The following is a 491,657-nucleotide window of genomic DNA, read 5'->3' on the forward strand; positions in this document are numbered from 1 at the left end:
CTTGTCATCACAGAGCTGGACCAGCTGCTCCTGGCAGCCCCTGAGAGGGCAGCACTGCCTGCTTCCAGCAGGGAAAAGGACAGCCTGTCCTTCTGCCAGCCCCTCCTCAGCCTTCACCTTTCAGAGCACACAGCGGTGGGGACTTTGCCACTGGGACATGGAGCATCTGTGTCACTGTGAGCTGTGTGCTGCCTCACAGAGTGTGCACCAGGGTGTGACAGCTATCAGCTTTTCTTTGGAAGCAATGGGAAGAAAAAGAGAAATTCCACTCACATCGCAAGGTTTTATTTTCAGGGGTTTTTTGGCCATGCCTTACTGTATCTGTCTGAGGTGTGTTCTAGCGAAACAGAGATCCAAAGGATAATAAAAACAATGAGAAAATGGAACCACAGAAAGGTAAGGAAACAATATAAAGCACAACTGAAAAAAACAATCGTGTTTTTACACTTACAAATTCCCTCTCAGACTAACAGCTAGCCGGGAGTACTTTCAAGGAATAGGCAGAAAGCAATTAAATTAATTGCTATGACCCACAAGTACACATCATGTTGTAATTGATAGGTGACTAAAAACTGGCAAACAGCATGAGGACAGCCCAATTTTCCAAGGAAGGGATATAGTAGTCAGGCCTTTGATTTTGAAAATGCTTTTTATGAGTTCTCTACCCTGTGAGCTGCATGGATTTACTTCAGAGGGTTACACAAGCCTGAAAGCCTTTGAGCTTTGAACTGTCTGTACCAGAGTTCTGAAAACTTCTGATTGTTTCAAAGATCCATTTTGTTTGAAATGTTTTGTATATTTCAACTGGTTCATACCTCTATAAAATTTCTACTCTTTGCTCAGTTCTTTCAGTAGAATTTAGGAGCAACTCCACAGAAGTCAGTGGTGCTTGTTGTAAAACCTGCCTCACTGAAACACTGTTTTTTTTAAAAAAAAAAAAAAAAGTTGTTTTTCCAGCAGCATTGGTATTTCCTCCTCCTCCCCAAACCACCTCACCTTTTTCCAGTCATCTATTCTTTGGACTATTATTTTAAGTACACCAGTAACAATATTGATGTAAGTTCAGTCCAAAGCGCTTAAAATCATAGAAAACCACGGGCAAAGGCTCTGGCTCCTTCTTTGTGCTCCACGAGGAACTGTTAGCACAAAAGCTGATAGCTGATAATGAGCAACCCTATGGAGAGGGATGCTGGAACACTGAGCTGTTTTTGCAGGCTGATCCAAAGTATAAGGAAGTTAATGAATGGCTTTATACTTCGGGCTCCAAGATGATGGGCTGGTGTCAGGTTTTAAGGGGATGGATAATAAGCTAATTGTTCTGAAGAGATAACAGCAATTTGCAGCTGGATGGGTATAATAGGGCATTCATTCTAGAATGTGTTTTACGTGCAGTAAAGCTGTATTCTTTTTTTTTTACTCTTTATAAAGCTATTTACCAAGGAATTGAATACAAGAGAAAATTAATAATTTTGAAAGAACTGAATTTCTTAGCTGGGATATCCTACCTGCACACCTGACAGCAAATTCATCAGCTGATTGAAAGAGTAGGTATATTCCAAATGGCTTCAGGATGTGCTGTGGAGCATTGTGTGCTGCAGAATTATCTACAAAGATAAATACAAATTTAATCAGAATGAGGAAAGATCCCTATTTTAGTAAGAAGTATCTATGGCCATTGTATTTGTAAAATATAGAATAACTGAAAAAGAAGGTAATTTGATAGCCTTATGGAAATAAGAGGCTCAGATATTTGAGTCATTTGTGAAGCCAGAATGGCAAGCCTGAGCCCTGGCACTGGCTGCAGCCTGAGCTCCCCTGCAGGCAGCCAAAAGGGATCTCCAGCTGCAAGGCCAAGAGTCCAAGATAACAATCTCTTGGAAATGTTTGTGCCAAGAAGTGTGGCTCCATTACTGCTCTCCCACTAATGCAAAGGATAATAGAATCAGAAAGAAGCAGGTCTGGAAGGGGCCTCAGTAAGTCCTTTAATTGGTTTCCTGCCCAAAGGCGGAATGAACTCTACTTATGCTATTTCTGGTAAATGTGAGTCTAACCTGTTCTCAAAGGTCTCCTCTGATGGAGGCCTTGCAGGCTCGGGGCAGAGGGCAGGTGGTGATGATACCCAAGGTGGGAATGCAGGATGGAAAGGCAGACAGGGGTGGAGAACCAGTTAACCAGGAGGAGCTGGGTGCCAGAGCAAGGGAATGTGATAAAAAAAGCAAAAAAAAGGGGGAAAAATCTCAGCTATAACATCTATAGGAAAAATTTAAAGAATGTGGAGCATAGGACACACAAAAGCCAGAGCAGGGCTGTTTGTCAGGAATTAATTGAGGAAACATGGATTTCATATAAGAGGGAGTTAGGTAAGAGGAGGAGGACTTGTGCAGCAGGAAAAGTGGACTAGTGCTGGAATCCTCACACATTTTATTATTTGAGTTTTTAAATAATTTTATTCTTCTTGTTGCTTAACCAATGATTCTATGAACATTCATGGAATTGTTACCTTGAATTCTCTGCAGACACCCAGAGCACACTTCCTGAATTGCTGTGATCTAGAGGTGATTGCAGTGTCTGCTATATCCATGAATAAGGGTCTCATTGTCAGCACTGAAGTGTTTCCATAGAAAGGTGAGAGCACATTATGGTCAAGTGTGAAAGCCTGGCTAGAGACATAAAGTTCTTTTCTGAACATCTGCAAAACAATGCTGCTGCTGAGAAGCTGCTAGATCATTAGGGAGAACTTCCTTCTAGGATAAAATATTTGATATATTCATTTTCACCAGCAATTTGCATCTGAAAGCAGCAGACCAGAGCCAGACGAGGAGAGGAATGTAGAGAGAGGAGGAGGAAATGGAGGCTGAGCATTTCATTTGATATAAATTAGCTTGCTGTCTGTACTAGATGACATGACATTCTCCTCGACAGGCTGGAGACAAGTTGTAGAGGGCCATCCTCAGGACATTGTTGAGGTGCTGAATACTTGTACAGTTCTAATTTGGATCAGCCAGCACATTTAGGAGAGGAGAACAGGTGTGATTCCACAGCAGAGGTTAAGCAGGGTGTCTGGTCAAGATCCCTTTTGGTCTGTAAGGCCATGTATCCCAGAAATATCCAGAATGGGTGACCCCATTCTCAGCCTACACCTGCAATGGAAATTTCCTCACAAGAGCAAGTGCTGCTTCAGACACTTGCATCCCACCTAAGCAGAGCCTAGGTGGCTCTGAGGAGCCATATGGCCTTTGTTAGCACAGGAGGCAGATGGAATAGGGAAGAGATTAAAGCTCCATAAAAAGAATTGGAGTTGCAGCACGCAGTATGTGGCTATTCATTATCACCAGACATATTGTCTTGACACTGATTGCAAACAGGGGTGAAAATCTCTACCAGGTAGGATAAATTAAACAGGTTTTACTTAGTAATATGCTTTTCAAGTCAGCAGAAATGGAAGCTACATTTACATTTTAGAGAAACCTCTCTAAGTCCCTTGTCTTAAAGGGACTGCAGCATTATCTGTGCAGAACTGAGATGCATTAGAGCTGCCCCAGGTGTTAGCAATGAGAGAAGCTTGATATCAATGCTTATCTTGCTTCCAAGTAAAGAACAGTACTGTGCTACATCATCAGCTCTAGACCAAATCCCAGATTCCTTCATGGAGTAATGCTTGAGCCTGGAGTGACCCTGAGGAGCCCTGAGTAAGAAAGGAGGCTCTGCAATATCCCTGTGAGGGGCTGGCTGTCTCACATGTAAGGGGCTCCCTAAAACAGAGCTGTGCTCTGCACAGACAGGATAATACTGGTGCCTTTGTGCAGTTGGGTTGTGCTACAGAAAGTCAACATTTGGCTCAGGTGTCAGGTGTTGAATACATTAAATGAGTGCAGCAGAATTACTCAGGAGAATATTGCTGAAATAATAAAAAGCTTCAGCAATGAGGCAGGAACTCGAATAACTCTGATGCAAGTATTGCTTTCCTGCCTCTTTTCTGTGCCACGCTGAAATGTCACAGCATGTTGGCCAGCAGGCAGGTACACCACCGCCGCTCGAGACCTTCTGTCCCTGTCTTTCCTAGAAAGTTTTAAATTAAATAGATGAAAAGTATAACTCTGGGTTCTCCTGGCATGAAAACAGATTTAGTGGTCATTCTGGCCACCACAAACAAGGGGTTACCTGTTTGCAGAGCAGCCAGGGCAAGCCTGCAGTCCCTGCTGGTGAAACCCTGCCTGGATTCCACCCACATGACTTCACTTGTGAGACAACTCATGGTTGCATGTGTTGCTCCGAGGCCAAGTTTGAGGCAAGAGATTCCTTCTGTGTCTCCAGTGTTATTTTGGTATATTTTATTTGGCCCGGGATTTGGGAAAACAAAGGGGAGGTTTTCCATGGGGAGTGGAATGAGGAGGCAGGAAGGGCTACCATATTTCTCCAGACGGAAACTCCTACAGTGCTCGCGTCCAGCACTGCTGCAAGTGTCAACAGATCAAATGTGATACAGGAGGCCCTCTGCCAACTCTTTGCTACTGCAGCAGCAAACTGGGAAGAAAGCAGGAGCTCATATCCAGCACCACTGAGCGAGGTTCAGTCCCTGCTGCGCAAGGATGGAGCAGGAAGAAGTTAGAAACCACCTTCTCCTTTCTGCAGTGTGACATTGGCTTGCCCAGGGCCCCAGCAGGACAGGGCTGACCCACAGAGGCTCACAGCCAGGCTCTTCATGCCATCTGCTGAGTCAGGCATGCTGGCACTGGCAGCATCTTAACATGTGCACTTCTTGTCCCAACTGCTGCCTCCCAAGGAAGACCCCAAAAATGAAGGTGCCTCCACACACAAACCGTGCCCCCTCGGTGCCAGTGGGTGTGATTCACACCAATAGCTGCTGAGGGCAACAGATTGAGCAGTAATTAGCTGCTGTTAGTCATCCTCTTCCCAAGCACGAGTGGGACAGCATTTGATTATTTCAACACAGTTGGATGTGGGAGGGAAGGTAGGCCTGGAAACATTTTCCTGACAGCATACTTCTCAGCTCTTTTAAAACACCTCTCATGTTGACACTCAGCACAGCATTTCAAATAAAATGCTATTTCCTCTTGTACAGCAGCAAGGAAAAAATGCTGTCACAGGTTTTATAACAAACATTAGGTAAGCAGCAATCATCCCCATTGTGCAATCTGGGATTCAGGTAGGAAAACAATCCATACATGGCTAAGAGAGAAGTACTGTGTGTCTCAATAATCTGAATAAGGAGTGAGCTACTTGAGGACCAGAGAGAAGGGACAGGGTTGAATGGGTTAGTGGGACAATTTCACACAGCTAAGTGTGAAGAACAAAAAGGTGTAGTTTTGAGACTGGAAGTGAAAACTGACTGAAGGAAATGTGTGTTATTTGTGTTCAGCTGACTTCTTGTTTCTCTCTCATGACATCACAAGAATGTGCTGTGGTCTGCCTACAGAAATTGCGTGTCCTTCTGTCAGGTCTGATCCAGCATGTAGCGTCACAGGAAATGTCTATTTGTGCTATAAAAAACCAAAACCCTTATGAATGAGCTTGTAACCTTTTTTTTCCCTACCTTCTGGCTCAGTACTTCATTTTCCTCCTAAATTCACCGTGCCCCAGAAATCTGAGAGCTGCCTTTCTCCTGCTTTGCTCTTGGGCAGACATATCAGAACTTCCCACTCAATTGTACCTCTCTCTGAAGGGCTTTGTGTTGGTCCTCTCAAAATCCTGCATGCACAGAACTCCCTTTGGAGGGAAGCATTTAGTGATCCTGAGCAAGTGTAAGGTTCTCCAAATCCACAGAGCAAATCTCTGAGTGGTAACAGAAGATTTGACAAGGAAATTATACATATACAATTTCTGGCTTACTTTGGCAGAGATTAATGGGATTCAAACAAAAAGTAGTTAGGATTGTGTTAGGATCATGATATTTCTAGCGTTCCTAATATCATGATATTTCTAGCATTCCTGATATCATGTGTCCAGACTAAGAGTGTTCCCTGCAAAGGTATAGCCTGTATTGTGTACCACAGGTAAATAAATACAGGTAAATTCTGTCTGTCTATGATCAGCTTTTTAAAGGCAAGAATATTTCTTTCCTACCAAGCGAACTTGAAAGAAAAAGGAATCAAGACAGCAAGCTAAACATGCACTCTGAAATTGCTTAGTCCAACATTTAGAGCATGTTGTTGTGAGCTTGCATTTTTAAAAACTCTGAACCAGCCAGCTGAGTTAGGTTGGTCATGAACCACACCACAGTGGTGGTTACTGTCCTCCCCTGCACAGAGCTCTCAACAGCATTGATAAAATGATATGAACAGATTAATATCCTGGTGCAGTGTACAGGTGCTACCAGTTTTACAGGCACTGAAGAGGGTGGATGTCTTGGTTTTGAAACAGGAAGGGTGGATGACCAAGAAAATTTCTATATTCAGGGTGGGTATTTTTTCCTCAACCAAGTGTTTCCAATGATGCATTTTACTGACAATGATGAACTCAATACTCTTCAAATCAGGGTGATGAGTTCTGTTTATAACAGTTTGCATAAGTAATCAGTTTCATGTTCTAATGCATCCCTCATTTTGCATGTTTTAACAGAGTAGATTTTGAATGCTCTTCAGGGATTGTCACTGAAACAATGTCAGGTAATACAGTACCAGCTTTGTCTTATTGGGACATTATTCCACATTCAAATATATTCAGACTTGTTCATTTTTCCATTCAACAATTCACCCAAGTAGTTCTAATGTTACTTTCCTGTGTTACATTAACCTTCTCTGGGGTTTAATGATTTAAATATTTATAGACTGCTCTAATGCCCAAATAATCACATTTCTAGTCCTGAATACCTCCTGCATGGTAATAACACCTACATTTTAACAGAAATTAGGCCTTTTAAATTAATGTAATTAAGCTAAAAGAAATTAGTCCCTTAAAGGAGATAAATCACAGCATAGTTATAAGCCTTCTTTTTCTTGGTTTTTGTTGGTTTTAGTTGACTGTCAGTACACGATCAGTCACATGGAGTGTTACATATCTGGTAGAGGGAAGGGATACAAAAGATTCAGATCCAAGGCACAGTCATAATTTTTCTGATGTGTCTAATAATATCATTGATGTTTGAATTTTGGACAAAGAAACAATGTTTTTTACAGTTAGGAAGAAAGCTCGTGCAGATGTTGAGCACAGAATTTACACAAACTCAGACATTTGTGTGATTTGTGCACTTTGTGCCTCATGCTATCTTGGGCTGCTGCCAAAAGTGTAAGCTGCTCAGAGACTGTTTGTTTCCCCTGAGATTGAATATTCCCTGTAATGCAAGATGTTTTTAAAAAGTAATTTACTCACTGTGATATTAGAAGTCCTAATGAGTGGATCTATATTTCCTTCTGGTTTTTTTCTGCTGGAAAATCCTGGCAAACCTTGTAATGAATGTTGTGTAATCTCTGCCACTTGTTTGTGGATCTAATTTTAGGCAATAGTGTTTGATTTGGGGGATTTTTACTACTTTAAGAGAGCCCAGAATTATTTGCCTTTGTATGACCAGCATTGTTTTGAAGCTGAAGTGACGTACCTGTAAATCACATAATCACCAAGAGCCTGATCCTGCAGACACTTAGTGCTGTGTGCAGTGTAAAATGTCAATGGACTGTTCATAGGGCTTGAGTGCTGCTTCCCAGCTGTAGTGTTTGCAGATTTGGGTCCCAACAATCCCATCTCCAGCACAGTGGAGAGGCCACTGATGGGCAGGGAGAAGGTGCTGGGAGCAAACAGCTTGTGGTTCAGGTTCCAGCACCCAGGGAAGTTCAGCACTGCGTCCCAAGTGGATGCAGTGAGCTACAGGGGATTACTCTTGACTCATCCAAAAGTTTTAATAGTTTGTCCTTTATACTGGTAGTGCTGTAGAAAATTTGTCTGCCTTATCTTAGTGTAGATGCAAGTTTTGATGATGACTGCATCTAAATATTTCTATTTCCTTGGGCTCTGTCCTACCTGCCTGGGGCAGTCAAGGAGCTGTCTGAGCAGAAAGACATTGCTCCTTCTATACCTCATAGTCTGGTTTTCCTGTGACCTAAACCACAATTTCTTGTGTCCCCAGCAGGCAATGTCTTTGCTTTCCAGCTATCAGTGGCAGTTAATAGTTCATGGATGAGAAGGGGAAGTTGTTCTCAGAAAATGAGAATATGAAACAGAAACATCTTAAAAGACTGACATTTCAGGATTGAAACAGCAGAGCCACTGTGCTGGTATCAGAGGAAGATAAATTTAGCAAGCTGTTTCTCAGAGAAAGACATTGAAATAGAGGTGTCTTATACACACACACATGTAATTGAAATACTTTTGAAAACATTTTGTCATATCTTAAAGGCACTATTGATTTCCATTCTGCTGTATTTGAGGTTACTTGATGTTGTCTTGGGTATCTGAATTAGTTTGGAGAGGCTGATGTTTTGGGATGGAGTCAGTCATTAACTGCAACAGATTTCTTGGAGCATTTCACTTAAGATCAAGCACAGCAGAAGATCTAGTGCTATCTGCAAGGCAGCTGCAGCTCCCTGATCCTCTTCCCAGTCTTGGGCACAGATTTGAGCAACATGAGAGCTGCTGTGACCTGTGTCATCTGGCAGTGGCCCCCAAGAGCTTGTTTACCCTGGATATTTTTTCATTGGATTATAATTACACCACTGGAACCACATGAGTGGGGAAACTCTGCACGTGTGGAGCAGGGGTCATTCAGGTACAGAACCCTGGCCCTTTTAATGCCACTGTGCTTATGTTGTCAGTAAAGCCTTTCACTCCTGACAAACCACCACAGCAGCCATGCCTCAGCTGTGTGGAGTTCCAGCTTTGTGCCTCTGCTCGTGGTGCTGGCAGGCTGCAAGAGGAGCCCAAGGCTGGGAGTGAACAGCTCTGTAATGTGCACAACTTGCCAGTCACTCCTCACACTGAGTACTTGGCAAGGAGAGAAGTGGTCTGAGGAGGGTACTCCAGGTTTTTATTGCTCCCTTCAGCCAAATGATCCCATGTTCCTTTTTCCCTTCAGGAGTCCTGCCTTGTCAGGGGCTCCATTCTACATGGTGTTGAGCCCCACTGTGAGAGGTGAGTGCTCTCTCTCTCTTCCCAATGTCAGTGGCCATGGAGAACACTCATCATCTTTTGGGAATGTCCAACACACTTCAGAAAAACCCCTTCCAGTAGTGGATCTGGCAGAAATGGCACCAGAGCAGACTAATGTTTTGCATTTGGACCAGACTGTGCATTTGAAGGACACGAGGAAGTTCATTATGCTGGATATGAGCCTGCTCCTGCTTTGACTGAAGTGAGTAGTATTTTATTTTTGTGCTTTGATGTAAAGAGGAGCAGGACTGGACCTGCTGTGAGAGTGATTGATTTTCACCAGCTTGTGAGTGGTGAGCAGAAAGCAGGGCAGGTTGACTGCTGCACAGCATCAGTCAGTTACAAACCCAGCATCACCATCTTCTTCACACTTCCCTCCACCCACCTCCATCAAACAGCTCCTCTTCATTAAAGTAGTGCCCCTGCCTCTGTGCCTGCTTTAGAAGTGTTATGACACTGCTGTGAGGCACAGAATTCCCTAAAGCCTCAGAGAGAGAAAAGATAAATGAGGCATCCTGAGCAATTGACTAAAGACACAAAAAAAGGAAGAACATGATGCTGATTTCAGCAAATATCTCTGCTTCCACAACACTCACTCACTGTTTGACTACTCCATAAACTCCTTATATAAGGAAACATTGCAAGAATAGCCAGGAAGATGATGAAGAAAGGAGTGAGCCATGTTTTGCCTCTGCTCCCAGTAGCACCAATGTTGAATTTGGCCACAGCCATTATGGCTTGATACAGTTTGAAATATACATGAGTATGAACAATCACTGAATCTCATCTCTGATAAAATTCAGCATTTGGGTTATTTTAAATGTTCTCCTATCATGTTCTTGCTGTTCAAATTTATCTGAATGGATTCTGTTTGGAGAATGTAACATAGATACATATGCTAATAATAAACACAATGATTTATTAACTACATTCAACAGGGAGCCAGCAGCACAGCCTACAATGAATTCCAGACTAAAAGTGGTTACTAATACAGTGTAAAGTTGTGCTTTGTTCCTTCAAAAGCACAGGTATCAAACCAGTGATGCATTCCTCTGCTGGCTCTCTCACTGGTTTGTTTTCACACCCTTGGAATCCATTTGTTAATGTAGCTCAAGAGAATGGTGAAAAAAAAGGAAAGAAAAGGAGTTGTGCTTTCTATTCTAGTAGCTGGAATGGGGGTGGATGGGTGGGTGAAAGGGAAATGAATGTTTCAATCTGATGAAGAAGCACATGCTCTGCTACTGTTTTATCGTGCAGGGTTGTTGGCATTTTCTGAAGCAGTAAATAAGGAATGTCACATAGTTCATCCATCCTGGATTTAGTCCTTCTTATACAGTCTGGCTGTTTCTCCAGTCCTTTAGCTGCACCTCAGACTCTGCCCAGGTGTTTTGGCTGTGGAGTGGACCTGTCCTCCTGCAGGACTTGCAGACTCTGTAAGCCAGGACAGCATAAAGAGGGATGTTTGGTTTTAAGGCCTGTAACATTTGTAATCCTTCCTCTTTCCAATTCCCATGGGTCCTGCCTGTGGAGAGAGCACCCAGGTCCAGAGGTTTGGGCAGGACTCGCCATCCAATGCCATCTGATGGACCACCTATTACAGAGCCTGAGGATTAAACTGCCTACAGGTCCCAGAGATGGTTACAATGATTTCATAACCAACCCAACCTCCAGAGCTACTTGCAAGTACAAAACCTCACGTAAAACAAATGCAACTGACTTCCTAGGGGATAAAACAAAGCCAAACAGAATATCTGGCAAGTTAAATGGTGTCATTTCTTAAGCATGAGGTCTTGAAATATTTTATTTCATTTACTTTCAAGAAACAAGAGTGAACACTGTGGCAGAGGCCTGGATTTAAGAAATGCCAAGGAAAATGAAGAAGCTGCTACAGAAAAACTTGTACTGTCACTGTTGTAATATGGCACTGAAGCTGCAATCTGGTAATGGGCAATAAAACTGAGATGAGGAGTTTGCTTTGCAGAGCACTTAGGTTATGGAATAAAATCACATGCATCAAAATTATGGCATAGCCTCCTGCATTGCATAACGTATTGCATAAGTGAAAATAGAGAATAGCTGCTTCCCATTAAGACTTTGTCACATGGACAGGTCATGGATGCCAACAGGGGATGAAATTTCATGGAGAAAGCAAAACTGAAAAAAAATTTTGATTCAGTCAACATCAAAATCACACTTCATTCAAAGTAATTTTTTAAACTGTTATTGTTGCAACCAGGATAATTGTAACTATAAAAGGCTTGACAGAAGGATATTTTTATGATGTCAAGTGTAAGCCCTTTGGATTCTATCAAAAGATCATTTAAAATCTCTTTGCCTGTAATTTCTCAAGTGTAGTCAGGCTCCTTCTTTCTGTGGATTCTTCTTAGAGCAAAAGGCAAAAGAAATATTTTTAATTGGTTGAGGAGCTCTGGCACCAAAACTATATTAATTAATTGTTTCTAAACATAGAATACATATAGAATTTACTTTAGGCTTATTAAATCTTGCTGCAATACTGAAATTTTCCTTATAGCCTAAACAGAGTTTTACAGATTAAAAGAAATAAAACTGAAGGGAAAGCAAGCCCACACTCTTTATTACATCCATCCTTTTTTAGCATGACAAAATTAAATCAACACCCACATAAAATATAATTGCCAATATCATACCATTTCTTTTTTCAGAGCCAAAGAAGACAAAAATCCATCATTCCCACCTCCAGGTCAGCTGCTCAGCTCTTTTTTCCTGCCAAGATTGCTCTGCCTGCCTCTGCCCAGAAGAGGAGCCAGTGAGAGGAGCCGGGTGTTAGGGACCTCTCACTGAGGACCAGCCTCCCTGAATTTCAAGAGTGCTCAGGAATGTGCTGGATCAGACACCGGGGAGGTGCCTTTTTACATAATTACCACGATTTTTTAGTCAAAAACCACCTCGGGCCCCCTGTGGCTGTGCTGCAGCCTCTTCTGCAAAGTTTTTGGTTATTTAACAGAGGGAAAATACATTGAAGAAGAATGGGTGAGAGGCACTTGGGTGAGAAGGGGCTACAAGCGAGGTTCCCATGTGGTTCCCAGCTGCAGCCCACCCAGCTGAGTGGGAGATCTCAGGGATGGGGCTGGGCACACACCTGGCACTGCCTGCCAAGCCCACAGGTGGTGATGCAAGTGGAATTCACCGAGCAGCTCCGTGGCCTGGCAGCACACAGAGGGATTTATCGCGCCATTGCTTCAGGTAATGCCACAGCAGTGACATCAGGCACCCAATGCAGCAAGGGTTGCTCTCCACTCCTGCTGGTCCTGTCCAAAGGGGTGCCAAAAATCCACAGGGCAGGGGATTTTGGCAGATTCCTGAAGGCAGCCACAGCAGCAGAGGGGAGGGAATGGGGCCTGCATTGTCAACCCTGCTACTGTGTCCTGCTGCTCTTAACAGTATAAAGGCAGCATGGATACACCTGCTGCTGCTGCTGCTGCTGCTACACAGGAATTGTCTTTCTGCTGGCCACAGATACTCCCAGTCCCAGCAGAGGAGCTGCTGGTGCTGGCAGTGCAGCAGGGATGAGGCAGATTGAATTATGAGTTAATCAGTTTCGATCCAGCCACTCTGCTGCTAATCAAATTACCCTGTTCAGCCCAGCACTGGTTGGGAGCGTGTCTGCTCCTGGTGCCAATGCAGCTCAAGTGGCACCCTGATGAATACACAAACTAAATCCACCTTCTCAGTGAAGGCAAGCCCTGGAAGGCTTAAGCCACGCAGAAATCTTTACTGTGGAGCTGTACAGCAAAACACTTCTGGTCCTATTTGTGAAGACTGTACCATTATTTTGTTGATATTACCAAGGCTAAAAAGGATGTACAGAAAGGACGCACAGAAAGATGTACAGAAAACAGCAGTATGCTGATTACCGTGTCAATTTTTCAAATTTTATTTGTGAGGAGCACAAGCACGTGAGAATTGCCTAGGTTGATGATTTGTGGAACTCTGAAAAGGGCCACTTGTGCTACTTTTTGCAGAAGGAGTTAAGGCCTCGCATCAGCAACACACAGCTTCCTCTAAACTGATGGTTTAAAAGTAACTTTAAAAAAAGTATTTAAAACAACACTGTGTTTGCTGGGAACATATTACTTACTCAGGGAATTTTCTTAGTTTTCTTTTCCTTCCTCAATGTAACTTTTGCTTTGTAGCTGCCTGACAGCCATGGTACAAAATCATTTGCTCCTTCTTCAGTACATTCCAGTTGACTTCAAAAGATTGCTGCCGTAAGAAGGAAAGTGTTCGGTTTTGGTTTATTCATACAAAAGAGGAACATGACATAAATAATTTAGATGACACATCTTTGCCCAAGCCTTGTTAACCTGAAAGTTCCCAATTCATGTCAGGGTTCATGTGGGCCCTGTACAGCCAAGGTTCAGCTGCAGCAGCCACAGGCATGACTGAAGTGGCCACAAGATAACACTTGTGTTAAGGGCAGAGGCTGCAAATTCCCTTTCTTTTCAATAATGACATTTACAGAGCAGTTAATTGCATTTCAGGTTGCTTGGCCACTTAGTGCCTCTTCAAATTGCCTAAATGGAGGAAAAACCCACCCTCCTACTTGTTTGTACAGTGCTCACTACACAGAGTCATTGTGGCCCATGATCTTAAAGAATTTTAGAGGCTGTTTGAAAACATGACCTGTGAAAAATGCATATTTTATTATTGGCATTTTGCAAATATTAAAATTAATATTATATGTGTTATGTTAGAAAGTCATGCTGTATTAATTTTCTTAAGTAGTGTGTTAAATATAGTTTTAGGTTATAACATAATGTTGAAATAGAAGCTATGGTATGTAAGATACTTTTTTTACAAAAGAGAGGAATGAGGCACTTGCACCGAGGTAGCGGCCACAGGACACCTAAATCTTTCACAGAAAAAGAATTTATTGCTCTCTTATCAGAAGAAATGAACTTCGTCCTGCCTTGCTCAGCCATGAAGATGCTGTCAGGATTAATAGGAAGAAGCTGACACTGACCAGACAGAATCCTGTGTTTGAATGGAATTTATGCATCGTGTATGAGATGTATGAATATGCAACAGGCTATTGCTGTTAAGGGTTAATCCTCTGTTAATGTGTGTGCTTTTTGGGGCTTATTTTGCCCAGAAAAAGGTAGCTGGACCATCCATAACTCTTTGCTTTTATTGTCTCCTATTGTCCTAAATCCTAATTGTCCAAATTTTTATTACTCTAATTATATTACTAATTTTATAACTTTTAAAATTTTAAAAACAAGTGATTGGCGTTTTTCATACGACTTCATTGCTGTTTTCAGCTTCGCAGGGGGAAATGGAGCAGCAGGCACTGATCTCCTCTACCTGGTGACCTGTGACAGGACCTGAGGAATGGCCTCAAGTTGGTGGAGTTTGGGTTGGCGATTATAAAAAGGTTTTTCCCCCAGGGGTGGTTGGGCACTGAACAGCTCCCCAGGGCACAGCACAGCCTGCCAGAGCCCAAGGCGAATTTGGACAATGCCCTCAGGGACACGGTGCCTCTTGGGGTGCCTGTGCAGGGCCAGGAGCTGCACTCTGTGATACCTGTGGGTTCCTTCCATCTCGGGATATTCTCTGAGATATATTTATCTACCTATAGACAATATCTAAATAAATACATACATCCCAAATATTAACGTGTGGGTGTAACACAAGACTTGAAGAAACGAGCAGCGCAAGCAGACCCGGTGCGTTTTGACCGGCCGGGCGTGTGGAGGAAGGGGCGGCCGTGCAGGACGAGCTTCCCCACAGCACATCGGGCCCCTGGCCCTCGGCGCACACCGAGATCCTCCTTCGTCGTTCCCTTCCTTTCCCTCCCCTCCTCCATTCCTCGCTCCTTCCCTTCCTCCCATCCCGGGAGAATCCACGGGCGGCTCCTCCGGTGCGGCTCGGCCGCTGCAAACTACAACTCCCATGGTGCCCCGCGCGCGGCGGGCGCGGCCACCTCCCCCGGCTGCGGGGGGAGGGGACGACGCGCTGCCCGGGCTCGGGAGGGGCGTGGCCGGCGTCGCGGCCACTCCTCCCCCCCGGACCGTGTGTCGGTTCGAGCTCCCGCCGTCGCCATTTAGCGCCGAGGCGTCGCCGGGCGGCCGCGCTCGGTCCTGCCCGCCGGGCGCCACCCGGACTCGGCTCGGCGGCGGCCCCGGGGAGCGGCAGCCCCGGGCAGCGGCGGCGGCTGTGGGCCGCGGGCAGCAGGAGCAGTAGCTGGAGAAGAAGAAGAGGAGGAGGAGGAGGAGGAGGGTTTCCGGCTCCGCGCGAGGCGGCCGCGGCTGTTGGAGAGAGCGCGGCCCGGCCGCGCGGGCGGTGGCTGCGCCTGCCGGGCGGTGGAGAGGCCGCGGCCGCCATGGGCGCCCCGGTGAGGCGGGGCTGAGGCCCCCCGGACCCCTTTCCCTGCCCTGGGCCTGCCCGGGCCTCTGCCGCTCGGAAGCGAGTGACTGAGCGCGGCCGCTTTCTTGGCGTGCGGGCCTGCGCCCCGCTCCCTCCTCGCGTCCCGGCCCCTTTCCCTCCCCTTCCCGCAGCCGGGCCGGCCCCGCGCTCTCTCCATCGCCGGGAGTAGCTGCGGCCGCCGAGGTACCGGCGTCTCCCCGGTGCTCGGGCTTTCCTTTCTCCCGCCGTTCCCCGCTCCAAGCCGGCGCCCCGTGTCTGCTCCCGGTGCTCCATGTCGGCCCCGCTGCCCGGCTCCCCGCTGCAGGATGGATGCATACGCTGACCGGGGATCCACCCCGCCGGCCCAGCCTCCCAGCTCCGCCGAGAGGAGCCCTTGGGACCCTCCTCTGTTGCAGCTGCAACGGCAGCCGCGGCCGGGCGCGCTCCCCGCTCAGTGAGCGGCCCTTCCCTCGCCTCCCGCCGCCGCCCCGCCACAGCCGCGCTCCCCCGGGGCACCATGTCGGGGGACGCCGCCGGCAGCGGCCCCCCGAGCCCGCGCTTCCTGGTGCCGCCGCCGCCGCCGCCCAAGAACGGTTCCAGCTCGGACAGCTCCGTCGGAGACAAGCTGGGAGCCGCCGAGCACGGAGCCTCGGGCGCCGGCGGAGCGGGCGGCGGGCCGGGCAGCGGAGGCCGCAGTGAGGAGTACCGGCGCCGCCGCCACACCATGGACAAGGACAGCCGAGGGGCGGCCGCCACCGAGCACCGCTTCTTCCGCCGGAGCGTGATCTGCGACTCCAACGCCACGGCCTTGGAGCTGCCCAGCTTGCAGCCCGCAGCGCCCTCGGCCCCCGTGTCGGGAGGCAGCGCGGCTCCCTCGGTGTTCCCCGCCTCGGCTGCCGGCCGGACCCCGTACGCCCCTGCCAGCGTCACCGAGGCCGACTCGCGGCCGCCGCCGCCCGCCCCGCTCCCGCTGGAAGGACAGGCTGCCGAGGAGCCCCCGGCCGCCAAGGATGCCGCCCCGCTGCTGCCCAAGGAGGAGGAGGAGGGGGATGAGGCGGCTGCGCTACCCCCTAGCAGTGTCGCTGGCAGCCTGTCAGCTGCCAGCCGGGAATTCGAGGAGCGGAGAGCGCAGCAGGAGGACATCGAAGAGCTGGAGACCAAGGCAGTGGGCATCTCCCCGGATGGCCGCTTCCTGAAGTTTGACATCGAGATCGGAAGAGGCTCTTTCAAAACTGTCTATAAAGGACTGGATACTGAAACCACTGTGGAAGTTGCGTGGTGCGAGCTACAGGTAAATTAAATAAATAAAAAAATGGGATTTATTACAGTACAGTCACTCTCCCAGGTGCTAGTCATTGTGCTTGAAGGGGATAAAACCCATCAGCTCGAGGTCTGCTTGATTCCAAAGGAGCTGCAAACCTTACCTGAGGCAGTCCTTTGGAAAAAAGGTGCATCCTTTCCATGGAGGCAGTTTGCCTTTTAATTATTTTAAATACTGTGCTCTCTGAAGAGTCTTTTAGCTTTATCATCACAAAACGTGCTGCAGTTCTGTTTTGTATAGCATCTTGCATTTTATGCCTCCAAAAGGTAGCTTGGAGGATTGTAAAATCACTTGTGTGCAGCTTCAGGGAGGCTGAGGGAAGATATGTAAGTGAATGTTGACTTGAGCTACCCTAAACGTTTCAGAATTTGTTGAGGTGCTTTTCTTAAGAAAAAATGTGAAAACATTGATTTCACAGACATTTCGTAGGTAGTGGCAGTGGGTTCTTGTGGGATAGAGTATACACAAGCCATGCAGCTTTAGAAAGCACCCTAAAGTTTAGCCTTTCTGGATGGCTGGTGGGTTAAACTGGGCTAAGACACTGCTCTTTTATCAAGTTTCTAGACAGGGTTCTGTAGGAGCCCAGTCTGAGGATGGCAAGAACAGCCTCAGTTCCCTGCGAGTCACAGCTTGTGTAACAGACACAGGTTGCTGTGCAACAACCTGGAAAGGAGTGGGAAGAGCTTGGAGTACCAGGAACAAATACCTGGTGTGCTGGTTTGTTTTCAAAGCCTCAGAGTTAAGTTAAAAGGTTTAGTGTTTGTTTTTTGGTGTTGGGTTTTGGTGCAGTTCATGGAAGGGCTCATGTAGTACATCTTTATTGTTGTTTGTGTTCCCATCCAATTTAGGGCAGACAAAAGAGCAATGGGTGAAAGTCCCAAAACTCTTTGTAGGGTTTTTAAGCAGTCAGTGGCTCACAAAGATTGGTTGCAGTAACTTTGTCAAAAGCACTTGTGTATCTGTTCCAGTCAAGCTGAGGGAATTTATTAAAAGATTTCTTAATTTGAATTCATATTTGCTTTTGGATGGTTACTCAAGCATTCTACCAGTACCTTGGTTCATTTTGTTATTGCCATTATTCTGTGCTTATCAACTGTGGAGGAAAGCTTCCAGTTTTCTTTGTGACCCTTCAGCATGACCTGCTCCTCCAAGCTAGCTGCATCCTTGCTGTGGTGATCTGTTTCAGCATTGATTTTTAAATTAAAAGTAAAATGATCAATTGTTGGGCTCTGAAGCTTTACTTGTGCAATTTGAGCTGTGAGGAGATTAATAACCCATCAAAATTGTATGGCTTTTATTTGAAATTTTCATCTTTCCAATTGTTGAGTTCTGTGACTTCATCTCTGGAGACTGTTTTAATCTTCACACTTACTGATCAGAAACTAACATCAGCTTGGCATCAATTGCCTTTCACTAATGTTGCCTCTTGAAGTGTCTTCATCATCATCAGTACCATGTGGACAAACTGTCTGGAGAAGCACCAACTTTGAAGGAATTTATTAAAAAAGCTCATTTTTAAGGGACATGTTGCTGGGCTTTCAATTGCTTGGTGAATTTCATGGGTAACATTGAAAATGACAAGTTGCAAAAAGCATGAATGAAAATATTTGCAAGGGGGAAATAGTTGATGTGTTGCTCAGAGGGGAAGTGCATTGCAGGAGTGCCTGGTGGGTGAAGCCAAGCCAGATTCCAAAGGCTGTGTTTTCCTCTCAGGAGTCACTACCAAGTGACAACTTTAAAACAGGAATGTACATTTTATAGCTGTTAAAAGTATTTGCTGAAGGAGCTAGACTCTACAGCTAATAGAATATTTTAAGATTAAATCCTGTTTTATTGTTTGTGGCTAGAAAGAAAAGGAGGAACTCGGTATTTATTGGGATGGTGGGTATGTTCTCTTATATAGGAAAATGTAGTTGTTGATGGGTTGATATTTGTTATGACTGACTTGTATCAAAATGCAATCTGCATTCACAAAGATGGACAGAAACTTAGATGTTAGTGGTTTTCCAGGATGCCATGATTTGATAATTGGTGAACCTTCAAAGCATAATTATTTTATTAGGGAAATGTGAATAATTTTTTTCCATGCTGTGTTACAGTAACCATAACTGACTGATGGTTACTTTTAATTATCTTGAAATAATGTTCCTCAGCAACAGCAGTTTTTCTCAGGCATCCGAGGTGTCCCACCTCCCCAGAGTCTTCTGAACATCACTACTGAAGATTTGTGTTGGTGTCTGGCAGAATGACTTTTTAATTCTGAATAATACAACTATGCCTAATTTTTTGTATGTGCTCTGTAGTAATGAAGATCAAAACCTGAGACTATGACTATGCTTCCTCTCAAAGGAAGTTTAGATGCTGTTTATGAAATGCAGCTTGTGTTTCCAAGTTAGTGAAACTGTGGAGGATATTGCTCATGTCCTCCAGGCTCTTGAATTGCCTTATAATTGAATAGCCCCTTCTGCTTGATAAATTGAGCTATGGAGGAAGTGGAAGGGGGAAGAGCTGAAATTCACTGGGTCACTTACTGGTGCTCTTAGAATGTCCAAGAAGCCAAGGTCATGGCTCTTAATTTTTTCTGCATCTGTGAGTCAATTTTGTTGAATCTAACAAAACTTAACACAGGTGTGACTGATGGGCAATCCTAGTTTACTTTGTGACCTGTCCCTGTGAAGCAAATTGTTACTGAACCTACTTTAAAATATTGTGTGCAGGTGTTCAAAAGTGAAATAGCTGCCCTGCTGTGAGTGTAGTGGAGCTGTGAAGAGCTCAGCAGCTTCTGCCAGTGCTCAGCTTGAGTTGCTGCAAGGCAATTGTTGGTGTAGTGTTGGCCTTCAGACACTTTTATTCCCCTTGTGTGTATTCATCTCAGCTAGAGTTATTCTGAGTCAAGTGTGCCTCCTACTGTTGTCATTAGCACATCTCATAAATTGACTAAAATAGTAGTTAGGGTTACTAATTAAAGGGTTTTTAAGTAGGTAGACATTGACAAAAGGGATCTTTGTAAATGATGTTTGAGCAGTGAGTTTGTCTCCTCTGTACAGTTCAGGTGGTGTTGTGGCTAAAATGTGGTGCCTTCCCCTGATGCTTTAAGTTTGCAAAGTAATACTCATATGCCAGAAGTAGCAAGTCACATTGCTGGCTGCAAAAGCCAAATCTTAGTGCTATTGTGTCATCCCTCTGAGCCCTGTGTGAGTGGTTTTAAATCAAAACTGTAATTTAACTGCTGATGTACAGAACAGTCACTTGCTGGACTGCAAAATCTTCTCCCTACAATTATTGCTCTGGGTTATTCAAATTAGCAACTTTTCACTTAGGGAGGTGCTGGATGGTGTGGAGATAACTTGGGTTCTTTTGAGCTGTGTATTTGTGAGGCATTTGAAGACTTACCTTCATTTGGGCAGTGCTCTCTTAAAGGAGGGTGCACCTTCCTGCTGGTCTGTTGCTTTGCCATTCTTACTCTGGCTTCAGTGCCAGGTCAGGTTATTCTGCTTAACACCTGAGCTGCTGGAGGATTAGGAAGGAACTGGAGGGCTCTCCCTAAGCAATGCAGTGTCCAGGGGTAAGAAATGAGTTGGACAGGTGATAATGGTGCACAGAGTTTGTTGTAGTCGTTGCTGCTTTGAGGGAAAGCTGACTGGAATTTATTGCATCTGAGTAATAAATTGGTGTAGGTTACATGTGTGCACTTCTCTAGCAGATGTCTAACTACAAACCAAGTGCGGTGTGCAGACACTCCAGCTTGTAAATGGATTTTTCTTGCATAGGAAATAGCAATGAAAAACTAGCTGGAACAAGCATAATGCCAGAATTGGATGTGAACCATGATTTTCTCTAGTGCACTCTGGTAAAAATGATAATTCAAGTGACACTTTGTAGCAGGAAGCAGCGAGGTACTAAATAATATTTCCATCTGTCAGTTTTTCTGAGTCTAACAATGTTAACTTGAAACTCGCAGTGCAGGAAGTCGATTGGATGTGATGTGTAGCTTCATTTTTACTGACACTTCAGATTTAATGATGCCTATCTTTATCTCGTGGTCTTAAAGCTGTATTTAATGGTGATTTTAGGTCAGCAGACAGCGGTGGAATGCAGTTTCTGTTCTCTGAAGTATAGACTCCACTGCAGACTTATCATGACAAATATCAGCTTGTTGAGGTCAATGTATAATTCTTAAAATTCTCTATTCTTTCTGGACTGGCAGAACTGAAAATGTTTCAGAAGTTGCACATTCGAGTTTGACAACCAAAAAAGGTCTTGTATCACATAACTGTGGCATCCTGTAGTCTTTTAGTCTTTTTTTTTTTTTCCTTTTTTAAAAAGGTTGCATATTGCTCACTAGGAGTCCTGATTGCAGAGATGCTGGCTCTGATGCACAAGCATGTAGCTACATTAAAGCAAAATGGAAAACCAGATCTAGACCTTTCTGCAGTGAGAGGAAGCTGAGAAGTGTGGACCTGGAATTCATCTGTCAAGCACTGTTGGAAAACAATTACGCTCTGTTAGTTCTGGAGAAATAGTCAATATCCCTAAGCAAATATGCATTCTTTGAAAGCTCTGACTGTGATTTAATTCTGATTATTTGAAAAGACATTTTCTGAAGCTTTTACTGGAAGATCAGGGCCAAGTCTAATGCTATGTGCTAGCTCCTGTGCCTACTCTGTACCTCACATCAGTACAGTGATAGTATAGACTCCACAGAATTATCACTCAGTGATAATTCTGTTCACAAGCTAGTAAAGCATTATGTGGCTGCAGCAGCAGTGTGCCTCCTGTTGGGGACTGCTTCTGGGCCAGCTGTGTCATTGTCACAAACGTAGATTAATCAAGGTATGTGACAATCTGTCAACATCATGCTGTCCTTATTATCTGTTCTGTTTTCAGCTTTACAAATTGTGAAATACAATTTGTGAGATTTTACTTTCAGTATACAGTGGGCTTATGGCACTTTGAGGATGCTGGATTTACAAGTGTGCATATGCAGGGAATTTGAAATTTAGTGCAGTAAAGTCTAAATTTTTGCTGGTTTTCTGTGTCATAGGGCAGAACAAATTACTGTCTTCAAATCTCTGATGTGAAATCTCCTTTAGCTAAAGATGACAACCCAGCCATATTCTTGAGTGTTTGTGCTGTAATTGATACAATTGACAGCTTGATAAATGGCACGGGAAAGGGGCCAGACTAATTACCTGCAGAAGTATAAACAGTGGTCAGGCTCCCTCAGACTTGACAAAGGTGACCCTGAAAGAGAGAAGGCAGCTTTTGAAGTACATTCTGGAGCTGCAGCTGTTAGGAGACCTCTACTTAAGAAAATAATCTTAGCTCAAAGGGATATCACTTTTGGAGATGGCTGTGGGTCAATTTGTAACTGTCTGGTTGTGAGGCAGTAAGTATAATCCAGCTAAGTACATTGTGAAAATGCAGCATTTCTTATGGAAATAAACAGGCTTTTATTTGTCAGTTCGTGTGGGTTTGAGAGGTGCAGAATTAAATCTCTTAAATGAGATTTGTTTTGGGCTGTTGTGGTTTAAAACACTTAGCTTCATAACAAAACTTGTGAGGGCTGAGGAAAAGTACCAGGTCTATAATCTTTCTTTGTAAGGGAAAAAAACCCCACCTGATAAAAGCTCCCTGGAGATATCCTGTACAGAGTCCTTTGAGAGCTGTCGAGCAGAGTAATAAATAAAACAAGCAGTAATAGATCTGTGCTATCTCCATGGATGCAGTGCACAGTACAGTGCAGTTTTCAATGCCTTTTGGTTAGCAACATCCCTCTAGGCCACATGTTCTTTTTCTTAGTTTGTCTTTGGTTTTGTTTCATGCAGCAGCTTGTTAAACATCACAGCTCTGACTGACACTCAGGTTCTCCACGCTGCATGTGACAAAGCTGGTGCTAAGCAGTGGCAGTCTTGGTGCTTCCTGTCATGCATTTCCTGTAAAGATTACCAACCTTTTTTTGAGACTACAGATTGGTTCTTTCAAATCGTGGTTGAGTTGAAATAAAAGTTGAGTGGTTTTCTGTTTAGTTTGTCAGCGTACATAATGGATGTAACATTTAAGTTAAAGGAAAGATAATAAATATCATGTAAATTTGCAGTGCTCCTGCAGCTGGGCATAGAACTTTCTCTTGACTTAGTATGTGCCTGTGGGTTTTGGTGTTGGTGGTGTTAATTTTTAATAGCAGATGGTAGGAAGTTACTGGTTTTGACTCTTGAAACTTCAGATAATGATACTGCGGTTTTAACTAGATCATGATGTGTGTACGCCACACTTGGAAAAATGCTCTTCCAGTACACTTGGAACAGTTTCTGTTCTAAATAGCAGGATTTGTCATGCTGAAAATTGATTTTTTGGAGTAGTTAAAGGCTTTTATCTAATATGAACCATCTGCATATCTTTTAAAATCTGTTATTTAAATTCTTGTCCAAATGAACAAGACTCAGTTTTTATGGCTTCATAAATATTTTTGTGGAAGCTGCTTCCATTCCCTAGGACTGTCTTGTAGGTCATTTTGAGAATCATTTAGAGTGTGTGTTGGACCTTAAAGAGTGTTAGAATGTTTTTGGTCAAGATACTATGGCTGTCCTTCTTTCTGCTTTATTTCCAGTTTCCTCAGTATATCTACAAATTGTCATACCAACACTTCTCAATGTGAGGTTTTAGTTCCCCTCATTCCCTTTGGGAGAGCTGTGGGAAGTAGAGGAGGGATGAGGATTGAGTCTGTGCCTCACCTGAGGTCATGTTAGGGAGCTTGCTCACGTCTTGTCTTGTGGGCACAGCCTGCAGAATGCCCCTCAACTCCATGCTGCAGAGGATTAACTTTGTGTTAATCATGTTTTGTGCTCTGCTGTCCTCTTAACCCAAAAGGAGATCCATGCACCAGGTTCATCACAGGTGTTGGCAAATCTTTTTTTCTAAAAAGTCAGAATAAAGTAATGGCTGGAATGCAGTGACCAAAATTCAGATTCAGTTCTTAGGCACACTTCTGGACTTCATCCCCCTTGTCGTTTTCAGCTGGTGATGGCAGGTGCATTGCACATATCCAGATTATTCTGAAGTGCTTCAAGATTTGCTTGGGGAATTCCAAGCAGCACTGCATTACTTTGACTGGCTCAGGAATAATTTATCATGTTCTCAGGTGATTTTTTGGCAAAGGAAATGGCAGCCTGATAAAAACTGGACTGGTAGTGTTATGTTGTTATATCATAGCCTTTCAGAGGCTGTGTGAGTATTAATATGTATCTAAAGCAGTAAGCAGTTTTTACAAGGATATGGCATTCTGAATCACTCAAACTGCTACATTTGAATTTGTCATTTTAGGTCAAAGCAGAATCTTTGGGAACGCTGCCTTCACACTTAGACTCTAGAAGTCCTTTAGAAAGGATGTTGCATGCTTGATGGCCTTGTAACTAAAATATCCATGAGCTTTCAAAATGATGTGTCAATGACACCAGAATAAATGTGCTTAAATGCAGGTGATGCTATTTTTTTCCCATGATCTGTGTGCCCCAGAGCATGGTTCCGAAGTCACCTGGTTCATCTATTGGGAATCTCTGGGCAGCAGTTCTCTGGAGTCTGTTCTCAGGACAGGATCACTGTGGTGCATTTCAAGTCTTCTAATTTTGCAAGTGTTTAGCAGGCCTCCTCAGATGCTACCAGTAAGATTAAAACAAAGAGGAAGCTTTGGAGATTCCAGTAGCATCCACATCACAAGTTGTGTTTGGAGCCATAGCCCAGTGTGGTTCTGGTCCTGTTGCCTCTGTTAGACAAGCAGTCACTGACAGAACCTTTCAGCAGGTCCCTGCTGAGCTGCTCTCCTCCTGCTTTAGCAGGCACTGTGGGAAATGAGCTTTGTTAGACCTCTTAGGTGATGTAGGAGTTATATTGTTTCGATTTAGCTGTTCTGGATCATCCCTTTCATCTGCATGTTTCAGCCATTTCTAGTTTCACTGCCTGAGAAATTGAAGATAGTGAGTTCTGATAGCAGGCTTGGGGCTGGTGGCAGAAAGCAGAAAGGTCAAGGTGGAAAAACCCAATTGTGCAATTGGTAGAATGTGAAAAGCATAGGAATGGCAGTCTCTTTGTGTGTAGCTGGGGAAAATCTGAAACAGCTTTGCTGAGGTAAGTGAAGGGTAGTACAAAGCTGATGCCAACAGCCATGTGCACTTTGTCTGGTTTTGGCCAGTTATTGCAGCCTTGTGATAGTTTAAAATACCCAGTTGATGGGGTTACCCAGCTTTCCTTGGACATTTTCCTCTCTAAGGAGGACCTGTGACTTTCCTGTGCTGATTTGTTGGTGGCAAGTTTGTGACCCCAGTCTGAGTGTATTTTGACTGCTTCTGTCCTGGGGGATAGACTGATGACATGCAAACAATAACACCCAAAAATTACTATTAAAAGCTTCAGCAATCCAGGCTGATTATCTTAAGGATCTGGGAATCTATGTGAGCTTATGTAATATGCATCTGTTAATGGCAATTTCTGAACAGTTAGCAGGTTTTGCTTAAATGTTACAAAATGTTACCATGTCTGTTTTCAAATCTGCCTCTTTTTAAATGAGACTTTTATTCTAACAAATATTTTCCAACATAGAACTATTTTTGGTTTCTCTTGATCTTTATTCAGCTGCTTATGGTATGCTTTCATTTGGGAAATGTAGGTTATCTATGTAAAAATGCAAGATGTTAAGTTAATGTGCTTTGTTGTAGCTAATTTGAACTTTGTCTAAGAGTCCTCCTTAAATTAAGAATGTCATTATGAGGCTAAACTTGACGTAGAGAGTTCTTGCAGCAGTCCAATCAGATAAATATCCTACTGTAAGAAATACTGTCTGAGAAGTGATTGATTTTTTTTTTTTTTTTTTTTTTTTTTAAATATTGCCCCTCTAGATGTAGTCAAGTAGAGATTGACAGTATGTAGAATGGCTTTTGAGGGCAGGCTTTTTATTTGCATTTATCATGATTTGGGGCTTAGTCAGTCATTTGGTTTGCCAGGAAGAGTATGCTGAAAAGGGAGAAACAACAGAAGTGTCTGATACAAAACTAAGACTTGAAGTTGAGTTTTAGAATTATTTTTTTCTTCCTGTGGCTTTCTCTACTTCCTTTATGTGCAGCTTGAGCTTCTTTCTGCAGACTCAAAAGCAGAAATGAATGTTGGGTTGTGCCAGGAGGGGTGAATTGTACAGGGTGTTTGAATTTGAAATGTTTTGCCTCTTGATGGCAGCAACTGTGAGCCAGTTAAGGTGATGGTGTGATTTCTTCTGCTGATCTCTTTATACAAGCCTGAACATATCTGAGAGCTTCAGTGTTCACCCTCAGGAATAAAAAAGGAAAAAATAAGTGAAGAGCCTCAAGGTTGCTGCTGAAGACTTAAATGCTGTAGCACCCCAGTGTATTGTGTGTGTTCTGTACTTGAAGATTGGTCACAAATTGTCTTTTTTACTCAGGTTCCCTTCCAGCATTTCAGTGCAACTGAACGTGACTAACTGTGTATGATAACACTTCAGATAGAAAAACAGCCACTTGCCTTGATTTTATCTTGGGATTGTGGTTCAAAAAAAGTGGTGTTCTTCCTTCCATCCAGTATGCAATCTTATTTCTGAAAGTTGGGCCAGTCACAGAAAACCTAGCAGGACTGAAGTTTGATTTATTTGTGTTGGAGAGTCTGAAATCTGTTTTTATTATTGATCTAAGTGCTTTTTTTCCCCCAATAAACTTTGAGAGTTAAATAGCGTTTACAAGACAGAGGTGAGGAATTCTTAGGATGTACGTGACATTTCAAAGTTTTAGGACCAGGCAAGTTTAAAACTATGAATTGATTCTGAGAGTTCCTATTGCTATGAATGGTTAATTCATGAAAGTATTATTTTAATACTTGTACTGAAGCTTGTGGATTTCTTGCCCACTTTTTGCCAAAATGCTTCCTTTTATAGTAATCTCTTATTGAGTAAGCTACCTACTGTGGATATACATCAGTTGGTGTTTTCTTTACAGATTAAATATTTGTGTAACATTCATGAACAGGCAAAATTATTTTTTGGGTGCATTCAGGCTGTAAGCTCCACAAGCCCAGCAGCCTTTAAAGCTGAACATTTTGCTGCTATTTGTTGTGGGTTCTTTAGTATTGTGTAGTCAATTGTGAATGTGCACATTTCGTCTTTGAAAAGCTTTGTGACCATAATTTAAGTGTTTGAAGGAATTTTTTTTGGAACTGGGGAGGCATCTATCCCAAACCAGCATCGGTGGCCTAGTTGGTGGGTAGATGACTAACTGCTCTGGAAGGTCTTCTGGGTCAGTTTTCTGAGATACATAGTTGAGTTGGTCTGAAGTGTGAGAAAAACTTTATAGTCTTGCTGCTCCAAATATCGAGGTTTTGTGAAAATTCCCAGTGTACCCACGATATAAATGGTTTCTGCTTGATAAACCTGTACTGCAAAAATATGTTATTTGTTGGCCTCTGGGAGAAGGCATCCTTAGATTCTAAACCATACGAATGATTGGGTTATGAGTTGGAAATGGGTGATAAACTGATTTGGAATACAGGAAAACTAACACTAGTGTGAACAGTGATTATGTCAAATGGGAAGGAAAGAAATGGTTCAGTTTTGTGAAGAAAAGGAGCTTTAGATTAGGTTGGGCTAACCAAAGGGAGTAAGCCAGGATCAGCTGTGCTAGAGCAGTTGGCTGTACTTTCAACATGAGCAAAATAATTCCCCAAATTCTTTTGTGGAAGGCTCTGTTATTTACTATTACTGCAGATTGCTGGTTTTTGTTCTGAGTTGTTCAGCTGAAGGTTTACTTTGCTTTGCTGAAGGTTTGTAGTGGTTTGACCTCTGTCAGAAACCAGTTGTGGCTTTTAATGTGGCAGCTTATAAGATAATACCAAATTTCTGAAGTATGCTTGTGATGTGTGATTGTGCTGTTGTAGCATGTCCAAAACTGTGTATTGCTCAACTTCTGCTCTTGATAACTTTTTGCAACAAACCACATGGTTTGGGTAACCGTAGAATTTGAAGGCGTGCAGCTACTTTAAATAAAGAGCTGATAACTAGCAGGTAATGACGCAACTGATAAGTGTTAACTAAGTCGGTGTGCATGACTGCAGTTCCAAAGCAGCAGGCTGTGAATGTAGCCATGTTTTAAGTATAATTTGTCACTTAAGAGGGGTATGAAATCTGAGGAAGTTGGCATTGGAATTTAGAATGGAAAGAATGAGTTGGTTGATGATGTAGAGAGCTATTTTCCACTTTCCCTTTGACTTCTGTCCTTATCTTCTCTGGCAATAATATTCAGGGAAGTGCTATCTTTTGTTTCTCTTGTTCCTGTGTGGGAATGGTAATTGTTCTTGCTTTTTACCTGTTCAGGAAATATCCTCATTTCTCCCCCGTGCTCCAACACAACAGTGTATCAGTCATTGCCAATGTCATTTTTTGCTTTATTTTCTAACCTTGGCCTTCCTGAATCCTTCTATGGTCCCAGTATAAGCCATCTGGCAAAACAAGGGTTTTATTTTCTCCCCCTGCTCCCTCTTGCACTCTGGAATGAAGCAGATTTTGTTATCTGTGTTCAGCTACCCTATGTCAAAGAAGAATGAGTATGCTTAAAACCTGCATCTAAGCTTTGACTCCTGGAACTGCCTCATCCAAACTTAGATTTTCCAGCTGGTAAGTCAATCTTATCCATGGAAATGTGCTTACTGTTCTCTTGGGAATTTGCTTTATGCTCTTGCCTTCTCCCTTCCCCCTTCTCAAGCCAGATTTCTTTCCAGGAAGGGAAGAAAAATCCATGGACTAGATTGAGCTTCAGCTGAATAGGGTGTCTCATTTCAGATATACTTTCTGCAGCTACTCAAATGAGCAAAACACAAGTGACAGCTGAGTGGTCTGTTTGCCATGGGTCAAGGGCAGTCCAGCTCAGCAGTTTCCCTTTCCTCTTCCCCAGGTTTTGTTTGGAAGCAGTAGTGATTTGCCATTTTATATAGTCATCCTCTTGTCATAAAGACCAGATGGAAATACATCAGTTGTTTCATGTATAAATATTCAGTCCAACAGCTGTGAGTTTATCAGGAGTCACTGGGATCACAAGCTGGTGACCAAATTGTTTGTTTAGAGGGCTGTGAGCATTACTCTCACTTGAAATAAACCTGTCCCATGAAAATTTTAGAAATAGTCCAAGGCCTAATTAAAGAAGAAAGAATGAATGTGAGGCATTTAAGTGCAAAATCTTTTTGTTTTTGGATGAAATTTTAACTTTTTTCTAATTACAGTTATTTTCCTAGGCTGATGAAAATGTTTCATCCAGTGGTCCTGTACTCTACTGACACTGTTTCTAAAGTAGCTAAAGGATTGCTCTGAATTCTAAATCTCCTTTTCTTTTGTAGTTTTACTAGGTAAGAACATTTATCCAGAATATCACCCCTGGTCTTTTGGCTGGTTGATAATCCTCAGTCTATGCTCCAATACCTATTTCTGGCAAAAAAGCTGTGGTACTGTGTGATTCTGGCTAGCAATGAATTGAGTGTAATGAAAGTTGTAATAAATCTACTTGACACAGATTATTAAGAGGGTTAACCTGATTTTGCAGGTTGCAGAGGGTTTTTTGTGCAAATAAGCCTATTTGTTCCAATAATATTGAGAAAGGGAAGGGTGGGGAAGTTTGCCAATGGCCATTGGCTATTTGGTTACAAAATGTCATGTGTTCCATGGGCTGCTGAGCATAATGTGAAACAAAGTGCTGTAAAAAAAAATGTTGAGTGTTAAGTCCATGACTGAAAAAGCACTTTAATGGGAGAATGGGCATGGTCATTAACTTAAAATAGCTTCTCTGCAGAAAACTATTGTAAAGCAAGATTGTAGTTCTTGACTAATGAAGACTGCATAGGACTGAAACTGAATTAGAAAGGAAACAAAAATTTGCAGTAACTGCAGACTGTTTAAAACCATAAACAAACGGAGAAATTGACCATGATTTAGTGAAACCACCTGTTTCTCAAACCTTGAGAGGAATTCTGCCTGTTGCTCTGAAAAACCTTCTTGTTCAAAGGGGTAGCTAAGACATTTTTCATGTCTATGCTTTTAGACAACAGAACAATAAATACAATTGACCACACTGCTAGTTCCTAGTCTCTGCAGGGCTTCAAGAAATAACCCCTTGAAACAACCCACCAAAAAAAGATAAAAAGAAAAGAAAATGGTAAAACACTGTCTGGTTAAGGTGCTGCTTACATCTCACTTTTGCCTCCCAGTACATTGTGTTTCAGAAATGGTTTCCAGCTTGAATTCATTAATTCAGTGCCTCTGCAGTAGAAGCCTGTGCAGCCACTCTAAAACCAGTGATTGCAGCTCTACAGATTTGGAGAGTCTAGTGGGAGTTAGGGAGGCTGAAGCTGTGTTGGAGACTTTTAATGTGGATTTTGTGGCCTTTGAAGCGCGTGCTTTCTTCAGTGGAAACCTCCTCTTGTGTTTGAATCCGTACAATTGGCCTAGACTCAAGGAACAGAAAACATGCACCTTGTAAAAACTGTGGACTTTTTCTCCAAAATCATGAGGGACTTCAGTTTTCCCTGTTCTCTGACTTTCTATGAAATAACTTGTCTGGAATAGTTCATATTCTGATAGATGTTGGTGTTTTTTCAGCTGCATATTGGCACGTGATCTCTTGCTTTGGTGACAGCAAGCTAGGAAGTCTTTTATGTGGAGCCTCATGTGAGTGGTTATTTTGTAGTTTGGTGTCAGGTTTGCAGTTTGAGAATCTGGGAGTCCTCAGTGTGTGCTCCCAAAAGCAGCAAGTGCAGCAGTGGGCCTGGCTGTGTTTTGTGGGCTTTGAGCAGTCTGTCACACATCCTGGGACAGCAAAATATCTTGAGCCTTGAATGATGGCTTGTGTCAAGCAGAGATCAAGGGTCGTGGTGCTGTGCACTTTGGCACATCCTGGGACACATTCATCAAAGATAAGAGGGGTTGACTGTCTTATTGGGGAAACAGAGCTGAATTAATTTCCCTTTTTATCAGTTTAGTTTCACTTTATTGTAGGCATCTGTGGCTGTTGCATTGTTAGATTTTTAGTTCTTCCTGAATGGTGGTAGTACAGAGATTGCTCGTATCCAGCCACATGCCCAACAGGACCATGACTGGTGATGGTGTAACTTGGAGACTCCAAATAATCACACTTGGGTTTTTTGTTTGGTTGGTTTTTTTTATCCTTTTCCTATTGAAATCCTTGTCATGAGTTTTGTTTACTTCTGTGTTCCTAGCTATTCCTGTTGTAGCATCTATGGAAAAAAGTTTGATTGGATGAGGAATCTTGATTTACCTGCTTTGTAACTCTGTTTCTAATTCAGTGTCTGACTAGCACTAATGATGGTGTAAGTTAACTCTAGGGAACTATCTGATTATTCCATGACAACTATGCCAGTTTGCCTGAAAAAGGGATGCTGAGTAAACTTAACAAGGCTTCTCAGTAGAGGCCCTGCAGCCACTTTCCATAGTTATTACTGATTTGGGATAACATTAGGTTGTTATGCCTTATAGGTTGTAGGCATAAAGTGTGGTTTTCTGTGATTCTGAGGGTTGAGGAGATCATATGTGTTGTCAAGTTTCCCACCTTGCTGTTTCCTCATCTTCTCCTAAGCAGTGAACTTATCTTTCTGGATCATTGTGGATCCAGTTTGGATGTTGCAGCTGTGGAGCTTTGGCTGCAAAACACCTTCTGGAGGTCCTAAAGGGTACTTAAAAACGTGGAATTTTAGATGCTGTGTTTGGAGTGTTGGTCTTTAGAAAAGGCAAACTCAGTGCATCAGTAGTTTTCTGTTTTCACTCAGAAAGGGATCTGCAAGTGAAGCAATAGCTGCTGTTAGGTCTTTTCAGTAAAAGCATTAGAGGGGTGTGCTCTCATGCTGAGTAACTGGAAATGCAAGCATTGGATGCAGTGAGATGAAGCTGCCAAAAGGAAGTTGTTCTGGGGACTTCCTTGGGTCAAGTGATATGAGGTGACACCTTGCTTACTTTTGCACTCTCTGTGTGTTGCTGTCAAAAATCCTGCTGCAACAATTTAATATTTCAATGTTCAGTCTGAGACTTGGTGGTGATGCCTAAAATGTTGGTTAAAATTATTGATAAGCTCCATATGACTGAATTTTGTTGCATTACCACCCATCAGTTGCATAATGTATCAGTTGATACTCACTTTACTTCTTCTGAAAGTATGAAAATTACCATCTTTCTTTAATGTTCATTCTGCAGTTCAGCCCTGTAATGGTCTGTAATTTTTCAAGCTGTCTTTGGAAGAAGTGTGTTGGTAATGCTCTGTATTTACACAGTGGTCATCTGCTTTTGAGTTCTTTATTGGTACACATGGGACTAATACATGAGGCAGCACCACTTCAGATTGAGTCCTGTCACAAGGGCCTGCTCTCAGTTCCCAGCTGGTGTGTGCCTTCACTACCTGGGCTGCAAATTTTCAAGCCAAGTGTCTGTCTTGAGCTTAACTGTTTAAAAAGCTTCAGCCAAGCTGTTACAGGTGCTTCAGAGAAAAATGCTTGCTTTATTGCATCCACTGGCACCTTAAATTTTTTGCCCTTGAGAGCTGTGAAGCAGGGATCTAAAAGTAGTGTTGAGACAGGTGTGTTGTCTCTATGCTGAGGGGATACTTCCAAGTAGAGTTTTCAGATGAAAAAACTTTGAAAGAAGTGACATTTTCTAGATTAGATTTACTTGGAAACTACCTTTTTTTTTAAATTCTGAGGACTTGATCCATGTTCTAACCTGTGAATAATCTGTGTCACCATCTGTATGATGCTGTATGAAGCAGTTTGTTGAACTTACTCAATGTGTTGGCTTTGTTTCACAAATATATAATTACCTTTTGTACAGGATGTGGCAGTCAACCCCTCAGGATGGGAAATGCAGGGTACAAAGCTGTACAATGTAATTCAGTTCACTCTTTTGTGTTGCAACTGTTTAAGCTAGGAAATTTTAATATCCTCAGAAATGGCTTGCTTCATCATGTTGTGAGTTTCTCTGGAGAAATAGGAATTGAAGTTTTCAAGCAGAAAATCTTTTGTGGAACAGCAGCCTCTTTATTTGTACAAGCAGCAGACTTTGCAGCTGTTAATCTCAGCAGTCAGATATGGAGAAGCAGCTTTGGTACCAATATGTTGTAATTTGTCATAAGGAAGCATCTGTAAAAATACACTGCTCAAATTACTTTGGCTGTAGTCAATTCAGATCTTGAAAGATGAATTTTGTGTTATTTTAAAAGCAAATGCCCTAATCAAAATGTCTGCTTTCCTATGAGCTCTGAGGGGGGAAAATGGTATAAAATAATGGAATATATATCTTTGATTTTTACCAGATTTGGTAAAAATCCTTTTTTATTCTTTTTATCCAATGTGTTCTAAACTGTAGAAGTTTGTCTATTTGTACTTTGTTCTTTTAAAAGCCTTGTGGATTTTTCACCTTAAACTGGACTCTTGATGTTCAGGATTTAAGTAAAACAGCTACCAGCAAACAGTGTTGTTACACAGATGGCTGAGTTAGAGAATTGTTTGTGGTGTGTTATTTTTTCCCTTTTTTTATGCTAGAAGTCATGATTGTACAAAAGGAGAGGAAGTTAAACTCCAAAGAAATGTATATAAATGAAAAAACTGCAAAAATCTATTAATAATCTGAACATAGCTATAATCAGAGTACTACTTGACTGCTTTTAGTTTTGTTTTAGTGTTTAGTGTCTAAAACATTGGATGGGAATTCTTTTTTAATTAGCTCAGAGCCTGGTCTGTGCTTTGTCTCATGTTGTTTGCCTTTCCTGGGAAGTGAAAACTTGAAATTGTGTTCTGGAAGGAAGGAGTTGCAGGAGGGCATAACAGGAGAAGGCAGTTATCCCCTGGGTTGCCTGAGTATTATCTTCAATTTTAAAAATGAAATTCTGGGTATAACTCTGATAATTTTGGTATGAAGCTACAATCTCTTCTATGGTCTTAAGATTTCAGTGTGTTCCTACAATACCATTCCATTCCACTGCCTGTCATGGAAAAGCATCCTGTTTCCACAAGCCTGATGATTGCCAGTAGATCTCTTGTGAAATCCTTATTTAGGCACAGGCATACTGAAGTCGTTGAGATAAGAAGAGTTCATAGTGGCATAAATTTCAGTTTCCACCTCACATCCTCACATGTGTGACTAATTGTGAGATGGAGCCATTTGCACTGAGTCAGCAGTTCAGGATGGTGAGTGTGCTCCAGCTATCTCACTTTGGTCTCCATTGAGCATTCATTTGCTCTGCAGACAGAGCCAAACCAAATGGCTGTGGGAAACTGCAGCAAAGTGCCTGGAGTATGGACCAGGTCTCTCTGAGAGAGTGTGCTTTGAAATGGGAAATTACAAGAAAGATCTGTGAGATCCAGTGTGTGTTGGAAGCACAGGAGAGATTAAAATAGCATCAAACCCTGTCAGCCTGTGTAGGCAGAGTGCTCAGGGCAAGAGCAGGCGAGGGGGGAACTGCAGCCCTTTGCAGAGCAGTCTGGATTTTATTACTTGCAGAGTGAAATCACAAGGGGAATGTCTGCTTCTGATGGACAGATATGTTGCAACTCATTCTGAAGATGCGTGTTCGTAAATTTTTCAGCCTGCTAACAGCTTTGAAGATAGGACTGTAACTCTGAGACTGTGATTCATCTATCCAGCTCCTCCTTGTTGCTTTTGTCCTTCTTTCACAATTCTATTGAAGATGGTGCTGTTAATTATAAATTTTGAGTTTTAACACTTGCTGCTCTGTACTGTAATATTATTTGCTGCCTACTGAAGCCTCTTTCCAATAATTCTGAGGTGCTGCAAACACAGGTTCTTCCATTTGGCCCTTGCTTTTACTAAACAATTAGCAAACAAGGATTAAAAGGTCCTTGTCTTCCCTCTGTTTCCTTTGAAATAACTCAGTTTCAGGGGCCCAGACTAAGAAACAAGATATAAACAAAACCCCCTGTGGTAATAGCAAGAACATTACCTTAGAAAGGCTCTTAAGTTTTGAGGATTTTAAAACTGCTTAATGACACTTCCACCTTTCAAGCCCCTGTGAGAAGAGGCTTTAGAATTGAGCTCTCAAGAGATTTTCACACAGCTGTCCCTCCAAAGTACTGAGATCTGTGTTTGGATCACAGCCATTCTGTGGAAAAATCGTTTTATATTGATAGGGTCTTCAGGAGGAAACAATTACGAAGCTACCTGATAGTCTTTAAAAGGAATTGGTGAGGTTTTCATCAATGTCTCTAATAATAAGCATTCAAACATTAGAAATTTTTTTGAAAGTTTGTTTTGGCACTAGGATTGGTTTTGAGTTAATTGAAGAAAACGCTGGAGTAGTAACAGAACTGCAAAAGAATTATTTCTCAGGTGCTTCCAGTGTGCTGCTTATGTGGACTTGTGGTGCCTCTGTTCACATCCTGTTTGCTGGGAGTTGGACAGGAGGCTCTTATTCTGAAAATGAATATGGCTGCTGTGTGAGACATCTGTTCAGAGATCTGTGTCCTGTCTCTGCCTGTGAAAAAGGGGGTTTGTGTGGCCTTTGTTATCTCCAGACTGGGGGCTGACTCTGTGGCAAGAGCAGGCCTGTGTACTTGTTAAAGTACTGTTCAGTGGACTCAGGCTCAAACCAGATCCAAGTGTCTGTTATCTTTATGATACTGTCTTGAGCTTAATTAAAATGGTTTTGCTGGGATGTTGTTTGGGGTTGTGTGGCAGGGCAAGGAATTTAAATTAAACAGAAATATGGACTATCTTCAATCCACTTAGCCACTCTATCCCCACAGAAATGTACTTGTTGCCATTGAAAGAAGGGATGCAGTACCAGAGCAGCTTTTCTCACAAACTGCTTCCCTTTAATTCCAGCTTCCATAGCTTTTTGTGTGTGCATACTGCCTGAACACATGGATTGTGTCTCAGAGCCATTTTACTAAAAACATTTTCATATAGCTTTTTGTCTAAGGGAGCTTGTTCAATGTTAAACATGATCACTAGTTGCTAGTTTTTGTATAAGATGTACAGAATATTAGATATTTCACTGTATGGATACATTGTTTGAATATTTTGAAGGTGGTTTTTTGGATAAAGCGCTTTAGTTTACAATTAAACTGAATTCTGAACTGCATGTAGAATTCTTCAGTAGGACAAAGTAGGAGGTAAATTGAAAACAAAGAAGCCTGTTTGCAGGTTGTGATGACCCATTTAAGGCAGGCCCCTTGAACCATGGCATGCACAGGCATTATAGTTTGTCTTCAAGAAATTCCTTCCAGTGTTCCTGTTCAAACAATTGAAATGAAGTGGCACCAGACCAAGGACAGACAGTATGTGACTAAAGCACAATGTAATGAGAAACAGACTTTTTGGATAAGCTGTGGCATTTTGAATAGCTGATTCATAGATAACATGTTGAGTATCTGAGGCCTTCTAGGTCATGGTTGGTCTTCTGGCAGTGTGGGATATTCCCAGTAGTGTTCTTTGGAAAAAATGCTTGGATTAATACGGGATAGCCTTGCCAGTGGGAATACTGTGTGTGTAGTTCCCAAATCCAAAGGGAAAAGAAGTCTTAAACTTCATCTGTTCATCTTAAACTTTATCTAGTGCTTTTTCCTAGCTGTGTGTTTTGTCTCCCTTTCAGGATTACTCTCTTGATGCTTTGATCTCACCTGTTTGACAACATTGAATTTTAGTTGCCAGTGGCTTTTCTTGCAGGCCAATCCAACACTTCAAGGATTTGTGTGGATTTTTTTTCCCTTTCATCCTGTGTAAAAATAGTACTTCTGTGTCCAAGCTGTGCATGTTATTACTTCCATTCAGAACACAGCAAAAGCCTGGCTGTTTTTACGTATTGTATCCTGTATTTCATTAGATAATAGGAGCTGAGTGATCCCTTCAACTGCATTTCAATTACACCTTGTTTTCTCTTATATTTTAATGTCTTTTAAAATCGTTCAGGATTGAATTGCAAAGCAAGTTAAGCTTCTGGATGCAGGGTATGCTTCATCATGCCAGTTTACTTAGTTGTTCATCCTACCACTATTCACTGTTAAAAATTGGAGTGTTGTCTCTCTCCTGACTCAACTCTACTCAAATTCCTTGCTCTGTGAAAGATAATGATATTTTTAAATTTACATATCAGTAAATTAAAATATTAGTGGTTCATTTGGTACTGTCTGCAATATTTGTGACTTTGAGTAATTTTTTAGAGGCAGCCCTGGTGGAGTGTCTCTGATGTATATGGTGTTATTGTGGAACTCTGTAGTAAACATGCAAGTGATGCAAGAAACTGATTTCATAAGTCAACCTTTTGGGTAAGCATGGAAGAGTTATTAATGCTTCCCTTTATGAGAACCCTGAGGTGAAGATGGGCATTCTGGAGATCACAGGTGCTTCCCCAGTGTGTTTTAGGACTTTGTTTGTGAAATGCTGCTGCTAATACTGGTATTTATGGGAAGTATGTCTGAGTTCTCATCTAGGACAAATTTTGGTCACCCCTTTAAACTCATTGTTTCTGGATCTCTTTAGTCTTTCCCTACAGGAGATCCCTTTTTGATTTCTTCTGTTTTGCAAGAACATGCAGAACACCACGTTATTTGTGGTTTTTTTCTTGGATCCCTGAAGGATCTCTGAATGAGAGATCTGTCTCTGAATGAGAGATGTCTGGCATGGAGTTTTTGGTGATTGTTGTAAGGATTTTCTCTTGGCTACGAGTACTTGGCCTACACTTCATATGTCATCCTGTCATAACTGATAGTAATCCACAGTTTTGTAAATTAAATAAAGTACTTTTTTGGATGTGTTTGCAGGAAAAGGAGGGAAGCTGGGAAGAGCAACTGTTGTAGGGTAAGCAGGCTGCAAACACAGTGTGTATAGCAGTGTTAAAGCCAATGTGTACTGTAGGCTGATGAGAGTTTGGTTTACAGCTGGAGGAGTGTGGAGCCAGGGAAGGCTGATCTGATACTTGTCTCTGGGCTTTATGCTGAGATCTTTGGAAGGGAGCTGCTCAGAGGCCCCAGAACATTGCTAGTTCTTCTGAACCCTTACTGTGCTCGTTATTAGTGAATTCTTGCAGTCATCTTGATACTCCTGGGTGTTTTCCAGCCAGCATATTGATGCAACTTTCCAGCATGCTGAAAAGTGGCTGTAGCTACCTTCTCCTGTTTGCCACTAGCTTTGTGAAGAATATGAGATGACGAATTGTAATATGTGTTTGATTTTCTAAATTGAAGCAGTGAAGGGTTTACCCTAATGTTTTAGACATGGAGCTACTCATGAAAGGACTCTGAGCCATACAGAAATACATAAAACAATAAAACTACAATTGCACTTCTAATGCATTGAATTAATAAATCTGTGAGGTCACCAGAATGAACTGTAGAGAAGGCATTTTTTACTGAAGGATTGTCACCCCTGAGTGGAGAACTGGGTTTTCATAGTAAAATAAAACTGAGGTGATTTGATGTAACTTCTCACTGATAAAACCATCAGTTCAGTGCAAAATGTGAGCTGACACACACTTTGAAACTTTTAATGAGGCATCTGAGCCAAGTGACTTGATGGTCCAGCTGGTTAATAGCTCATCAAGGATTCAGTTCAGCCAACACTTCAGTTCTCTAATAAGCTGTATGTAATAAACATAAGCCTTGTTGAGAACTGCTATCAGAAAGCAAACCTATCCATTTATCTTCCATGGATCAAATAACAATTTAAAATTCCAAGTAAACAGATGAGCTCTCTGTTCTTTTACTGATTATTTTTGTATAGCCTAGCATTTTTATTACTGTCCCTTAATGTTCAGCCTCTCAGAATGGATAAATTGAATTAATCTTTTAGCCATCTTTTTTTTTTTCCCCTCAAGACTTCTACGTAAGGAAACACAAATGCTGCCTAGAGCAACCCTAGAATAGAAATGACTGAAGCCTAAACAGTTGCTTGCCATTCTTAGTCCAGATTCTTGAGGACCTGGAACATTCCAGAAGAGGTCATGTCTAAGCTTTAGATTTCATATCTGCTGTTTAAATTTTTTTTGCTTTCTGATTTTGTGGCAAGCAAAGGAAAATATGTAATTGGTTTGGTAAAATAAGAGTATGGTATTTAATGTACTCTGATTAGATGATGTACAGCTCAGTCATTGTTTTCTTTGGAAGGGGTATTTGGCTCAGGTTTGAGTTGAGCCAACTTGTTTTACCTAAGGATGGTGCTGCTGATGTGAGAGACTGGGAGAGGAGCAGTACAGATGTTAATGTGTATATTCACATATAACACAGATCTGGAAAGCAATCATCCAATAGAGACTTTGTACAAATTATGAATGCTTCTTAAACTTTTAGGAGTAACTTAAAAATCTATACTGGCTGAGTTTTTGGAAGCTGTGTGTTTGCACCTCTCTGCCTCTGGTGAGCACTGGCCATGAGCCTTCCATCTAATCCTGCAAATGGCATCCAAGTGCAATATCCCAGCAGTGTGGTCACCTTTGGCATTGCTGAAAAGAAAAATCCCCACACTGCTGCTGTAACAAAGATAAACTTTGTTATTGGGAAGTGTACTTGCAAGACTCTGGTGACCTTATATAAAGAAGAAACGTTCTCATCTACTGTTAGTGTTTTTCTGCTGTTGTGTTTGTGATGGAGATTGTATTTGCAACCATGCCAGAACTCGGTGCGAGCAGGCAGAGAATCAGCTCTGATCCTTTTCTGTTCCCAGGAGATTGTTGCTGAGGATGTCTCTTCAAGCATAGGTCAAAAGTCCATGACATTACTGCCACCAGGTGTCTTAGATGCTGCTACTGCTACTGGTGGCACAGGGGCTACTGGAAATGTAAAAGCAGGAAAGTGAGCACAGAGGAACAGAATTCTTGGTGTTCTGCCCCCTTGGCCTGTGGTGGTGAGTCACAGCTTCATCAAAACTGAGACAATCACAGGATAAAATGGGGAGTGGTGCTGGAATCTTTTGGTCACATATGTGGGCTGGAGTTTGCAGATATTTCCCCTTCAGTGTTGAGACAAAGATGAAGTACAAGTTCCTTCAGGATATGTATAATTGACTTACTCAGACTGAATTGGTGGCTGATGAAGACTTCTGTCCTCCTTTTGTTTGATTATTTCGGGTTTCATTTCCCTCCTTTCCCTCCTCCTACCATCAGTTATCTGTCAGATGATGTATAATTTGTTTCATAGTTTCTAACATTTGAGCGGCATAAGTAAAGTTGTGTACATTTGCTGTATCACTCAACTGCAACAATTCTAAAGGAAAGGACAAGAAGCACTTGTAATTTTTGTGTTTTTAACAAATTACTTCATCTTCCAATGAATTTTCTACTTAGTTACTATTGTAGTGCATTGAAATGCCAGCAGAGAGAAGAGAATTATCAAATAAATTACCCATTTTCCTTTGCCTTCCACGTAACCATTGGTGAAAAATTTAGAAAGCAGGTGCTTTTCACCAAGAAACTGACAAACAATGGGAATAATCCCTCAATGTCTTAGGTTGACTACTTGTGTACTTTCCTGAAACTTTAAGTGTTTTTTAATACCGTATGTAAGAGGAAAGCTACAGCAAATATTTACCTTTAATCAGGAACCTTAAAATGTGTAACTGTTTCAAGCCTATTCTCTTCTATTGTGCTAGATATATATTTTACATTCAGTGTTATCTTTCTTCAGGTTATTTCCATGCTTCATGAGGATTGTCTGTAGCTTATATAAAACTGATTCTTCTTGTGGAGACTTGCCAAGGAGCAAGGTGAAATAATTCTTTCAATAAGCATTACCTTGGCCTTGCATAGTATTTTGCTACCTGTCAGAAGTTTTGTCTTCCCTCTTTAAACGAAGGAGAGCAGGAAAGTGCCTGGGAAGTTCTGTGCCTCACCAAGAGAAGAGCAGTGAGGTGCTGGAGCATGTCATGAAGAGCAGCAGAGCTGGCAGGGGCTCCAGAGCACGAGCCTTATGAGGAGTGGCTGGGGTGTTTTTTACCTTGGATATGTACTTTTGGAACAGCAGCTGCTCAGCTCTGTTTAACCAGTTTTTTGCGTTCAGTGGTTTGTAGACAGTAGAGTGATGGAAGGATCTGTGCAGATCTTTGATCAGTTTTTTTTGTCTGTTGCTGTGCAGGGATGCATTTTGAAGAGTCCCTTCCCTTTTATCTCTCTACCTAGTCTTTAATGCTGGAAAGTATTAAGTGGTTTATGTGTTGACGCAGAGAAGTAGATGCAGTGCTTGTGCACTGAGACTTCCATTTCTAGGCACCAACTGTGTGATGCTGGGTGATTTTTAAGCTCAGTGGACTCTTTGTTGATATTTTGTTAATCTAGCTCAGTGGTTACTGTGCTCTTTTTTCCTCTTAACTGCTAGATTTTTTCAGGATGAGAACACTGCAGCCCACAAAGCCTCAGTTCCATTAACAGTGCTGAATATCAGAACACAGTCTTGCTAGCTTCTCCTCTGATGACCCCTCATTAACCTTGCTTAAAGGCTTGCAAAGCCTTTCTCATATGCTGCAGAAATGCACACAGAAGAACATTTGTCTGTTCTGTATGCTACTAATTCCTCCAAATAATAGGCTGGGAGCTGCAGTGTCTTCACTCAGATTTTCAGACATTTGAATGCCTGACAAAGTGCTGCTCAGTGTAACCCCAGCAGAGATAGATAATTCACCTTGCCTGTGATTCAGACTATGTATAATTCAGCAGCACTTTGAAGTCTCTCATGGCTGTACATTTACAGATCACATCACTTGAAGACAGTTCATTGCTGCTAATTTTTCTACTGCATGTCTGGATGGAAACTACATACTGTTGCTGTAGTCTAGTTAACCCTCCCTGCAAAACAACTGTCCCTGCACTGTGTATCATTTCTGGATCTAGTGGTAGAATATGCAGAAACCTAGTAAAACCTGTAGTATATGAAATATCCAGTCTTTCTCTGTTTACTGCTTATCTTCCTAATATTTGTGGAAGATGGAAGAGTTCTAAATTGTGTAACAGCTCATCTACTGAGTTTGGTTTTTTTTTTTGAAAACCAAAACCCAAACAGTTTAAAGTTGACCTATATTGCTTATGAGTCTGCTTATTTGTAGGTGGAGATCATGGGAAGTTTTCTGAGTCTGGTTTATTCTGCTGTGCATGAAGGTTCCCCAGCACTTGAGTGATGTAAATTGTCCTTCATGTTAAGGATGGAAAATCACCTTGGAGGATGTATAGCAGGAGTAGTTCCTGTCATGTAGAGTATTTCTCTTGGTGGCCACTTGCTTGGTATCCTGTAGTGTGTGAGGGTGAGGTGCAGTGTGCCACCAGTGCAAAACTGTGTCTGTTTAATGCCAGCTGAATTGTCCCAGACTTCAGCTGAGGCCTCTTGGTGTCAGTAAAAACAGTGGGAGCCTTGCTTGAGCTTGGGCTGGCTGAATTCAGAGATCAAGGGATGTGAGCAGAGTGCAGTGCCTGGCTGAGGAGGCTCCTCTGCTGTCTGGGCTGGCTTCTGTGACTGCTCTGGGCACTGGGATGTGCTCTGCAGATGTGGCATTTCTTGTCATTTCTTGTCCTCATGTGAACAGGACAGAAGTCAGAACTCTGTCTGTGGACAGTAGAAAGGAAAATACATGGGAAATTACTCCATAGGCTCAGTGACTGTGTGAATCTCCCAGTGGAAATTTAATTTAGGTGCTAGAAATGTATTTTTTTTTTCCTTATTAAGGATGCTGAATAGATTGTAAGTCTTGGCTGAAACAAACCACCAGAGGACTATAGGCATTTTTTGCTTACTGGCTTGGTAGAATAGCTAATCTTAGGAGGGGAAAGGAGTTGTTTTGGGTTGGTTTGTTTTTTATTTACATAAAGCATGTAGGTACAGGGGTAGAAAGAGGGTAGTAGCAATACTGCATGTAATTCATGCTGCTGTACATGAAGGAAATGAGTGGAAGAGTAAACCTGTACCTGGTTTCTCATGAATGCCCAAGATCCCTGTTTTACATTGAAAAATGTAAACACCTCTGATAGCTCTTTCCTGACCAAAACAAATCTGATGGGAAGGACTTGGGTAAGTGGAAACAGCCAAGAAAAAGCTTATTGAATCCTCTGAGCTGAACAATCGTTTCATTTGCTGCTCGTCTCCTTTCAGGCCCCTGGCACTGCAGAACCACAAATCACGTGCTGGGACGCCTTGCTGTGTGTCTTGGCTTGTCAAAACAACTTAATGTAGGTGGAAAGGAATGAATGAAATGAACAGAGTAGGCTTGATGCATCTGTTTCAGTTTGTTCAAAGGGCAGCCCAGTGATTGGGATGTGACACTTAGGTCCTCCAGGGAAGCTATCAGTTTAGGAGGAACAATGCTGTCTATTTTATAAGGTAGTTAAATCCATTTTAGAAAGCAAGCTCTGCTATAGTTGGACAGCTTTGTATATTTTTAAAAATATTTGGGCTATATCTGCTCAGCATGTGCCAGCTGAGCTACTACAAGAATGTGATTTGCTAACTTCTAGATTTAGGACTTTGTCTTGTCTGCCTCAGGTTGCTTATGGTAAAAAAAGAACAAGAAAGGAGAGAGTATGTCCATTTTTAAATTTTATCAGTGGGAATTCCAAAATGATTTGGTCCTTGAAGGATAGGATATCAGGCTGTGTATTACTAACTGTTCTAAAGTGCTGGCTTCTTTATAAAATTGTTTAAGTTTCCTAGGCTTATGGAAAGCTACTTGTGAGTCCTTCTTCTACTTTTAGTTTTTGGCTGTTTGATTAAAAAAAAAAAAACTAAAAATCAACAAAAACCATTAAAACTGTCTAACCGATCTTGTACTTGGTGAAACTGGAATGTTAATCTGTGAAACCTATATTTCTGCTTTCACATGAAAACAACAAATACGTGTGGAAATGGTCCATCTATGTACATATTAAGACCATGAATTATAGGAAAAAGGCTGCAGGGGATAAATCTGCTTATCTGATTCACACTTGCAATAATTTAAGCAAAAGGAGGGCATATTTTGGGTGAGAGGCCACAGATTTCATTACATCTTTAGAAGTGGAGATCCAGCTGAGGGTCCTGCAGTTCTGCAGGTTCCTGCTCAGAGGCCACGATGGATCCTGAGTGCTGCCCCCAGGAGCTGCCTTGGTGGGAAAACACATCTGGGCTTGAGTCTTTTGGAGTATGCAGCTGTAACTGAGGGTGGTGGAAACTGTTCCCTTCCCAAAAGAAAGCACAAAACACTCTTTTTAATTTTCACTAAGTGGTGATGGCTTCTTTCTCTCTGCCCCAGTATGCTGTACAGCTACTTTCTGGATTCCATGTGATGCCAAGATACTCTCATTCCCCTGCTTTTCCTGAGCTATTTATACCTAACATGGCTGGTAACAGCTCAGTCTCCCAAATTACATACAGTGCTCTATTTTACTTGATTATTTCAATATTTTAGTAGCTGCAGCTGCTTAAGTTGCATTTTTTGTACAAGAACAAGCATGAGATGAAGTTGTCACTTTTGCCCATGCTAATAACTCAATGGATGCCAACATGCATTTGGAATAGGCTCTATTTTAGTCTGTGTCTATGCAGCCTGGGAGATCTTGCTGTCTAATATTTTTAATTACTCAGGTTTTGAAAATGGACTTGTCATTTTAAATTGTATGTTGGCATACAGGCCAACTGTTTGCAAGTTCCATTAGAATGTAATATGTACAGCTAAAACCAGTCATTGTGTATACAGACTTTGTTGGTATAATTGTACAGGAGACTCAGTATTTTCCTCAATGTTTGGGTTGTGGGTTCTTTTAAAGTATATTGGCAGCGTTCTGTAACCTAGCATTAGTGTTCCTTTAGGAGAAGAATATAAAAACCTGTTACAGTTGAGGGTGTGGGTTGTGTGTCCAAGGAAATGAGGGCAGTAAAAGGTAGTATGCACTGCTGGGCTTAGGGAACAAGTGGCCTCTCTGTCTTTTTCTTCCAGCTCTGTTTAATGTTCCCTTTTGCTGCTGCAGTTATGTACTGAAGGGTGCAGGGTTTCCTTGGTTGCAAAAACATAGCTGTGTTCCTGGGTGAAAGTTTTTGGCCTGTGCTTTGTCCAGACTTGTCCCAGATCACTGGGGCACTGTGACTTTCAAAGCAGTGTTGTTTTACTCAGACTATTGCATGGTCTTGGTGGGGTTTTAATGCCAGCACTGAAGTGTTGAGTGTCTGTGCTGGACGTCACAGCTGTGTTTGCAGGAACATGATGCTGCCATGGATGTGAGCAGGGAGAGAAATGAGTCCAAAGGGGAGTGAGTGCCTCTTAGGACTCTGTTCATTGATAAGGGTGATTAGCACTTGGTAGTTTCTGTTTGGGGACAGTAGTACAGGGGCAGGGAAAACTGAATAAAGCCCTGAAGGGAGATTGGGTTATGTGGGTTAAAATGAGACTGAAATGAAATAGCCTTGACTTGATATTAAATGTAGGTCTAAAACTGGTTAACAGTGTTTGTGGTAGATAACTTGTTAGTATGCACCCAATAAAGGAAATGTAATCCAAATGTGTATCAAAAATCTTGGATTTGGACAAAAATGAATGCAGGTTTTCACATTCACTATTTAAAAGTGATAGAAAAGTAATTATTGCAGCCTTCTTTGTATAATGACCATATACAGTAGCTGAATTTACAGCAAAGTACAGTGGCTTAGAAAAGTGAATTATGAGGGTCAAGAGCAGAGGCTGAGAATACTGCTTTATTTTTCTATAAGAAAGATGATGCTGTGATTGTGTTGTTTGAAGCACTGGTGCATGTGTGTGTGGTCAGCTGTACCTCTTGCAGCTTACTGCTTTTCTGTCTCAGCAGTTTGAATTTGTTAAAATCGAAATTTGCACCAGAACTTGTGCTGCCTTGTTCATTGTAGTGAAAGGAAGGCTATTAGAGGGGTAAGGCACCTCAAATGACAGTACTAATTACATGTAAAAGCTCCTGCAACACCTAAACAGACATGGATGCTCAATTGTTGGTGGAATGTTCCTTCAAATGTCACATCAAAACTTGTGCAAATATGCTTATGAAAGAATGGGAAGAGGTGGTAATGCTGATTTCTGCAGAGGGAAGTAGTTGTAGGATTGAATGATTTTTGATGTCTGTGGATTAAATTAGTCATACATAAGGATTTTGCATTTTCCTGAGAATTGTAAGGATGAGTAACATTCTAGGCACCAATAGGAAACTGATCCCTGAGGTGATTTCAAACCTGTTTTCAGACTTTTACCCAGGGAAATTGTATACTTCTGAAAATTGGAGCTTCACCTGAAAAAGAAGTTTGTCCACGCCTGAAGATACTCTGTGAACCTTTTAGAAAAAGTTGATGGTCTTAGTGAATGTAGGATGGTTTAGATATTACATGGCTGAATTATATTGAGAAAACATATGACCTGTAAACAAAGGAAGAGGAATTACTGTCTGGAGCACAATGGGAGTATAAGTAAATCCTGCGTGTTTTTACTGCCTCCTTTTAATGGAAAAGACAATGTGAAATCAAGTGACTTAAAATTATTACTCAGATCTGACAAATAGGTCTTCAGTTATTGCTAAATAACTTAGAAACAATGCTTCTGAAATTCTTGGCTATAAGTACATCCTGAAATATTTGGGTTTTTTAATGCAAACTGCATATGGATCCAGTTTGTGCCAGTCAGTCAGACTGGTGTGAGCAGTGCAATGGTCATGCTTTGGTAAACTGAGAACACTGCATGGTACAAGGAGACGTCTTCTCTTTGAGATGTGCTGCTCATTCAGGTAATAGCTGCTCCAAGTCCTGGTCATAGCTGCCAGCCAGCTGCAGCACAGCAGCCCAGGAATGCTGTTTTGTGTTCTGCCTCTGGCCAAAAGATGGCTTTCTGTCTCTACTGGGAGTTACAAAAGTAACTTTTTGGTTTTGTTGACATGCGATTTCAGGAAACTTGCTCAATCATGAGGTTCTGCATTTAATCAAAGAAAATCCAATTCATTCACTTGATGGTCTACAGCTACAGGAACATACTGGATGTTAACAGAGGTTTAATGCTTAACCCCTCTATGGGTGGCTAATCCCATCTGTTAACCAGTGGTCTGAGCAGACATCTAGGAATAATGAAAAGTTATTGCAATGTACAACATGAGGGGGGTTAAATGATCTGATTTCATTCTCAAACATTCAAGTGTTCAAGACATTATATCCCCTTTTCACCCCAAGTCAGGCAACAGCTAAATTTATTAGGAGTAGTAAAGCAAGAGAAAGCAGAAAGAGGAGTTAATCTGCAGCCGTGCAGCTCTTAACCCTGAGAGCACTATAATTATAAAAAGCAATATATTATAGACTGTAATAAAATGTGTTCAAAACAGAATATTTAAAGGAAATTGCAAACCAAATGGCATTTAAGACGTGATTCTTGTGTGTACCTAACTGTTTTCAAGTTGCTGCCCCTCAATAAAAAAATCAAGCAAAACTTTCTGATGCACCTTTTCTTTTTCATTAGGATCGGAAGCTGTCCAAGTCAGAGCGACAAAGATTCAAAGAGGAAGCTGGGATGCTGAAAGGGCTTCAGCACCCCAATATTGTCAGGTTCTATGATTCCTGGGAGTCTACAGTCAAAGGAAAAAAGTGTATTGTTCTTGTGACAGAACTCATGACGTCTGGAACATTAAAAACGTAAGTAAATTCAGACAAGTCACAGCATTTCAGTTTCATTAGCACAACACTAGAGCACTAGAAGTAGGAGAAATTTAGATGAGAACAGAGCCCTTCCGCTGAGGGATAACCTCCTGTAGGAACATTCTTGTTTAAGAGGAGCATTACTAGCATTGCAGGGCATGGTAGAACATCTTTTAAGTTAGCAAGCTTGTGATGTCCCATTAAACACGTGCACAAGATTTTTGGATTTTAAGAGCTCAGGAGGGCAATACTTAATTTTCACTTCTCAGAATTTCTTTGTTTTTTTTTCTCCAGCTGCTTTCTATTTAGGATGAGCCAGTTCATAAAGTTCAAAGCTCAAATTAATTCACCTCTTTTGGGAGGTTTTGGCTGTTACCACAATACAAATAACATGTAAAAAAGAAAAAATTCACCACCTATTGGTTTATCTGAAACTTGCTGAAGCTTCAGATAAAAATCCTGCAGTTTGGGCCTGTGAGGCAGCCGAGTGCACCTCGTGGTGTGCTGAAGGCTGAGTTAAAGGCAGAGTGCTGGGGCTGCAGCTGCTGTGAGGGTCTCTAGTGGTGCATGGGGCTCGTGGGGCTCTGCTCTCTGCCCCGATGGGAGCCTGTCCTGAGCTCCAGCCACCATCCCTCTGCTGGGGTAACGCTGCCAGCTCTGCAATAAAGGGGTTCTGAGCTCCAGCCACCATCCCTCTGCTGGGGTAACGCTGCCAGCTCTGCAATAAAGGGGTTCTGAGCTCCAGCCACCATCCCTCTGCTGGGGTAACGCTGCCAGCTCTGCAATAAAGGGGCTCTGCATCTCTCACTTTGTTCAGTGCCCATTTCACTCTTGGAGAGGCATTCACACCCTACATGTGTAAGCAGGCTGCAGGAGCTGGAAACAGTTTGCCTTTGGCTGAAATAGCCTGTGAATGTCTTGTGTTTTTTACCATGCTTATTGATAGCTACAAATGGACATTCTTAAGAAGAAAAATGGCTCTCTGGGAGTCTGGGCTGCAGTTACAGCGAAGTGTTTGTCTCTTGAAATAGTACTGGATGGCTAAGGATGCAACAACATTCTTTAGGTGTGTGTTCAGTGGAGACATTTCTCAGGTTAAGATATTTCAGGTAAAATAACAGATGTGCTGCTTAATGTGCTGTTTTCAGACAAGTAATAAGTTAATGGTTTTGCACCTCTGTACTGATGCCTTTAAATAAAGTTTACCTAATTTTCTGCTAAATGGTAGTGCTAAATTTTTTTCTTCCTTTTTTACTCCTTTATCCCTCTCACAGATTTTAATATTTGGATTGGTTTACATGGTATCATAAGCAAGATGAAGAAGTAATAATAGACAATTATAATGTAGGCTGTTGGTAGGAAGAAATAGCCCAGATTTTCTGTCTGTAGGATTATTTTCTATCTTGAAATAAGAAAGTCTTTTTATTTAATCCAGAGAAAAGTAATAGGCTCTTTAATTGAGAATCCTTTAAACTTTAGAGTTCTGGCTAGAGTTTTTCTCTACTCTTGTACAGCTGGTGTTATAACTGGGATTTAGTTTATTCTAGTCCACTTTGCTTGAGACTTGAGGTGTGAACTGTATGGGAGATTTCAGGTGTGCCTTAATTAAGTACTTCATGCGCTTGTGGCATTTTCCTGGATTTACACTGTACACTTGTGTTTGCATATATTTGACATATTACTTCCATATCTTTTTTCAATGTTTACCTTACCTGCATTTGATAAAAGTGATGCTTTCTTCTTTTGGTACTTGGGACATAGACATTCTTGTCACTTGATGTAAAAAAGTGAACAGAATACAAATATGGTGGTGTCTTAAAGGAAATTTTCTCATGTTTTATTTTAGTAAGGATTCCTATAGCTCCTTCAACTCTGTGTAATTGTAATTACAGAAACTTAGACTGGAAACCTCCCAAGGTCTCTTCAAGCCCAAGTTCTTCTATGATAGTAGGAAAAGTGAAAACATACTGCCTAGAAGGCTTGTCTATTTTTGTGTATTTGTATGTGCTTCCATTTTTAAATTGTTTTCTGCACAAAGGGACATGTGACTTAATTCACTTAACGTTATGGGACAGTGACAGCCACACTGCACAGTGTTGGGTGGTGGTTGGATCCAGGTCCTTTAACAGTGAAAAGCTGGCAGTGGACTAGCATATTTGTAACCAAGAATGTAATTAGGGATTCCAGATGCTGAACTGAAGTGCCCCTACCATGTGATCTTTGGAACAGGCTCAAGAGAGATGAATGAGGGTTGTGTCAATAGCAGGAATTCAAGTGGTCGCTGATGCGATTCAGAACCTCCTTCAGTTTGTCTCCTTCCTTGGCTTGGCTTTTTCCCTGCTTTCCTTTACATTCTGACACCTGATTTCCTCTGGAACTGACTCAATTGCTTTTACAGACTTATTTTCACAGCAGGATCATTGCTAGCAACTTGATTTTCCAGATCTTGTTTTGAACTGGAGAAATTAAAGTAAAAGGGATGAATACACTGCATTTCTGTGTTGGAGCCGATTGATTTCATCGGGACTGTATCTCCTAGTTAAGTGAATCTGCATAAGAGACTGACCACTACCATGGAATAATTGAACACAACTTGCTTTTAGTTTTAAGATTGCAGTGGCTAGACTCCATGCTGGTCACAGAATTTACTAGCAGTCTTTGTGTAGTGTGAAACTGATCTTTATCTGAGACTCTGACCGAACAAGAATAAAGTCCTTGCTCTACAGAGCATGCTAGGTCCTTTCTCTACATGCAGTCTGGCCTGTACTTTTTCAGAAGGAATAGAACAGCTCTTCACTTCAAATTGTGTTACCCAAATAGAGGTTGGGAGAAAACCCTGCTGGAAAGCACTTGAAAACTGTCAGAGGTTATTCACCTTGTGGCATCTCTAATCTGCTGAAGTTAAGTAACAGAATAAGATGTTAGTCTTTCATGCTCATTGAAAAATATTTTTGGTATGAAATTTGACTCTTCCTACATGGGGTTTCAAGGAGTGGCAAAGATAGAACAGTTAAGGTTGGATTACATCCTATCTGCAAAAGGAATACAGACTTATGTATGAACTCTTCCACCTCAGTTATTTGACTGAGCCTTTTTAAAGATTTCTCTGCCCTGTTTCCATCTGTCCATAGTACCAGTTGGATTCAGGTGATCAAACCCTGTCCTGCACCAGGGAGGGCATCTCTAAGAATTTCTAATTATCTTGCTAACTCCACAGGGTAAATTTGAAGCAGATGTAAAATGTAATGTGGAAACCTTGAACAGAGTGCTTGGTTACTCTTGTAAATGAGAGACAAATGATTTGATTTCAGAGTTCTTGCAGTTTTCCACAGCTCTGTACTTTGTTGGTTATTAACATTTTGGATCTAGTGACCCACCTTCCCACCTTGTTATAATTAATCAAGGTAGAGGTTGTAAGTGTTGGAGAAGTTAAATAGGTGAAGAACTGTAATTAATGAGTCTTGAGTTATTTGTCATTGAAGCAGTGCCTTGAAATTTAGCAATCCAACTGTCTAATTAATGAAGAATGATTTTCTGTGTAGAGGTGTTATCAGCTATGTACACCAAGCTTTCACATTTTTGTTTCATCATTATAGTCTGCTGGCTAGAAGAAAGGGGATAGGTTTTGTAGAGGGGAGCCATCTTTAGCTCCTCTGAAGTAATGAAATGCTCAGGTGGATTTTAAAATAGAAGTTTAAATTTATGCATGTCTTTAATTGCTGTTTCTTTGCTTCCAAACAGCAAATGGTACCATTTAATCTACTGTTTGTTAGCAGAATCTGTTTAACCTATTGCTACTTTTTTCATTAGGTATTTGAAAAGATTTAAAGTGATGAAAATTAAAGTGCTACGAAGCTGGTGCCGTCAGATACTGAAAGGCTTACAATTCCTGCACACACGTACTCCTCCCATCATTCATAGAGACTTAAAATGTGACAACATCTTCATTACTGGCCCCACTGGATCAGTCAAGATTGGAGACCTTGGTCTGGCAACCCTGAAACGAGCTTCTTTTGCCAAAAGTGTGATAGGTAAGCCTGTCCTGTTTTGGAGGCTGCTGAGCCAGTCTACCTCTTTGGAGACTTGAGTGTTTTAAGAACTTTCCTAGAAAACATGCTTACAAAAATACATGGTCAAAGCCTGAAAATATGTAGGCTTTGTCTCTTGCTTGCTGAGATCATTCTGTGTTCCTAATGCCAAGACATGTTGAAATTTTGGTTGTCCTTTTGTTATTTATATAACATTAGCTAATTCAGAATATAGAGTTCTTGTCCTGCCCAACAATCTAGTGCAACATTGCTGATAAAACCACTCTTCACTACATAAAAATCTTACCTTTGATGTGATGCTGCTTCAAGAAATGTACAAATGCATTTTGGTGACCAAACAACATTTTGATATTTAGTGTAGCATTAGTTCATATGGCCAAATTTTTTTTCATTGTGACCAGGGGTTTATGTATCAGAAACTGAGGAATACCAAAGAAAGTCAATATTATATTTAAATAATAACACAGACTGTGGTATAACACCTTACTCAGGGAGTCTGTAGAATGTGGATTTGTGTGAGTTAGGAGGGTGCATTGGGAAATAGTGCTTTATTCTGGCTCTGTCCCTGTGTATCCGTTCATAACTCTTTCAGAAATTGGTTTGGTGGAACTAGTATAATCTTTCTTGTGAATTCTGGAAAGAATTGGTTTTATCAGCTTTGTTCTTATAGTTGGGTCAGTAGACTGCAGGGAATAAAGTTTCTTTCGCTCTCAGTATTTAAAGCTTGCTAAAATTCAGATTACTCAACAGTCCTGTGCCAGATTCCTAGCTGGGATCAATGGCATATACCTGTAAATTTTCTTGCAAGCTGTCACTGAAATATTTCCTGCTTCTTAACCAGGTCAAAATATTAATAGGGAAGAAAAGAATGGTGTTAAAAACCATAGTTTCTTAAGCATATTTGTCATATCTTCAAATTTATCACTGGAAAACTACCATCTGTTACATAGTTATTTGTTAATGATTAGCCTTTGGATAAATGACTGCAATTACATTTTTTTTGGTTTAGCCTGGTGAAAACAAGCAATGGGCTGTAGAATGATCTGTAAATTTTCTGGAATCTGGTGTCTGCAGGAAATAATTCTGTGCTTAAATTTACAAAAAGCAAACTTGCATCTCTGGCTTGAAGTAAATCTGATCTGATCATACAATGCAGTCCCTTTGTTTGCAGAGGGGATCTGTGATGCTTCACTGGGCAATAATTTTCTGCACACTATTTAAATGGGACTTGTTGAATCTCACGCTCTATGCCTGTAACTCAATCTCTCTGTATTTCTGAGTATTTTTGACTGTAGGATGTCCCTCACTAATGCCTGTATCTGCAGTAGGCCTATAAATATACTGCAGGTGGGAAGGTAAGTATATGAAGAGAAGGGCTCTGGTGAGTGGCCTTTGCAGAAAATTACCTCTTATCCTCTTTTCACGGAGATTTTTGTTTGTAACAACAGAGCTTTTCATTGCAAGGCCTTACCTGAACCATTCTACTTGAGCAAGTAGATGGAGTGCACCAGGTCAGAGACTAGCTGTGGGCTCTTACCAGTACTACTTCTTTTGCAGCAGAGGGCAGTCAGGTAATTTATGAAACAAGGTTTAATGTGCTCTTTCCTTACAGGGAGAAAAGGTAAGTGCCTTAACTCTCCTTAGTATTTGGTTTGCAGCCTATGGCTAGTCTACAGTTTTTCCCTCTTCTTATCCCCTCCCTTCCTGTTTGATTTCAGGCTAATCCAGTCTGTTCTGATATTTGTATCAACTAACATACCTAAACAGGGAAATGCATCACTTCTCACATGCCATTGTTATTCCATAAAGGCCTTGCAATGGAAGACTCACAAAGTACATTGGTGCAACAGAGTCACTAAGGGTTTCCTCCCTCTTCTTTTTGCCTCCACTTTCTCTTGTCTCACAGGTTTGCCCAGCTTGCCCCTGCGGTGAGTAACGCCAGCAGCAGCCTCTGCTCGCTTTGAGACATTTAGAGTCTGAATCGTTCTTTTAATTTAAGGTACCCCAGAGTTCATGGCCCCCGAGATGTATGAGGAGAAATATGATGAGTCCGTTGATGTTTATGCTTTTGGGATGTGTATGCTAGAGATGGCCACGTCTGAATATCCCTATTCCGAGTGCCAAAATGCCGCGCAGATCTACCGGCGAGTCACCAGCGTAAGTCCCTCCTCACTGCTGAGCCTGCAGCTGCTGCTGCTAGCAGCAAAGGACTACAGCTGGGTAGCACCAGTGCTGTGTGGGGAAAAAAGCCTGAAAAGATATTATTTTGGGATGAGTGCAAAGTTACAGGGTGGTCTAACTCGGTAGCACCAGTGCTGTGTGGGGGAAAAAAGTCTGAAAAGAGATTATTTTGGGATGAGTGCAAAGTTACAGGGTGGTTGAACTCATTGAACGTCTGTCAGAAGCTTGGAAAATATGTGAGTGGAAATAAAATTGTTTCTACCAGGGTAGCACCATCCTGGGCCTTGAAAAGAGTCATGGTACCCCTGAGAGGATGGAGTCAGGCAATGGGACTCATTTCAGGAACGGCCTTATCAACACCTGAGCTAGGGAATGTGGCATTGAGTGGGTGTACCGTATCCCCTACCATGCAGGCAAAGTGGAGAGGTACAATGGACTGTTAAAAAACACCTTAAAAGCCTTGAGTGGGGCATCTTTCAAAAACTGGGAGCAGCGTTTAGCAAAAGCCGCCTGATTGTTTTAACACCTGAGGCTCTACTAACTGAGTGGGCCCTGCCCAATCTGAGTCTTTGTGTACAGTAGATGGAGATAAAGTTCCAGTGGTACATGTCAGAGGTTTGTTAGGGAAGGCAGTATGGATCAGTTCTGCCTCGAGTTCATACTCTTCTGTCAATATATAAGAAAAAAATATGAAGAAACCAGCCCTCCAAACCAACCTAGAAAAAATAAATGCACTAGAATAATAAAAGATTATTTTCTAAGCCACTTGGGGGATGGTGGAAGTAGTTCTATCTTGAAGAGGGACTGGTTCTCTGCAATAAAGCTGGATAACAGATTTGAGCACTGGCTTAGCTGCCTGCCAGTTGCCTAGAGTGATTTTAATAGTTCATTGAATCCTGAGTGGCCCTTAGCTCCTGTGTTTTGGGGGCACTTCTTATAATGATGAAGTGGAAGCACTTGATAAATAGCAGGAAGCTATTCCACCCTGGTAAGTACTGGGCAAGTGTAGTGGTGGAGGTGGGGGCATTGTGGGAGAAGATAAATAAGGCTGAGAAGGCAATCAAGGGATTAGAGCTGGCCCATCTGACCAGACTGAGAGGAACATGCAGGCCTGAGTGCAGGAGGCAGAACTGCAGTGCTAGAAATGTGCAGCATGGTGTGGCTAGATTTAATCTGTGATACCTGTTGTGAAGACTGTACCAGTACAGTGAAACAAACATGTTCAACCTTGTGACCTAAGCATTCAGAAACAATAGTGAGGTGGCTGCTTGGGGAAGTGAAAACTCATATTGGATTTCTCAGAATACCTGTGCTTATGTGCAAAGAAAAAAAAAAAAAAAACAAAAAACCCAGACTTACCTCTTTGTCCATAAACAAATGAGTTCCTGTTAATTTTTTTGAGCATGTTATCTCAGAGAAGTTGCAGATTTAATAAACACCTTGCCTAGCTTTGAAAAAATAAAACACTCTCTTATTCCTGATGCCTCACACAGCAAAAGTCAGATAATTCCTGACTTAGAGTTGGAGAAGAGTCTTCATGTCAGAAGCAATGGATTCTGAAGAGAGACTTGGTGAAATAAGACTATCCCTTTTTTTCAGGGAAATATTGGAGGGGCACAGAAGAAGGAGGAAAAAAGGCATAAGTGGTCACTTCAGTGTTTTGCACAGATGCTAGAATAACTTTTTATATTCATTTATATGCATACAGAGTTGGGGTTTTTTGGTTTAGTTTTTGTGTGTGTGTTGGCAAACTTACCTGTAATTTTCTAAATAGACTTTAAGGACTAGACTAAAGTCTAGTTTACAGCACAATCTGTCCTGGAAGCAGTTGGGATCAGTGAAAGAAAGCTGTGTGTCTCACTAGAACAGTCTCAGTGGTGCCTTTTGCTGTGCTTATGGATGTGTCTTGGACAGAGCCAAAGCAGCAAAATTTGCATGGACATTGCCTAATGTCACTGTCCTAATGTAACTAATGTCACTGTCCTGCTTGTTCCCCAAGGACACTGCTAGGAACTGGGATGTTGCTGAGAATCAGCTGTTGAGACAACCTCAGGCTTGTAAATTCCCTGCTCTTTGAAGTACATAACTGGAAAGCTTTGTAGGGACTTGCCAGCAGCAAAAGTTACCTAGAGACTTACCAGGGTTCCACTTACCACTTGTTTTTTGTGTGTGGTGCTCCTTTGTCCCCATTGTTATTGGCTGACAGTGGAAATTCTCAGTGGATGACAAACACTGGCAATTTTTTGGCTTGTCCAATTCCACCTTCTCTTCTACTCTGCTGATGGTTCACAAATCAAGTTTATAGGTCAATTTTTTTCCCCAACTATTTAATTTACTGCTTGAGAGCTCTTAAGATACACTTTGATTTGAAATCCAGCAAATCTTATTTTATTTCAGAAGTAGCAAAGGACAGGAAGGTAAAGAAAGTGAAATGCACATTTGTGTGCTTTGGTAGTTTTGGGGTTATTAATTTCTGTGTAGTTGCAAAGCAGTTTTTTCAAAACAAAACCAACCAGAAACAAAATGTGAAGAATTTCTAAGGAAAGCTTTCAATGAAGGCAAGACAATGTTACCTGGAAATAAAGCACAATCCTGTCTTAGCTGATAATGGAGGATTGGTGTTCCATAATGTGCAAAGAGATCTATGTTATGAAGGTGAAATTAAATACTCCTGGCATTCTTTTTACCACTCCATGAAAGCTCTGTGATCCAATGTGAAAAAGAGCCTGGTAGTTTTAGATTTAGAAGATTTTAGAGATTTTAGAAGTTTAGACCATGTGTGCAGTTGTGGGGTGAACCATTTGCCAAATTCAGTGCTTGAAAGGACCGTGAGTGAACTATCAATAACAGAGTGGAGGCAGAAAACTCCCTCCTGCCAAAGTGACTTGAGCAGTACTTACCAACACATCTCTTCTAGTGCGTGTTGGAAGGTGGGTGTGCTTTGTGGAACATGTTTAGCATCTCCATTTCAACCCCTGCATTGCTACCTCCCTGTAAATGTTTAGGATGCTTTGAAGTAGCAGCTACAGTCCTGCTGTGCCTTAAACTGAAAGGATTGTTTTATCTAGGTGCATACAGAGAGCAGAATGAAGGACAATAGGAATGGTCTGCTGTGAAAGTCATGAAAGGTCATACCATGTTGGAGCTTAAAAACCACTGAAACTCCAAAGGCAATAAGATCAAAATGTGCAGCCACTCACTGTAGGCCATATGTATTTAAATTACTTAATTTCTCTCACCCTCTTTGCAGGAACTATTAGGCTTAGTAAAAGGCAAAGTTGTTCCATTTTCTCAAATCCTTGCTATTGCTTAGGACAGAATCCTGTAAAAGATCTCTTAATGCCCAGGGTGTCCTCTCAGAACCTCTTGGTAATACCAGCTTATGTTCTTTCCTACCATTTTGCTGTGCATTGGTCTCATTTTTAGGGGGCTTTCAGCTGTGTTGCATTTTGACCTGACACCTTTTGTGGTAAGGATGGCTCTAGCTGATGCCCAGATACTGCAGCTTTGCAGTCCTGCTCAGAGTACTCAGTCCTGTCTTTCCTCATGGCTGGAAGCAGTTTTTTGTTAAATAATACACCTTGGCAAGCACAGATCTAGAATTTGGATCTAAAGGCTGAAGTTTCTCTCTGAGATGAGACATTTTTTGGCCCAGGCAGAAATTGTTGCTTCACATTTTGGACAATAGCATTGCTGCATAAGCCTGCTGTTCCTGAGATGCTCGTTTGTACTGTCTACATTCTCTCACTGCAAAGTTCCTGTAATTCCTTAAAACTGTCCTAGGATAAAGTTCTTGAATTTTCTCTGGCCCAAGAAACACAAGTGCAATTAAATTGTTATTCTGGATTACTTTATCTAGAGGAATTCTTTTAACAGGGTAACCTGGATATGTACGTGGCTTAAAAACCAAAACTGTGCAGAATTTGTAGGGCTCAAGGTGTTATGCCAAACTTTGTTTCACCATTCTGATAAGGAAACCAGCATTTTAACACAGAATAATAACCTCTGTTTGTACTTGCACCCTTTAGCATATTCAGTCCAGACCCTTTCACTAGCAGTTTCTTTAGAAAGGAAAGACATCTGCTTGGCTTGTCACTCAGGCATAAAGGAATCTAACCTTTATCTTTGTTTTCATTAAATCATAGTGTTGCAATTTTGTCTAAAAAACCCTGTTTTCTTTATTGAAGCCATCCTCTGCTGTTCTTTGGAAATGCTTCTAAATAAATTTGTAGTCAGTGCTTAAAGAATTGCAGCTCTTTGGATTTTTACCTTCCTGTGGGATGGGGAAATCTCTGAGGTTTAAGCAGTACGTCTCCTGAGCTGGGACTGAATGCATCCAGTGAGCACTTACTGATGCCTGGTTGGCCTCAGAAAAGAAATAATCTAACTCTGCAATGAATTGATAACAGGCTGTACTATAGTTAAAGTACTGATTGCCTCTCCTTTGTCATTTTTCTTCCTCTGTCCTCTCGTGCAAGCACAGTTGTCTGTGTGGAATGCTACTAGATTAGGGAATGGATCCCCCTTTTTGGTGGTTTTACTTTTCTGTTTGTTTTTTTTCCCTAATGTTTTCTATTTTTTGCAATTCTGCTGTGTATCCAAGTAATGCAGAGAGTTACAATGCAAAATGTAATCAAGATATATGATAATTTTATGTACTTGCTTACATAAAAAACAAAAGAAAGAGTGTAAGAGCTTGGTTAAATTCAGGAGGGTTTCCCTGTCTTTGTTCTTTTCAGGAGACTGGTATATTTTCTTTGACCTGTTCCATGCATAGTGCAATTAAACACTTTGTCACAGGAGATACTTAAAATGGACTACACGTGCATTTAAATGGAAAAAGAGATATTTATAGAACAAATATCTTAAGTATGATTTCTTAATTTAGTCTGTTTGGGCATCAGTGCAGTGAAGGCATAACAAACTGCAGTAACTGCAGCTGCTTTGCCTCAGCCTCTGGTGAGACTGTGGAAACCCAGGCTGTTGCCTCAAAATCTAGATCTCTAATACTTGGATGTCCCAAAGCTTAAATTTGCTAGGGGATTGACTAGTCCCAGGACTAGTAAAAAGACAATTATTATGTTTATTACGGAGATTTTTCTCCTTCTTGCATATATATCACTAACATAAAAATCCAGATATGTTCATTGCAAAAAAGTTAATAAAACCATTCTCAGTTTCAAATCTACTAATCATCTTTGAGTATGAGCAGAAAACCCCCTTGTTCTTTCTCCCCCCTCCCATCATATAAACTTACCTTTTACATTTTCCTGATGGACTTGTGCTCTCTAGTTGATTTTCTCCATGCTTATTTTGACAAAGTGAAGTTTTGTATTTGTTCATTCTTTCACCAGAAGTCCAGTCTGTTCTCTCTAAACAAATGTCTGTTGTCTGAGCTGGCCTTAAGATGAGAAGGGGGGGGAAAAAAAGCATTTTGCATTTTTTAAGTTTTAAAAAAAAAGGTTGTTCAGTACTAAAATGTTCCACAGCAAGCACAACATTTTTCTTCTCTGTTCTCCAGAGCTTAAAAAAGGGCCTAAGGGAACAAGGCACATAATGAGTAACCTGACCAGGCAGTGTCTAACTGGTTTAAAACTCCTTAATCTCCCTAACTGGTGGGAACTGGAATTCACTGGTTAGGGTGAAGGTCATTCTCTTTGCTGGAAACAAGGCAGCTACAAAGTGCTGTAGTTTGGTTAGTTGAGGTAAAATGAATCTTTTCTTTAGTGTCCTAAAAGTTAGGTGTCATAGCTGTCTAGACCAGTCAATTGCTTCATTTTCACTAGAGGTGCAGTGGACAAAGTATTCCAGCTCTTATTTTCTTCTTCTTCCTGAGGGATCTTAAGTAGTAAATAACAAATACTAAACCTTTAGACAGATGATTAATTTTACCTGAAGTACTTAATGAGTGGTGATTAATTTCTTCTTCTACTTCCTGGAAGCAATATCTAGCATTTTTTAGGCATGAATAAAATTGTTTTCTTTACCTTACATGACTTGGTTTCTTGACCTGGTTTAAATAGATATGGAGATCTTTCGTATCAACCTTTCTAGTGAAAAAAAACTTGGAAAAAAAATCAGTGGAAAAGTAGGGGAGGAAACCCTCCAACAGAGAAGGTGATCTTTTGTGAAAGCAGGTATTGAAAGGCTACAAACCTTCAACCAAGCACAGAAACATTAATTGGAAGAAAGGGTAAACTCTTGTATTCCTTCAAAGAAGAAACTCCTGGCAGTAAAGTGTGAAATGTAAAAACAATATTGCACATCATGTTCAGCCGTTTGAGAAGACTGAGAGGACCTTATCAGTGTCTGAGTATCTGAAAGGAGGGTGCCAGAGGATGGAGCCAGGTTTTTGGTGGTGCCAGACTATAGGACAAGAGGCCATGGGCAGAAACTGATGCACAGAAGCTCCACCTGGAGATGAGGAAGAACTTCTTTCCTGTGCAGTGATCATGCACTGCACAGATTGTCCACAGAGGGTGTGGACTCTCCCTCACTGGGGATATTCCAGACCCCTCTGGAGGCAATCCTGTGCCCTGTGCCCTGGGATGGCCCTGCTGGAGCAGGGAGGTGGGACTAATGACCACTGTGGTCCCTTCCAGCCTGATCCCAGTCTGTGATTTTGTGCTGTTTGCACAGCTAAGTCAGGTGCTGCTGAATTTGGAAGGGAAAAGGCTTATTCAACTGAATTGTTTTCTAAAAGTAGCTCACTGTTCAGCATCAAAAGCTTTAAGATCACAGCTAAATTTTTTTTTGTCAATATTGATGTGAAACAAACTTGGTTTGAACTAAAGGGAGCTGTTTCTTTCTTACCTTGCTCACTGATGGGCCTGGATTGTGTCTTGGTAGTTTTGAACAGGGTATGGTTTTAAGATCATCAGGAATTGAAAGGAGTGGAGGATTGTGAGCATTTTTTGAGCTGCATAAAATCAAGTGTAATTTAATTTCTGAAATGTAGTAGTAATGCAGAGTTTCTAGATGTATTTTTAGAAACCTAAGTAAGTTCGTGGAATGTGGGTGAAACACTGTATCTTTAAAAATTTGGAAGTTTAAAAGGTATCTTTCAACGATCAGATCTCTTAAAACTATGATCCTAGCATTTAATATTCTATCCTGTACTGACATCCATTTAGTTCTTACATTAACTGAGGTTAATTTAACAAGAGATGGGAAGGTGGCTCTTAAGAACAAGGAGGTGATAAGTGTTTTTAAAATGCCTGGCTCTGCAGTGTGGTGAGAACCATTATAATTCTGTGATTGGTGAATCACTGAAACATTCCTGTGGGGAGACTGATGGTTCAATGTTATTTGTCATAGAGTGCCACTGGTTAAAAATACTGACACTAAGAATGCATAGGCTGCTATTTCTTGTCCTGCCAGCTGTACTGCTGTAGTTGCAAGGGGTAGGAATGGGATAACTCCAGCAAAGTCTTCACTCCTATTAGAATGAGTCTGAAAATAAAAGGCATGGTGACTTTTGGTGCATTGTTGGAATTGTGCGTTATTTTTGGTGTGTCCAACATTACCTTTAGGCCTTTTAAGTAGAAAATCCTTTCTAAAGGCTAGTTCTGGTACCAGAGGGGTTTTATGGCCCATGTTACATCATTATTTAAATTCAGTTTGAAGTCCAGTGGAACTAATCTCTGCTTTTGAGTTACTGTACATGAACTTAAAAATGAGTGCAGAACAATGATTTTCTACCAGAGTGGGAGCAGATTAAAGCAGAGGGTGCAACTAATGCAATTTTATTTTTCAAAAACATGTTTTCCATACTGAAAATAGAAGACAGACACTTCTAGTATTGTGTCACTGTGGCATTTCTAAATTTATATAACTGAAATGTATGTCTAGGCATGTCTGGTTTTGGTTTTTTTGAAAGCCATTTTCAAGCTGAAGTCCCAAAAAAGCAAAGGGTCACTGAGCTAGCTCAAGGTGTTCATATTAGAGGCAGCATCTCTGCTTCTAAGGGTTAGGTGAATGAACTGTATGTGACAGGTGAAACTGGTCTTACCTTTATGCTTTTGTGCAAGAGTGAAAGAGTTAATACCCGATCTACTTGTCCAATCAGACTTTGTTTCAGAAGAACCTCTGTCCTCATACTGTGGGTTTCTTAACAAGGCTCTTTTCACTGTTGCATGCACCAATATGGTAATTGTTAGCCAGATGTGCACTGAGAAACTCTGTCCTAGTTACAAAATCTCCTGTTCTGGAGCTTGATTGATATATTCTATACATTAGAATTGCTGCAATTACTGTTGTAATTAATTAATAACTTTTTAAAAAACTGAAACAATATTCTTAGCTTCACATTCTTTGGACTTTTAAAATAAGCAGATACTTTATTTACCTGGTGGCTCTGAAGAGCAGTGGACTTCCATGTCTTGAGTAAAAACTGAAGTTAATTTTTTTGCTGGGCTGGATCACTTGCCAGGGGGGTAGCTCTGAGCTGTAGTATATATTCTGAGTAGTATATATTCTGCAATAGTGCATAGCATTTTATTATCATCACAAATACAGTGGGTTTTGACTTTAGTAACTGCCTTTGTCTTGAGAGTGCTGGAAAGGCTTGCAGCCAGGAATTTCTAAAAGAGTTCAAAGTTAAGCATGTGAAGTAACAGAACTGTACCCTACTGGAGCAGTCTTGTAAGGCTTTGAATGCTGTAAAGTCTCTGGCTTTAGTAGATAAAAGTACAGTATTGAGACACTGACAGAGAAGTTGGTTGAGTAGGCAGTGTCAGTATTCTCCAGTTCTTAGACTAGCAGATCACCTGTAGGATATGTATGTGAAGGTGATAGTGAGCAAAGACTGCTCATGGAAATGAGGAGTCTGTTTTATCCTTTTCACCAAAACTTATCTCGTACAAATTCAACTTCAGGAAGAAGCAATTAGTTTGAGTGTGTAAATGAAGATACATCTTGTGTATATAACAACTTGAGTTCTGTACATCTGTCAATTTGTTGTTGTGATTGACCTCTAATTTTTTTGTTAATGCCTCAAAATGTTTTTGAAGTTAGGTGTTAAATGAAAGAGGAAGAGTATCTAAATTGCAGCAAGCAGGCCTGTATGAATTCTACAGCATTGCCATTGTCTTCACAGTGTGATTCTGAACTCGGGGCACACATGCTTACCTGTTGGTGTGGAAAAAGTTAAGGATCATGAGACTTAAATAACTTACACACCTGCACTGCAGAGGATGAAGGCCAGTTGGTTAAGGTGTTTCAGTGGCACAGAGCTCTGAAATAGATGAGATGGGAAATTTTGATGTGGGTGATGGTAGATTTGTCAAGTTCAAGAGGTGTTGGGTTCCAAATATGCAGTTGTTGTTTTTGATCAGAAGGGGAGAGGGCAAGGCCTGTCCTGGCCTGAACAGTGCCTCATGAGCTGGCTCTGGCTCACTAAAGCTTTCATCTGCTCCCACTGCTTGCATTGCAGTAATGCTGTTTACTCTGCTAGGATACTGATCTGGTACGGAGTTTATTCTGCAGGATTTACCAATTTAATCCTTGGCAGAATTATCAATTGTCCAGAATTAATTGCTATGAAAACATTGACATCAGCGAAAGTAAATTTTTACTTCTGTTTAATATGTTGCATTTCTATTTCTTTAAAAAAAAAATTACTCTAGTTTGCTTTTTAACCAGAGCAAGAAAATCCATCCTCTGTAGGCAAACCATGTGTCTCTTGAGCTGAGTAAATGTTAAGCTGAAGTCTTTGTTTTCATTCTATATATTCAGTTCAACTGGGGTGAGAATTATCAAACAGTTTCAGGTATATTCTGTGTGAAATAAGGAAAGAAATAAATCTGAAAGATTGTTCCTAGAACAGGCAGCAGGATTGAGATGAATGATTAGAGGTGGTGAAAGGGTTAAGCATGCAGGTTTTGAGGGCTGGGTAAGTAACTAATTGCAGGTAGTGAAATTTAGGAGATCACGGGGTAAACCAATTTAAAGGCTATATATACCATAGCCTGAGGGCTTCTTTGGGACTGGGGGAAAGAGGTTGTATCTTTTTTTTCCACTGCGATCATACTCTCTCTAAATTCCTGAATTAATGGTTTGTGGCAGCCTGAGACTGGCTCAAACTAGAGTGGTAACAGCTTAGCAGAAAGGAAATATAGACATTTTAATTACTTTGTTTGTGTGATTTGACTTTGCTGCTGGTGCTATTAGCTTCTGGACTGCACTGTTAGAACATTTTGTTTGAGAAGATCAATCAGTTACTGTAGAATTCTTTCCAGGCTCTTAGAATTACAGCATCTTTGAAAAGAGCCAAGCAGGGGTTATGGTTCTGCTGGGACAGGTAGACTTGACTTGTCAAAAGCTGAAATGTTGAATGTTCTTTGCAGGTCATGCTCTGTACCCCAGAAAAGTGTAGCCTTAATTGTGTGGAATGTTGCTTTTGCAACACTGATGGTGTATACTATAAAAACATCACTGGTATAATTGTGGTATACTTGAGGAACTGAATATGTTATTTTAGAGTGAAAAGTGATCTTGATAATTCTAAATTGCATTTTATAACAGTTCATCAGCACTAGCTTGTCAAAGTTCATTTGCTAAGTTCATCTTTAAAATGATATATGTGATTTTTCTTAGCATTGCTCCTTATGTCCTTACAATAAAAAAACCCAAACCCTGAAGCTATGGCCAGCTCATTTGATGAATAAACAGGTTTTACAATGGTTGCTTGGAACTGGGTATCAGAAGAAAAAAAAAAATTGAACTTCAGGTTGAGGTCTGAAGTCTAGCAAGAGATACTAGAAAATACAACTCTGGATTGTTTGTGAGCATGTGGTGAAAACCAAGCAACAATGCAGCTTTCTAATGTTGTCCAGCAGTTTAAAAATCACCTTCAAATCTCTGTGCCCTTACATTAAGGAGAAAGGAGAAGGAAATCAGATGTTGTTGCCACAGGTAGCAAAATGCATTATGCTGTTGTGGTTCTGACTTGTGTTTAGTTGGGCTGAGTGGCAGTCAGCTGTGTGTGTGCTGCTTGTAGCCCCATGGAAGGGAGAGGAGGAGCAGCAGCTGCCTTCATTCCCCTGCACAACACACTGACCAACTTGCTTGCCCTGGTCAAAGAGGAGCTTGTGCAGCAGCAGGAGGGAACTGCATGATGATCACACTGCCAGCCTTAAACTCCTGCAGGAAACCTGGGTGGAGAGTAGGCAGAGCAGCCAAGTGGGTGGGTGGGGACAGGCAGGAAGGAAAGGATCCCTCTGCTGTCCCTTCTTCCTCCTCTCACAGCTGGCTGGGCAGGCAGGAAGGGACCTGCTCACCTCTTGCTCTTATTGATTCTTTCTAGTCAGTATTAGAGTGACAAAAGCAGATATTGAGCTCAAATTTCTGCAGCCTCATGTACTGGACTTGGAAAATAACAAGAGATGTCAAGGAGAGAACAATGCTCCCTTCTAACCTTGATCTCTGCTTTCCTTCTGCTGTGCGTTAAGTCCACAGCCCAGCGGAGTGCCATCGGAAAATAGCACCTTGCTAACTGTGGTGTGTGTGGCTCTCTTTTCCTGATGGATTTCACAAAAAGAGAGATCTGTCCCATTTTTGTAATTGTTAATTCCCACTGTTGCTGCTCTCACAAGGATTGTGCTAAAGAGGTGAGTAAGAATTTCAGCTCTGTCAAGTGCGTGTAGCCACAGGAAAGTATTTTGGAGGTGAATCAGAGTTCTCTACAAATCTTTTGAACATTTGCTTAGCTTGGTTCTTTAGCTTTTAAACTTGACTTTACTTTTCCCCTTGTAGTTTTTTAAAATGTAAATTAAAATCCTGACCATCAAGGCTGGAACATTAATTGATTCTGCTATTTTCCACCTATGGTTTTGTTCCAGATCTAAGCATTTTTTATTAAATTTAGAAGGTCTGAGGGTGTGTAATACTTCACCTGCCTTCATTTTGATTTGTTGTAGAAGTTATACAGCATTGATTGTACCTTCTCTAATGAAGAAAACTATATTTTCAGTTCTCTAATGAAGTAAAAGATATTTTCAGTATCTCTTGCATTACAGCAAGATGTTAAGCTACTGACTCAGTAATCTGGTGATCTAATTAATGCAAAATATTATGTATTTCTAGGCAAAAAATTATGCAAGAGTTCTAGATAGCTTATACTTTGGGGTTTCAAAGTTTCCTGGAAATTTAGTGTTTTTAAGAATACCTAACTTGCTTTTAGTTCATCAGGTAACTTTTGATTATGTTGAATTTTGGAACATATTTTTTCGCTTGGTTAAAATCTGATAAAATCACAAACTTTCACATCTAAGATAAGTGAAACATGAAATCTCTTTTATGCTTAACATGCAAACTGTCAGTTTTTAGTTTTGTATCTTTGGCTACCTACATAAGCATCCATATTTTAGAGGTATTCTCAAAATCTAAGTGTTGAGTGATTTTTTTTTTTTTTTTTTTAATTGGTGCTTCTTTCAAAATAAGCAGTTGTGCCCTGACTGTTCTGTAAGCCCGAGAGTTCAAGCAGCAGTGTAGGAAACTTCAGCTCACTGGAAGCTGCTGCTACCTTTTTTGGTTGGATTTGTTTCAAGTCTGATACATGCTGTGATTTGGTTCATTATGCAGCTGTATTAATGTGTTTGCTGGCAAAATAATGGAAATTACACTGGTGTGGGACTGGGAAATGGAGAAAAGGACACTGTTGCTTTCAGCAGCACTGTCAGCTTGTGCAATTTTAGAAAGAGTAGCTTGAGAAAATGTTGATTTTTCATGTGTGCCTGTTAGACCTGTCTATTCTTTTTTTTTTCTTTTGCAAGGGCTCTTTCTGCTGTTTCTTTAGCAAACTTGTAAATAATGCTAGTGGGATTTGGCTGTTTAATTCTTAATGAACTGCCACTGGGAAATGGGACTAGTAGATTAGGATTTGAGTTGTCCTGTGGCTGTTCTAAGGGGCCCAGGACCAGCACACAGCAATGTGACCATTTTTAGTGTGGTAAATGCAGGAAACACTGCATTTCCTTGAGTGCCTTTGGGTTCAGAAACTGCTGAAGGTATGCTTGGCTGCCCAGCTCGTGCAGTCTGAAGAACACATCAAGGTTATGTGAACTTCAGGGCCTGGTCTCCTTTGAGTTTCTGTGTGATGGCAGATTAAGGTGTGGAGGCAGCTCTGGTTAGAAAAGATTTCACTGATTTATTGAGTTTTAATCATTCATAGAACCCCTGTCTTGTATAAAATAGTTTGACACTTCTGTTGGTGCTTGCAGAAGGGAACAAAAGGGTTTAAAAAGCTGATGAACTTCAGTATCTGGAGAGTGCTTGTCCAGAGCTGGAGAGGAGGCTTAGGCAGCCCTTCTCATGGACTGTGGAGCAAAGTGAGAAATAGGGAGCTTCTTGAACACAGAATCCCAGGCCACAGTGTAATGTTCTCCCAGATTTTCTGAGGAGCAGTTGGAACATGGAAGCTCTGCTAAAGGGCTGCAGGAGCTTCACTTTTTAACTGTACTCTTGGTTTGGAATTCAGGAGTATTGTAAAATGGTCCTCATGGTAGGGCCTGAAGATTTTGGACAAGTGTTTAATTTCTTTCAGCAGTGAGAAATGCAGGGTAGCAGACTGAATTTCTTATTTTAAAATCTATCCTTAGCTTTAACTTTCCAGGCTCTGTGCAAGAACAGAGCATGTGGTACAATAATTAACAAGAAAAATCAAATCCTGGCTTTGTTATGCTGATATTTTTCTGTACCAGTTGTCTTCCTCATGTTAGCTTTTAGTTTTCTGAAATGAGATTGTCACAGATCTGACATCATCCTTCTGCTGCCACAGTGTGAATGAATGTCAGTGCAGGCTGGTATGTCTGAGGCTTGAGCTATTTAAAAGACTTAAATGTGTTAAACTTGGGCAAATTTAGATGGGAATGTATGCAATAAGGAGTTGAATAATTAATGCATAGATTACATGTGTCATACATTTAATTATATTAAAAAAATCTATTCTTAATTATATATAGAAATATCTATATTCCATATTTAAACCTGAACTTCTGGGACTATTTTAAGTGTGGTCATAATGAAAGGTGCCACCTTTGACAAGTCAACTGTATGAGCAGAGTTTTATTAATCCCTTTACAGTGGAGAGCTCTGTGTCCTGCTTGGAAGCTGGAGGTGTATAAGGCCTGGTTACAGTCTGAAACCTTCCCATCCAGACTTGGGTCTGATGTTTTATCACCTGGGGCATTGATTTTCTTAAGGCTTAATAATCAGCAAAGCTTCTGAAAGTGTTCAGCTAATTCATTGGCAGACTGTGTTTCAGTGCTTATTCTAGTCACAGTGTAGTCTGCAGTTCTGTGAATTTCAATTGCTAGAGTTTCACAAGGGCAAATTGTAGACCAAAGAAATAGATAACCTTCCTGTTATAACAGCATACTGGTTCTTATCAAATCAATTGTTTTCTTTCTACAGTGTGGGGGTTTTGTGTTGGCTTTTTTTTTCTTTTAAGAATTCTGACTACAGGGTCGGTAGGTGCAGAGACTGGGATTTAAACTCAAACTTTTCTGTTTCAAGGGTTGTTTCCTGCTCACAGTAGAGGAATGGGGAAATGTCTTGATGGAACCAGTGTTTTCTAGGATATTGGGAGAAGTTTCTGTTTAGGGCACGAATCACAGTGCTTGTACTGCTACTTCATTTATTTCTGTTCTTTAGAGCTGTGGTTTTCACTTTGTGTTCAGTTGTCATTCAGCAGTGACACAGGGTCAGATGTATCAGGTGTATAATTTCAGGATTGTTTAGCTTGAAAACACTAACTCTGTTCAAACATTTGAACAGCATGTCTTCATCCTCTCTCATTCTGCTGTTTTAAATACAGAGTTTGAAACTAAAGGCTGAATCAAGTAAAATTGGGTGCCAGATTTTGTTGTGGACCATTGGCCCCAAAATACCACTTTTGGCTGTGATTAAGTGATGAAGCTTGGCTCTCTGCCTGAAATGTTTTTCAGAATTCCCAGATGGTCACATCTCATGGCATGTTTTACAGCTTTGGGTGGTTAATCTCATTTAGGTTTTGTTTTCCTTTCCCCCTGTAGTTTAGAGTGTATTGGAAAAAGGGTTGCTGTGTATTGTGGAAGGGCTTTTGTACAGCCTGTATTGTAAGCTCATTTTCCTGAGCTCACAACAGCAGTGATGCAGGAGTGTGGGTTGGGTGTGGTAGGGCTTTGGGGGAGAGCTAAGATGCTGGAAGGTTTTTGTTTTTTTTTTCTTAAACATTGGACGAGTTATTTAATGATCCAGTCAGATTATCCTGGGCTAAGGTTTTTCCTGTAAAAACCTTCTTCATATAATGGCAGATTGGAAACATTTTGGGAAGCAACAGGATGCTTTAAAGACTGTCAAATTAATGCTGTGGTTTCTGGCATTAGTGTCACATAGGAACCATTTCCTTCCATTCTCAGTCCAGTCTGTGTACTTCCCTCTAACCTGCACAACTTCCATGGAAACTAAAAGGTTTCCTTTCATACTTCATATGAAATTCCTATCATAACTTGAGCACCCAATTGCCAGTGGCTTGTGTTGCAGAAATGTAACTGGGAAATGGAAAGGGGTGTGTGTGGAACATTTGCAAAAGTCACTAACAAACAAATGAGTACTGGGGTCAGACTTTGCCTTAATTTGCCCTAGTTACTTAGGTCACTTACCTAGAGAGTAAAAATAGGTGGTTTGTCAGCACAATCAAAACTTAAATCAAATGGGCCTTGCAGTTTCTCAGTTGTTGTTTGTGTGTTTCAGGGTGTCAAGCCAGCCAGCTTTGATAAAGTAGCAATCCCTGAAGTGAAGGAGATTATTGAGGGATGCATTCGGCAAAACAAAGGTGAAAGGTAAGTACTTGCTTTGCAGGTAAAGGTACCAGCTGCTGAGGCCTTTCTGTCCTTTTGATGATACCAAATCCAGTTAGTTCCTGGGGTCTTTGTTCTGGTGAAAGTTGGGATGCCAGTATTATTTCTGCAGATTCTGATATTTGGTAGATTCCTATTCAGTGATTGTTTAAGAGGATTAAGTGTCAGGAAAAGTGCAAATGCCATAGTAACCATCCATGTCAGTTTATTCAGAAATTCCGTTGCTTTTGTTAAAACTGACCTAATCAGCAGAGTAGTGGGGGACAGTCCTTCTGGGTTTCCAGGTGTTTGGATTGGTTGGTTGTTCCGTAATCCTTTGGGTTTTTTTGTCCCTTTGATTCTTTTGGTATGATTGATCATTTTGACGATTCCAAGTTAAAAGTTCTTGTTGCTCATTTTTATCCATATTTTCTGCAAGATGACTTCTACTTCAGGTGGCTAACTTGCACTATTATAAGAAATCTGTAACTCTGCTGATGGCTTATTTGTGGGATTTGTTTTGTTTTCTGCTTTTACGTGGTTGTTGCTTACTGATTGTCAATTTCAGACTGTTTCAGCTTTGTCCACCCTTTAGTTGTCCTCTGTTCTGTTCAGAACTGGTTTTGTTCATGGATGTTTATTCATCCCATTTTACGAACTTTTGAAGTTTTACATCTAATGGTGGTGTTGTGTATTTTTAGTTTCAGTTCTTTTTCTTGTTTTTAAACAATTTAGTGGTTTTTTCTCCTTTGAAGTTAATTTTGTTGTTGCACATCACTTATTTTTTGACATTTCATTTAAGCTGTTAGCTACAATTGTTAATGATGTGTTTGTAAATCTCTTTTGTACCTTCAGGACAAAGCTTCTAATTATGCCAACAGAATGCACATAAGGTGGTTCAAAACAGCATAAAACTTAGAGAATAAATCAGGGGAGCATCTGTCAAGGTTATTCCTTAGTATTTTATGAAATCCTGAGAGCTGAATGTGCTTTCTACATTCTTTCCCAATATCTAGATATGCTATTAAGGACCTTTTGAATCATGCTTTCTTCCAAGAAGAGACCGGAGTACGGGTAGAACTTGCAGAGGAAGATGATGGAGAAAAAATTGCCATTAAACTCTGGCTCCGAATTGAAGACATCAAAAAACTCAAGGGCAAATATAAAGATAATGAGGCAATAGAGTTTTCATTTGATTTGGAAAGAGATGTCCCAGAGGATGTGGCACAGGAAATGGTAAGTGCTGGTGGTCTGACAAAGCTCTGGAAGTAGTGTTGTTCTGTGCCAGTGGGTTGTGGTCTGTCAGCCTCTGCTTTTGCTGTTCCTGTCTAGAAATAAATGAGTTCCCAGGTGTGTAGATGAGTAGTGCCAGAAAGAGCTTTGCTGTAGCACTGGGGCAGGGGCTGTCTGTGGCAGTGTGAATTCTGTGATTGTGTCCTCCCTCAGGTGGAGTCTGGCTATGTCTGTGAAGGGGATCACAAGACAATGGCGAAAGCGATCAAGGACAGGGTATCTTTGATTAAGCGCAAGCGAGAGCAGCGCCAGTCGGTGCAAGAAGAGCAGGAGAACATCCTTCAGGAAGAAGGCAGTCAGAAGCAGCAGCTGGAGCAGCAGCAGCCATCAAGTGCTTCCCATGCAGGGTCAAAGCATCCCCAGTCTGTCACTGGTACTACTCCTGTCCCTACTGCTTCAGCGTCGGTTTCCACACAAGTGGAGCCTGAAGAGCCAGAAGCTGATCAACACCAACAGCTGCAGTTCCAGCAACCCAGTATATCTGTTCTTTGTAAGTGCCTCAGTCAGTTCCTTGCACTTACACAGTTTTACATTAGTTTTATGTTTTTGGTGAATTTAGCAGTAAATGCACTAAAATTATGCTGTCTGCCATTGCAGTCAGAAGCACAGCAACATAAGATGCATTCCTGGGGCTTAGGTGAGCCAAGGCTTGGCACAATTCACAGCTCAGTCTTAGCACAAAATGGTTTCTCTTTGTTTCAAGGCAATGTACTTAATGAACTGGGGCACCTAAAGCATGAGCAGCAGCCCTTGGTTCTGCTGCCCTCCTGCAGGGACAGTGGATTCTGGCCCTGCAGAAGGCTGTATGCTCCTGCACCAGTGCAGATCAGGGTATTAAAACCACTTGTTTGAATCCTTGTTAACTTACTTTTAAAGTTGAAATGAGATTAATCTACAAGTAGTTCAGCTCATAATTTCCTTTCTGAAAAGTCTTGATTTTCTGTTTTACATACTGTATGTAAAAAGATGAATTTATAATCCTATCTTTTCTTCTGCCATCCCAGCATTTGAATCAGTATTTGAATCAAGATGGAAGGTGACAGCTTCTGTATTAGAATGATGAAGTTAAAAAGCAAATTACTGTCTACTCGTAAATAAGCAGGATTTTAAATTGGCTGTTATGCCTAGTTCACTACTGTGCCTACATGGTGCATCTGCCAGCCAGCACAGCACAACTGTTTTAAATATCTGCATAAAGTTAAATAAAAACAATGATTAATAAACCTTGAAAGAGCATTCATAACAATGTGGAATTTAGGTTTCTATTTCTAGTCTAGACTTTTGTAGGAAATACAGTTTGTTCTTAAATATGCTCCCAAAGAACTCCTGAAATAAGTAATTTTTTCAGGGTTTTAGGGGAAGGCATAATGGAGGAAAAAAAGATTTTAAAATCAGCTTAAATATTACAAGAGGTGAAATGATAAAGGTCCATGTGACATGGCACAAAAATCAATTTAATATTTGATCAATTATAGAATATTTGAAATTTTTAATCCAGACCACAGTTCTTAACAATGCATATTTTTTCCTTAACTTTTGCAGCTGATGGAACAGTTGACAGTGGCCAGGGGTCATCTGTGTACACTGAATCTGTGGGCAGTCAGCAGGCTGTGTCCTTTGGTTCACAGCATGAGCAGTCAGTCTCAAGCACTGGAGTCCAGGGATACCCAGCTTCAGTGGGCCAAGTGCAGTCCCAGCAGCATGGAGGTTATCAGCCACCTGCAGGGGTAAGCCACACCTCACAGCACTGCAAATGCATGGGGTTACTTGGTTTTGTGTGTCTGTGAAAGGTGAGAGGAATCTGCCAGGCCATCTTCCATGTATGTTTTGTTTTGCATAGGATACAGATTCTGCATGGGAGGAGTTCAGGGGTTTTGTTTTTGCAAGATGACTGATTTTAGGGGAGGAGGGGAAAGTGCAAGAATGTCTTTGCCTTTAAAGCTTTTGTTTAAACTTGGCTGCAGTTAAGCAGAATAATGGGTTAGTCATTTTTGTGAATGGAAGTAACATCTCAGAACAAGACTACCTCTTGAAAATAAGCATTTAATCTTGCTTGGGAAGGTGGTGTGTGTATGTGTATATGAAGTTACCAGGGATCAAGCTGCTGGTTTAGTTTGAAGAAGGGATTAGAGTAATTGAAGTCACTGTATGAAATTGCTTTGTGTGTTCTGTGAGACTTTGATTACAGATTCTGCAGGTAAGACTTTTTAAACTGTTACAGAATGTTGCATGTGAGAGCTCCAGACTGAAAAGACCCTACATCCTTGTTCCCAGTTTTATTTCTAGCTTGTGTTGATTTGCTCATCATGTGTATTCCTTTTCCCTGGAAAGTCTGCACTGGGCACAAATACTTTTCCTACTATGTTCATTTGTGTTGCCCTTTTATTTTGGTATGTTTTTTCCTTGGTATGTTTTTAGATCTGAGTAAGAGAGTATGCAGAAATCTATTCTAATTCTGGAGTAGAACTTCTGCTACTTTTATATTGTCTTCAATGGTTGCCTTGTCGCTTGTTTTTTACACAAAAATCCAAGATTGAGGCAGACATTATGGTATAATGCAGTAACACCAAAAAGGAGAAGATTGAGGGTCCTCACTTCTTCTGGTACCTGTGGTTGTAGGTTTTATTACAGAATCACTGGTGTAACTAGGATTTTGGCAAACAGGCTGCTATCACCCACAATCAAAGCATCTCCATCTTTTTCAAAGACACTTAACTGAGGTGTATGGTACTGTTAGTCCTTGATGATGAGTTCTTAATCCCTCTAAATAAGCTGCTCTTCTGGGTAAGCCATATTTTGGAGTGTGGGCACATACTGGGCCAGAAGCCATGTCACTCTCTTGGGATGGCTGGCTTCCAGGTTGAAAGACCAGAATCTTTTGGGAGGAGGAGGGAGAGCAACAAGCACATGATAAAGGAACAGCTAAGCTGTGTAGTTTGCTGCAAAAATGGGCTCAATGCTGTGTGGTGACAACAGTGGCACCAGGAGGCTGGCAGACTACAGGGACTACTGACCCTTTGTTGGGAAGGGGCTGACAGGTCTAAATTACATTGACAACTGAAGAAATGGCCTTAAAAAGAAGCACAGAATTCAATTTGATCAGGACAAGAACAAGGTTGGTGCTTAAACTGGAATAATCAGCTACACAAGTACACAATGAGTAACCACTGGCTAGGCAGCCATTTTGCAAAATAAAATTTTGAAAAGTCAGGGATTACATTGGACCCATAAGCTGGACATGGTCAAAAACATCATGCTGTCATGAAAAAGGCAAACATCCCATTATACAAAATAGTAGTTCTGCTCTTGGCTATTGGTAGGTCTATCCTGGACACCTTGGTTGAGTGAATTGGAGGGTGGCTGGGGAGAAAATTCAGAGGAGACTGTTAAAAAAAACCCAGGAGAAATACAAAAAATGTGATTTATGTGGGAAGACTAAATTAATTGAGTCTATACAAGAGAAGCTTGAGGAGAGAGAAAGCTCTAAAAGGCTGCTATGAAATAAGGAGAGACTGATCAGATCACAACATAGTTGTTAGATAGAATAAGGAATGATAAGCCTAAATTGCAGCATGGAATTATTGTTTGGGAGGGGGTTTATTTAATACTTAACAAAGATAGATAAGTATTGTCATTTCCATCAATGCAGATGCTTCTGAACTATTTGGAAAAATTAGAGTCAGGAATGATAGATAACTACTCCTGCCTCGGAATAGATGAAGATGTATTTAGTTAACTATTTGAGTTCTTTTCTACCTCTCTCTCAAATTTGTAATCAATTTAGCAAGATTTCTCACAACAGAAATCTTGGAAGTCAGATCTCTACTGAATATCTTGATATTTTCTCTCTGGAGGTCTGTATTTCATTTTATTTAGTTTAAGATATTGTGGATTACCTCCATATGAAGTGTATACTGCCTCTTTGAAAATATATTTCCATTCACTTAAACCCACAGCAGAACACAATACAACCCCATGCCTGAAAAAAAAAGCAATAACCAAAGCCCCTGAACCAAAAAATGCAAATCCCACTTCAAAACTTTATTCCTTCTGATTTGCTTGGATTTTGATCTATGGCCTTCTGGATTGTGGCAAAATTACAAAATCCAGATGTTTTTATTGGCCCAGCATCTGGAAGATGCTTGTCTAAGTCTAATTTTACTGAATTTTCCACAAATTAAACTGAGTGTTTTCCACAACTCATGTTGTAGAAAGTGTAAGGTTTAAATTTTATGGTGAAGTTTCAGTTAATAAAGAGCCAGCTGCATACATTTAATTCATAATTTGGGCAGAGGGACTGCTCCAGTAGAAGAACAGGGTGACACCTGTAAACACACATTCACTCTAAAAACTAATCAGTGTTTGAAAGTCTAAGTTTTTATTTGTCAGACTATCAGGTGCTTTGAGTACACACACTAGGGCTGTCTTGTAGTCCAAGAGAAAATATTCTCTGTCTGATGTTCCTTCCATGTGTTTCTCATGAGGGTTCTAGGGAGCTTTCCACCCTGCTCAGTAACCTAAGGCAAACTGGGCTCCTCAGAGGTGCACACAGCCTGTTCCCAGTGTGTCCTGGCATTCATTCAGCATTCTCATATCTTGTGGTACCACATATTAGTCAATATTGGGCCTTCCATTGTATGTCTTCATTTCTTTTCTACCTCATTATAGTTTTTGCTGGTTTTGTTATTACTTTTTTTTTTTAAGTGTTCAATTCTTAACTTTTGTTTTCCTCCTTTAGCCTCAACGTGGTCGTAGCATGTCAGTTTGTGTCCCCCACCTTCCTGCTCTTCCCTGTATGTCCTGCATCCCTCTCAGTGCTCCTTGCACCCCACCACCAGCGCTGTCTGCACCTCTTTCTCCTTTCTACCTTCGGACTGTCCCTGAAGAAACCTTTGCAGAAAAGCTTTCTAAAGCCCTGGAAAGTGTCCTGCCCATGCACTCTGCCTCTCCACGCAAGCATCGACGCTCCAGCCTGCCCTCCCTCTCTGTCAGTCCTGTATGTGTTACCATTTGCCTCCTGGCACAGTAAGATAAGTTATCATTAAATACATCCTGGGCTCTGGGCATTTTTAAAGGGAGAAATTGAAAAGTCAGTTCCTTATACTGTGCTGCTGGAACGTTGATTTTGTTATTTTTATTTATTTCTATGAAGCAGTACTGGTAAACATTATCAAACAGTGGCTGACTGCTTGTATCTTTTAGAACAATATAAATGTAAATTACCCAGTTGTATCACAGAAGGTAAAGGGAAGACTAATTCTTAATACCCAAAGTCAAAAGACTTTTTATTTTTAAAATTCTTAGTAAACACTGAATGTTAATTAAGCCCTTCACAAAACAACAAGCTTTTAAAGCCTGATTGCTGTGGCTGCTTATTCTTAAAGCTTTGGCTAGCTATGATAGTGATATTAGATATTTAAAGTATGAATAGTTTTGAGGTATTTTTTGTAAATTCTTATCAGAAATGCCACTTCAACTTCTTCTTAATGGGAAGGAGGAGTAGTTTCATATTTCTTAGAAAGTCAGGTGCAAAGATAATGTGCAATAGAGGAGGAAGATTCCCTTCCATTTTGAGCTTCAGTTTACACAAGATAAATTTTGAGAAGCATTTTTATGTAAATGAAGTAATTGGAACCAGGTTTAGAACATAGGAAAAGTACTTAATCTGTAGGATCTTCTCATTAGCATCAGTCAATATGGAAATTTGCTGCTGCTTTTCCGGACAAAAGAGGCTGGGGAGAAAATAAACAATGTGGAAACAGCAACTTGAAAAGCTCATAAATGCCATTTGTCTTGAACAGTACACTTACTACTAGCTCCTGCAATTTTTTTTCCATTAGGGAAGAGAATACATTGTCTCTGGGCGTACTGCAGGCAGAGATGAAAAGATGCAAAATTACTAAATTGTTCGATGTTCTTACATAGGACTCTCTTTAGTGAAATATTATCTGCAACTCTTAAATAAGATGAGCCTCCTCTGAAGTAGTACCTCAGATGGAGTGGAATTGCCTGAGGACTCTGCTGTTATTAAATCTATCAATGTTTTATTGTCTGGGCAAGAGTTAAGTTTGTTTCAATGAATGCTAATTTTTTATATGAACAGGTATTATCATAAGCAATTAAATGATGGTTTTGTCTTACAAAATATGGTATTAAATGATATTTTAAAATTATAAATTATGATTAATTTAATCGACTTATTATTAATTGAATAAACTTTAATGATAGTTTGTCTTACAAAACATTTCCTTTAAGCTTTTTGGATAGCATACAGGACACTAGCACTGTGGTGTTTGTATTGGAAAGTACTAACATCTAATATCATCTTCTGAGTGCAAATTAGAGGCTTTGCATTGTTGCTGTTCTCAAGTTCTGAATTTCATATTCCACATATGGCAGTGACCTCAGGGGTTTGATTGTATTTCAAGCACTGATCACAATGGATAGTCCATGACAATAAGTCTCATTCCATTGTCAGGAGCAAAATGGGTTTCTTTTTGTGAACTATTGGAATTGACCTGGAAAAGCAGCTCTAACACCAGCAAATGTTCCCAATTGTAGCTATGCCTGCCATGGATGTATTTAATGGATATTTACAACTCACCTAAATTTCCTAAGTACTGTATGTTTTTGACCATGAATTGAGTATAAATTCTATAAAGTTACTTCACAGAACTGCCTAGTGAACTGTGCATGTTGATGTGCTTTCACTTTTAATGTATGAATTACCTGTCTTGTTCATGTCAATACAGCCTCAGCATCCTCGTGGGGGAACACCACCGTTCCCAGATTCACAGATATTTTTCCCAACCGTTCATGAACGGCCGGTGTCTTTCTCACCACCACCTGTCTGCCCGCCGAAGGTGGCAATTGCTCAGCGGCGCAAGAGCACTTCATTTTTGGAAGCCCAAACTTGCCACTTCCAGCCATTGCTGAAGACTGGCCAGAGTTTAGTTCCACCTGGTGGTAGTCCCACCAATTGGACTCCAGAGGCATTTGTTATGCTGGGCACAGCAGCTCAGAGAGTCGCTGGAGAGCCTCTGCATGTGCAAGTTAATCCCGTGTTTGAGCAAGCTCCTGTGCACAGTGACTATAGATCTGGACCAACACCTCCAGAGGATGCTCACTACAGGATGCATCCAGAAGCTGTATATTTGGTGGGCATGCACTATCCATCACAGGTATCGGAGCAGTATGATCAAGTAGCTTATAACTCTCACGTGACTGAACAGCATTTGAAGCAGGTCTCTGAGTCAAACCATGGGCAAGGTGGTCCTCCACAAAGCTCTGTGTTCGACTTTCAATCGGGGCAGACATATCTGGCACGACACGTTCAGAGCCTGAGGCTGGATTCTGGGCTGGGTCCCCTTTCTCCATTATCCAGTGTTTCAGCTCCCCTGAGCACAGAGGCAGCTCAGATGACGTTCCACCAGGTGTTTGTTCCGCACTCGGCCCCGGCCGTGCTCTCCCACAGTGCCGATGGCAGAGCCAGCTGTGTCTTTGAGTTCCATGTGCACACGCAGAGCTCTGCTCCGGCAGAGGGGGCGGCTCTGCCCCCGCGCGCCTACAGGAGTCGCCGGGGCTCCATGGAGAGCAGCCATGAGGAGCCCAGCCAAGGCGTAGGGTCGCATGGCCGGCTGCAGCCTGTGACAGAAGAGCAGTGTCACTATCTTGGCGCTGGGGTAGCGGGTCCCAGAGGGGGCCCTGCCAGGCGCAGCTGGCCAGAAGGAAGCCCAGAATACTCGAGTGATTCCTCACAGCTGACTTCCTCTGACACTGGTGATTTCCAGTCTCCTCCCCCTACAGGGGGATCATCTTCTGCTTTTGGTTCAGACTTCTCATTGCCCATTGTTCAGCTGCCTCAGAAGGTGTTGCAGGAGTCGCAGCTCTTCATCTGCTTCCCCCAGGGAGCCTCAACTCAGCAGGCCTTGTCCACCTCGCTTTCATCAGGACCACCTGCATCCTATCCTCAGGTTACAGGAGCAAACCCTTGCACAATTTCACTGCTTTTTATAAGTTATACTAAAAGGGAAACCGTGCTTTTAGACCTGCTCCATGTGGTTGTAAGAATTAGCATTCATGGGGGTGTCTTTCCACCAAGTCTATACTAGGATCTCTTTAACTTAACTGGGTTGCTATGAAGTAATGAGGTATTAGCAACCATCTGGTCTGGGTTCAGATTTGGTTGAAATATTGGTAGGGCTTTTGTGTTAAAAGTAAAAAATGGTCAGTGTTCCTACTGGGACTAGCTGTTCTTTTGATGAGAGATTGATGGAGTATCAAACTGGCTTTTAAACACTGGTTTTAATGAAATGTATCTTCTCCACACTTAGAATCAGCAGTGGTAGTACAACTTGCTTTGTGTTTCTCTTGATGGTCTTTTGCCATTTTAATGTATTGCTTGAGGTTGAACTTTGATACAAATAATGTTTCATTAGACGACAAGGTTATTTTGGTGACTGTCCAAAATGCAAGAGCTTTTTCTAGACTTGGGGAAAGAAAGTGGGAAGAGAGGAATGGAATGAGCTGTGTTATGTACGTGTACATGGATTTGGAAATGTACTTGTTGAAGAAGTATTTGAAAAAGCTAAAGAGGCTGAGTAGTTAATTAATGGCACAAACAACTGTTGCTAGTTGGTATTGCCACCCTGTAAGCCTTATGTGGTGTCCTTTTAAATAGCAAAATTTGAGGCCTGAAGCTTAGTTTGGAGATGTGTGTTGTATCAGCATATGTGGTATCTGCCTTTGCAATGGTCACTTTTCTGTACACTGTGAGGTGTGTGTCTATATACATTGTGTCTGCACTCCTAGTCTGAAGTCTCATAACTTTCTGTGAAAAGAGAGGATTTACTTTAAGTAGACTTCTCTCTTACCTCTTTTGTCCTTGGAATTAGGGACTGTGACGTTTTAGTTACTGGAGTATTAGCAACTTTGGGATTTGTGTGAAGGGGAATCATTTTGCTGTGTGTTTTAGTTCAAGAACTAAGTATTTAAGGCTTTCTGTAAGGGATATTAAAGGTGTTTTAGTAGAGCTGGAACGGCTTTCATCACTAGTTAATAGGTAGTAATTGCAGTGCTGTAGAATTTGCTAGAGTGAATCTCCTACTCAAGAACTTTGAAAACTTTTTTCTTCATAAACGTTTGTTAAACTCAGGAGGTAAATTTGGATGGATATAAAATACATTTGGAGAACAAAAGAGGTCACTTCTTTTGCAGAATATAACTTCTGGGATCTTTTACCTAATTCTTTAGAAGATTAGAATTTGAAACCCGAATGGAGCCAGTGTGAACATATTACAGCAGTGAGGTGTAGCAATGTGTAGATCCCAGCCTGAAGCTCCTAAAACAGCACAGAAAAAAAAGTTTCTCTTCATTGGTAGTCTGCTTTCCCCAAAGTTTCCATAATTAGAGAAGTATGGAATTTTAACAGACACGTTCCTAATGAGCTTCTGCAAGCTGAATGATCACAGCATTAAGGAATTTTCATGGATATTTCTGATATGATACATATGCACCAGATGTGCTTCTTCCAAAGGCAGTTCACCCAAGTGGTGCATGCTCAGGGAACTCATCTGGAGGTCTTTGTCTAGTTCTCTCCCAGGAGCTGATAAAGAAATACACTTGTCACAAAAACAATAATGCAGATCCTGGGATCTGATAAAAAAAAATTCAGCCACAAAAACAGTAATGAAAGTCCATTCCATTTTCCTTTGCATCTTCCACATTCATTTGTATGCCACTCATCCATTTTTTTCGTTGCTTGCTCAAAAATTCTGTCTTAGCTAGAATGTTAACCCTCACATTCCTCTATATCCAGTTCTTGGTAGCCTTTGAATGGCAGTGACTCTGAAAATTATTATTAGCCTGTGTTTTGACATGCCTCTCAAAGGAAATTCATGACATTTATGTATACTGGGTACTTTGTAATTGGTCTAGAATTCTTTATATATTCTTGCTTGGTTTTTTATGGATAGTTTTATTTCCATGTAGCCTCCTTTTATTGCCCCACCTGTCTGCGTTTGGAACACATGTAAAGGTAAAACCTAATGCATCTATTTTCAGTTACCATACCAAGGCATCCTGCTCTTAAAGCATCACCAGTGGAAGAAGAAGCTGGTAGGCTGATCTGTCTCATGTTGAGGGGCATGTGGGTTGCAGAGTCCTTCTGTATTAGTTATTTTGGAAGACTTCAAATGACATTCAGAACTCCTCCAGATTGCTCTGCTTAGTTCTGGTTGTCGTAATGGAATTTGGCCAGAAGGTCTGCTTGTCCAAAAGGACAAGCTAGAAACCTATTCCAGCCAGATAATTCCAGGCAGAAATGATTTTAACTGCCTGCAGCAGAAACCATAGAGTTTTTCTCAGCTGATTCTCATATTTTTTCCCTGCAGACACAGGTGCAAGGCCAGCCAGCCTCAAGCAATGCTGTGGTGCCATCCCAGCCTACTCAACACACTCAGCAGGTAGGATCACACCTCCTAAACTCAGGACTAAAGTACTCATAGTGTAGAATTTTGATGGCTCTTTAAAGAGCAATTGTCTACCTCTGTCATTTGACCCATAGTTTTGCAGCAAAGGAGTGCTTTAGTTCTCACCCAGTCTAACATGTTATGAGATAGACATTGTATTTCTGAGATTTATTTTAAAAATCATGTTAATGTTGTTTTCCCATGCCTGTCTTCCCCAACCTCCATCTGAGCTTGCAGTGGTGGTCCTGTTCAAGGGGAGACATGTCAGGACTTGCAGATTAGACTGTCTAGACAGGCAAACTTCATTCTCATGATTTCTTCTAACTGGAAATCTGATCTTCAATATTCTCTTAACTGCCTTGTCTTCCTTTATAGAGTCTTCATTCTTGGTTTCAAAGGAAAGAGTTCTCTTGCAAGATTTGGTGTCACTAATGGAATTTTATTAGTAATGCTAATAAGTAATTGTTAAAGCTTAACTGACTTGCCGTATTCTGAAGAACTACTGATATCACTTAGGAGGGAGTAAAAAGCAGAATTTAAGTAGGATATGCTTTAAAGAAAAACTCTGTTGGGGTGTAATAGAGCTTCTCCCTTTTTCCTGCTACAGAGTGCACAGCAGCCAGCCTCTTCCCAACAGCCTGGACAATACCAGCTGCAGCAGCCCTCAGTTTCTGCCAGCACCACTCCTGCACCACCTGTCTCTCAAACTCAGACTTCACAGATCATGCCAATGCCTCAGGCAGCAGCTGGGACACAGGTAAACAAAATTCTTTCTAGCAGAATATTTTTTTTCTTCTTCATAGCTGGTAGATTCAATACGCTGCTGCTTTCACTTTTGTCATCATTTCTAATGGTTTCAAAACATTCATACAAACAAGAGTATTCTTATTGAAAACTGGCAGTTTTGTTGAAAATGTGTTGGAAACCCTTTTACACATGGCAGTCGTGAGTAATTTGAGGGAAGGAGAGCACTTCCATGCACAAAGATCTTTAAATTGTCAAAAATATCAGGAAGCATATTGATGAATGGTGAATTGCGAACAGATTTTCAGGAACATGTCATTTCTCTGTTTCCCATCCACTATTTATCTTCTGCACCATTACATGTGTAAAACATACTCACTTATTTAGGTAGTGAGCTGTAGGACTCCTTTCTTCATTCTGTCATCTTTCTTACTCAGCTCTTCTCCTTTACTTCCTGATCAAGAAGCTTCTGTTACTGAATATTGCTTCATTTTGGCTCATATCTGTGTTGAATGTGTGAGCCGCAGTTTTGTTTTTAAAATTATTGTTTTGTTGCTTGTTCATCTAAACTGCCTTTCCAGTTGCATCGTTTGCTGGCTTTAATTGACATATCCCCTGCCATTCTCTGAATGCTGGCACAGTGGATTTTAATTCTCCTTTACTTTAGTCCCCATACTCAAAGCTGGCAGATTTGTTGTAGGGTTTGCACTTCTTTGCTGTAAGAAGGCAGGCTTGGGTCTGGGGACGGAGTTGAGGAGAATTTGATTCTGTTTATGCACAAATCAGTGCTTCAGGGTATTCAAATGTTGCTCTTTCACCCTCTGTGGGTGTCTGTTTCAAGAGCCTGTTGAGCTCTTCAAGGGAAGTGTTGCAAAGTGAGGATGATTTGGAACTCCAGCCAGCTTCCCGGCCGCTCTGCCAACTGTGCTCCCCAGCCACTTTAACAGAGTGCTGTAACTTGAATAATGCTTTCTTTGACTAATGTGTAAAACTCTGCTTTCCGCAGCCCTGCTTTAAAAAAAAAAATCTATCTCTATTTTTCTTTACCTCCCCAGCTTCCTGTTTCCCAACCAGTGTCGATCATCCAAGGCGAGCCTCAATTACCTGTTGCAGCATCTTCTCTCCCTCAGCCTTCAGTTGCCCCATCAGTCCCCATTGGCTCTCATTTCCTACCCATGGGCCAGGCCTTGCCAACTTCGGTGGTTCCCCAGTTCCCAGTGTCTCAGTTGCCTGTAGCAGCTCCTCATGTGACAGTGGCTCAGCCAGGTTTCCAGTCGCTGCCCATTTCAATGGCAGCTGGCATGAATCAGCCCCTGCTCACGCTGGCCACGTCTGCTGCGGCAGCTGCTGTTCCTGTAGGACCCAGCGTTGTCCCTAGCCAGCTCCCCACGCTGATGCAGCCTTTGGCTCAGCTGCCCAGCCAGGTTCTCCCACAGCTCCTGCAGCCGCCTGTCCAGGCCGTGGGATTGCCAGTCAGCATTGGACAAGCTGCTGAAGCTTCACTTCCTGCTGGAGATGCTCTTTACCAGGTATTGTTGCAAGCCAGCAGACCTCTTCTCCACATTTTTTTGCCCGTTCCTCTAAGGTACCAGATCTGAGCTGCGTGCCCTGGCCAGCTCACTTCTCACATGAGAGCCATTAAGCCACTAGGATCAATTTTGTTATATGGTAAATAACCATTTTAAGGGGGAGAGAAGAAAAAAAGTCCTTGGACAACCATGGGTTTTGAATTTTTCATATTTGGCATTGGAGTTTGTCTAAAATGACAGAATCATAGTGCAGGGCTTCGTTCAACCACAGTATGAGAGAGGACAGCTATATATTCATGAGATCTGTCAGCCTGGGGAAAAAGAAAATAGGAAAATGTAACTTTAAAAATAGGAGATGTGTGTTGGAAAGAAAATCAATGGCAGCATATTCAACAATGTCAGTATTTCATTCCAAGTCTGGGAAGGGGTGGGACAGGGAATTCATAGAAATCAGTCAGGCAGCCGTGGATCTTGGATGTGACGTAAGTACCTGGTGCTGGTTGTGGACTGCTGGACTGGTGGGCACAGACTGCTTCAGCAACTTTATGTGATCACTCACTGTTAAAGTGGCAACCTGAATAATGATGGAAGTGTTCCTTGTTTCTGGGTCAGCTCATTATGGGAGGACAAGAAAAACACAAGAGTGTTTTTGCTATTTAATCTCAAGAATCAGCAGCAGTTGTATAACATCTGAGCCGTAGTTGTTCAGCCTGAAAATTCTTCAAGCTCATTTCTAATCTCAGGCTTTAAAATCTTAAGCTATATAGGCAGCTGCAAGAGTTGGGAAATAAAGATTGTTTTGCCTAAGATTTGGGACTGTGAGTGGGAATTTGCTTGTTTGGGCGTGGTGACTTACATGCTGGCTGCATGAGCAGTTTGCTCCACTTCTTTGGGAAGATTTTTGGGAGTGCTTGAACAAGTACAGAAGGTTGGAACGTGTCCCTGGAACTGATATTTTTTTATCACTGTCTTGTTTCCTAATTAGCTCTCCATTCACTGACTTGGTTCCCTCATTTCTGTTCCAGAGCTTCCCATCTCGGCTGACACCTCAATACCCAGGGGACTCGAACGTTGCACCTTCCTCAGCTGTGGCCTCTGCCAGTATTCCTTCTGCTGTGCTGTCCCCTCCCTTGCCCACAGATGCAATGGCCCAGTCAGGGTACCTTGCTCCTGTCGTGCAGCCCTATGGGGAACAGAATGTTTTAGTTTCCATGGGCAGCCTGGGAGGACAGGCTCAGGTGGCCCAGCCTCCTGTGAGTTTAGCACAACAGGCCTCATCTGCCTCCTCACAGCAGGCAGTTGTGGAGGTAAATATATGGAATATAATGTAACAGTAGATTTTGGATGTTTGACTCCTGCAACAGTGTATCTCTGTGGGGAACTAATCCCTTCTGTGCTTGTCTTCAGTTGGAAGTTAATATTTCAAATTGCCTTTTTCTTACAGCAGAATGTCATGCCAATGTGGGGACCTTGTTGCCACTGGTTGTTCTGTTGGGAAGTGAGTGTGCATCCTGCAGGCAAAAAGCAGTAAAACACTTCACTTCTTGCTAGTACTGTAGAACATTTTTGCCATACCAAAGACAAGCTGCAGTCAATAGCCTTTGAGAATCTGTCATTGTGCCTATTCTCTGCAGCGTGGTTCTTGCAGGGAGAATTGGAATTGTCTCTGTTCTGCATTGGCTTGCCTTTTGCACATTCTGTTAGTAAAACTGTGACTGCATGGCCAGCTGTAGTGACATGTGGCAGTAGAAAGGATGTGTGGCTGGTTTCTTCTCCTCACCCCTCCTCAGATGACATTTTGCTTCACTGCAGTTTGCTCTAGAGTATTTTGTAAACTAAAGCTGCCCTAGATGCCAGCTGTTTAAACTTCTAAAAAGGCAGAGCTTTCAGCTTTACAACTGGTTTGGGTGAAAACACTGAAGATACTGGGTTGCTTGAAGAGGAGCTGTACTCTTTGAGAGGGGTTCTTGATTGTAGGTTTCCATCCATAGGGTACTCAGGGAGTCTCACAGACTGCTGCTTCAGAGACTCTTCCAGCAACACAGCCTGCTCAGTCTACCCCTCTGGCTTCTTCTATGGATAGGTGAGCACTGCTTCTTTTTTTCACTGGGAGTGTTTTTGAGGATGAGAAGGACTAAAGTTGCTAGAGGAGAACCAGGGTCGTGAAGGGTGGAGTATATTATGTGGGGTATTTTATGGAGGGAATAAGTAAGGTTGTGCATAGTGATTGACTTTGTCATGTCAAATGGATCGTAAGTGACAAGTTTTTCGTCCTTTTGGCACTTAAGCAGAATTCAAACTCGAAATAGCTTGAAAACATAAGATAGATTTGTACAACTCAGCTTTCAAGAGGTGTACCAAAATAATTACAGGTAGAATTTCTGTTTAAGCAACATGAAGTGTTGACAGGACACTTCTACTTGATTAACACACGTCTACCACTTCCCAGAAGAGAGTCTCATGGTTGGTTAGAGTATTGTTGCACTTATGGAATGCATGGAAGCTAACAGGAAATTGTCTTTTCTTTCTAGTGCACATTCTGATGTTGCTTCTGGGTTGAGTGATGGCAATGAGAATGTCCCAGCTTCGAGTGGAAGGCACGAGGGGAGGACAACGAAGCGTCACATGCGGAGGTCTGTCCGCAGCCGCTCCCGCCATGAGAAGACTTCTAGGCCAAAACTGAGGATTCTAAATGTGAGTATTTTTTGTTTTAGGGATAATTCAGTAGTAATGATGTATTTTTAAGCCTCTACAGGCATTCCAAATATCATCTATTAAGAGATTTTTGGACCATGAGATATGATAAAACTGACTTGCTAAGCTACCAATGGTTGCACAAACTATTCCAGAATATTCGATGTATCCTCAGACAAAGCTCATGCTCTACATGGCACCATTTATTAGACTGGAAAGATAGAACATGTTTGTGTTATACCAGTTACTGTTAGTTTGTCTCAGTGACCTTAGCTTCTTGTGCTTTTGGTTTGAAGTATATTTTCTTTGCTTTAGGTTTCCAATAAAGGTGATCGGGTAGTGGAATGCCAGCTGGAGACACACAATCGGAAAATGGTTACTTTCAAATTTGATTTGGATGGTGATAACCCTGAGGAAATAGCTACAATTATGGTAAGATATATTTTAGAGATGGAGACTCCAGGCAGCTGTATTTTTTTGTTTATGGTTTGGAATTCGTGTCCCACGTAGTATGGTGTGTGTTCACCTTATTGGTACACAACCACAGCTAGAAATTTGGCACAGAGTGGTTTAGCTGATTATTAATTTATCTTGCACACACAAGTCACATGAAAATTTGTGTCAGTTTTTTACCTTAGAATTGAGGTTTTTATCAAGTGAAAAAACTCCTTTTGGTTTTTTTGATTTTTTTTTTGTTTTTTTTTTTTTTTTTTAATCTGATATTTTCAAAACTGCAAGCAATCATCTGGAAGTGCCAGGTTAAAGAAATTGTTTGCTTCTCTAAGAGCATGCATTGATAAATCTTCTTATTCTTCAAGCATTTTACCATCATTGTCCATTAAAATGGAAAGATTCTGCCTTTAAAATAAGAAAGGATAATTGTATTTTGGCTTTTGAAAGTACATAGTGAGTGATGCTGTTCTTGCCTTTTACTAAAAGAAAAAACTTTTCCATTCAGTGTATGATGGCTAGGCACAGGAAGGAATTTGTCCTATGAAGATACATTTAAATAAGAGTATTGAGTAGCATAGAATAGAATCCCCATTTCTTTTTTTTAAATTTAAACTCTTATTTATGGTCTGGTACAGTCTAAATGAGTCTGAGATGGTTTTAATGTTACTGAAGCTGGGGGTTGTGACAGAACACAGTATCTTTTGACACCTTCTTGGGCACTTGTGCAGTGATTATCTTCTGCTTAGAGAGGTGGCAGCATCTGAATTGGTGTGTGCTTGGGTTTGTACTTGTCAAAAGGAACCAAACCAGTCATATCGGAGAAATTCTCTGCCACTAATGGCTTTCTGAGAAAGAAGAAGTTGGTTCTTGCCTAAGTACAGATATTAGCAAAGTCAATAACATGAGGTTGTGTGCCAGGGAATACAGAGAGTACACAGATGTCTTTCTTCACCTTAAACCTAAAGTGATCCTATGAAGAAATAAGAGTATGTTTGATTGATGAAAACTAAACAAGCAAAGTCAAAACTAAGACACACTCTCCAAGCAACAAAAACCAAAAATATTTGAAGATGAGTAGAAGCAAAATAAATGAACTTTGCATCCAGAATGCAGTCACACAGTTAAAAGTGTGCAACCTAATTTAAACATCTGAATCTGGAACATTGTGCTCATTGATTCCTTGTTGAATATTGAGCAAACTTTAGATTGCAGGACTTTGTTTCCTTTAAATCATGAGACTGTTAGGCATACCCCATATAGTTGCCTGTTGGTCCTAAACTGAAAGTACTGAAGATTTCTTGAACTAGTATTCTGCATTGCAGAGGCTGATATAAGCACATCATGGCTGGCTTTCCTTTTCTTGACCCAGCATCCCAGGAATTTGATGTAAAGCTCAAGCTTTTCCTCTAAGGCACTTTATTTCTCTTTTCCAGCAGAGACTCCATGACTGGCAGCTTTACTTCTGTTTCATGGGCTGTCTCTGTGAGTTTTTCCATGCATAATTTCAGGAGACAGAATGCTCTCATGGATCAGACCAAATCAAGAATATGATTTGGTCTTTCTAACTACCGAGTATGCTTGTTTAAACCAGTTTTATCCAACATAAGCAAGACAAGTTATTTTCATAAAGCAATACAATATATTTGAACTAGACAGGCTGAGCTACCTTTCTTTCCCTGTATTTGGAACATAATTCATACTGGCTTTTATGTACCACAGCCAGACTTTAATCAGTGATGTGCAACCTGCATAGAGGAGAAATTGTGTATGGCATGGAAAGAGAGAAACACAGAAGACATCTTGCAATACAGAATTTTCAATTTCTTTTATGTTATAGTTCTCTTTAAATGTGTCTCTTAATGCACATTGCGTTCATTAGACAGGAGGAATTGAAGTAAGATAAGACTGCTAATTTTAAATTTCCCTGTGCTAAGCAAAGATTGAGGTGACAATTTATGAAGAAGTGAGATTGAATGTTCTCCACAGCAAGGATTAAACCAGGGCACACACTTCCATGCTGGAGATGGTTTGAGAAACAATTGTTTTTCTCTATGGTGTCACCACTTTCATCTTATTCAGAAGAACAGGAAAGGGAAGACAGACAACAGCACCAAGAGTAAATTCTGGTTATTCAATATATTGCTTTGAAGTTGTTTGTGCAAAATCAATGTTGCTTTGTTCTTTTGCAGGTGCAGAATGAGTTTATTTTATCAACAGAGCGAGACTCATTTGTAGAACAGGTACGAGAGATTATTGAGAAAGCAGATGAAATGCTGAGTGAGGATGCCAGCGTGGAGCCTGAGGGCGATCAGGGCTTGGAGAGCATGCGGACAAAAGACGACGGCTTCTTCCCGGGGTCACAGGTATGTGAAGGACAGACTGCCTCAGCTCTTGCTATCTGTCTTCCATTCTGGGTGGTATGGCTTTGTGAGTAGGGCAGCTAGAAATAGAATCTTCCTGTCATGAGAGATATCAAAGATCAATAATTATAAGATAAAAAGAGAAAGCTTCATATCTGAGTGCCTAAAATGAAGTTAGAAAGCTAAATAACAGACCTCTTTTTGATGTGTTTGAAGACTTCCGAAGCTGCTGAATCTCCTAACAGTCCACTAAACAGACAGTCTTAAATGCTGATGCTTCTTGGATTTGAGATTATTGTGAGGTAGGACAGTGAAACCCCAACCCTGTGCTGCTCACTAAACACTGAGAGCCTGGTCTCAGGCCTCCACCCAGTGAAGCTCTAAGAGATTGGATAGCTTGGTTAGGAAACACATGGTTTGAAACTGTTTGCTGGGTGCTGAAAGTAGAGACTTTGCCTGAATCTCTGCCTTAATTACACCCAGAACTAGTTTGGAACATCCATTTATTTGTTGGATGTTTAAGGAAATCAGTTGGATTTCCAGAAGAATTTTTAGATCAGTCTGTTACATTGACGGTCACTAAGCTGAGAGTCTCTAAGAACACTGTAGCTGACATTTATATGGGCAGAATTCCTCTAGATTGGTGATGGTGCTTGGGTCCCACATACTGCTTCCCTTAAATGCCCACGTTTCAGTAAGCTAGCGTTTTAAGAACTATCTTGTGGGATTCTGTTTCAGAATAGAAGTTTAAATTTTATCTTACTTTACAGAAATTAGAGTTCAAACAGCCAGATCCTACATCTTCCTTGCCACAAAGAATAGGTAAGTCTTTTGTGATTTTTTTCAACAGTTACCTTTTTCTGTTTCAGCGGATGGGTGCAGCCAAGTTTTTTATTTTGTATGATGGAGTGCACATTCCATATTGCAGGTTATGTATTTAATTGCAGCCCTGTGTCACTCAACATCCACCTTCTTTTTGTTTAGGGGTTCCCTCTAGCTCCTTTACCCAGGTTGTTCATTCTGCTGGAAGACGGTTCATTGTCAGCCCCGTCCCCGAGAACCGACTGAAAGAACAGGGCTTTTTCACATCTGCTGTTCTTGGAGGAAACGAAACTTCAGATATGGGTGAGTTCTCCAAAATCTTCAAAGCTGATGCCTAAGACATGTTCTTCAAAACTGTGAAGTTAGTGAACTGAGCTGTTCCTGAAGACCTCTCAAAGTATGTGGGGAAGTAGGGAGCTGTCTGTGCTGATAAGAGATGACCATAATTTGGGTCATACCATGCAGGCTTCTTGGAGGAAAACTGCTCATGTGCTGTCTGCAAGACTCTGAAACCTTAATTCTGTATTTTAATGTAAGCCTGGATTTGTCTGTTTTGTTTTGGTATGGGGTTGTTTTTGTTTGTTTGTTGGTTTTTTTAATGCTAGGAAGTAAATGTAGTCTTAGTCTAGCCGTAGACAATAATACCGTAATGAGCTTTTTCAGATGGACTGATAATTTTCTTTTCTTCCAGTTGCAGCATCTCCTGTACATGGTCCTGGAATGAATCTCTCCCACTCAGCATCGTCACTGAGCTTGCAGCAAGCTTTCTCTGAGATGGGGCACGCTCAGATGTCAGAAGGACCTAGCACAGCTCCTCCAGTGTTCAATCAAACAATACCACCATTTCCACCTGCACTTTCTACCATGGCGGGCAGTGGTGCAACTCCTGCATCCGTGGCTACTTCTTCAGTATCTGTTTCCTCCAGCACTGGTGTTTCTGTTCCAGGATCTGTTACTTTGCCTTCAGAAAGTGCAGCTGTTGGAGTTGCACCAAGCACAAGCGTGCCAAGCTCTATTTCTCCACCTCCAGCCTCACAATCTGCACAGCAATCGACCGGTGTCACTTCCAGCGTGAGCGCCCCTGCTTCTTTCTCCTTATCTGCCACATCCCAGCCTGCTCAGCCAGTGACTGCAGACATTGCTGCCAGTGCCAGCACACCATCATCTTCAGCACTGCCACCTGCCCAGGTTCCTGGGGTCACTGCTCTCGGTGCTGCTGCACCAGCTGTGACATCTCAATCTACTCCTCAGACTGTGAGTAGTATGGCAGCAGCACAGACATCTGTTGCCCTGTCTGTGGCTCAGAACGTGGCTTTGCAGCTTCCCCAGCTCAGCAGCAGTGGCTCAGTGTCCAGTCTGGCAGAAACAACAGTCGTAAGTGCTCCACAGTCACTGCCTGAGAGCGGGCACTCTCTGGACAAGTCGCATTCCTGCAGCGCAGCTGGCTTATCTCTGCCCATTGGTGCACCTTTATCATCCTCAGTAGCATCAAGCATATGTGGATCAGTCTCTCAGCCAGTGATCCATCCCTTACTTGTTCCATCAGGAATTACATCAACGCCTGTCCTACCCCAGATTTCAGGTGCAACACCCATGTTACCCCAGGTTCCCTTACCTGGTGTCTTGCCACAACCAGTCACTAACTTGCCTGCAGTACAGCAGACTTTGATCCACAGCCAGCCTCAACCAGCTCCATTGCCCAACCAGCCTCATGTTCACTGTCTGGAGGCTGATGCTGATGCTCAGTCTAAAGCCCCTGGTATTGATGATATCAAGACCTTGGAAGAAAAGCTGCGATCTCTGTTCAGCGAGCACGGCAACGTGGGAACGGTGCATCCGTCAGTGTCTCTGGACACCTCTCTGGTAATGGAAACCACAGTTGTTCCTGGCATCCCAACCACTGCTGTTGCACCAAGCAAACCCCTGACATCCATTAGCACTTGTATACCTCCAAGCAGTTTGCCTCTTGGACCAACTGGCTTGCCAGCGCTGACTCCAGTTGCCACTCCTGGGCAGGTGATCACCCCGGTGAGCTACATCTCTGCCTCGAGCAGCATGGCCACAGCAGCAGTGAAAGCAGGGACCTCTCCTTCCAAGCCCCCCCTCAGCAGGGTACCGGTAAGAGATGCAGCATCAGTGTCCATGGTCAGCTCTGGCTGGAACACCTTCTTGGGCAGCATCCTTTTTGTAAAGCAAAATAGTTATTCAGGAAGAAATTTCTTCATTTAATGCAGTATTGAAGGTTTATTCTCTGATTGTTTTTATGTGTCCCAAGAGGTGTTCTGTTTTGTCCCTAATGGGTAAAAAAAGTTCAGTTCTCTTTTATGCTTCTGAGAGATGTCTCTTATGTCACTGTTAGTTTTTCTTCTTAAACTATGAAGAGTGAGGCAACTGTGGTTTGCTTTTCGTGTCTGTTTAATTTTTTTTATTGATACTGATTTTTTAAAAAAGAATTTGGATGTCTTGCTTTAAATAGCTTTTTATCTTGTACTTGACCACTAGGCTGAGATGGTTGGCTGTATATTTCACAAAGTAGTGGATTTGAGATGGAGGAATTTTGCTTCCTGTCATAAACCTGTTCCTTGCAGTCAAGGGTGAACCTGACTGGAAGGGTTTGGGTTTTTCTAAGTTCTCTGCTACTTATTTGATACCTGGATACTGTTTTCTTTTTAAATGTTAGATTTATGAGAGGAGGATTTTGAGAGATTTAGAAGATACCTGAAAACAAACTTTTTTTTTTTTTGTTTACTGACTCATGTTCTACAAGCAAAACACTCTTTCACAAAGAAATAATGACTCACAGTAACAACTTGAAAGGTGCTGTGGATGTTGTTACCTGCTCACCAACCAGATATACCAATACGTGACATTTTCTTTTAAATGTCTGCCTGTGTGGGGGCACAGCACTTTTCAGTATTTTAAATATTTTGGTAGTCCTTTCCTTAAATGGAAATAAATTGAAGAAACTTGCAGGTATTTAACAAACCAAAAACTTTAATATTCTCTTCTTTTTGTTTCTGTCAAGTTTTTTTATACTCATCAACACTTTGTGTTGGCTGTCTTTAACCAGCCTTCCTATTAACCAGTTTCAGGCCAATTCAGGCTGAGCCAATGCTCTCAGCATCTCCATTCATTAGTAGTCTTTCCCATGTACTCTTTGTTGTCAAAGACAGTAGAAAATCTCTGCTATGGAAGAGTGGGAATATGTGCCAGAAAAGTTGATAATGAAATCTAGACACAAAGACATCCATTAATATTTCAGTGAAATTGAAAACTGGAAAAGAAATATTGGAAAAATGGAAACTGGTATTTTTTCAGCAACAGTCAGAGCAGTTAGAAATTTGCTAATTGCAAACCTGTAATTACAGAGACTTGGGTTTAAATGTAATAAATGTTATAGGAGATTGATTGTCAGTTGTAGAAATCCTACCTCCTCTTTGAAGTTTTCCTTTATAAATTAGTTTTTTTACAAGGTTTAATTTTAGTTTCACTTTGTGCTGTTGCTGAGCATTAAGGAGCTTATTGCTTTAGTCTTCTGGGGTTTGCTAGACTCTGTGTCTGTGTATTCATTTTGTTTATGGCCAGACAGTTAAATGTGTTTCAGCTTGTCTTAGCAATGTATTTAAAGTATGTTTTGCCTCTTATTGATAAACTAAATGATGAAGTTACTACACCTTAAAAATTCATCATGCCTCAGAACAGGTAACAACCTCACACGTGTTCCTGCTGCACAGAGAAGTTGAGCTAACACAACTCAGCCAGTTCCTGCTGAAGTGTTATTGGCAGGATAGATAACTCTGGGGAGAGCATCTTCACTGGGCAGCTGCTCCTGCAATTTAAAGCTTTACTTTGAGCTGTGGTGACACACTGCAGGCCAGAACTGGTTCTGGAGCAGGCTGTGGCCTGCGCCCCTGTCCTGCAGAGCTCACGGCCCTACGGGGCACTGTGCTGTAGCTCATGGGCTGTGTGTGTGCTCAGACTTCATGGGCACTGTCAAACCTCAAGATGACAGCTGAGAATAAAAACTGCAAATTGTGCAATGGGTTGCCTAGTTCCTAGAACTTGCCACTTCCCTAACAATGGAAATGACTAACTGGAATGTGCTGTCTGACCTGGTGAGGAGGCTTTGATGACTCCTTCTAACCCCTCTCTAACCTCCTCTGCATAACCTGGATACTTCCCCCTACCCAGTTGCATGGCCTAATCACCTTCTGTGGGTCATCAACACCTTTCAGGCTCAAAAAGAAGTGATGGATCAAAACATTGGTGTGAGAGCTCTACAAATCTGTTTCTCAACAAGTGGAGACATCCTCAGGCACTGACAGTTCCTGTTCTCAAGTCAAGTTGCTTGGAACAATTTGCTGGAAGCATGCAGCTTGCAGTTTCTAATGGACAGTTAACATAGAGCTATTGTAAGGAGACTGAGTACATTCTTGCACCATTTTAGAAATTAAGCTTCTTGGATTAATTATTTTAGCATTTCTTCCAGACTTGAAAATAATATCCCCAAGATACTCTGTTTCTGGATACTCCAGTTTGTTTAAACTGGTAATTGTGGCTGCTCAGGGATAATCTGGATTATAAAATAAAAACACATCCAACTTTCCCCAATTTGGTTGTAAAAGTCCCTAAAGACTCTATGCTAACTGTCCAGGAAGGAATTCTCTACAAAAAAAGAAAGTTAAGGCTCCTGTTGTATGACATGAGTGACTGTAGCTGGTACCTGATGCTGCTGTTGTTCCATGTCTGACGGACGCGCGTTTCCTCTCCGTTGTCCATAGGTGCTCCCAGTAGGTTCTGACCTCCCGGCTGGCACTCCATCCAGTGAGCAGCTGCCTCCTTTGCCAGGACCTTCACTAACTCAGGTGCTACACAACTTGGCAGATTCTATCTGGTTCTTTTCCCTTCAGAGAGCATGTTTCAATTAAACCCTCCGTTGCATGTTATTAATGTTCTTGGTTTTCTTCTCTTTTGACTGAGTAACCTCTTTTGTGTAGCTGTAGCAGTAGCCTGAGTGGCTTCAGCACTGGCTGTGAGTGACCTTTTCTAGTGGAAGGTGTCCCTGCCCATGGCAGGGCATTGGAACTGGATGGTCTTTAAAGTCTTTTCCATCCCAAACCATTCTGTGGTTCTCGTCCTTTGGGGTGCTGTACCCAGTGCCTAATCAGGCTTAGGGGTTTTAGTGTGTTAATCTGAACATGAAATGGTTTTTTTTTTAATATAATGCAGTGGAGTGTGTGCATAAAGCTTGAACCTGTTTTCTTCTTGAAAAGAGTATAGTAGCAAAATAATATGAAAAATTATATATTGCCTTGAAATGTTTATAAAAATTTGTGAATTCCTTATGAGGTTTTGGGGTTTAGTTTCTTTTGATGATTGCTGTTTTGTGTTGGTTTGGTTTTGGGGTTTTTTTTGTTTTGTTTATTTTGTGATTATTACTGCATTCTGATTTCACTAGACTTCAAGATTTTCAAAAGGTATTTGAAGTTCTTTATCATAAACACGACTTGAAATGCAGCAGTGGCTTCCCCTGCTTAGTTTCTGTCCTTGTATGCAGTAGTTAGCTGGGATATCTTGTGTTTAAATGGTGGTGCCAAGCAATAGAACAAGAGGTTATTGGCAGAAACTGATGGCCAGAAGCTCCACCTAAACATGAGGAAGAACTTCTTTGCTGTGCAGGTGACCAAGCACTGGAACAGTTTGTCCAGAGAGGGTGTGGACAAAAGGGTATCTCCTTTTTTGGAGATAGCCAGGAACCAGCTGGGTGCAATCCTGTGCCCTGTGCTCTGGGCTGGCCCTGCTTGAGCAGGGAGGTGGGAGCAGGTGACCCACTGTGATCCCTTCCAGCCTGACCCCAGTCTGTGATTCTGTGTGGTTTGTACAGCTAAGGCACATGGCATCTGAAATTGGAAGAAAAAAAGCTTCTTCAGCTGAAATATTTTCTAAAAGTAGCTCGTTTTTACATCTTGATCTTAGAACTATAAGCCATATTCCTGCCCTGTGAGTAGCAAGGCATCTTCTTCCTCCAAACTGAGGAAGAAAAAAACACTTTTTATCCCCCAACTTCAGAGGCAGAAGCTGTTTTTTCTTTTTTAGTTAGTTCTTTCTGAAGCATGGTTTTACTGAAGACTAGAATAACTTGGTGATAATTGTTACCTGCACTCTTCCCATGGTCAGGTATCAGATGGATCAGGAGACAGCTGGTGAAAATCAGTCCTATGGAGTTCATAGTCCTTTTCATTGCTGGAAACTCAGTATATTAGTAGTATTTTCCCCTAACCTCAAAAGCATTTGTAGCCACTTCTATGACTCAAGCCACAGTACCACTGCAAAAGGCTGCTTCCTGTTTGTCATAGGTATTTCTGGCAGGATCTGTAGCATGGAAGAGTCACAAATATAGATCCCTTGCTTCTTGTCCTTTGCAAACAACTTAGTGAATTTCACTTCTCATTTGAACTCAGAAGGATTGTCTAGGAGTGAAACAAAGTTGGAGGAAACCAACTGAATCAAATCTAATTGACTGTTCAGAGCATTTGCTGCTATCACATAATACTATCTGGAAAATTACTGGCTTGTCTTAAAGTAGACAGGCTTGCCTTCTGGGCTGCTTCTGTCACCAGTAGGTGATTACACAACTTTTCCCCTTCCCTTAGCAGCACACTTGTAATTTGCAGACAGAATACACGTCATCTCAAGACCAGTTTTGAACAGTCTGTTCTATACTCTTAAATACCTGTTCTATTTATTCCTTAATTGCTTTTTAAAGTGTATTTAGGTTAATCTCTCAAGCTTCATTTTGGTCCCCTTGTTCCATAAGGAAATCTTTTATTTCCTGATCATTCTGGTGGCCATTTGTTTACTTGAAGCAAATATCTTCTTGAGAGCATAAGTGATGAGAATTTTTTAGTATTTCAGGTAACATGTCCCCTCTATTTTACAGTGTTGGATTAAATTACCTCACTTGTCACTAAGCAGTTGGGTTTCTAAATGGAGCCATACAAGTCTGCATCTTCTGCCTTTTTTTTTTTTTTTTGTACAATGGAATTGATACAGGCTTTATGGTTCCTAGGGCTTTGGTTTTGTTTTGAAATCCACATGTCAGGAAGAATGTTATCCTGGCAACCTTTTGAAAGCATCTTTATGCTATTATGTACCTCTAACTTTGAGTGGAAAGTAGTATTATTTTTATGTTGTCATGATCCCTGCTTCAGTTTTAAAAACAGATACAGCTTTTCTTTTTGTACTTGGGAAAGATTAATGATGTTCAAGTGTGGATGAAAATTTCTTTTCTGTAGGGTCAGAATTGCAGCTTAATGGTATCTGACAATACATTCTTCTTTCAGTGTATCTTATGGGCATGGCCCTCATTTAGTCATTTTGAGACTTTGGGACTTTTTTTATCTTCAAGATATTTTTAGGTAAAATATTCTTCTCTTCCTTTCTCCAATCCAATTGGCCAAGTTTAAAAACATCTTGTATTCTAACTGAAATAGCTGAAATCTAAGTAATAAGCATACTTGAGAGATTCTGCCCCTCTCCACCCTTTCCAAGTCAATCCATCTATATAGCCTCTCTGAGGGAACTTGAGGGTTTTTTATTGATTCATTGGTTTTGAGTGGTATTGTAGAGTTTATTTTTCTTTAAGTTCCAGTTAATTTTTGTGTTTTGTTGTTTTTAAACAAGTATGTTGTGTGAGTTGTTTCCAGTCTTACCATGCTATACATGTTAAATCTAAATGTGTAGGAAGGAAGCTAGACAGAAATATGCAAGCTGGAATGATTGCTTTAAATTTTAGTATTGAATATGTCTGTTTCTCAACAATGCTTTTGTTTTTCCTGAGCTGGGACACTGTTTTACTCTTTTCTTTCTCAGTCCCAACAGCCACTGGAAGATCTGGATGCTCAGCTGAGAAGAACCCTTAGTCCAGAGACTGTGCCAGTGACATCTGCTCCTGCCTGTGTATGTTTGCAATGTTGGCAGTTCAGTAGTCTTGGAAAACCTCAGTGTTTTTCCAAAGTCATACTCTTAGGTCACTGCCTTTAATATCACTACACCAGTATTTAGACCTTTAAAAATAAAAATTCAGAGTCATCTTCCAGTTTTTGGGACTGAGTCAACCAAAATCGGGAAAGTCTGTATATTGCAATAGATTATGTCATTTCCTGAGGCTGTTTTTTGGTATTAGTTGTTATTCCAACTTTCCTGGTGATGTCACCAAACTAGAAATGGATGTGACAGAGGAATAAAGGGAAAGAGAACTAAAAAGCAATATGTGATATGTCAGTCTTAATTTGGGAGGGCTGTTTCCAGTGTGGATCTGAAATTTTAAAAGCCTCTGTTAAAGAGCTTTGGATACTGAATGCAGACAATGACTGACAATACAAGTGGCTATTTATGCCACTTGTATTATTTCTGCACAGGCCAAGGGGTGGTCTGCTCACAGCCTCAGGGTTATAAGGCCTGTAAAATCTCTTGTCTTGCATTTGTCTTTTCATGTATCATACTTTGTTGGAAGCAAAAAAATTACGTAATATGGAGTATGTTGGGTTTGTTGGCATTCAATGAAACTGCTAAGTATTTTAATTTATTTTCTTTTCCTCCCTGAACCTGCAGTCTGTGCCCTCAGTAGCATCAACAGTGGTTACTGGGCCGGTGTCCACAGCAACACAGAGTCTGAAGGATGGTAAGACAGCCATGATTACTTTAGGTGATTCCTCAGCATGGAGATAGAAATCAAAATGGAACAGAATAACCACTTGGAAGGTTACAGCCTTTTCTACTGAGTTATGGAATGGCAGTTCCTTCAGGGCATTTTATTAGTTTTTAGTAGCCAGACTGAAGTTTTCCCCTGTGGGCCATGAGGAGGGGGACTGATAGATACTTGTGTATTGTAGTGACTCATTTAGGAGTTAAAGCTTTCCAAAATGCTAAATTAAGAGTCAAAAAGAATCTCTACTCTGCTGCTAGGGTACAGTATCAGGACTTGAAGGAACTGTTTTCTGTCATGTGCTATGTTCCTGGCAACAGCAATAGGACCCATTTTGTGTCATTACACTGTGTTCTGCATGTAGGATACCTCTCCCTTACCCTAAGGGTGTTTCATTTCTGTTTCAACAGAGAAGCCAAGCTTAAACTAGTAAAAATTTAAGTAAGGTAGTAAGAGACCCAGACTTCTTTCTGCTTTAGAACAACTGAAGGTTGGCTGGATGATCACCAGTTCAAGTCTGGATGATCAATGATTTTCAAATCTGTATGGATTGAGTTACTGCGGGGGGAATACAAACACTTGAAAAATAATCTGAGATTTTCCTATCATTATTCATCTATTTGTTTTCATTTTTTTAAATATTCTATTTTTAAAAGAAGCTGTTAATATGGTGCTGAAATTTTTTCTTGAGCTGTCTAGTAAACACTATTTAACATGTGTGGGCTTCTGAAGTTGAATAACAAACCTTCAGAAGCCAATAAAACTGTGAAGGAAAATAAATTATATACTCTAATTTTGGGACATTTGTGAACTATAATGTGGAATGCATTAGTCTGCTATAGAGTTAGTTGGATTTTGTCTTTTAAATTTAGAAAGTAAAGGTAAACATACTGGGAAGTTGCTTAATAAACAGAGCAAGCTGTCCAATAGAACTGATTTAAAAATAGAATGTTATTTCTCAGCTTTGTAACTTTATACTGCCAGTGCACAGAGCAACAAAATTAGGAGCTGACACCTAAAAATCCAACTTGGAGAGCTTCAGATAGACTGCTTTGAGTAAATGTGGCTTATAGCATTTCTTCAACTTGCCCCTTTTTGGTGAATAATTTGTCCCCAGTGTTGTGAAATTTAGGTAGTCACTCTGGGTATTGAATCAAAATAAGTTTTTTCTTTCATAAAGCTCTATTTTTATTAGTTGTCTATTTCACATCTCTGAAATGAGTGTGCTTTTTTTTGTTGCCTGAAAGTGTAGTTTTGCCAAATACACTGTGCAGGGAAGGTTTGTAGAAAAATGCTTCGACTTAACAATAATTAACATTTTAATGTGGTGCTTTGAGTCTAGAAGCCTCTTTGGAGTTAACAGCTACTTGAATTTGAAGTACATAAAAAGAAATGGTTGGAGTTGAAATAATATGTTGCTCATTGTTGTTTTAATCCCATTTTCCTTTTCCTCAGCTTTGGCAGCAGGTGATGGAGAGGGCAATGCTGTGTGTGCTGCAGGAGCCAGTGTGCTGAAGATGGGGCGGTTTCAGGTACCAGCTGCTAAACTCACTTGGCTCTTGGTGCAGCTTCTTTGGGTGCTTCCTGGCAGTGCCAGCTCAGTGTGCCATGTGCAGCACTTTGCTGTCCTCGTAGAGATTGTGAAAGCAGGTCTGCAGATGCTGTTTCCATTCAGGGCAGAGATTGCACAGTCTGTGCAGGCCTGGAGTTGTGAACATGGGGTTTCATCAGGTGTTGGCCTTGGTCTTTAATGTTGGGCTGCTCTTTCACTATCAGGGCTGGGATGTTCACTGTGTTCTGTCCTGCTGGTGAAGGAGGCCCCATCTGAGGCTGCTGTTTCTTGGAGTTAATCCTCCAGATTACAAGAATGCTGCTTTGTGTGGCAGTGTTTTGCCTGGTGGGAAGCAGTGGCTTGCTTTGTGGCATACCTAGGAAATGAGTTATTTTCCCCTCTCAGATGCGTCTTACCATTAAGGGAAATAAAAGCAGCACGTTAAGGAAAAACTAAGGGAGTCTGCATGATTGTATTTCTATTATAGGTCTCGGTGGCAGTGGATGATGTGCTAAAAGAGGGTGACAAACCTGACACGAAGCCAGTGCAATTTGAAACCACCTCCAGTGATTCTTCAAGCCTTTCTGGCAGTAGCCCAGAGAGCACGCTGGTGAAGCAGGCTGGGAAGAGCGGGGCTGTGGCTGCCACCCCCTTGGATGTGGTGGATGGCATTCCTGGGGCAGCTCCCGCGCTGGCAGACGCTGCTCAGGCCACCAAGGTTGGGCGCTTCCAGGTGACCACGGCCACGGACCAAGTGGGGCGCTTCTCCGTGTCCAAGGCTCGGGATGAGGTCAGCTGTGCGGAGAAAGAGCCGGTGACTCTTCCTCTCTCTGTGGGCTTGGAACAAGTTGCTTCTTCAGCTGCAGCTCCGAAGAAAGAGTTGGAGTCCAGGCAGTCCCCACAAATGAATGGTCCATCCTCTGATCCGGAGGTCGCTTTCCTCAGTGGCATGGCTAAGGATTTGGATGATGGCTCAGGGAGCCCAGACTCTGTCCAGCACCTGGGATCAAAGATCAGCCTCCCTGTTCAGAGCCTCAGCAACTCCTTCAACTCCTCCTACATGAGCAGTGACAATGAGTCGGATATTGAAGATGAAGACTTGAAGTTGGAACTCCGTCGGTTGCGGGAGAAGTAAGGGTGGTTTTTCTTTGGGTGGTTGTAATGGTTGGATGGAAGTAAGGCTTCTCCTTTGGGTGGCTGTGTATGGAATAGATGTAACAGCATTAAAATGAATTTCACCTGTTCTTCCCTTACGCTTTGCTAAGTGTCAGGAGCCGTTGTCAGCATTTATGTGGGAAGCAAGGTTCTTTAGTGGGAAAGCAGTATAACTTATAACAAAAGAGCCCACTTGTTTGTTGGGCTGAATTTTCTACCCTGTGACCTTATTGTGTGTAGATTGCCAGCTGTACTATGGATAAGACTGTAGATCTAAGAAAGATTTGCATATCACTGGAGTTAGTGGGAAAAACCTAGTGTTGTTTGAAAATGACACACAAGTCTCTGCATTTCTGGCATTTCTAATGGTTCTTTTCCTGAAGAGACCTTGTTGGCTCAGAAGAAGAATTTAGAAGTGAAGCAATGTGACCTACTAATTTATTTATACTGAAAGTTGTACTATTTCTTAGAGTAGCTGGCAGTTTTAAATCCTGTGTATGCAACTGCTCTGAAACAAATTGTAAGGCAATACTAGTGTAGAAGTCTCCAAGGCCATATGTTTGAGAAAATGAGTAATCTAGCTATTCCTGTAGCATTTGAATGCTTTTTTTGTACTTCTGTTTATTCTGGTTTTGTGATTGCAGTGTTGGGAACATAGTTTTGGAATTCTAGCCAGGGCTAGAGCACACTGGAAAATGGCGAGTGTTCTGTGGTTATTATTTAGTGGAAAAGATTTATTTACTTCTTTCTTAAATATTTGAGAGTTTGACCAAAGAAGCAGCTCTGGCTCGACTGGAGGGGAGGAATTGTTTGCAGCTCTGTGTATACATAGAATTCCTGTAAATCCCACTGTTTTGTAACTTGTTAGGCACCTTAAAGAGATCCAGGAGCTGCAGAGCCGCCAGAAGCAGGAGATTGAGTCACTCTATGTGAAGCTGGGCAAGGCTCCACCTGCAGTCATTATTCCCCCAGCTGCACCCCTGTCAGGAAGGAGGAGACGACCGACGAAAGGAAAAGGCAGCAAGTCCAGTCGAAGCAGCTCCCAGGGACATAAAAGCCCTCAGCTATCAGGTGAGGCTTCCTTCAATATTGTTAGCAGATAAAACAGACCAAGTACCATCTCTCATTCTCATTCTATCTTTGTCTTTTCTTTTGAGGAAAGTGTGTGTGTGTCTGTGTAACAGTTCCTCCCTGAATTTCTTTCATAATTTTTGAAATTACTTTTGCTGTTTGGTAGTCTTGCTTGAGACTTTTTCAGTCCACTGAAAGAGCAGTTTTAAAGTTGTGGTTTGTGTTTTTTTTATGTCAGTCATTGGGCTCTGACTAGGAAGAAAAGTGTAAATTTACAGTATGGCAGAAAAGTTTGGTTTTTAAAGATAAACTGTGCTTGTTCCCTCCTGCAACTGATTTTGCAGAATGGGTCTGGTCTCTTTAGTCATCTGCAGAGAATTTTTTTCTAATTTAGTACCACTTAAGCATGATATTACTGGTGTCCTTACACTGCAGCAACTCCCAGTGGATGTGAGTTAATATAGTGGTGTTTTTTCATGGAATTGAAGATTTGTTGTACTTACAAACGGAGAACCAGTTTCAATTGTCAAGGCTTCCTTTCTTACTAAGACCATTTTTCTGATAAACAGAACTCAGGAACTAATTCTGTTTACTGATTGAGTGATGTGGGTGACGGATACTCTCTGGGTAATTGGAGATTCTCCAGTCCTGCAGCAGGAGCAGTGTTGGAGGGCCAGCAGTGCCAGCAGAAATATTTGATACTGCTTCTTGTGTATTCACTTTGGTAATTCCACGTCATGCTGAGATTTCTGTATCCACTCACCCTGCTCATTTCTGCTTTGCTGTGTGATAGAGAAGCTCTGTGAGCACATAAACCACAACAGAGTTGTCTTAAAACTGGGGATTTTTTCTCATCTCACTGCTTTCTCAGGAATTGGAGTAGTTCTCTCCCCCTGCCTCTCCTACTCTTGCCTGGATTGTCATGCTTGATCAGGTTCAGAAATATATGCAAACCAAAACTTTTTGCCTTCCTTCTTCCTCTAGGCAACCTGTCAGCTCAAAGTGCACCATCAGTCTTGCCCCCTCAGCAGACCCTTCATCCTCCTGGCAGTGTGCCAGAGACTGGGCAGAACCATTTGTTACAGCCCCTGAAACCTTCACCTTCCAGTGAAAATCTCTACTCTGCCTTCACCAGTGACGGTGCCCTCTCGGTACCGAGCCTCTCGGCGCCAGGCCAAGGTAAGACTCCAATTGCAATTGGTGTCATTAGCAGTGAAATTTAATTGTAGACTTTATGACACTTGATTTTTAATTCCTGGAGTAAAGTGGCTCTGGGGTCCCCAGCTTTTGTTGGAGGCTGATAAGGATGTTGTTGGCTAGTTTGTAGCTTCTCACTCAGGTCAAGTGTGAGGTGGTTGAAGGTCTGACAGCACAAGGGAGGGCAGTGGGGTGGTGGCAGCAGCCAATTCTGCTGACCTGGGAAAGGTGTTGGCTCAGAGACCAATGAGACTGGGGGGTTGGAAATCAGACCAAGGAAGGGGCAGGACAGGCTTGAAGTCAACAGATAACTGAAATGGTTGGAGTTTGCAAAGACTCAGAGTCATAGTCCTTTTAGACTTCCTAGCTGGTTTGGCTGTTGCTGTCAATGGAGTTTTTAACAGTAAAAGGTAAAAAAAGGCTCATGTTCTTTAATTGTGCGTTATCCTGGAAAGAAGAGTCAGTGTAGGAGCATGAAATGGTGGGAGTAGTAAATTGGTCATGTAGTCAGGTTTCTCAGGTAGTGGGTAGCTTGTTATTAGTATGTTATCAAATAATTTCTCAGGCACAGCTCTGATTTAGTCAGTAAAGGAGGGGTTTTTTTTCTTGTCGTTAGGGGATGATTCCTTTACTTATCTGAACTTAGCTGTTGTAGGTTTTTTTTCCTCTCTGCACATCTTTTTGAAAAGCTTTGCCATAGACAGTTTGAATACATCAATTCTAATGTGTGTTTTTGCTGAAACTGAAGAAGTGCATACAGAAAATGGAAACAGACTTTAAGGAAGAAGTTTTTATAGAGTTTTTTATTAGGAAATATTTCAGGCCTTTTGGAGCTACTTGAATCATCTCCCTGCATCCAGAGTTGTGCAGTACCATTTAAAAACTGGGTACTTTTGCCAGGATTTGGCTTTCCTATAGATTGCAAGTTTAGAGTTGGGTTATGTCCTGGAGAGGAGCAGTGCAGCCCTGGCCTCGTGTCTGGAGGTGCTGGAGGGAGTCTCTTCACTCCGTATATTGTCTCTGTACTCCTTGGTCTGCACTTTGAGACTTATTCTTGTGTGTCGTGATTGCATTTCATCCTTCCAACTTCAAGTTGCTAACATCTTGTAGTGGTGTTGTGTCTCCTCTCCTCTCCTTTCTCTGTTCTCCCTGTTCTTGTTTTCTCACAGGCTGTGCGAAGTTTAACTGTGCATCTGAGAGAGTGACCTTCAAGCCTGGTGGCAGGAGGACCCGATTTCTGAGTACGCCCTGCTTGGCTCTTTGTGTGTAACACCTTTACTCCTTCCTTGTCTGGTTTTTGTTTTGTCTTTTTGGTTTTTGTTTCTGCTGCTTGGATCTGTTTCATGCAGCCCATCTTCATCTGCCACCTTGTATTCCCTCCCATCCCATGGCTCAGCTCAGCTGCTCTTAGCACACCTTTGGAAGTTTGGGTTCTCATGTTTGGTGTTCTCTGCTGTTAAACTCACTATAGCAAGCACTGATTTTCTCTAAACCTTGAGAGGAAACTTTCAGGATAGGTCAGTGAAATGACACAAACTGGGGAGACTTAGCAAGGCCCATTGGTAATTTTGCTTCAGCAAAATTAAATGACGTGAGACTTGTAGGGGGGATAATCTTTGTAGTGGAAGATGGAGGAAGATTTGTTTTCCAGGTTATCCCTTAGCTGGACAGTTCAGCAGTGGTGGGGGGATTGTTGCCCTCCCTGGCAGTGTGCTTGCAGCACAAGTTGGATGTGTGTCCCCAAAGCTGGTGGCAGTGGAGAGCTTTGATGCCACCTGTAGGCAGCTTGCAGTGATGACTTGTGTTCATTACCAGATGGCTGGCTAAAGATCCAAGTGTTAGAGGGGTTTTAAAATAATTAGAGAATAAATCCAGGCAAAATCAAAAGAACCTTACCTACTAATGGGCTCAGGTTTAGAAGTTTTTCCTGTGAGTTGGAGATAAATTAAATGTAAAACAAGTAGCATTAAAAATGGGTAAATAGACATTTCTAGACATCCTGTCAGCCCTCACAAGCTAGCTTGCAGCTCTTTTCAGAATCCTCTCATTTGTACTTAGATTAGTCCAGACTTACAAGAGAGCCTCAAACTTCTGATGTGGCTGAAATAACAAAATGCTTGAGCCAAGGCTGCTGGTGTGATGCTTTTTATTTGGGAGTGCTGCAATATCTCCTATGCTGGACCCTTTAAATGTCCTACCTTTGTTTCCCACCCTCTGGAATGACTCGGTGTGAGGAAGTTTGGGGTGCTGTCAGGAGCCCCCTGGCTGCTGCACTGCATGGCAGTGCCACACATCTGCATCCTGTGTCTTGCTGTGCTTGGCAGGGCTGTGTGTGGGAGCTGGGCCTGCCCTTCTGCAGAGACAGCTGCAATGAACAGCCCCGTCCTCTGAGAAAGGAAAGGAGGGAAACCTCTTCCTGGCTGTTCAGTTTTGCACTAACCAACCCACTTCACTGGGTTTGGGATCTAAGCACTGAAATGATTTAATTTTTCAAATTTAGCAACTTTAAATGTTTTTGCTGTGTATATTAAAGTGCAAATGTGCACTGACATCTGCACTATCCAGATTTAACGTTCCTTTCTTGGAAGAAGTTAAATTCTTACCAAAGCTAACTTAAAATTCTTTTTTGGGGGAAGGGAACATGAAGAACAGCCAGTCTGTTTCTAGAATTGACATTGAACTGAATAAATGAGAGTATAATTTACTTCCAAGGCCTAGGCTTGCTGTAAATTGGCTCTCATCTGGCTATAAGAGTCCTTTGGCATGTGTGTCTCGTGCTTCTGGGACTGATGCTAAGGGAAGCAGATTCCTTTTGAAAAGGGTGTTGTAGCTGTCCTGTAAAAGCAGGTAGTACTTGGCATGGCTCAGCTTGGCCTGGCCCCTGGCTGGCTGCAGGCTGCTTGCTTCCTGGAGCCCTGTCCTTGAGGTGCTGTTGCTGCTGTGGAGAGTGACAGCTGGAGAAGATACTGGCTTGGAATCAGTGCTGTTGAGGAAACAGTGCAGTGATTGATGCTTTTAACTGTGCAGCTGGAGAAACAGAGTGGTACAGCTTGGCAGGGAATGCCTGAACTGTTTTCACACATCTGAGAAAAGAGGGTGACAAACTAAAAGCACTTGACCTATCAAATAAATCTGTTGCTGGTTGAAATTTGATAGTTCTAAAATGCTTCCTAGGTCCTGGCAAAAATTGAGTATGTCCTTGCTTTTCCTTCTGTGATAACAGCCACAGTTGTGACTGTTTGATAACAGTTGTGACCTCAGTGTCTCCTGCCATTCTTCACAATGGTTTGGGAATTAGGAAGAATAAATGTAGGAGGCTGGGCCTCTTCTCTTTGTGATTAAACTGTCACACGAGTCTTTGGGTTTGTCTGGATTGTCCCAGTAGTGACTGTTAAAGCCCTGCTGTGCTGTGTCCTCTGTTTCTCACCAAGCTTTTTGTAATGTTTCCTGATACTAAACATTTCTCACTGTTTCTCTTATCTTTAACAAATTACTCTCTCTTTGTGCTTCAGGGAAGATGGTGAAAAAAGTCTGTCCTTGCAACCAGCTCTGTAGTAATTATCTTATTTCTGTTATCTCCAATTCCTGATTGTAAATCTATTCATCAGCTTTTCCTGGTCACTGAAGCCTTATGTCCCTGACTCTGTCTCCAGCACAGCATCTGTCTGTCTGTGTTATGCCCTCTAATGTGTGCTCTGTCCTTAGAATATTGGCTAGGCTGGTGCTGCCTTTGCAGCCAGGTGGAGGCAGGCAGAGCCTCCCCTTCCCTGTGGAGCTCTGCTCTCACTGGTGACAGTGACATCAGGGTCAGTTGCTCATTGTAACCCGCTGGAGCTGTACTCAGAGCAGCTGCTTGGGTTGGGATTTGATGGGGCTTATCACCTCAGTGATGGATCCAATTGCAGACACCCCTCCAATGTTTTAAAAGCCTCAGAGAAAGCCATCAGAGATCTCCAGTGTGTCTCCCAAAGCAAGAGATGTTCAGAAAAGCCTGTGTGTGCACATGTCATATAAGACTGTTTTAAAGGTGTCATTTGACTGTGGTTTATGGGGAAAAAATCCAAGAGCAGAATGAAGGCATTATAGGTAGTGGGCTGGAGAGAGAGAGCCTGTTTCACTTGAGATGCCTCATGTCAGAGCAGAACTGGGGATGGCTGCTGTGACCGAGCAGGAATGTGGGGGTTGTTTCCATGAATGCCACAAGTTGAAGCACTTGCTTTTCAGCCTCTTCTGGATGGCACTTTCTGCAGGCACTGAGTGTCAGAGCTCAAATGTAAAATTCCTGACAAGTCAGTTGTAAATGAACCTTAGGTGAGAGCTCTGCTGGAGGCCATTGTGTCTTTGACTTGAGACTGGAGCTCTCTGACTAAGCCACTCTGGGAGGCAAAGCTCTGGCAGCCTTTGTCACCCTGAACCAATCTAGTTCTTTGGAAAACTCTTGAATTCCCCTAAGGGATCTTTCATCTCTTCAGCTGAAAGTGCTGTAGTCTATGCCTTGATTGACTTTCCCCCTTCTGTAAGCTGAGGAAACTCTGGTGTAGGTCCAGGATCCAGAGTACCTAGTGATTAAAGTGGAAATGTGAAATGGCACAAGTGGATTCTGGCCATCCTGAAGAGGATGAGAGCAAGTGTGTCAATTCCTGCATGCACCTCATGGTGGAGTGTGGTTATTACTGGTTTTGGCAGTGTTCCCCCTCCCACAAGTAACCTCTTCCTTGCTTTTGCCTCATTTGTATTTAACTTTACCTTTCACATCATTGTTCTTATCAAATGGTTGTATCCAGAGCCCTTCCCACACGGTGCATGCCTGAGGTTCTTGTTATTTCACAGCACTTTCCTTGCAGCACCCAGTGTGTCCCTGCTCCTCTCACTCCCTGCTCAGGGAACCTTTCTCCTCCCTTGCCCTGTGTTCTTGCATGTCTGCCCCCACTAACAACTCCTGTGGGCACCAGCCCAGGAGCCACTTCCATGCTTGAGCTGGAGCTGGTGGGATCAGTGTCCTTCCCTCCTCAGCACTACTAGAGGCAGTAACACTTTATTTGTCCTGCATAGTAAGTATGTCACCTTCCTAATCCACTCCTCAGTACGAAACATTCCTGCAGGGCTTTGGAACCAGTTCTTTCTTTGATACAGTGGTGGCAAGGAATGTGGCTGATGGCCAGGGAAAGTGGGACAGATGAAGGAACTGCCAGGCAAGAGACAGGGATTCTGTCATTGGGCCTTTGCAGTAGAGATGTGATGTTCATTGCTGGCATTTCTGTGATCCCCCTCAATGGCTTCCCTTCAGAAATGCCTGCCATCAACTCAGGTGTTCATGGATTTCCCAGGTGCAGTCTCCTCAGGGAGCAAGTAGAAATATTTGAGGAACTTGAGGAATAGGTGAGGGTGAGTGCAAGCAGTGCTGTCTTTAGCCCTGCTGATGCTGATTTTGTTGCTGGGTCTGCTGTAGTGATAAACTGGCACTTGCACAGCTGTGAATGAGGATACTTTGCAGTACTGCTGGGAATTTAGGATCCTAGGTGATACACCACTTCTTTGCTTTGTGTTATGAGCTCTGCCTTTTAAAAACCTAGATTGGAGTGTAGTTACTTCTTTATAAATGAGTGGCATAGGAAAGCTATGCAAAACAAACCTTCTAGGTTGGTTTTCCCCCCCCACAGGATAATGTTCAGCAAGCTTTCTAGCAGAACTGAAACCTGGCATTTATATGAAGGGGTTTTGTGTTCTTGCAGTGAAAAGAGAAACCTGTCAGCTTGTCTGAGGAATACCCTCACTTCAGCCTTCTTTAAGCTGTATTAGTTGTTTGGACCTCAAATGCTTATTCTTCTGACTTAGGAAATCTGAACATAATGGCAAAAAAATGCTTTTAGAGGCAAAAAGCAAACTTTAATGCAGTGCAGAACTTTCCTGCAGATCCTGGCTGTTTGGTGGATGAAGACAGTCCCATTTGGTTATCCTCAAGAACATAAGTATGGCAGCTGTGGGAAACAGCAGTTGCTGTTTGGCTTTTTTCTTTTTTTTTTTTTTTTTGTAAACTGGGTGAATTTTTCTCTTAATTTCACAAAGTGGAGATAATTTGCTACAGAGCAGCTGGTGATGCTGATTTTACTGCTCCTTATTCAGCATCCAGCATTGTCCTCCAAGATGGAACTGACCTGTACCAGTAGTGGTTGCTGCTGGTTAAAGGTGTAGGATGAGAGAGCGACGTGCCTGTACCATCACTCAGTGCTGAAATCTAATGTCCTTTTTCTCCTACAAACACCTGTAGGCTGCTGCCGCTCCCCTCTTAGGATGACCACTTGCAGCCCTTCTTGCAAAGTAAACCCATCTGTGAAACACTCTGAGAAAATGCCTGTAGGAGCCCTTGCAGTTCCCACTTCAGTGTGTCCTGGAATTGAAGCTCAGAATTAATTTGCATGGCATTTTAACTCCTGGTGTGCCATTTCCACAGCTGCTGAATGCACTAGAGGCAGGCCAGCGCCGAGCCCAGTGTGATGGCTGTGTTTGTGTTTGTAGGGACCAGCAGCACCAACACCGTGGGGGCTGCAGTGAACAGCCAGGCTCCCCAGAGCCAGCCCCCGGCCATCGCCTCCAGCCGCAAGGGCACCTTCACCGACGACCTGCACAAGCTGGTGGACAACTGGGCTCGCGACGCCATGAACCTCTCTGGCAAGAAAGTTGGCAAAGGGCACAGCAACTACGAGGTGAGCTGGGACCCTGAGGGGTGTGGTGGGGGTCCTTCTGTCTCCCTGGGGTTTCAAACATAGCTGGGACAGCAACAACAGCCCTATTCAGCAGCAACCAAACTGCCCTGACCTTGTGCCTATGCCTAGGGGCCCTATCCACGCTATTTGCGGCCACATGCGCTCTTACCCAAAACGACATCAAAAAAATCATTGCCTTCTCCCCTTCAAACCAATGAGGACTAATAATAGCCACTGCTGGCTGGCTCTTCTTGTGGAGGATGTACTGCCTGCTCTGGAAGGGAAGGGGAAATCTCAAGGGGAGGGTCATGACCTGCCCTGTGAATACCCATTGTAGACCAAGGGGTGGACTGATGGTTTTTAAAGTTCCACAGTTAAAGTTTTCTTGGTTGTTGGATTCCCTTTCAGGGCCCTGGAATGGCAAGGAAGTTCTCGGCACCAGGTCAGCTCTGTATCTCTATGACATCTTCCCTGGGTGCTACACCCATCCCTGCAGCATCAGCTACCTCTTTAGGTCCCTTCAGCAAGGCCATGTGCCCCCCGCAGCAGTACGGTTACCCGGCAGCGTCCTTCCCCCCGCCCTGGAGCGGGCCGGGGGCGCCGGCGCCGCCGCAGCTCGGCCAGTTCCAGCCCGTGGGGGCCGCGTCTTTGCAAAGCTTCAACATCAGCAACTTGCAAAAGTCTGTCAGCAACCCTCCAGGCTCCAACCTGCGGACCACTTAGCCGTGCCCAGAGACCCTGCTGGCTACACCTCGGGACAGGACATGGGGAGGGAGATGGGGCTCTGTATCACTACTAGTGCTGCAATGAACTGGTAGCTTGCCAGACTGGGAATGAATTTCTCTTTTCCAACCATTGCTGTCGACTCTCTGTAGCGGGAGTTTCCCCACACACTTGGAAGGGGGAGGAGGATGATCGGCATCCTTGTGATGGGACAGTGCTTTCCACCGAGGGGGGCTGCTCTCGTGTGCCACGAGGGCTGGGAGCAGAAGCCAGGGGGTCAGTCCATACAGTCTTGCTGTTAAATATTTCTGGTTGGAGGCTGAATCCACACGTGTGGAGGTGGGAGAGCTGAACCCTAGCATGAGGCTTTAGCATGCTTCTCGCCTCTTCCTGAAGAACCAAGATCCAGAAAAAGCTGTCCAAATTCCCCTCCTCTCCCTCTCCCCAGTCAATAGTATCTGGCTCTGAAATGATGGGGCACACGAATGGACTTGTGGTGCAGCCCGTGCTTGATAGGTCATTACTGCTTTAAGTAAGATATTAACAGCTTTGACTGCAGCATTAGAGCAATTTAAATTGTTAAAAAAAAATTTTAAAGTTCCCTGCGGACATGTACTTACCATCAGTTTTGATGTGGAAACACTGTGATTATATAAATGTTGTTGGACAACAGTAGTTTAAAAATGAGTGGAATATAGAGGGTTAAAAAAGTTAAAAAGAAAAAATGGGAAAAAAAGCTAGCTATATCCTTATACTTATTGGAGACACTTTAACTTTTTCCTTTGTATTTTCATTGTATTAGATAAATAAATGTGAATGTAAAATTGTATAAATTAATGTACTTGAATACTTGTCTGTTCTCCCAGTATGCTTGCTGGATATTTTAGTGCCTTGGACTTCTCTTGCTTCTGCAGTTTAGCGTCGTCTTCCCAGCAGAGCCCAGGCGGGCAGAGGGCCAGGCGAGGGCAGGATGTGTGTGCCCAGCGCCCGGGACGTGTGAGCAGGAGCGCGCGAGGAAGGGAGGTCACCGAGGCCGCGGGGCCGAGCAGTTCTGTGTGGGGGAACGCTGATCCAGGTGGGCAGAGCTGAAGGTGAGGGGTGACAGGGGCCAGGTGGGCTGGGACGGAGGGATGCAGGTGAGGCTACAACGAGACTTAACCAATATTGGCTCTGGAGGCAGGAGGGCTGGGTCAGGAGCGGAGAGAGGATGGGGAGAACGTGTATCTTTGGGAAAGGCCCAACTTAAGATGCAGTTTGACTCCAGCTGTGAAGTGGAAAAGGTGTTTGGTCAGGATGTGACTTGAGGGAGAGGTGCCATTGCTCGTTGGCTTGGGCTTGTCTGCTGGGATTGCTTTTCTTACCTTTTTTTTTGGTAAAATTCATTTAAGCCAGGAACATACTGTCCTGGTGCAACGTCCATTGCCGGCAATGGATGTACTTGAAGCAGCCGGCATCAAGAAGTTTCCTCTGTCTGTCTTGGAGGATTTACAATTTTGTTCACTTAACAAATTTCAAGCTGGTACCAGGACTGTCACTGTCTGTCACTTGTCACCTCTTAGTACCTGTACTGTATCTTCTGCTTTGGTCATTCTCCCTTTTTGCATTTAAGAAATACTGGTTTCCTCTTCAAAGTCAAAATAATACCAGCCAGTATTTATGTAGTGCTGCGAGAAGCTGTGATGGATGAGGGTGTGGCTTCCTGGTGCTTGGCAGGATGTCACCGGTGTCCTGGAGGCTGCTGCATCACAGGGCTGTTACTTGTCCACGTTTGTTTTAATCTCTGTTCCCTGCTGGGGCCTTAGTGGGGAGTTTTGGTGTCTGCAGCTGTTCTCATGCTGTTGTTTTCACAAAGAAACGTGCGGGATGCTTTCGGTCCCTGTCCCCTGTTCAGCAGCAGGGTGGGCACAGGCTGAGGGGGACAGGGCAGGCTCCGGGGGAGCAGGAGAGCAGCGGCCCCGGGGCTGAGGCCAGGTGGGAACCCCTGAGAGGATGGATGCAGGGGGAGGCTCCTGAGCACACCCAGGGAAGCAGGACCGGGACAGAGCTGAGGCAGCAATGAGACAAGGGCAACACTCACTCGTGGCAGAGGAACTGGTCAGCTGGATGCAGCACATGGTTATTTAAATTTGATCTAATAAGTTTGAGGTCGTTTTTTCACTTAATGTTATGCAAGAATTGGTTTTATTTACCATTGATTTTTTTTCTCCCTCCCTCTCCTCCTGTGGATGAATAACTGAAGTCTAGAGGAATAAACTAATGCTACTGAACTGTTAAATTATTTTGTTTAATATTACACTTTGAGTATCTTTTTCCACATAAAATCTGTTTCTGAATTACAAGCGTTTTCTTTACATTATTTAACAATGTACACTGTAAAAAAATAAAAATAAAAAAAATAAAATTAATTGAAACTTTGGGCTTCCCTGGCCGTAGTTAGTTGTGTTTTGCACTGAAACCTTCTCCTATGACTGTGCCCCGTGCTGCAGTTTGTTACCTCTGTAGAATATTGAATGAAGCCATTCAAATAAACCAAACCTGCTTTGGTTGAGCTGTGGGTGTCCTTGTGGAACATCAGGTTCCAGCCCCTCTGTCCTGGTCCTGCAGTGATGGAACTGTTACCCAATTTACCAGTTTGTCACAGGAAATACAAGAAACCCAATTTAATGAGAATTTTAACTGCTCAAAAGCAGTGACCAGCCTTTGGCCTTGAACAGGATACTCCGAAACAAGGTACTGCAAAGAGTAATTCCTAAATGGATCTTGGTGAGTGGCCTGAGGGGGGAGAAGGGATCAGCTGTCACTGCTTTCGTGGCTGAGACTGTCACCAAGTTGCCAATGCACACAGCTGTGGCACACAGCACCTGGTGGCTGTCCCCGTGGAAGCAGAGGTTGAGGGAGGGCGTGCCAGGGTGGGTCCTGGGCTTGCTTTTGGCACTGAGGGATGAGCACGGTGTCCTGAGGGCCCTTCCCGGCTCTTGTGCTGTCCCGTGCCTGCTCCTTGGGGCTCCCATCCTGCAGGGCCGGGAGAAGGAACCGCAATAACAGCACCTCACAGCTCCTCCTCAGAGAAGGACTGACTGACGAAACTCTGGGAGGGGCTGAGAGTATAACAGGCAGAACACCCAGAACATCCATTTTGCAGGAGGGCACGTGGCTGCTGGTCACGGAAACTCTCAGCGCTGTAATTTTTCCTTTTTCAGTAATTTGTTGTGTTTTTGTTAAGGTTTAATAAATCTTTGAAATTTTAAAAGTGAGCGTCATTTCTCGCAAGGAGGAATTTGGAATTTCTAAACACTAATTGCTGCTGCATTTCTTTCCATTTTAAGAACGGCTTCTGTTATGAGTCATGCTGCGCAAGGCTCGAGGAGCAAAAAAAGCTCCCAGTGTAAGTTTTCCTGCCCTTTTCAAAGGGACCAATCCCAGGAGACTCATTGCAGGGACTGTCAGAGGAGGGACAGCCTTATCTGCTCTGTTTCCAGAGCCAAGGAAGCTGAGGCCGTTACATTTCTGTTACAGACTTTTGAATTTTTTTCCTTGTAAAAGTTTGGAACAGTTTTGAATTCGGTAATTTGGAAGGCTGCACGCTCCCTTCCTAGCAGGTATATGGTTTCAACAGCGAGGGCATGACTCAAACATGTGGAATGTGCTGCTTCCCTGAGCTGTCCTGAAGGCAGCACATCTGAACTGGCCAGAAACAAGGAGGGTGAAATGTGGAACTGTTTTCTAGATGTAATCTATAACCGTTAGTTACAGCTTGTCCTGTCTTTCCACACTGAAGTCAATTCCTGTCCTTTGTCCTGTTCAGGAGGTAAGAGGATAGTAAAGGATCTTTTAAGGGAAAAGGACTGATTAAGTGATGAAGGCAGAGTAGGGGGAAGAGGAATAAATGCTGAATATTCCAAATGTCTTTACAGTTAGAGCAGTGAGGCAAACCATGGGAGTAAGGTCCTGTTTGAAGCCTGAAATTGATTCCAGGGTTGGATTAATCCCAGAGTCTGTGTAAATTTTCCTGGTTCAGTCCTGTGGCATCATTGTGCTTGCCTCCAGCACTGCAGCACCAGGCTGCCCCCATGGACACCTGGGGACGGTGGCACGGCAGGAGCAGCGCTGCCAGCACGGGCCCGAGCCCCGCGGGCCGTGCCTGGAACTGCAGCCGCACCCAGGGAACAGACCCGGCCGGCCCGGCAGAATCCTCCCTGTGCTGCGCGGAGCTGCTCGAAATGGGTAAGGGAGTGTTCTTCCAGTACTGCTTACAAATTCTTCTTTGGCCTGATAATTGGACAGACTAATCTGCGTTTGGCTTTGCCATGACCTCTCAACCCCAGTGAGGTTTCTGTTTGCCCATCCTAAAGCAAAGGAGCTGTGCAGGTGCAGCACTGACAGCTTTAGGACACGGTGCCTCCTGTGAGGCTGCTCAGCAGGGCAGAGAGGCACCAACAGCTCCCAGCAGGGTTTGTTTATTAAATTCATGTTTATTTAAAATTAAATTCATGTTTTATTAAAATTAAATTCATGTTTTATTAAAAGGGGTTGAAAGCTTATTTAAAAACAGCAGTGCAGCACCTCAGACACCACCAGTGTCACCCCGGGTGTGCAGCCACAGCTTGCAGCTTCTGTCCCCTGCCCACAGCCCCCTGCTCCCCCTTGCACTGGAAATCTCTGTGCTGGAATGCAGCACTGAGGGAGAGACAAGCTGTGAGCTGCATCTCATTTTCAAAATCCATTCTGTTACTGCTTAAGGCAATTCACAGGTAATACCCAATGTAATATGGCCACAAGTCTCGTGCTGCAGAAGCACAAATAATGGTGTGGTTATAGGGAAAGGCATCTGAAGTACATAATAACCTGAGAGTACATGAAGTTCTTTTCTGTTGCTTCACTATAATGTGCAGCAGAGTCCATGTGACACAATTTGGAAAGGCAGCTGCAGCCTTGTGCTGTAATCCATGACAGAGGCACAGATCCCTCACGTGGGTTCCAGTCTCCTTTTCTTCAAGCTCTGACTTCTCCTGATGGGGCTGCACCCTGCCACACAGGGAGAAAGTGAGAAATGGACATTTTTTCTGACTCTAAGTAGGTTCCTCAATTCTTTTTCTAACTCTTGATTGATAGGACAGTAGGATGGAAAAAAGCAGTTTTCCAAGAGCACTGTCCATGTTCTGCAGCCAGGTCCAAAAGAAAGGAATGTTTCTCCCACTGAATTTTCCCAATCTCCCAAGAGCCCCAATAGTGAACCAGAGCTCAGTCCCTGGTGGCAGCACGTACCTGGGGTGTGCTGGGGGGCACAGCTGGTGCAGGGGGCTGCAGCAGGGCCCTGCAGCTGTGCCAGCCTGGCAGCAGCTCTGTGCTGGTTCCCCCTGTGGGGTGTCCTCTGCTGCTGGCCACGGGGTGTCCCAGGTGCCAGCTGTGCAGCCCCTGAGGGCTCTGACATCTTGGCACCCGTCACCTTCAGGTCAGTGCTCTCCAAGGAGATGTCCCAGAGTTCAGGATCATCTGGAAGGAATGAGAAGGAGATCCATGACACAGTAGTGTACTGCAGGAATGGCAGTGACCACTATAAAATTTAAACTGCAAAGCATCTCTTATGTCAGTGTATTTGCAGGGACCTCCATGGCAGGAAGGAACAATGAATCTGACTCCATGTTCTCAGCAGGCTAATTTATTGTTTTATGATACTATATTATATTAAAGAATACTAAACTAAACTATACTAAAGAATACAGAAAGGATACTTACAGAATGCTAAAAAGATAATAATGAAAACTTGTGACTCTTTCCAGAGTCTTGACACAGCTTAACCCGGATTGGCCAATGACTCAAAACAACTCACACCAGAAACCAATGAAACAATCACCTGTGGGTGAACAATCTCCAAACACATTCCAAAGCAGCAAAACACAGGAGAGGCAAATGAGATAATTACTTTTTCCCTTTTCTCTGAGGCTTCTCAGCTTCCCAGGAGAAAAATCCTGGGCGAAGGAATTTTTCAGAAAATATGAATGTGACATCAGTGTGCAGCAGGGTCCTGCCCCTGGTGCCCTTCAGCAAAGTGCAGGCACCACAATGTGTACCAAAATATCCATGGTTATACTGAGAAAAGACACATCCCCCAGGTTCTGTATTGTGCAGTATCACCTCAGGAAAAGGATTTATCAAACAGGAGTACAACTCTACTGAGGAGCCTGCGTGAAACCCCAATACAGATGGACATCATCTCCCTGCCACTCAGGCAAAGTTTGTGTTGTTAAGGTCAGAATCACACTCACACTTCTGTTATTCCAGTTCTTCAGAGCTTTTACCCTTCCACTGTACTCTGAATTAACCTGGTTTAAATGCCAATGATTTAACACTTTAATGCTCATCACTCTTTGGCTGACCTGCAAAGAACTCCTCTTCTATGGCCAGCTCCTGTTGCACTTCTGTTGGAGTGCTGTGCTTCACAGGAGCATCACATTTTGCTGCAAGGAGGCAACAGAGGAAGAGATTAATACCAGAAACAGACACACACCCTTTGACTCCTTCTTAGCAGAGCACAAGTCTGAAATGACAGCCAGCACCACCACCAGGTACCCTCTTTTGTCCTAGAGCTAAGGCCTGGAATGTGGGAAGTAACATTGTGTAGCTGATGACATGAGGAGCAACTGTGCTACTTCAACATGGCTTTTAGCCTATCACCATGTTGCTGCTACTTCAACATGGCTTTTAGCCTATCACCATGTTCCTGCTACTTCAACGTGGTTTTTAGCCTGTCTATCACCGTGATCCTGCCACCACACGGCCCCAGATTCCCCATGAGCCAAGGGCAGTGTATCAGTAGCTTGGGCAATATCTGTTTGCTTGCAGCCACCACAGCCAGTGCTGCAGCCTCTGCTGGGATGCACCAGGTTAATGGTGCTGGCAGCAGCTGCTTTAGGGTGGCTGGAAAGTTGCAGATTTAATGATGTAGGTTTAGAGCTGACATTCCTGACACTTTTGGAGCACAGAGGGGGAAGATATGATAATGCTCCTGCCTTTGGCCTCAGAGGTGTGTTGATGGCACAGCACATGAAGCTGGCCAGGCTCCTGTGCTGTGGGTAACCTTGCCTGCTCTCTCTAGCAGCTCTGATGGAAAGTGCCAGGTCTGAATGCCACTGCTCACCCTGTTTGCTGCTGGCAGTGACTCCTGGGACCTGCTGCTTTTTCTCCATCTGCTCCCGGAACTGCTGCTGCAGCCGCTTCTGGCGCAGCTTCCTCTGGTAAGTGGCATCACACTCCATGGCCAAGGAGTCTGTGCTCCTGCTCCCACCCACAAACACAAAGTTAAACAGCACCTCAGCAATTGCATCTTGTGAGGAAAAAAGTCATTAAGAAATAACAGCAAAGAAAATCCACTCAGCTAGTGCTTTATGGCATCTTTGGAATCAAGCTGTCTCAGTAATTTCTAATACAGCTTAAAAAATACATTTATAGCAGCAGTCTCACCTGGGAGCATTGGGCTGTTTCTGATCTGCTGTCACAACAGCAGCCTCTGTCTGGCCAGGCTTGCAGCCAGGTGTCACCTCACAGGGCTGTCTCCCTGCTGCACTCTGCCTTTCCACATAGCTGCTGTATCTTGCTTGCTCTATTTCAGGCTCATAGTCCTGCATTTTAGCTTTGACCAAGTCTAACTCAGGGGGTACCTGGTCAAGGAGAAAGAAGAAAAGGTTCAGAAATTTCTGTCATCAACCTAATGAAATAAGCACTGGTTAAAAATCTATTTTGTTTGCTCTAAGCTCAAGTAAGTTAGAAACCTGAAATGCTCTTTCAGTACCCAGTAATTCAGTCAGTTAATCATTGAGTTCCTGTGACTTTGTGTTGGTTTAATTGTTCAGTGCTGCAGGGCAGATGGTGAGGTCTCCCCACATGCTCTGCAAACGAGAACAGGATTTTACAGCTTCTCACAGCCCCACAAGGCTGTTGCTGAGTGAGTTTGTTTTACCAGTCCATTGTTGTGCTTGTGCTATAGGGCAAGGCCAACCTTTACTGAGTTCTGAGGAAGGTACACCATTCCTGTTTATTAAAGATGGGATGTTTTGGCTCTGTCACCTTACAAATTTGTGGCAGTGCCTCTAATAGATGATGTCCCTGGCAAACCAGAGACCTGGGCCATCTTTACCTTGTGAGGTGTCACTTTGTATCTGCTCCTACAGTGTTTGACAGGCCTGCCTTGCAGCTCTAGGCCTCTAGCAGAGCTTGACAAGTCCTACTGTGACTGAAGGCAGCTTTGCTATGGAAGTCCATGGATCAGCTGCTGCAGAAGGCTTCCTTTTCCCTCCTTCCACTGCCTGGAAGCCTCCTGCCCCCAGCTGGTGCACAGCAGGAGCAGGCAGGATCCATGGAGGTGCCACTTGAGGAACAGCCTGCCCTGTGTGTGGTGAGCTGTTTGCTAGGAAGGTCTGAGGAACCCTCAGGAATGAGAGGCACTGCCAGCAGCACTGACAGCCCTGTGCCAGCAGCAGTGACAGCCCTGTGCCAGCAGCAGTGACAGCAGCAGTGACAGCCCTGTGCCAGCAGCAGTGACAGCAGCACTGATAGCACTGCCAGCAGCAGTGCCAGCCCTGTGCCTGCAGCCCTGTGCCAGCAGCAGTGCCAGCCCTGTGCCAGCAGCAGTGCCAGCCCTGTGCCTGCAGCAGTGACTGCAGCAGTGCCAGCCCTGTGCCAGCAGCAGTGACAGCAGCAGTGACAGCCCTGTGCCAGCAGCACTGCCAGCCCTGTGCCAGCAGCAGTGACAGCCCTGTGCCAGCAGCAGTGCCAGCCCTGTGCCTGCAGCCCTGTGCCAGCAGCAGTGCCAGCCCTGTGCCAGCAGCAGTGCCAGCAGCAGTGCCAGCCCTGTGCCAGCAGCAGTGCCAGCCCTGTGCCTGCAGCAGTGACTGCAGCAGTGCCAGCCCTGTGCCAGCAGCAGTGCCAGCCCTGTGCCAGCAGCAGTGCCAGCAGCAGTGCCAGCCCTGTGCCAGCAGCAGTGCCAGCCCTGTGCCTGCAGCAGTGACTGCAGCAGTGCCAGCCCTGTGCCAGCAGCAGTGCCAGCCCTGTGCCAGCAGCAGTGCCAGCAGCAGTGCCAGCCCTGTGCCAGCAGCAGTGCCTGCAGCAGTGCCAGCCCCTGTCCTGCACCTGCCGGGGCAGCTTGTTGACGGCTCGCAGGTAGTCCTTGTCCAGGATGCAGTTCCCAAGGGCATTGCCAAAGCACCTGAGAAACAAGAGGGCTCACTGAGACTGGAAACTCTTCATCCCACAGAGCTTCTGAACATGAGCAAGTGCCCATCTTCACTTACTTGAGGGCTCTCTTCAGTCCATCTGTTACTGCCTCCTTCCTTGCCTTTTCTAAGGATAAGGCTTTAGACTTCAGGCCTTCACTGACTCCATACCCCACATCTTCGTGGTATGACCCATCCTGCAGTACAATTTCAAATACAAGAGGATTTTATACATGCAGTGCTGTGCTTTCCCAGGCCTGGGTGCCTGCTCTGGGCTGTTTGTTCCACAGCAAGGTCAATGTTTAGGACACCAGCAGGTTCCCTAATGCAGGGCAGCACCTGAGGACTGTGCTCTGACCCATGCAAGGACTTTCATCCACAGCTTCAGGCAATTGCTCAGCTACAGTCAGAGCCAACAAAAAAACCCATTTACCTTAAGCTGAACTCTCACAAAAGCACAGACACCCACGTAGAACCTGCCATTGTTGAGGTCAACGAAGTCTGGAAGGAGATATTTGAAGTGTTAATGTATAGAATCAATAGTGGAAAAGCAACTGTTGTCTATGAAAGAAACTTCTTTTTTACCATCTAGTAGAAGTCTGCAGAAAGCCTGAATTTCTAAGGAATAACTAGTTATGGCATTATCTGAGAAAGGCTGAAGTTTGAAGGATGTCAGTCCTTTCTTCACTGAAAAGGGGGAAAGAAAACCGTGGTGCAGAATAGATGGAAAGCAATGAAGTAAGTTGTTCTATTTCTAGAATCTACCAGCCTGGGTTAAGAAAAGATTTCTGAAGGTGGGGGAGAAGGAAGAAGGTAATTTGAGCTGCTGCTTTGACCTACTTCAACAACCAGTCTTCAGCATAAGCACAGCAGATCTGCAAACAAGGACAACACTCCTCTGGCAGGCACCATTTCAGCCATCAGCCATCAGCGGCTGAAGCTTTAAGATCACCTGAACATGTTATAGTTGAAAAACTGTCCCAAACTTTTCTGTTGTAAAAACCTCAGTACTGGGTATTAGCTAGAAGAGAAATCTGCAGAAAAAGATGGGTCCCTAAAGATTAGGGGAATATTAACTAAGAGTATCAACTGGTGAGAGTCTAAAAATTACAGGTGAGTATGAAAGTTGGCTTAGGACTGCTGAGTGTTAAATGTTTAATTGTAATTACTCTTGACTGAGTGTACTCATAGAGATCAGAGACTTGATTAGAATAGCTCAAGAATAACCATAAACACACTCAGAATAATGACTATGACAGAGCTAAAATGAAAACAGAAGCTCCATTATTATTCAATTTCTCTCATTTTTACTAACTGTTAAGACACCTGGAAGTTGCTCATGGCTGTGCCCAGCTGCTCTGATGTGATGAAGTTGTAGCAGCTGAGGGTACTTGGTCTGTTCAGCCTGGAGGAGGCTGAGGGAAGACTTCAGTGCAGTTACAGCTTCTCTGAGAGAGGGAGAGGAGGGGCAGGCACTGATCTCCTCTCTGTGGTGACAGTGACAGGACTCAGGGAATGGCCTGAAGCTGTGCCAGGGCAGGTTTAGGTTGGGTATCAGGAAAAGGTTTTACCCACAGAGGGTGGTTGGGCTCTGGAACAGCTCCCCAGGGCAGTGGGCACAGCACAGGCTGCCAGAGCTCAAGGAGTGTTTGGACAATGCTCTCAGGCGCAGGGTGTGACTCTTGGGGTGTCCTGTGCAGGGCCAGGAGCTGGACTCTGTGGTCCCTGTGGATGCCTGTCCCTTCCAATCATGTTCTGTGATGGAAACTATGAAGCAAAGACTTCTTTGCCCCTAAGAGACCCTTACCAACATTCTGCTGAGTGACTGAGTGAGCCCAGCCATTGAAGCCAAACATTTCATTGGCCAGACTGATGACCTTGTGACCCTCAATGTAACAGACCTGGAAAGAAGAGCACATGCACATAAATATATATATATAAACACATAGCCTTGTGCACACATCTGTGCACACTTTATTTTTAACAGAGATTTAACTCATACCATCTTACACTGAGGAAGCCCAGCTAAATTCAAGGTTCAGATAATGTGAATAAAAGGCTGATGGTGCAGCTACAGGTGCACTCTCTTCCAGGAAATGTGGTGGGGATTAATATAACAACAAATATGACTTAATCAACAGAAGGCAGAGTGGGCACTAAAGATGGTAAATGTAGCCACTATTATATAATGTTTCATATATTCCAATTCTGGGAAAAAATAGGGATAACATCTCAGTGTTGCACAAGTAGATAAATATTCCATTGTAAAAGATGAAGCACTGAAAAATTAAGTCTCTTTTTAAGTGCAAAAGGAAAATCTGTGGCTGAATAGAAGCCAGAACTTATGCCATGCTCACTTTGCATCCATATCTGCGTATTAAACTACTAGAGGGAAATTAACTTAAAAAGAAAATAAGGACTATTGTAACATTAATCCCTGGTTTTCCTGGGAAGAATGGAGTTGAAGATCACGTTTGCTCCTACCTTCTGCCCTCCTCCTGCCTGCCTGCTGCTGATGTAGTCGGGGCCCAGCCTCTGGCGCAGCGCGTGCTGGATGGCTCGGTACTCGCTGGCCGTGTACTGGTACTGGCAAGAACAGGACAGCAACATCTCTGTCACCTCCTGTTTCAGCTCCCCTCCTCTGCCAACGGCACTGCTGCGTCCCACTCCCTCCCACATGGGCATGAGCCAGTGCTTGAGTTGGTGTAACAGGCCAGGAAACACCTCAGGGTGTGTACATGCCTTAGACTGGTCTTTTTTCAATTTACTCTTCATAGACACAAGCATTAATTACTGAGCTGCAGCAATTATTTTTCATTAATAATCCTAACCACAAACACACATAGAAATTTCTATATTACTGCTCAAAACCAAACACAGTATCTCTGTGACCAACAAGAAACTTGTATTTAAAGACTCCAACAGAACTGAAGATGAACCATATTCCACTGCCACGTGTCACCAGGGCAGGGAGGACAGCAGCTCAGGAAAGCTGAGCTAAATATAGTTTAAATAGGAGTTTCTTGAGTTATCCAATTTCTTTGGATAACTCCAGCATCACTGGTATCATTGGAGAACACCACAGGAAGCCTGAAGTGTTGTAAGTTTAGGTTTGTCTTAGAAATCCAATTTACAAAATGTAGCGAAGCCCAAATGTATATTTAAGGATTTGAGAAATAAAAAGCTTGTGTTGTTATGGTCTGAAATGGGACAGAACAGAGGTTTCACCACTTAAATCATATATATTGTGTATGCATGTACTGGCTGCCCTAACAATTCAGCAGAACACAGGATTTTATAGTGTGTGTACCATATAAAATCCAACTCCTGCCAAACTGCTCTAATTTGTATTTAGTTCTATTTAAACTTAACAGTAAAAACTATATCTTTTTCTGACTCTCTAGAGTGCAAGCCTGTAACCAAAAAGCATAAGGAAAAAGGCAAAATACACAAGCTTGTGCCACATTCAGGAACTATGGAGAAATGCCTGTCATGGAGAAGAGAATTCACCACCAAAAGCTCTGCTCAGTCCAGATACAGTTTTCCTCTTTCAAATTATTTTACAACATTTCAAAATTATTTTTTAATAGCTGAAAGCAGTTGGCTTTTCTGAACCTGTGAATATGTGTAAGCATGACTCAGGCCATCTGGGAATAAGAGAGAATAAAATGAGACCCACTTTTAAGGTACAAGATGTAAAAACCTTTTGAGAAGAATCCAGACCAACTCATTATAACTGGGGGCATGCCAAGACTATTGCAGAGAAAAAATGTGAATTACAGTAGGGTGCAGCACAATTCCAGCCTTTCTGTACCCAAGTTAAAAAGGAATAAACATGCAGAGCAGATTTCCAGGAGTGTGAGCATGCAACTTGCATTTCCCTCAGGGGCAAAAGGAACTGACCTGTCCAAAGGAAGCCACTGAGTCCCCAGTGTTGGAGCTGCTGCTGCTGCAGCTCTCACTGTCCTTCCCCTGGCTCTCAGGCATCCCTGGAGGTGAGAGAAAATAAAATCACTGAAGAGGACACGACTGACAGTCCACATGAACACATGGCACAAAGCTTATTCTAAATATCACACTGGTAAAAAATTATAAATGTGGGTTTTTTTTCCTTTTAGGTAAACGTGAAGGCACTGTACCATGCCAGGGAAGAAAAAGAATTCCATCTTTCAGATTCTTCAGCACTGTCTTTCTGGACCACTTTCAATATCCATTCATACTTTGATAAAAAAGTAGGGACAGCTTTACTCAGCCATACCCTGACTTATCAGTTTTATTTCAGATTGCTGTTTTGACTGTAATCACTCTGTCTGGTGCCACACAAACCAACCATGCAGAGCTGAGAAGCACAGAACCTGTCAGAGCTGTCAGAAGTGGAACCAATAACTCAGTAGATGGCACCCTCTTCTAAGCCAGCATCCAGCACAGCATCCAACACCTCCCAGCACTGCACAAACACTCCCCTGCTCTGGAACCCTGGGCCTGGGGAGATTGTGGATCCAGCTGTGCCAGGGGCTGCAGCAGCACTCCCAAACAACCCACAGAGAAAATCTTTTATTGTGTTTGCACTAATGCTGAGCACAACCGATAGCCCAGCACTCAGACTTCTGTAGGCAATACAAATACAAGGAAAAATTGGAGAAGTCAAAAGTTTGAGAAAGCCTAAAATCCTCAGCAGATAGCATGATTTGCCAGTCAGTCAGCACCTGGCTAGTACTCTGCTTTGTTAATGCATTCCAGGTGTGGCACTTTTTAAATTAAGTTGTTTTTCCAGTCTCTAAACAAGAAATCCAAAGTTCATTGAGGACTTGGCAAACGATTTTCAGAAAAAGGATACTGATTGTTTCCTTGACAAATGTGAGCACTGGTAATTATGGCAAGTGTAGCTAAAATTCTCCTTAATTTTGGTTGGCTAGAATTATTCCTCTGTGGTCCCAAACTTTATAATTGTACAGAGTTCATACACCTGAATGCATTTCCATCAGAAGTTAGCAGCAGTTTGTAAATACATTTGGCTTTGGAAAAGAGCAAATAGAAAGCAACATTACCAGGAGAAACCCTTGTGATTTAAGCAGGCTATTTCCTCTGCTCAGCAAAGAGAGTTCACTGCATTGGGAGGGAGACAATTAGAGAGACATAAATAGTGTGTGTGGCCAAGGGAACTGAAATTTGAACAATGCTGTTGCCTCCACTCACACCCCCAAGCTGCCTCAATCAGATCTTAATCACTCTGAGCCCTTGGGAAGAAACAATGACCAAAATGTCACTTGCCTACAAACACTATGACCGATTTATGCAAAGTAGGTGGGTGGCATTTTGATGCAAAATTGCTTAATACCAGTTTTAGTTAAAAATCCTTCAAGCTTTTACACGGTGTGCACCATGATCAGTCTAAATTCAGTTGTCAGTGGTTTGTATTCAAATTATGTGTGGATCCAGTGTGAGTGAAGGAGACAAGATTAGTTTAGTTTAGTTTAGTTTAATCAGTTTAGTTTCAGGTTTTACCTGCAGGAGCAGCTTCAGCTGAGCCTTGTTTAAACCAAACCCTCTATCAGGGCAATGTGGGGGGTTTTGCAGGTGGGGAAGTGCAGCAAAGCCAAGCTCTGTATCTCAAAGCAATTGTCAGAGCATTTCAGAGTGACAGAAGTTTGACTGAATATGGGGGGATAAAATGTCAGAGAATAGAGATAATGCAGAAGGCAGTCTCACCCCTGAGGAGTTGCAGCTGTAGCAATCACCAAGGATTGGGAATAGCCCTGCCCCTAACAGGCCACAGCTGTGCCCAATAAGGGTGAGTGCTATAAAAGAGTGGGTTAGCTAAGTGAGGAGAGCTGGAGTTTGCTGGTTGTGTGGTGAGGAGGAGGAGGATGGAGTCAGTGCTGTGAGGAGCTACTCATGAGACATCACTCAGAAGGTATGGAAGTTTTGCAATAAGATAACAACAATATAAAATATTATTAGAGTAGGGGCTGGGAAGAGAGAGAAGTTAGTTCTGCACATGGAGCTATAAATCTATCTTGGTGCCAGAGCCAGGGAAGGCAAGGTGCTTCCATTCCTCACTGGAGTCTTGTTTCCTCACTGCCCTGCCCTCCCCACAACATTTTAACTCACACGAAACATTAATGCTGAAGTAGATAATGAACCATTCACTGGGGTGCCCAAGAGCCTTGGACATTCTCTGAGGCCAGGGCTGTGGTAGGAGGCTGCATGACTCATTAATCAGTGTTAAAATATCTGCTATTTTTAAACCAGAAAGACTAAAAATTAAAGTTGAAGTATGTGTTTGAATATGCAGGATGATATAAGCAGTTAATCAGTTTAAAGGTGCCCAGGAATTATAATTTGCTATCTCTGTGGCAATGGAGCCATTGTTTATTATTTACAGGGAATTCTTTTGAGTTTAGCTGGTAATGTTCTCAGGAAGTTTTCTTGTCACTGAGGAGTAGTCCATATAAGAGGTGCTGCACTGTGCTCCAAAATGTTGCCTTGACACACTGAAACAGGTAAAGAAACTCAGCAGCTTTTACTATTACTTATTTTGGTCTTGTCTTTCCCAATTTGAACACATCAGGTACATAATCAGGAAAGAACAATCTCTGTTTTGGGAAACTGGCTATGAAATAGTAATTTTCAACAGCACTCTACAAGTAGGTGTATTTGCATGGTAGTGAAATTGAACACTGCTGAGAAAAACGTGTGTGTACACAAATTCCTGTGCAGGAAATAAATCAATCTTCCAGAAGTGATAATCCTGAAGCTAATCTCTTCAAGTGTATCTACCACTGTGGGGCTGCAGCAGCAGCAACACCTTTACCTGCCATGAATGTGTGGACAGAACTTCTAATTTTCTGACTTCCTCACACACATTTCTATCCCACTGTCTGTTACCCCCCACAAATTCATTTATTAAATCATGTCTTTTCCTACCAGTTCCACTCTGCCTTGACAGACTAGGTTTTGAACCATGCTCTGGGCTCTAACTCTGTGGTAGGAGTGCCAGTTCCCAGCTCCCCTCACCTGTGAGGGGGAAGCAGCACTTTTCCATTGCTTCAGAATAGTTTGCATACCAAGCATTGTGCAAGCACCACAGCCTGGGCAATGCTCAGCTGGAACATGGATGTTCCAAGGAATTCATCCCAGCATCCACAAGCTAAAGCAGGGCTTCAGCACAGATTGAACATCCAGAGGGCTTTTCATTCATCCCTGCCCTCCCTATCTGGTAAGCTTCCCTCACAGAGAGGCTGAGTAACAATCTTCAGCATTCTTTCAATAAATGCAATTCCACTGAGCCCAGCAAGAGCAAACAGCTCCACAGGCAGCAAGTGGGAATCAGCAAGCACTAAAGATAATGCCACATACTCAACCTAAGGTATTGCTCTAAGAAAACATTCAAAAAAACTTTACAAATTTTATTTTTCTGTGGAGTTTTCTTTGCTCTGAGAACCCCAAAGTATTTTATAAGCTGATTTACCTGTTTTTAACAGAGCTGAGGTGCCTCTTTCAAGTGTAATGGGGCAGATGTTCCTAATCAAGACAGGCCTGTGCCACTCCACAGTTTAAAAGGAGTGGAAAAGAGATGATGCAATTGCTTGTGGACATGCTGCACACAATAGAGCTCCCCAGTTTAATTTCTGATGTCTCGAGGTAAACAACCTTGATGGCTTGAGAAAAGTGAAGTAATGTCCTGCTAACTTCAGCAGGAGGAAAAGATACTCACTGAGGGGTTAAACATGGGAATGTTTAGCTCAGCTCAGGAGACTGATCTGCTGCACACCACAGCTGCCTCAGGTGCTGACAGTGCCTTCCTCATGCCCCCCTCTCACTCAGGCCACCTTCTGTAACAAGAGAAAAAAGGTAAAATTTGTATAGCATGGTTGAGCTCCCTGCAGTAGTTCAAATATCTTTGCTTTTTTCACTGAGACAATTCCTGCTCAGCTCCAGCACAGGTGGGCACCTCCATGCAGTGCCACTGATCCCACTGGAATCTGTGTGCTTCCAAAAGCACAGCTGAACTCTCTCATTTGTCAGGCACTGCTGGGTTTACTCTTGGCATGTCTAGGCTCATGATCCTCCCTGCACTGAACAGAAAATGCTATTTCTGGTTTTACTTTTTAACATTTTAATGAACACAGGGTAAAGCTCTTTCGTCCTTTTTTTTATACAATTTTGGAAGAGCAACAGTGCATTTGTGGGGGTGTGTTTCTATTTCAGAATTTTTGGATACACCTAACATCTGAAACAAAGCTTACCTGGTCAATTCCAGGATGAGAAACTCGCCTCCCTGTGCTGTTCCCTGCCATGGCAGCCTTTCCACAGCTGCACAAGTTCACTGAACATCAGTAACTGCTGCAAGGGGCCTGCTTTCCCAATAATTACCTTTCCCAATAATTGCAAATCCAGCCCAAACTGCTTGGTTTAGCAGTGTTTGCTGTGTTTTAGCCTGCATATTTTTCAAATTTTTTTTTGCTGGTCATGGCTCCAAACATTTTCTTTAATTAGCAGTGTGTCAATTGCTTCTTTGCTGTTTCACTGCCTGCTGCAATTTTTGCCTTAAAAAGGGTCCAAAAAAGTTTAATTATTTAAAAATTCACCAACAGCATCCTAGGAAACAGGTCATCCCAAACAGTTCTAAATTTGAAATACATTTGTTTTCCAAAAATAGAAATCCTGTTGAATTTCTCACATTACTTAATTCCTTTGCTTTTACTCACTACCTGTTTAAAAAATATTTCATTAAAGGGATTGACTGGTACCCCTGCACAAATCATTTTTGATATTATAAAAAAAAATTCCTTATAACAATAAACAGTGACCAAGGGGTAGAACTGAAAGATAAGAGAAATAATTCTGTCATTCTAGTTTTTTTTCCAGGTGTGAAACAGTAACACCTCACAGTCACAAAACCCAAAGTGAACCATCTGCTCTTCAAGAGGTTTCACATCCATGCAGGCAGAGTAAAAGATCTTGTTCTGGAGACCAGAGCAGGCAGGAATATTACTCAAATGTCATCAATTATTTACATGGGTACTCCTTTCTAAAAGCCTCTGAGGTTGATTTATCAGCACATCGTTTATGTACCAGTCCCTCCAGTCCTTGCAAGGCAAAGGCAGCAGGGTTTTTAACCCAGGAGTGATGGTTTGGGGCTTGCAAGGAGAAGCAGCCTGTCCAGCTGTGAGCAGGGAGCCTGCAGCTCTCCCAGATACAATTAGCAGGCAAGGAATTAATTAATCCAGCCTGGAAATGAAACCTCTGTGAGTAATGTGGGAGCTCTGTCAGACTGTGCAGCACAAACCCACGCTGATCACAGGCACGGGTGACACCTCTGGCAGCAACACCCCATTAACATGACACACTAATTAAGCTGGGATGAAAAACTAAAGCTCTTAGGCTCTGTTTTGCTCCAGGTTGACACTTATTGGAAAATGGAAAATCATTTACGCTTGAAATTGGCAGGATAACTGGGGCATGGGCAAGCCTGTGTCTATTTCCATCCTTCTGCCTTCTTAGCCAGCAAGCTAAGTATAAATTCTCTTTTTTGGGGGATACCTTAGGCCTGACAGAAGGCATTAGGTACTGTAGCATGCACTACATGAGTCTACAGAAATTAATTTAAAACGGACTCTGCTTCCACAGTAGGAAGGGAAGTTCAGGTTATTGAGATCTCAGTGGATATCAGGCTGCCAGAGGTCCGAATTGTAATCTAAATGGCAATTAAATAGAATAATACATCAAATATAGGTAATATATACTCTGATGAAATAATAGAACATAATTACAATATTACCAGTATTCAGCAAGAAGGTACTAATTTAAACAGTGATAGTTTACACGTCAGTAAATGTCATTCCTTGTGTAGTCTGACAGACCTAACCCATTTGCCAAAATCTCTCAATTTAGTGTCCCCTGGGAGTGGGGGCTAAGGAGGTCAGCGCTGTTGGCTCCTCACGCCCGGAAATCACAGCAAACCCAACCTGGGAGGATTCTGGATGGGCTCTGTTGCTCTCTGCCCGGGGCTCCCTCAGGGCCCGCCGGGCGGGGCCGCTCAGCAGCCGCTCGTAGGGGCGTGCCCGGTTCGGCTCCCGGCGCTGGTTTCGGTGTCGGGCTCGGTTCCCTGTGCCCGGTTCGGTTCCCGGTGCTGGTTTCGGTGTCGGGCTCGGTTCTCGGTGCTGGTTTCGGCGTCGGGCTCGGTTCCCTGTGCCCGGTTCGGCTCCCGGTGCTGGTTTCGGTGTCGGGCTCGGTTTCCAGTGCTGGTTTCGGTGTCGGGCTCGGTTCCCTGTGCCCGGTTCGGCTCCCGGTGCTGGTTTCGGTGTCGGGCTCGGTTCCCGGTGCTGGTTTCGGTGTCGGGCCCGGTTCCCTGTGCCCGGTTCGGCTCCCGGTCCGCAGCCCCGGCCGCACCTCGGCCCCGCCGCGGCCTGTTCGCACTTCCCGCCCGGAGCGGCGGCTACGGTGCCGGAGAGCGGCCAAACTTCCCCGGTGGGCGCGCGCGGGCGGTGACGTTCGCCGGGGGCGGGGAGGGCCGGGCCGAGGGAAGCCCCGCGCGGCGAGCGCGCGCGCCGGGGGGCGGGGCCTGCGCGTGTCTCGCGCCGGGGGCGCGGGCGGGAGCGGCGGAGCCGAACCGAGCGGAGCCGAACGCGGGCAGCGCCGCCCGTGCCCTGCCCTGCTGTGCCGTGCCGTGCCGTGCCGTGCCGTCCCCTCCCCGCGGGCTGACAGGCAGGTGAGGGGCCGCGCTCGGGGCGGGAGGGGTCGGGTTAACGCGCCTTGCCGTCCGCTGGGGGGAGCCCGGGGCGGGGCGGGGCCTGCGGGCGCCGGTAGCTGCGGGAGCAGCCGCCGCGCTGGGCAGGGGCTGCGGCGGCGGCCGGGCAGGGAGCGGCGGTGGCGGCGGGGGCTGTGGGCGCGGAGCCGCAGCGCAGGTGGGTGCGGGCCCGCGGGGGTGCGCGGGCTGTGGCCGGGCGGACGGAGGGAGGGGGCGGCCGGGGGGGTCGGGGCCTCTCCCCGCCGGGCCCCTCACGCTGTCACCGCCCGGGGCGGGGCGGCCCCGGTCCGGCCCCGGCAGCGCGGCCGCATCGCCCCGCGGGCCCGCGTCCTGCCGGGCACTGCCGGCGCCCGGGCGGGGTTCGGCCGTGCCTCGCACGGGCGGTCATTCCTGCTCTGCCCATTCGCCTTCCCGGCCGGGCTTTTCCGCCCCTCCGCAGTCAGCCTGTCCTTGGGAAGCGCACGCTTTTGTTATCGCGGTCACCTCACCGAGGTAACGGGGAGCCGTGTCTGCTGCCCAGACCTTGTGCCGTGCTGGGTTTTTGGTGTTTTCTCTGCGAGCGCTGCCTGGTCAGTTTCATGTATTTTATTGCATCTACTACGAGGCGGCGTCGGCTGACACGGTGCTTTGTTTCTGAGCGTGCTGCCATCCTGGAGCCCGTGTCAGGAATTGCTGCCCTTCCACATCTGTCTCGTTGGGAGTGTGGGCTCTGAGGGTTGGTTAGGAAGCACACGATTTGTTGAACCTGGAATGTTACATGCTCTGTGTGAGTTTCATGTTATGGTTGGTGCTGATACCCTGTGAAATGGTTTAAAGGGAAGCCCCGGTGGAAATGGGAGATGCAAAGATGTGAAGAAACACCTATGGAGGTGCTGCTGGTGGTGGGAAGCAGTGCACAAGCCGAAAGAATGAAAGCAAACGGATAAAAATAGAATTGTTCTGAAGAGCAGTGTGTGTTTTGCATTTTGTCCCAGCACATTTTGGGGGCCACGCTCGATCGTGGAGCCTGTTAGCTCAGATCCAACAGGCTGTAACCACAGAAAGTTGTCTGCTTTTGGTTGTGATTCTCGAACAATGGCCAGGGGTGTCTGCAGCAGTCACCTCCACCAGCTGCCTGCCCTCCTTTGCTCCCTGAGATTATTGCGTCTGCAGCCGTAGGAGGCTGCACACACATCCATCCCCTCCTGAGCCACTGCCTGATACGGTCCCGGAGTTTGTGTTGGAGCCTGCAGCAGCTCGGGTGTGAGCCCCAGTTCAGGGTCAGCTGTGAGTCAGCACCCTCAGAGCCATTCCAAATGGAATAACATGAGAGAAATCACCACCTTGCCTCTGGTACTGTGATTAGAATTGGTAGTAAAATAAGGGATTTTTTTAGTGATTATTTAGTTAACAGCTGTACTGAACGTAGTTCAGTTCTGGAAGCACAGTTCAGAACTTTTATCACAGAACAGCAGTTCCCAGAACAGTCAATCTGTGCCCACTGTATCATCCAGAAATTTGGAGTTCTCTGAATCCATCAGCCAGTAAAAGGTTGGGATCTGCTGAATGAAATGTGAGTTCATAATAATCTTTGAATAATTTGAACTTCTTCCACCACTTCTGGGAAACCAGTTGAAGTGTAATTAAATCACTGTTGGGATGTTAGCAGAAGCCTGAACTGTAGAAAACCTGCTCTCTGGACTATATTAAAGCATCATGTTTTTCGTAATTTTTAGCATTCTTTTTGATCCTGTCATGAGCTTTTTTTTGAGATTCCGTTCACGTAACTTTTCATCTGTAATATGTGGCTAATGGACTGATTAGCAAAAAAGGCAAGTTTGGGATTTATGTGGCCTATTCCCTTTTACTGAATTGCAGATCTTGGTGATGAGAGAAATCCTGACTGGTTTTTGAGGGGTCTTTGGTATTTAGTGGGTTCTTACTTTCTTTTTTTTTCCCCTTTCTTCCTTTGAATCTGCCGCTTTCTCGTTCCTGGTAGCAGTTGTATGCTGCTGCATGAATAGAAATATTTCACCGTGCTATTGTCACCAGTGCTGGAGTTCCTTGCCTCTATTCCTTACTTTGTGAAGCAGGATACCCTCCCATTGTTATCTCTCATCCCCTCACCCCCTCCCTCTTTTCAAGCCTGAAAAGCTCTTTAGAGAGAGAGTTTTGTTCCAACTCTCACCTGGCTAAACCACTGGAGAATTTAAGTTATATTTGGAAGATCTGGCTTGTTTTAGCTGAGTATGGTTTGGATAGAAATATAAGTGTGGAGGGATGCATGTGGCTTTTAAAATAATAGAACTGAACCCACAGTGAGGGTTTTTGACCCTTGCTGCAAGAGGCTGCTCAGTGAGGTGAGGAGGGTTTTACCCATTGCTCTTTAAGCCAAAAGTTTAAACTCTGGCATGCAGGAGTAGAGCAGGAGATCGCAGGAAATGCAGTGCTGGTGTAGCAGTAGTGGTGTTCTGCAGCACGTGGGTTATGTCAATATGGTTGTTGTCAGGGTGAGATTATGGTGGAATTTCTGGAGCTGGAGCATGCTTTGCCTTGCACTGTGGTGTTGCCCATGGTGACTTTGGGCTGGCTGGCTGCGTGTGCTTCTAGGCACTTCTGAAATATCTGTAGTGCTTTGAACATTTTGTTTCTGCTGTTAAGAAGAGGGTTGTTTGTTGCATGCCACCTGTGGGAAAGAGAGAAACAGCCATGGATAAAAACACAAAGTATTTACTGACTTTGTACCCTACAATGAGCCTATAAACTCTTTAGCCATACAGTGACCGAAAATCAACATCCACAGGACTTCAGTCTTTTACATAATTTGAGGAGTTGGGGTTAATTTAATCAGTTTATCCCTAGGAAGTGATATGTGTGATATAAATGATACGTTGGAGTTCTTGATACCTGTTGCTTTTTGTGTTTTGCCTTTAAAAAGGGCACATGATGGTTTTGTTTTCTTCACATCTGCTTTAAATTTAGAGACTTATAATTACATCCCAGCCATTGCACAAAAGAAATCCTGGTACACCTAGCCAGACTCCTTACACATGAGTAAATAAAGGTTTAGCAGAAATATATGTATTTATTATAATACATATATACAAGCCTTTTTTGTGGTCTTGTTTGTTTGGGAAAGGAGATAGAAAGAAAACTGGGATGGTGACAGCAGACCCTTTATGCTGCTATCCAGACCTATGGGTATTATAAGAAACAAAATTTTATTTTAAATTTTAAAATTTGAAAGTTAAAAGTGCTTTTGCAGAGAAAGTGCTGCAGAGTAGGACAGAGCATGTGCTGTGTTAGGTCTTCCTTGCTGAGTAAGTAGATGCCCTGAAAGGAATTGTGTACGTGTGGGAAAGAAATTAACTAGGAAACTGATGAAAATGAATGAATGAATGAATATTTCTGGCTCTCATTTACAGACTTGCAGGTGTTTTTTGCCTAATGGGATATCTTGTAGGTGTCTAAAAAGGCCAGGGAATCAGGATGTTTCATGTTCTGTGGTGCCATTCCTGCCACCCTTTCAGATGTAAGAAGTGTTTAACAGGAATGTCACTTCCTGTTTAGAAATAAAACGCTCCCTTGACAAATGAATGCTGTTTTTTGTTTTTTGTTTTTTTTTTTTTTTTTCCCTAAAACTGTTTGGGTCAGGTTGATGACCTGCCTTTTACAAAACATATTTTTAAAATGTCAGAGTCACCTGAAGAATTTCAGGGGTTTCTGAGATGCTTTTCTGGGAAGATTTCTCTGTATGTGTGGGGGAGAGTGTATCAATTCACATCTTGTGTTGGGTGAGACAGAACAAAGGCTCTGTTACACCTGGCAGATGTGGAAGTAGGTGAATTTAATATAAAAAATCTAAAACGAGCACCACCACCACCATCCCCCCAGCTTTTTAAAAGGATTGGATATAAACAGATGGCAGTGCTTTAACATTTATTTATGTGCTCTTTAGGAATGAGAGACAGTTCTAATATAAACAGTTACTTTTTTGTCTTATTTCTGTCTTAATTTAATTAATCATTATTGCTTTCTGGCTGTCAAGGCCACAAGGATATTTTGATAAACAACCCTGAATTCCATGGGTTCAATGCCTTGTGTCCTGCATTGGCTGGATTGCTGCTTCCAAAGTAAACTTGCTTCTGTCCTTTTTGTGTGTAATAGTAATTAATTTAACATGAAAAGTAGTGAGCCTTTTTACCTTCCAAAACTAGGCAAACCTAAAATCTACAAGATAGCCTTGAAAGACAGGGGCTTCACACTTTTTATATAAAGTAATGTTGCAGACAAAGGTTTTTAAAGTGTGAGGTGGGCTAGGAAATAACAGGAATTCATTTTTTCTTGATTGGTACACCTCTAAGTTGTTGTGAATCATGTCAGTTCTCTCATTATACCCTCTGTTTGTACTCCTGGCAGGGTTTTACTGGAATGTAAGCTTTTCTTTGTTTGGAATGCCATCTTTTCTACCTGCCCTCCCCTCTGCTCTGTCTACTCTGCAGTCTCTGTCCTACTGTGTAATCTAGATGTAGTTACTTGCCATGAACTATTCGGGTGTGAATTATGTAAATGGGAACAATTACTACCTCTGTTAATGAAGTCTAATGAAGTCTGCTACAGCCCTTTACCAGATTAAGATGTTTCTTGTAAAGGCTGACTTTGCTTTTATTGTGAAACTGGCATTCAGAGCTTTCCTTGTGCACGCAGCAATCAGTGTGGCAAGGAAATTCTGTGTTCTGGAAGTTGGATGTGTGGGGTCCCTGGGCTGTGAGATGCCCTTGCCTGCTCTGTGATCCCACTGCCCCACTCCTGACCATCAGGCAGTGATGTATTAATTAATTGTCTCCATAGATGTTGCAGTTTGTCAGCTGGTGTCAGTCCTGAACAGAAATTGCAGCAAAGAAATTCACAGGACTTGCTGGAGGCTGCAGGAGTTACTCTGAAATTCTCTTTGTTTTGAAAAATGTAGGCTGGATTTTTCCCTGTGTTTCTGCAGCATGTTTGTGTGTGTTTGGTTGCTTGCTTACCTGGGGGTAGCTAATGGGCTATTAGTGTTTGTCTTGGAGTGGTGGGAGACATGAAAGGCATTATTAATTTATGTGACAGAGAGATCTTCCAGAAGGTAGCAGAACTTTTTTTTAAATGAATCTTCTGTGTTCTGTCAGCTGCAGACAGGAGCACCTGCCCTGTGACCCATTGGTTCACACGGAATAATAGGTGTAGGGGCTGAGTGTGACAGCACTGCTGAACACATCTCATTTGATTTGGATTATTCATACTGAACTTTGATATTCAAGAGATCCCCCCAGAATTTCTTACATTTCTACTATGTCCCAATATAGCTTTTATTGGAACCACAAGACCTTTTGACAAGACTCATGTTCCTGTTCCTGCCCTCTCTCATGCCACAACTGCCTTCAAGTAAATCTCCATGAAGTTGTGCAGGTGGCTTTTTCTTGTTCTTTTAGCATGCCAGCTCCCGATCCTGGCATGTTCTGAGGGAAGCTGGGTTCTCCAGTGCTTTTCACTGCCTAGGACTAGGTTGTTGTAATGAAACAGGTGGATTTTAGTTGCTACAGGTTGCACTGCAGTACATTTAAATGTCTGCTGCCAGATTATAAACATTTTCCATGTTAATGATGTCTGTCTCTGAGTGTTTTTGGACAGTCACCTGAAAAGACATTTTTCTTAGCTGGCACTTCAAGCAGGATGTGCTGGTACCTGTTTTAAAATTTTTATACAGAAAATGTGTTCATAACTGTCCTTTTCTAAACCTTTTTATGCAATATTGTGTAATTCTTGCCTGTTCTTTTTCTGATAGTCTTTCTTACAAGTCTTTCCATAATCACTAGATAGCATTTTCAGCTCATGTGAAAGCAGGTCAGGTCTTTGTGTCTGCAAAGGTGCTCTGCCAATTTAAATACATATAAAGTTTTACTTGGGCTGATATGACACTTTAAAAATTTTTTTTAAATTGGTTTGCATATGGGATGCTCTTTGAAGTTTTTCTATTCTATTAATGAACAGTGAACAAGAGAATTTTCTTTCATAATTGTAAAGTTCTGCGAGCTATCTTGAGGAAAAATGGTTTAGCACTTGCTTTAGTGCAAAACCAAAACCAGTGCTAAACCAAAACAAAAACTGTTTTGTTTTTTAAGCTTTTGATGTTGAGAGTCTTTTTTATTTGTTTTTTGTAATCCTGGGTAAGGGCTCCTATATTGGCAGAAAAACCAAAGTTTTTTGAAATCAACAGGAGAATTTGCCAGGGGAAGAGGGTTAATACATTTAATCCATCCACAGTTGGACATTGTTCCTTGTGGTTATCACATCTTGTACAGTTAAGGGATGATTTATTTGTGACTAAATTTAGGCTCAGTAGAAGAGGAAAATAGTAACAGTGCTGCATGTTGGTCCCATGGAAGATAAGAGGCCATACTTGTGAGACTCCCAGTAAAATACTAGTGTGAGTCAGAATATTGAAAAACTAACTTTTCTGGTTGTGATGTTACCTGAAAGAAATCTTCCATTTACCTTTGCTGAGGCTCTGGGAGGGAAAATAAAATTCTTTCTTCTTCCTGATTAATTGGTTTTACAAAAAAGAAAATATTGGTTTTTTTATTTCCCTCACTTTGCTGGTTTCATGGTGAAAGATTTTTTTCCTAGTGTGAACTGTAATATCTGTGAAGTGTAATATCTGCTTTTACAACAAAGTGATATGGCCAGTGATAAATGCTACTGGGAAAAAATAGGGGGAAAATAAAAGAGTTAGATTTATCTTGTAATTTCTTTTTGATCTTGAACTGTGACAAATCTGTGTCAACGGAAAAACTGAAACTGCATGTGCGGAGAAATGTATTTAGTTAATATTGGAATATTCACAGTTTTAAGGTCTGGCAATGGTGTGGTGAAAGTTGTCATTTCCAGGAGAATACTGGAGGGTTATGTTTGCTTGTTTCCAAAGACAACTTTTCATCTCAATCTGCTGCTTTTGAGTGAAAAGTGAGTGCAGTGTAATGCATGGCAGCAACAGCAGAGTTCTTCTCCCTGAGTTTTGGCTGTGCCAGCTCTGGGAATCCTTCCCATTACCCTGATCAACAGCTAATTCTGGCCCTTGGCTTTCATGGCTTGGGTTATTTGATGTTTTGGAGTGGCAGAGGGGATGGTGCCTGCCTGTGAATAATCAAAGCTCAGAGCTGGGTGAGCACAGGGCTGGAGTTTGCAGCTGAGGTGGTGAGAGCTCCTGAGAGCTCCCCTGCCTGCCCAGGATGGCTGGGGATGGTTCCTGCACAGGTATCAGCTCCTCTCTGCTCCCTGGAGCTGCTTTAGCCCAAGGACAGCAGCCACTCCCATTTAACAAAATGTTTGCTGATGCAAGGAGAGGGCAGCTCTGCGTGGCACTTTTTCATGGCATTGTCCATGTTGAGGGTGAGGAGCTCTTTAGAAATTATCAAACACCTTTTGAGCTCCTCTGGTGTCTTGCTAAGGACTTCACCAGGTGATTCTTCTGTGTGCAACAGTGATGTAGATTTTAAACTTAGTGGTTTTGGGGTGAAGTTCTTCAATGGAAACACACGTAAGTTTAATATTTTGGTTTGATGTAAACTCATCTAAAGCTGTTAATGAGTGTTTGCCCTGATTTACTGTGGTGAGCTTCCAGCAAGTGAATTAAGTGCTGTGATTTGGATGAGTTTTCAGGAGGATCCTAATGAATGCAAGCTCTCAGTGGAATGTACTTTATGCAGTGTCTAAGAAATCATATCTGACTTGTTTTGAGTGCTCAAGTGGTGTCACAGCAGCATTTTTAGCATTTTGATATCTCAAAGAGTGAGGCTGGTCTGAAATAGCCTTTCTGTTTGGAAGAAGTGTTTTTCTTCTAGATCTGGGGCACAGTGTCTTGCTTATTGAAGCAACTTCAGTGTAACACTGTGCACTTTGTTGCAGAGTTTATATTTCTGTACTGTTTTGCATAAGGATATGTAGTTGAAATAGAAGAAATGTAACTTGGATTAAAAAATGCATCTGTAGGTGTTACTTTGGCAGATAATTTCAGTCAATGCTGGTGGCTGTTTTTCCTTGGCCAGTTCTTTATAGATGTGCTCTAAAATATTCTGTAGCAATATTGTTGCTAGCTTTTCTTGTAATTTTAAAAAAACAGAGTGAGCACTTGAACATCTTGAGAACTGCTCATAAAGCAGTATCAATTTCCATAAGCTTTGTAAAATTCCTCATGCCATTCTATCTTCTATGAAATTGTGTGAAACTGATGAAATGCTGGCTTACCCTGGCCTTCTTTTCCATTTAAAGTTCAAGATTAAGCTAAACATTTTGGAGCTATTTCTTGTTGCATCTTTTCCTATACTGACTTATTCAGAAAGGTAAAAAATACTCTGTCTTTTCTTCCTGGATTTTACTTGTTTTTCTTTCTACCATTTTCCAGTATTTTTTGCACTATTTATTTTTTCATCACTTCCTTCCACCCACTTGCATTGTTTCTACAATTTCTTTTGGAAGTGTATTCCTGTTTTAAACTTAATCTTTACCCTTTTTGCCCAGTTATTATCTCCCAAACATGCTGGTTTGGAGAAATTGATTCCTAATATCTGGCAAACCTGACTTCTGAGCAGAAGGGCAGGTAGATGAGAGTTGGTGGTAAAGGCAAGATGCTGGGATATATTAGGTGCTGCTGCTCCTTGGACACTGGCTGGTATTCCATCATCAGGAATGTTTCAGTGTTCTAATTTTGATTTCAATTGAGCCCAGCAGTAACATGGAATAGTTTACAATGGGAAAAAACAGTGGAGAAAAAAAAAGTGAGAACTGTATAGTGGGATAATTTTACATTTTAGTTACATTTTTTGCTTCTCTGCTATATCTTGGCTATTGACTTGATCCCAGCCCAGAGTCCCTGTCCTGAAGAGTTTCCTGCCAGTGCTGATGTATTACAGCATCATATTGCACTGCTGAAATAAGGAATTGTCTTGCATATGCCAGCAGAGTCTGTACTTAAAGAAAAAGCAGAGGGGAGAAGGAACAGCAACAGGATGATGTCAAACTGTTCTGTGTTTTAAAAGGTCCCTGCTGTTGAAATATTATTTGATGGAAATAATCTCAACTGGTTAATGAGAAGTACATTTCAATCAAAATCTTTTCTTAACCTGAACAAAGATATAAGTTACATTTAGTTTGGGGGAAAATAGGAGTGTAGAACCAGTTTTCAGTGGAGCTGTGATTCTTTTGTTCCTCTTAACCTCATTGGTCTCATTGCTGGGTCATTGCTCCTATTTCAGATTTGCATCTGTGCTTGCTGAAGTTGTGTGGTCAGTAATGATTTCATGATTATTCTTAGTTTTGGTTCTGATTTCTGCATTTGAAGTGGGGCTGACAGCAGTGCTAAGGAACCTTCTGGTTGAGGTCATGGTCAGAGTCACTTCAGTCTGTCCTGCCTTCCCATGTGCAGGGTGATTTCACAACACAAGGGTTTAGAAACTGTGTCCTATGGAAGCTGGCAGTGCTTGAAGCAAAGATATACTACTGAGTGGTTTTAGAATTTTGATTCTCTCACTCAGGTAACAGATAAAGCATTAGGGCCAGTTAGAAATAGGAAGAAAGATGAGATGGCATCTGAAGGTTTTGTCATCACCAACAAAATTATGGCTTGAAGATTGATGGATTCTCTTTTCGTTTCCTCTTTGTTGTGATAATATAGCAATAGAAAAGCAAGAATAGAGGTTTCTTTTTGAGTTTAAAGGTTTAAATAAAACATTTCTTTTTTTATTAAGAGGAATTGAAAAATACTGGAGAACTGTAAATATAGGGGAATAGATACTAATGTGGAACAAATATGTGGTGATAAACTAGGTATTTAATGCGTTATTTTTATTGATGTAGATTTTAATATGTCATTCTCATTGACACAGATATGGTCCTGAACACCGTGCGCACGTGACTTCAGAGATGGACAACCAGCTCTGTTCCAAGTTGTGATTGGCCTTAAGTTGACTTATAACCATTGAAGAGCTTACCAGGAATTCAGTCATTCCTGCGTTTTGCCTATCAGATTGCCTGGCAGCACCAGCTAACCATGTACGGGAGCGCTCGTTCCGTGGGCAAGGCGGAGCCCAGCGCTCAGAGCCCGGGGCGCTCGCCGCGGCTGCCGCGCTCGCCGCGCCTGGGCCACCGCAGAACCAACAGCACAGGGGGCAGCTCGGGGAGCAGCGCTGGCGCTGGCAGCGGCAAAACCCTTTCCATGGAGAACATTCAGTCCTTAAACGCCGCCTACGCCACGTCCGGCCCTATGTACCTGAGCGACCACGAGAACGTGGGCGCCGACACCCCGAAGAGCACCATGACCTTGGGCCGCTCGGGAGGGCGGCTGCCTTACGGCGTTCGCATGACTGCCATGGGCAGCAGCCCCAACATTGCCACCAGCGGAGTTGCCAGTGACACCATCGCGTTTGGAGAGCACCACCTGCCCCCGGTGAGCATGGCCTCCACCGTGCCTCACTCGCTGCGCCAGGCCAGGGACAACACCATCATGGACCTGCAGACGCAGCTCAAGGAGGTGCTGAGGGAGAACGATCTGCTCCGCAAGGACGTGGAGGTGAAGGAGAGCAAGCTGAGTTCTTCCATGAACAGCATCAAGACCTTCTGGAGTCCTGAGCTCAAAAAGGAGAGAGCTCTGAGGAAGGATGAAGCTTCAAAAATCACCATTTGGAAGGAGCAGTATAGGGTTTTGCAAGAAGAAAACCAGGTATGTCATCTAACGTCACTGCTGTGGTAGTGTGGTAGCATGATTAAATGACTTTAATAAGCTTGCATGCTACACTTAAGCAGCTAAATTAGATTGGTGCTTTTCTTGGGTAATTGATGTGGGTAAGATGTGTTTTCAGCTTGCAAGCCTGTTTGTAGATGTTTCTTGCCACGCTTGTAAACTACCTTGAGTGCTCATTTTTCCTTGGGTGTCGTGTGTATTTTTCCCCCTAGGACTGATGGTAACCACTTGGTTTGCTTTTGGGAGTATTTATTCTGTTCATAATTAATATTTTTGTGCTGTTTACCTCTTGAAGTGTTCTCTTAGATGCAGAATGTACTAACTGCTGACCCCCAGGATAACTGCACTGTTGCTGAACGCTGACAGACTGCCATTAAAAACAAAGTTAATGTTACACTCAGTGGTATTTAGAGCTAAAACGTCCAGACCTGCAGTTTTCACAAACAGATATAAATTCTGTTCTTGGCTACATTTAAATAGCACTGTTTAATACATGCTTGCTATTCTTTTTTTCATAAACTGTGCATATTTTGTTATGCAACTATCCTAAAGCACCCTACAGTTTTGGGGCTTTTTTTGTAGTGGTCTGGCCAGTTACAGAACAGGGAGAAGAACAGGTTCTCAGGTGTCTAGGTCTTAGGTCTTGTGCAACTTGAAAGCATCTCCAAATGAAAATAAAACTCAGAGGCTGATTAAAATTGAGGTGTCTTTGTAGTCAGTTCTACTGATTAAAAGCTTTGTAAAAGTTCTCCCACCTAGAGCTCCTTTGTCCTGAAGTAAATATTTGTCTTTGAGTGCCCTCCTGGTTAGTTGTTTCTGGCCAAATGTGGGTTCAGCACCTCTCTGGACTGTCAGGTAAAAAAACCTCATTATTCTTATGGAAAATAGACCCAGTGTCCAACTCCAAAAGTTCCCTGAAATCTAAGTCAGCTTCCATCATGACAAAATTACTTTCCCTGTTGAGCTTTTAAAGTATCCAAGCACGTTTAATGAAAGTTTCCATAATTCAAATGTGACCATGTTCTTGTAGCTTTTAAGGTATAGGTGCTATTTTAGGCAATGCTTTTTGTAAGATTTCTTTAGAAGGTGAAGGAGAGAAGGAAATGCAAGAAGAAAAGGCTACAGCTTGTTGTACTCTGCTTTCAGGTAGCCTGTCCTAAGTAGTAAATTATTTTTGGTTAGTGATTAGTCTACTACACTGATCCTGTCTGCAATTTTCTTTTCACTTTTTAAAGAGCTTGAGTTGAAGAAAATAAGTTGCTTTTCCTGAGATAGTATGAAATAATTTAATGAACTTGTCATTTAGCTTTACAGCTGTATTCTTACCAAATGGCAAGAATCACAACATTAACTTGTTAAGGTGTGTGACACTTTGTCTTCATTTACTTATGTCATCTTGGAATGCAGAAAGCCTGAAGTAAAATAATTTTTATTGCAAAGGCAGGATTTCTTTAAAAGCAGTAATGTTATGAAAATTTTAGTTATAATGTTGCAGTACCAGGGTAGCAAATATCTGGAATACCAGTCACTCAACTTTTCTGGTGTTCTTTGTATTTCAGTTGCAGGTAAGTCTTTTAATTCTTAAATTCTTCTCATTTTTTGGCCCTGTTTTCATGTTGAAGAGACTGTCTTGGAATACAATAATATTTTTTCTGAAATCAATTTTGACATTTGAGGATGCTTTGGAAATCTTGCAAGAAAAATGCCATGGATATATGGTTTAAAATTGATTAAGCAATTACTAAATATGAATACAGTTGAGAATAGTGATATCTCTATCTTAGATTTTTTTTTCTTTGTCTTTCCTTTATCCCCTAATTAAACATTTACAGATATTTCTAGGCTGCTGTTCTCAAGGCAATCACAGTAATTACTACCACACTGGTAGAATTGTATAACTTTGGTCCAAAAGTAAGAAGGGTGCAATTTAAAAGTAAATGGATATTATTGCATTGAGCTGTAAAAATTAAGAATGCTAATTAATAGATTATAGTTAGCTAGCAGTGTGTTCTAATTAAATTCTGAATTCAGTGTGTCTTTTATACCCTTTTGGAGTTGGTCACTTCAGCCCTTCATGTGGAAGATCAGTTTAATAGGATTTTCTCTAATTAAACAGACGTCTCTGTTTAGACTCTGAACAAGGAATTTCCCAGATGTGTTGGGGGAGCAGCAAATATCTTCATTACCTCCTCAGCCTCCTTCTGAAATGAGTTCCAGTATAATTGCAGGAACAGGAGTTTTAGACTTAGTTATGAGTATTTCAGCACATCACTTTTTAAAAAAGATTTCTTGCACGTGTAGTACTTGTACTTTATATAAAGTTTATCTCACACCAGTTGTATTGTTTAAAATCGACTCAACTCATGGAGCCAAGATGCTGGCTGACTCATACCATTATCTGATAGGCATCTCAATCTCTTTCCTGTGGTCATGGCTCTTTATTCTGCTGCACACACTTGATTGTCCCTGATTGTATTGCTGTTCTTGTCACCTCAGCTTGAGTGACTGAATTGCCCCTTGGGTTTGGGAGTTGGTAAAAGTACCTGGAGATGTGAGCCCTGGTTGGTTGCTACCTCAGCCTTCTATGAGTAAATGCATCAGTGTCTTTGAGTTTTGTTTCCTGTCTCAGTAATTGTATTGCTTATTGATTTCCAGGACATTTTCCAGGTTCATTAAAGCTCAGAAAATGAGTGGGGAGATTAAAGAGCATGCTGCCTGTCCTGAGGCAGTCGCAGCCTTTTGGTTGTCCTCTGGGGGCACTAGGCAGGAGGGTTATCCTGGATATAATCCTGGGAATGCCATGCAAATGCTCTCTGGAGCTCTCACCTGGGTGGGCATCCTTGCCCAGCTGTGTTGCAGCACATCTGGATTTATCAGATGCTCTGAGCAAATGCTGCAGCTGGCAAGTGGAGCTTTATTTCCATCCTTTGTTGCTGATCCTGAAGAGACAGAAAATCCTTTCTTTACATAAATGGGGAATGTCATTGAAAGCTCACTTTGAAGAGCTCAAAAGTAAACATGGGAAAAACACGACAGTTTTCAGTGCAGTGTGGATGACTTAACCAGTCATTCTTCACAAGAAACCCAGAGGAAAGTGCAAATGATTGCTCAGTTATGCAAACCCATGCATATTCAAGGAGAAATTGATGAAACCACTAAACAGGAGCTTGGTTTTGGCATGGTGTCACTCTCCTCTAAATGCTTTAGTGGGAGCTGTATTTTTCTGAGTTGAAAAATATTTCTTTTTTAGTGTGTGTGGTTTAAAGGTTCCCTGGAAACCTCTTCATCAGAGGAAAGGAAAGACAGTCAGTATGTTTTGCACCACAGCAGAAACAATTTGCCTAGAACCTGGGCAGTGGTGGGGTGATGTGAAACTCAAGGACAGAGGAGTTCCTCTCAGTTGAGACTTGCTTATGACAAGGTTGATTGTGCCTTATAATAAGTAGTGCAATGCAAATTTGATGTCTAATGCCCTGCACTGAAATTTCCACATTTAACTGATCTACTTTTAAGATCAGATTTATGTTTCAGCTAAAATAGCGTGGTATTGCTGAAAACATCTTTTTACTTTGATGCATTTCTGTGGCCTTTTTGTGGTTAGAGGCCTTGGATGTCTGAGTCAGAGAGTTTAACCAAGAAAATATTTCTGAAAGGAGTTTCACCTGGCTTGGGGTAAGCACTTGAAGAAGATTGTACTTTATTGTGATGGATATATTCCAGCATCTCACCAGCATTCCCCAGAGTCAGAAGTATTTTCCATTTCTTGGTAGTGTGTAATGAGCATCTCACTTTCAAAAATGTGGTTGTCCATGTGTTAACCTCTTAAATGCATTGGGTGCTGCTGTTATGAGACTGAGCTTCTAATGGGTACATTCTGTCTCTGAAAATCAGATTGATTCTCATTTCTTCATTGGTTTATTTTTTTAAATTATGTATTAAAAAATTGGTATGTCTTAGTGCTGTGTCATTCTGTTACTATCCCCATTCCTGAGTTGGTTATTCATTGATAGAAAACGAAGATTTTTCTTCCATTCTGGGTGTTTAATTGTGCAATATATGGTTCAATAGGCATTGCTTAAAGGCATTCTCTGCATCCCAGAGCATTGCATTTAAATAATTCCTTCAATGGCAGATTGAAGGAATTGGCTCTCTAGATTTCTGCCAGCTTTAAGGTTCCTTCTGTCACTCCCCAGCTGCAGCTTGAAATTATAATTCAGTTCTCTTTCAGAATAACTCAAATCTCCATCCTCAAGAGTGCTTGGTATCTGAAGCATTTATCAGGTCACAGTACTTCATTATGACCTCAGAAATTGTCATGTGGCCACCCAAGAGAGCACCCTGTGTTCTGTCTTTTTTTTTCAATTCTGTAAGGAAATAAAACTAGACATTTTGTGGTTATCTATATTCCCCAAGGCTCCCTTTGTCCCATGTTTCCTCTTCAGGTAGGATCTAATACCTTGGCTTGCTTTGAGCTGTAGCATAGGCTGAACAGCTGCTCTCTACTTGATCCATTAAACGTACAAGGGGAGTACTACCAACTTAACAGCAGCTTGGAATAAAACAGGTGACATCAGTGGTGCTGTTGAATTTAGTAGTTTAACTGTGCTTTTGTTCAGCTGGAGCAGGGATTACTCAAAATTCTGCAGAACTTAGAGCAGATGCTTTCTGCTATAATTCTTTCTCTAATATGTATTGAGTCTGTTCAGATATTAGGCTCCTAACTAGGGTGGCAGTGTGTTATTCCACCATTTGGTGTTTATATTCCTGGAAAGTCTTGTCTGTAATGCTGTGTTTCTCTAGAAGCCTTTGTTCCTTCCAGCACTGTTCTATTTATGGTGTTTGAGTTAGTAATTTTTTCCCTTAAGTGTTCTTGCTTTCTAAAATATGAACTAAGTATCTTGAAACTGTGTAAGGCTTCCTCTTTCTTAGTCACCGAGTGAACATTTAACAGTGACAGATGATGGCAATAGTGCAGAGGTGCTCCTCCATTACAGTAATTTCTGCTGATGTTACAGCTTTACCCTGCCAAATCCACCATTCTCATGTGCCTCATACTCTGCCTGGTATTGATTTGAGTAGAAAGGAGAGGAGCACTTTGGGTGGAACTGCCAGGCCATGGAAAAAAGGTTGTAGTTGTGCTGGTGTTGTGCCCATCTTTTAGGTGTGCCTCAGGAGCAAAAACTGAAATAGAGCTTTTTAAAACTCTTGATTCTAGGAAGCCTCAGAGATATAAAGATGGTCAGCAGAGTGGTGCACCCTGACTAAACTGTTAGTTGGAAAGAATAGGTTTCATTTCAGCAGAGTAGATTTCTAGGATACAGTTAACAGTCCATTTAATCTTCGGACATTAGTAAGGCAGAGGGACTTTTGAATTTAGGATAGATATTTGTGTATACGTATGCTCTGAGATGAAAGCTAGAGAACCTTTGTTCTCTGGTTAAGAGGGGACATTTCTGTACTCTGAAAATAGTAAGTGTGTTTGATAACTTGTAAAGAGCAGTCATGCCAGCTATCTGAACTAGTAATTAAAGAAAACAACATTGTGAAATGACAATTTAGGCTCAACTGGTAGGAGAGGAATAAGGGAATAAACTTGGTCATGCTTGAGATATTCCAGTATAGAACTCCTTTGAATATATTTTCTGTATACACTTGTGTTTAGGGGACACAATAAAACAACAGTGTTTTCAGTAGTGATTTGTGGTGATTTGAGATTTTGACAGAAATCAGATTACAACTGCTTGCCAGCAGGTAGCATAGCTGTTGAGGATTACACTTTTTTTTTTCCTTGATTGGACAATGCTTTGTAGTTCTTCTGTATAATTTTTTGACATAATCTATTGAACACATGGAAAAATGGCTGCATCTGTTAAATTCGGTGGATCATAACTATATCTCCATTTTTTGTCTGAGGATAACAAGCAGTAGACCTTGAAAAGAAAGTCTTTTCAGCAAAACTTGGTTTCATAACCCACAAGGTCTACATAATTACGTTTTGCATGGTATTTTCAGATTGATACTGGTTCTCTTGGAAAGGTCAGAGTCACCATCTGTAGTGGAAAAAAATACAAGGACAAAGTGTATTTAGCTTCCTTCTGTGGTGATACCAGTTGTTCTGTCTAAGTGATTTGCTTTGTGCTTGCAGTAGCATCCCCTTGGACTGTGAAGCAGGAGGGGGTGTTTGGTTCTATTGGCAGCCTTGAGAAGCAGGTAGCAAATCAAGGTTTTGCAAATTGCCATTGGAACTGAGAGATCTTTGTAAATCACAAAAAAACCTCCTTGATTTAGTGATGATTTTGCTTCCAAAGAATATTAAATATCCTAAGAGAACTCTACTTCTTTTACCTATTAATAAACCTTGGACTAAATACTAAAACTTTCTGTACTGTTTGGGGGAGATTGAGGCATTCCAATATATGTCATGTTTTGCAATTGCTAAGGCAGTATTGACATTTACACCATAAAGAAAAGAAAGGAAGGATCTTCTATCAATATCTAGATCGGTATTTGAGATCTTGTGATAATTCAAATTTTTATCAGTTGGCCTTCATTAAGAAAGCCTTCTTAGGGATTCACCCTAGGAAGAGATTTTGTTCTTTAAAGAAAGAACAACCCACAACACCCCAAACAAACTACCCCCCAAAAAATCCCCAACTCAAACCCCAAAACCAACCAGTCAAAAAAAAAGAACCCCCAGCCCCCCAAAAGCAGGAAATAGTCCTGTTATGCATGTGTGCTCCCCAAAATGAGCATGATCAGATGCCAGAATTCTGGCACAGAACACCATGATGGCTTTTTCTAGAGATCATTGCTTTAGAAATCAGAGGAGTTCAACTTGTGTATAACAGTGACAGGAATAAATACCATGTGACTGCCTTCTTCCGTTTAATTTTAGCAACTTGGTTTGTAAACTGGAATGCTAAGTAATGTACAATCATCAGTAAACCTAAAGAACTTGTTGCTTTTAAGCTGTTTGTTGAGCTGTGTACAAGATTTTAAAATTAATTTTTGTATTACTTCTTAATCCTGTTGCTGTTTAAATGATGAAAGTGTGTGAGGAGTGGGCTGCTTTTGCTTGTCCCTGGGGTGGGAGCCAGAGGGCCAGGATCCCCTTAAAACAGGGAAAAATTAAGTCCTGGCTGCTTTGTGCTGCATGCAATTCCTGTTAAGGACTGCTTTCAAAATCTAATGATTGTTATCACTGTTTTGGAAAATCAATAGTATAAGCAACAAGGGTGAGCAACTGGCTGGAGGCAGTTAGGTTCTTCCAGAATTTGATTTCACAACATCAAAATTAATTTGAAGGCAATGTGTAAATTTCTAACCATCCTGGGCAGTTCATTGCAAGCACGCAAAATAACACCAGGTCATGGGGTGATGACTTTTTCAATCTCAGGTGTAACACAAAATACACTTTTATTGAGGGAGGAAGGAAGTGATGGAGATCAGCTGCTTGGGAATAAGATATTTTTCAGTGCTTTGGGGATAAATTTTACTTTGGGTGCTTTGTTTAATGCCTGTTCCTCTATGATATCTGCATTGTAATCAGGTTCTGAAGTGTGTTGTTACACGTTTCTGTTTCTGCACTGGTACCCCCTCCTGCTTCTTCCATTCTCCTCCCCCTTCCCCTGCTTTAGTGGGCTGGAAAGAGAAGCAGGATGACAGCAAGCAAGTAATAAATGGTAATCCAAAATTAAGCCTCACTGGTATCTGTATCAATTGCATGTTTTCTTGGCCAATACATTAAGTGTCCTCGAGTTCTCATGAGCAGCACTGTGCAGGAGCAGGCACTTCACTGAAGAGTTTTCCACTGCCTAAAACATTTCACTGTGCAGCCTTGCACACCAGACAGTAGACTTGGCATTGACTTTATGGGTTTGTTTGATCCTCCTTATCAAATGATCAGGTACCAGCTACCTTGGGTGGTTAAACTTTGTGAACAGATGGTCTTCTAATTATATGTGGATTCCAAAGAATGCAAGGCCATGCACTCCTTCTGATGCTTCTTGTCACTTGTTTCTGAACTTGTTTCTGAGATTACAACAAAGCAGCACATGAAGTGCCATAATTCAGAAATTAAAATCCTATTTCTTCAGGTACTTTGTACAGGATCTGTTTCTTCCATAGTAGTTGTTTGTTCCTTGTAGGGGGATAGAATATAAAATAAAGAAAATAAAGATAGTGTAGAAAGTAATCTCACCCCTAAGGAGTTGCAGCTGGGCCAATTATCAAAGATCAGGAACAGGCCTGACTTTAACAGGCCACAGGTGTAACCAATGAGAAGAAGATGCTATAAAAGAGGGGTTGGGAAGCAGAGTCAGTTGGCTGCTGTGTGAAGAAGGAAGAGTCAGTGCTCTGAGGAGCTGCCTGGGAGAAACACCAACAAGGTATGAAACTTTTATGATGAGGAGACAACAGTATGGAATGCCTGCAATAAGATGATGACAGCTACTAATATATGAAATATGTATGTATGTACACCCCCACACAAATCCTACCCTTTTTAATGCAGTGAGATGAGAGATGAGGTGTATATACCTTTTTTCCTTACAGGAATAATGAAATTGTCTGAGTAGTGGTCTGATTTTTAGTGGAATTGTGTCTCAAATGACAAATACTTGGCTTTTCCCTCCCCTCAGTCAAAACTTCCTAAACATTTGTGTTGTAGCATATTGTCTTTGAGCAACTTACAGCTTCTTGTCTCAGGCTTAACCTGTTGTTAGACTTGTTCTTTTAAATTTTTTTTTAATTTTACTATTGGCATAATTCATTAGACTCCATTAGACATGTTATAAGTGGGTATTAGTTCTTGCATGAACAGAAATAAACCATGAGGCAACAAAAGTAACTTGAGATAAGTGGAGCTTTCTTTGTTAGCGCTTCCCACGCAGCCCATTGCAGCATCTGATCTCACAGCCAGGAGCTTCCACGAGGCTGATCTTGTGTCTCTGTCTCTTTGGAGACATGGGAACGTTTAAAAGTAAACATTTGATTTGCTAAAGGATTCAGGGCATCATACCCAAGCTCTTAAAAATGCTATAAATGTCAAAATCAACACAGCTAAGAAACACCAACCTGTTTGGAAAATAAAATGTCCCTGTGGAAGATGCTATTCCTCCATAGTGGATTAATGCCTTGGATCTGATCTACAGAAGCCTTTGATTGATGAGAAAGATGCATGCTCTTAAAGGGTGGTCATAGTTTTGTATTTGACTAAAAATTTACATGGCATGGACTAAAAATTTTCATGAAGTTCTGAAAGTGTTTTTGGCCTCTGTGGCAAGAGGTTTCAGTGTTTCTTTGTTGGATGGGAGAAGGACATCCATGAAGAGGATGACAAAAGCTTTAGGCTGAGAATTGGTGCTGATAGGTGAAATGATGGATCTCAGAATTATCCTGGAAAAAGGAAATGGGCACAAAAAACAAGCAGAATAAAGGCTTCTAATAGGTTGTTAGGAAATGTTGTGCCCTGCCCTGGAGACTTAGGAAGTAACTGCCTTATTTCTCTCAGTTGGGTAAATGTGGAGAATAAGATTCTTCAGTGATTCATTATTCATCTCTGTTCAGTTTGGGAGCGCAAATGACAGTGTTTTGGTTACTAGGTACAGCTTAGTTAAATTCCAATATTCCAGTGTTTTTCTGATTGTGCAGCTCAGTAACTCTGATGAGAACAGGGAACAATTTTGGGAGAGGACAAAGGTAAAAATCTAGATATTTTTTTGATCTCATCAACTGTGGCATATTTGTGTGGCTTCCATTAGCATAACACATTTATGTACTTTTCTGAAATCTTCCTTTGGTTTGCACATAAGTTAATTTTAACAGATGTTGCTTGTGATGATTAATAATTTATCCAAAGTAATTGCACAGAAGACCTACAACCATAGGTGTGCTTTTTTTTTTTTTTGAGGGTAGAGGGATTTTCCAGTCTTCATCAGCCTGTGCATCTGTTGAGTAAAGTTGAATTATTCTGTTCATGGAAGCTTTGATTTGGAGGACAGCATTTAATATTTTTTTTCCCTCAGCTGGTGTCTGATGGGTCAGGTTTGGCCATGCAGTTGTGAGCCTGTTAATGTGTAACCATTTTAATAGATCTGAGAGCTTGGTTACTCAACAAGGGACCTCTCTAAGAAACCATAGGTATACTTTCATATGAGAAGGTAAATAGTGTGCTGTATATGTGCAGTCAACAGCACTTTTTATGGGTGAAGGAAAATTAACTCAGCCATTTTATGGCCCTCTTTGCAGGGATGTGTTTAGACTTTCTCATCACTTCACTATGACTGGAATGTTCCAAAATATGGAATTATCTGCAGTAACTTATCTTGAGTGAGGGAAACTGAAAAATCACCTTGCAATAAAATGAGTAATATAGGTTTTTCTTAACATGGATTTAGTTTTGGTATGAACTAGCAGATGGTTTTGAGAGAATGACAGAAAAATTTTAAGAATAATGCTTTGGCCAGGATTTGTGAGGAGGTCTGTGCACGTGCTTGACCAAAGAGTTGAAGTAGGTGTGGGTACTGCTGTGTGCACTCAGGTTATGATTTATAATGCTGTTTTTGCTGTTGTGTAACATCCTAGTGAGATTATTATACTAGTTCCTCTGCTAATTACTTCTTTGTAAGCTATTTTAGTTGGAAATTGTATACCTTCAAATTGCTTTTACAAAATCCATCTCAGTTTGTTTGGTTCTTGGTTGTAAAGCCCTAAATATTTTTACAACTTACTTTAAAGCTGTGCTTTGCACTTAACATACAACTGTTGAGCAAGTGGTTGTACTGCTGTTACATTCTCTCTCCTCCATCTTCCACGAGTAAGATTCAAAATCCAATGTTTGTGACTTAAAGAGAGTTCCAAGTTATGGTTTCTATCCAGGAAAAGCTTTTTCCTTTATTTTTCTGCTAAAGCTGGGAATGCATTCAAGACTTGCCTTCTAAAACTACATGCTGTGTTTTCTCAGTGCAGAATCCGTTTCATGTGTAAATATTTCAAAAATTATTCCTTTCCTCCTTTCCGTTTGGTTGAATTAGCTCAGTTCTGTGTTCCTTTGAGAGGCCTAAGGTCTGTCTCCTTTCTGTGTGAGAATTGTCATTCGTTTATATTTAGCATTGCTTTTTTGTTAATTAACTTTTTCTAGTGTTTCATGTTGAGCTTCTTTAATTTGAAAGTCTGGGAATTTGTGGACGAAATCATTAATTCACTTTCTTTTATACTTAATACAGTTGTTAATGTTTCTTTGCGAGTTGCTGAATGCTAGAGAGTCTTTGAAGATTGATCTGGGACAAGTGGAGCTGTACTTCACAGGTTGAGCTTGTTAGCAGGTGATTTGGTGCAGAAAGACCTGATTATTAAATACAGTAGTTGATGCTGTGACACCTTCATATGCACTGCATATAATTGTGCTCATCAACACTGAAGTGAAGGCACTAATTTTAGTAGTGTACCAGCAATAAGAGGGTCAGTATGCTATGAGGCTTATACATAGCTGAAACTGAGGGTTTGCTACTGAGCACTTAATTTTCTGAAATTCTACTCTGTCCAGTAGAACTTAATGAATAGCAGACTTCACTACAAAAATGCAGAAGTAATTTTTTTTCATGAAAATGGGTTATTTTAGCTCAATGTTCTTATATTGTCACTGCTTTTTCATTTTAAGGGGGAAGATGCTATATTTTTCTTCTGTTTTTTTTTTTTTTTTTCATTCTCACTGGATATTTTTGCCCTTAATCTTCCATTCAGCCGGGCTTCTTTTGTTGTTGAAGCTGTGAAAATCAGTGGTGCCTACCTTTTTATTCATATTTATATATATAGCAAACAGCAGTGGTATTTAACTTGCAAAACTTGTTACCATGTGAATGATTTCATTTTAGTCTTCACGTTTTTGGAGTTATGGAGGGCCTGGTAAAAAGGCTGCCCTTAATTTATAGAAGTCACTTTCTGGACTGGATTGGGCAGATTTGCACGCAGCAGAGTGACTGTTGAGGTGTTTTGTAATTGAAAAGGCAGAAGATTTTGGCTACATGAATTTGGTGGTTTATGATCTCAGCTCCAGAGTAACTGGAGGTTCTGGCTGAGGTTCTGCCAGGTATAACCAATACTTTGCATCCCTTGTGCACTGCATGATAAACCTGAATTACAAGTAATGAAGGACATGTCTTTGTGCTTCCAAGTTGCAAAACTGCTGTAAATGCCATCAAGAGATTTAGTTTCCAGTAGGAAACATCCTCCATTTTAACCTGTGTTAACATGCTCTGCATTAACATCTCGGTTATTTTCAGAACTTTTGCCTATCACATTAGGATTTTTATCATTAAGAGGTGCTATTAACCAATACCTGAATAACTTTTAACATGTGCTATTACATCAAGATGATAGGAGCTTATCTAAAACATGAACTATAATGTATTAAAGAAGTATTGTACATGATAGTACAATAATTTACTTCTAATTAAAATATTTAATTTGTAGCTAAAATGGTTACTTTATCTCTTGTATTCTTTTGGGCTGGTTTCCTCTTGCTTAAGCACATTTCCTTTCTTTTTGCCCTTCAGCACTGGCTGGCTGTTGGGAGATGAGTAGCATAATTGTTTTTGTCATTTTTGATGTTGGAATCATTTAAACTGCACAAGTTCAGTTTTGTGCAACAGGTTGTGCCCTAAGGCACAAGCTGATTATGTATCCAAGCTACTTGTTTGCATGGCTAACATGGAAACAAGAAGGGCCCTGTTTTTTGTGGAGTTCCTATAATACCTCATATTCAAAACACAGTTTTATATTGCCTTCATTGTAACAAATTATTTGTGCATCTTCTGAATGCCCAACAGGCAGAGCAGCAACAAGAGAGTGTGGATATCATAAGCTGTAGGGAAATAAACCAAACTGACAATCAACACCTGACAGAAACTCTCGGTGGAAAAAACATTTAGCTGTTGTCTTAATTGTTTTTCCCCATTAATCTCAGTTTTCTGCTCATTACTGATGTATCATTCTTTTCTGCAGTGAAATTCCAGATCCATTGAGAAGTATCAGTAACATACCCACAGGTTTTTTTCACCATCAGTGTGTGCACCAAAGGAGTTGCAGTTGGTGTTGTAATAATGCAAGCACACAGCATATGGCAGAGTCAATTCAGTATGAGTCAACCCAAATATTAGGAAGTCCTGAACTGTACAAATGTTTTTTTAATGTAGTTCTTGGATGGAATTTCTTTTAAAAATGCTGTATTTCCACTGTCATTAATCTCAGATAATTTGTCACTGCCCCCTTTTGCTGGTGCTGCTTTTAGAGAGTTGAGTGAAATCTTTGGGGGAACTGAGTGTCAGGGCACTGTTCTAACTGAGGAGTGACTTGGCAAGAGGTTGATTTTCACATGACGTGTTCCTTAAGCAGCAGAGCTGAGGGAAACAAGATTAAAATGTATATCCTTAGAACTGTAAATGTATTTTTATTACATAGAACATGTTTTTTAATGTACTCTAGAATGAAATCAGTCTTGCTTATGCCAACACTTGTGAATCATTTACTCTTTGCTCACAATATCTGTGTTCAGAACAGAGTTTGGCTGGAAGTAATAAATGAGTATTGAATTTTCCTTTTGATTTTATAAACTCATTAATTTATGCTTTGGGTTCTGAAGGTTCCCATTCTTGGGCATTAAGGAAAGGCATAAAGAAGGCTGGTTTTGGTTTGTTTGTTGTTTTTTTTTTTTTCCCCAACTCCTGCTTGTGGAACTCGAGAAATTTCACTGTGAAATATAGACTACTGTTGATCCCCCAGACAGATTACTCAGTTTCTTTATCCTTCCCACTTGGCTTGCCACAGTCTCAAACAGTATGCAAATAGAGAGAACACATTTGAACAAAATGTTGCATCTTTCTGTGCTATGCCCGTCTGCTCGGGTACCAGAGATTTCCCAGGCCTCTGTGATCAGAGATGAGGTTCAGGGAGAGCAGCTATCAACCATGAATTGAATGAGGGTAAATTATTGTATGCCATGAATTGAATGAGGGTTGTCTCAGGGCTTCCTTGGGAAGACTTGATCCCTGCAAGACCACAGGATGGATGTGAGGGTGAGGAGATGGCTTATTTCTACCATTCTTAAAAGACTAAAGAAACTGGGGTGGGGTCTCCTTTGTGGAAATATGAATGCTCCACAATCTTCAAAATCCTCCTAAGGACAAGCCATGGGGTTAGAGGATGGTGCTGCCTGCCTCAGTCCTTGTGGAATGAGTCCTTTTGGAACAAATTTCTGAGCATGTCAATAACAGGATCGTGGTTGGGCACAGTCAGGATGGATTTGTCAAGGATTAATCATGCCTGATCTCACTGCCTTCTGTGATAAAATGTCAGGATCTGTGGGTGAGGAAGGAGCAGTCCTTTACCTTGCCTTTAGTCAGGCTTTCATCACAGTTTCCCACAGCACTCTTGTCATTCCTAGTTAGGGTGCCTTCCACAGTCTAGGTGGCAGCCAGGTGGGTGAGAAGCTGCTTGTAGGATCAGGCTCAGGGTGTGATTTAGGGTTTGATCACTCCCAGTTGCCTGTAAGAACCTGAGTTGTGTTTGCTAGGAATGCCTCGATGAAGGCCGGAATGATGAATCTGACTCCATGTTCTCAGAAGGCTGATTTATTACTTTATAATACTATATTACATTAAAGAATGCTATATTATACTAAAGAATACAGAAAGGATAGTTACAGAATGCTAAAAAGATAATAATGAGAACCTGTTACTCTTTACAGAGTCTTGTCACAGCTTGGCCCCAGTTGGCCAATAAGTGAAAACAACTCACACCAGAATCCAATGAAACAATCACCTGTGGGTGAACAGTCTCCAAACACATTCTACATGTGAGCACAACACAGGAAAAGCAAATGAGATAATTGTTTCTTATTCTCTGAGACTTCTCAGCTTCCCAGGAGAAAAACCTTGGGTGCAGGGATTTTTTCAGAGAATGTGAATGTCACAGGCATCTTTCTCAGGGACCTGGGTGGAGGTGGCAAGGTCCCATGCATTGAGATGGCACCACCCTGAGTTGTTCTGCTGAAGGACAGAGCTGCTGTGCACAGGGACTCAGTCTGCAGGAATGAAGGAGCAGGAGGCTCATGAGATTCAGCAAGGATGATGGGGATAAAAAGCTCTTAGGAAAGATAAAGGTTAGGGTGTGACTGGGTGGGAGCAGCTCTGTGGGGCCTGGTGGGCAGCAAGGTGAGCATGAGGCAGGGATGATGCATTGTGGCAGCAGAGAAGGTTGTGCAGTGATTATTTCCCTCACACTTACTCAGCCACATGCAGAATACTCTGTCCAGCTTTGTCTGCCCAGTGCAGAAGATGTCACTTGGTGGCACCTTGTAGGAGGGTGCCAGAGTGACTGGTGGGCTGAAGCACGGGCCCTGTGAGAAGAGGCTGATGGAATGGGTTAATTTGGTGAAGGGAGAGGATTAATAGCAGCCTTCCCAAACAAGAAGGTTGTTTTTGAGAAGAGGAACTGCACTGGATGCTGCATAGTGGGAGGAATAATGGACATAAACAGAAGATTTTCAAGATGTGACTGAATAAATTGCTTGGCAAATTGATTTGATCTCATAGAGGACTATGCCTTGAGTAAGAGGTTAAATGAGATGACCTTGTGCTGTCCTTTTCAATCTGAATTATTGTATAACTCTGTTTTCATGGATTGGCATAATGTATTGTGTGTGTATAATGTATTAATGTATTATGTGTGCCTGGGTTTCCAGTCTAAATAATATAGCCCAGGTTTTCCAGTCTAAGCCTTGATAGCAACCCAGGATTTTGTTCTTCCACAGTGACTGGACTTGCCCTGTATGTTCAGCTGCATAAAATGCAGTAATGCAGAGTGGGCTTTGAGACAGCCAAGGCACTGCCCCCCAAGCTACACTGAGGACATTGGCAGTGCTGAAGCTGGAACCTCTCTGTGTTTGTTTCCAGTGTTTCTGACATCTCCTTGCTTGAGGTGCTGCAGAGTGTCAGCAGCTGAGCTCTTCTCTCCTGCCTGCCAGTGCAAGGCACCAAGAGCTCACCTTGTCTGCTAGAGATGGATGGAAATGTCAGGGATGGCAACTGCTCTTGTTCCCTTGCCAGCACTCTGTTCTTTTCTTCATGAAGCATGCAGGCTTTACAGTGAACAGTTGCATTCAAATGCATTGGATCCAGATGACTTCCAGGCTCATGACTTCAAGGCTTATGTTTGACAGTATTCCCACAAATTCAAGGTTATTTATAAAATTCTAACTGTTATTTTTCCAAATACTGTGTTCAGGGTATAGATCTTTATTTGCTTTGCCTCCTACCTTTTCTTTAGCTTTGATTCTATTGCAGATTTATTTTTAAATATTTGTTGGTTTCTGTACTAGACGTATTTTCCTTTTCTGTAAGTTTAATGTAAATTTCTATGAACAGAGTTTTCTGTTTCAAAGCAACTCAACTAATGGTCATGACTATAATTTATTTTTAAATATGTCTCTGAGAGAGGAAGTTACTATGTTACAGATGGTATTTGGTGCATTTGAAATATTAATCAACATGTAGGCATATCTGTATGAGAGTTTTGTGGTGAGCCTTATGTTGTCACTTGATCTTTTTTTAACTTCAAGAAGTGTTTAGTCTTTATGACAGTTCTGTAGCTGCTCTGCCTTTGGCTCACTGTTCTGTTTCAATTCAGGTCAGACCATGTTAGTTTTTTCAGTAATCTTGCCATCCAGGTCTCCTGAGGGTTTTCTCTAGCCTTACAGTTTAGTTTTTCAGAGTATAGTTAGCCATTTTATTCTGTTCTACACTTTAATTCTTTGTGTACTGTCTGTTTAACCAATTTGTAAAATGCATGCCTACAATCAGTTTTTAGAAGTTAAAGACCTGATTTTAAAAAAAAAAATCTGGTTTATATCAGATATAAATGTTACATGCAAAAGAATCCATTACATATAGTTAAACATGTAATTTTTAATTCAGGATTTGTATTTTTTCTTTTGCAATAAATTGATTTAGTTGAGTTATCACTAACTTAAATTGAGTTATCGCTACATTCTTCCTAGGTGTTAGGACTAAGTCTTTCTCAGTGCCCCTGAATGTACCCATTATGTACATTATGATGTATGGTTATGATTACATTATGATTATGATGTATGATTTAGCTTGTCCAGTGACACAAGCACTTCACAGCTTTTTTGGGGCTGACCCTGACCAGCTGGCAGATGCTCATGAAGCCCTCTTCCTCAACAGAACCAGGAAGAGAAAATAAATAAAAACTTTCTGAGATAAGGGCAGAGAGATTACTTATCAATTACTGCCACAGGCATAACAGGCTCACCTTGGAAAATTAATCTAGATTTTTTTCCAGTTAAAAACAGTAGGCTGATGAAGACAAACCTAAAAAACACCTTCCTGGCCCCCATCTTCCCAGGCTGGCCTTCACTCCTTATTTCCTGGCTCTTCCACCTCTCTGGCAGGGCTGCAAGTGCTGATTTCTCCTCACAGAGGCCACCCTGCAGCTCTGAGTGCCAAACCCTCCCCTTGTACACAGAGAACACCTCCACGTACCTGGGAGTGAGTGCTGGCAATGACTTTGGAGGGTGCAAGTTCATTACAGAATATTTGTGTAATGCCTCATTACGGATTTCAGCAGCCTCCTATTACTTTCCAGATTGAGCATTCATGTTATCATAAGCTCTTCCAAGGTTTGTGAAGTAAACATGCAGCAAAAGCAATCTGACTTTTTCATCTTTCACCACTAGTTTAGATTCCCCATTGGTTCATCTTCCTTATTGCACTCTTTTAAAATGCTAGTTTGTGTGAGTACCTGGCAAATGTTATAGCTTTTGTCATTTTAGGCTGTGAAAGATCTTTATTTGGTCACTTTTATTTATTTATATGGGTATCTTCAGCTATTCAAGTCTAGGATTCACTTGGATCTGGAAATCCTGATGTTGATCAGGAGCTGCTGTCCTGATAATTTTTCCCCCTTCTGTTTTATTTTCAGGCTTTAAAGGTATTTAATAGGACTTTTTCACTTCCCTTATAAGTCTGAATCTCAGAATCTGTTTTTTCTTTGGGATGTGTCAGGACATTCCTTTCTGTTTATCTTCTATTAAATATGTTTATATGTGAGTTTGTATATGCCCATGTGTATATATAAAAACATACTTTTATTTAAAATACTTTGAGTCTCTTCACCATGTCTCTGTTGAAAACACACAACTGATTTACCACTGTCTGGCTGGCTCATTTTGGATTTTCCCCTCTGTAGTTTCACTGTCTGCTGGTGAAATTGCTTTTTTCTCACAAGTTTTGTTGTTCTTTCCTGCATGCCTGAATTCAGTGTTTGATTTGTTCAGGTGATCTCTCACACCTGTGTTGTTGATATCCATCTGCGCTCAGGTGCAGAAACACTGTTGCAATCACACCCTGCACGGTGTGTATTATTGCCTGTACCTGTCTGCACCTGCTGAAATGGTTACAGCTCTGGGTCCAGCTCAGTGGATCTCTTCAGAGAGCCTTCCTCCCCCCTCACTTCACTGCTGAGATCATCATGCACCCAGAAACTTGGCTTGTTCCTGACCAGAATTTAATTTTTAGTGCCAGGGATTCTTACGGTGGAGATGCTCGGTCTTCTAAGCTCTCTGTGTGAAAGCATTAATTATATATATTTTTTTCCCCTTTTCAAATTTATTATCCCTGTTTGGGAAAGAAACTTTTGTTTCAAGAAACTAGACAGTTTTTTAAAGAATTTGCTCAATAGAGGGAGTGTTTTTGTAAGGATTTGACACTCCTGTGTAGTTTCAGGCCCTTCAGTTCTCCACCTCCAGGGATTTTTCTCAAGAGATGAGATGGGATTTGAAAGTCTTCCTTTCTTAACCATTTCTTGAGAAATTAAAATTTGTTCTTTCACAACTGTTTCTAAGGGAAGTGTCAATTTTATTATTTCAAATACCACAAAGAGAATCAGTGGTGGATTTCTGTTGCTGTTTTAAGAGGATTTAGTCCATCTTGCTTGAATTTCAAGTTCTTAATGATAATATTGTTACCTCCAATGCAAGTATTGATTCATCTCTCTTAGCTTGCAGGTAATTTATTCATGCAATCATAGAGTGGTTTGGGTTGGAAGGGACCTTAAAGGTGATGTGGTTCCAAGCCCCTTGCCATGGCAGGGACACCTTCCACTACACCAAGCTGCTCTAAAGCCCCATCCAGCCTGGCCTTGGACTCTTCCAGTGATGTGGCATCCACAGCTTCTCTGGGCACCCTGTGCCAGTGCCCTACCACCCTCACAGTGAAGAATTTCTTCCTAATATCTAATCTAAATCTGCCCTCTTCCAGTTTAAATCTGTCCCCACTTGTCCCCTCACTATATGCCCTTGCAAAAAATTCCCTCTCTGGTTTTCATGCAGTCCCTTTAGGTTCTGGAATATACTGCAAGGTCTCCCTGGAGCCTCATCTCCAGCATAATGGCCAAAGTTGTGCTAAGAAAATATTGGCAGTTGTTCAAGATTGCTACTTATCAATTCAAAGTATTTTCCTCCATCCACTCTGTAACAAGAAATGTCTACACTAGGACTGCTGAGTTGCCAACCTGTCTTCTTAGGGGATGATACCTAAATTGTATGAATTGTAATTGTATGAATTCCAAAAAGGGAAACAGCTGATTTTATTCTGCCTTTTGCTTTGCTGTTGTTTTATCTACTAGGCCTCACAGTCAAAAGTCAGTGCCATAATAATATTTTGCATATAATTTATGCTTGATTACTGCTTTATGTTAACCTGTCTGATGTTAAATATAAACACTGCTACCACCATGTTGTGTGTCAACAACTGTAGAATCCCAGTCTCCTCTGTGGAGAGAGCATCTATGTTGAATATAGTGTTTCTGAAGTGTTTAAATTCAGATGTCTATCTGCCAAGACTTCAGAGTATCTTGTATTACTCAAAAAGAAATGATCAGTGCCACATGAAAGACACTGGTGGATATTTTGACATTTTATGTTTATTTTATCAGTGTGAGTATATGTGGGTTATTCAAAGCAGAAGAGACATTCACTCTGTAAGTAGATGATGTGTATGTAGCTATTAACTTCCCTTTGATCTTGGTTTGCAACCTTAAAATTCTGAAATTTGGCTTTGAGGGCTATCTTGTACCTTATACCACTTTCTGAATAATTGTATTGTATTTGCTTAGCGTTATTCTACCAACTGTATCCTACCTTGCTATCCCCTTTTGTGCACTTTGAAAAGAATGAGTGGGACAACTGGGACAGTCTGACAACTGCAGAAGGGCCAATGTGTGGCTGCACTGGCAGGTTCCAAGGGTGCATTAATTATTTGCTTACTGATAATTTTGATGGGCCTTACATATGTGAACACATCCAGAGTACCGTGCCCAGTCTCCAGCTCTGCAGTACTCTGGTGTTCTGGCATGAGTCTGTAGGTAATGAAATTATGGGGGGACTGGATATATGGCAGATAAGGAGGGGCTGTCCGAGCTGTTTTGGCTTAGTCTGATGAAAATGAGTTTCAGGGCATTTTAGTGTGGTTCCCACCTGCCTCATGGGGAGGTGTGAAGATGATGCAGTTGGACTTCTCAGAGATGGGCAGTGGAAGAGACGTGGCAGTGATCACAAGTTGTAACATGAGAAATTCATTCTTACCAGGCACAAGGAGCATAATTTTCATCATTAGAGTAATTAAAACTCTGCAAGGTTTATCAGCATCTCTGATCCTGGAGATCTTCAGAGCTTGGCTGTGGAAGCTGCTGAGCAAACTGATTCCACTGCCCCTGCTTTGAGCAGGACACTATTAGAATAATTCCAATTGTCTCAGCCTATGTTGTTCTATGGCTTCTCATATCTGTATTTCCAAAATATGTGGGTGTCCTTTCTAGATAAACTATGGTAAATTCTGACTTCCAGTTTCCATACCCACAGTGTGCCTGGACATAAATACCATTTTCTCAAAAGAAACTAGTGGTAAACAATATCTTTATTTGACTCTGTGTTAAAGTTGAATTCATTCTTACATTCACAGTATTTTATGTAAGTGTTTATTAGGTGACACTTAAGTTTGTTGGAATTTTCCTCTTTTGGCCTTTTTTATGGCTTGTTATAGCCGATACCATAAAACTCTTGAAGAAATTGTGAAACAAGATACTTGTGTGTTTATGTCACTGGTTGAAGTCAATGGCCAACTGGTGAAAGTGTGGAGCTGCCCAGTGAGTTATTATAATTATTTATTTATACTAACAATAAGGTTAGACTGGTTGACAGATTTCATTCATTATGGATAGGTATCTTGTAGGATTTTTTTTGGAGATATTTGTCATAGGCACTTGTCCACATGCAGATCTTTTCTGTGCCTCTGATACTCTGTACTTCCTGGGAAGAAATAAGTGTTTAAATGTACAGGCCCTTGGAGATGTGGCTGAGGGAAACAAAGATTTCTTACTGAGTACAAGCATGCCTGGTTATCTGCTCTTCAGCTTCCCTGCTGAAGAATATCTCCTCTTTAATGACACTACTTTTGGTAATGAATTAACACAATTCTAAGGATAGTAAATGAAAATTGGGTCAAGTGTAATGATGTTACTGTTATATTTTACCATGATAATGCTGTTACATCCCTGTGGTGGGATGGCCCAGGCACTCATACAGCTTCTTCATTCCCTGCTGCAGTGGGATGGGGAGAAAAAAGGGAGAACAAGGCTGAGAATGCTCCAGGGTTGAAATAAAGCCAGGGAAATCACTACCCAATTGCTGTCATGGGTAAAGCCAACCGAACTCAGGGAATTCAACTTAATTTACTGCAGATTAACATAAATATTGAATTACTGGGTAACAAAAAAGATAAACATTAGAACACTTGGGGGAATTCATCCCTCCTCCTTTCCCAGCCTCAGCTTCACTTCAGACACTTCTCTTCTCTGCCTTGTAAGCACCACAGGGTGCACTGGGTGTGTTCAGTGAGGCAGGATGTGATTCAGGGGTTGGAGGCAAGCTGTGTCAGTTTTGCTGCTACTCTGTTTTTGTTTTCCTTGGCTGTGGTGTGGGTCCTCCATGGGCTGCTGTCCCTTTGGCTCACCTGCTCCAGGGCAGAGCATCTTCCCTTCTCCTACTCTTGTCTTCTTTCCCCGACTTTGTGCTCTCATGCCCTCTGTTGGTTCCCCCTTTTCTGGTGTTCTTTCTTTTCTTCTCTGCCCTTCCTCATACTTCCATTAAAGCACCCACACATGGCTGAGAGCTCCAGTTGTGCCCTGTGGTGGATCTGCTGTGAAGCTGCTGGAGCAGAGACCCCCCTGCCAACACCTGAACAACACCTGCAGAAATACACTTAGAGCTAGAACTTCATGTGTTAGTTAAAAATGTTCTGGAAATGTGCAGAAGGAAGTGCTGGGCTAAATATTCCTACTAACTGCTGATGAGTACTTTATTATTAGATGCTCATGTTGTCTCCTGCTTTGTTGCAATTCCATGTGAGACTGGATTGCTTCCTCAATCAAACGTGGTTTTGGTGAGCTCCTTAGTGGCTGAACTTGTAAATGTTCTGTTTCTAAATAGAACATTTCTATTTCTAAAATACTTTTGATGGTTTTTGTCTACCTGACTCAGAAACATAGGAGTAATTTCATTGCAGTCAATATTGTTGTGGTAAAATCATGGAATAAAGTGATACATCCAAGCAAATGTGAAAAGACAGAATTTGGATCTTTCTGTAAGCAGTTAATTGACCAGTCTGGAGCTGAACAAGATTAAGGATTTTTAAGGGGTGGTATGAGTATACTGAGAAACTGCTGTACAGTATCTTCTGGTCTAGATGTTATATTCTACAGAAATAGCGACCTTTTTGTAGTTAATTTTTGACAGTTTAGCAGTATAAATAAAATGAATGATATGTTATATTTAGCTAGGATGGGCAGGTTTTTGGTTTAAATTCAGAGATACTTTTGAAATTTTAAAGGAGAAAAAAATTCCTTAGTAGTAATAGAGTATCCTGAAAAATATCCGTATACTACAGAACATTGCTTTGAAATTATACTTTAGAATTCTGAAATTATAATGTAAGAAGAAAAACATTTCTAGCAAATATTTTTCAGTTATTTTTTTAATTCTCAGATATACAGAGAACTAAGTTCATTGTTTAACCTCCTCAGAGGCATATATGATCTCTTAAAAGTAACAGTTGTATCTTACTCACTGAATGTTTCACAGCATTCAAGATACTTATTAAAAATTTGAAGGTAAAGATATATTTACTCTCCTATTTAGAATATTCAGATATCTCTGTGGAGGTCCATCAGAGCATCTTTGTGGATATACACTTCCCTTTGTCTAGGTCCTGCTGACTTGCTAATTCTGTATTTCTTTAGCTTTAAGTACAATTTCTGCTCTTCAAGTTCTTAAAAATTTAAGATGTATGTTAGGTTAAGCAGAAATGAAGATTTCCTGATCTCTAGTCTCAATTTACTGCATAAGGACATGAAACTTGAAGGGGTAGAATATTGTGCCAATTTATGCTCAAGGTGTCAGAAGAAGTATATGTGTGAGCTTCAAATGCCTGAAGTGTTTACCAGCTAATTTACAAAGCAACAATAAAATTCCAGTATTTATATAGTCAGAGCAGAGGCTTTTTGAAGGGTATTTGTTCTTTAGAGTCTAGGCAATAGATTGATCCATTAGCCTGATGCTGGTGCTTATTTGGGAAGGAGTGCTTCTTTCAGCAGTTGCCTCTGTAATTATGTTTCATTGCTGTCAAATAATGCTGCATGCTGAAAGTCAATTTGCATTTTTAGCAGACATCCTTTTACCTCTGTGAATGTCTTTCTGGGGGAGGAACTCATGGTCAAGAGGCAGAATTTTAAGTTTTTGTAACAGCTAAGTCAGAGTGTGTTCCGGAGATGTAGCTGAGTCAGAGTCCTCTCCAGGTCTCAATAAATGCACCTAAAACCCAGTGAAAATTGACTTATTCATGTCAGGGGTCTGTGCTATTTCCACTTCTTACTGTTCACACCAGTACTTTGAACTGCTAAATATGTCTTACTGAATTAAAAGTTAATGTTTCTTTCATGTACCCCTTGCTCTACCAACTTAGTGGAAAAGGAGAGCAAGAGGTGGCAGTAATTACCAAAAATCCACAAAAATTAATGATTAATTGATAGGTAGGTAATTAAAGGTGTTTACTTTGAGGATTTCAATGCTAAATACAGTTTATGAATTATACAGATTTCAGAATATCCATGTGAATTTTAAATAAATATGTAATCCCATTAGTGGTGTGACACTCTGAATTCTATTACAAAGCTAAATGTTAAACAAAATGTACAGACTTTTCAGTTGTTACCTTCTGTCTCTGGCAAATTAGAGATAAACTGAGCACATGTTAAAGTTTAGCTGCTGAGGGGCAAATGATCAAAAGCTTCGTGTCCTCTTCTGACTTTTGTGTGTCTAACCCAGTTAGACAACAGGAGAGAAACAGAGACCTGCGCTGAGTTGTGTGACTTTTGGATAAGGTCTTTAGGGCATGTGTCTCCCCTGAGTTTGTGTGATTTGACTCTGAATGGCATTTTAAATTCATGAACAAATCAAATTTTGTTCTGCTTTTTGATGTAAAGGTGTTTTCCTAGCATGTAGAGGCATTTCCTACTGAGTGCTAGTCTGAGTGGTGGGCTTTTCAGCTGGCACCTGGGATCCCTGGCAGCCTTGGGAGCTGGATGTTCCAGAAGATCCATATGCAAAGAAATGGATTGTGCCCTGCTTTGTGGTTGTGGGTTGGGAGTATGCAGCTGCTGCAATTCAGGCACTAGCTTGCTAGGGTTAGAATTGAAGCTATGAGGGCTTTTTCCCCCCAAAACATAAAAAATAATGCTAAAAAAATCCTATCAGCTGAGTACTTAATCTCACAGAATCAGCTTGACTCAGAAATACCACAGGCAGTAATTCTAAGTTAGTGCTTATAAGCAAATGAGCCCCAGCAAAGGTTTCTTGTCATATCTGTTAGTGGAAGAAATAGAATATTTCTGTAGCTACTACTTCCTTTGCATAAGCTGTGGAAGAAAGAAAACTTCCTGCTTTATGGATAAGGTTAGAAGAAATTAAGGTTTTCAGTTTCTGTCTGCATGAAATAAAAAGCGTGTGAGATACTACTTGCCTAATGGCAGCACTGAAAACTTAATGTGCTTTGGAAGATAATTTTCTTAGTAATAAAACTTCTCAAATTATATTGTTAGTAAGCGTTCTTTAAACTTTTACTTCATATATATATGTGTGAATTTTTATATGTATGTATGTCTGTGAAACTGGCATAGAGATAAAGAACTCTTAGAAGGGATATTCAGGACAAGCAATAGATGGTGTAAAAAGACTAGGGAAGCAATAACAAATGCCTTCACTGCATAGACCAGCTTCCTTCAGTACCATGTGTCTCAGAACAAATGTTCTGAATTTGGAAAAACCAGTTTTTCTTCAGGATCACAGTGGTAGCGAGAGTCAGACCCTTCTCAGGATGGAACAATATTTTTAATGTGTTTTTAATTGCTTATTGCTTCCTAATCAGTTTCTCCCTGGTGGAATTTAGGCAGAGGATATTTACCTTCCATAGATGAGCAGCTGCTTTGAGATCAGTTTTATTGCACTCAGTGTGGGCTGAAAGATTTTTTTTAAAGAAGTCAGTTGTATGAAATGTGTTGTCCTCAATAGCTGCTGGAAATAGCTGTGCATAGCCTGGCCTGCTGAATTTCAAGTCAGTCTATCATGCCATAATACAAACTCAGTTACTTGCTGTATGAAAACACTTCTTGAAAACCAGTTTGGGCTGAGAGAAAGGGAGCAGCCAAGTCTTAGGCACATTATATTAATCTGTAACAAGATGCCTAAAATATTAGTTGAAGGAAAGCAAAGGTCCCTTCTGATTTCTGTGCAAATTACTTGATTTACCGTATTGAGGCTTGTGTGATTTTCCTTTTGCACTGTCTGATTTATGGGCAGGTACTTTCCTACAGATCCCAATGCTGCTGATCATTATTCTAGTAAATTAATGATTTTTTTTTCTTTCAGCTCCTCTTGCCTGTTAGGTTGGTTAAACCTGTCTTTTGCTAAGCTGGTTCCTGTTTTCCATTGCATAGAAGTTGGCTGTGTTCAGAACAGATAAAGAGAAAAGGAAATGAGGATGCCTGAGGGAGTGCAGAGGCATTTGCAAAAGTAGGAGATGGTGCATTGAAAGATGTTGTACTATTGATCTTTGGTGAAAACTGCAGAATTGTTGTGGTCTAGGAAGCATAAATATTTATTCACTGATTTTTTTTCCTAGCTTTTTATTTTTACTTGGAAACTGCTGTTGTGAGAGCTTGAACATTTTTACATGTAGTAACTTTGCTCCTTTTGCACAGGTTTGGTTTTGGCCAAGGTAGATTGTGAAAAACACTGAGGTAGAAAAGCAGCTGAATCTGAATACTCAGTATTCTTATGTTTTGCCACTTTCATACTCTCTATCATCTGTGAGAATTCTCATTTTTTTTTTAAAGATGAAGGCACTTTTGCCATGTAATACAGATCTGTAGGCTAAAACTTTAATTTATTACAATTAACTTGAACAGTTCCAGCCAAACAGAGATGCTCTGTGGTTAATATTAATACATATATGCAGTACAGGCTTTGGAATTCTAGCTTGAAGTACTGCATGTGTGTATGAGTGAGACTGAAATATTTGACTGTCTCTGCACAAATGCAGTCCCAAGTTATTTCCAATTTAAACAAACTAAAAGGAAAGTTCTGCTAGTGTATGTTAGGCTTGAAATATATATGAAGTTGCTAACCCATGGGTTCTGGCACAAGGATAAATATTTGGGAGGAGCTGAGCTGATCTAGTGGTTCCACTAGCCCTGCTTGAAGTGAGAGGTTGTACTAGGTTCCAACCATTTTTTTTATGAATCTGTAAATTGTAAAAGAACCATGTAGTGCACCTCTCAAGCACACAGCTGGCATGGTACCGTCAGTGGCACAGGGCTGAGCAATAGCTTGCATTGCACAGACCTTGTTTTTATGCTGTTTAGCTGGTTTTAAGTAATTCTTTCTCTTTGCTTTCATGTGTCTGTCTCATTTCCTGAAGCTGACTTATTTTAAATGGCAGCCATTATGCCTTTGCCCAGCAGGAGTGCTAAATACTTATGTTTTCTTGGAGGACCAGATCCCTGAAGAAATATTTGGTTTACAAAGACTTCCAGTCTAATGCCTTTCAAGTAAGGGAAGGGACACTACTTAATTATTTTCTGGACACATCCATCAGCTTTGGCCTTGAATCAGAGTCATCTTTAATGTTTCAGATTGTGTAAACATTCAACTCGTGATCCCTCCTCCAGCTTGTAGGCAGTGAATCTAGCATGAAGTGTAGTCTCTCCATATGCTCCTGTTTCCAAGACTTGCTTCAGGGCATGAGGGGAAGATCCTTCCATCTTGAAATCTTGAGCTCCATCCTGTAGGTGAGCAAGCGCAAGAGCTGGATCAGAGAACAATAATCTGTGGCTACATCACCTTTCCTACCTGGTGTGATGACCTTGTTAAATGGCTGAGACCATTTTTCTTCTGTCCTAGACTTGGGAGATGCCTGCGTCTCTTATGCAAGATTAGACTACTTGATGGGCCTGTCATGACAGGGGAACTCTAGTTACATCAGAGCCTGTGCAGAACCCTTCCTTTGCTCCCTCCATTGTGCTCTGGCCTGTTCCATTGGTTTTCTTTAAATTGGCTGCTTTAACAGATGATGCTGGATGGAGCTGGCTTTTTTTTTTTCCTGTGGGATATTGTTGCTTCTCTACAACCTTAAGTGGGATCAGTGTGTTTAAATCTTGACATGGAAGCAAAATTCCTTTTTTTCACATCTGCCCTTGAATTAATTTGTTGCAGTGCTGAGATTAGAGGGAGCTCACCAGCTTTTACAAGTCTTGTTAGTATAAACCATAGGAGGATTGGATGGATGGATGGATGGATGGATGGATGGATGGATGGATGGAGAAGCCTCTCTCCTAGGGATATTCTGTGCAGGACTGTAAAACATATGAAGCTCTTCACACCTGTTTATATTTACTTTCAACTGCATCAACTCAAAGCACTCCTGGATGATTCCCCTGCCTAGAAAGCTCCTCATAAATAAGCCCAAGCTGAAGGCTTGCTCTCATGAAGGGTTTTGATGAGCTTGCTGCATAGAGGAGTCCATCATATCTCATACTCTAAGTATTGGGCAGACATCATGGTTTACCTGAGTGTCATCTGTTGATGATCTTTATATGCAGACTACCAGTTACACACAATCACTTGCTCAGTTTGTGTTCTCTCACTGGTGTGTTTTGAGTGTTCTTTGGGAAGCATATGACTCATTTTGCCTCAGTCTCTTTCCCCTTCAGCTGTCACTTTTGGTTAGTCATGTTCCTGGCTGAAATGCCTTTATCTTGAATTTCTGTCTGCAGGATACCAAGAGTCATTAATGTAACATCCTGCTTCTTGCTCACCCTCCTTTTGGTGGCCCCCTCGTGTCAGTCTGCAGGAGTACCAGACAGGCAAACTCACACTGTACATCTGGTAAAAGGATTCCACATTTTGCTGATGTCCAAGGTCAGGGTTTAGGTCATGCTACTTGGGACTCTTGGTCTGCTCAAGATGCCTGTCTTGCATAAATGTTCTCAAGGCACAGGGCATTCAGAAAACATGTGATGGATTTGTCTTACTGTAAGATATCAATTGCAGGTGATAACTTGACCAAAGCAGTTTCAGTAAATAAAGAGACTGTAAAATTTCCCTTCTTATAACACTTGGAAGTTCATAGTTACTGACTTAGCTGTGATTGGAACCAGTGGCCAGCACCCTGCTTGCAGGAGACACTGGTGATCCTTGTTGTACAAGACATTTTAGTTGCTCTGTCATGACTGAAGACTCAAGGGTGCAGGGTACTGGCTTTTTGCCTTTTGTTTTTGTTGTTGGGTTGTTTGTTTTTTTTTGTTTGGCATTTAGGAAGGACCTGAAATCAGCCTCTTTAAAATCCAGAATAATATTGTCCTCTTCCACATCAAGTCTGTTTTCAGGGCTGCCTGGAGTTTTTGTTCTGTTGTGCTGCCCAGCTGATGTGTCTGTCTTCTGCTCACAGGGTTTTGCAGAAGGTAATGCGTGGTTTCAGCTATATTGGCATGACTGAGATACTCATGGATTTGGAACCTTCATCTCTTCATGCAGATGTCTTGACTATAGTTTTTATGAGGAGCTTGGAGTGCAGGAAATATTTCCAAAGGTAGAACATCTTTATCTTATAGTGTATTTACTTATAGTAGGACTGTCTCAGAATCCCAGAGAGCCGCCTCCTTTCTTTATGAACAACAGGAAAGCTTACATGGGTGTAATATGAAGTGGTAAGGTTTTCTTTAAGCTTCTAGGCAGGTCTGTTGCTCTTCAGAAAGTTCCTCTCTATATGATTTCAAAGTTAGTCTCAAGAACGTTAGCCTGTTAGCTTCATCCAGGTTATGTTAACAGCCTTTTTAGGACTTCAGTTTTCTTTCATTCTTGTGTCCAAATGTTCTTTCACAGTGTTTCTGACTAGAACTTAGGAAATTTCAGTGGTTGTTAGTTAGGTTTTGCTGTGCTGTGCCTTGTGCTGAAGAGCCTTCATTGTTCCCACTGCTGGTTGGAAGACTTTTCTTCCAACCCTCTGCCTTGTGTGTGCATGTTCTGTGGATGCTCAGAGCAGTGTGCTGAGGGCTGAGCATACTTCAGTTTCCACACAAAATAGTGTTTTGTTCATCAGTTTGTTACAGCTTAAGTGGGAATGATCTGTAACTAAGCTCCCTCTGAGACTCACTTCACAAATCCTTTGTTAAAAGTAAATAAACACTGTGACTAAACATGAAATAACACCATTATAAATGGCTTACGAAAGAGCAGTGCACAGAATTAGAAGAGAAACCTCCTTAATCCATTTATGCCCAAACTGAATCTCAGAGCATTTCCACCCCACATCTCCTTGGCAGGAGATGCAGCTGGTACCCCGAAGAGCTGCCTCCAGGTGACATGTGCTGCTTTGGGTGGTTTGTCTCTGCATCCCCCATGCCTCAGTTTGTGTGCACTAAAGAGAAATTCATCCTGGTGTAGCACTGGTATTTATAATTGAGAGTCTTGTTGAAGTCTTCTGTGCTGTCCAGACAAATTGAAATTTTCCTCTTGCTGATTTTCATTCAGAAATTTAATTAGAATGTCTAAAGAAGTTCTGCTGCTCCAACTGAAATAAGCACCTTCCTGAGGATGTAAGTGCTGCATTTCAGACCAGATGTTGTCTCTTGTTCTGGGTTGGTTGATCAACTGATTGACTCAGTAGGAGTCCTACATGTATTTTTGAGATTTAGCATCTGGTAAATGTCTCCATGCCCTGAACTTTTTAAAATTTTAATCTATTCATTAGCAAATGTATTTGCTGCAAATATCTAAATTGTGCTAAACGAGTGTAGCTGATTACTAACTCTTAATTACTATCTGGATGAAATGCCAACGGGCTTGGAGTAAATAAATAACCTTTGATATTTGTCTTCTTCAGAGTTGAACTTGTATATACCTGAAGCCTGAAACACAGGTAGTTTGAGTTGTACTTTTTGTGAAGGATTTTTCTTTGCCTCTATCAAAATATCCTGTTTATCCTTACCAGACACAGCATTGCATGAGCTACCTTCTAATGAGTTTCATCATCATATTTATATAAAACTTGATCTTTTTAAAAACATGCCCCCCTTTTTTATAAATTATTATTGTTGGTTTTTGCCCCAGTGGGAACACTCTGGGTTAGACAATTCCTCCTCAAGTGTGTTCTTCTGGGTCACTGGGGCATGTTGTAATAGAGCAGAGAGAAATTTGTAGTTTGGGGACAAACACTATCTGTAGCATTTCAGAAAAATTACCCTTTGGGAGACCTGCAGAGCTGCGAGTACTTTCATTCATACATTTGTTAAGCATGGCAATAAAGGAAGTGTCCCCAGTCTTAGGAGTTTCTGGTAATCCATAGAATATTCAGGTACTGCATGCAGCCACCTCTAGTGTGATGATACACGTGGACAATCATTTAAAGAAAAGAGGAACTATGAATTGAGAGTATCTGAAATGTTCATTCTGTATTTACGTTCACCTCCTGGAGCTCTTGTTCTCACAGTATCCCTTTAAAATGAGGATATCCACATTATTGAGGGGAAAGTGGTGACTGGGAGAACTGTGAAAGCTTTTCATGAGCAAGTGGTGGAAATTGAGTTTTTGGGGAGTACTTGGAGGTTCCCTTAGGGTTAGCAGTGTCTGCCTTGAGTGCTTCAGACAAAATGTTGCTAATAGGGATTAGTCATCTCTTTAACTTCACATGTAGAGCTGTGTTGGCAAGGAGAATAAGAAAGCTCCCACTACTAGAAAGAAGGCGTAGCTATTAAATAAAAATTTTAGTGTTGATACGTTTTCCTGGCAGAGGAGTGGCGCAGTGTTTTAGCTTTTGCCTCTTCCCTGACAAAGCAGAATCAGGCAGGGAAGTACTGAACTCTCTGTGTCTTTACCCTCCTGGGACACTGCACGGGAGTTCAGCTTTGAGAACTGAGCTGTTTCTTCTCTTACACTGCCTGTGGGCAGTTTCCTTGCATCATTCTCCTGTGAATAGATGCAAACACGTGGTCTGGGATGGCTCTGCTCTGACTGACCATGCTGTGCAGTTAGTAAACTCACTGTGAGTAAAAGGGGGGTGACTGGAGTCGCCCATGCAAGACTGGGAGGTGATTCTTTCAGGAAAGCAAGCCAGAAAGCCTAATTCCAGTGTGAGGCTGATATTTCTTGTTGGTTTTCCAATATAATCAGAATCCATGAAAAATGAGCTAACTGGGAAATTCTGTTTTCATACTTTCTTGACCTGTGTAGGAAGTCTTCTCATTATTTCCCGTAAGAGAATCCTGTTCTTTCAGGAGCTTTACTTGTGATTTCTAGAGTAGATTTTAATACTGACATCAAGAAATTGACTCCTCAACACTTTGGTATTTTCTCTAGATTTTTGTTCCTCTCAGTTATAGCCAGTCTTGCCAGTGAGGAGTACTGCTTATACATGGGCAATGTGCTTTAGAAGTATTACAAATACTTCTGAACTATATGGTGAGACTCAAATACATTTTTTAAGATTTGGTAGGTAAGCAGGAACTGAGGATATTGAAGCACCTTTTCCCATGTAGTAGAGATGCTTCCAAATTTTCACAGTCTTGCAGCACATCTATTATTATTTTTAATTTTTTTAAATACGTCATGTTTTGCCAATGTATTTTTACAGTAACTTGTAGTGTAGTTTTGATTTAATTTTACTGTAATTGGTAATTAAATTTATTTTAAAGTTATTTCTAGCTTAATTATTTCTGTCTTGGGAAAGGAAATGCTTTATTCATAAATTTTAGAGTTCACTTTTGTAGCAATATTCAGAAGGTAATAAATGCATTGAATGGATCAGTGCAGTCATTGGCTCAGCTTTGGCTTTGTTACTCAGCTGTTACCTATTGATATTGTATATTTAAGTCGACCTGTTTGTTTTGAAGGGGTCAAGGTTCTTGTGTTACTTTTTTCTAAGTAATAAAAGAAATTTTTCTGTCAGACTAATTTAACATAACAGTGTTTTTTTCTATTAAAATAGCTTATGAAGAATACTTCATTTTTCATTTAAGACACTGTGTCAGCACTGTTGTTTATTTTTAGTTGACTTACTGTTTGTGCTATTCTCCTTCACTGAAAATGCTTTTAGAGCAGACATGATGATGCAAAATTGAAGGTCTTTGAAACTTCTCATTAGGAACCTTAAATGTGGTTGGTTAAAACAAGTGTTTTGTCTTTTGAACTAAGGTCCCTAATGCAGATTCTGCTTGTGAGGAGGGAGAGAAATAAGAGGATCCATAAATATCTTCGTTGTAAGATTTAATCCCATGTTGTGTTTATTTTAGTAGTGTCAGAATGTGCCCAGGGCTTTGGTTTGGGTTGAGTACAGTCTCTTTTAGGGCAGGATGTGGGGTACCATGGCTGTTACCTGGGGATGCTGCTCTCTGCTGGGCACAGAAGCTGCATCCCAGGAATTCTTGGCCTGAGTGGAGCCTCTGGTGAGTCACTGCCAGTGCCAGCAGCAGAGAGGCACAGGAAGGTTATTGTGTGGCAATTGGTGACAGCAGTGACTCACTGCTGCTAGGAGAGTGGTGCACAGAGATTTGGAGGGTTAAATTCTTCCTCCAAATAAATTATCAAGTTTTCCAGTAAGGCTATCTGTCTGTCTTCTGGGAAGATTAAGGTATGTAGTGTCTAGGCTCCATTGTGTCCAAGTGCTGTTCATTATTATATCAGTAATGCACAGATTTGTTTCAAGGAAATTATTTGTGTTCTGGAAGACAATTCAGATAGAAACCTCGTATTAGCAACAGGCTTGACCTGTTTTATTTTCTTTGTTACAACTAGAGGTTGTTAGCAAGTTGTACCAGTCCTGTCCTACCTAGCACAGCTTTTTCAGGATACAGTTAAATATCCTGATTATCCATGTGGCAATACCTACTCCTTTTTGGGAGGGAAGAATCATCTCCAAGGAGAAGCTGGTGACCACAGCAGGGCTTGTAGAAAAGTAAAACATTAGAAAAAGGACATAAGCAGCAACTTTCAAGCTGAGAGCAGAATAAGAAATTTTGCTCTGACAGTTTCAATAGGAAATAAACCTGGCTGGCAGCTGTAGGTAAGGGGGATATTATGGAAGGACTTTATTCCACCAACTGGCTCCTGTGAGTCAGAGTTGTCTGTGGGATACTGAGCAGAGCTCTGGGTGTGGATGGGGAAAAATATAATATGCAGTAAACCAGTACTGAATTATAAAAATCACAGACTAGATAAAATACATAACCACTATTGATGCACTGTAGTTGTTATTTGCTGCTTGATAGTTTCAGATATTTAATACAAAACCAGCAAAGCCTAATGAAGGACAAGTGTGCTCTGAGAGGTGTTTCCTGTTTATCAGCTGGTAGAATTACCACCTCTCCATACAAATCTTGTGCTCAGACCTTTTAGACCATGGGAATGGTAATGGTTTCTTGAAAGCTTTTATTCATTCATTATTTATTGCTCTCAGTCCTTTTCTGCTGAAACAGTTGGATTCACTGTTGTGGTTGTGTTTCAGGGTTGATGGTGTATTATTCTGGTTGTCCTTGCACATACATAAACATGACAGTTGCTGTCCAAAGGATTTGAGGGAAGCAGTAGTTAGAAAGTGATAGGATGGTGATTTTTGACTCAAAGAAATGCAATTGCATTATTTGCTTGGCTGTTCTCCAGAGCTTTTAAAAAATTATTTTAATCTTGACCAAGGAAAGATGCAATTTTTAATGTTTTTAGTCCCCATTATATCTTCTCCTCTGACAGTGGTTGAGGTTTGAGTTTATAAATCACTCTTTACTAGCTCAAGTAGTGATTTTCTTTTTTAAGAATGCTTTTTTCCACCTATTCTATGTTAGATTTAAAATAATTTAATAACTAGCTGTTTTTTCCAACTGCTTTTACTTAAATTAAAACAGTTGAATTGCTGCTTCATTTTCTCAACTTCATTTTTTCATTTCTTGAACTGTTTGTGGTAGTTTAATCAAAAGGATTGGCTCTGTCCTTTTCTGGTAAAAATAACCAAATAATGGGGTTTTATTTTTAGCAGAGTATATTATGATACCAGTTGTCCTTTATTGAACATTGTATATTAAGATTTTTAATGAGGTTTTCCTCAGAAAAAGAAAATCTGAATAAAAAAGCAAACAAATTACTGACTGTGACTACAAAACCCGTAACCCAGCACTGCCAAGCCCAGCTCTAAGCCATGTCCCCAAATGCCACATCTATACATCTTGTAACCTCCTCCAGAGATGGTGACCCAGCCCCTGGCTTGGGGCACCCCATTGCAATGTGTGACAGCGTTCCAGTGAAGAAGTTTTTGTAATATCCACCCACAGGACTTGTTCTCAGACCCTTCATCATCCCCACTGCTCCTCCCTGGACAGCGCCGTCTCTGTTTCTGGTGTGACCATTCTCAGATGCTTCATCATGTGGTTTCTAGCACATCAGGAACCTGCATCTTTGCTCCTGTGTGGATCTCCATCCCATCCCTGCGCCGACAGCAGACAGAACCTCACCAGTGCTGCCCCTGGCTCATTTCTAGTGAGCTGCTTTGTTTTCCCTTCCCCCTTCCAATGTGTTTTGGAGCTCTCAATGAGCCCTGCTGGCTCCTGTGCAGAGATCCTGTTTCCCCTTTGAGACAGGTGTACCCTGGCTCTTGCCAGCAGGCCTGCTGTCATGTAAACTGATCTATAATTAAAAAAGGCAAAATGCTGCCAGTGACAGCAGGCTCGCAGCCAGGTATTGATCTGCTGGCTCTTCCTGTTTCGTCCTCCTCATTCCCTGAAAATGAAAGGAGAGAGAAGAACACTTCATGTGCTTCTTATCCTTTAACCAGTCATGAATCTGTACAGCAAAAGTATCTCAAAAAAGCCTTGCCAAGAGAGTGTTTTAATGATGAGTAAAACATATGTTAATGTTAAATGCAATCTAAAAGGAGTGCAGGGATTATGAAATCCAGGATTGCGGAGTGGTTTCTTAGTAATGCATTCAGGGTTTCTGTGTTAATTAGGTGTATGAATCTTCTCTCTAGTAAACCTAATCTACGCATCCATTTGAGTGATAAAAAAAAGTTCTGCTTTTAATTGACGTATGGGTTTATTTCTCTGGGAAAGGACAGCCAAGTGCCTTAAGCTTAGCATTTAAGTAAGAACCACCATTGTTCCTTTGGCCTTGCATTGAGATGGATGAAGAAGAGAGTCCTTTCCCTAATTCTTTCTAGGTCCCAGAAAATACCCAAGAGTTGAGTAGAATTTGGGTCTTCAGAGCCAGCTTGTTGTGTTGCCCTGAAATGAAATGTCTAACACTAGACAAGTGAGTGTTCCAGATTTTCAGTGTTACAAGCCCTTTTCAGTTTTTATTTTTAGTTCTGAATTACCAGACTCTTACAAAGCCTGTAGCTCTGAGAGGACTGCCTCTGTTCAGACAAGGGTGAGCTCTTGCTACAGTTGATGGATTGATGCCTTGAACTCAACACAGGGAATTCCATTCTCCTGTCTTGACAGTTGCTCATACAGATCTATCAGCAGATTGAAATATTTCTCTGAACAGTATTTAAATGCAGAGCAGTTGGTTACAGGATGACCTGCATAAAGAACCAAAAAGACACTACTGCCCAGCATTTCTATCCATTTTTGCAGATCTTTATTATCTATTATCTGTCTCTGTTATTGCAGACCTTGAATATTTATGTATTCTCCACCTGGTCTATAAAGAAGCAAGAGTTCAGTCATTGCTCTGCAAGAAGCCTGACAGCATGACAAACTGCTTGAGTGGCCATGTAGTACTAATTCATGAATAAGCAGCTTCTGAAAAGATTTATTAAGAGCCACTATTTGTTCAGTGAGAAATTCACCCTAAATGATTTTATCTACGCTGTCTGTACCAGCTGTCCATTTTGATTCATGGGCAATGCAAGAATATTCAGTGTTGGATAGTTTTATGTTTATTGCCATGAAGTCAGATCTCCTTTATGTTCTTCTCTATTCCCTCAATTCCTGGAGTGATGTGCAGGGTTAGACAGGACAGTACGAAAGCTTTTCACTGACAAAAGTAGTTTTAGCTGTCAGTCCTGTTGTAGGTACTCATTTTAGCTTTTCTAGCTCACATTGTGAACAGATGGATTTCTGGTGCCTACTAGGAGTTTGAGCTTACTGCACCTGATGTCTGCAGTGGTGGGTGACTGAGCACTGCTGCCAGAGGGAATTGCCTCCTGCTCTGAGAATCCTTGTACCTAGCAGGAAGATGTCTGTGGCAAAGAACCAATCTCCTGAATGCAAAAACTTTTCTGTTTGGGTATTTTCCATCACATTGTAGCATTTAGTGCAGATCTCAATAATGAAGATCCTTGAATTTGTACTTGCAAAGCTGCATCCATCACTGCATCTACCACTTCTGTTGAGGTGGGTTGTGCTAGGCCTTCCCATTTCCAGAGCTACTCAAGTTATTAATGCTTTTCTGTTGCTTATCTCTTAAAGCTGCTTAGCCTCCTAAAAGTCACACAAAGCTCCTTTAGATCTCAGTGTAATGTGCTGTGTTCTGCTTTGCTGTCAGAGGTGCTGCTGTCATTTCAACATGAGGGTAAGTGCCAGAACATTTTGATCAGAGGGTTTTTTGCTTGTTCTTTCACAGGGACAGTGATTGCTGCAGCCATATTCTAAATTTATCCTGAAATTCTAGTAATTCATTTGAGCTGCCTGTCTTCCCAGAATGGTACTTGGTGAGACTTGACATATCCAGAAAATATGATTTCAAATCTGTTCCTTTGTGAATGTAGCCAGTAGTTCATGGCAGAGGGCTAAAATACCATGTATCATGTCAAAAGCCACAGGTTTAGTTGAGTTTTATCCATGATTGTTGCTTCTGTAAATTTTGTTGAAGAGATTCCTTAGTTTCTTCCTCCTTACATTTCAAAGAAAATGAAAAGAAGGTGCAGAGATGGAAGGGATGCATATCTTCTGTCTGGCAAGAACAGGCCTTGCAATGTTGCCATCCAATCATCTCAAGGAAAATTGTAAGTAAGGTGGCAAAGCTTCATTGCACCCATGGGCAGTGCAGCTGTTTTGGCTGGGTTCTCTCTGTCTTGGTTGAACATTGGGCAAAGACTCCACTGGCAAGAACTTTACATGTGTCTCAGTACAGCCAAATGTTGTTTATGAGACCCTGAATATCAGGTGCTCTCTTGCTTCAAGTCCTGTGTGCAGTATTCTCACATTTATGGCCGTATCTGATCATCTGAACTCTTCCCTTCTCAAGAAAATGCATTAAAATAGCCAGCAAACAAACCATCAGTCAATTTCAGTGTTTGCAGATTGGTGGTGAGCTGCTGCCCAGGTTTGATAGTTCAGTGTGATGGGGCTTACAAATACTTAATTTTTGCTGAGAACTCAATTTCTGGAGGCACAGTGTGGAAAGAACACTTTCTGCTCTAGTCACCACTCCACAGTCTCTGAGCATTGGGTGGCTCAGGTCTCCCACTGTTGCTTGCAGGTGAAGGGCACATTCCAAATTGACAGGAAGAACAAGATATTGTATTGCTGTGGGCAAGCAGAAGTTCAAAATCTGCTGTTTTACATAGAAACTAGTTATTTTAAATATTCAGTCCTAAGTCAAACTATTATTTGAAATGTAGCAGTCACAATCTTGAACTGCTCAACAAGCTTTAAAGATCCAGCCTACTCCCAGCTTTATATTCTTAGATGAGAGGTAGTTAACCTATGCATGCAAATGCAGTTATTCCAGGTATTTTGGTCAAAATATCTTTGTGTAGCACATGGATATGTACATTGAGATTTATACTGTTACCTCTCCAAACCAACTAGTGTAGAAGGTGGTTTAAGTCTGGGTGTGATGGGTGAGGTGGGTAAAGTAATCAGCAGCTTTCTTATGCATTGATTTTTCATATAGTGCTCTCTGACTAGAAATCAGCAGCTATTTTTCCTTTTTAGAGCATGTTGTTGATGTATGCTGCTATGTTGGAAAGTACTGAGCACAAAATCAAAGGTTGTGTAGCAGAGCACCTTTTATCTTGGATTGATTCCTTGCATCAGCTAATGGAGAGATGGATTTGCTGACCTCCCTAATTGAGGTGACTAATAATACATTTGTGCAGAAAAGCTCCTAATCTATTAACAAATGAGTCATCTTTCATATAGATGCTATTAATTTGAAAATATTAGACTTTCATACATATGTAAATGTTAAAATTCTCTTTCCCATAAGTGCCATAATAATTTATAATTACTTTCATGGGGTGAGAGGTTCAGAGAAGCTGAATTTGGCACTTTAGCACCTATTTAACAGATGCAATTTAGAAGTAATCTGTACTCTGGGTGAAATTGGTTGTGTTTTATACACATGGAAAATGGGATGAGATTGAACTCCTTAAGTTCTGTCATGGCTGGCCTGAATATAGATTAGTTTGATGTTTGGGTATTGGCTTTTTATTTTTTTAACAGAAACCTCATGCACCAAGATCCATTTTATCCACACAGTTTGTGACAAAAGAAACTTATGCTTGCCAGGCAGGGGAGACAGAATCTGCAAAAAGTTATCTTATTGCAGTGTATGAAACTGCAAATATGCAAATATGCTGTTTCTTTAGCAGCATAAGAATAAAAAAACCAAAGCTCATATTTGTAAATAAATAAAACATGGTGTTTAAGTAATGTAATACTAACCCAATTTGGACAGCCTGGTGGGAAACAGAGGTTAAAGTCAGTATATAAATTGTCAATTCAGTGAGAAATTCCAGACATTTGCCCAAATCCCAAAATGCCTATTCTCAAGAAAGATGAGGGGCACTTAAAAAGAATCCAGTTTCTTAGTTCCAGGATCATAGCATGCTGACATTCAAACAGTGTGAAATGTAGATTCTTGGAAGATTTGCATGAGCAAAAGCTTTTGAAGCACAGTAAACTACTGATGTAGAAGTACCTAGCTTTGGAAATGTAAACACAGAGTAGCTGGGGCTTACTGATATGACTTCAAAAATAATTTTCCTTTGAGTTCTAGTTGCCTACTAGACCATTTCTGGTGTCTGACAGCTCAAATTCCCTTAGGAAGTCAGAGAACTGTCAGAATTATATTTATAGCTAAAAAACTGATAAATGTGTGGTTTTTAGGATTTTACAGGTTTGCCTATGCCTAATCAGAATTTTGATTCTTACCACACAGGTGTGTGCACAAATTTCTTTAGAATATTTAGAATGTGCACAAAATTCTTTTTAGGGTAAATCTTGTTTTTATTGTGCATGAGTTATTTTATAGAAACTGGCCACATCTATACTTTGACCATAGAAACAGCCTATCTTTATCCTTGGAAAGCTGCTTCATGTTTACCACAGATAAAATCTTGCATGTGGACATTTAGCACTGAGAGCTGTGTACTGCACTTACTCTGTTTTACCTTGCAGCCTTTTCATGGATGTGCTTGTACACTGTGTATGGGCTGGTTGCATTGCAGGTTGTTTCTGATCTGCTTCCTTTAGGACTCTAAATTCATTCCTGCAGGCTTGTTTGGGGTTTGTTGGGGTTTTTTTGGTACAAACAGGAGTAAAGGAATTAGGCTGCTGCACGCTGCCCCCTTAAATGGGTCATTTTGTGTGAGTCTAGTTCAGCTGACAAATGTATTACTGACAACTTAAACTCTTTATCTGTAGCACTTTTTTACCATCTTGCCCTTGTGCTGTCTCAGAGATAATGCAACATAAGGTTGTCTTTAAAATACAGGTCCCTTTCTTTGACTCTCACAAATACGAAATCCTATTAAAATCATAGCAGTATTTTGTACCTAAGCTCAACACTATAAAAATCACCCGCTCATTTCCATTTAAATTGGGTTCTGAAGCCCCTGATCCATCTTAGAGGGAATATGTAGCATTTCTGGACTCAGCAAGTTGTGTTTGTTCACAGCCCTGCTGGACACCTGACATTAGCCCTTTTCCCAATGCCTTTGCGTGGGCTGCAGCTGAATGTCAGCAGGGACTCCCTCAGACAGCCAGGCCTTTGCTTCTGCAGGGCATTCAGCAGAACCCATTTCCCAGAAATGCTGCCAGAACTTTAACTCTTTGGGCATGGGAGGGAGTCATTTCACACAGTGACCAAATCCTCTCCTCTACCATCTTCCATGTGGTCTCTTTTGAGCTGAGTGTGGTTCATCCTCCTAGAAATGTTTGAAATGCCTTTGTTGTAAGAAGTATGAGAGTTATTGTCATAATGCAAAAGCTTGTGCATGTGGATTTGCTGGCAAGAAAAACACCGTTTTTTTTTTAATTTACATTCTCATTTTTGGTGATGTGTATTTGATAAACAGACCTTACAGAATTTTCCTTCTGAAATAAAATATATCATCATTATTGTACCTTTCCTTTCTACAGAAATAGCATTTTACTCATGGTGAACTAAAAACAAAAATAAGGCAGTGCTTATAGGTACTACAAGTACATTTCAGACCTGCAATGCCTTTTGTAGCTAAAAGCTTGTGTACCTTGTCTTTCTTTGCAAGAAATAAAAATAATTGGCTTAAGGACAGTAGCTGTAAACTGGCATCTTCCAAAATTTAGTTTTTGTTTCATTAACAAATTACATTTGTCTGTTTTAAAACAATTCGTGTTTTTTTATTCCTGGGTTGGATCCTGAAAAAGAAATACAGAACTATGTGATATATAATAAAAAAGGAAACGTGTTGTTGCGGTTTAACCACAGCCAGCAATTAACTACCACACAGACACTCATCTTTCCCTGGTGGGTAAAAGTGGGACAGCTTGTGGGTTGAGATAAAGACAGTTTATTAGGTAAAGGGAAAGCATGAGGAATCAATTTCCTCGTTCCCATCATCAGGCAGGTGTCCAGCCCATTCCAGGAAAGCAAGGGCTCCATCCTGAAGCGATGGTAACTTGGGCTGTCAGGTGCCATAAATCCAGTATCCCATGCTCCTCTTCCTCACCCCAGCTTGTACTGCTGAGCACAGCATTGCCTGGTCTGGGGTGTCCCTTGGGTGGGTTGGGATCAGCTCTCCTGGCTTTAATCCCCCCCAAATCCCTGAGCTCCCCCAGCCCACTCATGGCAGGGTGGTGAGAGGCAGGAAAGGCCTTGACTCTGAGCAAGCCCTGCTCTGCAATAACCAAAATATCCCGGAGTTATCAACGCTGTTTTCAGCACAAATCCAAAACACAGCCCCACACCAGCTGCCAGCAAGAGAAATAACTCTGCCCCAGCCAAAAGCAGCACACCTATCCTGTGTGTGTCCAAGCACACAGTGTTTAATACATGAGGAACAGCCTCATGGCTGAGCAGAATGGCAGAAAACTGCCAAATACATGTGCATCAGAAAGTACAGGATGCACTGAATGTACTGGCTTTGTGGGTTAACAGTAGAAGTGACCAAGAAGTTTTCAGGAATATCCTAAGTTTCAGTAATATTTTTATAAGAAGCTTTTATTAAATCTGCTGATTTCAGCAAAACTCTTGTTAGGGTGTTTGTTGTTTGTTTTTTTTTTTTTTTCCTGTGGAGTGGAATTTCTGATTAAGAATTTGGTAAGAGTGAGATGAGATTACCCTAAGCAGGAAATAGAGTGTGAGAGTTGCTGAGGGGTCTCTTGGCTAATTTGAACAAAGTCCCTGACAGTCTTCCCTTTATGACACAGACGTGTGAGGAATGCAAGCTTGAATTTTGAAGTCAGTCAATATTTGTGCAAAGCAGAAACTGTCTTAGTCCTTTCTGTAAGAATAACTTGTTAGACATCCACCCAAGAACATCTTTTTTGCTTCCTGACTGGAGCCTCCTTTGAGTCATGTGAAGATGAGTAAGAGCTTGAACCTCTCTCTTCCAGGTGGAAGCTTTCACACCACTAAATATTTTAGTAGGACCCCTCTTTTTCTCCCTGTCCTTATCACTTTCCTACATTCATTTGCTCATGATTGAGTCTTCAGTGTTCTCCCAGTGTCAGAGAAATTTTTTTTTAAGTGGTTGAGTTTTGGAGAATGTAACAATAGTTCCCCACCTCATTGTGACACATTTCTGTGACACTGTCACATAATTGCATGTTATGTTTTTCCCTTGTTTCTGGGAAAGAGTACATTCTGTTTCTTTTTGCTGATTTTTTCAGGCTTCTCTTGAATGTACTGTATTTTTTCTTGGTGTTCAAAAATGAAAGGAATTTTCTTGGTTTAACCTACTTAGAATTTAAATAGAGGAGATTAAGAGGAACTTAACTATGGAAGTATTTGGTGACTAGGTGCTTTGCAGAACCTAGAAGTCTAATTTAGGCATTTAGACTTCTTGAATAAAATATGGGATAAGTTGTATGTCTGATTACAGTAGCTACACAGACATATCTGCAGTATGAATAATCTAAATCAGGCACCCAAACTCAAATGAACAGATGCATATTGGAATATTAAAGTCTGTAGCTTGGTAGGTCAAGCTCTGTCTTGCAAAGAAGAGTTTAGAAATCCTTTTTTTTAAAAGCATATAGCAATTTAATCCTTTCTTTCAAAATCATGGTAGTAGCAGTGGCTGCCTCCTTTTGATCTAAAATGTAGGGTTAGAATACAGGTCTTGGCTGTAGAATATCAATTAAATTTCTTTTTCTGACTGAAAATGTTAAAATGCACATCCCCCATTTCCTTTGGAACGGTGAGATGATAAACATTTAAGTTAGTTGGAAGTATTGTTATTCAGGTCTTTCTGTTCTTATGTGTTCTACCAATTAGAATAAGAAGCTGTGCTCCCTTTAATACTTTCTGTCAGGCCTAGTGAATCTTTAAATATTTTATGCAAAAAAAGAAAAGCTTCAACAGAGAGAGATGAAAGGAGCTGCCTGCAGCTCTCACCAGTACAGCTGTAGGTGCAGTCCTGGCACTGATTACCCCGAGACTGCAGCAGCAGGGCGGCTTTGGGAGCCAAACACCAGGAACTTCTCCATCATGGGCTGTACCCACCCTGCAGGCTGGGAGCTCACCCATCTGCCAGGGTGTGGGAAAGGTGAATTTCAGTCCTGGTGGCTGGAGGCAAAGATTGAATCGTGTTCTGCTACTTAGAGGTGTAAATTTTGGGCTGCTGGATAAAAGTCAAACTCTCTCTGGTTGGTAAATTGACCCGTGGAAGTAATACAGGCAGAGGAGCACCTGGTGCAAGAGGTTATGTGTACACCTTGTCCTTTTAGGACTTCTGTTTGAGATGATCCTCAAGGTGCTTAGCTCTGTTAAGAGAAAAATTCATTTGGTATAACCATAACTAGACAACTGTGCTCACAAAAATGCCTTTGTGATTTTTACTGGTAGTTATAATTTCTAGTGAGGCTTAAAGACTAGTTTTCATTACTTGAAAAAAACAGGGAATCCTCAAGATCTGAGATGAGAGCAATAAATTTCAAGCAAAATACAGGTTCACAGTAACTGCTTTTACTATAATTACGTTGCCAGCATTAAACTGTTTCCCAAAAGCTTGATTGTTACTTAGTAGAGTATGGCATAATGAAGCTCAGTGGTATTAAACGTATTTTTACATGTTTATTTCTAGGTAAGACTATTTCAAACAGTATTTTTCAATTTTCTCTAGTCAGATCTTAGAAATTAATTATCAGTGGCTAGTGTTGCATAAACTTGGAAAATATTTTGCCTTTCTAGGATAGTTGCTGATATAAAAGTAAAGTCTAAAAAATGGATGAGATGCTCGTAACGCTTGCCTGCACCTTCAGGAGGAAAATTGTTTTCTTTAAAATTATATAGAAGACAAATTTTAACTGAAGTAGTAATTTAGTTATGATACCAGCTAGTAAAGAATATTGTTTTATTATTCTGAGAATCATAAAAAAATTTGCAAAGCAGAGAAAAGAACCCATTTTGCATGTTGGAAAAGAGTGGGTGTCAGAAGCACAGAATAATTTTCTGTAGTGTGCTTTCCAGATACCTTTAATAATCAAGTTTGTTCTAGACTGAGCAGCAGTTCACAGAACAGTGGTAGTTACTCCTAAGCTCAAATCTAACTTTTCTGCTAAATCCACCTCCTAATTTTTCCTGGGAAACTGAATCACAGGGCAGGTGCTGACCAATTGTCAGGCATTCCAAACTGCCTTGTCTTTATTTCACAGACTGATGGACATCAGTAAATCCTGTTTGTCACTGGTATTAAAATTTATTTTTCCACATCATATATTTGAATCATGTAATAGATTTTGGTTCAGTGACCCAAAAGTTCTAGGGAGGCATTTCCATGTTTAGGGGAAATAATTTCTGTGGGTCCGAGACACAATTTTTGTCTATGTAACCTGAAATGACATTTCACAGCAGATCAGATGGTAGAAATGTAAGAATTTGGTTGGGTGATTTAGGCCATTGATGTTTATAAATAACCCAAGTTTGGTTCCGAGACAGCATTGAGTAGAGGAAATAATTTCATTGAATCGATGATGTGGTTGTTCAGAAGAAGCTCTTTCCTCCCTGGGAGAAAGGAAATGCTGAAGTGGCAGAGTGTGGAGAGCCAGGTGGGAGCATGTGGGAATTTGTTTGTTAGCTGGAGGAACAACACACAGCTGGGCTGTGGATAAGTAGGGCTTCTCAAATACAAATGGAATTAACTCGTGTATGGAATTGTAAATTTACATCTAGTGAGGTTACTGTTTAATTGTAACAAAAATTGAGGGCATTTTCTCACTACTGCTGTTTTAGTCCTGCTGACTTTATTGGTGGGGTATAGGTACAGAGTAGGCAGATGTTTTAATGAGTTAAGCAGGTTTTCTCTTACAGCTCAACCAACATGCATTAATTGAACATAGTGGTTAGTTATAGTAGATATAGTGGTTTTGGTTGCCTACCTGTAGTGCCTCAGTTTCAAGGTTTGGTTGTGGTTCTGGCATTCTCACTTTGTAATTTCTCCAAACCACAGTCAATAGCTGAAAGTTGAGATCTTTAATTAAAAAGAAGGTGATTTCTGAAAACATTTTTAAGTCCATGTTTATTCCCTTCAGATATATTTTCATCTCTTACTTGAAAATAAATCTCTAAGTTACTCAAACAGAGTAATGACTTGTTCTCTCACCTAATATACCTGTGCTATGTTGTCACACAGATTCTATAACCTGAAGTGTATTTGTAGATTAACCAAATTACTGACTTCCAGATACTGTGTTATTGAAGTAGAAGAAAAGGCAATTACAGCACCTTAAACCAAACACATTTAAGCTGATTTCAGTTTACGCTGACGCTGTAAAGGATGTTTCCATTTTCTTCTCTGCCAGCTCCTTGGCAGCACCTGCCACCCCTGCCTTGCACCAGAGTCAACTCAGTTGGAGATGTGTCTGCTAAGGCATTTTGTTTGGTGTTTGCTGGGGCTGATTTTCAGCCATCAGGTGAAGTTTTGATCCTGCTGTCAGTGCCAACCACCTTAAGGAAGGACAAATAGCAAGACTGTTTCCTTTAGTGGCCTTAGGTGAGCTGACAGCAATTTTGGTTGTGAAAAGCTCCTCTTAGGCCAGAACACAAATAGAGGGAAAGAACTTGTCTAAAATACTGACTTCTGCAAATAAAATGGGTCTGAATTACTTTTATGCACCATTCTGTGCAACCAAACTAACTCTTTGTGTTTCTAAAATAGATGAAAGTTAAGTAACTCTGCTGTAAATGCTGTCTGCTGTCTCTTCATAGAATCACAGTGTGCTTGAGGTTGGTGGGAGGTCAGCTGGTCCAATCCCCCTGCTCAGGCAAGGCCACTTAGAGCCTGTTGCCCAGGGCCATGTCCAGACAGCTTTTTAACATCTTCAAGGCATTTCACATAAGAATTGTGATAATCTTGGAGTAATGCTTAAACCCAATCCTCTTAGTTTCTCCTTTTACAAATACTTGTAAAATGAGTAAAATGAAGTAAAATGAAGTACTTTGATTTATAGAAAGCATGAATTTTGCACCATCTTTACATTTTAGACCTCACCACTGTGTGTCTGCATCAGGTTTGATCATAGAATATAACTTATTCTAGTACTTTAACCTAGTGAATACTGGAAATAGCAGTATTGCAGACACTGGTTTTTGTAATAGAAATGTAGACCCCAGGGATCAGTGCATCTGACTTATTCACACTCAGACTAAATTGTAAGAATTCCTCATTTAAGGGAGATGTATCACTCAGTGTGCATCTCATTTCTGGTAATCAAATTTTGTGCAGTGTTTGTACTTCTCTCTTATTGGCGTGATACTTCTGTCTTACTGAGAAGAAAAACATATTTATTGAAATATAAACGAAGACACTTGTGGGCAAACTGTGCTTCTCCTGTATTGTCCCATTAACCCACTGTATTCAGTCACTGAGACAGGATTTATTGTCTTGCACAACAACAAATTGCTGCTGATAATTTGATTGATTTCATATTCCTGTTTGTGAGGTGGTAACTTCTCTTCTGTGCTAAGATCCTCATGCATTACATTTTGTGGCCCTTTTCCCTATGCAGCATTTATCCAGATTTCTATAGTTGTGTTTCTTCATTACAAGCTGAAGTTTCTTTTCTGAGTCAAAGGGGAAATCTGTGCTAGGTGTAGAGTTACTGCTGAAGAGCTTGGGAGCCTTCACAGGTGATTAGGTTTTGTGGCTGAAATGTAAATTCTAATAGCACTGTGCCCCTCTGCTCTGCCAAGATAGTAATTCTGTAGTAGTTCTGGGTCTTCCTCTGCATAATTGTTCTGTAGGGGAGGTGAACATTTGGAAGGGTAATGATATAAGTTGCTGAAAGCTGCTGACATTTTCCTGTTTGAAATTGTCGCTCTTTCAAGTTGATGCAAGTGGAAGAGTCACTCAAGCAAGAGTCTTCTAAGTGTCAAGCAACCTCTGCCAAACATAGGAGGAGGAACTTGAACCTTCTGTAGAATAACCCAGCTCCACCTCAATTCTGCTTTAAAAAACCCATTGTTGGTCTCTTGACACGGTGGTTTCCTCTTGGCTGGTGGTTCAGGAGGTCTGATGTGGCTCATACTGTTTTCTTTCTTTCTCCAGTGGAGGGAATCCTCTGATTTCATTTATTTGTTCTTTCAGCATATGCAGATGACTATCCAGGCTCTCCAGGATGAGCTGAGGATCCAGAGGGACCTGAACCAGTTGTTCCAGCAGGACAGCAGCAGCAGGACCAGTGAGCCCTTGGTGGCAGAGCTGACAGAGGAGAACTTCCAGCGGCTGCACGCGGAGCACGAGCGCCAGGCCAAGGAGCTGTTCCTGCTAAGGAAAACCTTGGAGGAGATGGAACTGCGTATTGAGACACAGAAACAGACCTTGAATGCACGTGATGAGTCCATCAAAAAGCTGCTGGAGATGCTGCAGAGTAAAGGTCTGTCAGCAAAAGCCACTGAGGAGGACCACGAGCGGACACGACGGTTGGCTGAGGCGGAGATGCACGTGCACCACTTGGAAAGCCTTCTTGAACAGAAGGAAAAGGAAAACAACATGCTGAGAGAGGTGAGTGATCATCTCCAATCTTAAACTCCTCTCTGTCTCCTATCCATTTGACAGTTCTAAGGAAAGAATCTTCCATTCTCTCTATAAGCTGTATTTTACATTAGATTTGATTTGCACACATTTTAAAATTTCTTTGTGGCTTCCTTGCACGTACCTTTTGGGGTTTTGTGCTGTGGGCCCCACTTTCCCTGTAGGCCCCATAGGAAACTCTGGAGGTGAATTGTCCTAAAGCCTGTAAAATGAATTATGAATTCTTCTGTTCTATTGTTGTTAGAGAGGAAGTAGCTACCTGTATTTAGGTGAGAGCAGAGAGAGAAATCTTTGCACGAGTAATGGATGATTGCTCAACAGTTTCCATGGAAACAGTCATCTTGCTGTGAAGGGTATTTGATAAAACTATTAGCTGCCCTGGATGCACAACCAAAAAAGAGATTTCTTAAAGGGACACTGCTGCATACATAGTAATGCCTTCTCACAGTCTTTGTGAAAAGAGAAAAACTATTGTTAAGTCTGTATTGTACCTTAAAAGAGTACAGTGGCAGACATTCTTCACTATTAATAATTTTAGACTAATTATAACAAAATATAGTCTATATAGAATACAAATATTTTAGTAAAACAAAAAAAATGCGATACTGTGTAGCCAGTACATTTTTTGTTATTATTAAATGCATTTTCCTGTTGTCAACTGGCCTCCTAAAGTAATTAAATATTAACTTCTAAAAGGCTGGTAAATCAGCATGGATTGTGTAGATGCACAGATAAATATGTGTATGCATGGATTCATGAGTGCTAAGATTCTGTTTAAAGATTATTTTACATCTGTCAACTGAAGGCATGAATTCTTAGCTATCCATGTCTACCATGTGTATGAATGTAATGACCTGTTCTGCACATTGGTATCTATCTCATGGTTCAGCATTTTTTGGGAAGCTCTGTGGGTATACAAGATTTAAGGCCCCTCTTTAAGAAGTCAAGAAAGCAAGGCCTGGAAGAGTTTTTTTGAGATGAGTGTATGCAGCACATAAATACCTCTTATTCATATGTTTCCAGGGCCTGACCCATAGTGCTTGTGCTCTTGCAAGCATTTATATAAGAAAGCTGGAGCCCATTGCATTTCTGAGCCAGATTTAGGCCAGATTTATTTTTTTAGAGCAGTAATCTCTTGAGTGTCTGGAGTGAAGATAATATGATTCCAGAGTTTCTGCACTACAGTTTTTCCTTTATTTAGCAACCAATGATAATTCTGTTCCAATTCTTGTAACTATTTCAGGAAGAGCCTCAAATGGCTTCCATTTGTTTCTGCTCTAAGTCCAGCAACATAAATGAAAAGCTGGCAGGAGCTGTGCAATTTTGGAGGAATGCGGTTGCGTTTGTTCCTGCTGAAGATGAGTAGATGTTGCAAGATAAGAATTCTTGTTCCATTCATACGTATTTTGAAATCATCAGTCATTTAAATGCTAGTCTTTATGGTAAGGTACTTCCTAGAGGAGGTGGAGATGACCTACTGACTTGAAAGGCCAAATGTGATTTATCAAATGTTTTAAAATTAATTACTTCTTGCTGCTTACCTGGCCGTGATTGAGAAGTGTAAGCTGGGTATAATGTAATTTGTAGCTCAAACCACGGATATGATGTGGGATCCAGCTGTGAAGCTGAGCACCCTTGTAGCCTCAAAAATGTGGTGCCATTTTATCTCCTTATGGAACTGGGTGACAACAGGAATGGTTCTGTTTGTACCTGTGTGTCCTTGAGCTCTGAGCAAGGCTGAGCTAAGTGACCTCAGACTTACCTGCATCAAACTCAAGTCTCATGCCTGGGGCTCTGGCAGGCTGGAGGAAATCAGAGGAACTTGCAGCTTACTGCATGTGGCTGCCTGAGCACCCAGATGCTCTGCAGGACGTGGTTCACAGCTGCTGTCCATGTTTCACATGTGGAAATTCTCTCTTAGGTGTGTCACCTGCTAAGTGTGTCTGCATCACCCTCCTCAGCTGACCTTCTGTTATGTCCATCTGTATTTCCATAGTTGTAGGTTATTTTAGCCCTTTGCTGTCCCAAATACTAATGATGGAATTTTTGAGCTGCTTTGAAGAAATGAATCTACTTTCTTGATGGTTCTATATCTAGCATTCCCAGTATCTGGAAAGGCATGCTAAACTCTTCTTTAAATACTGCTGTTAAAGGAAGCTTTAGTATCTCAAAGGGATTCTTAAGAGTGTGGAAGGTCAGTTTATATTTCATTTCCTGACAGAGTAGAAAATTTTAATAGCAGTCCTGACCATCTTAGCAAAAGAAGTTCTGAGATGTCAGAATCCACTGTTTCTGACTCTGCAAGGGTGTTAGATTTCTGATAGAATATTTGCTGGAAATTAATATTAAAGATCTGCATTTTGAAGCAAAAAGGTATCCCTCGTTGTCCAACTTTAAAACCTACAAAGTGTGATGTTGAGACTCAAGATCATCAGACAGTTTTTTGGGCAGGCAGTGTGGTTACAGTGGCCAGCAGTATGACCTTGAAAATTAAACCTTGAGAATTAATTTATTTCTTCAGCTTTTGCTGTTAACAATAATAGCAAAAAGATTGCATGAATTTCCTAAGGAAAATAATTCTAAGAGAGGTCCAAGTTGTGGTTCTGATAAGATTACAACTGTGTGCCACCATTTTAGGTTGTTATATCCATTCTGAGTTATCCCTTTTTCTAGTCTGAAAAATCCAGTGCTGCTTAATTTTTCCTCATATAAAAGACATCAGATATTTTTGATCACCTCCCAGGGCACTGTCTCAGAGTCTCCCAAAGCCAGATTATAAAATGGATTCTCTAGCAGCTGCTGAGAGGTATTTCCATAAGCAGTTTGACTCTCTTGGGCTTTTCCCAATTGCCCTGACTTCTGAGAGTCTCAAGAAATTATTCATCCGAGTCCATGGGAAAGTTACTATATCCAGCAGAGGAGGTATTCAGCAACTGATACAGAGGACATTCTCTCATTAACACAAATAATTAAATATCTCATTGAACATCAGAATGCCCTGACTTCAGCAGATAGCAGTGTGGCTGCATCACATTCCTCTACCCTGGAAAACAAGCTTAAGCCTCATAGCTTATTAAAAGACAGCTGCTATTTTGAATACCCCTTCTTCAGTCTTTGTGACAATTATTGTTGTTGGTATTCTAGACTTAACTTTCAAAAACAAAATGATTTTCATACCAGGAGGAAATACTTGATGAAATCCAGCAGCTGAACTACAGCTTCCAGAATAGCTCCCAAGCTGCCTCTGTGTTCCAGACTTGCCTGTTGCAGAATTATCAGTGGTGGTCCATAGCTCCAAAGATAACCAAGCTTGCTGTGCTCTTTTTGACAGCCTCCCCACTCCCCAAAGTGCTGGATGCACTGGTTAGAAATGGATTTTTCTCAGTTACATAGATCAATAGCCCAGATATCAGAGCAGAATATGATGTGATCCACACTTGAAGTACTATGGACAGACTAAGGTTTGTAAGGACAGTCCAACAAGGACTGTAAGTATAGATGGCTGACTACAACCATTTATTTGAAAACAGAAAGAAGGCTGTTTATCCTGAAGGTTTTTTTCTTCAGAATGTAGTTCTAGAGTCAAGGCTTGCATGTTACAGCAGTGTGGAATGAGGGAAGAACTGACAGGAGCTTTATACTTTGTGTCCAGAAACTGTTTGGTAGTAAATTACAGTTTTGACTGTAATTTATTAATTTATTTTTTAGTAATTGGGCCCATTCAAACAAGATGGATTTTTATTCTAGCTGAGTACAAAACTGAATGAAGGAGTTAGGGATGGAGTGCTTAACAAATAAAGGAGGTTTTGTATGTAAAACAGGCACTGAAATGGGTGATTCATGAGGACACTCATCCACAATGAGCTTAAGGAAAGAGGCTGTGGCAGAAAAAGCTATTATTTCTTCCCTTTTTTGAGTGTTTGCTGAAATGGCAACCCCACAAAGTGCTGTTTGTGAACCTAGGATGGCTTTATTGCAAGGACTGACCCCTCTTTGTGGCTGTTTGGAGTCAAGCTGCCCACTCCATCCCAGGAATCAGCACTCATTGTCTGGGAGCACTCCCTGCTCTGTCTCCCATGGGCAGAGGTCTGGCACAGCACACCAGCCTATCTCACAGGTGTGTTTAAACTGAGATTAGCCAAACGTGATGCTCTGGTGGCCAGAGAGCAGCAGCAGGGAGCTCAGTGAGGAAGGAGGGATGTGGCATCCACGTGTCCCATCCCTGCTGAGCTGTGCCCAGCGCAGAGAGCTTGGTTCTCTTGTCTGACTGGATTTTAATGAGCTGTGACAAGTTTTGCAAACAAGTTATTTTTCCAAGGGTGTGTTAAAATTCTTACCATTTTCTGCTCCGGGCTCAGAGGAGGATTTAGAAATTTTAATTGGAGCAATTTGAGTTAACTCAAAGAACACTTTTGTTCCGTGCCAAGATTTTGCAACATAAATCAGATACTTCGGGGGAGAAGTTTTGTTTTTCAGGAGTAGATAGATTCAGTAACTGGAACTCTTACTACCATCAAATCTTTCTGATGAGGTAAAAAATGAAGTTTCTGCTTTTTTATTGCTGCTTCATGCTTTTGACCTTTTAGAAGCAAATGGCAAGGGGAGAAGTGATTTCAATCAAGATATTTTAAATAATTATGTCTTTATTAGAATTGCTTTCTTGGTCTGCAGGTCATTTTAAAACATAGGTTTTATAGGTCAAAATTTGAGAAAATGGGCTATTGCAACTTGAATGCATGCATAATGTATTTTTTATGCATTTAAATTTTTTTAAATACCATTTTAGTTTGGAATATTCTGTACATCACCTTCGGTGAGAATGACAATTAAAAATGTTCAAACATATATGAAATTATTTTCAGCTTTCTCCAGTGCAGAGATTGGTAAATTCATAATTCTTCGAAAGTTGAAAAATTAGGTTGGAACAGAATGTATTTGTTTTCTGTTTTTCCAGACGACAAAAAAATCTGAAGCACCTTATTCTAGCATGGCAAATTTCTGATTTTTATACAGTAGTTAAATAATGTGTGGGTATTAAGTAAATGGAAAAAAAGTAGAACTCCAGTCATCTGTCTGGATGCTTTTTCTGTATTATAATTATGGTCTCATCAAAGTGAAATAATTAATAAAATTTCAGTAGGTTTCCTCATATGCTTTTTCTAGCATGGGGGGGTAAATTAATTAATTAATTCTTGTGCTTATTGCAAAACAATTTTTTTTCTATATGAATGGGCTGTTCATCAACGTACAGGAGGATTTCTTACTATTTCATTTTAGCACTTTCATACCTTTCAAATAGGATTTTTAAAACTATGTGAAACAATGCATAAATCTCTCTGGGGATTAAGGGTTTAAAATGCTTAAACTTCAATGTCTTTTGATGTTTTGTTATATTAGAAGATTTTCTTTGTCAATACATGTTACATGCTTTGCTTTGTTTACAAATTATCTCCTAGGTATGCTTTCCTTGGAGATGTTCACATTGTCCTGCACTTTTATTCAGAAGTGAGATTTGTCGAAGTTTGTTTCCACAAATGTCAAACTTTGTAGTGGAAGGACAAAAACCTAAGTTGGAAGCTAATTTAAGTACAAAATGAGTGCTTTTGCACCTTAAATAAGAGGAAAGAGAAAATATTAATTACAGCACACATGTAAATGAAGTTCTACAAGACTAAGATATAATTTTTAATTGACTTTTCTTCAGCTTTTGAATTCACACTTCTGTAGTCAGATTTCATCACAATGCCTTGCTGCTTACAGCTAATTGGATGGTTTGAATTAGTTCTCATCTTACCTTGCTTTTACTCTAATTCCCAAGTTTCGAGGGATTTTGCTTTTGTTTCCTGCTGATTGAAATGCTGAGATGAGCAGGAAGCTGTGCTTTAATTTTCACTTTAGTTGATGCCTTAGTTAACAAACTTAAGTGTCCTAATATCTGAGGTTTTAATTGGATTAAGAAATAATCGTCTCAATGGATTAATACAATTGCAAAAGAGAGATGACTTTCTTTAGCCAGGGGTAGCTGAGCTTCAAAGCACCTGGCACCCTCCATTATCAGTGTGTGTGCAATTGCCAGCACGTCTTTCAAAGTTATGTTCTTTGTGAATACAATCACTTTGTTTTTTTCAGGGAATTATGTTGATTGGGTTTGCAAATGCAGGAAATGACAAGTGGAAAAATGCAGAAATAATTTCCAAAGGAACTGCCATGATTACTGCTTCCAGACTTGTATAACTATATAATTTTAGTAGCAAAAACTCTAATAGCAATGAAATAAATTCTACAGGACTCTTACATGTTCTTTTTTCAGTTTGTTTTTACATCTTGCTTAAATAGAGGTTAAAATTACTGGTATGGAACACTTTTTGAAAAAAATGCGTAACAAAATCCTGAAACTAAACAATTGTGGTACTATCCAGTCACCTTCTGGCACCAGGTAGTAAAGATATTTATATAAATGAGTCATGCAGATTGAAGGGCTCTCCCACAGGTTATTTCATGCAACCTTCTGCTCAAACCAGCAATTTCAAGCGGCGGGGGATTCCACAGCCTCCCTGGGCACCTGCTCCAGCATTTGGTTGTTCTCCTGGTAAAATCTTTTTCATGTTAGCAGGTCTAAATTTTCAGTGCTGGAAATTCTTCCTGTTGCCTGTCATCCGTCCACTTCTGAGAAGACTTTTGTTTTCATCATCTCTACAAGCTCCAGTTAGTTCTAGCAGGCGTCAAGTTTCTCCCCAAGCCTTTTCTTTTCAGCTGAACAAACACTTTTCTCTCGCTCTCTCCCCTTGCATCTTGTGCCTGTCAGACTCTGTTCAGGTTTTCAGTGCCTTTCTTGTACTGGGGAGCCCAAAATTGGGCACAGTGGTCGCAAGGGCCGCACAAAGGGGAGCACCTTCTTCCCACCTCCTGCTCCTGCACGCCTGCTCACTCTCGCTCAGCCCAGGGTGCAGTTGGGCTGCTTGGGGGCTTTTTTCCACCTCAAGCACACATAGCTTGGTCCAGTTATTGTTTCCCCAAATTCCATAGATCTGTAAGCTGCTGGGAGTGCTCTCTGTCCCATTGCTTCGATCATGAAGGCACTGAGGGTTGTCAGGGGGAAGCTGCTGCCCTCAGTGCTCATCAGCACCAGGCTTGGAGCCTGAGAGCCCAGCTCGTTTGCTCCCTGCTTTTTTAACCACTTACCCAGCCTATGGCTCACAGGTTTGTCTGCAGGCATGTTTGGAGGCCCTGGGACATGGAACACCCATTGTCCCTCACTTAGTCACACAGACAAGTAGAAGGAAATCAGGTTAGTCAGGTATCATTTGTCCTTCTACACAACCGAAGACCTATTTTATCTTATATAGCTACTAAATAATTTTTTTAATTAACAATGATCATTAATACTGAGCTGATGGGTGCTCCTGAAATTTTCCTTTTGTTGGAACATTTGCATTTTATTGTAATTAATTGGAACTAGGTTGCTGAAATCTAGGTAGGCAGAAAAGCCGTCTGGGAGACTAAACTTTAAGTACAAAAGATATAACATTCATTTAATGAGGTCTGGAGGATAAGGTTGGAGAATTAAACCAGTTTTTAGTAAAAACTCTCCAGTGAGTGTTGCAAAGATCCAGCACAGGACATCATGATTGATTACTCAAAGATAGGATTGGTACAGTTAAAATTTAAAAAAAAAAACAGAATCATGACTATGCTTTTAATTATACATAATATTTTTTAGTGATTTTTTTTTTAAATTAATGTATGAAATGGTATGTTTTTGTTACTCTGTGTGGAATGTGCTGCCTGATAATGCAAGTTTGGCAGGAGATGGAAGGCATGTCCTCTATGGCTTGGGAAACTGCTTGTTTGTGGCTACTGAGAGATAAATTGCTGTATTTTTAAGCATATAGCCTCCCCCACTATAAAAACATAATTGTTTGCAAGTGCACCTTCACATTTGTCCTGAATCCTGTGCAAAATCAGACACAGGAGCAACTGAGGGGATAACAATGGCCAGGTTATGAAGGAGGAAAAGGTTTGGACTAAATTCAACCCTCATTATTATGCACTTGTGTATAATTCATAGTGGTAATACTGCTCAGTATTGAGGACTCATTCAATTCTAAACTATATTCTCTAATTTTGAATTATTTAAAAAAAAAAACCCATGGACTTTGTAACTATTTATGGTGTGTTCAAATCACTTTATCACAGCTATTCTTTACATATTCAGTGTTCTCAGTGTGTTTAATCAGCTATTCTATGTAATTATGCTGACCAGAAAATTAGAGTATTGTTCCTCGTAGGGACACTGTGCTGCCTTGCAGGACTGCTTGGCAGATGTAATTATGATACACACCTTTAGTTCCTATCTTCATATGTGGTAGATTTTCTTGAAAAGGAAGATAGATATTCTTAATTAAAAATGAAGATGAAATATAAACCCCAACTCTGGAGAAGGTGCCCACCTTGTTTAGAACTTCTGACTATTTCTGGCCTTCAGTTTCTAGTTATTGAATCTTAAAGATTTTTTTGGACAGCGCAACCCATTTTGGAATTTTTTCCTATGAATGTACTTTGGTGCAAGTTGATTGCAACGCTATAATTTCGTTTTTCCTTTTTGCTATTACTTTTAAATGGAGTTATTGAACATATGAAAGCAATCAAAACATAAAAAGTGATTTATATGAGCCACCCTCTTTTATAATAATTTAATATGCACTCAAAGGTGCAATGATGCTAAATTTTACTAACCTGTTAGGAAACAATAGTAGTTACATAATAAAGTTCCTAATGTGTTAAAGTAAAGGAGAAATCCTGTATTACTTTATCAGAATGGATAACTTGCAAGGAGTGAAAGACTGGGTTTCTGTTTTTCTGATCCTGATATTTTTGTGGCCCTGTGTTTTTAACTATTGTGCAAAATCCTGTTTCACTGGTTCAAATCTTTATTTTCATCCATCTATGGGAGGTGTGTCCACAACAGAATCTGAACACATCAGAGATATGATAGATTAGTATTTTTCCATTCTGCCACATGGATGCAGCCTGTATTTCCTAATTAAGAAGGGGATGTGTGCAGTGCCTTCCTTCAGTCTGTGTTCCAGAGAGGCTCCGTCTGCCTGTAGCTTTTTTTTCCAGGCTCTTCAGGATCACAGGCATGTTGCCAAAATTAAGCCCTTCCTGTGCAGTCAGGGGCTGGGAGGTGTTATTTTTCAGCAGGTTATGTCATCCAAATCACAGTGGAATTACTTCAGGCAATAGAAGTAGGACATTTCCTTTGCTGAAGTGCAGAGCATCACTTCACACAGAGGGGATAGAGGCATTTCTCAAGAAGGAGCTTAGGAGAATTTTCTCTTTGGGAAAACACTGAGCAGTGGTGGAAGCAGGCACTGTTGTGTCAGCATCCCTTTACAGACATGCAGTTCTCCTGCTGTGTATTCCACCTATCCCATTTCCATTGCAGCAGCTGATTTTATATTCACAGGTCAGAAACAGTGCCTCTGCACAAGTGGAAATTACCTAACCACTAAAATAAAAATAATGCAGTGTCCAAAATACATTTATGGCATGTTAATTTTTGACCTCCTTATCCTTTTTTTTCTCAGTTGCTAAAAGCTCACAAGAGTTTGCTTTAATTTCTTTGAGTAAATCTATTTTGGCAATGTAGGTACAAGTAAGTAGAGTAATAATGGTATTGCTCCACTCTGGTGCCAGTAATAGTTGTGCAGAGGCTCTCAAGTTTTCTGTTGACTCGAGGAAAAACAAATATGTTTAGAGGGATTTTCAAGTTTATTTTTTCAGGAGGATTTTTTTTTTTAAATTTCAGATAATACCAATGTACACTGCAAACATGCTTGTAAAAATAGCTTCTCAGAAAATACACAAATATAATATTTACAACCAGAGAAACCTTCTATTGGATTCTCTTATTCCATTCACGGGCATCAACTTATGCCAATGGTCTTATGCCAGACTTATGCAAGGTTCTTGTGGCCCTTGGCATGTTGCAACACATTTCAATCTTGCTCACTTTAAAGCTTGTAGGAACTTCACAATCTTACAAGCAGTGTTCTCAGTATTTTTAAAAAGCACTGTGCAACTCTACCCTTTTTCATTCAAATAATTAATCTTCTGGACCTAGTTGGCATGGATGACTGCCATACAAAATTTTAACTCTTCACAATTTCTGTTGAAAATACCAATTTGTGAATGGCTCTTGGTATTTGTTTTTCAGGTATTTGAGGGGAGTGGATGGATAAACTGTGTGTGTGGGCACATGACACAATTCATTGTTAGGTTAACTGGCATCACAGTTTGTGCTCTGTGGGCACTAAAGTATTTCTCTGGTGTATAAGATGAACATTCCAACAGAATTCACATTCCTGCAGTTAACATGAGAGTGTGCTGTAAGGACAACTCTGTTTGAAGGCAAAGAGTCAAAGAGTGTTAATAGTTTCTCTGTTGCTTCTCTTTTTACATGTGCTGGCTTGAAACCCCAGCTTTATACGGTAGTACAAGTTGTTTCAGCTTTCTGTAATTTTATCCCTTAGCAAGCAGTTTGATGCATGATATTGATGTGAATTTACATCGACAGAAATATCACTGGACTTTGTTTCCTCCTGTCTGCATCCCCTGAGCCTCCTAGAGCAGTGTGCTGTACAGTCCTGTATTTTCAGCTGTGCTCAAGGCCAAGAGCCTTGAGAAAGATTTTTCATCCTCTGTAGTTAAATGTTGCCACTGTGGGGTAAAAAATGCTGGGAAAAGAGAGTTAACAACAGCTGTGCCTTATAACTTGCTGAAATAGAAACCTAAGTGTTGCTGTTTTCAGTAAGCCTCCAGTGAAGTGCATTATGTGTATGTCTTCCATGAGAAACTATCAAGAATTCAGATAAGTTTAGCAGGGAGATGATGGAGCTTTGTAGTAGACCCAGCTGTCATTTCAAGCCTATGTTGAGTAAGAGGGGAGTCAAAGGTGCAGAGCCTTTTTACCTGTGGCTGGGATTCTGCTGAATGAGCTTTTGGCAATCCTTTCTGTGATATGACAAGTGATAAAATGCATGGACTGGCAACCTCAGAAAGCAGCATTGAGTTATGCTGTGTATTAGAAAGAGAAGCTTCTAGTAATTATGTTTTTATTGGGGCCCTGCCATTAGTCTAACTCCTGCTTTCATTTCTGCTGGCACAGGAAATCCATCGTCGATTTGAGAACGCTCCCGACACGGCCAAGACAAAGGCTCTCCAAACTGTTATTGAGATGAAGGTAAATGGTTGTGTGTATGGGCAGCAGGAGAGTTTGTTCTCTGGAAAATGGGTTTTCATCTGAAAGGTGACTCTACCAAATACCATATGCTTCTACTATTTTATTCTCCCTTATTATTGTTTTATTTGTTGCTATTCATCACTGAAGAGACAGACACAGTAAAAACTTGTCTTCTGTCTGCCTGCAGCAGCAGATACAGATTTCTTGCAGTTAACCCAAAGTTCATTATATTACAAGAATGAGAATGATAGGTTAATATGAAAGATTTGTGGGATTTTATGATGTGGGTTCTTTTCTTTTTATGTTATCAACGTTTGAAGTACTGCTCTGCATTCTGTGTATTAGCAAACTCGACACCCACTTAAAGAATGGGTCATATAGCTAGAAATATATCTGTATGCCATCATGAACCTAACTTTTCTAGATGAATTTGTGATTGAATTCTTAAGCCATTAGTGTAAGTATTTAATGGACTGATGGCAATTGGCCAAGAGCTCAGGAGCCATAATCAAGTGTGTGGTTTACACAGCTTTATGCAGTCATATTTCATATTGAATTGCTCATAAAGTACATCAGACAGGGTTTGGACAAATGGAGTTGAAAAATTGGAAACTGTCTTTGCAAGCTGTTCTTTTCCATTTTGCATCCCTCCTTTTTATTTTCCTTTTTTTTTTTCCTCCTGCAACTTTTTCCATTCTATATCAGTGTTTTCCGTATTTATATCCCATTTTTCATTTGCTATCACTCTTTTATTAGTCATCTTTGTGGTCCATAGTAATGGAAACTAGTTGACTATGTGGTAACATTAGGTGTCTTTGCTATCAAAAGAGAAACACAGGGACATTTCTGGGAAATGATGTGAGCACTGAAGATAAATACTGTTATCAATTTCAGCATATCATTTTGCCTTACTAGCTCTAATTTTTTGCTGCAAAAATCCATTTTATCAATTTTAATATAAGTATCAAACATTAATCAGGAAATCCAGTTAGATCTTCATAATGATGCTTTTAAAAATATCATCTCATGAATGAAAACATATATTTAAAAAAAAAATAGTTCCTGAATGCATATCCATGATCATAAGAGTATGCATGGAGCTCTGTGTGCTGTATGAATCTGTTCTTGCTGTTCTAACACAAAGACTTCTAAAGAAACAGTAAACCAGGTATGCAGAATGAATAGCTCTGATCATCCTGTATGAGGATAATGATAGATTGACTTTGTTTTTCCACATGGCTATTTTTAACCCACTGAAATGTTTTATACATTGTACATATGAGCCAGAATTCTTTACTGCTTTATCCAGTCAATAATGGATTGTTGCATGTTTTCCTTGCTTATGGGGCTTTGCTGTTCCCCATTTGTGACCTCACTTAATTAACTAGTGGCACAAACCCAATTTCTTACCATTCTTGCGGTCACATTTTGCTGTCCATTCAATTAGAATTAAATTTCTCTTTGAAAAGGCAACATTTCCTCATGTTCCTTTATTTATTAATTTATTTCTTTCTTTCATCATACATGGGGTTTCTGCCCTGAACCAGGTTTTATTTCAGTACTATACTCTTGCTTTCCTTGAAAAGTAAAAACTAAATTGAAAAATGAGTATCTGAACTCTCATATGTAAAGACTTGAACACTCATTTCTCTAAGAACTTCCTAAGTAAATTTCAAGGGCAGGTAATTTATTGGACACGTATCTCCTTTTGTTTTGCCACAACAGTATGTTAACAAAAATCACCTGTGTGTGTCTTTACCCATCTCCTCTAATCACTTTCAGGATTCAAAAATCTCTTCCATGGAGCGTGGCCTCCGGGATTTGGAGGAGGAGATTCAGATGCTGAAGTCCAACGGAGCCCTGAGCACAGAGGAGCGCGAGGAGGAGATGAAGCAAATGGAGGTGTACAGGAGCCATTCCAAATTCATGAAAAACAAGGTACTGGGCAACAGCTGACAGCCCTGTGTTAAACTGAGCTGGGGGAACAGGGGAGAGAAATGGGCATGCTTTAGTTAAGAGTTATGGTCTGGTTCCCAGTCAAATGCTGGGAAACAATTGATTTAGTACCTGGCCATGAGGCCGCTAAAATAACTTCAAAATATGTAAGAAAAGTTTGAATTGAAATATTTTGAGAATTTGAAAAAATTAATTGAAAATATTATAATGGTTTTTCAGTAAGATCAGTGCCCCAAGTTTTCCTTTTATTGTCACACTGATTTTTTTCATTTTTTCCTTTTATTTCCTTTTCCCCCCCCTTTTCCCCCCCCTTTTCCCCCCCCTTTTCCCCCCCCTTTTCCCCCCCCTTTTCCCCCCCCTTTTCCCCCCCCTTTTCCCCCCCCTTTTCCCCCCCCTTTTCCCCCCCCTTTTCCCCCCCCTTTTCCCCCCCCTTTTCCCCCCCCTTTTCCCCCCCCTTTTCCCCCCCCTTTTCCCCCCCCTTTTCCCCCCCCTTTTCCCCCCCCTTTTCCCCCCCCTTTGTGTGGAATACAGGACAAATACAGCACTGAGAGATGTTGATCCTCAGGTGTAAAGATGGACAGTGGCTATTGAATTGTCTATAGGCAGAATTCAATCCATTCTCAGTCTTTTAGTGGGTCCTAACATTCTTTAGTGAAGGTTCAGGCCCTCTTGTGCAGTAAATTTAAGTATATTGTAAACAGTCCTGCCTTTCTTAATTAGCTTATGTGCACTCCCTGCAAGCAGTATACAAACCCTGGAACAGAGGTTGAAAATTACTAGGTCCTGAACAATTGTAACCCACTGCATTTGTCCTACTTGAAGTTATTGGTAAAAAAAAAAAGAATGCTGGGTGAAATGTGGAAGCAGAGTTACTTGCACTGAAATGGATATGAGTACTAAGTGAGGGTTCCTTCCTCTTGCCTCACACCAGTTCACTGAAACACCGAGATAACCACATCTGTTGTTACTTTTGCTCCTTATCCCACTGGGTTGCTTCTAGGAACTGAAGGGCACCTTGTTCAAATTAGGAATGGAGGAGGAGATTAGAGCACCACTTCCTTCTTTCCTGCCTTCCTTTCCTGCCTTCCTTTCCTGCCTTCCTTTCCTTCTTTCCGCCTCTTCAATTTCCCCTTGTCCTCTCCCTCTGTGAATCTATAGATCTACTCAGCTACTTGATTTCTCTTCTGTCTCCTGGTCTGCTCACTTACTTTCCTGCAAAAAATCTGTTTCTTTTTGGTATCTGTTTGCTCATGACTCATGGCCATCTTCAATCCTCACATTTTGTTCTGTAATTGCACAGCATTTATATTTTCAGCATTGTATTGTGTAAGTAATTTGTGGCTGTAGCTTGAAAATTAACATTATTTCTCTTAAGCTGAAGTATGTATTTTCCTGTTGTAATTTCCTTATGAGCTGCAGTTTCAAAACCCTTGGGATAAGTGTCACATACTTGACATATGTAAACATAACCATAACTGTATATCTTCTGTTTCATAATCAAATTCTTGTCAGGCAGCTTATATGAAATTACACAGACATTAAACCTTTGAGAGGATTCACTGAAGAATGGAAGAGAAAATGAGTGACCAGTGTTGATCCTTCTGTTCAGTTCTTTGTCACTTTCAGTCAGCTGGACTGCAACAGGCTGACTGGGAGCTGACAAATAATAAATATTTAAAAGCGTAACGATGTCGTGACAGGTAGAGCAACTGAAGGAAGAGCTAAGTGCCAAAGAGGCTCAAGGGGAGGACCTGAAAAAGAGAGTGGCTGGTCTCCAGACTGAGGTCTCTGCAGTAAGATCTCTCTTTTGTGTGCAGTGGCCATTCACTGGGGCTTGCTAGCTCTTCTGGCTTTCTTCTCCTACCTCCTTCATGGCTTGATATAACAAGTAGAACTAACAGCCTGCTCAGCCTTGTAGCTGCCTTTTTGTTCACATGGGTTTGGTGTCCATAAATAACATCACTCTCCAGCTGAATATCTGTATTTGTTTTATTGCTGTTTTTTAATGGTATGAGCCGTTTGAGCAATAACCTACTCTTCTCTACTGAAGCAGATTTTCAAAAGCATTCAGCATCCATTTTGGGGACAGACTTTGAAAGAGATTTCCTTTTCCTAGTTAAAAAAAACTGATTTGAAAACTTGTGTTCAACCCTCTTAACATTTTTTCACAAAAAAATAATGAAATCTGGATGCTGAACGCTTTTAAAACTGATTGCTGGATTTTAGCAGCATGAATTTAGTTTATTTGCTGTGAAGTTGGAGTTTCAGTCAAAAGAAGTGAGTATGGTTTCTCATCAAGAAGGAAGATGTGAGCACTTGATGCTGTTTTTACTTCTCTTGCAAATGTGGATGGTGTGTGCTGCATTCTTACTAAAGAGCTCTGGCACATTGGCAGGGTGGGCTTGCAGCTCTGAAATGGGAGACAAGAATCTTGTCAAGAGACAGGAATCTCACAGGGCTGCTTGGGAATCTTCACCTAATAAAATGCTGTAAGCATCTCTTCTGAGATGTGCCCAAAAACAATCTGTCTTTTTGACAAAGTTTTACTCTGATTCATCTACTTACTAATTGAAAAAGTTTGTGTCATCTGAGATTTTTTAAGGAGGCTTTTTTTGTTTAGATACTCTAGAAAAGATAACCAGTAAATAATTCAGCTCTTTGCAGCAGTTCTGTGCCTGGCAATATTGTGCAACTGGTGGCTGACAGCAGAAATAGTGCAGCTGACATCAGTACCTCTGTGGTGAATTGAAATAGGTGGCAGAATCATCCTCTGGGCATATTTGCTTTTAGTAAAATATTAAAAAAAACAACCTAGCAGGTTTGAATTAGTGAACAACAAACTATTGAATCGTTCTATAAATTCTTATATACCCTCTCAGTGTTACATTTAATAAAAGGAGTTTGAGAGGTTTTTAAGAGATGCATGTTCTCCTGCACTGTTTCACACTGGAACACAGGAGTCCTGGGTTATCTATTTTGATACTATTTTAATACTTTTTGGTAAAGAGTTTTCTTCCTTTAATTGCCCATTTTTGAAACAATGTTGTCAATATAAAAGTGCATTTACCCAAGCTTCTTTTTTCTCAGTTATTTCTACAAGTACATGCATATATTCTAATAAAAAACTTTAAAAAAATTACAAACTATACTATTATTTTGTTCATGTGCCATGTTTCCAAATATGGACAGTGATTTGGACATTTTTTTAATCTTGTGGTGTCCTTCAATTTCTGTTTTGAAGCACTGGACAATGCACTTTTGAGGCTAAGGAATTTTTTTTAATGTCACAAACAGAATTGTTCAAGTTTAGAAAGACTTAAGTTTTTAGAAATGCATCCACCTGTACTATATAATATGTAGCAGTAAAATATTGCTATTTTGTGAGACAGGAAGCAAACCAGAAAGTTGGTTACAAACTTGGACTTAAAACTACATTTAGCTTTCTCTGTCATCTTTTATTATTTTTTTTCTGAGAGTTAAAAAAATTGTGTTGAGTGATGATTGCACTTAAATTAGGATTTTAGATAACATTTTTTTTTAAAAACATTTACTTTTTTTTTCTTAATAAAAATCTAACATTCATTTGTTGAAATAAATTCGCATTTTTGTACTGATATAATTCACTACAATAAATTTAGGAAATTGTTCTCAACAAAATGCAGTTCCACAAGCAGTTTTCATGTTGTTTTGATGAATATTTGCATCTGCCTTTAGAAGCTTCCACAAACTAAACTATGTTTCATAGAATAAAATACTGATTTTGTAAATAGAAGGAAAGGTAAAGGTATCTTCCAGTCCTCTGTAAGCATGAGGCTGGATTGATAGGCGAGGAGCTGGAGGGCAGCTTACTGATTTGACATTTCAAAGCAAATGTTGTGCTGCTGAGAGCCCTGCAGGTGTCTCATCTACCCTGATGTTACAGGCCAGGGGTCCTTTGTCATTACACTTCTGCTTCATCTTCATTAAAACCTTGTCCCTGTTACCTGTCTGGGTTTGGTCAGTCCTTTGGAAGATGAATAACAGCAGACTGCCACTATTAAAAAGAACCTCCCTTGAAAAATGGATGACATTGCTCCCCTTTCTTTTTCCTTGTATCCTTTGCTCATGACACAAATTTTTTGCCAGCCTTTCACTCAAGGTAACTGAAGGCTTCATAGTTCTGTGGGATAATTTCAGAGTTGGTTGATAGTTGTGTGTATTTATAGTAATTTTTGTAAGGAAGGCACGAATGATTTGTCCCTTTGCCCATCCTTGCTGTGTGTTGCAGATTGGGCAGGTGAAGCAGGAGCTGTCGCGCAAGGACACGGAGCTGCTGGCCCTGCAGACCAAGCTGGAGACCCTCACCAATCAGTTCTCTGACAGCAAGCAGCACATCGAGGTTCTCAAGGAGTCTCTGACAGCTAAAGAGCAGAGAGCTGCCATCCTGCAGACAGAGGTGAAGTGGGCAATCCTGTACTTGCTGAGTGTGCACAAAGAGAGAAAACCCGTGATCTTTGCTGAGTGTGCGCACAGAAAGAGAAAACTCATGTTCTCTTTAGTTCTTAGGTTGTACAGCCCCACAGCTGCCATCCAGTGCTGCTTTATCTTTGATTATACGTTTGGTTCTCCAGGCCAGGGGATTGATTTAAAGGCAAATATGTGTGCATAAGTGCTTGGCTGAGTTAAAATTTGCAATGTCAGAGCTGGGAGGATTTATTTTCAGTGAGGAGAGAAGGGAAAGGAAGATGATTCCAATAACAAACGCTCTGCAGAGGCTTCACCATTACTGTCAGAATGTCCAGGAACTCTTGCTTTGCTTACACCTAAAATATGGACTTTCATGGTTTATGATGCTTATTCCAAGGTAAAGGAAAAATATTTTTAAACTGTGTTTTGATGACAAATGCTTAATAAATTCCCATATTGCATAAGACCCAGATGTATAGCTGAACATCACACAGATAATGAATGCAGCAGAAATGGGTTGCTTCTGGACATTCTTGAAGAGCAAGCATGAAATGTCATGTGCAGACAGCAGGCACTTCAGTCCCTGGCTTGGAAAATTGTAGTGTTAGTGGAAGTCCAAAAGATGGCAGTGATGCATCAAAAACTTTGTGTTGCAGCTGAGAGTCAAAGCCAAAGGAGCTGAGAAAAAGGCATGCAAGAAAATTGTGGGTCACACTGCTGGAACATTCCATATTGTCAGAGCATAAGAGAATTAGTCTGAACTTTTTACCCTTATTTAGCTTCCCTTTAGCCAAAATTGGTGAATCTGTGGGTGCTCATGGCCTTGTTGACATGCAGTAATGAAGCTACATAGTAATTTTTGGATGTTCCAGGATGGCTTTTCTGATTATTCTCAGATTTATGTAGAGGTTGAGATTGCGTTAGTGGGTATAACTGGGAAAGTGTTAACATTTACATTCATAAACCTCCTGTTAAATTTGTTCATTCCTTTTTGCTAGTTCATGGATGTACCTTGGATTAGTACATGTCTATTTAAAAGAAATATTTAAATTTCAAAATATCATTAAAGCAGGTGTTAGGTGAATAAACATTTTCAAAGGTAAAATGCAGGCTTTGATCCATTGCAGTGATTGCAAAGAATATAGATATATTAAATGTGCAGTACGGTGACAAACCTACAAAACTAGAAACACATTTCTCACTGCTAAGTAATAATTAGTAGTACTTTTCTACCCATGAGAAGTGAAGTTCTTGAACAAATTTATTAACAAGCTAAAAGACTTCAGTAGAGGATCATATTTTCAGCTGGTACAGTAGATAAACATATTTATTCAATTAAAATGTCCAGAACTGAAACACAGTATTTAAAACCATGAAGACTTGATTATATACCATTGATAGATACTCTTGACAGTTATTCAGAACATCTTGATTTTAGTTTACCTAAAGACCAAAATACTTTAATACAGAGAATTATTCTACTCTCTAACTTGTAATATTACTAAATAATCATTGAGTATATTTGTTCTTCATTGGCTGCTTCCAAATGAAATTCTCATGTAGCACCACAAAACCAAACTGGATTCCTCCTTCCAAGAAGATAGTTATACTTTTTGAAAGGTAATCTCATCTTTTTCAGCCTTGTTGGAATTCTTGTCAGAAAGCTCAACAATTAAATTATCACAGAGTCACCTTTTTTCTGTGTTCACAGGTGATCCTCTTAAGTAGAGGATTGAAACATGCTGAGAACATACAGCTGAGATGTTTGTTTTTGCATCCTGTGATGATTTGGGGTTTTTAAAGCAAATTATAGCTTTCCATACAAGGGTTTTCTTTGGGAATGAGGTAGGAATGTGAGATCCTGCTTGGCCTCACTTCTTGGCACTGGTCAATGTTAGAACCCAATTAGCTTCTCTCAAGACACCTAGAGAGAGTGTGAGGAGGAAGAGAGCTGCAGTTTCTGACATGCATTGTCAGACATCCTCATAGGGGATCAGTTTTTTAAAGTCAGATTTAAATAAACATTTTAAAAGCAAAGAGTATACCTCTGCAAGCCTCTACCTCTTATTTAGTCTTCTGTTAAAGAGCCTGCTCACAGGTGGGGAAAAGTGTTGATAGAACATCTCAAAAATGGATGTGCCACCTGCCACACTAGAGCTACAAGCAGCAGTGAGCTGTTTGTGGGGTGTTTGTCTTGAGGGCTGTTGGGTGGAGAGGATTCTTCACCAACTTTTCAATTGGTGAAGAAACCTTTAAAAATAGCTCTAAAATTGTAGAGTCACTTTGTAAACAAAACAAAAAATAAGTCAGTATTTATGTTGGAATTAAGGCTTTATCCATATAAAGTTTTCACCCAGTGAGCCCTTCAGCTTAGATCAGTGCCAGAAGTTCTGTGGCTTCAGTGGGAAGTTGCATTAACCAGTGAGAATGCTCTCCTTTATTTTTGTACACTGCCCAAGCTGGCATGGGTCTGTAATTGGTCTGTTCCTATGGTAAATTCAGATTAATACTCAGTAGAAAAATGAATCTAATCATGTGGAAGTTTTTATTTGCTTTGAATATCTCATTAGAACATAAAATTTTCTGAGGATTTTTCTCTATTGAGGCTTATGCTGGCATTTTGAAACTGCAGTAGATTCTGCCAAATCAGAGACAGAGGAGTGGATTATATTTAGTGAAGAATGTCCAAATGGGAGCTGGGTGTTTCTCACTACACTTAGCAGCAGCAGCCACCTGAGCACCCAGTGCTGGCACCTGCAAACACTCAGAACTGACTTCACTGGATTCAGGTGTTTGATGTCCTGTGCTAGAGCTTGTGGAAGAGCATTTGAACTCTTCTAACTAACTCCTGACACAAGCAGGCCTTGGGAGCTGCACATCTGTCCTGCACTGAGTTTGTAACCCTGGCAGGAGCTCAACACCCTCTGCACAAAGCCAGGTGTGAGCACCTCTGCTCCATGGCGTCATTGTGTAATCTAAGTTTTCTGGAAAACTGGGAGCTGAATTTTCAGGAAGAATTCACTCTCATCTACTGACCATCCTGGATATGCTGCAGTTGGTATAAGGAGGTGAAGAGTCAACTCTAATCTAGTTAAAAAGAAAAATCTGTGTCAAAAATAGAGAATTAAAATCAAGTCAGTCAATAAACATAGCTTTAAAGTCTTAATTACAGATATGCTATCAGTAAAAAGGCTTAACTCCTTCTTTAGATTTATATGTTTGGATTTATATATGTTTGCCAGTTAGTAATGGAATGTCACAAAACTGATCCTTTTAAAAATGTACTCATACTTGGAAACTTCACCTAACAATAGCTACAGTAGGTAAAAAGCAACTCTCACCTCGCATACCAATTTTAATTTCATGTCTCTGTGCATTTCTCAATTATTTTTAAATCCTGAATGCTGACATAGAATTTCTTCAACATCTGTTTTAAGAAGTGGCTGGCTCCTGTTAGAAACTTTGCAGACTTTTGAATGCACATTTCAGGATTGGTGTTCCACCTGTTCCTTCTGCTGTCTCTACTGTAGTCACACCTACAGAGAATTAAACTTTAGATTTTTGCTGTTACAGAGCAATTGGGGCTTGGATACAGCATAGGGGAGGTTTTACTTTCTGATACCACTGGGTAAAGTATGGTTTTGTTCACTGATCCAAATTATGGTTCAGCCAGGGTTTGAACAGGTATCAGGTAGATGTGAAGAATCACTCAGGAAAAGTGAGTGCTGTTTTTTCTAGGTGTCCCTGACATCTTCTTAAACCTGAATGGGAATCACCAAGGTTGGAATAAACTGCTTGCCTCTGTACAGTGGAGATGGTGATAAAATTCAGAAAAAAACTCATGTTTTCAATCTTAGTCCTAGTAATGCAAGCTCCTGAAACTCAGGAGCACAGTGAGGTTCTGAAACTCACTGCGGACTTCTGAAAATTTAAATGATTTCTCTGTAGTTTGAAAATATTCTGAAAGATAAAACTGTCTTTACAGAATTCAATATTCTAAAAAAGGCTGAAGATGAGATTTATATTAAATGTAATTTCATTTATTGTGCTTATTCTGGTAGTAATTGGAGCTACTAATGGATCAATTTTCCTTTGAAATTTGGATTTCTACATGTTTAATACATGGCTAGACACATTAAGAATAGAGACATAAAATGTTGTTTACAGCTACTGGAAAACTCTTTGAAGTCAAATCAGTGGTCCCAGCACAGTTTTTCATATATATCACCCTTAGAGCGAAGAAATGTAAGTGTTGTGTGTGGTATCCACCTGAAGAGAGATCCCCTGTGCCTGGGAGGGTTAAAGGTGTGCTTGTTTTGCTGCAAGCCCCTTGTGACAGGAAGGACTGGCCTGAGCTGCACTGTAGGGTTTAATTAAAGAATTAAATGACATGGCAGTCCATTACTGGGAAAGCAGTTAGGTTAACACAGGGTTAAGACAAAACCATCCAAGACGCAGAGTTCAGGAGAAGGGGTGTCAGCACCTCAGTAGTGTTTGCCTGATTGTTTCCGTGTGCTGAGAAAATCCTGAGCTGACTCTGCTGGAGCTGGCATCATCTGTCTCCCACAGACCTCAGTTCTTGTCACTGTGGGAGGATGCCGTGCATAAACTGAGCTGACATGGATAAACAAGTGCAGTGTTCTGCCAGGAGTAGTGCTAAGGTGATGATTGTGTGTCCTGCCAGCCTTTGAAAATACTTCTGAAAGTGTATTTTATGGTTTCCTAGGCAAAGACCTCACACAAATAAAACCAGGAATGCAATTTACCCCAAACCATAAGCTAATATAGAGTTCAAAGAGAATAATCAATCAGAAAATGGAAAGCGTTCTGTGGATAAATTTCTGTTTGCAGATGTTCTCTGTTCACTTACTGCTGTGCTGTAGGCATCTGGACTGTCTCAAATATTTTGCAACACAACTGTTGAGAGTATTATCTATTTTCTTGTGAGGGAGATTTTCGGTTTCCCTTGAAGAATTAATGAAAGTGACTCTTAGCTTTGATATCAAAGATTCCCAGGGAAGAACATACCTAATCAATCTATGGAACTGTATGTTTTTAAAAAGAAGACAAAGCGTGATCCACCTGCTAAACCTTTCATTGCAAATACTATCCCATCCTCTAAATCATATTTGGGTAAGACCGGGTACTCTAATATCCCTGCAGATCCCATTATATGCCCCATTTGCTGGGTGAGCAGTGAGGAATGTGATTTTAATAATGTATGTGTAAATGAGAGGGCTCCAGACACAGGTGGCAGTGGGATTGCAGTGCTGATGGGGAGAGCAGGGCAGCTCTTTCCCTGCAAAAGAGGAAAAGTCATTTCTGTCTGTGTGAAAAAAGGCAGACAAAGCACCAAAGGGTTTTGAGGGTGGAACCCTGGAAATGCAGAGCCTCAGAGACAACTTTTCCATTAGCAATGCAAAGTAAAATGGAATTAGAATAATAGGTTAAAACTAAATGTTGCACAAAATACCATAAACAGAGTAAATTCCTAAATTCTTACCCTAGCTGGGGCTGTCCAGTGGTTGTCATCCTTTCACTTCACATCTCTGCTAGTCTGTGCTGTGCAGAATGACCAAGAAATTCATTGATCAGCCTGTTTACTCTGTGTGACTGATGTCCTGTAATGGATTCAGCTAACAGGAACCAAATCTGATACTGTCAAATGAGATTAGCAGCCAAGCTGGCAGATTTGAGCTCTGGCTGAATGCTGAGTGGATAAGGGTCAGTGGGTTTCTTTTGGATTGTGAACAGGTTGCTGGTGTTGGATTTCTTATTCCACAATAGCCTTTGAGATTAGTCTGTGCTCTGTGGTGACCTTACTCTTCTCAGTGAATTTATATTCAGGTAGCTCTGATTCCTTCTCCCATTTCCTTTGTCTTGGGAGCTCTGTTTCACATATGGAAGAGAAACGCAGAAGGAAAAGCAAAAGATGCTCAACATGCAGTTTTCAAGTTTGAGGTCACCACAGAGTTCCCAGAGTGTGTTTCTAAATTCACTCAGGCCCTGGGAGCTCTAAGTGTGTTTGTGTGTCCAAATTGCACCCACAATATCCTTTACTGTGTCATTTGTTCAATTTTGCCTTTAATATAAAACCATATGCTGTGGAAAACATGTTATATTTAAACAATTACTTTGCTTTTTAAGCCAAAATATTCTTAGCCATCCTAAGGTAACCTCTTTCCAGTTGTGATCTGCAGTAGCTACAAAGAGCTCTGCTTTAATTACCGTCAGGCTCAGCTACTATTGTGATTAAAATTTACAATATAAAGTGACTGTCTGGTACAACAAGTCTGTGTTTATTCTCTGATTATTAGTAATGTTTCAAATAAAGGGCTCAGTTTTTCTGTATGTGAGAGAACTTCTACACAACACATTATGTTGGCTTCTACTTGGAGGAAAAAAATTCTAGCATTGTGTGACACAAGCCTGAGTTATATGAGAAATATGATTTGAGGTTTTCCAAGAAGGAGCATTATTCACATATTGTTGGGAATAACATGGCTGGTTATTTTTAGTATTTAGTCTCCTGTCACTTATGATAACTGTTTTATCCCAATCTCATGTATGCTGAATTCATAAAGAAATTCAGAATTCTTAAAGAAAGGGGTGTTCAGTTTCTGAATCTATTTAATATTTCCCCTGTGGAAGTGCAGTTTCACTTCCCTGAGGTTTCTCTCCTTGTGCTAAACAAAGCTTGTTCTGCGTTTCTGAACCCAGGTGGATGCGCTGCGGTTGCGTCTGGAGGAGAAGGAGACCATGCTGAACAAGAAGACCAAGCAGATCCAGGAGATGGCAGAGGAGAAGGGCACTCAGGCAGGAGAGATCCACGACCTCAAGGACATGCTGGAGGTGAAGGAACGCAAAGTCAACGTTCTTCAGAAGAAGGTAAGGTTGGAGAGCTCCAAGTCACATAAACACCTCTGGTGCATCCCAGTTTCCAAGGCTGTCAGAAAGTCTGAACTAGAATGTACGTTCTGGAGATTAATGTTCCAGTCCATTGATGTAATGGGAATGTTATGGATGAATTTTTTTGAATTTTTGACAAAAAATTGGAATTCACAACAGAGATTGTTGCCTTGCTGTGATTGCATGTGCTGCTTCTGCTTCCATTTTAATATTACCAGTGGCTGAGGCATTTTGATAAGGGCATATCATCTGAAAAATCAATCCTTTTCCCACCCAGCACCTTACCAAAACCACACTGATTTGAAGCACAGGCTGATCATGACTTCAGCATGTGACTGAATGAATGAGAGGTTAGATCAGTAGAAGCAATTAGGATGGTTTCTCTGTAACTGATCTTGTGAAGAATTTTGTGTAACTTTTGTTAGAAATGCTGTGTTCTCATACTTACTATTTCTTGGGAAGTGCTAGAATAGGATAATCAGACTATCCTTCATATCTTTTTAGATAAGAAAATGTAGACCTTATCAGTGAACTGGGTGAGGTCTGGGTCAAAAAAACATGTAGACTGTGTCAGACAAATTAGAGAGGCATCCCAAAGGGCATTGAGGCCTAGGGCAAGAGATGTCATTATGGATGATTGGTGGCAAATTGCACACACAGTATATCTCAGTTTATATCCCAGTTTTCCTATGCACAGGGTAAAAAGAGAGAAATGCATGTACTGCAATAAATTTTAATTTGAAGAACATTTTTTTTTCCTTAATCTTTAGAGAAGCTATTCTTGGAGCTCTTATTCACTGTATTAGGCTGAGGATGTGGGGGTTAGTTCTATTTCTTTTTTTCTTGGACCTTTAAACAATTTTACAGAATTCTTGTGATATAAATAGTTCAGAATATTGATTAATTTTTGATGCCTGGCCAATGCCTTTTCTTCTTGTCTGTAACCATAAATCATGAGGGTTTAGGTCATGTTCAGTTCTGTTACAGCAAATGTCATGCAGGAATGGAAGTTCAGGCATGGACTTCAGCCATAAATAAGTAATTAATAATTCTAAAGCAGACCCCTAATTCCCAGTCTTCATGGTCTCATTTTTTTGGCTGTTCATATTTTTAGAAACACAGATTTCTGATTTTTTGTGCTGTGTTGTTTTGTTTTACAAAACTGGTCGTGCACCCTCCAGACACAGCTTGAGATCCCAGCTGAATGTTTAACCAAGGGGTGGGGAGTCTGACATTTGTGTAAGTGTTAAATGTCACTGAGGTTGTTTTATTTCCATTCACTCTTACACTGCTTTTTCACACAGTTTTTTGCTCTACTTGACACTTGAGAAGGATCTTTCATTAGATCATTTATAGGCAGCTCTAAAGGCTCTTTTTTTTAATACTTGTTTTTTTTGAGACCGCTGTAATCCATATTGAGACAGTTGCATTTTGTGTATACATGCATCTGACCTGGTTTTTCAGGACTGTTCCTTCAAGTGAATGTACCTGGTCTTTTCAGGTTGGAAAGAAAGGACCCAGGCTTTTAAGAGTGAAAGTTTTGAGGTCCTGTTCTCTTGGATAGCTCCACTGAGAATAACACTGTGATTTGTGGTGTTCTGTAAACCTGTCTATGAACTTCTTAAACAAGAACAAGACAAAACCCACTGAAACAAAGCACCATAAAATGCTTTGGGCTGAAATGGACTTACTTTAAAGATCATCCAGGTCCACTTCCCCCTGCCATGGGCAGGGATTCCTTCCACTAGACCAGGGTGCTCCAAGCCCTGTGCAGCCTGGCATTGAATGCTTCCAGGGATGGAGCATCCTCAGCTTCTCTGTATAAAATACAAAAACCTGTCTGTAGAAAAATGTCTATTTCCTGCTGCTAACTGGAATGTCATACAGAGATTTGAATTTGCTTTAGCCTTGAAGTTGCTGGAGGCATTTTCTTTAACATCAACAGTTAAATTGTGAGAGTTGTAAATTCAAAGTGTAACTAGCTAACCTAGAATATTCTTGTGGAGAATCCAGGTGACAGTTCTTTTATCTGAGGTTTGTGGTGCAATATGGAATTCCTTTTTGGTTTTTGTGTAGCCCAGGATAAAAAAACTGGAAGTTCAGGCCTTTAAAGTTCAAGGATTGATGTCTTCAACTCAGATTTTTAATTACTTGTCCAGACCTGGAATTGAAGACTAGGTGTGGGATTTTCTATAGAAAGGGATTTGCATTTTCTTGTTCTCTTTAACATTTTTCCAGAAAAGCAGAGCTTGAGAAAATATCTAAGGACGGACTTGTCTGATTTTTTAATATGTATTATTGTGGAAGGTATGAGAACTTGCATAAAATCTGTTTCAGGTGCTAGGGAAAAATTATGAAGCCTCATTTTTATCTGGTATATATGGCTGTTCTTTTTTGACTGCACAGATAGCTATCTCTGCCCTCTGCCTGGAAACTCAGAAGCCTGTAGCTCCTTTCATATAAATATTTTTCTCTTAATTCTTGTAAACTGGGATTTGGTTTTTTTAGTTTTGCATTTCTAGAGTGCATCTTATTAAAGTGCACATCTTGTTTTCTGCTTTATCCAAGTGCTATCTTTCAGTTCTTCCAGGACATTCAGAATTTTACTGCAATTTGAAAAAAAAAAGGCAATTTTAAAACTTTTACCTCCATGCATAATTGTATTTTTATTCCTTCCTCTGATTACAAATTGCTATGTTCACACAGATCAGGTTTTAGTCTTAGATTCTAGTTGAAGATCTAAAGTGTAGCTTAAAGTATCTTCATAGGTCATAGGTATTATAGATAGCAATTTGTCTGGGTTTTTCTCTTTCTGGCTTAGTTATCTGATAGTAAATGTTTGTTTTGAGTTTATTGACATGGTTTAAGTGCTACTCAGGCATTTCAACTGAATAGAGTGGAAGATCAGCGAAAGGCACGTGGTACAAAAAGTGCTTTTCTTGTATACTGTTAATTACTATTTTTGTATGGAAATAATATGTATTTGGAAGCAGCAGTTATGAGAAGGAACAGGGTAAAGATGTGGCAAGTTGAAGGAATTTACCAAATCAAGAATTGGATTAGTATTCAATCAGTTTTCACCAAGTACTCTTCCTTCAGCATTTACTCAGACATTTTTGAAGTTAGATATTTTTGAAGTTGTATTCTAATCAACTCAATTTTGCACACTAATATTTTTTAATGCTAGGTACAAAGAAAATTTGCAACAAAAAGCTAAAGTGATAAAGATCTGAAAATAACAGAATTTATTAAAAATTAGTTACTTGAATAACTTGGCCATTTAAGAAGAGTTGCTTACTTCTTTTGGAATTTAGAGATTGCCTGTATTAGAATGTAGCCATAGTTGAATGGGTATTTGGACCTGATGATTTTTTTGTTTTCTGTGAGTGTTTTAGATGTGCAATCTCCTTTTCTGATGACACTGGCAAGGAATTGTTTGGCATGGTGCCCATTTCTGCTATCCTAAATTGCTTCTGTTGAAACAAAAAATTATTTAAAATGCACCCTTTTTTTGGGGTTTCTATTTGGATTAATTGACACAGACCACCTCTTTCTTTGCTTTACGAACCATTATTTTTTTTGTATTGAATGAAGCTGGTGAGCTTCAAAGTCTACTTTTTAGTCATCCAAAAATCAAGGTGAAGAAAGTAATGGAAGTTTACTGGCTGATCAGAGATCAGTTAAATGACACAGAAGAAGATTATGAACAGCAAAGATCTGAAAAATTAACATGACAATTGGCATCATCACTGATACTCAGTAGGCACCAAAATAGATTTTCTGGGTTGCTGAGGAAACCAGATGCTTCACATTTTAAATCCTGGAGTTTTTTTCCAGTTCTAACCTCATACAGTGATGCTGCTTGATAGTACCTTTATTTTAGACAAAAGAATTAGGGCATATGCTAGAAATTTGGAAACTTTGGCTTTATGTCTGAAAATGTAATGCAAAAACTAAGTTTTATAGAGCTTTGGGATTATTTTTTTTCTCATTTCATTTAAAATGGATATTGCATAAAATCTCATTTTAAACTGTTAGAACTGAAGGCCGGGGAGAACATCTTTGAAAATAAAATAGGGACCATGCTGAGCAAATTTGAATTCTGAACCTGAAAAACATTAAATGGTGCTTCATTACTCTTTTTTATATATCTGTATATCTGTGCTGGTAAACAAGGATGAAAAGAAATGAGAAAAAAAATCAATATTTTGCAATCAAAGCATTTTAGGGAAATGGCATTTGGGACAAAAGATAAGTAATAATACACTGAAAGAAAAAAAATCCAACAGGGAATCAATCACCTCTTGCTTTGGGGGTAGGCCGTGTTTTGTCTTGGGGAGGGGGGTTAACACTCCCTTCTTTGTGCAATGCAGCTGCAGGCAAATAAAATGCAAGTTTTAGTGTCTGAACATAGCAGTGTTTTTGGCAGCTTCCCATGCTCTGTGTGATAATTGACCTGTGAGAAAGGAAGAACACAGATTTTTTTTCTTTGGTGGCTGTGCTGACTTGTTCAGCTAGAATTTGGGAAGGTTTCAAATGTTCCTGCACTTTTGAATAAGAAGCGTTGCCTTTCTCCACAGAAGATTAATGTCCTCTGCTTCCCAGAAATCGTGGAAATCAGAATAAATATCTTCTGCTTAATGATTAGAAATACTGTGTGGCAGGAGAGGAGGACAGCAAACAAAATGTGTAACTCAGTTGTTTAAAATCAGTGGTGCTTATATTTGGTTTAGTATTCCTCACTTTGAAGTGGAGTGTTTGTAGTTTAAAGTTTATTTTCCTTCTATTCCCTCATCTCTGAAGTAGGTTTACCTTCTCAGACACCTCCTCTCCCACAACCCTGAGGAGATGAGAGAGCTCAGAGAAGGAACTGCATTTTCAAAGATCTGATTCAGTTTATGGCAGTTTCACCCAAGGTGTGACCTTGAACTTGCCAACCAAGCTAATGAATATCTGGTTTTCTAAGAATTCATGAAATCCAGGCTGGACTTTGAGACATGCCTTTGAGCTCTCCCAGCGATGGCATTTAGTGCTTAAAAGTGCCACAGTGTCCACACTGTGGGCAATGGCTTGGTGATACCTGCAGTGTGCCCGAGTTTCCATTTGTGTGAACTCAACAGAGAATAACTCAGCAGAAAGGGCAAATGCTGGCACAGCAGAGATGGGCTCATGTTCATTTACAAAGTGGGTGTGCATGTGCCCTCCTGTTTCAGTCTGGATGGTTTTTTGCCTCTGTAAAACTCCTGTGGGCGAGCTTATCTGTTGCCTTTGAGTTAGAAATGATACAAATTCACTTGAAGGCTGGTTTGTAGGAGGAGTGTGTTAAATACAAAAAATTCTCTCTTTTATAGACAGATTTGACACATTCTGCTTGATTGGTTAACTAACAAAAACATCTTCCTTACAGTCTTTATGAAGAACAGAAAAACAGTAAGAAAACAGATTGTACTAACTAGTTATTATTGTTTCTACAACTCCTTAAAAAGTCTTTAAGTCTTACCAGTCTACTGTGAGAAAACACAACCTGTTTTTTCGCTCTCTGACCAGGCTGTTGTAACCACATTTATCCTCTGTTTTTAATGTGCTTGAATCATGGGCATTTAAGGAGGAGCAGCACACAGGCTCAGCTCATCAGCCCAGACCCTGGAGGGAGGGCCAGGTGGATGTGCTGCACTTTCTGCCCAGCTGGAGTTGATGAAATAGTTCCTGTTTGTTCAGGAGCTCAGGGCCTTACCCAGCCCAATTAGGGGAGTGTTTCTGTACGTCTCTCTCAGAGCTCTACTTCTGCTCTTTTTACTCCAGGTCTCAGGTCATGCCACTGAGCTGGTTCTAAACCCAGTTCAGAGATTTCAAATGCCACAAAAAAGACCAAACATCCCCACAGGGTTTGTGTCAGCTTCTTTATTAAATCTGACAGATGTGACCTCAAAGATGTGTCCTGGGGGTCCGTGGGGAACTTGTTTCTCTGTGTCCCTGAAGGGATATCAAACCTCTTGTGCTGCTGCTTTTTGTTTCATTCAGACCTTCCTGTCACAGGCCTGCTGATGACCACTGGACAAGACAAAATTGAAATTTTTGCCTTTTAGAAATTTCTAGAAGTTATTCTGGTTTATTGGTTACCCTTTGTGTCCAAGATGCTAAGTAGCTTCTCTTTTCACCAGTATACTTTTAGAATTGCTTTACCATGGGGGGTGGGATTTTTATTGACATTCATAATGTCAATAGTATTATCTTCAGTTAGAAGAATAATAAGAAAAATTAGGCAGGCTTTTAATCCCTCATTTCTCTCAAAATACTACTTGTGGTAGCAATGAAAGTACCAAAGAAGACTGAAAAGGCTTCATTAAGTAAGTTCAAATTCAGCACAATTTTCCTGTGAGATTTTCATTCCTGACATCCAGGTAGATTAGTTGTTTAATTTCCAAGTGGAAAATTAGGACACGACAGAGAATTTATTTTCATTTTACAGTGAGCCATGACCACATTCAGAGTAGGATTCTTACCCCCCCATTTTGACTTTCCAGTTCTCTGACATTCCATTAAGACCTTTCAGAGTAATTGCAGCCCAGCTCAGGTGACATGGTGTGTTGTGGATTTTTTTTTTTCTTCCATGAATATGCAACTAACAAGATTATATTAGGGCAGGAGAATAGCACAGTTTCTTCATATCACTTTTAAGCTCTTTGCTAGTTCAGTTTTAAAGGTGGCTTATTACCATACAGAGTTTGTTACAGCAGCTTCAGGAACATCCCAAAGATTTGGTGTCTTTGATTCCTTTGAGTCATTTAATAACATACATTTTTCGGATTAGAATATGGATCCTAAAAGGTCTACAAGCTTATCTTGAGACAGCATTTTCCAGATAGTCCATAGTTTGCAGGTGCTGGTAGAGATGGCAGTGTGTTCTCCAGGAATTTACCCGAGGAAAATACTACTTATGCTGTTACAGTAATTTTTAGTGCTACTGCAGCATCTATGGCAGAAAAACCTACTGGGTTCAAAATAAGGTTTTGTGTCTGCCTATGTTATAATTTAGAATTTTTAAAGGGAGAATGTGCTTCTTTATTTCTATATTACTTTTTTTTTTTTTGTTGAGCATTTTGTGGTGCCACAGTAAAAATAAAAACATCTGTATTATATATGTACCTATATTTCCAGATGTATGCTAATGCTCTTTTAGAAAATCAGATGTTGCTCTGTGTGAAAGATAACAAGTCAGTTTCTTATTTTGAGAACTAATATAAGGAATACTCTCTCCATTTACATTGATGCTATTAGAGAATCTTGCCTGTTGACTTTAGTAGCTGAAGTGCTTGTTTTTTTTTTCTGAAGTAACCCTTGTAGATGAGTCGGCTCACACAAAGAAGGCAAGCAGGTCTATGAGGTTGGTTAATGAGGTAGTTCAGCTATTGCATCTGGGTTTTAAACTGATGTACGCTGCTCTAACAGTGTCACACCAACTGAGCAAATTTGGCAAATCTGTCGTGTATATGGAAGGAACTTTTCTAGTATCCTTCAAGGAGAAGAAGTCACTTAATACTAAGTTCTTCTTGGGCCTAGAGATAACCTCTTGATTGGTGAGACAGGGCATTACTCATAGGTAATTCTGGTTTCTTGGAGGGATCTGGGAAGCCAGCCAGCTCTGGGGCCCCTTGCCTTCATTATGAGTTAAAAGTGTAGTTTTTCTGGCAAGATAAAGCTAATAAGCTTTGCTGGTGCATTCACTGTTGTGCAAGACAAACACAAACTTCCCCGTGATTGAAGAGGCAGGAAAAGCAAGGGCATGTGCCACTTTTGAGGTTGCTTACTTCATTCATCCTCACGTGGCTTTTCACTGCTCTCTGGGTTGTGAGGCTTCACAATTTCCAGGGCTTTGGTCACCAGGCGTTTTGTGCCCCTGGGAGTTTGGTCTGAGCTGTGTCTGGAACAGACATTAGTGATTGTGTTAGTCAGCTTAGGAATCTGCACTAGAGCAGGGAAAGAGTAATTTGGCAGTTTAAGTCAATAGTTTCCTGGATTCAGGAGTGAATTTTGAACCCATTGTGCTAAACAGTCTGCAAAGTTAGGTCTCTACACAAATTTATACATTCTTTAGGACTATCATAAGGCACAAATATATTAACATCTTTCTAATCTGTGATTTCACCCAAAGGGTAAGAAAGCTGCTCAGCAAGGAGTAGAGTCAGCAGAGAAACTAAGTTCCCTTTGTCTCAGGACAGCATGCATTTGCTGCTTAGGATGCTCCTCTGCATGATGAAGAGGTCCCAGCAAATAATGGTACTAATTTAGTACATTAGGTTTTAAAAAATTTTAGGGGTTTATGAGTATGGAGCACTAACTAATGTAGAGTTTGATATTTAGTCACCTATCATTGTGTTCTGAAGTAATTCTGTAAGAGCAGTGATAGCTAAATACTGAAAAATACACACACACATACACGTACTCATATTTACTATTTACAGTATGAATTCCTAATCCCTTGCTATTCATCAGTCCATATCCTTTCCAAGAGAATGAAGCAGGACAATCACAGCTGACTGGCCGTGTTGTACACTGGGATTAGAAGCATCCCTCCTTTCCAGAGGTCTTTCCTCACTTTTACCCTACAGTGTATCTTTGATCATAATAAATCAGTGATTTGGGCAAAGTAATTCAGTGGCTGAATCATAATTTAATTTAAAGTCTTTGTTCAAGTTGTATAGCCTTCTGCTTGAGTGAGCCTAAATGATAATGTAAATGGAGTTTAGTTTGCTGTGAGGATTTCCTTTATAATCAGCATTAAATCCCATGTTCCCAACCTATCCATTGCTCTGCCTCAGTGGTTGGTCTTTTCTGCTCCCTGATTTCCATTCTTGGCTCTCTCAGTGCTCTGAGGAGTTCAGCCTTTCCTCTCTTTGTGTCTTTTCTTGATCTTTTTTCCTGCTGTGAGTTGATATGTAGCACTGTACTGTGTGTCTCTAACCAGGAGATATCAGTGTTGCAGTGTGCTTACTCTGTGTAGAACCAAAATCTCAAACAAGTCAGGAAAACATCATCAGTATTGCTGAGTAACAGAGATCAAGTTGCCAGAGGGTGAGGACTGTTTCACACTAATTATCAGTGAAATATGGCACATGGGTTATCCAAGCAAAGAAGTTTAATTGTTAGTGTAAAAACTTTTTCACTTTACACTTCTAAAATGTTACTTTAAGTGTAAACCTTATGAACCTTGAGATGTTCTAAAAGTAATGTCACAATTTGTTAGTTTTATTCTGCTTCTTACAAAATCAGCTCTATCTATTACAAAATCTTCTTACAATATCAACTCTAACTCAATGATTACTAGGTTCAATTTTCCCACTTGTTTATCAGCCTTGCACAATAAAGTACTTCTGATTTTGCTGTCTTTGAACATTTGGGATCCATCAATATGAAATTATTCCAATTTGTACTATTTATGTTTTCTCTGTAATGAGCTTTCCTAAGTCAAATCTGTGCACATTTTTGTCAAAGCCTATTCAGAGACTTGGAACAGGAGTGAGTAAATGTCCCCAGAATAGTTGGGTTTTTAATCCTTTTGTGTTTGGTAGGTCGTAGGAGTAAAACTTTGGTAAACACAGCCTTAGAGATTGCTTCATAATGTCAGGACACAGCTGAAAGGAGAATTAGCATGATGTTATTCTGTGTGATCAGGCCAGGATTTCAGCAAAATGGATGTTATTCATAATTAGATTTAAAAATTAAAAATTAGATTGGGAAATTAATTACCAGATTATTTCAATTATGATTCTCAGTATAATGACATTTTAATAAATATTAAATAAATGAGTAATATCTAAATTTCATTGAAGAGGAACAGCAGAGTTTAAACTGTTTTGTTTTGGTGCATGTGATAGCAGTGTTTTGTTTTGAATTACTTGTGGAATGAAAGTATCAGACTCAAGTTGGAACCAACAAATTGCCTTGATGAACAGCTGAGGTTGAAATCTTGGTGGTGGATAATGGCTGCAGTTTCTTACCTGATGAATACCAACAAAAGGGGTGGCTCAGAGGAGCTCTAAGATAAACAAATTATACAGAATTTTAAATGGATTATGGAATTAACCGTATGTAAACAATCAACTGGCCAAAATATTGCCATGTCAAATCTCTTATGATCAGGTTTTATACTTCTGTTATTTGATGGCATTTTACATAAAGTATTGTCCATTCATACTGATATCTGTATGAGACACAGGCAGTGTCAGTGGGCTGCAAAGATCTGCTTTGCTTTCCCTCTCAGCTCAAACCCTGCCTTGGACTGACCAGAGCCCATGGTGGGATTTTGATTCAAACACTCTGCTTTTAACTGGGTCAGGCTATTGGTATTATTGAACCTCCTCAGGATGATGCAGTGCCACTACTAAATTTAACTGGTTTACAGCTGTCTGAGGATGTGAGTCATTGCTAATGCATAATATTTTCTAGGCAGTGCTTTGGAACTGAGACAGTGCTTAAGAACAACATATACATTGGCTCCCCTGACAATATGAATTTCAGTACATTTACCAGCTCAAAAATCAGTTGTAACTCTTGGGTTCCTATTTTTTTTCCCCTGGTTTGAATTGTACTGAAGTATCTTTAGAAGCTTGTAAGAAAAACTTCTCTTAGTTTTCAGAAGAAGCAAACTTTAATGACAGGATTGTGCTAGGTTTGAAGGAAATTCAAGGTATTTATTAGCAGAAGAGAAGGTTTGCGAACATGGTAGTAACATTTTGACAACATGATTTGAAAGATCTGCTTTAAATACTGCTTGTTATAGGGATTGTGACAGTACAGTAAAATCCTTTACTGTTTAGAAGATAGTAGAATTATAATTCACTTTATGCTGACTGTTTTTCTTAGTTCTGCTTTGCAGTGATCTGTCAGCAAACTGGTGCTACTAGAGGTTGGCTGGGCATGCAGAAGAATGGAGGACAAAGGAAAACAAATAGGAATAGAGATTATTTACATAAACATAGATTAACTGTTGTTCTGGCTGGTATAAATATACTTAAAAAACACCCTTGTGCAAAAAGTCAATGGAAAGAGAATAGTCTGTTTGATCATTGTCAATTCTTTGTTGCTCTTTTACTACAGGTACAAAAAATTAACTGTCTGTACAAGTTAATATTTCTTGAATCAGCACAGCACTTCTTCCTTTTCTCAAGTCAACCTGATTGTGAGGTCAAGAATAAGGCATTAATCTTATGAAGTGTCCTTCTAGTGAATTCCTAGATTTTTTTTTCCTCTGCCTTCAAGTTGCTTCCTTTTGAAGCAGTAGCAAGGTGTCTGTTTGTGAACCATTTATTTATTTGACAATTAAGGTTTTGCTTTTAAGTAGACATCACAAACCTTAATTTGTTGTCCTTTCTAAGCTGCATAGCAATGAAGTATTTTATTTGTAAGCTAAACTCTGTAGAATTTTATGCTAATTTCAAAGACTTTGAAATGTTACAATATCCCTCCGTTTTCAAGTCAGCAACATCAGGACATTTCCAAAGTGCACAAGATTCCACTGTGATGCTGCAAAGGCAGTAATGTTCCAGGAAAGCATTGAAGTAGAAGAGGAGTAAAAAGAAAAGTTTAGTGGGAAGCAAAATAAAAATTAATCCAATGTTCCCTGAAATGGCTTTTAGTATGATAGTTCAAGAACAAGAATCTCTGAATATAAATTGACAACAATGTGATTATATTCATATAAATTGGTTGGATCTAAAAGTTAAAAAAAAAACCAACATACTGAGTGCAGCTGAACTTTGGAAGAAACTCTGATTTGCATTTGCCAAAATCTTTTGAAAAAAAGGGAAATTGTTTGATCTGTCCTGAACTTCAAAACAACTTAAAAATCTCACCCTTGCAAGGAGACATGCTTTGCCTAAAGCTTCACATTATTGCTAGTCTTGGGAATTTAACCTTTAAAATTAATAGCAGGAATGTTACTTTCAGTGAAATCATTCAGTGAAGTGCTGTGAGTGCTATTCACTCATGTGACAGACCTTGTTTCTCACACTCACAGAATCTGTTATTGCTAAATTAAATACACACTTTTGCAGTTCATGCAGGACTGTTCTAATGGTACTTTTGCAGGATTTGCAATAGTAAGACAATTATAATGGTGAGGTTTTCAGTGTGACATGGACAAAACTGGAGCTTAATCTGAGAAAACTCCCCAGTAATATCTGCTTATATACTTCCATTATGTTCTCCAAAACATGACTTTCAGAAATACAGTAACAATTTTAAATCCAGTAATGGAGCTTTCTTGAACAGTCTCTGAGTACTTAGGGTGATCTCTCACCAACCTCTTTCCTTTTTCCCCTCAGCAGTATTTTTTAAAATATTTTTTTATGCAGTCTTGTCTGTTTTAACTGTTATGTTGTCATTTTGATTTTGATGTGAGCCCATCTTTTTCAGCTTCTCACATACTGTGGGAATCCAGCAGTTCAAGTATGACTGTAGTCTCTCAAATTTTTATTATTATATTAGTAATTTTACATTAAAGGGAGTGGCTTGCTTGACCTAGACAGAGCTGTAGCTGTTCTATCCTCACATGCCTGCTTACTCACCCACTCTCCCTTCCAAAAATGCATCTTTCATCCCCATGTTAGTATTCCTGATGTGAAAGAAACATTTCTGCCTGTGGTTGGTGATAATCCATCATCTCCTTGTGGTCATTTGCCCTGGAGCTGAGGAGACCAATAGTGCCTTTACAAAACCAAGGAAGAGCTGTTTGGAAAAGTAACAGCTTATGTGAAGTTGTTGTTTATTTGGATGGCTGTGCCACAGGAATGGGAGCAGAAACCCTCTGAAACCCCTCTGATTATTGAGATCCTGTTTGCATTGCTGCTCCCCCAGGGGAAAGCTGTGATCAAAAGAGTGGAAGGCTGAAGAGAGCTCTGAGATGCTCCTCTGCACATCTGTGCTACTCTGCAGGAATACTATCAAGTGTTAAGTTGATTGTGGAAGGGCTTTAATGACCAGTTCACAAACCCACCTCATTTATTCAGAAGTCACTGATAGAATAGAAATTGGTTTTGAAGAGTTCAATTTCCTCATGCCCCAGGGCATGGCAGGAGGGTGGACACTGTCTCCATGGAAGAATTTCTTGGCTGGAGCACGATCCACAGTATCTTGTAACCTCTAACTAGAGGAATCTGGAAATGCAGTGGCCTTGATGGATATTTAGCTAGATGTATTTCCTTTGAACCCCTGGGCTGTTTTTAATTTCATCTGCATGGGCTTTTCACTGAGTCTGCATTTGCAGGAAGTAAAATGCTTCCTTGCCTTTGGAGCAGAATGCCAGAGGAAGCTTCTCTTGCCTCTACTCTGTGCTTCAGGGCTCAAAGGCAAAATAATTAGTTCCACACAACTAAGAATAAATCACCCAAGCTGAAACATGATAGTGCCTGACAACTGGTAATGTTGGAAAAAATATTCCAGTAAATCATTATTGATGGGAAAATCGGTGTGCAGAGCAGATGATGCCAGTGTAGCCTTGTGTACCTTTACACTGAGGATAATGTTGCTAACTTAGCCATAGATTGCTGGCTTTACGCTGCAAAATAAGTAAATGTGGCAAGAAAAAAAAGATTGTTTAATTATTAAAAATAGTATATACTTTTCATTTTTATTTTTTGGGTTTTTTAGAAATATGATACCGTTATATATATATATATATATATATATATATATATATATATATATATATATATATATATATATATATATATGTATATATGAAAGGAATGTATAAGGAATATATATCCTTAGGTTTTTGGAACATTTCTGAGGAGGTTTATCAATCCTTGTGCCTCTGTGTGTTCCACAAGCCTTGGAGATTCCATTAAGGTTTATTTCATCTTTCTTGGGTAGAAAAAAGACCCTGTTCTGGTTACCTGTTTCATTTTCATCAGTTACTTGAGAATTTGTTCAGAATTGCTTTTTTTGTTATTGTTTTTAGGAATGCAATGTCTATTCTTATTTGGAAGGATTCTCAAACTACTTGCAAGGACATAAGAGCAAATTTCTTCATTAATTAACTGTATGGACAGAGTGGAGACTATTTGCTTTCTTCTTCAAGTTCTTCAAGTTATATCATTGTGGAGGGCCTCTACTTATTATTTGTTATAGTACTGCACATTTAGGAGAAAAACTGAATAAAGGCGATTTAATGTTGAGTGTGCTTTCATAGGGAAATTTTGCATCTACTATTACAAAAATATTTCAGTTTTGACCCATAATGCCAGTTGCAATTTTCTGTAGTGTAAGGGCCAGGTCCTTCAGTTACCTGACCCTGCAAAAGGCACAGCTGGAGCTACAGTGGGATTTTTAGGCAGTGCCTAGATATGACTGGGAATATTTTGGAATACCTGCTGTTCCCTCAGTGATAACAAACCCCACCATTCATTGCTCCAGATTGAAAAATTTGCATGTAGACTGAAGGAAAAGAGAGGTTCACACTTTATAAACATCACAGTTTTTGTTTGGGTGTTTAATACCAGAGGGTGCAGCTGCAATGGGGAGGTGCAGCAATCATAAACAGTGCTGTCACCTTACTCTGGCCCCAGCAAACTGTGCCATTGAAGCATTGAAATGCACACTAGGCTCGTGCAACCTTGGTAAGCACGTTAATGTGTGCTGAAGCAGAATTATTTAGCTGCCCCTGGTGTGTGGTTTGCTCCCAGCAGAAAGTCTCTCTGCACTGTCCCCTCTTCAGCCAGCCAGAGCCTTTGGTGAGTGCTTCTCCTCCAGAAGTAAACAGGAGTCCAAGAATAACTCAGCCTCCTTTGTAGAGTATTTTCATGGTTAGCTCTCCAAACAGCCACCCTGTCTAGACAGCTGATGGCTCTGGGAGCTGCTGAAGTCAAAAGCAGCCTCTCTTGGGCATGCTGTTCCCTGGGCAGCCCTGTGTGTGGGCACCAGAACCTTTCAGAACTAGGAGGGTTCTTTTTGAAGCTCTAAGTGTGTGCTAATAAGGCATTAAACAACTGAGATGAGTGTATAAGAAATGAATTTTCAATTCTTGCAGTTATTGCTGACTGCCATGATATGTCTGTGGTTGTGTTTTTTTGGTCGCCTTAAATTTTGTTTTGTAGTGTTGTGCCCAAATTCAGTTTTGAGCATAACTTTGAGGTCTGATACTTTTTTCCTAATAGAAACAAATGATGAATCTAAATCAATCCCCACATTCTACTGTGTTCCAGATGTAATTTCAATACAGATAGCAAAGGTAGTGGTGCATGTGTCACAGAGCCATTTGCTCTGTAATCACAGAAACTGATTTCCAGGGTTGAAGAGTAAAACCTGATATAGTTGCTGTATTTCTAGTAACCAAGCAGCTGCTAACTGTTGTCCAACAGGTGAAACCAAAGGCTAGTTAGTGCTTTAGTTTATCAATATGAACATGGTGCTAGGTAGCCTTTGGGGTTGTCTGGTTGCAACATTTCTTGCAAATGTCTTTGAAAGTGTATTGCTGCAAGTGTTTTGGAGTTGGGTACCTTACAGGTCATTCATTAGTTTATAATGTGCATTTGCTGATGCAAGAAGAACTTGTCAGAATAACACAAGAAGGAGGCAACTGAGAAATCTGTGTACACTTTACTCCTTTGTTGATAAATTTGTTTTTGATATGTTATCATCATGTTAATGTGTCTGTTTCTTTTGATGTGTATATATGCATGAAAGGAGGTTGGCATTAGGTCTTCTGAGTGTATCAAAAGATGTATTCAGAACTCCTAAACAGATGAAATCCTATATCCACAGAAAACAAGGCTGATACATTTTCCACCCAGGGAATGGCACTTTGTGATACTCCATCACAAAGCAAGCCACCATTTAAGATGAACACACAACTTGCCAGTGTAGCAAAAAATGTGATGATACCAAAGAAAATACCTAAAATAATACTTCTTCACCAGTTTTTAATTATCAAGTGCCTTTCTTAGTTTACATATGCAGTAAGGTTTTTGTCTATTTCTTTCCTTCCTTAATGTGTTTCTTTGTTAATGTGTTGGTCATCGTTCTATGACACAGTGCCCAACATTCTCAGAAGTTTGGAATAATAGCTTTTCTTTATGCTCTTCTTGTGAATACTGTTCAGACTTGCTTGCTCTGAATTTACTGCTGACTCTTGGGAAGTTTACTTATTTCTTGTTGTTATTTGATGGGTCTGGTGTTTTGAGGCAGGATTCTAAGAACTAGGCTTCATTTGCTTTAAGAATAATTTTAATCATTTGATATACCCTAAGATGATTATGGATGGTTTCCCTTGCTGTTGTCTGAAAATTGATTTGTTTTATTCAAGATTGAGAACCTTCAAGAGCAGCTGCGAGACAAGGAGAAGCAGATGAGCAGCTTAAAGGATCGGGTGAAATCCCTGCAGGCTGACACCACCAACACGGACACTGCCCTGACCACGCTGGAAGAGGCGCTGGCAGAAAAGGTGAGCGTGGGGAGCGCTGCGGGTTCCCTGGGGAGATCCGGCCGCTGCTGCGCTGCGCAAAGGCGCGGTTCCCGATCCAGTTACTGTTCCTGATCTCTGTCCCATTCCTCTGCCAGATCCAGTGCCCAATCCCAATCCCGTTCCTGTGCTTGTTCCTCGTCCTGTGCCCATTCTTGATCCTGCGCCATTTTTGGATCCATTTCCCGGATGCTGCCCATTCCTGTTCCCAATCCCGATCCAGTTCCCAATCCCGTGCCCAGTCCTGATCCAGGTCTCGATCCCGTGCCTGATCCTGATCCAGTTCCCGTGCCTGATCCCGTTCCTCATCCCATGCCTTTCCCTGATCCCGTGCCACTGCCCAATCCCAATCCCGTTCCCCATCCCATGCCTGATCCCAATCCAGTTCCTGTGCCCAATCCCTGTCCCAATCCCCATCCAATTCCCAATCCCGTTCCCATTTCCAATCCTGATCCCGTTCCCCATCCCTTGCCCTGATCCCGATCCAGTTCCTGTGCCCGTTCCCATTTCCTATCCCGTTCCCGTTTCCAGTCCTGTTCCCGTTTCCAATCCCGGTCTTGTTCCCCATCCCGTTCTCCATCCCGATCCCGTTCGCCTGCGCGTCCCCGCTAGAGGGCGCTGCAGGACGCGCCGGTGGGGCGGGCGCGGCGGCGCTCCCGGCGTGGGACCGCAGCGATGATCCCGAAAATCGGAGTTTTTAATGCTCCGTTTTCGGGAGGTAACCGCCTCAGAGACAGACTGCCCCATTCTCTTTGGTGGCACAACTTCTTGGGATAACTATATACGTTTTTGCATGATTCCCAGGGGAGCTCCTTTAGGCTATCAGACTCTATGAACTATGGTTAAACTTTCCCTGAGGTTGGGGAATTGGCTTGCATCCTTTTAGAATCCAAGATATCTAAAACTCCACTGATATCTAGTGTACCAAAAAGTTATTTTGTTGCCTTTTCTTACTGTGTATAAATCCCAGTGTCACATAGGCACTACACCCCTTCTTCTCTGAAGAAGCCCTGATTTAACTGTACATTTTAGAAAAATAAGATTTCAATGAATCAGGAAGCAATATGTAATACATCCTAGTTTAGATTAATTCTGATGATCAGAATCAGATTAATTGGATTGCATTGAAACAGCACTGTGAGCATTCAGATATCCAGACATTCACAGTATTGAATCCAGTATTAACAGTGCTGGTATTTCGCAGCAATGATTCCACAGATTTCCCAAGTTCTCTCTTTCTTGAGGATCTTTACAACCGCAAAGAAAAGAAATGGCAATACACTCCTTCTCCTCGTTTCAAGTGTATCAGAATTGTTGTGATAGGCACCTCAGAAGCTGGATTGACTGAGAGGGATTTCCTTCACAGAGTGCTTTCTTTTGTCAGGAAAAGACCATTGAGCGTTTAAAGGAGCAGCGTGACAGAGATGAACGAGAAAAACAGGAAGAGATCGACAACTACAAGAAAGACATTAAGGACCTGAAAGAGAGAGTCAGCATTTTACAAGGAGATCTCACAGAGAAAGAGGTTGACCAGCAGCACGAATCTATTGTGATGGAATTATTTGTTGTCTCTGTTTGTGTTACGTTTGAGTTGAAGGAAACTGTTCCTTTATAGTAATTGTCTTCTGACAAAGCTGATCTGGTGCATCACTGGAGAATTTGCAAAGCATCGGTGTTTCAGAACCACCTTTTGAGGGATAGCAGCCATCCCCTTGTTTGCAGCAGTTAATCTTGTTAGTGGTGGCTGGCTGCTGGTCAGTGTGGCACTGACTGAGCTGTGCTGACAGACAGGGAAGGCTGGGATCAAGCTTGGCCCTGTCTCAGTGTAGGGAGGAAGGAGCAGAATTGATCAAAGCTGTGGGTGCCAAAGCATGAGGATAATGTTTGTTCCTTTATGCAAGCAACACAGCCAGTTCTTTAGACTCTCAAGTATTTTTTTGATTAATTAGGTTGATTGTTGGTAATGAGCCAGTTGGCTAGACAAATTACCTTAATTATATTGGAGAAATATAAATGTTCTCTGTTCCTCTCTTGTGTATTTGCAATCTTTTTTCAAAACTCAGTCAAAGTAAAGCAACACAAAAATATGTACCCAGAAAGAATACTAAGGGTTTGTCTACATGGAAATCAGCATTTGACAGCAAAAAAAAAAAAAAAAAGCAAGCACAAAAATAATATAGAAAGAAAGAAGTTGAGATATCTTTTGTAGTAAGGTGGCATGAATCAGTTTCACCCTGTGGAAACCATATACAGAAATGCTTTCAACTGTCTCAGTGGCTAAATGTTCTAACCACAAGATTTTAATCTTAAATAGAGTTTTAAGAGTTTAAACTGATTTTAAATACGGTTTTATTGAAAACCAGTTTTTCTTTAACATGACTCTCACTGGAGCACAAGTTCCAGTTTACAGAATTGTCCATCTTTAAAAACAATTTTGAAATTAATTTAGACAAGGTTTTATTTTTATCCTGAAAGCCTGAATTAATTCAAGCTGTCTTAAGTCAGAGACACAAACAACCTGAAAAAATGGTTTTAAATTAGATCCTGAACACAGTGTGAAAAAATAGGAGGAAAATAAAGACAGAAAAGAAACTAACTATTGCACTTACTTGATAATTATTTCACATCTTTTAATTTAGACATCATTACTGGATCTTAAGGAACATGCTTCATCATTAGCTTCATCAGGACTGAAAAAAGATTCAAGACTCAAGACACTGGAGATTGCATTAGAACAGAAAAAGGAAGAATGTTTGAAGATGGAAACACAATTGAAGAAGGTAATCTTAGTGCATGTTTATGTATGTGTTGTAAGCATACAGTTCTAAACACATTGCCCATGTGTGCAAAGAGAACTTGGGGTCTTAAGAGCAAATTCTTTGAATTTCTTTTCAGCAGTAACCATGAAGATGTGTCCATGCAAATCATATTGCAGGCTAAGCCTATCAGAAAGTAACTTTCAGACACTTGTGCTAAATTTGGATTTCACTTACATGCAGTAGCAGTGCAGTTGGCTTTTTTATTTACAGGTACTAAGAGTTTGGGGCTTAGTCTGCTTCAGTGCAGCTTGTAGCAGCTTGTGGTATTAAATTGATGTGACAGCTGAAAAAAACAACAGCTAAACATTTCACATACCAATTATCAATGCTTATAGGAGTTAATGTGATAAATTCAGGTGCAGGGTTGGCCCTGCAAAAAAGCAAAAGACAAATGAAAAGAAGATGCCACCTGTGAAGTGTGTGATTTTGAGTCATCAGTTCAGACCTGTTTAGAGTTCCTGTTGTGTTGGTGTTACTGCACCTGAGAACAGTGTAAATGAGACTCTGTGCATGCATATATATAGACCCATGTTTGTCCTGCTTCATTCTGTCTATTTCTGAAGGATCTTTCAATTCTCTGCCATGAATTGCAGTTTCACCCTGTGTTGCTGGTAATGAGTTGACAAATCTATTGTAGCTAAGTTTTGCCAGAGATGGTTAGAGCATCTCCTCATCCAAAGAATCTACCTAAGTCATGGTCAGGATGGTTTCAGTTCTACAACCAAAATAATAACTGGTAGCCTACCAATACCTATGTGGAGTAACTTCAGTTACTTGAGAAAAATAGTTAACATTCATTTAAATATGTTTTATACCTATAGTAAGTTTACATATTTCTTTAATAACCTCTTTTCCAGCTGTTTCCAATTCTTTTGTGGGTTTTATTGTAGCTTGCACAGAAGCAAAAAAATTATTTTTAAAGGCTTTCACTTTTTAAATGCATTGCAGATATTTATTCAGGCAGTTTGACATTTTCAAGACGAAATAAGAAATAATTATGACAGATAATCCAGCTCCATTTTAAGCTTCTAAAATCTTGTTTTTACACCTCTGCACTGTTACCGATTGCAAATAATTTTCAAATTGTCATAATTAACCTTAAAACTAATGGCTACATAAGAGCATTCAGTATAAAACTAAATTAGAGGTTCATTCTGTTGAGGTTTATTACATTATCTTAGTGCAGATTTGCATGAGACACATGCAAGAAGGAAGCTCTCCTGTAGCTCCTTAGGAGTAAATGACTAAAAACCTTTTTTTTTTGGGTTCTTCCCTCACAGTTTGAATGGAGATGTGTCTAACATCAGTCTTGCTTCCCTTGCTTCCTATTCCCAGTGAGCACTTTGAGTACTTCCAGTCAGATCTATGAGCCCCAGAAGTGAAGAAGCTGCAGGAGAGGCTGATCTGGACTACTGTTGAGCCATTAAATAAAAAAGACTTTGGTAGTCCTTGCAAAAAACTCTTTCTAACCTGCAAACAGTGACCCTCAAAGGAATCATGAACCATGCAAGCTTCCCTTTCTTCTGTAAAAGGGAATTAACTTTACACTAAACAAAAATATTAACCGAGCAGAGTGCAAGAGTGCTGAAAAGTTGTTGATAATTTATTTTAGTTCCATGTTACTCTCATGTGTCTCCCTTGAAGTACTCACTTCTTGCTGCTATTCCTCTTTTCAGCAATAAGGGTTTTACATTGATCTTTGGCTTAGCATCTAAAACTGCAGTGTTTTTCATATTGGGGTTGTTTTTTTCAAATAATAATACAATGGTTATGCAAATTTGTGTGCTTAATGTTCTGATTATTCTGTATTCACTGCCTCTGTGCTCAGTTGTTCATCCTGCTGCCAGCAGGAGATGCAGTGGGAGATTGTGAAGGCTGAAAGCAGCTCATAAATCCCCGTTGAGTTTACATGGTGTCCTGTCTTCATTTTGGCTCAGATGGAATCATTCGAGGCAAATAACACACAGGAGGTTCTTTCTGTGAAGTGCTGTTATGCTCTGTGGTGCTTTTTCTTTTCTTTAGGAAAATCTTTGTCCAAGCTACTATTTTAATGTATTATTTTTATAGTGAGAAAGTTTTCCTTTAGTTGTTCTTCAGGAGACTCTTTTCCCAGCATTTTCTGTCTTGTCTTTCCCAGCCAGTATACTTTGTTTCATTTTGTTTTTTTTGATCTGGGAGAGACCAGCTAATATTAGAATTTTTTTCCAGGAAAGATGAGTGGACTTTTGTCCGTCTTCATTTCCAGTGCATAGTTTTTCTCCCTATAGATATACTCCTTATTTTTAGGGAGGAAAGTCAAAACCATTTAATAAACTTCCCCTTGCTGCAGTTCTAGGAACTTTTCACCAGAAAAAGTTAGCAGTGATTCCCTGCCAGGAAAATACCTCTACCTTCAACAGCCATACTCAGAGGTTGTTTTTTGGGTTTTTTTTTCTGCTGTGGTGTTCTTTCTTCAAATTCAGGAGGATAGTATCTTTCAAAAAACAGGAAGAAAAGACTTAATGAAGTGTTGATCCAAATTCTGTCTTTCCCAAGAGTTAGCCTGGCTAGTCTAATACAGACTCTGCTGCTTTTTATTTTGTGAACATGGATTTTCTCCCACAGCTCAAAATATTACTGATAATATTGATAGATAAGGCTGGCTTTTGTTCTCAACTGATATTTTTTTTTTCCAAGAAGGGACAATAAATGATGCATTCCACACAGAAAGAAAAAGGCTGCCAGGGAAATCAGGATTTCTTGTTACAATAAAAGCAAAAAGGAAAATTGTGTTCAGCATTCAGATAGTGTCAGTTACTGAATTAGTTTTCTAAACCATTCAGTTGACTTGAAATTGATACAAAGGAAGCACTAGGAATTGAAGTCCTTCTCAATCTGTGGAACTCATCTGTAAACCCAAACAAAGAACTGCATCAAATATGTGGGGGCTGGACAAATCTGTTAAACTGAAAAATTCAGAATAAAATTTGGGACTTGCATGAGGGTAACTCTCCATGTTTCTCATGTTCCAGAAGCTGGTTAGTAATGCATGCTAAAACCACTAATTAAGATTCTGTCATCTTAGTAAATTAATGTTGCAGTTATTATTTTAAATTCTTTTCTTGTTACATCTTTTCTTTTTCTCTCTCACACTGTTCCTATCCCAAATTTTCTCCATCTTTTCCTATCTTTTCTCCCTTTAGCACCCTGAAGTTTTATTGAGTCATCCATCCAAGCTAGTAAGTTCCCTGGCAATCTGAGGGGCTGTTGCCAGCACATTTAATTTTTTGTGTTGCATGTGTATTCACCTCTGCTTTTATAGTTGGGCCAACACAGAGTGTATTGGTGAATTCCTTTAGTATAGTGGGTATGGACAGCATGGATGCAAACAAAAAGCAGTGGGATGTCAGACCAGTCATGTTCCAAAAAAGCTTTCTGAGATGTTTTCACTGTTTGACTGCCTTGGCCTAACTGCATTTTTGTTTGGACAGCTTAATATCGTGTCTTGTGTTTTGTTTCCCTTTGCTGCTGGTGCTTGAAGTGTCCTGTAGCTTTTCTGTCATCTCCATTGTCTGTGCATTTTCAGAGCAAGAAGGTGGAATTTCCATGCGAATCAAGCTTCTTGTGTGAACGCGTTCTGTAACACTGGGCACAGCAGCACAGTAGAAATAACAACTGAGTTGCAGCGACTGAAAGATTGCTTCAAATCTTGTGTAACCATTCAGCTCACTGGTACTATGTCAGTTTAATTTTGGATCCTATTTCCAGCCTCCTGTTTGATGTCAAAGAGCACTCCTGTCAAGGAGTGTTTGTGTAATATCTTGACACTGTAAATTACGTAATCCAAGGTGGTTTTCATCAGAGATTTCTTTTGTGGCTCTGTGCATAAAAAATGGTGTTACAGAACTTTTCTGATACCTGTGTTACTCTTGGCAATGTTCAGGGTAAATGGAGTTGTCTATCCTGACAATCATTGTCTGAGAGTCAGAAAATTTCTGGGCTTGCAATTGTTCCATTTTTGTGGCATCCCATATCAGAAATTCTTTTAACCTGGCTAAATAGTGTCAATAAGGAGTTGAGAAAATGAGATATAATACAAATAGATTGTACTTGGTGCAAATAGGTAGAAGAATTCGTGTCAGGAGAGCATATTCTCTACAAAATCTTTAATAGCATGCAAACTCATTACTCTGAAGTCAGAACACAGAAGATATTGAAGAGACTTTGTATTTTATCCTCCAGTATGATATAGCAAACACACAGGATCAGGTACAAGAGGTTTTATGAAGACCAGGTTGGATGGGGTTTTAGTGGGAGGTGTCCCTGCCCACAGTAGGGAGGTTGGAATGAGATGCTCTTGAAGGACCCTTCCAACCCAAACCATCCTGCAATTCTGTGGTGGCTTTTAAAGTTCCTTTCTGATTACCTCACCTCATTTCATTTCAGCGTACCTCAGTAGTGGAAAGTTGGAGATGCTTTCTCCTTGATACTCTTATAGCTGAAAAAAAATTACCTATTCTACCCCTCCCAGAAAAACTTTTGAAGGTAGCACTCATTTTGAAAAATGGAATATTCAAAATTCAGGAAATGGCCAATGTCACACTGTGTGGTCTTTCTCATTTTTCCTTGTGAGGTAATTTGTATAGCATTTCATAACTAAATTATTGTCTGCTAGAGTCTTGCTGTTTTCAATATTGCATGACAAATGCTCCAAGATTGAGCCAGATATACACGAGAGATGATAATCATCCAGAGAAATAAGCTAGTAAAATGCTTTTTTAATAGCAGGAAAGCATTGAGTGAATAAGGCAGGATACATTTCCATTTTGCTTTTTCCCCTGCACAACAGGTTTAATAATGCATCCTCATTTCCCACTGGTGGTGTTAAGGAGTGATTAGTTGTGATTAGCATGACAGAAAGTGTCGTGGTGGGGGAGACAGAAACACAACAGGACACCAGGGTTTCATGGAGCAGGGAGAGTTTTTTGGTACCCACAGCTCTTTATATGGGCTGTTCCAAAGACTCCACATCCAAAATTGGTTGGCTGTGATCGGTTACCACCCAGCTCACCTGGCCAGTGGATACCTGCTCATGTTCATGGTAGGGGTTGGTTCTCTGTAGCCAAACCCCTCCTCCTCTTATGACGCATACAGACCATCTGTGTGCTGTCATAAGAAAGAAAATTGGGGAATTATTTCTTTTAATGTCATGTTGCAGACAAGAATAAGCAGCTTATAGAGCCGTACATTGAATATCCAAAAACTGGTACTAAATGTCTGTTCATTGCTTGTGAACTGATTTTGTAAAGCAGTGGTCAGGTGAGTAAGGGCCAAATCAGAGGAGGCAGGTGGGGGGGTTAAAAGGGATTTACAAAGAGAAATGTTCTGTGGGCATTTCCCTCCTGGCTTTGCCCACTCTGTGCTGGGCTGAATCCAAAGAGAGCAAGTGGTTTGTGTTTAATGACATCTCTGGGAACTTGTATATCTCTGAAGAAATCACTTTTTAAAGTAATGGAAATTGGCTCTCTTGAGTTGTCTTCCTGTCTTTGTGATTCTTCATAAAGAAAATAATTTCTTTATGAATCAATTCCAACTGAACACTTGCTTATTCAGTGTCGAAAATTTGCAGATCCATTAACAAAGACCAACCATGTAGAGATGGTTAAAAGACAGCAAATAACTCTCTGTGACAGTCTCAAGTTTACAGTACATAGTATATCACAGAATTTCCTGAGCCTTTTACTTCCACTACTGCCTTTTCAAAAAGCTTTTTTACAGTTTGGGGTGTGTAAAGCCTTGGAACTAAAGGAGGAAAAAGCCTGATGGTTTTTTAAATTTACAATTCTGTTAAAACTAATAAAGGCATGATAGAAGACAGCACAAATGTTTTATCAGTTGAATTTCTGCCTTTAGTACAGAAGATGGGTAAAGTGTTTGTCTTTTGCAGTAAATAATCATAATATATTTTTGTATTTGTGTGTGCATTTACTATTTTTAGGAGACATGAGGCTCCCTTGGAGGTAGGAGAGTGGATTAAAATGGGATTTCAGGTTCTTGGGAACTTTTACTTCATGGCCAAAAGTTCTTGGCAACACTTGTATGTGAAATGTTAAACTGAATTTACTGTCTCAATTCATAGGTAAAAGTAGAAAGTGTTTGCTGTGAGTTATTTGCTGTTTGATTTAGTTAATATTTTAGGAATATTGATTTGGAGTCTTGGTCATAATGTTTGGAATTTTTATTTACATTTTAGAACCTTTAAATTAGGTCTGTGCTATTGTTATGTTCCCTGTCTCTGGCACACTTTAAGCTGTGTAAGATTATCTTACCTCTTAAAAAAGAGGGTTTTGGCATGACAAATATCAACTTAGAAAATTCTTTTTAATGTGTTTTGTCTTCCACTCCTCTCCATCTGTAAATATTGGTTATTTCTATGAAACATTGGTCATCTTTGTTTTAGCTGTAGAAGTTGGCTTTGTCAGCTGATTTTCTGTGGAAGCAAGAGAAGTTGGAGTACATTTATTTTGTTGAGGAGCAATCACTCTTTTTTATGTTCTGTAGGTACCTGAAGCAGTCACCCTATCACTTAGCACTTTCCAGATGGGAAATGAGAGCAGGGAAGCAGAAAGCTGTTAAACCACCTCTTCCTTTATAGTCCCTCTTAAAAACTGGGAGGACATAGCCAGAGTAGTAAACTTAAACTATTCTCTGCCCTGAGCCACTTAGAATTTGAAACTGAATTCACACTGGCAAAGATTAATACTGATCAGATGAGCTTTGCTAATAAAAGCAGAGCTCAAGAGGGTGCTGCTTTCCAGAAATGTGGCTGTTTCTTATGCATCAGTGCAGAGTGAAATGTGTGAGTTTGGCTGTGCTCTTTAATTCACCTGTTTGATACCACACAGGAGCACAGAGAGCTAATGCCAGGGTCAGGAGTAAAAGCTGAAGGGTTTAAATAGCTTCTGATCAGGTAATCTCAGTGATCTGCAGAGATGAGAAAGTGCACTGTTCCCTTCACCCTCAGCAGGCTGCTTTCTACATTTATTTAATTTTTGTCGTACTTCTTTTATACACTATCACATTTGTTTGTAACTATATTAAAATTACAGATTTACAAATCCTGTGCCAGGCAGAGATGGAAGTCAAACCTATGAAGTAGACTTCTTATAGTCTCTTAATGCAGGAGAAACTATTGGTGCATTTGTCACTTTAGATGTTGATTCTGCTTCCAAAATGAAATTACTACTTATTTTGGAATTTCTCTACACCTTTGATGGGTGGGGCAAGTTGTATATGTATTTTTTTTACTGTGAATGTAGGAATTCATTATTTGTGTTTTGCTTTTTGGTTAAAGGAAAAAAACCCAAGATTAATTATTTTGCACAGGGAAGGTAGCCAGTTTCATCTGTTCCAGATCTTGATGTGAGTTTGTGGGAAAGCTCTGAATGCATTGGTTTTCTCTCTTATACAATAAATGAATCCAGTAGGATTTTAGATACAGTCATGAAACACGTATTTTGTACAAAACCCACAAAATGGACCAAAGTCACTCAGTCAGTAACTCACAGTGCAGGAAGTGGTCTCCAGTTTACAGCATATCACATAACATTCTCTTTGTGTTAGGTGAAAGTATCCATACTTATGTGCATTATATACAAATAACATGTGTTACATGTCTTAACCAATAATTTATGTCCTGTAAATAGCCCTTTGGTTCTATAAGAACCAGACACACTGACGTGTTGGCTAATTCTCTAGAAAAGAAAATTTATTTCCTCTTCTCAGTAGTGTCTCTTGGGTTGTTGTGGAGATGCTTTTATTAACAGAGTGAAATAAATCAGGACTGTTCTGACAGTCAAATTGCATTAGGTCTTATAACTTCTTTTGAATTAGTGAGTTTAATAAGCCAGGCTAACAGCCTAACTTTGTTTTCTTTGAAAAGAAGTTTCTTGATTATCTGATCATGTATTTTGGATGACTTTAAAGAGCCTGGAGGAGTATTTGTTAAACAATTTGAGATGTTGGAAACATACCTAAGTCCAGTACAGAAGAACTCAGGCTCTGTCTAGTGAAAACCAGACTTGACTTAACTTATACTCAGTGTCTCTTAGGAGAATACTGATGCCCTCAGTTGATGGATAGGTGACCCCAAAAACAGTATTCCCAATTCCCTGTATTTGGGAAGGAAAGACTGGAGGAGGTTTTTGAAATTTAAGGTGTAGTTGAAAAGGAAATGAAATAAAATATTTCAGATTTCCTCAGGCTGGAAATCCCAAAAAAAGCATTTCAGAAACAGCCAGCAATGCTGGTTGCAAAGCCAAGTGTGTCCCCTGGTGCTCCCAGCTGCTCGTGGGGCTGACACACTTGTCAGTCTCCCTGCTGCCACCTCCTCCTGGAGTCTGCATCCTCCTGGCAGGGCATTAATTGCACTTCCACTTGCTGTGGGGAGCCCTTTCCAAGGGTGTGTGATTTGGGGTGCTCATGGGGCAGCAAGGAATCTGGAAGCAGTGACAGCCCTAACTCCAAAAGGCTTTGCGAAGCCTCACAGGGATGCACTTGTAGCCAGAAGCCCAAATGCAGGGTTTTCTGTTTCACAGTTCAGTGGCACAGGAGTGTCAGATTTTTCTAGAAAGTCACTCAAAAGTAGGGAGCCTTTTTAGTGTTCCTAAATGCATTACCTCAGGAAAGGGTTGGTTCTACTCTTCCATGATTTTTGGTTATTGGGCACCCTTGCTGACATCTGCCTGGGAGGCCCGGGGCATTTTTTTCTAGGATAAAATACTGTTCAGCCTAATCAGCTTTCTGGAATTGTTGTTTTTAAACAAAAGAAAGCCACAACAGCTTATTATTGACCCTCAGACAAGAGCTGCAGGGCTAAGGCCCTGGAACATAAACCTTTCCTTTGTTTGGGAAAACCAGATCCATCCCAAGGTCAGTCCCATTAAAGACAGGCATCAAGACTTTCCACAGTCCCATAACATTCTGCTCCACAAGTCTCCTGGATTCTACTAGAATGTGGCCTTGGCTCTAAAGAAACTAATTAAAAACTAGACACTTCAAGGCAAAAATGTTGGAGTCAATGAATGGATATTTTCCTCCAGTCTTGTTTTACTGAATAACTAAACAGATTTAGCCAAATATAATTTTGCTATTTGGTTCTTTGGAAGCAGCAGCTTTCTGCCCTGAGTTTTTTACTGCTGTAGTACTCTCCAATTACCTTTAAAAGCAACAGAGTCCCATACTATCAGATCTAGACTTAGTGTGCTTTGGAGCAGAACATTGGCAGCTTGTAAAACAACTTTCCACAGCTGCACACAGAGAGGAGAAAAGTCTGTAGTCTTATTTTCTGGTGTAGGTTTGTTTTGAGAAGAGCAAGGCCTGCAGGCAATCCTGATGAGCTCCATCAAACTTGCCATTCACTGAAGCAATTTTGAGCAATTCTGAAATAGCTTTAATTGATATCAAATTGCAGTTCAAGATCCAAGAACAGAGGAGCAGCGTGAGAGAAAAAGGATAGTCCTTAGTCTGCTGGTTTAACTTCCAGCACTAAAACTGCATTCTTCTATCTCTTACATGCATGGGAACTATTGAATTAGGTTTGCCAATAAATTTGTGATTTTTGTAACAAATCAAGCCATTAAAAAAAACCTCCCCAAACAATCAATTGATTGGGATCATTTCGTCCTCAGTCCAGAGGTACTTTTTGTCCCAACAGCCTGACTTGAAAAATGTATTTCCTAGGTAACTAAGCAAAGATAATTTCAGTAGCCATGCTCGTAAACCCTAGTCTGTGTGGCTCACAGAACTGGCAAGGGCTTGAGCACATCAGCACCATTTGTGCAAAGGTCTGACACTTTGCAGAGTGATGTAGTTATTGAAGGCTGTTACCTGTGATTTATTTTTCTGTTTCAGATTAAAAGTCATGTGTTCTTTTAAGCTGAATTTAAAAAACTATATTTGTTTTCCTGCAGAGTATTTCCCCATACTTAAAGATAGCATAGGCCTTTCTTATTCCCGTGTAACAATTAATCTTGCTATTTTGAAATAGCGATCTAGATAGCACTTTGGAACCGTGACAGCTGACATTTTGGGGTTGTCAGAGCTGCATGTGGATGAAGTGGTGTTTCTTGCCCCTTTTTCCCCCAGGCTCACGAGGCCACCCTGGAGGCCAGGGCCAGCCCCGAGCTGGGCGAGCGCCTGCAGCAGCTGGAGCGGGAGGTTGCGCGCCACCGCGAGGAGTCCGGCAAGGCCCAGGCCGAGGTGGACCGGCTCCTGGAGATCCTCAAGGAGATGGAAAACGAGAAGAATGACAAGGATAAGAAGATAGCAGAGCTGGAAAGGTGAGGATGGTGTAAAAGTTAAAAGAGGAGCAAAAAAACCCACATTAGTATGTTAGCGATAAGTTGTTTTTCTTGACTTAAAAACATTAAGGTGCCTGTTTTGGAAAAGTCTTTTAGAGGCTTTTAGTCTATTTAAAGTTTTTCTTTCTTTGGTCCTTTATTTTGCTACATTGTTAGGAAAAGGGTGTCTTACCATCTGCTTTTTCTTACCTGGCTTCTCAAAAATAGGGCTGATAGATAGAACTAGAAGGGTAGATAGAGATATAAAGGAATGGCGAGCGTAGGAAATGCTGCAGAAATTTTGGTGTGTTTGTAAAAGAGTTTTTTGTTTTGATACAATAAATTCCTCAGGCTTGGTTTTCACAGAAACAAATAAGAAAAATGCCTTTTGAAAGCTTGTGTTACTATTTACTGACATTCTTCAGGCATTGCTTTCACAGAAACAAATAAGCAAAATGCCTTTTCATAGCTTTTGTTACTGTTTACTCAGATTCTTCTGACAAGTGGCCTCATAACTCAATGCTGGTAGGGATACAGGTAAACCTCGACCCAAGTGAAGCCTGATGAGCAGATTTGCTTTTTTCCAAGCAAAATTTGATTCAGCACTTTTCAGCATTTTCCATCTTTCTCTTGGAGCCAGGAGGCTGAAGACTATGTCCCTAGAAAAAAAATGTAATTTATTGTGATTCCATGACGTTTGAATCACAAATATAAGTAATAGATCTTGTGAAAAACCTGAGTTAGATTCTATGTTCTGTCATTTTCTCATCTTACTGTGGGCCAAGAACAAATTTCTGGGCAGTAATACCTGTTTGGGGTTTTTTGTTTACCACTCCCAACTTGGAGCAGCAAAATGGAAATTTGATTATTCCCACTTGCCTTGTGCCAGAATAGTCCTTCTGTCTTTTCTCTACTTAATTACTCTACAATTTAGTGTCAGGAAGATTAGGGCAACTAAGTGGAGGACATTTCAGGTTCTGCAATCAGTGGTTGTTTTTCATGGCTTGCTGATTGTCAAATTATAGGTCCCTCTGAATGATGTGAAAAACTCTTTTCTAAGGAGTCCATTCTCTTTTCCTTGACACGTACAGAGCTCTGGAACAGTTCAGTTTGCCAGCTGGGCTTCTTCTCTCTTTGTGACTGTAAGCAGCATCCTGATGGTTTTCTTTAAGTTGTTTTATGTAACCAAAATTCCTCATACCTGTGGCATAAGCTCAAACACCCAGGAGTGAGGATATATTCTTTTTTAATGTCTTCCCGTTTTCCCTAAGTGATGCGTTGTTCAGCCCATTGGTATATAATGTAATCAGCAGAACATTCAGGTAATAAGTTGATATTGTTGAGTGAGTATAGACATGAAAAAGCTAAAAGTCATTTGTTTGTCTGATTTTTTTTTTCAGTCCTCTTTGGGTCCCCATCTCTGGTGTGATATTTCCCGTGTCATCCTCTTTAGGACAAGCAGGTTGACTAGGGAACAGGTACAAGCAGCAAACTTCTATCAGAACTAAGATAGGGGGAAGGAATATATTCATTGTGTGCCTTAATTGGTTTTTTTTCTTTGTGGACAAGTAACTACTGTTTAGGAAAAGAAAGTCAGAAATAAGCATCATTCCTCAGCCTGATTCCTAGAGGAGATTAAAATGGCAGGAAGAGAATTCTCTTAAATATGCTTTTAATGCAAGCTGACTTTTTTATTACATTAGCATTCAGGAAGTAATCATGATTTGACTTGCAGCATCAAAAATTGAATAGTCACAAGTGTCCTATAAACAAAAAAGTTTATAGTCTATGAAGGAACAATAACAAAGAAAAAAATTAGGATGGATCTCTTTTTATTGATAGAGGCAATTGCACCATCGTCAAAGAGTTAGAAAGTTAGTTTTTTCTTGGAAAATATGCACTTCTAGACATCTGCAAAGCAGTTATTGTTTTTCCTGTTACATGGTAGTTTCTTGATGTTTCAGTCACAGACTAAAGTCCTACCATGAAAATGTAGAACCCCCAAATGAGTAGACATCATTCTGTAACAATTGGGTAAATGCTTTGTCTATTCAGTTTTATCCATTCCTTCTTACCACATGATTGTCAGTCTTACAAAAAATCAAGTGGTCCTCTTCTCTTTTTAACTTATCTTTTCTTCCAATACTGAGATAAGATAGAATATGTTTTCTCTTATTTCTGTTAATTAGAATAGGTATTTTGACTATGTAAAAGAAAAGACATCTTTTGTTATCACGTGACTGCCAGCAGCCAAATAAATCAAGGGGAGGAGAAAAATCTAAGAATATTCATTAAGTGGAAATAGAAAAAGTCTTCATGATCTAGAGATCTAATGGTGAATTAGCCAAGTATCAGCACCTGAAAGGATTTTTCAGGTGGAACTGTAATATAAACACAGGGCTGGAGAAAGAGATAGAAACTTCCAGATACTTTATGGTGAGGTTTTACTGATAATTTCTCTTTCTGAGTAATTGTATTTGACCTTTGTTGTTTTCAAGTGCTCCCCCAAAGAACTATTCTCTGAAAGCTTGCTTTCTTTTTGGGAGTTTTTGCACAAAGCAGAGGTTTTTTCATGCCTATTTCATGTATAGGTTGGTCCTGTTTTTATCTACAATGCTTGTTTATAAAATATTCTTTCGTGACTGAACCTATATATCGAGGCATGTTACATGCATGTTTTAGAGCTAGAAGAGTCCTGGTTTTAAGGGGAGAAAAATAGATAATTTTGCCGTTTAAAAGACTTTCCTGAGCTGTGGTCCATGCAGAGTGAGGTAGAAATTTTCTTGTCTTTTAATGCTTGTACAGCTGATCAAGCTGTGTTGTGCAAAGAAGAGCCTTAGTGCCTGCAGAAGCAATTGTCAGCAAGCTAAACAGCAAATATTGCTGTGCCTGTCAGGAACAGTCAGTGTTCCATGTGTAGCAAGGTGAGAAGAAAAAAGTCCCATACAGAGAATAATTGTACTAAAAAAATGGGATTTTTTCAAAAGAGAGTTTCTCCTCCCTGTAGTTTTCCCTCTTGCTGGTTCTATGTGACAGCTAGACCATATGCTGTCAGGGAGAGAGAAAAGGTATCACAGCTTCATCCACAGAAGAGATGTGTCACCTGTTAGGGAGGTGTGCACAGAGGAACAGAGAAAGAGAAAGGACAGTAAGGAGAAGAAGATGAAATTAAAAGCAGAAAACTGTTCTTTTCAATGCAAGCAAAGCTGCCTTGTGCTTAAGGTAACATAATGAGGAAAATGCTTCCACTCTTCAGTAGCTGTTGCAATTACTGACTGGAGACATTGCTTTTCAGATGAAAGATGTTAAAAGAAGTGTGTTAATTATGGTGCATGCTATACATATATTTTGATATGAGCTCATATATGAGCTCGTGGAAAGCACAAGCTCATTGGTGTATATACTCTGTGGGGAGGATTTTGCTTTTTCTTATGGGAAGGTGGGCCCTAAGTCCACATTTCTTCTGTGGGTGTACAGCCCCATAAGTTTTATTTGTGCCCCCTATTGTGGTGGCGTAGAGGTTTTGTAGCTGTCTGGTTATTCACTTCCTTTGTAACTAACTGTTTGCTTTTTGTACTGCCATCCCATAACCTGCTGTCTCTCTGTAACTTTTCGTTTTGTGTTCTGTTTCCTCCCTTGCTTCTTCCTCCCCTGTCCCCCTTGCTCCCCGAGTTGTGTTGTTTGTTCTGTTTTGTTCCCGGGGGTGTTTGTGACTGCGCCTTTCCTCAGAAAGCGCGGCTCCCGCACTCCGCACCCTCCCTGCCAGGTGTCGGTCCCCGCACCGCAACACCTGGGGGGGTTTGTGTGGGACTTCCTGGGAAAGTGAGTGCCCTCAAGGCTTCTGTTTCCTCCTCTGGGCTGCAGTGTGGCCTCTGCTGCTGCTGCTGTTTGGGGCTGCTGCAATGCTGCTTCTTTCCCTAGGTCAAACAGCACCTGCTTATGTCCAGTGCAAGCGCTGCTCCTGACCGCAGTCCTAAGGAAGTTTGCTGCTGTTCTCCCTGATTTAAACTTGACAGAAGCTGTTGCTTTTTAATTGTTTTTCTTGCTGTGTTTTGGCTTTGGTTCTAATCTCTGCTACCTACCTACCAGCCTGAACCAGCTAAAAGTCAGTGTTCTTCAAGTATTCTAAAATGTGTCATTGATAGAGGTCAGTATTTATCGGTTTCTCTGGGTCTGGGTTGAAGGCACTTGAGACATTTATTCATGTTCAGACTCAGGTGTTGATTATTTCTTATCAGTAAAGCAGTCTGTGAGTTCAGCAGCAAGGCACAAAATGGCCAACAATCTCTTGTTACAAGGTCTTTTAAGACTGAACTATGCAATGAAGAACTGACACTGAGATTATTTTCCCTTTTAACCCAACAACTGGTCCCAAAGAGCACACAATGCAGAATTTCTGCCCAATTACAAAATGCCAACCCAACTGAAGAAGAAGGATGAAGAGGAAACCCAGGACAAAACCCTGTGCCCTCCACCTTGCTTCCATCCACAACATACTAAAAATCCCAAACCCTAAATTTCTCACCAAGTGATCACCTACACTACTCTCTATAATCTATTTCACACTTTAGTGGATTCCAGTCTATCTTGAAGTCTGGGAAACTTTCTCCATGAATGAGGGTCAGAGTCAGTGCTGCCCTGGGGGTCAGGGCACCCCAGAGCAGACAGAGAAATATTCCCCGTGCCCTGGGTTTATACAAGTATTGACTTATTATTGAGTTTTATTGTGATGATAATTCATACAGAGAATAATTTATACACAGCCTATACAGTAACACATCTCTATTGGTGTGCACATATTGTGCAAATGAGAAATTTGTCCTTGAAAGGTGGCAAGAAGTATATCTGTATATGTTTTTTCAGAAGAGAGCACTGAGTGAATATATATGGAAGTGCTAGTTCCAGTTGTAGGCTTAAAATTGATTTTCATTTGACACACTCACTAGATAAGATGGGTAGTTCTTGCAAGGACACAGGGCTTGTTTTTATTCCTGAAGGAGATTTTGCTTTGGGAGCAAAGGAAGACAGCACTCAGCTGTGGAATACCAGCAGTCCTGCTAAGGACAGCTGGAATTAGTGGCTATTTTAAGAAAGAGAATTTGGAGAGTTTTCCTGAAAAGAATTTAAGGATGCCCTTTTGAAGAAGAAACCTTCCAACTTTTGATTTGTAGCAGCCAAAAGGTATAGTCCTCATCTTAACTATTTCTTCCCAACAGTAAATAAAAGATTAAAAAACATGGGATCTCAAAGGAGTGCTGAAAAATGTGAACAGTAGAATGCAGAATATCTTATTTTGTCTGTCTTTAAGACAGATATGTTTGTGTAGTGTTCTATGAAGGATAGATGGAGAGAGAAATTAGCTGTATTTTCCATCAACTTTACAGTTTCCTAGAATAGTGTAAAGGAAACTACTAGTAAATTATGCCCTAAGCTTAAGTCAACAGTTTGAAGCTGAAATACTTCTTTTCAAACTGCTACTCATACCTTGGAATAATTGTCCTTGGTTTTCAGGTTTGTTGTTTCTGTGAATTTTTAAATAGTTTTTTATAGCATTCCTAAGCAAGAACCACATCAAGGCATATAAATAATTTAAAGTAAGAGATACGGTGTAAAATTAAAGAAAGGTGTTTATAAAGTCATAATCATCACCATTAAAGTTAGCCTTGAGAGATGGTGTGGCTATAATTCTTTATGTGTCTTAACTGATTATAGCCCTCCAAAAATAAATTGAACTCTGATTCAGGCATTAGAAAACCTGAAACAATTAAATATTATTTTTAAATGCTTCAATCTATTTTGTTGCCATAAAACATAAAATCAAATGTATTTATCTTACAATTGCATGGTATTATTACAAGGCAGAATCTGTAGAATTTCATCTACTTCGCTCAAAAATCTGTAGCTTAAGTGAACATTAAAATTCTAAGGTAAATCATTCAAAACTTAGGATATTCTGAGATTGCCTTATAATTTTAATTCACATTTTATGTGAAATGATACACGCTTTACCATATATGAACAATTTTTTTCTATAAAAATGCTGCTTTTTGTGAAGGACACAGCTGAAATTTTCCACAAAAATCCCTGGTTAAGTTGAACCTGTCATGGGAAATAGCAGCACAGCTTCTTCATATTTGGCAAGCAACTGAGAACTGGGTTTTGTAATGGAAAGAAGTGGTCAGGCCCATAGTTAGTCCAGCTCCACCTCTGAGCACACAGATCTGTTGAATATTAAGATTTTCATAATCTCCCAGCTAGGAAAGGAAGAAGTAATTTCTTTCTTCTCAGTCTTGCTTTATCTTCATACAAGATCAGTGTTACACCTGAAGTCCTGTATCAAGTTTCAGAGGAGGAAAACACAAAACATTTCATATCAGCATAACTTCTTTAAACAGATTAGAATAAAAGATGCAGGCACATTTGCTTACAGGTATTTAACTTAAGGCATTTGAAAGCATGCTGGTTTTCAGAAAGTGTCTGCCCTCTGGAAGTCAAGCTTTGTTACCAGACTCCCTAATCACTTTTGAAACCTACATCTAAGCAAGGAAAAGAAAGGCACAGGGACACTGCCAGTAATTGCAAATCCATCTGTAGAGAGCAGCAGATAAAAACCCCATCACTGTGATTTTACGGTGACTCCTCAATCCATCCTCACCTTTTTCTTATAATGGGATATTCTTCTTCAATTTCTTCTTTGTTTAGCTGTCCTTTATTTCCCATTCTTTCCCCCTTCCTGTATCATTAAATCAAGATGGTTTTCAAGCACTCCCTCTCATGCCTGTTATCTGTAATGAGTATAGGAGTTGTCATCTGCCTTATATTGTAGCAATAATGGATTTTATTTAGCAGGTATCTCCTAATCCAGCTGCTAGATCATTAGACTGTAAGAGCTGTGATATAATTAAAATAATTATAAATGTGAGGAGGAAGAGCATCGTGGAAATAATGAGCCAAATCTGCATATCAGTTTCATTGTTACCTGCCTTTACTACATCTCTTCCAAAGCTGTTTTGTAGCTTTGTTTCAGTCAATATATTTGAGCAATATGGGAGTATCTATACTCACAACCTGGTGTGGAAGGAGTCAAAAAAAAAAAACCAAACCACCAAAACTGTCTTTTATACAACTAATATAGTAGAACTAAAAGTGTCAGATCCTAAGCATTGTCTTGGAGTACTGAAAGAGCAAAAGGAATATGCAGTAATTGCCAGTAATTCAGTGAAATCGTAATTTTAGTGCTCCATTGTGGCCATCTGTGGCTGGGTTTGTGCTCTTAGATCCATGCACACAAACCTTCTGTCTGTGCCTCTCCATCTCTTCCCCATCCCTCTAAATACCAACCTAAGAAAAAGACCAGCCATCATTCTTTTATCAAGAAAATCTGTCAAAAGGGGTAAATAAATAGCCTCTCTGCTTTGACAGACACAAGGAAGATCAAATGCCTATTGTTCCCTGTCAGACTGCTTTGAAGGGATGACAGGGTAATAAATATACACAATTACTCACTGTCAAACAAGGGGAATTCAAAGGTTGACTGAAAATCATTACATAAACTACATCCTAAGTACATCTGAGACAAATGTTGCAGGCTCATCCCACTCCCTATAATACACAAGCATGTGGAAAAAATTGTAGCTGGAATAACCAACAGCTTTTAAAATAGAGATTTCTTAATTAAAATGGTTGAGCATTCACATCTCATTTTTTTGATATGCACCCAGTGATCAGATTAAAGTCAGCTCTACCTTTACAATTACCAGGATGGTATTTTAAGAGCAAGTGGGGGGTTTCTCTGGGGCTGCCAGCTGGCATTACAATTGTCTTGTCTCCCTGTGTGACTGTTGCACTGGAGCACACAGTAAATGGGGCTGGGCAGGAGCGCTGCTGCTGGATCTTGTAAGGAATGCTGCAAGTGTGTGTTCTGGCTTGAAGGGAAGGAGTGCAAACTGAAACTTGTGGTTCTGCTCTGTAACGAGTCTGTCTCGGTGTGTATCTGGTCCTGCTTGCTTGGGGCTGCTGCCTGGGGCAGATGCTTGCTGTGCTCCTCTGTTCAATTTCACTGATAGAGCCCCTGCACTGAGGCTTCAGCTCCAGTCCATGGCACGTCTCCGTTGGCTTCCCAACAGCTGGCAGATTGAGGTGTCTGCCTTGGTTTTAGTTTGAGTGACAGCACACTTATAGATTTTCTCTAATGTTAATGTGCTTTCATACATAGTCCTTATTTTCATTCAGCTAAACATTGATTATTCTAAAAATCCACACTTCTAAAAAATACTTTCTGCCTCTGTAACAAAAACTTGGAAAAGGGGCTAGCGATTACAGAAAATGTATTTTTCTTTGGGAGAAAGAATTATTCCATAACAAAATGGAGATGTAGCAATAATTATTATTCTCTGTTTAAAACCCATGCAGCTGGTTAAGTAATACTTCTGTAGCACACAGAAAATTGCAAGTGACCTCAGCATAGTGTTGTACATGCTGGTTTGCCTTCATCCTGTGCCAGCAAAAGATGCTACCTTTAATAGCAGTTGGAAGAACTGTGTGGTTCATTTAAATTCCTCTGGACTCTTCTGAGTTGTAGCCTGTATGCTTTTCACTGTTAAAATGAAGAAACAATATCACATAATTACAACACAACCAAAGGATCCCTGAAACACAAAATGAGAATCTTAAATTTTTCACCTTTACTGTATTTATTCCCATATTTAACCAACTGTTTATTTTCAAATTTTTGTTCCCTTTTGTTAAATTTGTTTGTAGTCTTGGATATCAGTCAGAATTGTTACTTACATGTTTTTCAGTATGAATTAACCAAGGCTTTTGGAACTTTGTAAGTTACTTCAAGATCAAAGACTGAGATGTGGTGTTTGGCACTTTACAAGTCTCATATTTCCCCAAATCCCCAGATAATACAGTCTTTACAACAGCTGTCCTTGAAGAGCTTGATTTGAAGAATGTTGGTTGAGAAGCCAAAGAAAAGTAATTTTGCATTAGTTAAATCTGTTACAGACCAATAACAGCTGCTTGTACAAATTCAATACTCAGCACAATTGATAGTAAAATTTATGTCATAAATAAGGACTTCAAATTTTATTTACGTGCCTCCATATACCAAGAGTAATAAAGAATATAGCAGTTAGCAAAAAATATAAAAAATGGAAAATATAGAAATATTTTTATCCAGCCCATATCCTGCCTTTTTAGAGTGAAATTTTGCCACGGGAGAAGTACAACAAATGTTGTCAAAGCCAAATTGCTACTTTGGACAGAAGGACATTTCCTTTGCCTCTTTTCTATTGACTGAAAATCATCAAATTTAAAATCAGTTTGAAAATATCTATATTTATGATACCTTGGACTTACCTTGCTGTTATCAGTGAAATTGACAGCAGATGCCTATGAAAGATACTGGAGACATTTGAAAAAAAAAAAAAGGCAATAATGAACCTATGAGACCTCATGTTACAAAGGGGACTCCAGCATTTTGTCTTGGTCGTTCTGCTGTTGAGCAATGTTGGAGAGAACTGTCAAAAAAATACCTGTTTGGTCATTATTGTTCTTAGATTGCACCTTATACAGGAGAATTCTATGGCAGGAGGAAGAGGCAGCTGCTTTTTTTGTTTCTCTTTGGAAGGGGTGACTTCACTGTCAAAATTAAGAAAGATGACCTTTTAGCTTTGACAAATCTTCAGGTCTCAAGGATTTTACTCAGTGGTTGGGGGTTTTTTCCTTTCTATTTAGTCCCTTTATACAAGTTGACATCATCTGCAGGAAAAGTGAAAAAATTGCATGTCTTGCTCATGGGGAGAAAATAAGCCCTTAGAAGATGTCATAAAGGAAACATTAAGTTTCATCTCAGATAGTCAAACTGTATTTTCAAAATATTTGTTAGAATTCTGGAAGAAGGACACTTGATAATGATGTGATATAAATCCAGAGTTTTCTTAAAAAATGGCTTATTTTCTTTTTCCAAGAACTGTTACATATTGGAGACTATTTTCTCTACAGCAAGTTGCCTCTAATTGAAATGGTGTAATCTAATCTAAAGGTCCTTTTTTTCTCTTATTTCTTTTTCTTGGTTTTTGGTTTGGTTATTTTTTTTTTTAATTAGATGTCTATAAAACATGCAGCTCTGTGTTTGTGAATGATTGTGTGTCTGTGTGTCATTACCTGATTTATATCTGCTTGTTTTGTCCTTTATTCTTGAACTGCTTTATCTCTGGACTCTGTTTTCACAAACTCTAACTCTTTCTCTTTCGCATCTCCTCCTGGATTTGCTGCTTCCTTCAGCCTCACCTCAAGGTCAGTATCTGCTTTTAAAAGGGTGTTTATGAGACTGTCTATTCAGCTAAAATTGAGATCTTACGGAAGATTGCCCATCAAATTACATGATTGCAAAATAAAAGATCGGAGATTTGGTTAAGTCTGTGTAGGAGGATGGGTTGAAGAGGGTGCATGTTTAGAAGGAAAGAATTTGTATCAAACCATTGTAAATCAATGCTGTTGTGCACTGGGAAGAAGAGGGACGACTAACCAATGCAAGTTTTAAAGGGAAAAAACTTCAGGAACAGGAAGCTGAAGGAAGACAGTTGAAATATTTCTGGTTTTATCTGTTACTTTAAGAGAAGAGATTGGCCATTAGCCATGTTCCACAATACATACACATGCTGTGGAGTGCAGAAGTGGTTCCCTTGAAATACTGGTGGTACAAACTTTAACTGCTGGATCTTTATCATTGCCTCTGTGCCTGAAACCTTACAGGGATGTTGCAGAAACAGTTTTGGTGCAGCTTGAATGTGCTGTGCTGTCAGAAAGAACCAAGGGCTGTGGGTTAAAGAGAAGTGAATTAGCAGGAGGATGAATTTGTTGAAAACACAGTGATAAACCACTGAAGAAAGCGTACTAAGAAACAATATGTTTAATTTGGAGTCTTGCAGCCACGGCTTATTTTTCTGGTTTTATATTTTAAAAGCTGTTGCTAACCTTAGATTTTGGGATTTCAGTAGAGTAACTCGGAGCAAACATCTGTGGCCTAAATAACTCAAGTAAGAGTACATTACCTAATGACTCTCATTTCCCTTTGAAAGCTCTGCAGCCATGTTGGATTTTAGTCTTTGCTGATAAATTCTGTTGCTAGAAACCATCTGTGACTCCTGAAGAAGGAATGATCATAATTGTTCCAGGCAGTGTCTTTGCCCAGAAAGCCACTACTTAATGACTAAAATTCTGAGTTATCATGGACCAACATCCAACTTTGCTGTTCATGGTTAGCACTGAAAAATGTGGTGGTGGCTGGAATCCCTCAGAGCTGTGGTGCTGCTGACGCCTTTAAATTGTGTCAGTGCTGTAACCTTGGTTTGGCACAGGCCCTGCACTTGTGGCCTCGGGTGAGTGTTTTTCTTCCTCCCACAAACTGGAAAAAGATTGGAAGTTAATCGCGTTGTTGTCATCCATCAATACCTTCCATGCTCAGTGTGTCATACTGGCATATTTGTAATTACTGGGGAGAGGAGGTCTGGCCTGGAATGACCCCTTCATGTCCCAAAAAATGTAACTGCCAGGAAGCTTTTCCTGCCCTGTGAACGTTCTCCTCTGAAATATCCACTCTGCCTTTTGCTGCAGGAGCAGGGCTCTGTGGGCCAGGCTCTATTTGCCTGCTACCACCATCAAATACTTGTTTGCTTGGTGTGCTTTGGCTGATGGAGTCCTAGATGCTATGGAATTCAGCTGTCAAAGCTGCTTTGACTTCAATCCATATGGCTATAGGTTTTTTAAATACCTGTGCCTATGCTGGAATTAATGATAAGAGGGGAAACAATTTTAGGGTGCTGTTTGGTTGTGGTCTTTCTAAGACCTGGAGTGATTTCTCTTTTCACAAGCAATGTAACCATAACTTTTGTTTCTCACATTTAGAGCACACTGTAAAATTTGGCCAGAGAAGATATGGCTGTGATTTGAGGTGACCAAGTGTTAGGATTAGGAACTTGGAGGAATTTTCTAAGATGTTAAAGACATTGCCCATTCTGTCCTCACAGTTTCTTAGTTGGTTTATTGATTATTTTGGATTACTTTTTTTCCATTTTTTAAATTATTGTGGCTAGTCGCTGAGTTTTTAATTTATTTGTTAAAATAAATCAAGAGTGTAAGGAAGTAGATGGAATGACTGCTCTTGGAACTACAAAATCTGCTGGCCAGAAACAAAATAAAAAGCTTCTCCTCAGGGCAAACAGGAAAATTAGTGGTTGAAATATTAGTTTCTTTCCTAAGCATTTCAGAGTTTGCTAATTACCATTGACTGCAATATATGAAGAAATATCTGCTCTGTGAGGTAACAATCTACCTTGGAAGCTACTATAGGAAGCATAACTTTATATATCTCTGAATGATGTAAAGCAATTTTTTCAGACATCAGAGCAAATGTGTCTCCTGGAAAAGAACTCAGTATGGGAAAAGTGTGTTAGGTATGTCTGTATCCTAACAGGAAGAAATTCTCTGATTATTTCTGTTCTCATCTAGAACAGCTTTACTTACATTAATCAGTACCTCTGAATTTTCTGATCTATCCATGAAACTTTCATCATCTCTCTCCTGAGTTGACAAACTCAGTGAATCAGAATAGAACCATGTAATCCACATCACTGTTGCTGTTGTGACCTGTATTTGCTGCTCAGAAGTCTTAAGGATCTGGAGTGCATGTCATGCTGATTCATAGTAAATAAAATTGCCTTGGAAAGCACGAGGATTAGAGCAGTTTTCTGTAAGGATTTCTTTTGCTAAGCATCTCTGCTGATGACAGCTTCCCATAAAGAACTCCCCAATGCTGGCTGAGTTCAAGAGTAATAAACCAAATAACACTATACTGATGTCATTACCTGCAGCAGTGAAAAAAAATAGAAAAAATACCATAAATTCATATGCTCCAGTTTTTCTAAGCTGTTCTTTTGAATATGTGTCACAAAAGTTGAGACAGATAAAGATAAAAAGACAATCAGGTGCTGTAACAAGCAACTGCAGGTTTTTTGAGGGAAGAATGAGCAATATTGATAATGCAGAAATAAGATTTCCAGCCTCGAACTAGATAACAAACAGCTTAACTGGACAGGAGATATCCCACAGAAAGTGCTCTGGTTTTAGTGCTCTGCTTTCTACTGTCAGATTTTCTGCTAGTTTAGATCACATAATTGATTGTACTGTCTGCCATGTTTTGAAGCAAGTAATCCACTTTTAAGAATAAATTTTTCCAGGTTATTTTGCTGTACCAAAGAGAATTTGATGCTCTAGGAAGTAATAATGAAATTCTGTAAACCTTATTTCCCCAAGCAAGGTGGCTTGGTGATTAGATGAGTACAGGCTGGTGGCATGAATCCAGGTAAAAGTCTGCTGAGAGTGTATCCATGTAAAATTAAATGTCAGTGTAGCAACTCAAGTGTAGCCTTATAAAATAAAAGTAAAAACAAAATACTAAATCTGAGAGGATTATTTCAATCCTTCTTCCAGAGTCCTAAATGTATATTAAACAGAGCATGTCTAACCACTGAAGAAATATTTAAAATGCCATCCTTCTGTAAGAAAATAGAAGATAATACTGTATAAAATGTTCAGAGTGCAGGAAACTCAGGGTGCTATTCAATAATTATTTTTAAAAGCCAAACCAAAACAGCAGAGTACTTAGTGGCAGGCATGTAGTCTGTGGTACCTGTGAGCTTTTCACTGTGCTGGAAATGCCTTTGCACACTGCTGGACCTCCAGGTAGCCATGGATGTGAGCACTGACAGCATGCCAGGGCACTCAGGAGAAATTTTACTGCAAGTGTGGCTGGCTCTTCAGTTTTATACCTTCAGGAGACTCCAGGTCTTCACTCTGCCATAATGTTGGTCATTAACCATGTCAGGAAGTGATGGAAATTTGAAGTGTGTTGAGTTAGCAGTGGTTTTAGCTCAGCAGAGACAGAAATGTTATCTTCAAAGAAGTTTACATTTATATTTCCTTGGCTGTCTCCAAAAGACAGCAATCTGTAGTAGTTGTTTTCTATTCAATATATGTTTCCTGTAGTTCTACTTAGAGCAAAAATGGCTTTGGAATTCTTTACACTAAGAAGTACTCTTTTTTAAAGAGTTATCTGATGCTTTTGAGTGAGGAGAAATATGGCTTCTTAGGGATGATAGTGGGGAAGGAAAAAAATGAAGGCAGTGTAGGTCTCAAAATAGAACTGTGGTTTTCCTTAAAAGAAGTTGTTGGCATAGCCTTTCAAATTTGCTTTAGATATAGTGATTATCAGAGCTTTCCTCCTCTGTTGGAAGTGGAATCTTTACCTACTCTATGTTTTAGAAGGTTGAACAATTGTTTTATTAAAACTATACCATATACTAGTAATATTATATTTAAGAGATATTAAACTATACTATACAAAGAGACTAAAGAATATTGAAGAAAAACTTGTGACTCTTTGAGATAGTTAGGACACAGTTTTGACTTAATTGGCTGAGGAATCGTAACAATCTCAGTAGAATCTAATTACTAAATCCCTTCCGGTAAACAATCTTCCAAACATATCTCATATGTGTGAAAACAACAGGAGTAGCGAGTAGAGATAAGAATTGTTCTGTCTTCTCTCTGTGATTCTCTAGGAAAAATCCTGGGAGAGAGAATTATGTCTCTCTCTGTTCAGAGAGTGTGAGTGCCACAGTGTGTTGAGGCAGCATTTTTCTGCTGTGAGATTCTCAGCTGCCTGGGAAGTCACTGGTTGCACGTTGAGTCTGTGCCAGTGCCTGAAGTGGAACCTTTTGTTCTCGTGCTGCTTGTGGAGTTCAGGTTGCACTGCTGACCTGCACACAAGGTGTGCCTCAGATGGGAGCCTTTGAGCCCTGGTGTTTCAGATGTGCCTTTCACTGCCTCACCAATTGACAGCATTACTTCACTGCTCGCTGAGCTCATGTTTTCCATCCTCATTCCTGTGAAACCAGCTTCCCTGACAGGCCTATGCATCATCTCTGCAAATAATTCCTCATCTTTTGCATGAAAAATATGTTAGATAAGCAGAGATATTTATTACAGTCATACAGCTTATAGATTCTGTGAATATTTCTGTTGCTATCAGTCAGTTAATTGGAAATCATTCCTAATCATTTTACTGAAAAATGAAAACAAAATTTCTTGTCCATGAAATCCCAAGTAGGCTATTAGAGATACTGCAAGATAAAGACATGCTTAACATTCTTAGACTAAAATTAAATTAGAAAGCTCTTTTTCCTCCCTTTCTCTTCTATGGCTCTCTTCCATTTCATTGTTCTTGCAGGGTGGTGTATTCAAGCATTCCCTCCTTCTGCATAATGTGTTCTTCATCTGCAAACAATAGAGGGCTCTTTCATACTGGAATATGTCAGCTTTTCTAGATAGTCTTCTTGAAGTACCCCAGGCAATTCAGACAGATTTAATCAAGCTCTCAGTAACTTACTTAATTTCCTGCTTATCCAGCAGATAGGCCACTCTTCTTAATTAAGAGAAATGGGGTTTTTTTCACTTCGTTGGAGAACAAAATATTTCCAGTTGTCACTTTCTGTTCATGGCTGAGTAATTAACTCCCATCTCCAAGGGGTAAGGTGCCTCCTCTCCCTTTAGTGACCCAGCACACTCCTCCCAATGTAAAGTGCTTTTACATGGAGCATTCCTATGTATCTGTTTACAACACTGAACAGATTTGATAGAAATTGGGATCAAGCATGTTGATAGTTTTGGGGTGGCCGTGGGGTTGGAATGATTCAGTTCCAGCTTCCTTCCTCCAAGCACTTTGGAATGAACTTTACAGGTAAATCTCCTTTTTTTTACCTATTTCTTTTTATACAAAACCAGAAGTGATCAAGAATTACAAACCTGAGTTGCAGAATGCTCTCTGTAAATGCACAAAAGCCTCATTTCAGCCTAGAAATTACAGCTGCCAGCAAGTGGCAATTGCCACGCTGGAGTGCCCAGGGCCAGCCTTGACAAAGAAAGGAAAGGGTGCCAACCCAGCAGAAAAGTGAGGCTGCTTTCCTTCCAGTTCCTCCTCTCCTGGGAACTAAAAGAGAGGTGACATAATGCAACTTTACCCCATAAATATCTGTAAGGATAGAACTCTTATTATAGTGGGGATGCTGTACCTTTGAAAATGCATTCCTTTGGGAGCACCACTATTGTGTTCATCCCTGGATCTTTCCTTAAGCTTATCCTGTTCTGTAATTGTCTGCATTTTATTTTCAATTTAGTTCCTTGAGTCTGCAGAGTTTTAATAAAACAAGTGTATTCCTGGTTTTCAGGTGGTAGCATTCTTGGTTTTGTGGGATGCCCCTGATTTCTTATGTTATTGTCCCAAATTTTTAAATGTTGTTAACTTAAAATCAGCTACTAGATACATTCGTTTCACTTTTCAGTGTGTGATTTTTCACTTTCACAAATCAATCAGAATATGTTAGCAATTTCAATTAGTAATAAATAGCTTAGAAATAGGTTTTTAAATTACTTACTCCTAGCAATACATGTAAAATACATGAGAGCAAACACATTTTCAGTATTTAGGATATCAGCATGTTTTAAAGGATTGATACCTCAAATCAGTGTAAATTGTCATTTCTTTCAGCACTTGCTCCTCTTGCTCAATTTTTTTTTTTCATCATTTACTTTAAGGACATCATGTATGAAAAAAAACAGGAGCGTTAAATGAAATTAATTATCAAAATTTTAGTAGGTATACTGCTTAAATGTGTAAGACATATCTTGCTTTTTTAACACACACCTATCAAGAGGACAGAATAATAATGTTCAACTGTTATCCCAAATTCCTGCAAATTTTTGGAAAGGAGTTTTCTCTCTTCATACCTTGTTTACATACATATAGATGTTTAAGCTACTCTACTATGGTTTTTAAATGCCTAGTTTTAAAATTTCCTTCTCCTTACAATAATTTTTTGTTTGGTTGCAATGGCTAATTTTTATGTTTGATTTTTATTTTTGTTTGTATGGGTGTTGTTCTAGAAGGAATTAAAAATATTTGCCCATCTGAAAGAAAACAACTGCTGCATGGGGTTTTGTTTTGTGTTCTGGCTGGTGGGATTGCAGTTAAAAAAGACTTGTGTTGTCTTGGATCACAAAATACCCTCTGAAATGTCAATAAAATGCCGTTCAACACTTTTTTCAGCCAAGTGGGGCAGGTCTCTCGAGCAGAGAGTGGCTGGGTGTGTGTGATCTGTTCACAGGGCAGTTGGTTTGTGAGCTGGAGTTGAAGGTGAAGAGAACGGCACCTGTGGGACTTCTTCCCACACTGTTAGGGCCAAATTCAACTAACCCAGCATGTTGCAGGGCAAAGGAATCCACACCAAAGCCTAATCAGCCATTTTATAAATGTCATTTTTGGCTTTGCATCTGTTTGCTCAATTAACAAAAGCAGGAAAAAAATACAACAGAACAAACTTATTTTTGAACGACTGAATGCTTTTATTAAGGTCCTTAAAGTATTAGTATTTTTCTTAACAAAGGAACACCCATACCACTATGTTACAGGTTTATTTCAGAATACACCTGAAGTTTGTGTTTTTAATTTCCTAGCAACAATCAAAACTAAAAGTTGCAAGATTTTACAATTAAGGTTTCTTTTTTAGTTCAATTGCTGTCAGCTTACAAAAATAGTTATCAAATGTATGATTAATTTGCTATTTAATCTCTGAAGTTTGAGTTAAAATTTTACACCAGTTATGAAATTATGGTAATGTATTCATTATTTTCATCACAGAATTTGCTTCCAGGAAATAGGTGATGAGAATTTAAGTAGTTGGGAAGCTGTATATTCATTTATTAGTCTTTTTTTTTTTTAGCTGCACATTGGCTGGACAAATAGGTGCAAAGGATTCTATCTACAAAACTGTAATTAGAGATTAATGAAAACATGAGTTGCTATAGATGTTTACCAGAAATATTTAGTGCCTTATTGTATTTGGCCCTGTCTAAAAGCAAACCTTTGGTTTGCTTGATGTGATATGGACTTGTTGCACTAAAACAAAGACACTTTGTTTAATCTCTGCTGATAATCCATCAATTTCAGCCAGTTGATTGGAGCAATTTTTCTTTTCTTACTTTTTTTTGAGAATACTTAGAGAGCAGCATTTGACTTTGCTATTGTATGTAGCTGGGCTTCTGTCTTGTGACTGGAGAGCACCCTGGTTAATTCTGGTTTTGTTTTTTTTAATTCCCTCATGAAATATTCCATCTAGCATTAATACTAATTTATGCCACCTTATTACTTGGTAGCCCTCATCTGTTGCTAATGAGTCAGGTGATAGATTTCTTTTCCAAGGTGTTTCTAAATTATAGGAGGGTTGGGCTAACATTTTTTTATTATATTGAGTTTCTAGATTCATGTGGCGTGTGCTCCCCTATCTTGTATCTTCCCATCACCTGTTTCTAGAAGAAAAATCTTTGTGTTGTTTCAGCTACAGGGAGAGGTGTGCTGACTGCATCAGGAAATGTGCATTATATTATGTAAATAATTCTTATCACTCAAGAAAGTCAGTGGTCAGTGTAAAGTCGATATGTGCTTGAAGGCTTGACTTTAACACCTCTTGATTCAGACATTGTTGAGCTCCTGTCCCTAAAATCTGGGGCAAGTGAGTTTCCCACAGCCTTCACCCCTTGCCTCCTCCAGTGCTGACCTGAACACACACTTTGTTTTCAGAAATCAAAGTTTCCTAGCCTCAGGAAATGAAGTGCACCCCTCATCTCTTAAAGCCACCATGGGACAATTTGACTTACATGCAGCAGCCCAGTCACATTTTCAGGATCTGCTAATATTTTCATTGGCACTCCTTACCTTGTCATAGAAGTGGTGCAGAACAGCAAGGAGCAGTGTAACAAAATGATGAGAGGTTTTGGGAGAAGTTCACAGGCAGGAGAGGTGGCTGAGTGCTGTGCAGTTGAACAGGAACAGTTCAAGTGTGATGTTTGGTCTTTTAGCTTGGATGCAATGACCAACAGAAGTGGTAATATTAAACCAAGTTTCTGAAGCATAGTGAAATTATTGTTTCTTTTAGGTAGTAATTTAATGCACCATTTTTGATGTTGGAATAACATTGAAGGGCAGTCACAAACTAGTTGAGAAGCTGGAACTGCTGTGTACAGCCAAAGCCCAGGAAAAGGCCCAGATAACACTTAAAAAACCCAACCCAGCAATACAAAATTCCACATAGATCTTCAGCAGTAACTCCCCTAAGCCTAATTTTTTGAATGTGTAAATTGAAGAACTTTGTTCAATCCTTGGCAGCTGTCAGTCACACTCCCAGTTGTGGTGGTGGGGCTGTGTGGTGTGGTCAGTCCTGTTTCCTTCGTTGCTGATGTATCTTCCCTTTATCACTTGGCTTTTTTGTGAGGTTAAGCAATTAGGCTTTCCAAACACTGCCATTATTCTTCATGATTTGGTGACTAACCCTAACTAAGGTAAAGTGAGTTTTGAGCAACTAAAAGCCAAATCAAAACTTTTAAAACAGTTTTTTTTCCTTATTTTCAAAATATTTTTGGGAAGAGTTTTTCCTTGGTTTCCTTCTGCTGCATGCCCCAGAATGTAAATATTTTTCTTTGTGTACCAAAACTACAAAAAAACCCCACAAAACAAAGCAAGAAAAGCCAAACAACTCACCTATATATCGCTGTATTCGTGATCTTTTAAATTCAGAAGTTATGGTTAAGGATATGGCCAGCTAAAATATTTTGCAGGGGCAGACCTTAAAAACAAAAAAGTGACAAAGGAAATTTTTGGGGTAAATATTGTAATTTGGACATTTAGGACTACAAAAGTGTTTGGAGATCTTAGGCAATGATAGCACCACCCTCAAGGAGGGCAATGGAAGGTGCTGATCTGTCTCTGGGACCAGTGATGGGACACAAGGAAAAGCAATGAAGTTGCATCAGAGGAAGTTCAGGCTGGATGTGAGGAGCAGACGCCTCACCATGAGGGAGCAGAGAAGTGATCACAGCTCTAAGACAGAGTTCAAGCAGTGTCTGACAGTGCTCTCAGTGGTGTGGTTTAGGTTTAGGTAGTCATGCAACAAGCAGGGAGCTGGTCTGAATGATCCTTATGGGTCCCTGCCAACTTGAAATATTCAATAATTCTACACTATGTATTGTAGAACCTAATATTTCATAACACAAGACACTGTGACAATACAAAACTAAATAACACAGTAAGTCACTGCATCCAGTTTTCAGTGTAGGCTTTTTCAGTCATGTTGACTATTTTATCAATATAAGTCATGTTGAGGAGCAAAGTGTTCTTTAAAGCATCTGAAGTTCATCTGTCCATCAGGATTAGCAGCTGCAGCAGCAGTGGAGTGTCCTGTGGGTGGTGGTAATGCTGCAGCAATGAAAGCTTGAGCTCAGCAATCCTTCTGACATGGCTGACAGACACATGGAAATATTCCTGAGTGCCTAAGTCAGATGAGTAAAACAAGCTGTTTCTATAGCAGTGCACAAGATGTGCATGTTTGTTCCTGGTGTTTTAACCATTGTGTGAAATGCAGCATGTATGTGTACACTTTGTATTGCAGGGAAGCTTTTGTGATGGTTCAAAAGCATTCTAAATGTTTGCTTAACCTGCATTGTTCTCAAAACACTGCTGTGTGTTAGCCACATAACTGTGAAGGAAAAGTATGTTAAAATATAATATTAAAATCAAATTAACTTATTCATATTTTCAGTTAACATTTTATCAACTTCTGTCTTACAAGAATAACATCTGAAATTATGTCAGAAAAGATAACCAGATGCAGATAATAGCTTACATTACATTAATGTGTAGCATGAAAATCCATGTGAGGAGAGAATTAGCAGCTGTATGTATGCTGATGTGCATTACAGTAAAAGATAATGAGATCAGTGTCAAAATGAAAAAAATACTGACATTAACGCAGAAAAAATAATTTCATAAAAGCCTTTAAGAAATGGCCTTTGTAGCAATTGGTCTTCTTAGTGAGGAAAGGTTTTCCCAATGGCTGATGGGTAACAAAGGGATTTGCCACTTTTCAGGAATGCCTGATGCTCCACTGATCTTCTGTTGTTTATAATTGTCTTCCTGTTTTCAAATAATTTTAAAATGTAAAATCTTCTAATTTGAAATTTTTTATTGCTTATTGTGATTGTTTGACTTTATTCCTCATGGTGTTGGGCTATATTTCATCACTGGAAATGCAAGAATTTCATAGAGAAGTGGAAAGGTGGAAAGACTTCTCTGGAGAGCTTTACTCTTTCATTAAAAAAAGAGTAAAGCCATTGATATGAACAGTTGGTTTCAGTGTCCACATTAGGAAATCTTAGGGGATTTTTTCGTCAGCCACATGGACTAAATTGGGCACCCAAAATGAAAGGATGTGAAATGTTTTATTCTGAAAATCTTGGCCTGTCTTTAGTTGAAAGACTTTGGGATTTGCATTTTTAAATCAGAAGCCTGAATTTGATTCTACCTCCTTTTATCTAATTCATTAGTCTGTAACAGTACTTGGCATACTGTGAAATGGAGAAAAATTCAAAATAATGGATTATTCAAAAAATTCAAAATAATGCCCTCAAAACTTTTGAGGGCAAAATGTTGTAGGAGATGGACTTTCAAAAAAGATAGTTATCTTAAAATTGCTGTTAAAAGTGCTAAAGAAATTGTTATTTCCAAAATGAGTGGGATTCTTCATTGTAATTCAACATAAACATTCTCAATGGGTTTTTCTTCTTTTATATATGACTGTAATATTTTTAGTATTTGATTTGAGGTGACTTTGAGGATAAACATCTTTTGAGAGGAGGTACTTATGCTTTTGTTAGTTTTGTTGTTTCTGCTGGTTGCAGTTGGTATCTTCTTCAAAGTTTTATCTCAGTGAACATGACCTGACTCTCTAGCTTTAATTAGAACCACCAGAATTCTTTCTCTCTTTTGTAGCCCTGTTTTGCAAAGATATTTCTGTAGGAATGTGTGTTTATGGTAATATTTAATGCACTGCATCTCTCAGAAGTTCATCAGCTCTTTATTTTGTGATGAAAGCCCACATGCACGTAGCAAGTTGCTGTTTGCTGTTGCTGTACATGCCGACAGTGGTGCTTTCTAGAAAACATTCTTAAACCTCTAAGGTCTTGCCATCATTACACAAAACTCATTCTCTTTTTACTATCTTTAATCTCATGCAAGTTTTTGCAGTTTTAATCAAAATACTCTTAGAGATTAAGGATTTTATTTTAAACTTTGCTGTCCCTTTGATAGGATATGTGCTCTACATATGTGCAATTCATCCAAAAGAGTTAAAATAACATCAACCTTACAAAATTAAGCTCTCAAACTGAGGGAGTTGCAGAGCTTTGTTTGTTTCTTTGTGTTTCTTTTTTCCTAATAAGCTTCCTTGTGCACATATATTATGAAAAAAATTCCTCTTGACTGTCTCCTCATAAAATGTACCAGTTGCAGTGTGCTCACTTAAGTCATATTCTTTCTGTAATTTTATTTTATTGTTCCAGTTCAGTATGTGGTCCAGTTCTGCACATTGTTCAGTGGTGGTGTGAAGATGAAATTGAAATCATCAGTAGTACTGCAGTGTTTAAAATAGCAACAGAACTGACTTATTGAGCAGTGAATGGGGTGATACCTAATGAGCAAGCTTTTGAGGTCTGTTGATATTAAAAATATGAGTACATATTTAAATATTTTAAAAGATTGTTTGCATATATAAAAAGATGATTCTCTGACTGGCTTTGAAGACTGAAAGCTATTTGGCAGAGAAGGAAGATCATTCTTTACAGAACCACAGTATGAAGTCTTCAGAGCTTCACAGAACTTTCATGGTATAAATGTCAAAGGGCTGTGGACTTGTAAATGCTGAACCTTTTGCATGATTATCTGCATGAGGTATTGCAAAAGTGAGAATTTTCATTTGGTACCATGGGCATTAAGATGAGATGAAATGTGTATTCATCTATCAAATGACTCCAAGCCTTGTTGGGTTTATAGATTTGGAGTTTCATGTAACCTTCCCAGATTTATACAGTTAAACAGTTGGGGAAATTCTAGTTACTGCCACAGATGCCTGTATCATTTGAAAACTTTATAGCCCGACTTTTGTTCCTTTTTCACATCAGAGATATGGAGGGATAGTTGTGTCTTGTACGTGATTCAAAGCCAGGTTAAATGAAGCTTTGAGCAACCTGGTCTAGTAGAAAATTTTATGGAGATTGATCTCTGGATTACAAGCACTAGGTAATTTCAATTTAACTTTAATAAAGCTTGTCTTTGTCTCAAAGCATCTACCTAATATATTAGAATGTCATTGATTTTGGTTCACACCAAAATTAATGTCAATAGTACATGTCCTTGTAATTGCCCATCTCTTTGAAATACATATTTTGTTTGAGAACACTTTGGACCATGTAGGAGATTATCTATTTCAGATAGATAATCTATTTTGAAGAGGGTTGGGGCTTTATTAATATTGTTGTCTCTTATCTAACTAGTTGGTTATAATAATAAAGATCAGTTTCTCAATATGTGAATCTAGCTTTGCACATTTATTTTAAAAAAACTTAATTCCTCTAATTTTAATTTTAAAATTGAGTAAAAATTCTCATGTGGAATTGAATGTGTTGGGCTGACATATTTTCATTTTCTGCATCGCCTTAGCTGTACTTTCTGTGTTTATTTTATTGGACAGATAGAACCGTGTATTGTACAAGCTGAGCTGGTGCCAGCATAATATTTCCAATAAGTTGTTTAATCACTGAGCAAGTCTGCTTTCAAACTGGGCAATGAGCCCATTGCCAGTGTGCAGCATTGGGTTAGAATAACTCAACAATTACACTGGTGGTGTTTAAAAAGCATCCTGACTCAAATCAGCTGTAACTCTTGGACAGGGTAGTTAAGTACGCCAATAATTTTTTAACATCATCAGAAAAGAACTTTCATTTTTTATTGGTCTCCAGAGGCCATCAGCACTTTTTCACCCTAAGAGTTTGTTTTAGCACCAAGGAAAATGTGCTGTTTTCACAATTTTCCCAGCCTCAGTTGGCTTACATAGGAAAAAAGCAGAGCTCAGAGTTGAACCTCAGAGCTCAGAGTGTTTTTGGAGGAACTCAAAACACTGACTGGTCATATGCCACGTAATTTGAACATAAATATATCACAAAGAGATGCGTTCTTGATCATACTTTTGTTAGGAGTTCTGAAGAAAATATTAAAGAAGGGTTGTTTGTGATCTGTTCTAAAAGTATTTCTGAAATACAGAAGAAACATTCTTCCCTGTCTGTGTGGATAACATACCAGATCTGAAGCTGGTATATCATTCTGTTTTCTAAACAGTAAATTAAAGAGCCGCCTCTACTACTTGCATGATGTTTTGGGGAAATCTTGCAACCAAAGAATCTTTTATTCCAAAATCCAAACTCCAGATATAATTATGGAGAAAAGGGCTGAGGAAGCAAAGCTAGCCTGTTTTGTTTTGATTGGACTAGAAGTTTAGACTTAAGTTCTCTGTGGTCAGGAGGCTGAGATTAAAGGGTCTGTAATTAGATTCAATACTCCATGTGTCTTAATGCCCTGAAAGGCCAAACCCTGTCTGCAGGCAGTGGTAGCTGCCAGGATCATCAAAAATAGTCTATAAATGCAAGTGAAAAGGAAATGATGCACACTTTCTCAAATAGTTTGTTCTTACTTGTTGTGTCTTGTTTGTGTAAAAAGAAAGGATAGGAAATTCCTCAAAATATCAAGAAAACAGGTAGATTTTGAGGTTGAAAAGAAATTGTTTTACCTCTGGAAACAGTTTGCTGAATTCTTGTAGGTAATCTTCTATGTTCAAGTCATGTTTCAGTAGTTTTCCTGTTTTTCTCACATTAGATACAGTGGTACCCAAAGCAAAATGGGTTATTAGGTTTCTGTGCTTTTATATCTACGTTTGTGTGTGTGAAGAGAGAAGAGTTTTCTTCCCCAAAGTCAGAAGAAGACAGGTGCATCTTTTGATTAATAGTTTATTAATCAAATTATAATTACCAAATGCTTTTGTTTCAGGAATTTTCTAGGTCAGGTTAATAGTAATGAGCAAAATGAAGTCTTCTTTTGGCTGAATTAATGGAGGGTAATGCTTGAGGATGAGTTTGGTGACCTTGTGCAAAGGAAGTGGTGGCACTTGATGGTGCCACTGTTCCCTGGCCCAGCTCCTCACTGATGGAAACTGCTCTGGACCACGCTCTGAGTGCTCCTCTCTTTTGCAGGCAAGTTAAAGATCAAAACAAGAAAGTAGCAAATCTGAAGCACAAAGAACAAGTGGAGAAAAAGAAGAGTGCACAGATGCTGGAGGAGGCCAGGAGACGAGAGGATAACCTTAATGACAGCTCCCAGCAGCTTCAGGTAACGTGGGAATTGGTTAATGCAGCTGGGGTAATGAGCCAGGCTGAGCTGCCTGGCTCTCTGCTCTACCTCCTGGTCTGTTCTCATAGCTTTTACCTAACAATTTTGTCCCTGATTGTTTAAAAAGACACATCTATCCTACAGCATTTCAAAGAAAGCAGCCTCTCTCAATTGCCTTCATATCTTCCTCAATTTTCATAAGAGGAAAATGTACTTTTAATTGTCAACTTGGTTATGAAGTGCATCGTTGAAGTAATTATATCAATTCCATATTGAGATTGGGTGTGACATTTCTTTCTTCTCTGCTCTTCTAACAGCCTTTTTCTTTAGCTGTTTTGTCTGTTTTCACCTTATATGGGTGTCCTTTCTTCAGCAAATGAAAGATAACCAAGTAAGTATTCCTAGAGAAAGCTGGAGTTACTGTAGGGTGACTGGAGGACCACATTTTGTATCGTAGTCATCCTTGTTTACCTCATGAATTCCTGGTGTGCTTTCTGGTCAGTTGGCTTTATTTATGAAATGATCATGCTGCTGCCCCACAGAGTTATCTGGTTACCTCAAATCTGCCCAGGCATACGAAAGTCACTGGTATAAAAGCAAGTCAAATATTTCTCAGTGTGCTGTGTATTGAGATTAGCTGCAGAAGGTTTATCAAAAGGTAAGTTTTCAATTGCTGTCATAAAAATATTAAACTAGTGGCATGGGGTACAACAAAGATACCATGATGCTAAGTGTGGAGATAATAGACGTTTTGACTGTGTTTTCTTTAATTTACAAAAACAACTTTCTTTTTGGTGAGTGAAAATAAACATGGAAACTGCACCCTACCTTGTAGCCTTTCACTCTGTTAATCTTTAAAGAGCAAGCCTTTCTTTGTTTTCCTTTGTTATTCTTTTTATCAACCACATATCTTAATACATCTACAATGAAGACACAGAATACATCCTAAAGGTTTCCTAGTAAAGATAAATTCTTTCCTTATGGGATGATGGGGGGATGTTTTCAGCTAAAACTTTGAAAGAACCACTGAAACCTGTGTCCATGGAATGCTCTCAGATGCACCATTTTGTGGTTTTCTCCATCAATTCCAGTCCTGCATGTACTGGGCAATGAAATAGTTAAGTTCCACGTGTATGAGAATGATTTCATAACTGCAGACCTTTATAAAAGGCGGGAATGTGGGATTTCTACATCTGCTAATGGGTTTTGTGGCTGTAGTGCTATGGCAATTCACAAGGCTCTCGTTATGTGGCAGCTATGTTTGAATAACACAGTCCTCCTGGTATTGGTGAAATGTCTTTAAAAATTCCTGAAACTACTACAATATTTGGTTAGATTCCTAATCTGCATTTGAGTAAATCTATATTTCAAGTGTGAAAAGACAGCTGGTGCTTCACATTTTCCTTGCAATTACATGGGAGGTATATTAATTGAATGACACCATTCCATCAGACCTTCATCTTTATTTTTATGTAGCAGTTCAAGATTTTAAAAGGAATGGCTTTCTTTTCTGGCTCTCCCTCCCCAGTTGTTCTTTTCTTTCCCTTTTCATTTTTCTGTCTTTTTCACATATGTAATGCACTGAAAAAAGCCTGAAATTTGTTTTCTCTCAGCTTCTATTTGTATACTGAAACCACTTTTTTTTTTCTTTTAAGAAACAATAATATGTGTGAAATGTTTGTACTATATAGCAATGAACAGAAAGTGATACTACAGTTGCTAAGAACTTTAAGTTCTGCTAAAACTTTTTAACACCAGTTTCTGGTACATCAAGGAGATGGTACAGCTTTGGTGGTAGCAGTGAAGCAGCTTTTACTCAGAAAAAAATGGTGTTGCTTTACATCAGAGTTCTTTAAGAATGTATAGCTTCCCTTACAATTTCTTACCCAACTCTTTACTTATAAAGTGTTTTAAGCAGGTGAGAGATCATAGATATAAAAATATTACCTTTTCCCATTCAGATTTTCCAACTAGAGATCTCTGTAGGGCAGTACATACTTTTTTGCAGTTTGCTTATGTTTTGGTTTATTCTGCACTGGTGTCTTTGTTTCTCTGTAGTTATATGCAAGTTTTTTTGACACTAAAAATTGACGTTATTAAATGCATTATTAAATTAAATAAGATTGAAGTGTGAGGTGATAGTCAACATTGAAGTGTGCAGGTTATCATGGTATTAATGTAACTTGATTTTCCCTAGTGCTTTTCCTGCTTTTGAGAACATAATTGTCCTGTTTGGGTGGGCTCTGTTTTAGAGAGCCTTTCCCCATATTCAGCACAAGGCTGAAGGGAATGCTTTTATTCACAGATGAAAAAGGTCTGTATGCTCTAATGAAAATATCAGGTTAAGGTAAAATATGGAGTGTTTAATGACAAGTGACAGGTTCAATAAAAGCTCCTTCCTTTAGAAGAGCCCTCTGCTTACAGCCTCCCTCTCTCAAGGACTGCAACATTTTGGTTTCCTGGAAGTAAAATTTACCCAGAACCACATTTCAGTTTGTTAGTTGTGGAGACCTGTCTTCTCTCTAGGCTCTTAAAGGGCACTGCCTTGTAATTGATTTTTAAAAAGTTAAACCTGAGAGGACTGTAGATATTTAACTACTTTTTTTTTTTTTTTATGCAACCATTGTTGGCTTTGGGGTCAGGACACACAAGCACCAATTTCAGATAATTTTGGTCTTGGTGGTTTTGGCTGGAATTAATAATAAGCCATTATGAAATGCTTAAAAATATATGATCTGCATGTTCTTGGGTTGACTGTCTGCAATCTAGTCAAATAAACAGGGTCCCAAGCACACAGTGCCCTGCTCTCCTCTCTGTCCCTACCAGGCCTGTGGTTTCTTTCTTCCTGAGGCCAGTCACAAAATGTTCGTTTATTCACAGAGCTCTGATGATGGAAATTTGGTATTTTTGGGAGTGGGGGAAGAATGAAAACCATAATGTCTCAATTCTAGTGAGATGGATAAATGGCTTTCCAAATTTGTCTTTTCCTCCTGGGTTCCCTTAAACCACAACTCTCCAGAGATCTGAGAGGCTGATGAGTGTCTGGTCTATAAGCAGGATAAAAAAAAACAAACAAACTGTTGGGTTGGAGTAGAAATTTTTTGCTTGAAGTGACTAAAGCTTGGCTATTGTGAAAAATAATTGATCTGCTGTTAAGTCCAAGAAAGGTAACATTTACTGAAATTTCATTGTATTTGAATGGATACTTCAAGCTGGCTTCTTAAAGAGAGTATGCATATTTTCTTGGTTTATCACTCTAGCATCTTCTGAAGTTTTCCCCTAACTTTCAGAATATCCATGCTGGGGATTTGTGTGCTGGTGAATCTGTGTTGCAGCAGGTGTCCATCAGTCTCCAATTGCTGCTGACAAACTCTGTGTCCAGATGATGTGTAAGATGTGTTTGAGTGCTTTAATGAGCAACTGTAGAGAGCAAGTAAACTTATTAGTTCTTTTTTTTTCTTTTTCCACACCCAAGTTTAGATTATGTAATGTATATTCCTAATCCATGAACTGTAGATGCAAGCATATGCTGTTTGTTTCTTGTGATAGTGTATTTCTTTTACCATATTGGAAAAACCTATCATTCCAGGAAAGAGCTCTACTTTTAATATAGACAAATATGCAGTTTTATGTTCAGTAATGTTTTTACTGTGATCCAGATGAAGCTCAGTGAAATGGACAGATAAGCAAATACCTTCTAATCAAATGAACTTTATAAATTCATTAAATGTCAGCCACAATGCCCCAAGGCTGCCAAGGGTATTAGAGGCATTTGGACAATGCCCCCAACAGCATGCTTTAACTTTGGCCAGCCCTGGGCTGGGTGGCTGCTGGAGTAGCTTCCAGTTGAAGTAGTCGTTTGTGGTTAACTCTTTGTTATGAGACATCCCTGCATGTGCACACAGTCAGTGCCAGCACTCAAAAACCTGAAAACCCCAGTGGAGCCCAGTCCATCTGAGCTTAAATCACTGAAAAATTTCCTCTTGATATGCTATGATTGGATCTTGAAGGGGGGGGTGGATGAAGTTTTTTTCATCTTATCTCTTTATAGTAATATTATACCATAATGAAAATTATGTTGTGTTCTCTTTTGGCTGTTACTAAAGCCAGATTATGCTTTCATAATTAATCTCTGAACTTGCTTTTGGATAGTGAGTACAAAATTTCTGAATAAATGGTTAAAGGAAAACTTTCCAAGCTTCAAGTTCATGATCTTCTCGAAAACTTGCATCAGATTTGAAGCAAATTGGTTATGCTGGTTAAATATGTTAGGTGCTTTCCTGGGATAAGTGACTTTCAAGTGTGGAGCTCCTGGCGAATTTCTCTTCCATAAAAACCATTGCTATATCAGATTCCAGACTTGCCTGCCAGATGAGTGCAGCTCAGCATGTTACAGCCCAGAGAACACTCAGCTGCTCTATTTCAGCCTGGCAGAAATCTGTTCTTTAAAGCCATCTTGCATCTGCAGGGTTTGTTCCAGAGCACAGTCTGACATACCAAACATGTGTCTGCTCACTGAGCTCAGATGCACCTTTGGGAATTACTCAGATCTAAATGTTCTTTTCCTCTCACTTCCTCTCCCAGTGCTTTTTAGACATTAATTACATCATGGAGAGGTTTTGGCCTCCCTGTCCTGGGTAATTCCCTGTGCTGCCCAGCCTTGGGGTGTCAGTGTTCCTTGGGCCTGACTGGTGCCATCAGCACTTAGGCAAATGGATGTAATTTCACTTAAGGCTGCATTCAGGTCTAGGTCATTCTCATCCTGTCCTCCAGGACAGAGCTCATGGCATCAATTGCTGAAAGGATACCAATTCACTTTGCAATTCATTTTTCAGTATTTTTTGAAAGGATGAGTTTTCTTGTCAGTTAACAAATAGGATGAAATTTAATATTGTTACGTGTTCTCAATAATTTAGCTAAAGATGGTTCTGAGGTAATGTGAATCAGTATTTTACTGTCTGCTTCAGTGTTATGTGGGACTTTTGTTAGTGAAAATACAGCAAGTATGAACAAATACAGGCTCTAAAGATCAATTTTACCTCACAAAAATGTAACTGAAATAATTGTATGCAAATTTTTCCCCCTATTTTACTTGGTCAGTGGTAGCCAATAGGTGGTTTTGGGATCAACTTACCCTCCAGCTCTTTCTCTCAGAGATTCTGTGACAGCTGGCTTCTCATTACAAAACAGGACATACATATGCAGTAGAGACATCAGTATGCATCATGAGTCATTAGTGATGTAATATTCCAGTAGGAATTTTCATTTCCATCAGCTTTTACAATACATTACAGCAAATACAGTGTTCACAAACTTTTAAAACTGTGTGTATTTGGAGGGTTGTGATTTTCAGCACAGTGTGTTGCAGTTAGTGTAGAAACAGGCACATCTTTAACCCTGGCAGATGCTTTGAGAAAAGCTAGCTCTTGTTCTGATCATGTCATAGCCCTCTGTCAAGAGAGCTTTTTCTTATCTTTCCTGGATGTCTGGGAGAAGTTCCAAAAATGTTGACCTTTTAGCTACACATTTCATCACTTAGAGTAAGGGGAGATTTCTTGAGGGGAGGTGAGGAAGAATTAATTTGAATTGTAGCCCTTTTTTGGGAATTAAAAATCATATTTAAGCCCTTCTAATGCATCTACTTTTACAGCATAGATATGATGTAGAAGATAATGCATGAATGAAAAATAGCCTCACTTCACTATACATGTGTGAAATAATGCAGTAATTGTAGGCAAGACTCAGTTATTGTTCATTTGTAATGCTCTTTAACTGAAGAAAGGCTTAGATATTTTCACAGAGTTCATGCCTTAATGATTTTTATCATTCAGCTACACAGAAACAGGACTGAAAAGTTCACTGGACAGTGGAGGAATATTGTACAGTGCTAGAAATCAGTGCATGATATGAAATAGCACTATTGTGACGTTATATTTTCATGTAAAAGTTGCACTGTTTGATTTCCATCCCAGCAAGACAGTAGAGCACATAAAAATGAGCTTCTGTCTTACAAAAAAGGTTTCTCCTCTTTTCTGTATTGAAATGATAAAGTACAATGTGGATTTCAAAGAAGGGCATGAAGATTTACTAACAGATTGCCAGAAAATAAGCTCAACAAGGTGAGAAAAGTGTCTTGACAAACAAGAAGCCCCATAGCATCTGCTCAGATGAGATCCTGTTCCTGGAGAGATCAGTCCTTTTTATCTCTTATGCTTTCACATAAGTGTGCCTGGCTGACTCTGCAGGACAGTAATTCTCCTTTTGCTTAGAGTAAGCTCATCAATACAAGCTTTCATGCACATTGAAACTTAGGAATATTTACCTGGTCCAACTTCCTATAGAAATGTGATACCTATTTCTCCAAACAATTGCATACAAAGTATATGGTAGTAGGGATTGTTATTGGAAAAGTTTATATTTACCTCTCTCATTTCTTAGGTTTTTTTTATTTGTTAAGTTTTGGTGCATTAACATTTTTAAATGTGATCTGTGATCAACAGGCAGACTGTGGGGACAGTCATGTCTCCAGTTTTATTGAAGCCATTTTTCTGATGAAGATTTACAAGGTCTAACTAACTTGATTTTTGCTTTGTGTGAAATATTGCACGCTGAAGAACCAATGAAAAATATACACTTTTTAACATGGAGAACTATTTGTCTCAAAAATTAATTGTAGAAAGAAGGTGCAGCTTTTTTCTCTGTCTAAAATAGAGTATCAGAATAAATACATGATCTTATTCTTAATTTGATGTGGCAGTTCTGACAGAGTCTGTCATTCTACATAATTGACGTTTATGACATTAAATCTGTTGTTAAGGAACTATCTTCTCTTGTGTCTGACCAGGAGAGAGTGCTGCATTCAGAATCCTTGTTACCATAACATTTACAGAAAGGAAGTTTGAAGGGCCCTGGCAATTGTAATGGAGAAGCATTTCCCTGGGTAGACATTTAGCCATCTGCTCTATCAGTTTTCACTTTATGGTTCGCTTTAGTTTACCATACATTTATTATTCTCAGGTTAGATGAATTCATTGCTTTCACATCTTTAGAAAAGATGAACCATTTGACTTTGTCTTCCTATGTAAAGTAAATTTGGACAGGTCTACAGTTTTGAAGAGACAGCTGGAAAAGTTTTGTGGAAATCACTATTTACAGCTAACATTAGGCAGTCTCCCAGTTATCCCAGTATTTCCCTTAACTGCAAATTGAGATTTGTAGTGAAAGAAAGCCATTATATGGCCTGAGAGTTTTTAACAGAGGGAAGAAGACTCCCTGCATCCTAAGATTTTTTTGGTGATCCATCAGGAATATTATTCCCCAGGCACACTTTCACCCAGTGTTTTCTGGCGAAACACGATGTGTCAGTGGAAGATGAAACCTGCTATTTGTGCTCTTTCCTGTTTGGCAGAGGGAAGGCTTGGTACCCTTCATGATATGCCAGAAACTGAGTGCAGTGAGGGCTGCACAGCTGAGTGTGTGCCAGCAGCCTCAACCACTGCATGTTTTTTGCATAGGCTTTTTTCCCCAAGATTAGTATCTGAGTTCAGACTGCTTTCCTAAAAGCTGTCAGGGAGATTAATGTATCTGTTGACAACATGGTGTGGTTCCTGTGAGGAGGTCTCTCCTGAGAGTAGGAAACATTGAAGGCCAGATTTAAGCAAAACAATAGGAGCACATTGGAGGGGAAGAACAGCTCTCTTTTCATTTTGGTGTCTTATTTCATGAGCCTGAGAAATGGTAATAAATTTGCATTTTTTCCTCCTTCTTGGTTTTTTTCTCTGTCTCTCTCATAAGGTTTGTTTTTTTTGTTTTTTTTTTACTTGCTGTGTTGAAAGTGGTTTCTAACTCATCTCTCCCCAAGAATAAGAATGCCCAATTGCCATGGCTCATTTCATAGTCTCATTGTTTAATAAAATTGCTATTCTCTTTTCTTCTTCTTTTGCACAATAGAAAAAGAAAGGGAGATGGGGTGATGATGGGGACCTCAGAAAGAATTCAGAACTTATTTATAAAAAATAATACATGTGGATTTTTTTTTTTTTTTTTTTTTTTTGTTCTATACTGTGGGGACAAATATTCAAGCATTTCCTTAAAAATATTTCCTCTAATTCATTTCAAATAATACTAAAACTAATTAAATTCATTCTAAATCAGTATTATTCTTAAATCTTGCTTACTGAAGTGCCCAAATTGCTGTCACCCTTACTTTTTTTCTATATAGAAATCAATGTAGTCTGTCTTAAATTCTTCTCTTTGTCTAAAATTTACACATCTTAGCAGGTATCAGAGCAATTGCTCTTACTGTGATGTGCAAATATTAACTGGAATTGAGACTTAGGCTGCAAACTGTGTTCAGAACTGGCAGAAGGTTGTAACACACTAAAAGTCAGCACCAGTCCTTTCATCTCCTTAGTTTGGTTTGATGTGCACTCAGATCTCAATGCAGGCATGGGAAAAACTTAACTATATTGGTATCACTTAGTCTGTGACTGAGGATTAAAGGAGGATGATATTAACATTCTAGAAGATGTCTGTAGTCAGTTAAAATTCATCAACAAATTCACTTAGACCATTATGTTGCTTTCCTTGCTTGTGTTTGAATTCGTCCTAAAGTATAATAATTTTGGGGTCAGCTGATTTTCCAAAGCAGGGCATGAAAAGTAAGGAAATAAAAGCTGAAGGAAAACGGTGTCTCAACTACAGTGATGTCCCATGTCCTTCTAGAGCAGAGCTAAAAAATGGCAGATACAATATTTTCTGTAAATGAGACTAAATTTTTTTGCAATTCCAAATTATATTTACTGATTTATTCAGGATATTTAAATGAAAGATAACTTATATAGCTCCACAAATACCTCATAAGTGGAACCCATGGATAAAAGAGCAGGTGAAATTCAGCATAAGTAGATATTTATATATTTTCTCCTGACATATCTATGTCAGGAGAAGCAATCTTAAATATATGTGCACAGTGGTGGGTTCTGATTTGTTCTATTACCATAGGAGAGCAGTCTCAGAATTAGAATAAGTAGTGTTATGAAAATATTATTGGTTAGGAGGACTATTAAAAAGCAATTTGAGAGGTACCAAACAGCAAACCAGAGAATGCTGCTGTGCAGTGATGCCAACCATCCACCACAGAAAGGATGTGGCAAACACAGGAGAGGTAAAGGCAAGGAAGGAAATAGTAAACACAAGGACAGGCTTCTCTTCAAACAGATATTAAATAAAATTAAATTCTTGAATGTGGAAAAGAATGAGTGAAGACAAGAGCCAGGGAATGCTTTTCCCCACTTTGCAGACTGAGAATAACAGCGGATCATTTTGGAATATTTGGGGCTAAAGGGAAACAATAACTGGTTTTCCCATTCCTTTGGACTAGTTCAGGCTTTTATAGAAACAATTGGAATTTTCATACAAAGAAGTGAAAATCTCTCAGAATGTGAAATGTTTCCATCTTCTCATTCTTTTGGCTTTTAAGACAGTTAATTTTAATGGTGACTTTTATGAATGTTATATGCTAAGTTGCCTGTTTAAAGCTACTGTCAGTGTAATGCTGCAAATACCCAAATGAGTATCATTCATAAATGAGTCTCAAATCATCTTCAACCACCTTAATTCAGTATTTTTAAGCTCACTGTTTTCTGATTATGTTACTATTTAATTGTCAAATTTTTACATTTTCTGTACTGTATTCTAATAATCTTTGAATGTATCCTTATTCTCTGGATACAGTGGAACAGCAGATCAGGCATTTACTAGTAAAGATATTGAGAACAACTTTTAATATTTTAAGTCAAGCTTTTGCCTAAATTAATATGTTTTTTTTCTGGTTTGTAGCTGAATCCATGTTGTACCAAGGCAGATCTTCTCCTTGAAATTACCTTCATTTGGTGCATCTGACTGTCAGGGGAATTGTGGGTGCATTGGGGTGTTCCTGAATGGCATGAAAAAACTGTGATAATTTATTTCTGATGGGAAATTGTCTTACTGATCTCTAGTTTGAAGATGGGGAGAAAGGGGAGTATCTACATGGAGTGAAAGGGATTTTTTTTTTTAATTTGGGTTAAAATGTTTTGTGTTTAGGAGTAGGATCTTGATAGATGGCTGCTTTAAAGGAAGCAGTTCATAGCACAAATACAAAAGCTGCTCTGCTAAGATGCCCATCAAGGAAGAAGCATCAAAGGCAAAAATCAAAAGCCAGAGATGATGATTGCAGGAATTCCCTTTAAAATTGAGGGAGTGGATGAGATTCAATGTGCTAACTGCTCAGTAGGCATTTCCTCAGTTGTGTTCTTATCAGTAGCAATTTTTGTCCTATGAAAAAGAGGGAAAACAAGAGAAGTGTTCTTTTATGGCTGTCCATGCTTGGTGCTCTGATGGTTTTGTCTGCTGAAGGATTAAAAATGAGCAAAGAAAGGTAGATCTTGTGACTTGTGATATATTAGTGCAATGATGATGACAGGACTGACATTTACAAAGAGCGCTCAGGCAAATAAGGCTGTATCAAGGGAATAGCATGAGTTTGAACTTCATGTTAATAGTGCAGTTAGTTAGAACTGCTGCTGGCTTTTTCTCTAATTCCCTATCAGTTTAGGAGCCTTGAGTCATTGTATTGATACATGAGAGAAGAACAAATCTTGTTACAGTAGCATTTCTCCAATTAGCCACCCCAAAAAACACGACATGTCCCCAAAAAAAGAAAGACAAACCAAATAAACAAACAAACAAAAAAAAAAAAAACCCACAAAGCCCCATAACAATTAGAGATATCTATTGCTTTTGCTCACTTCAGATCGTTTTCTCAGCTGTATTGTCAGCTTTGGGTCTCATTTCAATAGTCCATGCAGTGACCTGCTGTGGTTTGATAGAAACATTGTCCCTCTAGGTTTTAAAAACTACAAATGTGGTAATTTGCAACAGCCAGAGCAAAATGTTAGAACTGCTGGCACCCCGTGCAGCTGCTAAATGGTAAACCTGGTTGTTAGTGTTGGCAAGGTGCTTGAGCCTGTCTGGGCTGCTGCTAATGAAAAGTGTCTGTGCAAGCCCCAGATTTATAACTGATTGCTGTGCTGGGAGCACCGAGCTTGCAGCAACAGGAAAAAAGCGTCAAAGAGATGGCAACTGTCAGGAAAGGACATTGCCTGTTTCCCACAGGAATAACCACTGCTGCCTTTCCCTTTCTGGGCCTGTAACAGTGTCTGGAGCTGTCCTTTTTCTCCTCCTTCTTTCTGTCCTCCTTCAGCTAGTATTGATTAGGATCCTTTCTTACCATTATCACAGAGTCTGTGTTTCACTTTGCTCCTGATGTTGAGCAAAAGTGCTGCCTGTTCTGGAAATGCTTTTTGAAAGTAGCACACCTAGGTGGTAAGATGTTGTATCTTGGAAGGAAAAGTGCGAATGGCTGGAGTTATTCACACATTTTTGTATACAATTCAGCAGTTTTCAGGCAATAATAATAATATGCATGACTTTTATTAAGGCTTTTGTATGTATATAAGAAAAAGACAATGTGAAATATTAAGCCTTTCTTTTCATTAAGTTTTCACTAGGGTTTTTTTCCCCTCCTGTTTCACTTCCCTTACATTTAAATTAGATCAACTTGTGGTAATTTGTATCTATCTGGTTATTTTCTATTGCACTCTATCACTAGAGTTGATACATTTCTTTTCCAACTTGCATGGGTTTGGGTGGGTTTTTTACCATGTAAATGTATTTTTGTGTATCCTTCCCGTGTGCAGAAAAGCATGTATTTTTTTGTCTTGCATCGCTCCTGGGTATTTTCAAGGGACAGTGTAGTCGGAACTATACTCCAGGGACAGTGTAGTTGAAACATCACTGCATTTTCTACCTTTCTATTTAAAAAGAAAATTTTCCCTGGCCATTTCTCGTGAAGTGTTGGCTTCCATACAGTTTTTTTCACCATGCTAATTTTAATGGGTTGGTTATATTAAACCTATCATGTCTAGAAATAATATTTATCCATTTGTTCTTTTCACTGTAAATATTTTTTTTGTTCTTCCTGCAAGTGGTGATCCACAAGTGCATACAGACTCTGGATGTACACATATCCTCTTTTTCCACTGTGGTATTCTCAGAAAAATGTGCTCATAACCTTCTGCCATTGCTCATCTTTTCAGTACAGCATATGCAGTGCTGTGGCCAGCTTTGGTTGCACTTCCCTCTCAACTCCTACTGGAATTAAATTCTTCTACTGCAGTCTTTCTCCTTTTGTCTCTTGTAGTTATTTTTCTGTATTTATGTAACTTGTCAGGCTTGAGTTGCAACCCATGTGTCTCACTTGGCAGATACAACCTTCCAGATGCTGACACATGTTGTTCTAATGACATAATCGTCGTGTATCTCAGGTCTGATCTCCAGAGATGAGGAAATGTTGATCAAGGAGCTCCTGCTTGGCAGTTTGTGCCTTGCAGCTCTCAGACTGCTCCTTTCATTCAGCAGCTCCTGATAATTACATCTGCTGTTGCTGTGCTTACAAAAATCCCTCTTCATCTCACTCTGTGAGAAACAGGGACTTTATATAAACCTAATACTTGGATATACTCAGCTTCTGCCCAAGAGCCAGAGATTTCCTCATCACAGATAACCCAAATATATGAGGTCTTTAATTTTACCAATTGAGAGCACCAAGACAGCATTAGCATCCATGGTTATTGTAACTCCACTGCTTGTTCATGCCCAGCAATATATCTTTTAGCAGCTTTACATGGTTTTTTGTCTCTCTGTTACTTTATTTTCAGAGTCTTTAGTGTTGGATCTGTGTTCATTTGGGGTTTATGCTACATCTTAGTACCAAGCTATACTCTATCCTAAAGGCATTTCCTTCTTCAGGAGTTTATAAACTCTTCTTTCCTTCCACTTTTCAGGCAAATATGTTTGTAGAGGTTTGGGGGTTTTTTTATATTGCCACTTTCTTCAGGAAATGGTAATGAATGAAATTATTTTTTGTGGAGATCTGTTACTTTGGACGAGTTGCAGGAGGACCCCAAACACTCCTTTTGAGCTAGATTCTGTCATAACTACCATTTGGGTTTTGTACCATGGGGTTCTGGCCCTCAGCATTACCTCATGTATATTCTTGAAAACTCCAATTAGAGGTATTTCCCCATTTGTGAGTGACAATTTTGTGTGCTTTTCTTGTTCAGAGACGTGAAGTAGTTGATCAGCATGTGGAACTGAACGAGGGAGACCCACCATGCTCACCTGAGCTTTAAGGCTCTATGTTTGCTCCTGAAATCAGATAAAACTGTAATACCTCCTTTTGGAGCACCACATATTCCCTTAGGACCTTCTTAGGAAAACATGCAGGTTTTTACAGATCTCTTTCAGAGAAAAGAAAACATTATTTAACTGATTTATTTTCACCAATTGTCCTTTTGTGAAGAGTAGGTATTTGGCATATTTCCTTCTAGGTTCAGTAGTTCAACCAACACTGCAGAAACTCACCTTCAATAATTTTGTGAGTCTTTTGGCATATTTTGGTAGATTCCTGTGATTGCAAACCAGAAGTCTTCAGTAATGGGCTGACTATAAGTAGAAGCAATTTTTCTTCTTCGTATTTGGTTCTGATTATGGCCAAAAAGAGGAAGCAAGGGAATTTTATGGAAGATTTTGAGAAGTCTTTGAAGAAGATTTCAATTTTTCATATTAGTTAATAATCAGCATGCACTTTAGAGTTACAGTTAATGAGGCCCTCATATTTTAAACTAGGAAAAAACCTTAACATTTGTGGATGGACTGTCTCCAACTGTTGTTGAAGAATTTGTTATCTCAAGATCTAAATGACTGCCTCCATGAGGAAGCTTTAAGTAGCTGACAGTCCTGAGTTCCCTCGTTCCACTTACTCCGTGGAAGGTCAGTTCACAAGGAGGGGTTTTTCTAGGGAGAGTTTTATTCCATCTAGGATGGACTGAGGTCATTGAGTTCTTTATCTGGGTCATGTCTTCTAGAGGAAATACATGATAAGCAAAAGCAATAGTTCAAAGGAGTAAGGGCTTGTAATGATGGAATGATGGTTTAAAAATTGATTCCTAGTGCAAAGCATATCCAGTATTCATTCTTCTCATCTGGTCTATGCAAGTGCACAGGTAAAATGTCCTATTGCATTATTTACAGGGTTCTATGATAAAATTCTTTCCCTGCCTAGGTGATTCTCTACTCCTAGAAATACTTTCAGCAGTTGAAAGAATCATTTCATTGCTTTCTCAAACTGTTAACTAATCTTTCCCAAGAGCTTACTAGAGAAATCTACCTTAATTCCAAGAGTGAAATTAGGCCATAAAGATCTTTATGAGTGTAGTTCAAGGCAGGGTTATGAAGTTTGCCAGGATACCTCAGATTTAATTGAACCTAAATGTCTTGGTGAAAGCATGTATCTTATTTCATGCACTTGCATAAAACTTGATGGCAGATTACACATCACATGAATGCAGGATAGATTAAATTGATACATCATTTTAACATACATCACTTGGCCATCCCACCACTTCCTTCCTGAAGTGAAAGGAAAATTCCAGAAATGTGTATTGGTCACACCACCTTTTCCTTTCAGGCTTTGGAATTAGTTTTGCATGTGAATCAGCAACTGGATCACAGCTTAGGTAGCAAAAATTGTGCCTGAACTCTTGGCACTCCCACAGTGTCAAATGGGTTTTCCATTTTCTGTGTGCTGCCACCAGTGAGCATAAAGGCAGAGCTGCCTCCTGTACCCCAGTCTGATTCCATCTCTGCTGTGCAATCTCCTGCACATGGGATGCAGGAGGGCAGGGGAAGGAGGGTCATGGAGGTATTTGGGTAGATAATACACCTTGAAGAATGCAGCTGCTGCACAGGTAAGTAATTTTTTCTTTCTGAGTATAAGATTCCTGAAAAGAAGATGTCACTGTTTATCATTCTGGTATTTTATCAAAATACAGGAAGATTTGCCATTGGTGTCATGCTCAGAGATATGATTGCTTCAGAGGAACAGTCACTGTAGGAAACATGTTTTAACTGCAGTTAAAATTAATAGAAGATTTTTTCCAGAGTTTAAATCTTATCACAATAAAGGTAGAATACTTCATGTAATTAAATGGAGGAAAGCAGCAGCACAGGTCAGCGTGAGCCTGTCATGTTTTAGAGTTCAGAGCCAAACAGTTGGAAGAACATGCTGCTGTGTCAAAAGGTTCACTTCAATTTTATCTACTAATACAAGACAGCAGCTTATATTTTTTTAAAGTCTTTCAAATACTAGTCAGTCACAAATCAATGAGCTAGAAACAAAATCATTCTTTAAGAGTGTTTTGAAACTATGCTGCACTAATGGATGTGCTACCTGACTGATCTGCTGCTCCTGCCAGTCATTTGTGTGGTTTTGTCAGGTGGTTACACACATCATGACACTGTTAGAAGAGTAAAGTTGCACATCTTTTAAATAGGTTTGACTGAGACAGAAAGGAAAAACTCATGCTTTTCTTACTGGGTGGGTTGTGTTAAGGTTCACCATTTCTAGGCAATTCATTCTAAGCCTGGATTTTTAACTTGTGACCCTCTATCATATATGTATAAGTTTATGTATTATTTCAGGAAAAGTAATGATATATGAATATAGATTTTTCAAATGCAGGTAATGTGGCTCTGTATTTTTGGTATCACCAGTTTTTCTTCCTCCTGTCCCTCAAGCATTCACCTGTCTTCTGAATAGAGCACTATGTAGTGTCATGTTTAATACAGTGTTGAATTCACTCTGAAATGTTTGCCTGGAATGAAGAGTGGATATACCTATGTGTTAGAATGTTTTATTCTGCATTCTTATTTTAAAGGAATTTCCATTTTAAATGCTGCTGTTCAAATGTACAATTCCCACTTCTGTTAATTGACACAGAAAACTACACATTCACCTGGCTGCCCATGAATGATATATCAAGGAGTAAAGTTCATAATTACTCTGTAATGCAGATAGTCAAATATTTCCTATATCTGAAATGGGTACTATTCCTTGCACAACTTTTTGTAACCTTGTTATTCATCTTTTTGATGAGACTTCATTTACGTTTATCATAACCATAAAGTAGTTTTGGAAGATGTTATCAGTGTTCCTAAAAGATTCTGAAAATGTGGAAACATGTTTCCACTCCTGTTTTTGAAATGCAGATCTCTCAGTTTGTTTCTTTAGAAAACAGCAATTACTTGCCCTGTGAATCCATCTTGCAATGTAACCATCAGCAGGAAGCTGCTCTCCTTGCAAACCTAACAGCTCCTGCTGCCTGTGCTGGTGCTGAGCACCAGCTTTGCTCTCTACCTGGGCACTGGTGCCACATGTCCTGCACAAGTCTGGTGAAAAGCTTTGCATCTCTGCTTGAGCACTCTCATTGAAAGTGGCAGTTCTGAGACTGCCAGAAATGGTTTTCATACAACTGTCTTTGGGGATATGGTCCTTGGTCCTAGAAAGCAGCAATCAAGGAATAAGTCAGATTCATTTGTTAAACTCCAATGAGTGTGTTTTTTCATTATGGAGGTTGCAAGGACAATTTTTTCCCAAGTCAGTCTTCTTTTTCCTTATTCTTTATATGGTACAAAACCTTTTCAGTGTAAGTGGAAAATTACAATCCTAAATACAAAAGGACAGAAGCCAAAGGGGTACATCTGACAAAGAGGAAAATGCCAACAAATAAAAGCATTTTTGATTCTTCCACTGCTACTGAGATGGCTAAAAAGCCATATATTAACTTCAGTGTGCATTAATATCTCATTGGAACCCTGTGACCTAAACCAATCTGCAAGACAAGAAATGCAGAAATCTTCCATCCAGCTGCTCCCTTGTGGTGGATTTGTTAAGCAGCTGTGGTCCAGGGCATTCATGTATGTACAGCCTGCTTTGAAGCTTTCCGTGAAGCTGCTTCTGCAGAAGCAGGAGAGACATATTTATTTTCCTTGCAAGAGTAAAGTTAGGAGAGTCTCCTTTAGAAATAACAATACCATTATTGTGTATAGATATATATATATTAAGTTATGCTGCTTGTAGAAACCAATAAAACATATTTTTTGAGGAGCAGTAAGTTTTCTTCAGTGTTCTGAACATATGAGGCACATCTGAACTCACAGCTGTGAAGATGCTCTTAATCAAAGAATAAGTTTTTAGGGAGTCTTAATACTTGAATGTCTGAGATTCAGACAACCCAGATGAATCCTTCATATTTCCTAGCAGGCCTTGGGTGTAAAACTTTTTTAAGACTTAACTGAACAGTGGAAGACTCTGTTGGGTCAATGTTTGCTTTTCTCCCCCTTAACCTGGAAATGCAAATTCCAAAGTGCAGTGCTCTGTTTCCCTTCTCACCACTCCTGCTGCTGAATGTGCGAGCCAACAGGCAATTCTGAATGCCTGCTACTTTCCTGCCACTTCTGGCTTCTCTGCTTCTTCAGAGCTGCTTACTAATCCTTCTTTTCCAACAATCCTTGCTTCTCTGTGCTGTATAATCTGACAGGGCTGTGGCACAGCCACACCAGACAAGCAATCTTGCTTTGATGTCCTGCTTTGCTGCCTTTCTCCTTCTCTTTACTGCCATCTTCCTCTTACTCCTGCATCCCTTCGTCATTCTTTCCTTTGCCTGAAGATTATTTGCCTGCAAATTGCACCTTGGGAGGGAGAAACACAATTTTGGTTGGCTTAAAAACTTGGTTGGTTAAGAGGCTGTACTTCCAAACAAGTGGTCTTCACCTCATCTCCCATCGTTTTCCAGGACAATCTGCGTAAAAAGGATGATCGGATTGAAGAGTTGGAAGAGGCACTCAGAGAAAGTGTTCAGATAACTGCAGAGCGAGAAATGGTGCTAGCACAAGAGGAGTCAGCCAGGATCAATGCTGAGAAACAGGTCTGCAATCTTGTAAAGTCACTGGTAGCCCTCCTAGGGAAGTAACCAGACACTAAAGTACTAATTTCCCTGCTTTCCTGCCTGAAACACAGCTGGCTTTCTTTGATCCTCTGTGTCTGTTCCACTGTTAGGTAACAGAACTCATAAAATCTGCAAAACCTTCATTTTAAGTTGTATTCCATAGGTAAGATTTTCTTGAAATTAAAATCAAAATCTAAGGTATCCTGAGCTTTTGAAACATTGGTTTAAGCAGTAACTCTTCTGATCTCTCTTGCCTGTCAAAGCTGCCTTCCTGTGTGTAAGGTATACTTAGATTTACTATCTTGTTCATTGAATTTATTTGAAAGACAATGGTTTTTATTAGCCTGGTTGTGTTTATGGACCACAGTCTCCTTGCACTTGCAAAACAACTGGTTAAAAACACAAATCCCTTGGCTTGAGCCAAGCATGCGCACAGAAAATACACACTTGTGTACTGAAGCCACAAGAAAGTTTCATGCATTAATTGATTTTGTGCCACTGATACTCTGAAGAATCATGGACATGCCTGATTTTAGCTCAGGTAAGTAATCATTGAGAAAGCATACCCTAAGTTATGAATAAATCCATGAGATTTTGATAAAGCTTGTGAAGCAGTAGCTGGAACTGGCACTCTTAATTTTGTGAGCACTCTTAATTTTTTGTGAGTTTTTCACTGTTCCTGAGGACAGTAATTAACAAACAGGAGCCTTTGGTCAGTTGCATTTCAATGGAGAAATCTCCTTGTCTGTTGTTTACTTAACAACATTTCTGATCAAGTGCGCTTTAAAACATTTTAAGAGGTTTTTCTTATCATGTATTCTTGTATCACAGATGTTAATGAGAAAGAAGTAGAAACAGAAGTTTTTACTTTTTACAACAATTGAAAATAGCAATTGTTTCTCTATGAGCTAGAGTCAAGCTCAGCTGTTTGCTGATAGATGTATTGAGGGTAATTCTGGTTGCTTTATTTTAGGATTGTACACAGTGAGATGGAACTCACTTTCAGGAATGCATTCTTTCCAAGCTTCTTGTAGCCTTTAAAAAATTGCATGAAATAGAAATGTTAACTGGTTAGTGAATGCCACTTTGACGATTAGATCTCCTTGAAAGGAAAAGATACTTCACAAAGCATTGGGTTCAATGATGAGGCACAAAAGTAAAAAAAATGGTATATGATTTGATGCCCAGGATGTTGTTACAATGTTTTAATTAATTAGTTACAAGACAATGTGACAATTTTTATATTCTTTGAGCTGGTGCTCAAAGAATATAAAAATATATCATTATAAAAATATATTATATACATATAAATATAAAAAATAGATTGTTGGAATTGGGTGTAACATCTTAAAAATGAGGCAAGCGGGGAAATGCACAGCCAGAAGATCAATGAACCATCAGGGTCAAGAGAGAGAATGAGAAGAGAGGAAGAGAGCCAAGATGAGTAAGATTTGTGGGTAACAGCATAAAAAAGGAATATGGTAGGTAACAGCATAAAAAAGAAATTAATTTGGATGTAGCAGTGCATGCAGAAGTGAGGAGGAGAAAGGAGAATGGAATGAGAGCAGCAGTATTGGAAGAAAAGGAAGTTGACACCTATGACAGCAGTGGCTTACTGCAACAGAGCTAAGCTGCCACCTCAGACCAATTATGGTTTTTAAAATATGAGCAACAAATCAGCACAAGGGAAAAGGATCTGCAGAGTCGTGTTCTAGTCCGCACTGGGAGACCTGACAAACACAGGTAATATTAGAGTTTTAAAATGCAAGGCTCCATGTTCCATATACTATCAGTGGCAAATCCATTGAATTTCACAAACCATATAGTAGGTTATTAATATTCTTAAGCCAAGTGTGAGTGATGTGTATGATTTTTAAAATGTTGATGTTGTTCAAACTGTCTGTAATTTGCTTTTAATTGCATGCTTTTTCTTTCCTCTCTTGTTTATCTTGTTTTCTACCATTCTGCCACTTCACTGCCTGTCTGAAGCTTTTTAATGAATCAGTGCATGAAGTCAACCATTTTGGCTTTAGGTGGTTCAAGGTATGAGGATATCTCGCCTGTGTGTGCCTCTGCCCCAATATTTTGTGTTGTTACTGTAGCCTTGTCTTGTGCAATCCTGCCCTCCATCATCTCATGTGTGGTGTTGTGCTATTTTATAGGCTTTACATTTGAATTACAGTGTCCACAAAGCCACCCTGGATTTCATGGTTCTCATATATCCTAAAATGTTGCTCTCTTTAATCCAGTGTTTGAAAATATCCTGTCAGTGTGTATCAACTGCAACAGTGTTAATACACAGTGTATGCAAGACATCTCCTGCTGACTAAAAACTTTCTGTTTATTTCACAGTTTTAGACCTGGTCTTTCTTTCATCTTTCTCAAAAATAAAATCAGGCATTTCCTGCTGGGAGCAGAGGCCCCATTGAATTGGGCAGAGTTTTATTATCCCCACTGATCTGTATAGCAGGAACCCTGCCATACAGAGAGCAGATGAAGCAGTCTTGCATAGATGGGAAGGCTTGAAAGTTCTTCAAGCCTTTCTTTTTACTAATAGTCACCTGGTTTTGATGGTGCACCTGCTGAATCCTCTGTGTAGATGCTGTTGTGAATTCCTCACAGCTGTGGGGTTATTTATTTAGTACTGTGGCTGGGCCCAGTAGTTCAGCCCTATGTGGAAGGTCAGAGGATGTATGCAAACTTCCTTCTCAGTGCTTCCATAAGGCTGAAGGTAGGATTTCTCAGATAAACTTCAATCATAAAGGTTTTTTTTTTATTAGACATGGTAAGTGTAGATTCAGACACTATTTCTGCATTAACCAAATCTGAGTTTATTTTAGAAAAGCTGTCATTATGTTCCTCAGGGGAGAAAAATAGAACTGCATAGAAGTTTTTCCCTGCTCAGAAATACAGCAGTAGTTTTGCTCCCTAAGAAAAACTGTTGGAGGTTTTATTTGAAAAGAGGCCCTGTGTTGTTCACAAACCCTTTCACAGTCCTGGTGCATCTTACCTTCCTTTCTCCTGCAGCAGGAAGCAGCAGGTTATCCTTTGTATGAATTGAGTCCTGATCAGCACCATTCCCAGGACAGTGCTGGAAATGGGCTTTGATCTTCATGAGAGAGTGGGATCCTTTTTGTGAAATAAAGTGAAACACAAGTTTAAGTTCTGTGACTCAGTGTTGATCAGTAATTAGTGGCAGGTTCTTGTCTCCAGGAGCACAGTAGCAGGATTACTGGCATTTTTAGCCTTCCTTATTGAAGGGCACAGTTCACAAATGTTTTCTCACCTGAAATACTTCATGCTCTCCCTTTCCTTGTTCACTTTCATGCCCAATCTTGAGTGCACATCCCAGCCGTTTCCCCAGCTGAGGTTGTTCTGGGGCTGTGTTGTGAAATGGAGCAGACCTGGAGCAGTTCATGGTGACATCTGTCTTACTTTTTGGAGGGATTTTTTCATTTGAAGCTCTTCACTGCCCTGGTTCATGAATCCCCATGCACAAATTGAGGTTCATCTGAGGAAGTGTTGACCTGTGTGGGCAGGACTGAGAAGTGAAGGCAGGAGGTGCTTAGTATTATTACTAAAAATGTTTTTACCAGAAACTTACTGCAGCCTTTGCAATGCGCTCCTATTTCTTTGAGTGAGATGGTGCATTACCTGACCACAACATACATTTCTCTAGGTTATTTTATTTCCTTCGAATTTAAAAAGCAGAAGAGTTTAGAAATTTAAATAGCATTCCTGCTGATAGTAGTGCAGCTCTGTTCTCTCATGAATACCAACTCCTGCTTAAATGCACTCTGTGTATAGTATCAGCTAACATTTAACTCCTTACTCTAAAATGTAATGGCAAAAAAGCACATTAAATAATGGCCATTACATCATCATTGCTTCCTTCCTTAAGTAGGTATTTAAACTGAAATTTTTAAGTTGGCATTGTGATCTTGACACCTTCCATAAACTTTTTTTGAAGTTATGGTTCACAGTGGGACACTTTAAATGAGGTTAAGTATGTCAACCTATAAATAGCTGTATCTTTGTTCATACACTGTCTTTTTATCCTACATAGGGCAGATTTTTCTGTTTTCTTTTTTTTATGGAAAATATAAAAGATTGAATATTGTAAAAGTAATGTATTGATTAAATCAATTTTCTTACACTCATTCCTTTCTCCCACTGTCTCTATAAATTATTTTAGAAGGATTTAATATTATTTCAGGTACACATTACATGTAAAATATGTTGATAACAAGGCTCCTGAAATTCTACATCACATATGCCTACTTCAAAATTGTTATCTGTTTGTTAAGGAAAAATAAAGATGAAATAGGTTAATAACTCAACCAGAACCTCCTTCACAGTTCTCTGCCATTTCCCTGCTGTAAATACAAGGTCTGCAAGAGTTTGAATGTAGAGTAGAGCCTCCAAGAGTGTTTTGTCTTATCTATAAGTTACTGTGCTGAAATTCTCAGCAAGTTTTGAATTGTATCTGTCATTTGCACTTCTGTCAGAACACCATTCTGGTTTTAACTTTCAAGGAAATTATTTAGACTATAATTCATTGTAAGAATAGAATAGAAACTACATTTACAACAGATTTATCATACATTGGATGCTACCCTATCAAATACCTTCTAAAAATGCAAGCTAAATTAAAACATGTCTTTTTTGCTGAGCGTTTTGTTACTGAAATAGATCTGAAATATTTTCTCACATACGTTGAGAAATAATTGGAATTATTTCACAGCACAAATTCTGACACACTAAGTTACTTTCTGCAGGTCCCTGTAAATGACAGATATGAAGTGGAATTTCTCAGGAACCAACTATCTGTAGATGTTTTCTGAGCAGAAGTGTCAGAGTTCTGACTGCTCTGTGATACATGCTGGACACTTTGCTTTTAATGAATGTTTTTGTCTCTTCTTCTGTATCTCCTGGTGAGAAATTTGATAAACTTAGAGATAGGGGATCAAGGCAGTCCAAGGTATGGCTTGGGGGTGAAGGTGCTGGAGGTTTTCTTAAAGATTTTTCTTGGGAGTTTACATTTTTTTGGCTGAACTTCCCTTGAATATCTGCTGAAAAGCTTTTTTCTGTAAAAGTCTGCCAAAATCATTTTGGCTTTTGAGTGTGTGTTTATATGTACGCGTGCAAAGTAATTTGAGTACTTAGTTCATATCAAGTAAATTTCTGTGCTAAAAATTTATATTTTACTTTGTTTTACTGATAAAAAAATTTAAGAGCTTTTTAAGTCAGTGTCATCCCAAAGTATAATCTTACCATTGTTTTCCAAGAGATTTACTTTATTCTTTTGTCTGATTGTTCTGCTTTGGTAGGAGAAAGCATTTTGGGTAACTGAAGTTCACTAGGCCCTGTCAGTGAATATGTTTGCAGTCATTTTTAGGAGCACTGCATCTCCCTAATGTTACTTCTTTTCCCCAGATATTTTAATGGATTACATAACCTTTTCCTTTAAAAATACACAGATTTGCACTGAGTCACTCTCCCTGCAAGGGAGATGTAATTTGGTGTGTAATTCCCTCTGCATTCAGTAATGTACCTTTTAAGAGGTGGAAGAGTGGAATTTTTTCTGTCTTAGTTGTGCTCAGCTGTGCTGAGCTGGGGGCTTGGGAGGGTTTTTTTATCTCCAGATGGGAAAAATGAATAGAGAGAGAAATGAATAGGAAATCATGCCTAACAACTTTGAGGCAGAGATCTTTTTCTATCATTATAGACAAAAATCTTTAAAATCTTTTAGAATCATGGAAGTGTTTAGGTTGGAGAAGACCTCTAAGATCGTTGTGTCCAGCCATTAACCTGATACTGCCAAGCCCACCACTAAACCATGTCCCTAAGCACACATCTACCTGTCTTTTACATTCCTCCCGGGATGATGACTTTGTTTTTGTTTAATTTGTTGCTCTCATTTAAGATTGCAAAGTAGTCAAAATTTGATGACTTTCAGGAGAACTGGGGACACTGAAAGCATAATTAACCTCTGTGCAAAATATGCATTGAGCATTTCTCCATGTAACTCACCTTTTCATTTAATGAAATGAGAAATACTGATGGAAAATGTTATCTAGAAATTTGGTGCAAGTGCTGATTTTAAGATCATTTTGTCTGGATTTTTATCTCTTTTTATTGTTTAATAGATAAATCCTGATTTCATGTTATGCCTTTTGCTAAGCCAGGTATCCCAGACAAAGCTCTATCTTGGCATCTTTCTGCCTGTTGTATTATTTTCTTAAGCACCTACTTCTGGACAGCATTTTATTTGTTGTGGCTCAAGAGAAAATCAAATTCTTGCAGACTTGGTTACATTAATGGTTGCTTGTAATTGTGAGGACCCACACAAAAACTTGTGTTAATATTTGTTTTAGCTAGTCCTGTGCTTTTTTCATTTTAACTTCCTCTTCTAGTTGCATTCCCTGTGGTCTTAAATGATGGTGTAATACAATAAGATGTAAGTTAAAGCATTAGAAATACTCATTAGACTTGAACATTAGATTCAAATATGTTCTTTTTCTGGCATAATTGATTTTTCCTCCAAATCCATGAAGTACAAGAAAATAAATTGTTTTCCTTTCCATAGCATTCTCCTGTATAGAAAAGGAGAAGCCTGACAAGCTTGAGGTTCATTAAATTGAGGATGCCTCTTCATTTGAATCATTTCCTACTCATAAAAACTTTCTGACTTCCCTGTACTGCTGCTTCCCATTGGATTCCTTCACACCCTTCACTGAATTTCAGCCTGAATTCAGTTGGCTCCGAATAGTGGAAGTTCTTTTCATTTTTTGTAGTTAGGTTCTGCTACTTGCTTTCTGTTACCTACAATGCTGAACATCTGCTTCCACCAGTTTGTAGAGGTGGAAACTTTGCTGAGTTTGCCAGTGAGACTGTGCTTCTTCAGTTGCCACATGTTCAGCCTTCACATGGCAGTGCATGTGCTTTCATTTATTTATGTTCATGATCCTTAATGTCTTTTGGGAAAAGAGTGTTAAAGTTGTATATGGAATCAGCATAACATTTTTCACTGCTTGTAGTGAGTTAATCCATCATACCAGAGTTTTTCTCTTTGGAAAATCAATCTGTGCTATATAAATTGACAGTCTCTGCTGTGTAGCACAGCATTAAATATTTACTTTGAATATTGTTCAGTTAGGTCTGAACTGTCTGCCATGGTGACATATCCTAGTTAACCTGAAACTGTCTAAAATGCAGCAAAATGGAAATCAGCATGGTCTGCAGAAATCTGGTTAAAACCTGCTGAAATCCTTGGGCAATTAGTCTCACTTCTACCTTAGCAGCAGTAGATGTAACCTAAGAAAGGGCAATTTATTTTGAAGATGGCCATGTTTAGAGTTCTGGCTGCAGTATCATGATTTAATCATAGATCTAGAGAATTTTGTTTGGATGTGATAAATTGTGCCAAATGAGCCCAACATGTGCAGCACTGCACAGGATGTGCTTCTAGGGTCTCTTCAGGGTGTCTGCCTCTGAAGAGATTTTTAAAAGATGATCAAAATCCAAGTTTTTTCAAGGTAGATTATTGTTCCTAGTGATTGCTGCTGTATTTCCAAGGGTTGGGAATTGCAAGTCCTGGAGGATGAATGCAAGACAGTTTCCTGAGACTATAGATCCATGTAAAGTAGAATAGGACAGCTTCCTTTGGTATGATGATATGGATTAAAAAACATGAGAATGTTTTGTTGGATAATGATTTTGCTTGAGGAAAGTGTGGAAATAGAATTGTAACTTGTTACACTCTTCAGATACCAGTGACTAAAACAGATTTCTTTTCCTCAGTAGAAATCAGAATTCAGTTTTCACTTACTTTTATTCAAGGCCTGACTCAAACATTTTGTTTGTGTTGAGCAGAGGCAATTATTGTTTCCTTCTCAAGAGCTCTTGTCCCAGCAGTAAGCTGTTGCTTATTTGTGTAGGTTATAGCCCACATTTAGGAGATAAAACTGTCAAAGCTACCTCCAAACATCCTAACAGGACACAGCTGTGACTCACTGAGTCCTGAAGACTTTTCCAAACATCTGTGAATCCTGATTCCTCCTTCTTCGTACAAAAACTCAGCCCTCTCAGAGTATGAGTGTAAAAAAATTCATGAATACTCAAGTAACAAAACCCTTGACAGAGACTTCTTTGTTGATGTTTGTGTGGCTTCTGCAGGAGGAACATGGTAATGTCTGATGTCTGGTAAATCTCATAAGTGCTCTTCCTTGCCTAGAGCCATCAGTGGAGACAGCGAGGAGCAATACAGAGCATTAACTCCTTTTTATTATCAGATGCTCTTTTTATAATGAAGTTTTTGTGGAGAGACCAGCTCATGGAAATAAGAGACATCAGCTGTCTAAATATCTCAGTTTCACAGTGATAAGAAAAATTGCAGTATCCTGCAGTATCCTGCAGATTTTCTGACCATGGGCTTTTGTTCTCTTTATCTTGCTCCTCTCCTTTTTCCCATTTAATAAAGTAAGAATGGAACAGTGGCACCAGTTCTGTTAAGCCACCAAGACACTCTATTTTATCAGGGATGCTGAATGTACAAAATCCAAACAAGCAAAAAAACAAAGGCACAAAGACTTAAGAAAGCCACACAGTAATGTCAAGAAAGACAAAGTTCATCCCTAAGATGACTGCTGTATATTACAGATGATCAAAAGACCCTGCCTTTCTCTGGAGAGCTGGTAATCCACCAGCCATTTTCAGAGTTCTAGTGCTCACTCCCCTCTTTACTGCAAACAGAACTCCTCCTCCACGTGCAGTCTGCCACAGTCCTCCAATGCTGCACACAGCTGACTTTGGCAGAAGGGTGCTGCAAGTCTGGCACCCCCTTTGAGATGCAGGTAGGAGTGATAGAAACACCTTAATTACTGCATGCTGTGCCCTGGTGCTGAGTAAGAGGGGCTTGAACTGAAGCCAGAGCTCCAGCCTGAGTGGTGGGACAGAGCCATCCTGCTTTACCCTCCTGTGCTGTCAGTGGGGCAGAGCTTTCTGCTGTTCTCTGGATGAGGGCTGTCCTTACCTTACAAATCAGACATTACAATATAATTTTAATGAGGGACAGGAAAAGTTTTTTTGTTATTGTTTACTGATTTCTCCCCTTTTCCTAATGATAGTTTTAGCTCTAAAGAGGCTATACCTAACAGTTTTCCCAGTATCTATAGGAATTTGAAGTTCCCTTAATTCAGAATAGCCAAGAGTTTAGTTAAGTGTCTTGGATATAATCTTTAAGAGTACCTTAAAGCTACCCTACTGCTTTAACAAAAATGGGGCTATGATGAAACCATAACTCATTTCCCTCTTATTTTGTGTAAAGGTTTATTAGCTTGTGATTTAAGCAAACCATCTGGTCCTGCTGGCAATCCAAGTTATGTCAGACTCAGTGCTTTCTCCCTGTAATATGTTACTGGAGGCAGTTAAATTACATGCCTAAGTCCCAAGTCTGGCCTGTGCTTTTTCCATGTCTTAACATCTGTTCTAGGAATTTTTTCTGGGACCCAAACAAGTTTACACGGAGCCAGATCTCTTGTCTTTGTGTTTCTTTTCATGTCTATTTCTTTTCCTTCTCTGCAGTCCTATCAGTTCAACTGAGTAAAAGATAATGCAGAAATTTGCAGACTCTTTATCATTTCAGCAGTGTACATAGTGATATAAAAACATACTTTAAAAACTCAAGAGTTGTAGATAAATGAAAGACTGTCATCTGAGAGTGACACTTTTAGAAATGTTAATTACTTTTTCAGTCCCTCTGATATTCTTTCTACTGACTTTTAACTGCAAGACTTTTTGTTTTGCTTGCCTAATTAATTTTGGGTAAAACGACAGATTTTTATTACATTTTGTCTTGCAAAGCTAATTTCTTGTTTATACAAAACAGGTCTGTTTAGAAAATAAATAATTTTTAATATACTTGTTAACCTGCTGAGATGGTTTTGAAAAGATCTCTAGTGATTGATTTATACACAGGTCATGGAAAATGACTTTGTGTTGGTATTTGTACTTGTGTGCTCTGAAATGCCATCATTTTGTATTCTGTCTGGAACTTTTGAGACACAATAATGAGTATTAACAGCTGTCCCATGGCCTGCTGTGTCTGTATGTATATTGAAAGAACTAGAATTTCTTTCCTTCAGTCAGAAGCATAAAAACAACTCTGATTCCAAGTATTTAATTAAACATTGAACTGTTTGACCTAAAAATACTGTATCTCCAGCTTAGGAGTAAGGATCTTAGTGTAACAGTCAAGTACCCTTGTCATGCCCTTTGAGACTTTTTATTACAGACTGGCAAGGTTGAGGGAGGGGATTCTCCCCTCTTTTTAGTTCTGGAGAAATCCCACCTGGAGCATCCAGCTCTGGGGTCCCAGCACAGGAAGGACACAAACCTGCTGGAGCAGGTCCAGAGGAGGCCAAGGTAATCAGAGGGCTGGAGCACCTCTCCTGTGAGGAAACCCTGGAAATTTGAATTGTTCAGTGTGGGGAAGGCTCTGGAGAGACCTCATGGCAACCTTGAGGTATAAAAAGGGGACTTGGAAGAGAGAGAGACTCTTCCCCAAGGTCTTTATTACAAGACAAGAGTCAATGGCTTTAAACTGAAAGAGAATAAGTTTGGACTGGAGATGGGGAAGAAGTTCTGTATAATAAGCATGGTCAGACACTGGAACAGGCTGCCTTGAGAAGTTGTGCATGTCCCATCACTGGAAGTGTGTTCAGGGCTGTGTTGGATGGGGTTTTGAGGGGCCTAATGTGGTTAAGGGCATGGCAGGAGGATGGTACTTGAAGGTCTCTTCCAACCCAAACCATTCTGTGAAAAAATTAAAAACAAAAGACGATACACAAAGTGTTCTGTAAAGATTGATAATCTACAGGTGAGAAAAAGCCTTACCTAACGTAAAATATTTTTTATATAGTGTACCAGTGATTTGCTAGTTTTAATGCCAGTCATATACATCTGAATTTGGATACATTAATAGCCTATCACTTAAGACTAGAACATTTTCCTTTTTGGTGTCTGTCTAGGGCATTCTTTAGCCTTTTCCTCATTCTTGGTATGCACATAGCCTATAAACATGGGTTATGTGGGTCACCATGTCAGAACAGAGCCTCTGCCCCTGCAGGTGATTTTTCAAGTGTATGGCATTGTGCTCTTTTTCCCCCCAGACTGATGACTCTGCCATTGCCTCTCTAGAGTTGCACAGTCCCACTGTAGTGAATTTCATTGTGTTACCAGCATTCATGATGCATCTGTGGCTCTGAATTTGTGCCTCTCAGAATTGCTCTGCTTCTCTGAAAAGGTGCAAGCAGAAAATTAAGCTCTAGAGCTATCTTCCTGAGAGGGCTCGAGAAGCCTTTTCCAATGTTCTGTGCAGTAGAAAAGTTATCTTCAGGTGATGCTTTATCACTGACGAGAGCTCACAATGGGAAGAAAAAGGGGTAGCTGCCACTACATTGTAATGTAAACAATCTGAAGTGTTTGGGGATGCTGAGGTTCTGTCAGTGAGTTGTCTGTCTGGATTGACCTCAGGTGTTGGAGTCTTTGGGCTCTGATTTTTTGAGGCAAACAATAACAACCACATCAGGTGATGTGAGCGTTCTTCCTGGCCTGAAGTATCAGTTGTGTCTCAGGAATTCTTAGCAGTGCGTAAGTTCTCATGTAACAGGTGAGGAACTGGAGCTTCCCTATCCTGATCATCTGAAATCATTCCAAGAGTAGTACAAAGGTTGGAAGGATTTCCAGACTCAGTAATGTTTTGTGTATACAGTCCCTTTCTCAATTTTTGTGTCTTTTTACTGGCTTTTGGGGAACTTGACCAAGCTCTTTGCAAGTCCCTGGCTTCACATTACCCAATGGCCAGAAAGGTTCACTGGAACCACTTAATATTTGGAGGTGATGTGGTATCTCTGTCTGTGCAAAAGCCTTTTGGGTTTTGATTTGCAGTTGCAGGAGGCTGAAATAACAGTCTGTAGGAGCAGGGAGGTTAGAATGGTAGATAGGCTCCTGAAAAGAGCCTCAGGTTTTTTTGTTATTAAATCATTTCTTTACAGGCTGTCATTGACATAAATAAACTTCTCCTGTTGCATTGCCATTTCTCTCCACCTTGCTTTCATGTTTCTTAAGGAGTGAATGCAATACTATGCAAAGTATTTGTCCTGTCTTGACATTTCCCTTTTCTGCTGCTGTGAATCTCATCCTGATCTAATTGACATTCTTTGCCTTCTTTGTTCAGTCTCTCAGGAAATCTCTCCTCTAATGGAAACTTATTTCAGCTTCATATTCTTCCTTAAAGATAAGCTGTCACTTGAGCAGGTCACTTAAGGCCTGAGAACAATGAACAAATAAGTCTCCATTTAAGTTCTCTGCTCAGAATACATGAAGATTTTCTGGCCTGTCTACAGATAACTGAATTGGAGCTATGTCCTAGACAGTCAAAGATACATCTTACTTTATATACTGTCATTGGAGCAAAGAGTAGCAGGAGTTCACTCTGCATCTTCTGAAATGGGTGGAAACTTTCTAGTACAGCTCACAGGGCACGAGCTTACCCACAGCTAAATTGAAAATGTCAACAGCATGTCTGAAAATGTCTCAATGTGCCAAGAGCTCTGGTTTTGGCAAATATTTTTTCTTTATTATGTAATTAGCTGCTCTCAGGGGACAGAAATCAAGGGCAGATGTGAAGGTTTTGTGTAAGCTAAATTAGATGTGCATTGTAAGTAGTTTACTTCCCGTGAATATTCTGTCGTTTCTCGCGGGACTGCTTACTGAGATAGGTCTGCATTAAGATTCAGAAGCTGCCAAATAAAATGTTTTGTTTTGTAGAAGTTTAATTGTAATAGACCCACGGACTATCTACAACCTGATGAATCTGAACAACAAAGTCTTTACTGTGAATACAATCATCACTATTTTGGTGAACTTTGTGTGACAAATGGCCCTTGCTGGGGAGCTTGGAAGGTAATGACAGTTCTGTAAACCAAGCTGTTGGCACCGTTTAAAAGCTGCTCACATTCCAGCCATTCCTAATACATGATTAGGTCAATTTTCTGTTGACCTGCAAAAATCCAAAATATAACTTTAGAATTAAAAAGTTAGCAAACAGAGCAATGAGAAAAGATAAAGTACCTGCAATAAGCACTAGTAGGAGATACTCTTGCAGAGTTAGCCCTTGCCACCTCTCCCTAGGAGAGGTATCAGGCTCCAGTTTCCTCTTGTCTTCCAAAGAGCTCAGAGTTGTCACACTGCAGATCTACACCAGGCAAACCAGTCCTTCAGTGTCAGCATCACAGACCCTGATGGCTGGCAGGGGGAGGAAGCCTGTCAGAAACATTTCAAACCTGATTATGGAGGAGATGTTGCTTCAGAGCTTGTTTTATCTTGGCAGCTGACAAATTGACACAGGCCCTTTAACTGCTGCAGTTGGCTGGGGGCTTGCTGATTCCAGGTGCTTTTCTGTTCAAGCCCAGGGGTTTATAGCTGGAGTGCCTCTCTTCAGTTGAAAGGAAAATGTGCACGAAGGTATTTTTGATCCACCCACAGGAAGCAGAGACTGATATCCTATAGCAGCTGATGCACAAGTGCACCTTCATTACTCCACCATTTTTCTAAGAATCAGTTTCCATCCTAGTAGTATTATTTCTGCTGTTCTTTGCATTCTTTTCTGATATATTTTCTCTATTTCACTTTATGGAGTTTTCTCTTAGTTTTAAAAAATGACAGATTTCCTGATCTTGTTTTGCGTGCTAAACACTAATAAAACAAGGAAAGTTTTGCTTTTATATTCATGCTTTCCAGTTCGGACTACTTGTCACTGAGGTTCTCCTTTGGCCTGTTAAATACTAGATGAATTCTTGGCTGTACATTTTGAATAGTTTATGATAATTGGATATTTTAATTTTTTTTATTTAGTTAGCTAAGCATAAGAATACCACCTTTTGGCAGCTGCATTTGAATGGGAGTAGAAAGATTTTCTGCAGTAAACACTGCACAATGTCTGTGCTGGGTTTTATAAATCTCCTAATTCTCAATTACAATGTTTCTTGCTCTGTCGCCATTGAGGATGAACACCAGTCTTATTACCCATGTTTGTCGTGAGTCATTAGCTCTACCTTTAGCAGTACAGGACTTATTAATGCATCTTACATCCTTCCCTCCTACAGCACCTATATAGCAAATTACATACTCAACTCTCCTTGTAAAAACATGTAAGCAGAAATTGAGCTTGTTGTAAATTGAATAATTCACTTCCAGGATGGATCGCAAGTTGACTGTTATGGAGGGATATAAAGGCAATGTATTGCTGTGATTGCATACTAAATTTATACAAATGTTTGATTTTGTGCAGCAGTAGCATCTGAGTTTCTCCCTTTGAAAGCACATTATAAAATCATTTATGAACACTTGGTTTGTGATGGAAAGAGAGAGCCTACATGGAAGAAGTCAGTGAAAGTAGTGTGTGCCTGTGGTATTTTCTGAGACCCCGACAAAGGGAGGAAATGATGAATCTGACTTCATGTTCTTAGAAGGTTAATTTATTATTTTAAGATACTGTAATATATTAAAGAATGCTATACTAAAACTATAATAAACTATACTAAAAAATAAAAATATATACAGACAGAGAACTAAAAAAAGGAAATTAAAAACTTGTGACTCTCCGGAGTCCTGACACAGCTGGACAGTGATTGGTCATCAAGTAAAAACAATTTACTTGAAACCAATGAACATGAATCATTGTTTACTGATGGTAAACAATGTCTAAATACATTCCAAAGTAGCAAAACACAGAAGAAACAAATAATTATTGTTTTCCTTTTTTCTTTGAGACTTCTCAGCTTCCCAGGAGAAAATCCTGGGCAAAGAGATTTTTCAGAAAATATAACAGTAACAATGCACCATTGAGCTTTATTATAAAATTATTAAAGCACGTCCAGAGGGTTTTGAATGCTATATGTAGCTAAATTTAAGCATGTATTGTGATTTTGAATGTTAAATAGTGACAAATTTTACCTAAGACAGAACCTGTTCCGAGTGCAAAATAAAGTTACTCTTAATTTGTGTAAAATATATGGCAGAATTTATAATTATGTTGTTTCTGAATCTTTCCAGTTTGCTGAAGATAAGAGCATTGTTCTGCTGTACTTCTCTGCCGTCAGCAACTCTTTGAATGTCTTACATTGCTAAATCCCAACATGTGCCTAAAAGCATTATTCAAATGGTGTTTTGAGGGAAGTAGCCTCACATCTTCATGGGAACCCATTCCTCTCCCTGCTTCAGAAATGATACCTTTGTTCCTAAAGTGCACGTGTAGTTTCTCTTTAGGCATCATTTACAGTGAAAGTGTTTTATCCTTTGGTATATTATCAATGTGTTTCCTTTAATACCTTCCATTTTTGTGGGCCAGTGTTAACATATGCAAGCTATCCTCTTATCCCTGTGGTACACTCTCTGAAACAGAAATACAGAACAGTTGAAGGTTTGTATTGTAATGATTATGTGACCAAACTAAGTTAACTCACAAGCTGTAATGCTGCTTTGGTCAAGTGTAGGCATCCTTTGCACAGCACTGGATGGTGCCTCCAGCCTGCAGAAGTGCTGAGTATTCTATTCCCTGGTAACATTGGTACTCCAGTTCAGTTGTGGCATTTAGTAAGTTCCAGCTGGTCACACTGCATAATTTTTCTCTCCTCCTGTCTTCTCCAAAAATGTTTTAGGTAGAGGAGCTGATGATGGCTATGGAGAAGGTCAAACAGGAGCTGGAGTCAATGAAAGCAAAATTGTCCTCTACACAACAGTCTCTGGCTGAGAAGGAAACCCATTTGACCAACCTACGTGCTGAAAGAAGGAAACATTTGGAGGAGGTCCTGGAAATGAAGTAAGTGTCTTTTATTATTTGTAGGCTTGTTTTATTGATTGTCTCTGCATTCCTTTGTGATCCTTGTTGTTCTGAAGACAGCCCTGCCTGGATAGGTCTCTGCAGATAGCAGTTATCTGTAATCAGTCGAGCCTTCAGAGGTGACTTCTGACCAGGGATTACTTGCATCACTTTCACACTTCCTCTAGAGCTCAAAAACATTTCTTCCTTTTGATTGTTTGCCATAGACTTCTATTATTTGCACAATAGCATCTTCAAAGATCCTAAGCAACTATTGAGACTCAGTTGTTCTATGTCCAATGAATGTACCAAATCTTGCTTTGAGCAGCCTATAACTACTTCAAGGTAAGATGCAAGGCAGTGTAGCAAATGACCAAAAAAAAGAGGGAGAAGATAAACATAATGTGAGTTGTTTGTAATGGTAAAGTCACACTGCAGATTTCTGGTCTGCTCAAGTATTTTTCAAACTCATTCAGATGATTCATTAGCACTGCAGCAGTTTGAAGTTCTCTATCAGTCAAACTTTTCTAATCATCCTTAAACAAGGAAGCCTGGATAAAACCAGGCTTTGAGGAGGTGGGGAGAAGAGAGGGATTAGACTTCCCAGGCTTAAATACTTCCTAATTTCTGACTATGCATTACAGATAAATAGTTATCCTTGGTTTAGGGAGACATGAGTCCATTTAGTGCAATGATGGATAGTGCTGCCAGCAGTTCATTAGAAGCACTTTCAGTTGTTTAGCCAGCCCTGAAGAGAAGGAACATTTTTATTGGCAGGACTAGCAGTGGTTCCTCCACTGTGGTTTTGTGAGCCATTATTTATTTATTTAACTGTTCTACACTGGCCTCTTTCCTTTCCTTTTTTTTTTTTTTAATGAAAGGATAGAAAAACAGCTGTTACAAAATGGAAAGAGGTGGCTTAGATCTTGAAACTGTAACTTAGAACTGCTGTATAAAGCAGGCCAAGCCTCCCCAGCTTCATATTCAGCTACAACAGTTTGATCTAGACCTGGCATAAGGATGTTGGAAGACTGCAGTACTTAAAAGCCACACTTTTTATTTTTAATAAAAAAATTTATTGAGCTATAAATTTGACTGCCTTGAGAGTTGCTGTATGGGGGGATGGGAAGAATAGCTCTTTAGGTGATGTGGGAATCCAAAGCAACTGGAGATGTATCCCATTTCCAATCACTTGAGAGTGCTTTCTTCTGCCAAACTGCTCTGCCAAACCTTCTCATTAAAATCCACACGCAGTGTAGTCTATATCCTGAAATGTATTTGGAATTGTGTAGATCCTTTAATATAACTACTCACTTCTGAATGATGACCTCTCTTACCTGTGTAAGTTATTGTTGGAACGTTTTTGTACTGAAATGTGGTATCAGGTACTGCATGAACTGGTAGATCCATTGTGCCTCAGAAGGAAGAAGAACACTGGAGAGAATGGTAATGCTGTCAGCACATGGAGAGAAAGATGGAAAAAGCATTACATTTGTATAGTTAACTAGCTGAGCATGTTTTAGTCATACCTGGTCTGTCTTAAAGTTCTATAAAGCTGCCAAAGGCATCCAAACTTCAAAACCTCGCCCTCACCATGAGGCTCTGTTGCAAACAAGTCTCTACTGAGGACTCCCAGTCAATTAATATCTTATTTTATATACAGAAACTCCAGTATATTCTTTGTTGCCGTGCTTTCCCTATGTCTTTTATGAAAAGCACTCATTTGTTTTCTAGTTTTGCAAAAAATTTCTCATGTTGTTGGAGTATTTACTACTATTTCAACTGAGAAATGTCAGTAATTGAATGAGTGGCCAGTTTTGTGAAGCAATTAGCTGCTTTTGGAGTTCTTATGGAGGAAAAATAGTTGTTGTACAGGTAGTGTTCAGAGGGATGCTGAAGCAATATTGTTTCCTATGTTCTAGGGCATACTTCAGTGGGAAAAGTTTGAGGTGCTCAGAAGCAGCACTGATTAAATTTGAGATTTGTTAGGGGTGTAGATTTAACAACCTAGGCCCTGCAGTCAGCTGATGGGGCTGGGGAGCAGACAAGAAAAATATCTTAGGAAATGCTGCTTTAGGAGATTCCAGATATGGAGTGAGAGTGTTAAAGCAACAAGGGGACTCCAGAAAGTTACCTCTGGGTTTTAATAGGAAGTTGTTAGATATAATACTAGTGAAAATACATGTTTAAAATACTGGTTTTTAGAGTAGAACTTGTGTTTACTACTGACTCTGTAACCCTGAGAAGATCATTTCACACTCCTTAGGGAATAGTGTGGCACTAGAATAGCTCAAGTGTGAAATATTCCAAGAAAGAAATTTCACTCCTTGAAGAAATGCTATGTATTTTGAAGCTCTCTTCCTTTAAGTCTAATATTTTCATTTTCTTTAAAAAAACTTTATTGCGAATAATTATGAGAGAGGCAGATAATGGTCTCTATTTATATCACCAAACCTGATCTACTGTAGAGAAATACTAGTGAACTGCTAGGATTTTTGTTTTGTTATGTTTTCTTTAAGAACTTCTAATGTTTCCATCATTCACAGCAAATCTTTTAAATTAGGCAGGAATAAAGTGCTGTCTACAGAGAAATCTCTGTTCTTTGTCCCATAAAAACCTGCTTAGGCTGAGCTGAGTTATAGACTGTTGAAAATCACCAGTTTTACTTTCTTTTTTTTTTTTTTTCCCCTGGTGTTGTCAGCAAATTTTGGCAGTGTGTGAAAATAACCAAGCACAAACAGTCTAATCTGAGGCCGAGCTCCTGTAGTTGCCAAATCTGCAGCAGAGGACGCTGCACTCACAGGGGAGGGGAACAGACACTGTGTCTGCATGTTTGTTTTCTGTTTTTTTTTTACTAGACAGGCCTTTTGTTGTGGTCAGAAGGACCAGAAAGGTCTATCCAATCATGTGCTCCAGGGTTGAAAAGTCCCAGTTGGGGCATTTCTCAAGGTGTTCTTTCAGACCTGGAGAAGGATCCAATAGCCCTTTCCTGAGTTATGCCTTCTCCTGCTAATTGCAATTGCTGCTAGCCCTATAATTCAAGGTATGCAGACTTACATAACATAGTTGGCCCTTCAGAGTTGGATCTTTCATCCTGCTGGCTCACAACAGAAGGATTATTACTTCTCTGAGAATAATTTACTATGCTCTTGTTTCTTGAAAACTAATCAAAGATCTTGCAGATGAATTGTTAGCACAGAAAATAATTTATGTTTCAAAATCAAGCTGTCAGAAAGCATATTTGGATTTCTTGTCTGACTGTACATGAGTAGTAATGTACAAAAGCAATACTTTTGAGTATCTATCACAGTAGTCTTTAATGTCATGAATTCATCCCACAGATAGTGTTTCTTTCATACAGAGTGGAGGCAGTGATCAGGAATGAACCAGGCCTGGGTAGCTCAATGTTTATTGTGTACTTTCCTTTCTTCATCTCAGAGCTGGAAAACTTCAGAGAGCTACAGAGGATCATTTATAAAAATCAGATGCCAGCCTAGGCAGGGCTGTGCAGGAAGACTGTTCACCCATATCTCTGCTTCAGTTTTCCAGCATGGTATGACTGAGAAATATTTGGTAGATGGAGAAGTCCACATCTTCATTTTCTGGCTCTCAGATAAGAAAAAATACAAAGGCCTTCACATGACCACTCCCAAATAAAAATTAAGTCAGTGGAAGATGAGGTTGTTCATCTTGTGAAAAGTTCATCTTCCCAGCAATAAAGCAGCATTGTCTGGAGATATGAGTATGAAGCTGAAGTTGAAAGTAATCCAAAAGAAACTGATTAATTGACACAGTTTATTTGCCAGAAAACAAAAATCAGTTGATCCAAAATGAGGTGTGAGGTGATTTGAAGGCCTGCAAACAGTTTAACCAAACAAAAATACTTTAGGTTGTGTACACCCATGGTGAACAGAGCTAAAACAAAAAGAAAGTATCAATATCCATTCAACAGTAGCTTGTTGGCTCATCTACACCTGTCTTCTTGGAAATTCAGGAATTTCCTGGTCTTTAAAGAAGTTACGGTTTATGCCTATGGAATAACAACATCCTCCAGAGCAGATGAACAGCTGTCTCCATAGTTTAGAATCCCTTTGGGTTTGTTGTCAGTGCCCCAAAGCAGAAGCAGCATGTTATTGTCACATCAGCAAGGTGTGGCTTCCCAGGCCACATCACACTGAGCTGGGCTTACAGGCTTGGGGGCGTTGGTGTGTCAGACATCACCTGATGCAGCAGTGGCACCTGAACTTCTCCTGTGATTGCTTCGTGTGCACTGAAATAAGCTGCAGTCCCACAGGGGGCACTCTGTGTCTGTAGGATTCACAGTCTGGGGCTAAGCTGAGCAAGTGCATCCCTGTCAGTCCCTCTTTCCCTTCTGTTAGCTTTGGAATTTTCTTTTTGATTTTAATTTTCAGGGCACACAGGGAAAATTAACATGCTAATGTCCTGTTACCATTGTTTTGTCCTTTTCAATTTTAACCCATTTTTGGGCAGCACTACTAAACTGGTCAATCAAATGTCAAATCTTGAATCTCAAAGTATTACCAAGTGATAAAACTGCAAAGCAAAGACATGAAGCTTTAGCAAAGCCTATGTAGACAAAATGCTCCATGTGAGTACACACAGAATTGGATTGTTCTGGTCTACTCTGTTTCTTTAAGTATTTGGAAGTTGTATTTACCTTTTCTAACTGGTTTGTTGTTACCCTTCACTTGTCTTGAAAGTCTTTTCCTTCTGTAGCTTTTCAGATACTAAAACCTTGGCATGATATGTCACAGTCATGTTCTGTCTTGTGATAAAACCTTCTGTATCTCATTTTATCTCAAATTCTATGGTCCCTGAGAACAATCTTGCAGACAGAGAGTATTGTACTATCTTAATGAGCCATGACAGGCCTGGAAGCAAAACCAACTGCTGGAAACTACACCAGGTGGTGTTAAAGTATTTTGCTCCACTCAGTAATTTCTAAGACTGTTGATGTTGTAGGGAGGAGTTGGGAAAAGAGGTCCAGTCATTAATTTCTGGAGAATTTAGCTACACTGTGCTCTTGTTGCTATTCCTTTCCATGGGAGGTTATTTTTCTGGATATATTTATTCAGGGAATGGGTTTGGTGAAAGTGATCCCTTCAGTGTCATAGTTTTTGAGAGGGGGAAAGAAGATTAAATCTCTTTCAAATGAGAATGTGAAAAATTCAGCATACAGGCTCAGTGTTAAAAATGTAGAGGTTTTGTCATGCTTTCATTTTCTGTTAAGATATTGCAACATTCCTACAGAAACTGCTCTGAAAGATCTCATCAACATCCTGGCATATATATACAATGCAAAATGTATGATTTTTTTAGGCTTACACAATCCTGACTCTAGAGGATGAATACCCTTTTTGTCTTTTCTCAGTTTTGCTAGTCATGATTGCAAACCATCTTAGGGAACAGGTGCAGCACAAGAAAATTTCATGTTCTTTACTGCCCAGAGGGCATTGCTTTGGTAAAAGTCTGTATCATAACCTGTTTGCAGATCATGTTATCTAAGAGAATTTTTTTCTAGATAACTGAGTGTTACATTGGTAGAGGAATAGGGAGAGTGATGGTTTTATGTTGACTAATATAGAGAACAGATTGTTTGTAAGATAGCTCTAAGGGCACCAACATACTGCCTTCTCTGTATGACTTTATTTTGTATAATTAAATATACTCAGAAGTTCTGTCACAATTAAAAGTTTATCTGTGTAATTTTCCCTTGGAAGTATGAATCCTCCATGTCACTTAGTTCTAGAACAATACCTAACAAAAGTTCATTTCCAAGTTTCCTGCATGCAAAGACATTGTTTGTGTATAATTCTATACAGAATGAGCATAAATATGACTGTGATTTTTGTTCTAAAATATGCAGGGGTGTTTTGGCTCAGGGTTGATAGCAGAAGTAGATTTCCTATGCTGGCTGTTTCAGCTCCATCAGTGATTCCTGTCTCCATCCCTAATCCAGTATAAGATTCTGGGGCTTCCAGGGGTGTTACTGAGCTAAACTAAATCAGGCACTTTTTACTCTCTGTTAAAGTCAAAAGAACCATGAGTTCCTTAGGGTGCTTTTTCCTCTTTTATAAATGTGAATTGTAAATAGTAATGCATATAAATCAACTCTGTGAGCACTACATATTTCATTAAATACAGTCAGGCTGTGGGTTAATAGAAGTTCCAAGTGAAAATATTATGGTATCTCATTGCATATATTGTAGATTTAATGTAGTGTGAACAATAGTAGCTTTGAGCAATTGTAAATCCCATCCGGACATCGTCAGCATAGTTCAAAACACAAGGAGGGAACTCTCCAAGGGTGCATGTGCTTCCATGGTCACTGTGCATGTGCAAGTCACTCTTTTATTTGCTTTAAAATAACATGGAACTTTGCAGGGTGTAGGTAAGGCAGTGTCTAACTCCAGGCTGGTTTCTGGAGTGGAACAGAAATTCCTTTTTTTTTTAAAAAAGTGAGGTCAGTTTGCTTTAATTACAGAAATAACCTCTGAAGCAAGTAATTGCTTCCCTGCAATCCTAGAGGACAACAAGTGGGAATTGAGCAAGAAAAATTGGAGAACTGAGTTAAGTTGTTGGCAGTACATACAATCTTTGTCTTTATACTGTATGGGAATATCCATTATGTGTTTTTTGTTTTGTTCCCATCCCAAACAATACTTTTGTCTTCTTTTTGGCAAAATAAGAAGCATCATCTGCAGGTCTGTAGAATTTCTGAGAAAGCTCCACAGTGATAGAATGTGAGAAATGTTGGTTGTGTTTGTCTGGTGATACCTTGTGCGCAATGAAAGTGGGAAAGTGGTTCCATGTAACTGCAGTCAAAAACATGAAAATTGACCAGAACTGTTCATTCAGAAATCCTAAAAGATGACACTGAAAGTGTCTTTCTTTGAGGTATGATGCTGTCACTGCTATTAAGTCAGTTCTCCCCAGTTCAGTAGTTTTATAATAGTTTTCTGCAGATTGCAGGACGAAGAGAACTCTTCCTGTACTAGAAAGCTGATACATATAGAAACATAGGAAATTCTAAAAAAATCATTTAACACAGTGTTATATTTGGTGTTGCCCTTTTTCATTCCTGCCTCAAGCACTAAATAGATACGGCTGTAGCTTTCTCTATACCTGTAACTCCTTTTCAGTCTGCTGGCATTCTACAGCTTTAAAGTTCATGTTGACTTGAAAACTACAGGGTAACATTAGTTTATTTCCAATATATAATCTAGGAATCAAGCTTTGCATGTGAGGTTGAACTAAATTACATTGTTTGTATTTGCTATACAATCAACTAGTTTGATCATTTGGTTTAATTTCATGAATAAAGATTTTAGTCCACCAAGACTGTTGTGAAAAGATGACAACTGCAAGTTGCTTTGAGCAGTGGGGGATTTAATCAGAAAATTATTGGAGTAAATGGTCAAAGATAGATGTAAATGTTCAGAAAATACTCAAATGTTGAATAGCAGAGAAATTAACTTGTTGAGACAAAATCATGACAAATCAACCAGGTGTTTCCATATTCCAAGTCATAGTTTTGGTAATATAGCAGTTTTGATCTCAGGAGGATTTGTGTCATCATCTTGCAGAACTGTCTCATCAAGTAGGGATTGTATTTCTTATTAAACCACTATGAAGTGAATAAGTAGGTAGCTGAAAAAGAATTAATTTTAATTGTTTTTAATTCCATTTAAGCAGTAGTTTACTGTTGAAATGGAAAGCTCTGTTATGTGATGTCCTTAGAGGTCTCTCTCAAGCCTTCTGCTATTCAAACTCTCCATAATGAAGTGGCTGACAAGCCAAAGCCAGAGGGTGTGTATTGCTAAAATCCCCTGGTTGGGTGTTCAGGTGATCTGGGAAACAAGATGAGAATTCAAACTGATCTCAATAAAGTGAAGAGGGGTTTTAGCAAGGTTTTTACATCAGCATATCACAAACAGCTTAAATACAGCTGAATGTGCTTTGGGGTCGTTTAGGTGAGGATGAAGATGGAGACTGTTATCTTGCAGTTTTTGGGACTCTTCAGCACAAATCATACACTTTCCTTACTGAATATCTCTAAGGATGAAAAATGTGTCCTGTAAAAATGTATTATGTGCCTGAGCTTGTTCCTCATGTGATGTGGGCTCGGTTCTTTCTGTTAAATTATCTTTGGCTTCCAGGTTCAATTCCTAAAGAGAAACTTTGCTTTTGTAGGTAATTCATGTTGAATATTCTCCATGCAAAGGAAACTTATTTATTGGAAAGAATAGAAATTAATTCAATTTGTTGGTTCAAGTTGGCTGCAAAATTTTTGCTGTCCTTCAAGCCCTCATTAGGCAGGAAACCTGAAAGGGTTAGGACTTGCTAGGTTATAAAGAATGCCAGGGATATCTTCTTATATTTGGAAAAAGCCTTTGTCTCATCTAGCCACACTTTCATCAAAAAGTGGCTATAAATAATAGTATTTTTCAGTTTAGTTCTTTTCACTAAAGGATTTTACATTTCAAAGTAATTTTTTTAAATAAAAACAGAGAAATGCCATTGTTGTTCCTCAAAGGAGTCAACTGAAAAGCTAAACCTGAAGTGGCTTGTTCACCCATGGCCACAGAGCTTCAGTGATGTCAGGAATTAAAATCTGAAGATAGTGAGTTTGTAGATTTTTCTGATGTCTTAACAGTTTGAGACACAAACATTTCATGGGAAATGTTGTGCATGTGCGATATGGAGTTCTTCATGTGTTTCTTTCTTCTAGCATGTTCTCATGCAGATGCTTTGTACATCTTTATTTTTGGTTTTATTTGTCTGTACCTAAAGTTGAGTATGCATTTCTTCCCACTTCAGTGCTGTAATTGGAGAGAAGCAATCTCTTCTGTTGTGCTGAGCTGATCTTTGGATTTATCTTGCTTACTAGAGTCTCATTGTTAATGAGGACCCTGGTTTTGAGTTTGAAAAACTAGGTTAATTTAGCCAGGAGATGTTAATTTAGAAGAAAAACAAATACATTTCTGCCTTGCCTTTAAAAATATGAAGCTGGCTTTGGACTGCAGTTTCATAGATTTTGTGACAAATGAGGCAAGAAATAAATTGGCAAACTCCTTATGTCCAAAGTATAATGGTACAGTGTGCTCTCTAATTCTCAGCCCCAAAGATCTCAGCAAAGGCCTCAAATTGAACAAAGCCAAAACTAATCAACTTTACAATCAAAATACAATTATTAAGGCTTTCATTTTACTACAAAGAAGCAGTTGTGAAAGAGGCACTGGAGGAAGTTCTTTTGTGCAGTAATGGAAAATCAACAGCAAGGTGTCAAAGAGAAAAAAATGAAATGCTGCAGGTGAGGTGTTTGGAGCCAAAAGAAACCAGCATTTATGCAGAAATGCAAGTAAACTGTTGGAGAATGGAAAAGGTGTTTGGTGCTGAGCTGCAGAGGGTGTCAGAGTGCACTTGGCCCAGGCAGAAGAGCCCTGTGGACTAAAGCAATGCTCTGGGGGATATTACCGCACCTGAGTGGGCGCAGCTGGTGAGAGAGAGACGGTGAATCTTGTTTCTTGAATCAGAAGGCTTATTTATTAAGATGTTATATATAATACATTAAGACTATACTAATTAGAATATAGAGAGAGGTTTGCAGAGCAGCTAGCTAAGCTAAGAATAGATAGAAAAGAATCTACAACAAAGCTGTGGCCAAGGACTCAGTCCCCTGGCTTGCACTGGTGATTGGCCCTTAATTGTAAACATAAAACATGAACCAATCACCAATCAAAATAGGTGCCCCTGTTGCATTCCCCAGCAGCTGATAACAATTGTTTACCTTGTCTTCGGAGGCCTCTGGCCTCCCGAAGACACAGAAATCCGAAAGAAAGGATTTCTGTGGAGAAATGTCTGTGACAGGGGTCAGCCCTTGGAATGACATCCTGTGGGGCTGCCCTGCAGGACACACCACACCTGACAGGACCTCTGTTTATACCTTTTCTGCCCTTGTTTTGGGAGACAGGCTGCTCCACCCTGCTTCATGTCACACATGGATACATCCTCATTGTCTGTGTTTAAACAGATACTGAATTTCTTGTTCTGTGTGATGGGGAAATACAATCTCAGTGCAACTTAAATGCAGCTAAGTGTAAGAACTTCATCTTTAGTTGCCTGTTCCTGAAAGAGAACTTGTAGGGTTTTAATGAAAGTAGTTTTAGAGGGACACAAATTGCTTTGGGCAGCTATATGGTTTTCATGTCAGGGCTACAAATAGCATAAAAACTTTATTCCCATACATGGAAGATGCACTTTTATTAGATCTCTTTTATTAGATGGGCGATGTCTTTTATTAGATCTCTATTCTACTTTCATTTTACTAACTCTCAGAGTAGTATTAATATGCAAGTGGTGTAGTAAGTTATGTCTAATATTTTGTAGAGTACACCTGCCTCAGTCCAGCTGTGGTTACACATTTTTGTGCTGCAGACACTCCCGTGGCTGGAAATGCATCACTTGTGTTTTGTTTGTCTTGCCTAGTGTATGGGTCATTTTTATTTTATAAATAAGTGTATTTAATTTTCTGTAGACTCTGATAAGCTCTGTAAGTTTCTTGGCAGATTAATGATTTAATGAAAATAGGATGTATTTTCAAGGTAGGAATACTTTTTAAGAGCTGTCAAGTTGTAGTCCGAGGCATGGAATAAAACCCTCAGCTCTTCAGAGTTGCTTTACTCCCTGTTCCCAGTGCCATGCCAGTTCGGAAGCAATTGTACATCAATCAGCAGACAATCATAATGAAATTCCTGCTTGGTAAAGATGGAAAATTTAACTCCTTATGACCAACAGTCTCAGATTTTCAGTTAAACTTTCATTCCCATTCTGTATACTGATATGACTGGTTTGGAACATATATAGTAAAGGACAAAATCTCCCTTCAGGTGCTCTATTCCCAAGGAAATCTTACAAGTCTTAGAAAAAACCTTTAAAAATATTAACTGTAGGAATGCACAAAAAAAAAAAAGCTGTCATTCCTCTTTGGAATTCATGCACTGCCCATTTTTCTAGTTTATGTCTTTACTATGTGTTTTGATTTGAGGTAAGAGTTAGGACAGCCTAGAGGAAGTATTTCATTACCAAACTTCCCAGCCCCTCAGCTGAGGTTGGTGGCAGTCTGCTGGGGCTTGGAAATGCACACCTACACCTTTAATGGGCAAGAGGAGTTTGCTGATCAAAATGGGTTACAATGACTTGTCTCCACATTCTAGAAATAGACTTTTTTTTAATTGTGCAGCCTTCTATAATTTCAGTTTATGCTGTGGCCCTCAGTTCTCATGATGATACTTGATAAGAACTTTGGAATGATCAGTCCCAAAACACAGTCTAGCTACTTCCACACTATAGGGTAGTCACCTCACTGAGGCTGAAAGGGTCTTTTAATGTTTTTTCTTCATATTCTGGAAGACTATTTTATTCCTAAAACTTTGCTCGTAGCTGACTCTCCCTGTCTCCTTTGAGGATGCTACAGTGTATTTGATAGCTCATTGAATGGCTGAACTATGTACTTTAAAAAATAAACCCAACCAAATCTACATCAATATTTTTTGCTTGTGTAATTTTAGCACGTTATTATTTAACAAAGAACAATAGCTTCTCAATGTCATTCTAACATTTTTGTCTGGTTTTGCCAGATAATTTTTCTGTCCTCAGCTGTCTTTTCACTGAAAATTCACAGAATTGTGACAGCCACATGCACAAACATTTCCCCAGTCTGTTTCACAGTTACACCAAACTCAGCTATGTTTTTGTCTTTTGGATTGTTACAGTAATCATCCTTAAGGAAAAGCTAGCTTTGAATGTGTTTTTCTGTAGTTACTAAGCTTTTCAGTGGTCCTTCAACTTTTTTGGGATTTCTGGTTTCATTGGCCAGTTGCCAGAACAGTTTTTCTCTTGCACATGGCTGGGTGTTCTTCTATTCTATACCACTGTGTAATCCTGAAAATATTCGTCTGTGTTAGCTAAAGAGCAAAATTTATAAATTTTAACAAAATGATACGTGGAAAGCCAAGTCTGTGATTGGAGATGTTCACTAAGTGCATTGTATTAGTTAATAATTGGGATGTTATGTATGCCTCATTCATAACTTTTCAAGTTGTCAGTCATAAAAGTAAATGCAAAATCTTGCGGAGATTTTGATTAAAATCTGTGGGTATGGCTTATAATTGAAAAAATGCTAAGAGAAGGGCACACTTTTCTTCTAAAAGATGCAAGAGCTGCATGGTTTAATCAAGCATATTTGTAAAAATGATAAAACAAATCTATTTTTTTAAAAAAGCGTTATTTTTCTTATTGTGCCTGTCAACCTCTCCTGGTTTCAGGAAAGTGGTTTCACTTAGGCCCTGGGGTAGACAGGAGTCCTTGTTTACATGGTACAGGGCAAGAGGCTAATTAACTCTTTCATTTCTCTTCTTGTATTTCATACACATTTAGGGAAGGTAAAACAGAGAGAAGCTGCAATTACACAACTTCTCAAGTTAAAATAGCCTGATTGGGAGGACAATTAAGCTGCATTTATGCTCCTAATAACTCATGCCATGTGCTGATCTGTATTCAGAGCCACCACTTTGGGATGTTTTCCAGGCCTGGACTTTGGGTTTGCAGATATGCTGTCATTTTGTTACTACCCTTTGAATTTGTTCCTATGTGTCTTTCCTTCTTTATACCTAAGGTGCTACAGAATGGCAAGACTGAAGGTGGTTGTTCGAAATGGCTTTCAAACTTCTTCTAGGTGTGTAGTTTTGCCCTAGCCAAGACCATTTTTAGGTTTCCAAGCTCTAAAATGAATATATAGCTACTTTTTCTTGCTTTTTTTTCATAACTCAGTGCAGGTTTTCTTGAAGCCTCTAAGTGTATAAAACTATTTGAGATGCCAGAGCACTGTAATGCTGGTTTTTTCATTTGTGTCTTCTGTAGCTGGCCAAGGAATACAAAATCATACATAAAATCTTTAAAAAAAATAATTCATTCTTTCTGAATATTATACTTAGCCACATTCTCCACAGTTGTTTAGGTCTTATTGAAATATATGAGTATGAAAATAAACAGAGTTCCTCTTGATGTTACGATGCAGTAAAATCCCTTTAAGAAGCATTTTAAGCTTCATATGTAATTTCTGGTTCTGCCTTGCTGTGTGAATGAAGCTGTGCTCTGCAGGCCAAGCAAATACGTTTTTGGGAGCATGAGGATCTGTGGTCTGAGCTACAGACCCATCTGCTCCTGCTCCCCTCTCCCAGGTCCTCCTTTGAGCTGTGTCTGCAACTCACAAACTCCACTGCACTATTTTAGAACACTAACATAGCAATAAAACATCCACATTTTTCTGATGTTAGTTTTCTGCTGGCTTAGTGCACTGAAATGGCAATCCATAAGTCTCAGACAACACAAGGCAAGGTTTGAAACTTGTGTTGTGGGAAGGAGATGACTGACAGCGAGCTGCTAGAGAGGCCTGAGCTGCAACTTCAGTTGCAAAACCAAAATCCACCCCTTGCCTTCTGGTCTTCATTCATAGCTTGGGTAATGGGCTGAGATCTCTGTGTGTAATAAACTTTTGCCCTGCTTTATTATCCATTCCTTTTTAGCTTTTCCTCTTGATGGAAGGCTTGTCCTGCTCCTGACCTGGGAGGCCTCCAGCCTTTGGCCAGCTGCCTCCCTTATCAGCAGAGTTTCCAAGATGCAGGCTGGTGTTTTCTGTTAAGGATCTGGGCGGCAGCAGTTCCGTCCCACCATCCTGCATCTGTCACTCATTCCTCCTTCTGAGTGGGGTGGGTTGATTAGGCTGATTAAAGTAAGTGTCTGGATTGAGAGGGTTAAAGCACATCCATCTGTTCTGGATTTACTGCTCCTTCAGTGGAGGCAGGAGGGCCAGGAATTAGTGAGTGGCTTAGTCCAGTTCTCACTGCTGGCAACTGACAGGAGCGCTGATGAGGTGATAATGAACTAAAAAGTCTGCCCTGTTGGCTGGGTGGGAAAGGGACCCAGACAGTGGGCAAGTCTCACCCCAGTCCTTGCCAAGATTTTCACGTTTTAATAGAATCCATCTAAAGCAAAATTAACAAGTATACATTCCTGGACAAGCTTCAGTGTCGTAACTTATCACGGTGGATGCGACAGAAATCCCTGTGGTGGCGTTGGCAGCTCTGCGGGGCTCAGGCACCAGGCAGCCCAACCCAACAGGGCTGGTGGCACCAGCAAGAGTGTTTATCAAATGCACAATGACTCCTTTTAAAATGCCATCTGAGGTTGGGCAAAGCACACGCCTTTCATTTTAGTTCTGACCTTTGGTGGCACTAAGTAACATTTTTGACTGTAACAATTGATCCTTGAACTATTCCAGTCAGGATTTGAGATACATCCTGAAGGCATTGCTTTGTGTTTTCCCTTCATTGCTTTAAATGCTGAAAAGCATTTGTTTTTCTTACTTTTTCTTTAAACCTCTGTCTTTCATTAGAACATATTCCAGATTGCCTGTAACCTCACAGTATTTTACGTTTGACATGAGTCCAGCTAATGCCAAGCATGAGTGTTCATTATATGTCTGTGCTAACACAGTGTGGATATACTGCCCTGTCAAGGTGTAAGGAGCACTTCAAGCTGGTTGGGTAGCTGAGGAATACAGTGTAGGCACTCACCAGGCTTCTTACATGGACTTTAGGTGTTCTTCTCAGCTTACTTGTTGCTGACAGACTTAATAAAGGTTCAAGATTTTACAGGCCTTCAATTTGTAAAGAGTCTGCGGAGAGTACAAATATGAAATATCTTAGCAAGAGTTTGTCTTTTTTTGTAGACAACAATGCTGAGTTTTTCAGGCTGGGTTAGAAGCTGTTTGTTCCGTAGCTAAAGTTTCAAAGTTTATTCCAGAGCTGAAGCTTTGAAAGGCAACTTCATTCATAGAGGGAAAACCTCTGTGACCTTTGTGCAGAACACTGAGGGGGAAGATCGTGACCCCAGAGTCTCCAGTGGCTGTTGATTGAAGCCTTGTGTTTCAAGAAATAAATGTTTAAAAACACTTCCTTATAAGGCCCAGGCTGCATAGACTGACTTTTTTTTATAGCATTTTAACTATTTTGGTAGAAGGTGTTTCTTCCCCTACCCCCCTTCTGATCCTACCAGAAAGGGCTAACTCAGCGGAATCGTTACCGTGACCCTTAGACTGAATGCAATTTTGTCATTATAAATATGACTTAAATTGATACAGCTTCTTTTCCCAAGCCCATGGGCCCAAGCTGTCTCTGCATAAGTGTGTCTATATGACTGTAACAATGTCTGCATTCATGGGCTTGCCCATGCCAATTGCAGGGATCTATTTTGTAGGTACAAAGCAATCCAAGAAGGAAAAAATAGTAAGTTGAGCCTTGAGAAAAGACAGCAAGTATAATGGGTGGGATTGGATGTGAGGGATGTTGGGAGCCATGTCAAATCCTTATAAAAACTTAATTTGTGTGTTTAATTGTTACCACTCAGAAAGACTGAAGTAAATATTTTCATGCAACTTATTTGGTGTCTCCATATGCCTTTCTATTCTGAGGCAGAAATTCAGGAATTTCAGAATTTCTTACTTCGTCTGCCTTGTTCACATAGACTTTCAGCAGTGTTTGGAAACATGGGACTGACTGCAAATAGTTCTGCTTATAGTCAAAATACCTAACCACTTTCAGATTAGATGTGTCCCTTGTTAATTGGCAAACTGCTTTGTTAGCCATACCAGTGCCCATCATCTGGTATAATCAGGGCTCCAACAACTTTCTTTGCTACTGAAGGAATTGCTCCTTATGTGGTGCCTCATCTGTAGCATAAATGTTGTGATTTGTGAGAGGAGGGAATTATTTTTAACCTGATTTTTGTGGAAGAGGGACCAAGGAGTTGGCACATGGACTGTTACTTATGACTAACAAAAAGCAGTCTCTTTTATGTGCATTATGGTTGTAGTTTGTTGTTTTCAAATTAGTTGGAATTGATGCATGTTTTCTCATTTTTTTAATTTGAGGGGAAAGGGTATTTGTTCAAAATCAAAATTTTAGGATAAAATGACATGTTAAGTGCTCACTGAGCTCAAAAAGTAATCTGTCCCATGAACCCTTTTCTCAAGAGTCTTCCTCAAATAAGGCCTGCAGTGACATTGAGCAGAGCTGCTAAGAATCTTGTAGCCATTCTATCTTAAAATGTTCCTTTTCTTCTAATAGAAAGGGTGGGAGGTTACCAAATGGCATTCTTGAATCTGACACAGGAAGGGGCTTTTTTTTGTTTTGATCAGATCACCATTGTCAGAATTTCTCCTAAAATGTCTTAGAGGAACAGGTTCAAGCATTCTTGTCTGAACAGATGAAAATTCAGTCATCTGTTCTGTAATTATATAGTAAGGACATACTACTGCTGATTTATTTGGTATTACATTCACTTGTTGGTGGTATGTGTTTGCTATTCATGTCTAAAATAGAAACCATTTTGATACAGAGAACACAAAAGAATTTTTTGTTATAGAAAAACAACTATTGTATGCATTTCAGAATGATACTGATGTCATCCTGATCACATTATCTTTATGAGTCTTGTCTTCTCCCTCTTCTTGCTTTGTTTGTGGAGGAGCAGACTCTGGAAACTGAAGCCACTACATAAAAAATCAAAAGTCATCTCCAAATTTCTTCTATGCAAGACTTGGGCGTAAAGGCAATCAGTTTTATCTTCTATCTAAAGTCTCTTGGGTTTCAGTATTTTGTAGTAGTCTCCAGGTAAGGTGTTCTAATTCTTGGGATAATTAGGACACCTGTGTAATATAACTAAAAATCAAGCAGAAAAACAGCTGTATGTTGATTAGAAGTACCTCTTAGCAACTTCTGTTGATGAATATAGGTAGCTTATTGCTTAGGTAGCAGCTTATATTGATGAATACCATCAAACTTCTAAATTCAGATTTAGCTTCCCATATTTTTACTTTCTGGGTGACCAGAATGCCCTGTTTTTAAACTTGATTGTGGGTTAAATGCCAAGTAATTTTCTACCCAGAAATCATTTTTCCTTCAGTCCTTCTGTATTCCCCCCTTCTCTTTTCTGTTGACTGTACTCAAAAGTCAGGGTGTGTCAGAGTTGCTGATGCTGCATGGTCACCATTCCAATCTGCTTTAGTTTCTTATTGATGTTTAATGATCTTCCATGTAAGGTTATTATCCTCAGAAACCCACGTGGCTGCTTCCCACAGGAAGTTTGGGAATGGAGTTGAGAGCATGTTTGATGCCATCCTGTAGAGCCAAAGGGAAGCACTTCAGCCTAGGAAACGTTTCCTTTTGAATAAGGTTGTACAGAATCTTTGGCTTCTTCCAGGGCTTTATTGACACTGCTGCCATTGTGATTAAGCTTCTTGGTATTGCTGATTATTGTGGTGTCCTAGAGCCAAAATCACTGTTGCTTTTGACTGAGTAGGAAAAAAGACAGCATGACAATGTATTCAGCAGGAAAAAAAAGGAGTACTTGTTAAAACTGAAGAGTTGATTTTTGTATCCTTGTATCATGCAAGAATTGAAGCTGATTTTTAACACCACAATATTCAGTATAGTTCATGGCAGAGGTGCTGGGTGAGGCAACATTTAAGAAATAACATTTCCTTGCTGAATACATGGAACAGGTAAAAAGTAAACTGTTTGAGTGCACTTCCCTGCTGTGGTTCATTGCTTTTGGGAATTTCATTTTGAAGAGCAGGTGCCCCTTATCTTCCCTACTGGCTCAGCTGAGTCTTCCTTCATCCAGCAGAGTCTTCCTTCTGTGCAGGGTGCATGGTGACAGTTCTTTCATTTCTTCACATTCCATGATGCCCATGACTGCCATCAGTCTCTTTATAAAAGCTGATCTTTTCCAGCCTGAAGAGTTAAGGAAGTCCACTTCTGAGCCCCAGTTCATACCTAGAACTTTACCAACAGCTTTGAAAGCCACCTCTGGCATGGGAATGTACAGACTTACTTCAATGAGACTTTTCCTTCTCATGTTACAAGTAAGCTGGTCTTGGAACATTAAAATATGTCTGTGGTGGGTTAACTTTGGCTAAGGGCCAAACTCCCACCCAGTCTCTTGCTCTCTCACCCTCCTCAATACAACAGGAGTAGAAAATAGGATGAGAAGGCTCATGCATCATGGTAAAGACAGGGAGATGCTGATTGCTGTCATGGGCAAAACAAAGTCACCTCAGAGAAAATGAATGTATTGCCAATTAAAGGTTTGGGTAGTGAGAAACCAAGGCAAACAATAAAACAGCATCTTTCCATCCTATTTCCTACACTTCCCTTCAGTCCAGCACTCCAGACTCCTCTGCTCTCTCAGTGCAGGGAGGGATGGGGTGGATATAGCCAGTACACAGTTTCTCTAAAGTGTTTTTGTTTGGAAGGGACCTTCAAGGCCATTGAGTTCCAAGCCCCTGCCATAAGCAAGGATAATTTCCACTAGACCGGGTTCCTCCAAGCCACATCCAGCCTGGCCTTGAACAGTTCCAGGGGCTGGGCATCCACAGCTTCTCTGAGAAACCTGTTCCAGTGTCTGACCAAATCCTGTCTTTTGACCCAAATCTAGCAGGGCAAGCAAAGTAGCCTCACAGTATTTCATCCATTGCCTCTGAGAGCCTTCTCCAGCCACACAGCTCTTTCCTTTCACCAGTGTGGGCTCTCCCCCGGGGCTGCAGTCCTTCAGGAAAAGATCTGCTCTAAGAGGGCAGCAGTGACCATCGGCTCCACCATGGGCTGTCCGTGGGCATCAGCAGTTCTGTACTTTGTACCTGGAGCACCTGTTTCCCATCCTCCTTCTTTGATCTTGTTCTTCCCAGTGCTGTTTCTCACCCTTTTCCCCCCACGCCCTTCTTTTGTAGGTTTTGCACTTTCTAAAATATGTTTTCCTAGAGATGGCACCAGCTGGGCTTGAGGGGCTGAGCAGGGTCCTGCAGTGGATTCATCAGGAGCTGGCTGTGTCCAGCACACAGCAGCCCTGGTCTCTTCTCCCAGAGGCTCCTGCAATCTCTGCTGCCAGCACCTCGTCATTGACACCCAATAGAGAATCAAATGTTAAAATTTTTGTTACAGGGAAATTAGGAGAGTGTAACAATGCTTACTGATGCACTACCATGCCACTTGCTGAGTGACAAAGAATATTTTCTTCATGGGAAGAAGGAATTTGTTTTCCCTGTTGGGTTTTAACTCTTGCACGGATGTAGACAAGGCTGCTGGTACAGGAGATCCTCTACACAGGGAGGCTCTGCTCTTCTGCCATGTGTCAAATATGCTTAAAACATGGCAAAACACTTTATGCAGCAGGTCCTGAGGCTTTGTGGCCACAGAGAAGTCTGCACTGGGGAGACAGTGTCTGCAGGATCAAATGGGGCTTAAATTCCTGGACAACAGGTCCATAAGTGGATATTGGAATGAGCTTAGCTAGGGATGTGCTGTATAAAATCCTTAATGCTCAATGCTGGCAAAATATGAGTGACTGGGCCAATAGGCTGTGTTGCAGTTTATAACAGAACTGAAGAAATGCAACCAAGAGAAAAGCATGGCAGCGAGGTCTGAAAGGCTGAAATTACAAAATGTATTCTGTAGAATAGAAAGTACTGAAATTAAGGAGACGACATTAAGCCCAAATTACTTTGGAATCATTCAAGTAAGATGCTAAGAAAATCATGGACTTTTGCCTAAAAAGACAAACAGCAGAATTCTGTTTGTTGCATAGGTGGATGTGGTATAACACTAAGAATCTTCAGATATTTTTGTCATATGGCTTTAATCCTGTTTCTCTTAAGAATGCCTCTTTCTGCAGTGTTTCTGTATATTATCAAGTGTCGAAGTGGATCAGATCTAAGTGGTTAGTTGGAGTTGTGGTCACCTCAATTACCCTGATTGCTGGTGAAAACAGCAAGACTTGATCGGAGGAAGCAGATTTGGAGTTCTTTCAGAAGTGCCTACAAACAGTTTTTAAGAAGTTTGATCACACAGGGATTCTTTGAAACCTAAGAATTAAGTTTGCTTTAGGTTTCCCTATAATGGAAATATCTATCTGATTGCCTTTTGCTACAATTGCAATCACGTTTTTATTCCTCCTTATTGTAACTTTATCTTCCTTTACCTCAGATTTTTCCATTAATTTCAGGAAATAAGAGCCTGACACAGTAATGGTTGTGAGTGAAGTCTGGTCCTTGGCATCCTGATGTTTGAACTTTATGGATTAGAATTGTTGACTCACAGCAATCAGGTTCACTCTTGTTGTGTCTGACAGGGAACAGAAGGGACCAAGCCAAAACCAGAGCCCCCAGAGTAAGTGCATTAGACCTGTCTTTGCCAAAGTGAATGGTTTCCCTTCTAAATAGTCTCTGGAAAGAAGCTTAGTAATTCCTTAGGGAGGCAAGTTATAAAACTTGAGATGCAGATATTTAAATCCTATGAGCCAGCCAGCAGCAGTGGAGTTGGCTGTCAGAACTTGTAAAAATCTCAACCAATCTCTTTTATTGTCTTGTGGCTGCAGCAGTGAGGCGTCTCAGCTTGTGCAGGGTGAACTTTCCCCACCATATCCTGTTTGCTACTGTGTGAATGAGATGGCAATGCAAGTTATGTCAGGGGAAGCATCTTTAGGGTGTGAAAGGTTATCACAGAAATCCTTTCATCTGCTGAAATGTAACAACATGGGAGTTTATAACCATCATACCAGAGGGGCTACAGAAATTACTGGAGCCCAATATTGCATCTGTTTGAATTTATTAAGTAAGTCATGCTGCCTGCAGTATTTCAGATTCTTGTGTATGATATTTTGAGCTGTGTAATTTTCACTAGAAGTTGTTGAACATATGGAGGAACTTCCATTTGCATGCCAGTTAAAGAGTTCTAGGGTGTTTGGGAGGTTATTACCTCTCCACTGCAAATTAATCCAGATTATTCAAGGAAATTAATGAGAAAAGGTCTCCTACCTGCTGTTCCCCATGTTGTACATTATGCTACAACAACCTCCAGCATAATGTGACTCTAACTGGGAATGTCCTTCCTAACTACAAATTCAGACTTGGTGGAGTCGTTCTGAATCCCTGTCTTGTGCATCAAGCCACAGAAAATCTTTTTACATTCAAGAATCTGGTTCTGGTTAGAATTCTGCTGTATTATACAGCAGACCAGTGTAATTTATGGAAATTTTCTGGTAGCTAGTGGTTAAAGAGGGAGCTGTACTGCACTTGAAAGTGGTTATATGGTATGGTTGTCTTTTTTTGCAGGGGAATGAACTTGGTGACCCTACTAAAACAGGATTAGACAGAAAGATCAGTGTGGATGGCAGCCATTTAGATGATAAGAAATTATTTCAATAATTCATGTTGTCCACCTTTTTATGCCCTAAGCTGTGATTAAAAGGATATCTGTAAAGAGCCGCATGAAGTCTGTTATTTGTCTCTTTTGTGTGACACAAAAATCCTGAACACTATAGCTTCTTGGCAGGTAGCATAAGGTTCGGACCTAACAGTATGTCTGTGTCCTAGAAATGTATTTGATTCTGGATCATTGCTGTGCTAAATCTGGAGCCCTCAGGTCCTGTGCCTGTTTAGGAATCAGGTGTAGGCTCAATTTCAGACATATTGGTATTGTCATGGAATGTGCAACCCTGGTAACCTTGGTTGATTTGGGAACTTGATATAAAAGGAGACAGAATGATAATTTTTAGTAGTGTGGTTGCCCCTTGATTCAAAAAGAGGAATGTCTGCATGCAACTTAGCTGGAGGAAAAACAAATTCTAGCACAGAAATCAACAAGTTAGACTATTGTTCTTCAGCATGGGCTAGAAACTATCTAATAAAATTCTGTATTTTTAATTGGATCCAGTTTTTCCATTGAGTTGCATTTGCATTGCATAATCTCCTACCCTGTTGGAAAAATTCCCTTTGGCCCTTACAAAGCCCACTGTACTGGCTGATAACTTGACTGCTCTTCATGTTTTCCACCTTTAGAGTGGCATTAGCTCCAAATTTTGGCAGTGCCTGGTTTTGGTCTCCACAGCAGTCCAGGCTCAGCTATGTGGTATTTCAGAGACCATTCCTGATCCTTCTGGAGCAGGAGCAGCTGGATATTCTGGGTGGAACAGCTGCTGTTATGCAGTTGTGGTCACTATGGTTTGAAGCAAAATGGGGAAGTTGAGGGCTTAATCCTTAAGAATCAATCAATAAGCCAATGGTTATTCTGGAAAATAACCCTGAAGAACAGAATATTTCCTGTGGCAATTTCTCATATCTGATGTATTTGTTTTCGGAGTGCAGAGGACTAACTTTTAAGCACCACCTTTGGTTGGATATGCGAAGGAGACTTTGCAGAGTCCACCTGCTCTGCTTTTTTTAAATGCAAAACTGTCTTTACACTTCCTGAAAGTGGAAAGCATTTTGTGGGCATGGTATGACCTTGTTTAATGACATCATGATTATAAGTGTAACATCAAGACAACAAATAAAGAAAATACTTAAAATAGCTTAAGATGAAGTGAGGACCTTGGTGAGTACTGTTAGTAAAGAGCCCCCCCAGTTTTGTATTTCCTTCTGCACAGGAAATGAAAAGTCACCCTAAAATATATCATACTGCCTGGTTTCTGCACTGGCACCTACAGTGTGGGTTTGAAATTGTGAGACAAAATCTCCCAGTTCCCAGATAATGTTCCAGAACAAGCTGCCAATAAGCAGCTGTCACTGAGGGGATCAGCACTCTGTCCCCACTCTGTCATCATTCAGTTTTCACTTACAGTGTACAGCCTGGGACAGTCAGTGGTGTGCCATTGCCTTGGTTAGATGTGTCTCTGAAGCTCCTGTGGGCTGTGGTCCCACTTTTACAGGTAGATCCTCTCACAGCAGCAGTTTTGACTCCCAGAACTGGGTACAAAACAGGTATTCTCTTGTTCTCCTCTTGATTCATGTGTTCTTCATTTTGTTGCCCAACTCTGATTCCACTGCGAGGTGTGTGGCTCAGAAGCTGTGCGTGTCATTCTGGGTGGTGAATTCTACTTGTGCAGCCAGTGCCTGCTTTGAGGCAATGCTGAGAGTGATAACATTTATAAATGCCTTTTCAAGTGGGCCAGAGAGCTTGCTGAAGGCCTTTTGGCACGATGTCTGCTTCACAGGTGCATTCCCAGACTGCTCTATAATGACCAGTAGTTTGGAAAAAATAGAGTAATGATAGGTTTGTATTCCTCAGGGTGTTCTTAAAAATCATTAAATTAGTTAATCAGTATTAAATCTCAGAAATTGTTATATCAGTCCATTGCATCATTAGAATTTCAAATTACTGCAGTGCTTAAGCTTTGTTATCAATTCAACATTTTTTCCTAAATGATTATGAAATGTTAGTATGTTTTGTTTTTACTATTTGAGCTATCCCTGTAACTACCCATTGTCATGCCCTCTGTAGTCAGCTAATACTAAAATAGAGGTGCAATCTAATAGGAACTTGTGCTACACTGAATTTAACAGTGTTGCATTTTAGTTGTATCATTTAATGTACATTTTGAGACTTCACAATTAACCCTTGTCAAATATAATAACAGTGGTAATAATCAAAGACATTTCTAGTTGGAGAAAAACAAAAACATCTTAAATGCTTGCAGAGGGATTTTTGTAAAAATCCTTCTGTGAAGGTGCCTGGGAAATGAGGGCAGGCAGAGCCCCACTTTGCCATGCCTGAGGGGAAGTTTGATGGCAAAATTCCAAAGCCCTGAAACCCAAGGACTTGGAGTGAGTGTTGACACTGATGTAACCTGAGCAGTACAAATGACGTTGCTTTAATACTGTGGATGTTCAGGAGCAGTGATTACTAATGGAAAACACAGGAGTACAGATAAATGTACAGGAAGAGCCATTATGAGCTTGCTGCACCAAGCCCTTCCTGAAGGGGTCTGTAAGGGGCTGCTGTGGTTGTGGATGAGTTCCATCTGTGCTGCCTTCTCAGCCACCCTGGTGAGGTGGGAAGCTGTAAGTCATGGCCTGAGCACACCCCTAATGCCTTCTGCCACTTTAAGGGTCTGTGAAGAGTTTCTTTAATTGCAGAGGTGGCTGAAGCCTTGCTGTGCTGTACGCCCCTCATTTCCTTCCTTTTTCCCTCGTGCCAGTTCCTCCTGCTGTCCCACTCTTCCAGCCCTGAGGTCCCCATGAGCAGCTTCATGCCAGAAGTGGCCTTTTGGAATTCCAGGCTCAGGTGTCCGGGCCCTGCACAGGCTCAGCCTGTCCAGATAAACCAGATGAGCTCATGTGGTGCTTTCCATGGGCTCTGTGTGGTCACTGCTGCTGAAAGCCGAGGGAGCCAGGTCTGCCTTTCCCCATGACCAGCCCAGAGCAGTCTAGATGTGGAGTCAGCACACTCTGAAGGTAGAAGTGCCCCTCAGAGCTCCTGTGTTCCAGAGAAGCCTCAGAAGCTCATTGGGTGTACTGAAAGGGAGACATCTCTGGCATGGGAATGGTGTCTCCATAGGAGCAGCCGTGCTCAAGGGTCAGCTGAGCCAGATTCTGAACTGATAACACCCCTCTGTTTGGTTCTTGAACTGATCAATGTTCCTTGCAGTGGAAATTAGACATTATTGGTAATAACTCCTTCCTAGTACCCGCTTCCCTTCCAATGGCAGGAATTCTCTTTGAGAAATTAAACGCTCTCTGGAGAGTTTTAATGAAATCCAGGTTTTGTCTCCGAGTCATCAATTTTGCTCTCTCAGCCATCGTCCTTCTGTTCCTCCCCAGAAACCCACTAACTAATCAACTTAGCACTGGGCATTCTGAAATGTTTGCTGAGAAAACAGCTCTGTTTTGACAGACAGCAATTATAGCACCTGGGCTATAGGCAGACTTTACAGCCCTTCTGGGGATCTCTTATGAATAGGCACCATGAGGCCAGCACAGCCCTGTGCAAACAAGCTTTGTAACCAAATTGCAGTGAAAACCCCCTTCTCTTCCACCCACACCCTCCCCTCCCAAAATTACTGAGTAGCATGGATGTACCTCCTGTACTTTTACTCTGAACCTGCAAAAGTTCTCATGTTTTGTAAGAAAATGCCATTTAGATGTAGGGAGAGTTACTGTCTCGTTCAGATGTGCTTGTTTGGAGTCCCATGCATGGCTGGGTGTGTGTCATACACATTCATTTGAAGTTGTTGGACTTTAATTTGTTTTTTCATAATTGGAGAACTGCAGAATATTTGAGGGCTTGGAGTGATTCAAGTATGTGGGAAATTAAGGAGAGTATGTTAATCTAAACACAGTTTTTGTCTTTGTCCTTTGGGGAGGCATATTGTCTGATACTGGTTACATTGCTCATCAGTCATAAATCACATTTTTTGAGGAAGCAGTGTGCTGTCTGAGGTCACACAGTCATCCTTTGCTACCCATTTGAGACTGTCTTGGAGAGTCTGGGATCTCTTCTCAGTTGTAATTTTATTTCTTCAAACTGCTTTGGTCTATGCCAACATCACTCTTGCTCTGAAAGGGTTTAATAGAAACTAAAAATTCTTCTGTAGGTAGCATTCTTTCACTCTTTTCAGCAGTCTCAGCTAGAGGAAAAGGAAAAGAAAATGTCTACAGCTAGGCAGCTAATTCAGGACATCAAAAATATGTGAAATGCTAATTTAAACAAAATAATATTGACCAGCCGTATTAATGAAAAACAGCCATTGACTTGAAAGCTGTAAAGCTGTTATGGTGTGATAGCCTCCTTGTTCTAAAACATTCTTTTTCCCAGACAGTCTTTTTGGCCATTACTCTCAGAAGTATTTTCTGTAGGCTGAAATAGGTTACATTTGGTGTGTGTACTTTATTTCTCCTTCTAGAGCTGACTGTCCTACTCTATTTTTAAATTAATTACTTCAAAATCTTTCACAGTGAGGTGTGCGAGACCGAAAACATAAATGAGTGGCTTTTCCCTGAAGAAGGTGTGTGTTCCAGCCAGGTTGTTATTGCTTTCCTCCCCTCAGAGTGACCTCTGCTGGGAGCCTGATCCCATCCTGCTGGCGAGAGGGGCTCTCACCGCTGCCTGGGCACACGCTGCCCTCCCAGCCACATGAAAGGCAGAGGTGTAAATCCCCTGGCCAGGCTTGTGCTGGGCTGTGCCTGCCACGGGTAAGGCTTTCCTGGGATGGGCTTGTCTGCAGGGCAGGAAAACTGGCTTCCCTGGGTGTTTGCTGTGACCAAAGAGCATCACCCGGAGCAGCCAGAGGGTTTGGCACTTCCCTCAGCTTTTCATGGCATCCCTGGCACGTTGCACAAATGAGCTTTCAGGTTGAGGGACTGCAAAGGGATCTTGATGGTCACAGTTCTGATTAGGTCACCTTTAAATAGAAGATTATAAATGGTACTGCCTTCAAGGGGAGATGTTTCTCATTTCTACATTTATTCTACTTAAGTCACCTTTACCTTTCCCCTGTTCCTCTTGCACCAGTAAGTAAAAAAGCAAGATGTGTGAGAGAAAAAATAAACAATTTGCATTTCCTTTTGCTTCCTTACTTTGTTTTGCAGTGAAATCACGTTAATAATAGAATATTATGCTGTTCTATAATAGAATGTCAGATTTTTTGAAATGACACATTGACAACAAAACCTAAACATCAAAACTTTGTTTTCCACTCCACCCTTGAACCCTCTCTATGTCACAGTTAAACACTTTGCTGCAAATGATTAGCCAAAAAAATTCCTAGGGTTCTGCCAGTGTTAATCTCTGTTCTGCCTGATGATGATTTTGCTAAGCAATTTAAGGTGCTTTCCTGCCATAGTCCGTGAATGTGTTACTATCTTATGTAAATAAGGTCTTGAAGATGAAATGAAAGACAAGTCCTTTGGCCAAACCTGTATACATTCATTTAACAGAAGGCTGAGACAGCATAAAGCATCCCCACAAGCACATAGAACTAAAATTACCTTTCTCAATGTCTGCAAATTTCACTTTGCAGCATTAAAATGTTTGGAGCTTTTTATTAATTATGATTTTATGTGTGTTTTTAAGTAGATAGACGAAATGCTGAGAGTTTTTTGGGAACTTGTATTGAAAATTTGAAGCCATTTGAAAGGAAGTGTGAGTCTGGTCCCATAATACAGCTCTTACTATATGAAGTCAGTGGTAATTCTGTCTTTGGTTTCAGAGGGGAAACCATTTGTATTTGCTATAGTGATGAAAGACCTCTGGTTTTTTCCTCATGCCAGCATTCAGAAAACCCTGTTCAATTATAAAAAAATGTTCTTTTCTATTGATAGTAAAATAGCCAGCATAATTAGAATTACTGAAAAAAAAACCAAAATCAAGTAAGATTTTTTTTTTCAGTTTATTAGGCCACTTGAGGTATTTGTAGTATGCCTAAAATGTTGCTTTTCTGGTTTGTAACATTCTTTATTGTTAATTTGGATCGCATTGGACTTGAGCAGGAATGTTTTTGCCTCTTCTTAGAAAGGCACTGTGGCATTCCATATTTCTCTTTCCAGCATAAGAAACTGTGAAGTTACACATGTTGGGGGTAGCATACTACTGGTTTTGGAATCTCAGAACACTAGAGAAGCTGGCAAAAGGGAATTTTGGCTCCTTGAAAGTTTAATAAATACTGGAATTCTGGTGAAATTCTAGAAGTTATGGAAATGCTGAAGTCCTGGAAGTGTTGCAGAATAGCAGGCAGAGGGTGGCTAACGTGCTATGAATTGATTAACTGTTACAATTCACGAGCAGAGTGATGAATAAGCTGATAAAATATCCTGATAATATAAAGAATAGGCCTTTAATTAATACCAGTCAAATTACTTTGTTTAAGATGCATAATGCCAAAAAAATGTGATATGGTTCCTTGATTATCTCTAAAGTTTGGTTAAAAAAACCCAACCTTGTTTAGTATAAGTAACTTTTTTCATTAAGTGTAATTAATCTTCTGTAGAAGACCAATTCCCAACATTGTCAGAGAATCATGGAACACTTTGGTTTGGAAAGGACCTTAAAGATCATCCAGTTCCAAACCTTCCACTGGACCAGGCTCCATCCTGGTCCCATCCAGCCTGGCCTTGGGCATTTCCAGTGATGTGGCATCCACAGCTTCTCTGGGCAACCTGTGCCCGTGCCTCAGCACCCTCACAGAGAAGAATTTCTTTCTGTTATCTAATTTAATTCCATGTTCTGTGAGATTGAAGGCATCACCCCTTGTGCTATCACTGCATGCCCTTGAAAAGAGTCCCTTACAACATGCTTAAAGTGAGCATTAGCTGTCAGCATTTTCCCATTACAGTTAAAACTGAATAGTGAACTTCATTTTTGGGCTTAACAGATTTTGTGCTGGGCTTGATGCTGATAATCAATTGATCAGTGAGCTGGAAGCAAGTCTAAAATGACAGTGCAGGTGATACAGGAAATAGTGTAGTGTTCCCTAATGTTGACAGCAGACATCTAGGGCCATTTAAATTGCTTCTTAATGCAAGATCATTTATACAAAGTGCATCTGAACATGAAGCATTTAAATCAGAACAATATGAAGTCTACTGTGCATTATTTGGAAAAGAGTGACTTGGAAAAGATTTGGCCATGTTGTGGAAAAAAGTGTGGTCTTGGCAGCAGAAGGACTTCGGCTACATGAAAATAGGATTAATGAGTATGAACAGAATGAAGATTTTGGTTCTGTTTTACAGGTCAGTTGATACAGTTGTCACAAGACTCTGTATAGTCCTAATATCTAGAAAATCAAATAATAATAATATTAAAACACTTTATTCAAGCAGAGACAGTCAAAACAAGGATCATTATCCAGAAACTGAGAACAGAAGGGTTGGAAATAGAATGACATAAGACTATGACACTGAAAATTAATAACCACTGGGACAAACTCACAAGGGCAGCAGCCTTGGCTTCCTCATGGCTTTCAGCCCCAAGTACATGTTTTTTTATTAAGCCCTCCCAGAATAAATGATTGGGAGCAACTGGGTATGATGTAAATATTTATTCTGTACAGGAAAGCAGACTGGATAAAATCAATAAGCCTTAATTCTGCCTACTGGAAGCTCTGAAACAATCCACTGAAGTCAAGGAGATCCTTTAAGTAGCATAAAACAAAATAAAATAAGCAGGTGGAAGAAGTTATTTTCCACACAACTGTTTTCACTTGTAGGAAAAGTAATTGTGAAACAAATAGCTTCAGGAGGCTCAGTCTTGGATAAATCAGATGGGTTTATTGCTGCTTACATCTGTTTTATCGATCCTTTCCTTCTCCTCTTTCCTTACCTAGATTTTTTTTTTTTGTTTGACCCGTTCAATAGCATTCTTAACTTACAGTATTGGATGAATTGTCATCTAAATATTCCCAAAACTTCCTCTGCTCTGTCACTTTCTCTTATGTTTTTGTCCTCTGAACATCTTTCAGGTGTGTCTGTTTTCCATGAAGCAGCTTCCCAGGGACATGTTACTTTGTTATGGCTGTAGTTTTAAGATCCAAAGGAACTTTGAAGAGTAAAATTATCAGGATTTTTTCCCCTGTTTGTAGTGATTGTACAGAATGACTTACTGTCATCAAACTGCAGGAAAATCTTGCTCTTAAATGCTCAAAGGGAAGCTTCCCTTCCCATTTCTTAATCATGAATGATGCATACTGAAAAGAAATAGACCCTAGTTTAGCTCTGATTTTGGTGATCCATTATGGACCTGAAGGAGGCAGAGCAAGTTTTTCCTCTGTCCTGTTTTGTGTGAACATGGGAAGCTCCCATTTGAAGAAGAAAGGCTCCACAGCATATTGAGAGTGGAAAATAGCCCCTGCTTTGTTTCATGGCTTAAAATGAGTTCTCTTTCCTTTCTCCTGGAAACGTAACCTGTGGTGTAAGAGCAGCATTACTCTTAGCTGGGAGGGAGATTTCTCAGGAGTCCAACAATACCATCATCTGTGTCACCACCTCAGATTCTTTCCAGATGCCAAACCCAAAACTTAGATCACAGCCCTTGATCACAGTGAGAACATCCATATTACAGCCTAAATTGCATGTCAGATTCTTCAGCTTGCAAAGAAGAAAAAAACCCTTCCAGTGCAGAGTCTGCCTGCAAACAGAGAAACCAATGATTCCCCTTTCAGTTCCTCTGTTGCCTTAACGTTTTGAATCCAATCTTTACAGTGCAGAATAGACCTAAAACTGAAAATGGAGCGAAAAAACAACATATGGAGAGTATTTATTTCTTGGGTGGGGAGCTGTGTCTGAAGAATAGGATTATTATCAGTGTGTTGCCTGCATGGTGTTGTCACCACAGTAGTGTCCAGCAAGAGGAGGAGGAGGAGGCTCTGTGAAGGTGGTGTTGGGTGAAGGCAGCAGGGCCAGCAGGAGAGGCAGCAGCAGGAGGAGGAGGAAGAGGAGGCTCTCTGGAGGTGGTTTTGGGTGAAGGCAGCAGGGCCAGCAGCAGAGGCGGCGGTGGGGCTCAGCCCCATTGTTCCGCAAGCGGCTGCGGGGCTGTCCAGGTGTCCTGATTTAAAGGCTGCTCCTTGAGACAGGAAATTGTATCTTGTTCTGAGGTTTACTGTAATAAAGTACATAGTCCTGGGGGAATGTGCTGCTGGGCCCATGAATCACTTTATGGGCTGGCTGTTCTGACCTCAGCCCTGTGATTTATTCACGCCGTACCGCAGCAGGAATGGCAAAAATGTGAGCGGTGCATGGTCCTCCCAGCCTCCCCCTTCCCAGCCAGATGGGCCTTGAACTGGGAGCCTGCCATAAATCCATAAAGGCAGGTTTGCTGCTGGCTGCCAGTTCCACTTGTCCTGCCCGCTCTGCCATGTGTCTGCTGGGGAATCCTCTCGCTGCTCAGGTGTTTCCTTCGTAGTTCTGTCGCCTTGTAGTTTCTCGTGTGAAAAGATGAAAAATCTCAGTGCAGTCATGGTGCTCCTAGGAGAAATAAGTGTGCAAGTTTTTGGTAATCCCCTTTTTCCTTTCAGTTAGCAATAAGCAACAAAAAGGAAGAGACCTGACTGTTTTCAGCTGAGAATGTCACTGTTTTACAGATGGACCAGATGTGCTCTTTAGTAAATAGCAGCATTTGCATTTACAGAGGTAGTTAAATGATGTGCTTTTGGTCAAATCACAAATGACAGCAGTGAAGAGTAGCTCCTGACTCTCAGCTCCACTAAGCTATGTTTCTATTACAAATGACACTGTTTGTTTACATGTTTTGCATTTAGCAGTTGTTAGTTTTAAAATCTAGCACTTTCCTTTGGTGCTGGTCTTTTAGTTTTGGAAATACTTCTTTTACATGAAGCATCCTCATATTTTCTTGTAAATTCATTACAGGAAGAATCTGTACTCTTCAGAAAATGCTCAGAATTTTTATTGATGTCCAAAATAATACCTATTTCTTAAGGATAGTTTCAGGATTAAAAGTTGTCCATGTCACACATGTTCACCCTGCCTTGCAGTTATTTTCTGCTCCTTTATTTTTTTTTATTTACTTTCTTTTTCTTTAATAAATTAGATAAAATAGACACATTTTCAAATTCATCAAGATTTTTCTTGGAAGAAATTAACCTTGCCACATATGTTAACTAAGTAGATACCAAATGATAATTCCTAAAAATTTTACAACCAATTAAATTGTACAACCAGTTTTACCAAAATAAACTTGATGTTTCTTAGAAGAAGATAGGGGAACTTTCATTTATCTATAGTATAGGCAGGTTTTCATGAGGGCCAATTTCTTGTGTGATACAATCTGTTTTAATTCTGCTTTTCTCTATTTCATAGTCTTGAAATTTGCAGGTTTATTACTTTTTCTAAGATGCTAAGAGCTACATTTGTAAATTTGTCTGTGATTGTGTTTCTTCAATAAAGGACTTTAGGAGGGATTTTTGTTCAAACTACAGCATGAACACAGCTTCAGATTTGTTCACTTGAAAAGGTGTTGGTTGCTAGAACGTGATAAATTGAGGTTTTTCCAATGTCCTCACATATGAATTACTTGCTCTCTCACTTTGTGTGTGTTGCTTGAGGTTCACGTATTTGTGTCTCATTACAAAACAGGCAGTAACAGCTTACTTTGAGATGGCTGAGCTTCACTTTATTTCAATAAAACTCTTTAGATCTGTACATGAAAAAAGGCTTTGAGTTGGAGAGTATCATTGCTGTGCTTAGCAGGGATCTGATAAAGGATTGTCAAAGGTCTGTTTGCATGGTTTAGGTCAAGCTTAACAGTGCTTGTTCTGGAGCAGAGTAGACATGCTCAGTCTCCTAAACTTTTTACTGCATGCAGCTCTGGTTTCATCTCGTGGAGAACAGGCACTGGATAGAGGTAAAAACAGAAGGGAAGGTGGTAGGATGCTCCCTAGTTACTGTAGGATGCCAGTTGCTTCAAGCATCTGGGAAGTTATCCTCAAAACTCATCAGAAAATGCTGCAGTGCCTATTCAAACAAATCTGCACTCAGGGACTGCAAGTAGCTACACCTGCTTTCAGACCCAGATCTAAAAAAGGAAATTAAATGAAACCTCTCAGGCCCCTTCTGCTGCAATTACAGAACTAAATATATCCAAATTTTATCCATAGCCCCTGACACCTGCTCCATTTCTGTCCTCAACCCTTTCAACAACTCCTGCTTGCTTAGAAACACTTTTTTTTGGCACTACTTAAGCAGCAGCCATTGGAGCTACCAGGAGCAGGAGGCAAAGTGATGCCTCAGTGTTTAATGAAACTGCTTCCAGCCTCTTTTTCCCCTGATGCTGCCATTCCTGTCCTAATCCAGACACTTGGCATTTCTTGTGCTCCTTTTTTAATCCCTTTCCTGGGCAGCAGCAGCAGCCAGAAAAGACTGAAATACAGGTATAGTTAGGGTTAGGAGGGAACAGAGATCAGCATTAGTGCTGCTGTTTTTCTACCACCAAAGCCCAAATACATCATTTGCAGAATTAATATAAAAAGGTCTGACCTTGAAGAAAATATTTCTTTTTAGAAATCAGACAAAGTGTTTTTGGAAGGGAAGCTTGAACAAATGTACAAAAGAACCCTCAGAGAAGAAGGAGTAGGAAGTTAGGCAAGGCACATCCAGGTTGGTACTCAGATAGGCAATAAATAATGAAAGCAATCCATAGCTCTGACAGGAAAATTTGTTGAAATGCTACATGTGGAAGAATATTTAGATGTTTGTAAAAGAACAACAAAAAATAGCTCTACACATCTGGTACACGAACCTGGATGTCACAGGGATAACAGCAATTAGTGAAAAATAGACTAATATTCAGGGCTGAAATGTGGGTACAAGTTGTTCCGGAAAGCTAAAAATGAAAATAATGGTGTTGTGTATTAATTATAATGGAGGTTTTGAGGAAATAAAAAAGAGTATAAGTTATAGCAGTACTTTGAGTCAAAATAATGTAAGGATCATAAAAGTTACACATAGAGTGGATGGTATCCTGCTATGGATTTTAGGTATAGTGTTGTGCTAAATGTAAGTAATAATGGAGAAATGTGGTTTTGTCAGATGTATCTATTTGGATACAAATCAGAGAAACTGCCAGGCTTGTTAACTTAATAAATAATGACTAGATCACCAAGGTATAATGGTGTGAGACTGTGAGGATTTAATAAGTAGTGATGACACTAGAGAAGAAATCATCACTAAAACTGATTTCAGCTGTAGTGATCACAAATTGATGAAACCTATATTCAAAGAAAAAAAAACTATTCTAGAAAAGTGAAGTGCTCAATTTCAAATTAATAGACTGAAAAATGGAAACTACTAGATAGCAAGTGAATTGGTCAGAAGAACGCAGAGGAGGTTCATGTAGAGGAAGCAGAACATTTATTTAAATCAAAAGTCCAAAACTATAAGGTCTTTGCATCCCAAACAAAAGGAGAAAAGTTTAAGAAAGTTACAAAGCTGTGTATCTGTGTCCAAAAAGAGAATTGGCAGCAGAGAGACATTTAGGGAAAGCAGAAGTTGTAGGAATAAAGTGAGAATTGTGGAAATTCATGCTGAATGAGACTTCCCAAAAGAAATAAAAATAAGTAATAAATATTCTTTAGCCACTCCTACAAAAGGACCAGGAAAAAAAGTGGAACCACAATGCACTGAGAATAGGTGTAGTGTGAATATGGCTCCAAAACTAAGTTAATGCCTTTGCCTTGTTTTCCAGTGAGCTGATAAAATATAGAGGAAGGCAGGTATGATCACCTGTCAGAATGTCTGGAAATGAGAGAGATGCAGAAGTGAGATAAATGATACTCACCAGAAATGACATGGTAGTCATTTAGCAAGGAGGTAGATGCTCTGTTTGATTTGAGTATAAAGACTGGATAATTTCCTTAAAACAACTGTATTATAAATCATGAGAGTTTTTCACTAAAATGAAATGAAATAAATAATGAATATTTCACTAAATGAAATAACTAAATCATGACTAGAGTTTTTTACTTCTGTGGATCAGAAGCCACGGTAAGATTGCAGTATTGCTGTCAAAGTTTGATAAAGCAAAAATTTCTTTCTACCATCTTTCAAGCCGGGCCAGATTCGCAAAGACGTCAAGACAATTGTTTTCACTGTAGTACTTGTGGTTGTTTGATATGTTATAATCAGCGTGAATTCCATGATTCATTTTCCATTCTCATGTTTTGGCAGTGCTGGCTGTGGCAGCGGAGGGTTTGACACTGTCACAGTGTCAGGAGGAGCTGCAGCTGGGCAGTTCCTGCAGGGATGAGGAACCTGCGGTCAGATCTGGGTTCCTCATGTTTATCCAGGGTTTAACTAAAGGCTCCTCAGGCTGCAGGGATACACAGCCAGTGGAGGGGCAGGAACCTGGAAATGGGAGGGCAGAGCCATCTCTTGCCACAAGAGCCTGTCGTGTGTCACCTTAAGCCGATTGTGAAACCACATGCTAAGCTAGAGCTCAACCTGAACTTGACCATGTCCCAGGAAAAGAAATTGGAGCTGCCTTTCTTATAAGGTCAGTTTTCAAAAGCTGGTGGATGTATTCTGGTGGCCTCTGTTGCCTGGATGAAAAATATGCCTTGAGTTTGTGCTCTGTCTGCACTGCTGTTAAACTGCAGATGAAGAAAGAACGCCAATTTCAGGAGTTCCTTCTCAGAAAAGCCAAATCTGGGGAGCTCAAGAGCCTTGTAAGTACTGCTGTCTCTCATCCACATTCTGCACTGAAGGCTGCTAAAGCAAGGAAGGTTATTTTCAAAAAAATTCTACCTTTCACAGGGGACAAATCTCCCATACCATCAGGTGACAGGGTTGAAAGTTCCTTCTGCAATGTGCCATCTTGGGGAACTTCCACTCTTCACAGGCACCCAGGGAAGGCTGATGGGCTCTCAGTTTAGCAGCTGGGACATGCAGCAGCCAGCTTTTCACTGAGCTATTCATCAATAAAAATAGTTCAGGAAATTAGGAGTGGGTTTGAAGCTTCTCTGTGAAAGTGTTAGATTTTTCTCTAGATATGCTGGCAGACAGTCTAAGGCTGAGCTGCAGTTGTGAGTGCTCAGAGCTGAGACATGAGTAGGACTAGCAATTGCAAATTTTTACCTCTGGTGCCAAAGTGATAAAATTAAGATGGAAAGCTTAAGTACAAGAAAGGCTAAAACATTGATGGAAAAGGTAATATAAAATATTTATTGGACTTCTTGTGACTTTATCAAACATGTTGAGGGAAAGGACTTTTAAAAGCACTTCTTATCAATTCTAGTAAGGAGTTCTGTGATTCTGGACAATTGGGATGTTAGAGAAGATATGTGTAGGAGAGTCTAAATATATTATCAGTGTCTTTTTTTTTTTAAACAAGGACAGTACAAGTGGTAATGCTTCCTGTGTCATGGAATTCACATTGATTATTGTCACACCATTCTTATAATGGAATATTAAAGGGACATCACTTTTGTGACCACACAACTGTATTCACCAAGATTTTTATTTTGTATTTTTATCTTGTTTTCCAGTTGTGGTCACATGTATGCAATGACATTGAAGAGACCAGTGGAAAGGTGGTCATTCAGAAAGCTCCAATTTGCTCATGACAAAAACCTCTTGTTTTCATCTCATTTGGTTTGCTTGAATTCTCAATTTCTGTTTTGGTAGCTGTAAGAGCATAGACCAGAGATTAGAAATGCTGCTGATGTGCCAGCCAGGCCAGGTAAAGGTGATGTGCTGATTCAGGAAACAAGGACTGGAATGGAAGGAGTGTAGTATTATCCCTTTTGACTGAAGATTTAAGGCTGTTCTTTGGAAATTAATTTGCAGCCTGAAGTTTGATTATTCCCAGCTGTAATTAAAAAAAGCAGGTAGTACCTATTGCCAAGTTAAATTTTTTTCCCACTCTCTTGCAGTAAGAGGTAGCTACTGTTTCTTTTGGACAAAATTTTGCTCACTTTGGGATACTTTGAGCTGCATCTTAAATGCTGCAGAAATTACAGCCAATGCAGAATTTGGCAGCTTGCATATTTGAGTTATTCATCTGTTAGCATCATGAAATGTCATTCACTGGTATAATTGCCTTTTTCAAAGTTATTTTTAAAAACCAAATCTTGATACCCAGAGCTCTGCAATGACTGTCCGTTCCCTGTGCGGTACTGGAAGTCAGAGTTTCGTGATTTTCTGAAGATGTTCTATAACCAGCAAAACCAAAAAAAAGGGGAAGAATGTGCAGTTCAGAAGTACTGCTGCAGTGGTAGACAGTTTATGATGGAGCCAGGGCTTCTGGCCCATTGAATTTGCAGTTTGGTGTGTTGTACTCCTAGTTACTTTTTAAGAGTTTATTGAGTGTGACCCACCCAAACCCTGCCATTCTGCTAAACTCATGAAATTACTGAAGGCCATATCCCAATGCTTTTATGCTCTATGCTGCTGCCTGTCTGTCTAGCTCTCGTAACACTGCAGTGCTCTATCTGAATCTCTCTGCCTTGAGTTCTCTCTGTTGTTGTCACATCTTGGGAGGGTTTTTAATTCATATGCAAATAATACAGTTCTTATTGTGACGGTGATTCACCAGGGTAAGTCTTACAAATGTCTCTCATAGGAAAGCACTAAAAGCTTTTAGCAGAATTTTCTGTAGGCTTGGAGTAAATGCAGTGGACAAAAATCAGACAACCAAAACAGTTTTTGTACAAATTGCACCTCTGTCATTCTTTGGTTTGTGATGCCCTTACCATGAGTAAACATCTCATGGAACAGGGAAATCTTTGCTTGTGCACTAAAGGCACAACAGCCATAATTCCAGTTCATCTTAATATGCAAGGATGAAAATGCTGGCAGCTCAATCCTTGTTCATGGAAGTGCAACAGTCTCTGTTGAAGGAACTGACTGGAGTGCTATGAGCTTGTGGCTACCTGAGCTCCTCAAATTTGTGTCACTCTTTTAAATGCTTTAGTTTAATGCCAGTCAGAAGGAAAAGTGATTTGATCTTATAATGCAGCTAGAGCTGATGGAATATTCCCAGTTCTTCCATGACATTGAAATCAAAGCTTCTGCTGATACCAATATTGCTTTCATATTATCTCATACACAAGTTCAGAAATACTCCAGATAGGAAGAAATGTCATAATTTGGAATAAAATTTTATGGAACAATATATTTATAACATCTCTATATGGAATAAGTGTTCTCCCTGACATATGTAATCATATTCTTTAAATGAATATGTATAGTTTTCATGTTTTGAAGCATCATTAATTCAGCACTGGTTGCAGCCTGTTATTCTTTCTAATTATACAACTGATAAATATTCCAGTGCTATGACCCTGGGAACAGTACTGCAAAGTACAAAACTGCTTTTTAAAGTTCACCTCCTCTTGTGCTTTACCAAAAGAATTCTTCTCCTTTATTGGGAAAGGGCTGTGATGGAATTATGTAGTCTTCTGAAAACAAGTGCCATAGAAACCCATTTGAAGACAGCTTGATTCTATTAATATTTGTAATTAGTAGCAGTGTAATAGTTAACTGTTGCCCAGTTATCTTCCCCAAATCAGACATTTCTATTCAAGAGTTGAAGGAGACATGCATTTGCACAGTATTCTTTGTGTTTGTTGTCAAATCTCTCTGCTCTACTGGCCTGTAACTATTCTGTGGTCATCTATTTTAAAAAGGCATCTTTCTTTGCATTATTTCTTGAAGACTGCAAACAGAGCAAATAATGATATTGATCTTGAGATTATATCTGCCATTAAGAATTAAACCTACTGTTCTTGATAGCACTCCAGTCTGTATTGATGATGATCTACATTCAGTGAAAGGCTTCAGTGCAAATAGAAGGAAAAAATTAATCTTCTTCTTTTTGTCCAATTTGGAGTAAATCTTGAACCTGTTTTCAGTAGATTTTTCTACACTGTTGCCATTGCCATTTCAGGTTTCCTTTGGTAGTGTTCAGTCTGTCACAGAGTCTGATCACTCTTGTGAGGTTTGTTCAGCTCAGTTCAGGCTGCAGACCCTGCTGCAGTGCAGAGATACATGGGCAGTTTGCCCCTGCTGAGTTGATGTTGGCACAGCTACACCAGTACCAGCATCTGAAATACCTGAATTAACTTAAGTGACCTGTGTCTGCTCAGTGACTCTGGCCCTAGCCAGCATTTGAAAAGATCACCGTCCTTGTGTCGTGCAGCATGTTTTGCCTGCTTGTGAGAATTTTTCAGGACCTCCAGTGTTGTGAGGAGAAGCATTTTGCTGAAGAAGCCAAGCCTGTGGCAGTGCCTGAGCCTCCAGGACTGACTGCAGCACTCCTGATGGATAGGTTTGTTCATGTGCTGCCACCACCACGCACAGAGCAGCTCATTTTCTTCTTCTTGCCACATCCCCTGTCTCACAGCAAGTTCCTCTGGCCTCCCTGGGGATAAAGCTCTCAGGAAGGGAAATAAATCACTTTTGCAGTGCTCTTCAATCAGAAACCTTGTCTTTTGCTTGGTAGTATGCCCTTTTTATTGTCTTGGAATCATCTGGCAGTTACAAGTTCACTGAGAGCAATGACTTGGCACTACGGACATGTCCCTTCCAGCAGAGCTGACAGCGACACCTGCACTTCTCCCACATGGAGCAGTTTCTGTTTGCCTTGCTAAAGTAAAAACTGCAGCTACAATGCACTTATCACTGGGTATTTTTCTTACTTTTGTACAAACTTCACTTTGTTTCAATTCCAGAAAACAGTCAGAAAGCCACAATGGCTTTCACTGCACGTCTTGACCAACACCCTCATCTCACAGCACATCACTGAATTTTTGGCCAGTAGGAAATTCTTTTCTAAGACATGGTTGTGGTATTTTTCAGGGTCCCCCATGGCAGGAAGGAAATTATGAATCTGACTCTATGTTCTTAGAAGGCTAATTTATTATTTTTGATATTATATAATATATAATAATTATATTAAATAATATACTCTATATTATATAGAATATGTATTATAATATCATGTAGAATATGTTATAATATATTAAAATATATTATAATATTATATATTTTATTAAATATAATATATATTCTATTAAAGAATGCTATACTAAAACTATACTACAGAATAGAGAAAGGATATTTACAGAAGGCTTAGAAAGATGTTAATAAAAGACTCATGACTGCTTCTAGAGTCCCAACACAGCTGGATGGTGATTGGTTATTAAGATAAAACAATTCACATTAAACCAATCAAACAACCACCTGTTGGATAAACAATGTCCAAACTACATTCCAAAGCAGCAAAACACAGGAGAAGCAAAATGAGATAATTGTTGTTTTTATTTTTCTCTGAGGTTTCTCAGCTACCCAGGAAAAGAAATCCTGGCAAAGGGATTTTTCAGAAAATATGACAGTGACACATGATAGCAAAGATTTTTCAGGAAAAAAACAAAACAAAAAAATGTACTGCTATCCATATCTCATTTTCCTGGCCTTGGGGTTTTCAGTTAAGAAGCAGAGATGGGCAGAAAGGATTTGATTGCAGAAGGTGTATGGCTTACATGCTATTTGAGGCACCTCCAATTTCCATACCAGAGTAATGGCTCCACAGATAGAGTTACGGAGATATTCTTGGCTCTGGTCCTGAATCATCAGCGAGGATTGTGGGCTTACTATTAAAAGAATAAGTGTTTCTTTATAATCAAAACAGATTACTCTAAAGAAAGTGAAAATGACCAGAGCTCCAAGCCAGCCTGTCTTTCCCAGGATACCGATAGCTGGAAAAAAGCAGAGGTCATGGATCATGTTCTGTCACTTCACCCTATTGGTATTTTTCATGTTTCAGGCAGACATCCAAAACTGGATACTTTTCCATAAAGCAAAAGCAGCAGAAACAAAATGGCAATAATAACATGCCCATTATCCATTGTTCCCACACCTACAATATTGACACTGCATCTGGGAATCTGATGTGCACCTTTTCCTTTCCTATACTCTGCCTCCATTAAGTCACCAGAATATTTGTATTTCTTCATAGCACAAATGTATTTAGAATACTTTATGATTATCCTAATGTATCTTTAAAAATTTGCTTTACTTCATGATATTACATTTTGAAAGGGAAGCAATAATGTTTTTCTAGATATGATCTAGGCAGAACCCAAGTACTCTCTACACTGGATCTGTGAGATTTTTTGATATGCTGGTATTTCATTTAAAGCAAGCTAACTCTTTTGGACTGTACAAGAAACACCTGTGTAAACCCAGAGAGAAATTCCACCTACAGAAAGTCCATTGTGTAGTCCACTGTCCTGTCAGATGGTGAACAATTTTGTCTGTTGCAATACACCGTTTCCTCTTAAAATACATGGGGTTTTTCCACATTTTTGAGACAGTGGCTTAAATTGAGATTCTGATAATAAACTTCTTGATATTGAGTGCTGCAGCAAAGCTTGAAGTGCATTTGCAACTTTATTTTTAGATGAAATGTAGATAAGAAATGTGTTGTATTCAGTTGGTCTTTCATCATCACTCCTGCATGATGCCTTCTTTCACACCACCACACGTTCAGGACCTCATTTTATGCCTTCTTTGCAAGGTGATGAGAGGTGAGACAAGCCAACACTACTGGGCAAGAAGTACAAGATTTTCTTTGAAATCCTGTTGCACATCACCAGCTAAAGATGAGAATTAAGGTGGAAGGACAGAAAAGGTTGCTTTCCCTAACATAATCAATCCTTTGGCTTCCTTTGAGAACTCTGTTTAACTGTTAGGGTGATTATCTTTCTCTCCTTTCTTCCCAGTATTAAAAATGTTGCTGAATTCTATTTGTAAGAGTTTTCTGCTACAGGGAAGGAGTATGGGAAAATGTTCAGCCAAAGTAATAATAAATAGTAGTTATTAAAAACTGAGAAGGTGAGTGTAGAAGAAGAATATAATGTATTTTTCTTACCCTGTAAGCTGGAGTTTGGGATCAGCACAGTTGTTTATAGGGAGGTTTGTGTGTCTTGACTTCTGTCCCACCAACAGACATGTAGCCCAGACAAAAATATTTATTACTGCTTTTCAGAGTTGCACACTGGTACAGCATTTATGGTATGCTCAAATCTTTGTAGAGGAGTCCTCTAAGTTTTGCTGGATAATAATGTAATTCATTTGGGTTTTTTTCAGACAAGAAGCCCTTCTTGCTGCCATTAGTGAAAAAGATGCCAATATAGCTCTGCTAGAGCTTTCATCCTCTAAGAAGAAGACTCAGGATGAAGTGGCTGCACTGAAACGGGAGAAGGACCGTCTTGTGCAGCAGCTCAAGCAGCAGGTGGGTACAGGAGGGCTAGGGAAAATCCACTTAATAATCTGGTGTGGGATTATTATCTTGATTTATGGAACTAATAATGTATAATCCTGTCATATGTTAGGATGGAAAGTGCATAAATAACCATTTCAAACTAGCTTCTGTACTCAGCATTGAGGGGAGTTTCTTTGTGTCACTTCCTGAGTAGTAAATGGGTGATAGGATGTATGGGAAGTTGTGAATGAAGAGGACATTGGTTATTATCCTTTACAGGCACAAATAGTCACAAATTCAGGGAAAAGTAGTGATATTTCTCTTGGGGGTTTGTATTTGCCTTTTTGGGGAATAACCCTGTTTGGAAGAATAGGCTGTAGATCTCAAACATGGATGTTACACCGCACAGTCTCTCCTGTGATTTCTGATTGCGTGTGTTAGCTTCTAGAACAGACTCTGGGAGGTCCTGTGCTTATGAAGAGATTGGTCCTTTCCTATTTCTGGCCTCTCACCATTTCTGAGATTTTTCTGTGTGGGCATAACAATTAGAAAAAGTGTGTTTCTGTTAAAGTATTTATGTTCCAGTACTGAATGCAATGTGAAAAGTATATTGCCAGTAAAACACAGAGGAAGCAAAAGGCATCCCTGGCAATAAGAGATTTAGGATCTGAAAAAATCTGTGCAGATTTTTCACTTCAGCACTTCTGGTAGGTTTTCCTGAGTTATTCCCTTGCCACATTCCTCTCAATAGCACATATGCTGCTGCCAATCCAGTATCAACTTCTTCAGTGCCACCATTTCCATCTTCATAAAGTTTTATGTGCAACATTTCATCTGTCAACCAGATTATTTCTGTTGCTGTCAGAGAATGTAAGACAAAACCAGGTCAACATTGTGATAAGGGATTTCTGTGCTTCTTCCTTCGCAAACACAAGTAGGTTATTGGCCATGTTGTTCAAGATAATTATTTATAGCTTCATTTAAGAACAGTACTTTTGGGAGTTTTATGTACCAGCTTCAGAATGAGCAAGAAGTATAAATTGCAGTCTTGTATTATTTACTTTTGAGCAACAGTTGTAATTGCTGTCACTGGCCAGCAAGGTCATCTGCTAAAACAGGAATCAGAAGTGGTCACAGCATTGACAAGTACTTGTTTTGTTCCTGTAAATGTTGATGCAGCAGCTGTAATTTAGGGTATCACTCATTCCAAGAGAAATTAACACCACTTCTTAGTTCTTGTCCTAAGCTTAAATTCAGGTGCTTTCATGCCCCTTGCCCTTCCCAGTTTCCTTCTGGTTATCTTTTGTGAGTAGCTGGAACAACCTGTAGTATTTTGTGGTGAGTTTTTTTCTGCTGAAAATCTGTGTATACTTAATTAACATATTAACATTGGCCCTGTCTCTAATGACTGAGATTTCAGGTAAACAATTTTTAAAACATTGTAGTTCCTGTTGTTATCTTTCAGTGCTGGTAAATCTTACAGTATCATAAACTCTTCCTAAAAAGACATGGCCATTTCCCTTAAGGATACCAGTTCTACAATGCTTTTTCTGTGTATTTGTGGGATACTTTCCCAAATAAATGAAAATTAAAAAGGAGATTAATTTGAAATTGTTCTTGGTATGTAGTGAGACCAATTATGATTTGATTTTGGAGCAATAGTTCTTTTTCAACAATTTGTTGGACTGTTGAAATGCCAGAAAGATTCTGGTTCCAAAACTGCAGTCAGCTACAAAGACTTGTCACTGTTTAAGGTTATTTAAGATTTTAATCTTAAAAATTATGAAGAAAGCAGAAAGTAATCTCCTCAACACATCTGTGCTGTGGGTAGTATAAATAAAAGTTTTATGTGTAGTATAAGTAAAAAATCACAGGTATTCTCCAGTACATCCACAATCCCCAAGGCAGAATGAATGTTTACATACAAACAATCTAAACTATATTTAAAATATACCTGAGAAATATTTATGCAACCATACAGGGATTTGACACATCCTCCCTAAATTCTATCCTGTGTTTTAAGGGTGTCATCTTATATTCGGTTTTTTTTGTGTGCAGCTTTCAACACATTGATAGAAAAACTCCTCATTGCTTATTATAGGAGAGTATTACTCACCACCTCTGTGAGTTGCAGAGAATCTAAAATTCCTTTTTTTTTTTTCAGTGCCAGTAGTTTTGGTATGTACTCTTTCTGAATAAATTCAAGTCACACCAACTTTGACAGCTCCAGAAATAGGAGATGGGTCAGGAGAGATGGCTGTGAGATTTTACAAGATCTTCATTACTGATGTAGTCAAGGGAAATCTCATTTTTCCACATGCTTTGCAAATATTCTGTGTACTTGGCCCTTGCACTCCTCTTCAGTTGTTCCAGGTCACCAGCCTCATATTTTCCAACAAAACAACTAAACTGCTTCCTCAGTTTAAGCCTTCTCCACATGGACCCTTTTCTGCAGAACAAGGGTCCATCTGTGTTTGCCAGCTCCACAGAACCATGTCACCTTTCAGGAACTTCCTAAAAGTTCAGCTGTAATTCTTAAATTCACAGTAAAAACTGTAAGTGAAAAAATCTTTCAAGCTTGCAGATGTGTTGAACACAGCTGTTCAAGGAAGGCAAGTGATGCCACAAATCAAGATATTCTGGAAGACTTTGAAAAGCAAAAAACCCAAAAAGTTTATTCAACCCTTCAGATTCAGAGCTGGGATCCTGACCTCAGTCATTCGTGTTTGAGAGCTGTTGAGCTCCCTGATAAATATTTGGTATTTCAGTCCATGCCATTCTTAGGAAATGCTTAGGCTTTGTGGTGGGAAAGCAGCTCTTTCAGTTGGTGGTCAGACAGAGCTGAATAAAAGATTCCCATTTCCACGTGCGTGGGATGCTCACAGAAATGCTGAGCAATGTGGGAAGGGCTGTTTGTGGGAAGAGCTGTGCATGCTGTGTACCAGCATGGCTGAATCTCTCTGCAGGCTGGGAAGAGCAGCAGTGTCCTGACCATGCTGCACTAGTGAGTGTGAGTGGATCCAAGGATGTAGGATGAGATTTGGATCGTGACTTTTCTTGTGCTGGTTACCATTGGCTGACTTGCTGTTGAAGTGTTGAGGTACAACACTGACAAAACAAAAACTTGTTCCAACAAATGCCTGTGATTTTTATTTATTTAAAAGTATCAGTGAGGACACAAAGGTTCATCAAGGGAAGGGAATCCAGCATCTGGAGGGCTCTGCTGTCATTCCTTGTGCTCTGTCCTTTCCCAACACTGATCACTCACGCAGGAATGATGCTGCTGCACAAGAGAGGGAAGGAGTCCTGCCAAAGACATTTTACTTCTTTAATTTATCTAAGTATGTGCATTAAAGTTAGGATGAAGAGAAGCATTTTGGAAAGAGGATATGGCATCAATGTTGTTTTAATTTAGAGTTTCTAGGCTCTGAATTGCAGGAATGTGCCTCAATACAGAGCCCATTTCCTAATCAGGCGCTCAGCATTTACCAGGCTCTCCGGTAAACGCAGCTGCCTGTTTCATATTGCTTGTCAGCTTGGATGAGGGACTTCCTCTGTCATCAGACAGGCAGGGCCATTGCAGGGCGAGGGTCACAGCTAATGTGGTCCCAATTTATTCCTCCCAGGGCACTGTGTTCTGTGGGCAGCTGAGGCAGGGGCTGGGAGGCTGCTCTGGAGGGGCTGGGCTGATGCAGGAGCTGCAGTTGTGTAACCAGATCCAGATGTGGTGTGGAGAGGGCCCTGCTGGGTGTCACACCGGGCTGACAGGGACCCAGGGAGCTGTGGCCTGCTTGGTGGGGCACAGACACTGCTCAGCTGTTGGGAAATAGCATGCTTGCCATTTATCCCTTTCCTCGTCGAGCTAAGTTTTAATATCAGCCTCTATTTATTGTAACAGAGCAAAGCATCACTCCACAGTTTCAGTGGTAAAGGGAAGGCATATCTGAAGGGGCTGAGGTTTTCCTGTCTGTGGGCTTTGAGTCTTAAACAGCTGGGATTTTCTGCTAGGAGCTGTTTGTAGCAAAGGTTGTAATTTTCTGTATTTGTACAGTGTGCAGCAGAGTGGGTGCCTGACTTGACCAGCATCTCTGTCACTGCCATGCCATAAATGTGAGGTAATAAGTGTTAAAATTTTTAGGAGGCTCTGAACAATATTAGTGTTTTCTGACAGCTTGGAGTATTACTCAGATTAATTGTCTGTAAATAGCTATATTCACTTGTGTTATTATATAAATGTTTCATAATTATTATTATTATTATAGCAGAAGTTTGCTTGACTCAGTGTTACTGATGATAGGATCTCAACATTTTCCTTTGAAATTGTATGACTTCAGGTTAGATTAATATTACTTATATTTTATTATGCTTATACTTATTACTTTTATTATGCTTATACTTATCGCTTTTATTATGCTTATACTTTTATTACTCATATTTTATTATGCCTAAATCAAAGTTATTTTCAGATCAGCTCCTCAGTCTTTTAAGAATATGTTGAGTTTTCATTCTATACTTCAGCATGCTCAGAGAATCACCCTGAGAGCTTAAGCTTTCTCCATGTATTTCATAAATATACATTTTCTTTTGTCATGCAAACTGTTAAGGAAAAATAATGAATAATATGGGATCAGGAGAGAGCTCTCTGCAACTGAGTTGATTCATCCAGTTACCTGAAATCTCTTCCTAAAGACTAAGTGAAGGAGATCTTCAGTCCTGGGAAGTCCTTTTTATACCTTATCTGTGTTTATTATTATATGCAATATTCCTTACTGCAATTTAAGGTGATTGCTACTTTTTTCTCTGAAAGGAATAGAAAAAAAATATTTACTCCTTGTCGTTCTTACCATAGGCACTCTTGCTGTTCACTCAAACAGAGTATTTCTATTTTAATAAAGGGAGATGAGGAGCCCCATGCTATTTGTAAGTGTGGGTTTTGTAGTCAGCCTTGCCATTCAGAGGAATCTTTAATATCTGTTGTTTCCTTCTGCTTCTAAATCCTCATTCAAGATTGTGCCTTCCTCTGTGGGCCAGCATGAATTTGAGGAGCTTTTATTTAACGTTCCCACAAAAGGAGAGGAATTATTTGGCAATGGTCAAATAGCTGATAATTGACTGGTAATAATGGTATTTATGCAATAATAAATGTTCATTTAATCTAAACAAGCAAGTACCAAAGCTGTTTTTTCTGTGCTGCTTTGTGCCTCTTCCCTGTAAGATTTTGACTGGTTTTCTTCAGGAGGCCAAGTTACTGCACAGACTGGTTTCCCAAGTAAATGTGGTTCATGGGATCATGAGGAACTGTAGATTCCAGAGTAGCTTCTCACACCAAAAAGCATATTTTTCCTCTGTTACTTGTTTCCCTGGAAACCCTGCGCACTGACACCTGACACTCCTCTGCTGTGAACTTTTCCAGGCTGGAGTAATTTCTGTTTATAACAAGAGAATGTAAAACAGGTCAAAGGAGACTGACAGGCCAATGTTTTCCTCTTGCTGCTGTGGAGCTGTATCAGCACGACCACACTTCTGGCAGCCTTAGTTACCACCCTGCCCAATGAAATAATACAGATTGGGAGGGTGTGCAGTCAGTCTCTGCTTCACCTTAGCTGCCCTGGTTTGAAACCATGTCTGGTGAGAGTGATTACTGCTAGCAAGGGAATTTCTTCTTCTGGTGACATGGATACAATCACTGCAGATAATTGCTGAATGTGGTGCTGGTTTGTGACAGAACCCCTGTTGTTCTCTGAAAGGTTCCAGCAGTCTGGATTTCCCTGAGGGGAGGCATCTCTCAAACCAAACTTCCTTCCAAACTGTTGGAAAGGAGCTTAGGAAGTCTAAGAATATCTGTGTGAGTTGTCTGAGTGTGGTGGTGGTGGCTTCTTTATAGCTGAGGAAGAAAAATGAATATTTTAAATGAGTGATGAGATTGAGGGCACTTGGATCCATCTGTGTTTATTGATCTCCTTACCACAGTACCCATGTAATTGCACTGGCAAGAGTGCAAATAGATATAAAAGTGGGGACAGAAAATTTTTGTGATAACAAAGTTAAGAACAGGCAGAGGAATTTGAATGTGCTGTGCCAGAGGTTTCTTTATGAACTGGGCAGAACAGAAGGTACTCTGAGTTCTGGTATTCTCTGAATGCCAGGTTAACCAATTTAAAGCAGGAACAAACAGATAAATGTACTTTGCCAGAAATTTTTCAAGGACTAGTGAAGCATTTCAATAATTATGGTCACTTGCAGTGGACTTGTTACATATCAGTGCAGTCTCAGTCTCACCTCTCCACTGCATGGTCTGTAGAGTCAAAGTAAAATCACCTTTCTTCAGGTTCTTGTACCACCAGTGTCCGGAGGGTCACTTGCAGCTTTTCAATTACTGGTTTTAATATACAAAGGTGCCAAAATATGTAGTTTTTATAGTATATTCTTAGCTGTGCTGCCAGTGTAGCTGGCATGTGAGCAGGCAGAACTGGGCAAAGTCACTCTGTACACTTCCTATTCAGGAAGCTGTTGGACTAGAGACAGCAGAAACTTCTGGCTAAGTGAATATATATCCACTAATTGGCTCTCATCAGGCATTGCCAGCTGTCAAATTTAGGCATCGTGGCTTTTGTTGAAGGCCTGTAATGCACCCAGATCATCAATCACAGCTCTGCTTGCTCTGCCAGGCTTTGCTCCTCAGTAATTGTTTCTGTCAAGGGGGGAGTCTCTGCCAGGGCAGACCCCAGCACCCTGGCAGAGGCTTTGTCATGCCCTTGAGCACAGCACTTGGAGCCCTCACAGATTAAAGAAAGCACCTTCTCCCTGCCATGTGCTCCAGACTTTTTTCCCATCATTTTTAATCATCTGTTAGCACAGTAACAGCACTCAGTGCAGCATCAGCAGTCTTTTCTGGGGCAGCATTTCATCTCTCCCTGGTTTTTCTTATGTTCTTTCTGCTCTCCCTCCTCCTTTACCTTCACCCTTTGCCTCTTGCATGACTAAATAAAAATGTATGTTCAGGGGAGCCCTGCATGGTGCCAGGGAAGGGAGCTGCCTGCTGGATCCATGGGAGTGCCTCTTGTTGTGCCTGGTGGAACTGCTGCAAACAGCCCTGGCTGCTTTCTGCTTGTGCCTTCAGCCTTGCACAGCCTGCAGGGTTTAGGGTGTAGCTCTGTAGGGTTGCTGGAAGAGGAAGATGCTTTGCCTCACTGAAAAAGAGGGCTTTAAGATTTATAGAGGTATTGAGGAACCCAGATGACAATACAGTACTTGGTTCCTTTTCTTTCTAGACATTTATAATATTTTTTAAAATGCTATAAGGACTAATATTTCCTAAGTTTGAAGTCAGATTTCAAAAACATGTTTCACTCCATTAGAAATTCTCCTCCATTTAGTGAATGTATTAAGATTTTCTTCCTCCAGTTTTACAGCTGACTAAAAATTCACACAAATAAATTTAAATTAATTGGATAATTGCCAACAACATTTACACCAGTTCTATTCAGGGCTTATGAATTTCTATAGGAGGTTATTTAAGCAAGGTTGCCTCTCTCTAGAAAATCAGGATTGCTGGACTAGTTAGGTTAGCAGTTCAGAGACTCTATCCCATTCCTGTAAGTGACCAACTTGATGGTGCTGGATATCAGGAAAGATTGTTACGCCTCCCCTTGGAGAACCAGGCTTGTTAGCATTGTTAAAGAGGTGAGAATGCTCACTGAGCTTGGGCTTGCTCAGAAGACTGCACTAGAAGATCTGATTTGGGCTTGAAAAATAATCATTCCCTGGTCTGTGAATAGTACTGCTGGACATTGGTGCAGTGTGAAAACAGTCTCTGTCATTTGGCATCACAGTTGTAGCACACAGTGGTTTCCTGTGGTTGTTGTGGCCCAAACCACTGATCTGGTACACAGTGGTTTTCAGTTAAATAAAGAGAATATATTAGAACAGCTCTCTGTGATACATACATTCAACAGAGTATTTATGGAATTCATTCTCTCTCTTTGCTACAAATATTATGTTGAGTATAGTTCCTGACAATATTTGTCTTAGCTGAGGAGCCATGAGATAGATGCAAAATCTCAAAGAGAGTCATTTAGAGCAGCTCAGGGTTGCCCATGGTTCATTCAAGGAACGCAATTATGGGTACATCTTCTTTTGCTTAACTCCCTTGGTCTGTGGGGTAGCTGGAAGGACCCATGCATGACTGCTGCTGATTCTCTTGCAGTGGCAGGATGTGCCTCAGGGGTAAAATATTTGAGACTTTCCAACCATTGGTCCTTGTGGCTGGGCTGGTTTGGCATCACCCTTGGTATTTGAATTGATGATGTCTGAAGGATGACCAGAAAATACAGTGAGTTTATGATTACATTTAAATTGTATCTTTTAGACCCATTGTTTAGGGAACTCTGAAGTGTTGGTGGCAGAAAAATTCCACTTAAACATATAAAATGTCTTGATCAGATAAATCCACAAATAGATTTTCTTTTGTGAAGAAACAGAAATTTCACACTGAAATTTCAGGTTCAGGAAGATTTTTAATTACTTGCTTGAAGATTTTGAATCTTGAAGATGGGCGTGAATGCATCCTTACACGTATTTCATTGATTGGATACAGATTTTTCTGTACTAAATTATTCCTGTTCATCTGGCCTGTTTTACCTGACAATGACAATTATTTAGGAAACACGTGTTTCCCTTTACCAAATATCCATTCAAAATGTGCTGACTTGGTATATTGTGCTTATCTCTTGCTGTATTTAAAGATATTATTCCTCAGGGAGCACACAACACATGGAACACTTTCATATTAAACCTGTACAGTAAAACTTTATTTGTGGCTACTTGTAATTGGATGAAAAGCTGTGACATTACCAACCATCATAGATAAAAACCAATTCTCACATTGATAGTCAGTTAAAAAGTAGTAGCAGAAAGGTGAAAGGCATTCTTCCAGTTTTAGTATTGGTTTTAGTTTGTGTAAGACTTGTAACTGGTGAGGTGATAGATGATTCAAGGTGTTTTCCAAAAACATGTAAGGAGGAGGTGAAGTCAGAGATATGAGGTGACTGATTGGGTTCATAAACTAAATATGTAGAAGGTTTCAAGTAGATTACAGATTAACAGTTGTATGACTTAATGTGTTAGTGATGTGTTCTTTACTTGAAGAAGGAATGAATGATGGAAAGAATTGTACACCTAGAATATGTAATGAAAATTAATGATCTATAAGATAGAATATATTGCATATTTGTGATTTTGCTGTGTTATTTTGGGAGTAACATAATAAATCACTACTTCTTTTTTTTTGCTTGAAAAGAGAGAAATGCATAGTCTGCAAAAGAGAATTTTAATCCCCACCATCTTAAAAATTGATAATGGAAAAAAATTTAGTCTTAACTGCATGGAATGAACTTCAGTAAACAGTGAAGTGTTGATGAACAGTGTTCTCAGGTAGTTTTTGAGCTTATGCACTGAAATATCTCTCAGTCTACAGATTTTTTATTTTTCTCATCTGCAGGATTAAGCTCATTAAATTTTGAAAATAATTTCCTTTTTTGTAACTGTCTCATTGGGCCTAGTCCAGTACACCATATCTCAGGCAAACAGATAGGTGAGGCAGGGAAAAATAGAGGTTTCATCTTGCAGTTGGAAATCTAAGATGCTGTCAGTGAGGAGTAATTTCTTTATAATAATCCTTCATTAATTTACATAACACGTTGTGGAAATTGCAGGTTTGTCAAAATGAGGCACATATTTATGAAATTAGGCATCAGTTACTTGTGATAGCTTCTGCAAATGGCCAGGTGCTGGTGGCTGCAGCTTCCCCTCAGTTCTGTTAAATTCATGGCACTATGTTCTGAAGAATCTAAGCATCAAAAAATTACTATTCATGTTTATATGCAGAACAAATTATGCCTTTACTCCTTCATAAGTACATGCTGTTTTCTACAGCCCCTTTTTAAGATGAAGAAATACACCCAAAGAAAAGGTGTGCAGATTTACCCTAGAGGTCACATGTTTGCCACTTGGGATTTGTGAATGCAGGGAGGGGATGGAGATTTTTCTGCTGTCTCCTGACTGTGAGGAGTCTGGGAAGAGCTGCCAGGAGGTACAAGATGAGAAAGTTGATACTGATGGAGATTTGTGCTTCCAGTCCCTCCCTGAATGGCAGTCTGGAGACAGTGCTGTCAAACATGAGTTAGTGATTTTGGCAGGTCCTCTTTAGGGCTGTTGTGTCCAGCTGTCCCTGAGCAGACCTGTATGGAACACAAAATAAAGGCACAGTTTCTGTGTGCCTTCTTTTGCCTTGAGTATGTTGCCAAAGGTTTTTGAGTCTTTGCAGTAGCAAGAAGTGCTTTTAGGGATTAGTCCAAGATTTTGCATGAAGACAAAATAAATCTCAAACTCAGCTATCAAAAGATTGCTGTCTGATTTTACTTGGCATAATCAAACATTTATCATGTGGATATAAGAAAAATTTGCTGATTATGTACCCTGAATTTCAAATACAAGTCATTTACCTTTGCAATTCCATGTTGTAGAATTTTAGCTTATCAATAGTATAGGTGAATGTTACTCTCTCAACTTTTGTGAAGCTTTACTTCCCAAATATATGTGAATATATATGTATATAAACTCTCATCCCAGGACTGGTGTCTGGAGGAAGCAGTGGTCTTTTATACTGAATACAGCCCTGATTAAGGGGTAATAATTTTATTAGAGCTTTTGTTCTGTTTATTTGAGTACAATTTTACAGTCACAGAACCCAGTCCTTTGTTCTCTTTCTGTTTGTTTACCACCAATGCCTGTCTGTCTTAGTGTGAAAACAAATATTTCCTGTAGTTGGATAAACAAAAAATAAATGGAGGTCTCACAGCTAACTCCAGGCAGGATTTGAACAACCTAGGTATCTCTTGTTGTTACAGTGAATTTTTGTCTGGAGTGGGAAACTTAACATTTTTAAACATTCTGTTTCACCACTGTACCACCCTTAATCCTTTTAATAGTCCAGAAGTTGCTCTTCTCACTGTTGTCATCTCCACATGAACCATGACCATAATTTATGACACCAAGCCAGTGTTCTGTCCATCTCCTAAACACCAGTAGATGCAGCCTTGGCTTTGCCTCCTTTATTCCAGCTAGCAACCCAAACCTTTGCCAACTGCTGACAGTAATGATGCTGAAAAAATAATAAAAGCAATATAATGATCCTTAAAAACACACACACTCACGGGTTGTTTAAAACTTGGAAGCCTGCACGAGTTTATGTGTTCTCTGTAAGTATTAAGGGCTGTACCTTCTCATTTTAGTTTTTCCCTGATTTTTTTTCCTAAAGGGAAACATATTTACTTGTATATGCAGATCTTCAATCATCTTTCAGATGTCTTCTCTATCTCATATGGAGGCATGCAAGATGTGTGTTCTTCTGCACTAAAAAATGAAAAATTCACAGATTATGTGGGAAGGATCCACAGAGTAGAAAGTGCAGACTAAGACTAATTCCTTATTTTCATCACTATCAGATCACAAAAAGATTTTTCTCTTCCCCCCTTTCCTGATTACCAAAACCACCTAATCCTTCTCCATTGTCTGTCTTTTATATCACAAAGCTGGTTTGTGATATTAAAAGGCCTTAAAAATATGAGGGCTTCCTTGTTTCCTCCTAGGTCTTCTTAATTGCAAATCAATCAGTCAAGGTTGCTCTTGTCCTTCTATTCATCCTTTTCTGTTTTTTCCTCTGCTTTGTCAGGGCTCTTTAGCAAGTGGAATCACCTATCTTAAGTTTAATGACTTAGCAGTAAAAGGCTTGTTAAGAAAAACTCATCAGAGGTATGACTGGCTTTTTTGTCATCTTGTCCCACAGATCTTTTTCTTTCACTGGTCCTGCAGCAGAGAGAATTCTCTGAGATTTTTTTTCTGAGCTTTACAGAGTGCTTTATGGTGCCCATTGGGTGGGCCTCTGCTCATTTGTAATGGCATCATATGATGTAAATCACAGAGAGAAAACAGATTAGGAATAGAGCAGGCAAAGACAGGAATACTGGAATGAAAACACCTTAGAGAAATTCATCTGGCCAAACTGGCACATCTCTACACATAGTGTGCCATGGATTTTGTAGAGAATTAAGAGAATTTCTTTCCTTGGTGAGAATAAATGTGGCACAAATACAGCAGAGAAACTGAATGTTTTTTCAGTCTCTGCAGCTTAGTACCTAAGCTTTGATGCAGACTTAATAGGAAAAATCAACCTCTGCTGGAGCAGCAAGCAAAAAAAAAAAAAAAGTGTTGGTTTATTGTGGTTCTCCTTGGCTGCGTGCAAGAGCAGAGGAAGGGACAGGAACCATCTGCCCAGCTCTGCAGTGCACGTGTGCTGCTGTGTGCTGGGGCAGAATCCCCCCTCTGTGCTGCAGACAGGGACAGTGAGGCTGGGCAGGAATCCTGGGTGTGCAGACCACACGCACACACGTGTGCACAGACAGGAATGTGATGTCTGTCTGTCTGTGTGCCTCTTGGGGCAGGGCACTTCTAGGTGGATGTCAAAGCCAATAATTGGCCATACAGAAAAAATTCTTAACTTTTATTTAGTTTGGGGTAGCAAAGCTCTGGTGGTTGTCAAAGGAAATGCCCTTTCAACTCTTCCCTCAAGCAGTTACCATGCAGGATTTTGATGGATTCAAAGATGAAAGCAAGGCACAAAAAGAATAATACCGGGTTTCTTTTTCTTTTATATGCAACAGCTTTTAAAATTAATTTCAGAATGAGCACAAATAGTCTTGAGGTTTCGTTGTGTGTGTTTTTTTGAAGTTGCTATCAACACTGTTTATATCATGTAGACACAGATCCATTCATGTATACACCCAGAGCTGGGTTCTGGGCAGGCACAGACAGTTTGTGCTGGGATGATACTGAGCAGCTCACATCACTTTAGCATCTAGGAATTTGTATCTGTACATAACTCCTTTTTTTGCCAAGAGCAGCGTGTATGGAGGGGAGGGGGGTTTGCTATTAACAACTCTTTGAAGCTGCAGGCAAATGCAGTCGAAGTGGTGAGTCACAGAACAATAAAAATATGTAACAATAAAAGGTCTGTGGTCAAAACACTGGCATATACTTTCCAAAATTCAAAAATGCTGGATAAAAGAATGCTTTTACTATATTTATTGTAACAACACAGTCACAACACACAAAGATTGGAAGACTTCCAAATCACTTCAGCCAGGAAAGGTGTATGTAGACACACATGAGCAGATGGCCTACAAATTATTTTGTTGATCCAGGGGATCATGACTAGCTTTTAAGATTTTGCAGTAGGATGCATCTTGTATGTAAATTCCTATATGAGACTTTGCCAATCAGGGTTCATAGATACCACTGGACTGAGAAACTTTTCTTGTTTCAGAGCAGGAGAAAGACTGAGGCAAAAGCAGAGTAACTGAAGTGCTTGTCTTATTCAGCTTTGTGAAGCTGAGCATATGCAAGTGGATTTATTTTGGAAAGGAGAATCAAATAGAATAACAAAGGAAAGGGGGACAGAATAAGGTAGTTGAGGGTAAGATGAGCAGGGTGTGGAGTGAAGCAGAAGTGAAAAGGGAAGGAGAAATTTCAGGCAAATAGTCACAACAAAACAAGAGTCCCATCAATGATGTCAAGCAAAGATTGTTCCTTATTTGATAGCAATATTTGCCTGTTCTGTAGGATATAACATAGGTAATTTAGGGGCTTTAGGGCCTTCAGATTTCATATAGATTTTGTGAGACTAACCTTACCTGTAGTGCTCAGTGCTGATGCTTAAATTGTACAAGTTTAAAGTAACCACAGGATCAATGAAATGCTGATATGTATTTCAAGCTTAGCATAACCTGAGATACCTTTTAGATTTTGCTTTGTAAAAGATGTTACCAAACTATCAAAGTTTTTAGGAAGAGTTTATGCTCCAAAGTACATTTCAACTTGTTTCTCTCATCCTTTTTTTGTCTTTGCTTTTCAATTATTTTGTAAAGCATAAAATCAAATTTTTTAGTTTGGACCCATAAATACACAGTGAGAAGGAAAAAATGAGCAAGGGGGAAAGTACAATGAGAAATTTTCAACAGTTTGATTAATGAGGACTGTGGCAAAGACTGGTCTTTCCTTTTGTGTTGCTATAGAAGTAGCATTTCACTTTTTTCTTAAAATAAATTGTCTTTGGTAATAAGTGTCAAAGTAGATTAAAGAGACAATAGACTGTATCTATTAAACATTCAGGAGACACATGAGAGGCTGATCATGAGAGGCTTGCTTGCTGCTGATCACTTGAGAATTTGTAGCAGGTCAGTCTCCTAGAATCCCAAATAAAGGCATGTACCAAAAAAATTAGTTTTAGTGCAAGGATATCTTGAGAGTCTACATCCAGACTCTTACAATTCCAACAAAATGTGTTAGTTTGGACTCCAGAGAAGAAGAGCTTTAATGTCAGTGCCATCCATCTGCTTAGCTGAGCTGTACTTCCTATCCAAAACTTTTCAATTTGTTGACCATTTTCAACCAAATTTGACAGAGGAAAAGGAGTCTCAAAGATTTTGTAGATTTATAGGAACTTAATTAACATGCACAGCTGGGTAGAGGCACAAAGAGCCCAAAGTGGAGCTCCCACACAGGGGAAGGCAAGGAGGATTGAGCTGTGTTTTGTTTGGCTCTAGCACACACACATGGCTGGCCATTCTGACTTTCACTCTGCTCCCAGCTGAATCTTGCCTGGAGACACCTTGGGGGAGGCAGGCTGCAGAAAGAGATTGTTACAAGGGCTGAAGGCCATGCTTAGGAGATGGAGAACACCAATCCAAAGCACTCAGATCTCATCAGTCAATATAGAAGGGTAGTAAAGTGGACTCACGTGCTCTTCAAGGGTAGCCATGCTCTCTGCAAAAGAAATTGCTTCTTTACTCATTAAAGAAGCAGTGGAGACCTCACAATAGCAGCATACTTTAACAAAAAAACCCCAGTTATTAAGCTAATTTAAATCAATTAGTCTTTTCTGTTTTAAGGGTGTGTGGCAGCAAAAGATATTGATCTTATATTCTCTTCTGCAGCAAGACCTTTCTCTTCCATAGTGTGGAATCAGCATGAAATTTGCCTTAACAAACTGCACCACAGAGCAGGCTCATAACCCAAAAAATACCTGCTTATTTTAAACCTAGAGGTTTTATCTGCTCAAAACTGGAACGTGAACATAAACAGTTCTCATACTTTACCTTAGGAATTAAAATAGCAGCTTATTTTGTTTGGGTGAGAGATCCAGGATTCTTTGGGGATGCTGTTGTGGGTTACCATTTGTCCTGCTGATGCTGCTTGAATGTAGTTTCTTGATGCATAGACCACCCATTCTCTAAAAATTAATTTTACTCTATGGTTGTAAATGCAGCACTCCCTCAGACATCTTTGAGATACAGGAAGACACACCTTAGTGATATTTCTGCCTAAGACCCTCACATGCAGTGGGAAGATGCCAAAGAAGTAACATACTTGGCTTGCTCCTGAGTAGTTAACCATGAGAAGAGGTATTTTTTATTTTTAGTTCCCTTTCAAACCTGTGACTGGGCAGGTTCCAGCCTTTATGGAACAGGTAATTGAGAAAGGCAGTTCTGTTACCACTGATCTTAAACACGTCTTGAGGTATCTCTAAAAAGAGTAAAAGAGAGCTAAAGAAACATATAATGATTGTGTGGTGTAGCACAAAAAGGAATCCCAAATACAGATCTGATTTGGATTTTTTTGTGTGTCACTGGTTTTCTTCATACAGGAATCAGAGCAATAGATTTCAGTAAACTTTGTCACTGGGTAATTCCATGGTTTCATAGTTATTCCATCTCCTAAGGAGCTGAGTTCCAAGAGACACATTCCTGTACAGGGAAAATTTCAGTTCCAAGTTTATTTTTAATCCCATCTACATCTGTCTACAGATGTCAAGTCTCACAGAGCATGCCCTATCTAGATGATCTGCCTCCTTTAGTTTAGTTCAAAGGCTTGTAGAGTATGAATTCTTCAGGATGAAGCATCTCAGTAATTATCACATGTGGGGAGATGAAGAGGAGAATGACATCTTTAGACTCAGAAATTAGCTGGGCTGATAAAGTCGCTTTATAAAGTAATATTGTTGGAACACTGCCAGCAGCCAGTGCAGAAGGCAGCATCTCAGGTAGAGCTGTGTTAAATCCTGCAGGCTTTGACAAACCCCAGCAGCTGCACAGGCTCTTTGCTGGGCTCACAAAAACACAGGCTCCAGCATGTGCAGAAATGTAGTAATAGGAATGGGTTTCGTGTCTGTGCAGCTGAAATTTGTGCTGGTTTGCTGCTAATAGAGAAATCTCAGTTGCCAGTCTTAAACATAGCCAAAAGGAAAGCCAAACCTCACCAAGGATGTGTCTTTTAAACTTTACAAAGAAAGATGGCAACTCTGTGTGTGCCATCTTATTACAAATTGGAGAAATGTTCATAAAATATGAGTGGGAAGGGGGCACAGAGTTAAATACTTGAACAGTCTTTCAGAGTCCTAATGTTCTAGGTAAGTATAGACTCAAGGTAGTATATTTAAGGTAAGTGTAGATAAACTCAAGGCAGACCTTCATATTCAAATAACAGGGATTATTCTTTCTCTGTTTTTCACAGCCAGATTCCAGCAGGGAGCTGGTTGGACATTAACAGGGATTATGGCTCACCGCAGGTTTTTAACAAGTAGAAAAGAACTATCTGAAAGCCTTCACCAGTGCATAATTCTCAGAGATAGTGAATTCAGCCCACACTTTGTTTGTAAGAACAATCACCTGAGTTTTTCCATTCTATTTCCATGTTATTAGTGACCAAAATGTTCCTGAACTGTTGCTTTTGCATGTGCTTCCAGTGCAACATTCTACTCAGATTAAAATGAGATAACTCCTTTAATGCACGAACACACTGCCTCCACCACATGCTCATTTGTCACAAATACAGTCATTACATTAATATTTACTTGATGTGGGGTTTTTTAAACTCTACATTAAAGAATTAATACAGCTTGTTTAGACTGGTTAGCAAAACCAAAATTACCCCACGCAAATATTCTACAAAAAATGAGAAAGGAGCCACTGATGTCATAGTTTATGCTGTGTTTCATGGTGGAGGAGCAGACTTGATGCAAACTCTTTGAGTAAGTTACTACAATGAGCATGTGAAGCAGACTGGACTAATAGAGAGAATGCCCAGCTCATGAGCTGTTTCTTAGAGAGCTTCTCTAGAGATACAGAAATGTGTGATCCCCATGAATAAAACATGGTTCCAAAGCTTTCCAGGCTAATGGTTACCAGAGCACTCTGTCCTGCAGAAATGCTTAAGAAAGGTATGTACTCTCATTAGAACACACAACTTCGTGCAGGCTTTCAAATGAAAACATTCTGTAAAATATATTATAAACAATGTCTGCAGTTATATCTGTGGCTTTCAAATTTATGTGTGGGATTCCACAATAAAGAGTTTGTCAGATCTGGGCAGCACTCCTCTAGGCTTTACCAGCTGCAGTGCAGAGTATGTCACTGACTTCCCCCTAAACTTTATGGATCAGCATCAGTTCTGGTTTTTCTCATGTAATAATTTAAGTGTGATAAAATCTATTAATTTGATTTTTAATGTTGAGGGGCACAAGCAAGCTACCAGTGTGCCCTTCAGTGAACATCAGTGAGCATAAAATAATGTACTTTTAAGAACCTACAGATGAGAGAGTGCTTTCAAGCAGTACTTCCATGAATGAGGAACTGAATGATTCTTTAAAAATTAACTATGGCTACAGTTTTGGCAAGTAAAAGAGTGTACATGTGCAGTTTGCAATGAAAGTTTTCAGGTGTTGGTTATGTTAGTTTAACCGTGGTAATTTCCTTGTTTTTACAAACATTTAGTGATTATAGAATACAGGCAGAAGTGAACTATATGGTACCCAGGGGAAAAAAGTAATGAAAATACAGTGAAATCATGGCAGGGCCATGAAACAACCAAAGAGAGCATGTTTAAAGAAGTTCTGATGCTGATTGTTCACATTCATGATTAAAACAGGTTTATCTCATGTTTTCTGCTGGTGCTTTTCTCTTTTAATATAACTGCCTGCTGCAGCAAGGGATAGGGAAGAAGAAAGACTTAAATAATGGCAGGAAGTAAAAAAGGCATTAACAGTAACTGTATCAAAGAGACAAAAGGAAAATTGCAGAAATTCTGGGGTGCAAAAAGGGAAGGGTGGATATTTCTGATATTTCTAGAGTAAAGTCTAGTCTGTAGAAGTTGAGGATTTTTAGATGCAGTAGCCTTGCAAATGTGGTGTTTTAGACCTGCAGTTCACAGACTCTGGTCTGCAGAGCCAGTCACTCCTGGCTTTCAGATGGGAGCTGGAGAGTGTGTGCTGGCTCTTGAGTAATTTTGAGAATTTACACCAATGTGAAGGGTTTGGGACTGTTCTTTGCATGGTGACTCTTGGAAGAAAAGAAGAGCATTGTTAAGGGCTGTGGGGGCTTTGGGGAAGGTATAAGTGGAGGGCCAGGAATAATTTTATGAAATCTGTCCAAAAAAAAGTGAAATGAAGGTACCTTCTGGAAAAAAATCACAAAACCTATTGGGTTGTGGTGTTTTGTGCAGTTTTCTTCATTCCAGCATTTTTTCTGCACATGCCTGAAGGACATACCTGTCAGGGCACATGGTATTTTTTATAAGCAAAATTTGAACCTGACATCTAGTTCCTATCACTGCTAGTTCTTTGCTTGCAGCTCTGGAGGTTTTAGACAAAAGCACTCCTGACACAACTGATTTGTCTGCACTGCTCATTTATTTTCTCACAGGACCCTGTGGTTAAACCACTTTGTTGTTCATACTTTTTACAGTGATGTAGAAATGCTTGCCCTAGGATCTGAGCCATAACCTCATGAGGTGGGAGAGGATTGTATAATAGCACCATGACAAACCAGCTCAGGACTGCAGGATGTTGGAGTGGTTCCCCACAGAAAAGTAAACGGTTTGTTTTTAAATCGTTACAACAGCCATTTGGTCTAGAAATTTCCATCCTTTCGGACATTTTTTTTTTCTTGTGGAGGAGCAATAGGAGAGAAACTCAGTTCATATATTTATAGTTATTTTTAAATTTTTAAAGTAAAAGTTTGTCATTAGTAGTCCAGTCTTAGCAGAAATTTTTTTATTCCTATGTTTTATATAAAAATAATTGTAAAAATATTATAATATTATATATTTTATTTGCAACCCTGCTTGGTCTTTAAATTTTGGAAAATAAGCTACTTTTCTTCCATCTTTTGATTTTTGCCTAATTCCAATCCAATATATATGCATAAATTAGTTCCTTTAATGGAATCACAATGCTAATTTTGGCATTTTCTTGCCAAGACTTGCCACAAACACACTAAAATGAAGAGCAGCTGCAGTGGGGAGGTCAGGTTGAATTAAAGGGGGAACATAGAAGGACATTTTCTAGGTGGACTGTTCCCTTGTCATCATCAGGACGCTGCAGAGATTGTTCTGGGTTTAAATGTTCAAAGGGCTCTAATGGAGCTAAGCAACTAAACCATATTTTCAAGTAGGAGGAATTTTGGAACTTATCTCCCTGTTCTTCTGAAAACTTGAGCTTTGAAACTCCAAAATGATCTGATGAAAATTCCGAATAATGAGAATTGCAGCATATTTTAGGTTGGAGTAGCCTTCTTTGTCTGGCCACCTGCTGAGAGCATCCCTAATTAGAGCAGCTTGCTCAAGGCCTTGTCCAGCTGCATTTTCAGCATCTTCAAGGATGGAGATGCTACTGTCTCATGGCAGCCTGTTCTGGCATTTGATGCACCTCATTATGAAAAGAATTTCCCTGATCTCTAATCAGAATTTTCCATGTTCCATTTTACATCTGTCCTTTCCTGACCTATCCCCTCCAATGGCTTCATGTCCTCTATTTCCTCCTATCAAGTACTTTTAAGAAGTCTCCTCTTTTTCAGTCTAAACCAGCCCAATTCCATCAGCCACTTTCTCAATAGCTGCTGCCCAGTATTAATAGTACATTCTACTTGAATTGAAGTGACAGAAGCACATAACCTCTTCAATTTGACTTCAAAATTCTCTCTTGGGGACTCTGTGCTTTTTGCTGACCAGACCCAGCCCAGAGGGAGGTGTGTGGCTTCCCTGAGGCCTGGGTAAGGGACATCACCAGGAAACTTCCCAGCCTGGTGCAGCCCACTCATTGTTACCCTCTTATGGTTTTCTGAGTGGGCAGTAACAAAGTCCCAGCAAAAAGGAAAAGGAAAATGAGGAGAGGCCTCAGAACCTTGGGAAAACTGGCCAAGGGATCTGGAGCACACATTGTGTTCTCTTCTGTGCTGCCATTGCAGGGAATGATGGAGCAAGAAACAGGAAAGTCATGCAGATGCACACCTGCTTCGAGAGTGGTGTAAACAGCAGCATTTTGTGGTTTTTGATCCTGGGTGAATTTATACAACTCTGAGCTTCCTGGCAGCAAATGGGGTCCACCTGTATCAGAAGGGAAAAGGGATCTTGGCTCAGGACTCAGCTTGGCTCATTGAGAGAGCTTTAAAATAGATTTGAAGTGGGATGAAGGCATAGCCAGGCTCAACAGAGATAAGGTGTGGGGCCAACCTGCTGGAAAGCAGCTCTGAGGAGAGGGTCCTGGGGGTCCTGGAGGACAACAAGCTCTGCATGAGCCAGCAGTGTGTCCTGAGAGCCAGGAAGGCCAGGGCTGTCCTGGGGTACATGAGGAAGAGCACTGCCAGCAGCATGGGTGAGGGCTGTGTCCTGTTCTGGGCTCCTCAGGACAAGAGGGACACAGAGCTCCTGGAGTGGGTCCAGTGGAGAGTGACAGAGATGATGAAAGGACTGGAGCATCTCCCTTGGAAGGACAGGCAGAGGGAGCTGGGCCTGTTCAGCCTCAAGAGGAGACAAAGGAGAGGGGACCTCAGCAATGTCTGTCAGTGTCTGCAGGGAGGGCTCAAGGGATGGACCCAGCTCTCCTGGACATGAGGAAGAACTTCTTTCCTGTGCAGTGATCATGCACTGAACAGATTGTCCAGAGGGGGTGTGGAGTCTCCTTCACTGGGAATATTCCAGACCCCTCTGGAGGCAATCCTGTGCCCTGTGCTCTGCTTGAGCAGGGAGGGGACCTGATAACCCATTGTGACCCTTCCAGCCTGACCCAGTCTGTGATCTCTGCAATGCTTATATTCTTCTCTACCTGTACCAGCTAACATAGTTTGTTTGGGTTTGTTTTATTTTTTAATATAAAACATGCTGCCTCTATCTGAGAAGAGCTGTGTTTTCTCTCAGGACAGTTAATGTGCTGTACCATCATTCTGCTAAACATCTGGGTTTCAATAGCTTTTCTTCACACACACACACTCTGAAAGTCATGTAAGAATTTTTTATTTATTATCAAAACAGTAAATTTCCCAGGAAATGTGAAATTGTTTAGAATCAATTGTTCTCATTGCAAAGAAGAAACTGTTGAAGAGGCAACCTTAAATATAATGAAATAATAAATATTAAGAAGTGCCTTTATGATAAACTGGTTGTTTAAGGATTAATGTAGCATGTTTCAAGTAGTGATTTATGAAAGATGAGTCAGACTTGGAATTCAAAACTTGCTTGACAAAGCAGAGCAAACAATATGAAAATTTTACATGATGACATTGCTTATTGCTTAAGCTCAATTTACTATTAGCTTTTGTTAAATTATTCCAAAATAAAATCAAATCCAGATTCAAAGCCTGGACCTTCTCTCATGATCTGAATAGAGAGAAGTAGAATGTGCATTCTCTAGCTTCGAGATGCTCATTAAACTCAGAGTTTTCAGTGAGAAACCATGGAGTTATGAAGGGATTGACTCCACAGCTGGCATTTCTGTCAGCTTTGAGCTTTCATTTAAGACATTTCATTTTAGTGCATGTCTGATGATTTTATATGTCTAGCTGTAGATAATTTGCTCTGTATCATATCCAGTGTAGGTCAGGGTAGCCTTTTGATTTCCTTAGAATACAAAATTTCCCAAAGCTCAAAGTGGGGCTCTTTGTGCCTTCTGAGCTGGGAGCAGAAATGCCATCAGTCCCTTCTGGGCCTGCTCCATGTGTGAGTTCCCAATGCCCCTGGTACCCAGAAAATGCCAAGGGAGGCAGCACTTGGCTGTGCAGGACGCTCACCCAGCCCCTTGGGCTGCCCACAGGGTGTCCCTGCTGCCTGGATGGGGAGCTGGGACACTCTGCCAGGTGCATTTCTTTCCTGATTTGTGTCTGTGGGTGTTCAGGGACCTCATTCCAGGGTAGTCTGTTAAAAGGGCTTTCTAATGTTCTTTGCAATTGCTCACCTAGAATGGTATCGTTAAGTTCCATTTATTCTTACACAGTTTATTTTCTGCAGTGTGTTTTTCAGAATCCTATTTCTTCCGGAACTGCAGATGTCCTAAGAAGTTGAAGAAAAACAAAAACATTTGTTTCATACTTTGCTAATCCTTTACTTGACTGTGTCCAGTTTTTAATCTTATAAGCCTTCATTATGACACTTTTTCTTCTCAGTGTCTGTTTATTAACTTTTTAATTTCCTCACAGGATGGCTTTTATAATTATATATATTATAATTATTATATGTTATATATTATTCTATATATAGATGTTATATTATTATATAATTATTACATTATTAATTATTATATGTTATATAATTATAAATGTTATCATTAACATTTTTCTGACCAGTCTCAGAATTTTTTTGTTCTTTGATATATCAGTTGAAAACTGATTTGCATATTGAAACTGGATGGACTTCTTAAGTAATAACCTATTTTCAGCTTGTGCACTTTTTGGTTTTTAAATACTTTCTGAGGGCTTCATTGTTTGTGTTTTTTTTAATTGACTTAGGGACACCTAACTCATGTTTTCATTGAATTACTCTCCAAGTTGGTGTCTGAATCTTAATCCCAAGAATCTCTAAGAAGAAATTAATTTCTTGTACAGCACAATTTTAATAGATACAAGTCAGATTATCCACCTAATTGCACAACTAATTTAGCCTTAAAGGGAACAGGCTGGAATGTGTCTCCACAGTTTTTACCAATTCTCTGTGGTAATACCAACTGATGTTTAGGCATGTGTCTTGTTTATTCCCATGTATGGATTTTGGATATGCACTTGTGTAAGTGCCCTGTTCCCTTTAGTCTCCATGATAACATTAGAAAGTAGACTGAGATTCTTTTTTCTTGCTTTTTTTGAACAGACTCAGAACCGTATGAAGCTGATGGCTGACAACTATGAGGATGACCACCTGAAATCCTCATCCCATTCCAACCAAACCAACCACAAGCCCTCCCCTGACCAGGTAATGTCTCTCTCTTTTTTGTTTGTAAAGTAATTTTTGCTGTGAGGGCTGATGATTTTGTGTCATAAGTAGTTTCCCATGACATGCTTGCAGTGCTTTGGAACAAAAGTAGCATTCCAGAATGGAGTTATAAACCAGAACTGGGTGTTGCTGTTGTGTTGGCTTTGTGCAAACTCCTGAATGCTCCTGAATGAACAATTCCTGGTACCAAGCTGTTGTTAGGTGGGTGGAGAGGAGGAGGTACATTGAAAAGGAGCAAAAGGGAACAAAAACTTTACTCTCCTAAAATGCAAGACTCGAATCCTGTGTGACATACTCAGATTTTAGTAGCTTGAGTGTGTGGAGTGTCCAGGACTGTTTCTTGTCTTCAGTAGCAGGAAATCCTGCTCCAGGATCAGCTTTCTGATCTGTGGATTGCATACAAGCAATTCCCTCAATTTCCCATGAGGAAATCCCAGCCCTGGTGCCAAATGAGCACAGACTGCTCCCTCACAAACTCAATGGGCCATGAACTGAAGGAAAATCAATTTACCATCTCCAAAGCAGTGAGGAGCCTCCTGTGGCATTTACAAAGCACAGGAGCCGTGTGCTTGATAACTATTAGAGAGATTAACCATCCCTTGGGTAGCACAGAAAATGCCAACATAATTGCACATCCCATGTTGTAATCTCATCCACTGCAGTTTAATTAAAATATTAGCCATCATTAATCACTGCCTCAACGGAGGGAAGGAATGCTTCTCCTTGCCCTCTGACTCATGTAGAAATTGGTGAGATATGAAGGAAAGCATATCTCTCTAGACCTTTAAGTGCCAGCTTAGTGAAACACAGAAATAATGAGTAAGGTACAAGAGGAAAATGGCAAAAGCCAATTACTTATTCACCCTGCAAAAATAGATCTTGAGAAATCTCCTTTCATGTCTGCATCAGAAAACAAGAAGGGGTATATACAACCAAATAAACAGAAAAACTCTGATTTTCAAGGAAACTTCTCTTTACATCTTAATTTAATACCTTCCTCAACTGTATGTTGACTGGCTTGAATTTTCTGCAGTGTTTTTGGAAGATGTTGGTGTTTCACTCTCCTTTTTCAGGAGAGTGAAATTGTTAATAGTGAAAATTAAATGGATTTCCTAATCTTAATTTGGTGCAAGTGTTAGAATATCTGTTGCTTCTACTCTGAAGTTTACAGAGAGCTGAAACCATTTCTAGCATGAAACTTTAGTACATGCTTGCAAATAAAGGCAGCGTAGCATTCACAGATGAAATAAAATTTAGACATTTATAGAAATTCTTGCAAAGACCCCACAGGGAAGGGCAGTAGGGAGGAGAGGGGGTGGGAGGAGGCTCTGATTGCCCTTCCCCTTTGCAAAGGGGCATTTTGAAAGCTGACAAAGCCTCCAAGGGAGCAGAGAAGGCTGTACCTCAAGGAGGCTCAGGATACTGCATAAGGAATAGAAACGCTTTGTACTACTGTTTGTACTTTATGTGCTTTAAATACTAACCAACTCTTTATTTCATTCCCATGCTGCTCTGGGGCTTTCCTGTGCACCTCTAGGATGAGGAGGAGGGTATTTGGGCATAACCAGTCAGATGCTCTTAGCTCAGCCATTTTGTTCAGAACGGTGAGAACCAACCTCTCCTGCCAACAGAAGAGTTTCCGACAGTCACTCCCACCCTCACTGCTGTGCTTTGTGTCAAACCTGCCTGTGCTCCCTCCCCTTGCTCCCATGTCCCTGCATGAGGGTGTTTCTCGTGTGTTTTTGTGCAGTTTGTGATTTTCCTCTTCCAATCATCCTCTCCTTGTTTCACCATGTTGTGGGGAGAGCTTCCCAGGGCATGTAATTGAGTTTCTGTGCAAGTACGAAAGAGCAGGAAATGTCTTTCGTGTCGTTTATCATTGGCTTCATGGAGGAAATGTTTTCAGTGGGATTATTTTCAAAGCAGTTTGCGCCCTAGCCAAACCTATGTGTGCTTTTTCGATTCTGGTTTGTAAAGAATGTGCTCCAGGATAATGTTCCTCCTGAAGATAATGTTCCTTCTGAAGGTTTTGAGCATGTGGAGATCTGCTGCAGAGATTGCTGCCGTGCACGCTGACCTAACTAGTCACAGATATTTATCAACTCACAGTACAGCATTCTCTAGATGGACTAGGAGTATGAATTGTCTATAAATGTGAAGGCACAGAGGAATATCCCCTGAACCTTCCTCTCTCCCTTCCATCTCCCTCATTCTTGCAAAACAGTGGGGGAGGAATTAGGAGCTGTTTTTCATTCAAAGTATGTTTTGTTTCTCTGTGTCCACGTCCACAATTTTTTCTTTTGTGCTGTCAAATTGTCCCCACAACAATGCCCATTTCCAAAAGGGAAGGCAGTGCACAGAACAGAGCCTGCTCCCCAAGCCTGTTCTTTAGAAAAAAAACCTCTTACTGGCCAGGAGTCAGGTTCTGATTATTACCCTACAGTACACAGGATTAATTTATGCCTTGGAGTATCAGTTTTAAAGCAGAATATGTTTCTCTGAAGTACTTTAAGTATTTTAAAGGACTGATGACAGTATTTTAAAATCTATATGAAACTTTTTCCTTCTTCACTTATCCTTTTAAGAAAAAAATATTTCACGTCATTTTGTGTGCACTTTTTTCTAAGAAGTTGATTTTTTCATATTAGTTACTTGAAAGAAAACTGAAAATTTCTGTGGAAATCCTGGACCCTTGCATTTCTGAAAATTATTGCTTTGTATTAGATTTGTAAAACATTCATGAGAGAATAAGGCACTCTCATCTCTTGCACTTGCTCAATTAACTACAGACTTACAGTCTGTCTGCATAGATCAAATCCCTCTTTTCAAGCCAACCATCTGAAAATTTTAATCCAACTGTGGCAGTGTCAAACTTGAATTTCATGCCTTGGGGTCTGAGCTGAGAAAATCTCTTCAGTGGACAAATTGATAAAGTGCTTCATTAATTTGCACTCGCTGTTGATTTCACATTCTTTTTGAATCACCGCTCCCGCAATGGTTGTACGCTCGTGTGTGTTGTTAAAAGTTTTAGAGGTGATGCTTGTAAAGATCAGCTGCAGCACAGAAATTACACAGGGGAGAGCAGGTAAGTGAATGATGAAAAGGAAGAGGACACTCACTGTGAAGGTAGGAATAATTCTGATTTTCCTTCTGGAGCAAGCATGGAGTTTGTGTAGAAAACACTGAGAAAGATCTCTTCTCTTTCCTCTCCCATGTGCTGATGCATTTAAGAATGCAACTGTGCTAAGAGTATGGTTTTTCATAGTTTTCTGAATTAATGGGTGGTTGACATTAAAAACTGCTTATGTCTCCAGTTTGAGGCACTTTCCTGAAGAAAGCTGTTACAGAGTATCCCAGTCAAAATAATGAGTCGGCCTGCAGCCTTGCCTTCCCCTCATCTCATCAGAGAAACTTGTCAGCCTCGACATTGTCATGCATACATCAGCAGGGAAGGTATAAAGGTGATGGATGCTTCCCAAGCCAGTTATTCCCAACAGAGTACATGTTTTTACTGTGATATTCCATGTTCATTAAAAAAAAAAAAAAGTCCTTATTCTCTTTGTAAAAGCTAAGATGATGTAAGTTACAGAGTCCCTAACCTCCATGTGTTAAATTAAATTTATGTATTACAATGATAAAGTGTAATTAATAGCATAGGACTTGGCAATAAGTTTGTTTTTTAAAGTTCCTTCAGGTCTGTGGATGCCATTACCTCTGGTCAATACTGAAGATTAAATGGAGACAAAAAACTGTGTACAATAGTTAACTACATTCTTTTATTTTTATGGTTTAGGTCTTAAGGCTTTTCCCCTCCAGCATTCTGGAATTGTCTGAATTTAATATTTAATTATGCCAAGTCTGTACATGACAGCATTATCAGATAGAGCTCCCCTGAAATGGATCACTGTTCATAAACATCTGCACCCTCCCTGTAATTTCTGAGGATGGTAGTTTACATTTCAGTTTATAGTTCAATGTAAATACCATCTTTCATCCTGAAATAGTTTTTCCTAGCATTTTTCCCTCAGCTCATTTCCTTGCTGTGTGAATTTCTTATGACTCCTTTTATTCCCCAGATGGAGCTCCATCCTCCTCTACAGCCCAGTCCATTCCAGTGTGATTTCACACGAGGATGCTCTTTGTCCTTTCTCAAATGCTAAACTGCTCAGGCCAACGGTTTAATTAGTTATCACTCACTTTTATCAAGAATAATATGAATTTACACCTTAGGAGGTCTAATACATGCAAAAGGATAGGGGTGTGGGTGTTTATTCTTGTAAATCTGTGCCAGGTGTGTGCTGTGTGAGGGAGGTAAAGCAAAGCTTCCATACAGAGATTCCCAAAGCTGCTCAATTCATCCAGTTCTCTTGTGAAGCACAGCCTAAAATGGGAGAAAATGTGTGTGTGGTTCAGAAATCTGCTTCATCCATTCGTTAACTGAAAATAATTATAATACTTATTAGAGCAATGGTGGAATGATCAAAAGCATGGAACTAGAATGCATAAAAATGGGGATATTTCAAGACAATGAAAATATTGGCAATTCCTATTACCCTAAAAATATTACAAGACAAAAAGGCTCTTTGTGACATTTTTCTTCAATATTTGAGTTTGACAGATTTTAACTCAGAAGCACTGAGTATTGTGAGTTGAGTACTGAAGGCACTCACAAAATTTAACACTTCAGATTTCAGCGGTGATGTCTGTGGTGGAAAGAGGAGTAAGTCATTACAGGAAAATATTTGGGTCATCTCAAGGTTTAATGTAATCTTTACCAGAGCAAACAAACTACTGGAAGTTTTCATTGGGATCACTACAACACTAAAAGTGCCTGTACTTTGTGAAGTTTGAGGAGAACATTGAAAATTTTTTTCTACATTATTTATTTCTGATTTCTTTTAGTGAAGTAAATAGTTTTTCATGGTGAGTTCCATGTTTAAATTCCACAGGGCATTAATTCACTACATAAATGTGAGCTTCCCTCCACAATCCACATTTTGTACAGAACTGCTTGTCCTGCTGTCACACTTCTGAGGTTCTCAGTATTGTCACTCACTACACTGTGACCTCATAAGCCTTTTGACTGGATTTATTTTCAGTCTGGTCTTTTTCATTGTTAGATCATGCAAAATGGTCAAAACCACCAGGCCTTCATGCCTGACTCATATTACATTGTAATTTACTGGACACAGTACTAGACCACGATTCAGAAGATAAATTCTTTCCTGGCATCATCTCCAACCACTCACTTGTTCTCTTTCTCCCTGTCTCAAATTCTCTAATTGTAAAATGAGCTGAAATTTTTGTAAAAGTGCAAGTTCTGCTTGGGAAAAGTGCTGTATAAGTGCTAGGTATTATTACTGCGTGAGATTTGGAAATTGCCTTGTTAAAATGATATGATGGAGATTCTAATACCTCATTTTGAAATTGTTCCTGAAATTGTGTTAGATTGGTAGCTGACTCTTTTACTGCATCTTACTTTTTTTCCAAGATCCTCTTCCTTCCCAAGAAAAGGGAAAATAACCTATATTTTCAAGGAGCTGCCATTCCAGCACGCTGGACAAAGCTCTTTAGACCACTGTCTCTTGTTCTTTACTGTCATCTCTTCTCTTCTGAAGAGCCATTTCTTCCCCTCTCTAAAAATCTACAAACTAATTGTGTAGTATAATAATGACATTGTTACAATTCTTTATCCAGGTCTGTAAAAGCATTGTGAAAGTGTCTTGTGCTTGCCTTGGAGACATACCCTGTGCAAAATTTGAAGGCAGCCACATGAGATAATCTTGCATTGCTTAAACATGTCCTGACAGAGAGAGAGAGAGGGGCTGGATTTGTTTGGGTGTATTGGTGACATTCAGGGTTCTTCACTCCCCCATTTTGGATGGGCAGCCTTTTAGTAAGAACCCTAATGTGATGAACTCAAATAAGATGATGTAACTAATTTATCCTTAGGAGGGATAGAGAAGAATGCTTTCCTTGAGACAAAGTCAGCTTCCACTCTGGTCCTTTTCTTTTTGTGGGGAACAATTCTTCTGCTAGCTTGTTTGTTTTTTTTAAACCTATTATTTTGCTGTTAATAACTAATTTCTGTTAGAAGAATGTATTCTCTGTCCAAGAATGTTATATCTATGAGCACAAAAGAACTGATCTTGATACACTGTTCATCTTCTTTCTGATCCCAGAATGATAAAACTGAAATTTCCAGATGGAATTTTGTAATCTGCAGCTCTGGGATGAATTAAACACTCACAACAGAGGTGCAACTGGACTGTATCACTGTCTTCCTATTATTCTTACAGATCAAAGAAGAACACAAGTAGATACTTACAGTCTAAAACATTCAAAACAGATGGCTGGCTTCTTTTTGTAGAGATTTGTGCTTTTCAGCAAAACAATTGCAACAAGGCCATCATTCATTTCTGCCAGATGAGATTATGCCAGGTCTGTGTCTTATTTTCTCTTTTGATTTGCAGCTGAACATAATCTTCCACTAGTGGCTTGGTCTTTGTAGCAAGTAGGAATTCTGCACTCAGACATTCTTGTTTCTGGCCACTTCTAGGAGAGTTATTCCTTGCAGTTTGTGTGATATTCTCTACTATTTCCCAGTGATTCTGGCACTCCTAGACAGGACACTCAGAGACACAGGAACAGCAGCTGCAGCCAAACCCTTTCAGTTGTCATTTAGGAGGAAAAAAACTGAGGGAGAGGGGAGATGGACAATGTTAGAAAAAGAATCAAGCCCAAACCTGCTTTCCAGTGCATTAACTATGAAAATAAGCTCCAGAGAATGGTAACTAAAATAAAAACAGTAAGGGCATGTAGCCAATCTAGACACTGCATTTTCCTGTCTGTTGAAGTTCATAATGACTGATGGACATGTCAAGATTTACAGTTCCATCTCACAGAGTGCTCACTATGGGCTCTCCAACTACATCTGATTGTTCTTTAGATAAGAACTACTGTATATACTTATACCATAGGTGTATTTATTCGTGGGATTTTGTGTTTGAATGTAGAGTAAGCAACTCCAAAAATACTTCCTGAAGATAGATAAACCTTCATAAACCTTTCAAAGTGTCTTTAAGCAGGTAGAGAGCTGCAAGAGCAGAATGAAGAGCCAGAGTTAGAGAAGGACAAGACCAAGATTCCTGTCACCTGCAGACAGGGAGGTTATAGTTCATCTGAACAGGAAAAGCCCTGATTGTGTTCTCTGATAGACTACTTAGGAAATGCCTTCTGGTTTGCATTGGCAGTGGGACAGAGAGCAGAGCACAGCCCTGACCCATCAGCATTGCCAGTGCCCTGCTGCCATGCTCTGCTTTCAGAGCAGTGTGAGACACTCTTTGCCTTTATCCCTTATAACAGGGAGAGGGAATAGACAAAATACAGCCCAGCAAGAAATGTGGGTACTTGCTGCTTCACTCTTCAAGTGCTGGAAAGCTTGAATGCATTAAAAGCAGAGGCAGGTTGTTCTTACTTATTCTCATGCTGCTGTATTTTTGTAGAGAAGGAATCAGTATAAAATCTGACTCTGTGAAAATAAATCAGATTGATTTCACAGAATCATAAAATCTGATTCTGTGAAATCAAAACTTTCCTAGTTGCACCTACAAAAGTTTGGTCAGGAGAATCCTGTTTAAATCCACGGTGTCATGTACAAGATGCAAACAGTTGTTAAACTAATTTTGCTTTGTGGGAATAATTTTTTCCCCTTAATGATAATTGTCAGTATCATCAGTCTGACTACCCAGTTTCACAGTTTTCTATAACTTAATTTATTATTCAAATATTTAACCTGGTAACTAACACAACTTACAGGGGTGAAGTGCTCAAGTGAAGGAGATTTTAATTACAAAGAGGTGTGAGATGTGCACAGTGCAATGAGTTTATTTAGGGGTAAGAGATTGAGTGACTGCCCTTGCTTTGGAAAGGAAGGGAATGAGAAAACAAGTAAAATTCAAGCAGTGTGCAAACACTCCCTTCAGCTCTGCTGAGGTATCTCATTCCTGAAGGTTCATTTTCCCCTTGGTCCAGTTACAGGCCCCTCTCATGAGGATTTCAGTTCTGATCTCCAGCAGTCCCTGCTGTTCCTCTCGTGGTTCCCTGCCAACTTTGCTCCACGGCCCACAGAAGTGAAAGTTGCCAGTGTCATGGAAAGCACTTCTGGATTTGTTATGTATAAAAATATTTTAGAACCACTTGCTCTTTTTGAGTGCTCTAGGAACCCTACCAACCCACTGCAATTCTCTGCCTCACCTACATGATGGGGAAAGGATTTTATTTAAACAGAGGGAGCTAATGACAAAACTCCTTTCCCTGGGTTGTTTTTTCTGTTATTTTTTTCTGGTCTGGATTTTTCCCAAGGTGAAGAGGGTGAACTCTGGAAATCATTAATCCATGGGATTTGTTCATGGTGTATAAAAATTTCAAAAATCATTTGCTATATAAAAATGATTTCCTCATTGATTTTGTCAGAAAGGAACTGAGTAAGACAGCTCTGTCAAAATAGCCAGAATCTCTTTTAGCTCCTCACGTACATTGTTCTGGTTTATGGGGAGAAAATTATGAAGGTTAGAGTTAAACCTTTCTTCTTTTTTTTTTTTTTTTTTGTCTTTAAAACAAATCTAAAGCATACTGAGCCTGTCCTTGAGCTTTAGTGTGGGGGTCTTCTGAAGAAACCAAGTATCTCTGTGTATCTGTGAACTGAGCTGAACTGAACTGAGGTCAAGATGTGTCTTTTTGAGAACTTTCTTCTGTTTCCATTTAAAATAATGAAGGGAAGACATCAGTGATAAATTGCTCTGAATTTGGGAAGGCTTTGCACATTCTGAGCCAAATTCATGCCTCATAAAACTCCACTGCATTCAGTGGTTACAATATTATTGTTGAACCCTTGTGTTTGTTGCCAAACAAAAACAAATGGTCTGAGCAAGAAGGGAGAATTCAATTTACCATGCAAATACTTCCAGACTGTGTCACTCACTATCTTAGCTTATTTTCATATCTCCCAGCATAAGATTCTTAGCTATAAAGGCAAAATATCCCTGTCTGGCAATATCTATAATAAAACCCAGATACAGGGAGGTATACAGAGATTTGTCAGGTCCTTTTGAAATAATTGCTTTTTAACAAACATATGTGCTTACACAATCTTTGGCCCCATCTTCTCCTGTGCAGTGGTAGTTTGGGAAGTAGCTTTTGTTGGGTAGCTTAGTTGCAACTGTATGTAACAAAGTTTGAAAATAATTTTCCACACTCACATGGCAGAGATGTGGTTGGTAGGAGATAAAGGACTACCTGCACTGTTTTTCCAAACATATTTGCTATGTCCAATCTGAAGTTTTGAGGATGTGTTTGGTGGTACTTTGGGTTTCTGCTTGGATTTTTTTCAGCATTCCTTCTTTATTTGTGCTGTGCAGGATTTACAATGAACACTCATGGTGTGTATACCAGGCTGGCAAGCTTGATAATTTCTCAAATTTCTTAATTCCTTGGAAGCTTTCAGATTTATTCCACCTACACTTTTAATACGAAAGCACTGTAATTTTTACCTCACTTTGTTTACTCTGACCCCTGAAATTACTTGTCACTTCTATTTAATTTTCTTCTTGATGTAGCTGTACTTTCATGGAGGTTTGTTTTTTCTTTCTCAGATATTTAGAGATTTGGGGGTAAATTAAGAAAAATTACTGAATTATTTGATTGCAAAATGAAGAGCACTCACCAGCATCACTCTGCCCTTTAGGGGTCTGTAGTGGAAATCTGCAAACAAGGCACTCAGGCTAATAGGGGGTATGACAGCAGTCCTGCCAGTGCCAAATGTATATATGGCACTTTATATTGCCCTTGCTGTATGAAAAAATGTTATTTTCTCCCTTTTGCTTAAAGATAGCTGCTGTTGATCCATGATCAACCTCCACATTGATGCATTATTCTGATGAGTAAGGCAAGTTGTGTAAGGAACTTTGACAAGGATGACTGATGCAGTTGCAAAAACAGGCAGCTTTTAGGGGTGTCTGTAAGACTTTATTTCAAAATGGCAGCTGCAGGTTTTTAAAGTAGAGATTTAGAAGGTATTCTCTGAAATTAGTAAAGTATTTGGTTCTGAAAAAGAAAAGTGGTAGCTTCCTTCAGAGAAAAAGGGATTGTTAGCAGGGAGAAAGGTGACCAGGTCATTAACCCTTCTGCCTGGAGAAGGCATAATTTAAAGCTCCTGGTTGTGGTGAATTGCACATTGATTAAACTCACTCTTTATTCTGCAGATGTCTGTGGACATTGCTGGTTTTGTTTTCCAAATAAACACCTATGTATTTTTTGCATATTTCCAGTAGACACTGCTGTGTACATAGAGATATTTAAGCAGAGACTTAGCATATAAAATTTGAAATTCACTTACCCATATTTCCGTTGATCATTGTGCAGTGACAGTAGGACCACCATTGAAGAAGCAGTATCATTTCATTCTAAAGCTTTTTTGGCCTAATGACTTGTACAACTACAGTTAGATTCACATTTATCATAGTCACAGACTTTTTTTAAATTTACAAAATCTCAAGTTGAATTTGGACTATGTTCACAAGTATCTTTATTAGTTGGTTGAATTGGTTTGGGTTTGCATGAGAGGTTTGTCAGGCATTTCACATTTCTGCCTCAGAAATGTGCCTCAGTTGTAGTGATTGCCTTTTTTAGTGAAATGCTGTCAAACTTAGCTGGCCATTAGCAATATTCTGAGGTTGAGGGTGCATTAAGCAGACTTCATTCCATGCATTGATGAGGATGGCCTAAACCTATCAGGGCAATGAATGAATGAGGGCTGCTTCAGAAGATATTCCTGGGTTTGCTGTGTTTACCCACTGTTTTCCTAGAAAGCTCTGCAGCTCTGAGCTGAGCATGAGAACACGGTGTGGGCTGTGAACCCAGCCCTGCCATGCTTTTCCACTTAGCAAATGCTCTTACACCCTCTTGAGATAAGGCAGGGGCAGCTCTGCTGTGTGGGAAGCACAGTGCCTCTTGCTAAGTGGCCAGTTCAAATTAGATAGGGCAGGAACACAGATATAAGGGCACTTCCTACTTGACTGGCAGCTTTTAATGGATCCCAAGTGAGGGGAATGATTGCTCTGTGAACAGCGTTAGGGGGATGCTGGTTAAGAACTTTCACACGCCTCATTTGGCCTCTTTCCAGCTCGAGGTAAAAGGGGGAAGGGTGCAGGAGGAATGTGCTTGGAAAGGGGATTTATCCCTGAGCAGTCGTATGAACTGTTGTATGAAAATCTTCCATTCTTACTTGCTAGATAGCTCTGCTTTCTCTTCATCAAGGAGGGTTTCTGTTCACTAAGAATAGCCAGGAAAGTTATCCAGACAGATTGTTTTCAGACTGGAATCTGCACATCTGATGGATGTTGAAGAGACTGTGGTATCTGAAAAGAATGCAAGGCAGCTACATTGATTGGACTATGATAGTCCAAGTTATGATAGTCCAATAACTACCATAGTGACTATTGACTATTGGAACTTCTGCGCATCAGTTTCTGCCCATGGTCTCTTGTTCTGTTACCTGGTACCACCAAAAACCTGGCTCCATCCTCTGACACCTTCCCTTTAGATGCTCAGACATTGATAAGGTCCCCTTCTCAAGGCTGAACAGGCCCAGCTCCCTGAGCCTGTCCTTGTAAGAGAGATGCTCCAGTCCCCTCACCATTTTTGTTGCCCTTCACTGGCTCCTCTCCCAGATCTCCATGTCCCTTTTGTCCTGAGGAGCCCAGAACAGGACACAGCACTCCAGGTGTGGCCTCACCAGGGCAGAACAGAGCAGAGGGGCAGGATCACTTCCCTTGACGTGCTGTAAATGCTCTTCCTAATCCACCCCAGGATACTCTTGGCCACAAGGACACACTGCCAGCTCATGGGCAGCTTGTTCCCAGCAGGTCAGCCCCAGCCTGTGGTGATACATGGGGTTGTTCCTCTCCAGGTGCAGTACCCTGCACTCGCCTTTGTGGAATTTCCAACTACTTCCTGCCCATCTCTCCAACCTGTCGAGGTCCCTCTGAAGGGACACAGCTCTCTGGGGTATTGGCCACTCCTGCCAGCTCTGTGTCATCAGTGAACTTGCTGGGGAGACATCTGCCCCTTCATCCAAGTCATTGGTGAATAAGTTAAACAACACTGGGCCCAGTACTGACCCTTGGAGAATACCACTAGTGACAAGCCTCCAGCTAGACCCAGTGCCACTAATTACAGGGATCTGGGACCCTCTGGGGTCTGCCCTTCAGCCAGGGTTCCATCCACCTCCTTGTCCCCTCATCCTGTCCTGATATAACAAAGCATTATTTTTGTATGTGTGTTTATATATGCATATACAGCAGAGGTTGCCCCAAGGCTGTACAGGTTTTTACTAAAGCACATGACCTTACACTCTCTCCTGTGCAGGTTTCTTGCCTGAATCCTCTCCCTGTTTGCCTGTGGGTGTGGCAGCACCCTGATGTGCTGCTGTGGGCTGCTGAGCTCAGCAGGACACAGAGCCTGACATTAGTTAGCTGCTCAGCCGTGCCTCTCAGATCCTCACACTCTACAGCAACTAATCCATGTAAAACAGTGTTAGAAACAAAACAAGTGAGCCCTGACAGCCTTATTAAAAGGGGTCAAAGCCAGAATCTTTGTTGAAAGTCATGCCAGCACCCTGTTTTGTTGACTCAGAGATTATCTCACTCCTTATTCATTAGCAGGGTCAGAGGCGCCCTATTGGAAAGATATCCCCAGCCCAGTAACAAACAGCAGGTGCAGCCTCTGCCTGGGAACACCAATAGAAATTGCTGGGACTTTGGCAGGGCTTCCCCGCTCTCCCTGCCCAGCACCTCATTTTATGGAAAGGAGGCCCTAAGCCCAGTTCTTCCCTAATTTTTCATCAGCAGCAAACCTTTAGAGGTTTGCATTACTGCAGTTTTGAATATGTGCCCACAAACATCTACAAAAATGAAGCAGTATTCTTCTGGAAGGTCACAGCAAAGGATGCCCAGTAGGCATTTATGCACTTGAGCTCTATATTTTTGTAAAGAATTGAGAAGTGGTTCTTCAGATACTTTTTATGGGAGCTGGATAACTCTGGTTTGGATTGCATTAAGGAACAGTGATTATATTCAGATTGGGTAAAGTATAATGAAATAAAATAGTACTTTATTAAAGTCTTTTGATTTCACTTTTTTAGTTTGTTATATAGAGTCTGGCCTATTTAATAAAAGTCATTGCCATTTCGAAACTATAGAAGACTATACCTTAACTATCTAAAGCATTATAAAAAATTAAATTTTAACTTTCTGGTGAAGATATATCTCTATCCAATTTCTGCAGTAGAGATGCAATCATCTTAGATTTGTTGTGTTTTGGCATAATTTGAAGCTATTCTCTTTAGAACGTGTTTATTGCCTACTTAATTTACAATGAAATATTTGTTGGCAAAACAAGCTAAAAATCTATATTGACATTGCTTTTGGACAAGTATTGGACAGACACCTATTATCAGAATTTTTTTTAAGTACTTTACCAAAGTACTGTTGGATAATCAGTAGAGTTAATGCATTCAGTTTAATATGGTTTCATTTTTCATCCATATCATCATTATTTCCCAGTCTAATCACACAGCTGTCACCATTGGATCCTCTCCCCAGTGTCCTTGGTTTCCTTCTGGATAATTGGTACATTATGGACCAGGAGTACAAAGGAAAGAGTGTTCAGGCTTCTTCCACTGTGGAGCTGGACAAGATTGTAACTTAGAGGCTGATCTTTGCCTTCATCACTGCTTGGGTCTCAGGCTGTTTGTGACATTCATATTTTCTGAAAAATCCCTTCACCCAGGATTTTTCCCCAGGGAAGCTGAGAAGCCTCAGAGAAAAAGGAAAACAATAATTGTCTCATTTGCTTCTGCTCTGTTTTGCTCATGTGGAATGTGTCTGGAGATTGTTTACCAAAGGGTGGTTGTTTAATTGGATTTCTGGTGTGAGGTGTTTTCACTCTTTGGCCAATCAGGGCCAAGCTGTGTTGAGACTCTGGAAAGAGTCGCGAGAATTCATTATTAGCTTTTTAGCCTTCTGTAAGCATCCTTTCTGTATTCTTTAGTATAGCATTCTTTAATATAGTATCATAAAATAATAAATTAGCCTTCTGAGAACATGGAGTCAGGTTCATCACTCCTTCCTTCATCTGGGGGGAATGCAAATACAATACCAGTGTCTTTGGTTTCCTTCTGGATGGTTGGTACATTATGGACCAGAAGTACAAGGGAAAGAGTGTTCAGGTTTCTTCCACTGTGAAGCTGGACAAGATTGTAACTTAGAGGCTGATCTTTGCCTTCATCACTGCTTGGGTGTTCTCACTGTCTGTGCTCTCTTATTTTCAGATAATTCAGCCCCTCTTAGAACTTGACCAGAACCGCAGCAAGTTGAAGTTGTACATCGGCCATCTGACAGCGCTGTGCCACGAGCGCGACCCCCTGATCCTGCGTGGGCTCACCCCGCCGGCCTCCTACCACCTGGATGATGACCAGGCAGCCTGGGAGAAGGAGCTGCACAAGATGACCCAGGAGCAGGTGAGTTTGTGGGTTCAGCTCTGAACAAGGCCCTGGACTTGCTGGTTGGGGCTTTACTGGTGTGCCGCACCAAAACGTGGTGAAACCATGTTGTGAGTGGTGAAAGCAGGTAGCAAAGATGAACTCTTCAGCTGATAAAAGCAGTCAGTAATTTTTTAAATTTATGATTATATTATTATTCATTATGGAATTCCATCTGCTCTTTTATCTGTACTTGGGGCCATGCATTTCCACACTCATGGGAAATCAAATTGCAAGGTACCAAGATACCAAAAAATATTCACTTTTGCCATGTTTTAACTGTTAACAAATTTTAGCTGCTCTCTATAATTCAATGTAGTCTTCAAGATCTTAAATCTTTAATTATATAAACCATATATATTTTAATTGACACATTTTTATTAGTCTCTTTATATAAGTGAATGCAGTGTCCTTACCTGCTGCTACAGACTATTCTTCCAGTAATTTCTGCTGCTTACCCACCTTACCTTACCATGAGTATGTGCCCACAAACATCGAGAAAAAATGAAGCAGTATTCTTCTGGAAGGTCACAGCAAAGGGTGTCCAGTAGGCATTTATGCACTTGAGCTCTATATTTTTGTAAAAAAATGAGAAATGGTTTTTCAGGTACTTTTTGTGGGAACTGGATAACTCTAGTTTGGATTGCATTGAGTCAAGATTGGACTCAGTGTGCTGGATGTGATACAGTGTGCTTATCTACACACACACACACAGTGACTTTAGAAACCCAACTGTATACTTCCAGGAGTTTTGGAATACAGAACTGAAAGAATTTAATAAGAGTTTGTCAGAGGATGTCTCCACAAGAGGCTGTCAGTCTAGTTATAAATCATCTTCTGAAATAATCTTCCTTTCACCCAGCTCTGGTAATGTCTTGACTTCCTTAGTCCCTTCATTGGCAGTTTTTTCTCTCTTGTTTGTGGATTATAATTCACCATTCCCTACAACCTTTTTTCTAACTCATTCCTAGTTCTCTTTTCAATTTCTTTACTTTACTGTTCTAATCCTATATTACTTAATTACTTTTTTTTTTTTTGTAATTAAAGTACTGCAAGAAACTTGTACCAGAACTAAATGTGACAAGTTTTGTCTTTTTAACCCTGACTTTGAATGACTGTGCCAAATCTTTAACTATTCACTTCCATATGTTTTATACCAAACTCTATCCAGTGCATGCAAGCTAGTGTAAGGCCTATAGAGTTAAAAGGGGATTTGTGGGTCAGTGAACATATGTTGAGCCTGTCTTGAACACTTCACCTTTGGTTTTCTTCCTTTGTGATTTTAAAACTAATTTCCTTGAACTTTCTAATCAAGACTGAATTTTGATTCAAAAATTGGAGAGAGCAGTGAAATTGCAGGAAACCAGCAAAAGCATGTCTGAAAATTCAAAAAGAGCAGACCTCTGGGGATAAATATGCCTGTAACAGGGCCAAGATGGTACACAACAGTCATGCTCTCTTTTTGTACCTGTCTTCATCCTTTCACTGATTCAGCATGTACTGTGTGCCTCCCTCAATATCTACATTTGCCTCTATAGGCATGACACATTCCTTTTCCCTTCAGAGCCTCCTGGCTTCTGTAATCACTGGTACAGGATTAAAATGTCTTCATTTTTATGCATGCCATCCTCCTCTGTTAAAGCCTTACAGCTCCTATGGTATAAATCAAAACATGAGGCAAATTATTTTGAACCACCTTGTCTGTCAGATTAGGATGAAGCAGTGGGTGACAAAACCTATAGGTATGTATGGGAGGCACCTGTTAAAATGAGAGTGGATATGGGCAAAGTTTGGATATCACTGAAATAAATTTCCTCATTAGTTATAGCTGTGGGGTCTTCATATATAATCAGAATCTGTGGGGACAGGCAGTATTTGCTATTGATCAAGAAATGTGAGTAAAGAAAATAGGAAAAGATTTCTTTGTCAAGTTCTTCTGAATAGTAAGCCCAAAAAAAATATTTCCCATTAAAACTTTGCTAGTCCATGAGCAACATTTATGGGTCACACAGTAAAAAAAGCACTGTGAGAAATTGTGAGAAAAGGGAATTACCTAAGTTGTTCTGGAGAGAGAAAAGAATTCTTTTTCTGTCCTTTCACATTATTGTCTTAATTCTGCACTGCTGTCACCACAGTTGTTTAAAGTTACTTCTCCATTCACGATTCTCAAGCATAAATAATGTCAGCTGAAATAAAATGTAGCTGTCTCTTCTGCTTTCCCATAGTCACTCAGATGGTATTTAAGAAGCTTCAGCTGCAAAACACAAACTAATGATATATTTCAATTTACAAAGCAGACTTTTCATTTAAGCCATGGAGCTTTTCTGTTTCTAGCTGCAGAGTTTCCTTTGTGCTTAAAGTATTCCCATGGGGAGTGGGAATCAGTTCTCCAGATATGCAGAAACCCATCACAGAATACCCATTTTGCATCTTTGGAATTTTAATGAGTTTCATAAATTACCTCAAATCCAGTGCATTAAATTCACTCCTGTCCCTTCTAATATGATCTTCTGTAGATAATGCTTTACAAGCCTCAGTGGGAAAAAATTAATCCCCTTGAATGTTAAGAAGTGCTAACATGATTAGGGAGGATACATTTAACCAACACCAATAATATTTAAGCATGATGGCAACGTAGCCACTTCTCACCAATGAGATTACCTAGTTTGGTTTGGTTGCTTTGAATTTTTTTTATAAATAGTTAAGAATTTTTCATACTGCTGCTTTTGGAGTTGTTATTTCCCTCTGCAGCAACTTCTGTTGGCAAAAGTTGGTTTGCTGTTTCATCATAACCAATATACTTGGTAGGTCTTTCATCCCTGCTGGGGAGGTTCAGGTACAAAAATCAGGAGTTTTCTGTGGCTTCTTTGGTGGATACAACTGGTAAATGAAGTAGATTTAACCTTCTCACTCTTGTGGTACACCCACAATAATTAATGTACAAATAGTTGTTGGAAAAGTATCTGCCAGCATCAACACCATGGATCTAAGGGGAATTTGTTGCCACATAAATAATTTTGTAGTCTCAAAGTTTGACTGGTAATTGGTGCCTCTCATCCATAATAGTGTCTCAACACTACCATTAAGTTCAGTGATAGTCCTTAGTGACTTGAGCTGATTACAGAATATGCTGAGTTGGAAAGGACCCACAAGCATCATTGAATCCAGCTCTTATCCCTGCACAAAACATTCCCAGGAATCCCAGCAGGTGCCTGAGAGCATTATCCAAACACTTCTTGAACTCTGTCAGGCCTGGGGCTGTGACCACATCCCTGGGGAAGATTGATTGTAATCAAGCTGTGGGGCCAAGGTACTAAATCATTCTTTGTTGGCATTTTATCAAAGATGTTGTGTAGGCTGACTTACTGTAGTAAAATTTTGGTCCATTAGTAATGAAGAATTGAAGCCAGCGCTTATGAGTATATGGTGTCTCAAAACCTAATCTAAAATAATATATTAGACTAAGCTGTGGACAGTAAATGATCTATACAGCTCAGAACCATGTCATTAAATTATTCCTGTGGTGGAAAATGTCCCTTTGAGTCAGTTCTGACCAAATGTCCCCAAATAAGCTGCCCACTACTGTTTCTGGAACTGTCATCCTTCAACCAATTCATGTCCTATTTGACTTTCCTTATTAAAAAAACAAAGTTACCAGAAGGAAAGAGGAATGTTCAAAGTCTTGACACTCAGAAATAAAAATTCCATTCATTCATTATAAATAATTGCATTATCCTAGCAATTTCTATTAAATACCATATTTTCTTTCACTTTGTCCTAGAGGTATCATTATGTTAATATCCTTGAGCTCTGTAGAATGACTGCTCTGTCTCACATTTCAGACAGTTGCCTGTAAGTGTGGGATTTTAGTCCTTTATGAAAGGAAATGGCATTAAGAACATAATTATATGGTCCACACTTTTATTTCTAGTTTGGGTTTTGTTTTGCTCTTATCTGTACAAAAAAAAAAAAAAAAGGATTGAGTAGAAAAAAAATGGAGTAGAATAAAAAAATGAAAAAAATGGAGTAGAAACTGGAATTTGCTGAAAATCCTCACTTCAGTGTGTTAGAGGTGGTGCACTGCACTGGGGTTGAGAGGTAGCAGTGTGAGAAAATAAAAAGAGCCAAAAAAATCAGAGCAACCAGATATTAGGAGTAGGCAGCAGTGTTAGGTTTGTTGATAGCTTAAGGACTATCAGCAATGTTTCTTAGCACCTCAAATCCAGCTGTAAATGTGCAGAACCTTGTATTACATAGAATTTCTTATTTTCAATAGGTCCTGCGCTGATATTTGGAAAAAACTATTTCTTCCAGCAGAAGATCTATACAATTAAAATAATTTTCTTAACCCTAGGAGTAGGAGGCATTTTTCCCCCTGGCTCCCTGCCATCAGAGGCTCTTTCCAGCCATGCCCAGCATGTCCTGGCTTCCTCAGGCTCTGGGGGTCCTGCCAGTTCCTGCTGGCCCTGAAGCACCATTTGTTCCCTGCACACTCATCCTCTCCCTCCTCCTCCCCTGGTGTTTCTGGCGGTGTTTGCGTTGTGACCTGGGCATCAGCAGCAGTCTGGGGCACCTGGGCAGGTGCATTTCCACCTGAGGCCCTCTCACAAGTGACCTGCTTAATCTTAATGATCTTACTGATCATCCAAGAGCCTTTGTTGTGCAGGAAGGTTGTCTTCCCTTTCCCTGTGCACCAGCTTCAGCCAAGCACAGCCCTTCTAGGGATTCCTGCTTGCTGATCCTCTCCCAGGAAATCAGGAATGCCTTTTCTGCTCAGCTGCCCGAACAGAGGGAGGAGAAAGGTTATAATGTCACTTCACTGCAGCACTCACAACCTGCTGTGTCAGCTGAAGAGGCATGGCTTGGTTCCAAGGAACAACATTTACCTTGAAATTCACATTTCAGCCTCCACACAGCAATGGTAAGCTTTCTGTACAAAAGGACACCAAACCTCATACCCGTAGCTGTCAAATTTCATTTTAAACCTGCATATTTGATTGGTAAATCCTGAAAATATTCAACACATATTTTGATTTGTTATACAAACAATATTGCAAGTGGGATAAACTTTACTCTAAAGTACAAATAGTTATTTTATAAACATCCTGTGTACTTCTTTGTTCAGATTCTGCTGGTGTTCTTGTGTCATCTGTGAGGAATTACTCAACTTACTTAGTTTCTGTAAAGAAATTACTCTGCTATGATTTGCATTTAGTAATTCTAAATTACTCTGTTACTTCAGAGTTACTTCAACTACCCTTGTCTTCCTTCTCTGACTGCTCTTCTATTAGCTTGTTATCTTCCCCCACTTGATTTATGTCATTTATTTTTAATTTGTAATGTTATGGGAATGCATAATGTATTTTAAAGTTAAACAGTCCACTTCTGGTCTCTGTTAGAAATTAGAAGTAATAATTGCAACAATTTATATCCTTCTTCATGTGCAAATCTATTTCCTGAGTTTGGTTGAGAAAGCAATGGATATGGGAATTCTCTAAAATTGTTACATTTTAAAGTGTTTTAAACTTTCATATTTAATGGTTTGGGTGAGGATGAGAACAGTGTCATAGTTCTTAAATACTGGTTAAAATCACAAGTGTTATCTGTGAGTTAGCCTCAATGCCATGACATCACTCATTTTTATTTGTCCATGAAATTGCTAATATTAATTACAATGCATACTATCAATCAGGAACATTAATAACTCCTAACTTGAAAAGAGATATAAAAGGGAAAACACTGATTTCAGGACATCATCAAGCATTTTGTGTGTGTGTGTGGTGTGTCAGAAAATGAGAGTGGTCTCATTGGAAGCAGTCCCTACAAGCAGAAGGTACAACCCTGAGCTGTTCCCTTGTTTTCTCAAGGCCAGCTCACCTCTCCTCATGTTTTGCTCCTAGTAGTAAATTCTGTTACTCTGGCCCTTGCTCAGACACCCTGGTTCTTGTGACAGCTTTGTGCAGCATCTCCTGATGCTGAGCTACTGCTGTGGATTCTGCTTGGCTTTAGATCTCTTTTCAAGTTAGGAATAGTTAATATTTTAGTCAAAATTAGTAATTCCATGCACAAATAAAAATGGCCGATGTGCATTGTAGATATTATTTAAAAAGACAAGACTGTTTCATTTGAAATCTTACTTTAATTTTTAAATGCATGCTTTTTAAGTATTTTGAAAGAGTTAACATAAACCCCAAATTTCCAGATGGAGCAGAAATATTCAAGGGTTTACATTAAAAACTTTTCTTCTTTTGTTTTTGAAATTTGTCAGACTGGATTTCCATACTTGTAGCCCTTTCTTTGGGCTCTTTTATAGGTACATAGTTGAGAAATAAAGGTTTTTATGTAATTAGCTCTCACTGCATCAAACACATGTATTTCCACTGGTTTATCTGGGTAGATGCAAAAGCTCTTGACCATTTGCCTGAGCTGCAGTGAAATTTAACCGGAGACAAAACAAAGGCTTAGATTAAATCAGTGTAATCTCTTATTGGTGCTTACTTGTGTTACTTTAAGCTCTAAATGTGTTTTTCAGACTAGCCATAACCTGATCCAGAAAGACTTGAACTTTGGAAAAACATAATTTTATATCCTGGTATCGTATCCTTAGAGGAGTTCTCCACTAACTTTCTTTTTGTGCTGCTCTACAAGCTCCTCATATTCTGTATTCACGTTTACTGTCCATAGCCCAAGATTAGACACCAGTTTATCTGTGTTTGCCCTTTTTCATCAGTGTTTCTGTGGAATTGTTAATGAGGCAAAAATCACACTGGGGAGTATAAATAAGTTTTAAAGAATCTTAGTTTGATTACGCCTTGTTTGCATTATGGGAAAAGCAGAGGCCACAAAGGTTCTGCAGAGCAGCAGCACAGTTCACCCAGTTTGCATATAAAACCATAGCATCCTATTTCTTAACCATGAAGTTATCTTCTAATGAATCATTCATATGACTCTGAGTGTCTACTAATCTTTAAGTAAGTTCTGAAATATCTTGGAACAGAGAAGCTAAATTCATGGTGAATCGTTAGGGATTTTTTTAACTCTAAATGGAAAATTATTCCTATCATGACTTGCTCTAAACACAGGAAGGAAGGCAGCAGTGCTGAAAAGTGTCTGAATCTATTGCAGATTATCTGCAAGCTTTCTCTCCCCTGCCCTGAGATGTTGAAGGCCATTTCTGTTGTTCTGTCCAAAGATAAATACTATTAAGCACTTCTGGGGTCCTTGCTGTCCTTTTCTTTCTGAGCTGTCTATTCTTACGTGTCATCAACTAGACAAAAAACATATCTGCCTTTGCCTTCTCGTTTTTGGTCATTTCTTTGAGGCAAGTATGTGAATGTCCTCATATCCTCAACTGCTGGAAATGCCAACAAAAAAAGAATTGTTCACATTTCTTTATTTCCATAGAAAAATGGGAGGGGGAGGATAACACCATGTCATCTTGCATTTGGAAAAAAAAAAAAAACCTAGGAAACCAGGAGCAGAAGTGGAAAAATCTAGGAAACCAGGAGCAGATATTAATACTTTCAACGAAGCTTCCCTAAAATTTGGACATGCAGGTGAATGCAGTGATGGCACTGGGAACTGGATGTTGCCCTTGGTGGATGGAGGGCTGGCGTGTGCTGCTCCGGCTGCTGCCGAGAGCAGTGACATCAATGGAGATGATATCCCTGCTCTAGAAATGCCCAAACCAGCCCTAGACTCACTTCAGATGTCTTTGTTGAAGCAGGAATCACATTATGAAATCTTGCTGTTCTGAAGCTAGCAAACTCAACTCAAGGCTATCATTGCTATTTTTCCAAAGATGTTTCATCACAGACATCTGCCAGCCAGCTGTGTAGACTTTCTGTCTGTGCTAATTTGTAAAGTATTGTTGCTGGCCTTCAGCATTCAGAGCCATCTCCTTTTGGGCTCTGGTGGTCAAAAACTCTCTTCTTGGAAATATTTTCTTCCTCTGGTTAAGTTGGTTGCTTTTGTTTGGTTGCATTTGATTTATTAGCTTTGGCATCAGCTTCTTTTGTTGGGCTTATCTTGATTTTATAAGGCATCTTATTAAATACATAAATGCTGACTAGTAGAGCAAGAAACTGAGACTTCACTGATGTTGCAGTATTGCCCCACTGAAGACAACATCCTGCAGGATTCTCCTTTTTCCACCAACCCTCTTTCAGTTTTGAAGTTCAGTCTCTTTCAGGTGCTTTAATGTTTCATTAATTTAATTGCTTTGTCCTTCACCTGGAGGATTTGGCTGAAAGGCCAGTAAGAGGGGTGCTGGCTGGGCAGGTGGTGGTGGTGCAGGACCTCTGCTTTCCCTGCTAACACTGCCCTCTCCTGGTTTTCCTGCCGTGGACTGAGAGCTCAGGACCCTTGCAGGTGCCAGATAAGGACAATGATAACGCTGGGTGATTCTCCTGTTGCTTGTTCTCTCCCAGCTCCATGGCCTCCCATCCATCTGATGGGTGGCACCATGCAATCTCTGTGCCAGCCCAAGAAGGCACAGGGCAGCCCTGTCTCAGAGTTGTAGGCTCAGAGCATTCCCAGGAATGCACCAGGGATGGTTTGCTGTACCTGGGGCCTCCTGGGATCTCACCAGGCTTACAAACCCTGTCCCTGAATCCCAGTCCCCTGGCTTTTAACATCCAGCACCACTCCTGGCTGCTTGTTCTGCCTCTCCCAATGCTGCTTTGCTGACTGGACCTTCCCACCCATGGTAAGTTCCTGGCTAATTCCTCTGCCAGGCTGATCACCCATGCACAGCCTGCCATTCCTGAGCCACTGTGGGTTAGTGCTGAGCCCCCCCTTCTCCCCCAGAGCCTCCCCAAGCCCAGAGTGCTCCCTCCCTCTCCTTTCCCCACTCCCAGCTCATGTCACTCCACAGAGCAGGATCAGGTTGCCTTTGCATTGTGATTCTTGGCAGGAGCCCCTCTCGGGTTCCTGTGGCTGTTCTGGGAGTGCAGCAGCCAGCAGGAACAAAGCACATAAGGACACATTAAACCAACATTCAGCATGCAAAGCCCCAATAATTTACTATATGCTACCCTGCCTAGTAAAGGGAACAGTGTAGCACGCTTGCCCTTTTAATTTCCTTTCTCACACTTTTGTCTACAGAAGCCTGCACCATAACTTTCTTGAAAAGCATTTTTATTTATTCCATGGTTGTTCTTAGGCTGTTTGTTTTAAAGCAGTGTTTCTTGCAGAAACAATCTGCTGTGCTTTGCTTGATACCATCACTAAACAGAGACATGCTGTTGTATCTGATTAAAATTTTAATTATAGAAATCTAACCTTTGCCACTGCATTGTGCTCTTAAAGTGGTAAAATGATCCCTGCTGTGCTGCTGCCTTGTAGTTCTCTCCTTTTAAAACCTACATTGAGCAGTGTTACACAAGTGCCAAACACAGATCAACAAATTTGTGTACTGATGAACAGTTATCCCTTCAGGCATGAAAAATGCCAGTTTGACATTCTTTCCATGTCTTGTATTAACATAGTAGAGTTCCAATAAAAATACTAATCACTTAGAAATAAGAAATGTTACAGAACTGACAGATAATATTAATTTATTTTAAACCATGCAAGATTTAAAAGAAGGTTCAAATAAGATAAGATGGTTGCTCACAGCAGCTCAAAGGGACAAAGAACTTTGGCTTCAGAAGCTGGAAATAAGCTTCAGAATCCATCATAAGTGTATGTACCTGCTGCATATATGCATATATTCATAGGGAATACTTCATTAGAAGAAAATCCTGTCACTAAACAAATAAAATAACTTTTTTGGTATATAGCACAGGGCGGGGCTGTCTGCTTCAAAGCTTATCCAGCCTATCTACCCATATCATCTGACCTAGTAAGGGATGCTGCTTCTCCTTGTTCTCTGAGGTCCCTAGACCACTGTGAGTACAGTAATCCCTAAAATGCTTGCACAAATTACAGCCTTCCTTGGGATTTTGCACAGTTCACAGGCCAGCATGGACTTTATCAATTGCTGGGCAGCTAAGCAGGTTACTGAAGGCAGATGTTTCCTGCTCTTTATTAAGACTCTGTGGGCCCCTAAATCTGGCAATGGCATTAGGCTCAAAGCTAAAAGCTGTGTTTGCATATGTTGTGTGAAATGGTTTGGGACACCACTTGTTGGAGAAACTGTTTATAAACTGTAGACAGAGTGAATAATATAAAGTTTTAAATTCTGTGTCCTGTTCTGAGCCAATTATAGGGATCTGAAGAACGAATGACCCAACAGGAAATGCAGAGTTAGTAAACAAAAATCGTGTATGTTCCACTGCAATTGTGTGTAGTCATCTTCTGGCTGAGTTAGGAAAGAGAGTTTCTGAAAATTAGTAATTCCTTGGGGAAAAATGGAATTCCGGTTAACTTTGGGTGCATTATGTATAATTATGTGACATTCCTATTGATTTCATACCAGGAATAATTCTCAAGTAATGACCTATGAAACATCCCATTGTTCATGAATAGAAGTCAAACTATTTAAAGCAGTACACTAGCAAGCTGCTGTATTGCTCCATATTGCTGCAATATGGTTGCCTTCAGAGAAACATTTTACAGAGGAAGTTTTTCTTATATTTATCATAGAACAATGTATTCAGGCTGGGAAGGTGACAAAAACCTGGTCCTGTAGAATGAAAAAGTGGAAATAAATGTATTCAGGAGTAGTTAAGTCAGGTGGACATGGTCTTTACCGGGAAGGTGACAAACCTGGTCCTGTAGAATGAAAAAGTGAAATAAAGAGGATGGAGAGCATTCAGTTCCAGGTAAGGGGGTCACCAAGGGAAGATGCAGGTGCTGGAAGTGCCCAGCATGTGTCACCTTCTTGTATTTGCATTTCCCCCAGACGAAGGAAGGAATGATGAATCTGACTCCATGTTCTCAGCAGGCTAATTTATTTTTTTATGATACTATATTATATTAAAGAATACTAAACTAAACTATACTAAAGAATACAGAAAGGATATTTACAGAAGGCTAAAAAGATAATAATGAAAACTTTTGACTCTCTCCAGAGTCCTGACACAGCTTGGCCGTAATTGGCCAATGAGTCAAAACAATTACCTGTTGGTAAACAATCTCCAAACACATTGCAAAGGAGCAAAACAGAGGAGAAGCAAATGAGATAATAATTGTTTTCCTTTTCTCTGAGGCTTCTCAGCTTCCCAGGAGAAAAACCCTGGGCAAAGGGATTTTTCAGAACACGTGAATGCCACATCACCTCTGTTAGCTCCCTTCCCAAAGTGATGGTGCGGCCGAGCCTGCTGGGCAGGGCTGTCACACAGTGAGCACAGTCCAGAGCAGGGGCTGACCATGTTTCTGTGTCCTTGCAGCTGCACAAGGAGCTGGAGAAGGGGGAGAGGGAGAGCGTGGAGCTGCAGGAGTTTGCCAACGCCATCCTGCAGCAGATCGCGGATCACTGCCCCGACATCCTGGAGCAGGTCGTCAACGCCCTCGAGGAGTCCTCGTGACCCCGGCCACCAGCCCAGGAGCAGCACACCAGGGGCCAGGCCCAGGCAGCCCACGGAGCTGTGGCAGTGGAGAGCAGTGTGAAACACAGAACAAGGAATAGAAAATTCTGGTGCACCTTTGACAGAGAAAACAAAGGCAAAAAAAAAAAAAAAAGCCCCTTCTAAGAACTACATCCTCTCTAGGTTCTTCCAGTCTGTGATTAATCAGCCGTTTTTGTATTCATCTTCTCACTGCCTTTCTACTTTAGAATCCAATTCCCCGCTGACTTTGTTGGTGGTGACTTTTGGATACAGCTAAGCAGAGCTCTTCCAAGTCTACTGAGCAAAGAAGAGGGGATCCACTGAACACAAGCAGCTCTAGCTCTCCATGAGGTTGCAGAAGAGTAGCCCTCACCTTTCATTAATATATTGCTTTTTCCTTCTTGTCTTCTTTCCTCCTTCCTGTTTTTTATTTTCATGAAAGCTGAAAGCCTGAATTTCACAGTGCTAAAACCAAACCTGAGTGTGCTCTGATCATGGCTCATGGCTGGCCAGCATCAGCTAGCTCAGGTCTTGCTGCCTGTCTCAATGCTTCTTATGTTCTTAAATAACAGAGTGAGGAAAGGAAAGTTTCCCTCCTTGCTCCTGTTAGTCATTTCATCTAGCAGCTGGGAGAAAGGTAGGCATACTGGTACTTTCTGTTTACTTAACTTGGAATTTTATTGTTCACTGCTCTGACTCTGAATTGCTAGGTGGGCCATTTTTTGAGGTAACTGTTTTCATCTTTTGATTTTTGGGGGGTTTTAGATGAGGTTTCTCATCATAGGTCTGTGTCTCCTGTGTCCTTACTCTATAGAGAGCTCTCTCCCTTCAAGCAGGTGTGGTCAACAGGTCAGTTCCCAGCTTTAACTTGTACAGTTTGTCCAGTTTTTCAGGCTATGACTTTGTGAACACTGACTGTCATCAGAATAGTGTTAAGCATTCTGTAAATGAGAAATTTGCATCATTTAGCTTAAAAGTATAATTTTAAAGCTAAGGTAGGTAAACCAGTAGCGTATTTCTTACTATAATTATAATTTAATTTATTTTGGTTTAGCTTACATTGAGGAGGAGTGAGTTTGAGTTCAGAGCAATAACCCTTATGAAGAGGAGCATCTCTGCTGGAGTTGGCACCCAGCTGAGTAGATAGGTGTAAAATCACAGCTTTACTTAAACCAGTGCAATTCTTCTGTGTATATGAGAGGCCTTAGTTTTATTTCCCACCCACCTTTGACACTCGTTACAGCTCCTGCTGATAGGTAATATGACCTGAAATCCCAGATCAGTTTGTCTGCAGTTTGGTAGCAAGTCAGAAATCCTATTTTATGGGTAGGACTTGGGTGTTCATTCTTGGACTATGCATTAATGGGGAGACAGGTTTTTTCCTGGCTGCCAGTGGTTGTGTGTGTCTGGGGGCATCTGCAGGACAGAGCCCTGTAACATGTCCCCATGTGCTCCTTAAAGGAGCTGCTCCCTTTGGCTGGCTTATGTTACCTCAGAGAGCGAGGGGAAGGCAAAAGGAGACTAAATAACACAGCAGTGGAAGATATCTTGGTTTTCTAGTTAATAGCTAATTATGGATCTTCTCAGTAAACCTCCCATTCAGAGCCTGCAGTTTAATTCCATATAGCTTACTTCATTTTGAGGTTAATCACTAAGTTGTTATGCTAAGGAAAATGTTCCAGGCCTTTTCAAGAAAGCTGCATTTCTTACATCTCTCAGCTCCACAGCACAGCTCGCCTGTTGGTCCTTCACTCCTTGTTTTCATCTTTAGAAGTGACCAATTGCTTCTAACAGATCAGGAGATCAGAAGTTTGAGTAAGGGAAGAGGTACCTTGTAGTTTTTTCCCAGACAAGCACTGAAAATTGGGCAGAACTGAAACCTTATGTACCTATTGAAAACTAGCAGACTCTATTGAAAACTAGCTAATTTGAAATAAATCACATCCCATTGATTCTGCTGTAATAATTCAGCAAAAGGAGCCGCATTCATAGCCAGGCTGTCTAGGAAGAAGTAAGTCTCAAAAGAAGAGGCAAATCACTCCTTTTCCAATTCATTTGGAATTACCAGTGCTTTGCAAATCAGGAGAGCTAACTTTAGTTCTTCCTGTAATAGCAGCCTGTGCTGTTTTTTGTGTGTGGTGTGTGAGGGGAGCAGTGGGAACCTGGATGTGTGGAAGGGGGGAATGCCGGAAGGGCAGCAGACAGTGACTGTGCCACTGCTGGGCCCTGCCCCATCCCAGAGCCACCCCTCTGGTCCCATTCTTTGAGTCAGCACCTTTCCATAGGAGCTGTTGTTTTGAAATCTTCCCTCTTGCATTTTCCTCATCACCCCTAATTACTCACTCCAGGAATTTAATGCCGCCTGTAAAAGCATCAGAGCCATCAGCCCGGCATCATCGGCCACCGCCGCCCCTCCTGACTCTCTCATTAACTTATATGGTCAAATCTCCAGCTGCCCTGGTTCCCTGCTGTAAAACAATCCTTCCTCTGTGAGAAGCTGTGGAATTTCCCTTATTGATGGTTCAAATGGCTCCTGCTTGTAAACCTCTTACTGAGATGTTCCTTGATAGCGTTTCTGCTGGAGGCAGGGGCAGGGGGAGGGGATGGAGTGAGGGGTGATCACTTCAGGCTGTTATTTCAATTCCCTGGCGTTACTGCGTTGCCCACACATCGCAGGGAAGTGCTGCTGCGTCTTCAGCATCTCTAGCTCAGCTTGTGGCTGCATTTCTATGGCCCAAAGTGCCCCAGCCAAAGGCCTGGTGCTGTCAGGGCGGCGTGTGCAGGATCTGTGCACCAGCAGCCGGGTGAAGCTCACTGTTTACACATCTCCTGGCCTCTTCCCAGGGAGGATTTGTCAAGCCTGGCTGGTTTTCACGCTGGCCATTTGGTCCTTTATCTGCCAGCCACACACCTGCTGTTCCTTCCATCTGAATTGTTGTTGGGCCCTGGTGATTTTTCTCGTTAACCACTGTTATCTCCTAGGTCTTGTAGGCTCCCATCTTAAAGGTTGATCTTAGACCTCTGTGAAGTGCTCTCAGGGAGGGAGCAGATCTCATTTAGGAACAGTCTTGATCCGACTTGATCTCCATTGAACTATTTCAGGTAACCTCTCTGATCCTGTGTCGACAGAGATCCTGTGAATAGCTTGAGGAACTTTGGGGTTTGGGAGGTACTGCTGGCCACCATTCAGTGCTGAATGTGACCACTGAAAGCTTTTTCTTTTCACTCTCATGGAGTGCCACACCATTGGCCTTAAGGCAACACAGGGATTTTATTCTCATAACCCATCATGAAATTGCATATGAGGCACATGGGAGAAGGTCCATATGTGGCATACCCTGCAATGCTCATCCAGTTGCCTAACCCACCACTGCTCTTTTAAGATCTTATTCCCAAGTGTCAGCAGCCAGGCAGATGCAGACAGTTTCCTACCACAGTGGTCCTGCAGTGCAGCAGCTCTAGGAAATCAGGGCCCCTTCCCAGGGACCCTGGGGAAATTTGCTTTTTCTTCTCCTGTTGAATGAAGTTCCATTTGCTACAGGAGCTGTGAAAGTTTTAACTGCTTTAATATTACCTTCTTTTCTTCTGAGCTGTCATTTGCAGAGAAACTGAGAGATGTAAGGGCTCAGGAGCTGTTTGTAGAAAATTAAGTAGGTCATTTTGGCAGGGTTTGGGCTAAAAAGTAACTGAAGCCTCTGAAGCCCACGTACCCTGTAAAAGCTGACACTGCAACCACACTTGCTCATGATAGCCACAAGTCCAAGTCCATACTTTCCTCTGAATCCAACCTCATGTGAAACACTACAAGGACATAACACTAGGATTGCAGGGTGAGGACAGGAGCACTGTTTGCCATTGGAAGCAGAATTACCTGGCGTGCTCCCAGATGAAGCTCCAAGCTTCTCTAAGTATTCTCTCTCATTTTGACTTGCCTTTAACCAGCTTTCACTCCAGAAAATGCCAAACCCTCTGTGGAATATCCAGATTTTGCCAAGTCCTGGGGACGGAAGGTGAAGGTCCGGCGTGATGCGCGGAACCGCGTGCGCCGTTCCTCGTTGCACGGCTGGAAAATGCCTTCTCTGGAAAACTTCCTGGCACTTCAGGGCTCTGAAATTTGCACAAGGGAGCATAAATGTCATAAATCTTGCAGAGATAACCCTGGTTGTTGAACCAAAGGGGCACCTCTGTTTCATTTGCCCTGTAAATCCCATCCATCCTGCTGCTAGTGCTCAATTTGTTGGGAAATTTTTACATCTGATGAGGGTTGACAGGGTTGAGTCCCCACTCCTGTACTAATTGCCAATTGCTGCCACTGCAGGGGTCTTTACAAAGGATGTGGAGTCATGCACTGATACCATTTTAAAGCAAAAATGTCACTACATACAAAAATGTGTATATCCCTGAAATTACTCCAGTGAAATGCTAAAGGGAAAGAGTACAACCAAGGCATCTGATACTGAAAGGAAGCTTCTCCTCAGCTCAACATCCCCACAGGAAGAGGGACCTGAAGAGGCCGTGGAAGGCTCTGGAAAACCAACACTGCCCCAGCAGAGCCGTGGTAGGAGGGCTGGGCACGGGGCATCGGGGGCATCGTGCCTGGCAAGGCCAACTCTGCTGAACCCTCTCATCTGCATGGTGAGGAAGAGGAGTGTCAGGGGTTGTTTTAAAACAAAATGATGTTTTTAAGTGTTTTTTCCACATAAATGGAAGGAACCTTACGCAACAGCAGATCCTTCTGAACAAAATGGCTGTATCCGCTGACTATTTTTAAAACAAAAGAAAAAAAGAGAAAAACTGTTTCAAAACTTTTTAGTGTCAAAAGCATAAACTCAGAAATCCTGACTTTTTCCAGTGTGTGTGGTGAGTGCTGTAACCCTGTCATCAGTATCTCCCCTGACTTTTTCAGGGGTGTTTTTTTCCTGTTTTGTTTTCTGCTTGTCGATATTGTCTGTGTGGTCCTAAGGCTGGGGCAGTTACCAACAATGTGTGTCTATTGTCGGTTTGAAACAAAAGATAGTAGTAGAACTGAAAAAAGATGTGTTTTTAAAAATATATAAAAATAAATTTCATTAAAAGGAATTCAAGTAAAGAAGCAACAAAGCCATGACTCCTCCTCTCAGGATTGTACAGGAAAGGATTTGTGGGCTTATAATTATAACCAGTTGCCTTTCACAGGCTTTTGAGGTCCAAGGCAACTTGGCCTCCTAGGAGATGTTACAAACCCTGTATAAATTGCTGCTTTCCCAGGTTTATACTGTACATGTGTAAGACAGAAATGGGCAGAATGAAACAGTATTTTGGAAGTCAATCTTTTCTGGTAACAGTTATCAACACCAGGTGTCCCCTAAGATGGGAGCCACTGATGTGAGTGGGCCAAATGCTTTGGCCAAATTTTCTGTTTTCTCCATCCCACCCCTTGATGCCAGGGACATGAGCAAGTGCAGATCAGCTAGTGCAGTTATTTTTGTGTAGGTTCATTTTTATTAAAGTTGTATTTCCTTGCCTCTGGTGTTGGTCACATACTCAAGCACATTTATGGGGCAGCCACTTTCTGCTCTGGTTGCATCACAGACTTGCATTGCTTGAAAGGAACAACATGAGGCTAAAGTGGTGTGTAAGGTTAACAAAACAAACCCTGACAAATCGCTTTACCTATGAACACAGGTAAAGAATTTCATTAAGTGAATGTATTTTTATTATCAAACTCAACCATATGCTGTTTGTCCCCATTTTGCAAGCTTAGTTCAGATCTTGAAAATCAAGTCAGTGTGATTTGCTTTTAAGTAGGTATTCCCATTAGGTTCTTGGTGCTTTGGTAGGACTTTTTGTTCAAAACATTGGTTTCTTTCACTTGGAAACTGGCAAAAAATTGATCTATTGGTCACGTGTATTCTTATTTGTTATAAAATGTGCTTATCTTAAAAAACAAATTTGAAGCCAAATTTTAGAAGTAGACATTGTTCCTTTTATCTGCCCCATCTTCCCAGCTCTCTGTGGACAGGGCCAAGTCCTCCTTCCCTCCCTGCCCAGGGGTGGCTGCATTTGGCTCCTCATTTCACACTCATTACAGTATAACTGGGGAGGCTTTAGTGTGAGATGCCTTTATTTGTCCAGATGCTGGAGGAGGACGAATCCAATGGGACCACAAACAGGGGAATAACTTCTGTGCTAGCCCAACATGCTGCTCCAAGCCCACTAGAACAGAATATTGGCGTTTCCTTCCGAGGCAGTGCATGAGGAGAGCTGCACACCAAGCTCACAAACCGTCTGTGGAGTGGAATTCTGTGGGATGCCCCATCCCCTCCACAGACACAGATCCCTCATTGGCTTTGGAAGAGACGTGTTGCACTTTAGTGGAGGGGGAGGCAGGCTTTAGGGATGGGATCTAGTGCTTGAATTCCTTTTGGAAGTGACAGCAGCGGGAGACATCGGTGTCCGTGATGCAAAGCGCGCACGCTGCCTTCAACTCGTATGTGTTTTATTGCTGGAGTCATGTTACTGACAGGATAATGAAATTGCAAAGAAAATGTGTTCTATTCAACTTTGCCTTGATAATATAAACACTTTGTTCATTTTTTTTTTCTTCTTTTTTTATTCACAGACTAAGTTCATCAGGAAATTATAAAATTATTTAAAAACTCCGGGCCCTGTCTTTATTTCGGTGTGTGTTGCTTGGTGTCCTCTCCTGTGTGCCCAGGATGGGAGGGCAGGTAGGCTGCAGGGCTGTTCCCTGACACCGGGCTTGAGGTTCCAGTTGTTGCCCACCTGCACCAGTGGGACAAACCTGCTGGGGTTTGGCTACACACCATGGCTGGGAATGCTCATGGATGCAGCTGGGGCTGCCTACAAGGTGAAGGTGAGCAACTGGCAGTCACAGGGGTGTCCCAGATAACCTCACAGGTCAGATGAATGGAGATAAAATAGCTGCTGTTACAGTCAGCTGTCCCCTTTGTCTCTCCTGCCTGTTCCCCAAGTCAGTGACTTAACTGTTGCTAATGGGTGACTGAATTCCACATGCGCATCCCGTGTTATGTCAGTGTCAGGATCACATCTCCCAGAGCAACGTGCCTGGAAAGCCTTGCTGTGAGTAGGCCAGCAAGACTGTCCTATTGAACATGTTCCTGGTGAAACCTGGACGTGGCTCCTGTCCCTCAGGAGCAGAGGAGAGTCATGGCTTTGTGACATGGGATGAGCTGTGCTCTCTGCAGCCCCGGTGGAAATGGGCTCTACCCAGTGTCCTCTCCAGACATGGTCTGATGACATGAGAAATGCCTGAGTAATGTCAGTATAAAAATCTCATTTTTCTGGGGTTTTTTGACTGTTCTAAAGAGAATAGCATTGCAACACTGGTAGAACAATGTCCATGCTAAACACACTCCACCAGATTCTCCGCAGCTATCCCGAAGCCCTGACAGCACAGACCTCCCCAAGTTGGGACACTTTCTAACCAATTTCTCTCCGTTTCTTTCTCCTTTTGTCTGTCTGTAGAGTCGGTTTTTCTCTGTGCTTTCTTGCTGGCCTTGTCCCTTCTGATTTTCCTCAATTCATCATTCATGAGGCTCTTGGGGTCCTGACTTGTTTCAGTACAAGTGACTGCATGCGTAACAGGAACAGGCATCCTGATCTCAGTGCCTGGACATTCCCTTCCCTTCGCTGATTGGATTTCAATCACTTGGGCTTCAATCAGGCATGTAAAGCAGTGTGTGGAAAAAGGATGCTTGGGGATTAAGGGTCTCAGGAGCTTTGACAGAGAAAGTCCATCAGCCCCTTGGTTCCCAGTCTGGTTTATGTTTGCTCAGGCGTCTTTGGCTGAGAAGGGGATTCGTGATTCCTGTCAGGCCAGGGTGTGCCTGGCTTCTGCAGCACAGTCCAGATCATCTGAATGAAACCACATGCCACGTAAATTTAACCAGTTACTGCACCACAAGGTACCCATCAGTCTGATAAATGGCACAAACACCGCTCCTGGAGGCCTTGTCCTTCTTGAAGGAGCAGTGGAAGGGCAGGAGTCCGAGTGAGCAGCAGCAGGGAGGGCAGCACATCTGCAGGGAGAGCTGAGCTGAGGTCTGCAGCCCTGGCTCTGCTGCTGGGTGAGTTGCAGGGCTGTGTCCCCTCAGGCTGACTCATGTTTTGGATGGCCCATAAGAATAACACTGTTCGTGCTGAAAAGAGAAGATGCAAACGCCTTTTGTGCCTTATCAGGTTACATTTCATGCATTGTGCCGTAAAACACGAGGCATCTGAACAGAATTGTCTGTGTTGACTGCAGCTACTGTGACACTGAACAGGCAAGGCAGCAGTGGAAACAGCAAATTGTCAGCCCTGGGATCAAGCACACACAGATTTGAAACATTTTCCCTTGCAGATAGGTTTGTAGGGGTGTGCACAGCCCCTGTGTTGCCCAGGCTCCTGATTAAACATGGGCCTTCTGCAGTGCTCTAGCCAGGATGGCTTGGGAAAACCTGCTTTTCTAAATCACACCAGTCAGGGAAACTGCTGAAACCACATCTGCAATCCACTGGGAGAAGCTATATATTTAGGATCTCCTATTTCTGACAGGATCTGCTGTGCTTGTGCTGCAGATGCCTTTTGCTTGTGTGGATTGAAGCTGTAGGGGGGCATCAGCCACTCCAAAGATTACCCCAAAGCAATAATTAAAGCCAATTGCCCATGCTAATGATCTGTATGTGACTAGTGACCTTTAGACTGGGATTTTGAGACATCAAGTAGGTCTTCTCACTGGGCTTCAGGATGTTTAGAAATCTCAGGCAAATAGCCAAAGTCCTCTTTCTTTAATGTCTTTAAAAACCCTCAAGCTCAAGTAGGGCATATAACCTGGGAAACTAAATGTTTTGTAGGTGGATGTACTAAAATTAGGTGCAAGCAACTTTTTTGCATATCAAGCAAGCAGAGCCACCATGCACATTGTGTTGGTAGACCTTATTTCTGAATATCCTGGTGATGTATCATAAAACATAAGTGGAACAGCTGGGACCAGCTTGGGTGTAGCTGTGGGGTTATAGCAAGTGATTCTCAGGGCGTGGGCTTTGTGTCCATCTGGTTTTAAGTACATGAGCGGTAGCTTTTTCCCACTGTTTACAATTGCAAGCATTAAAGCTGTTCTAGAAGGTTGACTAAGAAGTTAAATATTTAGGCCCAGGTACCGCAGCCCATTTGTGTGAAGCTGTCGCTTACTTCAGTGAGAATTCAGCTCCAAAAATGGCTATGGACTCAAATCTCATGACAAGGCAAGTTAAAAGTTTGGCTTCTTTATGTATTGCTAAAAAGGATGGGTGGCTGCTGTAGCTGAAAACCCATCCTAGAAGGATTTTTGTTCAGCTTGAGTAAACCCTTCATTTTCTGTAAGGGCACACCATTTTGGGGAACCACAAGTCTTGGAATGTATCTGAACGCTCTTAACCTGTCTTATATAATGCACAGAAGCTGGTTTTAGCTCTAAGCAGTGCATCCTCTTGTAGCCCAGTGCACTGAAGTGCACATACGGATATAGGTGTCTGTGCCCATCTGTGTGATCATACATAAATACACTGGAAACCACGCTTCAAGAATGCCAAACCTGCCATGGCAAAGGTCTGGAAATCAGAAAATCTACGTGACTTCATGGCTAATGTGCCCATGATGCAATTTTCAGTAAGGTATTTATGTAACTATTTTTTTGCTAGATGCTTGCTTCATTAAGTGTGCAGGATGAATTGATTTATTTGAACTGGTAATTGTCCAAACCCTACCACTGCTGCCATCCAAGACCACCAGTTCTCTGTCTCAAGCCTCTCATTACTTTGGTTCTTTAAATTATCCCTCATGCTAGTGGTAGCTGAGACATTAGGAGGGCTGCTCCTGTCGGTGCTGTTGTTCCCTGAGCATTCCAGCACTTGCCCATGCCCATATCTCTGACCTGTAATTGCCCCCACTTATTTCTGGTGGGTTTGATAACCCAACTCTTCCCCTAGCAAAGAGGAGTTCTGTTTCTTCAGCCACAGAGCTGAGCTTTCACTGTGATCACACACCGTGGACTGCCTGAGGCTTGTCAGGAATTCAGAGATATGATTTGCTATTAAAGTGGAGGTAAATGGATGTTCTTCCTCTGTTCTTCCTTATTGTCTACAAAGCACATTGACTTTCCCAGCCAGGTCATTCCTGGCAGCAACACAAGCCCTTCTCAAAGTCCCATATGAAATATTTGAGACTGCCTGGCAGCTGAAGTGACTGGCACATCACAGGAGGGGCACATCTTTGCAGACACTTGTAGGCTGCAGCTGCAAATAGCTCCAAAATGCTGCATCAGATACTCAGTGACCAGGGAACGTGCAGTACATGCACATGGGATTTACAGGCTGAGTGCAAAGTGCAGAAGGAGGTAAATTTAATGTCAGCATCTCATTTTTTTAGTCCCCACATGACTTCAATCAGCAGTTCATGCCATTCATCTATGATTTAATTAATTTAGCGTTAATAGTTACTACAAGAGCGGTGTTAGTCATCAAAGTTTGAGAAAGCCCCTTCTATGGATATTTTGAATTGTTGCCACTTTTGCTGATGTCCTTCATTATAAAGTAGCATATTTTGGATTCATGTCTGTTTTCCCAATCCAGGTGGTGACTGTGCAAGGTGGTTTTCAGAGAGAGCCAGGGCTCAGCAGCAGGAGCAGCCAGGGAGCTCCCACTGAGGCTCCTGGCACGCACCAAAGCCAGGGAGGGTCAGCTGTAGCACAGCATCACAAGTGAGTGTCTGCACTGCTGCTCTCTCACCCAGTCTGATGCCTGACTCCTCAATAATTTTGACTCTACCAAGGAGTTTATTTGGGGAGCTACTCTCTTGTGTGTAAATCCATGAGGATGACACTTTGCCAGATGGTGGATATGGAGATGTTGGAGATGTGGTGCACCCAATGCAATGGCAGCCCTTGCAGTCTGCCCCAGCAGCCCAAGCCAAGCTCAGTAACTTCAAGGTGCCAGGGAAAAAATGGAGTAGATGAAGAAGAAGCTCAAGATCCTCCATCTTGTCTCCTATCTACCTCTATACTAAAATCCCAAAACTCTAAATTTCTCACCCTGTGACAAACCACACTATTCTCTATTATCTACTTCACACACTTGTAGACTCCAATCCTTCCCAAAGTCTTGGAAGCTTTCTCCATGGGCAAAGGTTAAAGGCAGTGCTTCCCTGGGACTCAGGACCCCTCAGAGAAATATTCCCTGTTCCCAGGTTCCAGCATTTAGTTAATGTTGGAAGTCTCATTTGGTTAATGAAGTGAATGGAACATAGTTAATGAAGGGATGACTCCTGACAACAGGAGTGGTAACACAATGGTTTGTGCTCCTCTGTCGGAGGAGCAGATCAAAGCCACCTGTGGAGCTGCAGACTAATATCACCAGAGGCTTCCTCTGTGTGAGTGACAGACAGACAGACAGGCAGGACCATGACTTCATGGTGAAACCAGTCCTGGGTCTGTGCAGCAAGGTGAGCCAGCCCAGCGCTGAGCCAGAGCTTTCCTGTGCTGTGACAGGGGCTCAGAGGGTGACAAAGCCAGCTCTGCCTGCTTTGTTTTCCCGTGAGAGCCCTTGTTCAGCACAGCTCCGCTGCTGGTGCTCGTGGCTGGGTGTGCAGTCTCCAGATGGGATCTGGGCAAGTCCAGGCAGGATGGATGGGGCTGTGTGGCTGTGGGTGTGCTGCAGCCTGGCACTGCACAGCACAGAGGGTGTCACAGGTCACTTGGGAGGGTGTTGGATGTGTGAAGAGTCAGTGACAGCCACCACTTCGTGCCCACCTTGGAGCCAAGCCTGATCTGGGCTGGGCTGGCCAGGTGTCCTGAAGCACACCCACACTGCAGCCCCAACTCCATTAACTGCTAACACCTTCTCAACGTGGAAGAGCTGAGGAAATATAAGAAAATACAGAGCAAATCAGCCAAAGATGTGCCAAAGGCCAGCTCCCCCTGCTCTGTCAGCGTGTGCCAGCTGCAGTTCAGGCCTCTCAATGGAGCTCTGATGCCTCTGATGAGGGGGTTTAGGTGCCGTGTGCTTGGGAAGGTTCCCATAACTCACCACAGTGATGTGGTCCCCCCTAAAACCCAATTTTATATCCTCATGAAGGTCCACAAGAGGCAGATCTGGGCCCTCTGAACCTCACAAAAGCTTTTTTGCTCTCCACAGATCTCTGTGCCTGATGTTATTCAAGTGATTCTATACAAAATGTGTCTTGAAGGGTGTCAAAACACAAGGTTACAATCTTCCATGGCATTTCATTCTTCCAAGCACAGCCCCTGAAGCCCTGTGATGGAAAGGGGGTCCTCATCTGAATTTACCTAAAAAAGAAACCCAAAAAAGAGAATTCCAGCTCTCATTGCTGGAGGGAAACATAGAAAAATGTAGCTTCGGTGAACAGCAAATGCTCAGAAACAAGAATCAAATCCACAAAAAAGATCCTCCCAGACAGCACCTTTGGAAGCTGAGACGAGACAGGAATCCCCCCGAGTGAAAACCAAGATATTAAGCACGTGAGCAAATATGTTTTGGGCATGAATCATGGTGCCTTCCATTTTTGTGGGATTCTCTGGGTTTGGGGATTTTTTTCTTTGGGTTTTTTGGGGAGTTTTTCTCTGGTTTTTTGCAGGTGTGTATAATTACAGCCCCAGGATGTGATGAAACATTTAGTGATTTGCTGTAACTTCAGATGCCACAAGCGGTGTTAGCAGGTAGGTGCTGTGCACATCCTGGAAAATACGTGTCTCCAGCTGAAAATTCCAAGTCATCACTTCAGGATGTCAACCACAGAAAATACAGAATGCATAGACAATTGCACTTAAATTACGTGGGGGAACTCTGATGTTTTTAATTTTACCTTTGCAAGAGTACATGACAGGATTCTGAGCTAGAACCCATTGGTTTCTACATCTTTAGTTTCTAGCATGTGTAAATACATACAGACACACAGACACACACTTTTTCCATGAACAAGCCCTTGAGATGTGCCATGGGAGCATCAGTGTCCGTGCGCAGCCCTTTGGCTGGTGGCTGGACCCCAGGACCATGTTCATGGCAACATCTGAGTGCCTTGGAAGAAAAACATCAGTTGCCATGTGGCTTCTTCCTTCTTTGTGTCTTGTGACTGCACTGGTGCCTTGGTTATTGTAGCTTCCACCTCTGCCTCCTTTAGTGCTGGTGTTTGTGTAAGCCCATATGTTACCCATGCTATTTTTCTATTTATTCATTTATTTAGAAGCTTCAGTGTCAAAGGATTGTATTTGTGTTCCCTTGTGAAGGTGAGACTATGAAGCCAAGGCATTTGTCATCAAAGGGCACTCTGGAGCCTACAAAACACGGTGGTTTTCACACAAAGGCTTTATTGTCACCAGGTTGGTTTGCAGGAGGACTGAGAGCAGCCCAGCCAGGAGCTGCAGAGCCTCGCTGACACTCTCCAGCTTGTCCCTGGGATTTGTGGGACCCAGAAATAAAAACAGGAAATGTGCTGTGGCTTCACTGGCTGTAAATAGTGCCCGTCCCTAGGCTGTGTGACATCCCTCCCAGGCACAAACAGCAATCACAGCCCTGGCAGACACATTATATCCCTGCCTGCTGCCCTCATCCTCCCTCTGCAGCCTCACCGTCAGTCCTGACACCTCCTAACACTGTCCTTGGCACTGGTGGCAGGGCGGCACTGGCGGCACTGGTGGCACTGGTGGCAGGGTGGCACTGGTCGCACCCTCCTGGCTTGGTGTCTCAGCACATTTCATTTCCTTCCCTTGCACCTGCCAGGCCACAGAGAACGTGGCACCCTCCCCAGAGCCAGCTGCGTCACCTGTGTGTCCCCAGGGCCACCAGGGTGCCAGGCTGGCCCCGCAGCCGGGAGTGCCCAAGCCAGCAGGGACGCAGAGGCACCAGGCAAGCCCAGGGAGTGGCTCTCACCCCGGGCTTGGGGTTTGTGGGGTTCTGCCCTCCACAAACCTCCACGTGACCCCAAGCATCTCCATGCTCCATGGGAAAGCTGGATGTAATATCTGAATGGTGTTGGTTTCCTCCTTTAGCTGAAGCTGCTGTGTGGTAAAAATCCCAGTGATTATCAGGAGAATAATCCCCTTCCCTCTCATCAGCCAGAGGCCTGCCTGCCTTTCAAAGGAAAAAATTATGGAAGATTGTTTGAGCAAGGGAAGAAGGAAATTTCAAGGAAAGGAAAGGAAATTTCAAGGAAAGCAAAGGAAAGGAAATTTCAAGGAAAGGGAAGGAAATTTCAAGGAAAGGAAATTTCAAGGAAATTTCAAGGAAAGGAAATTTCAAGGAAAGGAAAGGAAAGGAAATTTCAAGGAAAGGAAATTTCAAGGAAAGAAAGGAAAGGAAATTTCAAGGAAAGGAAATTTCAAGGAAAGAAAGGAAAGGAAATTTCAAGGAAAGGAAAGGAAATTTCAAGGAAAGGAAATTTCAAGGAAAGGAAATTTCAAGGAAATTTCAAGGAAATTTCAAGGAAATTTCAAGGAAAGGAAAGGAAAGGAAAGGAAAGGAAAGGAAAGGAAAGGAAAGGAAAGGAAAGGAAAGGAAAGGAAAGGAAAGGAAAGGAAAGGAAAGGAAAGGAAAGGAAAGGAAAGGAAAGGAACAGGAGAAGGGGATGCTGGGGCTCATCTCTCTCTGACAGATCCCAGCTAGACCCTCATGTGCACTTCCCCCAAACCATCTGTGGATGCTCAGCCATTGGGAGACATCTTCTTGCCAGATTTGTGGGACTTCAGCATCGCTAATCTGGAGGGAGAGGGCTGGCAGGACAACCATTCCCTTCTGAGTGGGACAGGGAGGAGTTTGTGTTTCCTCACTCCCTGACAGTCGGGCACTGAGGGGGCCCCGGGTGCCAGCCACAGCTCTGGCTGTGCCCTGGGGCTGGGGGCATGCAGGGGGGCACTGGCACCTCTCTGCACACACACACACAGAGCTGTGGCCCTGCTGAAGGGGCCCGGGTTACCAGCACAGCACAGGTTTAATTGCACTGCAGAGCTCGTTACCACAGGAAGCAGGGGAGGCCAAGAAGGAAGAGTTTAGAACAGGATCAGCCATTCACAGGGACAATAAGAATATCCAGAGATTTCATCACTCATGCCGATAAAGATTTTGGAAAGGATGCACAACTCTTCACCTCGGGGTTTAAGCCAAGTGGAAGAGGCTGAGGGCCTTGGTCTGAGAGGAGGGGAGTTCAGGGGCAGATTACCTCACTGTCTGGCTATGGCTGTGGCCCTGTGCCTCCCCACACCACGGAGCTGTGCCAAGGCTTGGGACCCTGGGCTGCGCCAGGGCCATCTCCTGTCCCCTTGCCCAGCAGTGCCCTGGGACAGGTGATGCTTGTCTGTCCATAGCAGGGAGGGAGGGATGGGGGAGCTCTCCCAGCTCCATGGAACAAACCCTAGGAGGGCCCTGTCCATGCCTGTGCTCGGGCTGTCCCTGCCAGCCCCCAGTGAGCGCTGGTGGCACTTGGGGGGAGCCTGGAGCTGCCCTGGTCCCTGGAGCCAGGGATCCTGGCGGGGCCGCCGAGGGGGGCAGTTACACTTTAACCCAGCCAGCCCACAGAACCTGCTGCTGGGAGTGCCTGTCTAATGATTAAAGGGCTAAATGAGGAGACCTGAACTCCCTGTGCTCTCCCCAGCCTTGCTACCAGCACTCATGGAGACAGGCAAGCCAGGGCTTCACCTCACAGCAGCCAAGCCAGCCTGGTCACTGCTGGGTCCTTCAAACCCCAGAGTCTTCACAAGGGCTTCTTACTCATCTCTTGGTTTTCTAAACCCAGTGAATGGCTTGGCTCACCCCTTTGCACCAGGACTGTGGAGGAAGAGCAAGGAGGAGAGCTGCAGTGGGAGAGCCATTCCCTGGCCTGCTCTCCACCCCATGGACCTCGGCATTCAGGAATGCAGCTCCAGACACTGAACCCCTTGATCTGCATGTTGGAGGACCAGGGAGGCCAGGGGCAAACTGGACAGAGGGTAAAGTGTAGCCACTGGATGTGGAGAGGTAGCCTGGCTCTGGCAGGGCTGCACAGGTCAGCCAGCATTGCAGGCTGTCTGTCTTCATCTGACCTCTGGAGCAGCCCCCAGCCAGCAGGACCATCCAGATGGGGACATCAATCCCAGGGACCCTACCAGTGCATCACTCAGGTGAGGAAAGGTGTTTGCACATCACACACTTGCTGCATTCCCTCTGTGTCCTGTGCTGGCAGAAGGGAATACTTGGAGATGTCCAGGAGCTTCTGCCTATGCCACAGGATGACCAGTGACCAGCCCCAGCCTGGCTTCTCTCTTTTCTCAGCAGGGTGTCCCTGAGTCCAGGATGGATTTTTCTTGGTGATGTCAAGCCAGATGAATCCTGGTTTAATTGACCGTGAGTGAAGCCATGCTTTGATGGTTAATGTTATACTTGGGGCTGGGAAAACTACTGCAAAATCATAGCAATTAGAGCTGGAAATTATTCAAGTCATCTAATTCATTTCCTCTCCCCCCCTTGCTGTCTCTCCCTGGTCCAGGAGCAGCGAGGTTCCCAACAATACCTCTCCCATCCCCTGCACTGTCGGCTCCTGGAGCTCTGACTCAAGGAGTGCAGCATCCACGTGTCCCTGGGGAGACAATTCCATCATCTGAAAGACGTCAACATTGGAAAATGTTTCAGATGTTTAGCCTATATTTCCTTTTGTGGAGTGCCACAGATGCTCAGGTCGTGAGCTCTGCGCCCCAAGGAAAACTGGCTGCTTCCCACGAGGACAGCGCCTGGAATGAGGTGCTGCTTTCCTCTGGGGTTTGCAAGGGCAGGTAGGGAATGTGGGGCTGGGTCAATGAAGGTTTTCACACCTGCAAGGCAGGTCAGATCAGGTAGCTTGTCTGGAACGAGCTCTCCTTTGGCAGGAGCTCAAGATTTTATTTTTTTTTCCATTTCCAGATTTTTATTCTGCGAATTCCACCTTGACTCATAACAATCTGCTGGAAACGTGTCCACTTCCTCACAAATCCACTTCCTTAGACTTGCTTCTACTGCTGGTAGTAATCCCACTGCAGGCATTGCCCCCACCAGGGGCAAGTGGCAAAGGACAAAACACCACAATATTCACTGTGCTTCTTTCATGTCAATGAAAGAAGCACAGTGAATATTCCTTCTCCTTGAAAGCTGTCCCAGGATAGGCATCATCTGTGCCTCAGCTCTACCCTGGATGCAGGATTGGCTGACCAGGGGGAAGATGACTTTGCAGGGATGGAAGAAACTTCTCAAGAGATGAGAGGTTATGGACACCACAGACTGGGCTACAGCTGCTTTAAGAGAAGTTGTAGCCCCATGACTGAGTTTCTAGTGATAAGGTCTCCTGCTTTTCCATATATTCTGCAGGGTCCTGCCCTTAACTGAGAGGGATTTATATCCCTTAATACATTTTAAATTGCTCTTCTCCTCTGCAGAGTGAGCTTAGGATTTCCACATCTCAAATAGTTGGAGCACTTCCCCACCCTCTTCCTGCTCACAGGTAGCAGAGACCAGGAGGGGACAGACATGAGATGTAGCAGAAGAGAAGGAGGAGCATGAGGACAATTGGAGCCATAGGAATGCTGCAGTGAGGTGAAGAGAAATAAAACAGCTTTCCAGGGGGCTGAGCTGCATAGGTTAAGCTGCTTTTTGCAAGCTTTTTTTGGTGGAGGATAAAGCAATCCTGTGGGGGAGACTAGGATAAAAGAAGGAAGAAAACAAAGACAATTCAGCAGAGAGGGCACAGTAATGTAAAGGTGCTCTCCTGCCATCACCCACCCACACCAGCTCCGTAACCAACTCATTCTGTGGGGTTCTTGTCCTCAGCAGAGGCAGCACTGCCAAGGTGAGACACAGACCTCTGAGATGGGCCATGCCCCTCGTTCCTGCTGGTTCCTCATTTCTCAGGACACTTCACCTCTTCTCAAGCCCTCCAAGTGGTCAGCTAGGAAATCACTCCCACACAGTTTGGGGATGCACACCCCAGCTGTCCCTCCTGCCCCTCCTGGCACCCAGCACACGCTGACACACATGTATCTGTCCCCAGTGGCCCTTCTCATCCCACCACAGCAGGATGGATTAAAGCTGCAGGAATTCCCATCTTCCTCATGGACTGTGCTGAGGCCAGAATGGTATTTCAATAACCTGGTCTCTTTTTGGAGTGATCCACATGGCCATAGCTGAAGGTTTTAAGGAACACATGTATCCAGTGCTGCCCAACCACCTCTGCTGGTGCTCCAGTGTTTCTGCCTTCCCTGTCTGCTCCCTCCCGAGGTGTAAGCAGAGCCAGCCCCAAGAGGATTCTGGTGAGGATGGACCCTGCCTCTCCTCTGTGCAGCCTCAATGTGCAAGTTGAAATTTGACAGACAAGCAGGGAACAGCAGCCCATGTGGTAAACAGGCTTTACCTCTGAGCAAAAAAAGCTGGCACCTCAAAGTTCCTGCAGCCAGCTGCAATTTCAAGACTTCCTTTGCCCTCTAATTAGTTGGCATTTGCTGTACCAACTATTATCTTTCTAGCTAGACAGCGCTGGGGACAATGGCTCCTTATTTCCTGCCACAAACACTGGGTTACTATTTACCTCTAGCTGTACCTCCTCTATCTCCCATTCCCATTAAAAGAAAGTATCACTAATGACTGCAGTGATGGGAAACACTGGTGCAGTTGGTCATAAATTAAGACAGTTGGAGCCTTCAATTACTTGTAGTGTGCAGCCTGTACTCAGACACTTACCTGCTCCTCTAAAAATGCTCATGTATTTCCACCCTGAGCCCAAATGGATGCTCAGAGCTGCTTGAAACAAGATGCTCATGTCCGTGTGTGTCTCAAGCTGCATTTTGTCCCAAGCCAGTACAAATTTGAGGAATTCCGGGGGGCCAAATGCCTCCCTGATGTAATTCCAATTGGATCCTTACATGTGTGAGTCTGTGTACGTGTAGGAGCAGCAAGGTACTCCTTGCACTGCGTTATGAGGCTCTGCAGCTCCTGCTGTGTGGGGACTTTGGATGCCTGACGCTGTGGGGCCCAGAGATGGGGACCTGGACACAACAAGTGTAACTCCTGGCTGCTGCAGAGCTGCCACCAAGCTCGGAGACCAGGCGTGCAAATCCTGTCTCCGTGCACGGAGCTGCCCAGCAGTCCCGGGGGTAGGCACCGCTCGCAGCTACACCAACATAAATTCACAGTGATCCTGCTAATGCCTCTGCAGCTACTCCTGCTTCTGCCAGGAAAAGTGAGAACGGGATCTGGCTGCGAATCTGTGAAGTTTTATGGGAAGGAGGGTGGGGGACAGCCCCCAGTGTGATTCCTGGTGTTGCACGCAAGGGATAGATGTGCCTGTTGAGTGCCAGCCCCATCGAAAGCTTCATGCTCTGTATCCTCTGCCAAACTTTGCCAGTCAATTTCAACAGCATCCCCGAGCCGGGCTCTGCCTCATTCGCACCTTCACTGCAACCCAGCCGCCCACCCGCACTGGGAGGCAGATGCCAGAACTCCCTGCTGAGATGAAGCAGTGGGTCACCAGGTCAGCAGCCCTGCGCTGGCGGGGCCAGGAACCCGCTGCCCGCACCGGCGGGGTTTTGGCTCCCAGCACGTTCGTGTCCCGGGCCGGGAGCCCCATGAGCGGGGTGCCCGTGAGCCCCACAGCGAGAAGCGGCGGGCACGGAGCCCGGCAGCCAGGGAGGGAGCCCGGCAGGATGCGCTGGGAGCGAGCGGCACCCGAGTGTCCCTGCGGGGGCTGCCGGGGGAAGGAGCCAGCCCGGTGGCCTCCAGCGCTCGGCCCCGCCGCGTTCCGTCCCCGCCGCGTTCCGTCCCCGCCGCTGCCCCGCTCCCCAGCACGGCCCCCCGACGGCGGCGGCCCCGCAGCTCGGCCCCCGCCCGCTCCGGCCGGGGAAGCCGCCCGGGCCCCCCAGCGAGCCCCATCCCGCTGGCGGCGGCGGCGGTGCCCGCGGCGGGGCGGGCGCAGGGCGCGGGGGGCGGTGCGGGGCGGGGGGAGGCGGGGCGGAGGCGGCCGGAGCCCCCGGGATCCGCCGGCACCTCCCGGGCCCGGCACTCGCCGCTGCCGCCAACTTCGGCCGGGAGTCGCGCTCGGTGCCGCCGCTGCCGGAGCCCAGCGCCGCCGCGGGCACGGCGAGGGCAGCGCCCGCAGCGTCCCCCCGCTCCCCTCACGCAGCCGGCGGGGGGCTCGGCCCGGCGCGGCGACGGGGCGGCGGCCCCCGGGGCAGGTGCGTCCCCTCGCGGTCTCCGGCCGCCGCGACGCCGCCGAGCGGGACGCGGAGCCCCGTGCCCGCCGCGGGCGCCCGCTCACCTGCCGCTGCCGCCGGCGGCGCCCGGGAGATGCAGGTAGGAGGCGGCCCCGGCCCGGCGACAGGAGGGCGGCGGCGGGAGGAGGAGGAGGCCGGGGGCCGGGAGGGGTTCGGCCGCGCCGGGCGCCGCGGACCCCCGGGCTCGGCTCGTCCCGGGGCCGGGCGCCTCCCTGCGCGGCCCCCGAAGGGGCGGGAGGCGGCGCGGGCGGTACCGGGGGTTCGCCGCTTCCCCAGCCCGGGAGACGTGTCCGCGCTTTGCCGCCGACCCCGGGAGGCGCCCCCGGCCCGCGGCGGAGCGGGGGCTGCGGGGATCGGGCTGCCCGGAGCGGAGCCCCCGCGGCGCCGGCCCCTACCGCGGGCTGGGACCGTCGGGCCGAGCCGCCACCGGCAGCAGCCCCCGGGCCAGCGGAGGGGCCAGCGGAGCGCGGGGCTGGGGCCGATTGGGGGTGGCCTTGGTGGTGTTAGTGCGGTGGGAGAGACCCGCGGTGTCGTGAGGGGCGCTGCCGGGGTGTGAGGGGCGACCCCGGTGTGAGGGCCAGCCCCGGTGTGAGGGATAGTGCTGGGGCTCGAGGGATGCTCCTGCGGGGTGGCAGACGCTGAGCTGGTGAAACAGACGTTCCTCAGGCATGACAGACATGAGTTCACAAAACAGATGTTACTCCAATGAGATGAGTAGTGTGAGCACAGGGATTTTACTGTTTTACTGTCAGAGGAGGATCCTTTCCCTGGGTATGAGCACAGCAGCTTTCCTGTGAGTGCTCACAGTGTCCTTCTCACCCGTGTGCTGTGGTGTGGCTGCATGTGCTAACAGGAGCCATGGCATCTGTGCTCTTGGAAGCACAGAGAAGTGAAAGTGTGCCCGGTTTCACAGGACCAGGGCATCAGCATCCCAGTTACGTCTGTGACAGCCACGCTCTTTTGTGAAACTTGGTTTTTCTTCTGGGAATTGTGGTGTAATGCTTCCCTTAGTGGTGTGGGTAAAACAACTTCCCCGAACATATTTTTGTGTGCTTTGATGCACTTTATTGCTCTGTTTTTGATAGTTTTCCTCTGCCATCAGTGAGTGTCCCTCTCTCTATCCAACTTTCACCTATCTCTTAATGCATTCCTGGCTGCCCTACAGTGCATCATCATCATCATCATCACTCTTGCCCTGCTGCCTGCACCCACATACTCACCTGTTCACCTTTGGGGTCGGGGTTTTTTGTGACAGAGCTTTTCCTTACACATGTACTGACACTTAAGCTCTTCAATTTCTTCTCCCAAAATCTTGGGTGCCTGTGCGTGGTGTTCCTTGTGTGCCCCTGCACAATTCCACTGCAGTCTGCTCTGCTCCACTCCCCTGCACATCAGGACTGTGTGCATCAGTGCTTGCTTACCTGCCTAGGTGTTGGGGGCTCTTTCTTGGTGCCCTTTTTGAGAGCTTCTGTGCCCACACAGCATCGGGCACACACAAGGTCTGTCTCCTTTACACTCACCTTTGTCCATCTGTCCCTTTGGAGCCTGCCTGGTGCATGCACATCTCCAGAGTGTCCCCAGCTTTCCCCACACCACACCAGTGCTCAGGTGTGAGCCTGTCATGGCACTTCCTTCCCACATTTGCTGCTGGGCATCGACACATGAGTTGAAGGGACCACTTTTTCTGATGGTGGCACTTTCACCTGCAGGTGCCTGTCTTCTGCCAGGTGCAGTTGTACATGGAGACCCAAGCTAGGAAGAAGAACCACGCTCTTCTTCCCAAAAGAGAAAGAGGTGGGCTTTCTCAAGGTTGGCAAGAGAGAGACAGACTCCTCTTAAGCCTGTGCATGGACACCTGGGTTTAGCCAGGGGAAAGGTTGGGCTCTGCAAGAATTCAGGTGGAGTGTTTTTCACCCCAAACATCCAGGGAATGGGATGAGTTGCCACGTGTGCAGAGAAGCTAGCCCAACTACTTGGGGTTTTTATCCTTCTTTAAAGAAAACAGCTGAGTCTGTGAGGAGAGAAGCATGAGGATGAGCTGCCAGTGTGAGCTGGGGAAGTGAGCTGGCCCCATCCCAGCCTTGGGTTTCCCATGCTCACATCTCCGTGGCTCATTCATTTCTGTGCCCAGGAGTGTCTGCAGCAGATCCCTTCCCTTTGGAAAGGAGTTCCTCCCAGGCTCCTGCAGTGTTGGCACACCTCTCCTCTCAGGAGCTGTCAGCAGCCCCTGTGTCCTTTCCCTTGTCTCTGGTGCATGGACATTGAAAATGTCCTTCCACGTGTGACTGATCTCAGTTCAGGAAAGCTGAAACTGAAGTTGTGGCTGCAGGCTCCCAGCCCTGAGAAATCTTCTTTCTCAGCCCTTTCCCTCCCAGTCTGCCAGAGTTCATTACATCAGTTGAAAGAAAATAGAAATTTGGAAAGAGCTGGGTCTAGAAAGTCAGGGGTCCTGTGTTTTAAAGAAAAATTAGCGTTCTTGTATAGCAAAGTCTCCAGGAGCTTGTTCTTTTAGGAAGAGATCAAATACTGTGAAATTTAAGGTTACCTTTAAGCTATTTGTCCCTTTCTCTAGCCCAGTAGGCCCCTTTGTTTCTGGACTGCTTCACATCTTGAGCCTTTTGTCCTGAAGTTGTTGGGTTTGGGTTTCAAGGCACACAGGGAAATAGCTCTTTTCTGAAAACTGCACAATTGCTCATTTAAATGAATATAAATTGTTTCTATTCATAAGATTTTTTTTTTTTTTTCTAGCAGCTGATCAAAGTTCGAGTGAAAAACCATTTCATCATTTCCAAATAAATTGGACACACATGCACACACACACACACACACACTGAGCATTTCAGAGAGACTTTTAAACACAGTACTTGTAAAATCAGAATATGGACAGCCAAGGCATGCTATGTAAGACAGGCAAGTCTGTGATTTGATCCCACTTTTGCATAGGAAGGGATCTTCACTTCCTGGGAGAAGGCACACAGACTTTATTAAAACTGAAGGCAGCGCAGAGAGAGCTCAGGGGAATTTCTCCCAGACTACAAAAAATCCTTTTCTAATGGGAGATGTAAGGAATGAGGACCTGTGTAGCATTTGAGAACAAACATTAAGATGTGGCATGGTGGGATACCTGACTGCTTTCAGCAGCTCTGAAAGGAGCTGGTGCTTGGAGAGCTTTCCAATTCAAGAGGACTTAAGGCATGTGGTTGGGCATTTAGGATCTGTTAGAACCAGGCAGTGTTTTAACAGCAGGGTGATCAACCTTCAGAACAAACCAAAGGCAGCATTTGCTCCTCCACCTCCTAAAATCTTCCAGTGGAGAGGGGGTGTCTCTGTGGAAGGGACATTCCACCAAAGTGCAAGTTCTTGGGCTCAAGAGACAACTGGCTGCGACCATATGGGCAGAATTACAGAGCCTGTGATCCACCACCCCCTTCCAGGCTTTGGTTTAGGACTTGGTGGAGCTCAGGCAGGTCTTGCCCTGCCCTGTGAGAGGTGGGGCTGGGGGTCCCTGGGGCTGATGCTCACTCCTGGCACAGCAGCTCCCCAGCGTGGGCATGCTCTCCCTGCCTTGGAACTGCAGGCTGCTGGCAGCCCTCTGCAGTGCCTGTGGTGTGTGTGCCTGAGGGGATCCTTCCCTTCCATTGGAGCTGTGAGACAGGCTGGGATGCCTGTGGGGATCCTTCCCTTTCCCTTGGAGCTGTGAGACAGGCTGGGATGCCTCTGGGGATCCTTCCCTTCCCCTTGGAGCTGTGAAACAGGCTGGGATGCCTGTGGGGATCCTTCCCTTCCCCTGGGAGCTGTGAAACAGGCTGGGATGCCTGTGGGGATCCTTCCCTTCCCCTGGGAGCTGTGCAACAGGCTGGGATGCCTGAGGGGATCCTTCCCATGTCCTTGGAGCTGTGAAACAGCCTGGGATGCCTGTGGGGATCCTTCCCTTCCCCTGGGAGCTGTGAGACAGGCTGGGATGCCTGAGGGGATCCTTCCCATGTCCTTGGAGCTGTGAAACAGCCTGGGATGCCTGAGGGGATCCTTCCCTTCCATTGGAGCTGTGAGACAGGCTGGGATGCCTGTGGGGATCCTTCCCTTCCCCTGGGAGCTGTGAGACAGGCTGGGATGCCTCTGGGGATCCTTCCCTTCCCCTTGGAGCTGTGAAACAGGCTGGGATGCCTGTGGGGATCCTTCCCTTTCCCTTGGAGCTGTGCAACAGGCTGGGATGCCTGTGGGGATCCTTCCCTTTCCCTTGGAGCTGTGAGACAGGCTGGGATGCCTGTGGGGATCCTTCCCTTCCCCTGGGAGCTGTGAGACAGGCTGGGATGCCTGAGGGGATCCTTCCCTTCCCCTTGGAGCTATGAGACAGGCTGGGATGCCTGTGGGGATCCTTCCCTTCCCCTTGGAGCTGTGCAACAGGCTGGGATGCCTGAGGGGATCCTTCCCATGTCCTTGGAGCTGTGAAACAGCCTGGGATGCCTGTGGGGATCCTTCCCTTCCCCTGGGAGCTGTGAGACAGGCTGGGATGCCTGTGGGGATCCTTCCCTTCCATTGGAGCTGTGAGACAGGCTGGGATGCCTGTGGGGATCCTTCCCTTCCCCTGGGAGCTGTGAAACAGGCTGGGAGCTCTCAGGGCTGCAGGCAGGGCAGGGCAGAGCAGGGAGTGCTGTGTGTCCCCTCCACAGAGTCTGGATAACTTGAGCTCTAGAGGCTTGCCGAGTTTGCAAGACTAACTCCTTGGTTTTGGTTCTTTTACTCTTTTTTCCCTCTGAAAGGGAGCTCAGAAAGGCTCTGACACAAAATGGCCACAGCCATACTGCTGGTTGGGTTTCCCCTGGCACGTTTCCTTTGCAAGGTCCCTTTGGACCCTGCACACTCAGGATTTGCACCTTTCCTTGTGCTGCAGTGTCCTCCATGCTTCTCTCAGCAGCTTTCCTGCTGGCTGGGGATGCTGCCAGGCAGGAAGATGCTTGGAGCAAATGCTGGGGTAAAGATGCCCCACAGAGCTCTGTGCTCCCAACCCATGGCCCCAACAGCCCCACTCCGAGGTGCCTCAGCCCCCGAGCAGTTCTTTGAAGGGCTGTCCCCGGGGGCTCCAGTGGCAAACATGAGGCTTGTGTGAACCCCATCTCTTCCCCTCGGAATGTTTACCTGTCTAAATTTAACTGCCCAGCCAGCCCCATCCCTCCCAAGCCGACCTGTTCTCTTGTGGCTGGGCTGTGGCTCTGGCTGCTGCTGCCGCGTTTCCTGGCTGCCTTGGCCCCGTGGTTTGCTGCTTGCTCCCTCTTCTCGCTGCGTGCTGGCTCTTTCAAGCTCCTGGGCAAGCCAGTTCTCCCTCTCCTAGGTTTTATTTTTAAATCTGGTTGCACAGCCCTCAGGACTGGAGGGTCCCTTGTCCTCTCATCTCGGAGTGTTTATTCTGCAGCGGGCTTCAGGAAATCTCTCCTTGTCCCACTGTAGCCCACAGTTTTCCTCCCTGGCTGTGGTTGCTCCCAGAGAGACCAGGCATGCTGAGTTGCTCCCTGGCCAGCTCTAAAGGGACAGTGCCTCTTTCTGCTCCCATAGGGATCCAGTAGGTGCTTCCCTGCAAAGGCATCTTCCTTATTTCACTTTGTTGAGCTGAGCTTCCCCAAGCTGGCTTTTGGTTTGTTTGAGAAGTGAGTGATGTGCCCCTCATCTTCAGAAAAGCTGGAGAGAGGGTCAAGCAGAGGAAAGGAATGCTCCTCTTTCTGTCAGGCTGGGTAGAATTTGCTTTCTTTAGGATTTCAGAGTTTGGGACAGTAAATACGACCCAACCTTCTCCATCTAAATAAAACCATCAGGATGAAACCTTTCGTGTCCTGCATAACCCTGCAGGAGACCCCTGACTGCTCTCCCTTTCCAGGCATGCCTGCAGCTAATGCTGTGGTGTGCCACATGAGAGGGGTGGTTTGAGCCCTGGCCTCCTCTGCCCCTCTTTGAGCTAACCCGGTGGCCTGGGGTTTAATGCTCACACATTCAGAGCAAAGGTAATGCAGGCCAGGGCTGTCATGACTGCTGATGTGGGGTATCCAGCTCCAAATGCTGTCAAAGGTCCCGTTTTTCCCTGAGGTTCAGCTATTTCAGATACTTGGGCATTCTTGAGTAGTCTGGCCTTGATTATTCAGAGTGACTAGTTCATTTTGCAAAGCTTCATCTCAGCCTCTGGAGCAAAACAGAATGAGATGAATTAATGCAGAATGCACCACTCAGATGAGTGAATTTTCCTGGGAATGGGTCTGTGGCCGGAGAGCTCATGGCACTGTTGCGTGCAGGGATGGGTAAAGAGCTCCTGGTTTTGATTAATTTATGGTTTTAAGTAGCAGCTCGTGGGAAAGGCTCAAAGGGTTTGATAGTTTTTGTCTTAGGGGAAGAAAAGCAGAGCAGCATTTTGTCTTTGTATAGAGAGAGATTTGTGAACACACATTGAAGGATTTGAGGGAAAATATGTTTTCTGTCAGCTCTCCCATCTCGATTGGAGGTGAGGGAGCCTGAAGTGATTGGGTGGAACATGTGTTTTGGATTTGTTTTTGTCCATCATTAAGGACACAAGGTTAACAAAAGTCACAGGAATACTAATATTTCAGTGGTCTCTCTAAATTTCTCTTTCTTTTCCAGTTCTGTATTTAGCTTTTTGGCTGGTTTGCTGCCATTGTTTAACTGAGTCCTGAAGCATTGTAGCACCTCTGTTATGGACAAGTTGGAGCTGTAAAGCAAATTAAATGAGAATCTCCCTTGCCTAGCTGGAAAACCTTTCTGAGCTTTGTTATGTATCACAGAGTGTCGAGAGAGACATATGAGCCCAAGCATGTCTTCATTAATGGAACATTTTTCAGAAAAAATAATTTTGTGACTGTCAGGTTCATTACTCCCTGAGGTGTTCCTGAGCACTTCGAAATTGTCTCCAATCATAAAAAATTGATACTGTACAAAGGCAAATTGAGTTCCTTTTTTTTCCCTCCTCTGTTTTTACAGCTCAAGCAATTCTACAGGTTCCTTTATTATATTCTGTGGCTCAGATTTGTTAATAATTACTGTAAATACTGGTTCTGGCAGCACGTCAGGGTTTTGTATAGTAAATATTTTGCCATTATCATTTCTGTGTCACAGCTGGGAAGGTTTGTAGTGTCCTGTCAATTTTCCTGTCACTGTCAATTTTGCCCAGTTTTGCATCTCTGAAAACTGACTGAAGCTTTACAGTCTTACACTGAGATTATGCAGATATTTATGGGATAGCCCGATCATTCTTTACACTGCAGTGGACGTTTCTGGTTTTAGACCAAAATGTCAGCTCTTGCTCCCATGTGTGGTGTGCACAAACCAGGTTTCACAGCAACGTGTGCAGCCTTGTGGGTGGCTGCAGCTGTTACTCCACCTGTGGAGTGGGGTACAGGTAGAGTGGGGTGAGTGCTCCTGTGAATTATGACCAATTGCCTGTCCTGGTTTCTCTTCTGGTTTTTTTAACTATTCCCCATTTCCACCTATTCTTAACTAGCTGTTTGGGAGTTTTGCCAGTGTTCAAAATGAACTTCTCATAATTTTTTTATGAATGGCAAGGAGGTTTTTCAGCTGGGAAAGCTTGGTAAGTGCAGCACTGGCTTTGTTCAGTTTTTACTGAAGCTTCACAGGCTCTTTCAGCATCTCTGCTGTTTTCCAAGGAGCCTGCTGGAAGGCTCAAAAGCTCTCCTCCACAGCATGCTGAGAAGATGTAAGGCTCTGTATTTCTGCACAATAACAGCTGCACCCCAGTGGTATAAAACCCCACTGCAGGTGACAACCCAAACTTTTATCTACAAGACACGTAAAACTTCTTTATCTTCCAGGAAAATGGTGCCAATTAGGTCAGACTCGCACACCAGGAACAATTTTCTGTCTGAGTTTGGCTGCTTGTGTTAGACTGTGTCTGTGCCACAGCCTGTGAAAGAAGGGGAGCCACAGCATTTTCTGTGGGCACAGCTGTGACCATGGAGGCATCTTTGTCAGCACAGCTGACACTGGCGTGTTGGCAGGAGTGTGTCTATTTATTTTTTTTTCCCCATTTCTTGAACTAAAAAAAAATTTAGTGGGGTAACTTGAAAGTCTGGACCAGGCCCTGCTTAGAGCGGCCAGGTAATGCTTTCAAGTCAAGCATAAAACCAAGCTGGAAGCAATAGGAATAACAGTTAAGTTTAGACACAGTTAGTCTGTGCTACCTAAGCCTTACTTTACCTTATGGACAGGGCTGAGCTAGGAAATGTGTTTTAAATACATTAGAGAGAAAGTTCTGTCCATTTATTGCTGCTATTAAGAAAGTTCTGTCAGTTTGTTGCTGCTTTTGGTAAACCTGAGTGAGATGTGAGTTGGCAAACCTGGTGCTCCATGCAGTCCATCCCCAGCTGGTCAGATGGAAGCTGGCCACCACAGGATGCCTCAGAGCAGGCATGGAAAGCTTTGCTGGTTACCTCTACCAATTCCTGCAGCTCCCTGAGGCAACAGGGAATGTTATCTCTTACTTCCCAGCTGATAAAAGAGGTGGTGATCTTCACAAAGCTGAAAAACTTTGTCCACAGCCAGGATAGGGTTCAGTCCTGTGGAAATTGTGGCTCATTGACACCTTGGGACAAGTGTCAGAGGCTGCCTGGGATGGTCAGAGCTTCCTAAACTCAACACCCTTTCCCAAGTTGTAGAGTGACATCCAGAAATCCATCAGCTCGCAGGTGCTGGTCTGATGTTAAAAGCTCCAGAGTTGCTTGAACATAATCTGTTCTCCATTTGGTTTCAGGCAAATGCTGCTGGTTTGCTCAGTCACCAGTTGTGACTCCGCCTAAATACATTTTACTTTTCCCTTCAGCTGCTCTGTCCACATGTACAGAATCCTTTGGCTTTCAACACCAGCATCATCACATCAAATTCATCCCCTGGTCCTGTCACTCCTGCCTTGGCAAGGCTTTCCCTTGGCCTACCTCAGCATTGTGCTGGCTGGATCTGCCAGGCTGTCCTGATGAGTGGCAATCTGAGGCCTTGCATCTGTGACTAGTCCCTGTGAATTGTGCTGTGCCCTTGTCCCATGGGTGTGAAGCAGCAGGTGTTGGGGAAATGCTGCTTTCTGTCATTGTCCCTGCCTCCACAGCAGCCTTTGGATGGTGGGTCCTGCACAGAGGGTGCTCATAGTTACACATCTGCCTAAAGGTGTCTGCACAGAAATTTTGTGGGTTACTGAGGTTGGAGTTAGGGTTTTTGTATGTAGGGTTTGTTTCTGCAAAGGAATAATATCAAATAAATAATGAGATTTTAGAGATAGTTTAGTGCTTCCAGAGGCACACTTGCCTTTTCCTCTCCAAAGTGTTGCAAAGCCAGCCTTTGGAGAGAGATGTGTAATCTTGTGTGATGCTTTGGATGCACTTTCTGCATCCAGAAGTATCTGCAGACCCCACTCCTCCTCTGTGTGCAAAGTGAGTTTGTTTGTTACTCATCTGACACCTCGGACCATTTCCCTAAATTTTAACAGCTAATTACTCTGTAACAGTTCAGGTTCCTAAGAAACTCTGGGTGCCGGTGTGTTCCTGGACTTCTGTAAGCAATCTCCAGTGTGGATAACCTCAGTGCAGACATCTGTATGCCTGCAGCCAATGTCCAGTCCTCAGGCAGCACAACAAACAAACACAGAGCTGGTAAAATGAAAAAAAAGCTCCCAGAAGAAAACATGGTTTGATCTAAATTGAAATTTCCAGAAGAAAAACATGCTTTTCTGTAGTGATGTTTCAAAACCTAATGATTTCTGTTTCCAATTGACATTTAAATGTCATTTTATGTTGATATCCAGAACAAGAGTTTAAATTTCACGTCAACACCCAAAATTTCTCCTTTTGGATCAACCTTTCATTTTCACAGAATCACAGGATAGCAGGTTGGAAGGGACATAAAGGATCATCTGATCCAGCCCTTCTTGGCAAAAGCACAGTCTGAACAGGATGGCCCAGCACAGTGTCCAGCAAATCCTGGAGGTGTCCAATGTTGGGGAATCCATTTCCCTAGGCAGATTATTCCAAAGGCTGATGGTTTCCATTGTGTGAAATTTTCCATTTCTGTCCAGTTGGAATCTCCCCAGGAGTAACCCATCACCCTGTATCTTTTCCATGTGGCTCCTTGTAAGAAGGGAGTCTCCATTTTCTTTGTAGCCACTGTTTAAATACTAGAAGAATGGTGATAAGATCTCCCTTAAGCTTCTTTTCTCAAGGCCCTCTTCTCTCAGCCTTTTCCTCTCTGGCAGGCTTCCCATCCTTTTGCCATCTTTGTGGCCCTTCTCTGGACCCTCTCCAGCCTGTCCATGTCTTGTTTTGTTTTGTTTCTATCAATAATATCTTCCTTCCCACCCCTGCATTTTCAAATCAAGAGCATTTGGAATTGTTCATAGTATGAAACAGAGTAATGTTTTGACCTTTCATCCCTGTTTGGGATGCAGGCAAATGCTGAAATCCCAGCCCTTCTTGGGGAACTGAGATTCTGTGCTCTGACCAAATCCACAAAAGTGTATTTCCACTGGTTTTGCTGGCTGGCTACTTCAGTGCTTTGTCAGTGATGAGTTGTAATTCAGTGCAGATTGAACCCGTGGTGTATCCACATGGCTGGAGAGGCTGAGGGCAGTGAATCTTTCTTGCTCTGTGTTGTGCTTTCAAATTAATACCCAGATTTCTTTCCAAAGATAAATTTTCCTTCTGAACCAGCGTTTGGTAGTGCACAGCTGCCTGCTACATGTTCCATGCACAAATGAGGATCCTGGTGCTCTCCCAGTCTAGCTACAAGCTGTTATATGAAATCAGGGTGTTTTAAAATTTAAGACAGTTTCTGGTTCATCTATTGTTTGCAGTCCCACAGTTTGCCATATATCTTTCTCCTCAGAAGTTCCTTTTGCCCCTTCCCACCATTGTGGGGAGGTTTTTCCTGCTGGGCTCTGTGCACTGTGTCTCTGAAGCAGTTTTATGGTGTGCCCCAGAAGCAAGCTTTTGTCAGGCTGCCTCAAAGTGTCATCCAGAGAAAAGCCTCTGAAGCAAGAAATGTCCTTTTCTGTCTGGCTTTGAGGTGTTATCTCCCCTCTTCCCAGATGCAGTTGGCTCCATCTACATCCCTAAGCTGTTTTGTTTGGAGTGAGGAGAGCTCAGAAAATCAAGGGAGGCCACACACATAAACAACTATGTGTGAAATCAATTAATCTAAACGAGGGGGAGATTTGTTCTTGCAGGGGAAAAGCCTGGTTCCCTCAGAAACCTCTCCTGTGCATGGCAGGACTGTTACAAACCTTACATCACTGGAACAGTGATGAGCTAGGTGAGTATTTTAACCTTTTTGGCCAGTATTTAGAGGAACAGTGGTGTTTGAAGAGCTTACTGTGCTCTTTGTACTTTAACAAGTGATTTTCATTATGGATACAGTGGTAGTGTGCTAAAGCAGGAACTACTGAAGGGAACTGAATTTTGAATCTTAACTTCAAATATTTTTATTATAAATTTGGTTCCAGGCATTGCACTCACCCAGTCAGGGATAAGAAGCTATGCCTGTCATTCCTCTGTGTTTGGGTAATAGACATTGTCAGTGACACAAACACAACCTGTAGGATAGGAATGACTTGCAGGAGTTTTGAAAAACAATATTTCAACCTCTAATTAGAGACAAATCTTTTATTGTTTTTTTAAAAAAGTCTGATAAGGAAAAGAGGTTTCTTCAGCTCTCCTGCAGGAGGAGGGTTATTCACCTCTCAGCACATTGTGGTCTCTGCTGCAGGGTGCCCAGGGGTCAGTAACTACAATCATACCCCAGTCTCACTCTGCACATCTTTAAATAATTGGCTCCTCTCCTGGCTGTCTGGGGCAGCAGTAACATGAGCAAAAGCTGTGCTTGGCCTCTCTTGGCTGAGGGAAGGACATGGATCTAAGGCCTGAAGAGAGCACACTTTAGGGGAAAGGAGGGAAAGTCTAGGAGACAGCCACTCCACTCGGCCCCTTAAATCGTCACAGGAGAGGGTGAGGTAGTGCAAGGCTGAGAAATCAAAAGTCTCTGTGCTTGGAGTGTTACTCAGACATTAAAGTCTTATCATGGCCACAAATCTTCCCTGACTCCACCTTGCCTCCCTTTTGGGATGAGGAAGATGATAACAGAAGTGGGTTTGTGTTTTGCACTGAGGGCTCCTTAAGGAATCGCGCTCTGCTTGGGCCAGCTCGGAGCTGAAGGTTCGTCCTTTGGAGTGAGAGTTTCCCAGAGCCTTGAACTAAAGCCAGCCCGGTTAGGCAAAGCTGCAGTCAGGGGTCTTGACAGGATACTCCTGTTCACACAGCTTTGTTATGTTTTGCTGTGATTTCTTGATTCATTTCCAGCATGCAATGGATCGTCTTTCTGATTTGAGAAGTCTTTTATGCAAAGACTTCAGTGTGTAATTTCTCCAGCTGAGGCCAGGAGATTGCCCCACATGGAAGCCAGAAGATGCCCCATGTTCCTGTGTGGCAGAGAGCCCTTCTGGAGAAGGCAGACAGCCCTGTTGTAGCTTTCTGGCTGGAAACATCTCTGGTTCATCACCTTGTACAACCAGCTGGTGCCAAAACCCTGCCTGGTGGGTGCTTCTGAGCAGCTACTGCCTTCTGTCATTCTAATCACAATAATTTGGCTTGTTTTTATCTGATTTGATGGAGGCTGAGGAGGAGATCACTTCCCAGGGCCCTGAGGGCAGAAACTCAGCTTCCTAGAGCTACATTTTAATTTCTAACCCTCCCACAGCCCTGGGGTGATCCCCTGGAAAGATCTTGCAGGAGAGGTGTCTTCTGAAATACACCAAGACATTTGCAAGTTAGTTGTCTATACACTACTGAAATTCCTCTCCCCTGGGCACTTTTCTAGATCCAGTGTGCTCCTTCAGGCACCCAAGTATCACTGTTCAGGTGGCTGGTTTTCCTCATTTCAAATCCATGGAAGGAGATTTCATGTTCACATGGACTGATGCTTGTGTGATGTTTGCACCATTTTCTCTCACAAGGATAGATGCTGGTTTTGTCTGACTCTGGGATGGAAATGCAAAGAACACCCAACAACACAACTAAGTTGCACTGCTGATTTCCAGGACATAATTCCAACTGTTGGATTTGCTGCCTGACCTGAAAATAAAACTCCTCTTTTGAGGTTTCCTTGTTTTGAGGCTTTATTTGTTTTTTTATATTAAAACAAAGCAAGTGAACAAGAGCCGTGCTGCTGACTAGGAGAGGATGGTTTGCCTGGTTTGTTTCCCTGTGTCCTGCCTGGATTCTGCTCAGCCAGTTGTGCCCCGCACTGTGCCTTGGGAGGGGCATGCTGGGCTAAATATATCTGTGCTGCCTGTGAAATGCAGTATGGGGAGCTGCGTCACTTGGTGCAGTTTACTTGGAAACTAAGGTGGGAAGCCAGCTTTTATTTTCAGCCTTGGGTCAGATGCATTGGTCAGTCGTCTCACCCAGTTTGTCCTTGCGAGACAGACATACAACCTGCTCTCTAAATAAAAAGCCAAGCTCGTTGCAGTGACTCTGTCACATTGGGGCAACCATATTTTTCTTGCTCAGCAGCCAGATTTACAGTGTGAGAGGTTGCTCAGATAGATTACCTTGAAAGCAGCAATGAAAGTCATAGCTCGAATATCATGGCTTAATGAGCAGAGGAGCTGGTGTGGTGCTGTGGGCTCTAAATATATCAGAGCCCCAGTGCTGGCAGCACAGTGACAGCTGGAGACCTTGGGCTCTCACTGCTGGTGGAGCAGACGTGTATCCTTCCACAAAATGTGGGAGCAACAGATGCAGCTTGGTGACTAAAGAGGGCTTGGGTTTTGCAGTGTCTGGTTCTGCTTTTTGGCTTGTCTTCCCCTGCTGTTCCTGCTAGAGCAGTGGGAGTGATTTCAGGAGAAATGAAGATATTCTTGGGGTGTGCCAAGGGGTGGACACAGCCCACCTGAACTCGCTGTGGTCTCTGCCACATCTAAATAACAGCAGCAGGGCACTGTGACTGCAGTGATGACATAAATCTGCTGGGGCTCTGGGGAACATACTCAGGCAAACAAGTGGGTGGGAACCCCTGCTCTTTCTCCATGAGCTCTCCAGGGTCACCTGCCTGCACATCTGACATGCTGCAGTCACATCTCTGGCAGCTCAATATGTTTTTCAGTCTTCTCCCTTATGCCTAAGTGAGAGGAATACCAGTATTGCTGTATGATTGTCCTGCTGAAAAAGGAGGTGAGAAAACTCTTCAGTATAAGGTTTTACATTTATCTAGGAGGACAGTAACTATGGGAATTAATTTCTGTCTGTGTAGTGCCTAGCACATTGGGGCCCCTGAATATTGCTGCTGCACAAGCCACATGTTACAGACCAAAGCCACCCAGCTTTGCTGGCAGAGAGCTTGTGGCACACTGGGGTCCTGGTCTAAAGTGAGAGATCCAAAGGCTCTGGGACATGTACTTCATGCTAATGGCAATAAAGGCTTCCAGATTTAACGTGGAGGGTTCAGTTGTGAGGGCGAGGGCTGGGAGATGAGGTTTATGGGGTTAACCCAGCCTCTGTGACTTCTGTTAAGCCTGATTGGCTCCTTTCCTTAGTGGGCTTTACCTGGGCACTGATAGCTGTGAGCAGCTGAGAGTGCAAATGATTGCAATTGCCATTTAAACCCAGGTTTAAAGCCCAGGTGTAGTTTATCCTCTCTGGTACTCAGGAGTGTGAGAGAGCAGAGAAGTGCTCCTCTTTAGCTCTGTGTCTGGTCCTGCTTTTTGGCTGTCCATGGTTCAAAGGAAGGGGGTGAGTAATTGATCAATACTGGCAATATTGTAGAAGTTTGGTAGCTTTCAATCTCCTTGAGTTTCTTGTACTTTATTGCTTTGTGCCTTACAGTGTGTTCCAGCTGCTGTTTCAGATGCTGTGGGTGCAGACTTAATATTCATGGCTTTTAATATTCATAGCTTTTATTCAAACATTATGTGACAGTGGCAGTCTGCATGGTGTGTCAAAAAGATGCCTCTGTTAGGTGAAGAGGTGCTGCATGGCAGTGTGTGTCTCACTTCAGGTTATTAACTAAACCACCAAAGCATGCAATTAACCATTCAAAAATCAGCGTTGCTTCTGTGTGAAGTTTGCTTCTCTCCTACTTTCTCCTCAAGCCCATTTCCCTGTGGCTGTCATTGCTGTGGATCTGCTCCTGGCCAGGCATTTTGGCTGTCCCAGGTCAGTGGGCAGGCTGCAGCCCAAGTGGGTTTTGGAGAGCATCTGTGGCCTTGCCCTAAGTCTGGGGAAGGTGAAATTTGCTGAATCAGTCACTGTCCCTGCACACAGGGCAGGCTGTGTGAAACCCAGCGATAGTGCTGGGCTCATGAGGACAGTGCACGGTTTTTGCCCTTCAGCAGTGCTGTTGATGCTCAAGCTGGAGTTTCTGAGTTCCTCTGGGAATACTACAGGGATGTGGTGTGTATTTCAGTCTGTTAATGTCCTTAGATCCTGCCTGCAAAGGGCAGCTGATCTTGGGGTGCTGGGTTCCTGGTTCTCTCTGCAAGGCACTGTGAGGTGGTGGGCAGGAAAAACCTGCACCCTCCACTAGTTCTGCCCCTCGTTCCAAGTGAGAGCATAAAGCTCTGTCCTGGCAGCCCCTGCTGTCCCTTTGGCTTCCACGTGGACCTCTCATTTTGGTGTGTAAGAGAACATCAGATGGTTCAGGGCTGCAGGTTTGGGGAGCAATTGATTCAGCCATCCCAGCTGACCATGGTCTTCCCTGACCTCGGTGGGCATGGATTCAAGGGGATGGGGCAAGAACAGAAAAGCAGCTTTGAGTCTGGAAAAAAGCAGGGACAGAAAAGGAAATGAGTAGGGATGTGGTAACCCAGATGGGATATGGCACAAGAGAAGGAAGGTTTGGTCACCCACCCCAGTGTTGACACTGCTACCCTGGCGAGCCTGGCACAAAATCTCACATAACCAGTGGGCAGTGGTGTGTGTGGAAGAGATGGGGAAGGAGGGGATGTGGTGGCACAGAAAATTAACTAGACTCCTTTAAGTTTTTCTGTGCTTTTTCTCACCCTGCAGAAAACAAAGTGTGGCATAACTTTTTTTATTCTTCAGTCATTAATGAGCCATTGTTCCAGGGGGGAAAAAAAAAGTAGGGAGTATTATCATGGGAGAAATTATCTTTCTCATGGGATATAAAACTTTGTGGTGTGTAAATGGATCATCCTGGCACTGATGCTAATCCTGTCCAGGTCTGACTGTACAGTACTTAATGTAAAACACGTGATAATTCCTTCTGTAGTTTCAGTAGAAATCTCTCATTTCCTAAACAAGCGTGCTGTGTTCCTGTGCCCTGCCAAGCTGCTGCCCTGCCCGAGCAGCCTGCCTGCTCTGCTGGGTGGTTTGCAGCCCTTTGATGGCAGGCGCTATTTAATTATCAGTGGTGTTATGTTCCCAGAGCTCGCTACATGAAAGCAAAGCACCGGCAACCTGTAATTAATCTGAGCTAATGTGCCACTGTTTACACTCCAGCTCGGAAACCAGACAGATGTAAGAAGACACCCAGCCTTCATCTGGGATCCTCCCAGGTTATTTCTGAGCTATCTTGGGAGAGCTGTGCTGTGTCTGCCCTCCCCGCAAGTCCCTCAGAAATGAGTACCTTTAACTTTTCTCGGGAATGAGTGGGACACTTTGTTTCCTAGCAGGGAGCAGGGTTAATGCCTTCTTGCTGCCTTACCACGGCTGAGGCCGGCTGGCATGGGCTGGGGGCGCAGAACTGCTCCAGGAGTCCTGAGTTCTGCAGTGTGACAGGGTGAAACAAGCCCAGCTTCCTCCCTTTTTCCCTGGCTTTGGCTGAGGAGGAGCCTGCTGGCATTGGGGATATGTGGGATCTCCTTGGTGGAAAGGCAAGCAATTCTCTGGATCTTAAAAATAAAATATCATATATTCATTTCTGATCCACTCTACAAGCGATTCTCTGGGACTCCAGTCTTAAACATAAAATATCATGCGTTCATTTCTGATCACCCTACAGACAATTCTGTGGGACTCCAGTCTTAAAAACAAAATATCATGGATTCATTTCTGATCACCCTACAAGCGATTCTCTGGGACTCCAATCTTAAACATAAAATATCATGAGCTCATTTCTGATCATCCTGCTACAAATATTTAACAGAACAAGGTGATGAAAATGCCTGCAGGTGTGGAAAGAATGAAAGAGACTATGCATCCTTCATTAGGGTGAAGAGTAATAAAAAGCAACATGACAGAAGTATATAAATGTAGAAGTACAGAGAAGTAAACCAGGCATTCCTGTGTGTATACTTTTATGTAATGCAAGGTTTCCAATGAAATTGAAATTAAACATCTGACACACGTGAGGCTTATTTTTTTGTTACAGCACATAAATAATTGAGACTGAGAACATAGTAGAATGCAAAAAGGATTAGATACATGGATAAAAATCTTGCACAGTTTATTAATTTTATTCTAGCTCATTTAGAAGGTGTGTGGGGCTTCCTTCTCCTGGACAGTCTTCCAGCTGTAGCCATTTACAAGCTGTTCCTGGCCCTATAAACCTGCAATGCCTTCCTGGGAGACCCCTGACAGTGGACACTAGCTTAGAGGAGTCACTGCCTAAGCCTTGCATTCCAGAACATCTCTGCATTGAATGATTACTGGGATCAGAGGTGGCCACAACTTCCTAACCACCTGAAGGCTGAAATGTAGGGTATGAAGCTGCTGTTTTTTCCTCATGGACTGTAGATTGAAGGTGACAATTGCCCATCTTGTCTCACCTGTCTCAGTTGCTCTTTGCCAGTCATTCACTCCAGCGTTGTGGTGGACAGGTGACCTCTGCAGGCTGGAGCTGCAGGAGGAAATGTTACATCCTCAGAGCCTGTGCAGCCCCATCCTCTTGGGGAACAATGCATTTTAGGTGTTCTCCTAGGCATCATTTTCAGCAGAGTGTTTCATTCAGATTCAGTGAGTTTAAGCAGCTCAGTCCTGTGGGGAAGGCTGATGCTGAGTTTGACTTTTCTTGGTGGTGGGTGTCTCTGTGGGCTCTGATTGTTTTCAGTGGACACTGTGGTGCCCTCACACAGTACATGGCACATTGTATGCCAGGGCATCCCGGGGTACCTGGGACAGGCTCCCTGCTCCCACACCCCAGCACCTTGCTGGGTGATCACAGGTAGCCTCCCAGCATCTCTGGTCTGGAGGGGATCAAGAGTTGTAATATCCTGCAGATGGTGTTCAAAAGCAGATATCCCAAATAACTGGGTACTGCTGTACCTCTGCACTCCAGCTCTTGGGCAGCAGAGTCCCAGCTCTTGGTGGCTGTGGCAGAGAGGGCCAGGAGGAGCAGGCCCAAATTCTGTGCTCCAGGGAGCACATTTCTCTTGTGCCATTCAGGTGCTGAAGAGCTGGCACCCATGCAAGAGCACTGTGGGATGGGGCAGTGTCATTTTGGACTGGTTTTTTTCTGATCCCATGGATGCACAGAGTATCATCCTCAAGCATGGTCTGCTGTGCAGTTTCGTCCAGAGAGAATCGCATTTGCAAGCTCTAAGGCTGCTCAAAGTTGCAAACCACTTGCATGGATGGTGGAATTGCTTCAGAATTGGCTGCCTGTTTGACCCACAGTGCTGGTGTTCCCTTGGCTGTGTCTGTGCTGGCAGTGGCCAGGTCTGCTGTGAGTCCCTGTCACCTGTGTTGAGCTGAGCCCTTTGCCATGTAGGTGAGTGCAGATCCTTTGTGTGCTCTGTTCCAGCCTGTGAGTTTGGAACTGAGCTTATACCTAAACTGAACTGAAAGTGCATCTTGGTCAAAGCTTCCAAGACTGATCACATTTTTTACTTGCCCAAGCTGCAAGATACAGTGCTTGTAATTTGCTCCCATTGTGCTGAGAAGAGTCACAAACCTTTGGGGAACCCTTCAGTGAACCCTCAGCAAGCTTTGCCAAATCCCAGATCCAGGGTTTTCCCTCAGTGTTTTTCAGACTGTGTGTTGTAAATGTCACATGGCTCCAAAATGGAGTGCCCAGCACAAATGTAGAATGTGATCAGAGCCCTGGGATTAGGGAAGGAGAGGATGAATTTTTCTTTAGGTAATTATAGACAGTAGAGTTGCCTGTGGAAAAAACCTCCTGTTAATGCTCAGCACCTTTTGAGAATTTCCTGTAGAGTAGGCGTCGCTGCACTCCCTCACATCAAAGGGGGAAACACCTGTCTGGTCCTTAATCCAAGGCTCTCTTGGATTCAAGAAAGATCATAGGTCTTGATTATATCAAATCCAGAAACTTCATTTCTTTCTTTACAAATCTTCCTTATTTTCCCTAATGCCTTTTCTACTGGAAAAAGTCCCAGAATGTTTAATGAGGATACCTAATTAATAATGCTGTCTCACAAGATTCACCTTTATGGTGCTCTCTGACATTGGGTTTTCCACCAGTGTCTTTCAGTGCATTTTACAGAAGAGATTCTTTTCATGATCTCCCCTTTGCAGGTGGGGAAAACAAGGGAGAGGAAAAGGTGGGAGAGACCTGCTTAGGTCATGCAGCCAACCAAAGGTGGGATCAGCAATAAAATTCCAGATTCTTAGTTTTGGGCAGTTCTGGGGCTGTTCCTCCAAGCCTCAGATGGCATTTAGGGCTGGGTGAAACACAGCAGCCATTGAAGCAATCCGGGACAGAGCAGAAATGTAATTACACACACGGGCAGCAGTCACGTAGCCAAATGCCAGTGTTTGTGCCAAGCTTGGTGTTGGCTTCACCAGCCACCAGTGTGGTCAGGTACCCATTTATTTCCTCTGAGAGACAACAGGTCAGCTCCCTCGGAGTGGTGCTGGGGCAGCATTGACTCAGAGGAAGGAGCTGACTGCCTGAGTCACCCGTGTGGCTTCCTGGAGCACCCTGGTGTCCCTGGAAAACCCTGAAAACCCAGGGCTGCCATCCTGCTGAGGTCAGGTGAAAGCATGACTTGAAGTGGCCTGGCTGCAGTTACATGAAAAGAGATACTGAAAAAACCACATCTCACTCTAAGGGCTAGAAAGGTGATGGGGTTTTGTTTTGGGGTGGTCTTTTTTCAGTTTGGTTTTCTTTTGTGAGCTTCTTTATGCTTTTATATTGAAGTCTAGATTTTCCCCTTCCTTCCCCCCTCAAAAAAAAAAAAAAAAAAAAAAGAAAAAGAATCCTTCTTTAACTAATTTGGTAATAATAGTACAGTTTCAAAAGTACTTGTTTAGCTAGTGCTGACTATATGCTTACACAGCTACCTCTGGCCTGGGAAAGATAGAAACCACAATGGCTAAGTATAGAGGCCTCTAAAATATCTTCATGTATGCAGTGCCTGAGTACACAAACAGAACTGGTCTCTCTGCTGTCTACAGGAGCAATATTTTCCATAGGATTTGTATTGAGAGAGGTTTTCCCCCTGCATATTTATTAAAATAAAGATCCTTCAGAAATGCATCCATGTGCTGAATCCTATTCCATGACCACCTTCAGCCTGATATAAGAAATATAATCTGAGTAAGAGTAAGCACTTTTTCATTCTGTGCTGCAGCTGACTCTTGATTTGGGATGTTTTTTTAATTATTTTTCTTTGTTGCATTGGGTGGGATTTTTTCTTTTACTTTTAAAGAAAGTGGGGAACTTTTGCCAGGATTTCAGCTTTAGCTTTTGAGAGCAGCTCATGCATAAAGGTGAGGTGCTCCCATCCTTGAAGTGTGTAGGATCTGTGGACTGAGTGACCAGAGCTGTTTTAGGTGCATCTGTGTGCAGAGTGACACTTGCTGCTGGGATGAATTCCTCTCTGCAGCCTCTTTTCTGGACTCTGAATCTGTGCCCCTCTTGGAGCCTGACCCCAACTTCTCTGTGTGCCTCCTTTTAAGCCTTTTGACTTAATCTGCCTGCAGTTTTTGGGTGGTTGTGGGCAAAGCAGTTTTTCTGTTCCTGCTCTGTGAGTGTGATACCTCAAGCGTGTGCTGCCAGTTCCCAGCTGTGGGCTGGGTTTGCACTGACACCACATATTCCTGGTAAATGACAGATTCCTCTGGGCTGGGCTGGCTCCTCGCTCTGCACGTCGCTGTGTGTGACAGTGACGTTGTTCTGGTGCAAGCCAGGAGCTGGGAGGGGTGGCACACTGAGTGCATGCCCAAATTCTGTGCTCCAGGGAGCAGCACCTGGTGCATGAGACATGGAGATGTTGCATAGGTAGTCCTCAGGCACTTGGAGATTCTTCTGTTGTGATTATCTGCCCTGGCTCTGGATCCTCTGCTGGCACACCAGCGACCCTGGAAGCTCCCCAGCTTTTATAATAGGAATAACTTATCCTTCATTTCTGGAAACTGCAGCTTCTTTAAATGTTTGTAAATTTGCAGCTGAACATATAGACAGTGCTTTCAACACCAAGCCTCTGACAGAGCACAGCTCCAGAGCAGTAACTGCAGACATGTTTTGAAACCCTTCTGTCTGCAGGGCTTGTTCTTTAGGGAAGTGGCAGGGATGGGACAAAAATGAACGTGTGACAAGTTGTACCTTCATTATAATATGTACCTTAACAATACTATAATATTGAAACCTGAGAAATCTTTGTAACATCCCAGTGAGATAAAATCTCTTTACATTATCAGGATTCTTGTTTCAACTCTTGAGGGACACAAACACTCGTGAGGATAGTAATAGTTTCCTGACATGTTTATCATACATCTAGAAACCCACTTGTACAATGCAGCTTGGTAAGTGGGCTCTTCACAAGGCTGACTGAAGCACCTGAGGTGCATCTGCAGGGAAAGGAGTGTGAGGACTCAGGGAGAGGAGTATTCATCCAGGATGGAAGAGGCTGTCTGAAACAGAAAACTCCTCAACTTTTTTTCTGTTGCCAGTTGTGGAGAGCATTAAAAACACAGCTTAATCTGGAGAAAAAAATAAAATATTTGAGGTGGATAGGGAGAAAAAATATTAGAAGTAAACTAGAAGTGGTTGAGTAAGGTGGCTGCAGGCTATGTACTGCTAGGATAAACCTTTTTCAGAAATGATCCAAGTATGTGCAATCCTGCCCCTGTGCAGAATTTGGATGCTGATCTCTGGAAGTCCATGGTGTTTCAGTGATAATGATTTTCAAGGTTATTTGTGGACAGCAGATTTGTATAAGCAGAAGGACTTATGGCTCCAACAGCAAGGCTCACCAGTGGTGCTCGAGAAGAGCAGGCTGGAGGAAGATCTGTTTCCTTGGAGGTAGCAAAGGATGGCTCTTCTGTGGCACTGTGCACAATGCTCCATTTGTTTGGGTGAGAAGTTGGGGCTGGAGCTGCTCTTACACTTCCAGTGCCACTGGTGAATCACACAGTCACATCCTGTGCTGCTCCTTGCTGGTGGCTGTGCATTCCTTACCTTGGGATGCTGGATTTCACAAGCTCTCCTGGAGAGCAGACTCAGAGTATCTCAAAGCATATCAGCCTTAATGGGCAATTTTGAGCAGGATTGGCCATTTGTCTTTTTATCTTACTGTCTTTAAATCCTGCAAAAACAGTGTCCATGTGGGTGGAGATGATGAGGTAGAGAGGGATAAAAAAAAATTGATCCAAGAAAAAACCAAAGAAAGCCAAATGACATTTAGGCAGCATTCTTCAAAACTGCAAAATCAAAATCCCCAGTTTAGGCACCACCTAGCTCCTGGGGGCATCATAATTCCACAAATGCCTCATTTGACTTTTTCTCTGTGTTTGTCTAGGATTTTAAAATTATTTCGTTTTTAACACCCCTCGGGTGCTGAGTTTTTTACTTAAATGCCTGCCCCAAGTGCTTGAGTCTGACCACCATCCAGAAGGCAGGCATCCTGCCCCTCAGCCTGCCCAGGTGCTTTTAGAGCACACCCAGCACACCCAGCAGGCACAGTAAGATCAAAAAGCCCCAGTGGCAGCTGCCACTTAGTTTTGAACCATCTTGGGAAAGCTCAGGCATCACAGCCTGCTTCCCCTTTTTAGCCAGCTGCTGCTTTATGCCACCTGCTGAGAGGTCTTCAGCCATTGCTTCCTTCACATGTTTCATTTCTTGCTCCAAGTCTGGAATTACCATCCACACTGTGGTGTGGCTGATATGGGAGCAGTGAAGAGCAGCCCTTTTTCCTGTGGTTAGTTTGTACCTTCTCCACACGGGATGAGTTAGAAGTGAAGGGAGACAGGGATTGAAGCAGGTCTCCTGCTTCCTTAGGCTGCTGTTGGGAAGCAGGGAACACCGCTGCTCCCTCTGGCTATGGCTCACCTGCTCTTAAGCAAGCAGGAATGTGGCAATTTGATGGAAGAGGAGCTGATTTTGGGCCAGGTGTGAGTGCAGGCAGCTCCTGGGAGCTCTGAGCAAGGTACAGAGCCCCTTGGACAGGAGGGCCAGCAGTGCCTCTCTGTGGAAACCCAGGGCACTGGGAATATTTCTCTGTCTGCTCTGGGGTGCCCTGACCCCCAGCGCAGCACTGACTCTGACCCTCATCCATGGAGAAAGTTTCCTGGACTTGAAGATAGACTGGAATCCACAAAAGTGTAAAATAGATTATAGAGAGTAGTGTAGGTGATCACTTGGTGAGAAATTGAGGTTTTGGGATTTTTAGTGTGTTGTGGATGGGAGCAAGATGGAGGGCACAGGGTGTCATCCTGGGTTTCTTCTTCATGCTGCTTCTTCTTCATGGGTTTGGGTGGCATTTTGTAATTAGACAGGAAAGTCCACATTGCAGCTCTTTGGGATCAGTTATTGAGTTAAAAGGGAAAATAATCTAGGTGTCAGTTCTTGGATAGTTTAAACTAATTGGATAGTTTAGTCTTAAAAGACCTTGTATCAAGAGATTGTTGGCCATTTTGTGCCTTGCTGCAGAATTCACAGTAGTGAGACTGTTTTACTGATAAGAAATAATCAACACCTGAGTCCAAAACATGAATTATTATCTCAAGTGCCTTCAATCCAGACCCAGAGACACCAACAACTGGTACCTCCACACCTCTCCTCTGGCCTGCCTCTGCTCAGTGTGCTGACATTGTGTTGTTTTGGACCCTCAGTGGTGTAGGACTGTTCTCAGAGGCCACTAAAGCACCGAGGTCCCCGATGCCAGGACCCACCCTTGGAGCAGAGCCCTCAAAAGCTGGGTGTTACAGTGTGCACATCTTCCCTGCCAAGGCTTTTTTGGAGCCAGCTGCAAGTAACTTGTGTAAGACCTCCTACATAATGGCTTTGCAGAGCCAAAGCCCAGCCTGTCCAATGAACCTCATCCCTCCTGGCTCCTTGGTTTCTCACTGAGGCTCACGGGGCTGGAATAGTTTGCTTTTTCTCAAGCTTTTCTTTAAAAAAAAAAATAAACCTGAGAGTGTTGCTTCTGTGGAAAAGCACTTCTGTTCGTTGCATGGGGACTCATCTAACCTGGAGTCTGGGATCTGTCCTGTGAGACAGAGAGGAGGCAAGCTGCCCAGCCAAGCCCTGGTTTTGCTGGATCCAGCTGCGGTGGTTTAGGTTTCTGGCTGAGTCCATCTGAAAGCAGCACAGAGCAGAGCACAAAGAGAGGGAGGGTCGTAAGTGCCGCCATTCTCTCCTGATAATCCCTTAAAAAATAATTGCAGGCCTAAACCTCTGGCCTCCAGCAAATTTTCCACTCGATTAGAGGCTTTTGTGAAGCTGGGGAAAGGGACACGCAGACTTGCACATTGTGCCGCTGCCCGAAACTTCCAGCTGGGATTTTTTCCATCAAAAGGGGATTTTAGTAAAACCATTATAAGGGGCTTAGTCACAGAAAAGCAGTTGAGCTGAGACAGGGGTAGATTAGCTTTAACATGCTTGTTTTTGGCACTAGGGACAGGGTGGAAGTTACACCCGGCCGCTCACATGCAGCCTCCCCTGTCCTGCTGAGTCCCTGGCAGGTGTGGGTGGGAGATGACATTTCCCCATGTTCCCCCGATGTCCCCGTGGCATTTGAGCCCAGGGGAGGTGAGGGGAAGGCAGTGCAGCCCTGGTGCAGTGGGGTCTGGGTGTGGGGGCAGAAGTTGCTGTCACTTGCTTGGCCTTCAGTGTGGTCTGGGCAGGTCTGTGCTAATGGACAGGTGACCCTGGGGAAGGGACACCATGAGAGGAGACAGCATGGGCAGCCCTAGAGAGCCTGTGGTGCCTTTGATCCACATGGGTGGTCCCTGCTGAGGGACAGTCCTGGTGGAGATGTCCAGGGAGCAGCCACAGAGCAGTACCTGTGGTTGTGCTGGGACATTCCCTGCAGGGCTGTCAGCTCTGCTTTTGTTGGGGCAGACTGGCCACTGCCTGCAGTAAAAGCTGTGACCAGCATTTGGTTTCTCTGGGCTGAAGAGTTTGCACAGAGACAGAGACAGAGAGATGGCTTCTTGGAGGGGCTCCTGCTGCTGGGAGCTCTTGCACAGCCCACACTTGCACACCAGCACTTCCAGGCTGCTCAGTGAGTCTGGTGTGGAAGACAGGAAGATGTTTTTTGTCCTGACCCTCCCTCTCCAGGCCTACCTTAGGCTGGAAAACTCATTTCCATTTTTGCTGCTGCAAGAGGCAGAAACCAGCAGGACTGGAGATGGAAGGGGTGGACGCCAGGCACTGTTTGGTGACACATGGATCTGGGACATCACCTTAGTCAAGTTGTTTCCACTTCTCTTCCCCCATTAGTGCTGATTTTCCCTTTTTGATGTCTGTGTATGTAATGAGTCTGCAGAAGCTAATTATTGAAATTCTGTAAATTATAAGGTGCAGTTGCTTCTGAAAAAGACACCTTCACTGTACCTGGAGCAGCAGTGTGAGAGCTGGATAAGAAAGACTTTATAAATTTATGTGCCAAAAAGGACACACACATACAGCTCCAGATACATTTATCACTGCAGAGGTATCCAGTGGAGTGACTGTGCCAACAACACAGCAAAACCCTGCACAACAAAACTGAAATAAAATAATCTAAGCATTACTTTAAGTTTGGTCCTGCTCCATTAACACTCTCACACTTGCATGCTTAAAAAAAAAAAAAAGTTGTTGTCAAGCTATAGATGTCAATAGATGGAGTTTTAGGTCTGAAGTGCTAAGTTGAGGATAGACAGTTTCCAGGAGGCAGCTCTTCAGGCTGGGGTGTGGAGTTCTTTCATGATGGGGAGCATTGATGCACATTCCAACATGAGATGAACCTGTTGGAGCGAGTCCAGAGGAAAGCCATGGAAGTGATCAGAGGGCTGGAGCATTTCTGTGGAGACAGCCTGAGAGAGCTGGGGTTGTTCAGCCAGGAGAAGGGCAAGCTCTGGGGAGGCCTTGAGGCACTTTGCAGTGCCCAGATGGGCTGCAAGAAAGCTGGAAAGGGAGTTCTGACCAGGGCATGTAGTGATGGGACAAGGGAGCATGGCTTTAAACTGAAAGAGGTTGGTTTAGATTGCTTGCCAGGAAGAAAGTCTTTATTGTGAGGGTGGTGAGGCCCTGGAACGGGTTACCGAGAGGAGCTGTGGATGCTCTATCCCTGGAGGTGTTCAGGGCCAGGCTGGATTGAGCTTTAAGCAGCTGTTTCATAGCAGAAGGTGTTCCCGCCCATGACAGGGGGATTGGAACTGGATGATCATTAAGATCCCTTCCAACCCAAACCATTCACCGGTTCTATGCCTGACTCCCAGTTCAGCCATGCCAAGTGTGCCTTTCCAGCTTGGCTTATGGTGCAGGGCCAAATGCTGATAGCGGTGGTGATGACGAGCAGTTCCCCATCCCTTTGCACCGCCTGTCGTGCTGCTTCGTGTCCAGGGCTGAACGGGCGAGCCCTTCAGTCCGTCCGATCTCTCGCCGCCGCCATTCGGTGCCACGGGTGACCGGAGCGGGCTCGGTGCGGCACCGGAGCGGAGCCGCTCGTCGGCGGCCGTGAGCGCCCGCGGCACTCGGCGGGCAATGCTGCCGCCTGGGGGATCGCCGTGGCAATGGCATCGGGATGAGGGTGAGGATGAGGATGCGCCACCCAGCCCGTGCGACTGCCAGCACCCCGGGCAGCAGCGCGCTCTCCGTCTGTTTCTCTGGTTGTCCTGGGTGTTATAGGTAGGCGAGCGACCCGAGGGGTCTCGTTATCGCCGTCACCTCGGGTCAGTTCGCATAGGGCGGATGGAGATGTGCCAGAGCCAAGTGAGGCACGGCATCCCTGGCAGCTCCAGGAGCCCGGGGGAGCACAGGGAACCGGCTCACCTGTGGTATGAATGCCTCGCAAGGCTTCTAGCCAGCGTGTGGCAGGAGGCTTTATGGCACTGAACGATGCACCTGGCTCACGCTGAAGCTGGGGAGCCAGGAGTGCCGCCGCAGCTGTCACCAAGGGAGATAGTGGCAGGGATTTCTTGGCATTTCAGCTCACTGAACACAGAAAGAGGCTGCAGAGCTGGGATTTGTGTGCCCCTGTGATGCTCTGTGCCCCTGTGATGCTGTGTGCCAACTGCCAAGCCCCTTAAGATATTTAAGGGTAGTAAAGCTGGGACGTTTGAGGGGAGAAAGGGGCAAAGATAATGGCAGGGATTTCTTGGCATTTCAGCTCAGTGAACAAGGAGAGAGGCTGCAGAGCTGCGGTGCTCTGTGCCCCTGTGATGTTATGTGCCAACTGCCAAGCCCCTAAAGACATCCAAGGGTTGTAAAGCTGGGATGTTTGGGGAGAGAAAGAGGCAAAGGAGAGGGAGGAACAGGACCAAGCTCAGATAAAATTTGTTAGAGATTTTTGATTTTTTTTCCCAGAGCTGGGAGGGGAAATTGCTTCATCATGAAATCATTAGACTGTGCCCAGAGAAACAAGACTCAGAGGAAGGAAAATAACTAGGAGGAGGTTCCCATTTCTAGATCTGGGTTAGTTTCTGTAGCAGAATAGGAGTTTGGTTTATGTCTCAGTAACCTTCTCGTGTGGAAACACTTGCTCAGGGCATGTGTCCAGTCACTGGTACTAAACTTTTGACACCTTGTCTAAGAAACACCACAGATTTAAGGAAAGTTTTTAGGAAAATCCCATTTCCATTCATCTTGCAAGGACAAATCAGATGCGGATCTTTCAAAATCTCCATCGTGCGATTTCAGTTTGGGCTGTCATTGAGCTAGTGCATATGGTAAATGTAATTAAGTAAGGGGGAGAAGCACTAGCATCCCTGCCAAATGTGGCTGGAGGCTTAAGTTCTGGCACAGGAGCCTGATGAACCCTCTCCAGCTCTTTCTTTCGTGCAGCTTGGGGCTGGGGAATTGAGCAGGACGGCCTGGCTGGCTGGCCATGGTGGGGAGTGTCGCTGCAGCCCAGCCAGCAGCGCTGGCGCGGGGCCTCACTGGTGTCCTGAGGGGTCCAGCCCGCACCACCCAGTCAAATTTATCCATTTCTGTTTTTCCTCCACAGAAGGCACTGTTAAAGAGCTGCTGGCTAAAAGAGTGGCATTTAAGGTAGAGGAGGGAGAGAGAGAGAACAAAAAAAGAGTCCACTTTGCCAGGAGCATCCCACACGTGTACATAGCGAGGCTGCCAGATCCAGGGACATGTCCCCTTGAGCTGTTAATGGTAGCCTGTGCTGACTTCTAGCTTTGGATCCAAAATCCGTGAGCCTCTTGGCCACCCAAGTCTCATTTTAACCCTTCGCTGACCCCCAAAGGGCAGGTTCAGTGGTGAGCTCTGTGCTGTCTAGCAGGCAGATCACCTCTGGCCATAGCAGAGGCCCCAGGTGGTTTGGCTGACAGCTGCCCCGTGACCCCGTTATTTATTAGCGCCAAACAAAGGCCCCCAGAGCCACCGTGACAAACCGATTCAGCCCAACCCGCAGCGTGCAGGGGAAGGTATCAAATGTGTAAATCTGTCATGCATGGACCTCCCATGTGCTAGTCCAAGGGCAGTAGGACCCAGGTGGAGCCTGCTTTTCCTCCCAGCTCCCAGGGAGCGGAGCCATCCCTGGGTCTGGCGAGGGGAGCAGCTGCTGCAGCAGACCAGGGACCCCATGCACACGCAGGACTGCACTGCAGCTTGGAGCTGGCGTCCCCAGCTGCTGCCTCCTCTCCTGCTCAGTCACTTCATCCCTCCTCCACATCATTGCTCTGCTCTTTCTGCCATCATTTCCTTAGCGTGGCCCCTCTGCTCCTCAGAGCTGTCCACAAAGCAGGTCCCTGGGCCACCCTCCTGCCCTTGTGCCCTGCTGCCCCAGCACTTCTGCTGGCACCAAGGCCACTGCTGGGGCACTGCGGGCTCACAGACAGGAGACTTCCAGCTCATTTCCAAGTAGTGGAGTGTTTTTTATGGTTTTCTACCCCGGTTTCCAACTGAGTCATGTTCAAAAATTCAAGAGTGGTTGGTTATGCTGAGAAGTTATGTGGTAATTGGTCTATGGTTGTTGGCCTGTGTCTGGGTACGAGGAGGTGCTGTCACGGTGGAGCATGAGAGGAAGGTATGAGGAGCACTTGCTCCATCTACGGGAACAGTCCAGGGTGTCTAAGAACTGGGGTTCAGGGAGGCTTTGGTTTTGGCAACTTCCTTTGGCTTGTGTTCCTCTTAAAAGGGGATGTTGGGCCATGTGGGCAATGCTTTTGGTTTGGGGTTTTTTTTTGTAAGTTGAGAGAAGAAGTTCAGGGGATTTTTTAGGGAAAAAAAATATCCTGTCCTGGTTCTGATTACGGAGCTTGCGAGCACACACATTATATTGAAACAGTTGGACATCTATGTTATCCATGTGAACATGGGGCTTAACAAGGAGATGCCATTTTCACCCAAACCCAGCAGAAACAAACCTACTTTATGAGAGGTTTATCATTCCCCATCCTTGGCTGGGACTGCTGCTTGACCCCTGGAGCAATTACGTTTTCAGCTGTTCTGGGAACCTGATCTGGAATTCCTGTTGTTTATGACACTCATACATACATGCTCTTTTTCCATCAAGAAGTTACTGTAAACTCGGAAAGACAGACCCCAACACCTCCCTCCAAGTAGGGGAAGATGGATATAGTGTCAGGCTCAATTAGATCCAATTGTGGTGGCTTTCCCTAAAGCGAACAATGCAGCTTTTGTCAATGGACTCCCAGCAGAAAGCTTGGAAGTCTTGGAAAGGAGGGAATAGAACAACACACGCCCCAAAGCCCAGACCCTGAGATAGTCCAGGTCCTTAGGATGTGGAGGAGATGGCGTTTCTTTTTAAGAGGGCCGGAGTCAGGCACTGCTTTCCCTTTGAAATGCAGCACGGCATTAAGAGCTGAGCTGGGCAGAGCTGGCAGTGCGTGTGCCCAGTGCAGCCTCAGCCAGAGTAGCTGTGGAGGCAGGGGCTGGGCAGGGCAGGCAGGTGTGGGCACCGAGGGCACCTCCTGTGGCAGGGCATCCCACCTGGAGCAGCACCCGGCCAGGCTGCCGGAGCGGGGAACAAAGTGGCCTGCTCAGCGCTGCAAGTGCTTAAAATGCAAATGTACAGGAACTTCAGACCATCCCCCTCCCTCCTCCTCGGCGCGGAGGAAAGCAGCTTAAATACAGCCAGGCCTGGAGAGGAATGTTAAAAAGAGGGGAAGAATCGCCCTCCTCCTTTCCATAGGGACTCGGGCCCGGCCAGATTGAGTATGCATGACTGAGCAAGCAAGCAAGGACAGCTCCTCTTTTAACTTTCCTGAACAATGGCTCTGCCTTCTTCCACCATTTCGCATTCCCCCTCCTTGGAGGCAGGAAGGGGGCAGCGGGCGAGGAGCCCCGCCGCCGGGCTGGGGAGACGGACGGCCTTTGTGGCTGCCCTACAAACACCGCTCACCCCGCAACAATGCAACACCCCGCGTCGGGGAGGCCAGCAAGGGACGCAGCGGGTTAAAAGTCATAACGTCGAGGAGAAAGATTATGGTAGAGGACAAAGGACACCTTAGATTATTCAAACTTTTTTTTTTTTTTTTTTTTGAACACGGTTCCACTTTTTACTTTCTCTTTAATCTTCGGCTACGTAGTGGAAATCAACCAAGATGTTTCAGATTTTCCAGGTCTGTGAGGGCGCAGGTTTTTGGTGATTGTCAGTGCTGGGAAATGTTTTTATTTGATGGCTCTTCCATCCGGGGAGGGCCGTAATTTAAATTACTAAAAAATCTTCCACTAAGCAATTCATCTGAAGCTTAAAAAAATTAAGAAATACAGGCCTTCTTCCCCCCCTCCCAAATCCTCTATCACCAAGCAGTGGATTCAGCTGCAAGTTTCAGCACTTTAGGTTTGTGTGACCTCAGGCTCAGCAGTCTGAGCGGGGATTGTCCCCAGGATGCTGCAGCACCCTCACGGCCATGGCTGGTGCTGCCGAGCCCCCTCCTCACCAGCTCCTGCTGCTGATGGTACCCAGCATCTGCACAGGAGGAGGCTCCTGGCCTTCCTCAGCAGAGCAGCCCCAACCCCACCATCAGCCACAAGGCTGTTCTGACCAAGCCCAACAGACACACACGGCTTCAATAAGTACAGACAACACAGATACGGCTTTTTTTTTTTTTTTTTTTTCAAAAACATACTTCATATTTCCTCTTTTATTATATAAATATGTTTAACCTTTTACTGTAAGAATATAAAATGTTTTAAGAGGATCTTTGTTATTTTTTTATACAAATTCACAAACAGTACAATTAATCCATAGGGGTCTCCGGGTTTGTGTTAACTCTGTGGTCTGGCCTGTTACTGTGGAGGATTTGAGATTTTGAACAGATAAGCAAAAAAAAAGCCAAGATATTTAAAAACAAAAAAAAAATCAAAACAAAACCCAAACTTACTCTTCCTCTTTCAGATAATAATTAAAAAATAATCTAAAGACCCAGATCCATTTTATTGACAGAACAGAGATAAGACAGATGAACTTCAGTCTCCTCCCCTTCACATGGCAGCCCTGGGGCCTGCAGGCCAGCTCTGCTCCTCTCCACCTACAAACAGGAAGCCTGGCATAGTGACCTTTTGTAGGTGGCTTAGGAGGGGAGGGGAAAGCACTTGCATATATCCATATATATAATTTTTCTTTTTTTAAACAAACTTGCATTTTACACATTTCTGTTAACAGTAGCCCAATCCGCAGTGTGGATTCTCACGTTACATATTTGTGCTAGAAGAGTAAAAATGCAGAAGCACAGTTTGGGTCCCCAGTTCCCAGTGAAGAGGGAGGGAGAGGCACAACCAGAATGTGGAGGTGGGACACAGTAGGGTAAGCCTAAAAACAAAAATTTAAAATTAAAAAAAAAATTTAAAAAGGGGTGGGGGTGGAGGAGAGGATAAAATAAGAACAAACCCAAGGGGCATTATTCCAGTCTAGGCACAAAAATGTTTCAGTCTCAAAATCTCTTTCCTGTAAGAATTCCAGGGCTTTTGAGGAGGGGAAAAAAAAAAGTAACAAATTAAAACGAGGTAGCCAGACATCATATATATATTTATATATATAGAATATATTCAGCAGAAAAAAAAGTACTTAAAAATCCACAAGAACAGCAACTTCATATGTCTTTAAAAATAAAACCATGTAAGAAAATGAATACTGTAAAGGGGAGAATGAGTGAGGAAAACTGGGATCAATTACAGGATGTAAGCAAGGGATAGATGGGAGAGTAAGAGGCTGTTTTTGTAGCAGTAATTTTTTTTATGCATTTCAAAATAAAAACAGGTCACAGTATCTCAAATGAAGCAGAAATGAAGCTGGAGATTCTTCCTCATGTCCCCCAGGTAGAGAGGAGTGAAAACCCCTTTCTACCTGCTCACCCCCAACCCAGAGAGGAATGGATATGTGGCTGGATATGTCTATCCCTGTTGCCAAGGAGGAGGAGGGGAGAAAAGGAGAGAACGATGAAAGGGAAGACAAGTCTCAGTAACTCTCAGGGTCCCCCAGTGCACGGGAAGGATTAAGAGAGTGGGCTCTGTGTCCAGTCCCCACAGAGACAGGAGGAGGAGGAAATGGTGTGTTCATGTCCAGTGGAGAGATGGGGAGGGAGAATGGAGTGCCTGGACTTTTCCATTACCCATAGTGCAGGATGACATGGAAACATACTGACAAAAGGGGAGGCTGTAGCTATCGCTAGTCTCAGTGCAGTGGAGAACTGGAACAGTGGGAGGTTGTATCCACCCACAGCAGAGAATAACATGAAACTGGAGACTGAAGAGAGATTTAAAAGGGAAAAAAAAATCAATGTACCTAGGGAGCAGTATTTCTGTCACACATGTGTTGACAGGGGAGGGGCAAGCACAGAGGTGGAATGGTTGTTTTATCAAGAGCTCTGTCTGTGCCCAGCTCAGGATGACTGAGTGGCTGGGTGCACAAGTGTAGCTAGGAAGCCTTTGCTGCTGTTAACTTATTTTTTGTTCCCATCTCCACTCTCCTTTATATAAAACAAAAATAATCTATTCTGAATACATGGCAGAACAAGGGTCTTTCTTTATCCATCCTTAGTGCTTGAGGGGATGGAATGTGGGAGTGGGGATAAAGAGGGGTGTCTCTAGCCCCAGTGCATAAGTGTGGGTTTCTACCTCTTCTGCAGGGAAGGATGCTGTGGGAAGGGAGAGGGCTCTGTATCCCTAGCATGGAACTTGAGGCATGATCTGGAAAATGGATAGGTGCTTTCTCTCTGTCCTCCTGGTCCCCCTTCCTTCTCCTCCTCCTCCACAGCAATGATAGGTAGGCAGCACAGAAGGGTCGAGGATAGACCCTCTATGTTCCTCCCTGCGGTGCCAGAGTGCGTGGGCATGTCTCTGTGCATGCCCCTCTCTCTTTCTCTCCTCCTCTGCAGCAGTCAGTCAGTCAGTCAGTGAGTCCCTCCAGAGGAGATGGAGGTCTCGGGGCACCCTCCTCCTCCTCTCACCTGACCTTCTCACTCTCAGTCATTTCCCAAAGTCCCAGGTTGAGCACCTTGAGGCAGGGCAGCTGGGTGATGCGCTCCAGGCCCCGCTTGGTGATGCGGGTGCAGCCGTAGAGGTCGATGCCCGTGAGCTGGCTGAGGTGTTCGGCGATGAGCTCCAGGCCCTTGTCGGTGATGCGGACGCACTGGCCGATGTTGAGGGTGCGCAGCCCGTGCATCTGCCGCACCATGCGGTTGATGCCCTCGTCGCTGATGTGGCAGGAGCAGAGCGACAGCGAGCGCAGCCCGTCGAGGCCCTGTGCGATGTAGGCCAGGCTCTGGTCCCCCACCTTGTCGCAGAAGGAGACGTCGAGGCCCGACAGCCGCAGGCTGCCCATGGCCAGGTGCATGATGCCCGTGTCGCTGATGTTGTCGCAGGAGCGCAGGTTGAGGCTCCGCAGGCTGCTCATGTGCGACAGGTGCAGCAGCCCCGCGTCCGAGATGCCCCCGCAGAAGCTGAGGTTGAGCTGGCGGAGGCGGCCCAGCCCGCGGGCCAGGTGCTTGAGCGAGAGGTCGCTGAGCTTCTGGCAGTCCTGCAGCGTGAGCTGCTCCAGGCCCAGGCAGCCCTCGGCCGCGCTGCGGGTCATGCCCGCCAGGTGCCCGATGCCCACGTCGGAGAGGTGCCGGCAGGAGCGCAGGTTGAGGCTCTTGAGGCGCTGCAGGCCCCAGGCGATGAGCAGCAGGCCGGTGTTGGTGATGTTGCTGCAGCCTCCGAGCTCGAGCACCTCCAGGCCCTTGAGGTACTGGGCGATGCGGCCCAGGCTGCTGTCCGTGATCTGCTTGCAGAGGCTCAGGTTGAGCGAGCGCAGGGAGCTGATCTCCGCCACGAAGGCGTGGCTCAGCCCGTTGTCGGTGAGGTTGTAGCAGCCGCTGAGGTTGAGGCTCTCGATGTCCGCCATGCCCTGGACCACGTAGCTCAGGCTGCGCCGCAGCGACAGGATCTGCACCCGCCGGATGCCCCGCGCCGCCAGGCTGGGGAAGAGCGAGGGGTTGGCGCGGCGCAGGTGCAGCTTGGCCTCCACGCCCCGCCACACCGAGCGGTGGTAGGCGGCGTCCCGCCAGGCCGTGCACACCTGCGCCGCGCGGCCCTTGTCGCGCACCTCCAGGTACCCGAAGATCATGGCGAGCAGCTCGGGGAACAAGCACGAGATGTGCGTTTCCATCGCACGCACGCCCGCCCGCGCCCGGCCGCCCCCGCCGGCGCCGCGCTGCTGCCCCTCGCCGCCGGGCCCGGCCCGCTTCCGCCCGGGGCCCGCCCGCCTTCCGCTCCGCGCCGCGCTCCTCCTGCCGCCGCCGCCGCCCTCACATCGCCGGCGCGGGCGGCGCGGGAGACGCTACTGCGCGACCGCCGGCCCGGCCCCGCCGCCTCTACCGCCGCGCCGGGCGGGCCGCGCCGCTGCCGCCGCCGCGCTGCTGCCGCGGCCGCGCCGCCCCGCGCCGCATCCCGGCGGGCGCGCCCCGGCGGCGGCCCCCGCGCCCCGTGCCCAGCGCCGGCCGCCGAGCCCCGCCGCCGCCGCCGCCGCCTCCCTTTGTCTCCGCGCTGCCGCCGCTCACAGCCCGCGGCCCCGCGCCGCCCGCATCCCGCGCCGGCGGTGAGGCAGCGAGGGCAGGGGGTGGCGCGGCCCGGCCCGGCCCGGCCCGCCCGCCGCCGGTACCGACTCCGCCGCTCCGGGCCCGCCCGCTCCGCTCCGCGCCGCGCGCTGCTGGGCCCGGCGCCGCTCCGGCCCGCGGGAGGGGGGGAGGCGCGGCCAGGCGCGGGGGGAGGAGGCAGCCGGGGAGGAGGCGGCGCCGGGCCGGGCCTGTTTCCCCTCCCGCCCTCACCCGCGCCGCTTGCGCAATGGTACGGTCCGGAACACGGCGAGCCGTCGCCCTGGAAACAGCGCGGGCCGCGCGGCGCCCCGCCGCTCCCGCCGTGCTGCGCTGCCCCGCCCCGCCGCCGGGGGCGCCACCGCCGCTCCGGGCCCGGCCCCAGCGGCCTCGGCCGTCACCGCGGCCCGGCCCGAGGCACCTCAGCGGTCACCGGGACCCGGCCCGAGCGGCCTCACAGGTCACCGGGACCCGGCCCGGCCCCAGCACATGGCACACGGTGGCATCCATACGGCTCTAGATTGTACAGAGAGGGAGACACCACAACCTCTGTGGGCAGTCTGGTGCAGTGCATGGGCACCCACACAGGCAAGAAGTTGTTCCTTGTGGTCAGGAGGAACTTTCTGTTTATCAGTTTGTACCTGTCGGCTCTTGTCCTATTGCTTGGTGTCACCGAGACGAGCCCGGCTATATCCTCTTGACTCATCCTTAAGATACTTACATTGATGAGGTCTTTTCTCAGTCATCTCTTCTTGAGGCTGAACAGGCCCAATTTTCTCAGCCTTTTCTCTCAATAGCAATGTTCCAGTCCCCTCATCCTTTGTGTCACTCTTCACTGGACCCTCTCCAGGACTCTCTAGTACAAGCGAGCCCAGAACTGGATGCAGTGCGCCAGGGCTGAGTAAAAAGGCAGGATCACCTCCCTTGACCCGCTGACCATGCTTCCCTTGATGCATTACTAATCCTAATTCTTGCCCTGTCAGTGCAGAGAAGCCATGGTGGGTGCTGTGCTGTCACCCATGGATGACAGGTCCCTACCAGGGCAGGGGTGGCAAGGCTGTAGAAAGCAGCACTGCTGCACAGAATCACATACCCAGTTAGGTGGGAAAAGACCTCTGAGATCATCGAGTCCAGCCTATGACCAGACACCACCAGGCCAACCAGACCATGGCACTGAGTGCCACATCCAGTCTTCCTTAAACACCTCCAGGGACGGTGACTCCACCACCTCCCTGAGCACTCCCTTCCAATGTCTAATCACCTTTCTGTGAAGTAATTCCTCCTAATGTCCAACCTAAATGTGCCCTGGCACAGCTGGAGACTCCAGCTCAGTACAGAAGCCAGCCCCCTCGCTTCACCCCATATCTGCCACTGGGCCACCTCTGCACTGAGGTTTGCCAAGGCCATGCTGGGCTGGCCGGTAACTCCTCGAGCTCTCTGGGAGCCCCAGGCCCCATGAGGAGGGACAGGGGTCTGTGCAGCTGTGGAAGGTAGCAAGGAGAAGGTGGATGGTGCCTCACCCCTGCCTGCTGGAGCACTGGCTGCTGTGGTGGCAGCATGGCCATGAGGCAGTGTGACAGCCTTGAGGAGCAAAGTTTGGGAACTCCCTGTCCAGGCATGCCTGCAGGAGCGATAGGACAGGGCTGTAAACAACTCAGAGCTCTGGGTAGCTGTCAAGGTTGCTGTACATCTCTGCATGGATTGTTTTAGGGCCTCTGTAATGGGAAATAGAAAATCATCTGAAAATGGCTTTCAGCTGATGGCCTCCTTGAAGTAGCTCTGAAAATGGTTGAGATACTCCCATAAACCAAGCAATTTCCAGTGACTTCCAATAATTTCAAGAAAGAATGTTTGAAAACCATGTTTCCTATTTGTCTATAGCCTTGTGTAATGGTAGCCATGTACATCTCAACACTAGGCAATATTGCAGCAGTGTTAAAAATGGCTTAAGTTCTACCAGAGATCAGGTAAGGCTTTTCAAAACAGTTTCAGAAGAGCAGGACTACCCTTTCTTTGTAAAGAAAAAGTTAAGTTTGTTCAACATGACAGGGTGTCTTTTTAACACTGTCTGGATTGCTAAAATACTGCACAAATCAGCCTAGTTACTGATGTGTTTGCTGTACTGATGCCTTCACTGACCTGAAGGAATAGGCTCCATTTTAATTATCATTTAAATTTATCTGCTACAGAAGCAGTCATGGCTCCACCTTCACATACAGATTCCATATTAGTGGATTCTGTTGACTACTTAGAGGTTAAACATTTAGGTTTCACTCTGCTTTTTTCCTTCCTTTTTGCTTTAAGTTGGAGGCAAGGCGAGTTGAAGGACTCTGAGGCCCTGATCCTGCACTGAGTTCCCCATGCATATAAACATCACTATCAACATTTGGCTGTGGTTTGGCAGAGCAAGAACAGCCAGCAGTGCAGCTCCTATTATTGGCTCCAAAATGGGGTGGCCACATGATGTGAAGCTCTGACCTGGTATTCATTCACCCTGCCTGCTCGAGTTAATTCAAGAAGTTTTTGACAGGTTAACTTTTTACCAGCAGACTTTATGCCAGCTCAGGTGTCAGTGTGCTGAGCTCCAGCCAGATCAGGTGTCGTCTGCACCCCTGTGCCTGGCTCCTGGCCAGAGCAGGATTGGGCTTGGCCCTGCATCCTGAGCTCTGGCTCATTCAGCAGCAGCCTGATCACATGCCTTGGCCTGATCCCGATGAAATTTGTGCTCCTGGGGGATCCAGCAATGCACAGACCTGGATTTAGTGATTGTGGAGCTGCAGTCACACACAGGAGCTATACCTTTGTGGTATTATTTTTGCAGTTTGTGCTATTGAGACTTTGGTTAATAAGCAAAAGATTGGGGGCAATAGATTTTTTTTTCTCTGCAGGTAGGCTGTGTTCAGATCAGCTGTAGAGCATCTCAACAGACATGGAGGATTTCCGTGGAGTAAAGATAAAGGTGTGGCATCTCACAGGCCTGTCGTGGCAGGGATTCCCTGTCTGGAGGCAGTGGGATCCCTCACAGGAAGGCTGAGTCCAGCAGACATCAGGCAATGTGTGAAGGAAATGTGGCACAGAAGTGTCTCAGGGATTGTTGCATTACTCATAACTGGCAAAGCTACAAGCAAGTTCTACAAGTCATTCTCAAGGAGTGCTAATGAAGGCTTTCACAGAGTTACCCCAAACTCAGCTGCAGAATCTTAGCATGGAAATAATGTGGAATTTCCTCTCCCTAAGCCTTTCAAACCACATTTGAAGGGGAGCAGGAAAAGGTGTGCTCTTCAAGGCAGAACAGCTTACCTGAAATACTTTTTTCTTTATATCTTGGCACATTGTGTCTGTAGTGTCTCTTGTGTGGAGCCAGCAGAAGTTAGAAATAGATGAAGCATTTCCTGGAGACTCTAAAGTTCTCTTTCTTACTTCTTATATACTTAGATCATCTGTCCTTCCTTGTGAACAGTTAAGATTTACATGTTGAGTGGAACAGCCTGGAATTTGGATTCGTAATCCTAATCTACTGTAGTGTTGATCTGGGGGAGAGGAAGGCACAGAAGTTACTCTTCCAGCAGATTTTTATTTGCCAGCCTAAGTGACTGATGTTTGGAAATAGAGGTTTGGAAAGACAAAGTACAAAGTGCATGAAAAGGGCCAATTTATCACATGGTTGTTGGGTTGACTTTGTGTTTCCAGGAGTAAAGGAATATGTGCCATGTTTTTCATGATCTCATGTGGTATAAATAGGAGGTGGTAATCACCATGTGATAAACTGCATTTTATTAAAAATCCCTGCCTGTCTCTTAGGCACTCATGGCTGCTCCATCCCCCTGGAACCATCCCTAGCATTCCAGCTCCTCAAGCAGCTCCTGACAGCCATGCTCTCTTTCAGAAAGCACTTGCCAGATAAATGCTTCATTTTTTTCCTCCTGTTACACCACTATTCAGTGGAGGCTGTACAGTTTTGCTTGGCAGGGGTTCAGGAGGATTCACATAACTCACTCGTGGCCTCTGTGATTGGAAGCAGCTCGTGCTGATAAAGCTGCGCTGTTGTCCATCCTGCATGGTTGGGTGTAACATCCACCAGGTCTCTCTCTAGCTCCCATCTCAGCCTGGCCTTGTGTGTTACTTTTGTCTGTCAGTTTGCAGGGTAACTTCTGGCTCAAATTAGTCATTTAAGAGATAACAGAGTCCTTTATCCTTACTTTTCTTCTGCCACCCTACTCCATGTGCTTTCTGCATTTTCACAGCTTCAGCTGCAGAATGAAAAACTTGTCAATTTACCCACAGGAATCTTTGTAGCCTTTGGCTTTGCTTTTGCCTCTGGGCAGTGGCCATTGGCACTGCAGGACAGAAGTGATGCAAAACCACTTGGACAGTAAAGCCCATGCCCAGCTAACCCTTCTCTCTCTTTTGATCCATTTAAACTTAGATGCAGCCACAGTTGTCCTTCACAAGTTGGCTTCCAGACCTTCTTCATCAGATTTGAAGAAAATCTGACCACAAAAATCAACTAAGTTTGATACAACCCATGGTCTTAAAGTGGGTTTAAAGTTGGTTTAGTGGAGCTTCTTCAAATTCAATTTGGGGAATGTTTTTTTATGTATAAATGAAACCAAAAGAGTCTTTTTGGGACTGTTGCAATAGGACAGTAGTTTATGGTTTTAAACTAAAGGAGAGTCAATTTAGACAGGATACAAGTTTTTTACTGAGAGATGGTGGCTGCTGCATTCCTGGAAACATTAAAGGTCAGGTTGGACAGGACTCTGAGCACCCTGGTCCAGGTGAAGATGTCCCTGGTCATTGCAGGAGGTTGGACTAGGTGACCTTTCAAAATCCCTTCCAAACCAAACTTTTCAATGATTCTGTGATTCTGTGTTGCATGTGTGCATATCTATGCATGTACACACACATATATAAATCAGCAGAGGGTGTTCAGTGAGTGGATTCCCTTTGGAATTCATGCTTGTTTTTCATTTTCACGATCTTTCATTTTTTGATCAGAGAATATAAAGAAAATGTAACTGATCAGAGGGTTTTTTGAAAATTGTAATACTGGGATCCTTTTGCCTATTGAGCTTTGTTGTGAAGACTAGGTCACTATGAAGCTTTCCTTAAAAAAACAAAGTGGGTTTTTTTACTTTGCAGGCTTCATGTCTCGAATAGGTGCTACATGAGGATGTATTTTAGGATTACATGGTTTGTCCCAAAGTAATTCTCATATGCCATGTATTTACTGGAATTGGGTGATTAATTCAAAATACAATGTAGTGTGGATATGTGGTTATCTAAAGCTGGGGCAAAATTCAGAGCTAATGTCTCAGTGCAGACTCCAGCTATAGATTAGAGCCTTTTGGCTTTGGCTATTTCCTTCAGGTCTTGTTTTTACTTCAGTCAGTAGCTGACAAGAACACAACTCTGCTGATGTGAGGGGGAATGGGCAGAGGGTGTGACGTGTGGGAGGACAGGATTATATTCCCAGTTTTGCTGGTAAATTGTCCAGCAATTGTTGCTGCTGTAACAGACTGAACCAAGCGTAAATGAAAGGATTGCTTGAAGAATCAAAACAATTTGTGACTGTCCAGACAACTCCCTCGAATGCCATGTGCCTTTCATGTCTGTCTGTCTGTCTGCTTCTGTGGGACAGGACTGTCTGGTGCTCGGAGCAGGTGACCCACGGGCAATTCCCTGGTTTGGCCATGCATGTCCCACCCTTCAGGGCTCACATGGAGCTTGGTACTCAATGGTTAAAATCATCAAAGGGAAAGTGCTTTGGGAGGGCAGGATGTAAAACCTCAAACCTGAAGTGTTTGCAGTTCATTGTATTGGGTGCTATTTTAAGTCTTGGGTGCTATTTTAAGTGTTGGGCTTTGTCAATTCTTCCTCAGCAGCACCAAAGAAGATGGAGATGGCAGAAAATATCTGATGCAATCGTTATTATTAAAAGCAGTGGCACAAAAACAAAGAGACCTTTCAGGTGGTAATTGCTTTCATAAGCCATTCCTGGGGATTGAACTCTGAGACCTCTACAACTTGATCTAATAGGGACAGCCCCTGCAGTCACAGCAGAAACATGTGTGTCTGACATGCTGTGTGGTACCTGTTACAGCAGCAGGTCTGTGAAATCTGCCTTTGTAACAGCTGTTTAGTGCAAAAGCCATCAGAGGTGGATGAATGCTCTCTGTGTGCAGCTCCACTGACAGCCAGCACGTTCACCCTGGGATGGGGAGATGCTCTGGGCAGAGCATCTCTCTCTGCAGTCAGGGCAGGTGTAGCATTACTGGCCTGTGAGTAAGGGGAGTTTGGCTGTCAGGGAAGCTGCTCCCTGTGCTCTCTGTCAGAAGCTGCAAGGAAGAAAAGACATCAGGCTCTGGGCTTTCCAGTCAAGCCTTGCCTGGGCCCCCCAGAGTGAGGGCCAGGGACAAGTAATTCAAATATTCTTGCCACAGTGAAAGTGGAAGGTAACCTCACAAGAGGGTGAGCTCAGCTTGGGGAGGGTACTGATGTAGCTGTGTGGCTCTCAAAACACAAGATTTTTGTACCCATGGATTACTGCAGCATTGTTTTGACTCCTCCCTCTCTGGACTGTGGCCACCAGCACATTTTCAGGTAGTAAATGGCATTCTGAAATTGGCAATTCACTTGAATTGGACCAAGTTATGTCACCTGCCTTCTGAGCACCGGCTCTGAAGTAAGTTCTTGGAGGGAAACTGAAAAATAGGGCAATACTGTTTTGGAAACATGCTGTGAAAATGAGATTCACAGTTAGAGCTTGGCACAAAGGTGAGAGTTAGAAAATACAGTTTTATAAGGAAGGCAGGCTAAAGACACAAAATAGAATGTTGTATTTAATGGAAGATTTGGATTGCATTAGCCAAAGGAAGGTTACTGTAACATTTTAATCCTGGAAGTACCAGTGCAGAGATTGTTTGTGCTAAATTCCCCTGATTTTCTGAAAGTTATCTGGTACAACCATAATGGGTACACAAAAAAATGGTTGCAAAGGGACATCCCTTTCAGAAACTTCTTTTGTTCTTGCTTCTGTTCTTGGGTTCATGTGGAAGCTCTAAAACCCCATTAAGGAAATTAAATTCACCAGCATGTGTTACCTATCTGTGCACGACAAAAATCTTGGAAATGCTCTCTGGAAATGTGGGGGTAAAATTAAGGGCAGGCACAAACAGGGCAGGAAGAAAGTACAGAGTTCACCATGCTAGAGGTGGAAATATAAATGAGTAGAACAAGATCTGTTTTACACTAGTTCTTTCAACTTGTGTCTACACTTTTAATTTAAAAAAAACATAATAAACCTTTGCCTACAGTATAATGTAAATTAATGTGTGACCAGACCCCCCTCAGGTACAATGAGAATTCAACTTTCTCTAGTTCTGATCGTTCCAAATTTTTTTAAATGTGTGCATACAGAAAAGTATAAGCTAGAAATATGGGTTTTACTTCTGTTTTTTATTCCCCCAGCATGCATGCTGACTAAATTATGTGGAAAAGCCTCTTTCTTTCCACTGTTTCACCCTTGAGATCCAGTATTTTCCTGGTCTTGTCAGCGTTGTTGTTCCACGCTTTTTGCCAGCAATCCTGATCTGTGTTCTTTAGGTTTCTTTTGGAACAGTGAATCCTTTTGTGAGGAGATTACTCCTTGATGCCCTGAAGTAGGAAACATAAACAAAAAGTCTTGAAAATATTTATAGAATGGCAATAATTGCCACAGGATGTGGGAAGCACCAGGTAACTCATTAATAGTCCTTTGCATATCCATGTGGCAAAAGATGTCTAATCATGTCATACCTACTTGGAGCTCTGTAGCATTCCAGGTTCCTTTGCAGGTTTTAGCCCTGCTCCATCCATGATGAAACTGAGCCCCAAAGTGTGTGATCCTCATGGATGGGCAGTGAGTACCTGCAGCTTAGCCCTGTTTGAGGTCTGGGGTGTTTGGGCTCTCGCTGTCTCACTCTAGGTGCCCAGAAGCGCAGGCATGGAATCAGGTTTTGGAAGCTGAGAGCTGAATGACTTCCCAGCGTCACATGCTGGGTTTGTTGCAGGGCCAGGATCCAGCCCAAATCTCCTGGCTCCCTACCCACTCCCTGAGCAGCCGGGCCAGTCCTCAGCTCTGTTTCAAGGGATCCTAGAGAGCACTGGCATTTTAGCAAGTCAGCTGGCAACTCCACTCTGTTTTGTTTAGAATGGTTCACATTCTTCCATCTAATTCCCACACTGAAAATTTCCAGCTTCCTATTTGCTGTCCCAGCAAGACATATTGAATATGCAGATATGGTGGCACACACGTGCTTTTCCTGAGGCAACCCCTCAAAGTTTCTTCTGGATGTTTGTTTTACTCCAGTTCCTGTCATCCCCAAAGTGACATTAAACAGATTTTTTTGTTTAACCTTTGTATGAAACTCTCTCTCTTTCTCTGTCCCTTTATTTGTGAGGATATGTGGTTTTAGTTACATTTTGCTGCATTCCATTGTGTGTGGAGGAGACACTGTGTAAATGAAAACACATTATAATTATTACACACCACGCACAAATGTCTCCTCAGACATCTCCCAGGCATGCCTTCCCTAGAACATATTTTTGAATGTGCACATCACTGTGTTTTCAAACCCATTCGTGTAGTAAATAACTTCTTTCTCTCTACAAGTGTTCACTCAAAGTCTTGCAAGTGTATTGGAATATGGCTCCAGCACACCACAACACAAGTGCATCTCAGAGGCAAATGAAATTGTGCCTGGGAGCAGGAGCAGGAGCCTTGCTAGCCCATTTCCTGATGCTGAATCTCTCAGTACAAAGTTGGCACTGGGCTTGACTGAAGAACTGCATGCTGTCAGCACGAGCAAAGTCAAGACAGTGAAAAAGCTGGCTTCTGCTTCAAGAGAGGAAGTTATTTTGCTGGAACAGCATAAATCCTTAATAGGATTTCTTGCTTCCCCTGCAGTGTAGAGACTCAGGCAATTCCCTCTTTCATCCTACACCTTGTCTGCTGCAAGGATGGTGCACATAGCCTCAGACAGCAGCTTTCTGAGGTCCACACCTGCAGGCAAACCTCTAACCCCTGTGTGAAATGCAGCCTGCTTCCCTCTCCTGCAAGATCAGCAATTCCTATCTTCTCTGTGGATACACTGGGGTGTTTTTTGTTTTTTTGTTTTTGTTTTTGTTTTTGTTTTTTTGTTTTTTTGTTTTTTTTTTTGCAGGACAAACATATTTTTCTTTGTAGTTGTCCAGCAAAGCAGAGGTTGCATTCCAGATGTACAGCTGTTCCACCTACAGAAATTCCCTATCCCTGTCTAGTCCACTTACTCAATAGCATATTGCCAGAGAGAATAAATGCGTTCAAGAGGTTGGGGAAAGAATTCCAGGACTTTGGATTGTAGTGTAAAATAGATAATTGTAATTTTCTCTATTTGAGTGGCAGTTGGAAGAACTTAACCTGCTGGATTTCTCCCACTGAGTATGTGTTTTCCCTATAGTTTCAGGGGGAAAATAAACACTTTTTTTTTTTTTAGAAAAAGCCACCTCCTGTAGACTGTTCAGTTGTGTGTGGTAAGTTCTGCACAAGGTTTAGTGTGAGCATGGGCTAAATAATAACAATATTTAATTATTTACACATATTATTTAGTGTGAATAATTAACAATTATATACACTAATATCAAAATATCCAAATACCTTTCTGAAATTTGCAGGACCGTAGTGATCAGAACTGGGCAGGCTTATCCAGCCTAGCTGCACCTGCTGTGGGAACAGGGACTTTTAAATCCATATTTGAAGGGCTGCAAAATGTGGGTGTTGCAATCTGGACTCTCAGAACAACTCTGAGCCAAATTCTCTGGTGCCAGTCACTCATGGGCTTGTACACTGCTTTCTGAGTAGATGAGGTGTTAGATAAGCACCTACTTTTTCCAGATAATTTAACCCCTTGGAGTTACATTTCTGGTAGCTACAACATTTTTCATGTCCAAAGCAGGAAAGGAAAAACAGAGTTTTCCACAGGCACCTCTGAAATCTGATTCCTTGTTTTGAAGCCTAGGTGTGGGCTGAGCTATTTGGAGGATGAAATTTTCACTGGTGGAGTGCAGGATGTGCTCAGAAAGCCTCCCCATGGGTGGAAAGCCAGGCTGGTGACACCTTGCACTGGCTGTGTTGATGTAAAGCAAGTTTTGATTTTGGTTAGCCCTGCTGGGCAGGCAGAGCTGTGGGAGGAGGAGATGGATGCTATTCTGGTGTCTGCACCAAAATGTCACATTATAGTTCGTGTTGGCGAGAGGAGCAGGAAAAAAGCACAGCTTTTTTTGGAAAGCTTTTGGATAGCTTTGGCAGTTAAAATATCTATATAATATGCTTTGAAAACTGAGGCAAAGTCCATGAAAATGGACAAATTTGTATAAAGTGCACTAGCAGCTTCAGTTACTTTTCCAGTTGTTCTTTTTTTCCTTTTTGGGAAGGATTTACAAAGCAGCAAATGCTAGCACAAATACTGGAAGCTTCATCCTTTACAAATCAGGTAATTTTAGAGCCATCTTTCAAGCTAATGCTTTGTTATCAGCTTTTTAACACACTGATTTTTTTCTTTTCCCTTTTTTGCTATCATGTTCTTGCACTTCAGGGCCTTGACCTGATAACACAGAGGCTTTGGCAGCATCTTAGCTTTGTGTAGTTCCTGTCCAGAGGCTGATGTTCATTCTCTGTGCAGTTGTGCCCTGGGCCTGTGGCAGTGAACTTACAAACAAGATCTGTAACAGGATACCTTTATGTTCTGCAGTTCAAATTGCATGTAAGTGATTGGTGCTAGCATGAAGCTGAGATATAAAATAATCTCCTTTTTGGTACAAATGTATATGCAGTCTATTCCCCAGACACTTTGAATAGGTTTAGCTTAAATCTCTTGCACCCAGAATTAACAGGAAATTCCTTCATTGAAGTGTGACAGTATAGAAGATGAGTTCTGAAATTGGTTAAATTGGTGTAATCTCCTGATACAGACAGGGCTTTATTTATGGTGCTTCAACCTTTAATAAATTTATTTTTAATATAAAACACAGTAAGCATGCTTGAAAAAAAAAAAAGCTTTTTCTCTTTTTTATTTGTGAAAACTATGAAGATGATGCAGTTATACACTTGGGCATTATTCCCAAAATGTTCTGTATTTGAATCCACTGCATCTGAGCAGGAGCAACCTTTAATTGACAGCAGAAGTATTTGATGGTTGAAAGAACGGAGAAAGCAAACAGATTTTAATTTTGATCCCAATTCAGCAAAAATGAGTAGGGATATTCTTACTTTCAGGCACCTGGTTTAATGCTTTACTGAATGGATTAAATCTGCACCACGGTTTTACTGTTCCAACCTGTCACTCAGCCCCTCCTGCCCCTCTCTTTCTCTTTCTGTAAGGAAAAATAGTGGCTGTTGGGGTTGTGGGGTTTAAGGGATGGGTGTATGTGCTTGCTTTCCAAGTCTAGAGTTGAGGAAAAGCTGACCATTATTATTTTTATTAGACTAGACTTTATAAGAACCTCTTTGAAGAGTCTGTTAGGAAGGGTAAAAATTATAATGAATTTGGATTTATTCCAATGGTTTACTGTTTCCTTTGGCAATGTACATGTCAAGCTTTGTTGGCAGTGATTTACTGACAGGAGGGTCTTGGTCTGACCCAGTCTGAGGCTGGTCCCTGTGACCCTCACTGAGGTGCAGAATGTGCAACACACAGCAGTAATCAGTGCATCTCCATTTCCTCCAGTCATCCACTCCTGGAGAATGAAAAACCACTGCAGCAACAGTTCAACTGTACTTTGAATGTTTGATTTCCTTTGGCAGTTGATGTAATGATTACAGAGTGTGGAACAAGCTAAAAGGAATCTCTATCCAGAGCAAAAATGAGGTCCAGGCCTGTGAGATGTGGGACATAAATCTTGGTTTGGGATGGCTCCACTGGGATGGGAGTAGCTGGACAGCCCTTTAGGGAGGATGAAGGTGCTCTGTGCTTTCCAAGATGAGAGTGAGGAAGAGAACACTTAAAGTCATCCAACTGTTTCCATCCCCTGGCCTGTCCCAAAATCTCTGCAGAGGAGTTGCTTTGACTTGGATTGCCTTGCTCTGCCTCCTTGCTCATGTTGTCACAGAACTTTGTGTTCTTACGCTTCCTAACCTCCAAGGAGGGCTGATGGCTGTGCTCATCACCACCATAGTCTGAGCATGGAGTTCTCACACAAATCCTGCAGGCAGCATCAGCTCCCAGCAGGGCCAGGGCTGCCCTCCTGTCACTGTCATTGAGGGGTCTGTGCTGTGGTCAGATAGAGCAGATAGCAAACCTGCTCCCAGGACTGGCCTCTGGAAAAAAAAAGAAGTGATGTATGTTCTTCTTTTCACTGTTCTCATGTCTTACTCTCCTCTAGGGTTTGTTAACTTTGTGTAAATTTAACATTTGGGACATTAGCTAGATGGCCTAAAGGGATGGAGTCCTTCATTCTTGGAAATTATGTTGAAGACCAGCAGCGTGGGCTTCCTAATCCTGCCTGGGCTTGTGTTTCAACCTGACCCCCACGGCTCCTTTGAGGGGGCCTGGGGAACATTTTCTGAAGATGAAATTGTTAGTGCAATTGAAAGAGATGGGGTGCTTGTCTGGCAAGGAAGCTGTGGCTCCGTGGGCAACTTAAATAAGCTGCTGGTCGGGCAGCAGAGGATAATGCTTGGTACTTCTTTCAAATACATGTATCTAGATTTGTTAGGTTTATAATTATACATAGTAGAACTGGTCTAATTTCTTATGGGACTTTCCCATATGAATAGAGGATGCTAAGAAGGTTTCAGTTTGTGATGATGGATGATTGCTGAAGCCCCAGAAACCCTGGTATTATAGTAGTCGTGGGAACAAGAAGTGCAGAATTTGGGCTAGACATGTCCTGGTTTAGGACTCTGGCTCTCAGCTGAGGCTGCCAACATGCAAATAGATTTCCCATGTAAAATGGAACTGGATGGCTTGGATCTGTCCATGGGAATATCACAAATGTGGAGAGTTTCCAGACAGCTATATACCTGCAGGGATGGGTCTGTGTTGCTTCTTTCTCGATTTCAAAAAATTGAAATCAGCTTTGTTTCAGCATATGCAGTTTCTGCTGAATCTCTTTCACTTTTCTTTGGGACATCTTGTGCTGGTCTCAGTGGACCAGGTTGGCTCAACACTAGGATTTAATCTGCTGTAAGAGTGAGTATGAGTACCACTGAATCCCCTTGAGAGGAAGGAGGATCATGTCCTGATTAATCTTTGGAGTTTGCTTCTTTTCTTGTAGCGGGTGAGATGGTCTTGCTCCAAGTGAGCTCATTGCCTGTCATGAAATACTGTGTTGAAAATGACAATGTTCATTAGGCTATACATATATTTTGTATGTTTCACAAATGAGAAATTGTTTTATTCATAGAGTCATTATCCTTTGTAAATATTCTGGTTTTAAATGGCGAAAATGTTTAGTATCTGGCCACTTTTGTTGTCTGATTTATTTGCAAGCTTCCTCCATTCTTGCTCTCCCTCGTGAGGCACTTCAGGGACAGCTGTCACTGAGTCTGCTGAGACTGGCAGGTATATCTTGGCATTTGCTGCACTACATGCCCTGGTGACAGTGAGGCTGGATGTCATTGGCCAGCGGAGTCATGGAAAAATGAAAGGGCAAGGTAGTGGTGAAAGGAAATCTGGATCTGTCAGCAGGGGTGACAGGTGATGAGATGCAGAAAAAGGTACTGCATGAGCACATCAGGAGATAAAACTGAGCCTGTAAGTACCAAAAGAAACAAGCAGGATATAAGCAGGAATAATCTGCCTTTCCAGCAGAGGCAGACAGCGCGTAACAATTCAGTGAGGCGAGGCAATGTCAAGACAAAAGGGCAGACATGATACACTGGGATACTTTAAGAAGGTTTTATTACACCTTCTGTAACACCCCAGCTGTGTCTGGACCCATGGAGGTGGCTCCAGTTGCTGCTTAAGTAATAATTGCAATACAAATAAATGAATGCATTTAGTTCTGGGAAGGGTGACACCAGCACAGCAATGTGGTGGTGCAGTGCTGAGAGAGGACAGGCTGGAGCAGGGGAGCAGCACAGAACCAGACTAGTCAGGGTGTGGTGAGATAAAAGATGATTGACTACAATTTACCTTCAAGTGATTTGGGTTTTTTTTTTCTTTTTCTTTTTCTTTTTCTTTTTCTTTTTTTTTTTTTAATCTACACTCCCTCTAAAACTGGTTCGGCTGAATGGGCAAGTATGTGACTTTAATGAGATTCCTGAAGTCTTAGTAAGAGCTGTGGTTAAGGCCTGTCTGCCAGAAGCAGATGGATAGCAGGACGTTATGATACATCTCTTGATGCTGTCAGCAGCAGGTCCATGGCACAGAACCAGAGGGCAGGGATTCCCCTTGGAGCAGCACATGGAAAGCCTCCTTCCTGGGTGTGCTGGTTTTGGCTGGAGTAAAGGTAATTTTCGTCACAGTGGCTGGTGTGGAGCTGTGTTTTGGATTTGTGCTGAAAACAGCGTTGATAACTCCAGGATATTTTGGTTATTGCAGAGCAGGGCTTGCTAAGAGTCAAGGCCTTTCCTGCCTCTCACCCCACCCTGCCACTGAGTGGGCTGGGGGAGCTCAGGGATTTGGGAATGAACACAGCTGGGACAGCTGATCCCAACTGGCCAAAGGGATACCCCAGACCATAGGAAGTTGTGCTCAGCAATACAAACTGGGGTGAGGAGGAGGAAGAGGAGTTAAACCATGACACTGGGCAGTGCATCTCTACTAGCTCCTAAAGCAGAGGAGACTCTACTCCAGTGAATATCTTTCACATCTGGAGAAGTGTCTTGTGTCAGAAAAGCAGAAAGCGTTCCTGGATGCACTGGACATTGCGAGGCGTTAAAAGCAAGCCTTGAACTCCAGTCAAGCTGCAAGAATAAACAGCAACTCAAGCTCTTGGTCATTACAGCAAGAATGTATGTCCAGCATTCCCCAGATCAGAAGAAATCAGACAAATTGCAGAAATGAGGAACGCTGGAGTTACGTGGAAGTGATGTTTTCTTTCAGCACTCCTTATAGTACTCAGTAAAGATCTGTGTCACATTTGGGGGACATCTTGAATTTTTAAGAAACAATAATGGTAGGACAAGAAATTTGCATGAGTAACCCTCCCTTTCTCATTTATCAGGGCTGTCTTCCAGCAAGGGTTCAACTCTTTTCACGTCTGCCAAATCTTTGCAAATGATCTCATGGACGTGACCTCCCCTTCTTGGAGTCTTGCAGCTTCCCTCCAGCAAACATGGCAGGGACAGTGTTGGGAAAGCAGTGATAGCTCTCCAACTGCTTCTCTGTGACTTTGGAAGCTGGATGTGTAAATTTATGCTTCATGCACAGTTGTCACCTCTGAAGAGTGAACAAAGGCAAACACAGGTACAAATTTCAGGCAGGCAGCCAACACAGGAGACAGTTGCCTAGGGCAGCAGACTGTTGAATGCAGCAGAATGCCAAGGCTTACAAAGATGAAGGCTTGCTGCCACTGTTCTGCCCTCTTAGAAGCATTAAACATTTAAGGGTTGAGATTCACGTCCTGTTTTCAGACAACAGCTCCTTACTTGGCCCAGGTGATCCCTAGTGCTCTGGGTGCAAGCATCAGACCTGCAGTGCTCAAGCAGGTTCACTTCTGCTGTTTGAGTGATCCATGCCCAATGGAAGGGGTGGGATGGGACCTTTTACCATAGAAGTAAGAGCAACCCGTGGTTTTGGAGTTCTTCCTCCTGCTCTTCTTCCTCCTCCTAGTGCAGCAGGAGTGGTCTGAGTTGGTGTAAGTAGGCTCCTGCTGGTTTGGAGTCACTTGGATGGGGAAGGATGGACAGGGATGATGGCCAGGAGGGTGGTGTGCCTGCAGTGAGGTTGGTCCTACGTAATGCTTCACTGACTCTGTTCATCCCAGCCCAGAGCAGCCCTGCTTCACCCCACCTCTCATCCTCACAAAATTTCACTGATATCTCCCACCCAGCCCTGCTTGAGCTAACAGCTTCTCAAAGCTGTTTGAACCTGTCCTGCAGTTGGGCTTAAAAAATAACCCAAGCTTTTTATTTACAAAATCAAAGTCTTGCATTCAGGATTTTGGTGGCAAGTAGAAACCAACACAGAAGAGGAAGATCCTATTCTTCAGACCACCAGGCAAGTGCTCTTCAGCTTTTGCTGTGGAAGTTGCTGGCTGAGCCTAAATCCCTGCAGCAATGCCTCACCTGCTATTATCACTGTTTCTGAAGTCATAAACACAGCCACTGAAGAAATTATTTCCAGCACCTTAAAAATTACTCACTTCCATAATTCACATATTAGCTCAATAGCAGTTGCTTTCACCAGCAGCAGATTTTAGGTAGAATTCAGAGTTTGAGGCCTCTCCTGCTGAAGGAACTCCTTTAGTTGCCACCTTTGACAGGGTATTAGGCTGGCTGCATAAGCCATCTCATCCCATACAGCAATACTTATGTCTTGTGTTTCCAAACAAGATGACAAGCACTTGCTTGTGCTCGTTGGCAGTCAGGTTGCTGCCAGCAGTATTCATAACACTTTACTGTTATTAATCATCGTCTGCCTGTGCGTATTAATATTTAAAACGAGATATGCCATTAATGCCATGTGTTTCTGGACCAAGGTTCACGTGAGCATCTCCCAGGCTTTCCCAGCTGGGAAGGTTTTATTTTCCACCACGCCATGGTGCTCTGTCGGTGGGACACCAGTGCAGGGCTGCCTGGTGCTGTGTCCTGGCTGTGCACATGTGCTCAGGGAAGCTCACATGGACATTGACATCACCTGTGTTTGTGGAACTGCCTCATCAGCTGCTGCCGTCTCACATTCCTGGCTGGGAGAGGCACCCGGGCGGCTCGCCATGGTTTACTCCTTTCTCAGAATCCGCAGGGTGAGGGCAAAGCCTGGAGATACACTTCTCCCATCATGTCATCTATTTACATGGCACATGCCTTGTGTGTGTGTGAGACACTGAGGGCTTTTATTTTTTTCCCCTTGCCCTAGTTCTTCTTTCTGGCTGTGGCGAGATGGAAAGGTGGCACGCTCTCATCTCTGCCAGCAAAAAGGTTTTCTGTATCTGAGGCTGGCTTGGAAATTCCTTAGGTGACATCACACCATGTCTGTGCAGACTCATTGTTTGTCATGGAAAAGCCATTCATCCATACATAACTTCCTTCCTCCCCAGACTCAGGGAGATAAACTTTCCATTCTGTCTATTCCCTATAGAAACAGACCCAAAACATGTATGCGTGGCTATACACACATACACCTCGTCACGCTTGTGGCTGTGGGAGGAGGAAAAGGGAGGATATAGAAGATGTGAATAAAGTCACCCTGTTTTCTTCAGACATGGATCCTGCTGTGCCCAAGCAGTAAAACTCCCCTCCCACCGAGGTGCTGGGTCACACAAGGCTTTTTTTGTCCTGAGGCTAATTCTGGCACTTGCAGCCCCGCATCTGCCTGCCAGGTGAGATGGGCCACCAGCTGCAGGTACAGCACATCTGGATGGGGGAGGAAGCGAAGCGTGCTGCAAACAAACACAGCAAGTCCACCGTGGCGGGTGCGAGGAATTTGATAAAAAATATACTTCAGCAGTCTGGGCTGCCGAGGCTGGTGATTCATGTCTCGGGTGCTGCTCCCGAGGCAGACGGCAGGGCTGGGTACTCGTGTGCCCTCCAGCCCGGGGGGACTCACACATCCAGCCGGCCTTTGGGGACCCACAGGGGCAGGGCTGGGGGGACAGCAGGCCTGGTGAGGAGGCTGGGGCAAGAGGGGCATTTTTCCGTGGAAAAGAGGAGGGAAGCGTGTGGTGCAAGGTAGGACAGGACAGTGAGAAGCCTTGAGGAGATGGAGGCAGCAGCGGCAGCGTCGATGGTTTGATAAGGTGGCTGTGTCCCTAGGACATGAAGGAGGCAGGGTGTGAGGAGCACGTTAGAAGTACCTGCACGGTGCAGGACGCCTGCATTTGCTTTCGGCCGGTGTCCGGGACAGGCAGGGCTGGGGAGCTGCCGGACTGCCCTGCCTTTGAGGTTCGCGGTGATTCCAGTGGAGAAGGGAGAGGGTGTTTGGACAAGAGGAGCCTTTGAAGCTTTTCTCCTGTCCACCTCCCCTGCCCATGAAGCCATCAGGCTCCGGTGCCTGCCCTATCCGCGCCCGTCGCTGGCGGCCCGGCCGAACCTCGCAGACCCCCGCCCGGAGCACGGGGCTGGGGCCGTGGCGTGGGGCCCTTCTGAGGCCCTTTTGGGGAGGGGGCCGCTCCTTTCCGAGCCGCCCGTGCATAACAGAGGCAGCGGGGCCAGCGCGGCGCTTTGACGTGCCCCGCCGGCTCCCGCACACCTGCGGCCGCGGGGCTCCCGGCACCGCCGGGCCGGGCCGCGCTTCAAAGGCGGCCGAACCGGGGGCTGCCCGGCGGCTCCGGGAGACCCTCCCGACGGGCGAGAACAGCCCCGCCGTCCGTGCGCTCCCCCGGGCCGCTCGGGGAGGCTCCGGCAGCGCGGCCCCTGCCCCGGGGCCGGGGGAGGGCGGGAGGGAGGCAGGGCCGCCGCCGGAGCCCCCGGGAGGCGGTGGCCGGGGGAGGGTCCTGCGGGGTGGGAGGGGGCGGCAGCCGGGCTGAGCTCGCCGCGCCCCCGCCGCACGCAGGCCCCGCTCCAGGGCTTCTCTCGGCGTTTCTCCGCAGGGCGCCCCGTCCCGGCGGCCGGCTCGGCGGGGGCTGCCCCCGCAGCCCACCATGACCGGGCCGAGGCTGGCCCTCGCCGCCGCGCTCCTCTGCAGCTGCACCTCGCCGGTGGCCGACGCCAACTCCTGGTGGTAAGTGAGGGGAACCGGCGGCGCCTTTGTCCGCCGGGGACCGGGACCGTCCGACTGCTCCTGCCCTGCGCCCTCCGCGGCAACTTCCCTGCCCCCCGGGCTTCTTTCGCAGCTTCTCTCCGGGTTTCCCCCCTCCCGCTGTCTCTGCCCGGTTTCGGCAGCGGTGGGACGCAGCCCCTCTTCTCCAGGCATTTCTGGGCTCCTTTTGTACGGGCTCGCTGAAATGCCGTCCGGGCTTTAGGATGTAGGGAATGCGTAGGGAGTGGATGGGTAAGGTTTCCTAGCCGCTGCCAAAAGCCCCGGGAGCAGCCGCGGAGCCCCTTCCCCCGAAGAGCGGAAAATAGCCTGGCTCCAAGGCAGCAGGCATCGCTCGCTGGCGCTGTGTAAAATAGCTGCTGGCTTTCTACTGCGGGGAAAGTGCTGAGCTTTCTCTCTGCCCCCTCCCCATCCCGGGTGTCCTCTGTGTTTAAACTCGGGTTACAAACGAGCAGTGTTACTCCCGCTAGAGCCCTGGAAAAGCCTCGCATCTGGCAGAGCTGCGGAGGGAGGCAGCTGACATGAGAAATGCGCCCGGGCTCCCGGAGCGGGGCTGGGCTGGGCTGGTGGGGAGAGGTGTCGGGCGCTTCGCAGAGGGGGCCGCTCCCTCCACACTCCCTGGGATGTTTTTCTCATCGTAGGTCTTTGGCCATGAACCCCATCCAGAGGCCTGAGATGTACATCATCGGCGCCCAGCCGGTGTGCAGCCAGCTGCCGGGACTGTCCCCCGGGCAGCGCAAGCTCTGCCAGCTCTACCAGGAGCACATGGTGTTCATCGGGGAAGGCGCCCGCAGCGCCATCAAGGAGTGCCAGTACCAGTTTCGGCAGCGGCGGTGGAACTGCAGCACGGTGGATAACACTTCCGTCTTTGGCAGGGTCATGAAAATAGGTAGGAGCACCTGGAAGCACAGAAGTACACCCAGCAGTACAGTGCTGGGCCACTCTGTCCCTCTGTCCTTCAGATGCACACGCAGCACTGATGAGCCCCATTAGCGCGGCTCCTAAAGCTGCCTCTAACGAGCTCTCCCCATTCCCTGGTGTGCAGGCGCTGCCCGAGCGCTGCCTGTGCCTGGCTGGTGGCACCGATGCCCCTCGGCCACAGCAGGAGCCAGCAGGGGGGCGAGGGGGACGCAGCTTCTTTTGGGGAGCATGGGAAGGTCAGGAAGAGGGGGCTGCCTCTGTTTGGTGGGCTTCTTTAAAGGTAACGAGGGAAGAACCCGCAGGCAGGAACAATGGCCCCGTGTTATCGTTCCCAACATCTCCGACGGGGAATGCAGCCCTGAGATGTGGGAAATATGGACTCTCCGGGCATGGAAATTCCCCCACTTCCCCGCACTGCCACTTTCTGTGTAAACCTAAGAGATTTTTATAATTCCTGCCCTGCTGGCCGTAAAAGGCACATTGACAGGCCATTGCTGCACTTGAATTGAGGTGTGACCTAGCTACATTGTCCCATCTCCTTTTGAAATGCAGTCATCTGATGGCAAGAAACTGAGAAATCCGGGCTCGGTTTGATATGTCCGACAGCCAGGCCAATAAAGAAAAGGTGTTAAAACAGCCACACACACACACACACACTCTCCCTCACTCTCCACAACCCCTGTCTGAAGGTTTTGTTTCCCACCCACAAAGCCAATCATTTACACAGAAGAATCAGAACTATTTCTCGCTCGTGAGCTCGAGGGATGGAAAAAGACCTTCAGCTCCTGTACCCCCAGTATTGCTCACACTGGTTTTGGCTTCACTCTCAAAAGAACTGCAAAAGCAGCAGGACACAGAGAGACAATGCATCTTTAATACCTCTGGGGCGTTTGAGAGATAGGGCACAAAGTCCTGTGATCTCTTCTGTTTGATCCTGAAATTCATGTGTCACCCTAGAGAATTCTAGGGATATTTCTGCACGTGTTACTCAATCTTGCAGAATTCCTAATTCAGCACACCAGAGCTGCTCTAATTCCTCCCTTTCTGCCCAGCTCATACCCCAACAGTTCTTCTCTGGGGTGCTCCCCTGGGAAATGGCGTTTCCTGGAAATTCCTCCAGTTCTGACACACATCCAAGGCATCTGTGCATCCTTGATCTCTCACTTTCTGATAGCAAGGGTGGTGGCCAGATGGGGCTGCATGCAATCCCAGATTGTTAAAACTTGTGCTTTGGGGGATGAAAACTGAAATTTCATCCACTAAAGGACAGAAAATACACTTCCATCTCTCCTTTCTGATGTCACTCCCTTCTCCTAAAAATGGTGTAAATTTCAAATCCTCAGAGAAATACTTGTGACTCCACAAGGATGCAATAAAGTAGGAATCTTCCCTTTTGGAGCAATCCTCATTCTCCAGTGGCTTCCTTCAACTCTTGGTTAGTGCAGTGAGAGAAGTAGGGTGAAGTAGGAGAGAGCAAAGATCAGAGCTGAAGGATGAAAAGCTCTGGAAGAATCAGAATGTGTAGAGGAAGAAGGAACTAGAGTGGATAGTGGAAGTGGGAGGATTTCTCCTCACTAAAACAAATTTGATCCTATGAGTTAAGATTGGGAGTAGATTTCTTTGTGTTTTGGTGAAGGCAGAAGTGTTGTAGGTGCGTGATGGGTCTGGCCACTAGTCCTGCTGCTGCCATTTGGTTTGTGTGTGCATGCATTTTTGCAAACCTGTCCCGACAGAGTTTTGGAACCATTCTCTGCTCAGTTAGAGCACATTCAGGTGTTTATGCTCCAGCGCCAGGCTGCACAAAAGAAAGATGTCACTAAAGGTGTGCAGGGGTATTCCAGGATCTTTGGTGATTCATGGCTGTTATCTGTGTCAGTGATAAGCTGCTGTGGAGGGAGATGCTGCCTCTCCTCTTTTTTATAGCTTCACCTTCCGCTTTTACATTTTCCTACACTGTAATGAGTCATTGCTTATCATTGCAGCAAATAGATTTTCCACACTGGGGAAGAAGACAAAGCCTTTCAATCTCTTAGGTTATGCCAGATATAAAGTCATTCTTCCCTGGGTTCACACTGTGTGTCTGTCTCTTGTTTTCAACCTCTGAGCCCCAAATCTGGACCACAGCCCTTTTTCTGTACTCAGTGCCAATGGCACGAGAAAGGTCTGGAGACCAGAATATCTGCAAGAGTGCACAGACATGCCAGATTGCTGTGGGGAGGGAGAGGAAGGGAGATAAGAAGGACCCAGAAGGTGCACAGTGTGCCAACAACCCTTGCTGCCCACCCACCGATGTGAGCATGGCACATATTATGGGATTTCTGGAGCTGCACTGGATTGTGAGAGGGGAGGAGAACCTGACTTGGCCAAAGCCTGGGAGATCCGTGTGAGAGCACTTAGAAACCTGGAAGATCAGTTTCCTTTCCCCTTCACAGAACTTGACTCTGCTCAGGAAAGGAGAGCTGGTTGGTCTGTGTTTAATCATTACACCTTCATTTTGTGCTTTTCATGGGAGTGAGGCAGTCCAGTGACACCAAGCTTTTGGAGGGGCACCCATAGCACTGAACTAGGCTGCTTTGGAGCATTGTTTTCTCCTAGTGTTTGTGTTGTTTTGAGACTTGCTCTTAGCTTTTAAATGGGGTTTATTCAGTAACAATATATAATGTAAAAAAATTATCCTTCCAAAGTTGCTTCCTCTTCTGTCAATACAGATTTTAGGCTGCACGTGTGTGTATATATAGCTCATTTTATACATTATATACAGACATTCCTTACCGCTGCATTTATGAGGGGGAGAGGACAGAGCACCCCAAAAGGTCACGTTAGAATTTCCTCAGGGGAGGAGAGAACATATCTCCTCCAGAGGAATCCTAAATGCAAGGCTGGGGTTTCCAGGTTAGTCCAGTCATTTCTGGAGCCAAAGATCTTATCTCTTCTGCCCTTTCAAATGCTAAAAGGGAAAAAAAAAAAAGACAGTCATAAAAGCAGAGAACAAAGAGAAAATTTTTTCCCTTGTTTTTCTTCGAGATCTACAAACTTTAGGGTAATGCTTTTAAAAACAACGGGCTGAAAGGAAAACTTTTTCATTTGAAAAGTTAAAGGGACACACTTTTGTGTCCCCTTCTCCCATTTCCTTCTCGAGCAGCTGCAGAGAGGCGATGCTCAGGAGCTCCGGATGCCGGAGCCGCAGCCCCGGCGGTGCCCCGGGAGCGGCTCCATCCCCGGCGGTGCCCCGGGAGCGGCTCCATCCCCGCTCCCGGCGGGCGGGCACGGGAGGGCAGCAGAGCTCCGCCGAGCTCCCGCCGCCGGGCACAGCTCCCGGGGCCCGCAGCCCTGTGGATAATATTCGGGAATAACGCCCCAGTTCTTGGAGACGGCAGCACGGAGGTGCGGAGCTGGGCTGAGTTTGAGAGGACAAACGAAAAGCCAAACGCTTTTCCAAGCGTTTGCTTTGGGAGGGAGAACCCCACCCTGCTGTGACTTGTTCCAGCCTCTTGTCCCACCACCGTCCTCAGCAGCCTGAACGACTCGTGCAGATGCAGGGGCTGCACGCCGAGTTGTGCTGCTGCATCTGACAGGTGGAGATTATTAAAATGTGGACAGTGAAAGTGTAAATCTCAGTGTCTTTTCAGGGGTCTCAGTCAGGCTGTAAGGATGCTAAGCCCCTGGAGTCATGCAGTCTCTGTTGCACGGGCTGTCACAGTGTGAGGTCCTTTTCTGTGCATGTATTTTGATCTTTATAGACAGGGAAGCACTCTTCTTTAAAAGGGTGATTGGTGTTTCCTCAGCGCTTTCTCCATACAGGTAGGGGCAAAACTCCACATTGGACTGTTACCTTAGAAGACTCATAACATGGAAAACAAACTAGATGAGTAAAAGCTTGATTTTAGTTACTGAAGAATTACCCTAACTCCCTTACACATCAGTCTCATCTGAGCTGCCTTAACTAGGAGTCACTCCTGTGTATCTCGTGGACCAGGGAGTTTTGGTGAGCATAGATCTCTTCTAATTACCTATGGTGAGCATAGATCTCTTCTAATTACCTGAAAGTAAAGACCTCCCTTCTGTGTTATGTAGCATTTTATCAGCTGTGTTCCAGAGCAGAAACCCTTAGTGTTCATCTCTCATTTAGGTGGGGTGAAAAAATCCAAAGTTTTTCTGCCAGGTGGGTGCCATTTACAGCCTTGCCTTTGTCTTGGGTCATTACCACTAAGCTGGTGATAAGCTGCTATTAATTAGGGATTGTCAGCACGTGCAAATTGGAACAAGAGCACACCAAATGTGTCAGCTCAGCCCTGCTGAGGGAGCTGGCATTGAGAGCCTCCTGAGATGGTGATAAACCATGCTTTGAGGATCTGCCCTTTGAAGGCAGCAAAATTTGCTTGAAAGCATCTTGCTGGGGTTTGGTGTAAGTAGCCCTTCACAATTAGATTGCTTATTCTAATGAAGCTTTGCCAGTTGTTCTCTTTATCACCTGCAGGTTTGGTGATGAGCACAATGGCTCTGAAGGTGTTGGTTCAGCTATTTATTAGACATGTGGTGAGAGTGCAGGTGTGGATTGCCTCCTGGTCCCTCTCCCTCTCTGCAGACACTCAGCACTCGTGGTGCTTTGGCCTCATGCAGTGCTCTGGCTGTGCTGGTGCCCCGGTCACACTGGGGCTGAATCCCTGCCAGGAAAACCGAGCTGGAGACCTGATCCAGCTGTGTAGGGCATGCATGCCAAGCAGGCCAGTCCCTAGTAAATCTGCTAATGGAAAAGTCTTTTCATTTATTATGGTCTACATGGGAGTTTTACTTCTTCCAGCACCGTGGTTCTGCAGGCAGTGGAAGAGCCCCTGCCTGGATGTTGCAGTGTAAAAATGAGTTTCCTTCACTTTGTTTACAAATAATTTTACGTAATCGTACATAATCTTACGTAAACTACAGTCAGTCCAATGAAGAGGAGCCCACAAAGACTGATGTCCCAATTAAATGAAAACCATTCCAGAGCAGCAGCTGGCTTAAGCAGAGTACTCCTTTTGCACAGACCCAACCTTGTTACTTGTTCTTAATGGCAAATGCAGTGGCTAAGTCAGCAAGTGTATTTTCACCCTCCTGCTGGTTGAGAGTTTCCTCCAGGCTAGCATTAAAGGATAAGAGGGTCTACACATGGAGAAGTAAGAGTGAAGTAGGATAAAGAAGAAAGGATAAATGAAGGGGAAAGAAGCTGGAGTTGCTATCCAGGACGAGATGGATCCCTTGCACTTGACCATCACATCCTTTAGTTCCAGTAGATTCCGTGCACCTTCTTAGGAGCCTGTTTGCATGCTCCTGGCTGTGTGTAGCCCACAAAACGAGACCCGTGTGGGGTTAATTTGCTGTCCCCTCTCTCGCAGGCAGCCGAGAGACGGCCTTCACGTACGCGGTGAGCGCGGCCGGCGTGGTGAACGCCATCAGCCGCGCGTGCCGCGAGGGCGAGCTGTCCAGCTGCGGCTGCAGCCGCACGGCGCGGCCCAAGGACCTGCCCCGCGACTGGCTCTGGGGCGGCTGCGGCGACAACGTGGAGTACGGCTACCGCTTCGCCAAGGAGTTCGTGGACGCCAAGGAGAGGGAGAAGAACTACGTGCGCGGCTCCGAGGAGCAGGCGCGCATGCTGATGAACCTGCAGAACAACGAGGCTGGCCGCAGGGTAAGGGCGCTGCTGGACCTTTCCTTTTTGTCAGGGGGGCAGTCAGAAGGGTGGGGGTAGCTGGATAGCAGATTCCATGAGGGTTTGATGGGGGATAATCCCGTGATGCCCCAGTAAAAGCATACAGTTGTGTTTTCTGCATTCTTGTGACTATTACAATGTTGACAGTATTCCGGTTTTAATGTCAGGTTTCCATTTCCAGTGAATTCTGGGGTCTCTTGAGATACTGTATGGCACGCATTTGTAGGCATTTAGGCCCTTTCCAAATAAACTAGGTGCTGTTATGGCCCATTTTTAAGGTTTATGTCTAAAATTTGCTTCCCAGAGCTCTGAGAGTAACAGGCTGGTGGTGGAAAGAAGAACCTTTTGGCACATAGTGTTACAGAATCACAGAATAATGAGGTTGGAAGAGACCTCTAAGATATTGAGTCCAACCTATGCCCTAGTTCTTTTCTACTGCCATCATTTAGATTTTTGGGAATATAAGGCCAGGAGCCTGGCTATCTCTGAAACTCAGGCCTTGTTCAGTTACCTTGGCACTGGGCACAATAATAAATAGTTTGCTTTTAGGTGGCAAACATTTTCTGAGAAGATTCACACTTGTGATCTGAGGACCCCTAGGGATGGAGAATCCATGACTTCCCTTTGTAGTATGATGTCAGCATTTATGACTGTTTCAACTCTGAACCTGATGATCATTTGAATTTATCTGACACCAGCTTCCAGTCAGTTCTTTTTCTGACTTTTACAGCTAAATCCAAAACCCTCTTAGTAATCAGAATTTCCTTGGCATACAAGTATTTATCTACCGTAATTTATTCACCATTCTTTCTTGACAAACTAGATGGAGCACTGAAGACTCTCTCACTTTCAGAGGTTCTCATCAGCCATCAAATCATTTTCCTGTCACTTTAGTGTACCCTTTCCAGTTTCCCATACCCCTTTTGCATGCATTCAGTGTATGCACTTTTGCTTTTCACACAATTCCTCTGTCTGTGATTAATAGCCTGGAAGGTGTAGCATCATTCATATGCACTGCAGCTGAGTAATCCTGCCTCTTTCCAAAAGTAGAACAGGAATACTAACTTGAACATTTCTGCATTTTCCCCAGGGTGTTTTAAATTTTTATCATTCTTCCCTAGAAGTAAGCTTTTCAAAGGTTAATTTTACTTCTAATTCATGTTAAAAAATCCCATTAAGTGTACTTAGTCTTGCTCTTCTGCACATTTCTAACTAATATCCTTATTTTCCTTATCAATTTTCTGCCCTTTCTTACTTCTAATTGTTACTGAATTATCTTTCCCTTTCCCTTGGATGTCTGTCTTTTCTGCATGTAATTTCAGCTTCATTTTGACACCAAAGATTATTTGCTCCATTTTTTTTTTTGTTGTGAAATTGGTGTGTCAGGTTGAAGCATTGCAAGTATTTCATGGTTCTTTTGCAAAACCAAATTGGGGTAAATTTGCAGTAGGTGAAAAACTGGACTTGAAAGCTGAGTTTTGGTTTGGGATTGGGTTTTTTTTTTTTTTGCCTTGGGTGGGCAGAGGCTTTGCATTTGCTTAGGAAATGGGGAGAGTGTGTGGTGGGACAGTAGCCTGAATGTGACATTTTTTTCTGAATTACTTGCTTTGGGCATCCCACATGTCTGGAACATGAACTTGTCCTACAGATAAATTCCCTGCCTAAAGCAAGGAGTGAACCTGAGACTCCAAGGCAGAGTGTGGTCCCTAGGCTGGGGTGCCAGGTGAACTGCAGTAACATAGATTAAATGATTATTTTAGATTAGATTAAATTAAAGGGAAGACTAACCAGTGTGTAATTAAGCTCATAGATTTTAAAAAAACCCAAACAAACAAAAAATATTATAAACTAAGGGAGCTGGTTAATAAGCTCAGCTGAGGAACCTGGATGTGGAGGAGGTCTGGAAGTTTTTCAAGTCCAGGATGCTAAAGCCATTACAACTCTGCATGCCAACAAGAGTAAAAAGGTTGTAGGAAGAATATCCAGACCTCACTGAATGAATAACTGCCACAGAGAAGCTGTTAGGAATAGATCAAGAGCCTGCTAACAGTGGAGGGAAAAAAAAAAAAAAGATAGCAAATAAATAATGGAAAGCTCTGTCTTAGAGGTCAAGAAGTGTAAAGAGGAGGTGAGAACAGTAAAACTCACGCTGAGTCAGACCTTGAAAAGGCTAATAAAATAAACAGCAAAAGTTTTCTAAACTTTGCACACTGGAGGAGATTGGAATAAAGGAGACAGCCAGTGAGGACAGGGCTGAGTCTAAGGGCAGAGAAGTTTTGGTACCCAAAGTGAGTGAGTGCTTTGCCTAGGTCTTCCAAGTTGGGGTGGGGGACACTGGATATCTCAGAGGAAAGTAGGAAATAATTTGAGAAGACTTTTTCAAAGCTTGGTCACACAATCATTTAGAACATCTGATTTAGAGCACTGATTTTCTAGAAGCAGACTAGATCTGATAGGTCACATTTATATGAACTTCTGTGAAACATTTGAGGTATTTCCCTCATGGGAAATTCTTGGTAAAACTGGAAAATGTAAGGAAATTTGCAGTAGCTATGAGATGGACAAAAAACTGGTTCAAGGAAACATGTCAGTAAGTTGTGTGAAAGAATGTAGCTTGATTTTAGTGGAGCTTAATTAGCAGAGCTCATCAAGGACTTGCCCTTAGGATTTTTATTTCTGAGCCTCAACACAAGTGCTAGCAATGGGCTGATGAACTTTGCTGTTGATGCAAAGGTGGCAGGTATTATGACCACAGAGGACAATCTGAATTTTGTACAGCAGCTAATGGCACTCAGTAAAACAACATTCAGACCATCATTTGAGGCCTTGCATGAAATACATCTTTAGTCATTAGGAAAAGAGCAGGAAAGAATTGGTTGCAGCAGTTGGCTGCAAATGGCTGCAGATGTAATATGGCTTGGAAGGTGGTAAATATCCTGTAACACACTAGACATAAGTCTTTTTATACAACATGGGGGAATACTAATGCCATGTATTAAGCTCTCGTGAGGCCCCACAGTATTGTGTGTTCTCATATTCCCAAGTAAAATGACCTCAGACTAGAAAAGGCTTGTTAGGGCTGACCCAAGGGATAGGAATCTTTTCTTAAGAACGTGTGCTAGAGCAGCTTGCCATATTCAGGCTAGTAAAGTGAAAGTGGAGAGAGGATATGACTGATGTCTTTGTTCGTGGGAGAAATACTAGGGAAGGAAAAGTACTTTTTAAGCAAAAAGCCAATTTGGCACAATAGCAAATGGGCATAAAGTAAATACATATAGGCTGGAAATCAGAAAAAGATATTTTATTGTTGAAATGGCAATCAGAATAATGGTGGCTGAAAACCTAATTGCTCTTAAAAGGGCATCCTATGCATTTAGGGAAAATGTTACTTGAAACAGTGCCTACAATAGCAAGAATCACACTTTATAACCCAGGAGGTCCTGTCTAGTCCTGCATTCCTAAACTTCTGAGATACTGGTTTTGTAAGTAGGAAGGTGCATATGAGTGAAGTCCTCATTCCCAGAAGTTTATTCTGGAAGCAAAGGACTGCTGGAGACCCAGCAGTGAGCACTGCAGAGTGACCACCAGCTGCCACCCCACTGCAGCCTTGCCCTGCTTTCACAGCCAGGGTTTCAGCTCATACTTTCTGATTTATAGGCAGATTTTTGGCACGTCCCTTCACTCAGTTTCCTATGAATGAGAAAGTTCTCCTTGAATCCTGAGGAGCTCTGGTGGCAGGAGAGAGGATTGTCCCTTCTCTCTGTGCCTCTCAGGAGCTGAGGGGGGACAGGAGGGAATCAGATGTCTTTTATCTCTCAGGCAGTCCTGACCCCATCACCCCTTCACTCCACATCGTAGTCCTTGTGGTGGTGGCTTCTGGCTTTATTGCTGCTGTTTGTTTGTCTTTGGCTGTTATCTCAATATGGGCTTTCCTTCCATCTGTCTTTTCCTCCAACTGGTCTGCATTACCCTCTCTTACTGCCCCCCTCCTTATCTGTGGCTCTGTCTGGCAGGCTGTGGCAGTCAGTCCTCCCCTGTGTTTACCCACTGAGCATATGGCAGCCCTCAGTCATCAGTCACTCCAGCCACTGCCTCAAGAGCCTGCAAGGGGGTCTGGCTAATTGACCACTGAGGAATTATCCATTAATTCTCCTCCTGCTCCCATTCCTGCACAAGGAGAATTGGAAGAGAACTTGGGCTTATGGAAAGGGGCTTTAAGCCCTTCCATTAGAGGCATTTTCAGCCTGCTTAAGTGGCATGGCCATCGGTCAGGCCCTGCCCTCAGAACTGCTTGTGGGGTCTGTTATTCTCTACCTTGACCTGAGCTCTGTCAGAGAGGAATTCTCCAATTTCCTCTGCCCTCTCCTCCTCTGGGCAGTGAAGGGGGACAGTGGGAGAGTCATTCAGCAGCTGAAGCTGTGTTGGCTCCACAGCACATGGAGGGTGGGAGCTGTGGGGGCTGAGTGGCACTGTGCTCACCTGTGAGCTCTGGTGGCACTCTCCTTCCCCAGAACGGCTCCTGCCCACAGGGGCCAGATGTTTTGAGCATCAGTTGTCTAAAGCCAAGTCAGAGTGAACTCGTTCCCATGACATTAACTGAAGGGGATTGAGTTGCAGTGTTTTTCTAAAGGAACAAAGCCCAGGATTAGGAAGAATCATAATACTTTATAAAAACACATGCGAGGGCAAGGGAGGCATGAGTGGCCTGGGATTTGACAGAACCATAACCAAAAAGTGCTAACACAGGCTTATAACAAGCAAGCTGGCAGTGTAGTGAGGATATAGTAAGTGTCTGGGGCTCAGGAAATTTAGCTGTAGCCTGTCTGGTCATAGTACAGCAGGAATCCTTAAGTAACAGTGTGGTTGGTCCTCTGCAGTTGTAGTTTGATCCAAGACAAGTGCTTAACTCCCAGCTTGGAGCTGTTACGTTGCACTGTGAGGGATTGCCTTGGTAAATTGAGCTCTGAGGAGCAGAACTAAAGCTTTTCTGTTTTAAGGGCTCACTCCATTGACTTTCTCAGGAGCTGGATTGGCCTCCATGTGATTTAGCCATTAAGGCAAATTGAATCTTCACTAGCTGTCAAAAGCACTAGACATTAGCTGGGCAAGGAGCAACCAGTTGTTGTGGGAGAACTCTGACCTCTCCCTGCTGGTCCAGAACGTTGTTGTAGGCAGAAGGTTTTGCTTGCATTATGCTCAATTGCCTTAATCATCTTGGCACGTGAAAGCAGAAAGCTGGGAAGCTTTCTTCTGTGTCAGTGAGTGAGGCAAAAAAGAAACCTCTGCGTTTGGCTGCTTTTTTTCAGCAGAAAACCTGGCTGGAAGACACATGGCCATCTCTTTCAGAGCACCCTGTTTTGTTCTCGTGTTCCTCGCTCTCCCCCTCCAGATACAGCTGGTGGTAATTTTGCAGCTGATGCCAAACATCTCTGCTTGGCATGCAGGGTCTGGCAAAAGCACTGCAGGATGCAGGATGGTCTTGGGAGAGCAGATGTGAGCCTGATGGTGAGGGGATGATGAGCCAAGGGCTGGGGGTTAAGCTGCTGTAACACAGAGCAGCTCTGACAGTGAGGGAATGCCCATCTCTCTGTCAGTGCCTGAGAGCTGACAGAGCTCACGTGGCATTGCACTTTTGTACCTGTCTCTGAAATGAATGGGAAGAGCAAACCCAACCTGGGTTTTTTATTTCTCAGTATTTCCCTCACCTCCCAGCTAGCGTGGGGAGGAGGAGAGTAAACAGGAGAGTTTCCCTTCACATCCTGAGCTTGCTCTGATGAGGGTTTTACACTCTGAATTTTCAAGACTCTCTGTGCTGACTTTGATGCTGGATTTCCAGGGCTGTGATGCATCTGCAGCCCCCGCAGGCTCCTGAAAATGTAGCTGGAAGTGTCTGGGAGAAGACAGCACGGGAAGCTGGCGTGTGCTGTTGAAATCCTGGCAGTTCTGCCTGGCGACAGCTGTGCTAGTGGAGGGAGCCGGGCACGAGATGGCGCAGGAACGCAGCCAGGGATGCCTGGGGAGCAGCGCCTCTGGGAGGGCAGGGATAAAATGTTTCTAAAATCATGGAGTGTTCAGGGAAGTTAGAAGGGAAAGATAGGCCTGGTAGGCCCTGAGAAAATGTTAGGCTGCACCTGTATAATCATTTAATGACTGTGATAAATGGTATGATTGTTAGATGTGATGATTGTTTGGTAATTGGGTATAATTATTGTTTAATCGTGACAAGAATTGTGAGAAACTGTGTTGGGGGGTTTGATAGAAATTACAAAAATCCATGCTTAGATGAAATCACAATGTAAGTTTAATAATTAATATGTAGTTATGGAACGATAAAGGTATAAAAACACGTTCATCCTGCACCCATGACAGAGTCAGATTTGGATCTGTACCCCTGACACCCAGAGCTCTTCAATAAAAGCACCTGTATATAATCATTAGCTATTCCTGAATGCTAGCACCTTGAGCTGCCTTCCAGGGAGATGTGTCCCTTTGTGCACCACCACCCCTGCCTGCCTCTCTCTGGGCACTGCCCCTGGATGAGCTCCTGTCAGGGCAGATGACAGGAAAGGGTGTGGGCCCATGGATTTGTTTCCAAAGGATGCAGATGTATCCCTGTAATGATAGTGCTGGTTCCTGGCGCGGGCAGTAGGAAGTGGGCTGGTTCCCAGGTGTTCCCTTTCTGCAGCACTGAATGGGAAAAACATGCCACACCGTGGAGGTCCAGCTCAGAGCTTCCTAATATCTCACTAGATTTAATATCTCACTAGATACGCTTTTCTGCAGCTTAGGGAGTTAGTCTAGACAAGCGTTAATACACAGAGCATTGTTCTATTTGTCTTTTCTTTTCTACTTTTTATGTAATTTTTCTGCTATCTCATGGCTACTGCTTAGCTCTAATCACAGTTCTGCTGTCTCTGAAGCCTCTTTTTGCAGCTTTCCCAAAACCCTCTGATTTTATAGATTCCCACAGTCTGTGAGGTGGGGAGTTTCCAGATTCCACGCAAAGAGGGCTCCTTCCCTTTTTCTGCTGCTCTTGACCCTGCTCTCGAGCCAGAAAGAAGGTGGGGTGAGGAGGTCATGTTTGCAGGCAGTGTAACCAGAAATAGAAATTCTTAGGGAGCAGGAACACAGCAGTCGCACCAGGGGGAGGAGAAGACCTTTGTCTGCTCTGAAGGGCGAAACAACAGCAATTGCGGGATAATCAAAGCGGTTCTGAGAGCGCCGTGAATGCGCTGTAATTAAGCCAGCTGCCAGTGCAGCGGGAACAAGCACGGCCCTGCCTGATCGCATTTCTCTCCCCACAGGCCGTGTACAAGCTGGCAGACGTGGCCTGCAAGTGCCACGGCGTGTCGGGCTCGTGCAGCCTCAAGACCTGCTGGCTGCAGCTGGCCGACTTCCGCAAGGTGGGCGACCTGCTCAAGGAGAAGTACGACAGCGCCGCCGCCATGCGCATCAGCCGCAAGGGCAAGCTGGAGCTGGTCAACAACCGCTTCAACATGCCCACCCAGGAGGACCTGGTGTACGTGGACCCCAGCCCGGACTATTGCCTGCGCAACGAGACCACGGGCTCGCTGGGCACCCAGGGCAGGCTGTGCAACAAGACCTCGGAGGGCATGGACGGCTGCGAGCTGATGTGCTGCGGCCGGGGCTACGACCAGTTCAAGAGCGTGCAGGTGGAGCGCTGCCACTGCAAGTTCCACTGGTGCTGTTATGTCAAGTGTAAAAAGTGCACAGAGATCGTTGACCAGTACGTCTGTAAATGAAAGGAGCTGCCAAAGCGACAAATCTATATTATATAAATCTATATAAATATATTTTATATTTGTATAAATAAACAGATTATAATAATTAAAGAAGCTTATTTAAGAGACATTTTGGTTTTGAAGTCTCCCCCCCCCCCCACATCCGGCCAGCTAATTTGATGTTCCTTCAGTTCTGCCAGGGAATCTGTCTTTGGGTGCATCTCCCCTCGGATGCTTCAGTCAAAGCATACCAGCATGTGCTCTTTCATTACAGAAAGAAAGCCAGTGAGAGAACCCACTCCTCTTTTCTTCTCTCTGATCAGTAAATCTCAGCATTTTGGAACACTTACTGCACATTGGAAGTTACAGCCAGTCATGGGTGAGTCCTAGTTATTCAGATTTCAAATCCTGCACTGGGAAATTTGGAACTGGTTCTTGGTGCCTCTAAAGGGCTTTGTCACATTTAGAGGGAAGGTTAGCTAAGGCTACGTGAGTATGGCTTAAAATCCAGAGTCTTGTAAACCATTCCTGGATGCTCCCCAGACCACAGTGGGGTAGAGGAAAGTTCACAGCCTGCTGTTGTGAGGAAGGAAGGTTCAACCTGTGGCTGACCAGTGCACAGCCTGGCAGTGCCCATGAAGCCAGCACCTGGCTCTTCTGCACCACCTGGGCCAAGGGAAATCTGCCCAGCTCAAACCACGTGGCTGTGTGTGTGAGGGATTTTTCCTTTAAATCCCATGCTGAAACTTCATTTTTCAATAGAGAGGAAAAGCTGCTGGTGCCAGGGGTGTTTGCAGAGTATATTTGTCAGTGGAAAGAAGTGCTGCACACACACACATGCTCATAGCTGCACTCCCCGTCCTGCTGCCAGTTCTCTCTGAAGTGGCTGCAGGTGGTCACCTTGTTCAGCTCTGTTAAATCCTCCTCACCACCAGCCCAGTTGTATAGTTCCTCTTTAACATAAAATGCCCTTCAATGACATTTCTTTCCCTCTGTTACTTGTGTATATGCCTGTTTTGTTTTATTCTTTTGGTGAGGTTCTTTTATTTTGCTGCTCTGTTTCAGAGGGCAGGGGCTGTGCTCTTCCCTGGCATAAGCTAACCACAGGAATGTTTGCTCCCAGGGTGTGGGTGTGTGTTCACTGTGGAAGTCTTCTCTGTTTTATTTCCTTGGTAATGAAGCTGTACCAGGGCAGAAGGCATTACCAAAGTCTGCTAATCAGTCTTGCCACATTGGGATTTTAGTTCAATCCAATTCATAAAGCAGGGAGCAAATGCTGTTTCTAGCACAAGACATTTCCTGTACCTCTCAGCATCTGCAGAGTTCATTTGCAGTCAGAACAATCAAGAGAAGCCAATTCCCAAAATATAAGGGTTTGCTAATATGCATCCGCTTTGTTACTGACACCACAAGGGTGTTGGGGTTTTTTTTCCCTGTAAATTTTAAAATGCTTAAAATATGCCAATAAGCAAGGAGCCAGTCATGAAGATTATTGTTTTTATATTAAACCTCTGTTTCTTATAAAACATTGCAGTTTTACAAATTCCACCATTTCAACCACCAGAGAACAATTTATATGTACCTTTCATATTTCAAATATTTGAGGACTCCAGAAAAGCACAAGGAAGAGAAATTATGCTTAATAATTAGGAGCTGTTGTTTTTTAAAACCAATGTGTCTAGTTTTTATTTTATTATTTTTTTAAATCCAACAGGCAATATATTTGCTGGCATCCCAGAAGGCAGTTTTTTGGAATATAAACAGTGGTCTAGATTTACTTTATTATATAAAATCCAAAGCCAGTGGTATTGTAATTCAAAGTAACGGAAATAGTTTTCCATGCATGGAAAAAATGTGAATGCAGTGGCCTGATCCAACTTCCATTAAACTTCAGTGGGAGTTGGACTGAGCCCAAGATGGGATCAAATGTGTGAGCTATTCACTCCTGGGATACTCTGTTTCTAGCCCAGTAATAAAATTTGCTCTACCTTGGATACATCTGAAAAAGACCTTTCCTCCCACCACCCTCACCTCATGTTCTTGTCCGTCCTTCTTGCATCAGTGCTTCAAGGTGTCAGCTCTTTGTGTATGACACCCTCAGGCATTGTTAATGTGTCTAATAGCTCAAAATTACTTCATCTGGCCTTTCTGATAAAGACCACACATTTTAGGGAGTCACAACTCTCCTTGTGGTTTGGCACCACAAATAATTTTGTGGGTGTAAACAACTCTGGGAGCGGAAAAGCTGGCATTGTTAGGGCTGCTATTCATCTGGGTGTCCCTGGATATGTCCTTTTTCCACCTAAAATGTTGTCTGGATGGAAAAAAATATGTTTTTTGGCCTTTTGTCCCAGCATTCCAGACCTCTGGCAGGCTGGTTGGAGCCAGCAGTTCCTATTGGACTAGAACCATGTAGTTGATAGGAGAGAAGTGACCATTAGATTTCTTCATTAGATTTCTTTCCTCTCTCTTTTTTTTTTTTTTTTTTTTTCAGGTTTCAGTATTATAGATTTTCTGGGAATTTTGTATCCAAAAATTTGATCCCAGTGAACTCTAGCTTTAAACTTAATTTCAATGGCACTCACACATAAAGAACCTCCATAGGGTGGTGGTAAGTATAAAATAAGAGCACAGCCAGACTGGTTTGATGCAATCCAAAGGAAGTCAAAGAGAAAGCTGCAGCAGAACTTCTTATTTCCCATGGAAGATAAAAAGTGGTGGATTTTAAGTTGTGCCTTATTTGATGTACAGAGTGATAGAAAGGGGTGTGGTGGGGCTGGGAGCTGAGCTGAATTCTGAGCTCTGCTGATAATCTGCTTTGTAATTTTCACACAGTTACTTAATTTCTTTGCAATTTGGCCTCCAGCCTCCTTCTGTATAAAACAAGGAGCAGGATACCTCCTTTTTTTCTGTAAAGATCTTTCAGAAACATGGCTGAAAAAAAGTTTAATTGAAGCCTGAGATTCTCTGCTCATTAACTCTGGCAGGCAGGCAGCTGTATCCTCATTGTGTGGGGACACTCAATTTGGCACAGCAGCACCTTGCAGGGTTGGAGGGGGTTGCTGGGGGGCTCAGCAGGAGCCTCAGAGGGTCTGCAGCAGCAAAACATTGCCCTGGCACAATGCTGGAGGCAGGGCTGTGCTACAAAAGAGAGGTCAGCTCAGGGCTTGTTTATTTATGGGTATTGAAGATCTTGTAGCTAAAGTAAGGCTTAGGGAGGTCAGCCTGGTTTCTGCCTGCTCAAATTCTGTTTGCAGTTTCATGTGGATAAGATACAGTACTCTGTTATGTGCTGTGGTCTGGTAACTGGCTGCCACATTCCTGAAGTTGCTGCACTTCAAGGCTGATAGAAATGGCCACCCTTAAGTCATGTAAAATTACAACATTTTGGGCTTAAAGGCACTGTGCAAATATACTGTTACTGCCAGGCAGTGAGCATGGGCTCCTAAACAGAGCAGAACAGGATGCAAATCTGTCATCATTTTCCAGCTGGCAACTACTGCCTGAGTTAGAGTGGGAATGAATGAGGCCTCAGTGTGCTCTGCTGCAAGGTAAGCTAAGCAATAGCTGATCCCAGAACAGAAACGTTCAGTTGATATTAATCATGCTACAAAGAACCTCTGAGAGGTTTGTGAGAAAATTTAAATGAGCCTTTTAACACTGCTGAGCTTCAGGCCACTTGAACCATTTGGAGGCTCCCATTCTTTGTCCCCAAACAGTCTGTGCCTGCTCAGGGCTCAGTGTAGCAGAGTGGCCTTTTGCAATTCAGGAAACTGCCACGTTGAATCCAGACATGCAGCACTGGTGGAACTTGTACTTTCTATATGGACCAAAGTTTGTTCCCTATGGACCCTGAGAAAGCACAAATTGAGCAGATCTTGTTCAGTCATATGAAATCAAACATGCAAGAGTCTCTCTCTGCACACTTGACCCCATCCAGGGAGAACCCTAGTAGGTTTAAATTACACTGCAGGAGCAATTCCTCATCACCTGTGGCTACAGAAATATAGAGAGTATTTTCATCTGCTGACACAGCCACAGAACATCCCAAGGAGACCTTGGGAAATACCTTCCAGTAACTACAGGGCATTTCTCAAGTGTCTGTCACAAGGCTATTCCAGAATCAGCTGCTTATATGGTCATTAACTTTCATTTAGCTTTTGTTTAACTCTATTTCAGGTTAAATAGTTTCTAGCAGATACTCTGTGAAGGGAAATTCACTGAAGGGCAGGCTGTGAAGGAACTGTCATAGGACAAACACAGCAGATGTGAAAATAATCTCAGATCCCCTTCTTCTCACAGGCAGACTGTGGCTGTGTCTAATTTTTGGGACACAGAGATTCATCCATCTCCTTGGTGCAGATGTATCCTGGCCACATTCTAACTCCCTGGCACCAGCACCCTGTGTGCAAAGGCTTGTGGATGCAGAGGCTGTGGGTAGCCTGTCCCAGCTCCAGGCTTTGGGACTAGGCCACCTCCTCCATACCAGCTCTGAAATCTAAATATAACCAGCTCAAAGATAAGCAAAGGTTAAATTTCTGTGCCCAACAGAACATGTACCAGAAAGCACAGAAAGAATCATGATCAGCAGTTGTGAATCCCCAAATAACAATAATAAACCCCCCCAGTATGATACAATGATCACAGTTCCATCCATCAGTCTTCTCTTGCAGGACATGGAGCTGTTACTAAAATCTCTTGTTTCTTAGCTATGTTTGAATGCCAGTTGATTTTTAATTTTTTTTTTTTTTTTAAATTAGAATTCAAAAAGGGATGACCTACACGATAGCCTTTCCTTGAAGATAGAAAGAAAGGGGGAGCAAACAGGGTCAGCAGTTCTCCCTGGGAGCAGAGATAAAATGCAGCAGCCATAAAAAGAAGTACTAAACGCTGCCCTGTGACACTCGAGTTGGACACCTGCCCTAATGTCACAGTTCCCTCTCCGTGTCACCCACCCAATGCAAGCTGTCAGGACTGGCAGCAGTTCCAGCTGTTTGGAATGTGGTGGGTGCACCAGACTTCAGCTGCCTGACTGAGTGGGTGCAGAGGGTGGAGCCCTTGCTGATTTGGGAGGAGAGGAAGACTCTGATAAGGAAAGAAATATAAAGAGAGTGAGCAGAGCTGCTTTGCTGGGAGGTTGCAGTGCCTCCCCCAGGCTATTTTCCCCCCCATTTTCTCCTTGTCCCACATGGTGGCAGCTGTCCTGGGGACGGAAGGGACCTGCCCAGGTATGTTTGCCAAGAGAGATGAAGCCGTTTAAAGGCTTGCAGCAGTAACACAATCCTGAAGAAAAAAAAAAAAAAGAAGAAAAAAGGTCCAGGCTCTTGCTTACCCTAAGGCAGTTTTATTCTGAATCATCATTTGTCTTGTGGCTGTTCCTAGAGTGCCACATCGCTGTGTCAGCCCTTCACAAGACTCCCAAAACATCCAGATGATGCTGGATGGGGCATTACCATGCTAACACTGCCTTTCAGGGGAAAAAAATTAAAATATGTGGGGTAGACCCAGTGTTGGAGCTAAATGTAACCCTGTCTTGTCCACAGCCTCAAGGAGCTGCACAAGGATTTAGCATCTACTTGGCCTGAGCAAACAGCTAGACCAGTTTTTTAGAGCAGCAGCTCTCTGCAGTTCACTGTGATGATCTTGGCCAGGCTCAGTTTCATTTGCTGCAGGCAGATTTGTTTTATCCTGCTCGGGAACAACAGAGTTAACCAGTAATGACCTGCCAACTTCCACAAATCACAGGGCTGTGTATATAGGACAGACACATTCTGAAGGAATTAAGGCAATGAACATTTTATTACTGCTTCATTTTCTAGGAAACATCTGCAAATGCCCAGGCAGTACATAACTCTGGTTTTGAAAATGTGTTTTACTGTATTGCAGGGCACAGCTTTGCTTTTTGATTTCCAGCCTCTTGAACCAGAATAACTACCCAAATTCCTTTTATTTAATATTTATTGAATCAGTATTTCTATCTCATTTTCCCTCTTATTTGGCTGCATACACGTTAAGTTATGGTGACAGGAAATGACAGATGAAAATGACATGCAGTTTTTACGTATATTTTTCGTCAATGAAGCTCAAAATATTTTCAAATCATTAGCTCCATTTTACAGAAGAAATCCTGAAAGACAGGGCAGGAAATACTTCATCCGACAGGCACGGGGTGGAGCTGGAGCAGCCACTGCAGCTGCTGCTCCCGTGCTGCTGCCCAACAGCTGCCAAAATACATCTTGATTGATGAGAGAAACCCAAAGTACTTGTAAGAGTGAAAATGTAGTGTTCAGTAACTACCTTGCTCCTTTCACAATAACAAAAACTTTGATGAATGTGCGAGATGGGGCATATTTTAAAGGAGGCAATAGGGAATCATAGTTTTATAAACAGAGTTTCAGAGTTTTAAGGAATGGGCTGGGTGTATTTGTTGTTTGTGGGTATTAGGGATCAAAACAACTCAAATTTTAATTTATAGGGATAATTTTGCTTCCTTTAATTATCTCGTTCACACTCACTGGTTTGAGCTAAAATTTCTGGGTGTGGGGACAAGTGTATTGGCTCAGCAAAGCACTACAGTACATAGAGCCAAATCACCCAGTTATTCTCCCTAGCAATTGCTAAGATTATCCTCCAACAGAGTAGTGTTCCCTTTGTGTTTTGACTGGTCTCACTGTAGAACTTGTTGGTGTAGAGTTTCCACCATTTTCCCCAAGGACACTGTTTTGGGAGGTGAAATCTCCACATGACAGAGGTTTGCTCGCTGCTCAGCCAACACTTCTCATTCCTTAACAGGGCAAGTTCTTGTTCTCTTTGGTGCTCCCCCTCCATGCTTTACTCCAGACACAGGTGTTTGGGCCCTGGACAGGCAGGCCAGCCTATCCAGTGAGGCCTCTTCCCCCTCCTCCAGCTGCCCTGGACACAGGGATGTCCACACCACAGAATCACACACTGGGTCAGGCTGGAAGGGACCGCAATGCTCATCTGGTGCCCCCTCCCTGCCTGAGCAGGGCCAGCCCAGAGCATGTGGGACTGTGTCCAGATGGCTCTGGAATATGTCCCTAAAGGGAGGTTTCACACCCTCTCTGGACATTCTGTTCCAGTGCATGGCCACTTGTACAGTAAAGAAGTCCTTCCTCATATCTAGGTGGAATTTCCTGTGCATCAGTGTCTGCCTCTTGTCCTATTGCCTGGCATCACTGAAAAGAGCCTGGCTCCATCCTCTTGGCACCCTCATCCAGACACATTGAGACCTCCATTCAGGTCCCCTCCCAAAGTGGTCTTCTAGTTAAAAAAAAAAAAATAAAATAGATCTCAACTGGCATTTAAACAGAGCTAAGAAACAAGAGATTGTAGTAACAGTTTCAGGTCCTACAGGAGAAGACTGATGGATGGAGGCCATGAGCATATGATCATTGTGTTATAACAGAGGGGTTGTTATTGTTATTTGAGGATTTACAACTGCTGATCATGATTCGTTTTGTCCTTTCTGGTATGTGTTCTGTTGCACACCTTCTCTGCTGTTTGTGGGCAGCTCTGGGCTGTTCCCACAGGTGGCCTGGTGGTCGTGGAAGTGCGGGGGTTTCCCCTGACGCCGATTCTGAGAGGAGAGGGTGGCACTGCCTGCTCAGGGCACACAGGAAGCAGCCAAAAGGGGAACTCCCCTCCAGCCTGGAGGCCATCGCTGGGGCTGGAAACTCCCTTCTTTGCCAATCCCTTCTGTTCTTTGGCCACAACAGTCCCATGTAGCAATACAGGCTGGGGACAGAGTGTCGGATCATCAGGTGACCCCAGCATCTGGGAAGAATGATGTGCATAACTCCATGATATCAGAAGGCTAATTAATTACTTTATTACACTATATTATATTGTAACTATTTAAAGAGATACATACTATACTACATCATACTTACTTCTAACTAACTACTGGAAAACCTGTGACTGTCAGCCAACAGTCCCAACACACACACACATGTGGATCCAATTGGTCAATGAATTAAAACACTATCACCAGAATCCAATCGAGCAATCCCTTCAGGTAAATAATCTTCCAACACATTCCACATGTTCAAAACAACAGGAGCAGCAAGCAGAGATAAGAATTGTTTTTCCTTCTTCTCCATTTCTCTCTGTTCAGAGGGCATGTGAATACCACAGCAGAGTGGTTGGAAAGCCAGCTGGAAAAGGACCTGGGAGTGTCGGTCAACAGCCAGGTGAACGTGAGCCAGCAGCGTGCCCAGGTGCCCAAGGAGGCCAGCGGCATCCTGGCCTGGATCAAGGAGATCGTGGCCAGCAGGAGCAGGGCAGTGATTGTCCCCCTGTACTGGGCACTGCTGAGGGCACACCTCGAGTGCTGTGTCCAGCTCTGGGCCCTTCACTTCAGGAAGAACTTTTTGATGCAGGAGCAAGTCCACATGGCAGCAATGAAACTGGTGAAGGGTCTGGACACGTTTCACAAGGAGTGGCTGAGGGAGCTGGGGCTGTTTAGCCTGGATGAAAGGAGGCTCAGGGGAGATCTTATGGATCTGCAAAACTCAGGAGGATGCAGCCGGGTGGGGGTCTGGCTCTTCCCCAGGCAACAGCGACAGGAGG

The 491,657-nt window shown here is 41.9% G+C and overlaps 5 protein-coding genes across 13 annotated transcripts; 3 read left to right on the top strand and 2 right to left on the bottom strand.

Annotated features, from left to right (window-relative positions):
- The first annotated feature begins 15,224 nt into the window (after window positions 1–15,224).
- Window positions 15,225–113,396, top strand: WNK1 (WNK lysine deficient protein kinase 1). 5 transcript variants are annotated; one of them, XM_059472807.1, is made up of 30 exons: window positions 15,225–16,777; window positions 47,268–47,440; window positions 51,254–51,474; window positions 53,492–53,649; window positions 69,406–69,494; window positions 70,508–70,727; window positions 70,938–71,274; window positions 72,327–72,511; window positions 75,523–75,780; window positions 77,537–78,757; window positions 81,176–81,247; window positions 81,861–82,010; window positions 83,053–83,526; window positions 84,552–84,833; window positions 85,518–85,609; window positions 86,058–86,220; window positions 86,536–86,652; window positions 88,863–89,036; window positions 89,804–89,855; window positions 90,018–90,158; window positions 90,547–91,973; window positions 94,637–94,720; window positions 97,728–97,814; window positions 98,469–98,538; window positions 100,018–100,094; window positions 100,602–101,245; window positions 102,138–102,340; window positions 103,325–103,519; window positions 110,054–110,241; window positions 110,650–113,396. In XM_059472807.1, the coding sequence occupies exons 1-30, from the start codon at window positions 16,004–16,006 to the stop codon at window positions 110,962–110,964; spliced, it is 8,643 nt and encodes a 2,880-aa protein (XP_059328790.1). In that variant the 5' UTR covers window positions 15,225–16,003; the 3' UTR covers window positions 110,965–113,396. The 5 variants fall into 5 exon arrangements, with proteins under 5 accessions (XP_059328790.1, XP_059328786.1, XP_059328787.1 ...); XM_059472803.1 differs by lacking the exons at window positions 75,523–75,780; window positions 77,537–78,757; XM_059472804.1 differs by lacking the exons at window positions 75,523–75,780; window positions 77,537–78,757; window positions 94,637–94,720.
- A 2,087-nt stretch (window positions 113,397–115,483) lies between these two features.
- On the bottom strand, window positions 115,484–130,415 carry RAD52 (RAD52 homolog, DNA repair protein). Of its 2 annotated transcripts, XM_059471723.1 has the most exons (13): window positions 130,145–130,415; window positions 127,891–128,008; window positions 124,077–124,162; window positions 122,658–122,759; window positions 121,981–122,074; window positions 120,607–120,674; window positions 120,252–120,370; window positions 120,091–120,166; window positions 118,426–118,622; window positions 118,103–118,239; window positions 117,342–117,422; window positions 116,230–116,457; window positions 115,484–115,989 (listed from the first exon to the last, which is right to left on the bottom strand). In XM_059471723.1, the coding sequence occupies exons 3-13, from the start codon at window positions 124,158–124,160 to the stop codon at window positions 115,931–115,933; spliced, it is 1,245 nt and encodes a 414-aa protein (XP_059327706.1). In that variant the 5' UTR covers window positions 124,161–124,162; window positions 127,891–128,008; window positions 130,145–130,415; the 3' UTR covers window positions 115,484–115,930. The 2 variants fall into 2 exon arrangements, with proteins under 2 accessions (XP_059327706.1, XP_059327707.1); XM_059471724.1 differs by lacking the exons at window positions 127,891–128,008; window positions 130,145–130,415 and adding an exon at window positions 125,222–125,249.
- Window positions 126,023–400,838, top strand: ERC1 (ELKS/RAB6-interacting/CAST family member 1). Of its 3 annotated transcripts, XM_059471720.1 has the most exons (20): window positions 130,988–131,083; window positions 140,823–141,655; window positions 189,361–189,777; window positions 200,978–201,052; window positions 202,835–202,990; window positions 204,709–204,792; window positions 207,276–207,443; window positions 214,175–214,342; window positions 230,667–230,804; window positions 232,207–232,347; window positions 233,462–233,602; window positions 236,824–236,859; window positions 243,767–243,960; window positions 269,212–269,347; window positions 287,086–287,217; window positions 302,961–303,121; window positions 344,631–344,775; window positions 367,987–368,088; window positions 382,499–382,687; window positions 394,042–400,838. In XM_059471720.1, the coding sequence occupies exons 2-20, from the start codon at window positions 140,987–140,989 to the stop codon at window positions 394,177–394,179; spliced, it is 3,390 nt and encodes a 1,129-aa protein (XP_059327703.1). In that variant the 5' UTR covers window positions 130,988–131,083; window positions 140,823–140,986; the 3' UTR covers window positions 394,180–400,838. The 3 variants fall into 3 exon arrangements, with proteins under 3 accessions (XP_059327704.1, XP_059327705.1, XP_059327703.1); XM_059471721.1 differs by lacking the exons at window positions 130,988–131,083; window positions 236,824–236,859 and adding an exon at window positions 126,023–126,087; XM_059471722.1 differs by lacking the exons at window positions 130,988–131,083; window positions 204,709–204,792; window positions 236,824–236,859 and adding an exon at window positions 126,023–126,087.
- A 13,619-nt stretch (window positions 400,839–414,457) lies between these two features.
- On the top strand, window positions 414,458–483,196 carry WNT5B (Wnt family member 5B). Of its 2 annotated transcripts, none has more exons than XM_059472188.1 (5): window positions 414,458–414,536; window positions 468,553–468,683; window positions 469,361–469,608; window positions 475,013–475,305; window positions 482,631–483,196. In XM_059472188.1, exons 1-5 carry the CDS (start codon window positions 414,531–414,533, stop codon window positions 483,087–483,089), a joined length of 1,137 nt encoding a protein of 378 aa, XP_059328171.1. In that variant the 5' UTR covers window positions 414,458–414,530; the 3' UTR covers window positions 483,090–483,196. The 2 variants fall into 2 exon arrangements, with proteins under 2 accessions (XP_059328171.1, XP_059328169.1); XM_059472186.1 differs by lacking the exon at window positions 414,458–414,536 and adding an exon at window positions 429,059–429,237.
- FBXL14 (F-box and leucine rich repeat protein 14) lies at window positions 446,778–449,417 on the bottom strand. Its single transcript, XM_059472928.1, has one exon. The coding sequence runs from the start codon at window positions 449,415–449,417 to the stop codon at window positions 448,215–448,217; it is 1,203 nt and encodes a 400-aa protein (XP_059328911.1). The 3' UTR covers window positions 446,778–448,214.
- Window positions 483,197–491,657: the final 8,461 nt, after the last annotated feature.

The sequence above is a fragment of the Ammospiza nelsoni genome, chromosome 5 (genome assembly GCF_027579445.1).
Source record: "Ammospiza nelsoni isolate bAmmNel1 chromosome 5, bAmmNel1.pri, whole genome shotgun sequence".
Lineage (NCBI taxonomy): Eukaryota > Metazoa > Chordata > Aves > Passeriformes > Passerellidae > Ammospiza > Ammospiza nelsoni.

What these genes read in the sequence shown, in the direction of transcription:
- WNK1 (XM_059472807.1), top strand. Translation starts at nt 16,004, where the DNA reads ATGTCGGGGGACGCCGCCGGCAGCGGCCCCCCGAGCCCGCGCTTCCTG. An exon ending in ACGTCTGGAACATTAAAAAC is followed by an intron (nt 47,441 to 51,253) that starts GTAAGTAAATTC and finishes TTTTTTCATTAG; the next exon opens with GTATTTGAAAAGATTTAAAG. An exon ending in CTGGAGATGCTCTTTACCAG is followed by an intron (nt 83,527 to 84,551) that starts GTATTGTTGCAA and finishes TTTCTGTTCCAG; the next exon opens with AGCTTCCCATCTCGGCTGAC.
- RAD52 (XM_059471723.1), bottom strand. Translation starts at nt 124,160, where the DNA reads ATGCCTGAGAGCCAGGGGAAGGACAGTGAGAGCTGCAGCAGCAGCAGC. An exon ending in TCAACAAGCTGCCCCGGCAG is followed by an intron (nt 118,623 to 120,090) that starts GTGCAGGACAGG and finishes CTCCTTGACCAG; the next exon opens with GTACCCCCTGAGTTAGACTT. An exon ending in CACTGCCAGCAGCAAACAGG is followed by an intron (nt 117,423 to 118,102) that starts GTGAGCAGTGGC and finishes GCCTCCTTGCAG; the next exon opens with CAAAATGTGATGCTCCTGTG.
- ERC1 (XM_059471720.1), top strand. Translation starts at nt 140,987, where the DNA reads ATGTACGGGAGCGCTCGTTCCGTGGGCAAGGCGGAGCCCAGCGCTCAG. An exon ending in GAGATCTCACAGAGAAAGAG is followed by an intron (nt 232,348 to 233,461) that starts GTTGACCAGCAG and finishes CTTTTAATTTAG; the next exon opens with ACATCATTACTGGATCTTAA. An exon ending in ACAAGATGACCCAGGAGCAG is followed by an intron (nt 382,688 to 394,041) that starts GTGAGTTTGTGG and finishes GTGTCCTTGCAG; the next exon opens with CTGCACAAGGAGCTGGAGAA.
- WNT5B (XM_059472186.1), top strand. An exon ending in TGGCAGGGTCATGAAAATAG is followed by an intron (nt 469,609 to 475,012) that starts GTAGGAGCACCT and finishes CCTCTCTCGCAG; the next exon opens with GCAGCCGAGAGACGGCCTTC. An exon ending in ACAACGAGGCTGGCCGCAGG is followed by an intron (nt 475,306 to 482,630) that starts GTAAGGGCGCTG and finishes CTCTCCCCACAG; the next exon opens with GCCGTGTACAAGCTGGCAGA.
- FBXL14 (XM_059472928.1), bottom strand. Translation starts at nt 449,417, where the DNA reads ATGGAAACGCACATCTCGTGCTTGTTCCCCGAGCTGCTCGCCATGATC.